The sequence below is a fragment of the Aricia agestis genome, chromosome 16, assembly GCF_905147365.1.
Source record: "Aricia agestis chromosome 16, ilAriAges1.1, whole genome shotgun sequence".
NCBI lineage: Eukaryota > Metazoa > Arthropoda > Insecta > Lepidoptera > Lycaenidae > Aricia > Aricia agestis.
The window spans coordinates 7,785,337-8,338,457 of NC_056421.1; the positions used below are offsets into that span (position 1 = coordinate 7,785,337).

The window sequence follows — 553,121 nt, forward strand, 5'->3', positions numbered from 1 at the left end:
CACAAGCGCATCGAAGAATACCACAGGTCTTCGGGGGGGAGTGATGTGGCGGTACCCACAATTCGCCTATCATTCCTGCATCGCGCTTTCGAAGTTTCGGAGAACGGCAAGATATATACAACGTCTGAAATGACGTCAGTGGGCTTCGGCCTGACCGAGCATGCTATCTCGCTCGGTCGGAAGATCTTCCTTTTCGGCCGCCACTAACAACGTTAAATTGGTGACCACCGACAAGAACACGCATCCTTCTGGACATTAATCATCATCAACACTCCCCGCCCTTCCGCACCACGTCAGCAGGCATCAAGCATAACCGGGTTGCCTCGACCATAAGCCGCGTTGGAGGTCCGCGCCGGTCGAACCCGCGTCTGGCTTGAACGGGACAGCCATAGGCTACAACGACCGGTCAGCAAGCAGAGCACGGGGTCCCTCTCCTGGTCATTGCACGCGTAGCTTCGGCCCACACCTGACAACACAAGCGCATCGAAGAATACCACAGGTCTTCGGGGGGGAGTGATGTGGCGGTACCCACAATTCGCCTAACTTTCCTGCATCGCGCTATCGAAGTTTCGTAGAACGGCAAGATATATACAACGTCTGAAATGACGTCAGTGGGCTTCGGCCTGACCGAGCATGCTCTCTTGCTCGGTCGGAAGATCTTCCTTTTCGGCTGCCACTAACAACGTTAAAACCACTTAACTTGACAGAGGGCCTGTTTCACCACTTTTTGATAAAGTGCCGAATAGGCTATTCACTTATTATGCTAAATAGGCATAGTTCTTTTTTGACAGATTCTCCATACTTGATCTGTCAATTTAATTGGTGGATAGCCTTATCAGGAAGTGGTGAAACAGGCCCTAAGTGTAATAAAAGTTAGGTTGATAAACTTTTCAAATAAATTAGATAAGTTATGAATTTTAATGAATTATGTAAAAAAGTTATTAGGGACTTATAACAATCTGTAACGTTATCGGTCCCTAATAATTTTCTTACATATAATAAGGTTTCTGAAATTCCTAATGTAATTTTATAAAATTAAGGGCCTGTTTCACCATTTATTGATAAGTGCCGGAAATATCTATCTTTCCGGCACTATTTCATACTCTAGTATGGAGTATCTGTCAAATAAGTTGTGGATAGCCTATCCGGAACTTATCAGTAACTGATGAAACAGTCTCTTAATCATATCTAAAAATGTTATCTAGTAGGTACGTACAATTCTCGTGTCGCGGTGTTTGTCGTCAAATTTCTCCGAAACAGCTAGACCTATGTTGATAAATTTTGCTCAAAGCATTTCGCAAATTAGTGTTTATATAATATAGTCTAGGAGCCTGCAATAATTACCTATCATGCATTAGACCATCACGTTCCTATGGGGTAATGAGTAATGGTATGGGGTAACGCTAACGGGTACCGCGATGGGGTACCTAGTAACGTGATCCCCTCAGACACGCTCGCTGCCCACATCTACTCTAAATCAGGGCATGCATTCGAATAAACAAAATTCGCCCCGCGTAGACTGACCGGTATAAATAACAGAAGATTTATTTATTTTGACGCCTCTACAGTCTACAGTTGTTTATGGTGAGTTGTCTGTCCATCAGTCGATCGGCGAGAAAACACACAACAGTTTGGTTCGCAAAACTCTAGCTCATAGGGAGAGTACGTTACAGTACGTATGTTTACTGTGTACACAAGTTGTTACTAAAACAACTTTTGAGCATAACATTATTAAGTATTATATTTGTTTTTGTAGCAACATTAACTCTCTATATTATATTTTTAAATAGTTTAGATTCTTAGATAATTTTGAAAAAAAAAAAATTGCCTATGTCATTGGCTTCTTAAACCTTTTCACACCTAATTTGAATCACCGCCGCTACGAAAGTAAAAGAAAACTCTTTGAAAGAAACAGGAACAATTCGTTTTCAAAATCGCATGGAAAAGTTTGAGATTTAATTTTTGGTTTAACACCTTTACTGTATTTATTTGTCTCTTAAAAAGTGCAATTTATTTTAACACTAAAGGCTGAAAATAAATATTGGCTAAAATAATGTGCTTGGCATTTCGGATATCAAAATATTGAAATTTATAAAAAATATATGTTTTAATATTCTCTTAAGATTTTAATATTCCAATTGAATAAAATATGTACCAAATTGAAAAAGCTAGCAAGCTTAAGCTGGAATTATTCGAAAATACATGATAGAGAAATGGATTGAGGTATCTCGGCTGCGACAGAAATTTAATAAACCGCATACGAACTTCATGGCACTACTTGAATAAAGAAATGCATTTTGCATATTAAGTGTGCCGCTACTGAATTTTAATATAAGAAGTGTTTTATTCCTTTTTTTGGCCAATAAAGTTCTTTTAAGGGTCTAGAATATATACGCGAGTAGAGTACACGCGAGGGCGAGTATGAGCTAACACTTAGGCTATAAATGTTTTAATAAATACGTGTGACACTCGGAGACTGCCGCGGTAAAGCTATTGCATAGCATTTTTATCAACTTACTAGACTTTCCGTGCGGCTTTGCCAGCGTAAATTAGATATTTCACAGACAAATTAGTCCACAAAAATTAGCCTATGATCCTTCACGTGGTCTTTTTGCCAAATAACAGAAAAATTGCTCCAGTAGTTCGTGAGATAAGCCCTTTCAAATAATTTCCCCCCGTTTTTTTCCACATTTTCCTCTATTTTTTCGCTCCTATTAGTCTTAAGGTGGCTTTCGGATCTTTGCCGCGAGCGACCGCGACCGATGAAAATTCAAACAAAATGCCACTTTATGACATAGGCGATAGGTTTCATTTTATTCTACCTACTAGCTTTTATGCCGCCGCCGCCGCGGCAGCGTGGGTCGCCACCAAAATGTCAGTAGAAAATGACACTTATATTATATATGTCATAAAGTAGCATTTTATTTGAATTTTCACCGGTCGCGGTCGCTCGCGGCAAAGATCCGAAAGCCACCTTTAGCGTGATAAAATATAGCATATAGCCTTCCTCGATAAATGGGCTAAATCTAACACTGAAATAATTTTTCAAATCGGACCAGTATTTCCTGAGATTAGCGCGTTCAAACAAACAAACAAACTCTTCCGCTTTATAATATTATATTCCGCTTTATAATAAATTATATTCCGCTTTATAATATTATATTCCGCTTTATAATATTAAGTATAGATGCAATTATTATAATTTGCATACGTCTAGTCGCACGCACACTAACAACGTGCCGAAGTCTGCCGAACTGAAACAACGTTAGACCCACGGCAACGTCGCACCGCTGTGTTTTTTTTTACATTGAAAATATGTTCAAATTTCGAAAACACCATCTACGAATCTATGTATAACACCCGCTACACCTAGTGGTATATAATTGGCAATACATGGACTGTACTGGTAGATTTAGTAATGTATTTGAAATAGAATTCAGGTATCGCGGATATGGGTAGTCGCGTGTTCGGAGTTATTCTACCTTTGATAAGACCTTATGGTAACCACATGAGGGTTGTATTTAAGGTAAAAATTCGGGCTGCAGTGCTGTTCATTAGCGGATGGCCACGAAGCGTGACTGTTTATGGCCCGTGACTCGCGCAACGTACCCCAATACACCCTAAACGTGGCCACGTGCACAGATTAATAGATATATTCGTTAACGAAGTAATGAAATGGAGATATTATTTTTAATTGGACGCCATTTAATGGGTTAATTGAAATCAGTACAGTGGAAAATCATTTTATAAACGGAACGAATATCCAGTTGACAGTTATCAGAAACACAGATAATATTATTGTCATTGATAAAAATCAGCCAAGTGCGAGTCGGACTCGCGCACGTAGGGTTCCATACATTATAGAGCAAAATTAGGCCAAAAATTGTGTTTTTTTTGTATTGGAGCCCCCCTTTATTTTTTTATATTATTTTAAAATTATTATTAAATATTAAAGTACACATATAACTAAGGACTTTGAGAAAAATTCAAGTACCTACCTGTTGTCATTATTGATATAGAGTAAAAAGGCCAAAAAACTTACGTTTGTTGTATGAGAGCCCCCATTAAATATTAATTTTATTTTGCTTTTAGTGTTTGTTGTTTTAGCAGCAACAGATATACACAATATGTGAAAATTTCAGAATTCTAGCCTTAGCGGTTCTTGAGTTACAGCCTGGAGACAGACGGACAGACGGACAGGAATCGAAGTCTCAGTATAGGGTCCCGTTTTTACCCTTTGGGTACGGAACCCTAAAAAGTGCGAAACGATTATCGTATACAAAGAATCGACACCTTGTTAACCAGCTGTACCCAACTGCCCCTCTTAACTTTATAACTTACCATATTATGACGCCCGCAGCTCCTTTGGGCCAAGAACCATTTTATTGCACGGGAACCGTACATTTTTCTGGGATACTAAGTACTTATCCTATGTCTTTACCCGGGACTCAAAGTATCTCCATACCCAGCAAAATCGGTTCAGTGGTTTGGACGTGAAGAGGTAACAGACAGACATACACACTTTATGGATTACAGCAAAGTAAACAAACTTTTACGTTTTTTTCGCAGCTATGACACTCGAAACAATATTATTACGATGGAACATAACGGCTACAACGAAATCCCATATTCGGGATAACGTTTACGATTCGCATCCGTCATTACCTAAGTGGGGTTTAGACTTTACGACAATACGAGTTTATAAAATTTGCATACCTTCATTCGCACTCCTCGCGACCATTACCTTTCCATTTGGTAAATAATTTAGGAGCCCTCCAGGACCTCGGCCAGATATTAAAAGTGATGGGTCCCTGAGGTTTAATATTAGACTCCCCTCGTATTAAATTCTCTGTCACGCGAAATTCCCAAATGCATACGCGAGATATTTTTTGCACATGTTCAAATTCGCGCCTTTGTTTGATTCGACACAGAATGTCATACTTCGCGATCGATTGAGATTTCGAATTTGGAATTCGCGTTCGAAACGGTTTACTGTTGGATGCGTCTATCGTGTACCCCGATTCTTCTAGATCTATGTTGTCAAGTAATTTACTTACTTCTTTACGTCTAAACGGGCGGGACTTAGCTGATGTCACAATTTATTTTAAATAAAAACTTAACGTAATAAATACTAGTTAAATACAATTTCAATTTCAATACAATTATATGACTAAGTTAATCTTTGACTTTGTTAACTTAAAGCCTTAAAACACTCAATTATTCAATAAGCTAGTTGGGCTGAAATCCAGTAAGTGAATATGACTTCTAAAAAGGTCGAATGGTCGTAATAATATAGCAGGTTATTGTTCCCTCGGCGAGAATTTACTTTTAATTTTCTCGTGTGGACTCTAGGCTGATTTTATGGGTGAAGCGGGCAAATGCATAATGACACATTTTTGCTAAACTCTTAAAAGGGGAGCGTCATGTCCATCGCATACTCTGTAATAAAAAAATATCTGTCATTCAATGGGCTTTGATAAATAGTTTATTAGTTTATTTGAGAATGGTTGTTTGCTTTCGTTGTGGAATGATTCGTTTGCTTTTCTGTATCTAGAAGATTTTAAAAATTTCTGAGCGAAGTAACCATTCTTGTAATACTGTTAGTACTTATGACAACATAAGTTGTCCAAGCACATACGGCATTCTCGCAACATAGTCGGTCTAGTCCAGAGAAACGAACCATATATATACCGTCTGGGACTAAGCGTGCGGGTTTTCTCACGATGTTTTCTAACACCGTGAGAGCGTCTGTTTAATTTACTTAAGATCTAAAATTGTTTTATTAGTATTTGGTATACGTCACTACATTTTTATTTTAAATTTCTTTCTTCTTCAATGGAGAAATCGATTCATAGGAAGTTGGCAAACCTTTTGGGATAACCCGACAAAATAACGTTGGGCCGCCATATGTCTACGAATCAATTCCATAGGTGGTACATTTGTACTCGTACTTGAGCCGTACAGGATAGGTAGCAGAACATGTCAAGCAAATAATAGCTTAAAGTTGCAGACTGGCAATACCAGTTCGCAGCATCACCGTTGGTGTCCCCCACAGCGTTTCACTCTGTATTTTAAAAATATGCAAAAAAAAAACATTAAAAATCAAACCGCGATCAATTGCTCGTATCTCCCGCGAGGCGTAGTTTCAGAATAAATCGCGTAAGTTACATTCGCACAGATTGAGTGGAATCACATGGCGCCATTTTAAATTCATACAACAAGATGGCCGCGTTGAATAATCGAGCTCATTGTATATGCATCAACTCAGAACAAAACTAATCCCGGCCTCGGGGGTAATAAAAATACCGCGTTCAAAATAGATGAGAGGTGTAAGCCATTGTTAAGACAGAATGCAACGAAATAGCATACTATGGAAGAGTAACTGAGACATTAAACAGTTCCACGAACTGCGTACCAAGGCGGACTTTTAGTTAGTTGTCATTTTCGGGTCAGTCATACAATTTTCTTTTCCCCTAGCTTCATTTTTATGACAGCTTAAGTCATATTTGAGCGGTCCAATGTGTGAGAGGTATCGTTTTATTCATACTGTATTGTATTTCGATGACAGGCTACAAATATTTTCATCCGCCCGACGAAACGTAAAGAGCCAACTGTACTTTTGATTAGTCTTTCTTCGTTTATTACTGGCCAGTTCTGATCATCGGTCTCTGAAATTAAAAGAGGATTCTATTCGAACCCGTACACCGATTGTGCTAGTTCCATCCAACATTAATACAGCTTCGCAGGTCATCAAACGACAAAATAGTATTGTAAACTTCAATAATGTAGGATTAAGAAATTTAATAGCCCCCGATTCAATTTGAATCAATCAAATCACTGGAAGATGTTTACAATCTTTCATGAAGTATAAAATTTTTCGCCCAAAGCGAGTTGATGATGATGAAGCTAAGAATACTCTCGATCGTATAAGGTTTTAAATAAGAAAAACTAGATTAAAATCGGTTTGGATACTACGATGCGATGCCACGGACAGACAGACAGACTCGTCAAATTTATAATACGGAACACCCTCAAACGTCAATTCTAGAAATTTTACTAATCAGAATTACGCGTTCGACGTTTGGTTTGAAAGTGAATTTTCCAATTTTGAAGTTTCATTATACCATGGCTACATCGAAAGAATGAAGCAGCGTTAATGTTAGGTTTAAATGTTAGAATCAAGGTCATGGTCTCAATGGTATCGATCTATGTTTAGATATTTTTATTTTCAAATAAGCGCAGCCTTTCCGCGGTCTATTCATTTAAAGCGTGAACCGGCTAAATAAAAAATAAAGTAAAAAAGCGGTATGAAACTCCAGTCGGAAATAGATAGTTTTAAAGTTGCTGAATAAAAAATGACCGGTCGATACAAACGGAAAGAAAAAAGCCGGAGAAAAATATTTTTCTGAAAAAAGTTTGGTTGATACATTTATGGTTACTTGTTACACGTATATTTTATATGAGAGGTAAAAGTTCTCTATCCACGTTGGGAAAAAAATCGTACTATGATTGCGAAGAAGTGTAGGATGCACATTGCACAATAATGTACTTCGATCATGGGTAATAGGGAGAATATTACGCAGAGGAGAGGTCGCTACTGGCAAATACAGTAAATAAACCGATATGTCACGTCAATATTGACATAAACGTTGTCAAATGTCGAACAAAACTTTTTGTTTAATGTCTATGCTGGTTCTGCCGTCTAACGTGAAAATATAGCAGCAATATCTCCTATTTAAAACATGTTTTTTTTATTTTAAAGTACGTAGCAACCCTTGATTTATCAAAATGAAATCTCTTTGTCAGATGGCTAATCAAATTTATCAGTTATTTGAATCTTCGTTTCATTTCAAAGGGTCCCTTAAACACTTCAATTTACTTTATTTGTTATAATTAAACTAATATGATTTCTCAGTTATTGTTTGATTGTTATACAGGGCGTTCTCAATTTTAAACTATTTAAGTCGTAATGTAGACAGTTTATACTGAATTGTATAAGTAGAAACGTGTAAGACATAATATTAAAATTTGGTTAACTATAAAATATACACAATATAAAATATACACCTGAGACTTTTTTAAAGCAAGAGTGACAATAAAGCCTTGGAGTTAGATGATAAAGCATACAGATCGTAAGAAAACGTTGAGAGCTCATACTTTATGTTTTAGTTCCAACCTTTTTTAACCTTCTTTGGATTTTAAACCTAATTTGTTTAAACAATAGATCCTCGATCTGCAGTAATCGTGGGAATCACAGACACAATAGATTTTCACTTATAATACCACAAGAGCTTCAAAATTATCGGATATTTCCCGATAGGTTCGTTGCAAACAAATGACCTGAAAAACTTGACGACTTTATTTGTTTGCAGGGAACCTTGAGGGAAATGCCAGATAATTTTGAAGCTCGTGTAGTATTCGGGGGATTATTTTTCCGTCCCAAATGTCGGCCAATATAATTGCACCATGAGACACAATTGAATTCAACCTGTCAGTTTGACGTGTTTGTCTTTTATATATAGCAACTACCAGAGAAAATTTTCAAAAAATTATCAGTATAATACCATGTAGGTTGTACCACGTGACGTCGAATGGTGCAATTCTATTGGTCGATATTTGGGTCGGAAAAATAATCAATAATAATTGTTTTGCGGCAGCCGGGTGCCGCTTGGGAGTATGAAATAAATGCATTTCAAAACCAAATTTTATCAAATTAGTACGATCTCTACCTACGCTGTTAACAGCGTAGGTAAATCGTATATGTGGGAGAGCCATGCTTCGGCACGAATGGGCCGGCTCGACCGGAGAAATACCACGTTCTCACACAAAACCGGCGTGAAACAGCGCTTGCGCTGTGTTTCGCCGAGTGAGTGAGTTTACCGGAGGCCCAATCCCTCACCCTTTTCCCTTCCCTACCCTCCCCTATTTCCTTCCCTACCCTCCCCTATTCCCTTCCCTACCCTCCCCTATTACCCTATTCCCTCTTATAAGGCCGGCGACGTACCTGCAGCCCTTCTGATGCTGCGAGTGTCCATGGGCGACGGAAGTTGCTTTCCATCAGGTGACCCGTTTGCTCGTTTGCCCCCTTATTTCATTAAAAAAACATTAATATTACGTTGAATATTGTGTTGCGCTTAGTGTTGTTTAAGTTAAAATTTAAAACTATAATCGTTTTAAGTTTAAACTTATATAAACTACACAACTTAATTATTATGTTATTCAATGAAAACCTGCTCACACAACAAAGTACAACAAAAACAAACCATCAATTTTGATTTTAATATTTCCAACTTAAACACCCTATGCCTCTTAAAAATTTAGGGATCCCCAAGACGCGTGGTGGACAGATTCACCCCCAGGTACATTGTTTGTTCTTCGCATTATAGAAGGCTCGCAATAAAATGTTTGAGTTTTACATTTTGAGGGTCATAAATAAAAGGTCTTGTAAAATTGCATTTTAAGCACTTCTGAAAGTGCCGTCTTTTTGGAGAAATATTGCTTTTGCATAATGCGATATTAAACTTTTTATGCAGTACGTTTAACATAAATCTCCTTTAAAACGCTTCTATGGCATGGCGACTTTTAATAAGCTTGTTCCTAGATTGAAGACGGACCGGAAAGTAGTTTTAGTGAAATTTGTTTCTTATTTCCTATGCGCTTTTCTTAATTTGTTTTGATTACCATTTAGACTTCACAAAGCTTTAATTTGTTGTAGCACTTGTAGCATAAATAGCGATTTACAACTGGAAGTAGATATTTCTTATTGTAATTTACTATTTGAAAAATATATTTAAACTTAAATTTAAAAAATATTTAATTAAAAATGAAAACTATTTAAAGTATTCATCTAATAACAACAGCACAAGCAAACTTTTCTGACTTCTCGAACTATTTGTTGTTTGCTTTACTAAATAACAATAATTCATAGAGGTCCACACGACGCCTGCAGCGGGCCAAATGAAATTACAAGTTGACAAAATGAGTTACGCCCTTTCTAGATTAACAAACAAAAAGTGGGGGTCACACTAATGCAGTTAAAACCGATTCCATTCACGCACAATTTTGGCACAATGCTACAATTTCGCTGGCATTGTTCTTGTTCAGTGGACTCGATTTAGTTTTGAGCTTTTATGGTTGTTCATTTGAATGTGTCCAGGCTTGTTCGCTTCGCTGCTTCTATCCTACAGATATAGCTGGGTTATGAGTATCATATCTGTACATGGTCGTATCGATTCAGTCTATGTAGCTTAAAGCACGATTAGAATACCTCTTATTGAAAGATGGTTAGGCTGTAAAATATTGAATGAATACTTTAAGGTGTACAATCACAGTTACAATAACAACATACATAAAATAAAAAGACATAAAATGGCGAGACTACTCAAAGGCGGCCTTATTACTACATAGCAATAATATTTACATACTCATATTTTCCCACATATGCAGCTTTCCACATATTAAAATAGTGTAGAATGTTATTATATAATTATTATAAGATCTCTTTATTACCCTTTCAAGTTTTACTAATAGAATACATTATACATTCAGCTTAAATAATTTAAATATACCAGTAGTCCGTATATTCTGTTATCACTTTTATAAGCTGCCTATATTCTTGACCATGCAAATAATAGCTTCTTGCGTCTATGATTTACATAAGGCAACTAACTACTTCCGTTTCCGAGCGTCCAAACTTCCTCTAATGTCTAGCCCATGGAATGTAAACTATGGTCTGCTAACTTTCTTGATTACAGAACTAATTTTACTCACACATCGAAGTTATATTTTTGAACATTAATCGGGGAGGAGAGCCTCGCTAATACTTTAAGCCGTATAAACCAAAGGTAAAATAATTACTCAAACAAATTAATAAATACGCGTTAAGTCCGCAATAATTCACGCAAAAGCGTCGCGTCCCCTTCCCGGGAATTTTTAACTGACCACAAAATTATGGGAGCGCGCGCGGGGAATACGAATTTCGACCGCTTCGCTATCCAATTAATTTTAAAAATCTCCATAACCCGAACGGCAAAAAGGGCTTTTATTGTTATGTAAATCGGTGCAAAGTTTGCAAGGCGGCCATGACTGATTGTTAATTCCGAAATGCGCTTACGCGGGAAGATGTTACGCCGCATTACACGCACGCGCCACCGCAGCGTTAGAGCCCCATCACACGCCCCGACGTGCACAAGTGATTTATAAGAAAGTTAATGGATAGTATAGGTGCGGGTTATAACAAAATATAATACAAATATGGAATTTATATATGAGAACAAATATAATGACCACCAAAAAATGCACTGATACCCTAAACTTGTTTACCAAAAAATGATAATTAACACCAAAAAATAAAGTCTAAAATTGCAATACTACCAGCTATTTTAGTCATGACAACACTTCAAATTGTAATCGAACACCAAATATAGTAAATGATCACCAAATAAAGTAAATGATCACCAAATATAGTAAATGACCACCAAATATAGTAAATGATTACCAAATATAGTAAATGATCACTAAATATAGTAAATGATCACCAAATATAGTTAATGATCACCAAATCCTTGTGAGCAAATCAATGCAATATTTCTGTCCAAATAAATCACTACGATTGACAAAACATGTAAGCATATTATCAACAAAATAGTCGGCCAAGTGTGAGTCGGACATGGAAGGTTCCGTACCGTTATAGAACAAAATTAGACCTAAAATAGTTTTTATTTTTCGTAGGGGAGCCCCTTTTAATTTATTATTATTATTACCTAATTATTGAAGTTAACATTTATAATAATATTATAATCAAGGCCTTTGCGAAAATATCAACGTGCCTACCGGTTGCCATTATTATATCGAGCAAAAAAAGCCAAAAAGATAACGTTTGTTGTATGGGAGCCAATTATTTAAATAATTATTTTATTTTGTTTTAGTACTGGTTGTTATAGCGGCAACAGATATACACAATCTGTGAAATTTATAGAAGTCTAGCTGGAGCGGTTCTTGAGATACAGCCTAGGCCCTAGAGAAAGACAGACGGACGGACAGACGGACAGACATCGAAGTCTCAGTAATAGAGTCCGTCCGTCTATCTGTCTTCTTCTCTTTAATAGGATATTTGCTAAATAAAAATATATTTGGTTAAAATTTTACATTAAAATGCTGACGTATAATGTTGGTGATCGTTTACTACTTTTGGTTTAAGTAACAATGATTTATTTGGAGTCATTTTGCTTAAATAGGATAGCGAGATAATAAATCTTTGGTGATAATTTTACATTAAAATGGTGGTCTGTATTTTGCTGATCGTTTACTATTTTTGTCTGTGAAATGTTACTATTTCTGGTGATCAGTTAATTATAAGCCTTTATATATCATTAAGTTGTAGTGCGTCTACGAAACAATACACAATGGTGTCCCGTAGAACGTCTACGAGTGTAATGATTGCTCGTAGTATCTGTACGAAATTGTGATTGGTCTTATGACAGTCTACAAAACATTAGAGTCTCGTAGTCGTGAAATGTCTGCGATTAATGAATACTTGTAGAAAGTCGACATTCCAATTCAAATAATTATTTTTATATAAAAATTGTATTGCACCGGCTTATTAATATAATCTTAATATAGGTATTTACTGTTCATTTAAATAGACAGAAAATGTTAAGTTATCATTACATAATATCTCTAAATACGGACGTTAGACTATTATTATCATAAACGTTTACAGAAGTTCAGGATTTTATGACGATTTGCCAACACCCCTATCAGCCTTGCGTACAATTATTATACCAACACAAATTTGACAATTACACAATCACATCCGATTTGTGCAGTGCAGTGTAATGCCTGTTTGAGAGAAACATGTTTCTATTAAACAATTACGATTTTTGTTTAAGCTATAACTTATTTATTTATGAGTACAATTCTTATAATACTATCTAAGAGAACTTAATAATAAATAACTGTCTGATTTAAGTTTATAAAAAATATATCAATGCTATCTTACATGATGTTTGCCATCTATAACAAAAAAGAATAAATAAATAGATTTAAATAGTATTATAATGTTACTTACGCGTATCTAGTAGAGAAGAAAATAAAATAATCTGAAGTAACATAAGAAAGTCGTAACATTTGAACCGCGTACTACCCTCGTCGGAAGACATATTGGTCGGAAATAATTTTCAATAAAGACATTTGACCCTTCGCAGAAAAATAATTGAGTTCTCTACGACAGTAAAATATAAATCCTAAAACTAAATTTAAGAAATGATTAGGAACTGGAAATTACTCGTCAAGGCTGCTTTTCCACCAGAGATGTGTTGCGAGGAATGTGTTTTTAAGGGGGCGACTAACCCAAAATTGACGATTTTATAATTTATTTTTATACTTGAAAATAAACCCCGAATTGTTTCATTGTCTAAAATTTGATACTACATTGTATTTCCAAGAATTCGGTCTGAGCAAAAACACGATATCTTAAAATTTTTTCGATAGGAAAAAATCACAAAGATGCATCTAATTTTCACGAATTTTTCATTTGTTGCCAAAACCGTGCATTGAACTAAGTTAATATTTTAACACATTGTATAAAATTCTATCATTGAGAAACCGATCTAGCAGAAATTTTTATTTTTGAAATGTTGTATATTTATCGAGCTATTCAGAAAAGACTAATTTGGCGATGAATCTGCGTCGTCCTTTTCCACCTGGCATATGAAAGACGGGCGTGAGTGTGAAGAGAGAAAGAAAGATTCAAAGACTTTATTAGCATCCAAGTGTAGTATACAATATACAAACTCAGCACCTTGTACAGGCGGTTGCTTATAAAATAGTACATAAGGCGAGGTCATAATATCTCAATCCGAAACGATAACCTTGCACACATGACACAACTAAAGACCAAGCGTGTACGAGTTGTATACCCGGAGGCTGTACGAAAATGATTCTTATGTTTCTGACATAAGATCCTGTTATAGTTAAAATTATAGCTCTAAATGTACTACAATCTAGTCGTGATGGGTGTTTCCGTCGTAATTATTAAATGGAGACGAAGTCCGCGGCCGCAGCGTGAAATGAAACTTTACACGGACGAGTGGGTGAGCTGTTGGCGCGGGTGAGTTGGCGCGGACCATTCGACACACTGTATTACACCCTCGCGCTTTTGTTCTATATGGTGAAAAAAATATAAATAATAATTATAACTGTATTGTATATCCCGTTGAGGATAGAATGTTTTTTTTAATGTTAGGACCTGTTTCATCACATCCTGATAAGTGACTGGTAGCCTATCCACCACCTAACTTGACAGATAATATGGAGAATCTGTAAAAAAAAAAGTTGAGGAAGCTTATCCGGCACTTTATCAGAAACTGGTGAAACAGGCCCTTAGTATTTCAAATAATAATAATGATAAATTATTTATTTGCACACACAAAAGAAAAGACAAAAACACATAAAAGAGAAAAAAAACAAAAGAAATAACAACAACAAAAAAGGTATAAAAAAAATTACAAAATTGTGCAAAAAGGCGGCCTTACTGCTTTAAGCCTGTTAATTTATAAAGACAAAATGTGTTTAAGTGAAAAATGGGATCTAACTTGTATCGCCTAATTGGTACTTCTAGACAGTAATCCACCTCTATTATACACATTATTACAGAAGCATATAAATATTTCAGGCTTCAGGTATTCAATATAAGCGATTACCAAAATCTTCCTCCTCACAAATAAAAAGATTTACGCAGCGTATTCAAGATCTATCTGTATCTGTGACATTTAAAATAAGCCAGATAAAGACAAATAGAAATTGTATAGTTATTCTCTGTAGCTACTATATTTGTGTTATTAGGGTTTGCTCTCCTTACTATATCAGCTCTGGCCTCCATCACGTTTGACTCGTATCTAATTTATCCGCTAATACAAAGATACTACCACTATAAAATGATGGGTAATGAGCGAGGGGAGGTAAATGAACAGAAGTTGGACTGCAGTCCGAAGATTACGACATGATAAAACGGAGGAAGTTGGCAGATTTGTCAAATCCCCCATACAAGTTGCGAGAACGTACTGAAACTTATGAACAGTGGCGGCCTTACCCATTGCGAGGCCCCGGGCGGCAGATGTTTACGAGGCCCCGGTCAGCTGTCTTTGCGAGGCCCCTTGGCCTGCCACCGACAACGGGACCTAACCGCTAAAAATTTAAATAAAACGACACTTTATGATCTTTTGCTTGACGCGAAGCCCCGGGCGATTTCTCTGTTCGCCACCCCCTAAGGCCGCCACTGTTTATGAACTCAAGTTGCGCTAGTTAACGTGTGGGATACGCCAATATCACATTTCTAGATAATTCCGCATTAGCCAGACGAAGTAACTTTTACATGGAGTTTAAGACGGAGAACTTTGCTGATTTGTACTCGTATAATATATATTCTTAGTAGAGACAGCTAAATATAGGTACTCCGATATTAACAAAGTAAACGAATTTTTGGTTTGAAGTGTAAAATAGTATAATCCATATTATTCTTATATATTACTAGCTGTCCCGGTGAACTTCGTGTCACTTTAAAACCTTCCCTAGACTTCTACAAATATTTTAAGACTAAAATCAGCCCGTTCAGCCGTTTTCGAGTTTTAGCGCGACTAACACATTTGGAAATCCATTTTTATATATAAGATGTATTACAAACGCGAAAGTTTATGCCAGATTCAATTTAGACGTAATTTGTTATGGTGTCTCTATGTTAAATTTATCGAAATAGATTCATTTCAAGCATATTTAGGCTCTGGGAAACATAGACCAAATAGTTGTCGTCCCTAAATGCACATTTTTCCGGCGCTAAACGAATTTTTGCCCGAACGGAATCGCTGGCAAAATCTAGGTTGCTGGCATCGTCTAATTTTTATTAATTATTAATAAGCAACGAAAACAGAAAGTAAGTAAATAAATAGTACTATTATTTTAACATTTGTGACAGTAACCACGTGCACCGTATGATTTTCTCCCAAAAATGATGATTAAGTGACCTAGTAGTTCGCGTCAAACAATTCCGCGCTATAATTTGCAATATTAATCTGGAACACGCAATGAAAGTTATCAAAGCCTGAAACAAGGGTAATTTGCGTAATGGCGGTGTGGTATTACCGATTCATACGAAATAACACATAACAATAGGCATGGAGGAAAAATCACGTTTTCGGCAGGCGAGGCGGTGCCAAGCACAGATTTGGTAGTCAATGTAACGTGAAATTAGTTTAGAGGCACTATATAATTACGGCCCTTTTTATAGACCCTCGAGGGGTGCAGGCCCCTGGCCCCTGTTATGACGAAAATGTCAACCCGGTATGCGACTTGATGAATTGACACTATACAGCACCACGTACCAACCTCGTCAATAAACTTTTCATTTTTAATAGCATTATGATAGTAATATAGCTGTGATAAAGTGATTAGGAGGCTGAGTTTTTAAATATCGGTTTTTGTTTGCGTTTGTGTGGTCCATTTGCACTAAATATTAATCTCTCGTTAAATAGGAGTAACCAAAAAGGTGAGCATTATTTTTAAATAAGGTTTGGTGAACATTGGGTTAAGCTTGACTTTTGCAAGTGAACGTTAAATGACAACGTCCAACTATTTAATGTTTTTTATTTAATAAGTTGAACTAGTTTGTCAATCGTGAACTCCTTGAAAAATCATACATCTCAAATAATATTTTCACTCATGGGCGTACCCAGGTTCTGGGCTGGGGGGGGGGGGGGGGGGGGGGCAAATTACCCAGGTTCTGGGCCAGGGGGGTGCAAATTACGCAGATTCTGGGCCAGGGGGCCAGGGGGGCCAAATCAGATTTTTTATAAGCTAGGTGTTTATAAAGAATAAAAAATTAATAATTTTTAGTTGTATTGCAAATAAATGGCAAATTCGTTATTTTTATAGATGAAAGTACTAGATAATATACTTAGTAGGAACGTCAACATGACCATGTTTTCACTACTTTGTTATTTCGTGAAACTTTTTGAAAAAGGGACTAAAAAAAGGAATTAAAATTTTACTTTCAACTCACTGCCGTTGAACTATTATTATTAATAATGAATAGTCTTGATAAATATTTTATACCTTAGTATGACGATACGCAGTAATTTTGGACTTAATAATATTTTGAACGTTGAATATTTTAGTTTTATCAAGAGTAAGTATCAAATCTGTATCGAAAGTTTAAAATTTTAAAATTAAAATCGACGTACTGTAGTTTTAGGGTTCGAAAACGAAACGCAAGCGATGCAAGATACATTTTATAGATTTAATATATAAAATCTTATTCTACATTGAAATGTAACTTATATAGTAGTAACATGTGAAATTTACAGTGCCATTTAAATAGTACAGACGATAGTATTTAGCTATAGTTATTGCGAAAGACCTTCCCCAGAGCGGGGACTCTTTTATTATCACTAAATTTAAGTACAATACTTAGGTAATACATAATTTAATAAACGACGAAGCTCAGATATTTATATCTAGGATTAAGACTATCTCGACCACCTATGTACACAATGATATGAGTTTGAAAACATAGTTGGCTTGAAATGTGAAGCATACAGTCGCCGGAAACTCAGCAATAGCTTGTTATGAGATTTGTGACAATTCGGTCAAATACATTTTGATAATAATTGATTTAATGCCGTTAAAAATTTAAAACTTGTGATATTTTAAAACACTTTTTGTTAGTTTTAAAATTTAAAATCTGGAAGACTTGACATGTATCTAATGCGGTAAAATTCTCATAAATAATTAAAAAAATATTGTTTTTTTTTAAATAACTGGGCGAAAATGTTTCTGGATTAAATAACATTATTGATGTACAGCTTATGTATAAAGCTGTCAGTTGATTGTTTATCATTTGATTCATGTTAGAAATCTTTAATTATGATCACACAAAGCCTTACACTGAAATAAATTGTTACAATTATCGAGCTTCAAATAAACGTTTCAAATCTACAGGATTTTGACTGTAAAGATAAATTCTACTAATATTATGGCCGGCTTAAACGTGTTCAAACAACCGAAAGTGCGATACATCTGATCCTAATACTTCTGTTTCAATAAATCTATATAAAATATACTTTTTTTATATAAAATGCGAATAATTCGAAGAATCGGATAGATAAGTGATTCGAATGGTCTTGTACGTATAATGGTATAACTTAGGCCCGACGGGCGCCGCACAAGTCCATGTGTATAATACAAGCTCCTATAGTAAAATGATATGAAGTTGAACTAAGTTACAGTAGGTACAGGGTGATACGTGAAATGGACTTAACTACGGACACATGACCCAATTTTGTACAAAAATATGCGAAATATCCTCTAAAACACTGGCTACTCTAATATAATATTTATATATTCGAATTCTATACATATAAAATCTCGTATGCGTAGACAGACGGAATTTTTACCGAGCTTTTAAAAGTTTTTCATCAAAGGAACTTCACTATTGATAGGCGAATAGTTTCGATATAAAAATACGTAGGCTCGACTATTAAAATTGAAAAAGAAAATCGTAATATTTTCTAGTTTTTAGGAATATCTAGTAGTTAATTTTTAGGAAAAATATATCACTAGCGACCGCTTCCGATCCTGAATTCCGCATATCTAGCATACAATGTAATGAGCAAGCATTTTGAATGTAGTATAGTTAAATTATTGCTGCTTTGAGTATCATTTACTATATCATTGTAAACAACCGTTTAAAAAAGTACTATCAGAGAATTTGGTCCAAACAGATAGGGACCTACGCAATTTGGTCAGGTTATGTAGAGATCAGAGAAAACACGACCAACATTGAATTTATATAACCGACCAAATAGCATTGGTTCGCCTATGAATAATCAATTTCTCTGATAGTACAAATCAAGTTACATTAAATAGACAACCCTATAAAAAGGTTATTCTTTTGTTAGTTTTACAATAATTTGTAAAAATCTGGTGTTAAAAAGTTTTGGTACTATTTCATTTATTTTCGTTTTGGAACGTGCTCTATGCACTTGATATACGTAAAAATATGTTTTATTTCTTTTTTATCTGTAAACATGAAATCTCTACAACATTCAGGTTACAACATGGCAGTGGTAAATCGAAAAAAAAGTGTACAAAATTTTATACAATCAACCCATTTTTCAGTTTCACAAATTTTTAAATGCATTACATGTTTTTACAAACACTTAAAATATCTAAATGAATTTCATATATCACAGGCTTAAATTATATTTTTTACGTTAAGGGACGTGCATTCTATACGTACACTTACAGTAGAAACAGAAATTAGGTAACTATTTACACAAAGAGAGCCTGTAGTCAAGACCTTTTCTTTATCGCTATTTAATAAAATCGCCGATCGAAATAAGATAGACGAGTCGAATGTCAACGTCACAATAACCGACGCCTATGTCAACTCCATACATTTATTAGGCGATTTTATAACAAAGCGAAAAGAAAAGGTTTTGGCCAAAGAGCCAGGGGAAAAATAATGAGGCGAACCCTCCCACAACCTCGAGACTCGCAGTGGCGTATTCTCTCCACTCATTAGGCGACGTATCTTGATCACTAACAAACTTAATTACGTTGAAATTATATATTCTAAATAAATTGTTTTCGTTCTGCTTTGTTTTGAGGTTTTATGTATAACGACAGGGGACTTAGGCAAACTTTTATTCGAAAATTTCGATAGCGAAGATGGAAGTGTATGAGTTTTGACATAACGCGTCGCTATGTGACATGACGTTTGTAATGCCTTATGTCAAATCATACAAAATTTTCAAATGCACTTTGTTTGAGTTCTCCGGATCGATCTAAATTTTATATTAAACAAGTCGTTATGTTTATCCCTTAGACAAATATCAACAAAAATATCGATTCATATTTCAATCTTGAATCGATATTTTTGTCAACCCTAACACACTGCACCCTCCAAATCCTCGACACAATTTGCAGGGTGTTAAATGCGCCCCACTTCGTTTTACCGCGGGTAAATAAAAATTTAAATTCGTTTACACCGCGACAGACAGAAATATGTAAATTTTATCGACGTCATTTAAGATTTCACATTTACGCCGATAAAATTTTAATTTTACCGATAGATTTTTTTAAACCTCATAACATTACAGAGCAATCACCAAACTAAATACAGTCACAATTGTTTATTTAAATAAATACTCTTAAATACAACAGCGAAGCGAGGGTAGACGCCAATCTCCACACATCCAATGAAGCGTAGGCAAGCGATTATCGGATTTAGAGTCTTTTAAATTTAGAATCACCTTCTCATGTTGCCGTATCACTATATGGGCACTAGAGCTTCATGGAGACTAGGAACGGGGGATCCTTAAACACTAGGATCCTTCAAACACAAGGATCTTTAGACTTAGGGCCCGTATAAACCGCTCTCATACTCCTATGCAATGTCTTGGCTGCGCTCCAGCGTCTTAAGATGGTCTTTAATTATAATATGTAGCACTTAAGTCAAGGTTTGATCACACTCAAGAAACAGCCTCTCAAGTTGTTCTCACAGATACGCCACTTATAGGTACGGTACTAAAGTTTATTTATTAAAACAGGATCTCAAGAATCATCTTAAGTATTGCGGTAGGAGCGGTTTAGAACGGGCCTAGAATGTTCGATCCTCCGGAAACACTAGGATCTATTTCTTTAGATTCGGGAGACACTAGAAGCCTACCCTGGGATACCAGGGTCCCAGGATCCTTAGGAGATCAAGTTGAAGTATTTGAGGGCGGTCGACACGTAGGGTATCGGTATGGCGCCGGCGTAGTAGTTGACGGATTGAAACATGAGATAGGCGATGTTTAGAAGCTATCACACGATCTCGTTCGGATGGCTGTTCTGATTAGAGTCGTTGAGGCGCGCGCATTGCTGGAACAATATAATGATTATTAAAATATTTATGAGTAATGTTTTACATAGTTTTATGTAAAGGCTCTGGCAGGGCCAAGACTCCCGCTATGATTGAAAGGCTGTCTGCTTAGGGTCAAATCAGACCGCAACGCGACGCGTAGATGCATTTATAAATCTATGCATCTACGCGTGGCGTTGCGGTCTGAATTGACTCAGGGTTGATTCAGACCGCAACGCGACGCGTAGATCCATTTCCAAATTAGTATGGATTTGACAGATTCGCAAGACGTCTGACGCAATTGAAATCTGTCAAATCCATACAAATTTAGAAATGCATCTACCTACGCGTCGCGTTGCGGTCTGAGTTGACCTAACCTATCAAGCCCCATAAGGGTACCGGTGACCACGACAACAATATAATAACAATAGATTTCTAAGAATCCGCGATCGGAGGATTAATCGACATCGACACACGTAATCACCGGTATCAGACAGCTTGCAAGCGCCGCTAAATAGCGCGCGCATAGATACGTTTGAAACACGTATCAAACACGCGCGTTGTGGTTATTTGTTTGGTACTTGACTATTTTGAAGCTTATTTTAAAATGGTTGAGCAAAAAAATGATGATAATACCTAATATACTCAATGAAAAAAGTTTAACCGAATATAGTAAAGTGAACAGACATAGTTTTGTGGTCAAATTAATTATTCATTTTCAGAATATTCTAAAATGTTCTAGAGCTAGGAACAGCTGAACTAGCGTAGGTGCAAAGTTTAGTAATTAATTAACCTTTAGGGCACTAAAAACTAGATTTAGTTTAGGTACAGTCGTAAAATAACTGTTGGCACAGTCCGACCCTTTGCGGGCGGTGCCTTTACAAAGGTCAATGTTTAATCAGAGCCTTCCGAGCAACTCTGTGTAAACGTTATTATAACTGTCACAGATGTACAAACTGCTTCTAGTTTTTGTTTAGTTCCGCCCACTCTGTATAAATAAAATATACTACATATTTTGTAATCTATACATATTATAAAACAAAGTCGCTTTTACTCCCTTATGTCCCTTTGTTCCCTTTTATCTTTAAAACTACGCAACGGATTTTGATGATTCTTTCAGTATTAGATAGCCCATTTATCGAGGAAGGTTATAGGCTATATTTTATTACGTTAAGACTAACAGGAGCGAAGAAATAGAGGAAAATGTGGAAAAAACGGGGAAAATTATTTGAAAGGGCTAAGTTGAACGCGCTAATCTCAGGAACTACTGGTCCGATTTGAAAAATTGTTTCAGTGTTAGATAGCCCATTTATTGAGGAAGGCTATAGGCTATATTTTATTATGCTAAGACTAATAGGATAATGTGGAAAAAACGAGGGGAAATTATTTGAAAGGGCTTATCTCGCGAACTACTGGAGCAATTTTTATTTTCGTTGTCTGGTACCCGTAACACAAGTCCTTCAGGTACTTAGCACGGGGCCAGATTGACGTGGTGTGAAGCGTCCATAGATATTATTATTATTTTTTATGTTATTTGGCACCGATAAGAAGTAGACCACGTGAAAGATCATAGGCTATCGATTTTAATCTTTTTTTTCAGTGGCTATATATTTTATACCTGTGCGACGCCGGGGCGGGTCGCTAGTTTAAAAACACATTTTTGTAAAAATATTTTACAGTGCAGAAATTGTGCTCGTAATCCACTCAGGCGTTTCGATAAATGAGCTGAGAAGCTAAGAGGTGTGAAATAATGTAGGACTATGTAACAAATAATAACATCCCGACATCTCCACAACATTTATTACAGTTCCTCGAAGCTCACGCAAAGAACAGGTATGACATTAATTTAGAATTCGGCGACATTACCAAGGTAAGAGCACCTTTACAAACTTTTTTAATTTACAACTCCACAAGTCGCGTCGTTTTTATTAAATTTTTAAAGTGATTCGAATTTCGTCCGCGCTGGGATAAATTGTTATTCGATAATATTTGTTTACCGCGCACTTGTTATTCGTATCGCGTTACGAAATATTGAATTTTATTTACCTCCTGTTTCCTCTCCCAAGTCTTCATGGCTGTTTTGTACTTTTCGAACTCGTGACACCAATTCGAATAAATCTTTTGGTACTCGTTGCTTTTCTCGGGAGGCGAGCATCTGAAAAATAATCTCAATTACAAACTTGTTTCATAAAACACGTGATGTATTTTTTAATGTTTTAATTTTGATTCATGACCTTTGCGTAGGTGCCAAAGTGGGAGTAGGGTTGAAATCAAAGATGATATAGGAGGTATCCTATACCATACAGATTTACAAATACACTTAACAAAGTATTACATTACGTACTAAATGACGTATACCGTTATTATAAGGAGCATAATGCTTTGTAGTTTGTAGGTACAAATGATCACGTTGAAAGTGCCAAAAAAGATTTGAAGCCTGTTTCACTACTTCCTGATAAGTACCGGATAGGCTATCCACAACTTATTTGAGAGATGCTACATACTTTTTTTTGTCAAGTTAAGTTGCGGATAGCCGATCCGGCACTTATCATGTAGTGGTGAAACAGGCCCTTATTATATAAGCTTCAAAAACCTAACTTTATATACACAGCTTAAAACATACTGATACGAGAAGTATTACAATATAGTTATTACAATTGGATTGCCTGGGTTGAAATAATTAACACACAACTATTTGATTTTAAGCTATTTGATTAGACATTTACTATGTTCTATCTGGAACTCGCCTATAGTCCAGTGAAATGAACTGGTCCATACATCTGTATAGCCCAGTTCATTTCTCTAGACTATGTTGTAAGAAAGCCGTACCTATAAGCAATCATACGGACATATAAAATAACCAGGTTTTACAGCTGCAGTGGTAGTAGAAGATTGTATCAATTGAGCGGATTCAAGAGCTTTAATATCTTCGAGGAATTATGTTGTTTACCTGTGTATCAACATCCGTCCGTACTAATATTATAAATGCGAAAGTGTGTCTGTCTGTCTGTTACCTTTTCACGCCCAAACCGCTGAACCGATATTGCTGAAATTTGGCGTGGAGATAATTTGTGTACCGGAAAGGACATAGGATACTTTTTATCCCGGAAAAATGTACGGTTCCCGCGCGATAAACGAATTTTGGCGCAACGGAGTTGCGGGCGTCATAAAGTTGCTTCTATAAGAGCAATACTTTTATAAATCAATTGTAAAGTTACCTGTGTATATCGACAGTGATGTTGTAGGAGCAGAGCAGGGACCCGCCGAGCCAGCAGTCGTAGCGGCCCGCGTCGGCCTCCGTCACCGAGATTATCAGCAGCCCGTGTTCTGAAGTCTCGATATACTTCTCCGGTTTGCTGCAGAGAGAACATAGTTAGATATATCTGAAGAATAGTTTGCAAAAGAGGAACACATTGATTGTATTTAGAGACCCTTCTCTGGTAATTATTTGTGATGTTATAATATTATAAAACTTTGAAAGTTCTTATGCTCTGCGCGAAACGACACTTATATACATTCAATTTCTTGTGGATCCAAGTGGGAACTACGGATGTAGATCCGTAAATATTCGTTAGTGCTACGCGACACTGTATTATACTCGTAGGAGTATAATACAGTGTCGCGTAGCACTAACGTAGACCTAAGACAGCCTACGACGTAGCCTGCCAATGACGTAGCATGCTTACGACGTAGCCTACTTACGACGTAGCCAGCTTACGACGTAGCCTGCTTACGACGTAGCCTGCTTACGACGTAGCTCACCTACGGGCTACGACATGGCCTGTCTACGACGCGACGTCCTACTTTGGTTATAATTTCATCGATAAAATCGGTCACCAACTGTCAAATGAACATTGTTATTTATTTATCGGATTCATTTATTCTTAAAATGTCGAATATTATACAGTCCACATTTGCATGTAACATTATCGATTTTAATGCCAATCACTAATTAAAGATATTGTAATGTTTGTTAATTTCCGCCTCAAGAATATTCGAGGTCGGTCATAATTACGCTGTCAACAGAAACGACTTTCCATTAAAGTGTTGGCATTCGCTTGACGCGTACTAAATAAAATCGGTTTCTTCAAATTGTTAAAAAGTGTTGTCGGAAAAGAACATCGATTGTCGACATTTGAATATCTCAAATTTTTTTAAATTTTCCTATCGTCTATTAGACAAAATTGATTGAATCCTCCTAAAAGTTTATCCCTAAGTTTAACAATAATAGCAATTAATAAAACTACAACGGGAATATTGTTATGATAAATTATAGTTAATAGTTAAGGTGTATTATTAGGATTGCAATGACCTAAAATTAATGTTAACTTAAATTTTCACGACTTTGACATTTAATTAAACTTTTGTTACAAATGTTTTGTTTAAAATCGTACCATCGATAATGTCGATAAGCTGAAATGATTCCGAATTCATTGAACGCAACAAATCACGAGCAGGAAGCTTATGCGATTATCGATATTAAATCGATTACGTAAAGCAAATATTATAGTTTCGAGTACACACCGATCATCCCTACCCGAGCCTCCCTTTGTGTTTTAATTACGGCACGATAGCGGTGTATTTGGAAACATTTTAATTAATGTGTGTTCCGTTCTAATATTTACGAAATAATTGTTCTTTGATCTCTTTTATTTTATCGTTCGCATTGTTTCGGTAAAGGAGTTATGATATATTTTATGGCTCTCGGTATTTATGGTTGAATAAATTTGGTTTAAAATTTTACTGTTTGATTACTTTGTGCGGGAATACAATTGTGCTCGTAGCATTAGATAACGCTCGCTTCTCGTAATACCGGTATTTTAGCTTTTAAGAGATATTGTTGTTATTTGTGTTAGCTTACAAAATATATCGATATCGTACTCCACATTGCACAACACTATCGATAACTTATCTTGACTTTTTTTCGTGTTTGAGAGCTGCTACTTTCACAGTGAACTCACTACAAGGAACACGTACACACCCTAAAGTATTATCACTTATTTTAGTTACACACTGTATATACAAGAATTGCTCGTTTAAAGATATAAGATTTACTTACTTAAAAGTGATAGGATGTCGTCCCTTCTCCTTGGAGTAGTGGTACCAGCTGACCATGCGTGGTGCCAGCACTTCTGGCATCTTGACGAAGCTGCCAAGGTGAAGGCTCTGGCCCCAGGTGGCAGACACGCTCTTCCTGGCAATGGACGAGTCGCAAATATCCGCAGTTTCGTTTGCCACGTCTTGAATTAGCCTGTAAAAGAATTTGAATTTAGAATCTGGGATGCGAGGGATCTATGACATATTTCTTTTCATTTTGATCCGTTCTATGAGCAGTTTTACGACACCCGATCCGATATTGATATCGGATGGTGTGTCGATAATCAAGAAGAACAAGTAGAATATTTTGTAATAAATAAATATCAATCTTTTACATTATATCGCTAATGTAAAACCTGATATTTATTTCCAGTAACAGATCAGAAATTGTAAAAATGTTCTTTAAATTACAAAAATTATGCATTATTTACATTAATAGAAAAAAGAAATATGAGAGGAAAACGCTTCTTTATAGTGAGGTTTCCCGTTATTATTTCTCTGTGCGCACACAGTGTTCAGTTACAAAGGGAACTAAGTCAGATAAGCTATTCTTGTTAATTAAGAAACTTACTGTACAATATTATTTTATGTTCAAACTTTACCTGGGGCCATATTTCAAAGTTCATTTAATTCTTTACTGGATTCCAACATATTATGAAATAAATATTATGAAATAATAGTACACATCCATTTGACACCAATAATTTTAAAATATACATAGTTGCCCGCAACAATGTCGCATCGAATTTCCTTTATCGCGCAGGAATCGTATATTTTCAGGGTGACCAACTATAACGTACGTCGTATCCAGGGACTCAAAGTGTCTCATACCGAAATTCATCAAAATCGGTTCGGCGGTTTATGTCAGAAGAGGTAAGACATATATACTCTCGCATTTATAATATACGAGCTTTTGCCCGCGGCTTCGCTCGCGTTAATAAGTATTATTATATACAAACTTTCATCCCCTATTTTAACCCTTTGGAGGTGGAATTGATCAAAATCCTTTCTTAGCGGATGCCTACGTCATAACATCTACCTGCATGCCAAATTTCAGCCCGATCCGTCCAGTGGTTTGGGCTGTGCGTTGATAAATCACCATGTCAGTCAGTCACCTTTGAGTTTTATATATAAAGAAGAATGGATTAAAAACTTTATCGCGTGGCTTATAAGCATTTGCGTAATAAAACCTAATATCTTCCTAGAAAATAATATAATATAGAATAATATGCTGTCTACACTCGGTAGCCATAAACTATTCACATCGCATGTGTCTGGAAGTGTCTGATTAGCTAATGGTATGTATCGCGTTACGGCTGACATGCAATGTCTACGGTATGCAATCCACAATTATTTCATATGCATGAATGCTTTATTGGTTTTCACGCAGAAACTGTAAAAAGGTTCAAGACCCCTGGAAGCGTTAGCGAAGCATTTTTAAATGAGCAATTCAAATTTGGATCAGGCAAACGTCGCGAGGTGTTGCAAAACATTTTTAAATATCTAAGTTTGTAACCCGATATCGCAAGCGGCAAGTCTGTCAACTCGCTATCTTCTAATTCAGTACAGTAAATAAAATTGAGTTTTGAACGGGTTATTTAAAAATGTATCGCTTCGCCTTGCGACACGGACTTTGCAATGTGACCTGCCCCTTATTCTGCGTTTCAATTCGCCAAGTTTTGGTTTTATTTCAATTTTTATTGCATATTTTAGATTGTATTTATACCCCCTTACTAATAAACGTTGTATAAGCTTTGAATAGTTATACAGTGTTTTGTTCCTGTCACACAAGTGACATTTTTAATTAGATTGAAGAAGACAAAACACTGTATTACTATTCAAAGCTTATACAGCGTTTATTAGTAAGGGGGTTAGTGTTTAGATTGTCATTTTAAATTTAATATTGTATTAATTGATTAAACTTCTTTCCTGTTTTTATTACTAATTCTATTGAAACTTCAGATTGTTGGGCTTGTGCTATATTTGAAACCCCGATGTAGAAATTATACCTATCTATATAAGTTCTTTGTTAAACGTTAGATAAGCTTGCCTTTGTGTCTAGAATCCTTTGTATACTTATCTTTGAAGGTGTTATTTATTACAAAAGTATAGGATATGGTAATATAAGAATCGCATCTAGGTGAAACGTGGTTTACTAAAGTGACTTTTTACGTTTCCAATAATGTGTTTGGAAAATCAGATACATTCTTTATTTTCTTTTGAAAAGAATTTATGTGAGGCCTAGACAGTAGACAGGCTTAAAATGTATAATTTCTGGATCTATACTTTAGTTATTTGTTGTTTTTTTTATATTTTATGAAATAAAAAGATAGAAGTATGGGTTAGGCATAGAATAATCTAGGACTAAGTAGTGTCGCCCAAAGGTGGAATCTAATATTGTATTAACAAGAATTCTTTTATTACCTATCTCATTTTTTTTTCTAATACACAATGGCCTTTGAAACAAATTAAATCTTAGTTTTTTCAGCCTAATGAAACGAGCTTTTCGTTGACTTCTTTCTAATTAAACTTTTGTCCTCCGATAGGTGAAAGTCGTGAGGTCAGGTTCACTAGGAGCAAAGACCTCAAACAATTATCATTTATAATGGGATGGCTATTAAATAATTAAAATAAAAGCATTTTGGCCACGCAGTCGAGCGGTGGTCATTTTGCATAGATTATTAAATATGTTGGTAATTTTTATACGTATGTAGATACTGCAACAATAAGAGCTATAATATAGTACATAAGGGCTTCCACACACAACTGCGAATTCGTGTGAATTCGTATTGCAATGTAATTTTTTTATTATGAGTTTTGTCACAGATATTTGCGATGCAATGCGAAGCCCTAAGATATCTTTGTGCCGACTACACAAAATTCCATTCTATAAAATCTCTTATACCTAATTATGAAATCACGGTAGTTGTGTCTGGTAGGTACCATTGAAGAAATAGATTTCTAGGCAGTTGACGGACCTATGTCGTTTGGTCGGCTTTTGTCAATATTGTATCGGTCGGATGAGTTTGACTTAACTCGACCAAATTACATTAGGTCCTCCATCTGCCTAGGAATCAACTTCTCTGATAGTAGATATAATATCTAATCTGTAGACTAGGGAATAGACTACACAATACCCGTATAAAATTGATCACTTGATAGAAAGCGAGAAAATGATCGCGCCGCCAATAATATTATCTTGTAGTCTGCTAAGCTGTTACACGGACTATTCTGAGTTCAAAACAAAGACCGCATACTTGTACAAGGTTGGCCGCATACTCATTTCTCTCTTACACTTCCCTGCCCGTATTTACTTTACGGTTTGATACTTCTACGTCTTTGATATTATATTTATTTATTTATTTATTTAGGCACATCAACAATATAAACACTTACATTTTAGCCAACATTAAATAAATAAGAGCTAGTGTTTACATCACTTATAGATATGCACAATATTTTAGATAAATTCAATTAAACAATCAAGATTAAGTTAATAAGTAATAAACAATAATTTAGTAAGTCTACATAAAATTAAAAATTCAAAAGGACATGCAATTATTTTAAGAGTGATCTAATTATTATTATAATTTCATTAGAAAAATGTAAAAATGATTAAAAAAAATTAATAAAATATAATTGTAAAAAAGTAAAATTGATGTAAAAAATTGAATAAGTTACCAATAACATTAATAAAATAAAAATAATTCCAAAAATAAAATAATAGTCAAAATATTGATTTAAAATTATTGTAAAATAAATTGAAAATAATGTCAAAGTTATCATAAAATGAATTGCATTGATTAAAGTTTATTAAAGTTTATTGTCATTGTTTACATTTCTTGTCAATAGTTTTTTCTTAAACGACGTGCGTTGATCATAAAAAATATCTAAGTCTAATAGCTTATGCCAATCATTGTAAGTTTGAGGCAGTCTTACTAATGGGCTGTTTTTGCCTAGGTTAGTTTTGTATCTCGGTATATGGAACACACCAGTAGGATTACGACGGGATGATAGTTTGGGGACTGTGAAAGTTATTATTTCGAGAAATTCTTGGCATTACAGTCTGACGATAGCTGAATTTCCATGGATCTATCAGTAGTTTACCCATGCATGTACGGGTACCTCGCGCAGCGGACGCTAGGATCATACCGCCGCGCACATAACGCGCGCCGCAGCTGCTTAAACTTTCAATAGCTTACCCAGGCATGTACGGGTTTCTCGCGCAGCGGCGCGTCGTCGAGCATCGTACCACCGCCCACATAACGCGAGCCGCAGCTGCTTAAACTTTCAATAGCTTACCCAGGCATGTACTCCCGGCACACTCCGGCGTCTCTATCCCAGCCGCAGTACGGGTCCCTCGCGCAGCGCACGCAGGCATCGTACCGGCGCGCACATAACGCGAGCCGCAGCTGCAAAACGCGCGCGTCGGAGGCGGCGTACAGCGAGCCGTGAGTGCGGGAGAGAGCCATCGCCTGCGGAGAATTGGGTGTTAGAAATGCATACAGGCAAAGATAACTATGAAGTTATTTTTGTACTATGACAATTAAGCATAAGCGACTAGCAATTTTATTGCGCAATATGACGTACTGCATTTTCGGTTGATATTGAACATAGCGCGCCTTCAATCTAATTATCAAATAAACTATTCAATAAAATTGAAGCGTGATATTGACAATACATTTGATCGCCTTGGGGCCGCCTTAGAAACAACTGTATTATAGCTAATTTATATCTTTCTCAGACAACTGAGTGCTTAGTCAAAATACACTCGCCAGTTCCAATGGCAGTGTTAGATGTCAAAAATATATGGGATTTGATATAACGCATCGCAGGTGACTTAGGAGAACATTTTTTAAGGCAAAGTAAGTTAACTTTGAATAGAAATTGTGGCAACACTAACATCAATTCTGCCACAGCGACGTCCAAGCGCGGGCTAAATGCAATTCATTCGGGAGTCGGCACATACCTGAATGGGTTCGCCGGGAGTGACGTCGAAAATATCAAGTAAAGCCGACTGGCTGTCGCCGTTGCGAGTCCACTGCACGATTTTATGAATTTTCCCCTCATCTGTGACAGACAAACGTACAGGTTAGAGTTATATAAATAGCACTATTTTGGATACTTTTAAATAATAATATTTTATATAACGGGGACTCAAAGTATCTCTATACTCTCGATTCCCGCGTTGGAAACATGTTATTTCCAAGTTTGGTTAGGACAATGCAGGCTGATCACCTGATTGTCTGACAAATAAAATGATCCATGCGTCGGATGGGCATGTAAAAAGTCGGTCCTGCGCCTGATCTCTCGCCGGTCGTGTCGGTCTTCCGTCCCACTGGGTTATGAGAGTAAAGGAATAGAGAGTGCTCTTGCGCACACACTTCGGCACTATAAAATTACTCCTGCGTAGTTGGCCTGGTTTCAATGAAACCGGCCACCGTCACCGAAACCGGTGTGGGAGCTATTATACCCAGTAAAATGGATTCAACGGCTTGGGCGTGACGACGGTGCGGTAATACACAGACAGACACACTTTTGCTTTTTTAATATTAGAGGTAGTGTGAATGTTTAATTGGTAGGGTACCCAAATATTGACGGCATCTTAGTAAAGAGAGATCGAAATCATATTACAAAATGTATGTTCATTAAGTTCTCTCTACTCAAAATACTATAAGGGGGCGTCCACAAATTACGTGAGGTGTTTTTTTAATTGTCTGACGTAATTTGTGGACGCCCCTAACCGGAATAACTAATAACTTTTTGTAATCTGTGCCCTAGGACCTAGGTCATATAAAATAAATGCTAAGCTAGGCTAGGCCTCCGATTACATCCCGCTGCAGCCATTACTAAACTCGGACCAACGATGATTGATGACGCTTGCATTGCAGGGTTGTATGTGTGCGAGTGTGAGTGACGTCATCAGCAATAATTCCATCAAAAACGACTCACAAATGCCCAGACATTTTATTGTTCGTATGCAGAAATGGTTAAATTTTTCTCATATTTGCAGCCTTTTTATGACATTTTCTAATGGCCCGGGAGCTGTCAATCTCAAAAGTTTTGCGACACATGCACACTATGAGGGCACTTTCGAGATTGACAGCTCCCGGGCCATAAAGGTTTTATAAATAAACTAGCTAAACGTTGATTCGCCATGGTATATATATTATGCTATACTTAGTTATGCATGGTCGTTATACGTAATATATGGATCCTTCTTGGATCATTAAAAAATCCACATCAAAAAATCTTTACGCTGTTCATAAGATCTAAGCATGTTTATAGCGATAGACAGCAGGAAGCAACTTGGTTTGCTATTATTATGAAGTTGTAATCAAATTTTATACGTGGGAGACCCATGCTTCGGCACGAATGGGCCGGCTCGACCGGAGAAACACCACGTTCTCACAGAAAACCGGCGTGAAACAGCGCTTGCGCTGTGTTTCGCTGAGTGAGTGAGTTTACCGGAGGCCCTATTCCCTTTCCTATCCTCCCCTGTTCCTTTCCCTTCCCATCCCTACCCTCCCCTATTACCCTATTCCCTCTTAAAAGGCCGGCAACGCACCTGCAGCTCTTCTGATGCTGCGAGTGTCTATGGGCGACGGAAGTTGCTTTCCATCAGGTGACCCGTTTGCTCGTTTGCCCCCTTCTTTCATAAAAAAAAAAGAAAAGTAAGAACACTTCCACAATAAGCCAATTTTTGCCAAGTGTAATTATGTTCCTAATACTCAAAACCATTTCCTAAGCAGTTCCGTAATAAAAATCGAGGATTCATCTTAAACATCTTCATAACAGACAAAAAGGAGTCAATTAAAAAGTGAAGTACGCAACCCTTCCCCCTTCCGTCTTGGGGTGTTGAAATGATTCAGAGCAGGTGGCTTGATGGGCATAATGGGCATAATTAAGTGCAGGTGTTTTGTTCCCCGTGATAATCACTTAACTCGAGGTAAATAATTACGTGTATGATATTTTACCGTATGTGCCATTTGTCTCGTACATTCTTAGGCTGGATGTGGGTAGATATTTTATGGATGTGGATTGAATTTCTTGAACGTATCCATATTCACACAAACCTCTTAACTTTTTTCGAATGCTTAGAACTTTATAAAAAATATAAATTGTACATGAACGTAAACTTCGAGCTAGCTCTACGTTTTAAGTGAACGTGGTTTTTTTTGTTAGATTTTTTTATTTCTACTTTTTACCTTATTTGTTTTTATTATGTACTTAAATAATGAAAAAAAAACTGAATCTAAAACATTCATGTTTAAATATTATGGAATTTTGCACGGATTTATTATTTAAGTTTTAGTAAGCATTTTTTTGTTCTTTCTCAAAAATATATTCCCTTTTTTTGCCAAAATCATCCCAACACACGGTTTTAATTCTAAGGAAACGCGAATTAACCCTTACGTGCACGTTATTTTTGAGACAAAACGTCCCAGTATAATTCAGTTAGTATTGTATAATTTGAGTTAATTCTAGAGGTTACATTGCCGTTAATTGCGAAGGTTGGAATTACGCTGGTTCGTTAGATTCGGGGATCATTAGTGACGTCACCGGCCTACAATTAACTTACCCCCTCCTGCTTTTTGTTATGTTTCTTTACACATTGCTTACGTGTTTGGTTAAGTTATACCTTCACTTTACCTATAGAGATAAATTATTTTATCAATAGTAGGTCATATTGATGGGTATAAAATGACCCATTTTTTTAATTTACAAGATTATTTTTGTGATAAATGATCACGTTCAATCGACAATAATTTTTATTAAAGTGATCCATTTTTCGAACAAATATTTTGTTAAAAAACTAGATTAAATTTTGTGACTGTTATAACAATATAACAAAAAAATAATATGGCCCAAATGAGGTAAGTCACAAAATTTTACATAGATGTCGCTATTAGCGTAATCCATTCAAAAACAATCTATACTTTTTCAAAACTATAATTTCAAAAAGATTAAACGGGATTTGAACAGAAAGTCGCAGTAGCCGGCTAAAAGTAATTTAGCTAACTAGTATTTTCAGCGGGACAGTTTTCGCATTAGTAGCGCTGAAATATAACCCCCAATTACTCTGTGAGCTGGACCTGCGCGAATTAGACCACCGGTAAATCTAGCGATTGCTGTTTGTTCACTTTTATTTGCACGAATCAATTGTACTGGAAAAAAGAGGTATTTACAGTGCAATAATTCTTATTCAAGAATTTATTAATTATTATTTTTAAGAGTGTTCAAACTTATTAAAACTAAAAAGCTGTGGTAGGACAGATAATAATATACACCGGTTTCGGTGACGGTGGCGGGTTTCATTGAAACCAGGCCAGGTAGGACAGAGGGGGGTCTTTGCCCAACAGTGGGACATTGTAGGGCGTAGGTTAATAATAATATTAATTTATTTTTATAAGAAAGCAGATCCAAATCCAATAGAAAATGTACTTGTTTATAAAGGTAGGTTTAGTGAAAATAAACGTGGAAGTAAAATGAGATGTTTTTACGACACAGATCTAACTAGGATTATGTGGCGCATGTCCCGAAGGTTAATATTGAGCTAGGCTATTTATATTGTGATCTCTTGGGAGAGAGCTAGCGCGATGTAAGTTTGGCGTGATTGCCATGGCAACCAAAATATAAAGATGCGTTCAGAGACGTGAGTGCTATGACCGTGACATTTGAGAAGTACTACTGTAGTAGCAGCAAAGTATTCAGTACGTATTGCTGCAGATGTTTACAAAGACTTAATAAAATGTCACGACACACAATGTCCGCGCCATTAAACCAAAGATAATGTGTCCGGTCACAGTCTCGCCAATCTGAACGCAGCCTTAGATGAAACAAACGGTAAATTACTCCAGTACAATGAGCCCACTAAACATTATTACCTATATTTTATTATGTCGGTATGGAACTAAATTTGTACTAAAATTAACGTTCGCACGCAAGCTGCCACGTACATTTGGGGGTTATAATAAACTTCTTAATTATATTAATTAATAATAAACAAATCTACTCTATCGAGAACGGTTATTGTTGCTGTTTTTGATAACATGCAAATTAAGGTTTTTAACTTACGTTATAATAACTTGCATGTATTATATCTGGATGATTAATGTGTACTTATAATTTCAATTAAGTAAATAGAAAACATGACCTTTACAATCTACATTGCCTAATGGCGTTCCCTCACCGAGAGCATTCGCTTGTAATGTACCGTTACAGAGTCGAGCATTATATCAGTAAGGGAGGAGAGCTGAGCATTAGAGCATTACAATGCGCACCTTGTAATGATACAGTGTGTAATATATTAATACAACTTGTAACATCAATCTGACATTATGGAATCAACTAGCTATGGAATGCTCGAAGTGGAATGTTACAATACACGTGAATTGTAATGTAATGCTCAAAAACAAATCTTTAATTTTAAATTACACATGAATGCTACCTCAAAACAATTAAAAGCAAACTAGAACATTATCTAACTTGTAACTAGATTTTAGATTGATATGTTACAATGCAATTTACACTTTTAATTTATCTTGACATTATAATCACTAGCTCATTCGATAAAACACGAATAAAATTTGATTCCTAGCTAGATCGATTTATCGCCCCTGAAACCCCTATACTAAACATGAAAATTGTTGGAGCCGATTCCGAGATTCCAATTATATATACAGGGTGTATATATAATTGGAATCTCGGAAGCCCGAGCGTCACGAGATTTCCCATACAAAAGTGAAAAAAAAATTTGGTCTTTCAGCGCTGCTACTTTCACAGTGAACTCTCTATAAGGAACACATACACACCCTACAGTATTATCATTTATTTTTGTTACACCTTGTATATACAAGAATTGCTCGTTTATAGATATAACATTAATCTTAGGTGTTCTAATCTGAATGAAATATTAAATGAAAATAAATACATTTATACGAGTTCAGACTATTGTTACTTTAGTACGTTGATACAGCAGAAATTAGTATTCTGACCACGAACCTTAATAGTTAATTGGATTAAGGCATGTACCGAATTATGTAACCTAGTTACGTAGGGGCACAGGGCGACGTAGGGGTACAGGGCGACTTAGGGCGCGGGAGTCAAGCGAGACCCCAGAACTAGTTATTGCTCATTAAAATGTATCATACTAGTGATAAGTCTAACGTGCGCATCGAGATACCAAAATGAAAATTTTGGAATAAGATAAATTTTTTGTCAAACTCCTCATTCAATTTAAGGCAAATAATAATCGTTAAATGCCTCTGCTTGCGGCCGCAAGCAAAGGAAGATATTTACAAAACTTAGGGCCTGTTTCACCACTTCCTGATAAAGTGCCGGATAGGCTATCCACAACTTTTTGACAGATTGTCCATACTTCATCTGTCAAGTTAAGTGGTGAATAGCCTATCCGGCATCAGGAAGTGGTGAAACAGGCCCTTCAAGTGTTGGAACTTGTTGAGCGTAGACGCTCTACAAAAATTCATTATACTCGTAGAAGTTCTACGAAAATTGTCGCTTCGTAGCATTGCTTCGTAGGCGCTCTACGAGCTGTCACTTTGCTCGTAGATAGTCTACGAGATAATTTTACACGTAGATATTGTACAAAACAATATTATTATTTGGTACGGTTTCTACGAGTAGTCGTTTTACGTTCTACGAGAAAGTATTTATAAAAAATCGGCCAAGTGCGAGTCGGACTCGCGCAGTTTTTATTTTATTTTATTATTAATTATTTATTAAAGTACACATATAATTATGGATCTTGTGAAAATTTTAAGTGCCAACCTGTTGCCGTTATTGATATCAAGCAGAAAAGGCCAACATTTTTTTAGTATTTTTTAATACAGCGGCAATAGAAACAAACAATCTATGAAAATTTCAGGAGCTAGACTCCAGTTCTTGAGATACAACCTAGATATAGACAGATAGACGGACAGACAACGAAGTCTTAGTAATAGACTCCCGTTTTTACCCTTTGGGTACGGAACCCTGAAGACAGTTCTACAAAATTTACCACACTTATAAATTTCATAACCATTGAAAAACATACGCGTCTATGTTATCTTTTCTGTATATGTATAATATTAAACAGTATCTGCGGGTGCTCATTTGCGTTTTTACGTTAGTTACACAATGAATCGGTAATTGTGTTATGGTTGGTAATGAAGCGTAATATGCAGATTGTTTGCTGGGGCATGCGCGGCCGAGCAATCGATTCGTATTACCGTCCTGACAGATTTATATTTCATTTATCAAAATGTTCGATATCTCTGACACTTATTTTATATTCGAATTTTAAATTTCGCGCCATCGATCTGTCAATTTGATCTGTTACTTTAATTGTTGGGTATTTTTAAATCAAAAGACATAGTATTTTGAAGCAAAAGAGAAGTTAAACGAACGGACCCACTTTAGGGTTTAGTACAATTATTTTATTATGGTTAAAGGCGTAATATTTTCTTATATGAAATTTTTTCATTCCTCAAGTATATGTCATGCTTACCTCCAGCTTAGAAATATTATTACCCCTTTTTAATAAAATAATTAATTTTCTTCTATGATCAAGTTTAAATAGAGTATAACTGAAAATTACCAAGGCAAATACTTCCACTAACATGTAATAAATACTTTCAATACAGTTTCAAGCGAGGATTATATCGAGATAATTCGCGCGCGAAACACATTTTAATAGTTAAGCAGCCCCGTCTTTTCACTCTCAGAGGAATAACGGGTAATCAAGTAATCAGGATCATAAACTATTCAATTCACAAATATATTAGCTGAGAGCATTCTGACACAAGCCATTAGTACTACCAAATGACGTAGGCTTTGATTGACGTGAGCAAACGTAGCGATCCTTACACTTGCTCGTTTAACGGCCCTTCCCAATATTTGATCTATCTCTGGTTTTGCCCTACTAGAGATAGGAATAGCTCACATTAGACATTAGAGACATATATTTTATGTCAATTGTGAGCTATTCCTATCTCTAGTAGGGCAAAACCAGAGATAGATCAAATATTGGGAACGGCCGTTAACGATAATGAACACCAAAATTGTAAAGGAATATCTTACAGAGCTTTCAGCAACTACTTTGAAACGGAAATACTTCAACTGATATTAATAATCAAGTTTTTTACTCAAATTAAGAACGGACTCAACGACAATCTATATATATAAAACTCAAAGGTGACTGACTGACATGGTGATCTATCAACGCACAGCTCAAACCACTGGACCGATCGGGCTGAAATTTCGCATGCAGGTAGATATTATAACGTAGGCATCCGATGAGAAAGGATTTTGATCAATTCCCCCTCCAAGGGGTTAAAATAGGGGATGAAAGTTTGTATATAATAATACTTCTTAACGCGAGCGAAACCGCGGGCAAAAGCTCGTATATTATAAAGACACAGCGAATGTATTAGACTATTTAATAAAAAAAAATCATACGCAGATGTTGGTTTCATTCGTTGAAAAGTATTCAATTTCATTTTGGAACACTTCAAAATCTCTTTCATATTTGCGTGCTAATCGCGTACCGAGAGTCGTTTAATCAAAAACAAAGCGACGTCACGCTGTGCCGGGAACTAATCGTAATTTTATTGATACTTCTGATAAAAAACCTCCATTGTACAGCAAGGGCTACGATATAATTAAACTTGTTTCATTCACAATTATTACATAGTACGATTCGTATCAGAAATACAATAAAAGATAATGTAAAGTATATTCGGGTTAATGGTACCACCATGAATGTACCATAGGAAATAATTACCCCTATAGTGGTGCCTTTGAATTTGGTCGCATTATACCTAATATAGTTTTTATCGTAATCCGTACCTGAGTAAGGCTTAGTGCAGACCGATGTCGTTAAAATTTGCATGATCTTTTTGGGCGAACCGTTTTATGGCGATTTTATGTAAAAAAGGTAATCTATATTTCAGACATACTTATGTCAAAGAGTTCGCCTGAAGCTCCCATCGAGACTTGTATCACATTATAATAAAGTGATTAGGAGTTCTGGAACATTTGGACGAGTTTTATATCTCCAATTTTGCTCAATAAAATTCATCATCTAAATGAACAAAATTATTTTTACATATTATACTAATGTACCTAACGCTTTCTTAAATCGCTGAATCATCCTTCAAACATTTTCATGATTTTGAGGCTAGCTAACGCTTCCTGTATTTACTTTAGCTCATCAGCCCTAGTAGACAAGTAGCAAGCGATTATCGTAAACGCTAACAAAATGTATGGGATTTGACATAAGTCGTCGCTTCGCTAGCGAATAAAATAAAATAATAAAAAAATAAAAAATAATAAAAAAGCCTTTTATTTCACGTTTGTCGTGTTTGTTTGTTGTTCACTAGCGAATACTAATGTCAAATCCCATACATTTTGTGGCGTTGGCGTTGGCGTTTAGGCGTTGTCTAGGCCCTCTGCGTAATATATTAATGGAATACGTCATGGTATATTTAGTCAATATGGACAACATTATGTTGCCATGGGGGAATATCGATAATAATTATAGTCAAATATTATTAAACATAGCTAATATTGCCTCTATTATGATATAGCAACTACCTGATATTATGCTACTACTATAATTAATGTATAGTAATTAAGTATTTAGATTAAACAATCAGCGACTGACAGAAAAAAGTAAGTAGTAACAATAATTGCATTATTTGGTCTAAAAATGTTCAAATGCAGTTTCAATACGTTAACAAATATAAAGTACCACACCGCACTGCGATCACTTAAGAGGCATTAAGAAAATATAATAATACTTAATATAAATAATTTAGTCCAGCTGTGATATTTTTCTTTACGTATGATACTATTATCCCTAGTATGATGTTAACGTAATATTACATTTAAAAAAAATTGCTAATATTTTAAATGTTACAAATTACTTAAAACTTCCGATATCTAAACGGATGACACTAATATATTATGTATCTATACACTGAGATGACAATATGCTTAGTGATAAACTGCCATTTCTATGATATTAAGTACATACCTACTACAATATTTTAATTGTTACTTATTAGTACGGGAGGGCTAGAACAATTTTTTTAATGATTACTATCAATCAATTTTTTGTGAGTAGCTTCATTTTGATAAGACGAACAACATTTTTATTTGCGAAAAATCTTGAAAGTGTAGTAGCTAACAGAAATAGAAAGGATTTCATTCAAATTGAAGCTACTCACAAAAATGTAGCTTGATACTAATAAAAAAAAATTGTTCTACGGCTCCTGTACTATATGGTATTTAAAGGAAAAAAGTAGTTTTCTTTTGCGCCTACGTAAAAACAGCTTTATTTTCCACGAATGAGCTACAATAAAGCAATATTTTTACAAGCTTTATTATACATTGTAAACCCATAAACTCGGAAAATTAGCTAGTTTTATTTTACCTTACTTACGTTTGATAAAAGCATGATATAATATATTTTTTAAACTTAATAAGCCACAGAGCTAACTTCATGCCAAATAAAACTTAATAACCATTTGGCATGGAGTAAGCTAATACCCAGGATTAACACAGGCTCCATTTTACTGCAAGAAAATATTATCACAATTTAAATTACTTACCTAATAAACCGCGAGATACTCCGCGGGACACAAATAGCAAAAAATATCTTATTGTATAGTAGATACATAAAACACCTGAAGTGAAACTTTACACGAACGCGAAGTATATAAAATCACCGACAGAATAAATTGGCGCCGTTTCGCCGATTCCGACTTCTGTAGTTAAAGAGTTTAGCGGGGACGTGTCCCGATATTTTCTTGTTAGGGTGTATACATACAGAGGAACTAAATAGTTTTTTTTTCTATTGTAACAGAATAACTTTTTGCCATGACAACAATTATTATTGTCCCAGCTAAGATACTAAGATTAAATGTTACTAAAAGTAGGGCGTTCTTTTCTACGTCGCAATGTCTGTACATGTCCTTATTTCAGACTTTTCCATGGGGAAAGCCAGATCACAGGCGATGTGGGTTTGTTTAATTATTTCATAGACCTGTACGTGACCGGCGTTAAAAATATACGTAATTGCTTATTTTATCTTATAAGGTTTTTCGTATGTATCTACAGGGAAATAATGTTGGGGCAAATATGTGCGTATTTTATTTCGTAAAAACATATAAGGCTGGATTTTTACCCGACTACGACGTAGTAGTTAGTACGTTAGTAGTTGCAAAAAGAAGGGTAATGATTTTGACAGTGTAGGTATGTATGTGCCCTCGTAGCATCAAACTGCTGGCCCGATTTTGATGATAATTGATTAGAATTAATGATGTCGCGGTTGTTTTATTTATAATTTGGATTTAAATGGTCGGGTTATAAAACATATTATTATTTATCATAATATTATGAAATAAAACATCAAAATCCAATCTAGTAAAGATAAGCTTTTTCCTATTAAAGATATCACAATCGAGTAAAGAAATCAAATAAAACTAATAGGTCCAATAAAGGTACTAAGGCAAGCCTATTTCATCGGAGCAATAAAAGTTTTATTCCTTCAACTTACATAAACTGTGAAACACAAAGTATAGGTATCTTCATTTTTATTGCTTTTCATAAAAACCAATTTTATCAATAAGTCAGATCGCGAGGGTTTTAATAAATCCGACAGATATCTGCTATTAAGCTAAGATATAAAATGTTGAAAGTAGGATTGATTTATTTTTTATAAATCCATACTAAATAATATAATAAATGTGAAAAATGTGTCTATCTACCTGTTTGTCTCTCTGTCTGTCCGTTTGTCTGTCTTTCAGCAGCCACTTCACAGGTATATTTTGAGTCCTGTGAAGCGGGAAAGGACATAGCCGATACTTTTTATTCGGAAAAAAAATGTACGCTTCCCGCGCCATAAACGAATTTTGACATCTAGTTTTTTTATAAATATTTTTTTTGGATACTGGGAATAACAAACTATAGTTTTTAAACCTTGAAGCATGACGTTCAGTATTTTGCTTAATAATAAACTGAATCACAAATCACATACCTACTGAGCGGATTGTTACCGGAGCGGATGATTACATATTCCGTGCGTAGTTTTATTAATAGCCAATGATTATTTAAAAATGATAAACCATTTTATGTGGCCGTTCGCGCAGAATATTAAATGGAAAATGGCCGAAACTACAAACACTGAAGTTGATGGTTTTTATCCGAAATCGCAATATGTATTTTATTGGTGACGTAAATCGAGGAGCGCGGCTTTTTAACGTTTGCTTACGATCACTCGGTGGACTTTTACGAGATTCGTCGTTACGTATTTTATGTCATCGACCCAGCCCTTTGCCTTTAGGATTCGCGAAATCTGCTCGCAAAATGATTTATTTCATGAGGCTATCAAGAATATCTAATAACATATTAAATAACATGTTTTTTTGCAATGAATGCCATGCGAAATCATTTTAGGTTGGTCACTGAATATTATTACTAGCGATCGATTTATTTCACGATTCCCATACTAAACGTTCCTAACATTCGATTTGAAATTAAGTCTACGAATAATAGAAACTAAATTAAGTATTATTAAAACACTTCACGACAGTTTAATCACGATGGATCGAAACGGTTATGTCAATAAAGTATGAAGTTTATACAGGCTCTCGTAACCGAGACGTAAAATTGTTTATTCAAAAACTGAGTTGCGTATTTTTCTAAATATATTATTTAGAATTCTAGACGTATAAACTACGAAAATAAATAGGCAAGGCCTTTTAATAAGAAAACGGTGCCTATTGTATAGTAATAAAGAAAATTGTTTTCCAATATTACTATAATTTCAGACGATGTTTTTATAGAATATTCGAAATAAAATAAACTAAATCCATTTACACTAACGTCGCAAAAAACGATGTGTATGGAACGAAGACATTACCTACATTATGTACAGACCTCGGAGTATAATATTTACTTATCAAGTATAATATTCACTGCAATATTCGCGTCACGTTTTCGGTGTATTTTTAAAGGAATCGGGCAGACCCCCTGAAAACTTTCTCCTGTACATTTGATATTCAATATACTGAGCAATCCTTTGATGAGATATTTTATGCAAAAAAACGAACGCTTAGGCGGGGCGCGAAAAAACGTTCAAAAGTTCACATTAGTATTCCTCGAACCACCCTCTGGAATACTTTGGGGGGAATAAAAAATCAATGTTTATTCTTTGCGGACGGGATTTGAATACTAATTATACATCTAATTGCTTTGTGTTTTTGAAGGTGCAATTTTGAGGTGGAAATTTGTTTTGATTTTGATTTGAAATTGAGTTTATTTGTCTACGTGTACTCGAATATTATCGGGACTAGGTTTAATGAACCGGTGGTACGGGTTAAAAATGTAATTTACATTTTAAATTTTTGTTATTGATACAGATTTGTTGACAATGTTTTTGCGAATTAAGACTTAAACGTGTAAGGTATAATTTGCAACACTTAAATTTAAAGTAATGTACCCATTAAAGTAGACAGTATCTACCTCCGTCTATCTACACTATAATAATATTATCATGTAACCCATTTTATAAAAGTAATCTACAAATTAATAAGATTCGTCCTATTATTTATATTTATTAGTTAAGATTGCATAATATATTGAGTGATTACCTACCAGGGCGACTTAATCGCTTAGCGATAAAGCCCTTTAATATAGAAAAAAAAAAAGATCGTTTCAATATTTATTATAACAGTATTATTAGCTATTATTAAAACATAAAAACTCCCGATAAAAAATGACCTGATTCGCATGGAAAAAATAAAAATAGAACAGATTATGGACGATTGAAAACGCTTAAGCGTAAATCTGGTACAAACTCAACAAAAACGAGAGTATCGAGCAATTACAACAGAGGTATAAAATTGCGAGAAAACATTTTTCTCGGTTGTGAAATAATAAATATCAAAGTGAAAGCGCAATATCATAAAACACTTGGGAATTTAGGAAACTGCACTATAAATAATATTTATATTCTCTGTGAAAGCATTGTCTTTGTTTAATGTTAGGTGTTGAATAATAATAATAATTTAAAATAATAACTATGGACGCTGCACACCACGTCAGTCTGGTCCCGTGCTAAGTAGATATTATTATAGTCCAGAGATATAATTATTATTATATTATATTTAAGATTTTAATTATTTAATACACATCCATGACTCAGGAACTTTGAAAACTTTTTGTTCCCTCGGCGGTATTCGAACCCGCGACCCCCGCCTTAAGCTGCTACCAACAGCCCACCAACTGAGCCGCAGAGGTCGTCTAAGGATAAATGATTGTAGGTACGTAGTGGTTAGTGATTTAGGCCGGTATAAATAGTCAGTACTTAAGATACGACCCGGTCTCAAGACGCGGTTCGGCTCTGTGATTGGTCCAAATTTTGACAGCCAACCAATCACAGAGCCTGAACCGTGTCTTGAGACCGAGATGCATCTTGAATACTGACTATTTATACTGGCCTTAGAGCTTAGGGTGTAGCTTGGCTCTCGACACGAAGTCGTGTATTTGCCATGGTTTCCGCGTTGAAGCAACTAAAAATGTTTTCAAGTTTGCTTAGGCAGAAACATCCGACACAAATGCGTCTTGACTCTTGAAAAAATGTGTTCCGATTATTTTCACAGAGCTATGAGAGTATGAGAATAGAGACAGTTCCTGGACCCTGCGCACACATTTGGGCATTATTAAAATGTCTCCTGCGTGGATTGGTTTCGAATACAATTTTTCTAAACAAATTTTATTTAAAAATATGCAAAGTATATAAATTGTCTCGAAAATAGTTTAAACTATAGTTTGTGCGTTTTATGATGATATGCGTGATACATTATAATTGACAATAGTAGGGAACTAACAAAAATTAATCGATAGTTTAAAAATATCGAATCACTTCGTAAAGGAATTGCAATCGAAATTATCGATTTCGTACTGACATTTCAGTTGTGCCGGCAATTTAAGATGGCCGCCCTTTTTTATCGATTTGATTTCGATTCAACAGAGTCAATCTCTATTGACATAAGTTCCGTTTCATGCATCTAACATTTTTCAAATGTTTTCGTAACAGTAATTCACAGTTAATATTTATAATTTTATATTAATAAGTTAGCATTTAGCAACTTTTTGTTTTTATTCATTTACAGTTATAGGAAACATTTGTTTTTGTAGATGGAATATAATTTATTACATTTAGATTTTTTTTGTTTTCTTGTAAAAAAAACCCGTTGCAAGGAATATGAAAACTGTCACCCATATCATCTTAAAACGCACAAACTATACTGCTTGAATAAGCATTATAAGAATCTACGCGTTTAAAAGTATTTTAGAATAAAATTATTATCATCAGAATCAGATATTTATATTGCTCATGTAGCTATTATATTTGCTTACGATAAATTTAGCGTACTCAGGCGAATGAGTTTCCGATACTTACACGTTTTGGTAATATTCAGTAACTTATAACCGAACCGTCATATATTTTGGATATTATATAAATAACCGTATCGTTCATATTGTAAAAGTTCATAAAATATGATATCTGATATTTTATCACCTCAAACGTTAAGGTAAAGTACTTAGTTGGAAAAAGTGTTCTCCTGTTTATTTTTATTTCCGTTTCAAGTTTCACTTTTCCATCATCATTTAGCATCGAAATACATTTTAATAGGTTACCATTAAACACTACTTTCGTCCGTATTTTCAAACTTTACATAACATCGATAATAATAATAATAGAATTTTTGTAAAAATGGTAGCCGTTTTAAAGAAACGTGAAAATTTAAAATATTTGATGAGAGTTTTTCATTCTAGTATCAAAAAAGTTACATCTGTTATTAAAAATAGCTTTCTCGGTGCGACGCTGTTGAAATTTCACACGGAATAATTTTGTGATAAATTTTACGTATGAAATGAAAGCTGATTCTTCCCATAAATTACAGCGAAACACGATTTTTCACACATTTATTTCTGAAGCCTTGGTCAGATTTGCGCCGACCTTTCGACTGCCCTTCTACTTTTCCTTTCGCCCAAAAGGTGGATTTATGAGAGAAAAGATAGACTTTGCCTCAGATTAATCAAATAGGCGTGCCTATTTGATTAATCTGAGGCAAATACTACCATGTTACATGAAATCGTCAAGAAATTAAATCCTTGTAGATGTTGTCTACATTTTATAAGCATCAATTGCCTAGGTTTTTCGCGTATAATCTAATGGAAGTCGACCACAAGCGTTCCAGTCGAAAATTCCTCCATCAAAAAGCCCGTAAACGAATAATTTTAGTTATTTACAGACACTAGCGGAATATTTAAACTGACGGTAAGTCGAACCCCTAGTTTTTCAGTTAAAGGAACCTCCCTCAATTTAGTTCCGTTTATGCAATTATGCCTCCGAAACGCTATCTACGGGCGGCTGACCGTTAAGCCGACTGTGCATTTTAAATTGTTTTTAATAGCTCGGAGTCCACGCGACATCAAAGCTAGAGTGCTATTTGATTACCGAACAGTTTTTAGCCATGAGTCTAGACTCTAGTCTCTAACGTTATAATTATGTTTCCATTTTGTATCTGAGTAGTCTTAATTTCACATAATAACTTTGATCTAGTGCGAATCTTGTCAAACAACGAAATAGTAATTCTCATATACTTCATTAAACAAATATTATTAAGATCCTGATTTAATGGATTTCTCGATTTATAAAAATGCTATTTCGTTGTATAATAGTAAGACTGCATCTAATCTGAATTAATGTTACATTAATATAGCAGAATGGGGTTAAGTTTTTAGCCATATCTCTCTCCCCGTCTCTAACATAATAATTAAGTTTCCATTTTCTGTTCTCGTGTGATACGTTCACTAAATATAACGTTCATTTACGAAGCGCCCTCGACTGGAGGCGCGGAGTAGATGACATTTGAAGGAATTTAATTAATTTTGTTTAACTTAAACACTCTTACGTCTTTGATATCCTAGTACCCCTTCGCGAGTTCTGCGCACGACGGCGCCTGTCAAACTGGTATCGGGAAAAGTTTGGCTACATTTCGCCGAACCGCATTGCAAATCATCTCCCACACTGTCCGGACTACGCTAAGGCTGGCTTTATATGGCGACGACCTCTGTGGCTCAGTTGGTGGGCTGTAGGTAGCTCAAGCTGGGGGTCGCGGATTCGAATCCCACCGACGGAACAAAAACTTTTCAAAGTTCTTGGGTCATGGATGTGTATTAAATATGTGTAATGTGTATATAATAAATATATTATGTATAATATAAAAGTATTAAATATATTTCCGTTATCTGGTACCTGTAACACAAGTCCTTCAGGTACTTAGCACGGGGCTAGACTGACGTGGTGTGAAGCGTCCGTAGATATTATAATATGCGGCGGCGAGAACGCGCGGTTCGGCCGTTTCACCGAGAGATCACAAGCAAATGTATGCAAATTGCAACGATTTATTTAAATAGCGTCGCGGTCGCGCTGTTATTTACTCATATATTTTGCCTGTCATCTCGCGGTGTAGCCGCCAAATCGCGCCTTCGGGCGGGCGCATATAAATCCAGCCTAATACCACGAACTGAGCCCGACCGGACGCACGAAAACTTTTATCGAAAGAGCAAACCGTCCGCCGCCTGAGGCGAAACGACTAGTGTTAAATATTCGACGAAAAGGGAATTAAGCGCTATTTGTGGCGTAGTGAAATTTGAGTCGGGACAAATAAAAGTTTATTTAAAAACTTCATTAGCAACCATACAGAAGTTGAGTGAATGCTCGTGCGTATTTACCGCCGTATAAAGTCGGAGTAACTTGTACGGGAACTGTGTAACAAAGTTTTGTGACATTTATGCGAATATTATTTAGGATTTTTTCATTTACTTCACTCGCTCGTATGTTTGACGTGTGTGTTTATTACAGTACGCGTACTTTAGTATTCTGTATTTTGTAAGCAATTCGTTGGCATGATTTTTCTGATATACGTAAAGAATTATTAAATACTTTTATTACGAATAGGAATATTCAATAGTAATTCTTAGTCGTCTGTAAATAATAATGGAAACTTAATCATAAACTAAAGCGTTTTAATTTTTAATTAAACTTCGTTGCAATAAAAAAATCTTGAGTCAACCCTTAATTATTTAGCGTTTACCCAACTATTATTATTAGAGTAACATTATGCAAATTCTGTACAGCCCCCCTAGACAAGTGGCAAAACGCTAACGCTAACGCTAGCGCTAACGCTACAAAATGTATGCGATTTGACATAAGTCATCGCTTCGCTAGCGAATACTAATGTCAAATCCATACATTTTCTAGCGTTAGCGTTAGCGCTAGCGTTAGCGCTAGCGTTAGCGTTTTGCCACTTGTCTACAGGGGCAGGCAATTATTAGGGTGAACCTTGGTACGTCAAAGGTAACGCTTAAACAATTTGATATTCCACACGAGCATTTCAAACGCCAACTCGAACTTCGGAAAAGTTGCGAACCCCCTCCCCTTTCGTTAGATATACGTGAGTCTAATACCCGGCCGGCTCGCAGCGATTTTCGAGCGAAATTGGTGAAAATTGCAGCAACATCGGTAGAAATTACTGGCTGGCGTTGTTTTGAATATAAGGTCTGTGGTCTGCGCTGAGCCTATGTGTCAAACGAACGAACTGCGGTCGTACTCGGCATACAATTGTTTTACTGGAGAAATACGCTTTTGTGAACGTTACATGTACCCAGATTTTGTATCCAAAACCTCGAGCTAAAATTTCAGCTATCTTTCTTTCATGCGCTATGAAGTTTATAAAAGCTGCTGTAATTTATTTGTAAAGTTGAATGCCCCTAAGCTAATTTATTAATGTACCCTTGTATTTAAAAAATAGGTAAATAATTTACATGACATTTCAACACGAAATTCCAGCTCTACACATTAATTGTTGTTACAAGTGAGCATTCTACGTTTCGGAGGGTTTTACAAGCGATAAAAGTGAAATAACATTTAAGGGGCGCGCTAGTAACGAACTTGTTCAGGTAGGTTTTAAAGCGTGGAGCTTTTAAGGGTTAATAAATAGCGAGTGGACGAGCGCGTCAGAGAGCAAATCGGCAAAGAGCAGAGCTCCAAATTCGCGTTATTTGCCTACAAACAATGAACGTATAATCGGTTTTTCGTGTTCCCAACTAAATCCCATGTTCGCGATGAGGTGGAATCCGGGGTCTCCGAATGTCCAGCTGTCAGGCGCGAGTTATGGCTTTGTGCGCACTTTCACTCGCAGATTTTTAATTTCCCCGCGCTCGGCCATTTTTAATTTGTGCGTTTTTTAATAAATTGTAATAGCCCTCCCGTGATTGTTCCGAGTTTTGGGACGCGCCGATTGTTCTCAACTGGGTCGTCTATAAAATTTTAAAATATTATATCAACTTTTGCAGCATTTGGCGCCTAGTGTTATAATATATTTATTTTTGGGTTGAAATAAATGTAGAGGTAGGCGTTATAAAACAATATGCAATATTATAAATGTTATAATATTATTGGTGCTTTTTAGGCACTACCTTTTCTGAGGTATTTATTTGATATAAAAAAATTTTTTTTGAGTAAAAAAATTTATATTATGTTACTTTGTAATAGACCTTTTGTTTGATCTATTATTCTATGATACCTATGTCTGTATAATGTACATTAATTACGCACTAAGCTCGCGTATATCTAAATTATGGCTTCTACCCTCATCTCACAATATTAGATTATGTCAGTCAAACTTGTACCGAGTGTATTAATTAATCGACATTTCATAGATTTCTGTATTGGATGGAGGTAAACCCTATAGTAGACAGTAATCTTAGGACTTATGAACTATGATGGACAGGGTATACAAAGTCAAGAAATTAGAATACTTTATAAGCACTTATAGTCTAAGGCCTAAGCCTTTGTGATTCTTTTTTGAAGCTATTGCTGATGTGACATCAACTCCTTAAAAGTTACAACATAGGTGCACGTATCCCTGCAGCAGTAACTCAAAAATGTTACTACACTAAATCGCTAGTTCTGCCGGGCATTTAAATATGCCACTTACTGGTATCAGGGTAGAACGGAGTAAATTTGATAGGCTAGCCCAGGGGTCACCAATAAGTTTCGCTCGCGGTCCATTTTCAGAATTGAAATGACCTTCGCGGTCCACACACTTTATAAAAAAATATTTTTTAAACAATTAAGGAAATTACAAAGGTACAGGTATCAATCAATGAAAAAAGTGTTAATTTTAGTTACTAATTATCTGTCTGAAGTTTGAAGCAAAATTGGTGCAAGAAGTTCATCTTCAAAAATGCTTGGTCGGTGGTCCGCACACAATGGGTCGGCGGTCCGAATGCGGACCGTCATTTGGTGACCCCTGGGCTAGCCTATGCTACCAAAACACTATTGTTCGGCTTCTTAGTACTTTGATGAAAGTTTATGTATTCACCAACATTTCACCAATGAATACTGGCTGAAATAGATACTTACAAGACAAATACTCATGTCAAAACTCCTTAGAGCTATGTACACATATCGTGTCAACTTAAATCATGCCACTTACTTGTGCCAGCATAGTATACGGTGTATTCCAGCTGGTGGCCCATCATGTCGACCCTGACGCGGTCCACCACCAGCCTCGTGAAGAACAGGTCGCGCTTGTAGTAGATGGGCTTCTCGTGCTCGTGGGTCACCGCGCTGTCCATCAGAGGATGGGATCTGGGGATAAAAAAAGGAGTTTAGTAATCGTTGTCCAATACATCACGCGGGATCCGTACAATTTTTAAGCTTTCTCGGCATTTGAAGTATTAGTGTAGCAAAAACCATCAAATTCGTTCATCCATTACCTTCCTTTTAGGTTAGGTAAGCAATTACAGACATGCGTGTCTAAAACGGGTAGACCTAAATCATACCATTTATACAGTTTATGGGTCTTAAATGTGTCTAATTATAAAATGTTGCACTTTCCTTACTTAAATGATAGGTACATTAAATAATTGACCCGCCGAATATTTTATTTATCCAAAAATTAGGTGAACCTTTTTACTTTCCGCTGTTACAAAATCTGTCATTTATTTGTTAATTATTTACGGTCAGAAACGTTAAATGAATAAAAGATTATAAAGGGACAAAAAATCCAATTAAAAATGAATATAGGCAACTGAGTTTTGTAGTTAGCTTGGTTCAAAATTTATCTTATATTATTTATATTCATCTTGATCATAAATTCTATTTAAGGCTTAATAATCGCAATTAAAAGAATTTTGCAATAAAATTGTGTTGAAACGAAAATGCGTGGAATGCATAATAAACACCAGTAAGATAAGCACCAACAAAACATTAAACACTATACAAAATTAACGAGAATTTTTAATTAAAAACGCTATGAACCAATCAACTCTGTATATTTATGGGTACAATCGATACTTATCTTAACTAAGCAGACATGATAATGCTTTACATACTTCATTTAATTAAAAAATTCAATCTAGCGTGAAAATTGTTCGTGTATTTTCGCGAGCATGTCGAGTGCTAAAATCTCAACGCTCACGTGAGGATTGTGTAAAAGTGTGAAAAAAAATAATTGAACACTCCAAGCGCGAGTGGTAGATAATTAACACGTGTCGCGAGATGCAGGGCGATGTTACCGTGGAAAAATGTTGCCGTAACGCTTGAAAACATGCCATAAAAATGTTGCCATATCTGAAAACTAAAGCCCGTGAGGTCCAGTGGTTTAGAGACTAGCTCTTTATTCCGGAGTTCGCGGATATTATCCTGGGCTATGAAAGTAAAGGAAGAAAGAAAGCGGTCTACTAGTCTAGGTAGTGGACACTAGTCAAACAGGTATGAAAATAACTTTTATGCATCTGCAATGATGTTATTATTCTAGCCACCAAACCATCTTGTTTGGTTTTGTGAAAGGTTGATTATTATCACTATTAATGATATTTTTGATCGTCACTAATGAAACCAAAAATTACTCTGCAGTTTAAAGTATCAAGTTTAACTCACCTTATAAAGTTGAGCACGGTATCCGGCAACGACGATGTATCGTTGACGCACGTCCCCGGTCTGGGCTCCGGCACTCTGCTGCTGATGACCGGCAGCCAGGCAGAGCTGGATGTAGCCTGCTCCTTAAACTTCCCCTCGAATGCCTTCTGGATATCCGCTATGGTGAAGGTGCAGATGGCTGAACCCATCAGCCCAGTGGAAGCGGTGGTAAATACGCCGTAGAAGCGGCTGTCGTCGCCAGGGACTTTGTAGATGCTCTCTGTAAAGATGAAAGTGTATTAGAAATAGTTCCACACACATATAAGAGATATTATTTTTTACTTAGTTGGTTTATCAGGCTTAATTCGTTGATTGCACTGTTATATGTAGTTCGAATTCTAAAGTGTCTGAAATTAAACATGTCACATAGATTTACTATTATTCGTAGTCCACTTAGTGATTAATTTTTAATTGTACAAATTTTTAATGTCTAATACCTTTAAAAAATTCTATAAAACACCGCACTTTGCGTGAAAAGTCAAATAAACATATTATCTTAGTCCTACGAAGACACTGTCGCCGGTCGCGGTCATAATATTAGTAAGTAACAATGGAGTCCAATCCCAAAGGATGCTCCTGACACTGTCACTGCACTGAAGACAGAAATACTGAGCTTATTTTGTATTTGAATAAGATAAATTATATGAACTACGGTTTGTTCAAACTTCAAAGTTATTTTACATCCGACAGAACCTACTTGCCAACGATTTAAGAATTACATTTAAGTACATTAACTCCTAGGTGAAAATAATGCATTTCTCACTCCTGAAATGGAAGTTTAAAAATAAAGGACTTTATTTTTAGAAGCAAACGAGCCAACTTGCGAAATATTCACGATAATTGAATTCTACGAACACATACAATCATGGTAACTTAAATTCCTGTTATAAGGTTGATGGCAAGATAAGACGGTGGGTAACAGCAGCTTTATAATTTCAAAACCTAACCTAGTAAACAAGCTAATTCTTTAAGTACACGTGATAAACTACTAGGAGCGCATAATCACACGGCGGTGTTTTGGTTTTGTGCGCCGACAGCAATTTGCGTCAATAAAAATGGCGCGATACAGTCACGCGATTCTAACTACAAGTATTTTATAGGTTATAGCATCGAAACACTATACTATAGAACAACAACTCTAACACATTGGATCGCTCAAATATGGCTGCAGTTAGTGTCATAAACGGGAAGCTAGGACAGCGAAAATAAAATGACTAACCCGAGTACAACCAAGTAAAACCTAGGTGTTATTTTTGACAACCAACTCTCCTGGAAACCGCACATCAACGCAGTCAGTAGCAAACTATTCCGTGCAAGTGGATCTCTTCGTCTCTTCGGTAATTTTCTCCCAATTAAAACTAAAATTGCATTGGTTCATACATTGCTTATGCCAATATTGTATTACGCAGATATCTGTCTTATTGATATTACCGAAGAATTTTTAGACAAACTTGAGAGATTGCAGAATGTTTGCATCAGATTTGTCTATGGCTTACGGAAATACGATCATGTTACAGAATTGGAGAAAGCTTCGTTGGCTTCCTATTCGCTTGGGTCGAGATTGTCACGTCCTCTCCCTTTTGTACAATGTCCTTTTTGTTCCATCCTCCCCGTCCTACCTTAAAAACCGCTTTAAATTTTTGCATGACACTCACCAGTTAACATTACGCTCTTCAAGCAATCTCACTCTTGAAATCCCTCTGCACTCTACTTCCTTATATTCCAAATCTTTTTCTGTTCGCGCTGCTACTCTTTGGAACTCTTTGCCTCTCGATATTCGCCAAGCCGGTTCGATAAGTATTTTTAAACGAAAACTTAAACTTTATTTCCTTGATATGCCCTAGTTACTTTGTATGCGTCTTTTGTACATCAATAAGTATAATATGTGTTAAAGTATATTTCATATTGTATCTGTATTTTGGTGTGCAATAAAGAGTTTTATAATTATGATTAAAAATGCCTTGGTGTGCACTTCGTGGAACTATTTTTTGGCTTAGTTACCCTTCCATAATATTTTGCTGGACTATGGTTGATTCATTGCGATCGTCATCGTGTAGATATGATATAAGTTCTATGAACATCATAGCTACGTGCGGTATCACAGTTGTATCTAAATACAACTCAATCATCAGAGCAATAAAATTCTACCCATAGAACACCATATTGGAATATAGGCATAGTGCATATTGAAGAAGCCGTTTATTTTATCATCCATCGGCAAAATAAAAAAGATAAAGTCAACTTGCTATTGAAAACTAAAGCAAAACTTATTGCATCAAGCAGATACGGTCATATACGTTACGTTTGGTGTAATGGAGAAATAGAGAGCCGTATTCTTTTATCTGTATGGGACATGATCTAGTAACGATAACGACCAGGTACACGTAGGAAGAGGTCTGCTGAGGCTCGTTTTGATCAACAAATTCACGATCCTGGACTACATCGTAAAAGAGGTTTTTATGTTTGTTATAAACGGTTTTCCGATGAAGGAAGATACCGGGATAGATGCTTTAGTAATAAATACCTTAGAAATAAGTTCAATAAAAAATAAGCTAGAAATAATTTGTCTAGATATCATTATTTTATTATATCTGCGTAGGTATGTAACTAGATGTTGATATTACTAAGAATTATTGTAAATTATCCGCGATAACTGTCGTAGACGTATGTGTTATGGAGCTCAGTATCTTTTTAAACATTTTGAGCTATTTGAGCTTGGAGGAGCAAATCTATACAGACAGGTTATCAAATGTAGGTATAGTACCTAATTTAGATTGCGTACAAATAGAAAAAATAGTTGATTATAATAATTACAATAGGCATATGAAATATTCAAAAGTTGAATCTCCAGCATGTTTATGTTTGACAAGACAGATATTGATGTATTAATTTGTTTTATAAAATGGTAAATGGGTTTATTGCACTTGCGACCGGTAATTAAATACAGATTCGATCGTCGTCCGAAATCAGCGCATAAATCATGCACCTGACGTCACCGACGTGTGAGTTCGCTTAATTAAATGTGCATCAGCCAACAATATAAATCATTGCGAAATAATACAGATAATTACACAGAATATATTATATGTAATTAAAGTAATGATTAATTTTAAGACACCACATAATAATTATTATAAGAAGATACATCTGAAGAGTTTGTTTCAATTCTACCTATTTCACGAACTACGTCGATTCGATCGATTTGTGTGCAATTCGGCATAGATATAGAGTAGACCAAGTAAAAAAAGGTGTCCTACTTTTTTGCGGTTAAAAATGTGCGGTTCGCGCTGATTTTATTATGTGCGCGGGCGTAGCCGTGCGGAACGTCTTGTAGAATGAAATTCAAAATTAAAAAAATATATATGTTTGCGCGTGGTTGGAAAGGACCTATGTGTTAGAAAAGGTAAATACATACACAGAATACTAAAATGTTATATAAATTTATATTTTCTTATCTTATGGCTCTCATGATATTGTTTGTTTTTAATGGACTTACCCAGGAAAATAGAATAGACATACAATATAGACGACCAATTTTAGAAGTATGTCAAACTAAAAGTTCAATTTGTTCGAACGCATAAAAAATAAATATACAGGCCGAAAACTGAGAGCAAACGCTAGTAAATATGCATAGCGGTTTAATTAAATGTATAAATTTCGGTTAGAATTTGAAACAATTTCAATTATCAAGTTATATTATTATGCGTAAGCGGCTCAAGTCGGGACTCGGAGATTGCTGTCACTCGTTAGATTATAATTACAACAGTGCAAACTTGTTACAACTGTCACGAACTTCGGGAACTTTCTATGTCAAAAGTCGAAGTGTATTTAGTTGTCTATCTGCTCGTATTCTGTTAATTTTGCTCTATCACACTTATATTAAAGACAAAAGTTTGTGAGTGTGTGTTTGTTACTTTTCCACGGATTTTGATCAAAAGCATGGTATTGCTGTGGGATACCGTAATAGTTCTAGGTTTTGCCAGTAGAGAACCGCACATATGAGCTAGTATTCAATTAAATATTTCACCTTAGAAGGAAAACAAATTTGTATCAAAATTGTACGTAACAAATCATAAAACCGACCCATAATCTTTTTACGAAACAGACAAGATTTCCGGTAGCGTAATACAAAAAATTAACATCCCTCAAAGAAAAGAAAGCCAAATAAATACAGGAAAACTCCGCGTCAGACGTAAGAACATAAATAAAGATCACATTAGAAAAGCGTTAAACGACGGTTGAGGAAAAACCGGCAAATATAATTCATGTACAAAATACGGCCGTGTCAAAATACAGGCCGACTATGAATTTTGTATACGTTTGTTTTGCTTTTTATTAAACGCCTTTGCATAAAGACTGCCACAAAAAATCTGGTGTACAAAAATGAATGCCTTTTTACGTCTTTGCCGTGTTGCTTTTTCGTTCGCGTTCCGTGAAACGTGGAAACAACAGGCGCTGCATAAATTTGGCAACTGTACGGTATGTGACACACCTTTTTGTTATACCACGAACGTTAATATAATTCTGTTTATATTATAAGCTTGTACACACAATATTGTTACCTAAGCCGTGTAATACCCAATTTTATCGGCGTGCTAATATTAGCACTTTTAGCGGGCCGTTTTCAAGTGTAAACACCGTAAGAAGTTGTATTTTACTTTGTCAATTAATACTGTTTGCTGCCTAATCGCGCTTAGACGTAAATACAAACAGGTGGGGGAGTCTTTAACGTACCTATTACAGCTCATAAGTTATGCAGAGTGCAGCGGGGGCGCGAAAAACGGAGCGGAGCTCGACTCCGGGAAACGTTAATATTATATGAACTTCGCAGAGGAATTGGCTAGACTTTTGTCGCTTAAATCTTGCCATGCACTATTGAGTCCCGAAGTGGTATGTCTGCTCCGGATTGACAGTCAATGTTTGGCGTTTCGGATTAGGGTGAGTGTTAAAAGTTTCCCAGCAACTTCGTCGTCTGCGTAAATGATTTGCATTACGAATTCAGGAGTTTCTATCATGTTTACGGTAAATACATGTAAAATCGACGTGTGTGTTTATTTTCGACTCCTTCTCGAAACTTTAAATAACTCGGCACATACTACAGTCGTATTGAGAAAATCAATTATTTTTATTTACGTTGTTGAATTACACCTTTTGGTAAAGGAAACATGATGAATAAATAATCAAAATTATAGTCTAGAAGCTAGACCATATTAAGATGTAGCTGAAACTTTACATAATTTTGTGTGTCAATACGAGGTTTAGTACCTCATCTCACTATTAACTGTTATAAGTACTCACGTATCTCATTGAAGTAGAACGGGAATTCCCCGGGGATGCTGCAGTTGAGCCTGGCCTTCAGGTAGGTAGCCCAGTTCTGGCTGAGGATGTTCTTCCCTCCCGTATCTCGCTTGCAGACGCGGGCTACTCGCGAGTAGACAGCCTTGCCGCAGTTGATGTATTCTACTGCGGTCTCTCGGAAGAAGAACAGCACGTATTCGCCGACGTCGAAGGAGCCCACGAAGTTCGGTTCTGGAAGAGAGAAACATGATTAAACTTTTTTTTTAATGAAATAAGGGGGCAAACGAGCAAACGGGTCACCTGATGGAAAGCAACTTCCGTCGCCCATGGACACTCGCAGCATCAGAAGAGTTGCCGGCCTTTTAAGAGGGAATAGGGTAATAGGGGAGGGTAGGGAAGGGAAGGGAAGGGAATAGTTGAGAATAGGGAAGGGAATAGGGTACTGCGTGGGTTAGGGGATTGGGCCTCCGGTAAACTCACTCACTCGGCGAAACACGCAAGCGCTGTTTCACGCCGGTTTTCAAACTATTGTCATGAAGACAGAAATTTGAATATCCGACGCATGAACGCCTCTTACTGCCGCACTCAGAGACAAATATTACTTAACTGTAATTAAATGAAGATTTTGACATTAGCCTCATACATAATCTGTCAAACTCTAAGGCCGGTATAAATAGTCAGTACTCAAGATGCATCTCGGTCTCAAGACGCGGTTCGGCTCTATGATTGGTCCAAATTTTCACAGCCAACCAATCACAGAGCCTGAACCGTGTCTTGAGACCAAGATGCATCTTGAGTGCTGACTATTTATACCGGCCTTAATTCTTAATTTAACTAGAGATCGCCCAATGGTCTAAATTCGACCTTAAATTTAATTATCTTCTGCTTTCCCCCTTTTAAAGTATTGACTATTTTGAGATTTCATAAAATAAACAACAATCCATTTTTATTTTCACCATAAACAAATTCGTATATGTATAGGCAATTGTCATTCAAAAAGATGGTAGTGTGCGCATTGTAAGAGTGTGTAATGTTTTATTTGTTGAAAAAATGTATGATAAAAGCATAATATTAGCTCAATGCACTCCTTCACCATATAAACTATAACTGTAGAAAATTTCATTCACCGACGTTTCCACATTTTCGTCAAAAGGGTTCCAAAGGTTTTTGCTCGCGTATTAATATAATAATCATCATTAAAGTCTTTGAGTACGGTCGCAAACTCCTAAAATTATCTATAGCCCACAACATCGAAGTCAATCATAGGCAATCATAGACAAATTGATCTCCTAAACACGTTTTTTTCGCATGCATTGGTGCATCAAACGTGCATTTTACTTTTCAATATTTATTATCACTCTAGTGAAACCTGTAATATTATACTTAAGTCTGTACCTAAGCCCGGTAACCGAGTAACCATAAGCAACTGCCAAGAAATAAACGTTATTAGACGGGAAGTTTGTAACAATGTCGCCTTATACAGTTTATGGCTCACATTATTTCAGCTTTAATTACGTACATAAATTTTATATATTCCGCAACTCCCACCGGTACAGATCTCGAGTTATTGCTACAGTACACCTATTCTATGCAGTTCTATTTACTCTTCACTAAAGCAAACAAAAATTAAATGATGTATTTATATGTATATATAAAGAGTGTCTGTCTGTCTGTTTGTATTTTTCCTCTTCACGCCCAAACCGCTGCACCGATTGTGCTGAAAATTTTTATGAAGGTACTTTGAGTCCCGGGAAAGGACATATGATACTTTTATCCCGGAAAAATGTATTGTTCCCGCACGATAAATGAGTTTTGGCGCAACAGATGCGGGCATCATCTAGTATTTCACTAAATGCAAGATTAGACTAGACCCCCCGTTGCACCAAAATTTATTTATTCAAAGTTTATCACGCGTGAACCGTACATTTTTCCGCAACAAAAAGTATTTCCCAAATAATATAAGGTATACAGTATCTCTTAAAGTACTTCCCTTCCTTAAAGTAGCCTATGAGCGTAAAGCCGCAATACACACTTATATATTATATTCACATTAATAATATTAGTTAGAATTTTTATGAGCCAAAGATTAGATCTGTATTAATGAGCAATAAATATTAGATGAAGCTTTGTCAAATGAGCAGATACTTTTAGAGGGGAGAATAAAAACACAAAAGACGCGGTGAACGAAATAGAAATACAAATAATTTATTGCTAGAATGAGACGAGGGAGAATACCAAATCTAAAACAGTTTAAACTGCAAAGTGTAAAATTATTATTTTTTAATTGGAAATAATGTTATAATATTAATTTACTAGGTATATATTTATTTTGTCATCATAATTTCGACCTTATTGACATGCAATCAGGTCTATAATAAACACTGCAGGTGTTCCTATGTGTTGTGTTCATCAAAGCTAAACCGCAAAATAATAAACGGTTAAATGTTTGAAAAAGTGATTGCATGCAATTACATTCACAAATTGGTATCGAATACGCATAGTCAAATAAAAATACTAAATTGTATATTGTATGTGTATGAGCCCGTAACTCTTTTGCGGCAATATGCATTTATCGCGCGAGAACCGCACATTTTTCCGGGAAAAAAGTATCCTATGTCCTTTCCCGGGACTCAAAGTATCTCTATACCAAATTTTAAGCAAAATCGGTTCAGCGTTTGGGCGTGAAGAGGTAACAGACAGACAGATAGGTAGACAGACAGACAGATAGATAGACAGACAGATAGACAGACCGACAGACACACTTTCGCATTTATAATATTAGTATGGATTAAGTATGGATTACTACAAGCGAATTTTATGGTACCTAATATAGTTCAAAACCATTTAAAATTGGCAATTTCCATGCGGTTCCCATGTCTGTCTGCCAGCCAATTATGTTATAATGTCCTAGTACTTATTTGGTTCGAAATGAATACGGTGCGTGGCAGGGATTAGACGCACGTGACACCGGTAATATCGACTTAATCCCGACGACAAAAGAAGGTGTTCTTTGTTAAATAATAGTTAATGTTATATTACACCAGGACAGGGACTTCTACCCCAGTCTAGGGACTGTCCTCGAATGGGGACGATGTGTCTGATAAGGCAAATGATGATTCAAAATAGGAAAGATTGATGATAAAAAACGACTGCGATTTAATAGAGATGATGATGGCAAATGATGATTAAAAATAGGAAATATTAATGATAAAAAACTGTTGAGATTTTAAATCTTAACAGCTTTTTATGAGATGATGATGATCTCTTTTAAATCTTGAGATGAGATGATGTGATGATGTGAGATTGAGATGATGTGATGACTCAGACGCAAAACTTGCTTTGTTGGCCTATGGCACCTTACTGACTGTCTACTAGCTAGCGTATAGTATGTGTAATTCTTTATTCTAAGTACTCATATACGGTTTTACTCGATTGAGTAATCACGTACAGTAAAATTCACACACATTCAGCATTACTCGGTAGTTTTACTCCAAATCGAGTAAAAATTATCATGTGGGTCGCAAAACTCACACGCTTGAGTATGGCTTGAGTAAAGCTCGACGGCTCGCGTCGAGTAAGTTCGAAGGAAATTAGATTTATTTAATTCCATCGAGCCGGCTCGATGCGAGCCTTCGAGCTGTGAGTTTTCCGGTCCACACGATACTTTTTATTCGATTTGGAGTAAAACCGTATATGAATACTTAGCATTAGTGTAGTGTACATTGGAAACTGTATAAAAATAAAAGAGTATAACTACTTGTAGCGACTAGCCATCAAAGATACTTAATATGTTTATTATTTTCGTCATGTTTATTCATTCTTATGTATTCTGATTCTTTTCCATTCAATAATTCATAACATAAATAAGTTCAAAAACACTTTGATGAATTCCCTTCAAACCACTTAGCACTCTCTCCTGTAACTCAAATATTAGTCATATTGTTATCTCTGTTAATAACTTTATCTTTGTTATCTTTGTCTAATATCATTTATTTAAGTGTAATAATTTGTCACTCAATTTGTAATGATGTGTACGCCTATAATTGGTACATACATCAGATCTTTACTTTGCTTAATTATTTTATGTGTATTGTGTATCAATGTATGTACTGTTAGTGAACCTTATTAAAGTAAATAAATAAAAATAAATAAATTATTTTTCTTATTAGAAACTGCATAAAAATAAAAGAGTATAATTAATTGTAGTGACTAGCCTCGTTGTTAACATCAAAGATATTATGTTTATTATTTTCGTCATGTTCATTCATTCTTATTTATTCTTATTTTTCCCATTTAATAATTATTTTTCTCCCTAACTTCATAATATTTTGAATATAATATAATTACTAACTCAATTGAGATATTACATTATTCACAACAGCGGGCCGGGACTCGGGAGTGGCAAAAATCGGTCACTCGCATTTGGCACATTGTGTCCGTGATTGCACTATTGTTTTCGATACATCGGGGAATATCGAGAATTATATATTTATATTGCGATCTGGAATCTGATTTTTTTATTATTGAATTCTCATAATATAATATTTGTATTAAAATTATAATTTTTACGGTTAACAACAAAATATGGTTTATATTATTTTGATTAAAGTAACTTACGTTAAATATATTTTTTATTGCAGGTAAATTATTAATTAAAATAAACAAACCTAAATTACTGTAATATGAATTTAAATAAAATAAGAGGAAGGTAATAATTAGGGGTATAATCAAAGGAGTTTTCTGAGAACAATAACATAATGACATCAAACGGTTGTAATAAACCTGAATCTACAAGGCTGTAGGAACGCTCACAATACGAACAATACTGGCAATGCTAATTAATGTATTACATAAATTCCCCCCCACAATGTCGCGAAATATAATAATGTTCCAAACGGGAGCAAATATAATTGAGGTATAATTTTTGCGACGGCTGTGGTAGACACAAATTAAGAACACAAATTGTTAGAACCAGCGTGACGGTAATTTCCCATTGTTTAGTTCAAAACAAGCCAATTTCAGTCCAAATCGTGTAAGCGCTGATAATTTGTAACAATTGTTCTAATGAATACCGAAACGTGCTCCCGACTGATTGCCGATCGGTTTTCCGACGATTCATTGAATATCGAAATTATTCGTCGGGCCTTACGTATAACGTAATCATTAGAATCATCATTCAATGGAATCAGCGTGGTTTGATTTTAAATCTAATCGGGCAGCTTCAATTTCGCATCGTACTTAAACATAAAATATTGGCAGCGCAAACTCCCGGTGAAAACCACAACAAGGTAAGAGGATATCATCATGTGATAATCTAAACATCTTTGTTCACTTAAAAGTGTCGGGGCGGTAATGATTACGAATTAATGAGCCAAAGGATACTCACTGTCGAGCCATTTTGAGTCGTATTTCAGGGTGCGCTTGAACGAGAATTCTCTGCGGCCCGTCGTCAAGTTATGCAGATCCGTCCGGAAAATAACGGTGTCCGCCTTGGTGAATTCCGCATTCGTCCCGGAGTAGAGCGCCGGGAGGCTCCCGGGGTTCCCGCGCTCGACCCACAGCGCTGTGGAGTTGTCCGCGGGGTCGTAGGGGCACTTGGCGACCCCCATGCCGATTCCCGGCACGTACTCGTGACGCGGCAGGTGCGTCAGGTTGGACTGAAACAAAACAATACCATTTATTTTTACCGCCGCGAAATATCGTCCACAGATGAGAGTTGGTAGCAATAAAATCTAAATGCTCTTTTCCTGAATACAGGAGTTAGGGCCTGTTTCAGTGGTAAGTGACGAATAGGCTATCCACCAATTAACTTGACAGATCAAGTATGGAGAATCTGTCAAAAAAGTTGTGAATAGCCTATTCGGCACTTTATCAGAAAGACAGAAACAGGCCCTTAGTTGCGTAGAATTTACAGCGTACTTGATGCTGGTCAAGTGACGCACAAATCATTTAAATTACACCACAATCATTCAATGACAGGAGACAGATCGTAGTAACAAATATGAAAAAAGTACTGAACACTTCGATTTCATTTGCCATTAATTTTCCACTTTAAAAAACGTGCAGGAGATTTATGCGTCTCCGAGTGTCCACCCCGATTGAAACGCATCTGCTATTTGAAAGTCTCCCGCACGACGATTTATTATCTAAACTGGAATATTTTCGGGCTCTATTAGTATAATGCGATGGGCGGCGGCGCGGTTTTCGAAATTATCATAAAATTACTAAATGTAGCATGAACGTGGGGCGAGCGGTGGGTCCGCGCCGTAGTTGTGGATTGAGACTTTATGTAAATTTTAACGACACAGCGACCATCGAGCCCACCTGCGCCCTCCCCGTACCTGTCGAAAACCTATGCCGTTTTTATTTCAATAAGCCGAAGATTAAATTAGGCGTGCGTGAGGATGCCGCCGGCTGCGGGGACTTCTTATACTTTTACTTTGGGGTGTAGGGGTCCAGTAATCGCTTCAAACCTTCCTAACCTGACGGATCAACGTTTTATAAGATTTCAGATAGCTGTATTTACATTGAGATATCAAGGAAAATGCTCGTGCATATTATTGCTGTCCTCTTTCAAATTACTTTTTTTCGTAGTAGCAAAACGTAACAATGGTTTCGGGCAAGCTTATAAAAAGTTTTTGGTCTTTAATATTCATAGTAAGTAAATGTAATGTGAACCTATAATATTGTGTTTCTGATACAAACACATTCAATTAATATTTTCTTTTGAATTCTAAATATTACAAAATATATTTCAAAAAAATCCAAATATCATTTTCCTTTTCGAATAGAATAATCATATTGAAGCGTAAGTCCAGTGTCAATATAACGGATAGGAAGAGCTGGAGGCCTTTAAAGAAAGTTCGCGAACCTTCATTAGCCCCTGTTTTGTTTGTTCACAAAATGTTCACAAAATTACCATCTTCAAAGCAGTGAGCCGTCGCAACGATCATATTGATTGAAACTTCGCGAGGATTTACATTATTTAGGACACAACTTAAATTTCATTTCAACAGCGCGAAAGGTCAAACAAAGTTTACAACTTTGAGAATTTCAACGAGAAACTTCAAAAGCTTGGATTTTAAAATATTCATAAAATGATGATGATTAACACAATATCTTCGTCAATACAATTCAATCTTAATGTGAACAATAATTTAAACATGACCACTAATGTGCTATTAAATAAAAATAAAATATTTTTAATTTAAATAACATGATATTTTAATTCAGTTTTTTTATAAAATAAGGGGGCAAACGAGCAAACGGGTCACCTAATGGAAAGCATCTTCCGTCGCCCATGGACACTCGCAGCATCAGAAGAGCTGCAGCAGGTGCGTTGCCGGCCTTTTAAGAGGGAATAGGGTAATAGGGGAGGGTAGGAATGGGAAGGGAAGGGAATAGGGGAGAGTATGAAAGAGAATAGGGTCGGGGATTGGGCCTCCGGTAAACTTACTCACTCAGCGAAACACAGCACAAGCGCTGTTTTCACGCCGGTTTTCTGTGAGAACGTGGTATTTCTCCGGTCGAGCCGGCCCATTCGTGCCGAAGCATGGCTCTCCCACGTCTAAATGAATCGATGATTTCTAAAACAACGTAACTAACATTTTTGCCGAAATCGAGTTTATAGCGATTTTGGATTTAGTCTATGGCCATTAATAAATTGTGCGTTAAAACAACACAATTGCTTTGCGTTTTCTATGTAAATTGAACTACTGAAAATACCGCTTAGTGTTAGAACAACATAACTGACTGACATTTCTCTTCGGTGATTGTTAGAACAACACAAGTGCATACAATGGGGATTGTCCATTTTTTTTAATTTTGCTCATTACAAAAACATTTCGAGGAATAAGGTCAGTGATCGTTTTTCTGTATTTAAACGAAAAAAATACCCATTAGTTACTTATATTTTTGAACAAATACGTTTAACCTTTGTTTGACCTTCAATGGCGTAAATTAGCAATAAATTCGACCAACATTACGTTTCGAAGTTTTGGTACCGATAAATATAAAAAAAATTGAAGATATCAAAGAGTTAATTTCTTATGTTCCTGATACCTTTAAAGACTTCTATGATGAAATTTTGGAGTGACCAAACACAACAGTAGAAACTGTAGATGAAGTGGGAGATGATGCATACCTAGAAAAGTAGGCATAGGCAATAGCAACATTATGTTATGATTTTAAGATTAATAAAGTTGAATAAATATGAGTATTTGAGTTATTATTTTATGTTACAATAGTTTCTTGGTTATCAAAACAACACAAGTAACAGATTTAATGTCAAAAGCACATAAGTGAAAAACTTTATTATCCATTTATTTATACTAAAATAAAATAAAAAGATATATAAAAATACATTATTAGGAGCTATTTATACAGAAATATAAAATATAATATACATAATTATAAATTACTTGCATTATCAAAAATTATCCAGGTTTTTGTGTCTCCTGAAAATTTTACTTTTAGTTACTTATGTTGTTTTAAAAATCATTGATTCAAATTCAGCTTCGTTTTCATCCATACTAATATTTACTTTACCGATTCTAATGATATTTTTAGTCCAGGCAATAAAAATAATAACAAAATTGTTTTTAGTCCGTAAAATAATGCAGTTTTCGCGCTTTAAACGATTTTTAAACACCTAGTTAAGAGTAATATCAATTGAAACAGAGTTTATACTTTATGTACATACTCTTATATTATGTTACTCGTAAAAGTCTTGAAACAAGTACAGGAGTGAAACTACTGTGTCGTAAAGAGCGCGTTCTCAGGTGCAAGATCTCCTCTACATCATGGCCTGAAATGGCTTTCCAATACTTGAATATGTTTTAACGGTAATTCCCCAAAACATCTGTTTTACTTTTAATCTTTGTGAATGGGTTGATGTAGTCGTTATATACATAATATACTAAATTTCTAGTTTGTTCGTTTCTACCTTAGAATTAATGCCACAGTGTAAAAAATAAAAATAATATAATATTAAGTAGATCATATTTTTATGAACTACATCATACTATAATCATTTCGCATAGCTTAAATAGAGCACAACAATGTAGCATCACGTCCTACGCTTGTAAAACTTGTTTTTTTTTGCGTTGAGCAAGTTCAAGTCCAAGAATAAGACTCAAGTACGGAAAAAACTATAATATAATAATAAAATAAAGAATCTTTTTATTCAAAATGGGTATCATGATACACTTTTTGAAAGTCGTAGAAAGAATGAAGAAACTACATTGCCTACTACAATAATAATATAATAGCATCTTGTCCGAGAAAACTACGGTTCCCGCCCGCTACTAAAATACATTAACTAAACATGAACATAGTATATTAACTTATTTAGATGTCCCATATAACATGTAGCTTTAGTTCAATAATTAAACCGAACCTTATTAGCATTACTTACCGAGTCACTTTGATGCTATTTCGGCTGTATAAACATATAATAACATTTATAATTGACTTATCATACGAGTACCCTCAAACACACAAAGGATATTGGAAGTTTTGGCAACTATGTCACTATCAGTGTACTAATTTTACCAAGATAATAATTTGGCGAGCTTCGAGAATTTCAATTATGTTTAAACTTTAGTTACGTTTGATCTAACATATGAAGTTATGCGTATTTTAATATTATACGTATTTTATTTTATATTTTTATCTACAAGTAAAGCTTATAATAATAATAGCTCCCACACCGGTTTCGGTGACGGTGGCCGGTTTCATTGAAACCAAGCCAGCTACGCAGGAGTAATTTTATAGTGCCCAAGTGTGTGCGCAGTACATAAGAGCACTCTCTATTCCTTTACTCTCATAACCGACCGACACGACCGGTGAGAGATCAGGCGCAGGACCAACTTTTTACATGGATCATCTTACTTGTCAGACAATCAGGTGATCAGCCTGCATTGTTCTAACCAAACTTGGAAATAATGTTTCCAACGCGGGAATCGAACCCACGACATCCGAGTTACGAGCCGCGCTCTATACCACTAGGCCACGGAGGTGTTAAAGTAGGCTTATATTGAGTTATTGATCAAAACTCAAAAGGAATGAGCTGGATACTTGAAATTTAGCACATACACATGATTCTGTAAGTAGACAACAATTAGTGCTTTATCAAACTGGCGATTAGCGAGCGGTTTGAATGCGACGCCACTGCGCAGCGACCACGCCGCGATTGCGCGGTGTGCACGTCGCGACAGCGCAGCGTCGTCGCGGCGTGGCGTGGACGCCATTTTGTACACTCGTCTACACAGATTATTATTATATATAGTAGACTCGTCTAGGGTGTGACATCAGAATCCATTTTGCTGCTGAGTGTCCAAAACGCCGAAGGCAACCTGCGTGCACGCCGCGCAATCGCGACGTCATCGTGGCGTGAGCGCTGCGCAATCGCGTCGCTTTTAAATCGCTCGCTAATCGCCAGTTTGATAAGGCCCTTAAAATGAATTTAGACTTGACTTGACTTTTACTAGGACAGAGCTGTTTATGAAAGTAATCAGAATGCATAATCAACTTTAATATTAGGATATTAAAGTTGATTATGCATTGCCTGACGATCATGTGCTAAGTACACACGTTTGTTGAATATTATAGCTCTAAATTCAGCCTTACTAAAGCTTCAAATTACTTATGCAGTCTATCAAAATGTGATGAAATCCACGTACAATATGCTGCAACGTACAATCTTGCACAATGCATGTTTAGTGCAGTATTGGCTACTAATTCTGCACAGGAAGTGCACCTGTGCTCGTCGTGAAATATGTCCCGATGCGCCAAAACGACAAATACATGCAAAGTCTAAAGAATGTGTTTACTATAAATTTGTTGGGAGACTTTGAATAATTTTGTTTGATACCTACGTTTAGTTTCGATTTATTTGCTACAAGTTTTAATGGGTTTGTTTGAGAAAAAAATAAGCATGAAATGACAACATTATTAAAACTATTTTGAACGAAAATCTTATATAAATAAAAATGGATTTTCAAATGTGTTAGTCGCGCTAAAACTCGAAAACGGCTGAACGGATTGGGCTGGTTGTAGTCTTAAAATATTCGTAGAAGTCCAGGGAAGGTTTTAAAGTGACACGAAGTTCACTGGGACAGCTAGTAGAGTATAAAATTTTAGTGCTTCACAATTTGAACCACTAAAATATAAATAAAAATAATATATATAAAAATTTAACGACATTACTGAGATTCTACAGAATAAGAACTAGACACAAGGAGTAAAAACAACCGTAATTGCAAGACTAACATTTGAAAAACCCTTTTCAATTGGCGCTTTTTTAAGAAGCTCTCGTCATAAACTCGCTATTCACCTACTAGAATCTTAATGAGAGAAAACGATAAAAAGCGAAGGAATACTGAATACTATGCTAGTTCTTATTAAGTTTGCCGACCACCGTAAGCTGTAAAAATGGTTAAGCGAATACGTATAGCTTATAAAGTGGTCGCCGAGGGCTCTTACGTCGAGACGCGTCATAATTACGTTAATGACGTAAGTGCGCTGAGTGACGTATATGACACTTACGCGGTGCAAACGGGCGATTATAATTGCTACGGGATAAGTTGCAAAATAAAATATCGACACCTAGACTATAAACTTCCGTATGAAGCAACACATCTCATAGTTTTTTGTCGGTTGCCACTACATAATAATAATAATTGATGTAAGTAGTTTCTGTAGTAGTTGCCCAAATAGGATCAAGGCTTTATATAGACACGATATGAAAGCTGGCGCGTCTCTGTATTTGATTAAAATATTGTTGCACTTATGTGACACATCTATATTTGAGTCATCATCGCTTTGAGTCGCTGATACGTCCTTCATGTTGGTTGACCATTGACAATGTTACAAGTTGTGGCGACTGCGTCACAATCAAATTGATATTACATAAAAACACGCTGTAACAATACTACTATATCGCATGTAGTACTTAGCTTACGTATTTTAATGAAACCGGCCACCGAAATCGGTGTGGGAGTTATTACGTAATTACAGGAACTACAAATGATACAAAATTTGCACCGCGTCCAGTCGCGATTGTCAGTATCTCGTTTGCACCGAATCTTAACTAGCGCCAGACAGAAAGTGTAGTGCATGATATTTAAGATAAATTTTTCTCACTTTCAAACGTAGATTATAAATTTCATTTTAGCTTTTGTAAAAATGAATGTACGTAGGCTAAAAGGCTTTGTTAGAAATCTGCTGTAATTATTATAATACTAGATGACGCCCGCGGGTTGCGCCAAAATTCGTTTATCGCGCGGAAGCCGTACATTTTTCCGGGATTAAAAATATCTGGGTCTCAAAGTATCTCCACGCCAAATTTCAGCAAAATCGGTTCAGCGGTTTGAGCCTGAAGAGGTAACAGACAAACAGACAGACAGACAAACTTTCGCATTTATAATACTATAGTATGGAAGTATAGATTAACAATTCCTTTTTACTACTTATGAAATATACTTTGACTAAAAAAATATATCATATATTTGGTTAATTTTTATACATGATAACCATTACTAACTTAAGCACATCAGATTGTAATTTTTACGCAAAATGTACCAAGTGAATTTTTTCTTACAGTAGTAGGAAACTAGTAAAGTATTAAATACTCTAACTACCATACTAGTAACGATTTATCTCAAAGTAGCTGATCCCGTGGTATACTGTACTAAAAAAGTATTGTTATAGGTAAGCTTAGTAAAATAATAACATGAAACGAAAGGTGTGTCATAATAGCGCATATAATAACAATACATTCCCGAGACAGATTCGTTTTCAATTTAAATGGGAACAATCAATAAGCGCGGCTTATCGCGCTGCCTCGAACGAGACAAATGCGACGTTTTAAAGCTACAAATTGTCCTGTTAGGGTTATTCTAGTTTCGACAACTGTTGCTACTGTGTTCGTATCTGAAGTTTCATATATTTTAGAGAACATTATGGGCTTGTGTTAACCCATAAAAGACGAGCTATTAAAAATAATATATAATATCTATGGACGCTTCACACCACGTCAGTCTGGCCCCGTGCTAAGTACCTAAAGGACTTGTGTTACAGGTACCAGACAACGGAAATATTTAAGATTTTTATTATATCATACACATATTTAATACACATCCGGACCCAACAACTTTTTTTTTCCGTTGGCGGGATTCAAACCCGCGACCCCCGGCTTGAGCTACCAACGCGCTCACCACTGAGCCACAGAGGTCGTCGAAAATCTGAATAAATAATAACATACACACTTTTGTATTATAGATTAACCCCCTTACTAATAAACGTTGTTTATGCTTTGAATAGTTATACAGTGTTTTGTTCCTGTCACACAAGTGACATTTTTAATTGGATTGAAGAAGACAAAACACTGTATAACTATTCAAAGCTTATACAGCGTTTATTAGTAAGGGGGTATACAATGATGTTCTACTTATACAGATCTGTTACGTTCATACTATTTTCCGGCGTAAATCTCTTCCGAACAATTTTCAAATTCAAAATTGCAAACATTGACAAATTTGACAGATAAGTGAAACAACAGATACGAAAAACCATTTACATAAAAGAGACAGTTCTATTTTTAAACATCGAATCGTATCGCTGTCTCTTTCTTCGCCTGAGCTATGACGAAAATTCGATTTTTTCCAGATTGTTCGGAAAAAATTATTGAAAATGTAAATAATTGAGGTATTTTTTGCAATCAAGACATGTGGTAAGATATTTCATGTGTTTTGTTTTTTTTTCTGAGTCATAATTGGTACATTTTCGAAACGCGCATGACGTCATTTTCAATTTATGTAGGTAAGACAAGACGCGGCACGTTCGTGACTGCGCTCGATGCAGACTAAACAACAGACGGCCCAATTGGGCCGTATTTGAATCTTCACAACGCGCGCGGTAGTAACATATCTGCTTTGAGTATTTCATCATTGGGGGTATATATACAAGTAACATAATTACATAATTTAAAGTGCTGTCTATCTGTATGTGAGAGCTAATAAGCGGCAGTGCAGCGGTCCCGAGCTTAATGCTAATAAAAGCAATTTAATTAAAAACACGGAAAGTTATTACCATGGAACCCATGCTTTTGGCTGGATTTAAGTGCGTAATAAAATGTGTTTAGCTGCTACACTAATTAATTGTTTTAACAAAAACCTTGCTAATATTGTGCGGATTTAAAAGTAACCCTTTTAATTGTCTACTTTGTTTTTTTGTTACAAATAATAATAGGGATGATGACAAGGTCAAAGATTAGCGAATTTTGTTAATAAAATAAAGAAATCACGGTGAAAAATATGTTGTTTGTGTTCCCAAAATTTCAGCTCGATAGCATTTTTATTTTTTTTGTTATGCTCCTTCAAAGTTGGATAATCAAATTGATTTTTTTCAATTAAATTTCTTAATATTTGTATACCATTCGATAACTTATGCAATTAAAAGCAACTTTTGTTATGAAACCACTTTCGTAAACGCAATATTTAATATACCTATCGAACAAAGTTCTCTTCCGATGCTTACAAACTACGAAAGAGTGACGTCAGTCTTTCGTAGCACTTTGTATGGAGCGTTTCGGGCAGGTCTCTTTTATGAGATGTTTGAATTTTCATATATTGGTGAATTTTTAAGCTATCAGAGGCATTCTTTCAGCGATGTTCCTATTTTTTAAGGGTCTTTCAATTACCAATAAGAAAAAAAAGTAGTCATCAAGCCTATTGTTGTTTACATTAACGATGGTAGTACTTTAAATCCTATAATCATCTTCTAAAAATAGTACTCACAATAACTATTTATCCTTGCTAATAAACAAGATCTATTACTTGTCGAACAGATTATAAATTTAGTGACAAATGTATCTTGCACAGTGTAGCTGCGGCGGCCACTACCGTCATGCCCTATCAATCCCGTACATGTGATTTCACTCAATTTTTGAAACTGACGCCCCCTCGCCCCAGGGTGGATGCATTACTCAAATGACAGATTATATTGCAATACTTTCGGCTTATTTCATCGGAAAATATCTTTAAGTCCCCACGCGGTGGCCATTTGTAAGAGATTTGACAGTGCCTTTGACACAAAGAAAGCGGGACCGAAAAATTGTTTAGCTAATAATACCTTTTTATGGTTTTACGAAAGTTTTAATACCTCTGTTTCGGTGCGCCTAAGTTTTAGCTTTTAAGAACTTCAAGGAAATGAGTTCCAAAATCGCATAAAACACGTCTTTATGATCTGCTTTACGATCCATTAACTTAAAAGCTCGAAATCGCATGTAATTAAAAATAATATTGTCGAAACATTTTTGTTAGTTTTCACTTGCCAAAATACAGATTAATATCAGTTTATAAACATGACTTAATTGGGAGTGGATTAAAAGGGGCGGCGGTATCTCTGTTGTGACAGTACTCTGTGCATTACCACGCGGTCGTCTTCCCTACAAACGTATATTTTCAATTTTCAACAACTTCCCGGGGCTTTTTAATATAATTTATAGCTGAAAAGATTAGACGAAGCTTTAAAATGTCTGTTAAATTTTAACGCACAGACGCGCATTAAAATTGTCTGCCTCGCTCGTTTTTAATAATGTGTCACGATTTCGTTATTAAACTTTTAATAAGTTTAATTTTTAAAAGATAAGTTGATTTAGAAATAGCATTTGTATAATAATATAGAGCTAAAGTTTTATTTTAAAATATTAATACTTTTAAAAAGTCTATTAGAATGTTTAAGTAAAAACGTTTATAAAAATTCACAGTGAATTTTAATTTAATATTTAACTAGACAACAATGTAGTCATGTTAAGGTTAGTTTCTTTATTATATTAAAGTATAGACTATTGATATACACAAAACATGGTACAGAGACCATTAAATATTCGTAGCGCGCAACAATTTTCACCGGTTTATATATTATTTCGCAGGTTTCGTCGTTTCAATGTAACTGCCTATATCCAGCCGTAATGGGTTATTGAAAAAACGTAAAAATCGCAACACGGGACGACGACTCGTGCCACGGCGATTTATATTCATAGTTTAAAATTGAAGGCTCGCTAAACGGCGAAAGGATAACGCGATAAAACGCGCGAGGGTCAAAACGACCGCCACATAAAATTATATGAAAGTCAAGTGCGGGGAAAGTGTGCCGGCGAATTTATCGCGGTCTGTTTTCGATATCTATTGTTTTTTTTTATGACTTTCGAAAAATATATCGCAGGTAAGTGGCCCCGTTACGCGCGGTAAAGGTTTTCGCGCGAAAATTGGCGCGGCCGAGGCTATTAACATTTTCCATCAGCGGGCTGTCATTACAATTCACAATGAAGTGCGTATTTATATCCTGTCTGATGCACCGACTGCGAAAAATACGGCCATTGTTCGCGGACTCACGTGCGAGAGGATCGCCTGTGTTTTTATTTTTAATCGACCACGCCAAAAAGTTATGATTTACGTCTGCATGAATGCGTGATTTTTTTGTTATTTTGACTCGTCGAAGGTTTCCATAGGACCGTAAAATAGAAATGAAACATCCAAAATGCTCATACAACTACGAAGCTACAAGATTCGTAGCCAGCCGACGTAGTAGTTCTACGAAAATAAAATCAGGCGTAGCAGAGCTACGGCGCGTAGCTCTACGACACTGCGTAGCCCGTAGACGCGTAGCACAAAGCTACGGCCTAGTGCAGTAGCACTAATAATACCATAAAGTTAATATACCTAGCGGAATAGAGCAACAATCTCGAGCTATCAAACGAAACCGAAATTGGTTTTCATCTGTGTGAAAAATATGTGTACGTGTACGTATACACAAGCATGATTGAACATTAATTCTATGAGATTAAATTGTCAACGTGCGGCACGTGCCGACTGGATGTCAAAAAAAGAGTGCTGCTGTCATGTATCACACGTCTCTTTTTACCACGCAGTGTTACTGATAGTGACATCTCTCTTGCTCAGGCCTTTGTTTCTCTATTCTGCTAGGTATATTAACTCTATGAATAATACTATCATGATCTAAACAACGTAGTCAAATACAAAACTTGAGAGGTGTCAAGGGACGCCCGAATGGAACGAAGTTATTTCTTATGTTTAAAAAACCTGTATACATATACACACAAAAAAAATATTTAAAAAACGCCATCTAGTAGACGCACAGGATTACTATCAACGCCCTCTGCCTCTACCATGCAGGTACTAATAAAAAAAGTATCTAGCCTATCTAGCCTTTACGTCGAACGCGCAATAAGGAACTTCGTTCCAATATTGAGTTAACATCTTGAGAATAGTAAAGCGATTTATAATGTCTTTAAGTACAAAATAATATATTTTCTCTGTACTTTTAATCTATTTTATACGACATAAAACAAGCTATAGCATACTGTCAAGTATATGAAATAAAGTCGAGGAAAATATAAGAAAAATCGCCACGCTCAAGTTCACGTGAAAAATCGTCATCCGATCGCCTTTACGGCGGCGTTCGGTTAGAAATTTCTGGAAATTCGGCTCGTCTCAGCCGTTTGGAATCACTGGCGTGAAATTCGTCGTGCAGTTGCGATACTTTAAAACGTCTTCGCGGAATGGGAGTTCCGGAAGTGTTAGGGTGCAACTAATGTTCGCGTTTAATTACACGAAACAATTGTCGTTTATAGTGAAAACTGCCAGTTTGAAGCTTAAAATTTTAGTCTCAGTTTACAAATTATTTGGTTGAGTATATTTTATATTGGTCCATTTAATATTTTCTATTGTGAAGTGTTGTGTTGTGGTGCAGAGTATTTCATTAATTCCAAATTTATTTTATAGGTTTTATTTTTGTTTCAGTTTATTTGCATGTACTATCATGTATCACTAAAATTAATGCCATAGCATTTATGTGGATAATTACATTTCATAAAAATAGTCTAAATTAAATTATCTATCACAAAACATAACTTACATCTACTTCCCTATACTTTACTTTGATTCAAATTAAAAAACTTATCAAATATCTAGCTGATACTCGTATCAGCGTACACAAGACTGATACTTTTTATCAGCGACCACGAGAGCTCAACTGTTGCACTTGGCAGAGGTCCAGTGCTTTGTACAGCTACTTACCCCGAGCGTCGACACCGAGATATGAGTATATTGAATATCGTGTGAGGTAAGACGCTCGATATTGTTGGACATTTTGAGTGGATATTCCAGTAAATACACAAATCAATGCATGGTTAGGCTAGTTGACCAGTTAGTAGATAAGCTTGGAAAAAAAGGCACACTTTGCAAAAGTTGTGCTGATGTATGTTTTAGAAAATTGGACGATTTTTTGTTGCAAATGCAGACACATATTTTAACTCATAGTAAATTTTATTATTTAGACACTTCGCTGCGAAGTTTTGCTTGCGTATTTTAGAAAAAAGGCAAAACGTTTTTCATTTTGTTTAACTCTGTTAGTTTTCACAGTATTTGTATCTCCTAAGAACATTTCTTTGCCTGGTTGGTATACAGACAAAATTCATCGCACTATAATATATAAGTTATCGCTACTTCAGTACGTTGTTTCCTCTAGTAACTAAGTACTTACATATAAGACCCAGTCCTTGGGGCTGTGCGCGTTGGTGCCGCAGACATAGAGCCGGGAGCCGTCACCCATTGGCTGGATTACCCGGATGTGGTTACGGCAGTCGAAGTTCTATAACATACGTACACGTTAATCACATGTTTTATCAGAAAAAAATATTTATACAATTGGTTGCTTGAAGTATTATAGTGCTGTACCCACAATTTTTTTTGTTGTTAAATTTTGAATGCAGTATTGTTTCTAAATCATCTAAAGAACATACCTGCATTCATAACTCGATATGTAATTTTTTGTGGGTTAGTACACGAATGTTTTACGGCGTCCAGATATTATATGTTGGACCTACGTGATTTGATCGTGTTATGTAAAACCTAGCCGAAAGATCACAAATAACATTGAAACAAATCGGCCCAAATGACGTAGGTGCGCTATTTTTTGTGAACCAATTTTTCGATGGTACTCTTGTAGTAAACTATAAATATTATCTATTTGTTATGCAGTTTTATATTACAGAAAAACATAAATTAGTATTAATTATTTATGTTATTTAAAGAAATTAAACGTCAAGTTTCGAAAAAAATATTCACCTTTTAAAATATGGAGGCGGGTGACAGTGTGAGTACACACACACACAAAAATAATATTTGATATTCTTTATAAACTTGTTTTATGATGTCTTATTAATTTTAGTAAGTATCATAAAATTAATTACAATCAATAATGAAAAAAAGCTCAGTCGCCAAGTCATACAACTTCCCTTGCGCTTTTTTGCTCCAAGTTTAACTCAACAGCGTTATGTTTGTCCAACACCAAGACTAAGCCCTTACAAAAATAATCCCTAAAGCCCTACGTCCATACAGTGTTGCCAGCTGTGATTATGCAAATTCCGCCCAACATAAATATTGGGCAGCCCATTAATATTCTGCAGGAATATGCGTCGCTCATTTCCCGAATAAAACGATTCAACACAAACAATTGCACCATTTGCGTTTATTAACTGTTAACTATAAAGCTCAAAAATCAGTATTTTATTTGGCATAAAATTATTTAAAAATGAAATTAATAATTATTATTCTTTTATTATTGTATTATACGTGAAAACATAACTCGTACGCAATTTGCTGATTGCACATAAGACAACGAAAAAGTAATAACAAGTATCTAAGGAAACATCAACTGTTTAATGTTTTTTGTTCATACGTTTAAGGTTCATAGAATATTTGCAGACTAAATAAAATTAATAATGCAATTAGGATAGGACTCTAAATGTAACGAATAAAATGATAAGCTAGGTTTTGTTTCTAATCTAAAAATTCCATCCTCCTTTGTGACAGTCGGTGAAAAAGTAATCCGACGCGGTATAATCGCCGGTCGGATATTTGCGAAGTCCGTGTTTATATCAGGCTGCGGCGAGTGCGGCCGGCCGGGAGATTGAAACTAATTTTCTGGACGTCACGACAGACCGCCACCATTGCATTGTTCGGATATTCTGACGGAATTTGAATTTTACCAGGTAGAGGCCGTGATTTCTGGGACTGATGAAGTTTGGGAGCAAGATATCGATTACTTGGATATTCGTGTGTAGTAGAGGATGCATACAATGAGTAACTGGTTAATGGTTATTCGTACTTCTACTGTTTATTGAAAATGTTTATATAAATCGTTTCTGTTATAATGACGAGGCATTGATCGCCAGTCGTGTAACTCTGTGTCATGAGATTAATTCTTCAAGCCCCATAAGAGCACCGGTGATCGCGACAACAATATAATACAATAGCATTTCCTGGAATACGCGATCGAAGTATTAAAGGAAAAATAATGCTCTTATGAACTGCGCATACACTTGGGCACTTGAAATCACTCATGCGTTGCTGGCCAGGTTTCAATGTTAATGTGTGGGTTGCATTAATAAATTAAGTGGTGGCGAGAGTACCTATGTCTCGATGCTAACTATGTAAACGCAAAACTTATATTACAAGCAACAATCTCACAGACATAGATCATGATAGATACCGCATGTCGCTCCATTTGTATGAAAACGAGTGTGCAATTTTTTCCTACCTACTGTGACGTACCGATGATAAGAAACGTGTCCATTATCTAGGCCAACGTTTCTATTTGAATTTCTACAGCTCAATACGGCACTTTTAGGCCTATAGGCATTTTTAAAATTCCGATTGACGTCCGATTCCGATAGCAGACTAAAGAACAGAATTTTGAAAGACGAGCATTGCTCGTCGTTTGGGAACGCGATATGGCATGCGAAGTACATACGCATGCGGTACTATCTTGATCTATGTCTGTGAACAATCTTATATACATACAGCATAAGAAAATAGCCTTACAAAGTATCGCATGTTGCGAGAAAAAGGTTTTCTTGTTAGTTTCGATCCGGAGCGGGACAATAAACAATTAGAGCTCCGAACATTTTCACGTAAAAACTTGCGCCGCACTTCTCGCAACTTCGAGATTGTTCTAAAGTAATTATCGGATTAATATACTTGAGCGTTTAGCCGCTGTACTGACGCGAACAGAAAACAGTTTTGCGAGAAACAATCAGAATTAAGCAGAACAATCGAGTCCAAGTTTCTGAGTAAAGGTGTGTTCGCACAGGACGATGACATGACGTCATGGGCGATGACTTTTCTCCTAGGTGGTGGTAAATTTGACTGGCACAAAGCACTGCCAGGTGCTTTTGAAAATTATCAGTAAGAGTTTTTAACTTCACATTAAACACAACTTCACATTTTCATTTCACTTTCCACCTGAGGGCCTAGACAAGCGGCAAGCGATTATCGTAAACGCTAACGCCAACGCCACAAAATGTATGGGATTAGTATTCGCTAGCGAAGCGATGACTTATGTCAAATCGCATACATTTTGTTAGCGTTTACGATAATCGCTAGCCACTTGTCTACTAGGGCTGATCTGACGCCTGTCGAAAGTTTGTCTCAATCATTGCTAAGTCGTCAATATTTTTTGTATCTATAAATGAGCATCCAATATTTTTTGAACGAAATGTAAAAAAAACACATAATACAGTTTAGAATACAATGATTTTGTGATCCTACTACTATGAGGCAAGCAACGAAACCAGCATCGCGTCGCAGGCTCCTAGTGGGTACGCGCCCTAACTCTAATACTTCGATGGGTCCATTTCGTTAATTATTCGCCACTTTCTACGTAAGTCGATTTACGGCACTTTTTCGCGTTTTTCCAACAAATGGCCTTTTGCTTAGACTAAGATTTATCACTTCGACCTTTTAGAGAAAAAAAATTAAATTGTACCCTTAAAAATGCTTGAGTGCTTTTGCGTAGCTTCTCTTTTACACCGGAAAGATCGTTGCAGCTGAGAAAATAATACTTTACATATTTTACAGGTTTTTACATTTAAAATTTACTCAAAGTAAAAGCTTGTACCAAAATGCCCGGAAGTTTCAGCAATTCTTACAATTAATTGTTCCAGCTATCATTTTAATTAAGCGCAGACTTTCTAGGTCACTAGGTTTATAGCTGCAAGACGTAAATACTCAGTACAATGTAACGCCGTGAAATCATCCAGCCAGACCGTCAAAAAAGCTGATTCAATTTATTTTACCATCCATTGGTTGTCGCAGTGTCGGGTTCCGAGTTTTGCCGACGGCGGTTCCCGGCCTTTTCCCTGTTACATCGTGTTTAGGAAAAGTCCTTACAGCGAGAAACTTTGATTATGGCCACGAGTACCCGTTTCTGCCACGATCAGGGTAATAGACCGGCTATATTTCTCTTTTATGATCCCCTTTTAATTCTAATAAAACAAATTTACTTTTTTCGCTTTACCGAGCGACATCTTTTATAAGACTTTATGTTGGAGATAAAATTGGGAGTTCCCTTTCGAGTTTATTCTGGTAGTACATAAACTTAGTCTCGACGACTCTGACTGCTGTCATCTGCGATAAATTCTGATTTTAGTTAGCCGTCGAGACATTTAATATGCTATTCATGCTACTTTTAACTTCGTGGTAGCAAAAAATACAGCTTATGCCACTATAAATAACTTTCTGACTCACAAAGAGATCTACACTGTAATACACTTGTAAATATTTTATCTACACAAGTTTTTGCTCTTCTCAAATACGTTAAAAACTTAGAAAGCTTGCTTTCAAGGTATGTCATCAATATACATAATGTTGCGAATCTTTTTGTTACTTAGAAGTACTATAGACTATATAAAAAATCTACTGTTTCGTAATTCCAATAATACAAACTAAGTCTACTAAATGGCATAAATATAGCACACAGCGTGTATTTCCACGAGTATAACCGAATTAGTGCAGCTTGTAACCCAATCTCAAGATCGGCGATAAAGGAGAAATAAAACAAATATTGCTTTAACGTAGAGATTGTAAATCAAAATTAACGGCCTTAATATAGCGCTTGGCTTTAAGCTCCCCGCTATGAAATATGCTCTCGCCCGCCGCTCAGTTAAAAATGAGATTAACCCGTGATGGAAATAGTGCTAGTTGTAACAAAGGAGCTGCAATTGATTTAATGAACTCGTAAACGTGGTTGCATTGTTGCAGCGATCTCCTTTGATTTGGCTTTCCATACTTTAATTAAAGCTTTTGATTGCAAGATCTAAGCATTCGTTTTTTTAACGTGACTAAAACAGCTGTCTAACAGAATGGCACTGGGCAATTCCATTATCTTGGCTATAATTTACTGTGTCTAAAATGTGGAAAATAAACACATTGTATTTTTTTAAGTTGCAGTAGGTATTTTAAAAATCAAGAAAAGAAAATTGACTAAAATTATTTTCCGAAACAACTTATTGGCATAATGTATAATTTTTTACTGCTTACTAAACATATCACAAAAGCAACAATGTTTCAAATAAAGATAAACTAACCTCCGTTTTTCCTTTGGACACACACTGCGCGACGTTACTTGGCTCCAAATTAATGGCGTCCCTCTGAAAATTAATGGAAAATTAATACAAACCCTTTCACAGGAACAAAAAAAAACAAAAAAGTAAATAAACTTACGTCACAATGTGTCGAACTTATATTGTTCATATTCAACCGATAGAGCCGGTCCCTGAAACAAACGAATTTAATTAAAAAACGCATACAGGTCCGTCAAGGTGTTATCGAAAATTTATTAACAGTTTGACCCACTTTCTGTATCCCCAGTTCAATGTATAAGGGTTTATGAATGCTTAAATACGCTTTTATTCGTATTATGTAAATTCGCACTCATTGAGATCAAGTATGAAAAAATCAATAATGATTTTCTTACAACACTTCTACGAAACGTACGAAAATTCTTCAAGCTGAAAGTCAGATGTAATAAAAAAAAAAACACTCAATGCTATTGCATACTATCGAGACAAAAGCAGGATAACTAACTCAAAATATTGTGATATACTTTCATTAATATCGAAAAGATAACTTGTTTATACAAAAGTAAGGGGGCGTCCACACCGCCCTCCCCCTGGTGAGATTACGTGAGATTTTATTCAACCCCTCCCCCCACAAATCTCACGTGAGACTTTGTGCGGTTTTTACGTAAAGTTTGGATTGTCAGTCAGTAGATTTTCTTTCGAACGAATTTGTAAATGATCTTAATCGTATAACGATTACGCATACGATTAAATCTTAAGCATACGTATACGTACAATCTGGATGAAATGGACTAAAATAGTATTATTTTGTTGAGAAAAAAATTACGTGAGATTTGCCGAGAGATTCTCCCCAACGTGAGATTAGATGTGATTTGACTCGACCCCCTCCCCACCTAAACACCTCAAGTAATTTGTGGACGCCCCCTAAAGTGCTGGCTCAAAAGAAATGACAGTTTGTTTATGAAACCGAGTATGCTGCAATTCTTCATTTCGTGTACATATTGATCTACTCTGTAAAATTTCACTTCGAATTGGTTATTCTGCTATTAGCAGAATATTGTTCACAAGAACAATCACATATAAGTTTCCAATTAAAGCGAGTCTTTGATCACAAATGGCCAAGAATTTACGGCAAATACGACAGAAAATGTTGCGTGGTAACGTTATCGGTCTCGTTTCACTGTTTTATGTGGTTTTATAGCTGAAAATGTGATACGTTATTATTGGCAGGCTTTCGTGACGCCCGCCGTTGACCCATTTTGTCATTAGCCTTCTCGATCTCGTTTCGAACTCACTTTTATGTCGTTGCGACAAAATGAATTCATGAGAAACATTATTTTTCCATGACTACAAAAATTGAACCGACAAAATCGAAGTAAAATAGAAATTTTACTCAATAGATTGAGGCACTTGAAGTAAAATAGTAATTTTCTAAGCGATAGTAAAGTATATTATGTTGAATTGTTTTATTGTTATGGTATATAGCAGTAGATTGAAGGAGATTGAGGGCTGCATCGTAGGTAGTTTATTACCAATAACCACTAATGTATGCAGGTCACGCGTGTGTTATATTACATAATACCGCTACAGCAAACTAACTTTATTACGTACATTAAAACATCATTATACTTTTATTGACGGCATTGTTTCATAATTATTTTCTGTAGAAATAGAACAGTTGCATGTCAATAATTCGAATGCTAGTAGGTCAACAAATAATAAGTTGCAGAGTATTTTTAAAATACAATAGACTGAGTAGATTCTAGTAGAATGATAAAACATATTTATCATTGCTACTTTTCGCAAGAATTAAAATTAAATCTTTCATAATTGTTTATCATTATTTCAAGAGCCTATGCTGGGCAAAAGTCTCCCTCTCAATCTAGCGCCACATTGTTAATGCTTTCTGTTAATAAATAAAAAGATACTTACATTGCACCCACATAGAGCGCATCGCGTTTCGAGTCGACGAAGAAAGTTCTGTAGTAGAGCATACCGCACGAGAATTCCCGAACATGGTCTGGAAAGAAGAGAATAGAGATTATTATTATTTATAAGTATATTGAACAAAATATAAATTTTTACAACCTGAGTGGTGCTGGGCGCAGCATAATATAATACTAGCTATTTGACTGAGCTTTGCTCGGTATTCGACAAAACACGAATAAAATGACATTTTCTAAGAATGATTCCTAGCTAGATAGATTTATCGCCCCCGAAACCCCCAATATACTCATGAAAATTGTTGGAGCCGATTCCGAGATTCCAATTATATATATATACAAGAATTGCTCGTTTAAAAATATAAAAAGATGTACACTCTGTCTTTAAAATACCCTTATTATTAATAGACATTATAATATTATTCTGTTATGTTGTTCATATAAAAAGAAATAGTTTCCGTTTTCAATATTATAAGCATCCCTTGTTCAAAAGCTTTTACCTTGGGGTTTTCAGTATCGAACAAAATTTATGATAATTTCCTAAAATCTGGTTTGTTTCGGTTCGTTCTGTGGCATGGGGGATGTAATTTAGTGCATAGGGACACCGGATAGCGATAGGGGAGGCTCGGTCACGCACAAGTAGCGATGGCTCCACATCAAGTGAGCAAACTGGAAATCGTAAAAATGTACGTGACTCTTGCAACGGCCATTCAGATTGATGCTTCATAAAACGTTTTATACGCACGATATGCTTTTATTTGGTAATTAAATAGTATTGTTTATTGATAGGCACAGTTGCGTGGTACTCTTTCTTGTACCTTGTACGAGATACAAATATTGAATCAAGGTAAACAAGTTATTGATAATAAACAGTGACTTTTATATGCAGTATAAATATTTTATAACTCATCGCGAAAATGACTATGGTATATGTATACCGTGATAATGTATAACATTTAAAAAAGGTTTCCAAATAAGTGATGGATAGTTGTATCCAAAGTTTAGATCTCTGTTGCTTAAGCCCGGCCGCACATTGTCCGAAATTTCTGATCAGAAGCAGTTGAACTCGCCGGAAGGATATTTCGGATAGTGTGCGGGGTGGCGGTCCGGCGAAATTCAACTGTTTCTGATCAGAATTCGGACAATGTGCGGCCGGGCTAAAGCAGCACAAAACTTCCGGTCAAGCTATTAGTGTTTAATCGGGAGATTAATCAACAGATCTTCAATCAGATACAAAAGTTAAAAGAGTCGAAAACTAACCGCCATTACTGTTGTCAATTAAAACAACTGAAACATCACGAGCAATTTCTTTTCCGCTGCCAAAATAAAATGTAGCGATCGTGTAATTTTATTTTGGAACATCTGTCGGCGCTGTCGGCTTCGCACGCCGAACAAGAAACCATATTTAGAAATGTATTTCGAGCATAAACGGTGAATATTTACAAGCTTTATGAATGTTCCGCGGGGCGTAAGTTTAAAAAACGTCCGACATCTCACACGTAGGATCTACTCGCGCGGAACATTTTTCAGGAGCGTGGAGCAATTTTCAGTGTTAGTAGAGTCCGTGGAGGAGTTATCAGTGTGTGTAGATTCCGTGGAACGAATTGGGACCATCCATAAAGTACGTCACACGACTGTTATGACTTTTAGACCACCCCCCCTTGTCATAATTGTGGGTCCCCCCCTCCACGTCACACCATGTCACACTTCGTCCCTCCTTCAAATGTGACGTATTTTATGGATGGGTTGTCGGTGTGAGTGTTGTCCGTGGAACAGATACCTGTATGTTCCGTGTAGGTACGTGAAACAAACTATGTTCCGTGGAGGTTTCTATGTACTGCGCAACTCTAAATGTGTACCTATTTGCATCCGACGCCTCTAAAATACATTTTTGTCGAAGCGAGCCGTCACTGTCTTTTGTACGGCGACGGCTACATTTTGTACTGAATAGTTAAAATTTGGCTCATACTTTATGTAACGTATGAAGAGCTGAAATTTTAAACTGCACATGGTAGGTATGCGTTGGAATTTTTCGGTATAAATACGAGTATGTGCTTGTAATTATTGCGCAAATGCGCAGGATTTTCGTGTTTTTTGCTCAATTTATTAATTGAATTCTTTGAATTCATGAACAAATAATATTTTACTTAATGAAAATTTTAATTGTTAAGTGATTTTCGAAAGGTACCTATTAAATTCTTTAATTATAATAATTTTTATAGGTATCAAAGATATTTAGGGGTATATTATGATAATTTTTTTAGTAGTATTTGGGAAATCGTTTCAGCTATAAGCTGCAACGGACGGACACACAGAAATACATTCAATCTTCTAGCAATCGTTTTCATTCCGTAGTTCTTAAATAAACTATATTACAATACATAAATAACAATCAAAATAAATATGTCGTCTCTTATAGACGTGTTTGTCTTTGTTCCTGTAAACGATGTTTGAATAGAGTACGAATATAAGAGAGCCGTAAGTGTGAAGTCAGAAGTCACTCCTGTTCCGACTCAAAGCCGGTCCTGAGCCCCTAGTCAAGACGTTTTCTTTATCGCTTCTTTACAGAATCGCCGATCAAAATGTATAGAATTGACATAAGCGTTCGATAAAATTCGACATTCGACTCACTAGATTTGTCCACACTGTGCCTTTTTCTGTTCATCAAGGGTATGCGTTATAGCGCAGTCAACCGCGAACGTGAGGCATGCCCTCTGACCGTATCCAAAACTTCAAAAATGACAATATTGGCGTTGCATTCCTTGACGCATTCAATTATTGAATGCGCCTATATGAAAGTTGATGACGAAAATTGAAGATGAAAGTGCACAGTGTGGACATAGCTATATTATGTCAACTCCAAACATTTTGATCGGCGACTCTATAAAGAAGCTCTAAAGAAAACGAGTTGGCTAGGGGCTCTGCTCGTCACAAAGCCGTCGGGATCTCGTGTCTGCTCCTTTATCCAAAATTTGCATTTCCAAGTGTTTTGGTAGACGTCTTCTATAGTTAATACTTCAGAGGATTGGAGAATCAATACAACCGGATAACGAGTTAGTATTGTTATGTCATTTGTACTAAAATGAAGAAATATGAATTGTTTTTTTCAGAAGAAATATGTTTTGGTGTTTGTTTGTACAATGTATTTCTAGCTATTTGACCGAGCTTCACTCGGTATTCGATAAACCACGAATAAAATGACATTTTCTAAAAATGATTCCTAGCTAGATCGATTTATCGCCCCCGAAACCCCCTATATACTAAATTTCATGAAAATCGTTGAAGCCAATTCCGAGATTCCAAGAATTGCTCGTTTAAAGATATAAGATTTTCTTTGCACGTTTTTAACACCCTCCGACACCGACCGGCACGGCGCTCGCGACGGTGCGGCGTTGCCAGACTTCGGCACGGTGTTTGTGTGCATGTGACTAGACGTAAGCGAATTATATTTGCATAATGATAAAAATGCTATGCAATAGCTTTATCGTGGCAGTCCCCGAGTGCCATACGTATTTTTTTGTTTTATCCGATATTATTCCATAGAAACTCAAAATTCGTATTCATATCGAATAGTAAGTATTCCATTATAATGTAGTGTCAGAAATCCGCTTATTTGTGGAGTATCGTGAAACTTGTGACAACCCTAATTGACAGGGCTGTGACATTAAACATAATTATCTTTACACATACAATAAACCAATTCCTGAGTTTAATGGTGTCAACATAATCCCAGGGCTGACACACATAAACCTGACAATCTAATACCGCGAAAACGCATTATGCGTACATATTTGCTTTTACAGCTACAATATCATTAGGAGAACATGTCTTCTTCATTAGGCGCCATTATATTCCGTTGTCAATTTTAATGTACATCACACTGTTTGACAACTATAATGTAAAATTTAAGAGGGTTTATTAGGGCTGGTTTAGTTTGTGAGCTCTTCTTTTAGAACATAAAAGGCATTAGCGGCTAACATAACATTTGGGGACGTTAATGTTTTTACAAAACTTTAAATGTTAAAGAGCTCTGTAGAATTAAAGTCTACAGGCCGCACTTAGAGACGTTTAATATAATGATTAAGTACTTAATTTTAATTTATCCTTCTAACGTAGATTCTTGGAAATCTATTGTTATTCTATTGTGTCTTGCTCACCGGTGAGCTTATGGGGCTTGATGGGTTAAATAAAGATTTTGATATAAACTTAAATTTCTGTCAAAAGCTTCATTTAATGAAAGTTAAGTAATTTAGTTAGGATAAAATTAGTGCATAATATGTCGACAGAACGTAATTACGGTAATGGCACTGTTAAATGTAACATTTACGTTTACATCAGGCCTTTGTGACGTTTTTATCCAATAACATCACGTATTGTTTGCCCGTTATTGAATAAAAGAGAAAAGTATCAGGCCGAAGTATCTCAAATAAAGCTACATTTTAGTGGAGTAAAAATTATATTGAAATAAAAAATGCAACACTTGATCCACAGCGTTTGTACGTTTTGGTTCATAGCAATTTTGCTATCGCTTTGGGTAAACTCTTCTTAAAAATATGTTCTAATTTTCTAGATCAGATAAAGATGTAGATGAAGATTCTCTGCATTTTTAACCAAAACAGTACGGTATATGAAGGAAAATATTCTTGAAAATACCTCTTATATTATTATGGCTCTTTTAATTGTACTTCCTTAAAAACGAAGTTTTCCAAAAACATTTAAACTTTTTTATAGAATATTTGGATTAAAAAAAATATCAGTCGACCAGGATAATAATGTAAAATTCCAGAGTCGAAATTATGATGAATGCCGAAACTACTATAAAATATGACGTTCGTCGTTCGCATGCAGTGAAATATTTGAGCTGAAGCCTCGCTGAAGCCGACACATGGAGTCCTGCGTCACAATCATGTATGCAGACTGATGTATCTCTATTCAATCTGCTGTATGATTTATAAGAACTGGAAAGTTCAATTTTATTTCCGTCCTTTGGGCTGACGGCTCAGTCTGTCTGAACTTTTAGCAAAACCGTTTATAAATTCTGTCCTGTCTTGCCTTAATGTCTGACTATTTTTTGAGAATTTTCTATGTTTCGTCATTCGACTTAGAGTGGATGTAAAGAAGCGCTTACACGGGCAATAATTACGACAATAATTGCTCGGCGACACGAATGGAGCGACCTGGAGCAATTAGGTGAGCAATATGGAGCAATTTATTTCATATCGCTCAAATGTTCGATGGCCACATCACTCAATATTGAATTGCGCAATAATCATACAATACAATTTGCGGCAACAAGCACTGTTGCCGCAAATTGTATGATGTAGTCGTGACGTCAAAGCTGACGAGAATTGACTGGAGTTGAGCAATTTTAGTTGCCCGTATAAGCGCACCATAAGAGACATCTGAAAAAGCTAATCAGAGGCAAAGTCATAGTTTTTTAAAGTACTTTCTTTGAACCTTGAGTCCACATGATTTTACCGGTTCGAGAACGAACCAGGTAATTACATTTTTACGTTGAGTTACCTTGACTACCTTCAGGGCAATTTTATTTATAATCCAACTGCAGCGAGTTTAAATTGTAATTTTTGATTAAAGGTAGACCAAATTGTAGTAAAGTTAGATTGGTCTGGTGAGGGGGCATCAAGATTTGATGTCTACACGCAACGCGCTGCACGACAACGGCTTCCAAACTAATTACGGTGGTGAGTGTACCTGTCTGAATTTAAAATTACGCATGGACACGGTACAGTCGGGTGCAAAAGTGCATTCTCTGTTGGCCGTCACTAACAATAACTAACTTAGTTTGGTCACAGTTAGGGTTGCCACCCGTACTTTATTATAAAGTATTGTACGTTATTTCAAGCAATTGTACTTTGTACTTTACGAAAATAATAAAGTACGCAAAAATACTTTATTTTAAACTAGGTGACCCGATGAACCTAGTATTAAACCCTCCCTGGGCTTCCACGAATGTTTCAAGACCAAAATAAGCAAAAACAAAGTACGGAATTCATTTTTATTTATACAGATAATTTTATAAATTGTACTTTATTTTTATACTGTGTACGGGTTTAATAACTCACCTAAAACTTTATTTGCAAAAAATAGGTGGCAACCCTAGTCACAGTGAATGTAATTGTTAGACCACTTGTCTTCTATTTTTAAAACTTGTAGGATCAAACTATCATTATTATCGTTACTTAGATTTTTATTTATCCTCCTAGTTAAAACATGAGTTATAGTAAAGAGAAAAGTACTTGTTATACCATAAAGCATGGTGTTGAAGGACACCAAAAATATTGTGTGATGTTTGCGGTTTGCCACATCTTGCAGAATTTTTAAACATATTATAGCAAGTTTGTAATTTTCACTGCTATTATGTTTTATTTATTACTTCACAAAAAAATTGGCCAAGTGCGAGTCGGACACGAAGGGTTCCGTACTGATACAGAGCAAAAATAGACTAAAATTGTGTTTTTTGTATGGGAGCCCCCCATAAATTTTTATTTTATTTTAATATTATTTTAAATATTAAATTAAAGATATAACAAAAGAATGTGTGAAAAATTCAAGTCCCTACCCTTTGCCACTATTGATATAGAGTGAAAAAGGCCGAAAAAATCACGTTTATTGTATGGGAGCCCCCCTTAAATATTAATTTTATTTTATTTTCATTTTTATTTGTTGTTATAGCGGCAATAGATATACACACTCTGTGAAAATTTCAGAAGTCTAGCTATAGCGGTTCTTGAGATACAGCCTGGAGACAGACAGACGGACAGACAACGAAGTCTTAGTAATAGGGTCCTGTTTTTACCCTTTGGGTACGGACCCCTAACAAGCAGCAAAAAATGTTACGACATAGTACACAACACAGCCTATAATTTATTGTAATATTATTGACATAATTTGTGTACATTAAGGTCAGTTTAACAAAATGTTAAAAGGCTACAAAGGAAAGCACGTCTGGACACCTGCTAGTTTAGTGCTGGGAAACCCGGGCGAGACCGCGGGCGGTCCGTAATACTTCTTTATTAAAACTTTTACTATGTTAACAGTTGCTAATAAAACCATATTTTACTGGGTTAATTTTAAAACAAACATGGTTAAAATGTAATTTATAGCCTCTTTATCAGAGAGCGTTAGAGGGTTATACGAGTGTATATTTTTTGTGTATTGCATATTTTTTTCGCACGCTTATAGGTCTAGAATAGAGCTTCAGAGATAGAGTAGGAATCGTTTTCTTCATTATAGTCACGCGGGGTCCACCGAAGCAGTTTCTGCCTCCAATTGTGATTGATATACGTCATATAGATGCCTGCCTAAGATACAATAGAATTATTGTATCTTATATCTTTAAACGAGCAATTCTTGTATATAAATATATAATTGGAATCTCGGAATCGGCTCCAATGAATTTAATGAAATTTAGTATATAGGGGGTTTCGGGGGCGATAAATCGATCTAGCTAGGTAAAATATGACTCTTCCTGACATCTATTGGCGAATAATAATACTATTTTGTGAGCAACTATTGTAATTGCTTTAACGACACAACAACAGCTAAAGCTATTCCAGCAGATGGCGTTGTTAAGTAACACGAAGCAATGAGTGTTTGCTATACCGAGCAAAGCTCGGTCAAACAGCTAGTGTCTAATTATACAGTTTTATGAAATCTGTAAATGGCTCTCCTGTAAAATTGGGACTTTGGATATACGATAGTAAATGTAGGAGGTTTCGATATATTACAATACGAATGAAAAAGGATTAATTTTTTTGCAAAATTCCATTAGCGCAGCAAAATTTAATGTCAACAACTGCAATTTTATGTAGGAACTTTGTAATAAGTCCATAACGTAGCGAAGGCCGTGTTAATACTTTACACCGAGATGGCTGCTTTACGACATGTTTAATCGTCTTCCATTGACCCCAGGAAGGCTCACTCGAGCTTTACAACTTTGCTTCATCATAAACCTAATGAAAATTTTAATGTCTGAACTGAAAGTTTGAAGACAATTTTCTTATGGGTTCACTTACACTTTGAAATGTAACAAGTTCCTATTAATGATTAAAATATTATAATACTCTTATGCATTTTAATTTATTAGTCATAATTTTATGATAATATGGATACTTATAGGTAATCAATATAATTATTTTAAGTAAGTATTGTAATTTGTACACCGGTTTCGGTGACGGTGGCCGGTTTCATTGAAACCAGGCCAGCTACGCAGGAGTAATTTTATAGTGCCCAAGTGTGTGCGCAGTACACAAGAGCACTCTCTGTTCCTTTACTCTCATAACCCAGTGGGACGGAAGACCGACACGACTGGCGAGAGATCAGGCGCAGGACCGACTTTTTACATGCCCATCCGACGCATGGATCATCTTACTTGTCAGACAATCAGGTGATCAGCCTGCATCGTCCTAACCAAACTTGGAAATAACATGTTTCCAACGCGGGAATCGAACCCACGACCTCCGAGTCAAGGAGGCGTTATTTCAGTTAAATCAGTTACTTGGTCAGATACAATATGCACAAATATTTAAAGCTTTGATAAAACCTGACAATGTAGCTTCATATTACTTATGTAGAAATCATAATTTAGTTGTGAGGGTCAATTCAGACCGCAACGCGACGCATTGATGTATTTCTAAATTCGTACTGAATTGACAGATTTCAATTGCGTGAGACGTCTTGCGAATCTGTCAAATCCATACACATTTAGAAATGCATCTACACGTCGCGTTGCGGTCTTAACCCTAACAGATACGAGCACAGTCCTTTATCTCACACTTGAGATGTAAAACTAGACATCTGGGTCAGAATTAATATTCATCTTGTGTTCATTAATCAACCCTCTAACGTAAAACTTGGTGTCCTGTGACCAAAACTAATGATTTCATGCGACGAGCGTACGGCGGGCGTCTTAAACGTGTTACATCTAGTTGCTCTAACTTGTATGAATGGGGTGTTAGTTGTGCGGGGCGTCGACTGTACGTAGTTAAGTTGCTTGTAATATGAGATTTCAGTCACGACTCCTGAATACACCGACGCAGAGTGAGTTAGCAAGTTAATCGTACCACGTGTTAACGTGCATTTCAACATTGATTTTATGTTAGTGGCTGTACAAGTTGACATGTTAACTGACGAAATTAATTTGTTTATAGAAATGCGAGGGAAGGAAATATGGAAATTGAAAGGAAATATACAAAACGATGCACCTTTTAAACTTGATATTTAGGAGTTGATATTATTAATTCATCGCTTCAGCATCGTATTCGAAAATATATCTTGATAAGTACTCATTATTTTTGAGGTAAGTAAAATGTTGAAGTCTTAATAATTCGATATACACACTTGTATACGCGTATAGATAATCTTTTGTTTGACAATTGAAGCGCAAGTTAACAAAAATAATTGACAGCGCAATCCGACAAAAAAACTCCGGATTTGCAGTAAACGCCCTTTTCCAATCAAAAAATAAACACAAACACGGGATTAAGCTTGAACTAGCTAGCTAGTTTTCAATCAAAATTGAATATAGAGTTTTGACAATTTCAGCCGAAGCTTTTATAGTTTTCCCCGACAAACGTAAATAACAACTACACGCCAATAATTCAATTTGATATACAAAACTAAAAGTTTACCGTGCTAAACGAGGCCCGTTTCATTCGGCTATTGTTACCTACGATCACGGCACGGAATTAAGCCAATCCACGATACAACGCTAATGACCCAAGTTTCATGTAAACCACTGCCTAATCTAATCGCACTACGTTTTGATACCGCTATTGCCAGATGAATAGAAAAAAAAAACCGACTTCAAAATTGTACCTAATTGAGAACTAAAATTCCGTATCTCAAAAACTACTGAACTGATTTTGATGAAACTTGCAGCATTCCCTAAGTGGAACAATACCTAGTACGACAAAAAAGGAATCACTTAAATCGGACTTGTAGTTCCGGAGATATGCGAACACGTACAAGCATAAAAACATACATACTTTTGAAATTTCTCACATTGGTTCAGTCGCTGATATAGACTAACATATAATACGAAAACTGATCAGTTTTGGAAATATTATATATACATACTTGTCGAATTGATAATCTCCTTTTTTTGAAGTCGGTTAAAATGCGCGGATTTCCTGTACACCACGTGATCCATCATACGATCGATGTCGAACGATTTGCGTGTAAATTAAGCTCCAGTTACATATTGCAATGATTTATTGTTAAATTTAATGTTCATTTCTGGGATTGATGAATGAATTCGGTAAATTAAAATGTATACGCGGTTAAACGGGGATGAGTGGATTTTTATATAATGCGCCCGGCAGTGCGAAATTATTATGTTTTTATGTTTCTGTATCTCATTTTGTAGACAGCAAACTCATTTTTCAATCCATTGAGTATAGACGTGTTAAATAAACTGTAAATGGAGGAAATTTTCTGGTAAATAAGTTCAACTGAGTCTCGTTTGTAAGTACCATTTTTTTTTAATTTTGGTATGGAGATACTTTGAGTCTCGGGAAAGAACAAGGGATACTTTTTATCTCGGAAAACGTACGGTTCCCGCACAATAAAGTTTTATGATTTTCGCTTACACTATTCAATTTATTTTGATGAAATGGGCGAAATACTTTATATAGCTAAACAACGTTTGCCGGGACAGCTAGTATCTTATAAAAATCTTTGATTTTCAGCCTATCCAGACTAATTCCCAGCCGTTCAAATGTTTACTCTAAAAATCTTGGACTTAGGCCTATTCTGACCAATTTTTGTTTCGGCTGACCTCATAATACCACAGTCCAATTATGAAAATTGTTTGTGTAAGTTGTCACGTCAGTCGATGTTATCTATAGGCGGTTCGTGGTAAGTCTCCAACTGTGAGCTGACCCCCGGCCCCTCACCCAATGTCACCGAGCTCATGCGATAAAACAATTACCCCGAAATCCTACGAGTATATACTTTTAAACATCATAGCTGCTTAACGTAAACTAATGCGTATATTTAAAACCGTGGAATGCATAACATGTACAATGTCAACACAACACAAAAATACAATGTACATGTGTGTACAATGTACATGTATACATTGTATATACTTACAAATGAGTAATGAGTAATGAATTATAACCAAGCATTCTGTTTACTTCCAAAAAAAAAATATTAAAAAAAGTTTATATGTAATACTAATGTCTATGTTGTATGTTTTAAAATTGTATCAAACAAGAACAACTGCAGCACCCACCAATTCTTTTGATACTTAAATTACCTAATTACATTCCTTGCACGATAATCCCAGGTTAATTCCAGCTAACGATTAACCTGGGGCTAAAAAAGTCTAGAAACTTTAATTGTACCTGCCAAGCCTGCAGACTAGGGACCAAAAAGTTTCCTTAGCTCTACGCGCAAACAATTAAATTAGTGTTTACAATTTAAAACGTTAAGTTTAATGAGTAATCAAAGATATAAAATCTTACTAACACTTTAAAATCTTAAAAAAAATCGTATAGATTCCATTTCCACGAAAGAAAATAACCACTTGTGTGAGCATGGTATCAAATTTTAATTATTCCCTATGCAATAACACTATAATTTTTCAAATCGGTCCTCATACAGCGAAGCGATCGTTGAACATAAAAAAAATTCATACATCGAACATATAACCATCTCCCTTTCGAAAGTCGGTTAAGTCACTTAAAGATTAGAAAAAGCTCACGTGAAGTGTGACGGCGCATGTAAACTCTCCCGAACCGAGATGAAATTCCGTCGGTTATTCATTGTAATCCTTTTACCATTCATCTTCACAGACACGGAAAGGCTTTTCCGGGTACGGACTAATTCCGAATGCACCTCCAATCGTAAAAGAAGTCGTAAAGAAACTCCCGAATGCACGGGGATCGGGAGACGATCGGGGGACGAACGGGGGACGATCGGGGGACGTACGGGGGACAAATAGTTGATTTCTTATTGGCTTCCACCCAGATTCAGATTGAAAATTCGCCATAAAGACATTGAGACACGCCTGCCCGGATTAAAGGGGGGACTAATAAGGTAAACTTTTGCGACACCGTATTTTTACCGAACGCGCTCTTAAAACTTGAACCTTTATTAAGGCCACGGTAATAGTTCGGAAATCTTTGGTTTTCTTCGAATCCCGATATTGATATAACTTTTCTATTGGAAGAAATCCGCTTTTGTTTTTATACCGAGTGGTTTTCTTTCAATATAAAATTTTCTCTTATATAAAACTGTTATAAAAATTACCTAGCTTTGGGATCTTTTAAATTAATTTGTGATAAAAATATTATCCCAAAGTATTATGCATATATTATGTATGTATATTAATAAGCACGATAACATTCTATTGGTAAATAGCCAAAAAAGTTGTATAGGTACCATAAAACATTCATGTTTGTGCGTAAAGGTAGAAAATATAAAAAGTAGACTCAAAAACGTAAAAAATACTGTTTTTCCGTGAACATTTTACGCGAAAACAGTATAGGACACTCTAAAAGTAGTTAAAGGTATGTAAAAGTAGTTAATGACAAAAGTATGAAAACACACTCGACCTCAAACAAGCCCGACCTCGAATGAGAACAGGGTAATGTGGATTTCATTTGCATAAAATTATTTCAAAGGAAAGAGTCGGAGTCGCGCCTTCGGGACTCTCATTTACGCCACGTAACCGCTAACTGGGATTCATTTCTTTTAAAATTTCATAAAATTAATTACTGGCAAGCGGCAACATGTTCCTTAACTGATAAAGTTGCATAAAAATCCTTAGTTTATAAGTTAGAAAAATAAATATAAATAAAGACAGAAACATGAGATAGTTTTACTCGAAATCGAGTAATACATAATTACCGTGTGGACAGGAAAACTGACAGCTCGAAGGCTCGCATCGTGGAATTAAATATATCGATTTAGAATAAAACTATCGAGCAATGCTGAATGTGTGGACGAAATCCCAAGCCGCGGGTTTTGCTCGACGTTATTGCTCGATCGAGCAAAACCGTATGACTCACATACTTAGCATAAGGGTTGATTCAGACCGCAACGGGACGGGTAGATGCATTTCTAAATTTATATGGATTTGACAGATTCGCAACACGTCTCACGCAATTGAAATCTGTCGAATCCATACAACTTATGCCGCGCCGCGCCCCGCCTCGCTTCGTCACGTTGCGGTCTGAATTGACCCTAAGTCCAAAATTAGGGGTGTGAAAAAAATGCATAGCAGCTTAACGTATTATAAAGGTAAAAGTTTGTGAGTGCTTATGTTTGTTCTTTACGAAAATATACTAAATAGATTTTGATCAAGTTTGGCATGGTAATAGTTTAGGCTCTGTATTGGCACACAATATTTTCTATCGTGAAAAAGTGTAGTACCTACCTAGGTTTTGGTAAAGGTAAAAAAAATAAGGAAATTTCTGATAATCTAAAGTGATGAACATCAGCATCGATGTTAAGATAAGATAACAAAGTTTGCAAAGATATGAGGGCCGGACGCTCAAAAATTTACAGCTTACATAATCTTAATCAAGTCTCTACCATCAAGTTTTACGTCCTACAACTTCATATCTTCGATTTAACGACCGACCTACTTCAGGCTAATTGGGCTTATAATTTATTTCAGGAGCAACCTGTAGGGCACTCAAACGAGATTTACTGGATGTAACTACGGTTAACTCCTCGAAAGAAGTTATAAAGACACGAAGCCGAGTACATAATTTCACACCCGCTTCGCCTCATCTCACGGCGAAATATCGAGCCGTATAAAATTTTATTAAGGATATTACCCCTTACTTTGTTCTGGGTATAAAAAATATTTTGTGTTCCTCGCCGCTCGAGCTCTTCCACTTTCCTCTTTAATGCCACATTTTCGCCTTAATAAGGTGCTGTAGGGTTTATATTGTTTGATTTTCGATCTCTCGAGACTTGTTTTGGTAATGGTTTGTCAACGTTGCATCTTTATCTTTTAGATTAACTCGAGCTTAGAAATAAATCTCGTTGGACTTAATTATTTTATTGTGAGCTGTTGAGAATTGAGATGGTAATTCAGTATTCACTGTGCCTTTTGTGTAACTTGGTCTCTTACAAAAAATAATTTTAAAATGTTTTTTTTTTACAGGAATTTATATATTAAAAGGCATTTCTAAGGATTATTCACCAAAACTTTTAAGAATACTTTACGTTTTCAATTTATAAAATTAGCGCGATTGATACCATTAAATTAAGAAATTAATTATTCAGTTATGACTATGAATGAAATGAAAGGTTATATTTTAATAATAGTGACTTCAATAACCCCAAGCGGCACCCGGCTGTCGCATAACAATTGAAAATCTATTGTGTCTGCCATTCCCACGATCGAGGTATCAGTGCCGTAAATAGCCTTTTTTGCGCCCTGTGCGAGTGCGCCCTTGTTTTTTTTAGATACCTTAGTATTATAGGTACCCAGAGCAATTATGCTATGTATAGGCCTGTTTATATTTCATTCAGGGTGATAAAATAAAACATGGTGTTGACTGTTGGTAGACCAATTATTATAATATACTAAAATATTGGAAAACATATTTTTTTTAAAGAACTGATATGGGCAAACAAGCAGGCGAGCCGTCTGATATCAAGTAGACCTTTCGCCTGTTATACCACCCACACTGTGCAGCACTAGGGGCGCAGTGGGAACTTATCGGGAGCAAAGCGAAAAAATAATAGTCTTGCCTGGTCTGGCGATTTTTGCGCCCCCCAGAGCCTACGCCCTGTGCCTGGGCACCGGTGGCACCGCCCTATTTACGGCACTGTGAGGTATTAACCTATCAACTCCCAAGCGCTAAGCGGCCGCATTCGACCGCGATAACAATAGAATAACAATATATTTCCAAGAATCCGCGATCGAGGGTGTATCGTCCAAATCAAATACACTGAAACAAAATATAATAATTTATTTTTCCCCCTTATTCACACAGTTTTAAAGTTTGTCGTTTAAAATCATTTAAATGCTTACGTCAAAATATTAACCAATTGACATTCTGTTGAATAGATAAACTTCTGTCAAAATAGATATATTTTTATCAAAAAACCAGTCCAGTTCAACATTTATCTATTTCGGCGAAGGCGAAGTGTAAGCCTCGCTAAATGAAATTAAACGACATCTTTGAGCCAGAGATAAACAGATATTGTAAGCCTATTCAACACCAAACAACTTCACTTAGCCGTCCTCACAGAGTGTCATTATTAGCAGGTCTTTCAGTATAACTTTGTTATGTATGTCTATTGTCTAGCTACTCTATGTCACTCACAGATTATAAGACTTAGTACATCTTAATATTATAATTTATCTTCAGCACAATGCCATGAAATATAATAATTTTAGTAAACGGTTTGTTAAGACTTTGTATGCTCTGAACTTGTTTTACTTCCTTACTGATTAATCTGGGGGCACGGCAGTGCCCCAGCCAAGCTTTTTAGCAAAGGCACGGCCGTACTATACTTTTCTCGATAGTATAATATTTACGCAACGAATAATATGAAGTAACTTTTCCAATGCGCTCGACCTGGCATAGTTATTATCTGTATAATAAATATTTTTATTATTGCGAGGGTTTTTGTTTATATACTTTAAGTTTATACAGCCAAACGAGCTAAGCTAGTAAACAGAACATACAAAATCAATGTAATTTGTCTATGTTTTACGCCCTCGCATCTTCAAAGTGTTTCAAAATAATTTACATAAAATCTTAAGCAAACGCAACGAGTTGAGTAAACTTCAATCACAGTCGTCTTCCAGTCTAGTGGACACGAACCCCGGGTGAGGCAGAGAATTATTCAATATAATGTTACTATTGGATTTTATACACTTTTTTAGATTCATTTGCATTCTAGAGTAGCGTTTGAGAAAATAAAATAAAGCTGCTCTTGCTCAATAGCAAGCCCTTTTGACCTAATGGTCACGATCAACGAAAGAAATAGAGACGCATTATCTCTGATGGATCTAAGAATAATCGAGCAAAAGTTTATTATGGGTAATATTCAGCTTTAACTACCCATGATCGAAGTCATACACTCTTGTATGTCTTGTATCCATCTTCATACTTGTGTCTGTCCATCTTGGCATTTTTTAAAATGAAATAAGGGGGCAAATAAACAAACGGGTCACCTGATGGAAAGCAATTTCCGTCGCCCATGGACACTCGCAGCATCAGAAGAGCTGCAGGTGCGTTGTCGGCCTTTTAAGAGGGAATAGGGTAATAGGGGAGGGTAGGGATGAGAAGGTAAGGGAATAGGGGAGGGTAGGGAAGGGAATAGGGTAGGGGATTGGGCCTCCGGTAAACTCACCGGTTTTCTGTGAGTCCGTGGTATTTCTCCGGTCGAGCCGGCCCATTCGTGCCGAAGCATGGCTCTCCCACGTCTAACATGAACGGCACGGCATAACATGAAGACATCGCATCTTTTTAAAAATTTCATTGAGCGATTACTAAGTAGCATAATATTATTTTAAGCTGGTAGCTTACTGGTAGTAAGAGCTTTGTTTACATTTACTAAAAAACGGATATAAGATTCAACAGAAAAGTTTGGATACGAGCGATAAGAGTCCAATAGTAAAAAATATTTGAGCACAATGAATATTTTACTACAATAGGGATATTTTATATAAAAACTTGGGCCGAGATCCTATTGCAATTTATGTTCAGCGGAGCGACAAAAGTGTAGGGAGAGGTCAGCGCGACTTCTTTTATTGTCGCGTACAATCAATAAGGCTAAAGATAAAGTTTGGGTTAGTTTTACCTTTGTTATACGTATTACCTGGCCCCAAATCGTGATATTCTTGCTCTTACAATCAAACATATACAGATGTTTCATATTTCATTTGACACTAGAAGACGGAAACTCCGTTGCGCAATTTGTTTATCGCGTGAAAACCTCCTTTCCCGGGACTCAAAGTATCTCCGTCCCAGATTTCAGCAAAATCGGTTCAGCGGTTTGGGTGTGAGGAGGTGACAGACAGACAGACACACTTTCGCATTTATAATTTTAGTATGGATAACCATCAAACGAATTTTTCTTTTCCTTAAGTTCTTTGTTCCTAGAAGTATCACGAAAAGATTAATTCATAAATCATATAGGTTCAAATGGACTAGATGTACGTTATATTTTGGTCGCGTTACATAAAGTTAATGTTTGTCGTAAACTATCGGTTGGGCTTGATATAACGTCACCAAATTACGTAGTCTACCATCGATATCAATTTCATTGTAGCAACAAACTAGCACCCTGGAGTACTCCAATCGCACCTTTTATAATAATTATTCATAGTGAGTCGGCGTAATAAGTCACAGTCTCCGGGGTCCGGTGGGTTTAATTGAAATCGGGATTTGTTTAGGACTGTGTCGAAGTAATTTGATAAGCGGCAGCAATCAGCCTGCCAGCGATAAATATGAGTATGTAAATGTAATCACGCCCTTAGCTTTGTATCAACAAATTAGCTGAAAAATATGATTCATGTGTCTGGACTTTTGTGGAGGTGGGGTGAATATTACCCAGATTCTATTATTTTATTTTAAGAGTAATACTGTTTTGGTACTGCTTGAAATATTGGTAGTATAAACGTCAATCGAGTGAAACTGTCAATGTCAAACCAAAGTGAAACCACAGATAGACAAATAAACGTTAGCAAAACGTAAAATAAATGCAAAATACTTCATGTAATTATATATTATACTAGACGTGCCGCGCGGCTTCGCCCGTAAATTAGATATTTCATAGACAAATTAGTATACAAAAAATAGCCTATGATCCTTCACGTGGTCTACTTTTTATCTGTGCCAAATAACAGAAAAATTGCTCCAGTAGTTCGTGAGATAAGCCCTTTCAAATAATTTCCCCCGTTTTTTCCACATTTTCCTCTATTTCTTCGCTCCTATTAGTCTTAGCGTGATAAAATATAGCCTATAGCCTTCCTATATATGGGCGGATGGATAAATGGGCTAACACTGAAAGAATTTGTCAAATCGGACCAGTAGTTCCTGAGATTAGCGCGTTCAAACAAACAAACTCTACCGCTTTATAATATTAGTATAGATTAGAAAAGTAAATAAACATACTTTTTTCTTCTGCCTTCAATCATATTTATAGTTATCATATTAGTAAAAAATAAAACGATATTACACCTCACATAAATTGACGACGCTAGAAAATTCAAAAACTTCAAGACATAAAATATAGTGCGCGGTTAAAATATGTTAAAGGCGAGTTTATTGCTAATGGAATTCACAGGTTAGTTATTTGGATGTTGGGTATAGCCTGGGGAGCCATTTCTCTGTCTCGCGGTCTTACTTGCTCGATACTTGTCTAGTGGCTAGCCTGTTTATAGCCGAGTGTGGAATTTTATTAGTATTCATAAACAGCACGTGGAGCTCTGTTAAAAATAACGTTTTAGTTAACTTTGATCTCAATGGAAACAACAATTGAAACTTGATAATTGTGTTATTGTATTAATTTCGCCGGTTAATTCGTAATATCATTTTGAATTAGTAGCATTTAAGTCTGTGCTGAGCTTTTGATTAGATTTAGATAAAATTGAGAAGATTGATTTGCGACGGAGCTAAGGTAATCGTTTTTGACTATAGGCATAAAACTGAACCCAATCGTGTAGGAATAAAATTTACACATCTCTGATGCCAATCGAATTCGCTAAGGCCCAACCTTAGCGAATTCGGTATGGAAATCGACGATCAAGAATAAGGTCGCAAGAGTCGCCAATTCTAATACAAAACTCATTTACACCTCGCGCAACGTTATCGCAGGTAGATTGTAGAGACAAAAGTACGCACACACGCCCGATATATTGGCAATATCCAAGAAATTCCGATACAATAGACACGTCCCGTTATTAGCGGGGGTTCCCCCCGACACCGAGCTCCTCACTAATCACGGAGGATGTAGCGTCACGCGCTATGCATATTTATGCCTCCTCCGAATTCTCACCGTCGTGGGCCGAGGGTGTTTTTCATTTGGCCGTGTTATTTATTTAGTGGGCCCCAGGTAAGGGCTTAATGTTTGATGAGTTCAGATTGCGAGCCCTTAATTTCCACGATATCGTTAGTTCGATCACGTCTACCTCTATATTAGTTACCGCAAATTAAATACTAAATACTAACGTGTGTACTGAATAAATACTGAGCACCCCGCGCAGAATAAGTAATCCACAATCAGTGTGGAAACAATTCGGATTTTATTTGCTGTATTTTATTTATATTTTTGTACGCTTATATTACTAATAAAAATAACCACACAGTTATAAATATTTTATCTTTGTGTGATACGAAAATTGGCCTAACCAATACATTTGCAATATTTAGGTGGCCTTGAGCAGTACTAGGCTGACGTTACATGACAGAACGAAAGGAACCAAATTTAAAACGGTAATGGTATGGGAGTTACGATTCCTTAGTTTTTATTATTCGTAGCCTAACAGAAACATTTTAATAAAATTAAATAACAATCTATATATTAATACGTAAACCAAAAACTTTGTATCCCTTTTGACGAAAAATGGGGAAACGTAGGTGTATGAAATTTTGCACAGTTATAGTTTATAGGGTGAAGGAGTGCATCGAGCTAATATTATTTTCAAATTATGCTTTTATCATACATTTTTTTAACAAATTAAACATTACACACACTACAACACACACACACACACACACGAGAAATGACAGATTTTTGAGTGACAAGCCTATACATACGAATTATACTCTTTTATTCATGGTTGAAGTCTGTTGACAACAAGGTGACAAATTAAAAATGGATTATAGTTTTTTTTATTGAATCTTAGATACTATTAGACAATGCTTACACGGCCAGCCTGAGATCAGCTTAGTCCCAGAGACAAGAGTTGAATATGATAAAGTCAATATTTTTTTTTTACAAAATATAGGTAGTAGTCCTAATGTCGTTGAAACTAAGGTCGAATTTCGACCATTGGGCGATCTCTAGTATAATCTAATCAGTAAAAATTATTTTCTGTTACAGTCCTTACAATCCACGGGGTACCATGTACTAGCCACGATTATAGTTGAACTATTACAATCTTCATATAAGTGCTCTTTTATATCTTCAAATTACAGGATGATTGCATGTCAGTAAGACATTCCATTTATTGTACTCGTGGGCTTCAATGTCAGTCTCGTCATATACTTGTTCCGTTTTATTTTCTCGTCCCTTTCTTGACATTATTAAAAATTGCTTGACATTGATGAGAAAAGGAGGAAAAATTCGACCCCATGGAAGTTTTCTCAGAAAGGCTTTTCAGAAAAGTAAATGAATGTCAGTTACATTACAAAGAAAACAAGTGTTTCAACCATAAAGTTAATATACCTAGCGGAATAGAGAAACAAAGGCCTGAGCAAGAGAGATGTCACTATCAGTAACACTGCGTGGTAAAAAGAGACGTGTGATACATGACAGCAGCACTCTTTTTTTGCCGTCCAGTCGGCACGTGCCGCACGTTGAAAATTTAATCTCATAGAAATCATGTTCAATCATGCTTGTGTAAGTGTATACATATTACATACATATATTTTTACACACAGATAAACCAATTTCGGTTTCGTTTGACAGCTCGAGATTGTTGCTCTATTCCGCTAGGTATATTAACTTTATAGTTTCAACGCAATATGTTAATACAATAATACAATTTTTCTGGGTATAATATTTTATAATTAAAACTTTGTAAGGAACTATAGAATAATTAATTGTTCCTGATTAAACATGGCCTTGTTAAATTTAAATAGAACAAAGTATTGATTTCCAGAAAGCCTTGCGTCACATAATTATAAAGGGGTCGAATATTAATAACATGTTATTTTATTTTGACTTAAATTAATTATAAGAATAATTAATTGCTTTCACAATACCTATTTATGAACTAGGTTTAGGTAATAAACTTTATAATACGGCTTATGAAAACTTTTTTGAAGTATAGAATGGATGACATAAAATTTACCCTGGCCAGACAGAAAATACTGGCCATTGTTGCAAATGATTATCGACTACGTCTTCATCTCATCATTCAGCAGATATTATGAACTATAGGAGCTGATTCGTATCACTTCATGTACTCGTACTCGAGCTAAATAGTACAAAATTTTAAAATCGAGCTGCTCAAACACGATTATGGTCGATTTACACGGGTGACTAACGGGTCGATTTCAATCACCCGGCAAGTCACCAGTCGAATCGGCTGTCCAAGTCGAATCGCCACCCCATTTACACGGGTGACTAACGGGTCGATTTTAGTCACCCGGCAAGTTACTAGTCAACAGTAGTATTCGCAGCAAGCGATCGCTTGCGACTGAGCGTTTGCACGGTCAATTTTAGTCACCAGCCGCATGCGGCCATTGGCCGCACGACTTTGGGGCTTGCGACTTTAGCCGCATGCGGCGTAGTTGAATTGCCATTTACACGGTCAATTTTCGCCGTGCGGCGGAAATCGTGCGGCTTTAGTCGCCCGTGTAAATCGGCCATTACAGATCAGCAGTAAGATATGTTGGAGTTTTCGCTCATCCTGGTCGTTTTGCCTCCACCAAAAATGGCCGGATATCTGTTAAATTGAAGTTTGTTTCCCTTTTCAAGAATGAAAAGCATTTGAGTGCAGGAATTAAAGTCGAAAAAGTGTAAATAAACGATACATTCGCCCGTTCAAATTCCTGACGAATGCAAATATTGTTTAACAAGGGAATTCTTGTACATTTTGTTGGGGGGAGAGTTGATTAAATAAGCCGGGGTTCGTTCGCGAAAATTATTTGTTTTGGTCGACATTAGATCTATCCGGACGCTGGCCATAAAGTGAAAATTACAATTACAAAGTTGAATCGAGTGGGAATATATACGATTGTTTTGCGCTGTGGGTAAAGGGGAAAATTAAATATTTTAGGAGCCATTGTACTTGTGTCCAGTCATTAAGTAAAACATAGAAGGCATTATGAATAATGTGCATAAATTATATACCTGTTGATGTTATCCTAGCTGTTTAGAATGACATTTTTTGTGTTACAATTTTACAAATCATGAGACGAGTTCAAAATTATTGTAATTACGAATTCTGACGTATAATAATTATGAAGATTTGAGACCAAAGTCTTAGATAATACCATAAAGTTAATATACCTAGCGGAATAGAGAAACAAAGGCCTGAGCAAGAGAGATGTCACTATCAGTAACACTGCGTGGTAAAAAGAGACGTGTGATACATGACAGCAGCACTCTTTATTTGACGTCCAGTCGGCACGTGCCGCACGTTGACAATTTAATCTCATAGAATTCATGTTCAATCATGCTTGTGTAAGTGTATACGTACACATATTTTTACACACAGATGAAACCAATTTCGGTTACGTTTGACACCTCGAGATTGTTGCTCTATTCCCCTAGGTATATTAACTTTTTGGTTAAAACATACGTGTCTTCTGTCTAGATATTCTGAGCTTGTTGCTAATTACCATAAGCTACTATCAAACACACTTCAGTAGATAAAATGTAATTTATTAATGTATGTAAAGTTATGGCTAAGTAAATTAAGTCATAAGATTTATGTCGGGTGCATACGACAGCTTGCATAATTTCATACGCCCCTGATTAAAATTTCTCTATTACATATAAGAAGCCGGAGGGCGAAGGGCAAGGAAATTAAGCGGCCCTTAATTTAATGCCAGGGCCATGATTAAAATCTTACAATTAATTAGCAAAACTTCGGTTTCTAACTCATGGACCGTTCGCTGCAGGTTTGTTCATAAAAGTGGGGTTATGATTGCAGAAAATGACTCGGCATTTCATTTAATTTGATAAATTGTTGGGGGTTCGTAAGATCAAATTGACTTGTCCGCGAAAAATATGAGAAATATTTAAATTAATTTCAATATTTAGATATAATTAGTAATAAAAACTAAGGAAACGTAACTCCCATACTTCATCCGTTTTGAATTTGGTTCCTTTTCGCACACTAAAATATGGCAATAGGAACGAAATACTAACACTCAAAACGAAATAAAACCGTTGAAGTTAATTGTCACTTCTATATTTACACGAAATTGTGTACTGAATACATGCATAAAGTATGCATGTATTCGGTTCACATTTTGTAGACTCGTGGACAATTTTTTTGACACAGTTACTCTTCCTTAGTTTTTAATATTCGCAGCATATTAGCACGGACGTAAAAAAAGTACGGACGTAACCTTCTCTAATCACGAGTGAAGCCTAGTTATGGCCGCCCGTGTAGGACGTGTGCGTGATATGAGGGTTGCCATATAAATCATAAATTTGTAAAATTTCCCTACTTTTTTTGTAAACTCAGACAAGTTAAATGTATTTTTTATACTTAAACATATTTTTATGTTTTTTTCGCTTCAGAAATGTAAGCGGTTGTTAAAGATGTCATAATGAAAATATTATTTTTATGACACTATAGATAGAAAAAAAACACATATTACGTACAGAGAAGTATATTATTTACATAACACTATTAGTAATAATGATTATGTACAAACATTTACAATAATAAAATTATTACTACCTATTTGACCGAGCTTTGCTCGGTATTCGATAAAACACGAATAAAATGACATTTTCTAAAAATAATTCCTAGCTAGACAGATTTATCGCCCTCGAAACCTATATAAGAAACCTGTATACGAAAAGATATAAGATACTTAAGTCCCGTAACCCGTTTCATCAAACAATCAAGTAATGTTAAATAAATAATGGCTTGTTAAATCAGTTAACGGCCTGTTAGAGCTATCGAGAGTTCTACCATGCGCTAACGTCAAATCAAATCACCTAACATGGTGTTAAATTTATCCCTGGTCCAGAGGTCCATTCAATATTTTCATTCCTACTAGGTCTCAATGACGCTCGGGTGACTACACCAATAGCACCTTCCCTCCCCTACTACTGAAGGAAATCTAAGACAACAATTTTATCTATGGACGCTTCACACCACGTCAGTCTGACCCCGTGCTAAGTACCTGAAGGACTTGTGTTACGGGTACCAGACAACGGAAATATATTTAATACTGTTATACTATACATATATTTAAGATTTTTATTATATGATACACATATTTAATACACACTCATGACCCAGGAACTTTGAAAACTTTTTGTTCCGTCGGCAGGATTCGAACCCGCGACCCCCGGCTTGAGCTACCGACAGCCCACCCACTGAGCCACAGAGGTCGTCAAACAACAATTATATCCACTTTTGTAAATTAAGAAATTAATAGGGGTGTAGACTATTTTTAGGAAATATATTTATTTTACAGATGTACCATCAAGGAAGTTGATTCCTATGCAATTGACAGACCAACGTTATTTGGTCGAATACTTATGTCAATTCAATGTTAATTGTGATCTGTCGGCTGGGTTTGACGTAACGCAACCAAACTACTTATGTCCCCGATTTGCATAGGAATCAACTTCTCTGATAGTACATAAGTATTTTGTTACACCTAAAAATATGTATAAAAATAAATACACTCTTATTTCAATTAAAAAAATCACTTATTAAATATAAAAAATATTATAAAGTTATTAAGTAAAATATGTCCATTTTCGGTAATTCTATAATACAAACTCTCAAAAAAACAATAATTTGTATTAGATTTCGTTTACTGTCTACACCCCTATTATTGTATTCCTGCCTAATTACTGGTCAATAGTATGCTAAATACTTACATGACACTAATAAAAGACAATAAAATTAATTATTTGATTATTTAAAAATAATTTAAAATTTTCCCCGGTTTGGGGAAAATTTCCCCACTTTGTTATGGACATTACTGACCTGTTGAAGTTGAATTAATATTTACATTATTTTATCAAAATACTTTAAAAATATGTTATCTTACCTATGAAATATTATTCCTTGATGTTTTTTGTGTAAGGTTGTATTGTTCTTGCACCATTTTACAACACAAGATGGCATATTTATTTTTATTTATGAATGACAAACATGTGTCACCGCGATGCAGTCTAATTGCGTAATGGCGGTACGATCGGCTTATTACAGTGCGAGTGTTTGTGCAAGATGTGTACGTATGATCGCCTGGGCTTATTAAGGGTGCTTCACTCATTTCTTAATGGCGATCCGTCCGTATTTTTTTTACGTCCGTGCATATTAGTATATTTTGTACCTGACAGATTTTAATTAAGTTTTTATATTTTGATCAAGATTAACGACTATATTACTAATCTTAAAATTTCACCAATTCCTTCTTCTTTACCCAAAACATTTGCTACCTTAAAGCATTTGCTTGTGCCCTAAATGAGACCTAGATTACCCAACACTTGGCCTACTAAAGCAGTTGATCGTGATAGCTTAATTTGTCTCAATCCTATCACTGCCAAGCTGAAGTCATTAGCGTCTTAATTCGGAGTTGAAAACTTGGCAGCCAATTATTGCTTACTTTCTGAGTGATAGCACAATTTAGCAATTATAACTAGACGTGTTATGGTTATTATAAAATTTATTAAATATCTCTGATAATGCGCAGTCGAGGATAAAACTATGATTTTGTTCTTCGGTATTGCCGAGCTTGAATAGTAGAGATAGTGACAAAATCATAATCAGCGAAAGAAGTTATTAGATACATAATATTGCGCAACTAAAAATATGTATCTATATATTAATACGTGAGCCAAAAACTTTGTATCCCTTTTGACGAAAAATGGAGAAACGTAGGTGAATGAAATTTTGCACAGTTATAGTTTATATGGTGAAGGACTGCAATGAGGTAATATTATTTTGAAATTATGCTTTTATCATACACTTTTTTAACAAATAAAACATAACACACACTAGGAAAAATGACAGATTTTTGAGTGACAAGCCTATTACATACGAATTCTTTTATTTATAGTTGAAGTCTGTTGACAACAAATGACAAAAAAAAAACAAGATGACAAATTGAAAATGGATTATAGTATTTTTATTGAATCTTAGATACTAAGACAATGCTTACGCGGCCAGTCTGAGATCAGCTGAGTCCCAAAGACAAGAGTTGAAAAAAATATGATAAAGTCAATTTTTTTTAACAAAACATAGGTCCTAATGTCGTTGAAATTAAGGTCGAATTTCGACGATTGGGCGGTCTCTAGTTTAATTAACAACCTTCCAGTATAAAACCATCCACAAAATACATTAGTATCAAGGGTTTCTTGCAATGATATTCTATGTTACTAACGTAACTAGATTGGAAGTTTACGGTAGCAACGCGTTGCCACTTCGAAGATGCCTGCAGGCATATCTCACATACATAATGACATAACGAATATATGACTTGACGTTGTCTTTTGAACAAAAAAGTGGTTACGCATTTATGAGAATCTTTTGTAAGACATTGATACTCTAGTATTTTAGAAACTCATTGGTTTCTTGTGTCTACGATAATCATGTTTTGTACTACTTACTACAAATTGGCTCGATAGTAATTTTGAGGTACTATTATTATTTTGCAATTGAAACATCTAAATCATCAATTACCAAATTGTAATCAAAAATTCCTCGCACAAATCAAGAGGTTTATTTATATCTCACGATTCGCGAGTCGTGAAAATATTTCACATTTCTCGATTTTCCCGATTCCGGGTCGTGAATTATAAATGCGCGGGCCCCGGTGCGTCGCTCGTGTGATTTTGAGACAATTTGATTTCTTGTTTTCCCTCCGTTTTGGATCGTGAATATTTGATCGTTTGGAGACGCTCTAATGGCTGTGCGGCCGTAATCCTTTGTTTATCATGTGAGAGTTATCAGATACGTTCGGTTGTTATTGATTTGCGAATGGGGATTGTCCATTTTTTTTTAATTTTGCTCATTACAAAAACATTTCGAGGAATAAGGTCAGTGATCGTTTTTCTGTATATAAACGAAAAAAATACCCATTAGTTACTTATATTTTTGCACAAATATGTTTAACCTTTGTTTGACCTTCAATGGCGTTAAATTAGCAATAAATTCGACCAACATTACGTTTCGAACTTTTGGTAAGCTTCTCGTATCAGCTTTCACATAATGAGAACTTGTATTTGACGAACCAGCCATTATAAATAAGATTGAAAGGAAATTTAAAACATACTACAGAGGTCAATTGCGGCCGATGTATTTAATTTATATTCTTAAAATACCCTATTTTAATGAAAAAAAAAAAGTACATGTAATTTTTTTTGGACAATGCCTATTTACTGATCTGATCATGTATACAAGAATCTTATATATAACGGCTAAATAAAATCCGAAACGGCTACTGGTTTTAACCAAATTTTATATGCATATTCAGTGGGTCTGAGAATCGGCTACTGGGTACTTTTTATATTGATAAGTGCATTTGTTGAATAAATAATAGTAAAAACAACTCGAGACTGACGGCGACCATTGTTTGTACGACGGGATAGCGATAGACGTTGCCATGGTGACATACTTATTTAGTCACTTCAATAAAATAATATGGGCGAAATACTTTATATGGCAAAGAAACGTTTGCCGGGACAGCTAGTTTTATATAGATTTCAAGGTATTTTACTTTTTTTTTTGCTTCCATTTGGCTCTATACTGCAGTAAATATCGAAGCTTATTGCTTAGAAATAGCAAAGTTTGTTCCATCCTTCCTCTTAATACTCAAACATAATCACCAATATCGCGACCCATATAACTAAGTACTTAGTGACAAGTACATAACGTGTCTTAAGTGCACGTCTCATGAGCGTGGCACAAAGGAACCCCCTGATCTGAACTTGAAAACTGTAAATGCTCGAAGCACTCAACCCGGAGGGGGAGGATAACGGGATTTGGTTCAATCAGCTACGAGGAGGGGTTGCAATACCTATTTATTTAACATACATATTGTTTTACACTTTAAACTTTGAATGGGATGTTCGATTGAAATATTATGGGTGAAGTTTTGATAGCAAAGTTAGAGACTCGCATAATGTTAGACGGTTTTCTTGCACGCTTGCTTTATATTCTTCGTTTTTATTTAAAAAATAGCCAATAGAATGAGTACTTATATATTATTAAAAATATTTCGTCGGTTTGGTTTTATCAGAGGTATGATTACATTCTCTTGGGGCGTATTAAGACAAAAATATTTTTTTTACTTAACAATAAAAATCACTAAACCGCCAACGGTTTTCTAAAGTGGCGAATATCGATTTTCAAAAACTCCAACGGAAACGCGGAAATAAGAATTTCGGCAATAAAAATGTTTAATTGTAAGTCCCCCCGTAGCCGGACATCGGTGGAAACAATAAAGAACGCTCAACTGCGCTGTAATGTGAACAAGAACATGGACAATGCCGGTGGTCATTGTGGACTGGACCCCTATAGGGATGTGACCAATATCGATATAAAAACATCAATATAACATATCGATAAAGTTTTGTTTCGTTTCAGTGGTTAGATACCAAGTTTTAAGGTTTTATGTAGTGTTTTTCACATAGATCATGTTAGATATTTGGGATTGAAATGCCATATAAAGGTAATTAGGTTGTAAGGTTTTTAAAATACAATTTAATCATGCAATAAAGAGGCACTGAGACAGATCAAAGGATCAATTATATGTTATAGACGTGGGAGAGCCATGCTTCGGCACGAAAGGGCCGGCTCGACCGGAGAAATACCACGTCCTCACAGAAAACCGGCGTGAAACAGCGCTTGCGCTGTGTTTCGCCGAGTGAGTGAGTTTACCGGAGGGCCAATCCCCTACCCTATTCCCTTCCCTACCCTCCCTTATTCCGTTCCCTTTCCATCCCTACCTTCCCCTATTACCCTATTCCCTCTTTAAAGGCCGGCAACGCACCTGCAGCTCTTCTGATGCTGCGAGTGTCCATGGGCGACGGAAGTTGCTTTCCATCAGGTGACCCGTTTGCTCGTTTGCCCCCTTATTTCATTTAAAAAAAAAAACTATCCGATTCTAATATTTTACGATACAAAATCATTTCTTGAACGTACGTAAAACACAAGTTATACAGGAATTGATATATTTTGATGATAATACTATTTCGTTATTTCCGAAAACTTCTTTAGAAAGCGTTTGTGATAATAAGTGTTACGCATAAGCTATTTATTTTCTGCGATCTACTTAAGTAAATAATCATCTAGTATATTCCACAACCTGAACACTTTTGTGGTACACTTTAGGGAAACTGTCACGCTTTATGTGTAGATATTGTGTTATCATCGGTCAGTCAAGGTTTGGTTACTATTAAAATAAAATAAAAATTGCCTTAAAGATTATTACCACGCAGAAATGACGCGAGCCCTCATAAAGCTCGGCTTTTAGCTAGTAATAAAGCCATTGACTATATACCTGGATTAACATTGTAAAATTAGTGTAATTTATCGATAAACATTCGAACAACATTACGGTTATAACACACCCGCATGGGCGATCGGCTCACCGCACGCTTTGTCTGCGCCGCGAATTGTTTAAGAGGTAAAAACAATCTAATTTGCCGCATTGAAATGTAAAATTGTTTTACTTTGTGTGTTCTTTTATATGAGAATTACTCTTACATACCCGAGTAATTGGATTTTAAAGTAATCTAAATCTGCTAAATCTAAATCAATTGTTTGGTTTTGGTCCGAATTTCGTTATCGAATGAGAAATATGTGCTCAATAATATAACTCTTACAATATTATGTTCTACACCATTATTTTCTACTACTTACTGACGAAGTTGTCTAAATATGCAACGTACCTGAAAACAAAACAAATCATCAGAAACAAAGTAAAACACTTGAAATTCAAAGTAAAAAATACTACAACAGTTATTGCAATCCTTATTTGCTTCGAAGATAAAATACATACAATATCATTTCACCATAAGCCTTTCCATCATAACCAGTATTGGCGTAAACTCCATAAGGAAGATATAAACATCCAAAATCAATTCCCATTTCCAGAGGCTCCCAATATCTTCTTATTTATGTTCCTTACATTGGTTCCACTCACATATATTACGAGTGGACAATGGAAATTGGGAACATATTCGAAGATAATACGGTTACTGTGGGGCTATGCAGTCCGAGAAATGGCGTGGGGCAAGTGTCCCCAATGCTGCGAAATGTCCCCAAAAGTACATTAGGCGCATTAGAAAGGTCATGCACCGTTAATAATTAGGGTGTTCTGGGTTTACAAGATTAGCAACGTAAGGTTTAGAGGAAATGCAAAACATGCGGTCGACGTACGTTTTAAAAATTATAGATGTAATTTAAATAATTTATTGGAAAAGGGGTTATATGATGGAAAAGGGTGTGGTTTATAGCTTATGTTAATGTTATGGGTATTAGGAAAAGTGTTTAATCTAAATATTATGGCTTTAGTGTATTACATTGATAAAAGCGAGAGTAAGTGTATATTTACTATGTATACTTCCTATAAAATTCGGATCGGTAACTTCTAATCAGATTTTGATCATGTCAGTATAGTTACCGCTCTGAAGAAAACCCCAAAAACTTACATCATCTTATGAGTTATTCAAATTACTGTAATACCTAGATTTCACCGGCCGCTAAGCATTTATTTTGTGACAATCCGATTGCAGCTAATTTATCATTATTTTATGTTAAGTCAATTACGTCACAAATAATAATATGTTTCAGGTAATGAATAAATAGCATTTCGTAGTCATGGGAGCATGAGCAAGGCTAATTCGATTATTATTTTGTGACTGACGTTACAGTTAATCTTGTTAGTGTAACGAGTAATGTAATGAAATATTTTTATCATATCAGCAATATATTCATCACAATAAATCTACGTAACAAGTATTTTGTTTAGTAGAAGCATAAAACTAAATACCAAAATGTTCCATCAAAATATTTCTGATTAAGAAAGCATTTTAGAAGACCTACACGTTATGAATATAATAAATCTAATTTCGCACGAGACAAGAACTCCATATGAGGCCAAATAATCCAGTAATAGACGTGAAAAATTCATACATAATAAAGAGAATGCTGATATAAAGCGGATAAAAAATGAGACATCAGCGTCGAAACGAGGCCGAATAAAAGACGACGGAATTCCTCTAACATCTCCGGCCGAGCCTCTTACAATATGCATAACTTGTTGAGAGTGTAATCAAAAGACGATATAAACCGAGAGGACACAGCGAAAGGCTAAAAATGTAAACCTTCTTAGATTCCCGGGACTTACGACCCCTCCGGCGAACTTGCCATGAGATGGGAAAAATTACCGTGCCCGACAAACTTTTTTCGATTTGAATTATGAATCCTTATTTTACGCTTCGTCTTAGAAAACTTTGTTACATTAGCCCTTCTTTTATACAATATTAAACCTGTATCTGGGGTCGGCAAATAGATGAGTGCCGTGGTTATTGTGCTAAAAGTTAAGCTCATATTTTCGTGACTAATGCTATCGCTGTCTCATTTTTCAGACACTCTAAATAAAGAAATAGAAAGAGAAAATGATGCTGCTGTCGCTGCCTTAATTTCTATGCTGTCAGATTGAGGAACTAAATTTGAAAAGACTGCTTGAACTTTTTTGTCTCGTCGCGATGAAAAAATACGTTGCAGCAAACTAGCTTTATACGTGGAAGAGCCATGCTTCGGCACGAATGGGCCGGCTCGACCGGAGAAATACCACGTTCTCACAGAAAACCGGCGTGAAACAGCCCTTACGCTGTGTTTCGCCGAGTGAGTGAGTTTACCGGAGGCCCAATCCCCTACCCTATTCCCTTCCCTACCCTCTCCTATTCCCTTCCCTTCCCATCCCTACCCTTCCCTATTACCCTATTCCCTCTTAAAAGGCCGGCAACGCACCTGCAGCTCTTCTGATGCTGCGAGTGTCCATGGGCGACGGAAGTTGCTTTCCATCAGGTGACCCGTTTGCTCGTTTGCCCCCTTATTTCATTAAAAAAAAAACTAGCAACGAACACCTTTGCCAGAATAATATCCGAGAAGTAATAAAGCAAGTTAAATTAGATCTATTCTACGTAGTGATTAACTACAGGGCCTTCTTAATGCTCGTAGTTTTAATTACACTAGTTTGTTCGTGATTCTGTTAATTGATAATAAAAAACTTTTGTCGTAATACATACTGTTCTCGAAGTTGTCTTAAGATTATATTCTACGAAATTACAACGATCCGTCGAAAGCTGATATCAATGTTCACGTTATTATTTTTTTACGATGCTACAGGTAAATATTTTTATTGTGTGATAAGGTAAATGACTAGTAGATTGGACAGTACTGGTCATTGGAAAAAGCACAAAAACACAATATTTATTAATGTTGCTTTAAAATTTTCCTGTTTTTAAAGTAAAAGAACCCCTGTTTTTAAAGAAAAACAGTCAGTTTTTAAAGCAACATTACATACATAAATATGGTGTTTTTGTGCTTTTTTCAATCTCTGTCCAATCTATTAGTCATTTACCCTATACTTTTTACAAGTTGGCAAAAACTGTTGTTTTTTCTCATAAGTAGTAACTTCACTATTACTTTTAAAAAGTTTGGATTAAAATATATAATTATACATATGAACGTAAAATACTCATATTTTATATTCCGCTTGTTTTTGTCCCTGTTTTAAAGGGGCTACGAAATAGTGTCACCGCTCATATACTAGCTTGATTACTTTGTATATTTAGTTCACGTTACTTATCACATAAAGGCTTTAATTTCTATTGAGAATCGTGCCTTCTGCAGTAGCGCTGCAAATTGCGCCTTTCAAGTATAAACTGTTACATACGGGGTACTTTAATTTAATACTGAACTCATATCCATTTAAATTATGGTAAAATGGCATAAGTTTATGTGCACAAAGCGAGCCGGCTCGTAGGCGCGAGTTCTTAGTCTCCGGCAATATATGCAAACTTTTAAATTGTATTTGCATTGCATACGCTAGAAATATTGGCTCGAGTCTAGACTGTGCTTTAGTTGCAGTAAGGCATACTTCAACTTTTTTGGACGTTAAGTGCCAGAACTATTTTGCGGCTTTGAAGTTACTTTACGAATAACACTGTTTTATGTACGATCTACGAGTATTTATTTGTTTTCAAAACATTTGTTGTAGTAAATAAATAAAATTAAGGTCATTTTAATTCTGTTTTAAGCTGTTTTAATTGATTTTTAGCATCTTAAGACAATTTTAACACACTAGTTCTCAGAAATCAAGAGACACTTAAGTTAGACATACTTACTTAAAAAGTTTTCTCAGAAATAAACGTGGGTAAGGTCAAATAATTTTAAATACCAAATCCGGACCTTTTCGAGTACTTTGTTAAGTTACCTTTCCCGGGTCTAGCTCTGACCTTTAGGCCCGCCCTTTTGGTGACCATAAACGACAGGGTGCAATAAAGGATACAAGTGACCCTAACTACCTTTTGCTTAGTTTTAACCCCAAAACGCCCTTGTCCAAGATCGCCCCCTGTAAAAGGCCAAGGGAGCTCCCCGGGGAAATTATTGTTGGGTTTTAAAGGCCACTGCTTTCGCCAAAAAATACCATGTTTATAATCGAACATTGATCACGTGACTACAATAAGAAAATCGGCGGCCATATTGAAATGTTTAAAGGGGAGTCTTGAAATATGATAGCGCTTAAATTGAAAACGTCAAACGCTTTCCAGGAATATTGAATTGATGCTTCGGGGAGTTTTAATGTGCGCGTAAATAAATTAATTAAACATTTAACGTTTCAATAAATTGCTGTTGGAAATTAAATTATTATGATGTTCTCATTAAAATAAAACTCGAATGCATTTATTTGAGTTTGTATCGTTTTTGGTGAAGCAGAAAATTGTAAGCGAAATATTTTCGCTCCGTAACTTTCGCTCTCTATATGGATAATCAAGGTTTATTAAGTAATTTTTAATCTTAACCTCAAAGTGAAAAAAGTAAATAAAAAATATCGTTTATTTATAATAATTTAAAACATTTCGTGTTTACTCACTGTCGTCTCGGCGTAATCGTTTTGCCCTTCGTCGTTTAAATTTGTTTGGATGTTGAAGAATGTTTGCGTAAACATCGCTCCGAATTTTATTTACTTCGACGGGATAAATTTGTCAATCAGGATCAAACGCCCCTAAACTTCAAACATGAACACGGCACCGAGGCTTCGGCACAAAAGTTTTCCCAAATCATTGTCAATTCCAATAAAATAAGCGAAATTAAATAAACGGCCCCCGGGATGGGTCTAGACGACGCATAGACTCGGTGTCGTGTTTTAAAAAGTTAGGGGAGTTGACACTTTAGACGAATTTAACCTTCCATTGTATTAATTATTCAAGAGCTTTCGTGTTAAGGTGCGTCGGAGGGTAATTTGTTTTTTGGTGGAAATTTTTAAAAGAAATTCCGGGGGAGGTGCATTGGATCTCCACGATAGGCGGGAGGAAAGTTTAATAAAATTGTTTAAGAATGCGGCGTTGAACGAGCAAAGTTCGTAGTGGACTATTGTATCGATTTTAAGGGTTTTTCAAACTTGAATCACTTCCTCAAAGTGCTCTGGCGTTTGTCGTCGTTGTGTCGATATAAATCTCTACTATCTCCGCAACAGTTGATATCTTTAGTGACTACATTTTTATAAATTTTGGTTAAGCGTTATTGTTTTCATTTATGAATGTTTTACATTCTAACATCTTTTGAATAAACAATTTTCGGTTTCAATAATAATTTTACGACATTAAGGGCCTGTTTCACCACTTCCTGATAAGTGCCGAATAGGCTATTCACCACTTAACTTGACAGATGAAGTATGGAGAATCTGTCAAAAAAGTTGTGAATAGCCTATTCGGCACTTTATCAGAAAGTAGTGAAACAGACCCTTAAACTGAAAATTGATAAAATAATCTGTAATACACTACCCCGTTAATATAATAAAGGCAAAAGTTTGTTAACTGTGTAAACTTAATGCTTCTTCACCCAAAAACTACTGTAGGCATTGTAGTAGCTCTGGATAGCACAGGCAGTAGCCTATATGTAGTTTTTAGGATAAAAAGTATTATACATATCCTAAAAACTACAGCGTTCCCTTAGTTACTAGTAGTATAATGTAATAGCTAAGTTTGGAAGTAAGGGTGGGTTGCACCAACATACTTTAACTATAACTATAACTTTAACTACAATGCAAAATGTCAAATCTTTGGTTAAAGTTAAAAATGGACGCCATAAAGACTCCACACTTAATCATAACCATAGAGCTCGACAAGGCTTTAAATGCACGTGGCGAAAAAGGATCTAACGCGGTCATCATACAAAAAAAACATTTTTGACAGTTCTCCTTTACCAGCAGCGCCCCCGCCCACGTTCTTATGAAGTCGGACCAGCAACGTCTTCTGTCAAATTCTGTGGTCAAAGTTAGGTTAAAGTTCAATTAGCCATAACTATAAAAAAAACTTTGACCATAACTTTAACTTAAACCACGCCTCAGGTGGTCTCACCCAACCTAAGTAATTAAATCTAGCATCCAAATTAGAATATGTTGAAGTAAATTAGAAGAAGAAAAGTAGAGATTAGAATATGTAGAAGTAAATTCTAAAATGGAAATATATCAGTCACTTTGCCGATAGCACCCTTGTGTCGAGGCAGTATGCAAATCCACTTAAACACTATCTGGCCCACTTATCTATGCATTTTGTTTCTTTAACGTTGTCGACTAGATAGCCTTATGGCCTTTTGATTTAAATTTCAGTACATTAAATGAGTTTTAAAAGTAAAACGTGGCTATCAAATGAGATAGGTCAACGTAATGAAAAATTCTAGAATTTAAATGTGAAAATTAAATACTTGTAAATACTCTAGTCAGAGTTTTCGTGAAAGGTTAAAAAATCATCAAATTGACATTGAAGGCTTCAATGTCAAAAACAGGCAGGTTTGAAACTAGTTGGGAACCTACTGGAAACAAAAAATGTCTTGTCATGCGATCTACAAATCTATAAGTTTGAAGAGGGGGAAAATATGGCAAATTTAATAAACAACACACGAATAATATCGATAATAGACTAACGTTTTTCGATAAATGAAGGAAGGGGAACCTCTGGCCAAAAAATAAATAATTTATGAGCTTGATTTGTTAGTGATTGCACTAACATTTTTCGGTTACAAATCGAATCTTGTTGCACTCATGGTTTGTAGGGCAATTTGATTTATATTAAGAATATTTTTCTATAAATAACTGATATAAATACAATAGAAAACAAGGAAGAGATTTCTGAAAGATTCAATAAACGTACTAAAATATCAACACAAAGAAAAGTGTAAGTAAGTAAAGAGTACTTAAAGTTTTGTTCTTGTCTGATTGACTCATTTTTATTTCGTCTTATCTTGAACTATAATGCTTGTTACACAGCGTTATTTGTTTAGTTTTATTTATTTATAAAAAAAAAAAAACATTAACAACAATCATAACAATCAACAGCACAAAAAACCTTAACAACAATCATAACAATCATTTTCAAATATTATTATAAAATAATTTTGTATATTTAACAAAATTTTTTTTAACTAAGAAATCAAGTGCTAAAAAACTACTTAAATATCCTAGAACAACAGTCATTAAGTGCAGTAAAAGGCCCAGTGAATCTCGTTTGCACTCGCCGAGGGAGGCTCACTCCCACGCGGAATACTTTAACTTTTCAATTGTAACTTCTGATGGGTTTTCGAAATAATATTCATCTTTCCTGGGGTGCGTGAATGAACAACTGTTAGACAAGAATGCCAATTTTTATGCGCCAAATTATGTTATGCCCCAGTGTATTTGTGTTTCCTCATCAACTTTATATTAGGGCGTGTCGGGTATTTTTTTGGTTGTTGGTTATCACACAAGTTAAAATTACGTTACTATAATATTCGTTTTAAAAAAGTTGACGATTTCCATTATGTGTTTGGTATCATAACGAATTATATCTCTCTTCTATTATTATTAATTATTTTAACGTTCATCCTAGATATACTGCTCTTAAAATAATAACAGAGGACTCCTAGATCTTGGTAAGACTGTGGGATATACGTGGGAGAGCCATGCTTCGGCACGAATGGGCCGGCTCGACCGGAGAAATACCACGTTCTCACAGAAAACCGGCGTGAAACAGCGCTTGCGCTGTGTTTCGCCGAGTGAGTGAGTTTACCGGAGGCCCAATCCCCTACGCTATTCTCTTACCTACCCTCCTCTATTCCCTTCCCTTCCTGTCCCTACCCTCCCCTACTACCCTATTCCCTCTTAAAAGGCCGGCAACGCACCTGCAGCTATTCTGATGCTGCGAGTGTCCATGGGCGACGAAAGTTGCTTTCCATCAGGTGACCCGTTTGCTCGTTTGCCCCGTTTATTTCATTAAAAAAAATGTTTGGTAAATGGTAAAACCAAGTACCATAAAATTGTACAGCATTTTCCTCCAAACATAAATAAGAATCGATGTTCATTATGATTCATTACTCCCGGTACATTCAATAAATCGTGGAACTCACATTTCATGGGAGATAAAGCTCATGAATCAGCACCGTATGTGAAAGAGAGAGTAAGTGGGTTCGTTTCCTTAAAAAAATCCACTAACACGGCGGGACGCGACTCGAATTTCCTGTCAGATACCAATCTTCCGCGCTCGCTTTAAGGTGATGTATTTTCCCATTCCTCCCCCCCGCTTTCCCATTTTCCCCCCTCAGGTCTTGTCGCGGAACCCTTCGTTAAATTGATTTTCAATTTGTTTGAAATGTGGTCCGCGCTGCACCGAGGTGGGATAGCGGAAAATCATTTGATTGATTTCACAACTGATGAGGTTTCGGATTTAAATGGGATAAGAGACAACATAATTTAAAGAAAAAAATATGATTACATTATAATTTAAATATAAATTATTTTAATTTGTCTACTCAAAAATATTTAGCGCAAATGACGAATATTTTTTTTTATGAAATAAGGGGGCAAACGAGCAAACGGGTCACCTGATGGAAAGCAACTTCCGTAGCCCATGGACACTCGCAGCATCAGAAGAGCTGCAAGTGCGTTGCCGGCCTTTTAAGAGGGAATAGGGTAATAGGGGAGGGTAGGGAAGGGAAAGGAATAGTTGAGGGTAGGGAAGGGAATAGGGTAGGGGTTAGGGTATTGGGCCTCCGGTAAATTCACGCACTCGGCGAAACTCAGCGCAAGCGCTTTTTCACGCCGGTTTTCTGTGAGAACGTGGTATTTATCCGGTCGAGCCGGCCCATTCGTGCCGAAGCATGGCTCTCCCACGTATAATAGGATATGATTTGATTATATGATTTGAGAATATGATAGGTTCGTAAACAACATTTTTTTAAATGGTAACAATTAATGAAAATAATAAAAATGTTAAATGTCATTCCCGTTAATCAACTCCTAATATAATTAAAATTAGAAAAGCACACGTCCAATCACGTAGCTATTAGCGACATTGATTGCACAAATTTTGAACTCTATGAATAAGAATGACGAATCCAACGTGGAAATCCATCAGGAATCCCCTTGACAATAATAAATTTCTATTAACTTCTTGAGATGTTACTCCCGTTTTATTGTCGAGGAATAGGGATTAATTCCTGACTTATAACTGTCATACATCTCCTGGAGGGGAGTATAAAATAAAGCAGAGATTATATTAATATCAGGAATGGTGTATAATCCGGGAAGCAGTATAACGGAGAGACAGAAGCAACTCTGTGATGGTATTAATTTTAGCATTTAATATAGTAAATAATACGTACATCTTAAGGTTGCAGAAGCAAATGAAGGTAGCTGGCATTAAAGTATTTTATTATTAAACTTATAGATAAAAAAATACTTGACAGTGGAAAAAGTGCAAGAAGACTTTTATATTACTGATACAAGTTTAAAACGTAGGTTTTGTATTGCATGTAGACTGTAGAGAAAGCTACACTCTTTAATTTAGATTATTGTTTAAAAGTACGTCGTATTTTTAAAATAATTCCTAAAGGTAATACGAGTACTAAAAACTGTCTTATTGGTTCCCAGACTAAGCAGCTTTAGGCTGCAAGTTAACTAAAATTCCTTTTTAATCCGCTTATATGAGAATGCACAGTGTACTGTCTATCTCCCATGAAATAAAACACAGAGTAGTAAATGTAGAGGCTACGGAATCTGAGGTTATGCATTTTAAAGCCAAATGTATTTGGTACTTTGTTTCTTCCATTACGAGCTTTACATTTGAACAAAGAACAAAGAAAGATTAATGATTTTAGATGGACTGTTTTGCGTTTCTACACATCGATTCTTCTATGTTAATCCAATATTAAAACCGTTTCTTTTTGTCATATCCAGGTGAAAAGTTCAATCTTTAAGAGCAGATTTTTAAGACCACATGAAAATAAAATTACCCACAATCGAATTTGGCCAACCCTCTTTGTAAACATCAAAACAATGCCCCACAGAATATATTACTTTGAATCGGAAAGAAATGTCCCAGTCAATCGTCTGTTCATATAAGACGTTATTAATTCCACATGACATTTGATCTATACCCGAAGACAGCCAGATTTGAGGGGAGAGGAGACAAATGAGTGAGTTTCCATGTTGTTAGAGATTGGGGCCTCGCTGCCATGGCGGGGGCCTCGCAGCCACGTCGGGGGCATTAAATGATGCAGATCGATTAATATTAAGACAGCAATCGATATCGTTTCTGTTCCTGATAAATACTCGCCAATGTCCGATTAGTCAAGCGTGGCATTGGTCATAGCTTCATAGGGTATTTTTGTTTGCTTATAAAACAAAAATGTTGTTTTCTAACAATGTGCACCAGATAAGATTACTATGATAGTAGATTATAAACTAAGCTGTATGTACTGCTAGTGTTTTCTTCAATAAATAAATAAAAATATTCGTAACTAAACACATCACGTAGTTCTTATAAATAGATCGAAGGACAAAATTATTTAAAAATCTCCTGTAAGGATGATAGCAATAATTTGTATTATATCTGTTGGCTCCGACTATATCACATTTTACTTAAGCCGTAATAATTATTGTAAGAATTCCAGTGAGCAAACCTTTATGTTCGAAATGAGGCTCCATCGCTTTGACTATTCTGTACATCTTGACTATCTTATTAAGAACCTAAAATGAGAGGACTCGCCTAGTCTTTATTTGCGTTGAAGCAATTTTTGCTTCGTTTGCACAGTCAGTCGCAAACAAATTTTAATTGGGTTTTTCGTGTCCCCGTAAACTTGCGCCGTAAGATGAAAATAAATTTTGTAATTTTAAATCGAGTTCTTAATAAGTAGTCTGGAGGATCCTTAACAGATCTTGTTTAGCTTATTAAGCTTGCGAATAGATGTTTATAACATTTTTTAGAACCGAATAACCTTATTCTGAAAAAAGAACGAACGAGAGATTTGCTTTTCAAATATTACATTTTATCAGAATAATAATATTATCTGAATATCTTTGAAAACTCCTAACAGATAAACGATAAAAATTGTAAGGACGCCTTCCACCTGCTTATTTCTTAAACGTGTTTCAGACGCAGACTACGTGTTTAACAGTACAGATAATTTGGAAATGTCATTATCGCGAGCATCGCCATGGCAACGGGCCCAGATGCTGTTTCATCTGTCAACTGTATGGCGTCATTATTCACGAGGTGGCGAAGTAATCTGAACGCGGCTAATAGGACACACTGATGTCCCCACGATTCGCGGCAAATGAGGCACACGTAACACGCTGTACACAACAAAAGAGAGTAATGATATTGCCGTGTTTCCAAGTAAAAGTATACTTTTGTGTGTATAATATTATGTAGAATTAGATACAAGAAAATAAATAAGCAATAATGACACAAAATGTTTACAATGAAATTGAGCGATAATTTGTTATTTATCTTCAAGTATAAAATTTTAATTCTTTCTATGATTCTTGAAAGCTGCGGAGACAATAGTTACAAACCAAAACTAGAAACTTTTTTTTAAATTTATCCCTTGTTAGTGACTACTTACATCTTATTAAAACGAGCACGCATGTGCGAAATTCCATCTTAAATCTATCTGTAGGGTTTGGCCTATGCTTTGATCAATCAGTCAATCAGCTTTGCCATTTATTAATAAATCTTTTAAAATTAAACCACTCTCTAGTCTCTAAACCCTACAATAGTCACAATCGTAAGTGGGGGTATTAAAAGTCTTTGCAAGTCAAGCAGGTTTGTGCAACATTTGGCGTTCCCCATGTATTCCTCAGGGCATTACCTCCCCACTCATTACCCGGTATAGTTATTGCTGTCATTTTTCAACTCGTTATTTACTCGCCTGATAGCGGGACATTTGGACCGAAGAGGGGGGACTTTTGGGATAAAGGTAGCTTTAAAGGCTTACGGCGGAATTGAAAGTTGATGATTTGATTTTTTGGCTTTGGGACGGATTCTTTTACCCTGAATCCGATGTTTCATTCACTTTTTTTAATGTCGTGACATTAAATGACGTCCTTTGAATGTAGTTTGAGTTCTCGATGTCCATTGCCTAGATTTAAGTCATGCTTTTAGCAATAACTAAAAGTAATTTGTACCCTGTAAAAGTTATGACATAATACTATCAAAATTGTTATAGAAACTGTATAATCTAATTAGTGAGTTAGTTTGATTGATTAGTCTATTTATCTCACTCTCAATAACGGATAATAACTATCTCCGGATAATGTTATCCTCGGATAAGGCTTTGAAGTTAAAGTCAATACGATATTAATTATAGAGCTAACAATAAGTTTGTTCCACTTGTACAGTATCAACAGGGTTAATAATGGTTCAGTGGATTTAAGGCTCAGTTACACTTAAGTATATAGTTTTCAGTTTTTTCAAACGCTAGTAAAATACCCTATGGAAGAACCTTTCACCTAAAATGGTTCTCAAACTTTTTGACAAAAGGATTGAAAAATTTCGGCGTGATTTGCCCAGGAACAGGTAATGTTGTGGTACTTATTTTTATCGCTAGGCCGTTAACCACGCGATAAAAAAGGTTATTCTATTCTAACGTTACTTATTACTTACTATACCTTATAGGAACGCACTATGTTAACTTCTCCATTATCATCAACCTATCGCCGTCTACAGCAAACCACGATTTTGGGTATGCATTGACCGCCAGCGACTTCTTTAAATCGTAGGTCCTTCGAGGTGCTAGTATAACATTCGTTTTACGAATATTAATGAAATTATTCCATTATTTCCACTGTGTTTAATTAAATTAGCAAAATAGATGACCGCTTTTAAAATAGTCATGATCAGGGAAGGTTCTTCTAAATACGAATACTTTATCAGTTTCACAAACTATTTTTTTTAGCTCATACTACTACTGATGCTTATCTCTCTAATGAATAGCCTCGTAAAATACTTCCCGAAAATCTTAAAACGTAAAATCTACGTACTAAATTGACCTAATTAGTTCAGAGTTAATTAAATTACACGGCATAAAGCTACCACAGGGGACTCTGGATTTCCTCCCCACTGTCACTTAATTCCCGTCTCCGAATTTCAACATTTTTATTTCGAAAGTTTCATCTTCATATTATGCAGAAATTATGGTAGTTATTATATTTTGTTGCTTAAAAATATAGCAAGCTACCCGCACTAAGGATTTTTCAATTTGGAAATATTTCATTCGTATAGCTTCAGTTTTATTAATATGATGCAGATGGTGGATCTTTAGGCGGGCTATGTAAATTAAATTTAAGTCGTGATCTGCCGGCTAGGCTTGACAAAGTCGGACCAAATAACGCAGGTCTGTAAACTGCTCGTGAATCTATTTCTTCTAATCTTTACTCAATCTTGTAAACGCAGACAACGAGCATTATAGCTTTACAAGAACCATTTCATTGAGCAGAATGTAGTTTCTGATGTTCCATAGCGGCTTTATTATGTTTCCTATTGGCTCTTTTCATTTCTTAATTCATCTCTAGCTGTGGGGCACGTAGGGATTCCTATTGAGCTCCCGCCGCCGGCGATGTCTACCCTTCCCTAGTGATACAATATTTTGAATCGTTTCTACACTTTAATTTCAATTTTCAATGGGTACTTTGCGGGTTGTAATCTTGGTTGTATAGATTGAATGTTGTGGTAAGTAAAACAACTAGTTCTGCAGCTTTAAGACATTATAGATTCTATATTATTTATATTTGCATCGCGTCACCTATCTCTATCTCAAAGTGATACAAAAACTTCGATTAGGCATAAGAGACAAGATGAAGTAGCTGATAATAGAAATAATCTAATAAGGCACTTTTATCTCGACTATCTTCAATTTAAGCAGAATTTTCTCGTCCTACAAAAAACTGATTTCTATTCTAAGTCAGCTCTTGAATTCCATTTTCGAAAGCCTTTCAAAAGATATCCAAAATAGCTCCATGATTCGCTCGAAAAACTACGAATGGAGCAGGCTGTAATAGCTCAAGATCGGAAAGGCTCCGATCGATGCCTGTACATGGATAATAATAGGCGAGAAATCTAAAGCCCGAAGTTCCCATATCATGTTGTCACTCACTTGACACTATTGTCTGAAACCGGATATTAATACTGAGAATATATACAAGACATTCATACCCAACAATCGCATTATAAACATCGGAATAAACTAATATTGGTGCAGTATTTCGAATTTGGATTTTCCATTAATGGAGCTGTCAAAAAAGTTATCTGCCGAGTGTCCGCGTATTTTACGTCGGGCTCGCTCAGAATGCCCAAAATTGAATTTCTGATAGATATCTAAATTTAATCTGAAACAAAATATAGTTTTACTTAAATTGCTTAAAGTGATGTTCTATAATTTAAAATTCTGATTGCTTAGGAAAATTCTAATAAGAAAAAAGACTAACTTCAATTTCTTGAGATGAAAAATCGCTTTAGAATTTTTATGATCCTATTATATGACCAAATAATGGAGTACGACTAGCGTGCTAAAAGTTTTGATGGGTCCGATTTGTACTAAAACCGATTCTGTTCGCATTAATTATTCTTAAAAGCTTCTCAAGTTTCAGCGAGCGGTGACATCACTTTGTCAAACATCAATTATGTTTTGACAATGATCAACGATGAAGCTGGGGTGCAAATCTGTGAGTCCTCTGTCTGCGGTAATTATTATTAACTGTGTGCTTCTATACGAGTAGATGTTGTCCAAGCCACGAGGCGAGCCATAAAACTTCATACTGTCAAAATTTACGTGAATCAGGTGATTCGTTTGCTCGTTTGCCCCCTTATTTCATAAAAAAGCTTAAAAACGCAAAGACCAACCCATATTTGTTACGATAAAGTACCGTCTATACCTAGTCCCTGTCGGCTTATAAATTTAAAGGTTCGTGACAGAAAGTACAAGACTGCCGCGTCTAGACCGCGTTATCAATAAGTAACGAGTCTTATTCAATGCGCCCTAGGTAATATGATAGGGTGATTTGTAAAAGGTTAAAGGCCATATAATGGAGAGTACCGACGTTAATATTTAATGGGATCCCCAAGTGATTGACAACCGAACAGCTCCCCAGAGGAGTGAAATCCGCCATGTGTCTATTCCAGTATATCAATGTATTTTTAATGTACTGGTAATTGTTAGGATTCCTTTTCGCTATTCACGTATGATTTATGTGCTGCGGGTGTTAACTTTTTGACGGTAATTTACCATTACATTTCGTAAGCTTTCGTATATAATGTACATGTAGGTATATGCCGTTCAAAACAAACTATTTATTTGGGAATACGTTCCAACTTGGAACGTAAGAAAATATTAAAAACATACGACGAATAGATTATAACTACTAGAGATTGATGACTAATAGAGATTGACTTTGGGCTTAGCTCTGTAGCTAACCTGTACCATGAACCTGTGTTTATTTTGTGAAAAATACAGGTTAAAATTGAATAAAAAATTTCAGTCGATCTGGAATAAAATTACTTTAATAACCGATTATCTAATATATTAAAATAAATCGGGTTTTCCTTCCTGACGCTTCAACTCCAGAACGCACGATCCGATTTCCATGGTTTTGCATTTGTTGGAAAGGTTTCGGGCTCCGTGAGGTCCAGGAGGAAAAAAAAAAAACTTCAAGAGAAAAGCAGGAAAACAGGGAAAATCATTTTATGCAAAACAACATTTGCCGGGACAGCTAGTTATCAATAAGTTTTGTCTTCGAACAATAATTAGTTTGCCCTATTTGTTTCAGCTTGGATAAGAATATTTTACTCATAATTCCTATTCATTACTATTCACATTATATAGGACAGTAAAGTTACTTACCCCATAAACGAAACGGCAGTTAAAGGTACAATCGCATGCAATATAAATTAATTTTCATATCGTTTATGTACGAACCCTACAAACTATTAACTAGTTTGTAGTTACAAAGTAGCCAAATTGAACACCTGACTATCCCGGCAACACGACCCTTAAATGTACCAAATTAATCAACATTTAATTCCATATTGGACTAGTTCCACGTACGAGCGTCCGGGGACTCTACCGAGCTCGAAGTCCGAAATATGCAAATGAACCAGACTCATTTGACGAATTTTAATGGATATTTAACTGTGTTAATTATAAAGTTTGAGTCGACGCGATTTGGTCCGGACTGGATGTATGTTTAAACAGATTTCGTGGCGAGACTCCGTTTGAGCTCGGAGACCTGCATTTTAACGAATCACATGTACACTTTAATATGTTTCCTAACGTGGTTCGTTCTGTGGCGTCTGTGACGTAAGTAATTTCATGTTTTCCCTGAAATAAAATGGTAACAAAGGAATACTTTTATAAGTCTTTATCATCCCTTTCACTGACTGTGGGTGTGTATATGTCGCAGCCAACTGGTTAAAATAGCCGATCGATCAAACAGCTACCCCTTTGACTTAACAGCGCCATTCAATTACACGTCTAGTTTTTTAATTGACTATTTGAGTCGCTCAAAACGTTCAACACTACAGCTGATTTAAAAGCAGCCGTTTGATTGAATTAGGTCAGCTCTCATATGTATTTAATCAAACGGCTAAATGTTGCTAGTTGCAATCTAACAATAGTACCTAATCATTAAGATGAATGTTACAATTGTTTAAGTGTTTAATTAATATTTAAACCCAGTTTCATCAAGCAATGTTAAATAAATAATGGCTTGTTAAACCAGTTAATTAGTTAAAATAATAATAATAATAATAATTAAAAAAAAAGTGTCCATGGCGTGATGGACCACAATTAATTAAAATTTATAATATTATTTCAATTATCCTTGGTGCGAAAAATCTAAATAATAAAATAACAAAAAAAGGATATGGACGAACAGTCCATAGACGGCCCCAATTTTATAATTTTATAATTTTATAATAAAAATAAAAATAAAAAAAAAAACCAGTTAACGGCCTGCTAGAGCTATCGAGCGTTCCACCATGCCCTAATGTCATGTTAAATCACCTAACACGGTGTTAAATTTAATTCCTGCTATGGAGATCCGTTAAATATTTAACAGGCTGTTATATGAGTTAAAATAACAACTTTCAAAGACTCAAAGATTCTTTTATTGATATGCAATATCAATAAAAGAATCTGTTTTGACTTTTGAGTCTTTCCGCCATGTTTCCGCTACGTCCTTATTATTAATTATTTTCATAGTTATAAATAATTATTTATTTTCACTTTGTCAAAAATTCAGCCTTCGGAATTTCCTTGACATTGCAAATATATCTTGTATCAAAATTACCAAACCGAAATATGTAAATAAAAGTTTGTATTATAATTCATGTTTTCAGCTTTGACAGATAATAATTATAAACCTGGTAAATTAAGAAGAACTATTATAGCGTAACAAATGTATGCGATCAGTGATATTTTACTTTTGGTCGCATTATCTACTATTATACTCTATGGAAGAAAGTGACACATTGCAGCAAACATGTCTTATTAATCTTGCACATTGTAATTTCATCGCCTTATAACAAGAATGAACGAATTGATAGTTGTTCACTCGTTGTTCACTTAACAATGCATTTACTAATCCGCTGTTAAATTTTTACTGTGGGACATAAGTATTTTAACAGTCTGTTTAATTTTCTAAGCTCCGTTAAGTAATGCCTCGTTAGGATTTAACAAAGATAGGTTGGTGAAATTGCGTCTTAATGTATTAAATTCTTACTTTAATTAAGAATATAAAATATATCTTACATAATTAAAGGGAGGTTTTGTTAATTTATAACGGCGAACTCCTCGAAGGCAGGGATAACATCGAAACTCCCTTAAGATTAATTTGGGGGTTCTCCTGAACCTCCTGAACTTTAACTCGTTTCTGACCAAATTCCCTTCGGCCCTTCGAGTTTAGAATTAAACTTAATGAAACAAATTCGGCGAATCATAGTCCGGGAGACCGCGGTCCGAGCGGAATTGCATTACCGCTCCGCACTAATAGGCTTTGACAGTTGGAATTCTTGACGAAATTTACTTAGCGCATTATTGCTGGTTAGTTTCCGGTAGCCCGAATATATTCTTAGTCTAGTGTTGTAAAGGATTCCCTTGTGTCTCTTATACTTTTAAGTCTAGTGGCGACTAAGTGCAGTTGGATAATTTTCGTTTAAGCTGTGACTAATTTTATTTACAAATATACAACTCTTAAAAAGCTTATTAGTCTAAGTATGGGATATAATATTGATTATATTTTAATTCCAACTTTTAAATTAATGACTCCGATATGCGTTCGTACACTAATCCCAAGCAGTTTTTTAATATAAAATAAACTATGTTAGTATTAAACAGATATTATGTTTGCAAATATTTTTATTTTCCTCGAATCTGAAATACCTTCCTAAAGTACCTATGTATATAAAACATAAAAGTGTAGTTTATCCCTTCGTCCGGTGATGGCTAATTAAATAATTAATACCGAAATTAAAAGTCGGCCATCTTGTCTTAGAAGCCCTACAATTTGGGAGCTCCGAGGGGTGGATGAGGCGAATCCCTAAAAGTTGAGTGACAAATCATGACTGATAGGTAAATTAAATACGACATCAGTAATTTGGAGCCTTATTTAGCTATATTTTAACCTTGTACTTAAAGTGTTTAAAGATAAATTAAGAAGTTTTAAGTCAGGTCATCTTTTGGAAATTATGATTTATGAGATAAAAGATGGAAAGAAATACAATTTCATATCAAAGTTAGTTTGATTTAAAACGTATAATTTTTAATGAAAACTTCTACTTTCTTTAATTAATGTAAAAACACTACGGCTTATAAAATGTTTCGTCTAACATCTAACCCCAACTGCTGTCGGGTAACAATGATCCAACAATTAGTATAGCGGGAAATTAAAAAGTCCGCCATGACGGCGTGGCGCTAATAGCCGTACATAATACGCGCTTATGTGCGTGAAGTGGGGGTGTGGCCTCCGCCTCTCCTGACATCCGAGACGCTGGAGTGCGTCTTTCATGCCCGAACCGACCTCTTTCATGCCCGAGCCTCTTTCGTGCCTGCTCCGTATTGCCCAACGAGAGCCCCTTGACTTTGATTTAACAGAGGTCGTTTTGATGTTATACTTTCGAAAGCTTTTTACACAAGATTAGAAACGCTATAAATATGGCAGGACCTTTGTGTTTCCTGTTTTTTGTGTCGCCACATAATATTTTATATTTCATTTTTCAGCAGTAGCAACAATATTTCTTTTCTTTTTCAATAAAATATACTTTATAAAACTAATAGAAATGTAAAACGTCGATACTCAGCATGGTTAAATTACCCTACCTTAACCGTCGCAATCATCGCCATCTTGTTTTACACGTCCGAACGTCAATTTGACGTGTGACAGGCGGCCATTTTGAAAAAACTCAAGAGCGGCTTCCTTCCGCATCGGTAACCGTCACGAGAACTATCGTGCGGCGACACCCCCTTCGTTTTACATACATTGCACTCATTGTTTTAGGAGCGAGCGTACATACGAGAAACTTTTGTTGTTTGACGCGCCCCAACACGAAATCCGACCGGGCGTCAGACGGAGGAACGGCTTTAAGTGGCTGCACTGCAAGGGAGTCCTGAACTTGTTTCGAATTCTAACTCGATACAGCAGATGCATGTCACGAGTACAATAATGTACTGGCGAAAGTGAAAATAAACTGTACATTAGTCAAAATGTATTTGCTTGTTTTGATAGTGAAGTTAGATGTCGACATTGCATTGGATTTGACATAACGCATCGTAAGCGCCTTGAGTTTTGACACTTATCGATACGTTGTGTCAAATCCTATATATTTTTGGCATGCACTAACGAATGCGTTTTGAGTAAGCACTCAGAGCCTATCAGAAAAACTCTGTAACAACTTGGCCCTTAATGATAGTATCAGCGACTAACGACGTACTTAATGAGGGGTTACACTGTACACACATCTACAAACTTGTTAACGAATAGTTTTTCTCCTCATTATGCTGCTAAGTAAAAATAAATTTATTAATACATTTTACAAAGTGCGGGATGAAACAATGATTAAAATAATTACGTCCTTAATTATTATAGTGATTTACCTATTTTAACACTGTGTTACTTGTAAATTGGTCCAATCTATTTTTTATTTCCCTTCATAGCCTGTAAAAGTTTTAATTATTAAACTACGCTATGGAAGATTGCTGCATTTTGATCACAATTTTTTTTAACTTAAATGCAACAAATTATTTGAATATTAATATTTTGCTAATTTCATAAGATCTTTTAAGATACATAAAACAGAGTAAAGTACTACTTTAAAAAAAAAGTATTTCTGCTTCTATTTTACATCACTACAAAGTTATAACAATCACCACTAATAGTAGTAGTTCTTACAAAAAGAAACTTAACTGAATAAAAATTAACTTAACTAGAAAAGAAGGCTTTGTATACATTTCCTAAAGGAAAAGCCGGCAAGGGGTAAATTTTGCCCCACTTAGTAGTTACGTTCATACTTCCCTCGGTACTTGTAGGATTAATTGTTGCCAGTAAGTGGTGGGAGGATTAAAGCATCCGAATCCTTATGTAGTTGACTTCAAAGAGGTATATGGATGTTTAAAATCCTATGTAACGTCAAGGCTGTATTGAAGGGGACATGGTTCTGAATTAAGGCTATGTCGAGATGAGTAACTTGGATTGATGTAAGATTCTGAATTCAGACAAAATTTTGATAGTTGTAAGTAGGTTAAATGAATAAGCAAATTAAATTGTATTAGTCACGTATTCATACGTGGGAGAGCCATGCTTCGGCACGAATGGGCCGGCTCGACCGGAGAAATACCACGTTCTCACAGAAAGCCGGCGTGAAACAGCGCTTGCGCTGTGTTTACTGGAGGCCCTATCCCCTACCCTATTCCTTTCCCTTCCCTTCCCTACCCTCCCCTATTACCCTATTCCCTCTTAAAAGGCCGGCAACGCACTTGCAGCTCTTCTGATGCTGCGAATGTCCATGGGCGACGGAAGTTGCTTTCAATCAGGTGACCCGTTAGCTCGTTTGCCCCCTTTTTCATTAAAAAAATATATAATAATTGTAAACTAGATGACGCCTGCAACTCCGTTGCGCCAAAATTATTGCGCCGGAACCGTTCATTTTTCCCGAATAAAAATTATCCTTTGCTTTCCTAAGATTCAAAGTATCGCCATACCAATTTCATTCCCTCAGCAAATTCGGTTCAGAAGTTTGGGCTTAAAGAGCTAACAGACAGACAGAAAATTAGTATTTTATTCGTAGACTTATTTCCAAACAAAACTTTAAAGATATTCAATAACATAATATTAATTTAAAAAAGTTATTATGTCAATCAGTATCAGATCTCTTATAGTTTACATGCAGTCGTTTCTACTCTCTGCTCTACAAAACATGCGAATGAGAACGTAATATTACTTTATTTCTAGCTATCGATTTTCCAAAACAAATTTACCTACAAAAAAGAACTATGAAAATACCAATACAAACAGAATATATTAAGAGTACCCTCTATTTTAGTAGCCTTGTAACGAACACCCTCTGTATGTATTGGAAGTAATTACAGGAGTGACGTCACGATGTAGATGACGTACAGAAACAGCCCAAGGGCGGGAAAACAAGAGGGCACTTGTGGAAACAATCAAACATGGCCGGTGACGCGGAGATTTTTTAAAATTTCATAAATAGAATAGGAAGAATGTTTCAAACATGCAAGGTTAAAAATGTTGAAGAGACGTACAACTGAAAGGTCTGTGTTTGCAGAGTAAATTGAAAAATAGGTAGGTATCTGTGCCAAAATAGGTGGTGCAGTAAAATATAGTCATATCTGCAAATTTTGGAGATTAAAAGAACAATGCATTTTATTTTCATCATAGCTCAATTTTAGTATGCTGGCAGCAGGCCTCATTAAGAAAATAGTATTAAAAAGATTTATCAAACTAAGCAAGTTCATATTTAAAAATTCAACAGAATTTTAGCTTGCGACTAGCTCTAAACTCTAAAGTTATAGACGGCAGAAGTTTCAATATTTGTGAAGTGTAGTGCAAAGGTGATAAATCAAAGGAAAGTGCACTGACGACCTCTTCCGAAGCTCTTCGGGGATTTGGGAATATTTTATCTGTGTTGTGCCTTAAATATTTCAAAGGAATATATAGCTTTTTAGTATTATTACTTTATAATATTGTAAAATAATATAGTGGGATTTTTTTGACCTGAACAAAAATTTGACGCACGAAAAGAAAAAAATATAAAGAGATAAAATACTCATGAGTCATGGCGTATATCCCGATGATCTCGCCTACAAAATATATTCCACTAAACTGTGATTTTATGATGTAAAATAATATTATCAAATCGTTTTTTTTAAATGAACTGTTTTGATAGACCTTAAAGAAAATACCATCAAAATTCTTCTTGAATCTATCTGTAATATTACAGATTATTAAATATTATGTAGACAAGTTGCAAACGTGACAATGCGATTCACTAGGAAATATGCTTAACATGCAAAAAACTGATATGCTTCTATTTTCCTACACACTTACCAAATGAGAAACATGCTCCTAAAGTAGGGCGCGAGGTCTATTTGATAAAATCAGTATAAAGATTTATTTTGTTTACACCGACGTTCGTTACCGGTCAAATCGAATTACGTAAGATAAAATCCAGCGGATAATTTAATTCGCTACAAAAAATCAAGGTGAGAGCCTAATCAAAGAGCGAAAGTAGGGAGCAAACAATCAGCCGAGCAATCACAAGTCACCCAATCCTTATTTACTCGGTTCTTTTAGAAATAGATTGTCAATACACGAGACAAATAAAACAAGGCAGGCAGGAGACCGTTAGCTGTTGTAGGGCTCTCGCACTACAATACAGATGTTGACTTTGTTTGGAAGTGCAAACCTCGCTTAAGGCCGTGAAAACAAGTGTCGCCGCGACTTTTTTCTTTCTCTTTGTAGAGTCAAGCTGACAAATCAAATATGTACGCGTATTTCTTTCAGATATGAGATCCATACTAATATAATTATAAAACTCTTGACGCCCAAACCGCTGAATCGATTTGGCTGGCTTAAAGATAAGATAGGTACTTTGAGTCCCGGTAAAGGACTTAGGAAACTTTTGATTCCGGAATAATGTATGATTCTATATGAATTTTGGCGCAACATAAATTGTATGCATAAATTTTTAAAAAAATAAGCATAAATTGGCTTCTCCATCCATTTCAATGCAATATTCCGAAAGTACAACACTAAAGTTTTTTGGGACAAAAAGGTGGTAATCCAGAATCACAATTACAGCCAAGCCCATCTAAATCCTAAGAGAATTTTCAGCCTGAAAAACTTTGTATTTGTAAGGACGGCCAACCACTAGTGAGTCGTGAGTCGTGACCTTATTTTCCTGTTCTGAGGTCGTGACAGATAGAATGAACTGATATGAACACCGATATGAAACTGGTATGAAAACTATATAATATTATAATAGCATAATAATACCTCGATCGTGGGAATTGCAAACGCAAAAGATTTTCAATTGTTAGTGTTTAAGAATATTATGTCTAAAAGCAGCTTTAATAAATTAGTAATTAATAACAGTTCGTTTTGCGATGCATCGAAATTCGGAACGATCGCAAATGAGTGATTACTATGATCAGTAAAGATCCACTTTTTAGTGTTCCGTACCCAAAGGGTAAAAACGGGACCCTATTACTGAGACTTCGATGTCTGTCTGTCTTCAGGCTGTAACTCAATAACCACTATAGCTAGACTTCTAAAATTTTCTTAGATTGTGTATTTCTGTTGCCGCTATAAAAACTAATACTAAAAACAAAATAATATTAATATTATTAATATTAAGGGGCAACATACAACAAACGTAATTTTTTGGCCTTTTTTGCCCGTAAAAAATAATGGCAACAGCAAGGCACTTGAATTTAAGGGGGGCTTCAATACAAAAACACATTTTTTGGCCTATATTTCCTCTATAACAGTACGGAACCTTCGTGCGCGAGTCCGACTCGCACTTGGCCGATTATTTTAAGTCGTCCTTATCAAGTCGCGTAAGTGGGTAAAAGTCGCAACTCGCAGCGACAGTTGTCTCCCGGGGGCGAAGCTAAGTGTACACAACTCACAACTCACCTAAGTTTGCTAAGCAGCTATCCAACTTTTATAGTGTGATTTTTGTTTTGAATCTCTCTAGCTGGTGTATTTGAATTTTCTTAAAAACTTACGCGAACTTATTCTTCAGTTGTTTGAAATATTTTTGCTTTCTAAATTTTCATATTCTTGACAGAAATATAAGTAACATACACATTCAAGAATATGATGTATATGTTATATGGAATTATTATTGATATATATAGAACTTATTTACTCTTTTAATGCTGGATACGTCTGTATTGTAGTCCTCCCATTAAGCAAGGACAGCAACAGGATTAGCGTAAACCGGCAGCGAATATTTTTATTTATAAGGGGTATAAAGATAAAAATGATCTTCATAATTTATTACGATTAAAATTTTTCATTTACTTACGCCGGTTCTTCTCGGCGGGTAGTTTCCGAACCGGTGGTAGGCCTCATGTAGACGCGACGTTCTAAAAGTGTTAACTTTGTTACAACCTATTTAGAAAATAAATATTTTTATTTCATTTCAATTGGAATAACAAAGATGGACTGGAAGAAATTTCTTTAGAGATAAGCAGTACCTGCTGTGTCGTCTTTCCTTATTATTATTTATGGTGATTATTATTATTTCTTTATAATTAGTATAACTTGTTAAAGGTTGTTGGCAATAAACTATTAAATAAATAAATAAACAATTAATAGAAATCTGCAGCTCAGAAATTATTTAAGTTTATTCGCCAACCCCTTTTTTCTATTACCACTAAATCCTTTTTTAATCTCACCGCAGACTATAAATAAACATACCCCACAATTCAGCCGATTTCAGTTTTAGCAAAGTTCATCTCCATAAATAAACCTTCGGTTTCGGCGGGGGATTCCCGATCGCAAATTCCAAGTGAAACTGTAAAGTCGCATAAATTACTGTTACCGACGGCGGTAAAGAGAAAAACGGGAAAGTAGCACTTACCTCACTTGGCCCCCTGACTAATGGCCGGCCGGCAGTGACAGCTCGGTATGGGGTATTTGCCATAACATTTAAAGTCCTCTACATGCAAATTGACAATAACTTGCTTTTTTCGAAAATCGAGATGTATAAATTTATCATATCAAAAGTCTATTACTGACTTATGTAATTTCGTGAGGCGTCAGAATCGACAAGAATTATATTATGATAGTAATGATTTTTAAATTTTTCCTTTAAAAGAGTTTTTCAACTTCAACATTTGAGAAAAAGGTACACCGTACAGGTACATACTCTATAATACAGACTATTCTAAACTTGAGAATATTCAAATCATCTGTGTAAGTATGAACTCCAAATATGCAGTTTTATATTTGTTTCTCTTGTGCTCATTGCCAGGCCACTATAATAATTATAATATAAAGAAATATATCGATACGATTACTGAATGTTGATTTAAATTACAAAATAAGTTGAAGGCTTGGCTTGAATGTGATCTGAAAACTTTTTACGACAGAAGTATTGAATGGCTATGTAATATTTTGCTTGGCTCCTTTTACATTTCATGTTTTGGTGAGAATGGTGGGATAATATAGACTGTTCTAAACTTGAGAATATTCAAATTGGACATAAGCTCATATAACATTCCAATACGTTAGAAAGCAATTTGGAGGCAGGTAGTACTTTACAATCCCTGCCACGTTTTTGCCCCTTGTCGTATATCTCTCGGCTCCAGCAGTTCATTTGCTTCACGCCTCGCCCCCACAAATACATCACGACCAAGAAATACTCTGTGGTTCTTCAGGTACTTGCGCTAACTAGTTTCCGGATAACTTTGCATCATCATCATCAGCCTCAGATGCAATGACTTCACATAATTTTATATACTAGATCGCCCAATAGTCGAAATTCGACCTTAAATCCTGGCCGTGTAACCACTGTCTAACAGTATACAAGATGTTAGTGTAAACACCGTTATCCTTGAAACCATCAAATGAGCCCGTCAAAATGAACAACTTTTTCTATGAGAACAATGCTGGGAACTCAAAAAATCCGTCTTCATACCCATACAACGTATGAAGACGGCATATTTTTTTGAGTTATCTATTGGACGGCAGTTATCTTGTTGTCTTATCATGTTCTTCCAATTACGTCTTCAAATATAAAAAAATTATGATATTTAAATCATATTTAATTTCAATTCTAAGCTTTTCTAAACTTTACGCTTTGCTTCTGCTATTGTCTATGAGCAAAAAATTTAAGATTCATATCTTTTGGTTAATCAGCTACCATAGAGCTATTACATTTATTACCTTGCGTCAAAATCATCCGATCCGAAGAGGAAAAAAGCGCTAAACCAAATGCCGAAAACACAATCCTTTGATTAAAACCGACCCTCTGTAATGACTACTAACTACTGGACAAGTAATAAATTGCACGTACCAACCCCGGGTCCACACGTTGGGATCTTCCCAACTTTCTTTGCCCTAACCATTGTTTGTAGGAAAACTTAGAGCAGGGTTTCTCAAAGTAGGGTACGCGAACCCTAGGGGTTCACCATTCGACGGCAGAGGGTTCGCGACAAGATTTACGTAATGGTGGCTTGATAACTGGCAGGCACGCGCGGCACTCCCTTGTCACTTTATGCTTTATGCCTATTTACTATACCTCTTATTTAAAAAAATACCTTATTTTCTTCAACAGTCAATTTTATTATTTTATGGGGGACGGCTGAAATTCTCCCCATTTCATTACTTAGTAAGAGGTTCCTGGAAATTTTAACAGGGGTTCGTGGAGCCAAACGTTTGAGAAACCCTGACTTAGAGGATTCCGCCGGCCACTGCTGACTGGGAAATTGTTTTGTTTAAGTTCGTCGGAACACAGCAGGCGAGCCGCTTGTATTGGGTTCATATTTTATGAGGTAATGTGAATTTAATTGCTACGTGTTGATCTTACTGAGCCGTTTAGCGTTAAGCTTGGTCTGGAACTGTCTTAAGTTGTACAAGTTGTTAGGGATAGTCAAATAATGTGTTTAAATATCAATAATTATATTATTATTACCGCTGTTTAGTATATTATTATAATTAGCAATAAGTACTTATTAAAAGCTTATTTAGATTTATTAACAATCAAAGACTGGCTGCCGCATAACAATTGAAAATCTATTGTGTATGCCATACCCACGAAACACGATGGAGGTGCTACAATTAAAATGTGCCACATTTGAATACAAATAAAAGCCAGTATCCAGAAATAATAGGTTATATGTTATAACTTATAACAGAACCAAGAGCTCCTGTAATTTACTGAGTAACATTCTACCATTAAGTTATTATTGAAGCAATCGATAAATACTACTAGAATATTCTATCACATACACTACTAATATCCTCGCACGGTCATATTATGTGTACTCTGTGGAAGACAAGTGTAAAGCAGCAAAAAAGCTTTTAAACTACTATTTGCTTCAGTTTGTTATATTATTTCGCACAGACTTATGTTGAAATTAAAATAGTGAAGTGCTACAAAAAATCGAGAGATGATAATATGAAAGTATTTCACAATTTTAAAAGTTGAGACTTGATGGATAAGCATGAATGCTAAGCTGTTTATACTTAATTAATTACAAGGCAATCATAGACGAATATGCACATTGGTTGTTGGTTATAATATGTTCTATATAATATGGATCAATGTGATAAGACCACAGAAGAGTTCCATCCTTTGTATAACTATACATTGTTATCACCCAACTATCAAACCTATTATGTCCTAAATTAACACATAAATAATAACAACTAAACCATTCATCGTTTAAGACGTTTTTACACCAAAGTCACCCGAAACACATACATTACGAGGGATTAGTGTTGAATTATAAGTTTGTTTCTAATAACAACCATATATTACGGGCCGAGCGGCAGCGCATCTGGGCACAGCCGCAGATACAACTTTTTACGTTGTACCCAGATTCCGCTCATTCTGAATTATGGACGCTGGAAACCTTTAGTCTTTTTACTGACTAAAAGTTAGAGAATGTTTAATTTAGCACCACCTCAGTTGCTTTTTATTCACAAAATGTTAAACTTAAATTAACCTAAACGGTTAAGAAGCTAATTATATTATAGAAGGATCTTAAACTTAGCTGAAATAAAAAATTATACGGATAAAAATTACAAAAACTTTGAAGATAATTACTAAACAAAAACAGACTAAGAACCGAAGAAAAATACAGTGGTAAAAGTTTTTAGGCATTTAACGATTACCAGATTCCGAAAGAGCATTACGATTCAAAGCCAACAAGTTGTTTCGCTTATGGAAATGAGGGATGACTAAGCTACATAGGGCAAGAAAATGCTATTCAGCACAAGGATGTGTACTGAGTAGGCTACTAAACATAGAAAAACACAGTAAACAAGATATTATGTCAATACGACTGTGTGAGAAATTATAAAACATCTTCTTAGCAATTAAATTAGATATAAGGGTTTAAGGAAAGTGAAAATGAAGACAAGTCAAACAAAGAAAAGATAAAGAACCGCAGTATAGCGAAAATGTTAAATATTTTATCAATAGCAGCAGTTACTTTATTGAACGCCAAAGTTTTTTGATTATACTTTTAACTGAGTGTGTACGCACAGTAACTGGGGCTGTGTAAAAATATTTTGTTTTTCCTAATTGCTCCGAGTGGCTGCTTACAGTTTTTGACGACTCATTGTTTTTGACGCGGGAACGTTAGAGGTAATAAGAATATTTCGAGCATCGTCGCGAAACGCTCGTGACTCTCGAAAAGTTGGATCGTTTGTAACGGTTACAAAGTAATTTTGTTTACAAATTGTTTATTACTTTCCAGATTGATTTATTCGTGTCTTTTCAAAATATTGTACAGTTATTAATTTGCTTTAAATGAAAAATATGTTCGAGTGCCAAGTAAGATTTATTTATCGTCATACTTTTAAGATGTAAAGAAAAGAAAGGAAAAAAGAATATAGGGGATAGAAGACAAAGCAATCCGATGCTAGATTTGTAATTGAAACTGTTACAGTTTCTATTAAAAATTACGGTAATTGTGACATTAATTCGGAGTTAAAATGTTTTGACAAGGACAGAGATTTTCGAAGGTAAAGAAGTTATTAAGTTAAGAATTGTACTACGACTACTATAGTAGCCGAAACTCATGTGATTTTGAAATCAGTTAACTGAGCTAATCATAGTAAAAAGGAAATAATTAATGTATAACTCGATTTTGAATTCGGCGTAGTTAAATAACAATTTTCGATTTTATTGAACAATGAAACGGCAACTGTATTTCACGTCGATAAGGTAAATTAAACTAAAAGCGGTAATATCAATCAAAAGGTAAAGATCAATACGAAATTCAAATTGGAATTTCTTCAATTGGAAAGTAAAAACAAAGACGTTTTCAATTCTACAGTCACAGGAACAATCACTCAAATAAGCTGTCCATATTGAATATTAATCGGTGTTTCCACCGAAGAATGGGGATATAAAAGGAAAGCCTGAGGAAAATTTGTAATGCAAAGTTAGAAATTTCATTCCTATGTAACTGATAAGTAAACAGTACCTGGATGACCGAGCTTCGCTCGGTATAGCAAACACTCATTGACTTCGTGTTACTTAACAACGCCATCTGCTGGAATAGCTTTAGCTGTTGTTGTGTCGTTAAAGCAATTAGTTGCACAAAATAGTATTAAGTATTATTCGCCAATAGATAGAGTCATATTTTTCAGTTTGCTCGTTTAAAGATATAAGATTCTTACGGCCAGCCCACAAAAGCAAGAACACGCTTAGCATTTTACTTTCCATTGACAGCTATATGGAACTTGCGGGATGCGAACAAACTTATTCTTTAAAGTTTGTTTCATTTAATCTAGAACTTAATTTTTTTTATTCCTATTAAACAGGGGTGAATTGTAAAACGTCAGCCATAAACAATATTGATTGCGATACTTTTTAATTCGTTTTTAGCGAACAAAAAGTAATTTCAGAACATGGGATCACGTTGTAATATTTACGGCCAGGAAGAAAAGTTTAGTCTAGTAATTTACGGAAAGGGAGCACCGTAGTAAAATTAAAGCTTTACAACGCGCCCTAAACACGGAGTTTCTCGGCCACTCCTGGAGAAAATAATCCAGTGCCAGCGGACGATTTAATGCTGAGCCAATAAGGCCTAGGTGTTCCGCAATTTATTAGCCTTGCAAATTCGCAGCCGGGACTCCCCTCTATGAAATATGGCCGTGGCCGCCGCGACCTGCCGACGGAACCCGCAGTATTACACCCCCACTTTGGCTCTAATTAAAAAGCCATCAAAGAGTTTTCAGTCATTAATCATGAAACTGTTAGCGTCGAACGCCGACTTCCCGAGTCCGAAGTTAAAAAGGAATAAACAAAATCTAAAATATTCAGGATTAGTGGAGTGGCAATCCATTTGCAAAAAATACGGATTGTGCAGATTTAATACCGAGAAATCTTGAGTTGTTTCTAGCGGTTTAAAGGATTGTAAGTCTTTCATTTCGAATTCAGAGAGTGAACGATACTTTTTAGCCTCATAATTGACTACCGTTTTTCAGCGGAGATATCTTATTTTTCCCTTTACGGATTCCTCGAGATTAAGAAATTATATTTACCTTAAAATATTAGGGAAGATAAAACGGTAATTTTAATAAAATGTATTAAAAAGGATAACTCGGAGATACTCGAGATATTAACTGTGTACTTAACTTCTAACTGTATGAAAGCTGTTTCGAGACACGAGTAATGAATCTTTCAAAGAAATTATCATTCTTTTCTTCTCAAAAAAAGTTACTCATTTGTATCTTTTAATGAATCTAATAGATGCATAAACTAATATAATTAGCTTCTAATTTTATTTAGTGTTTAGTTAGCCCTTTAACCCTTTTCGTTGCATGTATTACTATTTCAGCGCTGGAATGGAAAGCTGAAGTTGAACCCTAATCAGGGCATCAATACCTGACGTGATAAAGGGCTTATTGTTTCAGCGATCCCCGATAACCGATATCGTGATTCGGATTCGGATTCGGATATGGAGTGGTTCGAGTGGTTTGGAGGGCGTGTTCGCACGTCCACTGGACGTGATACGGACAGACAAAACAAACGGTATATGTAAATCCAATATGGCCGACCTAATTCTCGCTTTTACACGTGTTACTTTTTAACGTAGTTTTGGTAAAGAATAGTATCGATATTTCTAAAAGCGGAGAAAAAAATAGAGCACTAACTTTCTTAAGAATTCAATAAACGAATAATAACCATGTCTGTACATGGTTTCTTAAGTTATTAAGAAATAAATAACTTTATCCACAAAATATGGAGTTCACTATGTTAATAAAATTAATATTTTGGCAAAACATGTTGCAACATCGCGCGGTTTTTGTTCATTAATTCTAACAATAACTCCCGTTTGGGGCTCATTTCGAACATTTATCAAAAAAGCGAGTAAATTGCACAACCATATGTCGTGACACCTTTTTGTAGACCCCAAACAAAAAGAAAGCCAATAAGTTTATAGCTATACTAGCGTGATCCCAAACCAATTATGTTAGTTGGGGGAAAATAACAATAAAGTAATATAATTTAGACGCAAGGACTTGCCAGGGTCTAATTTAATGAAGGATTGGGACTCGTTCCCATCATTACCCGATACAAAGGTTGTAATAAAATAGATCCCTGTGTGCTCCCGATACATTGTGGCATAACGCGTCGCAAGAGAATTCGAAATTTGAAACTGGTAATACACGAAACTTTGAAATCCATACTAATATTATAAATGCGAAAGTGTGTCTGTCTGTCTGTTACCTCTTCACACCCAAACCGCTGAATCGATTTTGCTGAAATTTGGCATGGAGATGCTTTAAGTCCCGGGAAAGGACATAGGATACTTTTTGTCCCGAAAAAATACGCGGTTCCCGCGAGATAAACGAGTTTTGGCGCAACGGAGTTGCGGGCGACATCTAGTACTTAAATACATTAAATCTTTAATCTTAGATCGTCCTAACTCCTAACTAATATTATATTATAAAGACCAAATATATCGAGTACCTATGATGAGAAGATATTTTCAGACACTTGAAAGGACATCAAATATTTTTGTCGTATTAAAATGTATAGGTTCAGCGAGTTAAACGAATATCTGGGCAATGAAGTTGCGACTTGCGGGCAACATTTAAGTAAATAATAAATGTTCAAATAACTAGTAACTGTTAACCCAAAACCTGTTAAAATATTTCACCATAAAAATGAGACTTCTAAGGCTTGTTAAACCAGAGAATTAGTTTATATTCCAACTTAAAACTTCCTTTGACAGGCTTAGTAAGTTAAAAGGTATATACAGAATAAAGATTGGCGTTTACGTAGCCCGGGGCGCTGATATAAGCGCCGCATAATTAATTTTGATACGACGGTGCTGCGATAACCCGATTGCAGATTCTATTACCTGCGAGCTCACGTCGCTCGAACTTCTAAATGTAAGCGCCTTACACATTTTTGGAAAGGAAATTAAGAGGATTGGACAGCGTTTGGACTGTTACATTTTGCTATCTATATATATAAAACTCAAAGGTGACTGACTGACTGATTGACATAGTGACCTATCAACGCACGGCCCAAACCACTGAACAGATCGGGCTGAAATTTGGCATGCAAGTAGATGTTATGACGTAGGCATCCGCTAAGAAAGGATTTTGATAAATTCCACCCCCAATGGGTTCAAATAGGGGGTGAATGTTTGTATATAATAATACTTCTTAACGCGAGCGAAGCCGCTGGCAAAAGTTCGCGATTAAATATAGATTTAAGATAATATTAGTGCTAAGGCAAGGAAATTGTAAAGATATAGAAAATTTCAAAATAATGTAATAATCACTCTGAAAACTAAAACGATAAGGTTACGTAGAGTTAGGAGTTATCTACAATACCTCTCCTAAAACATATACAAACGTTCCCGAACTAATCTTTTTCAAAAACAATTCCCAAATTTATAGGTTTTTTGTGCTGCCGACGCAAAAAAAAGGCACCGGACAAATTTCTAGACTAAATTTTTTTGACCTCTATAATCTTGACAAGCGTTCGCCGTTCAGTGTCTATATTATTATGTTAATCTTTACAAGATATCATGTAGGTATTCACAATTTTGTTCAAATGTCAATAGACACGATCCATATGTCATAAATATCGCTTCGTTAATATGATATATTTTATGTTTAAAGTAACTGGTTTCTGAGTTAACAATAAAATTGATTGCCAATATGTTATGTATATTACTAGATAGTGTCTAGAAATTTTAAAGCATTAAGACCCAAAACATGTAACCCATAAACTTTGGCAATTATCTTTGAATATACATTCCATTTAATGTGGTAACAACAATACAGTATGGGGTATTAATCGTAAAATTTCCTTTTACAATGTCATTAGGGAAATTGGCGTCGTTAATTTATAAAGGCGGCCTTTAACTGCTTCGGTATCGATGGGTTTAACGTAATCCCGCGGTTTGGTTTATAGCGGCGATACCGCACGATTTATATCGATTATATCGAATACATAAATATTATCTGTCGATTTTTCGGCTTAATCGATTGCTACTCGTTTGTGCTTTCTTGTCGCTTGCTACACTTTTGTCAGAGTAGACAGAGTTAGTTCAGCCTTAGTAGACAAGTGGCAAGCGATTATCGTAAACGCTAACGAAATGAATGCGATTTGACATAAGTCATCGCTTCGCTAGCGAATACTAATGTCAAATCCCATACATCTTTATTCATTGGCGTTTACGATAATCGCTTGCCGCTTGTCTAGGCCCTCTGTTTACTCTGCTTTTTCTTCGCAGTCAATGTGTATGAGATAGTTTTGACAGGTATGTTAGATGTCGAAATTGTATGGGATTTTAAATAGCTATAACAATCGTAAGCACTATGACACTTACTTATGTCTATGTGTGTGTATAAACTTTTAATAACTTCGCTGTTGCGACTATAAATTACAATTTGACTACGCACCCTGTGATTTGATAACAACTTGTATATTGTACAATATACCTACATATATTTTGTTTAATACTCTACAATGTAGAGTAAAAAAGACACAGAAATCTTGTAATAATCCATAATAATTAATATTACATTAAATGATAACATGTTTTTTCATTCTACGCAAATTTTACCATTACGCCACCAATTCAAAGCGAGCCTTTGGATCGATATCGTTTCTTTGAAATCGAACTTAAATTAAGAATCCTTTATAAGGCGTTCCAATTCCTTTTAATCTCTCTCGTGTTTTGGTATAAGGTGTCAATAGTTACACGAACGACGCGCGGCTCGGATTACCGAAAAAAACGAACTAAAGGCGTATAAGTGCCAACAAAAGTGCCCCGAACTCCGGGACGCTGGATCGAATTTCGTCGCGAATGTACTTATTGATTGAAGTTTTCGCCTTTTGTGCGAATTCAAAGTTATGAATTGAAAATATGGAATGCATTCGCCGGAACCTGATAGCCACCGAAAAGAGTCTAAGCTACCAAAGAAAACCGCAACGAAATCTGTTCATTTATTTTATTTAGATAGCAGACACGAAGACAGATCATAATGATCCTTTTGAATAAAGTGTCAAAAACCTTAATTTAAAAGCGTCTTAGGAGCGTCCGTGGCCTAATGGGTAGACCTTTGGTTCGCACTCTTAGAGGGTGCAGGTTCGACCCCGGGTGGAGGCGTGTATCAATGAGACATTTTCTGGATTATCGGTGAAGTGAAACATCGTGAGGAAAACCCGCACATAGTTGGTCCCAGACGTACTGACTAGTTCTTTCCTCTGGACTAGGCCGACTATGTTGCGAGAATGCCGTAGGTGCTTGGGCAACCATACGGACATTTAAAAATCTTGTCCCAGGCACTACAGTATTTGAGGAGTGGTTACTTCGCTCTGAAAATACTGTATAAATCATTCACAACGGATGAAAAGACCTAGTTTTTAGGAGCTTTAGGGCCTGTGTCACTACTTTCTGATAAAGTGCCTAATAGGCTATTCACAACTTTTTTGATAGATTCTCCATACTTGATCTGTCAAGTTAATTGGTGGATAGCCTTATCAGGAAGTGGTGAAACAGGGCCTTAGTATTTTAATCGTCTCATCTGCACTATGCTTTTGAATAATTATAGTTAATTATTTAATTTTATAAATTATTGACAAATTATAACTCAATTAGTCATAATATATTAAATGCCTCATAAAAAATCACTTCAATAGTTAATCTAGGTATAATTGTTGACGGTTATAACTTATAAGTTATAACTTTTAGCACAGGTTTACGGCAACAAAATTTACGGTGTCATAAACAAATAATATCCGCAGTACCTGAAACTAATTAAACTAGTTTCACTACTGTACTGTTTAATACTGTAATTTCAAATGAGTATAAATACCCCCATAAAATTTATTAATCTTGGTACAGATTAAACAATCCAATCTTATAATAAATAAAGTTTCTTCACCAATTAACCTTTTTTCAGCGAATAAGACATTCTTAATAGGAACGCTGTCTTTATATTGTCACTACCAGACAACGACAATCAAGCTTTGACTTATTAGCTGTGCAAATATTTTCATTATTTAAAGGGTATTTTTTATGAAATAAGGGGGCAAACGAGCAAACGGGTAACCTGATGGAAAGCAACTACCGTTGCCCGTGGACACTCGCAACATCAGAAGAGCTGCAGGTACGTTGCCGGCCTTAATGTATATTATTATATTATATATTATAATAATATACATTAAGGCCTTATGGTATATTACCTCTATAATCATAGGATTATACAAAATGATTTTTTTTAAGTAGTCTAGTTTTATTTAGGGGGGGGGGGGGTTGCTTGTAGCTTGATATTAAACAAGAGAACACGAGAATTTCATAATATATTAGAATTAAACGTCGCATGACTTTGAAAATAGCTGTTCCTAAAGTCCCGTTTACGTTATTAAGATGATTAAATTAAATTAAATCTTCAAGTGTTCAACCAGCTCAGTAGTTTAGTTCAGTCAGACAATCGCTCACAAATTCTGCTCGTAAACCGCTCTGAGCATTGCTGAGCAACAAAATGTTCTTTACGTCTGTAAAATTTGTGATTTGGGTCCGCCTGCCGCCTGTCGAAGCCAAACAACTAACTTAATCACTTCTACGTATAGTGCACTCTGTTAAACCTTGGAGTTGATGATCCTTGATGATCCTTATGTTCTTGTCATAAAGCTCCTGTCAGATGTAAAATAATTCTGAACGATACGTAGAGCTTGTCAATACTTTACGATAAACGCTTGTTTTCATGTCGTTATATTTGATTCTTATAACCTAAATATTAATTCGTAAGCGTAGCGATTCACCGCTTAGTCTCTCACGCCGTTTTACGTGGGAGAGCCATGCTTCGATATGAATGGGCCGGCTCGACCGGGGAAATACCACGGGCTCACAGAAAATCGGCGCGAAACAGCGCTGGTGTTTCGCTGAGTGAGTTTACCGGAGGGCCCGGAGGCCCGGATTCCCTTCCCTACCCTCCCCTTCCTTACTCTATTACCCTATTCCCTCTTAAAAGGCCAGCAACGCACCTGCAGCTCTTCTGATATTGCGAGTGTCCACGGGCGACGAAAGTTGCTTTCCATCAGGTGACCCGTTTGCCCCCTTATCTCATAAAAAAGAAAAAAAAACGCGCGTGAGATAGCCGCAACTGAACGCTATCATTCAAGTTATGAGGATCGGGCTCCAAAGCTCTGTGAATTATTTGGATCTAGACTAGGAAGAAAATGCAGTGTACTCGAAATATATTATTTAAATAATTTCCAGAATTCTTAGTTACTATAAGAAGAAAAGAAATGATAGTGATAGCGAATAGAACTTACAAAGGATGTTAAAATGAACAACGTACTTTCAGTTCGCACGTCTGACTAGCATTTGCAATGTTAATTTTATTCCTTTTTAGCTGAAACCGCGCCGGTTCTTTTATAAAGTAAAAAATGCATTCGTGAACTTTATTTTGATATTCAGATTGCAATGGATGTCAACGGCTTTGTACATTTTAACGTCGTTTCCGCGATGAGGCTTACTTAGCTTTGTGAATACACGTGTTAATTAGACTATTTTAATGGCGTAATATGTTTTTCCGTAAAGTTTTTGTGAAAATGCACGGTGTTTTTTTAGTTTGTGCAAAAATTTACTCGGGTCACTTTATAATTTATGTACACATACGCGCATTGCCCATTTTGTTAAATTATAACCTACTAACAACTAACTAATGGTTGTAGTGCTATCATATGGTAGTCTATAAGTCTATTATCGGCGAACCGATAAGAAAACGTCTTAGCCCTAGCCTAACAAAGCCCCAAGGCTCAGGAATTTAATTTCAATATTGAAACCACTTTTGCAAAGTACTTCCAAATTTGTCAAAAATCAATTATGATAATTAATTATCCAATACCGTTTAACATAATCCGAATTTGTTTCAAAGCTGCCGGAGGCGTCTGGCTGTCGAATAGTGCAATAATTTTAATTGTGTTACCAATCAACGGCTTAACGTACAAGCACAATAATTATTTTATTCAATAACATTTTAGCAAAAATATTGCCCGCAATTTCCATACAAAAAGACAACGACTATCAATTGCGGATAAAAATTGTGTACAATACATTCGTATTAAATGCTCCAGTAATATTTTATATCAATGGGAATTTAACAAGAACCTGTATTTGGTTATTTGTCAGCTTTTTATCGTTATGAAAATATTTACTAGAGCAAGGAGTTTTTAGAGTTGCAAAAATAACAAGTATCGTTATTATAATATAGCTAGTAAAATACTTAATATAATTAATATTATAAATGCGAAATATATAGATTTCTGACCGGCCGTCTATCTGTTAATATCTTCAGTAGGTAGTATCTACTCACGCTTTCAGCCATGAACCAATTTAAATGAAATTTGGTATGCAGATACAAAATTTTAATGTATCGTTTTTATCCTATCTCGTATAAAAAAAATGTGCGGTTAAACGAATTTCACATTCAAACAACAATCATGCTGGATTCATGCTGTTTACTTAGAAATAAAGACGTAGTTTACAATTCAAGCTTATATTATAACTGTCCAGAATCAGATAACCTTCACAATACCTTTTCAGCTGTTGTCGCCTGTGATCAAAGAGGTCATACTTAACAATTCGTTATACGTTAAGCTAATAACTGCCTAGAATACATACCATAACTTTCTAATCAATATTTTTTCAGTCGCTGTGGTCGTCACACTCTTACAGTAGCCGTGCTCCCGATGTTAACATTTTCGGCGAGTCTGGCTTGTCATAATACACTCGTGCATGCAGTGATTTGCAAAACCCATTGAAGCGTGAGCTGCCCGAGATAAAATGGTCCGATCAGTTGCAAATACCTCAGCGCTCGAGTTCCAAAAGCGGTTTGACGAAGGTAAGCTTCCTATGTCCTTAACCCTTTGTCTCGCGGGACACAATGGACAGTACCAAGATACGATATGGGACGCCCTTCTTGCGAATACGTGACCAAACGAACAAAATGCTTTGTGGTAGGAATGTCTAAAATAAGTTATGTCATCTCCCCCGGGAGAGCAATAATTACAGCGAATTGCTGGGAATACGTGCGTTATTGATATCGAAATGAGCTAGGAAAAATGTACACGGCCCACTTGTAAGGATCTGAAGTAATGTTAACCCTAAGTTGAACGACAACAACGTTGACATTATATGATGAGGTTAATTATAACCCAATTTTGCTGAAGTTAGGCCGAAAAGATTTTTAATGTAGGCTTACTTTATAAAAAAAAGTTATAGCACCAAAACAAGCTCATAATACTAATCGTACAATTCAGAACTTTTTCTATTATTTCTATCGCCATTGTTAAAATATTTTATCTTCATCTAGGACATTCTATAGAAAAGTCTCGAACAATATGTAGTTTAGAGTTCAAGTGTGGTCAGCGGTCAAAAGAAGTTGTGCTTCAAGTTTTGACTACGCCGGACGCCGCGCCGGTTCCTTTATTTATAAACGTTTTTTTCCTTCCACTTTTACTCGGCTGAGTGCGTTCTTTCTTTCAAATCTTTGTGCACTTTTTGTTGAGTCTCCTGTATGGACATTCGCTTCTGATTTTGTGCTCTAAGATTTTAAACTGGATTCGTTTAATTTGTAGTACGGGAATTAGTACTACCATTATATATTGTTCAATATTTTCACCCGTTTCTAAATTATATAATAGTTACAAATGTTAACATAAACGAAACAAAGTCTCGATCTCGGTACAGCAAATATAGATAGAGAAGTTCGTAAATAAAATGTAGTAAGTAACTCGGTGTGTAAGTAGCTCGGTTGTATGTAGCTTAACATAGTTGTTTGATAAAACTATCTCGACTCCACCTAGTTTGTAAAACTCATAACACGACAGGAAAACTCATTATAAAAATCTTCACATTATTAGTCGAGATATCTCGTCTCTATGGTTCAAAGAATCTAAAGTTTCAACGTTTCAACGCAAGCGAATGTCGTTAGAGCAGTAATTAGCTGTATAGCACCGGTTCCCTCTAGTTGAATTTATAAAAAGCCTCGCGTGAAATGAGCACAGTAATAAAATCCCGACCGACTCGTAAGTGCTTTTAAAAATGGAATTTCGTAAGAAATTCTTTAAAATGAACCTATTAGAGTGCATGCGACGTGCAGCTGGCGCCAAAAATATGGGCATAATATGATGCCCTAATCTCTTCAGGGTGGGTCAGGCACTACAATAACGGACTTAAGGGGGCGACTAACCCTAAAATGTCGATTTTATAATTCATTTTTATACTTGAAAATAAGCCCCGAATTGTTTCATTTTCTTATATTAGATACTACATTATATTTCCGAGAATTCGATCTGAGCAAAAACACGATATCTTAAAATTTTCTCGATAGAAAAAAATCACAAAGATGCATCTAATTTTTACGAATTTTCCATTTACTGCCATAACCGTGCATTGAACTAAGTTAATATTTTAACACATTGTGTAAAATTCTATCATTGAGAGATCGACCTAGCGGATTTTTAAAATGTTGTATATTTATCGAGTTATTGAGAAAAAACTAATTTGGCGATGAATCCGCGTCGTTCTTTTTCACCTGGCATAATATGAAAGACGGGCGTGAGTGTGAAGAAAGAAGGACGATGTTTGATTTTTGGGGTTAGTCGCCCTCTTAATACGCCCGATAATCGGTTTTGCTATTCCGTGGCCCGGTGATTGACACTTTCGATGACAACTGACGATTCGAATCGCACGAACCTTTTCTATTATATTTCGAGTGGGGAAAATATTTTTAATGCGGCAAAGCAGAAAACGTGTTTATTTGGAGTTTGTACACCGCAATATGTTTTCGAGGGTAATTCAGTGTAATTGGAACGAACCATCCCCCGCTATTATAGGCCCCATGAATACAAAATGATTTCCACTATATATCATCGCTCACGCTGGCGGTATACATAAAATTGTTATTATGCACTCACGACTATGTTTAATTTTAATATTATAGTTGAAAGTGCTGTAATAATTAATAGTATTATGATTTATGTTAAGTCTCCAAATTAATACGAAAATATTTACGTTTCAGTGCAACATCTCATTATATCAATCTTATTAAACACGAGCTTTTGCCCGCAGCTTCGCTCGCGTTAAGAAGTATTATTATATACAAATCCTTTCTTAGCGGATGCCTTCGTCATAACATCTACCTGCAGCCCGATCCGTCCAGTGGTTTGGGCTGTGCGTTGATAGATCACCATGTCAGTCAGTCACCATTGAGTTTTATATATATAGATAAAATTAACGAAATATTGAACTGTTTCATAATATTTACCCTAGCTTTTAATATATATTTTTTTTAAGAATTAAAATAAAAGTTCAGCTGCTGTTCAGTGGTATTACCATTTAGTAAGGCATAAAGCCCAATTCAACCATATCCACAAAGCAACCTTAACGAATATTAATGGGCTTGCACATAATTAATTCGTAAGAAACTGGTGACCCAAAACTAACCGTAGATGGACTTGTAGTAATGACGCAAGTTTCCACATTATTTAAGCCCTCCCAACTGTTTATGCGGTCGGTTAATGGACGTATATGCATAAATTATTGGATGAGATCGTAAGCAAGCAATTTTTGGTCAGATTAACTGAATCTGACACATCTGAGAATCAGTCCGATTTACCTGCAGATGTAGATTATAAAGACTTTTTGACAGCTCCCAAAATTTTTAAATTTGATATTCTGTAATTTACGATTACGTAGCTCTTACTTTATTTGCTATATTTTAATTGCAATTACATTATTTTCGAATGTTTTTATTAACATTGTCTTCTAACAATTAAAATAAACCTAATGCTTTTAGAAGACTATCGACCCTAAAACTCTCTAAATATCAGAAGAAAACTTTGTGCCTAATCGCTTACTAGGCGTGCAAAAATGCGTAAGCCTATCGCATACTTTATCCCCAAAGAAAACTTTCACTTTGTAGGGAAAGTTGAACCCTATTAAAAAGCCTTTGAAGATATTTGAATATATTGAGGGACGCGGTTAGATCATTAGTGATTCTATACTTAATGTACGTACATTCTTGCCGTCATTTTGAAGGGTAAGTTTAGGGCTCTAATACGAATAACATCTGCCAACAAAGTGTAAGGATAGCCGAACTTTGTTGGAGTTTTTAATTATATTTGTTTCTGTATTTTAAAACGAAAACATTAAAAAAACAACTATAACATTGCTGAACATGATATTTTGTTAATAATCTTACTAAATTGTAGAACACAAAGTATGAAAACTGATGTAAAATTGTCGAACATACATATTTTATTCAAATTTATTCGTTTCTCGTTCGTCTAGTTCTCATCAACAAATTCATTAGTGACAACTAGACAGTTTCAGTTAGCAACATAAAATATAAACACAAATATTACTACAAAGAATTAAGAATATTTTCATCCAAAATGTGTAGGAAATGTTTTCCAGTTAATTTAAAACAAGATTTATCTAAGCGCAGTCTGCTCCGAAATCTGCTCTATGAATGCAACATTAACTACAACTGTATTAAAATCTCCCGACATCATCAGGGAGGGCAATGAAACAAAAGAATTGTTTTGTCCCGCTTTGTCTATTCCAAAAATATATATCCATCTCGCTCTATGTACCCTTGAAAAGAAGTACGTATGTGTGTGTGCTTAGGAAACATACGCACACGTGGACAGCGTGTGGATATTTTCTGCATCATCATGAACGTGATTCATAAGATTCGGAGAAAAAAATATTTAAAATATTCAAGATTTGAAATCTTTATGCTCTATAAGCTTAAGCACTTTAGAGTTTAGAGATTGTAGGTTTTTTTGATGTCCTAGGTGATATAATCATTAAAAATTACGTAAAATTATACAAAGAATACTGTTGTTATTTTAGTGCAAGTAACATTATAAATTGAGACATTGTTACCTACATTTTAAATACTTTCTTGAATCCCGAAACAGTACCATAGAGTTATAACTTATTTCTACAAACCATTGGGAACGTTTCAAATACTTTCTTGAATCCCGAAACAGCACCATAGAGTACACCACAGCACCACAGACCACAACATTTTTTTCTTACTCTGTAAGGCAATGACGTTCCAATTCATCCAACTAAAAACCTTAAAACTCACCTCTTTTATGCCGCATGTGGTACTTGTTTTTCGTGACCGGTCCATTGCAGCACGGCTGCTCGTAATAGAAGTTGTACGAGCTATCGACTTCGGAAGCCTTTTGTACGAGCTGCGAGTTCACCTGCCACTCCAAACCGACCAGGACCACGAGACAACGGAACACTGCCACTGACATAGTCCGAAACATTGTTCCAACGTCACACTACACTAAAGTCTAATACATTGTCCCTGGAAGAAGAAAGAGATGATGAATTTGGGACTTTAGAAGCAATAAAAAATTAATTGTATCAACCAACTCCGGCGTGTTTTTAAATATTTTTTTTTTTTAATTTGGTTTGTCAACAATTGATTACACGTAATACATTTAAGAAATACAATTTTAGGTTACAGTGAAAACGCATATCAATTTCTTAAAGACAAACACCGCATTCACAATATCATAAAATCAACTAAAAATGGATAGGTTATTGTTAATTAATATTTCAAGAACATTAAGCTCGCTTAAAATTGTAGGCCTAAATAAGTTAGGGCGTGAACCTAGCGGCGGGAAAGCACTAACCCTGGATACGTAACTTTATGCTTTTAGGGATGTAAAATAACAACTTTATACTACATGCACATTTTTACTTAAATACTTATTTATTCTTAAAATTCGATGTTTACATCAACCAGAATAAACAGTAAGTGAATGTATAAAACACTAAGAAGTTTAAAAATCAATGAGATGTTAATAATAATTATAACCTAGCTATTTGGCCGAGCTTCGACCGCTATTCGATAAAACACGAATAAAATGATATTTTCTAAAAATGATTCCTAGCTAGATCGATTTATCGTCCCCGAAACCCCCTATATATGCTCATGAAAATCATTGTAGCCGATTCCGAGATTCCAATTATATATACAAGAATTGCTCGTTTAAGATATAAGATAAAGTTTTAATAATTGTTTTTTAATTTATAAGATTTTAATAAGCATTTAAGGCAAACGATAAATTAAACATTAGCTTTTTACCCTCAATGGCCAAAGCCATTACAACGGCATATCAGCAAAAAGTGCATGCAATAACGGAGACAATTCGGTTGCGTTAACATTAAAAAGTTATGTTGTGGGGGCTAACGGCCATTACGATGGCTGATGGCATTAACGCACCTCGTGTAATGGAAACCACCGAGCAACCCTTACGCAACCGAACACTAAATGAGTTACGTTCCAACGTCCGATCATTGTTATCCGTGCCCAATTACTGTTAATATTTTTTTATATAAACTTAGGCGGCAAACGAGCAAACGGGTCACCTGATGGATGAAGCAATTTCCGTCATACATGGACACTCACAACATCCGCAACACTAGAAGAGTTCCAGAGTGCCTTCTAAGAGTTTAAGCTCTTTTCTTGAAGTTTAATACATACTAAAAAATTCAGGTACCTATTTCAATAAGGTGCTCAAATTGAAACATTAAACATAAAACGTTACATTTCCAAAGCTCATTATCGTACTCATCAAGGCATCATAAATCAAAAATCATTTAGCACAACTTAATTTGAAAGAGATGCTTATCGTGGATGGCTAAATAAATGTCTTCTGGTAAATTTAACCCGTCTCTGGCCCTTCGTCATGTGACCGATATCTTCTGAATGCGGTCAGGGCGGCCGCTGAAAGAGTCCAAGATGAATTAAATAGATAAGCCTCAAAAAAGGGATGAAAGGGTCGACTAGTTATCTATACACGCTTTTAGGTGCAAAGTAATAAACATAATCCGGGATAATAATTTGGTTAATGATGATTATTATGTAAAACATGTTACACTATCATCATCGGTTACATATTAATTCAATACAAGGTTGAATAGTATTGTAATATTTACAACTAGATGACGCCCGCAACTCCGTTGCGCCAAAACTCGTTTATCGCACTGGAACCGAACATTTTTCCGAGACAAAAAGTATCCTATGTCCTTTCCCGGGACTCAAAGTATCTCCATGCCAAATTTCAGCAAAATCAGTTCAGTGGTTTGGGCGTGAAGAGGTAACAGACAGACAGGCGGACAGACAGACAGACACACTTTCGCATTTATAATATTAGTATGGATAATATCAGTTAGTAGCTTTCTAGTAGGTACTTGTTGCTTTGAAATAAAAGATAATCAGATTTCCCGTAAGGTTTTCTTTTTGGTATTATTATGATAATTATAATTCTACATAATTGTGGAAATAATGTGATATAACGTTACTCAGAATAATGTCATTTCAATATTGAATAAATCCTGGAATCAAATACAATAAAATCCGAACGCGGAAGATTTCTCCAAATAATATATCAATCGGTTTTTTAAACTAGCAATACTATTGTTATTTTAATGATGGGTTATTGTGGTTTCATACAGCAAGGGCCATTAATTGGAAAAATGATAAATGACGGTGGTTTATCATTTCAATATATTCTTTTGACACATGGCGCTTGAAACTTAAATTTAAACTAACTCCCCTCTTATTTATGTTGCTATTGTGGAGCCAAACTATTTAATAGAGATAGATCGTAGTTCAACAGATAATTTTAGCAACATTTTAATGCTTATTTCATATTTTCGAAACTGGTTTTATTCCTCAAATTAATAAAAAAATATTATGCTATGGAATGAAATTTAAATTTATAATAAACTTCGTGTCACTTTAAAACCTTTCCTGGACTTCTACGAATATTTTGAGACTAAAATTAGCCCAATACGTTCAGCCGTTTTCGAGTTTTAGCGCGACTAACACATTTGAAAATCCATTCTCATATATAAGATAATATAGATTTCTACTAACGAAAATGAAAATGTAATCTTCGAAACGCATCAATTGAAAATCAGAATTAATTTAGTTTTAATTTGTTGTTTTTATTATCTTCGCTTAAATATAAAACAAATGTTAGGCTTTTATCAACTAATTAGTTAAAGTTAAAGATGTAAATAACGAGGAAATTGATGGAAGATACGATGACGATAATGACGAACGTACAAAAACTCCAGCATCAATTAAAAGCGTATTCAATCGTATCGTTTCATATCACGAGCACAATGTTCTCGGAAACGGCCGTCACAAAAAACACACGACGCTGTCCAGTCATTTCTACTGATGGAACCGGTTCTGGATGTCTTCATTATACATTCCCTACAGGGCGAGCCATATTCGTATGGTAATACGTTAAATGCCGATTATTTTTTTGGTCATCTCGTAATAGCCTACAAATTGAGATGGCTACTAGTCGAAAGTGTTTTGTCATATCTTTTCATAGATTAATGCTTCACGACTTACCGAGAAGATATTATATTAATTACTGGTGTCCTTTTATTTTATTCTTCAAAATTACTTTTAGTACCTAATTTATTCAATTATGTTGCTTCTTCGATCTTTATATATATAATATATTTTATGATATTTTTAGCTTTAAGAAATGTTATCTTATTACGCAATTTTAGTTTCGACGCTTTCCTGTATCAAGTTATTCTCAACAAAGAATCCATCAGATCAATGCACTTCAGTTCTGTTCAATCAACTCAGTTGAACAGATTTCGACACCATATCTGTCAATCTCATTTAGCTTCACCGTTACCCAGGCTTTGCTCATTATGGGAGAGCCTTAAGAAATTTCATCTGAGACCCCATTGAAACAGCCCTCCGATTGTGCGAAGGTGTTCCTAATGAATGGTAGGTGAAAAGGGTATGAGTATAATAAAATTTCGCGATAAAAACCACCGAGGCCGTAACACAATACTCCGTGTTTCCTCCACACCGCGTATCCATATCAGGCCATTAAAACGAATAAAAATATCTGCCGACACATCTTGGGTTAGTAAATTATACTCGTGTTGTAATTAACGACCTTTTTCAATTAATTAATATACATGCCATTCTCGGCTCAAAGTTATATTTACTGAATTTCAGGAATGACTTTTGTGGGTTATATATTTTGTTACGTGTCAAATACTTAGTATTAGATTTGATTGGTTTTCTTTTGTAAAGCCTTAAATGCATAAGGTTTAGTTTTCGCTGAGTCTAGAATATAGATCCCACTTGATTCGAGTCAGACAAATTGAAAATTTCAACTCTTTTCTATTAGGAAATAGCTAAAAGGTACAAAGTTATTGGATGCCCAATAAAGATACGGTTTGAGAGAGGATGTTCGCTTTGAATTATTAATACAATTCTGTAACGGCAGAATTGTAAGCTGCTTAAAGAGTGCTGAATAAATATCATGCTACTGATAGTGTGCTTAAATAAAATAACAGACGCAAAATTCATCTCACATGTTATGTTTTCATTAACACTATTAAATCAGTTCCAAATAAAAACACTACGCCTTTAAGTTACATGAATTAATGACTTTTGTAAAAAGGATGTAGTATTTTATTAAAAATCACTTTTTTAGAAGTAGCTAAATCAAGCGAGATTGTTTATCTCTGTAATGACTTAAAACATTGTTTAATTTTTCTACTTAACGTTTTATTACTACACTTAAAGTAATGCCGTCTAATAGTGTCGTAAAAATAGTATGTGTTTTAACGAAGACGTTTTAAAGCTTTATTGGGGCGTCCTCTTGAATTTATTCTCCGTTAATTTCAGCTTACGCTGTAGAGTCGGTGTCAGAGTAAGTTTATGATATTAATTCAATAACGTTACATGAGCGCCAAGAACAATTAGTTTCTGGAGTACAAAATCAATTAAATCTTACTAACGACGCTATTCAGACTTCGGCTGTCGACCGCAACCGCAGCACAAAGGACTCAACAAATAGGGAATCATAATATTAATTATTTAATTATCGTAACATCTTAGCATATTGGAGCTCCTACGACAAAGATTCAATGAATTTACTGATTAATACCCCAGGGGTTGTAGAATTGAGAATCCAATCGTTCCTCGATATTGTATTTTCCTCACATATTATATAATTTTGTATGTTTGTATACAATACTAATTATAACTATTATGTTTGCACAGTTTTTGTTTATTAACAATTTAGGTTGACTTCAGATGTGAATTAAGTGTTGATTCAAACAAAAACGTTTTTCTTCATCATCCAAAACTTTTTAACATTTGTCAACAACATACAAAAAAGGTTTATTCCGACAAGTTTATATCTAACATAGGTATTAGGTAGTTTCGGTCCCTAACAAAATGTTTAATAGAAAAATATTTTTGCAATAAATGCTACATTGAATAGTTCCCTGCCACTGGATTCAGCCCACGTACAGAATACACGTAAACGTCTGCCTCCCGCATTATTGATACAAATAGAGATATCAATTGTTTCGGACAAGCACACACGACGTGGCGATGAAAATAATTCGGACTGGCCATTAGAGAGCCCTGGGGTGCCTTTGTTACAATTTTTATCGTAAATGCGAGTTTATAAATCTGCTTCCGAGTTCTATTACATTTATGTCATTATTTTTTCATTTGTTACGTTATTGATGAAAAAGTTTAGTATAATTTTGTTACTATAATGGCGGTGAGTTTGATAATAATAGTTTCAATGAAACAAAAAATTACTGTTTCCTCATATGTATTATAAATACGAAAGTGTGTCTGTCTGTTACCTCTTCACGCGCAAACCAATGGTCCAATTCTGCTGAAATTTAGTACATGACAAATATATAATAACATTTGATATTTTTTATTCCAGAAAATATAACATAGTATACTTTTTATTTCCTAAAAAATGTACAAATTTTGGCGCAACGGATTTGCGGGCGTCATCTATTAATATATATTTTCTAGTTACCTATCTGATTTAACTTATCACACCTATGTCTACACTCAAAAGCTCTGACGACTAAATGAAATGTAAACGTTTGAACAGTTACTAAGCATCTTATTCAGTGAGGTTGAAATATATCAGTTGGGGTGTTATGCACCATTAATCATCGTACATTTGATCGGTTAATTATGAGAAAAAAAAATATTTACTCCGCATTTTCAAATTCGTGTGACTCAAAATCAACAAACAAAACATCGTCACGGGTCGTTGCAATTGCCTCAAATGTGATATGAAAGTACTAATCATTATTTTCATTGCGGTCATCATCATCTATACGTTCATCATAATCATCATTTTAAGTTTTTGATGACTTCTTAATTTCATTATCACTATCATCATCAGTATCTTAAATACTTTTATCATCATCATCATTTTTGCAAAATACGTAAATGCTTAATATGGTTGAGCAATTATAATGTCCTTGCTGTTAGAGCATACAATATGCGCAACTTGTAAACCATTTTTTAACAGTAACATAGTTAGAACTAATTTAGTACAATTCCAATAATGTTATTTACGATTTGTTACGCTCAATATTCATTGTACCTGTGTCTACTGCAATGTTACCTGCTCTATGTTTTTTACTGAGCTCCAGACAATCTTAAGCGGCATCGAATTTTGAATACCGGAAATACCAATTAACATGAATAAAATTTTCTTAGAACCAACTATCAGTCTACTTTTTATTTCGTACCTTTTGTTAGCATTTCGTACCTGACAGAAATAACAATGATACAATTATTTAGGGATTTTTAAATTTCAACGTTTTGAATGCTATTGTGCAGTTTGCTATTATTTAACACTGTACTAATATGTACAATTTTACATTACATGATAGTTTAGTATATGTACTTAAATCTTAATAAATAACAATAAAAGAGATATTAAATTGTTAGTTCAGAGTTGCATTATTATCATAAAATCAAACGATTCATATCAATTTTTAATATTTAATATGATTTAATGAATTGTTTTAATATTACCAAAATCATCGAATCCGGCTTCCCCATATTCACTAATATCTCCTAAGTAAATAATTTTTAATGCTCTTCTGTTGATATTTCCCATCTATTTGCGTCTAAGGTTATCGAACTCTACGTCTCGTTTTGAGATAGAGTTTTGGGCAGTTGTGTCATCATAAAAGTTATTCTGATGTTTTATTTTGCTTACATATTTGATTACACTGTTGATTAACATAAATAATTTCTTGTATCAACGAGCCTTCTTATATCGTACGAGCATAAGTAAGTAAAACTAAATTCATAAATACACTACGAAAATAATTTAGGATTACTTTTACTATATTTTGAAGGGGTATCATAATAATGAGTTATTTCAATGAAGACATGAAATCTTGAATCAAATAAGTATAGCAGTGACTTTGTGATAAATATTGTTAATCATTGTTAAACATCTAAACTTATTTTATTCACATTTAATTTGTAGAGCTGCAGCCTAAGTGTCTGTTGTAAGATAATTTTTGGTTACAATAGCGTTATACACTTATACCGAAGGTGTGTTATTTTCGCCGGAGTTTTGGTTGATACAATCATAACAGTCTCGGCTCGGGAATGCTGAGCCGACCGACCTCTTAGTGCGTTGAACCAAACACGTTGCAGATTCACATAAAAATAAACATCACTCAAAATTGTTTGTCAAGTCACTTTATTTACAACAGAATATCACTTCAATACTACGACGAAGTATTATACAATGTTGGAAATTAGTATCGTATAGTTCCGAATAAGTTCAGCGAGGACAGACGAACGTCCGTCGAGCGTGCCGGCCGGCCGAGAACTAGCCTGAGCTTTCATTCCATACAAAACTTTTAAGTCATGGAGACGGCAAAGCTATGTCGCGCCTCTACGACTCACGCACACACCATAACCCGTACACAACACGCGTAGAGCTTCCAAGTTCACTAAATAAACGAACACCAACACACACGTAAGCGTACACTGTCTACCCCCTGCTCATGGGACTAGAGCGGGACGGCAATATCAACAATGCATTTGAGCCGCCGCGAGCGAAAGAGAAAACGTTACAAAACAGATGTATATCATTTCACGCAGGTAAGTATTGAAAATGTTGGCGTGTGGGAGCGAGACCGCACGTAATTTAGCTTAAGTGATGCCGGTCGAGAGCGAAAGGGACGGGAACTGTCCAAGTCACCCACTATACATTCCTTCCTGATACCGGTGCGCCGTCGTACCTTTCGATCGTTCAAGTGGCAGATGAAGCTTTTAGGGCTATCACCTGTTTGATATTGACAAACAAGGTTATCTAAATATAACGTAAACAAATACAAATGATGTAACATTATTTAAGTTATAACTATTAATTTCTTGTGATATAAAATAATTACATAATTATTTTAAATCACAAGAAATTAACAGTAATGTAATAATTGATATCAATTATTGCCTATTTTAATTTTAATAATAATCAATTTTAATAGCTATTCAAATGCAAACACAATAATTGTATCAGTCAAGTAATTTTGTTGATAAAAAAGTGAAATGTAATATTTTTGGGCCTCTTATCCTGATACCAAACAGTTAATAATTTTGGTCAATTTATATAAAATAATTAGATTTTTAGTTTATAGTAAGTATTAGTATAATGAATGAAAATACTTTTTGAAATTTATCGACATAATATTCAATAAAGAAGGTTTTTTTTTATTATTTTGTACATTTAATTACAGTAAAATAAAAGAGGAAAGGGAATTAAAATACTTGAAAGCAGAAAGTGTAATTTAGATTAATCAGGGAGATAAGAAATAGATTAAGATTAAGATATGCAAAAATATAGAGACAGCCCTACGTCAAGATGTCACAAAGTAGCAGGTAGTGCAAGGTCTAACATGTTGCAAATTTTGGCCGCGGCTTTTTACATTAGCCTCAAGACGCCGGGGCTAGAGTGCCTCGCATGCTATGAATATGTCTGCTCTAGTTAGAGTCTCCTTTTCAAATGCTAATTTTCCCTTTTCTAAGACACTTTTAAAATTATCTATGGACTCACCATACACTTTGCCTTGAAATGTTGTATCTTTAAATATTGCGTTTTCTTTGTACATAATATTTATTTTATTGTTACTCGACTTCGATGCAATGGAAGGGTAATGATGTTGTTAGTCAAAGTAAAATAACTGGTCCGATTGTAACAAATGAGAAATCAATAGGTTGGCAACGATGTCGCTGTAAACATAATAATATATTGTATAATCATATTATACAATAAGTATAATCATATTCCTTTCAAAATTTACTTTTATACGAATTCGTGTAAAGTAAAGTTTTTATTTTTAGTTGTTGTGTTTTTCTACGGCAAAAACTAAGGGTAAATATTCTGATTAATGATTCGGTTCATAGTTCCTGTCAGGTGCTTATTCCCTGCAAAGTGGGAGCTCAAATAGAATTATTATAGACAGTGCACCTTGTTGACATTTTATTTCACTTAGCCTGATAGACGTCCCGCTGCCAATGATAAACTATCTTTTGCTATTTGACTAGGCTTCCTGATGTCTATGCAATGGATATTTCCTGAAATATCCTCACTTTAAGCTTCTGCTGAAATAGGATTTATTCGGAAAGCTAGTCTACGAATAGGTAAAGTCAATGTAGTTATTATTACTTATTGTCAGGCAGATTTAACTAAGGCTTAGACTTCCAAGTCTTAATAATAATGATTTTATAAAAAGAAGAGACTAGAACCAAAAATATAAATACAATATAATATTATGTAAATACATATTTAAAATATTCAGCTAAGGGTCTGTTTCACCATTTTCTGATAAAGGCTATATACAACTTTTTTGACAAATTATCATACTTCATCTGTCAATTTAAGTGGTAGATAGCCTATTCGGCACTTATCAAGAAGTGGTGAAACAGGCCCTAACTGTTGTTATTAAGTTGTTTCGTTATTAAGTAAATGTTTTCATTAAATGGGATCAAAGAACAGCACGTGTACGGTGTAAGATAGTTAAGTTACTAATGAAGTGAGATGATGGGATGTGACAATAATAGACAAGATCAAGTTTAAGATTGACTCGGTACGACAAAAAAGGATAAAAATACCCAAAAACTAGCATGCATAAAAACTATAGGTGCCAGAGCGGCTTGGGGAAAACACTTCTGCGAAATCCGAGCCGGCCGGTGGTCTGACGCTAACGCAGCCGGACAACGTATCACAACACGTTGTTTCTCCGTAACATACCCACAAATTAGTATAACTTTACACCTCCTTATATCTTTTTCATACGAGAAGTGACGGCTTAATATTGGGATTCACGGGAATTTCGGATATCGGGGGCGACGGAGCGATAAAAACACAAAAATACACATGAAATATGACGTGTTTCTGACAGTTTGATACGGGTAAAGTGTCCGTACACTTCATTAGACCCGAACTCTCTACACAATGAAGTTTTAAAACTCCTAACTCTAACGAATATCATATTTCGAGGTGTCTGGATAGCTAGAATTAGAAATATAAAAAGTCTCTTCAAAAACTTTGTTCGCAATGACTATGTCACTTTACTACATCACTCACTCGTCTCCTATAAATGGTTTGTCAAAATACTTTCGCCCTTGTGATTCATACATTGCTTTGTATATTTAAACAAAGGCGGTAATATTTTTAATACGTCAGATCAAGTTCTATAACCTACACTGGTGCAATTGGACCTATGTATCGCAAAAATTAAGATAATAATATTGTAGTGATGGTGACGTTGGGAATTAAAATCGAAAACAGAAAGATTTTTTTTTTCATTTAAAATATACAGCACTAGCTGTCCCGGCAAATGTTGTTCTGCCATAAAATGATTTTCTCTGTTTTCCTGCATTTCTCTTGAAGCTCTTTCTGATTTTTTTTTCTATAGACCTTACGGAGCTTGAGAACTTTCCAACGAATATAAAACCGTGGAAATCGGTTCGTGCGTTCTGGAGTTATAGCGTCAGAGAGGAAAACCCGACTTATTTTTATATATTAGACTAGCTGTTACCCGCGACTTCGTCCGCGTCAACAAAATGTAAAATACATCTAAGGTAAAAATAAAAAAGTAAAAATATGTCCTCCTCCTTTTTGGAAGTCGGTTAAAAAGTAGCGTAAGTTACTCTTTATTGCATCAGCTATCTGCCAATAAAAGTCCCGTCAATATCGGTCCAGCCATTTCGGAGATTAGCCGGAACAAACAGACAGACATACAGACGGACAAAAAATCTAAAAATTGTTATTTTGGTGTAAGTACCGGCTAAATATTCATATGCATGTAGTAAAAAACGGTTATTTTAATATTACAAACAGACACTCCAATTTTATTTATATGTATAGATAATTTCGCTCTTCAAGAATTTTATCTTGTCAGCATAAAACAAATTCACTTGGAGGCTGTAAATTTTTTACCGGTTAATAAAGCTACAGTGGTAAAAATGTTTAGATAACTCGTAAGCCCGAGGAAATTGACTGAATAGAGCACAGGTATAATGACAGCATTGTGGCATTCAGTAGTAAGTCGCTATTATGTTCTAAGGAGTACAATACACGGCTTTGCTGTCAGGGATACAATAAGCAGCTGTTCTGCAGACTAAGATGTATGGCATAGCTGTCCAATGTCTATTACACTTTTTACATCGACGCCGAGGAAAGGTAAAGATTTTGTCAGGACAAAAAGTATGTGTAATGATTTTTTGCAGAATGTATATTTGACTGTAGCGCCTAAACTGATACGATTTTTATATCCTGTATTAGTTAAGACTAAGTAACCTACCGCACCAAAGAGGGTTACTGTTCTTTTAACTTTTCATTAAGGGGCGACTAACCCTAAATTGTAGATTATATAATTAATTTTTGTACTTGAAAACAAGCCCCGAATTGTTTCATTTTCTAAACATAGATACTACATTATATTTTCGAGGATATGAGCTAGCGAAAACACGATATCTTAAAATTTTCTCGATAGAAAAAAATCACAAAGATGCATCTAATTTTCATGAATTTTTCATATATTGCCATAACCATGCATTACTAAGTTAATATTTAACACATTGTATAAAATTCTATCATTGAGAATCTGACCTAGCGGATTTTTAAAATGTTGTATATTTATCGAGTTATTGAGAAAAAAACAATTTGGCGATGAATCCGCGTCGTCCTTTTTCACCTGTTATATGAAAGACGAGCGTGAGTGCGAAGAGAGGAGGACGATGTTTGATTTTTTGGGGGTGTGAATGGCCTTATTAGATTTCTCGTCTAATGTGCCTGAGAACTTAGAACTTGTATCATGTACGATAGGTGACTCAGGTTATAACTTAAACAAAAATAAACCCCCAAAGTACAGAGGCAAAAATATTGGTAAATCTGTATCAGGTTTTAAATTATTTTGCGGTAATGAGATGTTTCGGTATGATAAGGTCCATTGTGAGGCTTAATTTATGTACAGGTATTGATTTTATTTTTGCATAATACCAGCATATTGTTTTCACGACGAGAACTACAATTTTATGTTTCGGTAAAGTTATCTTTTTTTCACGATTAAATGATTAATTCACATTTTTTTTATTTTTTAATTATTGCCTCTTATGTACCAACGGTGAATTTTTCCAAAATCTAAATATTATGTCAACTATCAATTTGGTTTTAATTTTTTTTGTTAGAATTCAATTATGAACGTCACCGACACTACGAGTATAATTGCATTTTGAAAATCCCATTCAATTAGCAAGCAAATTGATTATTTAAGTTATTCAGAGCGAACAAACTTCGAAATAGAAATTTCGAGCGCGTCGCATTTTATAGCTATAGTAAAACGTCCATGAATTTAGACTGGAGAAAATCGAGCAAAATATAAGTCAGTGGTCCCGGACGGCGTCGGATAGTACTATCGCATTATTCACGTACTTCTATGAATTTTTATGCGCCGCCGCGAGCGATCGGCCGGCTTCAATGCGGTCGCACTGCGCCTGCCACGAAGGCCAGAATATAATAGCAGCGATGACAAAAGTGGTCGAGCTAACCATTGATTTAGATTTCACGCCAGAACAAAAAGACAAAAACTTTTGTATAGTCTGGCTGTCACGTCAACGTTTGCTGTGGAATTTTGGCGGGTACGGCGATGGCATAATACTTAATGCCGCTCGCTGAATTTCGACTCGCTAATTGGAGGCATTGTGTAGAGTTTTAGTTTTGTTTACTCCTAATAGGTTCTTAGCGTTTCCCAATTATGGAGTTGGATTTTCTTTTGATTGAGTCGCATGGGTATTCTTATCTAGTTACCAACATTATTGCCCCACAAGAAGTGATTAATTTCTACGGTATAACAAGAAGCGACAAATTGATGATTAACTGTTATTTTTTCGGAAAATTTGCCAGTCTTTCGCAATTCTACTGTGATGACCATAGCAGAAATTCCTGCCGGTCTAATCCTGCAAAATCAAGGAATATGGGACTTAAACGAGAAATCTTTTGAGTATCGAACTTGAAGTAGCTTTTCTCGTGGCTTATAAACGTCCGGCGTGTCGGACGGACGGAGTCGGACGGAGCCGGACGCTAACTCGACGTCCGCTTGGCGGGGGCGCGGCGGTGGGACGTGCAGAAATTATTGCACCGTGAAACCGTTCCGTTCGTTTCGATATTAATGTAAACAATGTGGGACGGGTACTTTGTATTTGCATTTTATTAAGTGTAGATCTGATCGGAACAATTGTCGAATTTTGTAATTTTGATTGTTTCATAAGGCTCACATTCTTGGTTCCCACTTCCCAAGCAAGCCTTAAAAAATTAAATAAAAATTGGCCAAATGAATGTGCCAGTGTATTTAATTATTGCATGGTTCTATGACCTATCGTTAGCAAAATACTTATCTTAATACTAAGGAAAAGTTACTTCCGTACATCTAGCTAGCTTTGATTTTGGTTCCTTTTGCACACATGAAAATATAATAATGACAACGAAATACCTACTTAAATAGGTTCTCAGAGCCTATGACGTATCAAAAGTTACGTACTTACATGCGTTCTGTAAGCAGATTGTGAAACAAGCTTTTCGTTTGTGTAATCTAAGAATATATAAAAATAAGTCGGGTTTTCTGATGCTATAACTCCAGAACGCATGCACCGATTTTAACGGTTTTGCATTCGTTAGAAAGGTCTCGGGCTCCGTGAGGTCTATATAAAAAAATCAGAAAAAACTTCAAGAAAAAAAGCAGAAAAACAGGGAAAATCATTTTATGGCAAAACAACACTTGCCGGGCCGCTAGTGTTTATTTTTGTGATCATTCAATCAATATTAATTAAATTTTTCACGTCAAACTAATAGGTTTACATCCTCCATCATTGGGGTGGAATTTAACCAAGTGTAACAAAGCCATGCTTAAAATCACAGGTGGGGTTCTTAAAGCTTAAAACATACTTTGTTGTATCATGTATACCAAAATCTGTGTACAAAATCATGCAAATATATATTAATATTAAGTGTTTTTTACGAGCACAAGTCGCAAAAAACATCTAGTTAAGTCGTTTTACAATTTACCCTTAGCCAATATGATATCGATAATTGTAATATCGAATTTTGATAATTAAAATATAATATATACAATTTAAAATAAAGCATCGCAAATTACACACTTAAATTAATGTACATTAATTAATATTTGACATAAGGCATCCCCTAACGTACTATTGTAAATTTTTATTTCGACATTGAAATAAACAAAGGCCTATCGACCAAGGAACCGTTGGATGATAATAAATTGATAAGAAACAAAGTTAACATAGAGGATACAAAAAGTTATAGTCATTATATCAGTGTTACGGAACCCGAAGGTGTAATCAATCAGGGCGATATTATTGTGATTGTTGGCCCACCGCCCTTCGCTGGGCCGACCGTTAGTTTGATTAGCCCTACCGATTGTGGGATTGATTTCTCAAACTGTTCGCTCACTTTCCGATCGCGACGGGTATCCTTCTGGAATATAAACTGTAGTATTTGTCCTAACAAAACTCGTGAAGCACAAAAAGAGGGTAAGTGACGCGAAGTTGAATAAAGAGGACGCGAGGCCCGAGGTTGGCGCTGAATGACGCCTGTTTATTTGACTCGAAGGAGACTATTTCTACGTTTTCCCTGAAATGTACTTTGAAGAGGAGCCGTACCATGAATCTTTGAACGTGTAATCTTCGATCATGTATTTAAATTGAATGATAACACCGAATTTGTAAGCGAATTTCCTTTTTTATTTTCCTTTCATTGACATCTCTTTCGATGCTGCGTTATAGCTCCAGTAACATCGTCATCGAGAGTGGAGAAGTTTTGTAAAATTATCATTGTATTAACATGACTTAAGCTGCCCAGGTTATATTATTGTTTTTGTTATAGAACTTTAAATGTAAATTGTTGCCATTGGCAGTTTTTAAAAGTATTTTTCACAATTCCACAGTAAAATGCAGGTTGTATTATGCTACGAAAATGAGAAAGATGCAGAAGTGAATGCAATAAAATTAAAATCACATAAATTACAGCTGATTAAAAAATAAGGGCGAATTATGTAAAATTTATGTTTTTTCATCAGTGTCTGCTGCGCGGGGCATAAAGTTGATTGGAACTCATAAATTCTCGAGTATAATTTGGTTAGCTATTTTAGGATGCTGTAGTCAGCAGGGATAGCTTGGCAACTTTCGCCTTTACTTGTACATAATATTTTATACTGTAAGTAATAAAAGCGTTTTTCCGAATTGGATTGCCTAAAAATTCAAGCGGTCAACGCGTATCAAATAGATCCAAATAAAAACTGGCAAACAAAATTCCAAACAAATCAATCCTATTTGGACCTAACAAAGTAAACCCTTCCTACACAAAGGAATTCGGCGTTAAACGTTTGACCCTTCAAAACGGAACGTAAGCGCCCTCTGAATTAGTTTTCACCGCGTGAGCCGACTTCATAATTATTTTTCTTTTCGATGCCTACCCGTAATCGAACCCGACATCAAACTGTTGCAAAAGGACAAAACAAAATGTATAAAGGAAATTGCTTCTACGAAATCTACTCCTATCTTCGGCAATAAACGTTGCTCGGGCCGGGCGTCTAATAGCAATGAAATCACGAAACCAAAACTCTAGTTCGAGTTCCGCCCGACGTGGCTCGGCTTGAGACATCAATCAGAGGATACAATTGTGTTTCTCCTGTACAGTCGATCACGTGTTGGGCTAAAGATGTTTTTATTAAGAAATACGGAAAAATGTATTAAACTTTATTATGTAACCTGTTTACCACTATCCACAACTTTTTTTGACAGATTCTCCATACTCTATCTGTCAAGTTAAGTGGTGGATAGCCTATTCAGCACTTATCAGGAAGTGGTGAAATGACCCTAAATATTGCATACGCTATCTGTGCTGAAGAAAAAAGTTATAACTGTTTATTAACTTAAAATTTTAGTTCTTGTGACTATATTTGTAAATTATTATAATATTATTATTACTCATTTTTTATAACAATGTTTATAATTATATAAATTAATGATGATTAATGATTATTATTAATAGGAAATCAAGCGGATTGTAACAATACCAACAATAACACCTAAAATCGAAGAATAAAAAAGTGTCGTTTCTTTTTCTCTGCATTTATTTTCAAGCTTACTCCGAAGGCTTAAATTTCAACTCGCAAAGTAGTTAATAGCATTAAACTGCAATCGAGAGGAATCGGCGAAGTTTCTTCTAATCCTTCCACGCGCCCTGATTAGATACTTTGCTAATTATAAACTTTAAACATAATCAAGTTTTAAACGCCAGTAAAAGAGGGTTTGTAAATATTTAAAAAGGGAAACATTTTTAGGAGTTTTATATTATTGTTGGAAACATGAAATCCACGGACTTTCCTCTGTTTCGGAACAGTTTATTGCTATTAAAACAATATTCATTAAATGCAAGTGCTATAAAAACTTTCATATTTTCCCCATTATTATTCATATCGAAAATGACCAAGTTTTTCGGATAATCCTCGTTTTAGTACCGAGGATTATTAGGAATTACAATGTTATTTCAAGGCAGTGCTTAAAATAAAACCGGAGTGAAAGTATTTAAAGCAGTGACAAGTATGAAGAAAAGTAATGTTTATTTTTAATGAGGTTTCAGCACAGACTATAATGATAATTTAATAGTTGTACTGATTACTGTTTATTATATTATTTTGACAGAATAAAATTACGATTTAACTATTGTAAAACTACTCACTGCATTACTAATAGAATATGTTATTCCTGGGCGCTTATACCCATGATAATATCTTTATGATATCAAAATAAACTCATAAACCAAAACCTACCTACAAACTTTAAGTATTACAAATTAATCTATATATATAAAACTCAAAGGTGACTGACTGATTGACATAGTGATCTATCAACGCACAGCCCAAACCACTGGACGGATCGGGCTGAAATTTGGCATGCGGGTAGATGTTATGACGTAGGCATCCGCTAAGAAAGGATGTTAATAAATTCCAACCCCAAGGGGTTCAAATAGGGGATGAAAGTTTGTATATAATAATACTTCTTAACGCGAGCGAAACCGCGGGCAAAAGCTCGTATTGTATAAACTTCTAAGTAATACAAAATGAATTCTTTTCTTTTAAGAATTTATTAAGAATTATATCTTATAATTTGCCTGTCAGACACAAGGCGCCTCAAAGGTCCTAACTCGTTATAAAATATAAAACTAAGCTTTGTTAATACTGCCCCAAGCTGTAGTATCTGAGGTAGTTTGTACTAATTTTAAATGTTCTATGACTTTGTTAATTAAATTGTTAAAAGTTTTTAAGGGGGGATACAAAAGTTACATTGCATTTAACTTTCTTTCGAGTAGGTACTTAGTCGCCGGATAGACGGTCAATTAATTTTCATCAATCTGATCCATCAATCCGGTAAAGATTGACGAAAATTTGATCGTCTAACCCACGGATCAATGGATTGACCATATTTTTAATATGAACTTTTTATAACCATCAATATTCCGTCAATCAGATTGATGAAAATTTGACCGCCTAACCGGCGATATTACAGTTGTAATCCCTTTAACAACTGTAATAAAAATCAGGTAAAAGTCGATTGCCTGAGTGGACTGAAATTGTTTTAGCCTATTTACATTCTAAAGTGAAACATACAAAACATTATAATTTTGTACCTTAATTTGGTCAAAACGTTCAGTTCAGAATAAAATGTAGATAAAGTTGAAAACCGACAGTCTATTTCCATAATGTCAAAATTCGATTTCCACGTTGTCAGATTTAAAACTATTTCCATAAATTCTCCGCTTTCACTTAACAACAGAATGTACACCGTATAGTGTACGGCCGACAGACAATGTGAAACACTTCTGAACCTTATAATCACAGTCATAAGGTATAAAAGGTAAAATAAAGAGTATCGGAAATAAAATACCACTTATGAAACGATATGCATTTAGATAGTTGAAACGCGATAAGTAATAACTACTTTAGAACACTGTTTAAAACTATACCTGCTTTCTGTTGCCAGCTTTGTCCCTAAAGTTTTCTTGTGTCTCAAAGCTCTTTATGTATTTAATTTTCGAATCTATGTAAGTGTCTACTGTCACTTTTAAGATGCACCAATCTATTTTACCTATTAGTATATGTTAAGTATAATATTTTTAACAACTACTGAAAACCTTTAAAAATACAAATGTTCCAAAAAAAAAGAAGTTTGTTATAACATTTCTGATGTTGATTTTCTGTTTACTCAAAAACACGTTCGATTTTCGGCCATGAGTCATGACTGAAAAGCAGTGCAATCCCTGTTGCTTTTTTCAGAATTTAGGTCACGAATCACTCATGTAACTTGAAAGATTGTGTGTTTAGATTTTTCGAATTTTAACTCACGACAACTGGATAGGTTTGTAAACATTGCAAATGTTATGAACGTAAAAAAACGTAAACTTGCAGCTTACGTTGCAAATGTATATATGCTGGAAGTTTATGTGATGAATTCAAGATCCACCTTCTACATAAAATTAACTTAATTGTAGAAATTCGAAAATAAAAACATTTGGAATATGATGTATCACGTAAGGCATAACTGAGTAACTTAATTTTATTTTTGTACGCTCAACTGGAGCGATTGAGATGTAACTTTGCATAAATATAGACTAAACCACAGGGAAGTTCAAAAGGTCTTTTTGTTGCGCGTTAATATTCTGCGGTATTTTCATCTGCTTATTTATAAACACTAGAGCTATTTGACCGAGCTTTGCTCGGTATTCGATAACACACGAATTAAATGACATTTTCTAAAAATGATTCCTAGCTAGATCGATTTATCGCCCCCGAAACCCCCTATATGCTAAATTTCATGAAAATCGTTGGAGCCGATTCGGAGATTCCAATTGGCAATTACAATATATAAACAGTGTGTAACAAAAATAAGTGATAATACTTTAGGATGTGTACGTGTTCCTTGTAGAGAGTTCACTGTGAAAGTAGCAGCTCTGAAAGACGAAATTTTATTTCACTTTTGTATGGGCAAGGGTCCGCGCGTCACGAGTTTTCCCATACAAAAGTGAAAAAAAATTTTGGTCTTTCAGCGCTGCTACTTTCACAGTGAACTCTCTACAAGGAACACGTACACACCCTAAAGTATTATCACTTATTTTTATTACACCCTGTATATACAATAATTGCTCGTGTAAAGACATAAGATATTTAGTTCCAAGGTCAAAAACAAAATAACGACAAAGAACAACGATGTTCTTGTATGAATTAAATACGAAATCACTTAAATGTACGATTGTTTGGAGTTTGACATGGATCTTTTCAATAAACTCGCGCGTTTGCCAGCTGGATGGCTGCCAACTTGTTTAGTGTTTATCTTATTTCATTACTAAATAATCACATTATTGACTTTGTTACGAGCCTTTCAGGCGATTAATACTCGTAATATTGGAGCGTTGGCAGTCGTATTTATTGGCATCTTAATGGCAAAAAAAGAATAATATTTAGCCTGACATAGTTACATCAATAAGGACAGTAAAATATACAGGTGATTTAGGGTCAATTCAGACCGCAACGCGACGCGTAGATACATTTCTAAGTTTGTATGGATTTTAAGCTTTGTCCACATTGTGCCTTTTTTGTTCATCGACAAGGACATGCGTTATAGCGCAGTCAACAGCGAACGTGAGGCATGCCCGTGACGGGCGTTGAAATCGTAGCGCTCGCTGTGACACTTTTCTTTCAACGCGGGTGGATTTTGACGCATTCAATTATTCAATACGCCATACGAAAGTTGAATAAAAAGAAGATGACAAAAATTTAAGATGAAATTGCATAATGTGGACATAGATTTAGAGATTTCAATTGCGTGAAACGTCGCGTCGTGCAAATCTCTCAATTCAGTACAAATTTAGAAATGCATTTACGCGTTACTTTGCGGTCTGAATTGACCCTTAGGCTCGTTTTATAAAGATATGTATCCGCCCGAAGGCATGGTTTGACCCGCGAGATCTTCTTAACCGGACACATTATATCACCGGACTTATCGTATCTCTAATCTACAATCTGTATTTTGGCGCGATGTTTCTTTTCAGATTTATATCACTCCGGATGCACAAGTATCATTATTGTGAAAGAATTAGCATATTACAAGCCCTTTTAAGTTATTCAAAATTATCAGTGTTTTATCCTTTCAATAGCATTTTCGATTGGCTAAGAATCTTATTCACCAATCAACAAAGCTATTCAAAGATAAACTCCTGTAAAAACACCATAAACTGGAGCTATTGCCATCAGCTTAGACAAATAACATAAAATATGGCAACAATGAATCAGAACAACGAGCCACTGAACTTGAGGGGATAAAAACCAAAGTTTACGAAATTTTATCATTTATAATTGAAGACGTGAGTGGATGAAATGGGTAACTAACAATTTGAAATTTGAAAATTATTTGAAATAAAAAAGTTGATTCTATGTATAGCTAGATGTATGTTTTATACGAAGTCTGTGTAGTAGTTAAGAGGAAACGCTAACACTGTTTTTCCATACAAACGTATTTCCCAATTTACCCCCTGGATAATGATTTTTTATAGAATATTGGGATCTGTTAAAGCTACGTTAATTTTTTTATAAATTTTTCTAATAAAAATATACAGTTTGCAACAAAAATAAGTGATAATACTTTAGGGTGTGTACGTGTTCCTTATAGAGAGTTCACTGTGAAAGTAGCAGCGCTGAAAGACGAAATATTTTTTTCACTTTTGTATCTGCAAGGGCCCGAGCGCCACGAGTTTCCCCATACAAAAGTGAAAAAAAAAATTGGTCTTTCAGCGCTGCTACTTTCACAGTGAACTCTCTACAAGGAACATGTACACACCCTAAAGTATTATCACTTATTTTTGTTACACCCTGTATATAAAAATATGACCCTTCAAAAATCGCAAAAAATACCCCGCCAATCCACCGACCATAAAACAAAGTTGTTTAAAATAAAAACGTAGAGGCATAGACTTACTCTTTCTGAAGATATTTATAAAAATAATACTTAGATAGGCTTTATTTTGGAGAAGGAATCAGAGGACTACGTTACCTCGATTTACTGTATATTCTGTCTCTATCACAATACACGTGCCGGCGCAGGGTGGAGCGTGATGGCAATAGTTTCTTCATTTAATTCTACTGCACCCGCGTTCCTCTTAAGTTATTAGGTTTGTTAAAATTATAATAAAAAAAGATGCGCTGACGTTATAAAATGTTAGTTATCCACTTTATCCTCTCATATCTTCAATTCCTAAAGTAAAAAGCTAGAGGTTTCGTCGGATGGGCGAAGTGTCAAAGTTAAATTGAATATTAGAGCGAAATGATCTCTTCGCTGGAGTTTCGTTGGTGAGTTGAGTAGTTAATCCGAAGCCACAATTGACTTGAAGTTAAATGTACTAGAACAATTGTCTCGGAATTGATTATTCACTGTGCCGCTGTTTATGTTTAAGGATTGTGGATTTGACAAATAGGCACAGGCCAGCCTTTCCCAAAGTGGGCCATACGCCCCCTTGTGGGCGCTTAAGGTGTGGGACCCAGAAAAAAAAGGAGGCGAAACAATTTTTTTTTCATAGTGAGCGTTGACAAAATAAGTTTGGGAACCCCTGGCATAGACTATAGCATTCGTGTTATGAAATAAAACAACTTACTTGTAATACTAAAATGTTACGAGATGCAGTAAAGTATAGGTTTTTGTTAGACCCTCAAAAGGATTTGTTAAGTCTGTCACTAACACAACTTGTTTAGACATCCATACTAAGATTATAAATGTGAAAGTGTGTCTGTCTGTCTGTCTGTCCGTCTGTCTGTCTGTCTGTTACCTCTTCACGCCCAAACAACTGAACCGATTTTGCTGTTTGGTATGAAGATACTTTCAGTCCCGGGAAAGGACATATTCTACTTTTTATCCCGGGAAAATGTACGGTTCCTGCGCGACGAATGAATTTTATCGCAATGGACTTGCGGGCATCATCTAGTAAATAAATAATATTATTAGACAATATCTTAATTCACACAAAGAAAAACAATACAATATTATGTTTGTAATGTTTAAGGTCTGGACGATTGTGGAGTTTGGCCACGTCCAATTACCGAGGTCCCGGGGGACGTGGGTTCACATCCCGGGCTGCCCACGTATTATGTTCACGTACCATGTCACTGGTGGACTATTTTTTATCAATCAACCTTTTTATTGACTTTGAAAAAGGAGGTTGTAAGTGTAGCATCTTTAAAATGTGAAACAAAAGAGTATTTCTTCCTACACTACACCACATAATATTTAACAGTCCGAGAGAAGCTTAAATAGTTTTATCAAAACAATAAAATAACGTTTAATCCTACTTTTATCCTTATAAAACACTGGTGATATGTTGAACTAGATTCCAAACTTACCCATTTGCCGTGTATGTGGTAAAAAATGCAAAAATTACCTGAAAAGTAAAAGTGTGCATTAGAATCCTACTTTCTTAAGAGGATACAACAGGGGCTAGAGAAATGAAAAAAAAGTACGTGTAATATCTATAGCTGTCTCCCTTACCTCAAGCCTATACCGCAGAACGCGATAGAGACAACTGCAGAAAATCCAGAAAATAAACGATTCGTTGTCCCCTGATTCCTTCTCCAAAACTTAACCGATTTAAGTACTTTTTTCATTAAAGATTAAAAAAAGGCTTGAGCTGTGTTCCTATGTTTTGCTTTTTTTGTATAATCTAGCCAAATCTGTTTTCTGGACGTTTGAACACAGTGGAAAATCTGGCCATTTTTTTGGGTTTTTGAACGTTCATATCTTATTTAATAATTAAATTATGAAAAAAAAGAAAACATAGGGACATTGTATTAGTGGCCGTAGATATTCAGGAAAAAAATTATAACTCTACTAGCATTATCCAGGGAGGAAACAGGGGACAACGTTTGTATGGAAAAAAGGGCGGTGTGGAATCCTCTTAATAATATTATGCACTTAACAGAATAAAATGATAATTAAAATTCGTATCGGACAAAATTAGCTTAAAATTTTATCAGTTTCAAACACAGCAAAATTCTTAATTTTCTCTAATCAGAGAAGATATTTTTTTACTACTCGTAGCTCTTAAGCGTGAATGTTAAAATCGAGTTCAAATAAAAAGAAAACTTTTCAACAATGCCATAAAGTAAATAACGAAATCAAGAGATGTCACTCCGATTTACATATTAAAAGAATCCTTTTCAAACTCCATGACGAAGGTCCGCGCTAAACTTTTCATGACACACAAATACATTGAACAATACAAAATAGAATATGAAAAAGGTAAAATCTTAGTGCCAACAAAAACATTGTTGGATTGTTAAGAATTTTCCCAAACATAAATTCTTTTCTTTATGCGATGCGAGCGGAGGTCTGTAGGAGGCTTTCCTCGGTTTAGTCGCGCGTCGTAAAGTAGGCAAAACATGGTATTGCGGTTTGGGATTTTGGTATTTCGCCAAACTCGAAGTGACGGGATCACCGCAAGGGCTCGAACGGTGCGACGATAAGTAGCCATCCGCGTTCAAAATTTTTTGTTAGCCCCTCCGATCCTATACATTTGTGTGTTATTTTTTCAATATACTTAATGGTATATGTTACCTTATCAATAGTAAGCTTTAAAATTATAAGTATTTATTTAGTAAAATTATTATAAAAAAGCAATTCAATAAATTACACAAGTCACAACTTATTTAACCGTTTTATTTACCAAGGGTCTTCTGCCTAGCACTTTAATTTAATGTTTATAATCCAGGCTAATTTTTAATTTTATGGGAGCAAAATATACCATTCGACTGATGATGATTAACTAAACCAGGTATAGAAAATAACTTGACTTCAAAGCAATGTTGCGAACACAAAACTCATTACAAGTCCCCGAAATAAAAGGAAGTTTACGAAGCCATTACGGCATTCGAAATAATATTTGGTCCGTAAGTTCATTTACAGGTTGGGCCTGCAAACATCGCCTTTAATCTGTCCCTTATCTTCGACTCAGTGAGGAGAAAACTTTAAGGCTAGGTGCATACACTTCCTATAATAGTCTATATACCTCAATAGTTAGTCAGCAATAGGGAATATTACGCGAAGGTCTGAGCAGAGGACACACGTTATATCAGAATATTGACAGAAATGTAAGACGTGTTTACGTGGGAGAGCCATGCTTCGGCAGGAATGGGCCGGCTCGACCGGAGAAATACCACGGGCTCGCAGAAAACCGGCTTTAAACAGCGCTTGCGCTGTGTTTCGCTGAGTGAGTGAGTTTACCGGAGGCCAAATCCCATACCATTTTCTCTTCCCTACCCTCCCTTATTTCCTTCCCTACCCTCCCTTATTCCCTTCCCTACCCTCCCCTATCACCCTATTTCCTCTTAAAAGACCGGCAACGCACCTACAGCTCTTCTGATGCTGCGAGTGTCCATGGGCGACGGAAGTTGCTTTCCATCAGATGACCCGTTGGCTCGTTTGCCCCCTTATTACATAAAAAAAAAAACATCGAACCAAACTTTATGTATACTGTCTATGATGATTGATGGTGCTGCCTCTAGCGTGAAAACATTGCATTGACATAATCTAATACATAAAATTCTCGTGTCACAATGTTAGGCCGCGTACTACTTCGAAACGGCTTTACTGATTTTAACTAAATTTTATATGCATATTCAGTGGGTGTGAGAATCGGCTACTGGGTACTTTTTATATTGATAAGTGCATTTGTTGAATAAATAATAGTAAATTATTACAACTCGAGACTGACGGCGACCGTTGTTTGTGCGACGGGATAGCGATGGATGTTGCCATGGTGCCATACTTATTTAGTCACATCAATAAAATAATAAGGGCAAAATACTTTATATGGCAAAGAAACGTTTGCCGGGACAGCTAGTATTATCATAATATTGTGTTGATTACGTGCGGTACCTACTAATGCAGCCAGCACTGAAAAATTTTCTAGTCGCATCAGCGGTTTGAGACGATAATAGCGCTTTTAACTATAACGCATGAAATCATTACGATAGAGATTTTTGAAGAGAATCATTGTATCAAAATCTAAATATGAATAATTATGTGACAAGTTAGATGATTCCCGCAACTCTGTTGCGCCAAAATTAGTTTATCGCGGCGGAACCGTACATCATTCCGGGATAAAAAGTATCCTTTGTCCTTTCCCGGGTCTCAAAGTGTCTTCATGCCGAATTTCAGCAAAATCAGTTCAGCGGTTTGGGCGTGAAGAGGTAACAGACAGACAGACAGACGGACAGACACACTTTCGCATTTATATTATTAGTTTGGATTGAGTGATTAAATTCACAAAAGCGCTATTCAGTTAATAAAAAATATCCACATCCAAATATTTAAACTTCCGCCTTTTTGGAAGTCGGTAATACACCATTGGTGGTCAATTACTTTACAATTACAAAACTACAGTGTGGGGACCACACTGTAGTCTGAAATAAAGATATTTGAATTTGAATTTGAATTGTTTTTTACCGACATTCAAAAAGCAACTCCTATATTCTCAAAGTAAACAGACTGCACGCGTCTGTGCTAAGCCTTATCGTATCTCGGAGTCAGTGAGAAGAAAACTTAATTTTGTGCGTAAACAGGGAAATCGTGGTCTTTTTCCACGCAAACGATTCCTTTAGAACGATATTGAATAGCCTCGCCGCTGACTAGAATACGTTACCATTGTCAACAAAGGTCCATCCAATATGGCCTTAATTCCTACCGCCCGATAGAGTGAATAAGATAAAAGTTTTATAAAGAGTTCTTTTAATTATATAAGGAGTAATTCGGCATTGCGAGAGAGTAGAAAGTTGGATAAGTATCGATTAATTGAAAAAATTGTATCATAATAATATTAGGATATCAATAGAACACAACATATTAAAAAAATAAATGTAGAGTTGTCACGTGCTTTAAGAGAGGAAAATTTATTCCAATAAATGAAAAATTTCTTGATTACTTACAATATAATAATAATATTATGTTGATTGGTACTGTATTTGAGCACAAGTCTATTCAGCAAAAATTTTATATATGAAAAACATTTGATCTTATCAATCGTAATACAGGCATGAAAAGATAAGTAATAAAACATTATCTTTAACAACCAAGATATTATGATCAGTAACTTTAGCCGTCGGAAAATTTTTGTTTTTTTCACGTTCAAATGAAATCGTAAGAAGCTTATTTTGTATTTTATTTCTTTGTTTACTTTTAACATCTGTTTTGTAAGACTTCACTCATTCTACAGTTAGGGAAAATATAAAATTACAGTTTTCCCTAGCAGTGATATGTGAAATGTGATCTTTTGGTAAATTCACTTAGCTTGTACAACAATATTTTTTTTTTATGAAATAAGGGGGCAAACGAGCAAACGGGTCACCTGATGGAAAGCAACTTCCGTCGCCCATGGACACTCGCAGCATCAGAAGAGCTGCAAGTGCGTTGCCGGCCTTTTAAGAGGGAATAGGTTAATATAGTAAGGAAGGAAAGGGAATAGGGGAGGGAAGAGAGGGGAATAGGGTAGGGGATCGGGCCTCCGGTAAACTCACTCACTCGACGAAACACAGCGCAAGTGCTGTTTCACGCCGGTTTTATGTGAGAACGTGGTATTTCTCCGGTCGAGCCGGCCCATTCGTAAAGTAGGGTACACCCTATAGTTTTACTCAGTAAAGTCAAAAAGTATAAGTGGGTATATTATTTTCCCTTTTTGGCTAGTTGAACATTAATATTTATAAATCTTAGGATAAATTTGCCTTGGACTCGTTGTTACGCCTAAATTGCTGAACCGATTAAAAAAAAACAGCTACTCCTAAAATACACGGTTTCATGGGGATTTTATTTTACGCAAAACAAAGTCGCGGGTAACAGCTACAACTCGACTGCTCCTAGGTAGACTGTCGTAACATCAAAAAGACAACTTTACAGGAGGAGCGTTAAAAGTTGCAAATTTGAACCACGCCTTCATTTTTCAACCGATTGTTATGTAATTTGGCATGAGCAACAACAATAGTGTCAGGTATTAACATATGCATAATATATTTATACGTGGGAGAGCCATGCTTCGGCACAAATGGGCCGGCTTGACCGGAGAAATATCACGTTCTCACAAAAAACCGGCGTGAAACAGCGCTTGCGCTGTGTTTCGCCGAGTGAGTGAGTTTACCGGAGGCCCAATCCCCTACCCTATTCCCTTTCCTACCCTCCCCTATTCCCTTCCCTTTCCATCCCTACCCTCCCCTATTACCCTATTCCCTCTTAAAAGGCCGGCAACGCACCTGCAGCTCTTCTGATGCTGCGAGTGTCCATGGGCGACGGAAGTTGCTTTCCATCAGGTGACCCGTTTGCTCGTTTGCCCCTTATTTCATAAAAAAAATGCAATAAAATACTATAATATTATATTATGTTTGGTTTAGCTAAAATTGATGTTGTGATATTATTCTTTGGAAAATCTACAACGAAAATTATTGAAAATAATACTAACCACAGTTTACGTTGAAATTTTTCCTTGGTAAAATATAATAACGTTTACATACCATACTATAAAGGGGACTTCTTTAACGTTTTTTTTTGTACGGCATGTAAGACATATCTTCATTTACAGCGAGCAGCGAACCAAATTCGAATTTATAGTATGTTTGAGAAAATGAATTATTATAAATTATCGTTTCAAAAAAATATTTAAAAATTAAAAAAAATTATAGATAAGTACTTAATATTATAGATACAATTTAAATGAGCTGCGGGGCTAAAATGGTCGCTTTGGTGAATCATATTATGAATCATTTTGATTCATAATATGATTATTTTTTTTTAAATCGCAAAATAGTCACTCTGCTTGCAATTCATGTCAAGTAATTCGTACTAATTTGACATTCGCCAGTTTCACAGTTTTGACAATTCATTTGCTGAATTGATTGAGAGGAATTGCTAAATGTGATATTTTAGCCGCGCAGACATTTCATCCACATCGGAACATACAAACGTTTTTCACTACAATAACTTAAAAATAAGACCGCCATTCGGCCACAACCGAGCATTGAAAAAGGACAAAATGCGCTTGTCTGGCTATTACCATTGCATGGCTGTTAAATTGAAAATAAATCGAAGCGAACGACTAGTTCGCAAGTTCTTTGGGTGTGTATCTAAATATACAATGTGTCCCGACACCAGAGTCCGATGATTTAATATTATAAAATATGCCTTTCTATGGTGTGTAACACTTGTAATAATAATGACGTTTCACACCACGTCCGTCTGGCCCCATGCTAAGTACCTGAAGGACTTGTGTTACAGATATCAGACAACGGAAATATATTTAATACTTTTATACCATACATATATTTAAGATTTTTATTATATCATACACATATTTAATATACATCCAGACCCGGGAGCATTGAAAACTTTTTTATTCCGTCGGCGGGATTCGAACCCGCGACCGGCTTGAGCTGCCACACACTCAACTAATTGAGCCACAGAGGTCGTCACTTGTGTCGGGACACATTGTATACAAGACTGGTTAAAATTCGTTTATCACGAAACAGAGAGACAAACATTAGTATGGATGTTGCGTGCAACTTCGTCCTATACCCACGGGCGTATAATATATTATAGCTTTGATAAGGGGGGGGCATAACGTAAAAAAGCAGCCAAGTGCGAGTTGGACTCGCCTATGAAGGGTTCTGCAGCAGCCTAAATACCTACTCTGCCTACGGACACGCTCCACAGTATAATAATAATTATTAAATTGTAAATAGAAAAAAAAATACATGTACCTCGCCGATGAAAATAGCTGGGGACGAGTGCATAATATGTTGTCGATTAGACAAGTAACTAGTGAGATGGATAGTGTTAGGTGTAGTAGATTCTGGACCCCCAGGACCGGGCCCTTATATACGCGTCTTAATACGTCAGTCTATCTGGTAATCATGGCATACTCAATTTTATGTAAATTAGGCGGACAGACAGACACATTTTAACGATTAAAATATGAGTTACTTACATGGATTCTGCCTCCTGGTTGCAACTTAATTACGCTGACATTGTTTTCATTAGGTATTAAAATTATACTCGTAACTATGTTATATCCGTTACTGAAACTTACCGTAAGTATCTCAACTCCTCATCAAAGTCGGTTTAAGATTGAATATCTCCGTGTTACCTACTCAAGCTTAAGTCGACACACTATCACATTCATAATATTACTATAGATATAGGTTTTTATATTCGTCTCGCTATTTTGTTTGACTCTGTGTTATTGAATAAAACGTATTTGGGGTAGAAACGGGATACTCCGATTGTTTTTGGGGTCTCAACTTCATCTTTGAAGTTTTGACGGCTAATTTCCTTTGTTGATGATATATCGTTTGACTCTTAACACTATAATTCTGTACTTTGTGCCAAATACAGAAATTATTTTTTAGAATGAACCGAAATTTGTTGATTTATATTTAAGTAAACTAAGGTTGGGTTGCACCAACTAACTTTAACTATAACTTTAACTACAATACAAAATGTCAAATCTTTGGTTAAAGGTAAAAATGAACGCCATCAAGACGCCCTATTTAACCATAACCATAGAGCTCGACAAGGTTTTAAATGCATGTGGCGAAAAAAGGAACTAACGCTGTCATCATACAAAAACTACATTTTTGACAATTCTCCTTTACCAGCAGTGCCCCTGCCCACGTTCATTTATAACCTTGTTAGACCAGCTGTCATCTGTCAATTTCTGCGGTTAAAGTTAAAGTTGAAGCTAAATTAAGCCTAACTAAAACCATAAATTTAACCTTAACTTTAACTTTAGCCACGCCTCTGTAACCATATTATAGTATCTAGAATCTAGATGTTATAATTCGAAAATATTACTACATAGTTCAAAAGAAGTCGCTTTTTCGCTTTTGCTGAAGAGTATTTTAGCAAAATCGCGCGATAAAAAATGTTTGGCGCGACGGAGTTGTGGGCATCAACTAGTGCATTTTATATTATTTAACGTATATTATTTAATCAATTTTATTGTGCAATATCATTCAACAATATTATTAAACAATTTATTTGACAATAATAATGAAAGGCGTTCAATAGTAACCCTAGACGGTCAATAATATTGGCCAATACGCGATATTGTACAATAAAATTGATCGTCTAGCTAAGCAATACAATATTGTAACGAACTTCGTTAATCACGATATCAAGGAAGTATTGTAGTAAATATAACAAACCGACAAGTCTTGTTGTGGATGTTTGTAAAGACGTTAATCACCTGTATCCCCGTGGGACAAGGTTCTTTTCCCTAATTACCTCGAGGACATTTTGTTGGAGAGCGTTATCTGACAATGACATTCATTTCCACCTTCTAAGGAGAGATCTTAGCTGCACTCGCGTTAATGCTACTTATATTAGGTTGATTCATATTGTTAGGCGAGATAATATTATGAAGTTAATAACTATTTAGCTCAAGTGAAAAGCTTGTGAGTGTGAATCACTCACATCACACACAAAAACTTTGGAAGGGAATCTTTGGAAGGGATTTTATCCAAAGGCTAAACCTGCCTGCTACCATGCCATGGTTAGATCACTTCTTATCTTGATAAAGTACAGAGACCCCGTAGAAAAAAGTCAGAAAATAATAAGTTCGGTCGAAATAATTAAAAATCACTTCAAAACTTGGTGTTTTAAAAAGTCACTCCTGGATCAGAAGTGGTCCAAAAATGTATAGAAAATTCCTGTTTAGCTGCGAATCAACATAATGTGGGCATACTTTTGCAGAGTCGCATACTATGGTGATCTCGTGGAAAGCGCTAGAAACGTCCGTGCCTTCAAGCGTTTTTGTCACAATTATTATTGGCATCAGTCAAACACAACAAACTCCAACATTAACTTAGCTTTAGCTTAGGAGTCACAATTATTAACCTTATTTCCATGGTGCTCCCCCTTAAGTTCTTTGACTTTCGGTCATTGCAACTTTGTGCTGTCTCCCGCTTTTATGGGGAAAACCGGGACTGGAATCTTCTTACTCCTCCTATTTTCTTCTGATTAATTTCGTTGCGGGTCCCAAGACAGTTTTAGCATGTCCCTCGGGCTCCCTGAGATCATATCAAAGGGTTTTCGTGGTTGGATACCGCTGTCGATCCTGGTGACACAGGAGATACAGTGGTGGGAATATGTGGTGGGCCAAAGCCCGTAAAAAATACTTTTACAGTGAATCTTTCAGCCGGAAAATGTAGGCTAGCCCAACTGCGAGTCAGCATAACGTGCGAGTGAATCTTCCAGTCAGATAAAGTTTGGGAGTGAAACTAAACAGTTCTACTTACCCTAGTCAATCGCGCACGGAGCTCGCATCATTTGTTTCACTGTCACAGATCCCGATCAGACCCCACGGTAAATAGCCCAAACCCTTTGAAGGGTTGATAAACCACAGACAAATAGACGAAAAGAAATAAATTATAGTACAAGTTGCAAACAGTAACCTACGTCTTTATGTCCATAAATCATTGCTTTAAAAAACACTGAGTGTTTTGGTGTACCCAGTATGGCTTTTCTACCATTTTTTACTGTAATTTACTAGAATTATGTCAACTCCAACCTATACAAAGCTAATAAACTTCACATAACCCGGCCAACTAGGTAAGCCAAGTGCCTATGAATCAATCTCTCCAATTTTAGTGAATAATAATAATAATATCTATGGACGCTTCACACCACGTCAGTCTGGCCCCGTGCTGAGTACCTAAAGGACTTGTGTTACAGGTACCAGACAACGGAAATATATTTAATACTTTTATACTATACATATATTTAAGATTTTTATTATATCATACACATATCTATTACACATCCAGACCCGGGAACATTGAAAACTTTTTGTTCCGTCGGCGGGATTCGAACCCGCGACCCCCGGCTTGAACTACCAACGTGCTCACCACTGAGCCACAGAGGTCGTCATCACAATAAAAGTGTTATTGTAAATTTTTTTTATACTTTGACCAATATTTTTAAAATGAAAGTGTTGAATAAAAAATCTTTATGCGACAACCCTATTTTTACAACCCAAATTACAAAACCACCCTCAGATATTTACGAAAGTAAATTGTTCGCAGAAATCGCAGTTTTTGTTACCCCTGGCGTAACTCTTAACTTTTTAATTTCTTAGAAGAATCTTAAATAGGACTATTAAATCAAAAACATAGAGTCAATTACAATTGTCTATACATTTTTATTCACAAAAATATTGTACGTATATTTATTACCTACTCTTGCTCTATGAATAATAAGTAAAATATACTGTTGTTGCATGACTATTGACTATGGCTATTGTACTAGCAACAAAGTAGCAAAAAGAAAAGGTATAATATTCATGATACCAGTCCTATTAATGTCAGAAATATTATGCGTTACTTATACGTGTCTGTCTGTTTGTAACATATTCACATTTATATTTAAATCGCTGAATAAATTTCAGAAACTTCGGCATGAAAGTGCTATAAATCTCATTCGGAAAAAAAGATGCAAAATATCATAGCACCTATGCCAATCTAATATAATATAAATTCATTTATTTCAGCTTTCAATTGAATACATAGCCATGTTTATTGCTGGCTCACAAAGGCGGGAATTTACCATTTGTATCGGACGTGCACATCTATACTTTTAATTGACACCCGTAGATCTATGGCCGTAGGCAGTAACAAATACGCTAGCACAATATAAATGGCATACAGTGTAATAAGTCCTTAAATTAAAATAACCCAACACAGAGACAACCTATCCGCATTACGGCACAGATTACTATTTAGTAATGTACCGTAATTTACAACTATTTAGTTGCTACGTAAGTTACGGTGCGTTAAGACGTGGGCGTGGGCGTTTTCTGCTGTAGCGTTTGGGAAAACACACGAGATGAAGTGATTTTTTGATTACATCGTTAACTATTTCAAGACTACTGAAATAACGCTATTGTGTGTGTGCGCTCGATTATAAAAGTCTAGTATAGAGAAATGGACCATCGTGTACTGTATACTATTTATATTGTGCCACCATTTGGTCTCTTGATGTATTTGTTTGTTTCATATCGGTAGGTAGTTTTTTTAGCACAGACTATAAACGAAGCAGATATAGGTCATTATTTTCGTTTACTGGATATTAATCTATTGTGACTTTATATACTCATTCGTTCGAAAACGGATAGCTTTGTTCATTTACTAAATTGACAAACGAACTAGGTGCAGATTCTACAATTTTGTGTTATTTGTAGCTAAGTCTTGTATTGGCTTATAGCACTATGGATATATTGATTTGTATAATGTTTATATAAAACTTACATGGTGCTACTTTTCATAACAAAATAATTCAGGAAGCTTTGATGACGCGCATTCAATTTGAATTATTTTCAAATTCATCTTACAACTAAAATGAGTCAATCTTGTATAATATACAGTTTTTTCTCAGTCAGGGTTTTAATTTTAAAGTACATATGGAAGTGGTATGGAAAACCACTAATTTTAGTTATTTATAAGCGCTCCTATCTATCTATATATGTCGCAGCCGACTGGTTTAAATAGCCATTCAATCAAACAGCTAGCCCTTTGACTGAACAACGCCATTCAATCACACGGCTATACGTCGATTAGCCGACTTGTTGACTACAACGTTCAACACTACAGCTAGACGACGCTTAGCCAACGTGTTTTGGCGGGGGGCTGCGCCCCCCGAGCCCCCCTTTTATTTGACGGCAGTCGCCGGCTGCTGCCGCAGCACGCTCGCTGCGCTCGCTCGGCTCCCTCTGTGTTGAGGTCTAAGTTCTAACCTAACCTAACCAACTTTTAGATTTTCTGGATTGTGTTTGTTTTTGTTTTGACAGGGGGCTGTGCCCTTTCGGGAGTGGCTGCGTCCATCCATTTCATAATCCTGTAATTTATCCACGAATATTTGTTGAAATTTTAATTCACTCGTATGTGCCTCCACAATTTTTGTCTCTTTAATAACACTTGTAACTTTCGTTAACTACTTTCTTTCCGAAAAACAACCACAAACACCAACAAACACCTGCTAGTTGACGCCATATTGTAAATAAAACGCACCTAGCGCCGCAGCGGTGCGCGCTGAACTACATCAATTAGACGGCGGCTTTTGAATCAGCTGTAGTGTTGAACGTTTTGAGCGACTAAAATATTCAATATAAAAGCTAGACGTGTGATTGAATGGCGTTGTTCAGTCAAAGGGCTAGCTGTTTGATTGAACGGCTATTTAAACCAGTCAGCTGCGACATATATAAAACTGAAAGGTGACTGACTGACATGGTGATCTATCAACGCACAACCCAAACCATTGGACCGATCGGGCTGAAATTTGGCATGCAGGTAGATGATATGACGAAGGCATCCGCTAAGAAAGGATTTTAATCAATTCTACCTCCAAGGGATTAAAATAGGGGATGAAAGTTTGTATGTAATAATACTGCTTAACGCGAGCGAAGCCGCGGGAAAAAGCTCGTTTACTTATACAACAAAAGCCGAATTTGCCGGTAAAACAGCTATTGTCGAAATTTTCGGATTTCAGCGTAATAAATACGGGTAATAGTAAGCTGTAAGGCGATTAGAGCTGCCTCATTATAGTACTACATCAGCTGAAGCCATAAACCCGTATTAACGGTCACGGCCAATAGAAACGTAGTACAGGCTTAGCCCCACCTAGTTTATTGCCACGCTAATCTTATAAAAACATCGGCTTCATACTAAATCCCGTTGTAAAGACGAAAAAGTGACGAAATTTTGACACTTGTTATCAATAATATATATACCTAATACCTAATAATACTTATTCGCATCGCATCGCAAAAATCTGGAACAAAACTAAGTAAGAGAGTTTTATACGTGGAAGAGCCATGCTTCGGCACGAATGGGCCGGCTCGACCGGAGAAATACCACGTTCTCACAGAAAACCGGAGGCCCAATCCCCTACCCTATTCCCTCTTAAAAGGCCGGTAACGCACCTGCAGCTCTTCTGATGTTGCGAATGTCTATGGGCGACGGAAGTTGCTTTCCATCAGGTGACCCGTTTGCTCGTTTGCCCCTTATTTCATAAAAAAAGACACTGCGATGCGAATTGGCAGTTTTGTGTGGGAGGCTGGGAGCCCTTAACTAGATGACCAACCGGGTCTTACTTTCATACCACTTCCCTTCTAATTCAATTCAAGAATTCGTGGAAAATATTTTTATGATTATCTGGGCGAGTGAAGCGAGTCCTACTACGAGAATATCCCACAACCTGAGCACTTTTGTGGTACACTTTACGAAAAAAATTATCACGCCTATTATATATATTTGTGCTTTGATATAGTAATTTTTATTTATATACAGATTGTAGATGTGTTATCATCGGTCAGTCAAGGTTTGGTTACTTTTAAAATATAAAAGAACTGCCTTAAATATTTTAACCACGCAGAATAACGACGCGAGCCCTCAAATGCTCGGCTTTTAGCTAGTTTTAATCTAAGGAAGATTTTCCTAGTAACGGTATTTCCAAGTAATCGTGTTGTGGTCTGTAAGAAGAAGAAGTGGCATATTCTTGAAACATGACATTGTAAAGGTGCGTTAGTATGCCGTCGCTGTGAAACTCATAATTGCATCACTTTTAACTTCGTGACTTGCATCAGCAAAACTATAGCAAATGTTTTTAAATTTTCCATTTTTATGGTTTAAGTTTATAGGAAGGTGAAAGAGATGTATTTGCCCAGCAGTGAGATAGTTTAAAAGATTTTAGGACGAGTAAATAAAGTACATTTACTCGTCCCAGAATGCTTAAATCAATTTAATATACCTAATAATAATAATATCTAATGTTCCATTGGCATATTTCAATGTACTTGTTGCATATTTTACAAATTATCTTTTTTTTTTAAGTAAGTACCTATAGATAAGCTACTGATGTATTTCTATTAATATCAAATAATAAATATTGTTTCCAATAACAAAAATCAGAGTTCTGAATACTACAATATAAAAAGTTTATTTTCGTTCGAGTTGTTTAATGAAACAGTTCATTTCAATACGAAGAATAGACTCGAACCTATTTTCCCTAAGTTTTAATTTTTTCCAGACTGGGAATCTCAACAAGGAGGAACAATTCCGAATTCATTTAATTATTCAAACTTTTAATTAATATTAATAGAAGCTCTCACTTAAAAGAAAGAACGGGCAGATAAAAACTCCTTGGGAATCCGCGTTACTTGCAGCCGCGGACCAAATTAATGTGAATACAATAAAGCCACCGAAAAAAGATGAGGAGTCGGCGAAAATATTTCAAATGATTATTAGCGATGAACAAAAGGTGGTTAGTGTGAGTGAGTGGGGGAGGGTAGGGTAGGGGAAATTGAACGAAACTAAAATGAAGTCGAAGGGAGGAACTTAGGGACCATTTGTGTCAAAAAAGCAAATTAGGAGCATTCTGTTTACCTTGCTGTGAGCGACACGTCCAAAAGTTACTTCCTTTTGTCTATAAACTTTGCAGGCACTTTTTATACAGTCCCTTGATTTAAATTTCATTGAGTTTTTTTCAATGCCCTTGATATAATACTACGAAAACTGTTTTATATCTATGTGATGAAAATAAAAGTATTGTTGTAGCAAGCCATCTTTTTATTCTATATCCTAAGTCATAGATCATACAATGTTGCAAGCACCATCACCTTATTTAATCCTAATAATAAATAGGAATGTTGCCATACGTAACATCCCCCCTTTTAGATAAAATTTTAAACTTAAACATAAAGAACTTAAAATTTTAAACTTAAACATAAAGAACTTAAAATTTTAAACTTTCTTATAACATAACAACATATTACTATTGTGTAAAATCTTTGTAGTATGAGGGCTGTTTTATTATTCTACCATACCTACTAACTTTATTCCTAATAACATTTTCAGAACTTTTACTATTTTGTGAAGGAATAGTATTCAACGGAGTAACATTTTCTGTATTCTTGTTATTTGGTGAAGGAAGAGAAATCAACGGAGTATCTAGTATTTCTGACTTAACAATAAACTGGTTAGGTGAAATATTTATATGCTTCTGATTCCTCCTGACCTCTGTTCCATCCTCCCTTTTCACAATAAAAGATCTTGGGCCCTCAGGCTTTACAATTTTGCCTGGATGCCACACTCTGTTTGGTCTATTCTGCACTACAACATTTTGACCTGGTTTGAAGTTTACATTTCTAAATTTACTAGTTTTATTATAATAAAATTCTGATTTTTGTTTGTTGAATGACATTTTTTCCTGCACCTTAACAACTTTAGGTTTTAAATGATCTTTAGTACAAGGTAAGTTAGTTCTCAAAAGTCTAGACATTAACAATTCTGATGGACTATAATCCAACCCTGCAACTGGTGTAGATCTATAATGTAACAAAGATAAGTAAAAATCATGGTCATTATGATTGTTTTCACATTTTTTCAACATGTTTTTTACAATTCCTACTGCTTTTTCACTTAAACCATTAGACTGAGGATATCTTGGACTTGAATAAACTAATTGAATATCTAATGAACTTGCAAACTTTTTAAAAGAGTAACTTCCAAATGGCATGTTGTCACTTACTATATACTTTGGTATGCCATGAGTAGAAAAAATATTCAATAAATTTTTAATTACACTATCAGCTGTTTTGTCATCTAAATATTTTACTTCTATCCATTTTGAATAGTAATCAACAACAACTAGGTAATCTTTCCTGCTGTAAGTACATATATCCATACCTATCTTGTAGAACGGTAAGCTAGGAATATCATGGGACATAAGAGGTTCTTTACTATTAGATTGTCTATACTTTTCACAAGAACTACATGACAACACAAACCTTTCTATATCCTGTGACATTCGCGGCCAATACATAACATTTCTAGCTCTCTTTTTACACTTCACTATACCTGTATGTCCTGTATGTATAATCATAAGCATTTCTTTTCTTATATGTTTTGGTATAACTATTTTATTCTGTAAGTACACTATATCATCTTTTACATGTATATATTCTTTTAAACTATAGTATATTTTTAATTCTTTATTTTGTATTAGTTTATTATTTTTAGGCCAACTAGTTTTATACCAATTGATTACTTGCATTAAATCTATATCATTGGCAGTTTCTTTTTGTAACATTTCTAATTTACTATCTGTTATAGCTAAATTTGTTTCAAAGCAATGCACTATCTCCTGTGTTGTTGGATCTATCTCAGCATTGGTTTTTATATAATTTCTTGACAAGTAGTCAGCAATATACATTTTATTACCCGGTAAATACTTTATATTTATATCATATTTTAACAATTTCAAGATCATACGCTGTAATCTAGCACTTATTTTATTTATATCTTTATTAATTATTGTGACCAAGGGTTTATGATCAGTCATTACTGTTATGTTCCTGCCATACACGAACTGATGATATTTATCTAATGCAACACAGATAGCAAATAGTTCTTTTTCTATTGGTGCCCATCTAGTTTGACATTCGGTATAAGCTCTGGAATAAAAAGAAATAGGTTTACCCTTTTGTAACAAACACGCTCCCATGCCAGATTTAGAACTATCAGTTTGCAACACTATTGAACCTTTACTATTTAAGACAGCTAACGTAGGTGTATTACTTAACTTGGTTTTTAATTCTTTAAATGCTTTATCTTGTAGTTCAGACCACTCCCACACTACATCTTTTTTAAGTAAGTTTCTTAAAGGTTCAGTATGTACAGAATAATGAGGAATAAATTTACTCAAATAGTTACACATTCCTAAAAATTTTTGTAGCTGTTTTACATTACTAGGTTCCTTTAACTCTAATATAGCTTTTACATTATCGGGGTCGACTTGAATACCTTCCTGTGATACTATTAATCCCACATACTTAACATGGTCCGACTTATATTGTATTTTATTTCTATTAAATTTAACATTATATTTTCTGGCTCTTTCTATCACTTTATTTAATATTTCATCATGCTCTGCGCTATTTCTCCCTGCTATTATTATATCATCATAGTATATTTCAACTCCTTGAATGTCTCCGAAAATGTTAGTATTTATTCTTTGCATAACTTCTGGAGCAGATGATATACCAAATGGTAGCCTCTTAAACCTATATCTCCCATATGGAGTACCAAAAGTACACAATTTATCCTTATCACTTAACATTATCTGAAAAAATCCATCTTTCATGTCTAAAACAGTAAACACTTTCTTACCTGCTAAGTTATTATAAATTTCTTCTGGAGACGGAATAAGGAACCTCTCTCTTAATATACACTTATTAAGCTCTTTAGGATCTAAACATAACCTCAAAGATTTATCTGGTTTTTCCACAATAACTAGGTTATTACACCACTCTGTAGGACCTTCTACCCGCTCTATAATGTTCCTGTTTTCATAATTATTTAATGTTTCCTTAAGTCTATCTTTTATAGCTAAAGGTATTCGTCTTATGGGTTTAACAACAGGTTGTGCATCATCTTACATCATTGTTGTGCAATCCGAATTTCAGGGCGTGGCATTATTTGTAATATTATCCCAAGAAACCTATACATACACGTGTTTTTAACATAGGAATATACTAGTCATAGGGTGTTATTATACATCCAACATATCATTTCACGAAAAAGTATGTACGATACTGTGAAAGGTTAGTAACTTACCTTTAGGAAGTGGTTCAATGACTATTTTCACAGCATCCACTGCTATCATCCAAGAGAAGATCCACAGGAGAGCCATGACTCTTGCAGATGAGTCTCTCTCGCCCATGTGCTTTATGTAGTCATAGTATCTGAAACAACATAAACAGTACGTCATTTATTTATTTTTAGTTACCCTCCCACTTTTCTGACCGTTCGTCGCTTCGACAAACGACCGCGGTCGTAACGCATCTCATGTGCAGATTAACATAAAAAATATTATGTAATAATACAGGGTGCAATTAAAACTTCCTGCCAAATTTTTCCAGGGCTTAGGAATCATTAGGAGAGTCCATTTAACCAAAAAAAATTGGGTGATATTTTTTTTCAATTACATATTTTATCCCATTTAAAATCGTTGCAGAATTATCACTCGCGGCGCGGGGGAATGAGCGGGGGTGACGCGGGATGAGGCGCGCGCGCTGGGGCACGTCACGCACGGCCGACGCGATGCATCATGTCCATTAATTGTAGTGTTTTTTTTAGGATAACTTTCGGAAGCTATTTCTCAACATTTTAGTACTGAGTGACTATAAAAGAAAAAATACGTGTATTATTATTTTTAACAAGGATCAATCTGTCAAAATTTGGCAGGAAGGTTTAATTGCACCATGTATATTATTTGCAAATTGTCGCCGTGCCGATCTACGCACCGCAACGCAATCAGGCAACTTGCTTAGAAAGAAACGCCAACGATTTCTGCAATTTAGAAATTTCAAAAGTCATTCGATTCAAAATGAACCCAGTTCATTTACTAGCAAGTGGTCTTTAGTCCACATGTTGCTTTTACAGCTAATAAATTTGAGTCCTTTGAGCTCCTGTCTCATACTCTGGAAAGAAATCTGCATTTTTCATCATTGGGCGAGAAACAAAAAGTCTATTGGATCACTCGTTTGTACGGTCTGATTTGACGGGCCCGTTTTGCGCTTATTGTTAGTCTCCCTCCCTTACTCAGGCCTCTGTTCCAATGTCAAAGCGTATTTAATGAACACTTCGTAACTGTATCATTTTTCTTTTTTAAATTTGTCCACAGAGTGATAGAGTCGTTGTATAAAACCTAAGCCAACTAGCTCTTAGAAGATACCTCGATATGAAGACGCTTAAGTAATGTAAAATGTAGAGTTTTATTCAACTTAAACCAGCTTTTAAAAATATCTTAATTAAAGTCGATGGATCGACAAGGACGATGTCATGTAAAATCATGATGTCGATTGTTTACTTATTATTAATAAGATGAAAGTAGAAAATATAGCCCAGACGACATTACAGAGACTTACTTGGAATTTGATATCAATACAATAAAGAAATGAAGCCTAAATTCAATAACAAAATCTAAAGAAAACATGGTATACAAACATTTTATTAAAAGGCATCTGTGGCGGTACCCACAATTAGCGCCACATTGCTGCATCGCGCTATCGAAGTTCTCTCAGTGCGTCGGTATAATATATACGACAGCTGAAATATATCATGTGGGCTGACGTGCATAACACCTCTACCTCGTTCGGTCGGAAGATCTTCGTTTGTTGCCGCCACGCATAATATTCCCAAACAGCTAATTTCAAACGGATATTCGAGGCACAAAACTTAATATAAAATGTCAAAAGTTTGAATTCTGTGCCTCGTTATTCGACTAAAGTGTAGTTTATTGAAAGGAAGGTGCAAGACTCAGAGTAGGCGCTCTGGTAGGCGTTCTAATTACGGCAGCAGGCGTGGCTGACACCACTGATTAAAGCATCAAAGACGGCCCATAATATGCCCTCAATAGACGAGGCTCTGATTGGGGCCATAAAATTAATGAAAGATAGGAAACGTAGTGAAATGTAATCTTGGAGAAATATTAGAGAAAATTAAAAATTGATCAGAAACTGGTAGCGAAAAAGAAAGGAACAGCAACTCAGCCATTTCGGTGCGTGCAATGATTTGAGCAGTCTAGTTATACTAATAGGCGATTAAATTACTTATTAAAACTAAGGGCAAACGAGCAAGCAGGTAACCCGATGGAAAGCATAAGTACCGTCCCATGGACTTGGAATTTTGACAACGGTTCTATTATTATTATTATAGGTTTTCAACCTAAAAACCAAAAAAATAACGGAAATAATAAAAATAACACAATAAACATAATATGAAGGCACCTGGAAACAGCCGATTAGGAAATTAATTAACGGAATTTGTTCACAATTTGAATGAACGCAATAATGGAATCTCGAATCATATCCGAGCACGCTATAATAAGACAAGCCGGTTCTTTGATAGAAAATTTTAATGAAAGACTCTAAAATATAATAAAGGGCTTCCATCTTTAAAAACGTAATTGATCCTACGGCGCTTCTCTATTTACTATTTGTCGGCCTGGTTTAATAGTTGGCAGTGCCTGAAACGGTTCAAGCCTCCCGCTTTATGTTTGAGGCTTTCAAAAATGTTTAAAACCTCCTCCGAGATTTTCGTAATGAGATCTCAGAGATTGTGGTTTATGTTTTTGTTGTTCAATTAACTTATTTAAATATAATTACAATTTTAAAACAGTATTTTAACCTACATTACAGATTATAATTACAAATTTTTTATTTCTAATATAATAGTTATTTCTAATCACTTTCATACAGCGGTTTTATGGTATATTTGATTTATAAAACTAAAATTTTGTGATATATTTGTAACTTACTAGATTCTTTTATTGCCAAATACATAGTACATTATTAATTATCATACTAAATTTTTTAACCACTTCTATTTTATATATGGAAAAAAAAATATTTGAAAATTCCTATTAAAAGTTTTCCTACAAGTGTAGCTTTTGAACTTTTAAAAATATCCAATACCTATTGGACATCGAGTTTTTGTTTGTTACTGTTATCGAAAAAGTTGGTATTGAGTCGCATAACGGAGGTTTATTGGACACAGATGGGGAAAATGTCTAATACTTATTAAACTTACAACTATATTTTGTTATAGTTATCGTTCTTCTTGTGTAAAATGTCCAGAAACAAAATAATGTAAAGCTGATAGTAGGCGGTTGATTTTTTTCTTGATTTCAGCATCATTTGCCATGTGACAATAGTATCGTATGTATTCAGTAAGAAATGAAATATTTTTTCGATTAAACAACCATTTTTTCGATAAAATACGAATAAAATGACATTTTCTAAAAATGATTCCTAGCTAGATCGATTTATCACCCCCGAAACCCCGTATATACTAAATTTCATGAAAATTTTGTAATATATATATACAAGAATTGCTCGTTTAAAGATATAAGATTAGAGGTAATCAAGTTGTGTTGGAGTTTAATTCATCCAAATAACATTAAATCATGCAAATATTACAGTTCATGTTTTTGAGAGATGAAAAACGACCTTCTTTTTGGAAAAAAATCTTAGAATATAAAGCGTCCAACATGGTCAAAAGTCGAAATTCTGTGTAACGTACGTGGACGGTACCTATGCTACAAAGGGTTAAACTATTTTTATTTCTCTAAAATGTCACAATAAGAAACCGTAAATACGAAACCTAATAACCGTAACATATTTTCATTAAAACTTTCCGCTGCAGTCCAATTATTACGGGGTAATCCTCGAACCCTGAAATCGTTTTCAGGGACAGATATTTTCTACTTACTCCTTCGTTTTCCCTCAAAAGACTCGCTGTATTAGAAAAGTTTATAAATGAAGCTAACTGTTTGATTCCCTCGTACGGCGTAATTGAGTTCAGTCTTATCAGTGTTGGCGTTGTTCGATATAAAATGAAACTGATTTCGAGAAAGCTGGTATACTTTATAGGGTCCGTGCTAAGAAAATTCTAAGACAAAATTGTCTATAACTGACATAATAATTGCAAGTTGAAAGTTTGTTTATAAAATTAATATAGGCAAAAATATAGAAATGCTTATAATAATATAAAATTACAAAGTCGTGTGTTTGTTTATTAAATTAATTTAGGCACAAATAGAAAACAGTGACTAAAATAATTATGCTAGGTATGCTATTTTATATGGTGGAAAAATGTGCGATTTCCATATTAATTTATTTATTAACGAATTCGTGGCAACATTTGAACACGTACGAGTAATATTATCTACTAAAAATATTTGATGTCTCATTTTATTTACGAGATAAAAATGTGTAATTTGATAAATTATTTTAAAATAGTAAAGAGCTTGCGAAAATCCGTCGCAATCGTAAATTTTAATTTAATTTCCGCAAAACTTTGCTCGTGCGGAATTAGTGAAATTGCTGTTTGTAGGGGTGTGAAAAAATGCAATTATACCCTCGCCGGGTCATTAACAATAGTTAAGGGCTGTTAGCTGCAGTGCGTTACCGTGTTACCTGGCTAATTGCTGAGCGGGTAACTGGCTAAAAACTAGCCATTGTGCCCGAATAAATTGCACGTTTCGGTTTTGCTGAGCGAGAGATAAACATCCAATCAAGCTTTATTTAAACGTGATTAGGCTGAACAAATTTATAAAAAACGTAAAATATTAACAAACTTTATTAAATTAATTGGTGCTGGAAAACCAACATCCAAACTTATAGCTGTCCCGGCAAATGTTGTTTTGGCATAAAATGATTTTCCCTGTTTTCCTGCTTTTCTCTTGAAGTTTTTTCTAATTTTTTTTCTACAGACCTCACGGAGTCCGAGACCTTTTCAACGAACGCAAAACCATGGAAATCAGTTCGTGCGTTCTGTAATTATGGCGTCAGGAAGGAAAATCCGCTTTATTTTTATATCCTACTAATATTATAAAGGCGAAAGTTTGTTTGGATGTACGGATGTATGGATGTGTGGATGTATGGATGTTTGTTACTCTTTCATGCAAAAACTACTGAACGGATTTTAATGAAACTTTATAATAATATAGCTTATACATCAGAATAACACATAGGCTACAATTTTAACCAACTTTCAAAATGGGGGAGGTGTTATGTTCGTTTTCTTATGTTCAACGATTACTCCGCCGTTTGTTAACCGATTTACAAAATTTTTCTTTTGGTATATAGGGTATCATCCCAATTTGGTATTATATTCACAAAAGTGGTGATCTTATGAAGGATGCATAAGTAATCGAGGGAACTCCTCAAAATTTATAGGGAAACATGTGGTGACTTTGGTTTCGTGAGAAGTATTCTGAGCATATGCTACCAAAAAGTAAGTAAGTAAGACCTGGTATACCTTGGTTCGGAAGGTGCTGAGAGAACTCCTGATTCTTTATAGATACAAGTTTGGGAGTTTCAGCGTTGTTTTCAGAACGGAAAGCATATGCTACTATGCAAATTACATTCATCATAATTATCATCATCACTACCATTTTTTATACCATAGGTACATCGTCCCATGGTTATGACTTATGAGCCTATAATGACCCTGTTATTGGTACGTTTCATAGTCTTTTAGATCGAGACTCGAGTTTGTCAAGCGATAATTGAAAAAAATCTATACTTAATATTGCTTGGGAGTATGTTTGCTTGAACGCGCTAATCTCAGGAACTACTGGTCCGATTTTAAAACTTATTTCAGTGTTATATAGCTAATTTATCGAGTAAGACTATAGGCTATATATTATCACGCTAAGACTAACACGACCGAAGAAACTCAGGAAAATGTGGGAAAAACGGGGGAAATATTAGAAATTATGAACTACTGGAGCAATTTTTATGGCAATATTTGGCACAGATATAGAGACCAAGTGAAGGGAGTAGGGACATAATCTATTTTTTATGGAAAAATGTATGGTTTCCGTAAAATTCCTAACTTACGCGGGCGAAGCCGAGCGGGACTAGTATAACATATTCTTAGGTCTTAGGCCCGGACTAATTGTGATGTTAAGCGATGTGTACCTACCACGTGGGACACTGGATGGGTGGGCGATATATTTCGTCTTATAGAAGAATATTATCACTATATTAATAATAAAAGCTTAATTTTCCTAGAAAGTAAATCCCAGAAAGTTTTTGACACAACTAAGTTGTAGTTGCAAAATTTTTGTCTTCAACTGAATTAAACTTTAAAATTCATAATCAGTAAAGGGCCACATTCGATAAAATTAAAAAATATAAACGCAGCGAAAACACAAAGCGCCTTTGAAATCGGACGGAGGCGTCGCAGATAGCCTGTTTGAGACAAAGGAATATTTTCTAGCCTATTATCAAAATTATAGACGGTCGGAAATAAGGTAAGGACAATGGCGCTCGTCTTATTTTAATGGTGCCGTCCCGGCCGCCTATATTGCATCTTATGAACAGAATATTGTCTAAGATTCTGTATTGTTTTCCTCCGATCGTGATAAATGATAATTATCTGAGTGAAAGTATTTTTTTGCTATTGGAAAGATGATCTAGGGATCGTAGATAGTTGTTTTAAAACATCATGTCTGTGACGATGTTTTACATTAACTATTACAATTGCAAAGCGTATCTCTCTGCCACCTCTTCACGCTAGTAAGTAAACCGATTTTGACGAAATTTAGCATGCTCTTTGCAAAATTTAATTAAAATTGGTATTATGGGTCCTAGGAGAGGATGAAGGATTATTTTGATTATTATTAATATTGAGTAATAACGAATTTTCGCAACATCGCAGGCTACAATAATATCACAAGATATCCCTTACAATTCTGTATGAAGTTATAGTTCCCTTAAAGCCAGCTCTGAAAAATTCATCCACTTATCCGGTTAAGGGTCTAGAGATCTCATTCCGACACAACCTAAGTCGGTCATCGAATGCATACAGTTGACCCAAATGCTGAAGCTCTTGAAAATAGCTTTCAGTAATGTTTGCTATACAAATAAAAGCTAGCCGTTACAACCGAGACGGGAATCTGTACTAATACTAAACTGTCCGTCTGTCCATTTGCTTGTCATACTTAAAATGCTGATCTGACTCTAATAAGTATGGAGATGAGATAAATGAAAAAAAAATCGGCCAAGTGCGAGTTGGACTTGCGCACAAAGCGTCCCGCACCGTTATAGAGCAAAAATAGGCCATAAATATTATTATTTATTATTAAAGTGCACGTATATATAAGGCCTTTGTGAAAATTTCAGCTTCCTATCTGTTGCCATTATTGATATCGAGCAAAAAAGGCCAAAAAAATCACGTTTGTTGTATGGGAGCCCCCCATTTTTTTTTTCCAGTATTTGTTGTTATAGTGGCAACAGATATAAACCATCTGTGAAAATTTCAGAAGTCTATCTTTAGTGGTTCTTGAGATACAGCCTGGAGACAGACAGACGGACAGACAACAAAGTCATAGTAATACCCGTTTTTACCCTTTGGGTACGGAACCCTAAAAAAACGTACACATAGGTCATGTATCAACTAGAATCTAGACACATCTTACCATCCTTTTTTCCCTCGTACAATTTATTATATAATATCGAAGGCCCCTAGCTCCCATCCCAGCACTCTCAAGAGGCCAGATGGTACTTATACTAAAACAGCGGAAGAAACGCTAAGATTACTAGCCGACGTACACTTCCCCAACAGTATCCATCTTGAAAGTAACGAAGCCTTCTCCCATACGAATATTAAAACCAGACCATCGTCTGACGACTGGAGAAGAGCTTCTACGATCTTCAAGCCTGACCGAGTCAAATGGGCAATTGACAGCTTCAAGCCTTACAAGACCGGCGGCGAGGATAAGATATTTCCGGCCCTCCTCCAACAGGGCAAGGACATTATCCTCCCAGTGCTACTGAAAATATTCAGAGCAAGTTTCGCGTGGGGCTACATTCCATTGGCATGGACAAAGGTAAAGGTGTCCTACATACCAAAGAGTGGGGACAGAGATAAGGCTTTACCGAAGTCCTACAGACCAATCAACCTCACCTCTTTCATGCTCAAAACAATGGAGAAGGTGGTCAACCTACACATAAGGGACACCTATCTCACTAAAAAGCCTCTGCATGAAAGACAACATGCCTACTAAAAAGGCAAATCTACTGAAACGGCTCTAAAGGACCTAGTAGATCGCATTGATAGAGCAATTGAAGATAAAGAGATTGCGCTCTGTGTCTTTCTAGACATTGAAGGTGCATTCGACAACACTTCAACCAGCTCTATCACAAATAGCCTGGCTTTGAGGGACATGGATCCAACTACTGTACAGTGGATCAAAGCCACGCTCGATAATAGGGTAGCCTCATTGACCACATGGACCTGACACTCTTAATCAGGCTGACGCAAGGCTGCCCTCAAGGAGGTGTGTTGTCACCTGTGAGATGGTCCCTGGTAGTGGACGACCTATTAAGGGAACTGAACCTCAGAAGATATTACGCTCAAGGGTACGCTGACGACCTGGCGATTCTAGTGGTGGGCAAATACGCATCAGTGGTCGCTGGGTTAATGCAGTCAGCACTAAGAGTCGTCGAGGATTGGTGCCGAAGGGTCAAGCTAACAGTAAACGCTGACAAGACGGTCTTGATACCTTTCACCAAAAAGAGGAAGTTGGAGGGACTAAGAACCCCAATACTCTTCGGGAAAACTGTTAAGTTTGCGAGTGAAGTCAAATATTTAGGAGTAATCTTAGACAAAGGACTCACATGGAATAAGCACATCGAGTATATTACGAAAAAAGCTAGATGTGCTCTGGGTTCCTGTTGGAAGCTTGTTAGCTCTAAATGGGGTATTCAGCCGAAGGCAATGCTATGGATATATACAGCCATAGTGAGACCGATTACCACATATGACTGCGTAGTGTGGCAAAAAAAGGCTGAACAAGTAAACTGTCGTAAAAATCTGAACAGCGTTCAGAGACTGGCATGCCTAATAATCACGGGTGGGCTCTCGTCAACATCCACTGCTTCCCTCGAGGCCCTGATCAACGTAACTCCGCTTCCTCTGCTTGTTCAGATGGAAGCCAGAAAGGCGGCCCTCAGGGCCAGGACGGCGGGCAGGACAAATTGGGCATCCACCCCATTTAGACAGCTAGAACAGTCTCTTCGTGAATCACCCATCATGGGCATGCCATCAGATGCCATGATCAAGGTGCATAGCTTTTCGAAGCAATATCAGGTTCTTATACCTGCCAGGGAGGACTGGGAAGGAAAAATCCCAATTGATGTTCGCCCTAGCGATATAGTTTGGTTCACGGATGGATCAAGGAAAGACAACCGTGCGGGAGCCGGATTCTACGGAGGCAGGCCCCCAAGAGGCAAACATGCCAGGGGGGAGTTTGCGACCGTGTTTCAGGCTGAGGTCTTCGCAATCATCGGTTGCTTACTAGAAAGCCTAGAGATGGCACTAGTTAACAAAAATATTTTTATCTTCTCTGATAGTCAAGCTGCACTTAAAGCACTGACTGCTGCAGAAGTTTCGTCAAAATTGGTTCTGGAATGCATTGAGACGTTGAACATGCTAGGAAAGGCAACAAAATACGCCTAGTATGGGTCCCGGGCCACAGTAACGTCCCCGGTAACGAAACCGCGGATGAACTGGCTAGGCTTGGGGCTGAGAGTCTCATATATGGCCCAGAACCAGTCTGTGGAATATCTCCCAGTACCACAAAGCAAGTGCTCGAGGAATGGGTTCGCAAACTGAGCAGGAAGCAATGGGTTGAGACCCCTGGCCTTGAACACTAATTTCTGGCTTCAACAAGAGACTATCAGGAATAGTGCTCACCATGGGTAGGAATCAATTAAGAATCCTTACCAGAAGCCTAACTGGGCACTGCAAGCTCAATAAGCACCTTAACAGAATAGGTGTTAGTAGCTCAATGACTTGCAGATTCTGCGAGGAGGAGGATGAGACACCTATACACCTTCTCCTTGACTGCCCTGCTCTACTACAGAGCAGGAACAGACACCTTGGTTGCTACGAATACACATCCACCGAGGAAATTCGTGGCACCAACCCCAACCACATCGTTCAATTTATGAGCAGCATTGGGTTGGGGACGGTACTCTAATGCGAAGGAGTCACAATAGGTCCTCAAGGGTCGCAGTGACATCAGGGCTACTTGACCTGCCTTCAGCAAAAAAAAAAAAAAAAACAATTTATTATTACCGAACTCGTATCAATAGCATTAAATAAAATTTGTATTTAAAAGTAAGAAAAATTGATGACGGTTCAGTAAGATTTTAAAAAGTTCCATAAAGGTTTCAAACAACACATGCAACACTTTGATGCTGGAACCAGCTACGGCTCTTTGTACGGAACGTCCGTAGCACCGTTCTGTTCCTTATACCTTTTTCTTTTGTTTATTAAAACGGTATGCTACAGTGAGTTTGAATATTGAACTTTATAAGTAGCAATCAGCGAGAAAACTAATTTAATTTACAAACACGTTCATGTTTTGTGACAATGTGCTAAAATCTGAATCTTATCTAAATTGTGAAATCATTTTTAAACAAGCAATACACTTTTGCATTTATAATATTGGTAGTAATTTATTCTGTAAGACTTTGAGCTCTTCTGTTACACCTTTTTGGGGTAAAATAAAAAAAAAATGTTTGTAAACATGTATTTTTTTTTCACAGTTGTTTAACTGTGAAAACTTTTAAGCTTCTAATTCTAACGTTCTAACCTGCTATCTATATTTTGTTTTGTGGTGATCTATCAGCCAATCAGGTTTGCCATTTAAATTATAACTACATAGATGACGCCCGCAACTCCATTGCGTCAAAACTCGTTTATCACGTGTGAACCGTATATTTTCCGGGATAAAAAGTATTTTATGTCCTTTTCGGGACTCAAAGCATCTCCATGCCGAATTTCAGCAAAATCGGCTGAGTGGTTTGGGCGTGAAGAGGTAACGATAGACAGACAGACAGATAGACAGACCGACAGATAGCATTTATAATATTAGTATGGATAATAAAATGTTCATTGTTCAGACAAAACAAAAAGAAAAGGAAAATAGCCTGAGCAAAAACGAGTTAATAACCTTTTAAAACGCAACTGAAACCAATAAATCTAGGAAAATTGGAGCATCTGCGGTGCAAAATCCTATTATTTTTAAATGCAGCGTATTGCAGCATGTGAAAATTTAATTGAAACGAATTAAGAACGCTAGGATAAGGATTATTATGAGTTACCGGCACTGCACCGGCTACATGCAGGAAATTACTATTGGATATTGGAGATTGCGTTGGATTTGTTAGAAATTTAACGTTTTTAAACGTTTGAATTTTTACCCTAGCAACAATATTTATTGAAGCACACAAGAAATAAGCACACACTTTATTGCAGAATTGTTGTAATATAGGTGTATGCTTAATTAAGGTTGGGTTGTACCAACTAACTTTAACTATAACTGTAACTTTAACTATAAATTTAACTACAATGCAAAATGTCAAATCTTTGGTTAAAGTTAAAAATTGACGTCATCAAGACGCCATATTTAACCATAACCATAGAGCTCGACAAGGTTTTAAATGCACGTGGCGAAGAAAGGAACTAACGCTGTCATCATACAAAAACGCCATTTTTGACAGTTCTTTACCAGCAGCGCCCCCGCCCACGTTCATTTATAACCTTGTTGGACCAGCTGTCATCCAATAATATTCTACTTATACAGATCTGTTACGTTCATACTATTTTCTGGTTTAAATCTCTTCCGAACAACATTGACGAATTTGACAGATAAGTGAAACAAAAGATACGAAATGCCATTTACATAAAAGAGACAGACTTAATAAAAGACAACCCAATTGGGTCGTATAGGTATCGATAAATAGCAATGTAGGTTGTTTTAGCATTTTTGTAAAATACTTATTTCCTTAAATAACTACTTATACTTCTAATAACTGAAATTATTTTTTTTATTAAGAAATATAATGAGAATAATTCCTGTTTCAAAATAAACTGAAAATGATTTAGTAAATGTAATCAGAATGCAATGTATAAGGGGTGTGCGGGCTTAAGTAACAATTTGTGAACGAAACACGAAGCACACCGCACGTACTCGAATAATCTCAGCCGACACGTACTAACGCGAAAATAACCTGCAAAATCTGCACCCTAGCCTTTTTATTATTATTAGTACGGACAGCAAAAAAGTAAAGTGATAAATAAAAAAGCAACGGATAGTGACAAAGCAAAGCTTTTCACAAGCACTGCTAAACTGCTGCTTGCTGTTCATATTGGGGTATGATAAAATAATCAGGATATAGATTGATTTTCTCTTAATGTCTGCATTTTTTTAGCGTGTATATGTCGCAGCCGACTGGTTTAAATAGCCGTTCAATCAAACAGCTAGCCCTTTGACTGAACAACGCCATTCAATCACACGTCTAGCTTTTATATTGAATATTTTAGTCGCTCAAAACGTTCAACACTACAGCTGATTCAAAAGCCGCCGTCTAATTGAAGTAGTTCAGCGCGCACCGCTGCGGCGCTAGGTGCGTTTTATTTACAACTAGATGTCCCGCGCGGCTTCGCCCGCGTAAATTAGGAAATTTACAGAAACCGTACATTTTCCCATAAAAAATAGCTTATGTCCCTACTCCCTTCACTTGGTCTACTCTATATCTGTGCTTAATATTGCCATAAAAATTGCTCCAGTAGTTCGTAATTTCTAATATTTCCCCCGTTTTTTCCACATTTTCCTGCGTTTCTTCAGTCGTATTAGTCTTAGCGTGATAATATATAGCCTATAGTCTTACTCGATAAATGAGCTATCTAACACTGAAATAAGTTTTTAAATCGGACATGTAGTCCTGAGATTAACGCGTTCAAGCAAACACACTCTTTAAGTTTATAATATTAGGTAGGTATACATTTTTTTAATTATCGCTTGACAAACTCGAGTCTCGATCTAAAAGACTATGAAAAGTACCAATAACAGGGTTATTATAGGCTCATAAGTCATAACCATGGGACGATTCATGGTATAATATGGTAGTGATGATGATGATGATGATGAATGTAAATTGTACAGTAGCATATGCTTTCCGTTCTTAAAACACCGAAACTCCCAAACTTGTATCTATAAAGAATCAGGAGTTCTCTCAGCACCTTACGAACCACGGTATACCAGGTATACCTCGGTGCAAAATCTTACTTGTTGGTAGCATATGCTTAGAATACTTCTCACGAAACCGAAATCACCACATGTTTCTCTATAAATTTTGAGGAGTTCCCTCGATTACTTATGGATCCTTCATCAGATCACCACTTTTGTTAATATAATACCAAATTGAGATGATACCCTATATACCAAGAGAAAAAAAAAATCGGTTAACAAACGGCGGAGTAATCGTTGAACATAAGAAAACAAACATAACACCTCCCCCATTTTGAAAGTCGGTTAAAATTGTAGCCTATGTGTTATTCTGATGTATAAGCTATGTTATTGTAAAGTTTCATTCATACATCCACACATCCATACATCCACACATCCATACATCCAAACAAACTTTCGCCTTTATAATATTAGTAGGATATGGCGTCAACTAGCAGGTGTTTGTTGGTGTTTGTGGTTGTTTTTCGGAAAGAAAGTAGTTAATAAAAGTTACAAGTGTTATTAAAGAGACAAAAATTGTAGAGGCACATACGATACGACGCAGCCTCCCCCGAAAGGGGGGTTCGGGGGGCATAGCCCCCCGTCAAAACAAAAACAAACACAATCCAGAAAGTCCAAAAGTTGGTTAGGTTAGGTTAGAACTTAGACCACAACTCAGAGGAAGCCGAGCGAGCGCAGCGAGCGTGCTGCGGCAGCAGCCGGCGACCGCCGTCAAATAAAAGGGGGGCTCGGGAGGCGCAGCCCCCCGCCAAAACAAAAACAAACTAGTTGACTAAGCGTCGTCTAGCTGTAGTGTTGAACGTTGTAGTCAACAAGTCGGCTAAACGACGTATAGCCGTGTGATTGAATGGCGTTGTTCAGTTAAAGGGCTAGCTGTTTGATTGAACGGCTATTTAAACCAGTTTGCTGCGACATATAAAGCTATCATCGGGCTTTTAGAGACTGTTTGTCTACTCTAGGTATTATAATAATATTTTATGCTATTATTATATCAAAAAAATAAGTTTAAAAATAAGTCAGATTATTTTGTATCTTTTTCTAAGCCCCCGACTACAGTGAAGACAAAAGTTCGTTTAGCTTCTTCTCATAGAGCTCAATAATATTTGTTTATTTTATTTTAATCGCTTTAAAATTGTAGCACACTAAACGAAACTAAATCTATATCTATATCTCTATCTATATATATAAAACTCAAAGGTGACTGACTGATTGACATAGTGATCTATCAACGCACAGCCCAAACCACTGGACGGATCGGGCTGAAATTTGGCATGCAGGTAGATGTTATGACGTAGGCATCCGCTAAGAAAGGATTTTGATAAATTCTAACCCCAAGGGGTTCAAATAGGGGATGAAAGTTTGTATATAATAATACTTCTTAACGCGAGCGAAGCCGCGGGCAAAAGCTCGTCTTATAATAAAACCCAAAACTTGTGTGCTGTCGTTACGATCTAAATTTCGCGCTGTCTCGACACGGCAAAGTAGCGAAAGTGGTGTGAAGTGCCCGCCGCAGACAACCTGCCCCATTGTTGTCTTTGATTCACCGACAGCACTAACTGCAGTATTGATTCTCTGCAGTAATAGTTCAATCCTCTAGTCGCTATTGTACAAGAGCTCATGTAGTTATAAGTTTTTTTATAATATCATGGTTATAAAAGTTATGCATTCAATAGTTCTTATAGTACAAGAGCACGTGTGGTTGTGTTTATACTTTATTGTTAACTACATTACGCCTGCAACTCCTTTGCTCCAAAAGTTGTAAAGGAATCGTACATTTCCGGGATTATAAGTACCTGCTGGGATTATAAGTACTCGTATCCTATGTGTATGTGCTTGTTGAATAAATGTCTATTATTAATATTATTTTCTTTTTAAGTTTTTACTTCTCCACTAAAGCTGCGGGCTGGTGACCAAGCAACTTCAGAAAAAAATAAAATTAGGTGATGCCAGAAATTTTCTGACGATTCGGCATGTATTAAGAATAACAGCCTTTTGAAGAGTGATATATGTAAGTGGATGAATGTTAAGTGTTTCGAAGCTATGGTGTTATGTTTTTGGGATGATTCCAGTGCTTGATATAACTAACGGTATAGTTTTAACTGCATTTACTTTCCATTGTGATTTCAGTTCAATTATTAGGTCTGTGTATTTTGTGATTTTAGCTGTGTGTGTGGTAGTGAGATTGTGTGAATTATGAATGGCGAGACTTCGCCATTCACAATTATTCACACAATCTTTCATTCATAATCAAGAACATAATAATAAAAAGACATTATTATTATTATGTTCTTTTTCTGGACTCAATATATCTCCATATCAAACAGCAAAATTGGTTTAGCATTTTGGGTGTAAAGAGGTAACAGTCTATCTGTTACCTCTTATATATAGCCTTATAGACACACTTTCGCAGTTATATATAATATTTTTGGGCATGTCGGGCTTTGATTATGAAGTAATAAATATACTTACTAATAAAAACATGATGATATCCATAACTATAATAACGTTAACATTATGATCATAGCGCCAATTTAGGCCTGAGCCTAACGACCGCATTATAATACGAAAATACGAAGTCACTCGAACATTAATGACTATACCGAATATTGAGGACGAAAAATGGGATTTTCATTTCATCACGTCGTTCATATTAACTTAGGGAGGTAAATATGCACGCAATTCTCATCCATTCCATTCCTAATGACTTTCACTGACACGGCGCAAAACCCCTCATTTTACACTTTGACGCGTTCACTTGCGCCTACTCCTGAAACGATGACATTTCCCAATGAATAAAAACAACGAGCTCGCTAAAATGAGACTTTTTACGACGCCGCACAGCCTAATTTCGCCCGTCGGAGTCGGCGCTAAGATGACTTTTGTCTATCTCGGGTCTTGAAGGATAATATTTGTTGAATGTCATACGTCTCGGCTCTCGCACTTCCTGCTTTGCTGCGCCCTTTAATATAAACAAAAAACACGGGAACCGCGGAACGGTACGCGTAGTGGGTAGGCGAGGGTCGCGGTAGTTTTTGCCGCCGGGTCTTTTTGTCTATCGGTAATGTGAGCCGGTTCGCGCCTCCGAACAACGGAGGCTCTAACACATGTCAACACGTCGGCGGGAACATTAATTATAGTGTCACATAACGTGTTCAAATTAAAATGAAATTAATGCGGGATTCAAGAGAGATTACCGTCTGACTTTGGGCCGAATTCAATATGAGAGCTTTCAGATTTTCATTTATGAATATTTTTACGTTTAAGGCATTATTTCTGTTACATTTGAAATATCTAATACCTGAAAAACCATTCCATTACTTGAAGTCACTATCATCATCATCATCTTCATATCAACCTGTATTCGTCCACTGCTGGACATAGGCCGCATAAGATGCAAAAGATGACCGATCTCCTGCTACTCGCATCCAACATGGACCCGCAACTAAACGGAGATCGTCAACTCACCTAGTTGGAGGTCGACCTACACCCCGATTTCCCAGCCTTGGTCTCCATTCCAGAGTAAGTCAGTAACACAATTACAATTTCAGACTTTATATTTTAAACTGAAACTAGAGCAAAAATTACGCTCTTAAAGCGAACTGTAGTGCATATTTTATCTGCCCCTCAATTTTTCCAGGCACGCCATAGTAAAATAATAATGAAGCTTGTCAGGAATGTCGAACGGCCACTAGCAGACGTGACGACGTCGCATGCCGCCGGCTCTCGGACTACGAAGTATGTGCTATGTGGCTATATATTATGAGAAAATTCTAAAACTATGAGCTCATCGGAGCTCATACTGTCCGCAACTATGGAAAATGAATTCATTACTTATTCCAATACGTACGTGCCTACGTGGCAATATATATTTTACTAGCTGTCCCGACAAACGTTGTTTTGCCATATATATTTTTTTTGGTATGAAAAATAGATGTTGGCCAATTCTCAGACCTACTCAATATGCTCACAAAATTTCATGAGAATCGGTCAAGCCGTTTCGGAGGAGTATGGCAACGAAAACTGTGACACGAGAATTTTATATATATATTTTATATAATTTATGGTATTTATTTAATACGAGCTTTTGCCCGCGGCTTCGCTCGCGTTAAGAAGTATTATTATATACAAATTTTTATCCCCTATTTGAACCCCTTGGGGTTGGAATTTATCAAAATCCTTTTTTAGCGGATGCCTACGTCATAACATCTACCTGCATGCCAAATTTCAGCCCGATCCGTCCAGTGGTTTGGGCTGTGCGTTAATAGATCACTATGTCAATCAGTCAGTCAGTCACCTTTGAGTTTTATATATGTCGCAGCCGACTGGTTTAAATAGCCGTTCAATCAAACAGCTAGCCCTTTGACTGAACAACGCCATTCAATCACACGGTTTTACGTCGTTTAGTCGACTTGTTGACTACAACGTTCAACACTACAGCTTGACGACGCTTAGCCAACAGGTTTAATGGCAAATTAACTAGGGTGACTATTAGTTTAATATGTAATTTGGGAGAATAGGAAAACTAATTGTATTTTTAAATTGAAAGATTATTCTCGGATTAAGTTTAAGGGGTGACCAAAAGTTTAATGCATAAGTAAAAATAAAAAATTCTGAGACGAGTTTTGTGACGGTCGCCGGCTGCTGCCGCAGCACAGTCACAGTTATAACCTAACCTACTTTTGGACTTTCTGGATTGTGTTTGTTTTTGTTTTGGCGGGGGGCTGCGCCCCCCGAGCCCCCCTTTTTTTTGTTGACGCTCGCTGCGCTCGCTCGGCTCCCTCTGTGTTGTGGTCTAAGTTCTAACCTAACCTAACCAACTTTTGGACTTTCTGGATTGTGTTTGTTTTTGTTTTGGCGGGGGGCTGTGCACCCCGAACCCCCCTTTCGTCGGGACTGAAAGAACTGTCTTCTAACTAATTTTGAACATATTAAGCACATACAATAATTATAGCTGATTTATTATTTATGGAATTGCAATAAATACCTTGGTGATGTATTTCATAATCCCGTAATTTCTCCTCGAATATTTGTTGAAATTTTGATTCACTCGTATGTGCCTCCATAATTTTTGTCTCTTTAATAACACTTTTATTAACTAGTACTTCCTTTCCGAAAAACAACCACAAACACCAACGAACACCTGCTAGTTGACGCCATATTGTAAATAAAACGCACCTAGCGCCGCAGCGGTGCGCGCTGAACTACTTCAATTAGACGGCGGCTTTTGAATCAGCTGTAGTGTTGAACGTTTTGAGCGACTAAAATATTCAATCTGAAAGCTAGACGTGTGATTGAATGGCGTTGTTCAGTCAAAAGGCTAGCTGTTTGATTGAACGGCTATTTAAACCAGTCGGCTGCGACATATATATAGATTTACTAGAAAATGATAAGATTGCCTCTGAGTTTCTAACATTTTCCAAATAATAATTTTGTTGTTATATGGTAAACAAGTTAAATTTAAATAGGCAGTAATCAAAATTACAATAATAATTATTATTGTCTTTGTTGACGTTAACAATCAAGTCTACAGTTTATAATTTAGGTGAAATAATTCTACAGGCCAAGCAAACTTTAAAAAGCTTTCTTCAGCTAATGTACAAAACGTAAACCATGACAAGTTAATAACTTTTGACGAGTTTGAATCTGTCCCAAAAACCTCCCTCAAAATGATATTTCAAGGTTCGCCGCCCACCTCATCACTCAGACACTATGACACAGATTCAAAGTTTTCTCATTCCCAAACGCATTGTCCGGAAGTGTGAAAGCACAATAGACGGAACGAACCAGTAGGCTGACTTCAAACAAGCTGACAAATCGGCGTGTTGTACCACGTGGTTCCGCTGCAAGCACACGAACGACTCAGCAACGCATTAAAGGGCACACGCAGGCCGAATTCGAACGTATACATTTTGAGAACTCTTCTTATATTGACAGACTTGCATGACGTCTCACGCAATTGAAGTCTGTCAAATCCATACTTTGTGTCGGTCTGAATTGACCGTAAGTCGGTCTACTGGTTCGTTCAGTCTAATGTGGTAAAAGTATGTAAGAAATGACACGATAATACTTCCACGATTAATCCCCGCTATTAAGTTGGAAAATCTTGGGGGTGTAATAAAAAGTGATGATGTAATAAGAATTTTAAAGCGGTCTTTTGTAGAGCAAAACGTATTTTTATAAGATATTTAAGCTGATAAAATTTCTTTGTTCGCTAAGTTTCTGGTTTATTTCTCGCTGGAAATGTGGTTGTGGCCTCTCAGAAAATCTGTTATATAGGAGCTGTAATTTTCAGCTCTTTTTAAAGTTATATAATATAATGTTTGTTATATCTTACGAAACTTTTATAAAGAGGAACCCGGTAGGACGTAAATGGCTCATCTACAATACTAACAAAACTTAGTCATCTTATATATAAAAATGGATTTACAAATGTGTCAGTCGCGCTAAAACTCGAAAACGGCTGAACGGATGGGGCTGATTTTAGTCTTAAAATGTACGTAGAAGTCCAGGGAAGGTTTTAAAGTGACACGAAGTTCACCGGGACAGCTAGTGTTATATATAAAAATGGATTTTTCAAATGTGTTAGTCGCGCTAAAACTCGAAAACGGCTAAACGGATTGGGCTGATTTTAGTCTTAAAATATTCCTAGAAGTCCAGGGAAGGTTTTAAAGTGACACGAAGTTCACCCGGACAGCTAGTTAATAATAATGACTACCGTAATGAATAATTACGGTAACCTACTGGAAAACTGTCATGCCAAGTTGACAAAAATCCGTTTTTGATAGAAAAGTCTGTCTGTCTGTTGTATCTGCGTGCTTAAAACATTACTCCATGATTAATTTTGATAGATGAGATAAGGACTTTAAGTCCCTTGAAAGGACAAGGAATACGTTTTAACCTAGTTTTTATTATTCGTAGGTTTTAACCCTGAAAAATTTATTTGTTGCGAGCAACTTGTTTACACTTAAACCTATTTTTGTCAGTTGGCTAAAAGCAACAAAGTCACAGTTGAAAGCTATGATTGTGGAGATGTGAAAAGGGCGACGCCAGAGACGAATGGATTACATTTCTCTTATAATATTTGTGAAGGTTATTTCACACTGTGCGCACATCTTATTATGAGGACACAAAATATATTGCAAAGCCACAGAAGTTTAAGATTTCATTTGATGTATGAATGTGTCGAGTAATTTCATGCCTGTTACACATCACGAATAATCTCGGGGCATGTTATGGTTTATATCACTGTGGCTGACTTTTCATATCCTCGTTACTAATAAAATGTACAGGAACAATTTATGCGGAGGTTTCACTGATACGGTGTTCTTGGCTGATACGTAAGAAAAGTGGCTTGACAGTACTATGACAAAACATTGTACATAATATGTATATTGTATAACTATGACGTCTGTATTAGATACAACATGTAAAGTGACAAAATATGGGCTATTTTTATAAGACTTTAGAGGGTCGTACTTAATTATTTTGTGTTTGTAAATTATTTTTTTAATAAATCAGAGTGTTTTAAAAATTACTTTTCTTTTATTTGATTTTACGATTGATTTTTTCGATCCATCGTAAAAGATTGGCCATTCGTATTGAGTGGTCGAACCTGTCAATAACAATAGGGTCAGTTCGAATTGCTACGTGACGGGGTGACGCATCGATATGACGGGTTGCATCTGTAAGTAGCCTATTCAAAACTAAGCTTAATTTTCTACACAATAAGATACACATTGAATTGGCAGACTTATCACCCGCGGTGTCGAGCTGCTTGTTTCCGATTTTAATTAAAATGCATTCCAACGCCTAGCGACGTTGGGATGTGAATTGAACATTAATATTCTTCGTGTGATATTTCATATTGGCATATTACAGGAATGTACAACTAAAAGCTGCCTGCACAAATTCCCTAGTGGGCGTAGGACGTAGGTGATAAAATATGACTATTCCCACCCCAAAGTGTTATCGTCTAGACTCCAGGCTATACCTTACATCTAGTGCTTTTAATGAAAAGGCTATGTTTGGGTCCATACACACTATTAGAATCGAAGCGCAGCGAAGAACATCTGATAACGTCAGGAAATCCACCTTTATATTCACTTAATTACATTTTTTTAAAGAAAAAATTTGGGTTCCGTACCCAAAGGGTAAAGACTTTAATGTCTGTCCTTCTGTCCGTCTGTCTGTCTGTGTGTCTCCAGGCTGTAACTCAAGAACTGTTACCGCTATAACAACAAATACTAAAAACAAAATAAAATTAATATTTAAGGGGGGATCCCATACAACAAACGTGATTTTTTTGCTATTTTTTGCTCGATATCAATAACTGCAACACATAGGCACTTGAAATATTCACGAAATACTCAGTTATATTTGTACTTTAATAATCAATAATAAAATTTAAATAAATTAAATAATTAAAGGGGCTCCCATACAAAAAAACACAATTTTCAGCATATTTTTGCTCGATTGAGGAACGGAACTCTTCGTGTGCGAGTTTAACTCGCACTTGGCCGATTTTATTAAATTACTGCTGTAGAGTGTAGTCTGAGAGTTTGTTGCGATATGCTTTGGTCACAACAGGGGATTTACCGCGCTTCTGACTCTGCACTAGTATAAGCAGACCCTTAGATATCTAGCTAAGCTAGGTATATTAAATAAACAATAGGTATAAATCAATAGCAAATACCTCGGCCGTCTGCATATCTGAATACCTAAGTGTTGCTATTCCAATCCCGCCGCCCTATAGAAATGGAAACATCATAAAATCTCTGGAATCTCGTAATGGCGGACGTGTCGATGTATTGAATTTCGAGATGATTAATGACGTAACTGGAATTTTCCAGGATTACCCCCAGTTTTTACAGATTGGAATTTTATTGTTTTGTAGTTACGTAAGTTTTGTACAGTTTTATATTGTTGTAGATTATTGCTTATTACCTATTGCAGATTGATTTGATTTTCTTTTATTTTATTTTAGTTCTGTAGATGTAAATTTATTTCTTACAGAACGACCGGTGAACTGCGTATCACTTTACCTTTTAATATGAACCTTCCCTGGACTGCCACGAACATATTTTAAAAACTAAAATTACCCAAAAGGGTTTAGAAATTCTCAAGTTATAGCGAATTTAAGTTTAAATAAAATTTAAAATTCAATTTTATTTATATAAGTAGATAAATTAGAAAGGCATGTAATTTAATACAAATTTTTATTTGTTAAACTCAATTTACTAACAATTTTAACTCAAACGCAAATCAAACAATCAACCTTCTTGGTCTATTTTCTCACTAATCTTAGAACTTTAATTTACAATTATCCGACCTTTCTAATATTCGAAACTAGAAACCTATGACGTCATTAATTAAAATTCAATCGATGTGATACCATCTCGCTAATGGGCACATTCGAGGTAGATCGATTAAAGCCCATTTCGATCTTATTACTATAGCAGGAAAGGCCATAAGTGGCACATCAGGTTTGCCGGCGGCCGTACCTACATTAGGAGATTATCTATTTGTGCAAGTCTCCTGAGCTGGCGTAGTTTTCAGCCAGTAATGAATTGATGTCTATTCCACTAGGAAATGAACCGAAATTGCACCGTATCCTTCCATTTTGTTTATTATGATATTGTTTTTTAAAGGAGAATGGCAATTGAATACTATTTACCCTTTTTCAGTTTTTAATACGAGAAAATGGTTATTGGAAATACTGTTTATTTTTCATTTACCCCTTTCAATAATACTATAAGTAGAGAACGTGAGGGTTCAATAATAAAACACTCACAAGAACGAAACTGAAAATATTAAAGGGTAACATTTTGTATTTAAGACCTGTGGGACTATATTGTGACAATTTTGCAATGGGTATCATATTTTACATTTTACCTGTAAAATATATTGTTTGTCAAAAAAGGATATTAAAATGTTGCGTCCTAAAAAGGAACAGAAATACTAAAGTACTTTATGGATTTAAGCGTCGTATTTTTAAGGCGACGCTACGTGACTGGCATAGTAGAGTTGTCATTGTTCGCCAAACACTGAGTTTCCTAAGTTTTTCCTTTACAAAGGCGAATTCACTTATTTGAGTTATGGCTACATAATAAATTTAGACGTACAATGATGGATACAAGGATTATCGATTGAATTTTATATAAGTTTAAACTTTACTTTGAGTTAAATGTGAAAGCAATGGAAGGGTGCTTAAATATTTAAGTTTTAAAGTGAAATGTTTTTAACCGTGTGTTGTGAGAATGCTAAATAAATATTGTAACTATGGGCATTTATCCAACTCAAAACTTTAGTAATTTATTATAGCTATAACTCGAACACCAAACACCTAGAAATTGTCAGGCCGCTGACCAAATCACTTATTTTTGCAGATATCCATACTTAATATTATAAATGCGAGAGTGTTTCTGTCTGTCTGTCTGCCTCTTCACCTCTTCACGCCCAAATCGCTGAACCCATTTTGCTGAAATTTGGTATGGACATACATATTCATGTATGTCCATACCAAATTTCATTTTCCCGGGAAAGGACTTAAATTATTTTTATCCCAAAAAATGTACGGCATGATAAACGAATTTTGGCGCATTGGAGTTTTTTTTAATATAGAGAATTGAATAAATGTGATAGTGATAAGTTGGAAGCTGCGGGGCTAAAATGGTCGCTTTGGACAATCATGTATTGAATGATAATATGATTCTCCGCGCGGGCGCCGCTTGCGGGACCAATCATTAATCTAAGTGAATCACTATATGAATTGCACGCAAAGTGAAGTTTAAATATTGATCATATTATGATTAATTATATGATTCTCCAAAGCGACCATTTTAGCTCCGCTGGGCTTAGGATTTTTTCCGTAAGTTTTTATTAATCGTAAATTAAAATATTACAATATTACTGTCAAAGACATTTTTTGTGTTTTGCACAGATAATAAAAGCAAATTTCTGAGGTTTAGAGGTGGTCAATAAAATAGGTTACGATAGATATTGTAAGTCAAGGAGTGAGCTCATGCCTTGAGGTTTCAAGTTGGAGCGAGAACAAGTACTAACTCGATTTTTAGTATTTAAGGTAACTCGGTTTTCTTTGTTCTCGCTGAAAAATCTAACAAACTGTTGTTTTTTTTTTGACAGGATAGCTAACAAGCTAGTACCTTGGGTGTTATTTCTGCAGTGTTTTAAAAAATATTTCCGTAGAGATAACGAATTAAAAGAAAAACTGGTGATTGAATTGTACTGTTATAAGGAAAAATATTATGATGGGTATTTTGATATTTAAAATTTAAGATACGTCTCTTAAAATTAGTAGATTGATATAAGTATTTTAAGAATCTGTTTATATAAAAATATTGTGTACTTACCTACTCTGCTTTTACATAAAGTAAATAGCAGTTCTACTTTATGAATTTCATAAAAGAATTAAAAAGATATTTGACCTGTTTCTAAGCAAACCTTTACCTAAATAAATAATATTTTAATTAAAATAATTTGTGTGACTTGAAAATATCTGAAGCCCTAATAAACTTTTAAGCTTTTTAAATTCATAAATAAAATTTGCACCTTTTTCTTATAATGAAAACGCTTTATTTTTATAAGCTGGTCTTTTGAAATAATAGAATATAACTGTCGTGCAGACTTTGAACGGTTATAAAAGATTATTATTTTATATTTCATTATAGTTTAAACTTTGACCTTCTTTTCCTTTTTAAGATTTTGTGAACAAAGAACAATAGGGAAAAGACAAAATATACACTCTCGAAACCTTTTCTTAAGTGTCACGAAATATTTTTGTTTTTGGGGTTCTCATCTTTGTTTTGTTTAAACGTAATAGAAAATAGACTAAACTTTACTCCTTAAATTCAAAACAGTTTTCTACGGCTATATCCGTTAGAATTAGTTTTCAGAATCAAGTAGTTTTCAGAATTCAAAAGTAGAATTAGTTTCTTACAGCTAAATCCTTCCGTTATAATCATTTATGTCATCACTCTATCAAATGTATTTAATATTAATTTTCATTAATCTTCAAAATGAATAAAGGTCCATAATATAATATCAGTAAGTACTGCGGGGCTAAAATGGTAGCTTTGAAGAATCATGACATGAATCATAATATGATTCATTTTTCTAAAATCGCATAATGCAACTCTGCTTGCAATTCATTTCTGTATTTTTGTACTGATTTGACATTTGTCAGTTTGACAGTTTTGACAATTCATTTGCTGAATTGATTGAGAGGAATTGCTAAATGTGACCATTTTAGCCCCGCTGTATTTTAAATGAATCACCCGACTGATTAGCGCAAGGTATGAACACCGTAGAACTAAGTACATGATATGCAGTAAGTACACATTGGGTGAACGAATCGCCGTGAATCCGCCGCAATCGGGGCTAATCTCTGTTTGAATTCAATTAACTCTCGCCATGCCGGGGCCGATTATAGCCAGCTCTTTTACACTATGAAGACATTGAAATTATTTGCAAGTGATGATGTTAGTGTAAAATAGGTTTCGAGCTTATACTTTTTTTTATGAAATAAGGGGGCAAACGAGCAAACGGGTCACCTGATGGAAAGCAACATCCGTCGCCCATGGACACTCGCAGCATCAGAAGAGCTGCAAGTGCGTTGCCGGCCTTTTAAGAGGGAATAGGGTAATAGGGGATGGTAGGGAAGGGAAGGGAATAGGGGAAGGTAGGGAAGAGAAGGAATAGGGGAGGACAGGGAAGGGAATAGGGTAGGGGATTGGGCCTCCGGTAAACTCACTCACTAGGCGAAACATAGCGCAAGCGCTGTTTCACGCCGGTTTTCTGTGAGAACGTGGTATTTCTCCGGTCGAGCCGGCCCATTCGTGCCAAAGCATGGCTCTCTCACGTGATGGGACGTGAGTCGTGATGTACTAGCGTTGCTATGACATACCCATTCGAAATGGAACTTCATTTAAATGTTAGGGTGGGTTGCACCAACTTACTTTAACTATAACTTTAACTTGAACAATAACAAAATGTCAAATGAACTGTCAAATCTCTACTATTAAAGTCAATAATTATAGACGCCACATTTGACGATCACCTTAACCTTAACTATAACAACGCCTCTGGTGCAACCCACCCTAAGTTTTTTTTTTAAGTTTAAGTTTTAATCTATATGTTAAAAAAATGTTGCAAACTTGCCTTGCAAACAAAAAAATATTGCAAACGTAATTATTTTAAACTTAAACGGTCAAAGACAATTCCGGTTAATAAACATAGGCTAGTTTTGGTCTTAGGAAAACATCATGATCCCAAAGGAGGTTTACGCGATTTTCGTATTTCACGCGAGCGAAGCTGAGGCAAAAGCTAGTATAGTACAATATAGTTTTTGGCTCTATCTACCGATGTTTTACAACTTTCATAGAAGCGTCTCATTTCTCCCGCGATATTAAACTTTTGAATATAGGGGTAATTCATGATCATTTAATATTTGTTGTTTCGACGATTCCGTGTGTTTTGGAGCTATTACTCATAACACAAACAAAATTCTCAAAGTGCTTCATTCGGGACTGGAACATCAAACAAAACGTAGACTTAATTGAGATAATGTAAACAATGAATTTCCAGTGGGCGTCATGATCGTTGTAGCTTAGGCAGTAATTATACTCGTTCGTATTCATTTAAAAACGAATATTATGTGATTTAATAGTAGTATTTTTAAAATATTAATCCGACTTTAAAATTGTACGTAATTGAGAATTAAAATTCTGTGTCTCAAAAACTCCTGAACCGATTTTGATTAATAGTACGGGAGCCCTAGATAGAAAGGAACATTTTTTTTTATTACTATCAAGCAAATTTTTTGTGAGGAGCTTCCTAAAATATGGACAGTTTTATTTGTACTAGCACAATGTTACTTTTAAATTATATAACTATTAACCTTTCTATATACAAATAATCAGCTTGTTAGGGTTCCGTTTTAGGGTTCACTAGTCAACCAAGGTTTGTTGATTACAGAACCCTATAACGAACGAACCACTTTCAAGATTTTTCGCAGATAAAAATGTTATCCTACCTACCTATTCGTCGCTTTTTTATGAAATAAGGGGGCAAACGAGCAGCAAACGGGTCACCTGATGGAAAGCAACTTCCGTCGCCCATGGACACTCACAGCATCAGAAGAGCTGCAAGTGCCTTGCCGGCCTTTTAAGAGGGAATAGGATAATAGGGGTAGGGAAGGGAAGGGAAGGAAATAGGGGAGGGTAGGGAAAGGAATAGAGTAGGGGATTGGGCCTCCGGTAAACTCACTCACTCGGCGAAACACAGCGCAAGCGCGGTTTCACGCCGGTTTTCTGTGAGAACGTGGTATTTCTCCAGTCGAGCCGGCCTAATCGTGCCGAAGCATGGCTCTCGCACGTATAAAATTCACTTATCAGGAAGTGGTGAAACAGGCCCTTAATATTTCAATAATCTATTTATAATAATTATCCTAGACTGCAGACAACTGTTTAATCGTACCTATATTGGGAACATTCCCAACTTGAACACGTTATTGGAACTATCGCACACCACCTGAATGAATTTCATCGAATAGTCGATTTGCATTAAAATGATCAATTGATCACATTTGATTCCATCCGCAAGTTTCACGGCTTCAAGTACAGCGTTTATTATTATCATTACCTTCCCACATTTGTACCATACGTCGGTTCCGACTTTCAAATGGTCTATTACAAGTTTTCTTATTACAAGTTCCCCTATTACGTGTGCGTCTAATCTCGAATTGATGAAAAAATCATAACGGATGAACTCGTACCCAACTTACATTGTGGCCGGAATTAGGTTTCGTTGACATGCGTTAATTTTGGGCTTAATTTATTTTGCCTATGTTTGCATTTGAATGTATTTATTTAATATTTTTTCTCTTTGTTACTACCTTAATAATTCGGTTTAGAATCATGAAAATTAGAATAATATATGTACAGGCTCATAAAATAAACATGAAATATTACTCGGCAAAAACTATTAATTTTAAAGTAACGACAAAATTGATGGAAATAAATTTTCATAATATAATTGCAATAAAAAACTTACCCCTCTGTTCAGAGCGTCTGCAGTCTGGACAGCTAATTAAAATCAAACAACTCGCAAATGAGATTTGTGTATCAAAAATATAAAAAATTAAACGATTTTTCACTTTTACACAAGATAATTGATAAGGTTGATGTGATATTTAGATTTTTATTATAATAGTATTTATATTATAATAGTAGATAGTTAATTCGTTTTCTTAAATATTGCACGCTTGGTAAAGAAAAATATTGATTATGCTTTTAAAGTAAGTATCTGAATGTCATCATTTCCTTCTATTCAAATGATATTTTCTATTTCCGATAGATTGCAATGATTTGAGAACTCATTCGTAGGTACATTGAAATAAATCGCACGATAACATAATCTACACGAACAGAGTGAAGGGGGAGCGCATATTAAATCGCTAAGTGTTTTGATAAACACAGACGCAAGGGCGACTATGGACGATGATGCGATTTGGTTTGGGAATTTGGCAAATCATCGTTAGGGAAGCACTAGCGGCTGACAGGAGAGCTTACACAGCCTCCTCCGGGAGACAGCCTTGATTAATTTCGATGCATTTAACGGCATTGTTTATGACACTTCAAATGGTGATTGAAATTCATCGGAAATGGAATTCCTGCTAAAGCGAAATAATCTATCAGTCATATTGCACCTAGTTTAAGAGTTTGAATAAAATAATAAATACAATGTAGAACTAAAAATTACCATGAAGAAAGTATGCTAAATACAATAGAGGATGCTATTGTTAATAACCGAAACTTTAGAATTTCTATGTCTAACGGGTAATTTCCAACAAGTCTGCCACCGAACGACATCAAAACGAACCATTCAATTAAACTTTATCTGCAGATAGGGGTAGAAATGATAATATAAGAGTAGCCGCTGAATAGAGTCTCAAATGTGAATTCACGAATTAGCTATCCGGATAGACGACAAAGAGCTGACGGCTTATCTGGCGGATTTAGATGAACTCAACCCTCGATACAAAATAATAGCTGGCTCGATAGCGTCATTGTTTGAGCATGAAATTAAAATTGAGCGGGGTTCACACGTGCGCGCTCAGATAAGGGCTTGCGATCGTCGATGTTTGTTCTGCTTTGATTTACTCAAAGGGTTTGCTCTTTTTCTTATTTAAACTGGGCGTGCGTCTAATCCTGACTTTGGCGTGGTGGTCCGGTTGTTTTTGAGGGCTATTTGTATGCAAAACGCGTATCGATTTTTTGTCATTGAAGGCCTTTGAAAAACAACCTGGAGTTTATCGGTCTTAATTAATTTTAAAGTACAAGTTGTAAATTGATATCTCATATTATTTACTAAACAATAAACATTGTTTCTGTTCCACAATATCTTGAAAAAACAAATATTATTACTTTTTAGCTTCTCAAAAACCTGTAATGTTCAAAAATGAAATTCCCTAGAGAAATTCGGGAAAATCGACGTGACATTATCAGAAATTAATTTAATTCGTCCAATCATCTTCCAAATTAGACCTATTAACGTTTACTCCCTTAGGCCTCCATTAGGTTGTAGATTATTTAGCCATCGTATGAAAGTGTCCAGCTCAATTTAATTTATCGATAGTGTGGATAGCCGCTCGGCTGGGAATGATTCAATCAATACTACCCGCATTATTTGCCTTTCCTTAGGCTATTATAATTTGGTAACGTTTAATTAATTATATTCGGGAAATATTTAACCTATATTCACACTGTTGTGGTCGTTTTGTCTATTGCTATCACTGTTGATTGCTCAGTATAGAATTAATTGTGTTTAAATATTAGCTTGGGTTATTTTGGATTATGAGTTTAATTAACAATAGGAAGAAGTGTTTAATAATTTTGCGTTTCCTTAATTTACTTTATAAGCATACTCAATGCGCACCCATTATATCATTTTTAGTGGGAAAAGCGCTTTTACCGCGCATCGTAATCGTCTTTAATAATGTTAGCGTAGGTATTATTCAAGTTCACGTGACTGAAGGTAAATTTTGCTGTTCCAAAAGCAACGATTGAACTAAAAATTAAAGCGAATATAAAAATAACCCTAGAAAGTAATTTAAGCAGGGGAATTTTGCTTTCACGAAATTCCTGGAGCTACGCCATAAATCGAGGAAGTTCAAAAGTGTGCGTCGCTTATAAACGAAATATCATTGCGGTCGCATGCAAACAGCCCATAAGCGCAGATAATGCGCCATCTAATATGAAAACTTAGCCATTACAAACAATATATTACGAAATTGTAGATTTGTGAAGTGCCGAAGTTCTTTCATTAACTTTATCGTTTAGATTTTGATAACAATTTAAAATATTGGTAAAGTTTTGATACGATCCCGATAATAGGTTTTTTGGGTTTTTCTGATTTATAGTTTGGTTATTGTATACGAATGAGTGCGTGAGTTGTGTAATGTGTAGGTATGCATTGACGAATACATTTGGAATTAAAAACTCGAGTCAATTCAGACCGCAACGTGACGCGTAAATTGCATTTCTAAATATGTATGACACGTGGGACAGTCATGCTTCGGCACGATTATTTCATAAAAAAAGTATGGATTTGACAGATTTCAATGTGAGACTGGAGATTATGCAAATTTACCAATTCAGTAAAAATTTAGAAATGCATCTGCGTCACGTTACGGTCTGAATTGACCCTAAGTTGTAGCTGTTATTGTAATACAACAAGATGAATTAGATGGAAACAAACCATTTAAGTACTGTAGAATCTGCTGAATCATGCATTGAAGCATTTTCTTTTCCACAAAGACTTAACTACGCATACGACGATATCTATTCCGTGAACAAACATTTCCAATATAAGGGAAGTTTAAAGGGCACATCAATAATTTGAAAGCAATTTTTCATTACCTTCTGCATGAAAATCAAATGAATGTGCAATGACACTGGTGCAAGGTACAAGTTACGTTGTTGCCGAGTCGTCATTAGTTACACGCTATTTAGCAGTTAGACCGACCGATTTATCAATACGACATTTATTTTCTGTTAATAGTATTTGGATATTGAGCTGAGGGTGATATTTCCGTAACAAAAGGTCCGTGTTTGATTATCTAACTGTACCTTTCGATAGTAATTATTGAAATGAATGTTGATAATAATTCCTTATTAAACTGTCATTACACAGTTTATTTATGGCTATTATGCTATTGCTTTTTTAATTCCTGATGTAATAAAACAGTTTAGAATTGTTACTTTTGTTTTATTTTCCACTTACGTAAATTACATTACAGCAATTATTTTAGCAGAGAGAGAGAACACAGAGCACAGAGTGCATAGACGAAGAAAAACATTTTTTTTTAAATATAAGTACCATAATATTGAAACGAAAACGCGGGAATTTCAAATATACTTCAACAATTCCTTTTTAATGGAGACCATGTTTTTGATTTTGTTAGGACTTGTTTTTTTACAATTTCCTTTTTTATTTTTGTGTGAATTATTACTTATTAGCTGTTATAAATAATACTTATAATATTTAGGAATTTATTTACTACATTAATAATGTGTGTTAAAACATTGCTTTCTTTGTTGAATTTCATTCTGCTTATTTTAAGTTACTTACAAGGTCAAAACGTTTTATACATGGGAGAGCCATGCTTCGGCACGAATGGGCCGGCTCGACCGGAGAAATACCACGTTCTCACAGAAAACCGGCGTGAAACAGCGCTTACGCTGTGTTTCGCTGAGTGAGTGAGTTTACCGGAGGCCCAATCCCCTACCCTATTCCCTTCCCTACCCTCCCCTATTCTCTTCCCTACCCTCCCCTATTCCCTTCCCTTCCCATCCCTTCCCCTCCCCTATTACCCTGTTCCCTCGTAAAAAGCCGACAACCCACCTGCAGCTCTTCTGATGCTGCGAGTGTCCATGGGCGACGGAAGTTGCTTTCCATCAGGTGACCCGTTTGCTCGTTTGCCCCCTTATTCCATAAAAAAAAAAAACTAGAAAATTTTATCCTGTTCAGATCTGCACATAAACTTTTCCAATATCCATTAACAATACGGTCGATAAAACATCGACTCAGACGATCTCAGGTATTTTTATCCTGTAGCACATTCGCACAAATATATGACCCGACTTCTATTAGTGTTTCGACACGTAGCTACACTTTGAATGAATAATTCAGCCGTTTTGCGCTGTTGTAATACTTTGTGCATTTTCACATAATACATTATACAAGTAGGGTAGTGTAAAACCTTCTTTATTGGTTTGTTTTTAATAGCTTTCTTAACCCGTACGTGCAGTAAATCTTTAATTTTTTTTTATGAAATAAGGGGGCAAACGAGCAAACGGGTCACCTGATGGAAAGCAACTTCCGTCGCCCATGGACACTCGCAGCATCAGAAGAGCTGCAAGTGCGTTGCCGGCCTTTTAAGAGGAAATAGGGTAATAGGGAGGTTAAGGAAGGGAAGGGAATAGGGGAGGGAAGGGAAGGGAATAGGGGAGGGTAGGGAAGGGAATAGGGTAGGGGATTGGGCCTCCGGTAAACTCACTCATTCGGCGAAACACAGCGCAAGCGCTGTTTCACGCCGGTTTTCTGTGAGACCGAGGTATTTCTCCGGTTGAGCCAGCCCATTCGTGCCGAAGCATGGCTCTCCCACGCTTAACGTGCAGTAAATATTTAATTTAAGATAATAATTGTGACCTTTATTTTTCACACATGAAATACAGGGATAAATTACCATCTTGCTTCTTTTAAAATGCTTTCAACCAGGGCCTTGGCTTTGGCCAAATTTTTATAAGACAAAACATTAACTATGCCTAATGTCCAGAACCTAGCGACAGCCAGTCAGCTGAAAGTTTTTCTGTATATGACCCATATAGAGGTAATAACAACCAGCAACTACAATAACAACAGGAAAACTATCAGCTTTTAGAAAATGTAGAAAATTCTAGCTGTCACTGGCTCTTAGGTTATCAAATCTTAGGATTGGTTTTTAATCCAATTTTAGTTGCTCAGGCACTTTAATTTTTACGTGTATGCCGCATTATGTTTCATTACCAACCGCAACGCATTAACGCAATGCATCAAAAAGCGGCGCGATAAATATAACTTTTCATCGCTCAGTATGTTAAGTACGCACAATATGAGCTCATATTTAACCGTTATCAGCGCCCACGGGATGATTTACACGGCTTATCCCTGCTGACTTATGAAGCAGACGCCTTGCTCATCGGGCAGAAGTCCCACTATTGATAATGCGAGTGAATTAGATTCATTTATCTCGAAAACGGAACGAATTTGAATCCGAATTTGTTCGGTGAAATAACTGAATGTTATTGTAATTTGATAAAAGAGAAAACTAGATTTCAGTTCTTCCAAATGATAAAGGATATTGAGTAGTATATTAGTACGGGAGCCCTAGAACATTTTTTAATTAATATCAAGCAAATTTTTTGTGAGTAGCTTTATTTAAATATATTCCGTTAGGTTAGTTCATATATAACAGAACCCTAACGAGCTGATTTTTTGTATCTTGATAGATTAATAGTTATATTATTAACATTGCCCTACAAATAGAACAGTCCATATTTTAGGACCATCAATTCAAAGTATGAAATCATTTCTATCTCTGTGCTACCACTTTCTAGATTTTTCGCAAATAAAAATGTTGTTTGTCTTATCAAAATGAAGCTACGGACAAAAATTAGCTTAATAGTTATTTAAAAAAAATGTTCTAGGGCTCCCTTACTATATATTATCTGATTTTCAATGAAATAATCAGAAGAGTAAGTAAATAAGGGTCGCTTAGCATTCACGACGTGAATCTTCTTGAAGAAACCAATGTGGTTGTCCACCGAAAGGTGTCCCGAATCGCGATGCATAGCGCAAAACCGCGAAACAGTCCGTAAACGCTAACGTAACCTTTGAAGTTCGTTAGTTAATTTTGTGACTATACTAATTCCTGCATAAAGTTCAGTTTTAATTGTATCATTGAAAAATGTATCAGCTATTAACATTTTTTTTGTATGAACCGACCTTAACGTCAATCATATCAGTCGATTCGCGAGGAATTATATATTTGATATATTTTTCTTTCTTTTTTTTGCACGTCGATTCACCGGGTTGGCGGTGCGTTCATGTGTGCTCGCGATTGGGACCGGCACAGTTTGAATATAATAGAGTTTTTATGTTTATTTCATACTATTATCATCATGACTAGTTTTGGGGACACAAACATACAATTAATTTGTTTGTTTGATGACACATTTTGTGTTAATAATAGCCTTTAGAGAAACTATGGAACCACGCTAGTTAAATTGTTACAAATTACGTGTTTTTTTAATCAATACTTATTATTTTATTCTTTTTAATTACCACCAATGCTGATTAAGGGGGCGACTAACCCTAAAGTGTCGATTTTATAATTCATTTTTATGCTTGAAAATAAGCCCCGAATTGTTTAATTTTCTAAAATTAGATACTACATTATATTTCCAAGAATTCAATCTGAACAAAAACACGATATCTTAAAATTTTCTCGATAGAAAAAAATCACAAAGATGCATCTAATTTTCTCGAATTTTTTATTTATTGCCGTAACCGTGCATTGAACTAAGTTAATATTTTAACACATTGTATAAAATTCTATCATTGAGAGATCGACCTAGCGGATTTTTAAAATGTTGTATATTTATCGAGTTATTGAGAAAAAACTAATTTGGCGATGAGCATTTCACCTGGCATATGAAAGACGGGCGTGAGTGTGAAGAGAGAAGGACGATGTTATGTTTTTTGGGGTTAGTCGCCCTCTAACTGTCGAAACATTATATTATTATTTGCAGGTATAATTCCATGTGAATTCCTCGATCACTAACTAACAATACGGTGATTATGATATACACGAACTGTATGCAAACGTGATATTATGCAGATGCTGTAGATGTCCCGTATTTACTATTTATACAACCACTACAACCACTAAGGGCTGTTATACAACTATACCCTGATTCTTATTTTAACGCAAAATAAACGCAGCTCCGTTCCTAGTTCGATCCAGTCCGTCCCCTATCAAACAAATTTCAAATGACTGGATTTTGTAGTCTTCAACAAGGAGTGGTTTAAGTAGTGAGTTTTTTAACACTTCTTTTCAGTCACATCAGATTTTTTACCGTGGGAGAGCCATGCTTCGGCACGAATAGGCCGGCTCGACCACAAAAAATACCACGGGCTCACAGAAAACCAGCGTGAAACTGTGCTTGCGGTATGTTTCGCCCAGTGAGTGAGTTTACCGGAGGCTCAATCCCCTACCCTATTTCCCTTTCTACCCTTCCCTACCCTATTACCTGTTCCCTCTTAAAAGGCCGGCAACGCACCTGCAACTGTTCTGATGTTGCGAGTGTCTATGGGCGACGGAAGTTGCTTTCCATCACTGTGACCAGTTTGCTCGTTTGCCCCCCTATTTTATAAAAAAAAATCGCTACAATTTATTTGCCATCAAATTATATTAGTTTGCCACTAGGTGCGCTTTTTGGATTCCTAACAAAATATTATTAATTACTACTGTTTACGTTTCTATGGTGAGAACTTGAGCAGTAAGAAAAACTAACATTCTCTGTTGAGAATAATGTTTGCAGTTTGAGAGAAAGCGGACTGGGTCGAACAAAGAACGAATCTGCACTAAATATATTATCGCGTTAAAATGGTAGAATCAGGGTACTGATTTAATAACCCAGCGTGCAGAATATCAATGCATTAGTGGAATAGACCAAGGGCTATTCAGACCAAATTGCGGTTTAATACATTCACGGTTATAGAAATACTTTTTATTCAGACAAACTTCTATGGATATCAGTGATGATTTATATTGATACAGTAGTAGATATCAGAACTAGATTCGACGCTGGATTTGCTGTGTATTCAAGTGATTTTCATGCTGGAAAATGCACATTTATGCGTCGATTTTCCTTGTGTGCTGTGTCGTTAAATAGGCGTAACGCATTGCTATATCTGCACCTGAAGACGAAAGACATCGTAATACATTATGATAGCAGTGCAGTTCGCAATTTGAGGTGCCGGTTGGCAGCGGGCGACATGAAGCGGCAGCAGACGACGTGTCGTCGCGACACTACTGTTTCTATGTATTTCTATGAAAGTTTCGCTAGCTTCGTGTCGCTAGTTACGCACGGTATTTCATAGAAATACATAGAAATCAGTAGTGTCGCGACATCTGCTGCTGCTTCATGTCGCCGGCTTCCAACTTGTACCTTACTCTTGTACTTTATCTTATATCCGTCATTCTGTCAAAACATAGTGTTTCACGATACAACAAAGATAATATGAATGTGGCTTAACATAAAATATTATGTAGGTATGTGCAGCGTTGGAGCGGCAAAACTCTACGCAACGAAACAATATGGCCTGGCCCTCAAGCGTCCAGATGTAGCTCGCATGTAAACACGTTTCAATCCAATCCAACATCCAATATCTGACGCCAGCTACCAGGACGTGTAAACCAGCATTTAACGCGTTCTTAGCAAGTAGATCAGTAAATTATTAATTACGATGATTATGGATTTCATACAGCAACTATTTATCGCTTAGTGTTTTTATCCTTCTTTTGAAAATAGTAATATAAATGGACGCTTCACACCACGATGGTCTGGCCCCTCGTTATTAACGACAATATTATAATATAATCAAAACTGCAGTTTGCTTAGCTAGAAAGCGATTTACCGTCCGGATTGAAAATGGGGCATAATATTTTTACCCCATAATATTACCACGCAGTAAAAATATTCCACATCAAAGCATACTCAACCGCGCTAAAATCTGTAGTTTACGCCGGTTTAAAATACACGTATCATTTCGCCCTAGTTCCGCCCTTCGCCCGCAACTGATAAGGGAAGGGTGAATGCACGACTGCGTCCAGGTACTTAGGGCCGAGGATACAACTTGATTAATGGATCCCGCGTAATGATAATGACCCGTCTGCATCATCTGAATCAACGCAACATTGAAACGTCTGCACGTACAGTTAGGGGAATTGGAGGCTCGTCACAAATGAACCTTATGGCAATGAGTTAAGGTTGAAGTAGGTAAGCCAGATATTTCAAAGACTGTACGTTTCAATGTGTTAGGGATTGATTAATTTTAGTTCAGTTCTGTCTGGGGTACGAGACATCGTTTCACATGACGGCTTACTCTTATCAGTTACCACCTATGCTAAGCAAGTTTTAGCGCAAATAGACAGGTAGATTGAAAATCAAATAAGGAGGTTTAAGAGTTCTGCCTATTTAGATATCTATGCTCTTTGCTATACTTCAAAACAAAAATATAACTTTAGGCGACATCACAATAAAGCTTAAAGCGACACGATACGACGCGACGCGACACTTAGAACTAACGTTTGTAAACAGGGTCCATGAAACGTGATGTGTTGCATCGCGGCGCTAACGCGTAGACTGAAGAGTCGCATAGTGTAGCTCTCCTTTAAAAAAAAATTAAAATATTATGCTAATATCAGAATATAAAAAAAAAAAAAACTATAAGCTCGATACGAAAATGACGTATCACCATTTTGTACTTTGAAAGCACAAGATCAAATCCATACTTATACTAATGTTATAAATGCGAAAGTGTGTCCGTCTCTCTGTTACCTCCTCACACCTAAAGCGCTGAACCGATTTTTTTGAAATTTGGTATGGATATACTTTGAGTCCCGGCAAAGGACGTAGGATACATTTGATCCCGGAAAAAATAAATAGGTTTTGGCGCAACAGAGTTGCAGGCATTGACTACTGAGACATAAAGCTGCATTAGGCGCAGCGCAGACGACAGACTATCCGTGACGCACTTTTTAGTCTGTGGAAATATAACCAGCGCACACGACGCGCAAAAAGTCCGGCGCGTTACTGCATATAATTGCATAGGTTCTATGTTCACAGACTAAAAAGTGCGTCACGGATGCTGTCGTCTGCGCTGCGCCATGTTGCATCAAATAATAATAGAATCAAGGTGCTATAGATATAGGAACCGAAGACAATAGCCTCATCAACATCCCACGCACCCACATATATCAGCCACTAATAGTCTCTATAATTAAGTCGGCCAATCCGATATAGATATGATTTAATATAATAATTAAGATATATAATATATCGATTCAATTGTTACAGTGATGTACTAGATAATCCCCAGTAATTACCCTAGGAATGTATTGAGAATAATTTATAGGGCATATTCTATGAAGCGCATAATGTGTTTTGTAAACAAATTATTGTGTTTTATTTTTATATTTTGTGTCATATTATGATTATTATAATAAATGTGTTCTTGCAAACATTGCTTTGAAAATATTATACAAAATAAATTATAATTAATTTACTTAAAACAGCAGTAACAAGACGTGATGAATTTAAGAAAAGAAATGAATTCAAGAATCTTGCAACATAATAATGTTAAAATGACTTCTATTGTATATTGTTAGGATTGTTAATTCTTAACTGCACCCCGACCAAAGAGTCGCACGAGTTCGATTTATTTATAACTACAACTACAACAACAACAACTACAACCCGGCAAACGTTGTTTTGCCATAAAATTATTTTTCCCTATTTTCCTGCTTTCCTCTGACTTTTTTTTCTATAGACCTCACGGAGCCCGAGACCTTTCCAACGAATGCAAAACCGTGGAAATCGGTTCGTACGTTCTGGAGTTATAGCGCCAGGAAGGAAAACCGAAGGAAAATGTAATTTTAGTGTTTCGCCATAAAGCACGCTGCTCGATTCAAATCAATACTTGAACCATTTCTTCTTGCACTTTGAAGATTATTAATGTGCGCGTGCGCGTGTGCGTGTGCGTGTGCGTGTACGTGTGCGTGTGCGTGTGCGTTATTAAAATGTGCACTCGCATAAAACCACCAAATATAATAATAGTGCCTGAACTTTCGAGACAAAGACAATAGCTCAAAGAGTATATAACCACTACGTATGAATAGCTTATCAAGAAAAATCATAGACAACCTATAAAAAGACATTTACACTTTTGTTAACCTGTAGATTTTTTTCCTTAATCTTTACCAACCTTTACCAACTAATTTTTTATTCCCTAAATTCCGTTCCTTTCCGATGATTTTATGTTTTTACTGTAGAATAAATCTAAGGTATTATTATCGGGAGTTAAAAATTAAATAATTAATACTTAAATAATTTCCGAAAATTAATGTCTAAAACAAACAAATATAACAGTACCTGAACTTTGTAGACATTTTACAAAAAATAAATTTCTGAACGCACACATGATGTCTTCTGTCTATCTGTCTCAGCAACCAGGCCATAAGCTCCAAAAAAAAAAAAAGTTGTTACACTATTTGACAGGATTGGACAACAAATGTTTGACATGTAATAAACAAATCAGCATCTATTGATATGATTATGTATTCATTACACATATCGAGTTTTCATTGTTTTTAAGATGTATTCTGCTATTCGGGACGGAAACAAATCCAACAAATCAAAAACCATGGCAATCGGTCCAGCCGTTCTCGAGTTATAAGTGTTGTAACAAACACGACTTTCTTTTATATATATAGATAACTCTGATCGATATAATGGTTTTCAGTCACGGACTTTTATTTTAACGAGAAGTAGTAACTCAGGAGACCACTCTAAATTCGATAGAAAATTGTTTTTTAGAGACGTTATGTTTCAGAATGCACCCCAAACGGCCGCTGCGAGTTAATTATAATAGGACTGATCGATATAATAGTTTTGCGTCACGGATACGATGATCGTAATAACATGGGCGCGGTGCGATAGCATCTTTCAGTGGGGCCCGTGATCGATACCGCATGCTATAAATATTTGAATACTTTTGTTGTTGATACTTTCAGAACTTTTGACTAATTGAAATACTTTCAAGTTTGACCCGAGGGTAATATACCTAATCATATACACGCGTAAGGTTCAGCTGTCGAAGTTTGGATGTAGAAATAAATTTGCCGTCGATATAATAAATGGTCTATTCATATCAACACAACTCACCAACACGGGCGTCGCCAGCCGATGGCGCAGGGGGGGGCAAGTTGACTTTACCTACTACAATTCATACTTTTCTCATTCTCTATGAATGAGAAAAGTATGTATGAATTGTACGTAAAGTCGACAGCACATAAAGCTTTTCACTTGTACTTACTACGAGCCTTACATCTATTACCAGATTTTAATATTATTATTGGCAATATATATTATAATTAGTGGTCGTTGTTTGCATTATATTTGGTAACTTTTTTAGAATCTCTAGGGGGGGGCAGCTGCCCCTCCCCGCCCCCCCTTGGCGACGCCCTTGCTCACCAAGATGAAGATAATTTTGGGACTATAATCTAAATCATTTTGTATAATATATTATGTTTTATTTATAACATTAAGTATAATATCTTTGCTGACAATAAGAAAAATATGACCTCATTGAAGACTGACCTCAACACACCTGTGTTTGTTTGTATTTGGAATGGGTTCGAAAACTTAAAGATTTTTATATTATTTGATTTTATATTTTAAATTAAAAAAAAAACAATTTTACACATCCGTGTCATGTATCAATCTTGATAAATATTATGCTGATACGTATACATACAAAACACGGTACATTGCTGACAATTACAACAAAACACATTACAAACAATTAAACATCACGAAACAGCTTCACACTTTGCCGGGTCGGTGAAATATATGAAAAAATGTGCTAGTTATTCTTATAACAAACAAAGGCATCACTTGCTCTAAATTACGAGGCAAGCCGAATGGAAAATGAAATGCCTGAGCGCGAGCCATTAAGCAATTTCAATTTAACACTCGTCCCTTCGTTTTCCTGTTAGGTTTGCGGTTTACTCACTCGAAAGATTATGAAAATCATAATCAGGAATTGGAAAACAATTTACGACCGTTTCGCGAAAGTAATTTACATTATCTTGAGGGATCGACTAATGAGACGCCGCTGTTTTAACATCCATACTTTAATATTATAAATGCAAAAGTGTTTTTTTTTTTTTTTATGAAGTAAGGGGGCAAGCGAGCAAACGGGTCACCTGATGGAAAGCAATTTCCGTCGCCCATGGACACTCGCAGCATCAGAAGAGCTGCTGGTGCGTTGCCGGCTTTTTAAGAGGGAACAGGGTAATAGGGGAGGGTAGGGAAGGGAATAGGGTAGGGTAGGGAAGGAAATAGTAGGGGATTGGGTCTCCGGTAAACTCACTCACCCGGCGAAACACAGCGCAAGCGCTGTTTCACGCCGGTTTTCTGTGAGCCCGTGGTATTTCTCCGGTCGAGCGGGTCATTCATGCCGAAGCATGGCCCTCCCATGTCAAAAATGTCTGTCTGTTACCTCTTCACACCCTAACCGCTAAACCGATTTGTCTGATACTTTTTTTTCCAGGAGAAATATGTTTCCCGCACGATAAACGAATTTTGGCGCGACGGAGTTGCGGGCGTCGTCTAGTTTTATATAATAGAACGTAACTATATTTAAGTTGCAAGAAGATGATATCTAGTAGGTACGTATTTTAAAACTATAGTACTAATTTTGAGCTGCGCCGCTCTGAGTAGCATCTTAAGGCCCTGTATTCCCAGAAACGGACGATTTTCAAGATTTAAAAGTGACAGTAGACACAAAAATATAGTAATTTAAATTCTGAAAAAAATATATGTATTAGTTAAGGATCTAACACAGTGGAATTTATATTCCATTACACAATATCATGAACTTGACTCGATAGAAAAAAATCCCAAAGTTACCTCTTCTTTTAACGAATTTTCCATACTATTTCCAAACGCCTCCGTGGTCTAGTGGTTAGAGCGTCGCTCTCGACTCCGGAGGTCGTGGGTTCGAATCCCGCGTTGGAAACATGTTATTTCCAAGTTTGGTTAGGACAATGCAGGCAGATCACCTGATTGTCTGACAAGTAAGATGATCCATGCGTCGGATGGGCATGTAAAAAGTCGGTCCTGCGCCTTGCCAGTCGTGTCGGTCTTCCGTCCCACTGGGTTATGAGAGTAAAGGAATAGAGAGTGCTCTTGTGAACTGCGCACACACTTGGGCACTATAAAATTACTCCTGCGTACCTGGTCTGGTTTCAATGAAACCGGCCACCGTCACCGAAACCGGTGTGGGGAGTATTATTATTATTATTACTATGTCCAAATTATTTGGAATGTTCAGATAATTTTTGCACTGAATTAAAGACAAAGAATATATCTAGGGCGATTCGTTTTTTTGACTCGATTTAATTGATATATAAAAAAACGACGATCAAAAAACTATAAAATAGCAGGCGCAAAGTGTGTGACTGAAAGCGTACCAGCCGAACCTTCAGAATTTAAATTACTATTTTTTTGTGTCTACTGTCACTTTTAAATCTTGAAAATCGTCCGTTTCTGGGAATACAGGGCCTTAATATAATAACGTGATTTACTAAACCTTACATAAAATGTGTATTGTAAAGATATAGTAAAGCCCCGTCAAGCCGTGAAACTTCCTAAGTCACCCACTTTTTAAGGCGGTATTCGCTAAAATCTCCATAAATTTCGGCCGGGAAATATGGTAACGCGACAGCGGGGGGGACCTTGTAAAATATTTCAATTAAAACGGCTACGAAGACAGTGACGACGTACTGGTAATAAAAATTGAATGAAATAATACATGCCTTTAAGATTAACCTAAATTTTTCTCATAATTTCATGATACCTGGGTACTACCTCTATTATAATAGAATTAATAGACATCCATACTATAATTATTGTAAATGCGAAAGTATGTCTGTCTGCCTCTTCTTTCTTCACGCCCAAACCGCTGAACCGATTTTCCTGAAATTTGGTATGGAGATACTTTGAGTCCCAGGAAAGGACATAGGATACTTTTTATCCCGGAAAAGTGGACGGTTCCCACGCGATAAACGAATTTTGGCGCAACGGAGTTGTGGGCGTCATCTAGTAATACTATCAGAGAAGTTGATTCCTAGACTATCTGTCTAATTAGCGGACCTAAGTAATTTAGTCGCGTTAAGTCAAACCCATCCGAGCGATCACAGCTACCATTGAATTGACACAAGCCGACCAAATGACGTGGGTCCGTCAACTGCCTAGGAATCAATTTCCTCAATGGTACATAATAATATACGCTGTAGAGCGTAAAGTTAATTAGTTTAATCTTTCTTGAAAATTCTAAACACAAATATTTTTTATTGAATAACTACAACATAATATAATAACATATAATATTATAGCTGGGTAACAAAACCTAGATGTAAAAGATAAAAATTGTTGTTGAAAATGTATGTTTCTTTAACAATTGAGACACAAATAAATAAATTACTACGGTATGTTCCTTTATAATCTCATCTTATTTTGAAGTTTACGTCGAAAAGCTAGAGAAACTGCAAATAGACATGTTGTACATTAATTTCAACACAAGCAGTTTATATTATGGAGACGGTGACAGCGCTAAGCCCTGGTGTTAATCTTGGTCTATCCTGGCAACACAAAAACTGCTCTGTTTGCACTTATTTTGTAGTGAATACGAAAATCTACAACTGGCAAATCCAAAACAACTTTTTAGCTTTTATCAATTTAATATTGTATCTGGTTTTTATAAGAATATACTTAATGCGGGCGAATTTATCATATTGTAATGGTAAAAACATTGAATAATAATTAAGCAAGCAAGTAAATGCAACAGTTACCAATGATTAGGTCTATGCCTACATTGATGTATTGGTGCGTGTATGAGATTATCATATTAAGGGCGTGGATGCCAAAATGATGGTCACTCAAAACCAGTGTAATAGTTATCATTTGACGACTCTCTTCGATAAAAATAAAAACCTTAAATAAAATATGTACTTAACAGGATAAGACTCAATGGGATAGGAAAACAAAGAGACGTCGGAAAACTCTGGAATTTAACATAACGACCACTCGTGTTTGCTATTTAAATTTTATGTCGTTTAAGCATCTAATACTACCTTGAGGATCTAGAAAACTTTCCTTTATTGGAATACTATTTTAAATACAAACTAAAATTCTATATTTTATAAAAATATATACATTTTTATTTTTTTAGTGGATGTCTAGCTTAAAGTTTACGTATTATCTGTTTTAATTTCTTTTGATCTGAATATAAACAGCTTAGTATGGGCAACAAAGCCAACAACATGCTTCCAATTTTCATGAACTGCAGTAAAGAAATGCAATGGCAGATCAGTCTGGCGGCGTTTTTTTTTCAAACGATATGTACGAATGTGCACATAAATGCAACTCAGCTTATCCCATAAATAGAACGCAGACGGAAAAAGACACGTGCATAAACAAAACAAAACTTTTTAATCAATTCGCAATCACTCAATTGGCTACGCAGTCTAGAACAAAGCGATAAATCCAGGCGGCAAGCGGTAGGTAAACGCTCGTATTGAAAGATTTACTTCCTCTGTTTAATTGCAATAACGACTAGGCACGTCGGTATCGTATTTTTCTTTTACTCTCCACCTCTTATTGCCTCCGGGCCGTTAAACAAATTTATGACGCGACCGAGTTCCGCGCTAGAATTAGAGAGAAAAAGTCGGCCCCAGGTGTACTCCTAGAATTAGCCCCCGACTTACAGTCGAATGGCTGGACCTCTCGTAAAAGTTCCTTAACGCTTATAGTTTGGGGTTTTCTGTGTCCGGATGGACGATAAAGTGCGGGTCACCATCGCCGCTGCGTCGGCCGTTACGTCGGCTGTTGATGGGCCTGACCCTAAAGTTTAGAGCTCGGGTAAAATACACTTTTTAGTGCAGGTGAAAAACTGTCACGCCCTGTATTCATAAGTGAAACGTGTAGGTCGCTCACCTTTTTGTGGAGAAACGTCCGATTTTATCTCGAACGAATTCTTCGTAATTCGAGAGCCGAGTTTATTTTCGAATACGCCAGCTTTTAATATTTAAACGATCCCGAAATAGATCAAAGTCCTGCATTAGGTAAAAATCAATTCCTCAAACAAGAACGAAATTAGAAAGTCACATTAGCGCCGGCTGCTTAAAACCGGCGATGTAATCAACAACAAGAAACAAACACGCCTAAATAACAATAAAAATGCAATAAAAACTTCCAGCACGCAACCGTCGGTATAGAAAATTGACTAAATTATTATTTACGGCTTTAAATTAAACATCCCCTGTAGGAGCTTCTATTTTGAGAGAATTTTGATTTTATCTTGTTTTAATTTGATGTTTTTTTTAATGTTGCAACACCAACCTAACCTAACACTAGTTTCGACTACCATAGATATTATTATTTTAAGACCTACTTTAGTTTGTAGTTGGTGAAAATTATTTCGATTGGCCTATAAGTACAATTGTAGCAATTCAAAGTTACCCAAAATGAGCGTACTTTTTTTAAGCGTTTTGTTACTGTTCAGTAGTTAGATATTGGAAATTGTACGTATTTTGCATTTAAAAATACATAAATGGCATCACAGACAACTATTCTCTTTGTCGCTATTTCTGAAACGGGCCTTGTTCCATCACACATTCTCACCGCTGTAGCCAGGGGCCGTACCACGAAACCGTTTTGAGACTCAAACAATCGTTCGAAAATGCCGCGTCCTACTCTAACAAACGTGAAATGACGTTGTTAGAGCAGGACGCGGCATTCTCGTCCGATTGTTTGAGTCTCAAAATTGTTTCGTACTAGGCCTACTGTATCTCCTGTTTCGCCAGGATCGACAGCGGTATCGAACCACGAAAATCATTTGATATGATCTCGGGGACATCCTAAAGCTGTATTGAAACAAAAAAATTGACCAGAAGAAGATAGGAGGAGTAAGAAGTATCCAGTTTTCCTTCCCCATAAAAAGCAGGAGACAACACAAAGTTGCAATAACCAAAAGTAAAAAAACTAAGAAGACACAACCACGGGAATAAAATATGTTAGTTATGAGTAGACATCGGATTATATGCATTTGCATACTTGCATATGCAAATGCATCTAATGGCACTTTTTAGGCGATAGTGCATATTTTGGTAATTTTTCATTGATAGTGCATATTTCAAGTTTTATGCCCTCGTAGTCTCCAAACTAGCTATCATGACACATACCGAGGCCACAAATGACAAAACAGAGGTACGATAGATCAAAACACTTCAAATATGTGGTACATGTGTACAATAGGTACAATAGTGTACAATAGGTACAATGTCTTTCTAGAAAATTTTTCTTTGTAGTTGGCAACATTAATAAAAAAATTGAATAAAGTAGTTAACGATTTATTAATAAACTTCCATGGGCATTCATATTGCATTCGGAAAATGTTGGTAAAAAATTATTATTGGTTCTGTGTAAGAAATGAAGAATCCTGGATTTGATGAAATTATAAAAATTGGCGCTTTTGTTAATGGCACCACCGGATAACTCTTCAAAAAAATAATAGATTTTAATATTAAGTGACTTTTGATTGTGCATATTTCGGCTATTTTTTCTTGCATATTTGCATGCATATTTCGGCACTTTGATCGTGCATATAATCCGATGTCTAGTTTGAGTTATGACTATGCTATTTATGTATGTCGTCACTCGTTACTACAAAGCCTACAAAAAGCAAAACAGCTCTGAACGAGCAGTAGGTCTTCGGTAAACGAGTTGTCCCATGGCGCGATCGTGCTCGACCGCGGAAATCTAATTTCTTGCCAAGATATTACGTGACCTTGTCGAGATATAATAAACATTTTATTACATTATCTTAGCTCATATTTTTATATCTGGGTCTTAAACCAAGATCATATTTTTGTTACTGTTCAAGTTCGAAATCAAATTATATATGATTTGGCATAAAGTATCGCACATGACTAATTTGCGATGTATATTATTATCAGAATCAGAAATGCCGCTGAATGAAATTTGGTATAGAACTTAGAAGTACTTTGAGTTCTTAAAGTATCCGTCCTTTACATAGGATGTGTTTGTGTTATTACTTTAAACTTGTGGACTGTATTAGATGTAAAATATAAGATAAAGATAAGGTTAATTACGTTTATAAATGAATAAATGTTGCATCCCTTGCAAGGGATGGGTTGTGAAGACAGACCGGCAGACCGGTGTTGCTAGCATTCCTGTGTTGCCAGATGACGTCTTGATACTTGCGTTTTGCCTATTAAAAAAGTAATAACCGTGTATGGTTATTCTAAATCGCGGAATCGCGTACAGGATGCTTTTTATCCAGGAAAAATGTACGGTTATTTATAGAATGTAGTTAAAGAGTTTAACTCCAGTAAACAATGTTATTGCAATTAAACGTATTGAACATTGAAACCAGCACTAAGCGAGTCGGAGCAAGAAAAATCTTACTGTCTGTTAAAAAGCAATACAAGACGCGGTATCTACAATAATTACTTGTTTATTTTCTCCTTAATTTATTCGAAGTGGCGGAGTTCGTCTAGTCTTATCGGAGTTCCGTTACGGTATAAACGTCGCCGATTATTTATGTCCGGAACCCGGTGGAACTCGGGAGGGGAACCTGGGAGACGAAGGGGGGAGGGGGAGGACAGATAGCTCCGATTGTCACACCCCAATAGAAACAGATATTTTACACAAAACTCCGTCGAATTATCATTTCGGTAACGATTTGTTTCGTTCATACTCCATTTATCACGATTTGCTGATTCTGTTCATATAGTGTAAAGGTGGCCATACACGGGACATATCGTAACGATTTATCTCCTCGATGTTAAAATCGAACGACAAATTGTACGTGTGTAGCAATATCGCAAACGATTTTACGTTCAAAAGATCGATTGGACGATTTTCTTGACGATCGATCGAAACGACAAATTGTCCCGTCTATCGGCCTTTAAAGCGATTTCATTAAAGATTCTTAAATTTTACTTATCAACTTACAGCAAAGTATTTCAATAAGTAACGGGGAAAATATACATAAATTCTTACGTGTTCGTATGTTACTCAAATATTTTCTTTCCATTTACCGTCTTGAATCCCAACTAGATATTTCAGCAATAGCGAGATGTATTCACAACTTTTTCACTTAATCTTTGTTGGAAATCTAAACTTAATTCCCAAATAACCCTGTCGCCTCCGTATTTCTAGGAATTTTCCTGCGTTAAATAGATACTTTCGTACTTCGTCCTTTTAATCCTCGACACTTTATTTAACAAACTTTTAAACAGACCGTTCTTTAGTATAAAATCGATAGTTAGAAAGAGTTCCACTACTTATAGTTTAAGCTGGTGCTTATGTGCTGGTGTTAAATATTCAGTTTATTTCAGTCAAAAGTACTTAATAACAGAGCAAAGTTGGAAAAGTGGCGGACGGAATTTCGGCCGATGAAACTACCATTTTAGTAATTATATTGTGGATGTCTATCCGAAAATAGATAGCCTTTATATTTTCCTAAATGCAGATGATTTGTAGCTCTGTGGTACAAAACTAAGGCTTGGGTATTGTTTGAGATAAATTAGTAGATCCTACTTTACAAAAGTGCCTGCTCAAAGATACAAAAAAAAATCAAAAACCTCCGATCAAAAAAAACTTGAAATAAACTTAATCAAACACTACAAAATCTAAATTTCAACTTTTGAGATCTTTAGACTTATACTCTTACATCGCAACAAGGTGCTTCATTTTAAAATATTAATATATTTCAAGAGTCTAAAAAACTTTAATTAAAATATCCTCTTAAAGGAGAAAGTCTCGTGCAAACTATGTTGAAGGAAGGGGTAAAGGCGAAAAGGTGGAACTAATATAAAAATTAACTTAACTCCTACCTTCGTACTAAAACTGTATAATTTGCTAAGACTCTCATAAACGCGAGCTCTCACAATGCTACAATCAGAACTTATGCATAAATTTGAATTTTCAATTAAGAATACTTTGAAGAAAATTTTATTACACGTAAAGAGAAACCTTTGGTCTCTTTTGACGAAATACCGAGGTATTAAAGAACAACGAAAGTGTGGGGCATAATTAAGTTTAAATGTAATTAAATATTTTACTGCACTTAGTTAATACCTTTTATAACATCGTAAATTTTCAACTGTCTAATATTTCTGAGGTGAGTTAAGTTTCATTTCTTTATCACAAATTAGGAACGTTAAAAAACAAGATGAAAAAATTATTATTATTTTATACATTTTTAATTTTTTTTATTAATATATAAACTTATTTAAGCTAAATATTGTAAATTAACTGCTGTACAAAATGATCAAACATTTAAAAATCTGAGACATGAAATTTTGTAGGAAAAGAATTAAAACGTGTTTCACTTTGGTACCTATTTATTTTCGGAGGAAAATGTTTCCACAAGTGTCGCTATTCCTCAAAAGACACCCCAAAACGGCTGAAAGGCGTTCGCGAGATATCTTAAATGAGTTTCGTTATCTGCAGCAAAAGAAAATGGGTTTAATAGTTAACAGAGATCCCAGAGGCGCTAAAAATTCACTCAAAGATTTCGGATATTTTTTTTAATCTGATGCTCGCTTAGCAGATAAATTTCCCTTACATTTCCCTTGGTACAGTTGTGAAATAAAGAATACAGCAAGACACAGAGTTTTTGACACCTAAAATACTTACCTTACTTTTGACTTTACAACTTTAAGAGCCTGTTTCACCACTTCCTGATAAGGCTATCCACCAATTAACTTGACAGATCAAGTATGCAGAATCTGTCAAAAAAGTTGTGAATAGCCTATTAGGCACTTTATCAGAAAGTGGTGAAACAGGCCCTTAGGATGTTTCTTGAAATTGGTTTCATATAAAGATAAATAGATAATTACTTGAAATCAAAATGAACTAATATACAGTGAAATAAAAGTTTTATTGTTTAAAAACTCCTGCCCAAAATAAACTGTGATATTCACTCTCCAGCTTTATGCGAAAGACCTAAGTCTATAAACCAAGCATGAACGATAGTCCGAAGAATGCCGGAGAGGCCGTAAACTCTAGGTGTCTCTTACAATAGATTTATATTCATGGCGCTATCTCTGGCGCGTAAAATTTCGGCCAACGGCGAGTCCGAGGGCATATGTAATTTTGTTTGAATAAGTAGGGGGAGGACAAAGGATATTTGATCTTCCTACTCATAATATAAATAAAGTCTACGAGGAATATTTATGGATTCATAAATAGATTTCAAACGATAAATGGGTTCGGAGATTAGATTTTCTTTTGTTTTCCTCGAAATATGTGCGTGCGTAGGTCAGTAAAGTTTGTAAAACTAATTTTGAAATCAGTTAAAATTAAATAATTTTGAGGTCTCCTATTTATATTATACTATATTGCTATCTCTAGCTTTGTCATAATTTCATAAAGAATAATAATTTCTTTATATTATTCTTTATGACAAGAATACAGAAAAAAACACACAAACTTTTTTTTTAAGCTCGAATCTCATGGCATGGTTGCATATTATTAGTTGCATACTATTTATACGAGACTATAATATTATGCAATCAGTTTTCTAGCAGTATCATCTTCTTCTTCTGTATTTATTTTATACATACACTTGAACTAGTTAAGCAAACACTGGACGTTTCTAGAACAATTCCGTGTGGTTTCAATTTGCTATAGTTGTTGGAACAGGACTTTGAGGACATTCAGCTTTCCAAGAATAAACAATCGTCTATTCCATAGGTTCTAAATAGCAACTATAGCAAGTAGAATTCTATATTATCTTTATACGTGGGAGAGCCATGTTTCGGCACGAATGGGCCGGCTCGACCGGATAAATACCACGTTCTCACAGAAAACCGGCGTGAAACAGCGCTTGCGCTGTGTTTCGCCGAGTGAGTGAGTTTACCGGAGGCCCAATCCCCTAACCCCTACCCTATTCCCTTCCCTACCCTCAACTATTCCCTTCCCTTCCCTTCCCTACCCTCCCCTATTACCCCATTCCCTTTTAAAAGGCCGGCAACGCACTTGCAGCTCTTCTGATGCTGCGAGTGTCCATGGGCGACGGAAGTTGCTTTCCATCAGGTGACCCGTTTGCTCGTTTGCCCCCTTATTTCATAAAAAAAAAAAAAATTGTATGGTGTGATGTACGATCGAAGAAATTGATTTATAGGCAGATGACGGGCCAACGTCATTTGGTTGGTTAATGTCAATCCAATCGTAATCAGTTGGCTGGGTTTGACCCGTTTAACAAAACACGACCAAATTACGTAGGTGACGGACCTGTCTCTGAATGATAAAAAAATGAAAATGATCTGCAAATTTTGTGAATTTACAATCATAGAAGTTGATTCATATCAACTTCTATGATTGTAAATTCACAAAATAACATTTGAATGTTGCTGAACTTATTTCAAGATCATTTAAATCGTAAATAAAAAATATAATATAATTAATATATAAAACTCAAAGGTGACTGACTGACTGATTGACACAGTGATCTATCAACGCACCGCCCAAACCACTGGACGGATCGGGCTGAAATTTGGCATGCAGGTAGATGTTATGACGTAGGCATCCGCTAAGAATGGATTTTGATAAATTCCAACCCCAAGGGGTTCAAATAGGGGATGAAAGTTTGTATATAATAATACTTCTTAACGCGAGCGAAGCCGCGGGCAAAAGCTCGTATAGTAATAAAATGCTCTTATAAAAAATATAAATACAATTTTTTTTTCATAAAAAAAGCCGCGTGAAAGATGATGATATTATTATACAACTTAAAAATATCTTCATCGAAACCACACAACCGAATTGAACAAATCGAGTTGTAAAGTTTTATACAACGTGACCTCCATATCGGGTATCCCATACGCCCAGCCCGTAATAATTGAACACTAGTAAATTTGTGCAACTTAGCTCTAAAAGCAATTTCGGACAGCTTTACGACTGGTCAGTTTGTGAGTTCGTTCTTTATTGTTCGAAACGCAATCGAGATCCATCTAGTGGCAATAAAAAAGGGTGTTATTTGAGAAGGAAGATTTACGGAGCCTTTACATTAGTGGTATAACGCCGCTTCTATTGTAATTGCGTCGTTTTGGCGAAAAAGGCCTTTTGCTGGATGTGCTTTAAATCAAATTGTTCGTTCAGGTCACTTTTATGTCCACCTGGACTATTAAAATAATTGTTAGGTATGAATTTAAACTGCATTTTTATATTTTAAGCCCCGTATTTTTAAACACGATGAAAACAGAGGGGTGTAAATTTTATCTGTTTGGGATATATCAAGTTGTTCCCACACCCGCTTGGTAACGAGGGTAGCAGTTTTTTATGGTGCCTATGTGTTTGCGCAATACATACTTTTAAGAGCCACTTTGGCAAGAGCGCTTTCTCTCCTTTTACCACTCTACTACTCTTAGTATGATGTTCTACTGAGAGTAGAAGAGTTAGGGCACTTTTCCTGTCATTCCACGCCCGTATCTGGCCTTGTACCATGAAACTGTTTTGAGACTCAAATAATCGGACGAAAATGCTGCGTCCTACTCTAACAAACGTGAAATGACGTTGGTAGAGCAGGACGCGGCATTCTCGACCGGTTGTTTGAGTCTCAAAACAGTTTCGTAGTAGGCCTATATTTTATTCCACTGCGGCGCTAGTAGTCACTAAAACAAATATGGCGTCAAACAGCTCGCACAGCTGATAGCACTGTGTTGATATTTTGTCGATTAAATTTACTGTAAAGTGTTTTATTTGTAATAAAATAATATAACAGCGTGGATATTACTACCCCGTCAATGGCTACTTAAAAAAATATATTGTTATCCCATTTAACGACTTCACTATATAGTTATATGACTCTTAGTCACGACGTTAAACGTCACAGTCAACGTCTTGACTAGTTGTCCTTTAGTCATTCAATTGAATGGTGTCATTCAATGAATACGCTGGTCCTTCAATCGAATCGCAGATTAAACTAGATGACTACGACATATATAACAATAAAACGTACATACATTGTGGCACTTAAAATAATATACACCACAAAGTAGAGCTCATTTCGAAGTAAACAGAATCATCTCGTGCACAAAGAAAATAATTTTTGAAATTTTAATATTGCCTGCTCTCACTATGCAACAGCGCCCATATTATATTTCCATATTTGATAAATGTGCAAGTGAAGTGAAGTGAAATGTGTGTCTGTCATTCTGTTCATTACCACTTTACGCTTGGCTAACCACTTAACCAATTATGATGATGTAATTGAAGAATACACTTTGAATGACCTACGATTATTCTTATCGGAAAATGAGCTGCTACGGCGAAGTTACAGGCAATATACGCGGCGGCGCGAACGCGCGGTTAGGCGACTATACCGCGAGGTAACAAGCAATTGCAGTCCAATTGATTGTTGGTGTGTTTTTCAAAGACCTTGTTTTTTTTCTTTTTTAGTTGTTTTTTTTTGTATTTACTATTAGTGTTTTTGCTTTTTGTATAAATTATTGTTAGCTTTTATAATTGTAAGTTGTAAATTTATTATAAAAGTAATGTAAGTATAGTTTTCCCCCTTATTTTGTGATGAAGTCACTCAGTGGCCCTTGCAGAATACCACGCAGCGAGCTATAGCTGAGCTTGGGCCAATTTTGACATCACACAATATGTACGTATTGTGTTTTCTTATTCAATTGTGTAAGTGACGCGACCGCGACGCGATTTAAATAAATCGTAACATACTTTGCTTGTGATCTCGCGGTGAAGCGGCCACACCGTGCGTTCGCGCCAACGCATATAACTCCAGCTTTAGATTTTTTCTAACAACGCAGACTTGTAAAGGACAGAAACCTAAATCCACTAGCTAGCAAAAAGAGAAAAGACTCAGAATGAATTGAAATCGATTTCTGAAAAACCGTGAATCCCCATAGCAATTTTGCTGGAGTTTATTTTTTAACTGTCCATCAACACCCTTTGCGTGTCATCGACCTCTTCGATTGGAGGGTAGATTTCGTAATTGTCAAGGTAAGCTATCATAGTACGGGGAGTTAGATATTTAAATTACAGATTCGTGATTCCACCAGTAATAGATATTCTTTTTTTTCAGGGAGATAATTTTTAACCCCCTTTACTAATAAAAATATTTACACAGCGAACAATTAGATATACAAGGTTTAAAATAATGTATGGCACATTGAAATAGTCACATGACATACAAAGGCAGAAAGTTGAATAGTTATACGCTTGGTAAATAATAATATCTTTATCAATAAATATAATGTAAGATCGAGTAAAACAAGATATACTTTTCAATCCACTTTTATTGTACATTCCACAATATAATTTATAATATACTCAAGCACTTCAATCAATTTTCCGGCATAGGTTCTACTAGCCAAGAGATCCGAACGAAGAGTGCCATTTGAATGCGATGTCGACTTTATATAGAGTTCCCCTACCAGTCTCTATGAAAGTAGAGGCTGGTAGGGATGAAAAGTCCCGCCTACAAGTCTGGTTTTATGAATCACACCAGATGGTGCGGTTGCTATTATGATTGGTATTGTTACAGTCGGCCATCCGATTCAAACGAGTCCTCTCGTTTACAATAGTCTTAAAAATAAATAAATTAAACCTAACAAAAATTATTGCTTAAGTAATAATAATTCATAATTTTTACACATTCATAAATCATCAATATAAACAATATACTATAATACAAGAAATACAACTATAAATTATAAGTTTAATTACAGTGACTTAAAATAACATGTTAATAAATAGTAAACAATCAGCGAGAGGAGATAACATTCATTTGATTGAGTTGTGATGTACAATAAATAAATTAACATGAATAACAAATCATTTTTTTTTAATTGAAATAATCTCTCACCAGTCTTTAACAAATTAATTACTTTTCATCCGAGGAATCATTACTAGAGAAATCACTTTCCGGACTATTATCGAAACTAAGCCAAGGGAATATTTTATCTATAGACACTATTCCTTCGTAACGTTTACCATTTTTCTTAGTTAATGGTGTGTCTTCAATTACAAATCGGTCATTAGGCAACAGCTTTTTAATCCTAAAGGGACCTTGACATTTGGGTTCGAGTTTCTTAGATTGACCAGGATTACCTACTATAGTTTTTATTACTCTAACAAGATCACCTTCTTTGTATTGAGTACTTTTCTTTCTATTTTTATCATATCTTTCTTTATTACGCTTTTGATTTTCTTTAATCAATTCCCCAGCTTGATCCCTAATATCTTTTAAATTAACATCTACTGAACTATTTACTACGTCTTCTACAACTTCATTTAATACGCCTTGTGATGCACTATTAATTTGCTTGCCAAATAATAATTCTGATGGTGATTTCTTTGTGATGTCATGCACAGCAGAGTTTATACCTATTTGAATGTCCGGAACAAATTCATCCCATCTATCAGGACTTTTTCCATGAGACATTGTGCTAAGTGACGCGAGAATCGTTCGATTGTAACGTTCTACCTGTCCATTAGCTCGTGGTGTAGCCACCGAGTTTAATATATGTTTAATCCCCGATTTTTGCAGAAATGACTTAAATTTCTTACTTGTAAAACTACTTCCTCGGTCTGTTATCAAGCGAGTAGGGGTTCCGAAATAGCTAAAGAATGTCTTAAATACTTTAATAGTCGCTTTAGTCTTGGTGCTACGTACTGGGGTTAGGTTTACATACTTGGTGAAGGAATCAACGATCACCAGCAAATAAGTGTTTCCATGTTTACTGCGCACAAAAGGGCCTAAATGATCAGCATGTACCGTATGAAACGGGACTTCTATTTTAGGGATTGGATGAAGTTCCCCTTCCTTCGCTCCAGATGGGAGCTTATGATGTGCACATTCTAGACATGCAGACACATATTTCTTGGTGAATCGTCGCATTTTTGGGAACCAGTAGTAAGCACGGAGGCGCTGTAGCGTCTTTTCGAATCCAAAATGCCCTACGTCATCATGATTAGCTTTAAGTAATATCCAACGAACACCTCTTGGGACAACCCATCGTATTGTTTTGTCATCTATAACACGAAAAACTTTATTATTCTTTATTTTATATTCCTTATATATTTTAGCAATTTTACTAGTGGAGGGATCTTCTAAAACTTCTTTTATTAGTCTAATTTCGGAATCCCCGGATTGAACTGTTGCAATCCAATCTTCTGTATTAATCGACAAAATGTCTAATGTATGTGGTTGTTCTATGTCTGAGGGTATTGGGTTTCTACTGAGGGCGTCTACATGAGCCATTCTTTCGCCAGGTCGGTATTCAATTTCACAATCGTATTCCAAAAATTGTATCCACCATCGGGAAATGCGAGGTACTAAATCGCGCTTAGTGAAAGTAGAGCGTAAGGCGTTACAGTCTGTAACAATTGTGAACTTAATACCGACCAGATACACTCTAAATTTGCTCAAAGAACTAACTACAGCTAAGGTCTCGAGTTCAAAGGAGTGCAACTTTTGCTCGTCAATCGTAGTCTGTCTGCTATAGTATGCCACTACTCTCCAAGGATCTGAACCTAATCGTTGCATTAATATACCTGCTACTCCAGCCTTACTCGCGTCTGTGTGTAATTGTGTTTCGGCTTTATGATTATACAAAGTAAGAATTGGTCTTTCTGTCAACTTATTTTTTAAGGTCTCAAAAGCATCTTGTTGCGCAGATGTCCATTTCCAACCGGCATCCTTCTTTAAAAGACTTGTCAAAGGTCGAGCTATAACAGCAAAATCTTTGACAAATCTTCTAAAGAAGCTAGCCAAACCTAAGAATCTTCTAACATCATGTTGATTATTTGGAGATGGGAATTTGGATACAGCCTGTATTTTTTGAAACCCCGGTTTGATACCATTTTTATCGATTTCGTATCCTAAAAATTCTATATGATTTTGGAAAAAGTTACACTTGCTCATTTTAAGTGTCAATCCACTTTTTTGTAGTAATGTTAGTACTTCTTCTAAGCGAGCTAGACCTTCCTCAAAAGAAGCTGCTGGAATTAGTACATCATCCATGTATATAAATACATATTTAGCGCTAGACAGTACTTTATGCATGAGACGTTGGAATACTGCAGGCGCATTTGCCAAACCGAAGGGCATACGAACATATTCGTATTGCCCATCGGGTGTGACAAATGCGGTCTTTTCAATGGACTCTTCTGCAATCGGGATTTGATGATAACCGGATGCCAAATCTAGTGTTGTGAAAATCATCTGTCCTGACAACTGATCTAGTAAGTCCTCTATTCGGGGAAGAGGGTAATGATCCCTTTTAGTTTTCCGATTAAGAGCGCGATAGTCCACACATAGACGCTTTTCACCGGACTTTTTATTTACCAAGACAATTGGGCTTGCATATGGCGAACTTGACTCGCGAACTATCCCGCTCTCAACCAAGTCGGTCACCATTTCTTTTACTTGTTCCCTTTCTGAATGTGACATTCTATAAGGCCGATATACTACTGGTTCAGTGTCCTTAAGCTGAATTATCATTTCAGCTTCTGTAGTGTAACCTAAATCATGAACACCAGTAGAGAAGCAACTTTTGAACTTTTCCAAAACGATATTTAACATTTTCTTTTCATCATTAGTCAAAAATTCTCCGCATGAAATTTTTAAGTCGTCAGTAACCGTTTGAATGTCTGTGGTTATAGTGAAAATTTGTTTTGTTTCACCTAAATACCTAGCTCGTGTGATTAATGAGTTTTTCAAAAAAATAAGAGGTTGTGTGCCCAAGTTCTGTACTAACAATAAACAAGAACCCGAACGAATTTCGTATTCTCCTGGTAACAAGTAATATTCCCTTCCTACGCATCCCCTTACCGAGCCACCGACATACACGTTACCACTAATATCATCATCTGTATAAACTCTGATTGTTTTCATTTCTCCAATACCTATTTTAAATTCACTTTGACACTTTAATTCTTTTCTACTGTCGAAGTTTACTTTCTCGAATTGCAAGTCTGTAGCTGTTTTCACAATACGTATACTCGGACGCTCGGTAAAGGTATGTCCTAAAAGAACTGGGCTGTTTATTAAATGATCATCTACAACTAAGGAATCTACATCTTTCTCAATTACACCTTGAACTTCGATCATCAATTTTAGTCTTCCTAATGGTAAGTAAGGTACATTTCCTAGACCACGTAATAATGGACTGTCAACGGCTAGCCAAGATAGACCCAACTTTATTGCATCCGATTTACGTATTAACGTGGCTTCACTACCTAAATCCACTTGGCAGGCTGTTGGCTGTCCATTTATCTTGACTATTATTTTATATTTATGAGAAGAACTATCTAATATTTTATCGTGGTGACACAAACTAACGAGTGCAGAATTTATTGGATTTGTTTCACTTATATTAACTTTTAAAACATTTTTATTCTTTTCAGATTCAGGCTTCATTAATCTTTTCTTTGGACAATCTGTAAGAGCATGACCAATCAAACGACAATAAGAACACTGGACGATAGGCTTTGGACATTTAGAGCAAGGATGGCCTTTCTCTTTGCAGTTAAAACAAATTACAGAATCCGACTGCTGACTTTGTTTTAGTTTAACAGAGAAATCGTTATGTTTATTTGCCAATCGAGTTTGAAATAAATTATTACTATTAAATCTCTTTTCTTTCTTGTTATCTACGCTATTGTCTTTCATTTGAAACTTAAAAGTTTTGAAGAAATTTAATACTTGTTCTGGTTTGACAAAATTCGCAGCTTGAGCACCTACCCTTACACCTTTATCATCAATACCGTGAACTAAACAGTCTATTGCTTCCTTACCGAAAATTTTGCAGCGATTCAATAAATTAATCTTGGAATAATAATATAATTCAAGTGAATCTCCAAATCGACCTCTTTTAGCAAGCATCTCCGTCAATAACTCTGCATAATTTTCGGTATCTGGAAAGGATTCCTTTAACAAAATCTTCCACTCATACCATGATCTCTTCAGAGAAGGTAATCCTTGATACCAAAGCTTAGCGTGACCACTTAGCTTTGGCAAGGCATAATGAATGGTCTGGCGGTCATCCCACCCATATATATCGGCACATTCATCAACCTTACCAAGCCAAGTAGTAATCGGTTGTTCTCTACACATTGGATCAAATTCTGGCAAGACATTATTTAGATTAGGAAAACTAGTGCGCTCATTACAATTTGTATTTTTAATTACGTCTAAAAAGTCTTTAAATAATGAAGATGTTGACTCACCAGGCCAGCAGCTTTTTCGTTTAGAATTCCTCCTGTTTTCAACAGCCCTATACGTTTTCCGTCTAGGGCTCAGAAACATGTCCTTATCGGGGCTCCGACTCTTGTCCCTTCCAAGGATCCGGCTTTGGCCCCTCTCAATGCTCCTGTATCTTCTAGGGCTCCTGTTCCTTTTAAGACTCCTGTCCCTTCCAGGGCTCCTGTTCCTTCCAAAGCTCCTGTCCCTTCCAGGGCTCCTGTCCTTTAGAGAGCTGCTGTCCCTTATAGGGCTCCTGTCCCTTAGAGGGCTCCTGTCCCTCAGAGGGCTCCTGTCCCTTAGAGGGCTCCTGTCCCTTAGAGGGCTCCTGTCCCTTAGAGGGCTCCTGTCCCTTAGAGGGCTCCTGTCCCTTAGAGGGCTCCTGTCCCTTAGAGGGCTCCTGTCCCTTAGAGGGCTCCTGTCCCTTAGAGGGCTCCTGTCCCTTAGAGGGCTCCTGTCCCTTAGAGAGCTCCTGTCCCTTAGAGGGCTCCTGTCCCTTAGAGGGCTCCTATATTTATCCTTTCCAATACTGTGCATAGGTCGATAAGGATTCTCACGAGTCCTGTCCCGTTCAGAACTCATACGATCAATGCTTCGATAGCGATTATGGTATCGTCGCCTCCAGTCACGCAGCTCCACTTCTTGTAACTCACGCTCTCGGCGTTCATTATTTAATTGTTTTTCTAAATTATACATTCGCTGTCTATTAATTAGTAATTCTCGCAGTCTTTCACTGGATAAACTGCGACTACGTGTGCGGCGTTTCCTTGTCCGATCAACACTTCTCGATCGGGTACGACCTCTATTAGCTATGGACAATCTTTGCAAAATTGGACTTTTGGATCCGATTGAATATTCCTGACTTTTATCCATATCCATTTTGAATATTATTTCTGAAACTCAAATTATTGTATTATTATAATGTTTACAACAATACAGCGTAATAATTGTCAAAAGGGAGAACATAAATTAGACGCTATTTAGTCGAATCGAATCAAATAGAATAAACAATCCTTTTATCACTTTATATGATACCTGTCGCTTTTTTTTTTCTTTTACATGATATATAAAATAATATGATATAATAAAATATACTACTTATATTGACCATGATTTCAAAATTATCAAACTCAAATATAAATATTAATATTTAAGTCATAACAATAATTTTAAAGCTCAAAGTTGCATTCGAAAGATGTTATAATAGATTTTAATTGATTCCAATAATATTATGATCAAAATAAATAATTGAAAAATAATAAAATCAAATAAACATAAAATTCTCAATAATAATTCAATTTTTCTTTTTAAGATAAATTAAAAACCATAGGTCAGTTATTTATTCGATTGCAAAGTAATCATTTTCAATTGTGGGTGTGGTACGATAACAGTAAGGTAAACTATTTTTATAGTAATTTAAATTAATCGTTAGTCAGTGCTGTAATAGTACCTAAAATATTACAATTTATTTTAATCGTTAACCGGAAGTAATAATTAATTAGAAATATATTATCATATTATCTCTATAAATATAATATTTAAATAACCATTACTTTATTTTGATGTATATAAAAAAAAGAAATGACACCATAATTATTTAAATATGATCAAGGTTTAAAATAAACACGGTAAGTATATCATTTCATGCAAAATTCTAAAAGTATGTGTTAACAATTTAATAGAAAAGAGAAGAGAAAAGAAAGAAAAAAAATACGTTACGTACCTTGTTATCGTATCCCACTTCTGATATGTAAGATCGAGTAAAACAAGATATACTTTTCAATCCACTTTTATTGTACATTCCACAATATAATTTATAATATACTCAAGCACTTCAATCAATTTTCCGGCATAGGTTCTACTAGCCAAGAGATCCGAACGAAGAGTGCCATTTGAATGCGATGTCGACTTTATATAGAGTTCCCCTACCAGTCTCTATGAAAGTAGAGGCTGGTAGGGATGAAAAGTCCCGCCTACAAGTCTGGTTTTATGAATCACACCAGATGGTGCGGTTGCTATTATGATTGGTATTGTTACAATAATATACAGATGAATATTACGTAATTATTATAAAGATGATGATTTCAGGAAATCTAAATAATTTGTGATTTAAATGATACCTACTCGTACCAGATGCATTACTAATACCGTAGCAGTTCCGTTTTAACTTCAGAACCAATTGAGATAAGATTTGAATATGTATTAAAAATTAGAAGTAAAATAATCGTCCTAGAAATTGCGTGAGAATTTCCTAATTCATTTCAGTACACATTTCTTTGGGGAGCGTATGAAAGATTGCTCAATTTACACAAAATAAATTGTTACATGTGAATAGGCGGATGTCATTTGGTAATTAAATATTAGTCATGGCGCGCCCCAGGGCTCGGTCATCGGGCCGGTTTATTATTAGATAGTCGTGATAGTGCCACTTATCTTGGGTTCTATTAACCTGGTCGAGCGGTAAAGATAACGTGATTGTCCCTAACCCGGATATGTGGACCCGAGGAAAATCGTTCGAAAATCGAACAAGTTGCTAAATTCGAAATTCGAACAAGTTTTTTTTTTAGAAAAATCGAGTTGTCTATAGTCTATGGTTTTCCGACAATCTCCTTTTTTTTCTTTTTCTAAAATTGATTGTACTGAGATATTCAAATTCATCGTAATCTTCTTAGTCCATCACAATTCATATAGCACACATATTTTTGACTTTTTTGTTAATTTTTTTTGCAAGCAGAAGTGCTGATGATAATATTGCCTGTGTTAAGCCTTTGCTAAAATACGGCACATTTGCTCGAATTATTTTTCAGCCACAACTCGACGTGTGTTAATGCCGGCATTATGATAATAAGGACGTGAAAACAATTTACAAATAACGGTTAACCTATATAATGAAGATTTCATCTGCAGCCCGTAGATTTGTGGTTTGGTCTCATTTGCGTAAACACTGAATAGTAAATTTAAAGCGAGGGAAATTGTCGAAATTTATTTTTGCAATCATTGTACCGATTAAAATAATTGTGGCGTTCTGAATTTGAGGTCGGCTGTTTGCGTGTGACATAGGCTCTGGAGATTTTTGATATGGCGCATGTATGTAATTGTTTTTAATTATAATTCAATTAATTGTAATTAGTTTGCTGCAGTTGATGCATTAAAATAAGTCATAATCTGGTAAATAGTTGGAGCATAAAGTAACAATTTTATTACAAAATTATTTAGATAACAATACTTTTTAAAATTTACATTGGTTAGTCGTATGGACTATTATTTATTTATTTACTCAACAAATTGTACAACTCGGAATCGGCTCCAACGATTTTCATGAAATTTAGTATATACGGGGTTTTAGGGGCGATAAATCGATCTAGCTAGGAACCATTTTTAGAAAATGTCATTTTATTAGTAAGCAAATAGCTAGTGTTATAAGAATTGCTCGTTTAAAGATATCAGATACTATATATTATAAGTATTTTCCAGAACCACAAACAAAAAAGCCTTAAATCCATTACACCGTAAATCCTAAGTCGTTTTCAATAAAAAAAATAACAGCCATCCATCGATGTCCTTCCACCCTAAAGCAAATTAAAGATGGACGCTGCATCTTTAATTAATGCTATTTTATTGTACTTCCCCACCTCATTAATTACGACGGAGCACACATTTACATCCTTTTCATGTACCAATAATGAGTTGTATTTGTTTTGCAGTTTCTATTGGGTGATTGCTTTTGTTACTACTTACCTTACATCGTTAAAAAAAGTATAAGCATGAATTCTCATAAAATATTAACCCTAAAATAAAAACATTGAAAAAAAACCTCTTTAACCCCGCGTTCCATTTGATGTTAAAAACGATCAAAACGCTCAAAATAGGAGGCATTTTGAGCGTTTTGATCGTTTTTAACATCAAATGGAACGCGGGGTAATATGTAGTTTTCTGTTTCAACTTTCTGGACTGCATTTCAAGTACCTACCTACATATCACAAATTAAACTTTAAATCATGTCAAAACTATGTTTACCGTAATAACAACCATTAAAGAGAATATGAAATGAAAATATTGATAACGAATTGAAATAAAACTAGAAATAGTCGTATCTACAATTCAATATTTAGGTGTTGTGTCGTTCCTCGTAAATGTTAACGCCGCCATTATGGAAATTTAAAATTGGAACACCGCCAAAGAACACTCAAAATTATTTTATACGAAATAAAACAATTCAGCGGGTCGTTAGCAACTAATTATAATATTTTACTTAGGTACATGTTAATAACATTATTAAAATTATTTTCCAAAGACTGGCAACTCATTTATTATATAAAATATTATGTATAGATTACTACTTGTAGTCTGTATTCATAGTTAAGAATAAATAAAAAGAACTACTTGTATTTCTACTACTTTGAGGAGACCTTAATTATTAAAGATCATAAATCATTAAATTATTCAAGAATTTTCGACTTTCTTTCATCCATTCACTAACCTTTAATAAACAAAGTACAAACATCCTACCTACGATTATCAAATTATTAAAAAACCTTTCGTTTATTTCTGCACAAATTTCGTAACAAAATTTGAGCACTTTGAAATAGGCGGTATTATTACACTTCACACTCGTGTGGGGAAGTGTGAGGAAGGCTCATAATTAGAGTAAAAGCGTCAGATCTACACTGGAGGCACCTCAAAGACTTACAATAGGTAATGTACTTAACTGTACGCATCATTACTTTGAAGCGAGAACAAGAAAGCTATAGAGTTACCCCTTGTAATTAAATAAACATATTTTATAGATGTGACGTAGTTATGCAAAGCTGTCTTTACCGTGTAATTTGAAAGGAAACAATCATAATTATACAATTATGATATTAAATAAGGGAGTGTTTTAGTTAAAAAATTCAAAATGTTTTTTTTAATGATGAGAATTTAAAAAATAAATAAATTTACTTTGCAATAAAATTATATAAAAAGAAAGTGTAATATAAATAAATCGCAAAAGTGCAATGAATATAAATAATCCTAAAAAGACCAGGGCCCGAACTAAGTAAGTTTAAAAAGTAGTAAGTAATAATAAAAACAGAAAACCCATAGAGCGTCAAACTAGTGCAACACTCTCGCCATAAAGCAAAAAATGTCAAAGGGTTTGAAAGCATATCATAAGGTAAGAAAGCGATTTTATCACCAACCCTCCCGCGGCATAGTTCGCCCTTAGAGGATAAAGTACATTTATCTAAATGGAAGAGACGCTCGGGCACTCCGCTAAACGACAACCTTAATTTTCCCAAAGTAATAATTAGGAGCGAAGGTTCGTAGGGCGACTCAGACAGCTACCGCTAAATTTTTAAACACCTCTAAGTATAAAGTCCGATATAATTATTGTATTATGCTGGAATCGGTGAAACGAATAAAGGTGAAGTTTAAAATTGAAAATATATTATATATATTTATGACAGAAATGTAAATTTTGCACATTCAAAGTCAAGGAAATGAACCATCCGTGAAAATTGAAGATAAGGTAAGAGCCAGTCCACACGGCGCGTTGCGTTGCGTAGTCGCAACGCAAATATTTTGACGCATAGCCGGCCGGGCGCTGCGCCATCGCAGGTTATTCCGTGACTCCCGGTTTACCTAGTTCCAATATAATAACGAAGTGTTAAAAAATATGAGATATAAAGCACAATATTTAAAATACCTTAAGCCATAAACATTTTAATAAAACGTAATACTTTGGCTGTAATTAATTTACAAACTCACCTCCGATAAAAATTAAGTATTAATTAGGATAATTATACATTTTATTTTAATTTGAATTAAATCTATATTAAAATCTCCTTAACCAAACAATTTTGTTTCTTAATATTTATTTCCAAAGATATTTAAAAAAAACATGAAAAATAAAGAAGATCCGCCCGAGTAACTACAGTTTTATGCTAAGCTAAAATGAATCGTATTGCGATGTGAATACGCTTGGGCTTTGGTTGTGTGCAAGGTTATTGGATTGAGATTAATCCCCGCCTTAAGAAGCAGTCTTAACGTCAACACCCCCTCTCGCTTTGTCTCGGGGGCTGCAGCTGTCCATGACGGACAGTCTGCAGTGTGAGTTGCGACGACGCAGCGCGCCGTGTAATACCTTAGTTATTTGTATGTAAAACAACGCAACGGCAGCGCTGCGTCGATGCAACGTTGACGCAGTAGGTTTACTAATATTTTTAACAAACGAAAAAATCTGGGAACCCCAGACGACAATAAAATAATAATATAATTAATCAACGCCTAATAAATTAATTATATTACTTTTTTATGTATCATTCATAACAACTGTGTCACTTCCACGTATAACTTCTATTGATTAATTTTGGCATCAAAAACAAGATTTCTTTCCTAAATCAGGATCCATAATTATTAAAACAAATTAATTTTTAAGATTTTATCTCATGAAGATCCTTCAGCGATTAATTTCGTCTCAGATCGCTACGGTTATTAATTAATTTTTTTCGGTCTCTCAGCTATTTCGTGAACCAATTTCTTTAAAGCTTTTCTTCGCTTGCTTTAGTCTAATTAGCTAAGAGATTACAAGATAGCTCGGGACATTTTTTGATGTAAAATCTTGTAAATTATTCTCATTAACATTTTATCTTTTAAGTGTATTTGGCTTTAACTTTGAACAAGTAATTAAATCAGTTCTTATTAAACGTCTTACTTTAACTGTTTAATTTGTATTAAAATCATCATTACTATCACTGATTTTTGTTTCATATTTTGTTCTTAATTTTGTTAAAGATAGTATACTATCTAGTACTAGCTAGTATCAAGCATTCTTAGATTAATGATGCTTTGTCTAAGTAAATTATTACCTGGGAGAAGCTGTCCTTTTGGGGAGTTAAAATAAAACAAAAAAAAAATAGATAATATCTTTTCTTATCATTTTTTTACGTAGTTGCAACCGTTGCCGCGAATTAGTTTTGATATTTAAAGTACATAATAGGTATTATAATATTCAAGATTTTGTCAATAATATGAAAACAGTATCTATAGATAGATAATACTCTCGTCTCTCATACGAGGACAAGTAACTAAAAATAATGCTAGTGCATTTCGTGGAATATTTTAAACTGAGTCACTCTTCTGTAGTATTTATTATTCGTACGTAGACAAATACAAATCTTTATCTACCCAAACTATACCTTCCCCGAAACGTTCGTTTGACAGAAAGTACTTGTTTTCTATTGATGGCGGCTATTTGTCCCGTCTTAACCACCCTGTACATATATAAGTAGGGATTAAAGATCGTTCGGGACGAATGTTCGGGCCCAGGAGCAACTAAACTCAATTAAGTTGACCAAAACACAATCACAAATGACACCAATCTAGAAATTAATGTTTCTGTCCGTCTTTTCATTTGCGCAAAATGTTGAGAGCTTTTGGAAATCAATTCATATAATATTATAGTATAATTATTATGACTAAGTTTGTTACATTCAACGATCTATTTGCATTTTAATTGTAAATCGAACATTATAAACTAAGTACCTTACAAGGCGCAGAAGAACAGTAAATTTTAATTAAGCACTACCTACTTTATAACCCTATTTAAAAAATGGTAAGTAAGTAAGTTCTTGTTAAAATAACCCTTTGCAAGTGTCCTAGTCCGAGAATTATATGCGATGAATTTGGTACCGTAACTAACAGAGAGTAAGCGTGGAACAGACAACCTCCTGCATTAGTTCCGCGCACATGCACCTCTCTAATTGGTACCAACAGGGCCACTGCGTTTGGATATTTGAATATCGAATTTACGCTTTAATTTTTTAATTGTTGCCAGGGCTTTTAATTTTTAAACATGGAATTTATGTTTTTTTCTCTTGCTTGCTGCCATTTTGCCAACATTACGATATTTAGTGCGAGATTCTACTTTTCTTGCTGGTTCTCGAATTGGTAGGCAATAAGGCGTACTTAATAGAAAACATTCAGAAAATATTTCGTACAGTATTTAACTTAGATTTCGATGGTAGAGATATCTCTTGGTTTAAAGGCAAGATGATGGAGGCTATATAAAAATTGTAGTAGCCTGACCTCCAAAGTTTACTACTGCACTTTCTCCATTTTTTTACTTACTCGTCCCAGCTTCGCTCAACTTAATTTCCACTTTACTAATAAAATCTAAAACATGCAAGATCACGGAGTATTTCAATAGCGAAATAGTTAACAACCATTAATCTTTTTTAATGAAATCGAACCCCAAATTAAATACCAACAAACCCTTTAGTAGTTTAAAAAGGTTACATATTACCGGTAATGGCGACTAGACAGGGACAAAGCGACGTCATCAATACATTCGCGGAATGCGGGTAGGCGCAACATCAGCGAGAGATTAATACCAGTATCGGTTTACCCTTGTTATTGGGAATACTTACTGTCTAGACTCTAGATGAACTTTTAACTACAATTATTATTTTACCACTAACTTTATACTATTTCACTATACTCTCACTTAAAAACACATTTTAGCAAAAACCAACAAAATTATTAGCTATTAATGGGGTTTTTTTACAGGAAGTAATTGTAAACTCAATGTTGCATAAAATATTTTAAAGAAAAGTTTTTTCTTATCGTTTAAAACTAGACAAGCCGTATTAATAAAAACACAAATTTCAGTACACCCATCCATATTGCTATAAAATATAAACGTGTAATTAAAATGTCTAGACTTCAAAGCTAACAATAATATTAATAAATTAGATTACGAACATTTACGTAGATCTTTGCGTTGCTTTAAAGTAGATTGGCACGCCAAGTGGCAAATAATGCTGTTTTATTTTGGACAGCAGATATTGTTCAATTAGTGTTTTGAGACATGAAAAATTAAGGTGAAAGCCTTAAAGTGGTTACGAATGAATTAATAAAAAAGCTAGTATGAAAAATATTAAGAAAATATATTTTATTACAACGTTTTTTCATCATCATTTCTCATCACCTGTGTGATAAAAAATATAGCCTTTAATTCTAAACAATTATAAACTTAAGCATTTAAGTAAAATATACCTGTTACTAAAGGATACAATTACAATAAAATATCAAAGCCTACCCTAGGGGCATAGATTATTAAAAAACAAATTTTAAATACGTTTAAACGCAAATCTCGTTCACGGTCCAACGATTGGTGTAAAAGTGTGTTTAGACACTGTTTCGACTCAACTAAGCTCGCATACGTTTTCATAGCTCTAAACCTTTCATTGACGGGCAAATCCGCCTATAATGATCCTCGATACAGTCACACTTTCATTAAGTTTTCTACTCCAAGAGCTCTGTTTGAAATCCTCAACCCTAAATTGTTCGACAAAGACGGTTAATTTGGATGCGCGTGCGAATAAAAGAGACACAAAATGCAAGGGCCCACGCACTTGATCCGATTTATCGTACGCATTCATTAAAGAGACCAACACGCGTGTTACTTTTTAAAGTAGGTGTATGGTAAAGGGCTTAAAATCTTGGAGTCGTCTGCAGGTTGTTTGTTTTTTATTTTTTTGATAAAATAAGTCTTTGTTATTAGCTTATTCATAAAATGAGTATGTACCTTTAAGTCACCGCTAATTCCTATTTTCAATTAACCTTGAAATAATTCAACTATTAATGTAGCTAATTTTGCAGGTTAACCTCAAATATTACTTCATTCACTAAGTCCATGTTTACACATAACCCTATTATTTAATTACACTATAATCGATAACAATATTTCATATTAGCTCAGATGTTACCAATGTTACTCTATAGCTACCCTTTCCGACAGATTGTAGTTTCATTCATATGTAGATTGCAACAAAAAATCCAATAAACAAGACACAGACTTCAAATCTCCCCCTGTCATTATTGAAAAGAATGTTAACATTGCCGGCTTATCCGAGGGTCGATTCACCAAAAGAGTTAGACTAACGAACGGCTGCCCTCGCCTGACACTTCAATTTACTCAAATTTTAATCCAGCTAGAGTTTGTGATTTGTGTGGTGTGTCTTGCTTGTAATTAATTCACCGATATTTAGTGCGACTTGCTTAGTCTTAACAACCTGTCTAGTCACTTGACAATTTTAATAACAGTATACGTTGTGCTGGAATTCGACATAATATTTTATTGCGAGGAAACCGTATACAAATTCGGGATAAAAGATATCTTCTATTCATCTATTCTATTAAATATAAATTAAACTGTATAATATAAAGTAAATTAGTTTTGTGTCGTTGAGTTATAGTGTTTATATTATTTTAAGACTGTGTGTTGGTCTTTGCGGCAATCTTATAATATTTATATTTTATTCAGTACCTTATACCGTCTTCACAAGGACCCTAAACTGCACAGTCTTACAGCAACTGAACCTACACATCCTTCAATCGACGGCAAATAAAAGATGATGGATTCCTGAAATGCGGGACATATCACCAACTACGTGGTATTCCTATTAGGTCCGTTTTTCCACTTCCATGCCGCTTAGCACGACTTCAGAGGATTCATATTGCAATAGGTTTGTTTTGTTCAAATTTATTTTATCAAGTAAACGTTGGCCTTCCGCTCAGTGAGCCGAACCTAACGCGGTAATGCGGGCTGCATCTACGTTCATTATGTATTTCGTTCATGAGTAATGACCGAAGTTATTTGCTTAATTATTTTTGTGAATTTAACGCAGTGTGAGCACAGCTTTACGCGGCTAATTGATCGTTACATTCGAAATGCACATTGATTTAATATTACGATGATTTGATTAAGAGATAATATAATTTTGTAAAAAAATTTAATAGATAAGTATAGCTGCTATGAAGTTCTATCGACTTTAAAAAAAGTTTAAAGTTTCTTTCCCGCTTCCCGCAAAAATTTCTGCACATATTTTGACAATATAATTAAAGCTTAATTTTAACCCTCAACCAGTATTTACTAATGAATACTTTGTGTTTGCTAATGAACATAAAAACTTCATTAACACGGCATAATATAGTACGTGTGTTTTTTAAATCACGACGGATCGTAGCCACAAAGCAAATTATAATTATGCAAAAATGGCGCGTCAGTAAAAAGGCCGGAAAGCGTCCGACTGATTAATCGCATTTTCATTAGCGCATCCAAAATGACATAGTTATGAAGCGGCAGTTCAATCACGTCGGTTTCAATAACAATTTTTCATTCTCGACACACTAATTAAGTGCTCTTCGTAAATATACCGTCGAAATGTACACCGCGACGCGAATTTCAGCTCTAGATCCGGGAAAGTGGGTCCAAAATAGATCGCCTTCGCACATACTTGTAAGCGACATCCTTAGTAACAAGTGTAAAATATTTTCCCCAATCGTTGTACCTGCCGCCCCCGGGGATATTTCAAGGGTGAATAAGCTCGCATAATGGCAAAGGGTACAATATTTTAAATTTCAATCGCTGCGAGCGGTCCGGCTCTCGGGGTGAGAACAAAGTTTTCGTTCGGTGACTTTGCCGCGCCGCGTCGTAATGACTTATTACGTCTGCTAATGATTTTCGCATTTTTTTAATCGTCGCTCGATTTTTTAATTAAATGTAAGGAACTTTAGTAATCCTGTTTATTATATACTTATATTATACGTACTTATATCAGAATGAAACAACTTCAAACTTTCGAGACAATTGCGCACTTTGTCTTGATTCTAATAATTACTTTAATAAGTACAATGTTTTAATTGCAAATGACAATATTGTAATGTATATAATATTATTATATAACCTACGATAAATATGTCCTTTTTGGCATAAAAAGTATTGAGATTCTAAACTAATTTATACCAAAGATAACTACGAAAGATAATAATAAACCTTTCAGTACGTTTTGTGTAAGTAACAAAAAACTCACTCACAAACTTTCGCATTTAGCATAGGGTGATTTCACAACGGAAAACCACGGTCTAGTATAAGATGCTCTTACCCAAACTGTCATAAAATAAAAGAAATGACAATTTTAGCCATAGCCAGCAGATGACGCCGCCAACTTCGGCAATTTTATAATTACAAGCAAAGTTTGGGAGATAACATTTGTTTCATGTTTTGAGGTTTAATTTAATGAGTATTCTAACAATGAGTATTATAATATAGTAAAATATTCATAAAAAACACATTCAAATTAGCAAACACCTTGACATAAAGCTTAGGCCAAATCTACGCGACCAGGCGACTGCGAAGCGGAGCGTCAGGTTGTCAAATATGTGTTTTGTATACAAAAAACACATTTGACAACTTGACGTTCCGCTTCGCAGTCGCGTGGTCGCGTAGATTTGGTCTAAGCTGGAATCATCTATCTAGAGGTAGGTACATCTACAAAAGGTATTTTTACAGTATGTTTCATATAAAAAACTTTGAAATATTAATACACTATAAAAACTGTTTACACTCGTGAGTTGTGTGCGTGCGCACAATTCAACATCTCTGCTAATGGCTAACACCAGATTATTGTAAGTGCTTGGAAGGGAATAGAAGCTTTAATATACGGATCTAGCTTTTAATGAAAACTCTATATCTGCCAGACATTCTCCATCTGGTTCACATAAAACTATAAGGATATTGAAAAGTTTCGAGAAGACATTATTCCAAGACATAATAGTAAAGTCGTCCCGACTACTGATACCTGATGGTCCATAAAAGTGGAAAACTTGTGGAATGGAGGCGACAACATGCTATTCAAGGAGTCATACTACACAATATTTGTCTTTTTATATATTTTTATTGCAGGTTTATCCTAAGGTGCAGTAGAACTAAATTTAAAATATTTTTATTAGATGACCTGATATCAATTCCTCCTACGAATATTTCAAGACCAAAATCAGCCAAATCGGTTTAGCCGTGCTCGAGTTTTAGCAAAACTAACGAAATTAAAAATTAATTGTTATTTTTTTTGTTTATTTTTTTTTTTTCTTTTTTTTTTTTTTTTTTCTTTTTTGTTTAGATTTATCGTTTCGATTATTCGTTGAGCAGTAATTCGTTTATCTGGCAGGAACTGCACGTACGTAAACACAAAATAATAATATTGTCTGTTCTTTATACAAAATTCTATGTATTTAATCCAGATTCTTAACAATAAAAATTAAAAACACTTTCGAATTTAAAATATTAATGTAAACATAAATGTAATAAATAACAAACTGCTATAAAATTACGCCATATTTTGTCAAAATTAAATAATAAGCTCCGAATGCCGATATTTAAAAATTGTTCCCTCTCGCACCACTAAACTCGAAATCTCGGAGGGATGGCGTTCGTAAAAATTAATGTAGTTCAAAAATATCCCCCGAGTGTTCATTCAGAGATTAATTTGGCAAATCGTTATCGTCACCTTACGATTGCTGGCAAATTTGTTACACGAGACTACACCTTTTCTGCGAAATGACGATTTCCCCCCACGCCGATAGCGCACCTATTATCATTATTATAAGTCGTAAATTTGATTGAAATTCATTCGGCCCTTATCACTTCGCTGCAGTCGGTTTGAAAAATATTTCCCTAGAATTCGGCGACGGCGACACTTCCAATCGATTTAAGCTTAATGTTACATTTAATCTTGTCATTGCTATATTTACGATTTTAAATATTCAAACGATAAATTGATACTCTGAAGAAGTATGGCAAGCAAATATTTTACATTATGATAAATTCTAATAATATGATGATTATTTTTAAAAACTTAAGTATTTTTATTTATATTTTAGTAGCAGCCTAAAATACGTAGACACAAATAAATGGTTCCTCTAATTATTCTTTAATCGACCTGGTCATATAAACAAAAATACTTACTTAAGTTTTTTAAAAATAATCATAATATTATTAGAATTTATCGTAATGTAAAATATTTGCTTGCCATACTTCTTCAGAATATCAATTATTTCAGGACATAATAATTCAGGTCTAGAGAGTCTGCAATAATGATATTGAATCAATTTATTTTATAAACATAGCTTATTTTCTCGAACTAAAAAGGAACAAAATAATTCAAAGCTGCATCCTGATCGACAAAGTCAACAAGCATGTTAGTTTAACTTGAATAAAGTTCCGAAGTTATCCAGTCAAAGCATTTTCCACGAAATTATTACGAATTTTGTTATGGAACTTTTATCGGGGAGATATGAGGGGATTTGCAGGATCGATGCAGTCAAACCCCGCTGACTGGATTCAAATATTTCCGAACTGCAAGGGTCTTTGAAGCATTCTTTCGCGATTTTCTCTAAACCCGCCCGAGTGAGGTCAAAGTGTTTCGGAAACTAATTCCAAATGTTTGTTTTGAGAGGAAATATTGGCTTTAATATTCCGCTACATAAACTAAGATACTTTTGCTCTGCTTCTACAAACCATAGCATCATATATTATGTACTATATATTATTATCTAAAAATCGTACCCCAGAACAGGTAACACCGATCTCCACCATCCTACTATATAGGCAGAAGCATAATAATAATAATAATAGCTCCCACACCGGTTTCGGTGACGGTGGCCGGATTCTTTGAAACCAGGCCAGCTACGCAGGAGTAATTTTATAGTGCCCAAGTGTGTACGCAGTATTCCTTTACTCTCATAACCCAGCGGGTCGGACAACCGACACGACTGGCGAGAGATCAGGCGCAGGACCGACTTTTTACATGCCCATCCGACGCATGGATCATCTTACTTGTCAGACAATCAGGTGATCAGCCTGCATTGTCCTAACCAAACTTGGAAATAACATGTTTCCAACGCGGGAATCGAACCCACGACCCCCGAGTCAAGAGCCGCGCTCTATACCTTTAGACCACGGAGGCGCGAGGAGCAGAAGCATAACCAGGCCCCTTGCCTGGTTATGCTTCTCCTGGCTTTTTGCCTGGTTTGCCTCTTTGCTGCCCGTTCGTCGACCGGTAAGGTGGTTGTATTCGGTATTACGCGTTCTGGAGGTTAGTCTCTTTTTGTTATATTTGGTCTATTTAGTATCAGTGCTTTATTTTAAAAGTGTCTAAGTGATTATTGTGATCTGTGTGTAATAATTAACGATTGTCTTTTGTAACAAAATTTGATTGATTAGTAAATTGTTAGTTTTAGGTCAATTAAAATTGTTTTTTTTTTATGTTTTATCACTTCTGATTCCTAAAAATATCATTATTATTATATTGCCATACGAACAACGTCCGTCAAGTGTTCGTAGAGTCCACATCCTGAGGATGCTCCAACCTGCATGGTGGTGAGGGGCCTTGCACGGATTTGCCAACATTATTGCTTGTGTGGTGGTGGTGTTTTCAGGTTCTTGCATGCGAGTGTACGCATAGGCAGTGTGGGAGGAGGGAGGTGCTTTACGCATGCCTATGCGTACACTCACTCATTTACTTAAAGGTGGAAGGTTATTTCGCGGAATATTGCTAAAAATAATAACAAACTAAATTTTAAGCTATGGATTTCCGCAAAGTAACGCCTGATTCCATTAACTATTTAATGTAATCACGGATTAATATGATTTGGTCGGCTTATTATGTCATACAATATGGTCGTATATTGTACGTTAGTCGTATCCCAACCAAAAATAAAGGAGTTTTTGCCTATGACTCCACCCACTTCATTGTACATTGAACTACAACATTCGATTCTCATTTCAAGGAGTAATTTGCTTTGAAAAAGCGATTTAAGCGCAATATCTTGAAAGGAAATAGATATTCGGTTGATTCGAGCGTTAATTAATACCGTCCATTACCGGCACTAGCGGCGCCCCCCGGCCTCGGCTGTAACGCAATTAGTACAGACACCGCGACGCTCTCAACCTTAACGTTATTATACAGAGTGTGCTAAATATACTTATCTATTCAAAACTCTTAACTCTGTTAAGTGTACTTTAATTTTGCTTGCTTTTGGTAGTAAGGTTAAAATCTATTCTTAGAGTGGAAATAGAAATACTCATAAAAAATAGAAGTCACACACAGTAATTAAAACTAGAGATCGCCCAATGGTCGAAGCAATTTAACAAGTCTGTTGTTCAACCATAAATTAGTATAAGAGTACAATTCGTATGTACAAGCTAGTCCCTACTTTGTGTGTTGTAGTGTGTGTAATGTTTTATTTGTTAAAAAACTGTATGATAAAACATAATTTCAAAATAATATTAGCTCGATGCACTCCTTCACCATAAAAACTATAACTGTGCGGAATTTCATGCACCTTTTTACCGTTTTTCGTAAAAAGGGATACAAAGTTTTTCACTCGCGTATGAAAATTATGTAGGTACACGGTTTCTAAAGATTTACCGAGAAGAATTATTACTTAGCACTTCACAGATTACATGGAATATTATTTTGTTCACATTAAGACAAACGTAACTATTGCGTCTTCCTTTTAAATGAACAAAGCCTTTAGTTTTACTATTTTTTTATTAGAGAAAACATCAAGACTGGTACCCTAACTAGGTTGTCCCCTTAACACAGGGCAACCTAGTTAGGGCACCCAGTCTCCTGCGATAATTTGTATTCTACATCTTGATAATTGTACTATTTCCTTTTGTATTGTGGGAGAAGTTAACGAAGATTTTTGATTTTTTTTTATCTTATTCATAAAGCTCATCAGTCTATCAAAACAATTTCATCGTCACAAAGTAAATTACAAAACAAATTGTATCCTCTAAAACGGATCACTTTGACACGCTATAAATAATATAAATCGCATTTAGAGAAACAAAGCATTCATTTTGATCTCGTTAGCTCGTATTGAGAGGAGCTGAGGCGGAGCCGGCTAGAACCGGTTCAACCCGGGTATAACTGGTTATAACCGGGTGAAACCGGGTGACGCCAAGTGAGGGGCGAGTATAATTCGTCAGGTCTCGGAATCATTGGGCCGGAGTACCTAATTCCTTTTCTCGTGAACTTAGGGATATTTCTTTTAAGAGAAGTTGCGTTATAGTTATTCTGAAGAAAGCTTCTATAAGCGCTTTAAGATTGAAAGTCAAAGGTGAGAGAAGTGTTATGATTTGTAGTTTTAATTGAATTGAATCGAATAATAAAAACGAAGACCATAAAATATTATGTGAACATATAAATATTATGTTGAAGTTATAGTACCAACAAAATGTTTAAAAATATTTCAAAGCACTGTTAAAATTTTCCCCTAAACGTACAGCGTTTCAATTAGATTGTAGAATTTAATGTAGTTTTAAATTGGCAGAATAATACGCGTTGTCAGAGACAGGAAACGCAATCACGGCATGGGGCTATAAATTAATGGCGCGGCGACACTTTACAAACAGTTAACAGGATCAAACACAGCGAATTCTTTTACAGTGTATTCGACGTATTAGTTTTTATAGTGTGACACTTTATGAATAGCTTAAAAGATCAAATGCAGCGAATTCTTTTACAGTGTATTCGACGTATTAGTTTTTATAGTGTGGCACTTTATGAATAGCTTGAAACATCAAATACAGCGAATTCTTTTATACTGTGTTTAATGTGTTAGTTTTTATGTTTGTGCAATGGGACACTTTATGAATAGTTTACAAAAAAATATACTGTGTATTCCGTTTTAGTTTAGTTTTAAACATTATTTTAGAAGCTTAAGTAGATGAGATATTATGATCAAATGTTAATCATGCACGTGGGAGAGCCATGCTTCGGCATGAATGGGCCGGCTCGATCGGAGAAATACCACGTTCTCACAGAAAACCGGCGTGAAATAGCATAGCGCTGTGTTTCGCCGTGTGAGTGAGTTTACCGGAGGCCCAATCCCCTACCCTATTCTCTTCCCTACCCTCCCCTATTCCCTTCCCATCTCTATCCCCCCTTAATAGGGGGGATAGAGATGGGAAGGGAATATACCCTTAATAGGGTAATCCCTATTCCCTCTTAAAAATACGGCAACGCACCTGCAGCTCTTCTGATGCTGCGAGTCTCCATGGGCGACGGAAGTTGCTTTCCATCAGGTGACCCGTTTGCTCGTTTGCCCCCTTATTTCATAAAAAAAAAGAAATCCCTTGACATCATTGTTGATTGTGCTCTTACGATGTAAGAAGCCTATATTGAAATACTCATTAACCTTGAACTACATTTTTATATGCATAAAAATCACAGACCATAGTACCAAGCTTTAAACGCAAAATTCGCTTAAACATGCACATATTTGTATACATTTCTAAATCCCCTTGTATTATCGGTTCTCACTTTGTTCCTTTGAACTGAACAAAGCTTGTCAGGAACAAACGCTGCGTTATGTTATTCCTTGTAATTATTGACAATTACTTACCACGTGTGCTGCCTTTGTTCTGTGACAGTGCTGTCTAAAAATATATCGCTTCTAATTATATCATTAATTAATTTTGAGTCATTGTTTTTGTCATTATCGAGTTGTTATTAATTTTCCTTGTTATTCATATTTAATTTCCATAATTTAGTATTTAAAAAACAATACCATATAGCATAAAACTAGATTGCTTCTTGCTGTCTGTTCCTATGTTATATTTAAAACTACACAGCAGATTCTGAAGCTGTTTTTATTAGATCGCGTGATATAAAAGGAAGGTACAGCGTTATATAAATAACATTTTCCGGGTTAGCTATATTAGAAGAAACATAAAAACCACAACGTATTTATACGTCAACGATTCGTAGCTCTACGAAGGCGCGTAGCACGTCCGCGTAGCGCACTCGTAGCACTGCTACAAACATCTACGACTCTACGCGCTACCATTGTCATTTCAAGTAGATGGAATTAAAATTATAAAAAGTTGTTTATATATAATAATATTGTAAAATACTTTAAAGACTGAATACTCAAAATATTCTTAAGTTTGAGTGGTTCTTAAGTCCCTGGTTTCCTCTGCTTAGTAGAATGACAATCATAGACTTGTATTCCTCTTAATTTGAGCATTTGAAAATATATTCTTACGTATTTAGAAAAAGGTGCAGGGCCTGTCCATAATATTATTATCTCCACGTCACGACGTCGTCAACGTAGAACGGTGCGGTAACGTGGCACGGTACGTTGATGTGACGTGCAAATTTACGTAAACGTAACGCAAACATAAACATAGCAACATTGTACGTCGCCATGCCTTGTAAAACTGCTGCATTCTTCACTACTGATCTATAATATGTGGACCGCACAATACGTATTCTGTTTTTGCTATTGTTAAAAACTGAGAAAGAGAAGAAAAAAGTTACGTTGACGTAAATTACATGTACGCATACACGTCACGTCAATGTACCATGCCACGTTACCGCACCGTTCCACGTTGACGACGTCATGACGTGGAGATGTGGGCAGGTCCAATGTTATTTTAACTCTAAGTATTAAGAGCAATCTATTTCCATTTGAACGTGCCATCTCATTTGGAACTCCAGCCGGGTGACAGTTAAAATTTTCAATTATCAAAAGAACTTTTATAATTGAAATTGAATAAAATTTTCAACCGACGGACATCCATTTAAAAAATATGAAGAACGGAAAAGATGGAGCGTGAAATAATATTCGTATAGAACTCTAGAATTTATTGAACTGAATTCAAAGATAGCACACCCCGAACTAGTTTTTGAACGTGCGGATTTTATATAAAACATTTGTCACCATTTCAAATTGATGTATTATACTTTAAGGAAGTGCCGGATAAAAAATATTCATAGGCAGATGACGGACTTATGCAGGGCTATGTCAAGCCTAGCCGTAAGACCACGTGAGTATAATCATAGCGTGGTAACTCCATTATCAATTTATTCTGATTTTACTTTGATATTTTTGAATGAAATAGGCAATTTAAAAATGTACTCCAAAACCTCGTTATGCTGTAATTCGACCTGACTCTATGTAAAATGGTGGTAACAACTAACAACTAATAGTATCTGACTTACCTCTCTTAGCACATTGAGTTCACATGACATCTGTAACAAAATAATTAACAATTAGTACAGCTAATTATAATTTATAACAATCTATATTATATTTTATAGATTGTTATCTATATATTTATAAGTTCTAATTTGAAATTGTAGTATAGTATAACCTCTCTATTTACATACAACAAAGTATAACAATACAGGAAAAAACAAATTAGAATATGAATTTCAGGGTACAAATGGCATGTCAACGGTAATCATGTCAGGGTTGATTCCAATCGGTAAATTGCTCACTTTTGTGGCGACGGCTCTGTGACTACACGCGAGTAGACGCGTCACTATAATTGTATAGTTTGTTAATTATAATAGCGAATGCAAGTTAATTGGTTAAATAATAACGTGTCTGCAATTTTTCAGGTGTATTTCTTCTAATTTGTGTTGGAACTAATAACATAGTAAGGATAAAAAAACTTGAGAGGTGTCAAGGGACACCTGAATGGAACGAAGTTATTTCTTATGTTCAAAAAACCTGTATAAAATGTAATATTATACTATCAAAAAAATTATTAAAAAACGCCATCTATTGACGCACAGGAATACTATCAACGCCCTCTGCCCCTAACATTCAGGTACTAATAAAAAAGTGTCGAGGTCAAATCAAGGTCAAATATCGTTCTGTCTAGTCTTCAGATTTACGCCGAACGCGCGATAAGGAACTTCGTTCCAATAATTTTATGAACAGAATAATTATGTTGCTGCGCCTTCGTGTGCATGAATCGAGAGCAGCAAAGGGAGCATTTTTAAGAGAAAAAGTAGCCTATTTATTTTTCCGGGGCTATCAATATATATATCTGTTCCAAATTTCACAAAAATAACTGTAGTTATTGCAGATGCATACAAACGATTATTTTTAGACTATCAACATCTTAAGAAGTTAGTCTATACTCTATAGTAAGTTATGGACGCGCTAATTTCACGAAATTCGAACAAATATACATCAGACTACGAGGAAGGACATAGGTTACATTTTTGAGGAAAAATGGACGGTTTCCTTCAGAATTCCTTATATTTACGCTTGCCGAACTAATGCTGAAATAATCGCGATCAAAATTTTTATCCATCCATCAATCCCGGATTGAAATTCAAACAGCCATTGTCCAAACGTACTAATGTATGTCTCGTGTAGACAAATTCGTAAGCAACGCTTCAATCACTTTCATTAGGGAGTCTTCGCCCTCAGGCGTACATTAATAGGCTTTTAAGGTACATTTCACGTGCCTAATGTGTTTGTACTCTACTTATACTCAGCTCAAATCGATACAATGGAAACAGGATTTAAAGTGTCCTTTAACATTCGGCTTATATCGATTTTTATTTGAGCGTTTGCTTTTATTGCAAAATTGAATGTATATTTGTAATAATTTTAGATACTAAGTTATACTTAAAAGAAAAAGGAAATACTAGGTTATAAGACTCATTAATTAGATTTTCTTTAATTTTATTTAAAAACTTAATCTTCATAAAGGTACAAAGGTGGACTTATTGTCCTATCTTCTAGTCATACTTTGGGCGTAACAGTAACTAAAGGATTAATCTTGTTATTCCTTATTATTTATAGTAAAATCAGACAATTTGTCCTAGAGAGAAGATACATATTTATTACAAAATAAGTATATAACTAAAAGTTACCAATTTAATCCAAAACGATACTTGCACAAGAGTCATAAACACTTAAGTAGTTTATACAACTTTTTATATAATTTTAATTAAAAAAAACTACAATTAAATAGATACGGATACACAACGCTTACAAAATTAGTGAGCACAATAATTATAATTTAAGTGTCCTCAACCCTTTCACTCTCAGCCGTCCTCATTAACATAAACAAACGAACAAAAACACTTAAATTAATTCCGCTTAAATCATAAACAGGCTTGCAATTAATGGGCAAAATAACGTTATCACAGTACCGCTACGCCGTAAGTATAAATAATGGACTGTAAATTAGCATAAAGGTTACACAGTTGGCGACACGGTGGGTGAATGTGGTAGAAGGCCCATTGCGAGATACGGAGAGTCATAGAGGTGGCCACAAAGGAAGATCTTCCGACCGAGCGAGGTGTTATGCCCGGTCAGGCCGAAGCCCACATGATACATTTCAGTTGTCGTATATATACCGACGCACTTAGACAATTTCGATAGCGCGATGCAGGAATGTTAGGCGAATTGTGGGTACCGCTACAATTTCAACGCGACGAGGATTACATTGCATTTCGGAATGAGTTATTCAAAATTGGTAAAACGAAAATTCTTTTTATTAATACCTACTAAATCATAATTTAATATACCAAAACAAGGAACAAGCGAGTACAACTCGCGAGTCACGGTCTGTCGGCTGAGTTTGACACAATCCGACCAAATTACGATGGTCGCCTATCTTTGAATCAACTTCTCTGATAGTACATCGCCCATGGACATGAGCATTGAGCATAATATTAAGAGGAATTGCAAATGCGCTGTGTATCTTAGTTCAGTACGAGCTTCAATCACCAAAATTTGCACTTCAGTCGCCAAGTGCGTACGACGTAAGGTCGAAAATTCAAGCTGAAATCTGTTAACGTATGATGGCTTTGCATAATTGAATGGGCAAATTCAGGCATATGGACTGCGGTGTTAGGATTTACTCGGGTTTTTTAGGATTACCAAAAAATGTATGGTAAACCGAGTTTAGTTTGACAGTTGGGTACAAGAGCCGACGAATATGTGGGGCTTACCCGACGGGGGATGAATTATTTCGTCTGCATGTGATTTGTAAAAATATTCTTTATCAGTGTAGTATTTAAATATATACCTACCATAACATGATAATAATTGCAAAAATGTATGTCTGTTACCTTTCTAACTGCTTAACCGGTTTTTGCGAAACTTACTGTCAAATTGCATTCGTAAGTTTCGATAGTCGAAGTTAGTGTCTAAACAAACTAGGCCGAAGTTACGCGGCGTAAATACCGCATGATTACACCCGCAATGTATTTTACACACTATTCCGTCGCGTTCCGTCCGTATTTTGTATGCGTTTGACAATGCGGACGTAATCATGCGGAATTTACGCCGCGTAACTTCGGCCTAGTGTGTTTAGACACTTAGATGTATGGGATGATGATGTGGGGACATTGTATGGGGCAAACCCCATACAATGTCCCCACATCATCATCCCAATCCTAAATCCTAAAAAACCCTAAAAAACCCGAGTAAATCCTAACACCGCAGTCCATATGCCTGAATTTGCCCATTCAATTATGCAAAGCCATCATACGTTAACAGATTTCAGCTTGAATTTTCGACCTTACGTCGTACGCACTTGGCGACTGAAGTGCAAATTTTGGTGATTGAAGCTCGTACTGAACTAAGATACACAGCGCATTTGCAATTCCTCTTAATATTATGCTCAATGCTCATGTCCATGGGCGATGTACTATCAGAGAAGTTGATTCAAAGATAGGCGACCATCGTAATTTGGTCGGATTGTGTCAAACTCAGCCGACAGACCGTGACTCGCGAGTTGTACTCGCTTGTTCCTTGTTTTGGTATATTAAATTATGATTTAGTAGGTATTAATAAAAAGAATTTTCGTTTTACCAATTTTGAATAACTCATTCCGAAATGCAATGTAATCCTCGTCGCGTTGAAATTGTAGCGGTACCCACAATTCGCCTAACATTCCTGCATCGCGCTATCGAAATTGTCTAAGTGCGTCGGTATATATACGACAACTGAAATGTATCATGTGGGCTTCGGCCTGACCGGGCATAACACCTCGCTCGGTCGGAAGATCTTCCTTTGTGGCCACCTCTATGACTCTCCGTATCTCGCAATGGGCCTTCTACCACATTCACCCACCGTGTCGCCAACTGTGTAACCTTTATGCTAATTTACAGTCCATTATTTATACTTACGGCGTAGCGGTACTGTGATAACGTTATTTTGCCCATTAATTGCAAGCCTGTTTATGATTTAAGCGGAATTAATTTAAGTGTTTTTGTTCGTTTGTTTATGTTAATGAGGACGGCTGAGAGTGAAAGGGTTGAGGACACTTAAATTATAATTATTGTGCTCACTAATTTTGTAAGCGTTGTGTATCCGTATCTATTTAATTGTAGTTTTTTTTAATTAAAATTATATAAAAAGTTGTATAAACTACTTAAGTGTTTATGACTCTTGTGCAAGTATCGTTTTGGATTAAATTGGTAACTTTTAGTTATATACTTATTTTGTAATAAATATGTATCTTCTCTCTAGGACAAATTGTCTGATTTTACTATAAATAATAAGGAATAACAAGATTAATCCTTTAGTTACTGTTACGCCCAAAGTATGACTAGAAGATAGGACAATAAGTCCACCTTTGTACCTTTATGAAGATTAAGTTTTTAAATAAAATTAAAGAAAATCTAATTAATGAGTCTTATAACCTAGTATTTCCTTTTTCTTTTAAGTATAACTTAGTATCTAAAATTATTACAAATATACATTCAATTTTGCAATAAAAGCAAACGCTCAAATAAAAATCGATATAAGCCGAATGTTAAAGGACACTTTAAATCCTGTTTCCATTGTATCGATTTGAGCTGAGTATAAGTAGAGTACAAACACATTAGGCACGTGAAATGTACCTTAAAAGCCTATTAATGTACGCCTGAGGGCGAAGACTCCCTAATGAAAGTGATTGAAGCGTTGCTTACGAATTTGTCTACACGAGACATACATTAGTACGTTTGGACAATGGCTGTTTGAATTTCAATCCGGGATTGATGGATGGATAAAAATTTTGATCGCGATTATTTCAGCATTAGTTCGGCAAGCGTAAATATAAGGAATTCTGAAGGAAACCGTCCATTTTTCCTCAAAAATGTAACCTATGTCCTTCCTCGTAGTCTGATGTATATTTGTTCGAATTTCGTGAAATTAGCGCGTCCATAACTTACTATAGAGTATAGACTAACTTCTTAAGATGTTGATAGTCTAAAAATAATCGTTTGTATGCATCTGCAATAACTACAGTTATTTTTGTGAAATTTGGAACAGATATATATATTGATAGCCCCGGAAAAATAAATAGGCTACTTTTTCTCTTAAAAATGCTCCCTTTGCTGCTCTCGATTCATGCACACGAAGGCGCAGCAACATAATTATTCTGTTCATAAAATTATTGGAACGAAGTTCCTTATCGCGCGTTCGGCGTAAATCTGAAGACTAGACAGAACGATATTTGACCTTGATTTGACCTCGACACTTTTTTATTAGTACCTGAATGTTAGGGGCAGAGGGCGTTGATAGTTCATTCGTAAGTTTCGATAGTCGAAGTTAGTGTCTAAACAAACTAGGCCGAAGTTACGCGGCGTAAATACCGCATGATTACACCCGCAATGTATTTTACACACTATTCCGTCGCGTTCCGTCCGTATTTTGTATGCGTTTGACAATGCGGACGTAATCATGCGGAATTTACGCCGCGTAACTTCGGCCTAGTGTGTTTAGACACTTAGATGTATGGGATGATGATGTGGGGACATTGTATGGGGCAAACCCCATACAATGTCCCCACATCATCATCATAGGGTGAAATGAAAGGATTTTATATTTAAGAAACTTGGTTGACTGCTGAACTCTAAAACGGAACCCTAACAAGCTGATTTTTTGTATATTTCTTTCTTCTTCTTTCTCTTTCTTTTTCTCATCTACATTAATGACTTACCTTATCTAGTTAAGGATAATGAGATAGTACTTTTTGCTGATGACACTTCACTTATTTTTAAAGTGAAGCGACGGCAGTCAAATAACGACGAGGTAAATAGTGCTCTCTCAAAAATAGTACATTGGTTTAATGTTAATAACTTACTTTTAAACTCTAAGAAAACCAAATGTTAAAATTTACTTTGCCCAATGTTAAGCAAGTTCAAACCAATTTACTATTAAATGATGAGAAAATGAATTTGGTGGACTCCACCGTATTCTTAGGCATTACATTAGATAGTAAATTACAGTGGGGTCCTCATATAGCTAATCTTGCAGGTAAGCTTAGTTCTGCAGCATATGCAGTCAGAAAATTAGGGAAATTTCGGATGAAGACAAGCAAAGACTAGTTTATTTTAGTTATTTTCACAGTAGAATGTCTTATGGTATCCTTTTATGGGGAAACGCTGTCGACATCAATACATTTTTTGTGCTGCAGAAGCGAGCTATACGCTCAATTTATAAAATGTCAGCTTTTGAATCTCTGAGAGAAAAGTTTAAAGAAATTGGTATTCTAACTGTTGCTTCTCAATACATTTTGTATAATGTATTGTATGTTAGAAAGAATCTAATTAAATTTAAAACTAAAAGTGATAGTCACGGTAGAAACACTAGAAATAGGCACAAGCTGGAAATACCAGTGATCAGACTTAGCACAATAAGTAAATCTTTTAAAGGTCAATTTATACGCCTTTACAATAAAATCCCGGAAAACGTTCAAAATCTATCAATTAATAAATTTAAAAAAGTAATTAAAGAACGTTTGTGTGCCAAAGCCTATACTATACGGTCAACGATTTCCTAAACGATAGCACATCTTGGGAGTAGGATGGCTGCTTGCAAAGCTGCTTCTACATTTATTATATGTGACTTACAATTGTGTATTCATATTGTATAGATTAAGTTATTAACATTGTAAATTTAATTTTTTTAAAAGACAAATTTTCCACTTTTTTACTAAAAAGTGGCCCCGTGCGAGTTTCTTACGCCAGTTCTTCTCGCCGGGTTAGTTCCCGAACCGGTGCTAGGCAACAGGTAGTTCAACGTTCTGAAAATATTTGATTCAAATTTATTCAGAAATAAAATAATTTTCATTTTCATTTTTTTCATTGATAGGTTAATAGTTATGTAATTTAAGAGTAACATTGTCCTACAAATAGAATAATCCATATTTTAGGAACATCAAGTTAAAATATGAAATCCTTTCTATTTCTGTTAGCTACCACTTTCAAAAGTTTTTTTCCTTTTTTACGGCTCCCGTACTATATATTTTGAATACCAGGATTCATAAGATAGTTTTTATCCTAAAAATTTTCGGTTCCCACACTAACAAAAACGTTGGCTATAACATATTTACAATACTTAATTAAAATAAAACAATAAAAAACCCATCTCACAAAATATTACTATTGCTTTTGTTAAACTTTCACATTTTCACGTAAAAGTTTACGCGTACGTGACGAGTAAAAACTAAAAACTATAAAATATTTTTTCATAAGGGTCAAAAGCGTGTTGGCTCTCGGACTAACAACTATAAATCATAATATACTGGATATACTATGTTTGCGATGCCATATCTATATTTCACCGGCTAACACAAATGTTCTGTCGCAAACATTTAATTTTATATTTTATTGCCTAGAAACAGGCAAGGTACACTTAGTTATACGATATTTAATATCAATTTTACAGGTAAGTGTATGATAAGATACGATATCTCCTAAATTATGTCATATTTAACATTTAATTTTATAAAATAGGGTTGAATATTTATCTTGTTTTTGTAATCGTGCGGCCTTTTATGATTTTAGTTTAGTAATCGCATGGTTTCAATTATTAACTATTACTATTACTTATTTTCTAGATAAAATAACTGTATACTGTTCGTGCTTTCTGAAAAGACTGGATGGACTGGACAGAAGCCCAGAAGTAAAAAAGTGAACAACATATTTACACAACGCGGTGGAAAGAGAGTGGTAGATATCATGGAAGTTGATTCCTAGGCAGATGGCGATCCTACGTAATTCGGTCACGTTATGTCAAACCCATTTAACAAATAACAGATCCTTATTCACTATAGTTCTACCAGAATCTGATGGCAAAAAGCGAGAAAATAAATTGACTAGCAATACCGGGGTAATAGGAATAAAATATTTTCATCCTTTTTTCTTCCTTTAGCGGCTTATTCTGTGTGTACATGCAAATATAAAAAAATATCCAATGATCAAGGATATTTTCTGAAAATCTGCTGTCAAAAATTTCCATCAGATCCTGGTAGACCTATACTTACATTGAATTTACATAATTCGACCAAATGACGTAGGGCCGTCAACTGGCTATGAATCAATTTATTCGATGGTACTTTCTCTCCTACGCCGCGTTTTTACGGTCGCAGATTTACATTGAGTCAGTAACTGACGTCAGTCCACTAATGTGGCAGTGCTGACATGGCACTGCCATAGTGTAAAGGCAGATTAACACTGAGTCAGTGGCTGTCGTCAGTGTACTACGAACTTTCGGTCTTATACTCTCTGTTTCGGCCGAAACCGAAACTTGATAAAACATTTAAAATTACGATTATTTACTGAAAACTCTTTTTTGATGAAAAATAGTATTCGAGGTAATTTGTTTTCGAGGCCTGTCCATAATATAAAACCATACTTTGGAACGCACCGCCGCGCCGCGCCGCCCTGCTGGCCGCTGATTTCGAATTCGAGACTGAAGCCTTACTGACGCAATATAAATCTGCCTTAAGGCCCAGTAGTCCCTAAAATTAGCAGGTTGATGTCTGTCAGTACGAATTTTGACGTAAAGGACATTAAAATAACATTCATATCAGCGCGCCTTGTACAGTGGCTGTTACGCGCTCGCCGCGTGCCTTGATAAATATGAAATAGGAGAAAAAACCTTTGTTTTTATATTACTCGTTTACATATATCAAATTGTTTAGGTTAGGTTACGACAAATTAATGTACTAAATTTTTTGTTTTTTTTAGAAAGTGTGTAATTTAGCTATAAAATGATTTAATTATGAGAAACAGCGTTATTACAGTCATCTTAGAGATTTTTTTTCTATCGAGCAGAATTTATCAAATTGTGTACTGATGTATACCTATGCGTATAGGAAATTTTCTCAATTTTAAAACGGTACTTTTTAAGTTTTTATACTCAAATAATGACATTTCCTTTACAAAAAACATTATTTATAAAACCCATTTGACGTAGTTGCGACAACCACAGCGCCTTAAGACTTTTAACCCTTCCTTAAAACCTGTGCACAACGCCGTTAAAGAATTTTGCACTCCATAGAATATGAATTTATGCAAAATGAGAGTCTAATTTAAAATGTCATTAGAAACAATCATACAACGTTCACTGAGGATAATCTCTCGAATCGTGTGTAAACAGTAGCGTCTTGGAGTTTAATATCATGCAAATATCTTAAACTCTAAGGGTGGCAGCTTGCGTTTGATTCTGCCTCCGGGGTGGCAGTTGCGACTGCCTCCGGGGTGGCAGTTGCGACTGCCTCCGGGGTGGCAGTTGCCTCTGTCTTCGGGGTGGCAGTTGCGACTGCCTTCGGGGTGGCAGTAATTGCCCGTTAGCAATTACACCATTGTTACTCTACTTTGCAATACAATTGATATTTCAATCGTTCTTTAATCACCCATCGTTGCTGTTTAACCCATCAATCCTCAAGCGGCACCCGGCTGTCGCATAAAAATTGAAAATCTATTGTGTCTGCGATTCCCATGATCGAGGTATTAAATACCCTGCTAATATTACGTAGGGTTTAACTTTTTTATGTTCGCTGCCTTGGTCTGTCATAGGACTTTTCTTCGCTGTGTAAATATTTTTATAAGCAAGGGCGTTCATTATTTAAATAATAGTTATAAATATATTTAAATAGGAGACCTTCAGTCTGAAGTAGGATACGATCTCATAAAGTTCTAAAATTACCAGTGTTTCTCTACTATAATGTGCATGTGTTATAAAACTTCGTTTTGAATTACTATTTTTATAATGTGAAGTGTAATGTGTAGTGTTAAGATCTAAATTCTTAGTTTTTATACGGAAAGACAGCAAGAAGCGACTTTGTTTATTAATATGCAGTGAAAAGTTGAATACTATAATATCAGCTTTTATCTATACATCTATACATATAAATAAAATTGGAGTGTCTGTTTGTAATATTGAAAGAACCGTTTTTTACTACATGCATCTGAATGTATATAGGGTACATACACCAAAACAACATTTTTTACAATTTTTGTCTGTATTTCTGTCTGTTTGTTCCGGCTAATCTCTGAAATGGCTGGAGCTATTTTGACGGGACTTTTTTTGGCACATAGCTGATGTAGTAAGGCATAACTTAGGCTACTTTTTAACCGACTTCCGAAAAGGAGGAGGATATATTTCACTTTTTTATATTGGTTCGCGGACAACTCCGTCGTTTATAAACCGATTTCCAAATTTCTTTTGTTGTTGTATGATATGTAGCCCGAATTTGGTAACATGATCACTGAAAGTGGTGATCTGATGATGCAATCCTTGGTAAATCGACAGGACTCCTTAAAATGTATAAATAAACATATAGTGATTTTACGTTTTTCTGAAGGAAGCTTAAACTACCAAAAAATTAGAATTTGCGCTGAAGTACACCCTGGTTCCGAAGGTGCTGTACAGAACTCTTGAATCCTTATAGATAAATGTTGTTTCAACAACTAAAAGTATATTTAAATGTCAATGTGTTAATACTAATCATCATCATCACTATAATAGTGCCATGAATCTTCACATTATTATAAAAACTCTTGCTATTATGTTATTATGTTATTGTTTTACCGTTTGTTGTCTGATTTTCAAAACTCTTTCGTTGCTGTAGTGTTTATTTATATATAACGAGCTTTTGCCCGCGGCTTCGCTCGCGTTAAGAAGTATTATTATATACAAACTTTCATGCCCTATTTTAACCCCTTTGGGGTAAAATTGATCAAAATCCTTTCTTAGCGGATGCTTACGTCATAACAGCTACCTGCATACCAAATTTCAGCCCGATCCGTCCAGTGATTTGGGCTGTGCGTTGATAGATCACCATGTCAGTCAGTCACCTTTGAGTTTTATATATTTAGATATACACTATACAACAACCCGAATTTGGTACAATGCTTACGAAAGTGGTGATCTGATAATTAAATTCGTGAGATATAGTGGGAACTCCTGGATTTTTTTGGGACACACATAGACGCGTTAACTATTTCTGTATTCAATCTTTATATTTTTTTTGTTGGTAGCAGCTGACTTCAGCGTACAATTTACCGCATTATACATAACCAATTTTCTAAAATCTTAAAATAAATATTAGCATAGCAAGTTCACCTTCAAGGATAGACATATTCTTTAAGACGTATAATGAGCTTTTTTTGTAGATCTAGAAAAGGAGAATATTTCCGCCATACATAGTTTAGTTATATCTCATATTATGTCTTAGGCAGCTTTTTCGTCGAAAGATTCCAGATTTCCGATATCTCTGAGAAACATTAATATTATATTTTACTCAAATGCACACAGAAACTAAAAAAAAATAATATGCCTTAGCCCCCGAAGAAACATTCTTTCGATTGGTGAAAAGCGCATGATTTTACCACGATCAGACGGAACTAAAGACTTTGATTTATAACATGTAGTGATTAATAAAATTTAAATCTAGCTAATTTAAATACAATTGAGTATTTTATGGTCATACCTGTTGCCATTATTGACGGCAAGAGGCCAAATTCAGGCATATGTTGTATGGGAGCCTCCTTCATATTATACTTTCTTTATTTTGTTTTTTTTTTTGTATTTGTTGCTATGGCGGCAATATCTAGCTCGCAGTTCTTGAGATACAGCCTGGAGACGGACAGACAGACAGGCTTCAAAGTCTTTGTAATTAGTTCCCATTTTTACTATTTGGGTAAACCCTAAAAAGGGGGAAAATTTCTCTCTTTTTCATTATCTTTGTTATCACATTTTGTTAACGCGGACGAAGTCGCGGGCAACAGCTAGTTTTTTTATAAAATATGGGGGCAAAAGAGCAAACGGGTCACCTGATGGAAAGCAACTTCCGTCGCCCATGGACACTCGCAGCATCAGACCAGCTGCATTGCGTTGCCGGAATTTCAAGAGGGAATAGGGTAATAGGGGAGGGTCGGGAAGGGAAAAGGGCAGAGGATTGGGCCTCTGTTAAGCTCAATCACTCGGCGAAACACAGCGCAAGCGCTGTTTCACGCCAGTTTTCTGTGAGAACGTGGTATTTATCCGGTCGAGCCGGCCCATTCGTGCCGAAGCATGGCTCTCCCACGTAAGCTCCCGCTTACGAAAAACATGCAAAAATTATAATATACTTAATAATTTACACTTCGGCCACTATAAAGGAGTGAGCACACTGAGACGGGCCGTGCCGGGGCTCAGCGTGCCGGGGCTCATTGCAAAAATCCGCCTCCATACAATTTGTATGGAAGCGGAAATCCGCCGTGCCCCGGCACGGCCCGTCTCAGTATGCTCACTCCTTAACCCCTATAATAGCTCCCACACCGATTTCGGCGACGGTGGCCGGTTTCGTAGTACCCAAGAGCACTCTCTATTCCTTTACTCTCATAACCCAGTGGGACGGAAGACCGACACGACTGGCGAGAGATCAGGCGCAGGACCGACTTTTTACATGCCCATCCGACGCATGGATTATCTTACTTGTCAGACAATCAGGTGATCAGTCTGCATTGTCCTAACCAAACTTGGAAATAACATGTTTCCAACGCGGGAATCGAACCCACGACCTCCGAGTCAAGAGCCGCGTGTGTTTTTTTTTAACCCCTATATCACTAATATAGCGAGTGTTTTCACACCGGAGCCCGCGACATGCGAGCAGAGCATTAGCCCACTGTAACGGCGCTCAAGATATTTGCATAACTTATAATAATTTTGCATAATACTCTCTAATGGGCCAAATTTTGTTAAGTGTACTAACTTTGTGGCTAGATAATTTATTCTGATGTTATCGTTATACTATTTTTATCAAAACTTGAAGGTATTTGCTCTATTAATTTTAAAAAGATAATATCTACTAAAATACTAAACTACTAAAATAAGCAATCTAATTAAAAATTTGTATTTCAGCACTGCAACGTCGCGTCGCATTATTGGTAAATTGACATACCATCTGAAGTAAAAATCTTAATTATTTATTTCACATCTGTAGAAACTAGTAACACAGACAACTATTTTGCACTATTTCACAGTGGTACACGAGAGTTACAAAATCTTCGAACTTTCAGAATTTAGAAGAAAACCCTAGTTTGCGGTTTAAGAAAGTTTTTTTTTTTTATCAAATAAGGGGGCAAACGAGCAAACGGGTCACCTGATGGAAAGCAACTTCCGTCGCCCATGGACACACGCAACATCAGAAGAGCTGCAGGTACGTTGCCGGCCTTTTAAGTGGGAATAGGACTACAGGGTAAGGGAGGTAAGGAAGGGAATAGGGAAGGGAAGGGTTGGGCATCCGGTAAACTCACTCACTCGGCGAAACACAGCGCAAGCGCTGTTTCACGCCGGTTTTCTGTGAGCCCGTGGTATTTCTCCGGTCGAGCCGGCCCATTCGTGCCGAAGCATGACTCTACCACGTAACAAAGTCACATAATCCTTCGAGCCCCATAAGGACACCGGTGACCGCGACAACAATAGAATACAATAGCATTTCCAGGAATCCCCGATCGAAGGATAAACAAATTATTAGTTGCATAAATAATATAACACGTCAACCTGAAATGATAATTTGTAGGAAAAACCAATACAAAGACATAATATTATAATAAGTAACGTAATATAAAATATTACAATAATATTAATATTATGTCTTATAGCACTAATTCCAGTCCAGTGAGTCCCACTCTAAGACGTCTGAAAATATAATTCACCCACATTTCGTCGGACATTCCGCATCCTGTCCCTCAAAATGATATTTAATTATCCCACCAACAAATTCCGAAACTCATTCCGGGGAAATATAAAATGAATAGAACTGTCCCCAAGTAATTTTAAACTCGCGAAATCTTTGAATTGCAAATTAGAAGTGAAACGATGTTTGGCGTTTTCTGTTTTCGCGATAAGTTCCCGAGCTGCATGTAATTGCTTAATTTGTTGCACAAGTTTTAGTTCTACCCTCAGGATCAAATAATTTCATTACAAGTTCATCAATAACAAATAACTTGGGATTTGGTTGAAGTTGAAGTAGCGTTAAGAAGGTTGGTTTAAATATTGAAAGTACTTGCCAATATTGTAAACTCGAATATACACAATTTCGTCTCACAGCTAGCTAATGATCGCTAAAACGATTGGTATGAAATTTCTATTTTATATTATATATACATAATGGTTATAAAACAAAGTCACTTTTTTTTACCTCATGTCCCTTTGTTCCCTTTAATCTTTAAAACTATACAACGGATTTTGATAATTCTTTCAGTGTTAGATAGCCCATTTATTGAGGAAGGCTATAGACTGTATTTTATCACGCTAAGACTAATAGGAGAATGTGGAAAATGCGGGAGAAATTCTTGAAAGGGCTTATCTCGCGAACTACTGGAGCAATTTATATGTAATTTGCCACAGATAAGAAGTATCCCACGTGAAGGATTATAGGCTATCGATTTTAATCATTTTTTAGTGGCTATATATTTTATACCCGTGCGACGCCGGGGCGGGTCGCTAGTAGACTATAAACCTATATTTGACAACTATTATTATACAAGGTGTACCAAATCTGAGTGATAATACTGAGTGATCATACTACTTAATTATATGAATCCTTGTAGAGTCGAGTTTACTGTGAAAGTAGCAGCGCTGCAAGACCAATTTTTTTTAAACTTTTGTATGGAAACTCGTGAGTTGTGACGCTGCACCGGGGCGCTTGCCCTTTCAAAGGGCAAAATAAATGTCTTTCAGCGCTGCTACTCTCACAATTAACTCTCTACAAGGAACAAGTAGGTACAGACCCTGAAGTATTATCACTTAGTTTGGTTACACCCTGTATATTTGTTAATATTGAAAACGCTAAATTATGTCTATCAGTTTATTAAATCCACCTTTCCTACTGTTTCCTACTAATAAAAATAATGAAATACAGTTCCAGGTATTTTTTTTTATTTTTTTAAAGAGTCAATGACCTGCACTACTGTCTCGATTCCCCGAATGGTGTATTAGCGCTTTTGATTGGCTAACGTCAAAATGTCAAAATTATGAAAAAGATAATATGTCACCGTAAGATTGTAAACACCGCGAGATTGTAATATGACGAAGTGATGGATTGTAACCAAACAGTTTTCCGATGATTTTAAATTAATTATTTCGTATTTAAAATAATTTCAATTGCCTGAATATTTGATGTATAACATTGAATAAAATTTAGAATATTTAAAGTGCAGTTTGAATTATAAATAAGTTGAATTTTAATAACCGAATATTCAAACAGCACTTTAAATATATCTAAATTTTATTTTATGTTATACATCTCATACTGTTTGGCATTGAAGTTATTTTAAATACGAAATAATTAATTTTAAATCATCGGAAAACTGTTTGGTTACAATCAATCAATCAAACGACAATCGAATGACGACCTCTGTGGCTCAGTGGTGAGCGCGTTGGTAGCTCAAGCCGGGGGTCGCGGGTTCGAATCCCGCCAACGGAACAAAAAGATTTTCAAAGTTCCTGGGTCATGGATGTGTATTAAATATGTGTATCATATAATAAAAATCTTAAATATATGTATAGTATAAAAAGTATTAAATATATATCCGTTGTCTGGTACCTGTAACACAAGTCCTTCAGGTACTTAGCACGGGGCCAGACTGACGTGGTGTGAAGCGTCCATAGATATTATTATATTATTATTATTAATCCATCACTTCGTCATATTACAATCTCGCGGTGTTTACAATCTTACGGTGACAGATATTATAAGAGTTATAAACTTGAACAGAAAAAAAAACGTTAGAAACTGGCCATTATTGCAATAAAATATGATCATAATTATTTAATTGAAAAATATAAAATTTAGTTTAAAAAGCTGATAATAAATAATTGAAATGAACTTGATTTAAACCAGTCTCGCCAAATCGCGGAGTCAGCGATAAACTAGCAGCTCCCAGGCGCGGCTCACTGAACCCCGATTAATTGCCATCACAAAAACGCTATCAAGGCTTTCTAGTTCAATTATCACTATATTATTAGTTGATTTATCTGCAATTTTCTATGTACTATCAAAGATGTGCATGTGGTGGAGCTTTACAATTTGGTAGGGTTATCAGCCGAATACGATCATTATTGACTTATTATAAAAATAACCAGACCAAGTATTTACCAATTACTTGACTCATAATATTTTTTGATAAAATTTAAGAAATAAATACTTGATTTTTTGTAAAGTTAATTTAGCGCCATCTACCGGCAAAACCACGAAGCAAAGTGACGACCGAAAGCGCTATCTAGTAAATTTCACTGGTACTACGTCCGACGCGAGCGGCAAGAACGTCACCAATCATAGATGGCGCTATTTAAATTTACTAGCATGCAGATTTTGAACTACTCTATTGATTTTGTACGTTTGTTCAGGTTTGTGTTGAAAATACAATTGACAAGTTGTTGAAGGAGGCTTTCGTGTCAGTAATTGTGATGTTTCTACACGTTACACGTAGCTCGTCAATTCCATCCAAAATAATTAATAACTACATTGGATTATTATTTTTGGTTTTGTTTACTTACCTACTAGGTAATTTATTTTGAAAGGTAAAAAGCGGTAAAAAGTTTGTTGGCCTTTATACGAAGTTAGATACGAATGTTCAGAAGAATTATAGTAAAAGCTGCAGATGCTACCTTTAACAATGTTTTCTTATTAAACGGAAATAAGGTTAGGAGTTAGGACTAGGTAAATAATCCGTGTATTTTACGTTGAAAACGCTATTGGATAGACAATAGAAGCAACATTAAGGGCCTGTTTCACCACTTCCTGATAAGTACCGGATTGGCTATCCACCACTTAGCTTGACAGCTGATAGAGTATGGAGAATCTCTGAAAAAAGTTGTGGATAGCCTATCCGGCACTTTATCAGGGAGTGGTGAAACAGGCCATGAATATTACATAATGCCTGGTTTCTGAGCTTTTTTTACTGAAGTTAATCTTAACTAGTGCCTATGGTTGACTAATATCAGGTACCTACATCACACAGTCAATTAATCAACAACGTTGTTGATAGATAAATCGCAATAAAAAAACCTCAGAAACATTAGTACCAAAGTAAAATGTTAGTCATAGTAAAACCTTTTACTATGTTAGTATATACTGGTAATCTTCATGTACAATCTAAGTACACACTTTATTTTCCAGTTTTTAGAGTTTGTTGTGTAACCTTTTTTTTTTTTTTTTTCGTTGGGGAAATGCTATTACGTATCCCCGGCGGTCTGGGGATGGCTACCGGGGTATGTGGGACTCCCCAGGGCGGTGAGGCCGCGCCCGGGCATACCCACTAAAAACCCAACGAGTGTTCCTACTTTCCGCTTTAGGCAGAGCCACGGGATACGCGGGATACACAACCGCGACCCTGCCAGCGAATACCCCTAAAGGCACTAGTGCATGGCTGTTAGGCCCACACTGCACTGTACTATGATGCGATGCGCGGAACACTTAGCGCATCGCAGCCAACTCGGGAGCTCGGTGCTGTTGGGTGACGGCGTCCCCACGCCGGTACCCCGAGCTTCCCCGCTAAGTCGGGATGTCGGGCCCATGTCTGGCCCTCTGTATTCGCCTTGGCCTCCTCTGAGGGTCGAGTGACTCCGCCTCACGTCTGCGCTCTGACTCCTCCTTCGCTGACATCACCTCCTCGGCAAATGTCGCGACTGCTCTCCAGGAATTTTCGCTACTCAGCATCGCGCGTACGATCGCTGGCAGCGAAATGTCATTTCCGATGGCGGCTTGCAGAGCCGCTCTTTGTCCGGTCCATGCGGGACAAGCCAGCAGGGTGTGCTGTGCCATGTCCCGTTCGTCGTCGCAGTGGTTTGTTGTCTAACCTACAGTTACATACATAAGTTCAAGCATAAAACAACTTCTTCTTCTTCTTTGTCCACCCCATGTTCCCAGTTCATCTGAGGTCGGGTCTCCCTGTACGTTTGCGCCAGAATTTTCTGTTCTGGGTTGTCTCGGTAGTTAGGCTTTCCTGGTCCATGTCTCTCTTGATGTTGTTCCACCAGGTTGCGGGTGGTCTTCCTGGTCTCTTGTACACGTTTGGTATATTGAGGACTTTCTTTACGGCGTAGGCATCGTCTCTTCTTTGTATGTGACCGTACCATCTCAGTCTGGACTCTTTGACTTTTTCCACAACAGAAGCTACCCCGAACGAGCCCCTTATGTACTCATTGCGGACTTTATCTATGCGGGTTACACCAGCCGCCCATCTGAGCATCTTCATCTCATTCACGTGCAGTTGTTGTTCGTGAGCTTTTTTCATAGTCCAACATTCCGCACCATAGGTAAGAGTGGGCCTTACCACGGACTTATAAACTTTACCCTTGATTTTGATGGGCATTCTAGGGTCACATAGAACACCAGTCAAAGACCTCCACTTGAGCCATGCTGAATTTATACGGTGTTGGACATCTTTGTCTGCGTTTGCATCTGATGTTAGGATGGATCCAAGATACTTAAAGCTCTCTACCTTCGGGAGTGCTATGCCGTCTATGAACACATTATTGCCTGCATTTTCCGTTCCTTCGTAATTACATTCCATGTATTCTGTCTTGCTGCGGCTGATGCGTAGTCCATATTTCTCTATTCTATCTACCCAAAGATTAAACGTTTCTTGTAGGTCAGTGACGGTTTTGCTTATGAGTGCTATGTCATCCGCATAGAGCATGCACCATGGTGTAGGTTGCTGTATGTCACGTGTTATGTAATCCATGCATAGGTTAAATAGAAGTGGGCTTAAGGCTGAGCCTTGGTGTACACCTACGTTCACCTGAAATGAACCACTAAGACCAGCAGGGCTTTTAACGGTGGTTGTAGTACCAGTGTACATGTCCTGAACTATCAGTGAGTATTGCTCCGGGATGCCATGTGATCTTAAGGACTGCCAAACCAGATTTCGTGGTACCCTGTCAAAAGCCTTTTCAAGGTCTATAAAGAGGAGATGTAGGTTTTCTTTATTAGCGCGGTGCTTTTCCATTAAAATTCGAATTGTCTGGATGGCGTCGATGGTAGATTTCCCGGCTGGTAGATTTTCAATCATAAAACAACTAAGTATAATAAAAAAAGGCCATCTAGTCATACAATATAACTACGGTATGCCAATAAAGTTCGCATCTTGTCTATTAATTGGCATAAAAATGTTTGAACAAGGCCCATTATATGGACGGTGATCGGCTCAACCGCTCCACTGGAACCAATTTACTTTTCATTTATAATGAAGTGGCAATCACAGAAACAGAAAATATGCTGATTTTATCTTCTTTCCGATAAAAAATTTATATCATCGGTGCTATTGTACTTATCTATTCATATTGTTACTTTATGTAAGGTTACCACTATTGACATTAGATTAGATGGCTTATAATTTATCAAAAAGGGTTTTCAAAATATGTAATAAATAAATTAATTCTCACAGTGTTTGAGAGCAAACTCCAAAACGGCTCAACCGATTCTAATGAAATTTTGTATGTACCATCGAGGAAATTGATTCCTAGGCAATTGACAGACCAACTTCATTTGGTAGGATCATGTCAATTTAATGTTGATTGTGATCTGTCAAACTACGTAGGAATGAACTTTTCTGATAGTACATAGACAGGTAGGTACGCAATCATCGTGTCAATCACCATCGTGGACCATGTAAAGAGGACCCTTTACTATCACTTAAACAGAGGAAACGAAGATCCTACGGAAGACATAGAGGTCATTTGTCAAGTGACCTCTCAATACGCAGCCATGCATATGGGTCATTGTGACGTCATAACTCAAGTCACGCGCCCGGAACCGCTCGCTTGAGTTATGGCCGAGCAGCAGTATAGCTCTAAGGCTCTTTTGACGCATTGTAAAGTTGTCTATAAAGAAATTATTACAGTATAATATGTATCTTAACATTATAAACCTGAAGCCTTATCTGTCTGTTAATAACTTATTCACGCTTTACCGCTTAAGCAATTTTGATGTAATTTGGTATGGTAACATTGATAGATAGAATGATTTAGAATAGTTTTTGGGCGCAACAAAATGTACGGTTTCTGCGTAACCAATTTTGGCCCAACGGAGTTGTGGGCATCATCTAGCATGAAGAAAATTAATAAGCATTTTTAATCAAAGAGCAAGCAAGCTCTTTGCGTCTCTGTTTGAAGTAAGCCTTATAATATAGACAAGGCAAAACTGATTATTAAGTAGGCCACAGTGCACTTTAAAGTGGTTTGCGGGTGACACTCAAGAGGGGACTGTCCGCCGCAGAGGAAACTTTGTTTTCCACTTGCCCGCGTTTTTCTGTCACTACTCAGCATAGGCACTGATGCGTCAAAATTGTGTAAAATTGACGGATTAAAAAAATTGATTTCTTAAAAAAGAAAACCAGCAGAAGTAAAAACTAGCACCATACCAAAAGTTTCAATTCAGAAAATGTATTACAAACAGCTTTGTATTAAAACGAAGTGAAACTGAGTAAAAAGGTGATAACGTAATATAATTTATCGCTTAGCAAATCTTCCATGAATAATTAATTAAATTTGGGTTGCCATAGCTAATTATTAATTCAAATATCAAAATAATACTGCCTCAACTAATTAGGAGGACATAATTTAAATCAGCCGTTAAATTTGTGTACTCCCGTACAAACAAATTCATTATTAATATACAATTTATCATTTTAATGCCATACATTTAATTTATCGTAGCTCTGTGTCTATAAAATTAGTAATTTACGTATTTTATCTATCTTTAGCATCAGTAGATATAATTTCATAATATTATCTAAGAGGAATATAAACACATTTATGATCTCTAACTAGCTGTTTTCGGTGAGTCGTAAATAAAATAACGCGGTAACCATGCATTCACCGCTAGTTAAAAGGAGCCTATGTCCGTCGTCTAGTCCATATCTGACATCTGTGCCTTTCATCAAAATTGTCCAGATGTTCACGCGTGACTGATGCCTTAACCATGGAATTATTTTTTACAAATAAAATTAATAATATTATTACGATTAATTTCAATCTACAACATCTCAACTGCAGCTGATGTGGAGCTGCAAAAAGTGCCAGGATATTATAAAAACTAGGAGGACGACGAGGGCATCAGTCACTAATCGAGCTGTCAGCCGCAGCGGCTTATTGACTTCCCGATCACGTCGCCGATCTGCATAGTGGTAAGTGGGAAAACACCCTGTTATCCTGGTAAGCTGCATCAAGGATGTCAAAATTAGCTTTAATAACTTAATTATTATAGAAGTGAATTATCTGCAATTTTGCTTATACTACACGCATTTTTAACAGCGATAAAATCAAGTCAAGTCAAGATTAATGAAACCTCTTGTAAAGGCGATTTTAAAACAAAACTTGCAAGGATAAAAAATAATTGTGAATTAACTGTTTTTACAAAAATACAATAAGTATTCACAATATTTAAAAAAAATACACAAGTAAGCAAAAATATAACTGTGTATTCTTATATACAATTTCCTAAAGATATTAGATAATGCATTAACAGGATAGAGCATAATTTCTAGCACGGAATTTTGACAGGTAATAAAATTCGATTATTTGTTTATTTCTGTACGGTGTGTTCCGATTTACCCGCCACGACTGACAGTGACAAATGATGAGATGTGACGTCACATGTCTGTTTAACTTATTATGTTTGTGTCTATCGACTGACTGGTAAGCATGACCATCGTAGTTTCATACATCATCAACTCTTTATAATATTTAGGTTGGGTTGCACACGAGGCGTGGTTAAAGCTAAAGTTATGGTCAAAGTTATGGTTATAGTTAAGGCTAATTTAACTTTCACCTTAAATTTGACCACAGAATTTGACAGAAGACGTTGTTGGTCCGACAAGGCTTTATAAAAACGTGGGCGGGGGCGCTGCTGGTAAAGAAGAGCTGTCAAAAATGGCGTTTTTGTATGTTGACAGCGTTAGTTCCTTTTATCGCCACGTGCATTTCAAGCCTTGTCGAGCTCTATGGTTATGGTTAAATATGGCGTCTTGATGGCGTCCATTTTACTTTAACCAAAGATTTGATATTTTGCATTGTAGTTAAAGTTATAGTTAAAGTAAGTTGGTGCAACCCACCCTTAATATTCCTTATTATAAGACATGGTTTGCCGCATTGTTAGTTTTAGCCAAGCCGCACATTGTCCGAAATTTCTGATCAGAAACAGTTGAACGTCCGCGCTGTCTCTTACATTTTGTACTGAGCCGAGTGAGCTCGAACTCGCCGGAAGGATATTTCGGATAGTGTGCGGGGTGGCGGTCCGGCGAAATTCAACTGTTTCTGGGCCTCTATCATGAGCTCTTAAATTCATTCTTTTTACGTCCTTATTTGACTGTATAAGGACGTATAGTGAATGGATTTAAAAGCTCATAATGGGCCCCTGATCAGAATTCGGACAAGCACATTGTCCGAATTCTGGCCGGGCTTAAAACTATGTGCAATCATTTATTTATTTATTTTGGACATTCATAAAATTATCATGCAGTAAACATAAAAGAAAATAAACATAAAATTAAGATCCAAATTCCGCGCTACACAAAACTTCAATGCAAGTTCACAAACTCGTACGACACAAGTTTAATCAACACATTATGCCGAAGTTATAATGATGACGGATAGTGCGAATCTTCCAGATAATTATTACTATCATTAATAACGCTGTCGACGAATGGAATCGAGATTAATATCGCGTCAGATGTTGCGCTGTGACCTGCTAAATACAATAATATCAGCCGCCATTGTGTCAGTAGCACGCTCCTACGAAAATATAAATGTCGGTCCTATTTTTAGGATAGATACGTATAATTATTGAAGGTAGATTCGTATTTATGGAGAATGGTAGAATATTTTATTATGCCTTTTTCTATTATTACTATTTCATCATGCTTGGTAGAATCGTAATTACAGCAAAAGGTTATAGAACAGCAAAAGGTAGAATCTACACTATCTCACTACATACTGTAGTGGTAAATTCGAAGTATACTAATTTAATATAACAGAAGCTTCAATCCAATCTGGAGAGTGGAGTTCCTATCAAATAGTACAATAATATTCATAGCACAATATAACTTTTTGTGTCTTCACCAATAAGAACGCGATCAACGTTAGTTTGTGAATACCATATCGTTGTATTACACCGAAATCGCACCATATCGAAATCATTATATCGAGGCTGCATTAATGTTGTAACAGTATAATCGGAATCTGGTGTAAAGTAATCCCCCTAAAGCCATTTAAAAGTCTGCACTAATCTAGTCACTTTTGATTAAGCCCACTTACTTTCTTGCATGTAATTTTAGCGTTCATACTTGTACGTGAAAAGCTTTTGAACTAAAAAAGACATTTTGTCGGAACGCTGTATTCCGTTAAAGAATACTGCTGGTAACACCGATCCTTTACGTTACTCAGTTAAGGGTGTGTTCGTCTATAAATATTGGGTTCAGTATAATATCTGTGTTTTATTTTCGTGGCTTGTTGAACAATTTGTACCTACTTTTTTTTTTTTCTCCATACTTTCTGTCTGTAATGCCAAAGGGTTGACTGGTAGGTGGTGGATGATAAAACTCTTTTTTTTATTAATGTGCCTTCTTCTCAGAAACGAAGTTCTATTTAGGGCTTAAAAGCTAAGGGCTTGGAAGGTTAAAAAGAAAAACTAAGAAGAGAGAACTTCAAACCACCCACGTCCAACATTCACATTGTCGAAACGGCAACCAAAAAGAAAGTTACTTCATCTGAAAATGTACCACAATATAAATGGCAGTAGACCATTTTCATATTAGACCACTTCAATTATTTACCACACACACATTAACTTGAAGTAGCAAAAATACTAAGATAGTGGTGGATGGATCACGTGGCAAGGGCATAAACTTATCTCTGCGTTGAGAAAGTTTTGATTTTTATTTAATGAAATAAGGGGGCAAACGAGCAAACGGGTCACCTGATGGAAAGCAACCTCCGTCGCCCATGGACACTCGTAGCATCAGAAGAGCTGCAGGTGCATTACCGGCCTTTTAAGAGGGAATAGGGTAATAGGGGAGGGTAGGGAAGGAAAGGGAATAGGGGAGGGTAGGGAAGGGAAGGGAATAGGGGAGAGTAGAGAAGAGAATAGGGTAGGGGATTACTACCCTAAACTCACTCACTCAGCGAAACACAGCGCAAGCGCTGTTTCACGCCGGCTTTCTGTGGGAACGTGGTATTTCTCCGGTCGAGCCGGCCCATTCATGCCGAAGCATGGCTCTTCCACGTATAAATTTGTGTTCGAGTTGCTCTGTTTTCAATGTTTTATTTGTATTATTCCTGACACGTTTATCGAAACTAAAATAAACTGCGTCAGTAAAAGAGACTTAAGATAAATTAAGTTTCTTTTACTGACGCACTAAATTCGAAATCGAGTTACACTACTGTACTACACGTAAGCTGTGGTTACGCCATGTTGTTTACGTTCGCACGTCCATGCTAGCGCTTACGTCTTGTTTCACTTTTGAGTGGCTATAGAAATTTCGTTAATGCTTTCCTGCAGTTCCAACGCTACTTTTCTTATAGACTTAACTGACGTAGCGCTCCTTGAAACAATGGCTTTCTTTCGTACTGGAGATCTCGCTTTATTTGTATTGAGAGTAATTATTATGCAATACTTAAAGCTAGTTTAAGAAAGTTATAGCAGTACTGTTTTATCTCCAAGCATTAAAAATTACGAAGCAGTGTCGTAATTATTATGTTGTAACCATAAAGTAAATATACCTAGCGGAATAGAGAAACAAAGGCCTGAGCAAGAGAAATGTCACTATCAGTAACACTGCGTGGTAAAAAAAGACGTGTGATATAATATGACAGCAGCACTCTTTTTTGACGTCCAGTTGGCACGTGCCGCACGTTGACAATTTAATCTCATAGAATTCATGTTCAATCATGCTTGTGTAAGTGTATACGTACACATATTTTTCACACAGATGAAAACCAATTTCGGTTTCGTTTGACAGCTCGAGATCGTTGCTCTATTCCGCTAGGTATAATAACTTTATGGTTGCAACCGATTTTAGCGCTGCTACTATTAAAAATACAACTCTCTTTTATAAAAGAGAGTTGCTTAAAATATATACAAAAAATCAGCTTGTTAGGGTTCCGTTTTAGGGATCAGTAGTCAACCAAGTTTTGTTGATTACAGAACCCTATAAAGGAACCCTAAAGAGCTGATTTTTTGTATATTGATAGGTTATTAGTTATTTAATTTAAGAGTAACATTGTCCTACAAACAATTATATTCTACTTATACCTACGAATAAAACAGACCATAATATAATATTAGGACCATCAATTCAAAGTATGAAATCCTTTCTATCTCTGTTAGCTACCACTTTCGAGATTTTTCGCAAATAAAAATGATGTTTGTCTTATCAAAATGAAGCTACTCACAAAAAATTTGCTTATAGTATTCAAAATAAATATTTCTAGGGCTCCCGTACTACAACCGATTTTGCCGAAATTTGGTATAGAGATACTTTGAGTCCCAAGAGAGCACAAAGGATACTTTTTATCCCGGAAAAATGTACGGTTCTCGCGCGATAAACAAATTTTGGCACAACGGAGTTTCGGGCGTCATCTAGTTACATAAGTGTCTAAACACACTAGGCCGAAGTTACGCGGCGTAAATTCCGCATGATTACGCCCGTAATGTATGTTAAATTAAAGACACACTATTCCGTCGTGTTCGTCCGTATTTTGTAATCTTGCGGAATTTACGCCGCGTAACTTCGGCCTAGTGTGTTTAGACACTAATATTTTATCTTCGATATTAAAACCATTTAAAAATTAAGCAAGGTTTTAACGAAGGCGATTTTAAATTCAAAATTACTAGCAAAATCTAGTTCAAAACACCTAACAGTTTCACATTTAAATTTTTTGCTTGAAAAAGAAGAGTTTAAAGTAATTTAAATCTAGAAAGGACAACGGCGAAATTAAACTTGTCAATAGCAGATGTTGCGCCGCGGCTGGCTAGCTTGGAAATAGCTGCGGATTTCATCAAGAAATTAAAATAGGTAAACTGTTATTCCGATTGTTAGATTATAACGTTACGGAATCCTTCAGTATGGACCTAGAGAAAACGGAACCCAAAATATATGAAGGTAGATACTTACTTTTTGTAGGTAGTTTTATTGGTAAGGGAATTTTGTTCATAAATAAGATTTATGAATAAAATTCCTTTACCAATAAAACTACCTACAATATAAAAGTATTAAATGTTAAACTGGTTGTATTTTGGAGTATTTAATTACTCGACTCCTCCCTTACCTCTGAAACTACTTAAAAACTTGACTTATTGGACTAATATGATAATATATAATAAATGGGACTTAAATATCTACCGAAATCCACGTCGAATTATTATTTTTATACGTAGGCGGAACAACGTAGAGCTTTCGTGATATTTTATTTTGTACGAGCCAAGATGAAATACGAAATCTCTCATTATAATAATAATATTATGTGCTCGAAGATTCATATTGTTTTGGCAACTCTGCTAACAACCATAAAGTTAATATATCTAGCGGAATAGAGCAACAATCTCGAGCTGTCAAACGAAACCGAAATTGGTTTTCATCTGTGTGAAAAATATATGTACGTATACACTTACACAAGCATGATTGAACATGAATTCTATGAGATTAAATTGTCAACGTGCGGCACGTGCCGACTGGACGTCAAAAAAAGAGTGCAGCTGTCATGTATCACACGTCTCTTTTTACCACGCAGTGTTACTGATAGTGACATCCCTCTTGCTCAAGCCGTTGTTTCTCTATTCCGCTAGGTATATTAACTTTATGGTAACAACACTGCCTCAAAGCGTCGAACCATTTCACTCAACTAAATTTGGACTAAATTGAAAATCCTTTTCGTACAAAGTTCCATTCATGTGGCCATGTGCTCATCAAAATTGTTATTCCGTTAACAGATTTCAATCAAGCGCCTTGTTTATTGGCACTATTAGGTGTAATTAGGCAATATTACAGTGAATATGAAATGTTTAGCTGTTTCACAATTATTCTGTGTACTTCTGAATTTATTCAGCTTAATAATTAGCCACCGATTTTTTACACAAAATATTTGAGGAGTGTTTTTTAATAGGGCCTATTCGTTTTATATATATATATATATATATATATATATATATATATATATATATATATATATATATATATATATATATATATATATATATATATATATATATATATCGCTAATATATTCGCACGGGTATAAAATATATTACAGCCTATGTCACTAAAAAATGATTAAAATCGATTCAGTAGTTTTGATAATTTCATTCATTTGGAATGGGATAGCCATACTTCGGCATGAATGGGCCGGCTCGACCGGAGAAATACCACGTTCTCACAAAAAACGGGCGTAAAGCAGCGCTTGCGCTGTGTTTCGCCGAGTGAGTGAGTGTGTGAAAAATGTATTAAAGTATTTAACTGAATAAGGATTATTGCCGTATTGGTTAAAATCGCTTCGAAAATTAGCCACTATTTGAAGTTAAAAGTAAATGACAAAAACATGTTATTGTGGGATATCCTTATACTTATATACTATCGCGTTTTCTGTAGACCTTTTCAATGTGTACAATACTTGGTACATTATTTACATGAAGAATAGACCACGTGAAAGGACATAGGTTTCTTTTTTGCGGAAAAATGTACGGTTTCCGTGACATTCCTAAATTACGTGGGCGATGCAGGTATAGTGATCTGTTATACCCTTCCCGCGAGCGCATCGCCGCTTTGCTAGCGCCCACTTCGAGACGGGCGTACATCGCATTTTAATTTCGCCATAACTTCTAAACCAAACGTCAAATTTTAATAATTCAAAGACCAAATATATTCTACACAAACTGTACTTAGTGAGGAAATAATTTATTTTGATAAGGATTATTAGCATGAGTAAAATAAATCCGTTTAAATGTAGTCCAATAGAAATCAAGAATTTTAAATAAAAAATTGGTGGTTGTGCCTCAATTGACATAGATAGGTGTAGTATGTCGTGAACATTTTTGTAGATATTTATAAGATCTACATTTACTTAGAACATTGTATAGTTCTATATTTTATAGTTTAGGCAGCGTACGCAAAATAAGTTAATTTTCTGGTTGTTTCAGAAAAACTGAAATATCTTACGGAACCCTATATTTTCCAAAATAAAAAGTAGCCTATGTTACTCGTAAATAATGTAGCTTTCGAATGGTGAAATAATTTTTAAAATCGGTCCTGTAGTTTTTGAGCCTATTCATTACAATTAAACAAACAAACAAACAAAAAAAGTTTACCTCTTTATATTATTAGTATAGATAGTATAGATATACAAGAATTGCTCGTTTAAAGATTAGATAATGAAGAATCTAATAGAAATGTATGTTATATAAAGGCTGTTTTAATGGGGATGTGGCTTTTTCAATTCGAATTTTAAGATGAAATAAGGTACCTACTTATATTGAAAACCTAAAAATTACGTAGATAAATTTGATTCTTCATATAATTTTAAAGTTTTGTTTGTGGCATATTTTTTTATTTTTAAAATATAATAAAAGCATAAATTAGATCAAAGAAAAGCATAAATTAGTTTCTTATTAAAATACTACCTTACAGTATCCCGTTTGGCATATCTCCACGGTCACTGAACGCTTTCACGGGCGAGAAAAAAAGGCGTAAATCATTCAACATTCTTCTAATTTCTTCGCGGGGGCATTAATTCTCAGCAGAAGTTCACAATCGATACTGGGGAGCTGAGTGGTTCCGTGATCAGTATGAAAAATGCGCCCTGAGCCGAGGTACGCGGTAATTAGTGACCGGGGACGCTTGTGCACGCGACGGTACCTCCATACACTTTTATGTTTGGTACGGTACCTCTATACACTTTTATGCTTAGTACCTACCTCTACAGGGTGTAACAATAGTAAGTGATAACTGATAATATATTTAGGACGTGTATATGTTTCTTGTAGCGAGTTCACTGCACCGAAGGAGCAACCCTTGTTAACTTTTGTATGGGAAAATTCAAGATACTGGAGCGCTAACCCATACAAAGCATAAAAAAATCTTTCAGCTCTGCTACTTTAACAGTGAACACTATAATAGGTAATAAGGAACACAACATGTAATGTGTTATCATTTATTACTTACTTTTGTTACATCCTGTATACATTTTTATGCTTATTACACGGTCTCTACTTTTATGGCTGGTCTTAATATTATTTGGCCCAGGTATTTTCGGGTATTTTAATTTTTTTATTGAAAGTATTTCATGAAGATTCTAACGCATTTTTTAAATATAAAAATTGTAAATGGTTGATCAGCATTACAAATACCCAGCTTTTGGAATTCATTTTTTATTTATCTGCTTGCTTTTAAACCTATTTTTTATAATACTATAAATTTTCGGAATATAAAGCAAGTTATGTGTTAACCTAAAGCGTAAACCTCTCTTCCTAAAGATCAAAATCCATATTGTAGTTTTTGAAAAAGTGACCAATATACTTGATTTCTTCACCGCTGCAGTGTTTTGAGTGCAATCTTTATAATCAATGAAAACTGTAACTTCCCTAAGCTAACTTTTTTACTTTTAAAGGTAAAACATTTCCTTATTTCTCTCAACAATAGGGCATCAAATGAAATTAAACCGTCGTAAGTAGTTTCGACTCGTGCATTTGTTGAGAGCCCCGCGGGCGCCAGCTATCGGCTTTTCACCTTTTCTATTTCTCGGATGATCTTTATTAGAAATGTTCTCATTTATGTTTCTACAAAATAATGTCTTATCTTTTATTTTATGAAAGTCCAAAGCTTATATTAGCGCTAGCCAATACTTAGCGACCTTTTACGCTTCTCGCGCTTGTTACAATAGTTGATTAAAACTCTTAGTTTTCATAATAATATCGATGACCCCAACGAAAAAACGTGCAATCGAAAAAAGACAACTTTTCAGGAAGACGAAAAAACGTTTGGAACCACATAACTTTCACTACATAATAAATAGACAAATATAATGAATAATCAAATTAAAGGTAAAAAATATCTTTAAGCTCATATTTTAAAAATCAAACATTAACAGTTTACCACATATTTAATAAAAACCATATTAAATTATTATTCTAGTGAATAATATGTGACTTGTTAACACTATTGTATCAATGCACGTTTATTCGTGTCATAAATGAAGTTTTAACAAGTGCAGTGAAATGTTGCATGGTTATTCCACGTATATTTTTTTTACTCTGAGCCATGCTCTGGTCATTTACACGCTTATTCTTAACATGGGCCTGCAACTAAGCGGAGATCGTCGTCCCACCTAGTTGGAGGTCGACCTACACCCCGATTTCCCAGCCTTGGTCTCCATTCCAGAGTAAGTTTACTCCAGCGATCGTCTGTTCTTCGAGCTACGTGACCAGCCCAGTTCCACTTCAGCGTACTGATTCTCTGCACTATGTCGGTGACTTTAGTTCTTTGACGAATTGTTTCATTTCGAAGCTTATCCGCCAAAGAAACTCCGAGCATAGCGCGTTCCATAGCACGCTGAGCGACGGAAAACTTACGAGCTAGCCCTGCTGTAAAAGGCCAGGTTTCCGCCCCGTAGGTCATAACGGGAAGCACGCATTGATCGAAGACTTTCGTCTTCAAGCTCTGCGGAATATGCGACGTGAGAATGTGGCTTAGCTTCCTGAATGCTGGCCAACCCAACTGTATCCTCCTATCGGTTTCTCTCTCGAAGTTATGTCTACCTACCTGAAGTATGTGCCCCAAATAGACATATTCCGTTACGACTTCGAGAAAGACACCGTTAACTGCAACCGGTCTCGGGAGAACATGTTCGTTGAACATGACTTTCGTCTTGTCCAAGTTCATCCCGAGACCGATCCGCCGGGAAGATTCATTTAGGTCGTTCAACATTTCCTGCAAGTCCTCCAACGATTCTGCCAATATGACGATATCGTCAGCAAAACGAAGGCGTGAGAGGTACTTGCCATTAACGTTTATGCCACGTCCTTTCCAGTTTAGGGTCTTGAAGGCGTCCTCTAACGCATTTGTGAACAGTTTCGGGGAAATAATATCCCCCTGTCTCACTCCTCGATGCAAATAGATTGGCCTTGTTGTGGCCCCCTGTACTCGGACGGACATAGGCGCGGCATTATATAGACCTTTCAAAACTTCGACGTAACGCCAATCGACTTGACATCGTTGCAGGGCTTACAGAACAGCCCAGGTCTCAACAGAGTCAAAAGCCTTCTCATATACTACTATACTGACGTCAGGAAGCTCGCCAAAAAGATGCCGGGTGAGTTTGGCACGCAGGTCGTCATCATTCTGAAAGCCATCCTACCATCCCTACAAGTAAGAAATGGATCCAACGATCTACGACGCAAAATACAAAGACGATCTTCTGGGTAAGCTCTTTGCGTCTAACTCGACCCTTGATGACCTTGGGATAAAAACCACCGACCATACCACAATGCGGGGGCATCATGTCAGATTAGGTTACATCAGCGCTCAGTGTGAATAGCCCTGCGTGCCCTTGATATCCAAAAGTTGAGTGGGCCTGACGGAATCTCTCCCATTATGTTAAAAAAGTGTGCTTTAGAGTTGGCTCCGGTCTTAACGCGTCGTTTTCAGTTCTCCTACTCTTCTGGCACTGTCCCGGCTTCTTAGAAGATAGCCTTAGTGTACCCGATCCCCAAAAAAGGTGACCGCTCAAATCCTTCCAACCACAGACCAATTGCTAAAACCTCCGTCTTCTCGAAGATAATGGAATCCATTATCAGCTCTTTCGATACTTGGGCGGCCAGACATTATTAAGCGATAAACACGACAAACAGTACGGGTTCCGAAAGGGTCGCTTGGCTGGTTATCTCTTGGCGTATCAAACTCATCGTTGGGCTCAGGTGATGGTGTGGAGAGGAAAGGCATTGGCTGTTAGTTTGGATATTGCGAATGCCTTTAAACGGGTTTGGCTTAAAGCGCTGCTATCAAAGCTTCCATCATAATATGGGCTTCCCGAGAATGTATGCAAATAGGTCACAAGTTTTTTGCCAGATCAATGACATGCTACAGACCAACGGCGTTTAATGCTATGCGGATAATAGTACAGGTGATGTCCTATCTACCGGCTTCCACCATATTTCTCGGTTAAATGTCATTGACAGTTGAAACGAACTTATGTCTCAAATAGAGAATTCACATGAGAAAGTCTCTGAATGGGGTAGACGACACTTAGTCCAACTCCAGCCCGCCAATTCTGCCCGTTCATAACTAAAAAGGCACCAATGGTCGTATATCGTTTTTAGGGCACCTCTTTTACAATCCCCTCCCAGCATTGAAATACTTGGCGTGTACATATCGAGCGAAGTCCAGTTCTGATGTCATCTAGAGGGTGATGCCAAGTTAGCCTCGAAAAAACTTGGTGTTCTTAACAGGCGAGACAGTATTTTAGTCTGAACCAATGCCTGCAACTCTACAAGATGCAGGTTCGCCCTCATATGAAATACTGTTCTCATCTCTGGGCAGGGACCCCGAAATGCCAACTAATTCCTTTGGATCGTATCCAACGAAGGGCGTTCGATGATGATGGCTTGTTGACTGCCATAATGTTTTAAACAGGAAACTTTAAACAACAACTGAACCCCTTGGAATTACGCCGAGATGTAAATAGCTTCACTCTGCATCCTCAATCGGTTGTATCACGGGGAGTGCTCTGAGGAATTGTGCGGAATCATACCTCCTGCAACTTTTCGCCATCGTTCCACGTGAAAAATATACCATTCTCATAACTTTGATGAGTAGCAGTCTTTACAGTTTTTTTTCGCGTAACTTTCTGCCGCGCGTTGTAAATTTTGGAAAGCACTGTCACCAGCAATATTTCCGGACCTATACGACCTGCAAACCTTCAAGAAGAGAGCGTATTTCCTCTTAAAAAGACCGGCAACTCACCAGCAGCTCTTCTGATAAACTTTACAATAGCTCTTCCAATAACCCTTAAGAAAACAGAAAAGACAAGAGCAATTAGTAAAAGATAATAGAATAGCTGTGATTATTATATTCAAAGTTTCGCCATCTGCAATGAGGAATTACTCATAGAAGTCGCTTGCATTATTACACCAATAATCGTGCAAGAGTTATAACCCACAGGAAAGGATAGACACGTGCGCCAGATTGTTTTAACACGTATATTCTGGTGAACTCAAATAAACAAAATAATCTGCAATAAGCGCATGTTTTATTATTAATGTGACATATGTTATTATTTTTCTGTACAATAAAGGTTTACATTGCTATAAAATCTTTATTTTAAGTAAAAAAAAAAAACAAAAAATTTACATAGGTGTATCATAGGCCATGCAAACTTTTTCATGACAGAACAAATCAGCGTTTATAATATTTTTTTAATGCTCTAAAATATAAAAGGTTTATTTAAAAACTATACAAAAATTTAATAAATGGAAATTGTGATTCTTTAACACGTAGACACGTATTCATATAACTTCGGTAAGTTGTAGAATTGTAGAGATAAAGGAAAACAGTAAAGAAATCTCGTAAAACCCGGACAGGTGTATGTAAATAAGTCCCCATGTGTCCCAATAGTGATCAATACTGGGATAAGTAAGTGGTGGGTTCCTGAGGATAGTTCCCGGAAACAATATCCACATATCGGTATCTATTATGAAGGTATTTATGTATGAGCACGTGTGCGTTTGAGCAACAGATATAAATAGAGCAGTATCTTACTTTGGTCCTGTTTCACCACTTCCTGATTAGCGCCGGATAGGCTATCCTCCACACATACACCATATAGTATGGAGAATCTATCAAATAAGTTGTGGATAGCCTATCCGGCACTTATCAGGAAGTGGGGAAACAGGCCCTTAGACAAGTTTTTTACATGACAAATTGAAGCCATACTTATACTTGACATAAATAAAGTTTGTCTGTCTATTTGTTTTCACGCTTAAACCGCTGAACGGATTTTGATGACATTTGCCATGAAGATGTCTCGAGAAAAGACATCTAAGATCTCTCACGTTAAACTTGAGATAAAACACAAATAAAAATACATTTTCTAAAAATGATTCCTAGCTAGATCGCCCCCGAAACCCCCTGTATATTATATTTCATGAAAATCGTTGGAGCCGATTCCGAGATTCCAATAGAATTGCTCGTTTAAAGATATAATATAAAAGATATCATTATAAATCATCTCACGATAAATAGATGGTATTATAATTAGTTATTTTAACAATCTTAAAATCAACCTCTACGTCATAAGTCCTTTCAAAATTGTTGAACACAACTTTGACAAGGACAACAAATATAAAGATAAGTAAATATATTTGTTGTCCTTGTGTCCTATACCCAAAATCCAGGTGGATAATCTAACTTAATATTGTGGGAGACTAACAGAAAAGTGGCGCCAACTATGCTAGTACGTGCTAATTCTTTTCTTGTCTGTCGTCTCGTTGTTTTTTGCACTCGAGCGCGGTGCGTGAACGAGGCAAGTGTCGGCGGGTGTAAATTGAAACACTTGCAAATTTACCCCATAGATTATTCATGTGCCAAACACCCTTACCCAGTCTGACAGTTTCTGTTGACGTACTCAGAACTAAGATCCCGTTCTTCGTGTTTCGGGGAATAAAATAACAAGCGCTGTTTTAATTTTGGTCTGCTTTGTTTGGGTATTTCGGGGGAATATTTGGTTGCTGCTTCCTGATACATTGTAACTTATAAGCCAGTGCAGTTAAGTATTTCTTAGTTTAGGTTTGTAACTTTGTTGATTCTAAAAAGGTTTATCAAACAACAGCTAAATTTAATTCAGTAACATTTCGTAGGACCGTGTTATTAACACCAAAGTTCTTGAAGACAGCTCGAGTTAGTCCGAGGAACAAGACGTATGTAATATTTGGAATTATCCTACACAAACTAAGTTACTAGAAACAGGTAGTGTAACACAGATTTTCCAGTAAGCAAGCTCATGTTTACGAGCTGGAAATCAAAGTAAACAGTCCATTATTTAAGTGGGCGTAATTGCACGGCTTCACAAATCACGTCTACTTGGCGTATGAGTAAAGTGGGTCGCCATTATACACGTTACAAATGGCGACCATGTTCTCAGACATCTATACAATAAGGAGTTAGTTTAGAACCCGCTGGCAAATTCTGACCCTAATAAATTTGCCGATTCGAATAGGCATTGTTAGACAAATGATGCTGAAGATGTATGGAAGACGTGTTACTCTCGAGTTAAATTATTTGTTGGCGTGTGTTTCTTAGCTCATTAACATGGTTATTACTCACATACTGAAAGCAGCGAGAAGCTTGGAACAAGTTCTCGAATTAATTTAGATTAATGGCAATGTTGAAAGATTGTAAAAAAGCAATTTCCGTAGCTTAGACTTTAAATATAAAGCCTAATGACCTTTTTGGGATCAGCATGAGCTGAGTTTTCTTTTCTGATTTCATATTTTATTTAAGATTTAACAATGAACAATGACTATTAGGTATCTCTTAGTAGTAGTAACCTAAGGTAGAAATAAAAACGAAATTTTAAAATAATTTCGCACGGTTTATTTGTAATCTAAATTACATCAAATTTAATGAAACACCGCGTCAATATAAAATCTAAGCGGATTATTCATCACAAAAGCCAGCTCATTACAAAATCCAAATATAAATTCACACGCCAATTTATCACAGCAACGAGATGTTAATTTCAGACAAAACACATTTGCCTTGTAGAGCTTAATACAATTTCTTTTTCAGAGGCGTTTCCTCAAATAAATTACAAGTGCAAAATTCACAACAACAATACCGTAACAACAAAAGGCTAGCGGCTCGCGGCTCGTAACATCCGGCTGACCCAAAACTCAACCCTGATTACGGATTTCCGAACAAGAAAAGAAAAAACAAACTTTTCATACGAAATTTTAACCAAAAGCAAAAATTTTTAGAATTCCTAAAAGGATACTATAGGACAAAGATAAAAATGTAAATAATAGTAAAGTTACCCTTTGTTGCGAAGAACATAAATTGTATGTATGTGATTATGGGGGTCTTCCAAAAAACATGCTACGCTGGTAGCAATTCTACAAGTCCTATTTTATTCTTTCAATCGAACATTTTCTTTTCAACAAAGCGTTTATATGATAATCGACGTAGTTAAACACATCTGACTGTGGCTTATAGTGTTGAACGTATAGGCAGAATCTAGGATCTCTGGGCCAAGATATTGCTTTTAGTTTCTCGTCAGGCTTAAACGGGCCCTTGCAAGTATCAGAATAACGAACTTTTCTCCAAAGAAATGGTTCCTTGTGTACTTTGCTCCGATGAGTAAGACTTTGTCTGGTATCTTCTTTCTCTTTCATAGGTTTTGTTAGCTCATACATATCTGGTAGCGATAAATACCAGTAGTCATTACCCTCTCCAATTATGGGAAATAGTGCTTTGTTTGAGAATTGAGAACGCTGTGCCATAACAAACTTGTCATACTTTCGTTTGAGTTTCCTTCTATATTCAGTATATTTGACAGATTTAAGAAGCTTTTCAAAGTCGGAAAGCTCATTTGTAGCATGATCAGAATACACCCCAGCAATGGCAAACGTTCTGAGGAGATGGTGCAGCTTAAACACAATGAATGCTAGTTTCTGCTCTGCTTCTCTCTCTAAGGTTTTCAGGTTTTCTTCTTTACTTTTGACTCTAAAGTCTTTAACCTCAGCTACAAGTTTTTCTCCTTTATCCACCACATTAGATATCCAATTTCTGTATGAGCGGTAAGAGAATTGAGTGCGTCTGGAATAGTGTCCGCGCCATAATGCCTGTAAGTAAAATTTTATTAAGTGTTTTGATTTTTTAACATTTAACTATCCAGGCACTACTGTATAAGAAATATATTCCACATGAGTTTTTGTTTAGGATTTATAGAGTGTAGCTATTTTCTATACTTAATTTGTATGGGATCGGTTTCCTAATGCACATTTAAAATTATTCTACGTATAAAACGTATGACGTTCGCTCGAATGCGGTACTACACATCCCTTTAATTCATAGTTCGATCCGATCTTAACCGATTAACAGGATGGTTGACCGCTCAAGTGGTCATCAACTTTAGCGCTCCAGTGCTCTATAACGCACTCAAAGCCGATAATTCCTGTAACTAATTAGTTATAATAATTGCTAAGCTGATTTGCTTCCGACTAGTTTTGGTATGTGGTAAATTATGTTTAGGTATTTTATCTACTAAGTAAGCAAATAGTCAAAAAACCCTAAAACAATTTTTTTGTTATAACTAACAAGCACATTTTTTGCGAGTAGCTTCATTTTGATAAGACAGTCAACCAAGTTTTGTTGATTACAGAACCCTAAAACGGAACTCTAACCAGCTGATTTTTTGTATATTGGTAGGTTAATAGTTACTTAATTCAAAAGTAACATTGTCCTACAAATAGAACAATCCATATTTTAGGCCCATCAAATCAAAGTATAAAATCCTTTCTATTTCTGTTAGTTACCACTTTTAAGATTTTTCGCAGATAAAAAGTTGTTTGTCTTATCAAAAACTTTATTTAAAAAATTAGGTTGTTAGTAATCACAAAAAAATGTGTTCTAGGGCCCTCACTAAAAGCTTAACTATATAATTATTTTGATATTCATGTTTGTTTTTAAGGATTTGTACTGTATGTGTGATTACTTTAAAATATCTGAGGTATGTTGTAAGACGACTAATTTCTCTAAAAGTTAATGAACAAATTGGTTTTACAAAACAACAAGAGATGCCGCAAGTAAAAAAAAATATACTTGAATCCGTGTAGCTGCCACGGCGTAATATTTCGCATGTTTATTACGGAGAGCCTCGCTCAAAGCGATGCGGTATGCTCTCCGTGCGATGTGGACTCGGAACGCGCACTGTATTACAGTCGCATTCCTCGCCAGCCAGGCCATGTGCTTCCTGATTAAATATCCCCGCGTCATCCGCTGCAACAGGACCACGGCTTTGAATCGCGCGTGACGACGACTTTCGGCCAAATCCGCACGTTGCTGGAGTTCCGTGAAATACTCTTCGGTCGTCGGCAGAAAGCTATGCATGCTTGCCATGATTGTGCAATTTCAATATATTGTACCCGATGTATGTTTTTCTCTATGATATATTGTTTTGTTCACACAAAAACATTTTTGAGGTTTTGTTTTGAATATCATGCGTCAAAAGTGACGTTTTGTTTTTTTTTAACTATTTTTTTTATATAATATGATATTGAATGAACTGTAACTTCTTGGTGGCGATTCATGATTCACAGTAATAAACTAATAATACAAGGTGTAATAAAACTAAGTGATAATACTTCAAGATGTGTATGTGTTCCTGGCATAGAGTTCACTGTGAAAATAGCAGCGCTAAAAGAGCAAATTTTTTGTGATTCGTAACGGGCAAGCACCAGCACGTCATGCCTTTTTTCATTGAAAGGTGAAAAAAAATATTTACTCTTTCAGCGCTTCTGCTACTTTTACAGTGAACTAACCCTAAAGTTTTTTTTTTTTTTATGAAATAAAGGGGCAAACGAGCAAACGGGTCACCTGATGGAAAGCAACTTCCATCGCCCATGGACACGCAGCATCAGAAGAGCTGCAAGTGCGTTGCAGACCTTTTAAGAGGGAATAGGGTAATAGGGGAGGGTAGGGAAGGGAAGGGAAGGGAATAGTTGAGGGTAGGGAAGGGAATAGGGTAGGGGTTAGGGGATTGGGCCTCCGGTAAACTCACTCACTCGGCGAAACACAGCGCAAGCGCTGTTTTACGCCGGTTTTCTGTGAGAACGTGGTATTTATCCGGTCGAGCCGGCCCATTCGTGCCGAAGCATGGCTCTCCCACGTATAAAGTATTATCACTTAGTTTTGTTACACCCTGTATACACTTTTCATGCACTTATTCCACTTTTATTTTATATTATTACTACTACTTTTATTATTACTACTACCTACTTACTTTTATACTGCCGTGGTATGACTATAATGCCGTTAACTACCAAAACCTACTTTTGAGTTATGAGCAAAAAACGCGGTAAAAATTTAAACCTATGTAACTCCTCAACGATAAAACCGATTTGAGATCGAAAAGCACCAGAACATACATAAAAGAGATACTTATTATCTATTAATATGTGATCTTCTAGAATTTATTTATGAATAAAAAAAAACCCGTTTTTCGTTTTAGTTCATCATTTAATGTTTCTTTCTTTCATCTATAATTTGACTTAAATGCCGTTACGTATACCTTAACGGCATTTTAGTGTTTCTATTCCTAATAAAAACGTTGTCTATTAAAACACTACAAACATTTTCTCATATGTTTAGTTAAAACGTCGTTATAGTACATAACCCTGATTTAGCTTAATATCAAGTAACACAGAACTAACTTATGTTAGTCTTTAGTGCTGTTATTGGTATTTTACCGCATTTAAGTCTAGTAAACTACAAAATGTATATGAATAACTCCACTCATTGTTCCGCTAAAACGCCGTTACACTATTTACTTTTTACGTTAACGGCGTTATAGCGATACAAAGCGACGGGTGCAAAGTAAAAAAAGTCATCTGCAATTTTGAGTTTTTCGTTTTTTTGTAGAAACTAGCTTAAAATATCATGTTCTACAACATACCAAAAACAAAAATTCAAATATCACCTTATTTTTGGTACTTTTGTCACGTAAAAGAAGACATCTACTCTTGTTTTGTGAAATTGCACGATGTAGATGCGGATAACTACCGCTGGTCGTCTATACGCGGGACGCGCGGGGGTCATGTTATGCGGCATAAGCGGCTATCTGCCATATAGCTTTTTCTACGTTGCGATTGTGATTTAGATGTCTCAATTTACTTTTGCAAATTAGTATTGTTTATTATGTTTATGAGTACCTATTTATGTTAATTCTTATTGTTAGCTATATTAATTGACTTCTAATTTGTTACTGTTATTTTTTACTGTTTTTTCATGTTCAGAAAGTCCAAAACGACTTTTTAAAGAAGTTGAAAGTTTCCAGAACATAAGTGATAGATTTATCGAGCAAAATACTGTGTTGCCCGATGAAATTATTGAACATCTTATAGAAAACCTTGATGTGTCACCGATGAAGACAAATGAATATAAGTTAACTTTGTAAGATAAGTCCCCATGATCTGAATACTCTAGGCCAGTCACACCAGTTCACTCTCAGTCTGAAATATAAAATGATTTTGAAAATTTGTCGATCTCAGCAAATTAACAAATACGCCAACACCCTCAGAATACAGTTCATCACTTCAAGTCCGCCGCGTCCATTATCAGTATTAGATCAAAATATTATATATTCTTTTTTATTAAACAGATACTTTGATCTCATATAATCTATGACCTGCTTGAGTTTATTAACTCAAACAGGCCATCGAGTATATTGTCCCTCTCAAACTTTAAATCTTCTATAGACAACACCATTGATGCTTCTTCGGCAGTGGAGGCATCAAGTGAATGTTCTACGCCTTCCTCGTTAAACGGTAGAAAAAGACGTCAGTTAAATATTGATCTAAAGAAAAGGCGATTGAGAAATAAAGACACGTGTATTGATACGAGACGTAAATTACGACAAAATTTAGGTAAACAATTACATCAGTCCAGAAATGGTAAATTGCAACCTGCGTAACATCATATCCCGGCATTTGCAAGTTCTCGCGAAGTTTTTCTATTAACTTATCTTTGACCGGTTTTGGGATCTCTGTGATCACGAGAAGCAATTGAGAAATCGTTGTTTTGTGTTCTGAAGAATCGTATGCACCCCTCCGATGGTGTAAAACGTCCGGCGATGCTTATGATGTTATAATGAACCCATCATGCTTACAAGTGCCAAGTACAAAGACTTAATAAGCCTCTGCCTAAATTATAATAATTTACAACATAGTTCCTGTACTGATAATGATACTGAATAATTTTTAAATTAGTTTAAAATAATTAAAGTATTGACACAGAATTTCATTTCTGTTGTGAGAAAATACGATTTTTACGAAAGTAAATGAATGATTCCTAAGTATATCCATACTAATATTATAAATGGGAAAGTATGTTTATTTATTTATTTGTTTGTTTGTCCTTCCTTCACGCTCTAACGAAGAAACAAATCGTATTGTTTTTGGCATAAACTTAATTGAAAGGATGAAAAGTAACATAGGCTACTTTTGGTCTTGGAAAAACATCATGTTTCTAAGGGAGCTTACGGGAATATTTGCAATTTACGCGATTTTCAAATTCCACGCGAGTGAAGCCGCGAGCAAAAGCTAGTATTTCATATTTTAACTTCCTTCTAAATCGTGTACCTTGCACCGAATCGACAACGTAGAAAAAGATATCTACGCAATTATGTTCTGAACTTGGTGTGTTTAAGATGTAAAACGTTTAACTACATATTTTAATAATATAACTTACTTTTAATAATAATTTTAATAATATAAAGTGTTACACTTTACGTAGTTACTGATAATCGTACTAGTAATCGGTAAAAATACTTTAATAAATATAATTTTTAATTCCCACGTAGAAACGACCAAGTGGTAGTTAACTCAGTTGTCATATTTTCAAGCGCAATGTAGATGCAGACAACTACAATATCTCGTAAATTAAACATAATTAGAAGAAATTAAATATACATGTGGATTCATTAATAAATAATGAAACAATGATGAAAATTTCAATAAATTTGATCGGAAATTGACAAAATGGGAGCATTTTTTCCTATTATGCGCTCTCCTGAAAAGTTGCTGTTTTGTAGATGACTCTTTTTACTTTGCACCCGTCGATTAAGCGAAAAATATTGCATTGTGATATTTAACTATACGGAGTTAAAGTATTAAATAGGGATCTTATTTTGTAATAAATTAAAACCCAAGTTAGTAAATCACAATATTTATTATGTACTTTATTGAGCATCTTAGATAGCTCTATAGTATATCTGGGAGCACGGCAGTGCTCCAGCCAAGTTTTTTAGCAAAGGCACGGCCGTACCATACTTTTCTCGAAGCGGTTCGCGGCTTTTTCACATCCCATTTATCTTCGATGTTTACAAAGCTAGGATTTAGAATTTCGGTGACTAGGAGTAAGTATTAAAACTAGCTTAACCTCCAAATTACATAACATTTCGATAAATAGTTTAATAGTTACGGATGATCAAAGTAACTACATTTTGTCTCTCACTGACTGACAGATCATCAAAATTCTAAGGTACTTCTAGCAGACTTAGAACCTTGAAATTTGCCAACAAGGTAGGTCGTTATCCACAATGAAAGGAAAAATTATGAAACTGGCCAAGTGCGAGTCGGACTGGCGTACATAGGGTTCCGTACCGTAAATTTGTATGGGAGCCCCCCTTAAATCACAAGTTTATGTACTTTTTATTACTTATTATTAAAGTGAAAATACAATTAAGTATTTTCTGAAATTTTCAAAAACCTCACTTTTACCATTATGGATATAGGGCAAAAAATGGGCAAAAAAACGTGTTTGTTGTATGAGACCCCCCATTAATCATTTATTTTATTTTAGTTGGACTATTAGCTTTTATAGTGACAACAAAAGTACATAATTTGTAAAAAAAATTAAAATATCTAGCTATTGCGGTTCTCGAGATCTAGCCTCGTAACACACTGACGGACGACAGACAGACAGCGAAGTCTAGACTCATTAGGAATAGGCTCCCGTTTTCATCCTTTGGGCAAGGAAGCCTAAAAACTGAAAAGTATAATATAACTTTATTAAATAAAAGAAAATAATTTTATGTTTGTGGTTTTGCAAGAACATTAAAAATGAGTTTCGACATCATAATAATTATTTTACGTACAAAAGGAAAAATAGTGAACAAAGTTAACAATGAAACTATGATAATTAAATTCGATTAAATCTCAAATCAGAACTGTGAATTACGATGTACACTCCATACTCGCTCGATAGATGGTGTAGCACTCCCTTTATATCGCGGTATCGCTTGTTTGCGGAGTATAATTATTATGGTTTGAAAAAAATCCGGAATAGGTCGTAATACTCAATCGAAAGTAACATCGATGCACGAATAACCTCTTGATAGTTCAAAAGTTATCCTGAAAGTCTAGGCTATCGTCATAGAATTTGTACTTTGTAGAAGTACCTACCTGTTATTATCAATTAATTTTACGACCTAGAATATATACCTAGAGATAGAGAATGGGTGCTAAGCTAAGTACAGAAACGTTTTAACGTGACCTGAAAAGAAAAGAAATGAAATCCCACCAAAACATTAAATGTAAAAAGGAGCCAAGCAAAATATTGCATAGCCATGCAATATATCTATCATAAAAAGTTTTCAGATCACATTCAAGCCAAGCCTTCAAATTAATTAATTTATAATTCATATTGTGTATGTATTTTGGTGTGCAATTAAGAGTTTTATTATTATTATTATTTTGTAATTTAAATGAACATTCAGTGAATTTATCAATAGTTTTCTTTATTTTATAATTATTATAGTGGCTTGGCAATGAGCACTAGAGAAATAATCAGCGACTGATTGGGTATTTATTGGGTACAATCGTCGACATGCGTCATTACATACGGTACTAAAAGACACTTTACGCTTGCCGTTTGTGTAAATATGAAGTTTTATATTTGTTTTTCTTGTGCTCGTTGCCGAGCCACTATAATAATTATAAAATAAAGAAAACTATTGATAAATTCACTTAATGTTGATTTAAATTACAAAATAAGTTGAAGGCTTGGCTTGAATGTGATCTGAAAACTTTTTACGATAGATATATTGCATGGCTATGCAATATTTTGCTTGGCTCCTTTTTACATTTAATGTTTTGGTGGGATTATACTTACAACTAATTTGTATGGACGTTTAGCTCTTTACTTAATACAAATATCACATTAATTGGGTGGGTAAGAGGCACGATAACATTTCTACATAATAATATTATAATTATTGCATGCTCTTAAGACGGCCGTTTTTAAGTCTTTGTGTCTCAAATAAAAACAACGCAACTAAATAAAATAAAACTTAATGAAACTACAAAATACAAATCAAGTCAAATGCTATTTTTAACATAAAATTATATTTTTAACCGACTTCAAAAAAAGGAGATTATCAATTCGACGTGTACATGTATGTAATATTTCCAGAACTGTTGTATAATATTATATCAATCTATGACAGCTTCTGAACAAATGTGCCAAATTTCAAAAGTGTATGTATGTATATGTATGTATGTTTTTATATTTGTGCACGCATATCTCCGGAACCACAAGTCCGATTTTAGTGATTCTTTTTTTATTGTAGTAGGTATTGTTCAACTTAGTTTATTATTATTATTAGGAATACTGCAAGTTTGTTTTTTGAGATAGGGAATTTTAATTCTTAATTACGTAAGCGCATTCGGTAAGCGCCTGCGACGCACTCAATACTCCTGACCCCTGACCGCGAAACTAGGATGTCACCGGGCGAGATTATTTAACGGCATTATAGCGTATTATTGTGAGATAGTGACATTTAAATCTAATATTTAATTTAAAATATGTTTTATTTCACTTTATAAATGCCGTTACTGGCTCGTAGCGTTCATTGAGTAAAAATATAAATGTACTAAATGCTAAGCTATAATGCCGTTAAGACTCGTTAGTCACATTTAAGTCTAATTTTTTCACTTTACGGCATTATTGTTTAGCAAACATAAAGTCCTGCATTAAAAAAGAGTAACAATAAAATAGTTAAAGTACTTTAATCACTTTACAGTGGACAAAATACCGTATAACGGCAATCTAGTGAAACAATCACAAGAAAAAAGTATAATAAAAATACAAGTTAATGAACATTAGCGGCTATATTGACTCCCATTATGACTTAACGTCATTTAAGCGTATTACATGCACAAAAAAGGGTAATATAACGGCATTTTCATAATTATTATTTCCGAAACTATTCAACTTATCAGAAAACCGCTTATATAGGTCGATAGAGAATTTTTTTCTTATTCATGTACAGTCAAAACCTGAAAATCGACCAAATGTCACTTAACGGCATTTTTGTTATACCACGGCAGTATATTGGTCGTATGAAACATAATTGTAAGGTCAACTTGGGGAAGTCCGTCTGGGGGGTAAGTCCATCTTATGCAATAACTTCCATATTTTCACGACTAGATTTATATGGCTCAGTGGGTAAAACAGTATTGCAGAATTAGTTTGATCTAAGAAACAGGCATGTCGCTATAACTACCTGTTATAAAAAAAACGATCGGCAATTTTTTTCCCGTTTTGTACTCGTATTCGGGGTGTAAGTCTCTGCCAAAAAAAAAATTAAAAAAGTGGCAATACGAAGGATTTTTTGGAGTTTCTACGATTACGTAAGTAATTTAGTGATCCTTTTACTTATTACTGGTGTTCAATTCGTTAGCATCGCTTTAAGTTGGTTATTTTCACTAGCAAAATATTTCTTACCTAAAAGTGCAATAGTGGGAAAGTCCGTCTAGCTTGCATATGGAAAGGCCGGTCTTACCTCCAATCAGATATTGTCAACCTTTTCAAACCTACTAGATGGCATTGCCCATAAAGTGGCCATACAAGCGCGTTCGAAACCTGAGCTCCACCATCGAAAATTATGATTTTGGGCTCATAACTTTATAAGTAAATATGTTCTTTTATAACGTTGTTTTATTACGGATTACCCATGTCAAAAAAATGTTTGATAGCCCTGAACCCAAACATATGCCGGACTTGCCCCGATTATTTTTTTTACTCAATAAAAACTAAATGAGGCTTTAAGATTATAACAGCATAAACTATGCTGTTATAATCTTAAAGCCTCATTTTTCTTTTTCTTATTTACAGATGTCACTATCTGGCTTTTAGTCTGTTTAGTGTACATACGATGTCAAAAATCGCCTTTAGACGGACTTGCCCCAAAGACTGGGTAAGTCCGTCTACAAGATGTTTTCTTGAAATATCAACTATATTTTCCACACAATTAATGCGTGGGGACATCTAACGTCTGTATAAGGTTTATAAAAGATTACTTTGCTATCTACTGTGAACACCGCCTTTCTAGAGTCATTACAGAAGAAATAGGGGCAGCTCAAAGCCAACTTCAAATAAAGTATGCCAGTCTTACCCAAATTGACCATAATAAAATAAATTAATAAAAGTGGAATAAGTGCATTAAAAGTGTATATTAAGGACCCTGAGCCATGTAAGGCCAATCTGACGGAAAAATGTTTGTTATTCGTTTATTAACTAAATAAATTAAGAAAACAAATTATCAAGTAATGCTCTGTTTCATAAGGTCTCGTATTATAAATCTGTTTTTAACCTAGCTTCAATAGCCATTCAATAAACTTAAGTTTTGCTAAGCTCTTCCAAATGGCCTTGCAAGGAACACAGCTAGAAACAAGGCCAATGTTATACATCAGTCGTTTAACTTGAAAATAAAGTTAAAATTATTTATTTAACTAATTGCTAATGCGTTTTATAATACAATCAAATTTTTTTTTAATCTTAAATGGCCCGTTCTTTATAAGGCCAAAATGTTCAATATGCGTGTATAAGTTTAATAATCCTAATAAGTAAAGATGTTTTAAAAAACAACATTATTTTATTTGTTACGGTACGCATTTATAACTAAAAATAACTGTTTATATGTTAATGATGTTTAGATGTTCCTTGTAAAGTTTATGTTCCCTAGCAAGGCCAACTATCAAATCTTTGGTTGGGCCTTATAAGGAACCACCGGCCTTCCTAGGAACATTACCAATATTTTAACGTAAATCGAGGCTTAAGTAGATTTTATTTTATTAGTACCATACATATATCACTATACGATAATGCCCTGCCATAAAATTTGAGATAGATATAGGTTATGTAACTAAAAACTAATGTTTTTCAGGGTGCGGAAATTACAATTGTAGCCTCGACAACCAAAGTCTACAAACAGTGAGATCTCACTGCCACAATAGCAGCGCGATCGACTCGCCGCCGCGTTTGTGGCCATAAGTTTGATGGATCTAAGTGTGTAGTAGAAGGAAAATGTCCTTACCTGACGATAACTGCGACTTTTTGATAGTTGGCCTTCAAAGGAACATGGTCTTACATGGCTCAGGGTCCTTATTACTGTACATTTTTTTTGAGGTCTGAGTTTATTGGGATTAGGTAGGTAACACGTTAGGTACCAGTGAATTTGTAAATAGAAAACTATATTAATAGCAATACATATATTATTAAATCATAGGTATCGATAGTAATATTATTGAATTCATAGGTAATTAAATTAATATAGGTACAATATTTTTTCGTAGCAAACAACGACCAGTGCCTGATGTTTGTTCAGCCCATTTGATATAAGCGTTATTTAATCGCACAATAACTCGTTTTTAGCGAGAGTATAGATGAGTGTTTGTTTCAAACAAATAGTGAATACGAATTGTTTTATGAGTATTTAAATGAATATTTTAACTATAAACGTGACACATTATTCAAAGGAATTAAGTAAAACATAATAATTTATTGTAATTTCAACAACAAAACTACATTATATTCTGTGTTTTGTATCTATTTTGGAGTTTACCATGGGCGCCGGCAGGGGGGTGCCAGGTGGTACACTTGCACCCCTTGGGAATCTCGGGATTAACAGGAATTATTGAAATAAAAAGCCGTCTGCAACCCTATTACCATTTCGTACAAAGATAGTTCGTAATGTTTCAGTACTTATATATTATGTATTCTGTTGACGCAAATAGATAGTCATTGTTGTTCATGAAAAGTAAAAAGAAAAGAAAGAAAAATTAAATCTGCACCCCTTAGAAATTATTTCTGCCGGCGCCTATGGAGCTTACATTTCAATAGTTATAGTACTGTGGTTTTTGATGGAGGGAATCCAAAACGACATAGAAATAGTATGCGTCGCATTGCCGAAAACCTATGAAATTGAGTTAGGTTCTATTGATCCGATTTTTAGACAGGCAAAAAGTCTGAGATCGGCGATGCGTCTCCGTCTGCGGTCGAGTATGCAGCGCGCCTAAAAATTGTATCCCTGCTTCATTTTAATACAGTTATGTGCTACTGAAATATGAACCTTATGAACCAGAAATAAATTACATTTTCGAGATACTTAATTGAAATATTATGAGCCATTTAAATATAGGGTCAGTTACCTTCACAAAACGTAACGTAACGAAACGTAAAGCGACGACGCATAATATCGTTACAAGGGAACAGGCCAAAAGCTACAAACAAAAAATTTAGCACACGTGTTCCTCTTATGATTTTGGCATCCACTATGAAGTCAAGATTGGAAAAGCTTAATTTAAAAATCTTCTATTACTATTTTTCACCTTTGAAGCCACCGATGTCTTAATGAAATGAATAATATGCTATACTATTACACACATTTCATGTTATTGTGGTTTTCCTTTATCAATAGGTTATTAAAATTATCACACAGTACATGACCTACGTCACCCGGTATATGGTATAAATCGGTTTCATTTCGGTAAACTTAACGACGCGGCTTTCATATTTTGTTCTCCCCGTGCAATCATATTATTCAACATTTCGAGTATATATAGGAGCCCTCGCTAAGGTGAGATATCATGAATAATTCAACGATAAAATGGCAAGGTGTGCCTGTTTATTTATTTTCCCGAATATTCTTGTAATTTCCATACGTTCGTCGGTTTCGGATGCGATACAAACGGTATTAGTGTAAATTGTGTATTAGAATAAGTAGCTTAGGTGAAAAACTTATATTGCATTATTACAGAGCTGAATAATAATATCTAAAACCTACTTAACCTTAATCTTAAGAAATGTAGAGTTTTTATGAGCTGTTTAGGGCGTTCGCTGCGTTAAGCGTGCGCCCGGCGCGGCCACCCGCGAGGCGTGCTAATGCCATGTCATCCCATACAGCAGCGCTGTTGAGGCGGTTCAGGCGTCGCACGCGGCGCGTGCAGCGGTGCCCGCCCCGCGGGCGACGGGTCAACAATCTAGACGTGACAAATGGGCGGATTCGCGGCCGCCCGCGACGGTCAGGCGGGCGAACGGCGCGGGCGTCCGGGACAGGCAGCCGCGTCGGGCACACGCTCAACGCAGCGATCACCCTTATAACTGCTAAGTATTCCACTCTTGTTAGAATTATATTATAGCTCTCCAACTCTCAGAAGAGTAATTTTGGAAGTATTCTATAACGATTACTAGAGGACGCCCGCAACTCCGTTGCGCCAAAATTAGTTAATCGCGGCGGAACCGTACATTTTTCCAGGATAAAAACTATCCTTTGTCCTTTCATGGGACTCAAGGTATCTCCAAGCCAAATTTCAGTAAAATCGGTTTAGCAGTTTAAGCGTGAAGAGGTAACAGACAGACACACTTTCGTATTTGTTTTATAACTAGATGACGCCCGCAACTCCGTTGCGCCAAATTTCGTTTATCTCGCAGGAACCCTTTTTTTTCCGGGACTCAAAGTATCTCCATGCCAAACTTCAGCAAAATCGGTTCAGCGGCTTGGGCGTGAAGAGGTAACAGACAGACAGACAGACGGACGGACAGACAGACAGACACACTTTCGCATTTATAATATTAGTATGGATAATACTCTCGGTATCCAAAAGAACTTTTGTAAACTTAACTTAGATTGACTTTTGAAAGCGAATTACGAATTTCATGGTACGAATTACAAGCTACAGCGAGTTCTTTATATTCTCAGATTAATTAAAACACGAAGGCGAAACGTCTACAAACATTTTACATAACAATAAAAACATTGATTGACACGCTTAGAAAATGGCTGCGAAATAATTAAACACTTGTTAAGGAGCTTTTTGTAATCCAAAAGGGATTCTGTACGAATAATTTTCGCAAAAGAAAAATAATTGAGGGAGTGAATATTTTAAACGATACAATTTTGTACGGTGTATTGCAATTAAGAAGGAAAATTTGGATAAGGAAAGCGCTTGAGTAGGCTTTAGAAAAGCGGATGAGGGAAGACAGTAAGCCGTTACATTCAATTTTTTTTTTGCGTTTATTTTTTAAACATAATTTATGACTGTAATATTTCAATGTGAGTCTTATCTAATCAGCTATGAAATATATTTGTGTTTTTTTGTAAAAAGTAATTGGAGAATGAAATAGAATTCTTTATCACTATCATATTCGCTGTCATAGAAATGCTAGGATATTTCAGTTTTACGCGTAACATGAAAATATGGGGCGGGGTTTTATTGAAGTCAGTATTACAGTGTGCAGTAACTGTAGGGTATTCCATAAATTCTCGATTGCAACTGTTACAAATATTAAAACAACTATTAAGTATATAAAAATATATCAACTTATTATGTATAAAGCGAAATCTAAGATGATATTGCAAAAACATAATCGTAAAACTCAAAGTAAAAAGGATGTGTTATGATTTATGAATAAATAAAAGATCCTCCTTTATTTTTTAATATTTTTCTACATTAACATCTATTTAAGTAGATCATGTGCTTAAAATCTACAGTACTCTAACTTAAGACGTCGTATATTCCATTTCTGGAGCATCCTTCTAAATCGTCAATAGTTTAAAAGACTACACGACGCATCATGCAAAACAAAGCTTTCTGTCGATATTTGTCTATATTCGTATGGATATGTCGATAAATCCTTTAGGAACAGTATTTTCAGTGAGATACAACACATGATGGCTTATACAGTTTAACGGTCCAGCAAAGTCCCATCCGATGCACGTTGTTCCAAAATTGACTCAGTACAACCACTGGTGCGTGTATTCGCCCTCAAGTCATTTGGTGTAACTGTATGGCTGGATGTAACAAATAATAATATGGTGTGACTTGGTTTTTATGTATTTGCAAGGATATTTCGAAAGAAAGTCGACAAAGAAAGCTGAAACTATGATTTGTATTGCTCAATTTTGAATGGCCTCACATTTAAAACTTACTTATTTCTTAAATCACCAAAGCGTCATTAAATCACTACATAACGATTCCAAAACTTGGGCTTTAACCTCGATCATCCTCTTATTACAGTAGCAGGATTAAATAGTTTCAACAATGGAACTTAAAGTGCACCGAATTCCGCACGACCGTTCACAAATTCATTGATTTCCATTGATTAAACACAGATTCGGACGCAGATTACAACAAATTACCATGCCCTCTGTAATTTATCACCAGAATCCGAACTCGAATAATAATACATACAAATTATTCCATACAATCATTTAAAGTGACAGCTATTTAAATACAACGGTTATTTAATTAATAGTAATTGGTTAAACAAATTATGGGACTGCATTCATTTCGAAGTGCGGAGGTAGGATTATCTAATCTTATATATAAAAATGGATTTTCAAATGTGTTAGTCGCACTAAAACTCGAAAACGGCTGTACGTATTGGGCTGATTTTAGTCTTAAAATGTTCGTAGAAGTCCAGGGAAGGTTTTAAAGTGACACGAAGTTCACCGGGACAACTAGTAATATATAAAATTCTCGTGTCACAGTGTTTGTGCGCGAACTCCTTCAAAACGACTCAACCAATTTTAATAAATAAAATATGTGCATTCGTTAGCCCTAAGAATAGGTTTTTATCTACTTTTTGTATTGATACTAGAAATAATTTATATGGCAAAACCACGTTGCCGGATCAGCTAGGTAGTAATTCTATAGCTGATACCCGGGTAGTCGCTCGTCCAAAAAAATATTGTACTCATAACGTGAATATTTAACCACTTTCTTGTTTTGTGAGTGTGTGTTTGACCAAATTCGATTGTGTTATGTGCGAACTCAAAGTGGTAATGGTCAAAGCATGGACACCACGAAAAGTCCTTATTTATACCATGATTGCGTCTTTCTATGGCATAATCATTACTGATCATGGGCTAACACATAGAATATACAGTACTCATTTTCTGTATTTGGTATATACCGCGATTGACAATGAAGTGTCAGATGTTGTCAATCGCGGCTTTGTATAGAAAATGACAAGTTTTTGACAGGGAGCCAATGACCGCTACCGCCTTGTTTCGCCGAGTACAGTATAACATTTACATTGGTCAATTACAGCTGACCAAAGTGGAGAGGCCGCCTTATAGTATAGTACTGCTATACAAATTGAACTTACTAACTATTTAATAATGTCTAAAACAATTTAACAGTACTTTACACGCTCGTATTTGCTAATGCTTTACCATAGACCAACGTAGAGGCACAGACTAGCGACATTCAAAACTCAATTATGAAATCAGTACTCCAACTGTTCTACATTTAATAACACTTAGGTGTGCAATTTACTCGTAATAAAATAAAACTTAGATGATGTTCGCGGAGCACTGAAATGTTCCGCTAATTACACTTACATACCTCCAGGAGCTGCAATGCAGTGTTGGAAGTAATTTTCACTAATACTCCCAACTATAAAACAGTTAAGACCCAGATACAGAGGATGGCAATACTCATTTGTATTTATTTCCTACTTACAGTTCTCTCAGGAAAGTTCGCAACACTCTGTTTTATTACAAAAGACAAAAGGTATGTTCTGTTGAGAAAATCGATCATACTTTTAATACAAAACAGTTAGAGTTGACTACCAAAGTAACTTAAATAATGCTAATCACAGTCCATAATGATTAATTATCGTTTACCTTATAAGTTTTAAGAAATTAACACCAATTTTGTAGCGACCGGTGACAACTTTGCGCGTTGTTTGCAACATACAGAACAGCTTGATGAACTAAAAAAATATTTGAAATACAATAATTTTTATCTCTACTTTTGATGATTTGCCTTAAGAGGTTATTAGTAAGGATGATTTGATGTAAATGTGCGTCCTCATTCCTATGACGATATCATCAAAGTGCTACAAGAACATGCCAGTCTGGAAGCATTAAAGGCCCCCACATGTGGGTAGGATTATTGAATTTGGTCAGACTGATCGTAGACCTACCTGAAGGGCCTCATGCTTCTGACCTGAAGGCAATCGGGAATGCACAACACGAGTCCGATCAGCCTGCGTCAGTCCAATTTGGATCAGCCTCACCATTAATCGCCCTATGCAAAGTGGTCCTTAAAATTTCCATGTTTTAAAATACTATCATGGTTTCAGACAATCACTTTGCCACTTTTAATTAGCTAACACTCACACTCACAAGTACCTAAGAACTTATTTACCCTAAATACAGTAAGCATTTAAATTGTACAAAAATTTTGATAACACTACTATGCATTAGAAGAATATGAAACCTGATTTCAGTTATCTGCACACTATGACTTGTAAAATATGAATTACTGCATGAACCGAGGCAAAAGTCGTATTCACTATTCAGTTTTAATGAATGGTGTTTTTTCTGGTGCCTGAATATGACAAATTGTAACATTATCTAGCGTGTATTTTTAACTTTCGCATTAGAATAATTTTAAATAGACATTTAGCATACTTTTTTTAATTTATCTTTTTGTAATTATTAGGCACTACTAATGTAGTTAATTAATTTTAATTTAATGTATAGAAGAGTCTTGAAATCGTTCTCGCTTACCGCACACATAATTTATACTTACAGCATTGTTTTGAATATACCTCTTAACTCTGGAATGAACTGTCGCTAGCAGTATTTCCGGACCAGACCGGAATATGATGTGCAAACCTTCAAGAAGAGAGCGTATTCCCTCTTAAAAGGCCGGCAAACGTAAGCCGGTAACTCTGATATTGCGGGTGTCGATAGGCGACATAGTTGCTTTCCATTATAGGTGACCCGTTTGCTCCGTAATTTTATAAAAATACCCTACCCGACTGCAATAAAAAAAACCTCTTTACAATTCAGGATTAAGTAACTTTTTTCCTTTCTGATTAAATAGGCAAATAATGATGATAGTCACAAAGGAATGTGCTATCAGAGAAGTTGATTCCTAGTCAGATGGGGGACCTACGTAGTTTGCTCGCGTTACGTCAAACCTAGGCGATAGATCACAGTTAACATTGAATTGACATGATCCGACCAAAATATGACGTTAGTCTGTCATCTGCCTAGGAATCAATTTCCTCGATGGTACCTTTCATAAATACATCAAGTTATTAACAAACATTATTTATAAAATGTAAATAAGTTTAATTAATTTGTTCACTGTAATAAATGTAAAATTATATTTTAAGCTTTCCATAATTGATTACAACTGGAATTAATAAATAATTTAACCGCATACTTCGGAAGAGATTTCACGAGATAAATATTTTAAACTTAATGGAATAGATATTTATTTTTCGATTTTTATCCCCAGCATTATCAAGCTATAAATAATGACAATGCACTCATTATAATATAGCCTACTAGGCATTTTATCTTCATAGTTTTGCGGCTATGGGCAATGTTGAAAATCATTTTTAACCCCCGACAAAAAAGAGGGGTGTTATAAGTTTGACGTGTCGTAGCATCTAAACGGGTAGACCGATTTTGATCTAGTTTTTTTTTTGTTTGAAAGCTGACATGATCGAGAGTATTCTTAGCTATAATTCATCATCATCAACCTGCGCATTGCTGAAAAATCTGGGTTTATCTGGTTCATGAAAGGCCGTTAGCAACTTACAGTCATTTGATGGGTTTAATATTTTCATTCGTGGCATTTGTGAATATACAATATACAATTATATACTATATACACATTATTGGAAAGTTGACTTGGTGCTGCAGCATCACCTGGTAAGCAATAGGATATCCAACTCCTCACCAACTTAGAGCAGAGGTTTCGTGTTTGGGCTCATTTTAATTGCGACAATCAGTAAGATGTAGATAAACAGTAAATATTTGCATGCTGCTGCTACAGCATCACCTGGATTCTATAGAAGCCGAGCTCCTTTTGAACCCAAAGTGTTTCAGGTTTTATGTTTGGGCTCATATTGACGGGCTCATCCAAGACGGCATTCATAGACTGCAATAATTTTGCATATTATTCTGCACTTTAACCAACAAAAGTTTAAAAAGCATGAAATAAAATAAAATTAAGAAATTAAAAAAACTCCCGCCAAAACAACTTTAAAAAGTAATGAAATAATATTTACTGCCTTTAAGTTCAAATAATTCCTAACTTGTACAAAGTAATATTTTAGTCCATAATTGTTGTCAAGGTGTGTCGGGGGACCGCTAATGTAGATGTTTGATTTCACATAACAAGTTTAAGGATCAATTCACAGCGAACTGAATCGAGATAATCAGCGACTTGGCGGTTGTAGGTTGTAGTTTACTTGGCGGTCCCCCGACACAGCGTGACAACAATTATGGACTAAAATATTACTTTACACAAGTTACGAATTATTTGAACTTGAAGGCAGTAAATATTATTTCATTACTTTTTAAAGTTGTTTGGCGGGTTTTTTTTTAAATTACTTAATTATAAAAAAAAATTAGACACACCATACATACATACAAAATATACTAATAACACCACTTTTACGTAAAATAGTTTTTAATATGCATCACATCAGTGCGAATGCAATATCACTCTTATAATATTCACCATAACATTATTTCCCATAATACATTATGCAAAGTTATGTTGGCTTATTGAATTGAGTGAGGCTGAGAGCCCGGTTTACGAGGTGCCGCACTACCTCATGAGAGGCATAAAACTCCATAACTCCACACCGATATACATCGTGTTATGTTATAGATATAATTATAGGGGTGCATAAAAATTAGTTTTATCCTACGTTTTTGCAATCATCTCGTCGTAATCTGCTATTTAATTGAATGGGCCCGTTCATTAAATGAAACCATTTAATTGAATGTTTTTTTTATTTTTTTAATGAAATAAGGGGGCAAACGAGCAAACGGGTCACCTGATGGAAAGCAACTTCCGTCGCCCATGGACACTCGCAGCATCAGAAGAGCTGCAGGTGCGTTGCCAGCCTTTTATAGGGAAGGGTAGGGAAGGGAATAGGGTAAGGGATTGGGCCTCCGGTAAACTCACTCACTCGGCGAAACACAGCGCAAGCGCTGTTTCACGCCGGTTTTCTGTGAGAACGTGGTATTTCTCCAGTCTAGCCGGCCCATTCGTGCTGAAGCATGGCTCTCCCACGTATAAATATTGAAGGACACCTAGTCGAGTCAGTCAGTTAAAGTGTAAACTTCTTTAATTCATTGTGCACATATTTTGGATTAAAAAATGCTTAATTAATGTGAAGATACGTACCGAATATTCGTAAGCCTGCCCCTTGACGATTAATTTAAATGTATTGTCAATATATCACGCTTGAATTTTATTGAACAGTTTATTTGACATATAGATTGAAGGCGCGCGATGTTCAATATCAACCCTAGATGGTCAATAATATTACGCAATATGTTATATTGCGCGATAAACCTGCTCGTCTAGGGGTTCGCTAAGACTGTCAGTTCTTTCTATTGCGGCAAATTGTGTGCCTGTTCCAGCTCCTGCTGTTTTTTTTCATGATGTTAGTACGCAGTAATGATAATTACTTGTATAGCATTATGGAGTCTTAAAAACTTTTTGTATGAACGTGATGTAAAATATAATTTTTTACAAATATTAAAAAGGACAATTTCGTAGATTGGTACGCCGAACTTGGAAAGGTTACATTTTCATAATTTCCGCTGCTCCGAACTCACATAACTGGGTTAAAGAAAAATGAAAACTTTGGCAATATGCTCCGTTCTCGAAGTTAAATGCACGAGAATTATGTTATAACAGTTATTAATGTATTCGCGAACGGTTCGAACTTGCGTAACTTGAGTTATTGGTTTTAGCGCGCATTAGTGGATTATTAGCACAACTTGTTCGTGGGTAATTTCCTTACTGTTTTTACGAGTAAAGTTGCATGCAGATAAGACATGCATGTAGGCTGTAACTATAACCGGAAAACGGACTATAAGGTTGCGTTTCCACCAGAGATGTGTTGCGAGGAATGTGTTTTTAAGAACCAATGGAATCGCTTCATTGACGTGAGCTGGCCGTGACATCGCTCAACGCGGCGCGGCGATGCTATGAATCTTAAAAACACATACCTCGCAACACGTCTCTGGTGGAAACGCAGCTTTAAGGCTCGATTAAGGGCCAACCCACACGTACCACAACCACACCATGTCGCAACAACAAAATGCCGTCAAGCAGTGGTTACGTGTGACTGGTGTCGCTGCAGCTTTTTGAAGTTGCGTTGTGGTACCGACAAAATGTCGACGTGGTTGCATTGTCGTCAGTAGTTGCGATGTGGTTACGTTGCGGGCGGTGTGCGCGCACTGTCATTGCATTGACGCAACGTTGTGGTTGCGATGTGGTTGGCCGCTAGTTCGCTTGTGGTTGCGATGAAGTCGGTACAAGTGGTGGATAATGACAGCAAAATGTGGTACGTGTGAATAGTCCAGTTCATTTACAATACGAAATATACGCCCGACCTTGGTGTGGTTGTCGGTTGTGATACGTGTGGGTTAGCCCTTAAATGCGTCCGCGCAATAGAGCGGTTTGGCTCCACGAGATCAGGCAACTACTCTACTAACGCTAGCGCTAACGCTAACGCTACAAAATGTATAGATTTGACATTAGTATTCGCTAGCGAAGCGAATATATATATATATATATATATATATGGCATGATGTGTCTTAAACCATTACAATCAATCATGGGGTTAGATGAGCACTTACAAAACAGCTACTACCAAATCATATTTTTTCAATAAACAAAGTCAAATTAAATCAAAGCTTGCTTGAAATGCTTAAACTGCACAATGAAAAATATAAAAATATATAAAAATTACGTTAAACGTTCTGAAAATAAATGTTATGGACCTAAAACAATGCCCAGTCTTATAATCAACGAGTTATGCACTCTGGTCCTATTGTTAGGCCGGTTTAGTGAATTTAACTAAAATTTCATAACTTTTTAGTTTAACAGGCCGGTCGAGCCCATTAACTTTACATTAGTTAATTAAGGTTGGGTTAAATTAAATTGCACTAGAATAGTATAATCACTTTTGGAACTTTATGTGAGCGAACTAAAATGCCCCGTGTTTGTTTTGTTTATGAGTTTTCGAATTCGAAAAGTTTGAACCCAGTTCTAAAAACGAGACTAGACGAAGTTTTAATTTAAAACTAAAACTATTCGCCGGTTTTTAGTTCGAGCTATATTGTGATGGCTGAAATGAACTTATTATAAATTCATCAGTCGCGTGATTGCGGTGCACTGTTTTATATAGTTTTTAACTAAATTGCTTTTTTAGTTTCTGCGGTACTCGATACATAAAAATATAGAATTCTAATATTTGAACTGCGACTCTGTTGATGCTGTCAATTGTTAATTCAACCCAAACCTACATTTAAGGTCCGTTTACATTGAAACGTGCCACGTCAATAAAATGCAATTTTATTTAAATGACCCATTCAAAAATAAACTGTATTTACTACAAAAAGATACACATAAAATTGATATAATTCCCATCGTGGTTTCGGGCTTCCTCATTCAAAATAAAATGGCTAATTCAAAGATAGATCTGTTGAGATCTATGTTGCACTGCAGTTTGACCCTAAAGTAACAAAAGCAATTTTTTAGGGAACCATGAAGATATCCCATCTTTCTTAGACATTCCAAACCTACGTAACTAAGAAATATCCTAAAGTTTTTCATAATAGTTCTTTGTTGTTTACTTTTATATTTGTTTGACTGTATTTCCAGAGCGGATGAAAGTGGAGAACTAATTTTTTATTTCCATATGCGTACATAGCTTCTCACTTTAACTTATTATTTTATTTGTCTCCTAAGTGATAAGTGCTTCCACGTAAAATAATACTTGATATTGTATACCGCCTCGGAAAACATGTAAAGCCACTTATAAAAGTTTTATATGCGCCCAAATTTTCGCTCTACGATAGTATGAACCACAAACAATAAAAGTTGTATCATTATCGTCAGCATTACTACCTTTCTGTAAATTATTGTATTTATTATAAAACAGTTAAACAAAAAAAGATGCAACATCATCGTTTAGTGCACGGAAACTGTTCATTTTTGCAGAATTCTTTCTTGGATTTTTTCAAATCTTTCTCGGAGCTTTAACTATCTACAAACCAAATTACATTAAAATCGGTCCAGTGGCTTAGGCGTTAAGAGGCAACAGATACACACAAAAACACACTTTCGCAATTATAATATTAGTACGGATATCAATTTGAACAGAAATGATCATCAAACACATTTTAGTCCGAGTTAGCTAAGTCAATGTTTGGTTGATAGAAGTGTACATATTATACGCTATACACACGCTATATACAATTAATCTGCTAAGTAAATACGTTAGGTACTCTGGTATAAGCGTATCGGTGAAGTGTTTATTTTCTTTCAAATTATAATCTTAGTACTGTAACTAGGTTAGTTGTAATTTTACTATCTTACAAGTCGGTCGTGGGTGGAGCCATAGCTCCACCCGCATAAATAAACAATTTATAAAGTAGCCTATGTCCTTCTCTACAACTTTATATTGTATACAGGGTGTCACAAAACTAAGTGATAATCAGAGAAGTTCACTGTGAAAGTAGCAGCGGTGAAAGATCAAAAAAAATTTCCCACCTTTGTATGGGGAAACTCGTGACTCTGGGGCGCTTGCCCATATAAAAGTAAAAAAAATTTGTCTTTCAGCGCTGCTACTTTCACTGTGAACTCTTTACAAGGAGCACGTACACACCCTAAAGTATTATCACTTAGTTTTGTTACAACCTGTATATCAAAATATAATCGTGATGCGTTATATACCTAGTTACAAAATTTCTCTAAAACTGGACTGGCTGAACCGATTGTGTTGAAACTTTTTGTGCTTATGGGAAAGGTCTGAGAATTGTCAACATTAATCATAGCGTACGGAGTAAGGAATCGTAGGAAACAGTAGTTGAATATTATGTTAACATAAACAAGATATACAAACCAAATAAAAGCTTTAACATAAACCAAACATTCGATATTCACATATCGAATGTTTGGTTTGGGGAAAAAAGATTAGAATTTTATTCCAAAGTATTTGCAACTCATATTATTTTAATATAAAAGTAGAGAGTTTACTTAAGTCGCTTCTTAGTAAACTTTCTCCAGGAAATAGCTTTGAGTCTTACAGATCTCTTTATATTACTTCTGGTAGGCTCTTATGTCGGCGGAATAAGGAACGATATCGTAGAGTTTCGAGGTAAAATACCGCAGTACGGACTATATAAACTGAGGAATTAAGGAATTCTCGTGCCCCATATTTTAAAAGAGGCCTTTGTATTGTTAGGTTTGACCGGAAATGTTTAGAATCCCTCTCATTTTTTCATTGAATAGGTAATGTTTTATGACTTCTTTAATTACTTAACGTCCCAGAAAATTCATATTTTTTTTCCTTTGTGCCTCCAGGCGATTACGTTATTATATTTATTGTGAAAAATTACAGTCCTTATTGATCTTTAAATAATTTGAACAATAACTTGTTGTTAGCAATGATATTAGGATTTGGTTGTAAGTTAAAAAGAAATTTAAACTAAGTTACGAGTTTAAAAAATATACATCATCAAGCCCCATACGGTCACTGACCGAGACATAATATAAATTCTATTGTGTCTCGTTTTTCTACGATCGAAGGGTTAAAAGTTAACAAATTAAAAAAAAATCTCGGATTCAAAACTTAGTCTCGGGCATATAAATTAAGATCAAAATAGGTCTACCCGTTTGGATGTTACACTGCCACATACAGACAGAGAGGCACGTCAAACTTAAAACCCTTATTTGTGTTCGGGGGTTAAAAAATTGAATACGATTGTTTAATAGATGATTTTTTTTTATGAAATAAGGGGGCAAACGAGCAAACGGGTCACCTGATGGAAAGCAACTTCCGTTGCCCATGGACACTCGCAGCATCAGAAGAGCTGCAGGTGCGTTGCCGGCCTTTTAAGAGGGAATAGGGTAGGGATGGGAAGGGAAGGGAATAGGGGAGGGTAGGGAAGGGAATAGGGTAGGGGATTGGGCCTCCGGTAAACTCACTCACTCGGCGAAACACAGCGTAAGCGCTGTTTCACTCCGGTTTTCTGTGAGAACGTGGTATTTCTCCGGTCGTGCCGGCCCATTCGTGCCGAAGCATGGCTCTCCCACATATTAATGTTTCATAACGTCGGTCGGTCGGTCTGTCTGGTTTATCAGCGGGACAATCTCGTTAACTATCCGTTCGCAGGCTTAAGCGCTTACGTTCCCACAGGGCTCTGTCGATAATAGAAATGGAGGTTGCGTGCTAATTTCATTGACCATACGATTGCCTAAGCGCATTTGTGCAATTCTCCATACAAGATATTTAGGCAAACAGTAAGTAATACATTGATAAACTAACGGTACCTACTTAAAGTTGAAGTTGTTACTGCATACATTAAAGTATAATATACATATAATAAGCCTTAAGGCTCATTTGCACCAGTGTTAAGGTTAACAGTGGGCTAAATATTATGTTATTTATCTCGTGTGCTTATGTTATTTTTCTCGTTTATGACAGAAAAAGCATAGCACAAGTAAGCCTATAAAGCTTCCGATATAATAAAGCATTAGGTAAAAAAGACTTTACCTAGCTTTATTAGAAACATAAGTTAGTTTATAAGAAACTGCTTACCTTTTGCTAGTAACATTACAAATAAAAAATGTAAGTACATTTTTTTCATGGATGTTATGATTCAATAATGTTTGTTTTTGTCTAGCTACTTTTTAGAGTTTTAATATAAAGTTGAGCAAACAATAAATTACAAAAACTTATGTATGAATAGTGATGACCTCCGTGGCTCAGTTGGTGGGCTGTTAGTAGCTCAAGCCGGGGGTCGCGAGTTCCGCCTACGGAATAAAAAGTTATCAAAGTTCCTGGCTCATGGATGTGTATGTGTATCATATAATAAAAATCTTAAATATATTATGTATAGTATAAAAGTATTAAATATATTTTCGTTGTCTGGTACCTGTAACCCAAGTCCTTCAGGTACTTAGCACGGGGCCAGACTGACGTGGTGTGAAGCGTCCATAGATAAAAAACATATAAAAAAATAGTAATGTTTAGATGTAAGTAAATATTTTATTTACAACGACGCATCGCCCTATTTTCAGCCTAACGTTAAGATTAGATTCCAATGTTTTATTTACCGATACACAATACGTTAACGTCAGTCTGCAACACAGGTGCAAGGTGATGAATTATTAACGCGAACACGCTTTCAGCGCTGTGGACATTGCATTCAGACGCTCTTGTCTTTCGTAATGGTCAGTCGCTTTAAAAAACCCTCCGCTAGGCGCTAGCTCCCTCATTAAATTCCTAGCTATTCACGCCGCCCCGTCTAAACTAGACATCCGTCTAAAAGTATTGATTGTTTATGTTGCGACGACATTTTTTGAGCTGGCAAAGGGGTTTTTATGTCAATAAAATAGTCTATTTGCCGCACTCAAAGACGAATTTTAATTACGAAGTCAAAGCGCACGGAAGTTCACAGGCCTAGTTCCAGCAGGCCGCGCGCATGCCGTACACTATTTACACGAACCGTTTCGACGCACTTTTGACCCCCCTGTATCACACTATTGTGAGAGCAGAGATAAAATTGTACCTACGTAATTATATACTAATACTTAAGCAGTATACCCAATTTGATAAATATAGGTTTGGTTGATTCTATCTTAGTAGTACATTTTTTTTATGAAATAAGGGGGCAAAGAGCAAACGGGTCAACTGATGGAAATCAACTTCCGTCGCCCATGGACACTCGCAGCATCAGAAGAGCTGCAGGTGCGTTGCCGGCCTTTTAAGAGGGAATAGGGTAATAGGGGAGGGTAGAGAAGGGAAGGGAATAGGGGAAGGTAGGGAAGGGAATAGGGTAGGGGATTGGGCCTTTTTGAAATTATGAAGTTTTTTTTAATGCAAATCATAAAAAAAATTCGGCCGGGTCATAGCCGCTCGCGCCTGTCGGCATAAAGTTGTCATAGTACGTCATACAATATATTTTTTATTTTCAAAAAAATATAACATGCATTATTCGATAGTACTACTACAGGTAAATCGTTCTACTGCGGGAAAACAACCACTAAAATTTCTCGTTGTATACTTTTAGATGTAATCTATAATATAAAAATGAGTCGCTGAATGTGTTGCTAAGCGCAAAACTCGAGAACGGTTGGACCGATTTCGCTAATTCTTTTTTTTAAATATTCCTTGAAGTACGAGGATGGTTCTTACGGAGAGAAAAATTAAAAAAAAATTCCTGAAAAAGTCTAAAAACAACACTTTTCTATACTCCCATACAAAAGTTAAACAATCGACTGTTAGGCGATACGAAGTTCGCCGGGTCAGCTAGTTTAAGATAATAACAATAAAGAATCAAATCGTGTATTTTCATTGAAACTGCTGAGTTATTCGCTATATTAATACAAATATAATAATAATATAGTATACTACACATGAATAAAATAATAATGAAGTGAGCCATAGCGACTGGGCCGGCTGCCAACAGCAAATCCAGATTTTTCATGTCAATTGATGCGATTTCATTTAACCCGGCACCTTTGGTATTAACAGAATAATAAAATACAGTGTGTCGTGAAAATATTCAGTTTTAATATTTCATAGCAATAAACTTTGCAGGGAGTATACTGGATGCAATTTGGCTCTCAAACTTTTTTGGACGGAACCCTTGTGAAAAGCGAAATATTTGACGGACCCAAAATGAAATGCTTTGTCTGGGTGAATAGCCTCCATGCTGGCATCTGATGACATTTTTAAAAACAATCTATGGATTGCTCGCGGAGCTCTAACAAGCCCTATGCGGAGCCACGCTTTAAGAAAAGCTGATCTATAATAATAAATAGTACAAGCGCACGTTGTATGAAATAGTATTTTTTTATGAAAAACGAAGGAATCATTTCCATACAGGAGTCATTTCCATAGTACCCAAATATGTGATTTACACACAAACATTAGACAATGGAAGGGTTTTATGATTTATCACTATCATTTTAGTATAGTAACCGCTATTAAAATAACAGTGAAATTCAAGCATCAAACAAATGCGTTCGAATATTTTGTGCAAGCAGAGTTTACACAAAAGTGGGTTATGTTAGGTCAAGAGGCCTTTTAGCCTTCATTTTGATACCACGATTCGCGCACTATACATATAAAAATATCATACTATAATAGTATTATTATGATCATAATGTATAAATAGCATAGAGTAAGTAGTAATTATCATGAGTAAGTGAGACAAAGGGACAAAGAAATTAAATAAGTTTGGCATAACGGAGTTGCGGTCGTCATCCAATATGATATAAACCAGAGGTTCCCAAACTTATTTTGTCTACCGCCCACTTTAAGAACAAATTATATTTTAGCACCCCCATTTTCAATTTTAAATGCATCCTGAAGCAATAAATCACCCCCGAAGCCTCTACACACAGTAGCATGGAGATCGGTCATCTTGGTGTTCATTGAGAGAGGCCTATGTCCAGCAGTGCACGACTATAGGCTGATATGATGATGATATGATATGATGAAGCCTCTACACAACGCCCCTATTTTTTTTGGGTCCCACACCGCCCCACTTCAGACCTTCAGCGCCCACAAGGGGGCGTTATCGCCCCACTTTGGGAAAGGCTGAAGTGGGGCGATGATGATATAAACAGTTACAACGTACAGATTTGTCCGTAGTAATATTACTTGTTGTGTAATCAAAACACGTTTAGCGAATAAACTGCCGAGTATCGAGAGCCCCAAGCACGAAGGTACTATCAAAAGAGTATTTGCCCCAACTTTTGCTCGTAATTAAACCGATTTTATCTCATTTTGAACAAACAAAATGAAACGTTTGAACCCTTTAAATATTTGGTTGACCTTATAATGGTTACTGTTATAAATCGCAGATATCTATGACAAAAACGTACCTAGTAAGTACTTTATACATTATTTTATATTTACTAATATATCAGACTAATTTCAGTAAAACAAAGACCAAAATATGATTCTCCTTGACCAGCATTGTCATGTCATTAAAGAAGTCTTCTATATAAAACATTAGATATCACTAAAGGATACTACTTTTTTTGACTAGCTTATACTGTCCTACTGCTGGGCCTTTGCCCACACCTTGGGGGAGGCCTTTGCCTCCCCCAAGGTCTTCTATTGTGCCCGCTCCTGTGCCACCGCTGGCCAGCCTGGCTGGTATGTTTTCCTAGGCCGGCCGCGGCGGCGGTGTCCATCTTCCGGTACCGGTTTTGTTGGGATCTTTGCCCAGCGGTCGGGATGCTTTAAAGTTAAATTAAACCCAATAATAATCTCCGTCGTAACTGGTAATAAATTTCGTGTGATAAATAGCCCTGAACCAAATATACTTATTTAATTTTAGACATCAACTAAATCTTCACTGTAAATGTATTTTTCTTTTATCATAACACTACACTTTACAGTTACTGCATCGCAATCACATTCGATATTTTTTACAAAAAAGTTAGTCTTGAAAATTGATGGGTATTTAACATAATGCATCACAATATGGACACTGATTTCTTTCTAAGGTTACACGATCAGTCTGGCATCAGTTCAGTTCAGCAGTCTCAGACTGAGGCCTAATTATGGCCGGAAAGTACATAATTAAAATATTATCAATCCATCACACGGTTACACGATCGTTCTCCCGTCAATCTGGATCAGACTGATGAACTGAACTGATGCCAGACTGATCGTTTAGCCCTAGTCTTATGATGCAGATTCTATACAATTTAAGGATACTTCGCACGAGCTGTTCAGTTATATCGTTGTGCAGAGAATAGTGATAATATTCTCAATATCTTCGATAACATTGAGATGGTTGTGGGGTCCGTGGTAATTCCCCCTTTCAATTACGCGGTGCCTAACCGCCCGCCTGCCGCAGGTGGGATATTTGGAGGCATTTTGATTTGACTAATCGTCCCAATCAATTAGATCTCGTCAGCCATTTGCCAATATTTGTTGGGGTGAATGAACTGTGTAACAAAAAGGTCGTAGTTAGTAAAATACTATATGTAATGCCTAGATACACTGATTTCATGACACTTTCGCCCGGAAACCGTACATTTTTCCGGAATAAAAAGTATCTTGTGTGCTTTCCCTATACAATATTTCAGCGAAATCAGTTCAGCGGTTTACGTTTCAAGATGTAACAAACAGACAGATACACTTACGCATTTATAATGTAGTATCAATTACTACCATTATTATAATTATGTTTCTACTGTGGCTTTACCGGTAATAGCTAACTTCCGACCATCCAAAGTTTGTGAGTAAATAATTGATAGAGTGTGATTAACTAGCCTAACCCATTAGTTGGAGATTCATTTAATTGGATAACTCTCGACGCGGACTCCAACTTATCCAACTATAGGTAAATAATAACATTGCTACCAATTTATGGATAGGTAGATTAGTGTGTGCTGTTTGTGATGAGAATGTTCTTCTCGCCGGGTTAGTTCCCGAACCGGTGGTAAACCGGCCTACCACCGGTTTAAATTAACACTTTTAGAACGTATACATGAGCATGTAGACGTTCTAAAAGTGTTAATTTTTAACCAATTTGGAAATAAAAGATTTTCAATTCATTTCATTTCAGTGATATGCCATTTTTGTATGTAGATTCCTTAAACTGCTAAATCGATTTTCTCGCTGCTTTTCATGTTCTTTTCTGAGAATACAAATAAATTTTGAGTTCAAAATTCAACTTGAGTGAACAAATTTTGATTTTTATTTCAGAGGCTTATGGCACACACACTTTCGCATTTAGAATATTACTATTAAAAACAAACAAAAAAAAAAACTAAAAACACTCTAATAACAAGTGTATATCTAAGAATAAATTGTGCAGTAAAAGCCCTAATCCGTATTGTAAGTGGGAAAAAACAAAGTTGTTTGAATGAGCTAAAAGCTTGATGAACTTTTTACGACAACTGGTAATGGAAATGTTCGAGTTCCAGCTCGGAGTTCACAAACAAAGACAGATTGTGTGTTGAAAGTTCTGTTTAAGGATCTATTTAATATTGAATAATAAAGGTTCTTGATAATTATTTAAGACAGTGAAGTAGCCTTAATTGTAGTTCATATTTCAAATTACATTTTTGAATAAAACTTGGAACGGGTAAAAAATATTTATCAGATCTCCTGATCCAAAATACGTAAGACATCGAAAATTCGTAAGGAGGGCCATGAATACGAATCTTAAATGATACTACACCTCTAGGTTGTAACTGATTGAATGGCGTAAGTCTAGATTAACAGCCGTAACATGGTGCCACTTTATAACATGGCGTTATCTCAAATTTCGACCACGCGCTATAACAACCATAAGGTTTTTCGTATAAAGGAATGCTAACATACTATGAATACATTTCAACTTTAACACTCGTATGCTGAAGTTACATGCTCAGTATCATAGTAACTGAGGTTTCATATTGTACTTAAAGCCTCTCGTAGAACTTTTACGTATGATGAAATTATTGTAGTTCTAGCTGTACTATGATACTTGTAGCTGTAATACGATAGTTGTAGCTGTGCTACGATGCTTGTAGCTGTACCACGATCATACTTGTAGCTGTGCTACGATACTTGTAGCTGCACTACGATACTTGTAGCTGTGCTACGATACTTGTAGCTGCACTACGATACTTGTAGCTGCACTACGATACTTGTAGCTGTGCTACGATACTTGGAGCTGTACTACGATACTTGTAGCTGTGCTACGATACTTGTAGCTGTATTACGATACTTGTAGCTGTGCTACGATACTTGTAGCTGTGCTACGATACTTGTAGCTGTGCTACGATACTTGGAGCTGTACTACGATACTTGTAGCTGTGCTACGATACTTGTAGCTGTGCTACGATACTTGGAGCTGTACTACGATACTTGTAGCTGTGCTACGATACTTGTAGCTGCACTACGATACTTGTAGCTGTATTACGATACTTGTAGCTGTGCTACGATACTTGTAGCTGTGCTACGATACTTGGAGCTGTACTACGATACTTGTAGCTGCGCTACGATACTTGCAGCTGTGCTACGATACTTGTAGCTGCACTACGATACTTGTAGCTGTGCTACGATGCTTGTAGCTGTACTACGATACTTGTAGCTGTGCTACGATACTTGAAGCTGTGCTCCGATACTTGTAGCTGTGCTACGGTACTTGTAACTGTACTACGATACTTGAAGCTGTGCTACGATACTTGTAGCTACGTTTTTGTAGATTTGCTATGATACTTACAGTTGCGCTATGATACTAGTAGATGTGCTACAATACTTGTAGCTATACTACAATAAGCTGTACTGCAATACTTGTAAGTGTACTGAGATAAACAACGTAAAACGTGATATATCGTGTTTGTGATGCTACTCATTTTTCAAATCTATATTTTGATCTTAACGTGAAACAAAATTCAAGATCAACCAATTTAATAGCGACAAAGATTGGTTTGACATAGCCCGACCAAGTAACGTCTCATTTTATTATGTAAGTATATTATTTATCTTTATATTTTGTAAAAATAAATTTTACTCCGAATAGGTAGTCAGTGCTAATAATAAGATTATTAATAATACTTAATAGATATTTTTTTTATCTAAATTTAAGCAATTTGTATACTATATTAAAAAAAATTAATATAAAAAATTATCACAATTTGTAGTAACCACTCTACACTGTCAGAAAACATCATTTTCCTTAGCAGAGTTCCGTGCTGAGCTACGAGTGTTTAAAGTTGCGTTGTTTCACATCGTGAGCAAATTCGGCGCATGTTTTATTGTGAGGATTTATGGAACCAAACGAGGCACCATTCGGCCCTGCATTGTGTAGCCAGATGCTAGTTAAAACGTATTAGACTTCCGACGCAGTAGCGCTGGAATACCAAGCAAAATACTCAACTATATTTTGTACTGGACGTTAGGGAAGTATACATTAATTGCGTGATTTTGACGATTCTTTGACCCCATTTTCCCCTTAGGTTATATATTATAGTTTAGTAAGATTCGGTGACATTTGGCTGTCCTCTTGTATGCTACCAATATACTTAAATACTAAAGTACAAATTTTCACCTAATGATCTCATAATACAATAAAAAGCTAATGGAATATACTTTTTTAAGCCAAATCTAATTTACTATATCATCAGATTTGCATTACATCTATACTATATATTATAATTGGGAAGAGTTTGTTTGTTTGTTTAAACGCGCTAATCTCAGGAACTACTGGTCCGATTTACAAAATTCTTTCAGTGTTAGATAGCCCATTTATCGAGGAAGGCTATAGGCTATATGTTATCACGCTAATACTAATAGGAGCTAAGAAATAGAGGAAAGTGTGGGAAAAACTGGGGGAAATTATTTAAAAAGGGCTTATTTGAACAGCAAAATAATATTGAAATTGTAGGTAACTATAATAATTAATTATTCATCTATACTAATATTATAAATGGGAAGAGTTTGTTTGTTTGTTTGTTTGTTTGAACGCGCTAATCTCAGGAACTACTGATCCGATTTAGAAAATTCTTTCAGTGCTAGATAGCCTATTTATTGAGGAAAGCTACAACTTATGTTTTATTGCGCTAAGACTAATAGAAACGAAGAAATAGAGGAAAATGTGGAAAACACGGGAGAAATTATTTGAAATGGCTTATTTGAACGCGCTAATCCCAGGAACTACTGGTACGATTTGAAAAATTCTTTCAATGTTAGATAGTCCATTTATCGAAAAAAGCTATAGGTTATATTTTATCACGCTAAGACTAATGGGAGCGAAGAAATAGAGGAAAATGTGGAAATAATGGAGGAAATTATTTGAAAGGGCTTATTTGAACGCGCTAATCTCAGGAACTACTGGTCCGGTTTAAAAATTCTTTCAGTGTTAGATATCCCATTTATCGAGGGAGGTTATAAGCTATATTTTATTACGTTAAGACTAATACGAGCGAAGAAATACAGGAAAATGTGGAAAGAAAGGGGGAAATTATTTAAAAGGGCTTATCTCACGAACTTCTGGAGCAATTTTTCTGTTATTTGACACAGATAAGAAGAAGACCACGTGAAAGATCATATGCTATTTTTTGTGGACTAATTTGTCTGTGAAATATCCAATTACGCGGGCAAAGCTGCGCGGAACGTTATATTTCGCGTGGTCACGACATCACGCGTAAACGGCTGGACCTAATTTGCTGAAATTTGGTATAAAGATACTTTGAGTCCCGAAAAAGTATGTTGAGTTGCGGTGGTGGCGATGAAGATGACATGAACGATCGGTGATAGGTGAAGATGTTGAGATGAAGATAACGGTGATAGGTTATTGAAACAAATAACGTAATCACATAAATCCACTTTATTCTCACGAGTCACAGTTACCAGTTCACTAACGTCAATATTACAAAGTACATAACCACGCACAACACAATATTAATAAATTAGTTTAGCAAGCGATTTGTCACACGGCTGCGTATAGCACGGTTAGACGCTAACTGAAAGCCCGCGGAGCGAGCGCCGTACGGGTACGAGCGAGCGCGGCGGTCGGGCAGTACATCGTACATCGATGCCTATTGTACAAACCGGTATCGCTGCGCAAGAGTCGCGGGATCTTACGACACGATATTTAAATCTAAGTATTAACTAATTACAGATTTTAATTATTACTTAGTTATATGTTGTAAATAGTTGTAAATATATTTTATTTATAGTATTTAGTTATTATTTAATTGGTATGTGAGAGTGATTGTATGTCTGAGTACGCGTGAATGTGTAAATATGTGTGAATAAATAAAATAGGTTTTTAGTTTTAATTACATCAGTCACTACATCACTCCCCCCCAGAGCCCGTGCCTACGGGCGATAGTGATTTGGAACCTTAATAACGCGACCGAAACGGGTCTTTTTAACAGCTGGGGTCGTTAACTCAGGACTACCGTTTAAAATAGGTGTGGTAGTAGGTTCAGGTGTAACTATGGGAGGAACGTAGTTACTGAGAATAGGTTGGGGAGACGAGTCAGCTAAAATGTAAGCTGGTTTAAGACGGTCTATGCTGACCGAGACCACTTTACCTTTAATCAATAGTTTAAAATTTTTATCACCCCTTTCGACTACCGGGTAAGGACCGGTATAAGGCGGTTGCAGGGCGGGGCGCACTGTATCATCCCTCAAGAAAACCTGCTCAGCCGTTTTGAGGTCTTTGTAAATAAAAATATTTTCCTTACTATGGCGAGAAGGAGGAGAAGGCTGTAATTTAGCCGAGAATTTACGCAAATTAGCGATAAAATCGGGAATATCAGCTAAGCCGGGAATGCTAGGATTAAAAAATTCCCCTGGTAAACGCAGAGGCTCACCATAAACTAGCTCAGCTGATGAGGCGTTTAAATCCGATTTAAATGAAGTCCTTATGCCAAGAAGAACGAGTGGCAATGCGTCCACCCAATTGGAATCCGCGTGACACATAATGGCCGCTTTAAGTTGACGGTGGAATCGCTCCACTAAGCCGTTGCAAGCGGGATGGTACGCGGTTGTGCGACGATGTTTGAATCCCAGCACTTTTCCAAGATATTGGAAAAGTGTGGATTCAAACTGTCGCCCGCGGTCCGTAACGATATCTGTTGGACATCCAAATCTGGATGTCCACGACATCAAAGCTTTACCTACGGACTCAGCGGTAATATCGACCATCGGTGTAACTTCCGGCCAGCGAGTGAAGCGATCCACAACCGTCAAGCAATACCTATTACCCTGAGATGGGGGTAAGGGGCCAATTATGTCCACGTGGATAAAAGAAAATCTTGCGCGGGGTAAACTGAACGTGCCTAATGGTGCAGACACGTGACGGTTTACCTTAGAACGTTGACAAGGGAGGCATTGACGCGACCAATTGCGACAATCTTTTCTAATGCCGGGCCAGACGAAACGTTCAGCTACCAATTTTGCTGAAGCGTTAGCGCCTGGATGGCTTAGATTGTGCAAGCTGTCAAAAATCGGCTTCCGGAACGGGGTGGGAACAAATGGCCTAGGTGATGATGTGCTCACATCACAATAAAGGTCAGAGCCACTCCCGTGGATTTTCACCTTTTGCAGACGAAGGGAAGATTCGTTTTTTAAATAATGCTCAAGTTCGGGATCACTTTCCTGAGCGACGGCAAGCTCGCTTAAGTCAATAGGCACGTGAAGTGCATCGATCCGGGACAATGTGTCCGCGACAACATTGTCCTTTCCTGAAATGTGTCTCACGTCCGTGGTAAACTGTGCGATATAGTCAAGATGACGGTGCTGACGAGGCGTACAGTTGTCTTTCCGATGACGAAAAGCAAAACTAAGTGGCCTGTGGTCAGTATAGACTATAAAATGCCTAGCTTCGAGCATAAAGCGGAAATATTTGATGCTTTCATAAATGGCTAATAGCTCCCGATCGTAAGGAGAGTATTTACGTTGAGCAGGGGTTAGATTGCGCGAGAAAAATGCAAGAGGTTGCCAAAAACCATCTTTCAGTTGCTGCAAAACTGCACCAAGGGCTGTGTCTGACGCATCAGTTACAAGCGCAAGCTGAGCACTGCAGTCGGGATGCGCCAGTAAAGCGGCATTTGCTAGGCTATCTTTGCACTTCTCAAAAGCTAGCAAACTGTCACCTGAAAGATTAACTGGATGCGAGGATTTTACTGAGCCGGAAAGCAAGGAATTCAAAGGGGCCTGTAATTTAGCAGCATGAGGCAAAAACCGACGGTAAAAGTTTACCATCCCCAAAAATCTGCGAAGCTGTTTTACAGTTTTAGGAATGGGAAAATCCCTTATAGCTTGTACTTTTGTGTCTAGAGGTTTGGTACCTGCTGCAGAAATTTTGAAGCCAAGAAAGGTAACCTCACTAGCACCGAAAATACATTTCGAGGTATTAATGAGGATACCGTACTTCTTCATCCGGGAGAAAATTTCACGAAGATGCTTTTCATGCTCTACCTCGTCTCTACTAAATATTAAAAAGTCATCTAAATAACAGTAACAAAAATCTAATCCCCTAATTACCTCGTCAACAAATCTCTGAAAGGTTTGCCCTGCATTCCTAAGACCAAACGTCATAAAAGGGAATTCATAAAGGCCAAAAGGAGTCGTAATGGCGGTCTTAGGAATGTCCTCCTCAAAAACAGGGATTTGATTGTACGCGCGCTCTAAGTCGATAGTTGAAAACACTCTACAACCAGATATCGCATGGGTAAAATCATGTATATGTTTGATTGGGTAGCGATCAGGTACGGTTCGTGCATTCAACATACGATAATCGCCACACGGACGCCAATCACTATCTTTTTTAGGGGCCAAGTGTAATGGAGAAGACCATGGGCTTTTAGAGGGTCTCGCGGTACCATTATTAAGCATTAGCTCAAATTTTTGCTTGGCTATTTTAAGTTTGTCAGGCGCTAATCTGCGAGGGTTGCAAAAGACGGGTGGTCCTGGTGTAGTCTTTATATAATGGACTGTGTTGTGTTTGACATCCACAGGTGTGCCTGAAGGGCGTGTAATATCTATGAAATCTTTTAAAATACTATGATATCTAGAGTTACCTAAATTAATTTTAACAGAGGATATATTACATCTATTACTAACGGCACAAGCAGAAGTTGACAAAGTTGTAGTATTATCAATTAAACAATTATTCCGACAATCTACAATTAAGTTGTAAAATTTTAAAAAATCTACGCCAATTATTGCTTGGCTCACATCAGCAACTATAAATCTCCACTGAAAATTACGTCTTAAACCTAAATTTAAAGTTTGTTCTAAATAGCCATAAGTATTTATATTTGTACCGTTTACAGCAATAAGGCTAAAACTAGTTTTTGTGCGGTATTCACAAAGGTAGGAACGAGGGTAAACACACATGTCACTTCCAGTATCAATAAGATAACGAATATTAGACTTACAGTCAGTTATGAAAAGACGACCACTAGGAGAAGAGAGGCAGTGGCTTGTCGCCATCAGCGACTGCCCTTTGCGTTTCCCGCACTACCGAAATCGCAAGGCTGTATGCAGTATTTCGCGCGATCATTAAATTTAGCGTGGTACCAACACAACGGACGTCGACGATAGCTGGAATTTGACCTTGACCTCGGGCGTTGATCTGGATTGCGCCGATGCTTGGGACGAGACTGGTAGGCTCTGCAGTTTGCAGTGCGAGAGTGTTCTTCTAACTTCAAGGTAAGATTTTGTACCATCTTCTTTAGCTCGGCAATTTCAGAAGAAGCACTCGAAGAGGCAGATACGGCAGGAACAGAAGATGTGGAGGCCACATTACCAGGTAAGGTTATTTCTTGAATTTTATCAGCCAGGTCTGCTAGCTGCTCCAAACTGTGCGAGGGCTGAGAAGCTAAAATGCTCTGCACATTACTTGGGAGACGGTTTGTCCAAATCGAGCGAATAAATTCTTCCGGTGGTTTAGGTCCCGCAAGGTCAAGAAGGTGACGGAGAAATTCCGACGGTTTTCGGTCTCCAAGTACTTCATGGGTAAGAAGCTGCTTGACCTTCAATTCACGTGACGCGGAGAGTCTCCTTACTAGTTCGCTTTTAATCTTTTCATACTTGTTCACAGCTGGAGGATTGATAATAATATCCTTAACAGCTTTCGCATGTAAAATATCCAAGTTGTTCGTAACACACGAAAATTTCGCTGAGTCATCTGTGACATTATAAATATTAAACTGGCTTTCCAGTAATGCGAACCACAATTCGGGATCATCCGAAGAAAACTGCGGTACCTTAATATTCAGTTTGGAGTGGTCATACGACATGTCGTAATCGTGTCGTGTGCTGTAGTGCGGACTTTTTTTCGTACGACGCGTGACGTGGACCGATCCTTTGGATTTCACGGTGTCGTCGCTGCTGCTCATGGTTGCGTAACTTATGTTCTTGGGGTCACCAGTGTTGAGTTGCGGTGGTGGCGATGAAGATGACATGAACGATCGGTGATAGGTGAAGATGTTGAGATGAAGATAACGGTGATAGGTTATTGAAACAAATAACGTAATCACATAAATCCACTTTATTCTCACGAGTCACAGTTACCAGTTCACTAACGTCAATATTACAAAGTACATAACCACGCACAACACAATATTAATAAATTAGTTTAGCAAGCGATTTGTCACACGGCTGCGTATAGCACGGTTAGACGCTAACTGAAAGCCCGCGGAGCGAGCGCCGTACGGGTACGAGCGAGCGCGGCGGTCGGGCAGTACATCGTACATCGATGCCTATTGTACAAACCGGTATCGCTGCGCAAGAGTCGCGGGATCTTACGACACGATATTTAAATCTAAGTATTAACTAATTACAGATTTTAATTATTACTTAGTTATATGTTGTAAATAGTTGTAAATATATTTTATTTATAGTATTTAGTTATTATTTAATGGGTATGTGAGAGTGATTGTATGTCTGAGTACGCGTGAATGTGTAAATATGTGTGAATAAATAAAATAGGTTTTTAGTTTTAATTACATCAGTCACTACAAGTACATAGGATATATTATTTTGTCTCGGAAAAATGTACGGCTACTGAACAGTATACTTTTATGATTTGTGCGTAAACTATTCAATCTATTTTGATGAAATTTAGTATGGAGATACTTTGAGTCTCGGGAAAGGACAAGGAATACTAATTTTGTCCCGGAAAATGTACGGTTCCCGCACAATAAACTTTTATGATTATCGCCTAAACTATTCAATCTGTTTTGATGAAATTTGGTATGGCAATACTTTCAATCTCGGGAAAGGACAAGGGATACTTTTTATCCCGAAAAAAATATACGGTTCCCGCAGAATAAACTTTTATGATTCTCGCCTAAACTATTTAATCTATTTTGATGAAATTTGGCATGGAGATTGGAGATACTTATTTGAATCTGGGACAAGGAAAGTTTTTTGTCCCGGAAAAATGTGCGGTTCCCACACAATATACTTTTCTGATTTGCACGTAAACGACTCAATCGATATACGGGAAGTCGCGGGCAACAGCTAGTTATTAATAATTCTACTGAAAAAGCGACATGGAAGGCAATATTGAAAACGATAATTGTAATGATAATGATAAATAGTTTTCAAGATTAAAATAGAAATGCTATGTTCAAACAACAATATAAAGTTGTTAACAAGTTCCAAACAGAATAGTCAACAAGAAACGTCTTCTCAATCGGCAAAGACGCTCAATCAAGTAGATTGATCCGTTGGAATGGTAACATATTGTGCCCGTGCTAGAATAAAAAGTGCATCAATACTCACCCAGGGCTGCTTGTTACTTGGCTGGATAAAGCCGAACAAAATATTGCGAATCCGGCCAAAATTAAAGAGTGCCCGGCTATTTGTTTACACTTTGAACTCAAAATACAGTTAGATTGATTTTACATTTATCACTATGCATTCCACGTTTATTATTTTTTTTAACCGAAAGATTTTTCAATCGAATAGACAAAGAATAACTGGTCGCTTTTAAGCATTAGTGTCCTAACCTACAATAATTTTTTGTTGTTAAATTTTGAATGCAGTCTTGTTCTAAATCATCTACAGAATATAGCTGCATTCATAGCTCAATACGTAATTTTTTTGTGAGTTGGACGCTGTTTAGCATTTGTGTACTCACACAAATGCTAAACATACGTCCAACTGTGATTACATCTTATAATTTTCTATTCATAAAAAAATCGCGATAGTCTGTAGTTTTTAGCCAACTTTTCTGCAAGTCTGCTTAGTCATTTGACTAAAAACTCCAGAAAACAGACAAGCAGCTTTGTTTGTCCGGTTTCAGTTTGATGAATTGGCAGCCCTACCGTGGGCACAGTGGACCGGAGAAATTGCTGTGATCAACAGGAAATGCGGTTCTAATAGCGGATGGTTCTTTTTTCTAATACCCGGTACGTTGGCTACAGAAATTTAAAAGCGTGTTGTGTTGATCGTTTTTCACATCTGACAATAATTTATTGCCTTTTACGAGAAGAACTTTAAATTTTAACCGCTTTTTCATGTTAAAAAAATATTTCATGTTAAAAATATATTATGATGTCATTACAATTATAAAGACATGAGTGGGTGAAGTACATAACTAATATTTTATAGCATATAAAGCATATTTGCATATTCATTTTTTTCTTTATAATTTAAACAAACCATGTAAGTTACTTATCATTTGGCTACACACTAAATCCACTTTTATTTATTTTAAATCATTTTTACGGTCCTAAAGTTCCATTTATGCAAAAAACTAATATTTTTAAAGTGTTAGTTACCCACTTCATCCACTCACATCTTCAATTAAGTAACATCATATTATTATAATATGCAAAAACAGAAAAAAGTTGTTTTTCAGCGGTCCACAAAACAAGTCCTTTGCTTCAAAAGACTAAAATTGTAATAATTATATTGTCTAACTACCGGCAAAGTTGTTTTGCCATAAAATGATTTTCCCTGTTTTCCTGATTTTCTCTTGAAGTTTTTTCTGATTTTTTTTTTCTATAGACCTCACGGAGCCCGAGACCTTTCCAACGAATGCAAAACTGTGGTAATCGGTTCGCGCGTTCTGGAGTTATAGCGACATGAAGGAAAACCCGACTTATTTTTATATATTAGATTACTAATTACCTCCTTTTGACAAGGTTATCCCCTTTTAGCCCGACTATACCAGAAGGAGAGTAACGTTTTTCGAGTGTAGCATAAACTATATATTCTGAAGAATGAAATAATATGGTTCTTGTACTTTTTGTAGTAAAGTTCAGTTTTTAATAAGTCAATCGCATCGCATCGCATCGCCGCGTCACGTTGCATTGTGCACTGACCCTAACAATCATATTACTCGCGGCTTGTCACAAACATTTGGGTCACGTCGCCCGCCGCTCTGATACGAGTGTGGTACATTTCAATTTCACGTCCTTGTGGAAACTAATAGGATGTGGTAGACAATTTTTCGGGTTCCGCACCCAAAGTGTAAGAACGGAACCCTATTGAGTCTGTTACATATCTCTAAATATTACATTACTGTTGCCAATACAAATATCTGCCTACTTCGTAGGACATTTTCTTATACTCGTAAATAATCACCTTAACTCAGTATCACCGTTAATATAAAATTACGATTAATGTCACTGTTGAATATAAGTATATCAAATATATACTTTCCAATCACAGTAAATATAACCTTCCTACCTTACTATAAGGATTATAATCGAAAGTAGCTTTAACTTAAAAACGCATGCACGCAAGTTTCCTTCATACGGTCGAACAAATACGGGACAGTCGACGACAAAAACATTGATTTATTATGGCCAACGTAATTTATCATGAAAGTTAATTAAACGAAGCCAGTCCATTTAAATAATGAGCTACAAAAAGTATCCCGGAAATGACGATAGTGACAATACGACCTTTGATTTCAGCCTTGGCGTTTTCTTTATTAGCAACGTTTTTATTTGGAAGACGATTTGACTGGGAAGACAGTTTTGGGGCTTAGCTCGCATACAATATTGCCCCCTTAGAATTAGAAGGGCACAACTCAAAAAACTAAGGTTGGGTTGCACCAGAGGAGTGGTTAAAGTTAAAGTTATTTTTATAGTTAAATATGGCGTCCTTTAGCTTTAACTTTAACCGGAGAAATTCACGTATGAGCGGAGGTAAGGACGCCATATTTAACTTTAACCAAAGATTTTACATTTTGCACTGTAGTTAAAGTTAAAGTTAGTTGGTGCAACCCAGTCTAAGAGTGTGATATTCTATAAGGTATATTAAACTGTTTGATGATATTATTACTTAGGTTTAGCCCATTTTTTACCTCTATTATTGATACGATCACTGACAATATTTCTATATCTGTAAAACTATAAAAACAATAGTTACTTTTTATTACAACAACAAAAGATTTGTTCCTTTTTCATTTGATTGCTAGCAAATTTTATAATAAACTTATTTTAATATTATGATGTGTTACACTTTAATAACGTAAGCAATATTTGAATGAACTAAATATTTGAACATGTTCTATTTTAATTTATATACGTACCTTTTCTCCAACTCCTATTCAAATATATAAACCTGAAACAAATAAAGATATTTTCATTAACAATAATAATTATTTATTATAAAGTAAATACTTATATAACATTAAGAACTCAACTATACAAGCTTTTATTAATCTCTAAAGTTAAGTTAAGTTATTTGACATGCTCTAAAAAAGTTATTTCAGTCAACAGCAAAGAATTCGCAAAAATCTGCAATAATTTTTATTAACTAAAAGTTCATTTGCTGACAAAACAACTTGTCGATTTTATACCACATTGTTTAATCTCTTAAGTTATAAAACTGTTGTCTTGGTAGATTTTTTTTATTCTTTTCAAGTTTTTTATTATTTAAGGACACCTGGACATAGAAAATTAATTTCAGTTTTTGGTAAAAATATAAACGGAAAATGGGTTCTTTTATTTGGGTGGAAACAAAGTATACTTTTGTGTTTTTATTACACTTATTATTCCAAGTCCCCAGGCCCACATAACACTAAAAATAGGTAAAATAGGCATATGAATTTCGCCTGTTTACCTAGAGGCTGAAGGCCATTCTGACGATAAAATATTCAAATATAGAACCGGAGGGTTTCATATGGAATTCTAGGATACCGGCATGATCACTACTTACGTGAAGAGAACCGAGATAAATATTTATAGCCTGCTAGGTAATTCCCGCGGTTCTGTTTGCTGAATTCACTTATTTACAATAAATGGAGAAATATATTACAGGTATAATAATTTTATACCTGGTATTTACACCGTGCAATTAATCACCGATAATAATCCTAATTTTCACAATATGTAAATAAAGGTAAAGTGAAAATACCAACGCATGTCCTGGTGACCTTTGAGGTGTGATTTACATGAAGTTCCGGGGGAGACTCCGGAATGAAGCACGCGTTACATCACCGTCAATTCGTAACAAGGTGTTGTTTTTAAGTAATTATATAATATTTAATGTTATATATTATGTTAGTCTTTATAATTATGAAATGGACCTGTGTTGCACGAGATAAATAAATAAATAAAATAAACAGATATGGCACTTTGTAGGCCGTAGTCGATACATATATAGCTCATTAGATATTAACGTAAATCTTCAATTAAATAAGCTCGTACAAAATACAGCATGTAGTGCGTCACACATTGATTTGCAAAATTGCATCACTATTCACTGCACGGCACCTATAAAAATACGTAAGCATAAGTACAGTTGCTTAATAATGCACCGCTTATTGAGCAACAACTACCTAACACAGTGAAAGAATATAATAAGTATATTTAATATTACTAGATGACGCCCGCAACTCCGTTGCGCCAAAATTAGTTTTTCGCGCGGGAACCGTACATTTTTCCGGGATAAAAAGTATCCTATGTCCTTCCCCGGGACTCAAAGTATCTCCATACCAAATTTCAGAGAAATCGATTCAACGGTTTGGGCGTGAAGAGGCAACAGACAGACAGACAAACACACTTTCGTATTTATAATATTAGTAATGTCATTGGTTAAACCTATCTTGGTTTTAACAAAATGACGCAATCATAAAGTAAACTTTATTTAGCTTACTAGCTCAAAGCCAAGCTTTGTGAGGACTCGCTCACACCTTGACTCACAATTGACGTAAAGGGGTAGGAAGATTTTGGCCGACCTACTGTCCGCTATTGTGTTCACGAATATTTTTTTCAAAAATGGAACATCAATACAAACCAAAAATAATCTTGGACAAAACCTCGTAAAGTATCACATTTCGAAGATGTGACCTGCCAAAGTTTTAACAATTTAAGATATTGCAACTTTGGCAGCTCAAATTGATTATTTTTTGTTTGTATTGATGTTAAAAGGCCCATTCACGGCAGGACTGCACGGCAGTCCTGCCGTGAATGGGCCCTTTTAGCTATCTATTTTTGAAAAAAAATATATTCGTGAAAGCGGAAAAACACAATGACGGACAGTAGGTCGGCCAGGCTCCATATACGTGGGAGAGCCATGCTTCGACACGAATGGGCCGGCTCGACCGGAGAAATACCACGTTCTCACAGAAAACCGGCGTGAAACAGCGCTTGCGCTGTGTTTCGCCGAGTGAGTGAGTTTACCGGAGGCCCAATCACCTACCCTATTCCCTTCCCTACCCTCCCCTATTCCCTTCCCTACCCTCCCCTATTCCCTTCCCTTCTCTACCCTCCCCTATTCCCTTCCCTTCTCTACCCTCCCCTATTTCCTTCCCTTTCCTTCCTTACCCTCCCCTATTACCCTGTTCCCTCTTAAAAGGCCGGCAACGCACTTGCAGCTCTTCTGATGCTGCAAGTGTCCATGGGCGACGGAAGTTGCTTTCCATCAGGTGACCCGTTTGCTCGTTTGCCCCCTTTATTTCATTAAAAAAAAATTAAAAAAAAAAATCTTCATACCCCTAAAATTTTACAATAAATTATAATATTATGGAAATCACAGCTGTTCCTTAATTGAATTAAATGTTGAAACAATTGATTTGGACACACTATTAATATTCGTGACGTCACAAATCCTACAACAGCAGGTAGACCGCAATTGCATAATTAGTGCATGTTTGAAGAGCAAACTAAATTGTATTTGCACAAGACCAGATGCGTTATGTATGAGATCTATAGATATACGCTTAGAACGTGTGCATAATACCAATGTTGCAGGATAATATGTAGATCCAATTAGAATATTATGGCTGTTGGAATATAACTTTATTATAATGCTATTTCAATACGATTCGACATAATAAAAATTCGCTGCATGGTAAGTACAAAAATAAAAGTTAGTTTAAATGTTACTATCCCTTCACTGTTTTAACTGACTTTTGTGTTTGTGTAAACTTTTTTTTTGCAATACTGTTTGTATACTTTAGCTAGATTGTATCTTGCTAAAGTATACACTTTACTTTTACTTTAAGATATTATATTTTAGTAAAAGAAGTACAATAAAACCAACACAAATTCAAGCGCAAAAATTCTACACAATCCAAAACGCAACGCGGTGTCAAACTGTCGTAGCCAAAGTATTCTCTTATAATCTACACCGAAAATCTTGGCTAAAGTAAAAGCGAGGAAGAATTAAGGAGATTAAATAAATTACTCCCTCACTAAATAAACGCTAGAAGCCAAACATCTATTCATTTTGTGTAGTGCATTATTCTCTCGTGATTGCAGATCTTGGAAATAGTAGGAAATGAAAATTAATAGTGGTCGAGAGTATTTTTTCATGTCGGTTTGAGTACACGCCATTACTCCTACTTTTGGCGCGAAGCTCTCATTTATTATGTAAGTTAAAATCAGAAATTGAAGGAAAAAGGAGATAAGGGATATTTATGGTACAAAAATATTTCGTTTTCTGGTACTTATAATGCATAAATACATAGGTGACTTTTTCCACATTTACTCGCTCCCAGACTGCATTAGTACTATGAGATAATGCCTCCTCTATTTAATCACTCATATTACTAGTTACTACTAACGAAACAAAAATTAACACGGGGATTTCGCGACAAGCTCGAGCGAGTCAGATTTAGCTTGTATACGCTTCCGACATAAGCTTCCGATATGTGTCTAGTTATCATGGTAATAGAAATCAGATTTCTCACGTGGTGGATTAAAAAAAAGTTATTTTCGAATATTATTCAAATGTCATCGGATCTACGACATATTCCGAGAACTGTCAGAAAGTATTTAGACTACGCGATAAAATATATTCCGAACCTGAAAAGAAACGGAAATATATTGCATTGTTGTTAACTTTTGATAGCTGGCCGTTTAAATGTAAGTAGTATCGCTATATTTTTAAGCTACTACATAGTTTTTATCGCGGGTTTTGAGCACGGCAACCGAATCTAGAAATTCCGTAACGACACTGTCAGATTTTGGCACGGTGTTTGTGTGCGTGCGACTAGTATACGAATTATTGTTGCATAAGTTGATGAAAATGCTATGCCGCTTTATCGCGGCAGTCCCCGAGTGCCATAGGGCCACGCCACACCGGAATGGCAGCGGCGAGGCGAGCACTTTCAGTGTCATATGATTTTAAACCTTATCTTCATTATTGTAATAGTATCGCTTTTGCGGCCACGAGCGGCCACGGGAGGCCGTAGACTTCTCAAGCGATACTATGTATTACAATAACGAAGATGAAGTTTAATATCATATGACATTGAAAGTGCTCGCCTCGCCGCTGCCATTGCGGTGTAGCGCGGCCCATACGCATTTTTTATTATATTTTGCCTCATTTTTTCTCGTATCTGACTGACCCATAAAGAGTAAAGATGAGGAAGGATAATTATCTACTTTCTTGTGTTTACTCTACGCCTCGTTTTTCCTAATGACAATATGGGACAGTCTCTTATAAAAATAGTTCCTTTATAGACAAAACTTCATTTTGTCCGGTCGTTCATTATCTTCTGACAGATTTGGGGCCACCATCAATCTAATTAGTTAGGATAAGGAAAATATAAGAGCTGCTTAGTAAAACATTATTATGTTGAAGTAGTTATGACTAAATGGAGGACTGTGAACTTCTCATTTGTAAGTCATATTCTATTTTATTTCACTTTGATTTTATTGCAAAAAAATAATAAATATCAAATTAATCTGTCATTGTTTTATTTTAATTGCACTGTTTTACGTGAATTTTTAATTAGTAGCATTATACCTGTTCAATGTTCATATTGAATAGCACCAAATTAATTTGTCCTAATTTTTTTGTCTCCATGATTTGTACGTGAAATGTGGATGAGTTGGTAGCATTATAGCTATGCCGAATATCAGATAATAATATTAGACGAATCAATACTGCCGAGTGCCGTCATTAAATTGGAGATAATTAATTACACAAACTGTTAATTAAGATGCCACATAAACACATCTACCTGACAATAACATCAAAGGGATTTAGGATTTAAAAACATATTTCTTTAACCTCAATTCCAAGTTACATACTTACTTAGGAAGGTACCTATTATTTACGACTTTTATTGGTGTAATTCGTCCGTCAGTTTGCCCATTACAAAAAATTTTATAACTCCGCCAAAGAAGTTTTTGCATCAAAAATATAATAAAACTATATTATAACGCCCGCAACTCCGCTGCGCCAAAATTCGTTTTTCCGAGATAAAAATATCCTATGTCCTTTAACGGGACTCAACGTACTCGTATCTTAGTACGATATCGATTCAGCGATTTAGGTGTGAATAAGTATGTAACAGACAGACAGACATGTTTCGAATTTATAATATTAGTTTGGATATGGAAGTATGGATCGTCACTCAATTTAATTAAATTCAAATTCTTTATTAAGCATACAATAATATTATACAATGGTAATAAAAGCTAGGTAGCGTACATCACGTCGTCTAATCCCATGCTAAGTATAAACTTGTGTTATGGCAATCAGACAACGGATGCACGCCGAACAATTTTATTAAATGTACACTTTACTCAAAATCTTTTACCTCCTGGATTTTGAACGCTGTTTATATTTTCTTGAATATGCCGGTCTTTCGCTTGATGAAACACAAACTATGTCAGTGGGCTCAGCCGAAATTCTCGTCTTTGTTTGCAGTTGGAAACGAACTATCTGAGCGTTAATGGGTGCCCTGAGGCTCTTACATCCTGTATTAAAATATATTTGAGAATCTCCAATTACTTTCTTCCGTTCTAATGAATCGAAGTCGTTAAGATTGTCTTAAACAATGATGATTTACTATTTGATATTGATGGAAATGTTTCAATTATTTTTGTGTTCTGAAATTGTTGAGTAGATACGATTGTCTGTACCTAAGCAATTATATTCGAATTATGAAACCATTCAATAGTAATTTTATTTGGTACCGTGAAATTTTAATATTGTTCGTAAACACATAATAATTCTATATCTCTATCTAGAACTTTAACGAACGTAAGCGAAACGAACTGGAACAAACTGCACAAACAATTTTAAAAACACTACTTATGATAGAGCGGTAAAGCCGCCTCTTTTGGGTCGATAATTGATATTATTTTAGTAATTAGAGAAATAAAAAGAGTTTTTTTTTTAAGATACATGAAAACTCTACATGTAATCATTATTCTAGTGAGATAATTTTACATACACGTAGCTTATATTAATCAACAATTTGAGCCGCATAATGCACTCAACTCCCCATCACTCGTTGTGTACAACGTTTCATTTATCACAATTTGCCTCTCAAGTAATGGGTACTATGACGTCACAGCATTTCCGCGGTCCCGATTTGCATAATAACCGAACTACGTGCTCCACATTTTAGCATATTCAAAATTAAACCTTAACACCATGGCGGAGCAATCAAAACGCAATAATCACGAAATAGTTACCTTATCCCCCGACTAAAATACTCGCGTGGATGAAACATTTGAATACATTTGTAAGCTCAAAATTACTTGGCGGCATGTCTGTTTGATGAGTGTTATGTAAATATCATATGACGATAAATGACTGTTGTACAGCTGTAAATATTGTGACTTAATGTAGTTTATCTTTCATTTTAATATCGCAATTACGGCTAAGTTTGTCTAAAACATGTCTGGGCCCTAAATAATCTAAAATCTGACAAAGAAACTGACATTCTCTATCAGATTTTTGATTTTCGAAGGTAACTTTCTGCCCTAAGTAGTCCTGATAAGTTAAACAAAACATATCATTTATATTACAAAGTTAGCTTTAACATAATAAAAATTGTACACAATATTGAACCATTAATTACAAATGGATAAAACAAATCCATATTCTACACACTTTATAATATCAAAAACTCACCGTTTCCAACCAATAGTTAATTTCTTAATCGATAAGTAAACATTGGGAGTAAATCTCTTAGTGACACTTGGAGGAGGCAAAAACCTACAGGCAAACGCCCAATCATGACCTAATATTGGGCAATTCATCACCGACAGACCTTTGTGCCGCCATCAATCTCTGGCCTCGTCCTACTAATTATTGTCAATCTTGAAACTTTTCGCGTCCCCGAATTCTTTGCGATAATATAGAGCTATTTTTCCGTCGCACTATTGAAAATGTTTGTAACATTATAGGTTTACGCAGATATTGTATTTTAGTTGCTATCAATAAAAAATAAAAATGGATATTTTTAAATTTTTTTAATCACGCTAAAAGTAGAGAATGGCTTGTCCGATTTGGATAATTTAAGACTTGAAATGTTCAAGGAAGTCCAGGGATATAGTTAAGTGAAATAATAACATTCAATATTAATCAAATCAATTTGAAAGATTATTTTTCCGACCCAAATATCGACCAATAGAATTGCACCATTCGACGTCACGTGGTACAACCTACATGGTATTATACTGATAATTTTTTGAAAATTTTCTCTGGTAGTTGCTATATATAAAAGACAAACACGTCAAACTGACAGGTTGAATTCAATTGTGTCTCATGGTGCAATTATATTGGCCGACATTTGGGACGGAAAAATAATCCCCCGAATACCACACGAGCTTCAAAATTATCTGGCATTTCCCTCAAGGTTCCCTGCAAACAAATAAAGTCGTCAAGTTTTTCAGGAAAAATCACTCGCGCTTCGCGCTCGTGATTTTTTAACCTGAAAAACTTGAATCCTTCATTTGTTTGCAACGAACCTATCGGGAAATATCCGATAATTTTGAAGCTCTTGTGGTATTATAAGTGACAAATTATACTACTTGTATAAATTTTTTTGGTAAAGTTAAGATATAATACATAATATATTATGTCTGGTTGGACTCATGTTTTTTGTATTTAAAACATAAAGATTGCAGCTTTGTGTATTTTTTTATATTATGAAAAACAGTAGTTTTCATTTTCGTTGCTGCACCAAGCGAAAAGATCAGGTGCAACCTTTGATTACCATCTGAGTTCCGATATTCCCAGCAAATCCCACGTAACACAGTATAAACAGTATACAGTACACTTAACACTATCATCATACTATACGACTAGAATTGTGATTATACACAGATTAGCGTGATTTTGGTACGCTTAGCATGACCACTGTAGTAGGAAGTGTTTTTATGGCATGGCAACCATTTCTATGGCATTTCTATATCAGAAAGTGGCGGTAAGTAAATGCCTTAATTTCTCCCTAATTTGTGTAAATATCACTGTCTCTATTCATTCCCATTTCTACTTAGGTCATGTCTGGTACTTAATTTAAAAAAAAAAATATAATAATCAATGCAGTATGATCATGCGCGTACAACTTATCTCAAACTTATCGTGGTTGTCCCTACTAGCAATAAAGTCTATTTGACTTCACCAATACTTACACCAGCTTTTTATTTATGGCTATTTCTTAATGGAGGTAATTTTAAAGAAGAAGATACCAAGAGACCAGTTACTCTACTGTACAGTATTGTGTAGTCGGCACTTACAGGAGCATATAAAAATTGAAAAATGTGAGCGTCTCAAATCCCCTGAGGGTCGAGACTTGCACGTTCCGTGTCGTCTTGTCCCCTCAAATCTCGTAAACAATTGAACATTATTTACGCTGTACATTAAAGGATAAATGATTTTTATGCGATTATCACGTGGGCGAAGCAGGAACAAAAATATCCTTCTAAATTGAGTTGGAATGATTGTGATTTAGTAAAAGAAAATTTATTCAAAATTTCTTAGAAACGGTAGAATGACCTTGGGTGTGTGTTGATATAAAAAGTAGTAAAATGCATAACATTCTGGTATTTCAGGAAAAACAGATTGATTGTGAAATTTAAAATCAGCTTTAAGTTATATCTATCAAAATATAACATTTAACAATAATATAATATCTATAGGCAATATAGGTAACAATAAATTTATTGTCCGCAAATTTTTACCACTAAAGTTGTGTCAGTATAAAACAATCAGCCAGTAACATTTAGGAGATCATCATAACTTCCCATCAAACATAATAAACGTAGTTTGGTTTATCTTAACAAGTTTATTCGTGTACATGTAAACTTACGGGCCGCCGTCTGTTTCAATATTCGCATGTTCCACGAAACTCATTTACTTCAGCCATACATTCTTTTCTCTACAATATTACTTTCTTACGGGACAAAAATCTAAACTTATCGTGCATATAAATATAAACATACATTTGGACACTTTATTTTATTTTCATTTATTGGGCCTCCAAACAGTGTTATATAAATAGTTATAAAGAAAAGTATACATTTATAAGTTTTTTTTTATGAAATAAAGGGGCAAACGAGCAAACGGGTCACCTGATGCAAAGCAACTTCCGTCGCCCATGTACACTCGCAGCATCAGAAGAGCTGCAGGTGCGTTGCCGGCCTTTTAAGAGGGAATAGGGTAATAGGGGAGGGTAGGGATGGGAAGGGAAGGGAAAAGGGGAGGGTAGGGAAAGGATTAGGGTATAGGATTGGGCCTCCGGTAAACTCACTCACTCGGCGAAACACAGCGCAAGCGATGTTTCACGCCGGTTTTCTGTGAGAACGTGGTATTTCTCCAATCGAGCCGGCCGGAAAAAAAAAAATTACTAAATGTAAAACCAACGGCGGTGACCACAGATGAATAATTATTAGTATAGGACAAAATAGAGATCTTGAGAGCAGCACTTTATTATTTTGCTAGCAGTAATCTTTGTTACTTTCAAAATATGATACAAACACTCTTGTTATTAATAAAGTTACCAACAATATTCTTGTCGTTCGAACTGAAAAACTCTGCTTTATACTGAAGTCTGAACTTTATATTTTTTTTAGATAAGTAAACAGTTTCAGTAGTATTATGTTTAGATAGACTTTGTAGTGCAAAAATAAACAGTTTAGCCGTCGTTGTTGCGGCATGTTCGTTGCTTAAATATTTTCTGACGTCTATATTGTACACACAGTTTTGAATCTGATCGAGCGGATATTATTTTAATATCATAGATGCAATATTTTTTTTTCAAGTGTTAACTGGTAAAGAATAACATTAATAATATTTTATAAGGTGTGCCATGTACAGTTTAAGCAAACCTATTACTATAGTATGTATATCACTTTAACGATTCCCCATTGTCAATAACGAAGATGCTGCCTGTGATGCTTCGCGCACGATCACTCGCCAAGTACACAATTAAGTCAGCCACTTCATGACTTTCAGCCATTTTGCCAAGTGGTAATTTTGTGGCACAAAATTTGCTCATGACGCCTTGATCCTTTAGCCCAGCAGTTGATATGAAATCCGTTTTCGTCGCTCCTGGATTAACAGAATTCACCCGAACTCCGTACGGACCTAAATCCAAAGCCAGATATTTCGTAAAATGATCCATAGCTGCTTTTGACATGCCGTAGGCCAAAAATTTCAATTCCCCAATAGGTTTCATTCCCGCTACACTTGAAACGTTAACGATACTGCCTTTCGACTCGATTAGATACGGTACAGCCAAACTTGTCAAATGATAAGCAGATCTAATATTTGTGTTCATTGCTTTATCGTAGAATTCGACCCCATCAGTCACATCAGCCATCACTCCAACACCAGCGTTATTAACCAGAACATCAATTCGTCCGAATATATCAACAGTTTTAGTGACAATACTTTTAACTTCTATGTCATTAGTTATGTCTGCCTTGACGACCAATGCCTTGACTCCATGATTTTGTTCGCATTTTCGAGCAACATCTTCCAAGGCTTTGATATTTCTGCCGACGAGAACGATGCTTGCTAATTTTTCAGCGAAATAAAGACAGGCGTTTGCCCCAATCCCGGCGCTGGCTCCAGTGACAATCACTATTTTATTTTGAAACTCCATCGTCATGGAAGTCCATCACAGTACTGAACGTAAAACACCAGTATTTTACCTTGAAAGTTGTTTACAAGGAAGTAATTAAGGTTTTTGTTAGGGACATTGTGACCTTTGCTTGAATGGATAGAACGCCAATTCAATTGATACTATACTGTAATTACTAAGTAATTGTGTAACTCGATGGTTATTGAATAATTTTCTTTTGAATATTAATAAATAAAAAATAATTATTATCAGTTTGTTAAAATTTATTTTTTAACAAAACACTAAACTTAAGTATAATCTTATATCTTTAAACGAGCAATTCTTGTATTATCTATATAATATACTAGCGACCAGCCCCGGCTTCACACGGGTAAAAAATATAGCCTATGTCACTCACTGAAAAAATGATTAAAATCGATTCAGTAGTTTTTAATCTATACTAATATTATAAAGAGGTAAACTTTGTTTGTTTACTCATAGATCTTCTGCTACTACTCGACTAAGAGCTGACGACCAAATCAGTCATGTAGCTTCAGCTGTGTTAAAACTCCGTTAGCTACTTCCCTGAACAACCCTTTCTGATTATCTGCGTGCTGGCAGGCCGTGGGCGGTGGGTGTGGGAGTGGTGGGGTGGGGAAAAATGAAAAAAAATATGACTGTCTGTCTGACTGTATGACTCCAGGCTGTATCACAAGGACCGCTATAGAATAGACTTCTGAAATTTATATCTAGAGATAGACTTCTGAAATACGGAACCCTTCGTGCGTGAGTCCGTCTCGCACTTGGCCGGTTATTCTTTATTATCTATGTGAAAAAATTATAAATTAACATTTACCATCGCAAACACTATTAAGTTGCTGAAACTACATTTTTTTCCAATTTTTTCCCAACCCTACTACAGCCACACCCACCGCCCACGGCCTGCCAGCACGCAGATTATCAGAAAGGGTTGTTCAGGGAAGTAGCAAACGGAGTTTTAATACAGCTGAACCTACATTTTTTTTCTTTTTTTCCCCACCCCACTACTCCCACACCCACCGCCCACGGCCTGCCAGCACGCAGATTATCAGAAAGGGTTGTTCAGGGAAGTAGCTAACGGAGTTTTATTATGGGCGTTGGCCCACCAGCCACCACACATTCCAACCAATGTATCTCCTTTGGTTGTCGTTGTAAATTTCGAGAAGTTTCTTCAATTCCATTACTTATCAAGTCACCTTTTTAGGGTTCCGTACCCAAAGGGTAAAGACCCTGTTTAAACTAATATGTATTCTGTGCTATTACTAAGACTTCGTTGTCTGTCCGTCTGTCTGTCTCCAGGCTGTATCTCAAGAACCGTTATAGCTAGAGTTCTGAATTTTTTACAGATTGTGTATATCTGTTGCTGCTATAACAACAAACACTGAAAACAAAATAAAATCAATATTTAAGGGGGGCTCCCATACAAAAAACATATTTTTTTTTGCCATTTTGCTCGATATCAATAATGACAACAGGCAGGCAGTTGAAATTTTGACAGAATTCTTAATTATATGTGTACTTTAATAATTAATAATAAAATTAGAATATAATTAAAATTTAAGGGGGGCTCCCATACAAAAACACAACTTTTGGCCTATTTTTTCTCTATAACGGTACGGAACCCTTCGTGCGCGAGTCCGCTCGCACTTGGCCGATTTTATTATAAACATGGTATCAAATTTGGGCAATCTATACAACAAAAAAAGAATTTTGAAAATCTGACCACAAACAGCGAAGTAAACATTAACTCCTCCTTTTTTTAAAGTCGGTTAAAAAAAAGTATCTAAGATGTTGACCAGGGATGTAAGGTATCATCATGCCAAATTTCATTGAAATTGGTCCAGCGGATTCAGAGATTAGCCTGTACAAACAGACAAACAGATAAACAGACAAACAGACAGAGAAACAAAAATTTCAAAAATAGTTAAAATGTGTTCTATTACGCTTCTAACATGCCCCTGACTTATTTTTTCAAGTTTATTTTCAATGTACAAAAATTTTACCTCTACGATTTTATTATAAGTATAGAATATAGATAGATATAGATTATAAGTATAGATTAGCAGAAGTGCTTAGCTAGCATGATTCACAAAACATATTGTCAATCGTCAAATTGCCTCCATTGTTATGTATATCAGAGTATGTATTTAAAATCGAATTAAATACACGTTCAGTTAATCTGGTCGTCCAGAGTTCCCTCTTGCATTTGCCTTAACTATGTAATGTCGGTTCCGAAACGTACCATTTACATGAATGATTATTATTCAAGTTACATTCCCCAGGCAATTTTGGTCGCTTCTCTCCCGTGTGAAGGTACATTATCGCATGCTCGAATTCAATTTATACGTGCTTGGATCTATTTAGTCCGCGTTGAAGGCATTGTTCGCTAATATTGGTAAATGTTTGTAATACAGGCGTCAAATACACTTCGCTTTTATGTTTCCGAGATTAGGTTAACGTATATCTTGATTTTAGTTTCATGGTGATATTATTATTTATGAGTATGAGTAGTTTTTATTAGGATAATGGAAAAGAGCAACGAGCTTACAACTTTATTACATAAAACAGATCACATATTCCTACTTTTAACAGTATAAAAAATATAAAACATTTAGTAATTAGCAGATTTTCGCATGTTACTCACTAAAATTATAATTTTAAGTTTCGTAAATTTTTTTTTCAAGCAAAAAACTTAAGCTATTTTCATGAAAAAGAAAATGGTACAAAATTACGATAAAATAATAAAATCCAGTCTTCAACAATACATTTTTTTTGTAGAAAAAAATTACAAGAGAATTTCTCCGTTATCAATGACAATACAACTGCCAGTTATGCTGCGAGCTCGATCACTAGCTACATACAGAATTAGATCAGCAACTTCCTCGCTTTGACACATCTTGCGAAGCGGTAGCGTTGATTCACGTGATTTAAATATTTCTTCAGGATTTTCAAAGCCAGCTGTTTTCACGAATCCCGTTTTAGTTATACCGGGATTAACAGAATTCACACGCACCCCCTGTGGTCCAAGCTGCAAAGCCAAGTGTTTAGTAAAATTGTCCATCGCAGCCTTTGACATGTCGTACGCCAAAAACTTTACATCACCAATAGGTTTCATACCGCCAATACTAGACACGTTTACAATGTTTCCTTTAGACTTTAAGAGGTACGGTATGGCCAAACCCGTTAGAAGGTATGGTGCTCGGATGTTTATGCTCATAACTTTATCAAAGTGTTCGATTCCATCAGTGATGTCTGCTGTTATCGCCATACCAGCGTTGTTTATCAAAACATCGATCCGACCGAAAACTTTAATAGTTTCTGTAATAATGTTTTTGACATCTTCATCTCTGGTCAGTTCGGTCTTGATGACCAATGGCTTAATACCTCTGCTTTCTTGACACTTGCGAGCAATTTCCTCCAAAGCTGCAACGTTTCTGCCGACTACAACTAATTTGGCTGAATGCTGAGCGAACAATATAGCTGTATCTGCCCCAATTCCAGCACTTGCACCAGTTACTATCACAACACGATTCAAAAAGTCCATCTTGGTAGGTGTCTAAGAGTTAACTAAAGCAGTTTGTATCAGCAGTCTTGAAATAGCCTTCAATTATCGTCATATTTTCTTGTAATTATCGCATGAATAAAACTAATCAGTAATCATGGAATAATGTTTATATTATAAAGTTGTACGTTGCAGTGACTAGTTGACAAATAGCGAAGTAAGAAATGTTTACATTTATGTGAAATTATTATGCATTTACGACATTTGACGACGTCTGTGGCTCAGTGGTTGAGCGTGTTGGTAACTCAAGCCGGGGGTCGCGGGTTCGAATCCGGAACAAAAAGTTTTCAATGTTCCTGGGTCGTGGATGTGTATTAAATATATTGTGTATCATATAATAAAACTCTTAAATATATGTAAGTATAGTATATGTGTATCATATTATAATAAAAATCTTAAATATATGTATACTTAGTACAAAAGTATTAAATATAATTCCGTTGTCAGGTATCTGTAACACAAGTCCTTCAGATATTTACCACGGGGCCAGACTGGCGTGTCGTGGAGCGTCCATAGATATTATTATTTAATATTATATTTAAAAAATAATAAGCAAAAAACTTTTTTAAAAAAGCTTTTATTTAAATACTTAAAAAAGAAGAAAAAAAATTAAAAAAAATTCTAACTATTAAGTTATAACCTCAATTTATTATACAAATTGCATGACAATAAAAGCTTGTCACGTGATTTGTTAATAATAAACTAGTAAGTGCCAATTTAACTGAGTAAACTGATATTATATTTTTTATTTTATTAAAGTAACGACAAGCTTTTATTATAATGCAAATTTTATAATTTTATTATATAATTTCATTAAGGGGAAATTTATTTTCTTCTTTTTGAAGTATTTAAATAAAAGCTTTTTTTCAAAAACTTTTTTGCTTATAATTTATTTTTTGTTTTTTAGTTAAATCTCTGACTAGATTTCTTAAGTCTGCTTGATTGTAGTTTGTTTTGTTTCAAGAATTTGTTAAAATCTGACTAACTTAATTTAAGTTTTTAAGAAATCGTATTTAATTTTACGACTAAAAAATTAAATATCACTTAACAAAAATGACCGGATTCAACCAGGCATTTTCTAATGCCCGACTGGTTTTGACTTGACATAACAAGACACGACACGACACGTCACGTCATGTTACGATACGACACGATACAACACGTCACGGCACGACAGGACACGACATGACTTTTCAATTTACTCTCAATAAGCCTTTTTGTTTGATACCCATATTGCAGAAGTGCTTTAAAAATAACTATATTCCCCTATCTTAGATGAGCCGCTATATTGGATATAGAATGACATTACATTCGTTTCCGAGTTACTCTCAATGAGCCCTTTCATTTGATACCCATATTGCAGAAGTGCATTAAAAATAACTATACCTCTATCTTGGATGAGCCGCCATATTGGATGTAGCATGACATTACATTCGTTTTCGAGTTACTCTCAAAAAGCCCTTTCATTTAATATCCATATTGTAGAACTGCATAGAAAATAACTATTTCGCCATCTTGGATGGTCGGCCACATTGGATTTAGAGTGATGTCACAAACAATATCATGTATTGTCATCCAAACTAAACGTGCCTGCAAAATTTCAGCTCGATCGGTTAAATATATCTACTCCAAAATTGAGTTCCAAGATTTCACCCGAACATACATACTTACATACATACAGAGCAAGTTAAATAAAAGCTTTTAATTAATCATAAATGAAATAATGAATTTACTTTTATTGCATTTAAATAAATCCATTTATTCTTAACTTAAGACTATTTTTGTTTCAACAGAATACAAAAGAATTCGCAATATTTTAAAATCAATTTGTATAGAACGTTAGAAACTGGAACTCATTCGATATTTTTAATTAAACTTCGCAGGCGAAACCGCGAGATAAACCTAGCAAAAGCAATAAAAACTTTACATGACTTGTATTGACTGCAACGTTATCGGTTTCACATTTACATTGCAATTTTAATTGTCTTTTAATATTTTTAAACAACAAGATAACCGTGTATTTAGTAATATACATTACATTATTTACAAATACATAAAAGGTTAACAATAAACAAGAGGTGAAATAAAGAGATAAAACACAAAGAATAAAAGGGTAGGAATTAATCAGGGTCCCATTGAGAAAAAGGGCTCCCAGCAGGTGTCTCAAGTCGTACCGACGCAGTAGGTTTTAGAATTACACAATTTAACTTCTCGGTTTTTAAAGTAGGTAGTCCTTAAGAGGATTTGCATATTAAAAGGTACTTAATATGGATAAATGGACAAATGGCTTTCCTGATTGTAAGTGGCTAACGACGTCCAGATACAGGATTGAATTGCATTGCTAATGATCGGAAAGAAAAGACCACGGTATCTTCATATTTTCCAACTTATTTCAAGTCAACTTTAATGCCTGATATTTGTTATTATGTTTAAAATGACTCCACCAAATCGTATGCTTTTATGCTGCTTAAGCATAACATTTAGTGAAGACTAATGTGTCTAATAAAAATTACTGTGTAAATAATATACTTTATATAGTTAGTAAGTAGCTACATCGCATAGCTGAATTTTACCTCAATTAAAAAATTTACTGGTCAAAGAAACTAACACAGTATAAGGAAAATCAGTCTAAAATGGTCGCTTCCGAAGAAGCGTTTAACTCTTATTCCTTTGAGGAGCAAGATAAATGTGCCAAAACTCTCTCGATCTTGCCGCAATATAAATAACATACAGTACAGTACATCACAATAGACCACTCGAATCGGACGCAGTCGCAACATGATTTCAGATAACTTGAGGTAGCAAAAATACTATGATCATTGTATCACGTCACGTATGACTGGGTTACTCTAAGTTGCACGGCTGCGGACTTCTTAGTACCATTTTAAAAAAAAATCTTTTGCAAGGTCACAGACGTACCATCAAGTATCATTAATTATATCTTCACTGGTCAAGTTTTGATGCTCCAGCCAGTAAACCACAACTTTGTGATCGACAACGATGCAATCAGTAGCGTGACCAAAACATTAGGTTGCGTCATCTCGTGCAATTGGTGGTATAGCCTTCCTTGCTCTACTGTATACATGTTATACTGTCGTTGGCGTTGGCCACATTTCTCGCGGGAGCTGGTAGATTTAGGTGTTTCCGCTCCCGGCCGGGTGTACAAAAATCAACGGAATCCGAGAAGCCTTAACGGAAATTACTCGCGTACACAAGCACAACTGTTTATCTACTATAAAGATAAAAAAGATTTGATTTTTCTTTTGTACAATACGCCGAAGACTTCTCTTCAGAGTTACTATGATGGTATGAATCAAAATTGCCACCATAATGGCGAAACTGTCATGCACAATTGATCATGGTCAAACATAGACGAATATCTCTATACATTCATAATCACTTGTTTATGCCCACCATCAACTAACGTGGGCTATTAAAATAACACTACTATTAAATGGGCTAGACTACTTTTACCGTTTTAATAATAACTACTATTGGAATAGACAATAATAATTATATAAGCGTTATATTATGGCTGCATTTTATTGAATCATAATGTACCGTTCTAGGTTCCAGCGTGTAATTTTGAACAGAAATTCATTATCTATTAAACTAAATAAACACTTCTTTAGATGATTTTCACATTTAACCTTTACTGTACTTACAGAAAAATTTACAATAAGCTGTAGACCATATTTTGACTTTGTCTTTAAAAGAACTACTAAAATTTTATTATAGCTCAATTACCTGAACAGCGATTCTCCTTAAGTTCTTAATAACTAAAAAACTTCTTCTTGTTTCATACAAGATATGTCAAAAATAAATTGCGAAATTAACATAATATTACTTTGACTGTAAAAAGTTAGAAAATGAGGATACTTAAGCTTATTTTGAAATATGGCGTCCACCATCCATCAGACCCTCAAGGTCTCATGAATATTTATCACCATGGCCAGGATTATTTCAAAGTGGTGTATTCTGCGCATATTTTTTACCATCAATCGCGTATTCATTGCATATTATTAATGGTAGATAATACTTGACGTAATCATTGTTGAATGCATCTTGAAAGTGAACAATTTACATATTAAAAACAATTATAGAACCGTCTGTACATAATCTGGGCCTGTATCTGTATCTTATGTAATCATTTATAAATAATCGCTTTTAAGTATTTGTGTATCATAAAAAATACGTATTGAATTATGAAAGCAGTCATGTTCTTTAGATCATTTAGAAGAAGACTGCATTCAAAACTCATCAAAAAAATGTGGAGTAATACACAAATGCTTAACAGCGACCAAATAACATTTTTATACATGAAAGATTGTACCTCCATATCGAATCACTGCATAATAGGGTTAACCACCTACGAATAATAAAAACTAAGGAATCGTAACTCCCATACTATTACCGTAGCTATTACCGTTTTAAATTTGGTTCCTTTTGATCTGTCATGTAACGTCAGCCTAGTACCGCTCAAGGTCACCTAAATAATGCAAATGTACTGAAATGTGGACCTAAAGTTGGTACTACTAATATATTATATTCTGTGCCTAAAGTACACTTTTTTGACAAGTATTGTGGAGCATGTTTTTTGACGGAGTTACTATTCCTTAGTTTTTTTTATTCGTAGAGAACCGCAAACAAAAAATTGCTTACCGGAGAATATAGTAGAATACTATTTTTTCTTTCTCGTAAATTGTAATAACGAAAATTACTTCAAGAAAAGCACGAAAACTTGTTAAAAACCGCAACGCAATCCGAAAAATGTTCACAATTTACAGATAAGCTAATTTAAAAATGGTTTATATCTAGCTGGGAGTAATTCAGTTATTTCAACGAGGACTTCATTTAGGTCACAGGCGCATTGTAGATTCTTTTAGCGGTAAAAATGTTGAATATCTCTGGTACATTCCACGTGTTTCATTATTATGAAGATTTTCTTATCAAGCGGGCATTATTCAACGCGAAAAAGCCAACAATGTTATGCATTTTACTGTGCAAACCGTTCTGGGGGATTTAAATAACCAAGTCTTCATAATGTGCAAGCCACACGGGTTGTTTACTTAGCATTTGTGTTGGAATTTTATCTCCGACTTCGTTAGTTGGTGTAGTTAGTTCGATATACCTGCTTCTGCTTTTCAATATTTCATTTTGATCTTAAGGTAGAAAAAATACTGGGATTCGATCGAATTCACTTATATTCAGAAAGATCTGTAAAATGTCATTCGACAATAATTTTCGATATTGCAAGGTATGCACTGTGTAATATTATACGAGCTTATAATATTAAATAAGTGCCAAGTGCCAACGTTGCAAAAACTGTATATAATAATAAGACAATTATTACATGTACGGTATTTAGAACGATTTTGGAAAAATTCTTATTTGAATACCTATATTTAAAGGAATTGTCGATATTGTATAAAATAGTTATACATAAGTGTATAAGTGCATGAATACATTTAAACATTTTCATATTTTTATGTCACGTCCGTACGTGATATTATATGACCCGTGGTACGTGCCCTGAAAAAGGCTTTTACTATAAGATACATGATAGTAATGGATACATTTGGGTAATAACGTTAAACTTTTTTGATCAATCATACCGGCCAACTTATTTTGGACATCAGTAATATAGTTTGACAGTTCCTTTAACTTTTGTCTCTACGAGTTCTGGCCATTTTCCTGGACATGACCCTAATAAAATATATTTTAGACGTCGCCTTGGCTGATATTTTGTTCGCTTAGAAACAAAATATGTCCATAACATCTGTTTTAAGCACTAAGACAAGCGCAGACTCTACAGATATACTTTTATACTCGAGTTTTAACATATTTTGTTTAATCTTAAGTCAGTGTTTACAAAAATCCAAACTGATTAAAATAAGAACAGCTACAACATTTTTGAAGTTAATATTTTTAAAACACTTTTGTAAAACATTTCTAATTACTATTTAACAAACATTAAAAGATTGAGGGCCTGTTTCACCACTTTCTGATAAAGTGCCGAATGGGCTATTCACAACTTTTTTGACAGATTCTCCATACTTAAATCTGTCAAGTTAATTAGAAGATAGCCTATTCGTCACTTATCAGGAAATGGTGAAACAGGCCCTAAATGTTTACTGAACACTAACTTAATTCATCAATTACCAAATTCACAGCTTTAAGATAACTGTATTCCCAGTGTAACATCTTTATTACCCACCCCTAACGCGGACGACGTGTAGAATAAATATATCTATGCCTTGGAGGCCGTAGAAATATTGCCGGCAATAAAAATGTCAAGTCAGGTCATCAGAATAGAAAGCCCGGGGCGTTTGTCGTCAGATGTGGCACTGAATCAATGAAAAACTGTTTCCTTTCGAGTCACACGCGGGCTATATGTTACGCGTAAACTATAATGGTTGTTCTTGATGCCACCTGCCGTATGATATATCGCGGTTTGAATACGCAATAAAATGTTTATGAATATAATATGCGACTATGTTGATGTTTGGACAATTGTTTTATCTGCAACGATAGATTATAATATTATATGAGATACGTAATAAATAAATGAGTAGGTACTACGCCACCATGTTAAGTGTAATGAAGTTTAGATACTGTTAATTTAGAAAAAAAAACAAAATAATGAGCTCATGAGTCACATATTAACTATGACCTCCTTTTTAAGTCCGTAAAATGAAATATTGATTAAACTATTTGATTAGGTTCATTTCATATGAGTGACCACTATCAAGATTCAGAAGTAACTTAATCCTTGAATCTCATGATAGACACTTTTTTACATTATTAATAGAATAGAATAGAAATCATTTATTTGTAGAAATAAGGTACAATATGATGTTATTGTTAGGTGTTAAAGCTCTCTTATTTTGCCTTTGGGTGGCGTGCAAATTTTATACAGTCTTTCAATCTTATACTTTATCTAATACTTATACATAAACAGCTATGTCTTATAGTTTATATACTTATCTTATTATATTTTCTTATTATCCTTTTTTTAATAAATAATTTCTACATGCCAATTTGTGTTTTTTCTAACATAAACGATCTTGATTTTAGTCAACGAATATTATTAAAATCTTCACTTTTTAAGTCATTAACAAAAATTCGAGCTTTAATAAAAATTGTTTCCAGGAAATAACTTGAAATTCATATTAAAGCCTCTACCTGTTACTGGGGCGGTGGTGTTGCGTCGTCATTTTTACAAGTGGCTCAATATAATTTAAACACGTACAGTAACCGCTTTTATTACGTATAATTCTTATTCCTGCTTTAGTATTAGTTCAATAATAACTATTTTATTGTATTTGCTGTATAGTTTAAGTTATTGTTAATAAAGGATAATTATATTATTGTGTAATACTCTTCTAATTTTGGTTAATCTATTCTAGACTATTCGAAAGTAAAGACTTATATAAGATATAAGCGATTTAGAATCAATGCACTATACCTACCTGAGTTTATTGTACTAAAACTGATTACGTAAGAAACGCAATGGACCTACGACCTCGACAATCGTAAGAAGGTTATGCATAAAGCACGACTCAGCGACACAATACTATGGAATATAAAAAATGTCTATACCTAAATACATAATTATTGTGTTAACTGCTAATTGCCACGAGTACCTATCATTACTTTTTGTTTTATTCTGAAATAAGTATATGTTTTTGAAAGATTTCTAATATTTAAACAGACAAATAATTTATCATCTAAGCAATTTAGAACAATTTTCAAATTAAGTTCGAATTAAGGAAATGTTTCGATTCATACGAAATGGGTCATCATCGTTCACACCAATGACTCACAAAACGTATTTTATTGAAGTAGGTCGGTCTATCGGTCTCGGTGTTCAATAGACCTATTGAAGTCCAGGGAGCCATTAAAAGACCCGATGCACGCCCAACGTCGATTTTTTCAAATAAGAGATAAATTCTGGTAAATTATGTTCTGTGGAAAGAAATTATGTTTGGAGGTTACAAAAACTTATTGGCGAAGTTAAGCAGAGTTTTGGCACAAATTAATAGACTAGAATAAAATCTGTTGGACTTTAATATTATGAAAAAAAATATAAGTAAGTATATAAAAAAACTGACTTTGAACAATAGGTATTTCTTTATCATAGGATCTTAGATCTTTTTTCCAAAAAAATACGTGATTTGATAGAAAATTGGTAAGACGATTGATTAGACCGTTGGTCTGACGAGAGAGAGGGTTGCAACTTGCAACATTCTACCTTTCTACCACACGACGAAAATGTTAGCTTCATCTGTTTTTACTCATTCTACCAGCACTAACCGTACTTTTTTAATCTTCATTAATTAACACTTGTCGATCAACACTTATTCAATATGCCATAGATAATAGAGCTATCATAATATTGGATACCTGTATCACGAGTGGCTATCGTATCGGAAACACAACATGGCCGCGATAAGCCGACGCAAATTAGCGCCGGCACGCGAACTCTATTCAAATGTTTTGACGTAAGCGGCATAGTATAATATTACACAGTAGATCATTTAATTAGAATTAGAATTATAATGCGCGTGTCTAAATTACTCTATGTAGAGTTTAATTGCGAAACATTTTATGGCTGAGTTACTCTACTATATTTATACTGTGCTTAGTAAATGGTAAGTCTGTAATAGAAAGGCCCACTTTTTAAATATTGTATACTGTGGAATGATAATAAGACGTTATGATCTGTATATTGTTATTTTATGTAGGAAAGAGAATTTCATAAATTGTTAGCCTTCCAAACAATTCATCATTTTAAGACCTAATTAATTACTCTTAGGGCCTGTTTCACCACTTCCTGATAAGTCAATCCACCAATTAACTTGACAGATGAAGTATGGAGAATCTGTCAAAAAAGTTGTGAATAGCCTATTAGGCACTTTATCAGACCCCTATCAGAACCCATTTCCTTCCCTAATATTATTATATTAGGGAATGGTTACTGAACTCTTTTAGAGGCTAACCTCACAATATTTAACTCAAATCTTATTATGGCGTAAAATATTCCCTAACAGTGTCATAATTTTTTTCTATTTCCATCTATTTTCATAGATAAAACCGCAGGCAAAAGTACTAACTGGGAAATAAAACATAATATTTCTCATACAATATACACGAATAACGTTTGCAAAAGCACGTCTTTAGTAAAGTAGGCTATGTAAAGAGGATTTCCTTAATCCAATAGCTTTTCTTATGTACGGTACAGTCGACAGGAAAAGTTAAATGTATTTTTTATTATTATATTTTAGTTTTTAATATTTAATATTCCATCTATGTACACGTAAGATAATACGGCTACATAACTCCACCTGGTGACACAAAAAAAATATAATATAATAAATTAACGAAAATATCTTAATTAACAATAATATTAAAGTAACGAAAGCCCTTCTACAACATCAACTATAACATTAATTGATCTCTTTTTTTGTGAAGAGGTGCAACGGGGCCGATCACATTTTCACATAACTTCAATGACCTATTGAGCTATTGCTAACTGGTATGAAAGTGCGGTCCGGCCCTCTGCGCTCGTCACAATGTGCACTAAGTTTGATCCAACGATTTCCATCCTCTTTCTATCCCGTAATAAACTTTTTTTTCTCATAACCGTGGAACGCGTCACGCAAGGTGTGACAAATAAACAGGTTTATTGTTATTTTACCTCCGGGAGAGCCTCAATACCGACAACATAAAGGTCATTTTTCAAAGCAAAATTATCTTAAAACTGCGATGTACTCCCCTTTTCTAGTATAACGGACCGTTGTCCATCTATATATCATCTTTTCATCGTTTTATCACTTTCTACGGTCGAGGGGACAGGGATAATTGCTCTGAATTAAAAAAAAAAACATTTTTACGCTCAGATACGTGCGTAAAAATGAACAATTTATATTTAAAACGGCAACGAAGTTTCATTTTACTGTTTTAACGAATGCGTATGAACGCTTCTTTACGCCTAATTTTTATACAAAAGATGAGTGAGAATGGGAATAACATTTTGACGTCCCACGTCTTATTTAGAATATTCATTGTTTCCACTTTAATAACACCGAACGCTTTTATAAAATAGCACTTTTGAATACGATTGTACTATGTTTTTGCTTTCATTACTTGTATCTATAAGACACTAGCTGTGCCGGTGAACTTCGTGTCACTTTAAAACCTTCCCTGGACTTCTACGAATACTTTAAGACTAAAATTAGCCCAATCCGTTCCGCCGTTTTCGAGTTTCAGCGTTACTAACACAATTGAAAATCCATTTTATATATATAGATAGTATTATCATAATTAGACACATTTTTAAAAGCAAAATTTTATGATTTTTTAAATGTTTATCCCAATGTTACTTTTTTACACAAAAACTGTAAAATTAATTTTGATCACATATTTTGGCATATTGTATGTTTGGGCTCTCAATATGTATAACACGTAGGCTACTTTTTATCCTGAAAAACTACAGAGCTCTTGTGGAAATTTAAATACTATACTAAGGTAGAGGTCGGTAAGTCGGTATTGTTTTAAGTCTTTAGACTTAAAGTGTTTCCATAAGTTAATAAACTTGATGATTTTTGAAATAACATAACCGGATTTAATAAAAGACTTAAAAGGAGGCAAGTACTTATTAAACTAATACGCATATTATATTTTCATTTGAAATTGGATACCATTAAACATCTGTAAACGTTTCACTTACGACTTCAAAAGGCATTTCGTAGGGGACGGCCCTTGTAAGGGTCGCAAAGAATCTAATTTACCTTTTTCTCATATACTTTTTTTAATCTGTATGCTCCCAACATACCTGCAACAATAAAAACATTATAAATTATACACAATTTAAAGCTGTATATTACGAAAGGTAAAACCAACCAACGTGCAATGTCCTTTTTTTTCGACTGATGAAGGAAATTATGAAGATCTGTAAAAAATATATAGGATCTTTCTATAGATATCTAGCTTACCTAATGATATCCGCAGACTGGTTCCGTTATTTTAAAGCAGTCGATATCGTAACTATAATATTAAATATATGGTTTAGATGCAGTGTCGGTGAAAAAAAAAACGTTTTCTGATAAGTTAAAACTCAAAACTAGCTTCATAATTTTATGTTAAGTTTCATAAATAAAAACCAGTTTTCTGCCGCACTCAGAGATGAATTTTAATTACTTATTTGTAAGTAAATTAAGAATTTGACATAAGCTTTTTAAGCCCGGCCGCACATTGTCCGAAATTTCTGATACGAAACAGTTGAACGTCCGCGCTGTCTCTTACATTTTGTACTGAGCCGAGTGAGCTCGAACTCGCCGGAAGGATATTTCGGATAGTGTGCGGGGTGGCGGTCCGGCGAAATTCAACTGTTTCTGATCAGAATTCGGACAATGTGCGGCCGGGCTAAAGCCATACATTATCTGTCAAATTCTTCAATAAATTGATGTTTAATCATCATATATCTTTGAGTGCAGCCGTTAGAGAGCTTTTTTGGAATGACACTGCTGAAATGTGAAATCGGTAAATAATTGTTTGAACTGTGGACGAAGTTCTAATTTCTTTCAAAACGTTGTAAGACTCACTTAAGACTTAAATCATCTATTTTAGACCAGCAGGTAGACTTATTCTCATCCATAAAGGCACCTTATTATTGCATACTTTAAAGCTCGAATAGATTCTAGGATAATATATTCGATAATATCGACGTGAAATCCAGGAATACAAAACATTTTCCCCATAATATTATGCGAGGACACTGGCCCGTGATAGATAGCAAATCCGTTCACAAAACCGTCGCAATCTGCAAAATGCACGGTCCACAATGTGCATCCTGTTTTCTACACTGTTACCTCGACTCAATAATACATAGAGTGTCCGTCCTTTTCATCGTTTATCGGACGAGAGCGTATGTACAATCGCCAAGGATTGAGGATTTGAATTCTAACGAGGCTACTGGAATGAAAATATGGCGGAAAATGCATGACTTTAATGCACTCGTTCGGATGAAATCTAAAGTTTGTTAGGATGAAAAAATGTGATTGTACCATCAGAAAAACTGACTCAAAGGCTCAAAGAGTGTTTTTTGGTCCAGTTATGTCAAGTCAGCTTGGCTATGCATAAGACGACCGATTAGGTTGGTCCGCTATCTAGTAGTAGATTTCAAAAAATAATCTATTATCGCTCCGGCTAAGAATATACATACTATTAATTTATTATGCAACATTTTCTAAGAAACCGGTTTATTTCAAGCTAAAGTATGCATACCCCACCTATTTGCCCTCGATTTACTAGGAAAGTACACGTCAGCTCATAAAATAGGTACAAGGAGAGATTATATTGCTTAGAAAATCTTCTTTAAAAATATTTCCAAGCGAGAAATAGTTTCTTGTAAAAGAATTCGCGTTCCGGTAACTCGGCTTTTGCTCTTAAAGATTACTTACGTAAGGGAAATTGAAGAGTATTCAAGTTTATTTTCAATAAACGTTTGGAAACATGACATGTAATTTCAACGAGTTCATATTGGAATTTTCGTCGCCTTAACCCGAAATTAAACGTGGTATAAGTATCATATTTTTGTCGTTAATATTTCATGTTAAAAAAACAGTGGTGAAGAAAACTTCAATTATTAGCTATTTGAATGGAAGAATTGTACAAAAAATATTTATAATAGTCGTGCAGGTCACCAAATTAGAAGAAAACGCGAGAAAACGAGGCATAGTTTCCTGGCAAGGAAATGGAATAGTTTTGTCAGAAATTATAATTTAACTAGCTGTGCCGGTGAACTTCGTGTCACTTAAAAACCTTCCCTGGACTTCAAGGATTATTTTAAGACTAAAATTAGCAGAATCGGTTCAGCCGTTATCGAGTTTTAGCATTACTAACACAATTGGAAATCCGTTTTTATATATCTTTAATATTATAGACTATAAAATTAAAAGCAAAAGGTCTCTAGAAATAAATGCCCTTTTTAACTTCGCCTTGTGTATTTTCAGCAATAGATGCTCCTTAATATGACGTTACATATAATATTTCGCGCAAGGTAAATATTTTTAATATACGCTATCGCATAATAATATTCTCGGGCATTTTGCTTGCAAATTTCGCCGGAGCGTTCGTGTTATGTAGTGTATTAGCATATCGATGGCTCGGAAATAGCACAATAAAAATGCACACTAGAATTACTCTGGAGATTTATTGCTACCCCGTAAGCTTTGATGTATCGTTGTCTGCTGATTTATGTATAAATTTTAATATACACTCAATAATGCAGTGCAAACAATACTTGAAAATATCAGCCATCGAAAAATTGATAAAGAGGCAAATGATTTACCTATATTTTACTTATATTTTTTATGAGTGTCCCCTAGGCTTGTCATAAAGTGACATTCACAGACAAATCGTATACGTTATTCGGTTGAACACCTATAAAATCTGACTGACATTAACTTGCCATAACTTATCCAAGTAGCGTAGGTATACGGTTTGTGTATGAGTCAGATTCTTTTTTAAGGTAATATCGGAAAAATTTATTCATCTAATAGACAAATTAAGGTCGGTGTATGTCAAGCTTAGACACTTATCAATTAATAACAGTGACTTGATATAATACAACAAAATAATGTCTATTTAAGCTATCTCCCAAATCGGTACATTTCTTCGGTCTTGTGAGTAGTCAGTAGTAACTATGCATATTATCATTTTAATAATTGATCGTAAAATGTCAATAATATAATATTCATGAAGAAAGTGTTGCGAAGAGTGGATAAAAACAAGCTGTATCTACACGACAAGTTTATGTTTCTTTGTGTAAAAGATACATAAAGATTCAATTTTTTTTATATTTCTACATATTATTATAGAGTGAGATTTATGGGTGCGGATATCCTGAAATATTTTCAAGCAACATCAAATTTTATGTACGTCAGAAGTTTCGTTGCAAAATAGATTGAATAGTAATTTATTATCCTAAAAAATATATGAATGGTGCAACGGAGTTGAGAGCGTTATCTAGTAACTTATATTTCAAACCAACATATTTCGAAGCAGTCAGTGAATAACAAATAAATATCAAAATAAAAAATAAAAACTTTGTCACTTAACCACGAAAACACTGTCAAATTGTTTTCTATTGAAGCTATATCACTAAGGACCTATTTCACCACTCCCAGATAAAGTGCTGGATAGGCTATCCACAACTTTCTTGACAGATGGTCCATACTTTATGTCAAGTTAAGTGATGTATCCATATCCAGCACTTATCAGCAAGCGGTGAAACAGGCCCTAAATATTTGAAATTATTTGTAAGTAGGTTTCTAATACGCTGACACGTTGACGCTCCATCATTTCCATTAGCGACGCGTGACAACTGACACGTATAATGTTAGGTTCGTGTCATACACACCGTTTACTGAGTGACACCTTAGTGGGAATCAACTTGTTGGAATCGATACTAATAATATAAATATGCGTCTGTCTATGTGTCACGCTACCACTGAGCTGATTTTCATCAAATTGGTATCTATGTAGACTATTATTGATGATCAGAAAACAATACGACTTTCGCGTAATAAGAGTACACGCAAAATTTAATTTTTAGAACACATTGAATGTGTGAAGACAAGACAACGGGGTGTACCGTGTAGGCTTCATTTTATAGTGTAAAAATTCGGTCTCTACGGTACTTGATTTCACTAATTCACACGTCGTCTTGGAAAGCAAGTCCTTTATACTTTAAAAGTACTTTATACTTTATTCATAGACTAGATGACGCCCGCAACTCCGTTGCCCTAAAATTCGTTTATCGCACGGGAACTGTACATTTTCCCGGAATGTCCTTTTTCGGGACTCGATATATCCATACCAAATTTCAGCCAAATTGGTTCAGCGGTTTAGGCGTGAAGAGGTAACAGACAGACAGACATACAGACAGACACACTTTCGCATTTGTAATATTAGTATGGATAATATCTTAGCCACTAAAAAAGTATAAGAAAGTATTTGAAATACGTTTAGTAGATAGGTACTCGTACTGCCCTTTAATATTAACGCGAGTGGGGAGCCAGGCTATGTCTAATTTGTGAAACTTCCAAGTTCTACTGACAGTACTGGTAATAGATAAGACATCGTACTATTTTAGGTACCGCAAGTCCTGGGTTAGGTCGTAGAATTATTTATAAGTTCTTGTCTTGTGAGTTTATACGGAAATGTGCTGTAGAAGTTAACTTGCTAGATTTTACGGTAGTATAAAATGGCTTAGACATTTTATTGACTATGCAAGTATACCTAGGTATAAAGGTATAGGAAATGTGAAATATAAATTTTATGAATTACTAGCTGTCCCGGCAAACGTTTCTTTGCCATATACTTAAAGTACTTCGGCCGTATTATTTTATTGAAGTGACTAAATAAGTATGTCACCATGGCAACGTCCATCGCTATCCCGTCGCACAAACAATGGTCGCCATCAGTCTCGAGTTGTTATAATTTACTATTATATTTTATTCAACAAATGCACTTATCAATATAATAAGTACCTAGTAGCCGATTCTCAGACTCACTGAATATGCATATAAAATTTGGTTCAAATCAGTAAAGCCGTTTCGGAGGAGTACGCGGCCTAACATTGTTACACGAGAATTTTATATATAAGATTATTCCCCGTGTCAAAGTAACTCGCTAACGAACGAAGTGACTATTAACTTTATTTAATGCTAACGTTTCTTAGAAAATTACTAAAATTCAAAATTGTGTTCCCGGCGGTGGTGCAAACTTGTGTCGAGATCTACTTTGGGCCGCGTCGATTCATGCGTAGTTAGCTGTAGGTATGTAAGTACTCTATTTTTAAGGTATTTAACTCCCTAAAGATTGGGAAAAGTGGATCCTTACATAATTAACGACACATGCTTAAACAATCTTTACTACTTCGTATTGATCATGATTTTTACTATAAATAGATAAATTATTCATCGTTTCTTTTAATTTCTGTTAGTTTTATTATAATGCACGGATGAAATGTAACTGAAACTGGTGAGCAATTTCGTTTACAATATTTCCATGAACATTCGCTAACGAGAGTAAGGGCCTGTTTCACCACATTCTGTTTAGTGCCAATAGGCTATTCACAACTTTTTTGACAGATTCTCCATACTTGATCTGTCAAGTTAATTGTTGGATAGCCTTATCAGGAAGTGGTGAAAAAGGCGTTAAGTATTGCAAAGATGCGCAGAATTTAAAACTTGCCAAACATTATTTTATCATTTTAAAAGTTAAGCTAAAGATATAATTATTAAAATATTAAATTATTCTAAAACTACTGAATGGTTAAATCAAGAGCCCTATAGTTTATTTTTCGTAGCGTTTGCTACGCAAGCATAGTACGTAGCTTCAAGCTTGCGCTACGAAAACATATAATTTATACTTGTTGCAAAAAAACAATAATTTTATTTTATTTTTGTGACATTTAAATATAATTATAGAATTGATACATTTAAAATTATAAATTTCTTAACTTTTAAACAGGTAAGAAATTCATAATTTTAACTAGGCCAATACGAGGATTGTGTTATAGTAGTAAAGAAACTTCCTTATTACTTATGACTTTCTATATTACAATCCCATTTTTTCTTATTTCATTAAGTAGGTACCGGATATCTCATTTTTCTTCCAAATTTACTGCAGGAAAAGTTTTTTGGCAAACTCAACTACGCCGTTTACCTTCATAATATCACTTATACCAAAACTTTGTATTTATGTGTGATTCAGATTCACAATACGTTGTTTCGTGACATAATTTAGTAGGTATCTCAAATATCTTGATAAGAATTAGCTACACAGTATACCTACTTGTATAATTTGTCTTGAAATATCAACATTGTGTTATTAATTGTATGCGAATAGCGATTCTTATAAAGTTAAGGTACACAAAGGCAGCGCCTTGTATCAATGTGTTTCTTACTTTTTAAACGAAAATTATCGCAATCGATTTAAAAGAACAATATCATATTATTTGAAATTACCAAAGGAGCAAAACCTATTTATTACTCAAATATTAACCTGGCTACGAAAATAAAAAGTTTGATCTTTCCACTGGGACAAATTTACACTCTCTGCACAATTTCATTATATTAAGAGGAAGAAAATTGAAAGCGTCAGAGCAGTCGTGCTCGCCGGCTACACGAGAACAAATTGTTTAATATCTTACATTTTAATAATAGTTAGGCATAATATAAAGTTTTAATTCAAGTACGAAAGTATAGTTACATAATAATAATCAGTCACATGTTGAAGGGAGGTACGACAGTGCAGTAATACTTAAAGTGTGTAGCTTTCTGTTTTGAACATAAAACATTTTGAAAAATCAAAAACAATTTTTTTAATATGTTTTGTGTTTAAAACTGAGGAATATAGCAGCAGGATCGTAACTTTGTTCTCTGTCAAGGAATGTCAAAGTCAATTAGTATACAGAGCGATTTCTCCACATCTACTTGTTGCCTGCAACTTTTCAACAACAAATTTCTGTTATAGTGCTGGAACCGTTCATGTTTTCGGGCTAAAAATAATATGTCTTATGCCTATCCCGGCACTCAATTTAGCTATCCTATTTTGTGAAATTCGGTGCATTGAAATAAGCATGAAGATGTGTCCATTGTGTTATTAACAAAAAAAAATCTATATCCGGAAGAACGTAACTCGTATATCAGGGGCTTAAGGCTTGCAGCTGTCACAGACGCCATAAAAACAATCTTACTCGTACAAGCTTCGCTGTAACTTTGGTATAAAGTTCGTTTATTCTTAAGTGTTGCTACGTTTTATACCTTCGTGTAGCCGGTTCTCGCGGCTAACTGTAATATTATGAATATGAAACAATTTAGTAATGAGTTTTCGTTATGAATATAGATAAAAAAATACGCACGAAATAAATCTCGTGTCATCCGAGTATTTTTTGTATGCTCATAATATTTCCGTCGTAAAAAGGAATTATTTTGTAAGAAAATTCCTCAGTCTTTTCGAGTTTTATGTCACAAAAACAACTGTTTTAGTGAGTTGTTTATGTGAGAACCACACGTATTTTATGTTAATACGACGTAATAAGAATGATATATTGTTATAGGAGCTTAGCTAGATAAGTAATTGTCTTATTTCCTTCCCCCTTTCTTCATAAATTAACTAACATAAGTAGATTACTGCGTAAACAACGTACTGCGGCATCTTACCGGGAAAGAGACCTTCGTTAGCGAATAATTTAAGTAAAATGTACTCATTGGTTGCTTTATAGCCATTTTTAAGATTGAAAAGTTTTTTTATTTCTAAACTTAATCCGATATTATAATCTTACAGCCCTCTCGTCAGTCCTTTTATTATTTTTTATTTTGTAATACTAAGGTGGAACGTGCTAAACTTTTTTTGTTTTTTTCTCCCACAATAAACATGATTCACGGCAATTATAAGGTACACCAGCCAGCTTAGCGAGTACACCAGCGAAATATTTTCTAATCTTTCTTGGCTAGAAGTGCTAGAACAGACTAAATAACTGATTTCCCTTGCATTGCATTTGCATTTCTTCTGTGGCCATGGTGGCCATCAGATTGATTTGTTTGCTACTTAACCATGTATTTAAATGTTAATTATGTTCTGTATTTTAAATTGACTCAGATAATATTAGTGGATTTCCCTAATACATTGGCACTCGACGCCTGAGGGTCTTAAACTTTGAAACTCAATAAACTTATGACTTCTTGGGAGATTTACGTTGTAGATATTGCTCGTATTCCTTAACTAACAGGATATTTAACAATTTTGTTAACATAATTAAATTTTTAGAAGTTTATTTTTATTCACAAATTGCCGAACTCAAATTAGAATATCGTTAATTCTTCGCAAAATTTAAGCTTAATGAAATGGTTCAAATTTGATTTTCCTTATTCTTTAATCATTAAAAAGAGGGTAAAAAATTATTTGTAATCTTATATTGGTTTCTTAATTTCCATTGGTTTTTAATAATATGACGTAGTCGTTAAAAATATCAAACAACATGAAATTTGTGTTATACTTCACCCTATAGAATTCCAGTACCATCAAAGAAATAAAATATTCATTTTTAGCAGTTAGCGGACTTGCTTAATTGGTCGTGTCATGTAAAGTTAGTTTTAACTGTAAATAAACTGTAATAACCCGACCCAATAGCGTTGGTCTGCCAACTGCTGATGCATCAATTTCTTTGATGGCATGTACTGTCAGAGAAGTTGATTCCTAAGCAGATGGGGGACCTACGTAGTTTGATCGCGTTACGTCAAACCCAGCCGACAGATCACAATTTACATAGAATTGACATGACCCGACAAAATGACGTTGGTCTGTCAAATACCTAGGAATCAATTTCCTCGATGGTACTTAATTCTAGGCTACTTTCAACGTACCGCGCCGTAAGAAAACATTACAGCAATGAAATGTTACTGCGTAATATTTACGTAACGAGAAAACGTAAGGCGTAGTGACAGATCACGTAAAAGACAAATTACATTGTTTAAAACTATCTAAAAGCCGAACTTTGTGAGGACTCGCGTCGTCATACCTTGACTGACTGATGATAACACATCTACATAATACTCGTATTAAATAAAAATTACTAGATAGTTTTTCCGTAAAGTGTACCACAAAATGTACAGGTTGTGGGATATACTAGGTCTCGCTTCGCTCGCCCTGAAAAAATAAAACAAACCTTACTGTAATTACATTGGGTATACTTTTTTAAAACCCTTCCACCCAATAATGAAAAATAGAAACCCAAAAAAAATCTGAAATTATTAACCGAAGGCAGACTTTATGTTTTGTACTAATTAATCTATTGAATAATTATTCTTAATTAACCTAGCAAATGATGAAGATCTGTAAATTGATGTCGTAAGTGGATGAAGTGGATTAGTAACAATTTGAAAATAGTCGTTTTTTTTTTCACAAATAGAGGCCTAATAGGGCCGGAAAATTAATTTAAATTAAAAGAAAGTATAATTTATGTATAGCCAGATGATGAACTAGATAAAATACAAGACCGAGAAAAATATGAGTAACTAGCTATCCCGGCAAACGTTGTTTTGCCAAAAAATTATTTTACCTGTTTTCCTGCTTTTCTCTTGAAGTTTTTTCAGATTTTTTTTTCTATAGAACTCACGGAGCCCGAGACCTTTCCAACGAATGCAAAACCGTGGAAATCGGTTCGAGCGTTCTGGAGTTATAGCGTCAGGAAAGAAAATCCGACTTATTTTTATATATTAGATTGCCCGTATGTTATAAAATGTTAGTTATCAACTTTGTCCACTCACGTCTTCAATTATGCAAGGAATCAGAATCACTTTAATGATCCTTAGTACCATGATAATTGAGTTCGTATTTTAAGTTTTCCTTTTCGAATATAAAATATCGGGAGTCGGAAGGCACAGCCGGCAGCTACCACGCAGGCCACCACTAAATCATGCAATAAATTATTGAACATGAAATATTCAAACGCCTCAACCGACGAGGGCGTGAAAAACTGAAAATTTTCATTTCTCACTTATATATTGCACAAGTTTATAATGTCCCCTTATCAGTTTCAGTGACGGTGGCCGGTTTTGTTGAAACCAGGTTTGCTACGCCGGAGTGATTTATAGTGCTCTGTGTGTGCGCAGTATGTAGGAGCGCGGTCTCATCCTTAACTCACATTAGGAGGTTGGCCACCTGCTCCTTATTTCTGTTTTACTGGAGACTCTAAACGGTTTCGTAGTAGGCTACGAAACCGTTTTGAGTCTCAAACAATCAAACAAGAATGCCGCGTCCTGCTCTTACAACGTCATTTCACGTTTGTTAAAGTAGGACGCGGCATTCTCGTACGATTGTTTGAGACTCAAAACGCTTTCGTGGTACGGCCCCAGGTTACAGGGCCGACTTTTTACATGCCAATTCGATGGATGGAACAGCCTGCATTGTCCTACCATTTCTCCAACGCGGAAGTCGAAGCCCACGACTACGGAATGTATTAAGGTAGCGCACCGAATCTATGCAAGCGTAACTTATTTTGATATAGAGACAATAAAATTATTACTTTAATTTAATGAAGACTTTTACAGAAATGAGTTTATGTCAATATATTCATTAAATTAAAGTACCTTATCATTATTTTCAGTGCAGCCGTTGGTATCAACATTATACGGTGCTATAGTATCTACTATCTAGCTAGCACGCCTTCAAAGATTCAAAGATTCAAAGACTTTATTAGCATCCAAGTATAGTATATTTTATACGTGGGAGAGCCATGCTTCGGCACGAATGGGCCGGCTCGACCGGATAAATACCACGTTTTCACAGAAAACCGGCGTGAAACAGCGCTTGCGCTGTGTTTCGCCGAGTGAGTGAGTTTACCGGAGGCCCAATTTTCCTAACCCCTACCCTATTCCCTTCCCTACCCTCAACTATTCCCTTCCCTACCCTCAACTATTCCCTTCCCTTCCCTTCCCTACCTTCCCCTATTACCCTATTCCCTCTCAAAAGGCCGGCAACGTACTTGCAGCTCTTCTGATGCTGCGAGTGTCCATGGGCGACGGAAGTTGCTTTCCATCAGGTGACCCGTTTGCTCGTTTGCCCCCTTATTTCATTAAAAAAAAAATTGTATACAATATACAAACTCAGCACCTTGTACAGGCGGTTGCTTATAAAATAGTATTCAACAAATATTTTGGATTGTAATTTCGTAACTACTTATGTAACATAAATCATAATATTATGTATTATTCGTTTCTTAATTTCTTCTGGACAAACGATCATATTGAATAAACGATATTATTGAATCTCAAACAAATCAAGTTCCCCGTCACCGGATCACACAAATTGGGTTTTTGATTTTCAATTTTAATAAAGGAAACATCAAAGGAAATAAATCGTTTTATATTGAATAACAGTTTAAGTTTGTTCCTTGTTATTTATAGTTCTGGATTTCCCGAATTAGATTTAACTTAAAAAAATTACAAAGTATAATAATATACTTACATGAAAACTTAAATCCATACTAATATCATAAATGCGAAAGTGTGTCTGTCTGTTTGACGGTCTGTCTGTTACCTTTTCACGCCGAACCCGCTGTACCGATTTACGTGAAATTTGGTATGTAGTTACTTTGAGTCCTTTCCTTTCGCTCTCTCTCTCTCAAAATAAATATCTCCAAATATCTCACTTAAAATTCTTTACACAAATGTTTGTCTAGATCGGCTTAGTGGTCTGAGTTAACACTTTCACTACAGTATTATGGACAAAAGTTTAGAAATATTGAAGTATGAAAGTATGGATTATAAGTTGTGACATAACTAATAAGCTTCATTTATTACTTTTTGTATGTATACAAAAGTAATAAATGAAGCTTATTCCTTCTTATCCCCAAAGTAACCATATTTTAATACTATTGCAACGTAACGATGCCGTAACATGCATTTTTAAATGAGCTATTCAAGACTGAACTTTATTTTCTACACAAGACAATACACACATAGTGTATACAAATATTATAAATTCGAAAGTCTGCCTGCCTGTTACCTCTTCACGCTTAAACCGCTGAACCGATTTTGGTGAAATTTGCTATGAATATACTTTGAATAACGGGAAAATGCATAGGATAGTTTTGATTCAGGAAAAATGTAGCGTTTCCGCGCGATAACCGATAAACGAGTTGCGAGTATCATCTAGATTCTTGTTGAATAATTAATAATGAATCATCAAACTTGCCTTCCTTAAATAGTAGTACTAGCTGACCCAGCAAACGTTGTTTTGCCAATATACTCTATTTCTAATACAAATCAATATAAAAAGTGGATAAAAACCAATTCTCAAGCCAAATATGTACATACAAAATTTAATTAAAATCGGTTGAGCCGTTTTGGAGGACTTCGCGCATCAAGACGACACGAAAATTTTATATACTTATTAGATATTGGGACGCAAAATGCATATGACAAAATGTAAACGGTTAATTTAAAAATTACAACGCCTCACGTTACAATGTGAACTGACCCTCATAATTTCTTATAATATAAGAAAAAGTATCAAAACTAGTTACACTGGGTAATATTCTGCAAGAGTATAATCTCTAATTTAATATCGAGCTTGCTATCGGGGATATTCGAGCAACTTCAAGATCATCTTAGATACTTACAGTTATAAACTTAAGTCTTACGTCGATATTATGGTTTGCTCAGGAATATTCAAAGCTAACATCGTATTAGAACTTATAAATACGATTATTGCAAATATCATCAGCTGGATTTATTTAATCGAGTGCTAATGATTTGATCTAAATTTTTGACTAGGATAGTCAACATTTTGATCTAAATGGCGCGCGCAGACATATAGTAGATACTAGCTGTTGCCCGCGACTTCGTCCGCGTTAGCAAGTGGATCACATCCCAAGTATTATTTATTGTACAAAAATATTCAATGTACAGAATTGACTTTCCTACGATTTTAAAATTATATATAGATGTTCCGCGCGGCTTGGTTTGCGTTATTTAGGAATTTCACGCAACCGTACATTTTCCGCAAAAAAATAGCGTATGTCCCTTCACGTAGTCTATGCTTCATGTTTGCCAAATAACATAAAAATTGCTCCAGTACTTCTTAAGATAATAAGCAATTTCATATAATTTACCCCGTTTTTTCCACATTTTCCTCTATTCTTAGCTTCTATCTTAGCGTAATAAAATATAGCCCATAGCCTTTCTCGATAAATAGACTAACTAACACTGAAAGAATTTTTCGAATCGGACCAGCAGTTCCTGAGATTAGCGCGTTCAAATAAGCCTTCTGACTTTTCAAATAATTTCCCCCGTTTTTTCCACATTTTCCTCTATTTCTTCGCTCCTATTATTCTTAGCATCTATACATATAATAAAATCGTAGGAAACTCAATTCTGTACATTGAATATTTTTGAAAAATAATACTTGGAACGTGATCTACAATCGATATGGAAGCCAAAAATATAGTTTTCAGAATTTTTGTCTGTTTGTCTGTTTGTCTGATTGTCTGATTGTCTGTTTGTCTGTTTGTCTGCTTGTCTGTTTGTCTGTATGTATGTCCGGGACAAACTCAGAAAGTACTGGATATATATTACTTAGAGGTCGGGTCAACACATAGGCTATATTTTATTACGATATCGCCTAGGGTGGGGCGGAGGGGCTCAAGTTTCAATATTTTTCGTTTTTTGCTCATATCACTAAAACTGTGCGTTGTAGAGAAAAAAAATTCTGTACGTAATGAAAGATCATAAAATTTTCTACAAATTTCTCTTTTACATTTTCTCTCTATCTCCACTCCTTGCCTTGCTATGAGCCCAAACCCCCCCCCCCCACCCTCTCCCAAAATTTTTTCTTTCAACAAAACGATGTCGCGGAGACATATTTCTCCTTTTTTAAGAACAAAGTTATAAACTACACTAAACATACAGTTTTCGAGTTTCATTTGATTTGGGACGAGATCTACTATGCTGACGCGGACGAAGTCGCGGGTATCAGCTAGTAATAAAATATAGCCTATAGCCTTCCTCTATCAATGGGCCATCTAACACTGAAAAATTTTTCAAATCGGACCAGTAGTTCTTGAGATTAGCGCGTTCAAACAAACAAACAAACTCTGCAGAATTATAACATTAAGTATAGATTATCTCAAAAATGCAGTTTTTTTTTGTTGTGCCTACAAGGTCGTTGGAATAGCAAGTAAATAATATAATTGGACTATGAAAATAACAAATACTGAAGTGTCAATAGATTTGCAATGGCAAATCTATTGACACTTCATTTGTTACTCTTTTTTTCCACTTATAAGTATCTAGCATTAGCTAAGTTTCCACTTATAAGCAAGCAGACGGAAAACTGAACAAACATTAAAATCACCGAGAAACAGAGGATAACAACAGCTGCTTATTTTCCGGACTTAAAATCGTGAACTCACAAAACTTGAATATTTAGACTGCACACACTGCGTTACCAAAGTAACTCTAGACGACAATTATCGTTTATGAAAAGCCCACTTTTGCGTATTTCGTGATTTTTCCCTCTTCCGCAAAAAAAGCCCACTTTTGTGGGTATTTTTTTTAATTTCTCCCCCTTCGCATCGTTAAGCGAGGGGCCAACGTCTATACGGACACTTACCTCGGGTGCACCGATTTGATAACATTCTATGGACGCCATCGAAATATCGTGAAGGGATTTGGGGACATTACTTTGCCTTTTCGTTATCAAAATTGACGCGAAAAAAAAGAAAACGAATTGAGATGCTATCTCATAAAAACGGGACAAAACAAATCCTTTAACAATAAATGACAATGTAATATCTATTTAATTTAATACATTTAAATATTATTATTATAGAAAAAGTGGTATTTGTATACCACTTAACATAACAGTTTATTTTGTTTCGGGTTGAGGTAGCCAACCAAATTAAATATCACCTTATAAACCGTGCCATAAAAAAACAATTTTCATTAATTAGGTCAACTGTAATTTTTTTTTCATTAACATTAAAATAAATTGAAACAGAGCATAGAATTTGTGACATCTAATAATCAGTCTGTTAAAATTCAAGTTCCGGTGCGTTGATCGATCAGTGTTTTTTGTTTAAAAAGATTCCTTCCCCCTAAATTAGCGAACTTTGGTGAGAGGAAAGCTTAATTAGTAAATTCCTTTTTATTCATCTTGCGAAACAGCTAAAAGTTGTCCCTTTTTACGGAAAGTAATTAAAATGCACAATTTATTTCCAAGAATTAAAGTACCTCGGTTTTAATAATAATGAGTGTATTCATAAAATTAAAAGAAAACGGAAAACTCGGTAAGGAAAAATCACATTTTTTTTATTTGAGATACTTGGACTAGGGTGTTTTGATCTTTAATAAAAATATTATGTTTCATTTTTGTTTACTTGACTTAATACTAATGAGATAAAGAGTATTTAATTTGCTCGTGTTAGATCGTAAGTTGTCTTTTTAAGAAACAAATCTTCAACTAATATATTATTATATTATTATAGTTCCGTTATACCAAATCCAATAATTAAGAATGTGGACAACGCAAATCACATACACACATAATAATATGATACATCAACATAACAACATAAAAACTAAAATATAGTACTGCAATTATTATAAATTGTGTTCAGACAACATGCCGATGACGAAAAACATCATGAATTAGAGTTAACAGATATACAGGAAGAAACGTGTTATGAATGTCATACTTAACGTAGATATTTCTAATATTATATAATACTATTAATATTGAAACAGCATAGATAGAGAGAATAATAAAGATAAGTGGAACGTAGAGAAAGTTATAGTTAGGGTGTTACATTAGCATCGGGAGATGAGACTCATTTCCATTAAATAGAGATTACCTTATTTCGCTTCTAGGTAATTTATGAACGGTAATAATATGTGTTCAAATGCTTTTCGTTTTATTTTCTACCGAATAACCCTGCGTAGGGGTAACAGTAACAGTCCTCTAAGGAGTCATCTCGTTCTTTGACTTGTAAGGGTAGATTCACCAAGGAATACTGTCTAAATTTAATTGCTAAGACATCGTTTTGTTTGAATACATATATGTAGGTAACTACTAAAACATCAAACCTAGTTTTTATACAATACCATAGCTGATGCGGAAAAAGTTCAGCTGCCCCATACTATAAAGCGTACGTCTTATTATTATGCTTACAAACCTTCGATTTGAAACACTCTAGCTAAGTACTCACATACGGTTTTGCTCGATAGTTTTACTCCAAATCGAGTAATAATTACTGTGTGGACCGCAAAACTGACAGCTCGAAGGCTCGCATCGAGCCGGCACGATGGAATTAAATATATCGATTTAGATTAAAACTATCGAGCAATGCTGAATGTGTGGACGAAAGCCCGAGCCGCGGGTTTTGCTCGACGTTACTGCTCGATCGAGCAATACTGTATGTGAGTACTTAGCATAAGTCTAACTATTAAACAAAACTGCATCAAAATCAGTTCCGTAGTTTCAAATAAGTAAACATAATAATATACTAGCTATTTATTCGATAAAACACGAATAAAATGTAATTTTCTAAAAATGATTCCTAGCTAGATCGATTTATCGCCCCGAAACCCCTTATATACTAAATTTCATGAAAATCGTTGGAGCCGATTCCGAGATTCCAATTATATACATATATACATAATTATATACAAGAATTGCTCGTTTAAAGATATAAGATTATAAGATTTGGACAGACTGTGGGAAGTGAAGCTTTGTTGAACTAGGTAGAAATAATAATAATAACTGGAAAACATAAAAAAAATTGGAAAGAAGTATGAAAATCTGAATAGCATTCAGAGATCCGTCAGCGAATCATAAATAAAGGGATATTATTAAATGCACATCAGAATAATTTTTCAGCACACTACCTTAACTCCGCTAATTAACTGAATGCATACCAGAAAAACTAATGCTGATCAAAAAAACAATTGATTAACTGAACATGTCCTTCAAAAAAACTTAAATATCATACAAAACGAGACGACCTTTATAACCGAATTCTGACCAAAAATATGGTTTATACATCGGATATATTATTTGTAAAACTAAAATTTAAATTGTTTATCAAAAATACTAACTTGCACTCTAAATTGGAATTTCTAAAAACGATATCGAAAGGTGCACCACAATTAAAATCAATTTCTATTATCAAAACAAGTCTACAAATTGACAAATCGTGCAATTTTTGTTTCTCTGTTTTACTGAAAAACATGCTGGGGCCTCCTCATCTAACGCCGCACTCACTCCTTTGCGCTCGCTCTTTACTCTTTAGCGACCACAGATATATCTTGATCTATTTCTGTGTTAGCGACAAAGATTTTTGGTAATTATGATGAGATATGGTGGAAGATTTTATCATTCCAAAACTATATAATTCAAGGTTTCTTGATAAAAATTAAGAAAGTTATCAAAATTCACTACTTTATTGTAAATATTTAAGTATCATTAATAAAAAAAATAAAGAAGACGGATTAAGGCCTATAGAAAATTACCTCACGTCCTACAGCAAAGTGAACCTCAAAAGATAATAAACAAATAATATAAAAATATGGCATACTTCCGAACGCCATCCTTACTGTCTGACATACAAAAAAAATGCTATGAAAATTCTTTCAGGCGCAATTTAATGTACTTAAATACTAATAAAACTAATAAATAACAATAGTAATATAATAAATAACGACATTAAAATAAGAAATAAAATATGTACACCAGCCCATAGAAATTACCCTACATTCCTTAAAACATAATAAAAAGAAAAAAATGCTATGAATATTGTTTCAGGTGCAATATAATATACCTCAATACTAATAAATCTAATAATATGAAAAATGACATTTAAAAAAGGAAATATAAGATCAATAAAAATATAATACATATTAATTATATTGCGCCTGAAAGAATTTTCATAGCATTTTTTTGTATGTCAGACAGTAAGGATGGCGTTCGGAAGTATGCCATATTTTTATATTCTTTTTTATTATCTTTTGAGGTACATCGCTTTTCTGTAGGACGTGGGGCAATTTTAATCCTTCTTCTTTATTAATGATTCTTAAATAATTATTAATAGCAATGTTGGCTCAATACGACTTGATTGGGTTAGGTTAGATTATATGTATATATAACGCCTCCGTGGTCCAGTGGTCTAGAGCGTGGCTCTTGACTCGGAGGTCGTGGGTTCGATTCCCGCGTTGGAAACATAATATTATTTCCAAGTTTGGTTAGGACAATGCAGGCTGATCACCTGATTGTCTAACAAGTAAGATGATCCATGCGTCGGATGGGCATGTAAAAAAGTCGGTCCTGCGCCTGATCTCTCGCCAGTTGTGTCGGTCTTCCGTCCCACTGGGTTATGAGAGTAAAGAAATAGAGAGTGCTCTTGTGTACTGCGCACACACCTGGGCACTATAAAAAATTACTCCTGCGTACCTGGCCTGGTTTCAATGAAACCGGCCACCGTCACCGAAACCGGTGTGTGGAGTATTATTATTATATAAGAACTTATATAAGGTTATTTTTCGTGAACCACCCAGAAGTAGGAGCCCCGCGAAGCGGGGCTCCGTCGACTCATAATTGAAGCCAGTTGTTTTCTTTTTTTTTTCTTTAGTAGCTTGTCAACCCCTAGAGTGCAATTCCTAAGCCGGAGGCTTAATTATTTTGCAATATATCGGTTAGGAACCCTTTGTGCGCGAATCCGACTCGCTCTTTGCCGATTGTTTATTATTATTGTTTATAAACTGAGTTACCATTCACTGTGCCAAAGCTTAGTCCATGTTAAGTTAGCACTTGATGATTTTTATGTGTTCCTAATTCATGAAGCCCTAAGCGGCCGCATCCGGCCGCGATAACAATAGATAAGCTATTGTGTCTCGTTATTCCACGATCGATGGGATTATATGAACGTAACAGATTAAATTGGGTTTTATTTAGAATAAATGATGTTCCTAAAAGTAATTTAGGTGATGGTTTTCCTTTAAAAAGTTGTAGTATGTTTGTTGAACTAAGGAATTGTTAGATATACTATTTTAATAATAGTTATTCGTTCAATAAAACAGTTTCGCAAATAACTTTAAATAGTATGCTGAATTCGCATTATTTAGGGTGCATAATTAGTGTGCAAGTCAGTATATTTGGTGAAACTTTCAAATATTTTGATCGAGAAAAGGGAATATACAGATATTGATTTAAATACATGCCATAAATAAATAACATTTATCTAAAAGCTCATATTGAAAGTTAATTTTCCCAAACCGCGAACGCGTAAAAACTCTGGCAAATTAACTTTATTTGTGTTAGGGCAGTGTCAACAGCGTTCTAACTAGAGGGCGATTGTTGGGTGTTTGCGTGTGGCTAATTGGTACATGTGAAGCCGATGTCCTTTTTCATCGACCCCAAAAAACCGATGCCTACTCGTATAGATCTGTAGGTGAAAAAAAAACAACAAAACAGCTACTGATATTTTGTGTATAATATTATGATAGGCTGCTAATTATATTACTATTATTAATTAAAAAGACGAATACATAAATAATAATAATTGACGTACTTACTGAAAATTTTTTTACTTATTCATATTTTAGCTGCGTTTTATAAAATAATTAGATAAGCTTTAACGACAGCCAAAAGTGTTACATTAAACAATAATAAAATAGTAATTAATAATAAGTTATTTTTATAAATCTCAATCTATATTTCAGTTAATTTAATAAATTGTAAATGCAATCGAACGCAGGTTATCCAGAACATGACCGATTGAAGCCCTAACAATTCGTAATTGTATTACGCGAACTGTAATCCTTTGATGAAAGTACTATCAGCTGTGCCTGTCGATCCTGTCATACACGTCGCTGCTTTAAAATGGTTCATTAGACTGTACACTAAACGCCCTAACAAAAAAATAATCTATTGCTTAGCATGACTGGTGAGACACGTTCAATACTCGAGGACGTTATATTTGGCTACTATATTAGTTGAAAAAAAAAAGATCACTGATTAAATGTAGCTTAAAGTTAAATAATTATTATTAAGTTACCACTTATTACCTTTATTCCCGGTGAATCAATAAAAAGATCCAAAATGTTACAAGAAGTCACAGAATAAACCAATATATAGTGTAATGTTTATTAAAATGTTAATATACGATAGGGCAATCCTATTAGAATTTATCTCGTAAGTTAGGGCGGCCTATATTTTCAGGACTTGTGTTTTCTTTTGGGATTTATTTAGGTTCGAAACACAATTTCCTCGGAATGTTTTTTTTTCCTCCACACGTCTTAAAGACTGGCTTTGTGATTCAAAAAGATTTCCAGCAGCAAAACCGCTCAACGTTTCTACGTTTGATCGATAAACGAAATGTTCCTATTTGGCTCAAACTGAGCGGCTCCCAGATAAGAAATAACGAGGTTCGTTTAATGATCCCATATTAGCCGTCATGTTGACTATACTATCATAATATTCAATATTAGTTTTGTAGTTAATACTTAAAAGAAAAATAAGGTGAAGAAAAACTTAAAAAAATATAGTTTCAATTTGGTTTTTAAAGCTAGAGCCTAGCAGAACTTTGATTTCGTTTAAGATTTTGTATTAGATTATAATGCTTGCTAAAGAAATATACTTGCTTAGTTAATTGTAGTCATACATTACAATATTTATCACAAGTTGAGTTGGCAACGTCACCAGAATCAACATAATACAATTTTCAGTACCTAAATCGTTTAGGTATAAAACGAAAGGAAAATAGAAATATGAGTGCCTATTTATCTGTTTTAGTTTCGTTAATATGTTATACCGAAGGTAAATTTTCGAGTACCTAATTTTGAACCAAGAAATTGCCTTAGGTACAGCGTAGTAATTACATGGAGTAGATATTTCAACCACGTCTTCAACATAAGTAACGATATCAATAGTAAAATTCAATAAAGAATCGAACTCAATTTTACTAGCAAATTGGAGCGACGATCCTTTGTAGAAAGACTAGATACTGGTATTCCTAAGAATAAATTTTCCGACTGCGTTAAACACTTTACAAGTGTATTTTTAAGGACTAGAAAGAGCATCATTTAAAATGGTTTTTAAAAAACGACACCATAATATTACATTAAAAAGTACATGTGGCACTCATGGGCCGCAGTGACGTCAGGGCTACAGTGACCTGCCTTCTTTAAAAAAAAAAAAAAAAAACATGTGGCACACGTGGACTGCCGCGATATTGCAAAATATATTTTTTTAGGGTGCTGTAGTCAGTCAGGTAAAAACAGGACCCTATTACTAAGACTTCGTTGTCTGTCCGTCTGTCCTTCTGTCTGTCTCCAGGCTGTAATAGCTAGAAAGTTGAAATTTTCACAGATTATGTATATCTGTTGCCGCTATCAAGAATACTAAAAACAAAATAAAATTAATATATAAGGGGCTCCCGTACAATAAAACGTAATTTTTTGGCCTTTTTTCGATATCAATAATGGCAACAGGTAGGCACTTAATATTTTCATAAAATCTTTAATTATACTAATATTTTAGTATTTAATAATAAAATTAATAATTCAGGGGGGCTCCCATACAAAAAACCACTACTTTTATGCTCTATAACGGTACGGAACCCTTCGTGCTCAAGTCTGACTCGCACTTGGCCGATTTTTAACTTATGCAAATATAATTTGCATACGTCTAGTAGTCACACAAACATTGTGCCGAAATCAGCCGAGCTGAAATGAATGATGTGGCGGTGTTAGGTTTATTTTCGTTACGGAATTTTCGGTCGCCACGCTCAAACCTCCCATAAAAGCTATGCAGTAGCTTAGAAACAAAGCCTTTGCATCCGTTGTGGATGATTTATATACAGTATTAATTACAGAGCGAAGTAACCACTCTTCAAATACTGTAGTGCCTGGGACAAGATTTTAAATGTCCGTATGGTTGCCCAAGCACCTACGGCATTCTCGCAACATGGTCGGCCAAGTCCAGAGGAATGAGCTGTGGCCTGCAATACCTCTGGGACCAACCATGTGCGGGCTTCCTCGTGATGTTTTCCTTCACCGTACGAGCGTCCGTATTATAAACTTGAGATCTGACAATATCTCATTGGAACACGTCTCTACCCGGGATCGAACCTTCACCATCTTAAGTGCAGTAAGTAAGTTAATTCATCGAATAATCTAAATGTAGGGGCGAGGACCCCTACACTACAACGTTGGGCAGAAAGGAAACTGGGGTTACCTGGTGGCTGAGACAGCTGGGCAGATGGGCTGATAGGGCTGATGTGCTGATGCTCGTAGTCACACGACACTGTCACCTTCTATTTCACTGAGCTGAGGATTTATCGCGAATCACGGGAACGGCTAGCCGATATTTTTCGTATTTAACGATCGCGCGCCGGTAATGGACTGTGTCGAACTGCATGTCAAACGTATGACAGCTGACAGCGCAGACTCATGCGCAGTGTTACCAACTGCCACATTCGTCGCGCTAAAGTTTGGCGCGAACACTAAACATCATATTTTCCGCACAAACTTACACTTACTCTTGCTCACTCTTACCCCTACACTTACTCTTTTTTAACGTAGTTTATTTATGATCTGCTAACTGTTCAGTTTTCGCCATTAAAACTATCATTTTCCGGTGCTCAAACTATGTCTATAATAATGTGTTAGCGGATGTCAAAGGACAAGCTATATGATATTATATTTATTTATTTAAATCGGTATATTATGTTAGTTACTATATATAATTTTAATAAGTGATTATTATATTTTGAATAGTAATAAGTAAGGTACTTGATTTTGACAAATAGTTAGTTATAAATGGCGGGAGGATTATTTACTTCAGTTATAACTTCCTCTTCTCATATTTAAGTAAATAATTATCTTAAATATGGGAAGTACATTAATTAATATTTAGAACTATGTATTTAACTTATTCTTAGCCATTTTTAATTATTTTACTATATTTGAATTGTCAACGGCAGTTCGTTTCTTTTGTGTATAATGGTATAAAAGCCAGCCATATTGCATTGATTGATTCATTCTGTAAATAACTTTGAGACGTGTAAGGTGAAACTCTGTTCGAATAAATACCGCTCAATGTATAGTTATTCAAGACTTTTAATACTCTCTAATATCTCAGAAGTGGGATTATTTCAAAATGTCCGGTCCTTATGCTGCGGGACTTGGCCAAAGGAGAAGAACGCCCAGACTTTCCCTGACTCTCGACAATTGACGGCGAAGAAAGTGATTTTTTTTTTCTTCTATAAACAGAAATTCTGATAGTGAACCAGTGATAAAACGACTCAGAATTACTAAAGCTGATGCAGAAGTGATACCAAAGTTTGAAACAGAAGACGATGCTTGTAATGTAGCTACATGGCTGCATAAAATCTACCAGCTAGGAAGTTTACGGATGGAACAGTATCACCAATTGACAGTTCATCGTGCAGTTGCGTTTACATGGGTCCACTACGCAAAAACTGCCTTGGAGCTATGATGGTTCGAACGAAGACTGAAAACGATGATGAAATGACGATGACCAAATATTACCACGATAAAGTCATCAAAATACAACATCCAGGCGCGAGCATGCAACATCTTGCGTTATAAGAGAGTTTCCGAATGTACTACAAGCTAATGCGAAAGTCTACTTGGAGGAAAGGTGCAGGTGATGGTAAATCGACAGCTCTCCAGCCAGGAATAAAACGCTGTTACAGTTGTCGAATAGTAGGCCATGAAGCTTTTCAACGCCCCGGTCATACGATGGCTAACTGCTGGTTCGCGAATACAGCAGGAACAACTCGGCAACCGCAGAATTCAACACAAGTAAGTAACACTTTTTATACTTCAAGTAATATCTTAGTGAATAATATTTACAAAAAAAAAATGTGTGGGTAGGAGCCAATGAACAAGAATAATGAAAATGAAATCTAAAGTTTTTACCTTCTAATACTATATTGAAGGGTTTTGGAGATAAAATAGATCCAGCCATATACAGACTGTAAAACAACTGCTAAGTGATATAGACTTAATTATGGGACAATCGATGATCAACCAGCCTGGTATTAGTTACTACCATACAGCTAATTCTGCCACTTTTACTGAGACTATAATTCGTTTGACATTTACAAACAGCTGACAAATATAAGTGATATGTATTTAAGTATGTTTTGCTGAAGCGTGATACAATTTTACCTAAAAATAGTTGCCGTAATATTGATGTTTGAAGATATCGATTCCAATGGGAAATTCAATGGAACAAATCCAGCTTATATGCTATTCCTGAATTTGTTATATAAATCTTGGAGGAGTTGGAAGTTGGTATCATTTTTCACTCTATGTCTGAATATGCTAGTCCAGTGATTTTAGATAAAAAGAAGGGTGGAGGTTACAGGCTGTGCATTGATTACCGAAGTTTAAATTCACCGACACTCAAAGATCGGTACCCTTTGCCTCATATTGAGGACCAAGTGTTAAAATTTGTGGCTGTGATCTCCAGGTTAATACGGATGCTAGTAAACTAGGTTTAGGGGGTATTTAAAAAAAACAGCAGGAAGGCACATTTAAACCTATAGCCTATTTTGGTAGAGTCACATCCAAAGAACGGTTTTACTACAGTTACGAGTTAAAAACATTAGCCGGTGTGGAATATTTAAAGCGTTTCCGTATTTATATAATAAGAATCCCTGTAAAAGTTGTAACAAATTGTGCAGCGTTATGCACAACCCTTAGCCAAAAAAAAAGATCTTGTTCCTCGTATTGCTCGATGGTGGCTTAGCATACAAGACTATGGTCTGCAAATTGAGTATCGTCCAGGTAATAGAATGAGACATGTAGACGCTCTAGTAGGAATCCCGGTTATGAAACAGTATACGTCATTGAGGAAACTGATCGGATGTTATTATGTCATTATGTAGGTCAGATATGCCTGCAGGTATCTTCGAAGTGGCAACGCGTTTCTGCCGTAAATTGCCAATCTAGTAACGTCAGTAACATAGAATATCATTGGGCATACGAACAACCCTGATATAGTTAATAATTATGTAGTTAAGGAGGATAAACTGTTCCAAAAAAAAACTCTAAATGGAGAACGATTTGCTGTTCCCAAATTGGCAAAATATAGTTTATTGCAGAAATGATATCATGACCCCCAGCTGACATGAATGACACCCTGGCTTTGACAACAGTTTGGTTTTCCTAAAATGACCCGATATAATAGGAAATTCATCAATTCTTGCATTCAATGTGTTTTCGGTAAGGGTAATTATGGAAAATCTGAAGGAGAAAAATTTACATCTTATAGAAAAAGTACCTGTACCCATGCACACCCTTCATGCCGATAACTTAGGATCATTTGTTAAGACTAGGAATGGCAACACATACGTTTTTGTGGTTTTTGATGCGATTCACAATTTGTTTTTGCTAAGCCCGACAAAACCTCTAGTTCCATAAAAACCATTAAGTACTTAAAGGATTTTATTTTCCAGTTTACAAACCCAGTCCGCATAATAGCATAGAGGCAAAGCATTTCCTAGCCTATCGGTTTAACCAATTTACAGAAGACATGCAATTAAAACATGTCCTTAATGCTATAGCTAGTCCCAGATCAAATGGTCCAGTGGAAAAAGTAAATGGTACCATCATTGATGGACTGAACACTATGCCTGAAAATGAAACTGTTTTGGATGATAAATTAATGGATATAGTGTGGGGTATAAATAATACACCTAATTCTACTACTTCCTTCCTTTCATTTAAACTTATGTTTAGCCACGATAACTCTAAATTACCAGCTATTCCATCCAGTGGTCCTAGTGACCGTACTTCGCAACGACAGGCATTAACTGAAAGAAGGGCAACAGCAAAACTACTAATTGATAAAAAATATGACTGTTATGAAAAATAGATTTGACAAACCTCACAGGAAATGTAGGAAAAATTCAATCGGTGATGTAGTATTGTGGAAATGGTTAAACCCCAATGCCAAAGTGACCCAAAAATTTAAAAATAAGAAATTTTCAGCTGTAGTAAAGGGTGAGGTATTAAGGCCTTATAAATCAGTAACTTATGATAGGTACTGACAGTTCATCTAGCGATGCTGAGGAGGACACGGTGATCTAATTGATTGATTAGAAAGTTAATTTTAATATAATTTTTCTATAATATAACTAATAAGTTTAGGGATAATAATTTATGCAGCATCATGTGTACAGAAACAAATTTTATTTATCTAATAGGTATTTACAAATTTAATAACTATTTCATTATTATCACACTTTATCTTTTCTATTTCTGTATTCCTCACAATTGATAATAATATGAATAAGAAACTGGTCCCGAAGCTGCACCTAAAAGAAAAAAAAAAAAAAAACATAATTCAAGTCTGTGTGACCAAACAGTTACAAAAATATTAGAAACATAGCCAAAGCATCAGTTTAGTTCTAAATTAAAATAAAGTATATGTGACCTGATAAACTAGTCTATGTGGCCTGCATCTTACAATATATCTTAAGAATATTATTTGGTTTCGAATTTGCACCAAAAGAAAAAATACTTATATTACATAATACAAGTCTGTGTGACCAAATAATAATTCAAGACCTTTACTACTCTCTAATTAATATTATCTATAGGATGGCTGTGTGATCAAATCCTAAAATCAACGCAATAATATTATCTATATGATGGCTTTGTGATCAAATCCTAAAATCAACATAGTAATATTATCTATATAGTTGTCTGTGTGACCAACAAGTCTGTGTGACCAACAAGTCTGTGTGACCAACAAGTCTGTGTGACCAACAAGTCTGTGTGACCAACAAGTCTGTGTGACCAACAAGTCTGTGTGACCAACAAGTCTGTGTGACCAACAATTCTGTGTGACCAACAAGTCTGTGTGACCAACATGTCTGTGTGACCAAAATATCTGTGTGATTAAAAAGTCTGTGTGACCTACTCGTGTGACTACTAACTGGTGTCTGTGTGACTGGTGTCTGTGTGACTGGTGTCTGTGTGACTGGCGTCTGTGTGACTGGCGTCTGTGTGACTGGCGTCTGTGTGACTGGCGTCTGTGTGACTGGCGTCTGTGTGACTGGCGTCTGTGTGACTGGTGTCTGTGTGACTGGTGTCCGTATGACTGGTATCCGTGTGACTGGTGTCCGTATGACTGGTGTCCGTATGACTGGTGTCCGTGTGACTGGTGTCTGTGCGACTGGCGTCCGTGCGACTGGCGTCCGTGCGACTGGCGTCCGTGCGACTGGCGTCCGTGCGACTGGCGTCCGTGCGACTGGCGTCCGTGCGACTGGCGTCCGTGCGACTGGCGTCCGTGCGACTGGCGTCCGTGTGACTGGCGTCTATATGACTGATGTCTACGTGACCGATGTCTACGTGACCGATGTCTACGTGACCGATGTCTACGTGACCGATGTCTACGTGACCGATGTCTACGTGACCGATGTCTACGTGACCGATGTCTACGTGACCGATGTCTACGTGACCGATGTCTATGTGACCGATGTCTATGTGACCGATGTCTATGTGACCGATGTCTATGTGACCGATGTCTATGTGACCGAGGTCTATGTGACCGATGTCTATGTGACCGATGTCTACGTGACCGATGTCTACGTGACCGATGTCTATGTGACCTAATAAGTTAGTGTGACCTTACAAATATTCTAAAAAGTTGTCTGCGTGACAAAATATTATGTTACTGATAAGTGATAACAATGCAACAAAACTAAAAATGTATAAATTACCTTTAGGCTTCTTAGGAAAAGGCTGGAGATGAGATGTGATACTAGTACAAGATTTTTCTGACTTCTTTTTTATTTTTTTATTTTTGAAAAAATACTGTTGCGGTGTCTTCCTCTGTTTCAGACCACTGGCAGTTCTGGCACTGGTACAGCACAGGGGAACAAACCATGGGAACGTCGTGGGACACTCCTAATTGCAGGATGGCCGAGTGTTAGCGGATGTCAAAGGACAAGCTATATGATATTATATTTATTTATTTAAATCGGTATATTATGTTAGTTACTATATATAATTTTAATAAGTGATTATTATATTTTGAATAGTAATAAGTAAGGTACTTGATTTTGACAAATAGTTAGTTATAAATGGCGGGAGGATTATTTACTTCAGTTATAACTTCCTCTTCTCATATTTAAGTAAATAATTATCTTAAATATGGGAAGTACATTAATTAATATTTAGAACTATGTATTTAACTTATTCTTAGCCATTTTTAATTATTTTACTATATTTGAATTGTCAACGGCAGTTCGTTTCTTTTGTGTATAATGGTATAAAAGCCAGCCATATTGCATTGATTGATTCATTCTGTAAATAACTTTGAGACGTGTAAGGTGAAACTCTGTTCGAATAAATACCGCTCAATGTATAGTTATTCAAGACTTTTAATACTCTCTAATAAATGTTTTAGCGTGGAGATAAAGATAGACAGATACACTTTCGCATTCACAATATTATTAGTATGGATTCTAAAGCAATAAAAATATGCATTGATATGACAACATAGTCCTCTGCAAATCCTACAAAGAATTGTAATCGCAATTTGACAAGCATCTTGAGTTCATTAAACAACGACTAAATTCAATTTAATTTTAATTAAAATGTTTTCTCAGAAAGCGTAATTTAATATCTGTATTTTGCTTTTGTTTTGTCTAAAATATGTTTTCGCTTTACGGCCTTATTGAGTTTCTATTTGAAAGATACTTTGCGATTTAATTAAGTTACGAAGTATTCTTTACTCGGGATAATAGTTACTTATTACTTAGGGGAGATTTCACCAAAGAAATGGAACGCGTTCAAAGCACTCTGAACCGGTTCAAAACGTATAAACGCGATTATAACATTGTAATGCATTTCACCAGCATAAACTGAACGCGTTCACAGCAAATCCGAGTTTTATATTTTGAACGCCCAAAGTCCGAAGTTTAACGTTATAAAACCCGTTCAAGCTCTGTCATGGCGGAACGAAAAACATAGACAAAAGAAATGTCAAGATGACAGTTTTGACACATGCGTTTGTTAGTTTATGTATTGTTTCTTGCTATTTCGTAGTTAAATTAACGTGAAAAGGCTTTTCGATAACGTTAAAATGACGAAAACATGTAAAATAATCGCGTGACGTCACGTAAACTTAGATTTAATAATCGCGATCAAAAGAAGTTTGTGAAATCCAATCGAAACAAAACGAGATTTACGTCGCAGCATGAACGCGTTCAATGGGAACTAAGTTTTATAAAACTAAGTTTTGTGTGTTTGGTGAAATCCCACCTTAGAGTGCTTATGGGGAACGGCACGTGTCGGTGGCAGTCGACGGCAGTCGGCGGCACGTGTCGGCCGCAGTCGGCGGCAGTCAACGGCAGTCGACGGCAGTGAACGGCAGCCGTCGACAGTTTATCATACTTGCAGTTGTAGCGTAGCGCGTAAAGGTAAAGGTAAAGGTTCACAGGTCGGTATCGTACGCAACGGACGTCTCGCATCTAACGGATATTTTTTTTACAGTACGTTCACTGCATCGGCAGCGTACGGATTACCGACTAGACAGTATGTTTATCTTCAAATTAGTCCAAACAATGTTTTTAAGTCAAAAGGACATTGACAGGGTTTGGCTCAAGTGGTGCCCACACGTGGGAGTAGTGGCACTACTCCCACGTGTGGGCACCACTTGTCCTCCTTGGACTACAATACATAAAAAAAAAAAATAGGTCCCAGGAGTTATTAATTTGAATACATCTTATTTTTTAAGATTTTTCTGGTGTTTAAGGTATTTTTTGTTTAATTACTTACATTTTCATGCTCAAAATGCACACCTAACTCATTCCTGTCATACGTATCGCATAACTCCATAAACCGGTCTTTTATATGCTCCGCTCCGATAACAAAATATACCTACCATGTGCATAATAGGGTTTTTGGGGTGGGCTAGGCATCTCGACGCGATAAGGTGCCCTGCTTTATTCCTAGAAAGAATTATAATCGATGACGATGCCGACGACTAGTATCTTATTTGTTTTATTGTTATGTTATCCTATGGCTGAAATGATGATGATGATAATGATTGTAATGTAAATGTTGTATAGTATTTTTATAACTATACTATTATAGTACAATAAGTAATAATCACTGCCACAGCTGTTACCAACTGATTACTTGTGTTAATTATTTTTTATTGTAAATATCGATTGATGAATAATATTGATTTATATTAATATATGTAACACTATAGAAGTGGACGTCCTGTGACTGATGTGATGATGTAAAATTGAAGTAATAATTATACAATAGTTGCTTTTTATTGTCAAATTCATTTTGTCGTAAATAAAGAAATGTCGTAAAGAGACGTCCGTTGCGTATGATACCGACCTGTGAACCTTTACCGTTACGCGCTACGTTACAACTGCAAGAATGACAAACTGTCGACGGCTGCCGTCGACTGCCGCTGACTGCCACAGGTCGGTACCTGTGGCCGCTTACCTTTAGGCGGTACGTCACAACTGGGGGCCTACGACTACCTCTACTAAGCGACACCGTTTGACAGATAAGCAATAATTACTTTAACGTCAAGCTAGCGATCTTAAAAAAGTTGATATTTCACATCGGATTTAACAATATTTTGCATGTTTTAGGTACTGTTTTTTAGTAAATTATATTTAAAAAGTGAGTACGGTAATGTTATTGTAATCTTACAACAAAGTTTTCTGGAAACATGATCGTTTTAGGAAAGGTCGTGGTAGGTCCCCTGCAAGCGTCATAAACTGTCAACGGCTGCCGTCGGCTGCCGTCGACTGCCGTCAACTACCGTCGATTGCCGCCGACACGTGCCGTCGACTGCCGCCGACACGTGCCGTTCATCTGTAAGAAGCCTTAGTGACAATATTTGAATATTATTGCGCAAATTGAACATACGCAGGCGGTACAGCTCTACATTTAAAGCTCTTTTGCCGCGTGTCATTATTGCAAAGTGCATTTTGCAAAGTGCCACTGATGAGACACTTATTTCACACTTTTTAAATGTCATTAAAGTATATTTATGACACCAAAATAAAATTGATTTGGTGTCTTTATAAATTAACTGATTTGGTGTCAAGATCCTTGCAGGTCTGTTTTTAATTTATGTGAATGGATTACAATTAAGCCTATAACCCATATTAAAGACAGTCAGTTGTTTTACCTTCAGAGGTGCTAGGCTTTTGTTGCTTAAAATCAATTTCACTTTACATAACACTAGCGATGTTCCAAGATCAGGTAGTTTTAGTTCCCGGAAGCTGGATTTCGTACGAGATTTAGTATATCGGTGCGCTCACGGGAGAAAATTCCGATATTATCTACGACACTCTCGACACCTTCGGAGCCATCGTGGCTGAACTACAAGGAGCCACTTACCTCACGTAGCTATCTAGTATCTATTTGTAAAGAATACACGAGAAAATCTTGAATATTATATTACAATTTCCGTGAAATTTAGTACCAAGAGTTTTTAGTACTATTGTAGTGGAAAGATAAGTATCATTATGTATACATATAGTATTTATTTATTATATTTATATTATTATTTATTGATTTTATATATAGGTTTTATATTATAGTCTTAGTATAAATTATTATTAGTTCGATATTGTTGTATATATAGTTGATTTAGTTAAATTAGTTAATAGCTATTGATTGTGCACGTCCTATCTGCTGTCTTCTAAATTGTATCTCTTCGTAGGGCTGCTGTAAGAGATTTATTTTAGAAATAAGCAGTTCCTAATAAGCGTTTGTGTCGTCTTTCTGTGTTAATTATATCTTTATATGTGTTTCTTGTGTACAATAAAGAGTTAAATAAATAAATAAATAAGTGCTTGTTCAAACCATAAAGTTAATATAACAATCTCGAGCTGTCAAACGCAACCTTAAATTGATTTATATTACGGGAGGTCACCACATTTTTGGTAACGATATCCAGAATGACTTACATTGCATTGACAAAATAAAGAGCACCTCTCTGTTGCCAAATATGTCGGTCTGCCTGCGTAAAGTAGTTGCGTTCTCTGTATAGAGCGCCTGAAAACCCAGTTATCATGACCAAAAAAATGATAAGGTAAATGACTGAGTAAGTTATATTAGGTAAGTACTAATTGTTCTCATATCAGTAGCGTAAAACTGATCAAATATTCGGTTGCATTATGAAACAACGAGCGTTCAAAGTACGTGACTTATCGTGACCAAAAAAAAAATGATCAGGTAAATGCTTGAAAATTACAAATCGTAAACTGTCAGTACGTACTAGCTTATTGGCACCAAAACTGATCAAATATTCGGTTGCGTTAGGAAGCAACGAGCGTTCAAACGTGACTTCGTAACTTTAACCTAAACAACCTTATACCCATGAATTGCAACAAAATATTTGGTCAGTTTTGGTGTCACTAAGCTAGCACATACTGATACTTTACACTATGTTGTTTTCAGCCATTTAACTTGAGCAGCCATGAACCTTGACCTGATGGAAAGCAACTACCGTTTCCCATGGACACTCGCAACATGAGAAGAGTTGCTGGTGCGTTGGCCTTTCAATAGGGAATACGCTCTCTTCTTGAAGATTTGCAGGTCGTATAAGTCCGGAAATACTGCTGGTGACAGTTCGTTCCAGAGTTTTACAGTGCGTGGCAAGACTGCCACTCATCAAGGTGATGAGAATGGTATATTTTTCGCGTCGAACGATGGCGAACAGTTGCAGCAGTTGTAATTCCGATTCCTCAGAGCACTCCCCGTGATAGAACCGATAGAGAATGAAGAGTAAAGCCACATATCGGCGTTATTCCAAGGGGTTTGTTTGTTCGCATAGAGTCAAAACTGTAAACCAGATTCTAATTAAATTCAACACAGATATAGGGTGAACTACCGGGACCTGTTTTTGCAGGAAAATGTACGGTTCCCTTTGCATAGCCGCAGGCAAAAGCTATTCATTTAGACACAAAAAGTTAACTCTACCAATTTTTCCAATCTGATTTCCAATAACATGCTGTCAAAAGTTATTATTTTATCAGAATATTGACTTTTATATTTTTAATCTAAGCGATGCTTTTAAGCGATGTTGTTTTTATATGTTTAGAAAATTAAATGATTCTTAGCTAAATTTATCTGTAAAATGGTAATTGAAAGGACGCAACCTGAATGCAAAATAAGATAACTGATCGTATTTAAATGTAATTAGTTAGTGTTAAAGGTTTAACACTGACTAATTACATTTGAATACGATGTAAATATAGGACGTAACAATTTATCCACAAATGTTTTTGTTTTGGCTTGTTTGTTTAAAAATTGTTTTATGTCATGATCATGTTTTCATAGAAACCGCTACTGATAACTGAATATTAATACTATATAAATTATGAAGTGGCTAGGAAAGAAATACAGAAAGCTCTATCTGCCTAATAAACACAAAATTGAGTAAGTAGTTAATTCTACAATATTATTTTGCAAAATTAATAAAATGTAGATTTTATTAATTTTGCAAAATAATAAAAAACTACAACAATTGGTACAAAACAGAAATAAACAGAATGAACTGTAAAAGCAGGATAACAGGACTAAAGGCTTAATATAAGCTTAGGTTTCATGCCGGACTTACATAAAAGGCTATTTTGCTAACAAGCTAACATACCTCTGAATCCCACTAGAATACTCCTCACACACTTTCACAGAATCACATTTTCACACAGTTTGTACGCGCGTGTTTTTTTTATTTGGATGTAAATAAGGATGGATGTGGACGACGGAAGGCTTTGATATGTGAGCGACGTGCTGGCGCGGCGGCGGCGCGGCTGCGACTGGGGCGGGGGCGCCGCCCGCCCTATGCAGTGCCAGGTACGCAACGCCGACCATGCAGATTTTCTTTTGAGTTTGTGAAGATGTTGTGCGTGTGTGTGTGTTTGTGTTGGCATTTGGATTTGACTAAAACATATATTAAAATTTTTTTAGTATTTTTTTATTAAAAAGTATTTGGCTCAAAAATAAAAATTAAATGTTATAAATTAATTAAATGCTTAAATTATTTATAAAGAATTTTAAATATTATATTTTATTCATTAATATAATTAATGTACTAATAATAGCTAGTCTGTTTAATAACTTATATCTTTATAGTTACATTTGAAAATGTGTCACGATTTTATTTTTCTTATATTGCAAGGAAACTTTAAACTACTGTAAAGCAGTTAAGTCTGGCTTAGCCTTAATTGCTTAAAGCGTTTTAGAATATATTTTCCCTGTACTATTAAACTTATTCCCAAGCCAAGTAAAGGAAACAAACGTTGTAGTCAAAAGCAAAACAGTCGGCAGTGAATCACGGCCGTTACAGCGGAACGCCGATACAAAATTAATACTTATGGAGAAATTTCGATTTGGACCCCAAATTTGCAAAGTTTCTTGATAGCAATTAAAGTTGCTTAACGTGGATGAGGACTGAAGAGTATTTTATTATTACTTTTCAAAGGCTTTTGGCAGATAAATAGCATTTAGAAGATAATTATTTGCAGAAGCACGGATTTTTTTATTACTATTGCAACTCTACCTACGTAGCGGCCCCTCTCTACATTTGAACATAAAAATAATAATAACCACTATTGCGAATCTGTATATAGCATGCAAATTCACACTTTGGTTATAGACAATCATATAGGTGAATTTTAGGCGTTTATAATCACTTAAATGGGTACATTATAGGCTTATGTTGTAGACAGGCCGTATTAGAGAAATAACTTTAATTGCGCATCTATAAAATAGATCTGTTTTCTCAATTATCAATTCGATTAAATTATCTATATTATATTTTCAATACAATGATTTCGTTTTCGATCGGAGAAATAATACTGTAGTCTTAGCCATAAAAATGTTGCAGCTCTAAAGGATCGTTAGTATATCAAATCGTAATATTATTTTCATAAGTACATTTAATTTATCAATAATTATTATTGGACGATTTAATTTTAAGAATCCGTTCCGATCCGGAATTTAGTGTTATTTTGAAATGATATTGAAATTGTCGGTGGTAGATGGACCATCGATAACAGTCATAAGTCCGCAATAACAGCGCTATAACAGCAAAACAAGCAGAGGATTACCTGCAGAAGAGCGTCTGAGCAAACGAAAGCTAAGGAAATAAGCAACATCCACAAATACGTCTGGCGTGTTTAGGAGACGACGAAGACTTTAATTACTGTCTGACTTATAACCATAGATCGTTAACATATTTTGTACTAGATGATGCTATAATTCGTATATTCTAGAAACCATTTTTACGAGATAAAAAGTATCCTACGTCCTTTCCCGAGACTCAAAGTGTATGAAATTTCAGAAAAATCGGGTTACGTTTGGGCGTGAACAGGTAATAGACAGATAGAGTCAGATACGCTTTCGTTATGATAAAATGAATATTATGAATAAGCAATTATTAGCAGCTACCTAAAAAATGTCGTTTCTCTTTAGACATTAAAGACGATATATGAAATGTGAAAACAATATACCAAACCTATTAGACGACCTCTGTGGCTCAGTTGGTTGAGTGTGTGGCAGCTCAAGCCGGGGGTCGCGGGTTCGAATCCCGCCGACGGAACAAAAAGTTTTCAATGTTCCCCGGTCTGGATGTGTATTAAATATGTGTATGATATAATAAAAATCTTAAATATATGTATAGTAAGTATAAAAGTATTAAATATACCTGTGAAAATTTTCAATTTGCCATTGTGTTTTCCTTAAATAAATAAAATAAAATAAATATAATAGTTCCGTTTTCTGGTGCCTGTAATACAAGTCCTTCAGGTACTTAGCATGGGGCCAGACTAACGTGGTGTGAAGCGTCCATAGATTTTATTATTATATTATTATTATAACCATAGACATCCTTTAGTCATTTTTATAAAACATAGTACCAATCTAACTTCTTTATGTGTTTTAAATGTGTGCACATTTTATTGTTACATAGCTACATAAGCTTGCAATTAGGTACAATTCATCTTTTATTTTATAAAGAATGTAACAAAACTCTATAAGAAAACCAACAAATACTAATTTGGATGGAGTTATTCACTTAATAAGTCAAGCTTAATTTGGTAAAGCAGCACATTCAAATTATAATAAGTACGTTTTAAGAACTCCCAAAAAATGAATGGAACGACAAAATCCAACGGGAGGTTTGAAAATATTTCATGCCATAGACTAAAAAAATGGACGATATGGTATTTAAAAATAAATTGTAATGTAATTGAAATACTAGCGTGCTTAGCACGGGGACTTCCGATCTATACAAACAGATAAAGAGAAGAAATAACTATAGTTAATTGAATAAAAGTTCCTGCTTCAAAGTAAATAAGGTCGTAGATTCTTCGACAACAGAAATTATTTTTAATGCAAGTTTTTCGAGCATATTTGACGACCATTTTTGTTTAGCGAGCTCGGATTTATAAACATTTTATAAAATGTTACTCATTTTGTCTAGCACTTTGGCGATGTAGATTCAATGAGGGTGGAATTATCAATTTTCCCACATTAAACAATCGGTAATAAAAAAGTTTCACAAAATGCACTTAAAAATAAAATAAGATTTTATTTTTAAGTGCATTTTTTTACCATAATATAAGACATGTAAGTTGACAAAATTTAATTGGTTTCTGACCATATTAGATTTCAATTTTATACGACTTTTTAATTATAACTCATAAGTCTTTACACAATAAAGATAAATACTGCAAAAAGCTATCCATACTGGCCTCTCTCTCTACTCGGCAAGTCGTCACCAGTTATATCCCAGAACAAAAACTCTCTGAAAGTTCTGAATGATTGCCACGTCTGCCCTTCTTGGATCTATGTACAAAATATAGACGCTAGTTTTTTCGCATTGCATCACATGTCTGGGCTTGAGGAGAGCTCAGTCTAAGTAGACATTAGGCTTTATGATAATTTCATACTTGACATATCATTTTGTACGCTTTGAAAAGAGCTTTTAGACTTATCTACTTATGCTGTATCATTGTGGCAGTGTGCCTAAATGATTATTTCTTTTTACTGTTTTCCATTACTTGTAACAACAATTATTTTTGTGTTGTTTATAATAACTTGATTATGTATTTAACCTTTATAGTTTTTCATTTTCTATTTGTTTATTAATCTAGTCAGTGTAAGTGTTTACTAATTTCTGACAGCCAGAAGTAATGAGAAAGTTTTGGTGTTAAGTGCGCGTTATTTAAAAAAAACATGGTTAATCGACATCAGTAAGTGGTTAAAGTTTGTCAAAATATATTATAATATTTAACTTATGAAATATAACGATACTTAATAAGTAGTTATTTTCTTGAGCATGTATCTTTCATTATCAGAAAGAGACAACAAGATATATTTTAATGGACTATTCATAAGCCTTAGTGAAATTGGCACACTGTAGGGTCTTTCGTGTCAAATGTCGTGTCAGATAGACATATATGACAGCTATATCGTGACATGTGGAATCTATTTCGAGACATACGATACCTGTTTGACACGACAATTGTCACGATAGACCCTACGGCCACATAGCTCCATTTGCTCTCATTCTAAGTGCAGAAATGTTAAAAATTTAATCGCGAGCTGGCCGCATTACTGCGATGGCGTCATACTGAACTGACGTGGAGGGATCGCCGGCGTTATTACGTGCCACTACAATACGTATCGGTTTACTTATTAGTTATTACTATATAGCCTTAGTTATTGCTATTCTTGAAGGGGGGACTCTTATCTTCTTGAATATTTTGTTTATGACGATATACGAAGCAATGGACGTTTCTTGTACGTTGTAATACGCCACCAATTAAACGCAAGTAAGCCTCATGATTTCCGATTTGATTTTATTTATAGTAGGGGAGCCCAAGAGGGGATTTCGCGACTTGCTCGAGCGTGTCAGATTAAGCTTGAATACTTCTATAGGCTTCTAACGTGTGTCTACTTATCATAGTATAAAAAGCAGATTTCTCACGTGGTGCGTAAAAAAAAGGAGTGGCAGCCCCACGAACTTGAGGTTAAGCTTCCATTGACCTCCCCTACATGGCCAAAAAATAAAATTGCGTCCTCTAATAAATGCAATACCTATTCGGCCCTTAAATTGTAACATTTCAATGGACTATCCGACTTTCAGGCAAACTTCGACAGCGCGACTCAGGATTGTGTTATTATACTTACTTTGATCTACCAGTCTACTACAACATTATTTTGGACATGAAAGCAGATGTTGGGCGATTTTCAGACAGTGCCGTAAACAGTCTTTTTTGCGCTCTGTGCGAGCTTCTACAATTGCGCCCTTGCTTTTTTAGATATTATATTACCCAAATCAATGTATAGGTCTATTTTACTGTTGGAATCGTGCTCTAGGGGCGCAACGGGAACTATTATCGGGAGCAAACCGAAAAAATAATACTCCTGCCTGGTTTGGCCATTTTTGCGCCCCCCCAGAGTGTACGCCATGTGCCTGGGCACCGGTGGCACCGCCTTATTTACGGCACTGTTTTCAGACTAAGTTAATAGGAACATCAAATTTAAACAAAATTGATCCAGCCATTTCGCAGAAGTTTGGCGAGTACAGCGCAACTCGAAATCGTCGTGTCACTGACTAAACTCACTAACCAAACTTAAAACATTTTTATTGTTTTATGAGGACTTGAACTTACGGCTTTTCGTCTTAGCCAAACTTAGCCACAGATACGTTTTGACAATAATAAAGTTATTTAAAGATAAAAACATAATAATATCTCGTCAGTTTCGAGCTGTTTTCAACCACTTGTTGCGACTGCAAACAGTTATTCTCTATATTTTAATTAAACTGCAGCTTATTTACAAAGGGCAAAGGCTAAGTTGGGAGACTTTAATATGAATATTTTGATCGTTTGTGGCGAACTAAGCTATTCAGAAATTCGAAACATTCGTAACAAACATTTCCTACACATTATAATATGGTCCTTTGTCGGTTTCGGAAGTATTTTGTACCGTTTGTTTTATGATTATAAATAAAGTTACGCTTTTAATTCGAATAAGTTGAACATTTACGAATTATTCACCACTTTACATACTTTGTGCGAAAATAATGTGGAACAATAGGAGCCTTTTCTTCTATTTGTAGTATTTCCGAGCGTATCCCAATTTTCATCCCATCCTTCCTAATTTATAAACCTTCCCTCGACTTCCATGAACATTTCAAGACTTAAATCATCCAAATCGGTTCAGCCGTTCTCGAGTTTTAGTAGGACTAACAAAATTTACAATTTATGTTCAACTCACTTAAAAAAAGAGGTTATTAATTTGACCCTTATTTATGTAATATTGCCAGAACTGCCTAGTTTTCGTATATTGTGTTAGGCTTTATGTTTTTAAATATAATATTTTTCTTATTTACATGGTTATTAAAAGATATTGGCAAACTCAATAATACCCTGTTACTGTCCTGTCTACTGTCGATACATTTTAATGACTATCTCCACATCGTCTGCGACAGACCTGAGACAGACCTTCGTTAAATATTTAGTCCGAACTAAATTTCACTACCGTCCTGACCGTGTGCATTTTAAATGATCCCGTAATTTCCCGATCGACCTTTTTATTAAGTGTTAAGTTTATATCATTGCAAAGTTATAAAATAATAGAAGAATTAATGACTTAATATTGTTCTTCGTAATTGAGAACAAATAATAGAACAAGAAATTTCGTGTTTATTGTGGAGATATCAAAGCTTGAATGCTCTAAATCACACAAAAAAACGTGCGAGAGCCCAGTATCACGAATATTATAGTTCAGATAGACCCTATCAATTGGACTTGTAGGAAGGACCTCAAACACTGGACTCTAGATTTTTTTTTTTATAAAAATAAGGGGACAAACGAGCAAACGGGTCACCTGATGGAAAGCAACTTCCGTCGCCCATGGACACTCGCAGCATCAGAAGCCGCCTTTTAAGAGGAAATAGGGGAGGGTAGGAAAGGGAATAGGGTAGGGGATCGGGCCTCCGGTAAACTCACTCACTCGGCGAAACACAGCGCAAGCGCTGTTTCACGCCGGTTCTCTGAGAGAACGTGGTATTTCTCCGGTCGAGCCGGCCCATTCGTGCCGAAGCATGGCTCTCCCACGTATAAATGACTATCTATATATAGTTTGGAGGTGGCATCCTATAGATCTCTAGTGACTAGAGTGTGACTCCTTTACTAATGCGAATGTCTATCAGCAGCAGCATTTGCTTATTGGAACCAAGTTCCTTATCGCGCGTTTGGCGTAAAGGGGGCTAGACTGAACGACATTTGACCTCGACGCTTTTTTATTAGTACCTCTTCAGGTACTAATAAAAAAGCGTCGAGGTCAACCGGTCGAGGTACCATTCGGTAGGGGCAGAGGGTTGATAGTATTCCTGTGCTTCAACTAGGTAGTGTTTTTTGAGAATAAACAGGGACGCGTTGTGTTAGTATTCCTGGGCTTCAATAGATAGAGTTTTTTATAATTTTTATAATTTTTTTGAGGGTATGTATACAGGTTTTTTGAACATAAAAAATAACTTCGTTCCATTCGGGTGTCCCTTGTAACCTCTCAAGTTTTTTAATTACTATATAACGCCCACACCTCTGCTGCGCCCAAATTCGATTATCCCGCGGACACGCTACATTTTCCCAGGATAAAAAGTACCCTCAAAGTACCAAATTTCAGCAAAATCGGTTCAGCGGCTTGGGCGTGAAGAGGTAACCGACAGATAGACACACTTTATTATTTTGTTGCCTGATTTACTCAACAAATTTCGACATCAAATCTTCAGAATAATCTCCTGTTACTCGCACTTAAACTATCAACTCGCTATAAAAGCTGCTTTACTCGCCAAAGTTTGCCGATTTACATCATTAAGGGATATTGCCTCTTTTGTAATAGCTTCAAAATAGTGTGATTAAAGCATCGGAGCGTCTTCGTTGTTTGTATATGGTAATCGAGTTGACGAGTCCCGGCCTTTGATTTTGCTCCGTCCCGTCAGAGTTTGCTTTGCCCGCAAACTTCGGCACTCTCATTTTGAGCGATAATTTAAATATTTCGTAATTAATTTTCTCCGGCGCGACGTGTTGGTTTTTATGCGGGGTTTATATTGTAGATGAAGTGTATGTGAATGTCTTGTATGTTTTACTAGTAGTGAGTACCATAGATTGCAACATAATATTATATTATCAATTATTTCACGACTCATGAGTCATGATGTTTCAGGCTTCTGGATATAGAGTAAGTACATAATATTCAAAAGCAATCAAAGACAAGTCCTTAGAGTTATAATTTAGATTGATTTTTATATTATTATGTCTCCTATAAGTTCGGTTTTTGCCTACCATACGCTTATCTTTTTATTTACCCAGTATGCCAATATATTCAATAATTTAAATTTCATTATTTATTTAAAAAAAAAATATATTTTTTTTAATGAATTTACGGCACGGCTAAGGTCAATATTATAATATTATTTACTTTTATGTAACGTTAAATGGGACGTTAAAATAGTTTCCAAACTGCATACAATAACTGCACTGCCAACAAGTTACAGATTTGAATCTTATCCAAATTTTAAATACAATTTAAACGACTGCGGTGCAACAGTCATGAAATATTTTTAAATGCTAATAGCAATGCGTCCAAATTCAACAGTTTTTAATCTTAAAATGCTAAATTATTATTTTTTTTTTTTTTATCAAATAACTTTAGCTTTAGCAAACGAACTAACGGGTCACCTGATGGAAAGCAACTTCCGTCGCCCATGGACACTCGAAGCATCAGAAGAGCTACAGGTGCATTGCCTTTTAAGAGGGAATTGGGTAATAGGGGAGGGTAGGGAAGGGAATAGGGTAGGAGATGGGCCTCTGGTAAACTCACTCACTCGGCGAAACACAGCGCAAGCGCTGTTTCACGCCGGTTTTCTGTGAGAACGTGGTATTTCTCCGGTCGAGCCGGCCCATTCGTGCCGAAGCATGGCTCTCCCACGTCTAAAATAAAACTAGATGTCGCCCGCAACTCCATTGCTCCAAAATTCGCTTATCGCGCGGGGGCCTACATTTTCCGGGTAAAATTTTCATATGTCCTTTCCCGGGACTCGTAGTATCTCTATACCAAATTTCATAAAAAACGATTCAGTGGCTTAAGCGTGAAGTGAGAACAGGAAGACAGACATGCTATCGCATTTATATTAGTATGAAAGTATGGATGTCACAATAAAAAACTTACTTTGATAATAAAATTACAAATATAAAGTCAGTATAACTATCATCAAATCAATTACTGAAAATGACTTTAGGTAAGCATTTTACTTCGTTCGAAACTTCGAAGTCGGCTTGGAAAATACGATACAGTATAGATAAGCTCGAACCAAATCTAAGTTCCGGTGGTTCCGGTCAAAACTTAAAGCTTTCGTGGGCTCAACTAAGTGTGAAATAATTCCACGTATGCCAAACGCAATAAAATATAGACAAGCCACTTAAAAATGTTAGTCATTATTATGTGCTACACAATTTTCGTATCATTACAGTACTTTAGAAGATAATAAATCATAATATCTTATCTACTGTAATAACAGAATAACTTCCGATAGTATTTTTAAACCATTTTAATTGCATTTTATATTGTGTTAATGGTATACTACGAGGGCACCGTATTTTTGGGAAATAAAAGCAATATAACATAACACATAGCCTGTGTTAATCCATAGCAGATATAAATGCCATGCTTGAATCAAAATTCCCTTATTAGTTTTCGTGTGAAAAAAAACAAATGTACACACTACACAGTCACAGATTTAGGTCATAATGTATTTTATGTGATCAATATCATAGACAAAACGCCCCCGTGGTCCAGTGGTTTAGAGCATTGCTCTTGACTCGGAGGTCGTGGGTTCGAATCCCACGTTGGAAACATGTTATTTCCAAGTTTGGTTAGGACACTGCAGTTTGATTGTCTGACAAGTGAGATGATCCATGCGTCGAATGGGTCATGGGCATGTAAAGAGTCGGTCCTGCGCCTGATCTCTCGCCGGTCGTGTCGGTCTTCCGTCCCACTAGGTAATGAGAGTAAAAGGAATAGAGTGAGCTCTTGTGTACTGCGCACACACTTGGACACAATAAAATTACTCCTGCGTAACTGGCCTGGTTTCATTCAAACCGGCCACCGTCACCGAAACCGGTATGCGAGCTATTATTAATGGTAGACATTTGTTATTATTTGACTAGACTTACAATCTTGTTATTTTGTGCATGTTCTTTCCTATGTCCTTACAACACCCAAAGGATAAAGGCACAAGATCTATTCTAAGAAAATCTAAACAGTTTTTAGAACTGTCTGTTAATCGTTACTAAATGTCGCATCTATATATTTATTCGTCGAGCCTTATCAAGGGGTGGTTCACCCGCACCGTAAGACGTAAATCTTACCTTTACGGCGTTACCTGTCGAAGGAATAATTTACTGCTGGCTTAAAACTTATTCCCGAGGAAATCCCAAACACTTCTCAAGAAATAAGTGAATAAGGAATTCTTCTACGCACAACGTCGTCGGATTTGACAGAAACTCCAACTTCGCCTTAATGGAATGGGTGAAATTTCAAATACTTTGAAAGGGGGTTGTCGGTTTACAATGGGCATACGTGCATGAACGTAGGAGGGGTTAGTTCGGTTATTTATACATTTAAATGTTTGGAGAATTTGTATAGATAATGGTGTCATACCTTTATACGAATTCTCCAAACATTTAAATGCTTGTATGTTAAGTATTATGTTAGAGTAATATAAAATTTCCTACTTAATGTATATTAAGTATTATGTTAGAGTAATATAAAATTGCATTTATTTTTGAGCGTCAACTAAGAACCATCCAAACATTGTTCATATGAAAACGTTGTTAAAAAAATAAAAAAAAACACGACAGTAAAAAAAATTTAACTAAAAAGACCGAAACAAGACCTAAATATACTGTCGGAGGCATCGAATCCACGTTTTAATTGATATACGACTCTTGCTTACGAGTTTCATGCCCAGGCTCTTGCTTACGAGTTTCATAAGGCTACATAGAAAAATGTAGAAGAAGAAAGTGGACTACAAAATGCCGTTGGAGTCGCACCAAGTCTAACATATTTCATAAGCCATAAAATATATGCCTCCGACTGCATACATACATACAAGATACGCACTAAAAACATAACCCTTCCTGGCAGTCGGGTAAAAATATAGGTACGTGTGGCACTTGGGGACCACTTGGGGTATAGCTATTGCATAGCATTTTTTTTTTCAACTTAAGGAGTAAGCACACTGAGACGGGCCGTGCCGGGGCTCATCGCAAAAATCCGCCTCCATACAATTTGTATGGAAGCGGAAATCCGCTGCGCCCCGACACAGTGTGCGATACGCGCTTCCATACAAATTGTATGGAGGCGGATTTTTGCGATGAGCCCCGGCACGCTGAGCCCCGGCACGGCCCGTCTCGGTGTGCTCACTCCTTTATGCAACTATAATGCGCATACGCCTAGTCGTACGCACACAAACACCGTTCTGAAATCTAGCAACTAGAATTTAGTGATTCGGTCGTGCTAAAAGCCCACGATAAAAGGTATGCAATACCTTAAAAGTGTAGCATGCTGCATAAATAAACAGTGTCGACATGGTATTAAATGCGTTTCTTGACATTTAAAAAGTGATAAATAAAGTGACAGAGATATAAAACCATTTCGAGCACGGATCCCCAAAAGTTACCCGACTTCCACGCCAAATGAAACTCATTGTTTCGTCAGCTGCCCATAACGTTTCTTCATTTAAATTTAGTTTGTTATTATTTTTAGCAATATTCCGCGAAAACAACTTCCACCTTTAAGTGAATGAGTGAGTGTACACATAGGCATGCGTACAGCTGCAGCACCTCCCTCCTCCCACACTGCCTATGCGTACACTCGCATGCAAGAACTTGCAAACACCACCACCACACAAGCAATAATGTTGACAAATCCGTTCAAGGCCCCTCACCACCATCCGTCCGTTAAGTCCGTAACTTAACGGACGTTGTTCGTAGAGTCCACATCCGTAACTTAACGGACGTTGTTTGTAGAGTCCACATCCTGAGGATGCTCCGGTGTTGGGGCGAAACGCGCGTCGAGGTTTTCAACCTGCATGGTGGTGAGAGGCCTTGCACGGATTTGCCAACAAAGCAAAGTAACGCCTGATTCCATTAACGTTTCGTCATGTCATTGCTTCACTCGCTATAGTTATTTTTGTAACTATTTTTGTAACGTCCATAGTGTTCATGTGTCATGTTGCAAACAGGCTATACTTTGAGGTTGGATTTATACTATTTTGTGTAGTTTTGTGACTGTCCCAACCATGGTAGAATTAAGTTTCCTACTGGCTAATAAATAAAATCCATTATAGTTAATTCTATTATAATATACAGTGTGTAACAAAAATAAGTGATAATACTTTAGGGTGTGTACGTGTTCCTTGTAGAGAGTTCACTGTGAAAGCAGCAGCGCTGAAAGACCTATTTTTTTTCACTTTTGTATGGGCAAGGGCCCGAGCGTCACGAGTTTCCCCAAACAAAAGTGAAAAAAAATTTTGGTCTTTCAGCGCTGCTACTTTCACAGTGAACTCTCTACAAGCAACACGTACACATTCTAAAGTATTATCACTTATTTTTGTTACACCCTGTATAATATAATATCTATAGACGCTTCAAACCACGTCAGTCTGGCCCCGTGGTAAGTATCTGAAGGACTTGTATATTTAATACTTTTATACTATACATACATATATTTAAGATTTTTTTTTTATTATATGATACACATATTTAATACACATCCATGACCCAGGAACTTTGAAAACTTTTTGTTCCGTCGGCGGGATTCGAACCCGCGACTCCCGGCTTGAGCTACCAACAGCCTACCAACTGAGTTACAGAGGTCGTCAAATTATTATCAGCATAGCTGTGTAGCCTTGAAATGCTACTTCGTATTTCAAAGTTATGGCTTACAAAAATTATCACGGTAATAGTGTCTAAAATCCTTTATTATTCGTGGCTAAAATCCCTCTGATTTCAAATAATCGGCTCGCAAGTTTTAACTATGATTTTATCCACATGACAAAAGTGTTATCAGTTATTACGATATCTCTGTCTAAATGTAGGTGATACCGTGATCGTCATCGTTGTAATAATGCGATGATTTTTAATGTTATTCTTGCAAGAGTATACTCGTAATAAAGAAACTAGGAAGGCTAACAAGATAACACTAGAATTAGACCACGACCTGCCAAGAGCACTCGACCGAGTTTTCTTTTACTAATCAAACAAAAAAGGTGAGAGCTAAATTTATGTTTATACTAGATGACGTAATCCTGGGGGAGGCATTTGCCCAGCAGTGGAACATTATAGGCTAATTAAAAAAATACTAGATGACGTCCGCGACTCCGTTGCGTCAAAATTCTTTTATCACGCGGGAACCGTATATTTTTGGGATGAAAAGTATTCTATGTCCTTTCCCGGGACTCAAAGTTATTAGTTTAGCGGTTTGGGCGTAAAGAGGTGGGTCTGTCGCTGGTTCACACCACAGTTTTTCGAACCGCGGTTCGAAACAGCGAAGGATTGTTTTTTAATTACCCGATTAATACCGCGGTTCGAAACAGAGAAGACCTGTTTTTGAATTAGTGGATTCGAACCGCAGTGTAGATAGTTCTATTATTACATATTCCTTTAAGTACAACTCAACATAATTAAGAAATGAAAAATATTAATTTTAAGACTTAAGACCAAACTAAAGTAAAAATATGCGAGATGGGCGCAAAAAAACTCCGACTTAAAAGAATAGGTAACATCATAAAAGAGTTATTAGCGGGTGAAATAACCATCGGTCACTGCCTGGAAAAATTAAGGGTTTAAAATTAACTTTATAATAATGATATTTTTACTCCTTTTGATTGTTTTACTACTTTGTTCTTTTTTAAATTATTTTTGATTATTTTAATTTTTTACTGTGATTTTATACAATTATATAGTTTTAATTATTTTTATAAAGATTATTTTCTTTTTGAATATTTAAAATTTACGACTGTGACTTTATGCAATTAAAACCTTATTATTATTATTATTATTATTAAAGTGTCCCATTTTTATGATTTTGAAAGAAATGTAATTTCTTTATTAAAAATATGTTTTTATTCCTTTTTGAAATCACTTTTCTATACGTCTGTACAAATAAATAAATGAGACTAGAAAAAGTTTGTTACAATAATTATTGGCTTAAATTCGTGGTCCGAATCCACCCATAGCAAAAAATAATTAATTAGTGGTTTCACACCACTCCAATCATCGCGGTATGAATCGGGAATAAAAAATATTTCAAAAACGGTTCTTCGCTGTTTCGAACCGCAGTTCGAAATTCTGTGGTGCGAACCAGCGAAAGACCCAAAGAGGTAACAGACAGACAGACACTTTAGTCGTCGTAATATTCAAGATCACTTGTGAATTTCTAACAAGAATGCTACTATAGGATCAGCATATAAAATGAACGTTGTTTCCCGAACCGGCGGTATGCCTCATGTTATAGACGTTCTAAAAGCGTTAATTTTAAACCTGAGAAGAAAAAAAAACATTTTATTTCAAAACTACATCTAAAAGTAAGTAATTACTAATTACTAACAATATTTTTTTTATATCATATCTAAATGTCGCCCGCAAATCCTTTGCCCCATAACTCGTTTTTCGCGCGAGAACTGTGTTTTTTTGTTAGGGTTCCGTACCCAAAGGGTAAAAACAGGACTCTAGCTCTATTCAGTAATAGAACTAGGGTCCTGTTTTTACCCTTTGGGTACAGACAACGATGTCTCAGTACACATCGTTGTCTGTATGTCTGTCTGTCTGGCTCCCATACAAAAACACAATTTTTTGCCTACTTTCGCCCTATAGCGGTACGGAACCCTTCATGCGCGAGTCTGACTCGCACTTGGCCGATTAATTATTAAAAAAATAATGATAAAGTCAATATTTTGATAAGTAATAGTATATCAATAGAAAAGCGTTGTTTGAAACTTATAATTTAATTTTTTATTTGAGGTCGAATTTCGACCATTGGGCGATCTCTAGTAATTCAAAATTCACAATTCAAGTAGTGTGCAAATTGTGTGTACAATATCATCAGTGTTAAAATTACATTTTCCACAGCAGTACGGGTACATCAGCCAATGCTGTATTCGTTATGTTGAGTCGGCATCGATGGATAAGCAATTTGCAAGTAAAATGGCCTGTCGGACGCACGAGCGACAATGCACGTCAATTTTTTCCAACATAATATTGTTCGAGGTAATCTTTATTTATAGTTTTGTTTATACGAATAATAAAACAGTGGCATGCTAATTTGATCGTCAATATTAACGAGTGTGCATTAAAAATGTATTTAAACTTTTATTGCATTCAAAATGGAATAACTTGCATACTCCTCGGTATAGTATAAATATTTAAAAAAAAATTAGACAAAAAAGGATATGGGTGCCTATATTTTGGCACTTAAAAATTTAAAAAAAAATCTATTTTTTTAATAAAGACGTATAAAAAAGGTGAAAAATAAAATAAAAATTTAGGTGGTCTCCTATACAAAAATCGGCGTTTCTCGGTACGGAACTTTTCGAAAGAATCGGACTCGCACTTGGCCAATTTTTGATACCTATATAATATTATGAAGTTATTGTTAAAAGCGTACTGAGTAATGACATAACAATAATATATTTTTTTAATGAAATAAGGGGGCAAACGAGCAAACGGGTCACCTGATGGAAAGCAACTTCCGTCGCCCATGGACACTCCCAGCATCAGAAGAGCTGCAGGTGCGTTAGGGTAGGGAAGGGAAAAGAGGTAAGGGATTGGGCCTCCGGTAAACTCACTCACTCGGCGAAACCCAGCGCAATCGCTGTTTCACGCCGGTTTTCTGTGAGCCCGTGGTATTTCTCCGGTCGAGCCGGCCCATTCATGCCGAATCATAGCTCTACCACGTAAAATTAATAATCCCTAATGCGGTGGTGAGAAATTTTGAAATTTTCTGACTTTCTCGTAAAGGATGGATTTTAATTCTTTCAAGAGTTTCAAGTAATTATTTCAAGAGTTTCAAGTAAATTCAAGTAAATAAACACTCTGTATTACCACGTATTACTATCTTCTTAGTAGCCTACAACGCACTTGCAACTCTACTGATGTTGCGACTTGGGATGTTATGTACATGGGCGACGATAGTTGCTCTCAGGTGACCCGTTTCCTCGTTTGCCTTCTAATTTTATAATAAAATTTTCGATTTTAGTGCAATAGACTAATTCTTGAGCAGGAAGTTTCTGCGGGCAATATATCTAGTAGAAAAATAAAGTTGATCGTATAAATCAGTGAGCAAATCCGTATTAATGAATTGTGTAAGTAGCTGTGCCAACTGGACGCGTGCCTATGCCACTACTGTACCATATTATATTATGTAACTTTACATATTTTGTACTTCACTATCAACTAGTGGTTAGATCATAAAGTTAATATACCTAGCGGAATAGAGAAACAAAGGCCTGAGCAAGAGAGATGTCACTATCAGTAACACTGCGTGGTAAAAAGGGACGTGTGATACATGACAGCAGCACTTTTTTGACGTCCAGTCGGCACGTGCCGCACGTTGACAATTGAATCTCATAGAAATCATGTTCAATCATGCTTGTGTAAGTGTATACGTACACATATTTTTCACACAGATGAAAACCAATTTTGGTTACGTTTGACAGCTAGAGATTGTTGCTCTATTCCGCTAGGTATATTAACTTTATGGGTTAGATACTATAATCTGCCAATAGTACGCCCTTACATAAAGATCCACACTGAGTACATTTCGTTGTACATGAGTGTAACAAAATAATAATTGATAATAATACCCATATTATAATAAATATAGAGTTCACTGTCAAAGTAGCAGCCCTAAAAAGTAACTTTTTTTTAAATTTTGTATGGAACAATTAATGACGCTGGTGCGCTTGCCCATACCAATAAAAAATGCTCTTCCAGCGCTCCTACTTTCACAGTGAACTCCTTCAACTCAACTTAGTTTTGTTACACCGTGTAGATACGTAATGTTGTACGTAGCCACTAATGTAAAGTATTAGACAAGGACAAAACAATGTGTGACGTTTTTATAATAGGGTACATATTAGAAAGGATCAGTGCAAAAATAAACTTTGCAATTTAAAAGATAATTTATAGATATTTAAGAATTGATCATTGTAATTATTGTAAAATTTTGTTGTGTTAATAATGCATTACCTACCAGTAAGTACCACATAATATTATACAGTACTGAATATTAATTATTCTTATTCGAGTATTTATAAATTGCGTAGGTAAAATTTTGAGCATCGCACGCGTAATATTATTATAGGCGTAATATTTTCCACTGCAATCAACACTAATGCCTCTTGATTCCCCCGCACGCAATTATTATTTTAAAACTTATAACGTTCATACATATTAAAAGTTTTAGTACAGTTCATAACATAACTTTAAATAATGAAAATAAGAAAATCCAAAAAAGAACCCTACAAAGTGTCGAAACTCTAACTAAGCACATCATGCCGAAGTTCCGCGGCGGAAGTTCGGCATGATTCCGCCTGCAGTGTATTTTAAATTACAGATGACACACCACGCAGAAATTACGTCGCGTTATATTGTATACGTTTGATATTGTTGACGTAATCATGCGGAACTTCCGCCGCGGAACTTCGGCATGGTGTGGTTAGACACTTAGGGTGGGTTGCACCAACTTACTTTAACTATAACTTTAACCATAACAAAATGTGAAATGAACTGTCAAATCCCTAGTAAAAGTCCATAATGGACGCTATTTTTGATGATAACTATAACAGCTACGCCTCTGGTGCAACCTAACCTTACAGTATTTTCTTTAGCAAATCGACAAAGGCCAAGCCTTTTAAAATTATAAGCCTACCACTATCTTCTTCTCTTATTTAAGTTGCATTCAACTTGATTGACTGAAAATCGTTTGTCTTTACGGTACTTTACTTTGCGCCAAATTTTATAAAACCAAAGCGTTCAGCGACTTTAACGAAGTAAGAGGTAACAGACAGATATACAGATAGTTTACCATCCACATTCAACAATATGCAACCATCCATACTAATATTATTAATGCGAAAGTGTGTCTGTCTATCTGTTTTATTATCATCGTATTTGTTATCTTTACGCCCAAACGGCTGAAGGCTGAACTGATTTCTCTTAAATTTGGTATGGAGATACTTTGAGTCCGGCGAAAGGACATAATATGATGCGTTTTATTCCGGTAAAATGTATGGTTCCCGGGATAAACTAATTTTGGCGCAAAAGAGGCCTACGGGCGCGGTGTTATCTAGTTTATAATTAGTTTGACGACCTCTGTGGCTCAAATGGTTGAGTGTGTGGCAGCTCAAGCCGAGGGTCGCGGCCCGCGGGTTCGAATCCCGCTGACGGAACAAAAAGTTTTCAATGTTCCCGGGTCTGGATGTGTATTAAATATGTGTATGAATATAAAAATCCTAAATATAATATGTATAGTATAAAAGTATTAAATATATTTCCGTTGAATGGTACCTCTAACACAAGTCCTTCAGGTACTTAGCACGGGGCCATACTGACATACTGACGTGGTGTGAAGCGTCCATAGATTATTATTATTATAAGTGTAAAAATCTTCGCCGACTGTACTTTAAGCTTGCCGTTTTACAGTATACATTCGTCGCTAAGCGGTAAACGAGATTGATCGATTTGCGTCACTACCCCCACACTTGACAATGTCCCAAGTATTTACTTCACAAGGATCCTGATTATAATACAGGTGAAGCACCCTCGTTTCCAATTACACTCAGACGTATTTAGACATTTCTATCACGAGAAATTAAGAATTATTTTTATTTATTTATTCACAACTAGACTCGCAACTCCGTTTCGCACGGGATAAAAGCTATTCTATGACATTTTCCGGGACTTAGAGTATCTGCATACCGAGTTTTATCAAAATCGGTTCAGCGGTTTAAGCGTGAAGAGGTAACAGACAGACACACTTTTTCATTTATACTATTAGTAAGAATAAGGACTTATTAGCAACTTCGTTTGCGAAGTGTGTTACAATCCCAAAAAAGTTACAACGCCGCTGAAGAGTTTAAATGTTAATCCAAACAATAACCATAATTATATTATTATACCAATATTAAAGTAACTAAAATTAAAGGCTGAGGGTGGGTTGCACCGACTTACTTTAACTATAACAAAATGTCAAATGAACTGTCAAATCTCTAATAAAAATAAAAATCTCTAATAAAATATTTGACGATGAGCTTAACAATAATAACGCCTCTGGTGCAACCCACCCTAATAGTGCACTTGTAACTCTAGATAGTCTAGTTATTGGCTATTCGCATTACACCATCATAAATCATTGTTTGTTTTATTCTATCAAAACATGAAAGTGTTAGGCAAAGGCCTTTTGGACAAACATGTCTACTTATCTATTTCCTCATAATTTAGACTACATCCATGTCCCCAAACAATCCCATTGCTGTGAATTAATCCTGTTATTGCTCATAGACGCAATCGCGGTGGCGCACAAACGACATGCAGTTTTTGTACCGAATATGAGATAATATAATTATTCCCCTGCCCACACGCTGACCTAGGGTTGTCACTGCGCCAGAAAAATAGTAGACACCGATATGAACTAATAGTTGACATAGAACATTACATTTTTCCTACTATTAGGTCTTTATTTGGCCATCTCTGAAATATTTCATTATCTTCATCATAGTAACTACATGCATCAGAAATATCATCCACGCTGTCTCTAGATTCTATCCATTCTTCTTCCGAGCTGGAAATATCTTTCGTCTTATTTTTATATTTCATATTTTTTTCCTAGCAAATTTATTTTCAGTCTTCAGTTTCCATGCTTCTTCTGCCTCTTGTTTTCTCTTCTCCCTTTCCGCTGTTCTCCTTTTTTTCTTGTACTGCTTCGATCTTTTTCTAAAAACTGAAAAAATCGATAAAAAAACTAAAACAATAGATTGTTAGATTAGTACATGGTCTAATATTAGACACCATGCTACCCCAATATTAGGCACCATGAATATGTTTAGGTGCAGTAGTTCTAAGTTGTTGGTTTCTAAACAGAATAATGTTTTCAGGGAATAGTGATGATATTTGCAGTAGAATAAACTACAAAATAAATATAGTATGTATTGCAAAACTAAAAGGTGGTATCCATGTCATCTATTAGGTTTTCATACTATTTTCTAGAACTAATAGTAGACAGTAACACCCTTTATATTATTAGGGAAAATTGATAAAAAATCAAAATTAAACATAATTTTGTGTATTTAACATGAACATTAATATAACCCAATGAAATTAATAGCAAGTAAAAAATCTAATAAATCTTACCTGAAAAATTTCGCTTTCCTTATCGTATTTACTAAGAAATTGCCGAGCGCGTGTTGATGCGGTCACATTGTATCCGAAAACTGATTCCATTTTAAATTTTTTTCCCGAAATCGTCTCTAATATTTTTTTTTCACATCAACAGATAGCGTGAGCAGCTTATAAAATTCACAATGTTGAGATACAAATGAAATAATTCTTATTTTATGGTAAGTATTTTTCTTGTAAGTGTCATCTATAAGTTCCGTGTCTAGCATTAGTGCTTTTACCTTTGATTGGGCGTCTGTAGAAATAAAAAGTATATCAAAAAGTCAAATTAAATCTCCCTCCATTAATGGTTAAATTTAGGCTGTATATAAAAAGTATGTGTACCTAAGTGGAGTCACCGACCCTTCGTTTTACCCGAGAACAGGGGATAATAATTTATTGCCTTCTTTAATTTCCCTCTATTCCTTGAGTTGACCCCGGAGACTCTTGAGGTTACCGAAAAGGTGGAAACTATTTATTGCTTTATTATTTTTCTAGCTATTTCGGAAAGTATAATTGTATCGTCGATGACAGTGTTTGGGAAAATGGTAGGGATTGAACGTTGATGGTTATATACAGCTGAATGTTTTTTTTTAATGTAATAAGGGTGCAACCGAGCAAACGGGTCACCTGATGGAAAGCAACTTCCGTCGCCCATGGACACTCGCAGCATCAGAAGAGCTGCAGGTGCGTTGCCGGCCTTTTAAGAGGGAAAAGGGTAATAGGGGAGGGTAGGGAAGGGAATAGGGTAGAGGATTGGGCCTCCAGTAAACTCATTCACTCGGCGAAACACAGCGCAAGCGCTGTTTCACGCCGGTTTTCTGTAAGAACGTGGTATTTCTCCGGTCGAGCCGGCCCATTCGTGCCGAAGCATGGCTCTCCCACGTGAAAAAATTTTATTCAACACTATAATATAATTATGCAGCCGAACATAGAACCTTCTCCATTTTTGGTGTCGGTTAAATAGCCGTTGCTTATATTAGGGACATAAAACCTTTTTGTCATAGAACACAATTAATAGTGATTATTTTTAAAGACTTGAACATAGCAGTGTTATTCACAATAGTATCAAAACTATAAAACTACGAATAATAAGAACTATTCGTTTTTATAATTCGTAGTTTATGTTTTTTGCCTGTCGCCAGCCCTACGCTGAGTGTATTACGCGGCTTTTTAAAACACGTTATTACAATCAACGTAAGCCGTACTTGTACCGTTAAAATGTAATATTAATTATTTTATACGTTAATTATATGAATTTTCCTGTACCCTTAACAACGGATCTATTGATTTACTTACAGGTATCCTAGTAGTTTTTTAGTCCCAGGAGACTTTCAGGTAAAATATTCACATTTTAATTTTTTCTATTGATAGATACCAAGCTTGTCATACTAATATTAGGCTACTGTTCGTTTATAATAATAATTATATTTGTTACTCTTTTCGCAAAGTCTAACTTTATAGAATAGATTACTTTGCAAGGCAGTTGCTAAGGCTCAGGAATCAGGATAAATGTTATGCTATTAATGTCCCTAAAAAGCAACATTATTCCCTTAGTTCCTACAATAATGCTAAAGTAGTAGTTATAACAGTTTTTGAAAAGTTAGTTTGTATTACAATTTACAGGTTTAAACACTTACGGATTTTGTCGCGGAGCACTTTTATTAATCCCGACGTTTCAGCTGCTTTACAGCGGCCGTGGTTGTTTGAACCATTGAGATACTATTTAAAGGAGAGAGCCTTATGTCGGTGTATAAGCGTCAAAAGCGTGTAATGTTATGTCCTACTTACTAGGACATAACAAAGGAGTTGGTCTGCATATTTCATGTAATAAAAGTGTTAATAAAGTTTTTTAGTGGAAATTTGATGCTTGATATTGTTGAGTATTGTGGTTCCGCTAAATAATAAACCATAAGAACGGCCAAAGAATGCCTCAAAAACGTGGATTTAAATTAAATACGTAAGTTTTGAACAACATTTATTGAGCTTTTCAATCGGTATTTTTGTAAGCTAAAAAGATAATTTATAAGTTTAATAATCCCTAATTCGTGCTATATAAGGCATTAGTGCTAAAAATGTCACATTAATTAGGTAACAATTTGGCCACAAACATTGCATAGCTGTTTACGTGTGTTTACAGATTCTCATTACTTGAACTATAGTTTATCGATATCATAAACTAAATGACTTTCTTTTCTGGATTGTAATGTGCTTCGAAGTGATCGACAAATAAAAATATTCAAGAAAATAAACGCACACTACTTGTATGAAAATAAGCACAAAATGGCCACGCGATGACGGGCTAAGGTTACATCTATACTATAATACTTCATCTATGGTTTGAACCTATAATAATATCATGAGTGATACTCGCGTAAACTTAAGAAATCATTAAGTAAGTTGGTAGTAATTTTTTTAACATTAATGAAGTAAAAAATACTACACCATCCCTTATTTAAATTGGAATGAATACGCCTTGAATTGAATCAAGTAGGAACCGAATTACCTTCAAGTATGTTGGCCACTTATTGAAAAAATTGAAATGGGCTTAACACAAAGGATGAATATACGAAAATAAATTGACCAATATAAACGGAAATAAGAAGTCTGAGCAAGACATCTGGTGCTTTAATTTGTTTGCAGGCATTGTTATGCAAAATTAATATTCCAATTTATTCCATTTTGGTATCGGGGGGAGGGGGATAGATCAATACTTGCCATCTCTTTCGCTACAAATCTATTGAAATAAGATTTTCAAATTGATGTTGATGCCCAATTTATGTTTAGAAGTTGAAATTATGTTTTCAGGTTAAGGCCCAATTCCACCAATGTCTGTTAGTGTTAATAGCTTGTTAAAATGTCATGTCTTCTCTTTTATTAATATGAAAAACGAAAGAGGTAACGTTATACTAATTGATGAAATTGGGTCTAAACTTAAAGGTTGTACTTTATCTGCACACGCTCGGTTGACAAAATAGTCTTGAGACTATTTTACTCATACTATTTTACTAATTCCAATCATTAAATTATCTTCGTGTGCCTTCAAAATAAGATAGGGCTTATTTTAAAACCCATGTTTTGGAGAACGTTATTATAATATTTTCATTGTGTAAAAAAAGGAATCATATTTGATATACCAATAAAAATATAACATAGAGATTGCTTTCATAGTATCAATATTTCATGGTTTATTGATCTTATAAAACTTTTTATGCGTCTCAACTCTTGTGGGATTTGATTTGTCAATTCAAATATAAAATATCAATTCAGATTGATTTCGACTCAATCGTAGTGAAATATCTCAAGGATTATCAAAATATATTGTGAACTGTTTTTACTTCGACTATAGATAGATTACTTAATAATAATAATATCTATGGACGCTTCACACTACATCAGTCTGGCCCCGTCAGTGGCCCTGTGCTAAGTACCTAAAAGACGTGTGTTACAGTGACCAGACAACGGAAATATATTATGTATTTTAATACTTTTATACTATACATAACTAGCGACCCGCCTTAGTGATCCCGCGGGAACAATGCTGGGAGCTCAAAAAAATCCGTCTTCATACCCATACAAATTGCCGATCCGGGCATCCGTATGGGTATGAAGACGGCATTTTTAGGGTTCCGTAGCCAAATGGCAAAAAACGGAACCCTTATATATTCGTCATGTATGTCTGTCTGTCCGTCCGTATGTCACAGCCACTTTTATCCGAAACTATAAGAGCTATACTATTGAAACTTGGTAAGTAGATGTAGTCTGTTAACCGCATTAAGATTTTGATAAAAAAATGGAAAAATTATGAAACATTTTAGGGGTCCCTCGTAGGTACAACTGAAACAAAAAAACATTTTTTTTCATCTAACCTATGCGTCTAGGGTATCTATGCATAGGTCTTAAAAAATCATATTGAGCTTTCTAATGTCATTTTTTTCTTACCTGAATAGTTTGCGAGAGAGACTCTTCCAAAGTAGTAAAATGTGTGTGTCCCCCTCTCTAACTTCTAAAGTAATGATAATTCTAAAAAAAATATATGATGCACATTACTATAAAAACTACCAACGAAAATTGGTTTGAACGAGATCTAGCAAATAATTTTTTATACGTCATAAAAAGTAAACCTTAATTTAACTTTCATTAAATCAACTGAAATATAAAAAGAAATCTAAAACCTTTTAATTTCATAGAAATAAACCTTATTGCTGCTGCGGAACCCTTCATGGGCGAGTCCAACTCGCACTTGGCCGGTTTTTTTTTTTAGTTCCCAGCATTGTTCTCATAGAAAAAGTCCTTCATTTCGACGAGCTCATTTGATGGTTTCAAGGATAACAGTGTTTACACTAACACACTGTATATTCGGCAAGTTTTCAAATCAAAGTCGAAATTATTTTTCAAATCACTCTGCTGAAATTGGCATAGCTTATTGTAAACGCAGTCTACACATTGATTTTGGAGAGCCAGAACTTGGCAGTTATCACTCATCGCAATTATCACGAAAAAAGACTATAATGTTAAGTATTTACTAAATTGATAATTTATTATTAAGTAAAAAATTACCTAGCAAAAAGGAAATATAAGAAATACAGACGCAGATTAACAAATACTACGCGAATACAAATTCATATTCAAACACAGAAAATAATATATGAAACAAGTGAAGGATAAGCGATATAAGTTATTATTTTCCCCGATTTTCCGGTGACCCGTCAGCGATACGAACTTCTGAAAGGTAAGGACATCTGGGATTTTCCGGACAGGTATGGATTTCGGACGAATTATTTATACCTTTTAGCAAGAAAAGGGTTAAGTGACACCTTCCTCGAAATTTGTAGGTCACATCATATTGGAATATCCAATATCTCGTTTTGCATGTTTTTTTTTATGAAATAAGGGGGCAAACGAGCAAACGGGTCACCTGATGGAAAGCAACTTCCGTCGCCCATGGACACTCGCAACGTCAGAAGAGCTGCAGGTGCGTTGCCGGGCTTTTAAGAGGGAATAGGGTAATAGGGAAGGGTAGGTATGGGAAGGGAATAGGGGAGGGTAGGGAAGGGAATAGGGTAGGGGATTGGGCCTCCGGTAAACTCACTCACTCGGCGAAACACAGCGCAAGCGCTGTTTCACGCCGGTTTTCTGTGAGAACGTGGTATTTCTCCAGTCGAGCCGGCCCATTCGTGCCGAAGCATGGCTGTCCCACGTTTTTTGTGTAATAATAATGTTGCGAATATACGTTTTCCAAACGATAACGCCTCCGTGGTTCAGAGCTTGACTCTCGACATGCCCCTTTTGCATGGCCACAGTAGAAATGCGAAAGTATAGAAAAACTGTGGAGATAAACAGAAGGTACCGTTCCGGTCTACCGCGGCTAACCGCGACCGACAAAAAATCAAATAAAATGAACTATAGGACATAGACATTTTATTTGATTTTTTGTCGGTCTATGTCATAAAGTAGGATTTATTTGAATTTTTAGACTATAGTCCTGAGTCCTGCGTAAGCTTCATACTGAATGCTTTTACAATATTTGGTCGCTGTTATGAATTTATGTATTAAACCACAAAAAATGAGTTATGAATCCAGTTTTGTCTTAAATGATCTAAACTCTAAAGAATATGACTGCATTCATAACCCAGTACGTATTTCTTTTGTGGGAATCACAAATGAAATACGTACTGGGTTATGATGCAGTCATATTCTTTAATAAATTGGGATGATACACAGAATATGCTTAACAGCGTCCATTTAATTCTATAACAATTCACTCACTCTCACTCACACGACTCACACGCCTCAGCGCACGACTCGTAAGTGACCAAAACCAGAAATGTCTGATAAATTGAAAAGTATCATTTTTTTAGAGGTGACTTGGTCGAAATTCGTAAGACGATCCAAGATAGGACCGCCGCGCCGGCGAGGCGTAGTAGACAAAGGCGTCCTCCTCTTATTCTTCCGCGCGAAGAAACTATGATTTGTTTTGATTTCTGTTGCAACTTGTTTTATTTTCATGTGACCAAATTAAGTCAACAATTCCGTTGCGCCATAATTCGCTTGTCGCGCGGGAACCGTACATTTTTCAGGGATAAAAGTATCCTATATCCTTTCTCGGGACTCAAAGTATCTCCGTACCAAATTTCAGCAAAACTGGTTGAGCAGTTTGGGCGTGAAGAGGTGATAGACAGACAGACACGCTTTCACATTTATGATATTAGTAAGTATGGATGTAGATACCTAACATAGCGTGAATCCAGTACATAATATTATTATTATCAGCGAACAACGTTAAGGTACTTTACCGTAAACATAATCACGTGGTACGCACGCGAGGCTTGTCTCTACATTTCTAATGGAACAAATTGTTACTTGTAGTGTTGTTTTATTACTGTACAGATATCGAATTAATTTAAATAAAAGTAATTTTAATAAAAATGATAATGTTTCAAAGCTATTCGTTATTCATATTCTTTACAATTAAACAATAGTTAATTAACAAACAGGAGACGAAACATTCGGATTTTAAAAACTCAAAAATGCACTATCTTAATTTAGAACGTTTAATTTAGAAGACTCTAGATCCAGAGCTATCTAAAATATTGAAACAGATACATACATAATATTTACAGCTGTCACTAAGAACCAATTAATATAAACAAGATTGTTGCGCTCAACTTAATTGATAATAAATACCCTTTAAAACTATCATGATATTAAGCTCTATAAAAGAAGTCAACATCGATGAAGAAAACTTATTACTTAAGCCCACAGCATCTGAATATGGACGGCGAGTTAATGAAAAGTAATTGCAATTAATATAAGCTGACCTTATAAAAAGTATTTCACTGTAATTCACAGCTATTTTGCCGTGAAGTTTTTGCAAGACTGACCCTTATATCGTCGGTATAAAGTGCTGGCAGGGGTAAAAAAGTCTTGAATGTATATAAAAGCAGAAAATTAATTAAGATGCATTCATCAGGCTCTACAGGAAAATGTAATTATAAGTAATGACGTTGACGTCTTAAGCTGACGTTAAAAGCTTAAATTAATAATCATCTCAATGATTATAATGATAACTTGAAGAAGCCAAAGATTGAAGAAAATGATAATATGTATTTGGTCCCTAAGTATAAAAATATTACATCTATACTGACAGGGTTTGTCTGTGTCTGGCAAGTTGGAATAGTCACATGCTGGATAAAGATAGATGGTCTTACTACAAAAGATTTAAACACCTGTTGAGCAGTTGATTAGAAAAAAAACAGTACAAAATGGTCTCAAAACAACTGTTCAAAAGATGTTTAAATCTTTTGTGGTAAGACCGAAAATCTTTAACAGTTAGTTATGTACACTACACGTTGCAATATAAACAGTACCTACTTACTACTTAGGTACCTACTATGGCCATTAGTATATTAACCCTTTCGAAAAAATATATATTATTCGTAGACCTTGCGTAAACTTTTTCATAATATTGTTTTTATTATATTTTAATTGACAGACTCGCCAGCCGCAGTGAATAGCCTGATCCAATTTTGACTCATTTAAAAATGCATCGCAACGGTCCCTAAGTATATATTAGACTCCGAAATATTTTCTTTTCGATTTCTCATCATGACAGAAGTCAAGTCCATGAAGTAAATAATCGTCCACAAGCACGCCCTTTCTCTTAGTTCTCTGTCGTTTTCTTAGCGAGTAATAATTAATCTCTATACCCTCTAAGCCAAAAGAACTCTCTTTGTTTTATTTTTAACACGAAACTCTACTTTATGAGTTACGATGATAAAGATTGAGGCAATTGAAGACGTGAGTGGAAGAAGCTGATAACTAACTGTAAAAAATTGCGAACTTTAGGGCCGAGAAAAATTATTTGAAATAAAAAATGTGGACTTTATGTATATCCAGATGATAAAGCATGTAAGTTCAAAGGTTTGTTCAAATTATAAGGGAAAAACTTTGTAATTGTGCTTATGTTATAAAATGTTAGTTATTAATTCTTCAATTAAGATTTTAAAATTGTGTCAATGTATAATTTGCCACAGTCACAGAATACATATTATAAGTTTAACAACCACAGTGCATAGTTTTAATATCTTCGGGGCAAGTATAAAATATGATGGTTATCATTCATGTAAAACTCAACTTAAACCTAGAAGTCCCGGGGGGACTTCTAGGTTTAAGTTTAAAGCTTTTGAATATTTCAAAAACTACAAAAATCAATTACGAGGCATTTTGTGCCAAAAATATATCTTGATAACGTTTCATTCATAAATTTCGACGGCTGATAATAAAGTAACCCATTGCAAAGGTATATCAAATACCAAACGTTTTTTTATATCTATCCTTCGCTAAACCAGACTAGACAGAACTAATTATCTATTGTGACTAAGCTATCGAACGCAATTTCAGTAAAGATTATGTTGATGTCAACTCAAGGACAAACAGGATATTTGATGGAGTCATCGACGCAGGATGTTATTTCAAAATATTTTTATGTTTGCAGAAAGCTCAAAAAATTATACATCTTATTTTAGATAAGATGCTAATCTTAGATCTCTTATTGCTTCACAATCATGTATTTTAGTCAGGATTTGACATCGAAATATAATGGTATAGAACAATAACACTCAGTCTGTAACTAATCATACACAATTTGGAAGCCGCCTACATTAAGTTGCTAGTGTCATTGCGACACGTCATTTCTATTCATTTCTATAAATGTGTCGCTGTAGCTTCGTGTCGCTAGCTGCGCAGGGTATTGAAAAAATGAATCATATTATTATGATTCTCCAAAGCGACCATTTTAGCCCCGCTATTTTCGCTTTTTTTTTGACAGGAGTTTACTAGTTTTATTCAACCTCGTTGTCAATTGGTTAATATTTTGACGTTAGCCAATCATAAGTACTATTTTACCAGCGCTTTTGATTGGCTAACAGATAAAATTATACAGGGTTTAAAAACGAATTGATAATACTTTAGGGTGTATATTATGAATCCTGAGGACTAGTTCACTGTAAAAGTAGCAGCGCTAAAAGAGTAACTTTTTGAAACTTTTGTATGGGCAAATTCATGACGCTCAGGCGCTTAGATACAAAATATTATATAGATTCAAATCACAAAAAAACTTGCTCCTTGAGCGTTGCTACTTTCACAGTACTTATATATAATTATAATATGAGAGCTACGTATACGCTATAATTTATTATTATTATCACTTACTTTTGTTACTCTCTGTATAAACTGCTGTCAATAAATTTTAGAACCCTAAGTATTAAATCACAAAAGTTTTTCTTAACTGACCATTTTTTCGAGTCAGTTACTCTTCTGTAGTATTTATTATTCGTGGGCATTTGAGCTCTAGTTCGTGACCTTAAATCTCCATGAGCCTGAGAAGAATATTTTGAATGTTTGTCTAATTGCCATTGAGACTAACCTACTAAAGGTTGTATTAGCATTTAACCTTTCACAAAGATACCCATTTTGCAACCACTAACAAGTTTTGTGGGCGATTTGAATATGACTAACTTAGGTCTAGCTTAATCGAAGTTATGTCTAATTCATAAGCCTCCGCCCTCTGTATAGTATGATTGGTATTGTACTAGCAGAGAAAATATATTAATAAATCAATATATTATAATATAATAGATAGGTAATATGTCAGATAGGTAGGTATAAAAATATTAGTAGTGGTAATTGGTAAACTTGTAATTATTTACAAAGATAAATGGTTGCCGTAAAATTTGTAAAAAGTTGAATTAAAAGAAACAACGATAAAATCTAAATAGCTTTTTAAATAATGTTAAATACACAGACGCGGGTGTCGAAATGCCCAATTCTAGTACGTCGAAATGCGTTTGAATTCTCAGGCTGTCCCGCTAGTAGGCGTAGGATTTGACGCCTGCGCAAATGAGTCAGGAAGCACTATTTACAAACGGCGTATTAGTAAGAAAGCCAAAGCGAAAATAGTTTTAACATTATGGTAGGTAGCCATGGCAGTTTAAAGCATGGCATGTCCTCTGGTTATGGTGTGGCAGTCTTCTTGTTATGGCATGGTATTTGGATATACCGAAAAAGCTACTATACTGTTGGCCTAAAACCTCTTCGGCCATTGAAGCGCGCAAGCATTAATGCGCGCTTTTAGAATAAGGTCTTGTCTTAGCTCTACCCAAATTCGAGTTACGAGGATCGGGCCCTTGAAAGTTCAAATTCGCGCGTACTGTAGGGTATTTTTCGATAAATTCCTTCTCTCCGGCGCGCGTCTGCGAAGTAATAGATTCTTTGTTACAGACGTGCAAGAATGTAACAGTTTTAGCACGTGAACGGCCTCGTAGGACTAGTACTAGTACTGGAATCTTAGGTAAACTGCCTTCTGTTATGTAAGAAGGCTAGGACAAGCTAGATTATGTTACAACAGTAATATTGATAAGTAAACTTGTTATAACATGTGGCGAGTAAGCTACTATGATATCTACAAATAATAATTGCAAAAGTGTAGATATAATGCTGTAATCACTTCTTCACGACTTAACCGCTAAGCTAATTCTAATGAAACTTTGTCTGAGAATACTTTGAGTTTCAGAAAATTTTAGGATGTGTTCGTATAATATATCCTTTACATAGAGTTAATTGTGAAAGTGCCAGCGGTGAAAGATATTTTTTGTGACTTGACTTTGCAAGCGAGCGTAGCAAAAGCAGAAAAAAAAGTTACACTGTTATAGATGTAGGTACTACAGTCACTCATACTGTCTGTCTGTCTGTGCCGCACCGTGAACTATACCTTAAAATGATAGCAACTAACACTATAATAGTCGGTCAATGGTCATAGCACAGATTACTAAATAGTTACTAAGTAGGTAAGTCATACCGAGTTTTGTTTGCGTTTGAATCAAAATGTGTCGGAACGGTAAATAAAATTATAAAGGCGGGTCACATTTTTCGTACAAGTTTTCTGAGTTGTGACTTGTGTTGTGACCCATCGCGCACTCGGTTATAAAACTTATATTATGAAAATTAAAAAAAAAACTAGAAAAAACAATCCATACTAATTTTATAAATGCGAAAGTGTGCCTGTCTGTCTGTCCGTCTGTCTGTCTGTCTGTCCGTCTGTCTGTCTGTCTGTCTGTTACCTCTTCACGCTCAAACCGCTGTACCGATTTTGCTGAAATTTGGCATGGAGATACTTTGAGACCCGGGAAAGGACATAGGATACATTTTATCCCGGAAAAATGTACGGTTCCCGCGCCATAAACGAATTTTGGCGCAACGGAGTTGCGAGCATCATCTAGTTTATTCATAAATTACATCTTATATGATAATTATTCGAATTATTTTTTTCTCATTGGCTCTTAATATGTATGCAAAGATTAAATTAGACTACTGGAGATAGGTAAAAATCGTGCTCAAAAATTCCGTTACATACATACAGCCCAAGCTTATGAAAGTGTCTTGAAAATGCAGTCCGCCCCGCTGCACACAATGTGCGCGTACCTTCAAACTTGTACTGTAGGTACTTTGACACTACTTAAAATTATCGTGTAATCATTTTTACGGCTGTTATAAAAGTAATATTACTTTGGTATGCGGGCACTCGGTCAAACTATTTCTAAATATTTGCTATTTGAAGAATGTTACATAATATTTATATTAGTTTATAACAAAACCTAGTAAATATAAGAATTAAATTATTTTTAATTAAGAAAGTAGCATCTGACCTCCTTTTTTGAGCACTCTGGCAAGAGAATGACTCAAATGGGCTATTTCACATGTACTATCAGAGAATTTCATTCCTAGGCAGATGGGGGACCTACGTACTTTGGTCGCGTTGAGTCAAACCCAGCAGACAGATCTTGACATAATCCGACCAAATGACGTTGGTCTGTCAACTGCCTAGGAATCAATTTCCTCGATGGCACATCAAACATCTTCACACGAATTACTAAAAAATCGGCCAAGTGCAAGCGGACTCGCGCACGAAGGGTTCCGTACCATTATAGAGCAAAATTAGGCCAAAATTTGTATTTTTTGTGTTTGAGCAGACATCGTATATGTGACAGAATAACATATACGATGGCTCAGTGTCGAGCTTTTTGACATAATATTATAAAGAAGTGCAGAGTTTTTTGGTTTAGTTCTGTTAGCATTCCATCTCCCTGAAAATAAATAAAGAGACTAAACGGCTGGTTAGAGTAAAACCAAATGAATAGTTCTGTGTTCCTGGTTTTTCTACGGGATATCTGTTTTGTCGCTGGTCACTAAGCAATAAAAGCACCAAAAAAACTCCTGAAGAAGCTATTCATTTGTGAGTTATTATTTTAAAGAAAAACAAACCGACTTCAAACAGTATTATGGGACCTTTGAAATAATTTTCCATTTCCAACTTTGCAACAAAAAAAGAATCATCAAAATAAAACCACGCCAAAATTAAATTAAACTACATGAACGACGAAGCTATTAGCGAACAAACATAAAAAAAGCTTAATAGGTACAGTCGAATTGAGAAACCTTTTCCTTTTTTAAAATCGGTCAAAAAGGTCCTTATTAATATGTTAAGTATAACTACTTAACATTTAGTTTATATGGCAAATTAGCTCAATGTTTATTGCCATATTGCCGAAAATGCCATAAGAATTGATGAAATGCGAACGGACATGACAAAACCACGTCGCTTCCGTTGCTCGTTTACTATGCCATAACGTAATGTTATGACAATATGCTAATAAGCTGGCATCGATCAAGATGACATTTAATGTGATAAGAATTACTATTTATAACTTCTATTATATTAGGTACGTTTTGTAAAAACTTGGTTTTAACAATAAAATTGTAAATTACAATTTTATTGTTATGGATGCTGCCAGGCTATGCCACCTGCCTGTTGTGCAGAGCAGAGCTTATTTAAAACTTTAAAATGTAACACTTCTTATCTACAAAACAACATTTTTTAATGGGCTTTAAAAATCATGTAAAATGTAAACTGATAGTAATAATATAATTCAGTGACCTACCTTTATTCAACTAATCAAAAACTTGTTGTACGTACGTGTTTGTTATCAGCAAAAAACTACATTTAATTATATGGCTATAGCAATCATTATTATTACTGTGTAATGTGTAACGCTATGTTGTGTATTCTGTAAAAGAAACTGATAGTAGCAGCTGTATGCTCTAGGGTGTAATTTTCATGTAACAGTCGTCAGCTTTTACCCTACATTTTAAAATGATTGCGTAAAACAAACCAGCACTAAGCGAGCTATTTCATTTAGTTTCCTCCTTGATGTTTTGTACGTGCGTTGTTATCAAAATTATTAAAAAGAACATTTATGATTTCGAAACAATTATATAAGATAACATTAAACAAAATGAATGATTAGAATAAAAATTACACGCCCAAGAAAAAACAAAATGTGCACGTACTTGTTACGAATGCAATTAAAACTACAATTAACACAAAAGTGTTTATTCTACGCAATTCAATTTTGTAAGTAGAATATCGGATGGGAAATCTAAGAAGACATTGTGAATACATCATTAAATATTGTGCGAATATTCTGACTTTGTGTATATGGATACTGGATAATATTATTTACACAATCCAAAAACATGAACAAAAATGTTATAATTGTTGCGAATTTTGCTTCCGATTAAAATCTTCTAGGTCAGGTAATGCTCATTATTCTAAAAACAAACTAGAGTTTCCTCTGCAATTTTTTATAAGCGCGGGGCTTCAGCTAATGCTTCGCTTTACGGAGCAGATAAAAATCTGATTAGGAGCTTGTATTTACATTAACAGAATAATCTAAAAGAATTCACTAACGTCGAGTAAATTAATTAAATACACACGATGAGTTGAAAGTAGAGCCTTTGAGCGCAAATTGCATTAATTATACTAAAATGCCGTTCCGGTGAATTCCGACCGGTCCACTTGCATGTTGACATTCAAAGTACAGACACGTTAAGGACGATGGCCCTATCTTCGGAGTTCACTTCCTAGATGTCCCAACATCCCTCACTCGGGCCGCGCGTGGTTTTCTCGGTCGCGTCGCGGACCCTTTCTAGCGTCAAGGTCGGCGCTGCTCATATATATAACGAGTTCGGTCGGGCACCGACACACTAAGTTACTTTCACGCGAGCAGTGCACATTTGCTCAGAATGTACAGGCTCATTTTAAGCGCACTTTTGATCGCGACGGCCGCGTGCCAGGAACAAAAGAGGGTGCCCAAGTACGCGGGTGATCCTAGAACGGCCGCCATCGTTCAGGAGGCCCGGTATCTCAGCGGGAACGGAGCCTTCGGCGCCGCGTACCAGCAGGAGGATGGAATCGACTTCAAGGAGGAGACCGACGCGGAGGGCAACAGGAAGGGCAGCTACTCCTACATCGACCCGACCGGCCAGAGAAAGACCGTGAACTACATCGCTGGAAAGAACGGATTCCAGGCGATCGGGGACCACATCCCGACTGCGCCTCAGCCGGTCGCCCCCACCCCCGGATACACCCCAGACCCGAGGTACAACTCACCAGACTACAAGAGCCAGCAGTACACCGCTCCTCAGCAGTACACGGCTCCCCAGCAGTACTCCGCCCCGGTGGCTCCCCGCAACTACGCCGGCAAGCCCAACCCGGATGACGGCCAATACTACCCCGAGCTGTACGAGCAGGAGAACTACTCCGCGCAGCAGCCCCAGCAGTACCAGCCTCAGCCTCAGCCTCAGTATCAACCTCAACCTCAGTACCAACCTCAGCCTCAGTACCAACCCCAGCCCCAGCCCCAGTACCAGCCTCAGCCTCAATACCAGCAGCAGTACCAGCCCAGCAACATCTACCCGGGAGTGGCCCAAGCGCAGTACAGCGGAGTGCAATCCCAGCAGTACCAAAGTGCGCCCCTCCCTCAAGCGAGACAGGCGTACTACGAGCAGACAACACCGCAGCCAACCAGGTTCTTCCCCCCAGGGAAGTTCAGCTTAAACAGAGCCCCCGACGGCTACACCTACTCCTTCCACAAAGCGTAAGAACCTAACGAACTTGGCGGGTCGTTAGAAGCTGGTACCGATCAGCTAATTGCCAAGTCATCGTTGCAGTGCGGAGGACGTTTGTGTGTGGTTGTTTTGCTGTGATACGTTAATTAATGGACAATGTTGTTAGTCTTGTTACTAAACGACGGGTGGAACTGAAGAAAATTGTAAATAAATAATTTAATTCAAATAGACTTTTATTTATAGAATACTGTATAGCCTATTTTAGCTAACCCAAGATTGCAAATAGATATCAACTTATAATTATTGTGTCACAAAAATATTAATGAAATAAAAAACACCCTAGCTGGTATACCTATTAGTTATTTAAATTTAAACTTGACCTACCTAAACTGAAGCAAAATTTTTAAAATATTTTTGAATCAATTTTATATTAAATAGCAAAAATATTACGTAATAAAACAGCAACTGTTTTTGATGCGACTATTACATAAGCAAATATTGTAATTTCCTTTTTATGTAGATTTTAACACACAAACAATGAAATAGTCACAAAATTTAAGTTACAACTAACATTCACCGAATCATGAAATGATAATAATATAACATTCATATTTCATCTTGTTTTTACACGAAAGTTGAAATCTCCCGACACAAAACAAAAAGGAACAAAAGGAAAGGAACCCTAAATGTCAGCAGTTAACTTCCTGATCTAGAGATAAAAAAATCCCAACCGCATTAGCGGGCTCTTATGCTATATAGTATAAGAGCCACAATAACTCACAAGGTTCATTGTAGGTGTGGGCTGTGTCCGCATTCTGTTGCAACGAGTAACTAGATCACCTTAAGATAATACACCTTTCATTTTGCCATTATAAAAATAAAAAAAACTATGCCAAACGTTATCTGATAAGGATTGGAACTTAATTGCTTGCAATATTTCCCAAATGATTGATTAAAAAAGCCAAAAGGGTAACCATAGCTTCAGCTTTTCAAGGATAAGAAATGGAATATTGTATTCATTTGAATTTGTACAAACAGACTAAGGGCCGATTCACACTGGAATGGTAGCGCAGCGGCGAGCATTTTCAGTGTTATATGATTTTATACCTTATCTTCATTATTGTAATACTAGTATCACTTGAGAAACTTTCGCGATTTCCCAAGCGATACTATGTATTACAATAATGAAGATAAAGTTTAAAATCATAATATGACACTGAAAATGCTCGCTGCTTCGCTGCCATTCCGGTGTGATTCGGCCCTTAGGAGTATTTTTGTAATTTGTAATGATCAAATAATGTAATTAAATATGACTTTATCAAGTTACAGCTTTTATGCAAGCCTAGTCTTAGCCTAGCTTCGCGGTTTAGCCTGTAACCACAAGCTAATTTTGCTTTTAAGATACCTATCACGTGCTAATCTAAAGTAACTATCTATATATTTATTCCATACATTATTTTATGATTAACGCAAAAGTATAAATTGGATCCGTCAAGTATTTTTAGTCTAACCATTCAAGGTTAACATTCTCTTTCGTTTCCGTTTAACTCTAACTATAAACTGAATTGGATATCCGCTAATGTTACAATGTTAAGTTGAGAATAAATCTTAGAATACTTACCTAATTTTATACATTTAGGAATGGAAAGATGGCTTACATCTTTTACTGCTCTTCTTGTTGTCATGCGTATAATATTAGACTTGATGTATTTATATTATAAAACAGTGATTATATAAATTATTGCCCCTGCACCAAGCAAAACATATAGATAATTATATTTCTCCTAAAGCAATATCAATTGTGACAATTGACAAAATATGGTATGTAATGAAGCACAATTATTATAACTTTCAATCATAATACGAATACTAATTGAAATTCAATATACAGAAGATTTGCATATAAGTAAAAGTTTACTAATGTATTAGTATATAACATTTAGTTGTATAAATTACTAGAGGTTAGCACTATAACTAGTTATAAAAATGTTAATTAATTCTTCATTTCCTGGTAACATTTGAAAAGCCTTCGATAACATGGTCACTCTTCAGGTCACTTACAAAATGAGATTAGTCCATAAATATTCGACTTTTATGGACACCGGTTAACATGACACGTACTATTGCTTCCGCATTCTATCTTTCTCTTTTTAAGTTATTCATACCCACATTAAATGTTGCCTGCAGGATGCAACTTCGTTTGATCATTGCGCCTGAACCTTACTAAAACTGGGATAAAATATATCCCATTCCCGTTAATTATGATAATAAAAATAATTATGGATTGTCTTTGTGTCCCACAAAGACAATCCATAATTTTTTTTTTTTCAAATCTTGTATATTTCTATTTATTATTTTGTGATCAGTTTCACGACAACCACAGCGTTAATTTAAATAGGGTTTTAGAAGAGAAAAACGATATTGATCTTGATGTTTGCCTTTTTTGAGTTGTTAATTTTTAGGGTTCTTTTTTACTTAAACTTTAAACAAATCTCGTTCTTCCAGGTAATATGAAAAAACCTAAAGACCCTAACCTAACCTAACCTAACCTATACCCTATACCCTATCTTGCATTGATATAAAACATTTATGGTCCACAAAATGAAACCAAATAGCAACCAGGATACCACTGAAAGTTCAATGAATATAGAGCATAAATCAAGATAACGAATAATATTTTCATACACAATAACTATTCGGCCACAAAGGTAACCTTTACAATTGGACACACCAAACAATCGCTTATTGATTGGCCGATTGTATTGAAATTCATGGACTGTTCCATAAAACAATAACAATAATTGCAATATTGGATTGAGAAATAATTCATGTTCAATTACATATAAAAATTCGATCTGATCTATAAGCTTGTTAGTCGAGGTAGAGTTGAGTGACTGATACATTTATTACAACTAGTATAGCTTTTAACTTTTTATAGGCTTTTTGATATTAGAACGAATACATAATTTAGTTGTAGGACACCTGTATGTCCTACAGCAAATTGCAATGGCAAAAACTGTTTTTAAAAACTGAATATGTTGTACTAGATAGTTCTCGCAATTTTCTAGCGAAAATTTGATTATAGCGACAAAATTATACCTTTCTCCGGGATAAAAATCTCCTATATCCTTTTCTGTGACTTAAAATATATTTATACTAAAATCATTAATAAATTCAGCGATATAAGGCTGAAGATTGAAGTGTTAAGAGACCGACAGCAACAAGTTTCGCATTAATAACTTGACAGCTACAATTAAAGCTGAATTGAATTGAATTGAATTAATAATAAAAACTAAGGAAGAGTAACTGTGTCAAAAAAATTAGTTCCCATTCTATAAAATGTGACCCGAATACATGCGTAGGTACTTTATGCAAAAAGAGACCCGAATACATGCAAGAATTTTGTGTAATTATAGAAGTGGCAATTATTGTCAACGGCTTTATTTTGTCAATTTGAATGTAGTGTTTCGTAGCTATTGCCATATTATTTTAGTGTGCGAAAAGATCCTTCAGAACCAAATTCAAAACGATTGAAGTATGGGAGTTACGTTACCTTAGTTTTTATTATTCGTAGCTTGACAGCCATAAACATCTTGCATTAAAATATTGATATGCAATTCCGCTGTCCGCACGCTAATTTTACTACTCTACAATTGTGTACAATTCTGTGGCGAATTCAACATCGATAAAAAGTTGCTACCTTGTTAAAAGCACAGGAATCGCTCACAATCAATACTCAACCGACTGAACATTCATTAAACCATTCAAGAAATATCTCGAAGCTGGAATAAATTAACAATTTTATTGCCAAAGGAAATATAAAACTAAGCGGAATGAGAAGTAAGAATCAATTTGAATGTTCAGGTAAAAAGGAGACCGGGAGCGGAAATATCCGGCTAAGTGCGAGTTGGACTTGCGCACGAGGGGTTCCGTTCCCGTACCATTATAGAGCAAAAATAGAAGAAAATGTGTTTTTTTTATGGGAGCCTTGATTATTTATTTAATTTTAGATTTATTTTTAAATATTGAAACGTATAAATACAAATGACTGTTTTGAGATTTGCGTATCTCAAAACACTACCTAACAAATGCAAATAATAAATACAAATTATCTGTATAATACTACCTAATAAATACCTAATACCTAATAATAACACTGCCTAATAAATACAAATAATCTGTAAAAAATAACAGCTATAGTCTGAGAGCTAAAATTTTCTCAGATTATGTAATAATATGTTACCATTCTTGAGATACAGCCTGGAGACAGACAGATGGACATCGAAAGATAGGGTTCCATTTTTACCCATTAGGTACGGAACCCTAAAAATGTACTTGTAAATGGAATTCTATAACTAGCAACAAGTCAGCCGCGAAAAAAGTAGGTCGAGTGTCAATAATATGATTTAGTTTTATAACAAAAACGTTTAAAATACGCGTAGCTGCGTTTTATAGTGGTTTCATAGAATAGGTACAGTCCTGGGAGTAAAGCATTGGTGTTTACTACATGCAAAAATATTTTGTATAATCGCTATGGCGGAATTTTGTTCTACTAGAGATAGCATAAATAATATTATAAAGTGGGTCAAAATTCCGCCAGAAAAGTACAGCTATACCTAAATTTATTTAATAGCGGAATTTTGTCCTACTAGAGATAGCATAAATATTATGAAGTGGGTCAAAATTCCGCCAGAAAAGTACAGATACTTAAAAATAAAGACGACATGTTTGCATTATTGTATTTTAATTATTTTCGCATCACACAAATATTATTACAGGAACGAATATGATAATTTTGTTTGGGAAATAATAAAACGAGCGAATAAAAAATTACTTTGCGACTGTGTCATGAATCAAAGTATGAAATCCTTTCTATCTCTGTTAGCTACCACTTTTTTCACATATAAAATTGTTGTTCCTCTTATCCAAATGAAGCTACTCACAAAAAATTTGCTTGATAGTAATAAAAAAAATTGTTCTAACCCTGTCCGTATGAGTCCCTGAATAAAAGTGTTTCATCAAATAGTTATTTCATATTCATTTTTTTTGTTTTATTGTGTGCTCATTATACTCTGCTCGTTAGTGTATTTTTCAAAGTGGTTTTTGGTATTCGAAACACTTCATTTAAGATAAAATGCCGCTCAGTATAAAAATTACATTTGCCAAATATTGAAAAAAATGCAGGACGTAACTTTGACACTCAAACAGATATTAGGTCGTTCAAAAATTATAAAGCTGCTCATTTTGTATTTTAAGTAAATCAAATAAATAATTTCTAAGTTGCTGTTCTGTTAATTTCTCGTCACTCACTCTCAGTCGCTCAAATAGTAATTCTATAACCCAAATTTAGTAATTTTGACACCTAAAACTGTAATTTACAGTCACTCGATTAAATACTACCCATTTTGTTTGTTACAATACTACATTATTCCTACTACTTGAAGGCTTTTTTCAAAAAACTTTTTTCAGCTTTAAAACACAACGAAACATTGGTCCGCCAGTCATCGCATAAAAAAAAACATCTTGTCAGGGTTCCGTAGTCAACCAAGTTTTGTTGATTACAGAACCCTATAACGGAACCCTACCGAGCTGATTTTTTGTTTATCGATAGATTAATAGTCATATTATTTAAGAGTAACATTGTCCTACCAATAAAACAAGTTCGTCTTATCAAAATGAAGGTACCTACTCACAAAAACTTAGCTTGTTAGTAATAAAAAAAAATTGTTCTAAGTCTCCCGTACAATAGTTACTACCGCACCAAAACAAGCATCCTGCTCTTTAGTTTCTGAGCTTATCAACATCAACACACAATATTTATTAAAATTTAAATTATTATAATATTAACTATCTACACTTCGTAATATTACATTGGCAAAAAGTTAAAAGTAGATAAAATTTCCTAAATCACTGTCAGTCCTAAAAAGGGTGTTATTAAAAATTGAAACATATATTCTACGCCTATTATACTCAAAGAAAATGTGGGCCAGCGCAAACTTTGAGCTGGGTTTGTTAAATTCGTAGTTCGCAGTGGTTTCAATTATTTATGAGTAACGTTCGGCACCGAGCCGACATTATTCGGTTAATTGTTAATTGGTGCGCGGCTATTTTAAAATCGTTCCAAACTAGGGTTGCCAGTTTCTGGAAATATAGACACGAACAAATTAATTTGTTAATTAAGCTAGTTAGTTAAGCAGTGGGTGGAAATAATTAATTTAGGTCTTTTCCGAAATCATTTAGAAATTATAAGGAAGCGAAGATAATAGCTGTTTGCTTATTTATAATTCTTTTGGCTATTTAATTGGAACGAAATGTTTAATCTTATATCTTTAAACGAGCAATTCTTGTATATATAATCTCGGAATCGGCTCCAACAATTTTCATGAAATTTAGTATATAGGGGGTTTCGGGGGCGATAAATCGATCTAGCTAGGAATCATTTCTAGAAAATGTCATTTTCATCGGATACCGAGCAAAGCTCGGTCAAACAGCTAGTAGTAACTTAATTGTAAATTATATTTGAATTACCAGCAACACAACTGCTATTTAGTGTTTGTCAATCTTTGTTTTTTTTTTGCTCATCTGCTATAGAAAACTAATAAAAAACTAAAAAAATAGCCAAGCAGTGTTGGTACTTAGTAACTATTTATATTATTGTGCCTGAAAAATCAGAAACGTATTCTATGTCATTGTTCAAAGCATATTCAAAGTCAACCTTTAAAAGGAAATTCCGCCAACGTTTCGTTCTGTCATACCATAGAAAAATATTACAATTTTATTCATATTATCCGGGTATCATTGGAATTGTAATAACTGTTCAATTTTCAATAAATCGCCAGCCCTATTCATGTGCGAGTGTGAAATGCAATTCGCAGTATCAAAGCCAGTCGAAAAATGAGCACAGGAGTTTGTTAAAAACTGTGTTGGGCTGGCATTTATAATGGTATTGGAATAAATACGACTACCTTTTGCTGATCTTAGCACTATATTGTTACTGATGTAATCTCATTAGTCATAAATTTAAATGAAAGCTTGTGGATGGATAAGCTACTTTTTTAGTCTCTTTCATTTTAAAATGGATTTTTTTTTATGAAATAAAGGAGCAAATGAGCAAACGGGTCACCTGATGGAAATCAACTTCCGTCGCCCATGGACACTCGCAGCATCAGAAGAGCTGCAAGTGCGTTGCCGGCCTCTTAAGAGGGAATAGGGTAATAGGGGAGGGTAGGGAAGGGAAGGGAATAGGGTAGGGTACGGAAGGGAATAGGGTAGGGGATTGGGCCTCAGGTAAACTCACTCACTCGGCGAAACACAGCGCAAGCGCTGTTTCACGCCGGTTTTCTGTGAGAACGTGGTATTTCTCCGGTCGAGCCGGCCTATTCGTGCCGAAGCATAGTTCTCCCACGTATAAATTTGATATTTTTGACATTCTGCATGGTACCAATTTGTGGTCGAGCCTTCCCAGGCATATTCCGCATGTTACGCATTGGAGGCTATCGCTAAATGTTAAAATTATAAATACGAAAGTCTATTTGTCTGTCTGTGTGTAACCTCTTCACGTCCAAACCGCTGAACCGATTTTGCTGAAATTTGGTATTGAGATACTTTGGGTCCTAGCAAAGGAAATAATATACCTTTTATCCCGGAAAAATGTGTAGTCTCCGCGCATTTCGTTATATAATTTTAGTAGATGTTTTCCCTAAATCCATGGACCAAGAACATTAAACATTAATGTCCTTTTTTGCTTCCACGCTCGAAAGAATTACAACTACAAAAAGCTGCAAAATATGATGCCCTGCAAATGCAATGATTAGTAAGTCGCAGCCTCAAATTATATTATCGACAGCACTAAGCGTAAGGTTTAAATGGGAAAGTCAGATATATTTAATTAATATAGGTATATAAATTTTATGATATGTTATGCTAAGTACTCACATACGGTTTTGCTCGATAGTTTTACTTCAACTCGAATAATAATTACTGTGTGGACCGCAAAACTGACAGCTCGAAGGCTCGCATCGAGCCGCTCGAAGGCTCGCATCCAGCCGGCACGATGGAATTAAATATATCGATTTAGAATAAAACTATCGAGCAATGCTGAATGTGTGGACGAAAGTCCAAGCCGCGGGTTTTGCTTGAAGTTATTGCTCGATCGAGCAAAACCGTATGTGAGTACTTAGCATTACATTGTATTCATCTAAATAACAAACTTCAAGCATACGTTTCCGATGAAATTATGCATCCAAATCAAATCGGAATGTATCAGAATATAAATCATCTGAACTTTTATGAACTAATAACATCGAATCCAACTTTAATCAAGTTTAAAATCCAACTGAAAAACAAGCGTTGCAATTGACGAGCGTTTGTCGGTCTTTGTACAGTCGAATGCATGATGCACAATGCATACAAAGTGAGTGAGCTCAACCGTGATTTCTCCCACAGGTTCCGAATTATTTTACCTCTGAAAAGCCCTTATGTCAATGACACAAGGTACACTCTAAAGTTAAATACAGAATCCTGCGATCGAAGAAATGACAGTGATACATTCGATTTTGAAGCTCCTTTAGTACTTTTCGCCACATTCTAAACGTATTTGTTATCGAAAGGCATATAGTGAATTGAAAATAGTAATAATATTTTTATTATCTCATACTTAGTGAAAATATATTGAAAATTGTCATAATATTTTTATTATCTCATACGGTACTTCAATGTATAATGAACTAATTATTTTAAACAGTCCATCAAAATAGGCCTGAATTTAATATCACTCATGAGTCAATTCGGAGTTTACATCAATCCTGAATCGCAATGATAACCGAATTAACTTAGTTTTTTTTTTCATTTTCAATATTTTGTTGTCAAACAAATCTCAAATCACACAATTGGTTGAGCAGTTTGGGCGTGAAAAACAACAGACAGACATAATATATCGCATTTATAATCTTATTTATAAAATTCTCATGTCACAATGTTAGTCACCGTACTCCTCCGAAACGGCTTTACTGATTTTAACCAAATTTTTATGCATATTCAGACCTACGTCTGAGAATAGGCTACTGGGTACTTTTTATATTGATAAGTGCATATTACAACTCGAGACTGACGGCGACCATTGTTTGTGCGACGGGATAGTGATGGACGTGCCATACTTATTTAGTCACTTCAATAAAATAATATGGCCGAAATCCATACTAATATTATAAATGCGAAAGTACCTCTGTCTGTCTGTCTGTCTGTATGTCTGTCTGTCTGTCTCGCTTTCACGCCAAAACTACTGAACCGATTGCAATGAAATTTTGTACACAGTTATTCTAGAGTCTGAGAAAGGACATAGGCTACATTTTGATGTGGGAAAATATCTTATTTCCATGAAAATATCGATGAAAATTAATTCGCATTGCGCGTGGCCAGCGCTCATCCCGGGGGTCCTGGGTTCGAGTCCCGCAGGCGGAACAAAAAGTTTTCAATGTTCCTGGGTCTTGGATGTGTATTAAAATAATATTTCAAAAATCTTAAATATATTTTATGTATAATATTATAAAAAATCCAATCCATCGATGCAATGAACATTTTAGTTCTAATACGATTCAACAGATGGCGTTTTATTTTTTACTTCATTGTAACATAGATCTAACTATAACTATAACTAAAATAAAGAACATATAAAATGAAGAGTTGACAACAGAAGGCGCTCTAAAATAAAGGAGTTCGAGTGTACCGTGTTGGCCTGTTTCCATCAAGAAAATATATCAATGCAATCAACATTTTAATTCTAATATATGAAAACAGATGGCGTTTTATTTTTTACTTCGTTATTGTAACAGAAGTAATCATACCTACTTTATTATATATTGTTTTTATTCATAACTAGCTGTTGCCCGCGACTTCGTCCGCGTGGACTTTAGTTTATAGCGCGCGGTGTCAACAAAATTTGTGTCAAATTCAAAAACTTTTTAAAACCCTGGTAACTGGTACCCCTCTTAGGGCCGCGGTACACCGGAATGGCAGCGCTGAAAGTGCTCGCCTCGCCGCTGCCATTCCGGTGTAGCGCGGCCCTTAATTATTCAAAATACCCAAAAACAGCTGTGCAGTGTGCACATAATCTATACTAATATTATAAATGCGAAAGTATCTCTGTCTGTCTGTCTGTCTGTCAGTCTCGCTTTCCCGCCAAACGCCAAAATTACCGAACCGATTGTAATGAAATTTTATATACAGATAGTCTAAAGCCTGAGAAAGGACATAGGCTACTTTTTTACTGAAAAAAAAGGGTTGTAAGGGGGTGAAAATGCGTAAATTTGTTCAAATTAAGTTAGTTCCAAAAATTCATAATAGATGGCGCCGTGCGTCTTCTACATCGCGCTGACGCTTGCTCAAAAGTCTTTCTATAAGAGGTGGTATCATCTTCCATATAAGTTTCGATTTTTTTCGATTGCTGATCTATTCTACGGTAGGTATTAAATAACTCAGTACTTTACCTGTGCAGTGACGTAACCTTAAACCTATCAATGATAAAAAGTTTATGGGTAAAGTTGTGTAGTTGGGGGCTAAGGCTATAAGCTTTAAAATTTGGCATAAAATATAAAGTTTAATATAAAAAAAAAATACTTATTGTGTGCACACTGGACAGCTGTATTGATTTAAGGGGTACCAGGGTTTTTTTATAAAAGCATTTAACACCAATTTTGTTGACATCGCGCGCTATAAACTGAAGTTCACGCGGACCAAGTCGCGGGCAACAGCTAGTACTATATATGGCAAAGAAACGTTTGTCGGGACAGCTAGTATTAGTATATAATATTTCGCGTACCCTTCACAACCCTTACAAAGCTATTGCCTAATACAAATTGTAGTGAAGTTAATACAGTGTATTCCCAAATAGCGAACCCGAGGGAAACTCAGCTACATAATATGAATTTAAATAACTTCTCCACTAGCCTAAAACTAGGAGCCCCATGTGGATTACGCGCTTAAAATTCAAATCAGCATCGATTCGCACTGTAACAAACATCCTATCGATTTTATATGTATGTTAAGGTGACGCCGCGTTAAGGGGGCGACTAACCCTAAAGTGTCGATTTTATAATTCATTTTTATACTTGAAAATAAGCCCCGAATTGTTTCATTTTCTAAAATAAGATACTACATTCTATTTCCGAGAATTCAATCTGAGCAAAAACACGATATCTTAAAATTTTCTCGATAGAAAAAAATCACAAAGATGCATCTAATTTTCACGAATTTTTCATTTATTGCCGTAACCGCGCATCGAACTAAGTTAATATTTTAACACATTGTATAAAGTTCTATCATTGAGAGATTGACCTAGCGGATTTTTAAAATGTTGTATATTTATCGAGTTATTGAGAAAAAAACTAATTTGGCGATGAATCAGCGTCGTTCTTTTTCACCTGGCATATGAAAGACGGGCGTGAGTGTGTGAAGAGAGAAGGACGATGTTTGATTTTTGGGGTTAGTTGCCCTCTTTAAGTAAAAAACCGTGTCGGATATGTTTTAGATTGCTTGTTTTCTATGAAAACAAGAAATGGAACAGCAAGAAATGGAAAGGGCGTAAGCGACAAAATGGTTTGTGTCGCGTAATTTAAAAACCATAAATATATTTCATATAAGCTATGGGCAAATTAAAGTGTATGCTTGAACCAATCTACGTACAAATTTTGGAAGCTTTAATCACTCTCCTCTGTTGGCATAATTAGAATCCCTTTTTTGCAGAGGTCTTTTTGATTGATTTATTCTGTGTTATAAAAGTTGACCAATCGTGTTATGCTATGGGTAATGCAAAGACAAAGAGATGATGAATACTGACAATGAATTTTAATTTCTTAGCTTTAGTCATTGTGCATTGCTGAGAAAAATCGATATCGCTACAACTAAATTATCAAGGCGTCGCCTTAAGTCCCTATGTGGAAATTGGATGGGAATCGTGACATACTTTTCAGTTGAAGAAGGATTCCTTTGATAGACTCTTCTAAATCTGATGAATCTCTTATCAATTTCATCTTCCGTGTCTTATTATACTTGGCCAGATTTCTAAAGCATGTGCTTTTTTAATCGAGAAATTCGGTTAAAGCCATAAATGCCTTTGTACTTACAAGTAGCTTCGAGAAAAGTATTGAAGAATGTTGTAAATATTTTAGTTTGTGAGTGTGAACGATATTCACGCAAAAAATACTCTGAACGAATTTTGAAACTAGCATGGTGGTTGTTTACACTGATTAGCAAGTGGACTACTTTTTAGTTTCTTATTTTTTTCAAATACAGTGTCCCCGTAAATTACTATAAAATAATCAAAGCAAAAAAGAATAAACACTGAAACAAGACTAATAATTATTACAACATTTTTCTTTCTTACTAGAAAAAAAAGTTTCAGGAGTGCAAAATGAGCTAGCGACCATGTCTTAAATCTGATAATGTAAGTTAATGCACCTCTGCTCACCTTCCCGTCGTGTTAAACTTTTCCACCGCACTGTACTTAACACTGATAATATTTCTGTTGAAAATCTTTTCGATTTAACTGTACAATTATAAAAATAGTTTTGTTTTAGTCTTTATATTATGCATTTTGTTTGTATCTAGATAGAACCCGAATACAGAATATGGGTTATGTTTTTAGAGAGTAGATATGTATATTCCTTAGCACGCTCTTGTTCCTACAGGACATGGATTTCAGCCTTCAGGTAGAGAATGATATTCACATCAAATCGTTTGATCGGGAGAGGTATACATGATACAGTCGGATTCTCTGATTTTATCTCCAATAAAAAATATACTTGCTCTAATAACCTATAACTTCAATCTATACTAATATTATAAAAGCGAAAGTGTGTTTGTCAGTCTGTTATTTCTTCACCCCCAAACCGCTGAACCGATTTTGCTGAAATTGGGTATGGAGATACTTTGAGTCCCGGGAAATGACATAGGATATTTTATATCCCGCAAAATGTACGGTTCCTGCGCGATAATCGAATTTTGGCGCAACGGAGTTACGGGCGTCTTCTAGTTCTAAAAAAAAGGCCAAAATAGAGAAACTAAATAAAGCTTGCACAAGAGACGAGCAACTCCAATTATAATGAATGATGATGTTGATAAAGAAAATAATTGCGTTACCACATGCTTTTAACATGACAGTGTAATATATGAAGAAAATGCACTATCGATATGAGGAGGCCGTAAGTTAATTTCGCTATAACTATGTGAGGTAGAGCTAACACAATTTATGATCACGTGGCTCGCTAGGCATCTCCGTAAGGGCCGGGACACATAAACACGATACGACGTCGCGTCGTACCCGATGCGGCGACGTCGCGTAGTGGGAATCTACAACGAGCATCGTAAAAAACTACGTCGCGACATCGTAACGTGCCACGATACACAGTCGTAGAAACTCACGATGCGTGTTATTCAAAATTCCAAGAAATTAACTGCGACAATTCACCCTGCATTGTATCGACGGCGTGTCGTGTATCGTGGCACGTTACGATGTCGCGACGTAGTTTTTTACGATGCTCGTCGTAGATTCCCACGACACGACGTCGCATCGTAAAACGACGTCGCATCGTGGTACGAAACGAGTCACGACGTCGTATCGTGTTTATGTGTCCCGGCCCTAAGAGCCTTGAGAACTGCGGGGATAAAATGGTCACATTTAGCAATTCCTCTCAATCAATTCAGCAAATGAATTGTCAAAACTGTCAAACTGACAAATGTCAAATCAGTACAAAAACACAGAAATGAATTACAAGCAGAGTTGCATTTTACGATTTTAGAAAAATGAATCGTATTATGATTCATATCGTGATTCTTCAAAGCGACCATTTTAGCCCCGCTGACATTAGAAATGTCCTACATTTTTACAGTGAGTTACTTCGTAGGATTTTACTTACGACCGCACTCACTCAGAGACAATAAATTTAATGATGATCAATCTTCCATTTAAGGGGGCGACTAACCCTAAAGTGTCGATTTTATAATTCATTTTTAAACTTGAAAATAAGCCCCGAATTGTTTCATTTTCTAAAATTAGATACTACATTATGTTTCCGAGAATTCGATCTGAGCAAAAACACGATATCTTAAAATTTTCCTTAACTGAAAAAAATCACAAAGATGCATCTAATTTTCACGAATTTTTCATTTATTGCCATAACTTGCATTGAACTAAGTTGTAACACAGTGTATAAAATTCTATCATTGAGAGATCGACCTAGCGGATTTTCAAAATGTTGTATATTTATCGAGTTATTGAGAAAAAACTAATTTGGCGATGAATCCGTTTTTCGCCTGGCATATGAAAGACGGGCGTGAGTGTGAAGAGAGAAGGACGATGTTTGATTTTTGGGGTTAGTCGCCCTCTTAACGAAGAGTTTTACAGATCATGTTTAGGGTTTGTTACATTATTTAATCACATTTAACTAATTAACATTCATTTCTGAGTGCAGCAGACTCAATTTTTTGTATTTTTAAAATTTCATTTAAAACTCTCATCATATTGGCACTTGAAAAGTTTCTTAGTACGGATAGTCCTTACCTTACTGTTTTCAGGCCATTTTGTACCCATCCCAAAAAAGTGCACAAATGAAGCTTTTCACTTCAAAATGTACAAAATAAAACTTGAGAAGTGGCATGTTTTACGGCGGGAAGAAGCTATGTTTTACGGAGACAAGACGCCATGTTTTAAGTAGACGAGGTGGTATCGTATGTCTAATGCCGTACATCCAGACGTCCCCGGAGACCTCGGACTAAGCGCTCCTAGAATATTCGCAAAATGCTGCCAGAATTATCGATTTTTATTAGCATTCTGTATTTTGCGGACTTTGCGTGCGTCAAATAAAATTTTGACTTTAGTTTATTTAAACAGGACATAATTTTCTAGTGATCGTCTTGTGCAAAATGGATCCTGCTGGGATTTGCTAAAACATGGTGTTTAAATCGGTCGGCAAAAAATATCAATTTAAAAAAATATGGTGAATTCTACGTGAAAAGCGTACAGCGGAAAACATAGTAATATTTAACCAAATAACATCATAATTCACGACGTACAATCTAATATATCTTCACGGGGTACCACAAAAACGTATATGTTTCAGAAAACATAAAAAATTAACATGAACAACGCGGGCTGCTCCTGTTTTTGCCAGGCGGTCACGATCAACGCATAACTTCTAAACGTGCCTGCACTAAGCTCCAGCACAAAAACTTTAATTGTTACTCCTCATTTCTCCACTAATGTGTTTTTATTCTTTATGGAATAAACCTGATTATGTATGGCTAATAAATGTGTTTCAGGAATCACGAAATTATGAATCATGACTTATGAGGTCATACTAACGCCTCTATCATACTTTTCATAGCGTCTCTTTCAATATAATATTATCTAGCTTCCTATGGCTCTAGCTAGAATTTCAAAGTTTGGTACTTTACTACGAAATTTTTATTTGTTTTTATCATGCAACTATTATTACACTTTTTATTTCTGCCTAAAATACATTTCTGTCAACAATGTACAAAATAAAGTCCGAGCAGAAAAATATATGAGCCATTTAATGGAATGAAACGATCCATTAAAATAATTCATTTTGGCAATTGCAAAAAGTATGAATGCGAGTTCAGAATGAAAGGGGTTTATTTGGAAAATATTTTTCATATTCTTCATGTCTTATCAAAAGTATCGTATTCTGTCTCAATGGGCGAGTGTGATATGAAATGGTAATGGTGGGTACTTTTGTGGGAGAAGCTAAAAGGCATTGTAGACACACAAAATAAAAGATGTTCTACAAAACTATAAAAGACGCACGGAAAAAGCTTTTTCTCTGTTTCTAGCCAAAAATGGTTGTGTGAATAACGTAGGTATACAATATACATACTATAATGTATACATTCGCTGTTCGCATGTTCCATCAACCAAAATATATAATATAATATAAATACTGAAAAATCAAAATCGATTCTGCAGAATATTGTGAAAAGAATTGTTAAATAATACATTATAACAACAACACGTGTGATTGCAAAAGTTCAAAAATCCATACCAATATTGTAAATGCGAAAGTGTGTACGTCTGTCTATCTGTCTATTACCTCTTCACGCCCAAACCACAGAACCGATTTGGCTGGAATTTGGTATGGAGTTACATGGAGTCCCGGGAAAGAACATAGGATACTTTTTATCCCGAAAATAAATTACGGTTCCCGCGCGATAAACTAATTTTGGCGCAACGGAGTTGCGGGCGTCCTCTAGTATTTTATATTTTTAGATATAAAATACGTGATAAGAATTCGCATGTTTTTTTTAAATAGATAGCATAAATATAGCACAGATTAGGATATTACAAAGTTCAAACACTTACTGATTTTGTCGCGGAGCACTTTGATTAATCCCGACGTTTCGGCTACTTTACAGCGGCCGTGGTCACTGGTAGACTGAGGTGACAGGCGTCCAATTTATTGAAGTTCTTCAACTACCCGAAGATTCATCAATTTTTGTTTGCGTTCCGATCTACGCAGAACGAACTCACAGTGTCATGAAGCCGAGGTTTCCTAGATTTGTGCTTTAGATTAGGATAGGTAATTCCCCATTAGAGTTCTGATAAAGTGTTTGGTATTCCATCATCGTCTAAACATTTCGGAACCCCTGGTCTATATCGATCAGGAAAACGCTTCACAAAAAGTAGCCCCATGCACCTTAAGGGTTGTGTCATTAACAGTTCGTCAAAATAAGGACCTTTCGTATGGCAATTACAGGCGGTCAGCTGACCCCGTCTCATCGTTTTTGCTACACATCCGACCCTCCGCTAAATTGTTTTCTTCCGTCTATTGTAGGTATAAAATATTATATATACGGAGGCTTATACACTACGTTTAGGTAAGCTAATATCGATCTAATTTTGAATATAAACATTAAACATGTCTACGTGATAGGAGTATCTTAATATTTTTAGGGTAGGTACTTACTACTTAGTTTTTTTCAGTTACAAAATAGCAAACAATTTTTGACGATGCAATATAAGTTGTATTACATAGAAACGAATGCTTACATTTTGTACGGAGCAAGTACGCTGTACGATACGGCGGCCTAATACAGCTAAAGGTGGTACATGTGTGCTGTCATCAATTTTATTGCTTTCAAATAATAAATATCACTTTAGACCTTTTCAGGCTTAGGCAAACAACTAACTACTACTACTATCTACCTACTGAACAACTATATACTATATAGCAAGGGAAGAAGCTACTGACAAGGAACAACAATTAAAGCAACACTGCCCTAGTAGACAAGTGGCAAGCGATTATCGTAAACGCTAACAAAATGTATGCGATTTGACATAAGTCATCGCTTCGCTAGCAAATACGCTAATGTAAAATCCCATACCTTTTGTGGCGTTGGCGTTGGCGTTTACGATAATCGCTTGCCGCTTGTCTAGGCCCTCAGGACTATAGTTAACGTTATGACGAACCTCGGAAAGGTACCCCGTTAATCTTACTCGAGATCCAATAAACATTTTTATTCCGCAATAAGCTTTGAGGCGCTTTAGCAGTCTGAATAAATAAAAATTTATTTTACTGTGGCGCATCTCGTTCGCAAAGCAAATACGTAGTGGCTAATCCGATGTCGTGATTACTATGTACAGTGGTGTATGTACATGAAGATAATCTCTTAGAGTAAACAAGAATTGCAATTTATTCGAAAGAAAGTGTACGTACGTGTGCGGACTCCGCAGTCCATGCTTTCAGATAACGCTGTGACTTTATTAATATTTACAGACCGAAACTTCCTCGGGAAATGCTATTTTGTTAAATGAAAATTGTGATCATATTTCACCCAAACTTGCGAGATCTTTTCAAGCTAAGTAACTAGGGAATGTAATCGCGTTCTCGTGATTCAGAATAATTTTTAGTACTATTGTATATAAATGTTGTTATTTTTATTTTTCCAGGATGAAAAGTGTTCTATATCCTTTCCCGGGACTAAAAGTATCTTTATACCAAATTTCAGCAAAATCGGTTCACCAGTTTGAATGAGAAGAGGTAAAAGACAGACAGACAGACACACTTTTGCATTTATAATTTTAGTACGCATATAGATATGAATTATTTTAAACTTTCTAATAACATTTTAAACGATTGTTTCGACCGTTTAGAGAACATCGTCGCTTCTGATGATGGCTTATTTTAGTTTGGAGCTAAAGCGTCCTCCCGCGAAAGTAACAGAATTACACTTAAGGTCTAATATGGAAGGGATCGGGCTGAAGGTACCGCATCGTATTACCATAATTTTGTGTTACTCCATGTAGGCTCTGGGACTAGGGTTTATTTTTAACTATTTGAGTCCGTTTCGAGAATAGGTTAGTTTTGGAGTTTCAGCTAAATTTTATTACCATATTATGAATTTCATCATAGTATATTTTTATAATATTTTTAAATGTAAATAATTAGGTAATTTGCTAGACTATCTCTCAAAATGGTTCACGTCCAACAATGATTGTAGCTCACTATAATAATTATTGTAGCTATCACTATAGTTGGTTAACATAAGTATTGTAGAGCAGCATCATCTAAATAACCTAAATAACGAAAAGAGTTGCAATAATCCCGTTTACTCTATATATATTAGGATAAAATAGTTCGGCGTGCATCTGTTGTCTGATTGCCATAACACAAGTTTTTACTTAGCATGGGATTAGACGACGTGATGTACGCTATCTAGCTTTTATACTATTGTATATTATTGTATGCTTAATAAAGAATTTGAAATTTAAAGAATTTGAAACTCAGTATCATAAATAGGTATCAAATTCTGAATAAACACAAACTTCTCACAACGAATTCCAATAGCTAAGTACCCGATACAACAGCTATTTACGTTATCACGGGCACGAAACGGCAATAAATGAAGCGAAATGAACGGAAAATATTTTCCATAACTGCTCAGCTAATTACAACTGGCACAAATCTTAACTTGAAACTTTTAATGACGTCGAAAGAAGTTTACACTTCTATTAAGTTAGCACTTACCGTACGTTCGTGCATCATTAAGACGCTGTCGTTAAATTTTCAAAGCTGTTCTCATTAATAACTTGTAGATAAGTGCCAATTTTGTGCCGGTGTTGCCGAAAATTATTGTCATTATAAAAAATATGTGTCAGTTTTTCAAAATAACAAAGGACAGTTCTTGATTTAAAAAAAAAGACTGCAACTAACAGGCAAAGAATACTTATAACTATAACAAAAGCTAAGTGTTTAAATAAATAAGTGGTAGTTTCAAATAAAACAAAAGTAGTTTTAGCTACGCAACTGTAGAAGAATGACAAACAGAGTATAGAAACAGATTTTGGGGTCTGCAAGTTATTTCCTTATGCATTCCCTTTGGCTACTCTGTAAAATAATTTGATTTAGCTTTTTTTTTAGTAAACCATGTATTTCTTCTATTTAGTTATGTAATAAATGGTACTAGTTCACTAAAATTATTACAAGATTAGGTCCTTCTAATAAACTCTTTTACATGGAGACAATAAACAGTAAAGAGAAACAAAGCAAATTTTAATTTAATCCCGTCGTAAAAGTGTACAGCTTTTCCTATCAGTATCATAAATTGATGAGAGCATTTTATGGTCAATAAATCTGAAAATGCACCGTAAAATTTTCTTTGTATATTTGATGCTTTTCTTGTCGATAAAATCTTATTTATTTTAAGATGATTTTTATTACACTACCAATATTTTCATGTCTTAAAAACAAAATAATATTCGGTTAATTTTGTAAAAGTTATTTTGTAAGGCGACCAATTAAAAAAAAAAAGGTTTAGCGTACTTTGCCATTTTTTTTCGTCAAGAAATTAAAATGCTGATTAGCATGCTGACAGATTTTCGCAAACTAACTTCTAAAGAAAGCTAATAAAAAGCAAGTAGTCAATAAAAATATTATAGAAACAAAAAGTTGTACAAATAGAAAACTAACAAGGTCGTACATTCAAATTGAATGGCAAAGTTCTGAGCCGCGGGAATAGGACGTCAGCCAGGCTATTAATTATGAGGAGGAAATGGAAACCCCAGTGGAAATAGAAAAGTAATAAAATGCAACAGCGATTGCACGACTTTAACTAGGCCACTCGAAAACGCCTTTGTCGCCCATCTTGGTATGATAAAACTATTAAAAGAAGATCCGTCCGAAAAAGCTTTTATTGGAGAGGCGAATTTTAAAAATTAAAGTTGTACCCGTTTTATCCTCAAATTATTACGTGACATTTTTAGACGATGTTTAGTAAAAAGAAGAGTGAGTGGCTAAAAATAATTTATTTAACCTAACCTAATACATAGATTCACAATGTGTATGTCGCAGCCGACTGGTTTAAATAGCCGTTCGATCAAACAGCTAGCCCTTTGACTGAACAACGCCATTCAATCACACGTCTAGCTTTTTAATTGAAGATTTAAGTCACTCAAAACGTTCAACACTACAGTTTACCTGTTAGAATATAAATAAATATTAAAAGTCAATAAAATAATTTTTTACCTAACTGTAATTATTTTGCTACTTGCTAATTACTGGCACCTTTCATACAATCTTCGTTTCAGATCTTTTAAGCTTACAGAATGGTTTTCAGTTTTTACTTTTAGTGTAATAAATTAAATGCCACTCATAAATCAAAGGCACGTACGGTTTTAAAATAATCAATCAAACGTTGAAGCCATCTGTATTGGACGTAACTATACAAATAAACGAGAGCTATAAATTATAGTTTGTACAAAACTGTGTTTTGTTTGTATAGAATTAACCAGCATTGAATCCGTTGTTTATAGAATTTATTTAAGTGTTTTTTGTTTATTTTATATCTGTAACAATTTTACAAAAAAATATGGAAACTATTAAAATAGATAATAATATAGACGAAATTGTACGAACACAATTTTTAAGCTTATTTTAAGCTCGATTCTAATTAAAAAGTATTTAAAAACTTTCATTTTTTTTGTCATATTTTAAATTGGTTGTATAATGAAATACCTAGTACTTATTTTTAAATTCTAATCTACGAGAAATGAGGATATACGTAATATTTTAATAAGATTAAAATTTGGATTTGTCTACGATTAGCAATTTCTTCAACGTCCACCCCAAATCCATTTAAAATCGTATGTCAATACAATGTGAGATATTTAAACAAGTACTTGGTCATGCTATTTGTTAGCCATCTTGTTATTTGTAATTGACTTAAATATAATATTACAATGATTTGCAACCCAAAGTAACCCCCATTCAATAGTGATGTCCTTTAAATGGATTAAGTATCTGGAAAATCGATTAAAATTGCAAGATTTTTTTTTCCTTTGAAATAATACAGTTGAAAGATTATTATTTAAAAATAAGAAGTAAATTTGAAACTGAAACTACTATCTAATATCTCAAAATGGAGCATAATGGCTGTTTTCTCAAAAAAGGAGATGTAACCTACTTGAGTACTTATTACTACTTAGATATTCTTAAAAATACCTTTATTAACTTGAGGCAAATCTTGTCAAAAATATTCAGGGTATATTCTAGTTCCACTCGAATTCCTAAGCCGCGCTGTTATTGGTCAAAGTGGCGCGGCACGCGTTTTATTGTCTATCGCACATGAAACGAATCTTAATCAGGCCCCTTTTTAAATATAAAATTTCATTGATAGAAAACAATTATAATATTAAACCAGAACTTCAGACGTGGGAGAGCCATGCTTCGGCACGAATGGGCCGGCTCGACCGGAGAAGCTGTTTCACGTCGGTTTTCTGTGAGAACGTGGTAGTTCTCACAGAAAACCGGCGTGAAACAGCGCTTGCGCTATGTTTCCCCGAGTGAGTGAGTTTACCGGAGGCCCAATCCCCTACCCTATTCCCTTCTCTACCCTGCCCTATTCCCTTCCCTTCCCATCCCTACGCTCCCCTAATGCCTTATTCCCTCTTAAAAGGCCGTCAACGTACCTGCAGCTCTTTTGATGCAGCGAGTATCCATGGGCGACGGAAGTTGCTTTCCATCAGGTGACCCGTATGCTCGTTTGCCCCCTTATTTCATAAAAAAAAAGAACTGTTGTAACTTTAAAATTTCATAATCTATAATTCGAGTAATCGATTTTACCGTGAAGTCTACAGAACAACCCTATTTCTTAGATAAGATATGCGACCCCATTCAAATCTAAACTTAGCTCAACTTCGTACCTGAGATGTGAGGGTTCGAGTAATAAAATAATGACGACCTACCCCTTTGTGGTTCTAACCAGACAGTAATGGGGTTGAGACTCGATAAGCCCCTTAATTATTTACATCGACAGAATTGACTGAGTAAGAGATACTGTATAGCAATAAGACGAAGATTTCATATTCATATTATTTTTCCCTTGATCACTTTTTTGCCACCTGGGAAAGGCTGTATTTTAGGGTTCCGTACCCAAAGGGTGAAAACATGACCCTATAATTCATGAGACTTCGATGTCTGTCTGTTCGTCTGTCTCCAGGTTGTAACTCAAGAACCGCTATAGTTAGTGTTCTGAAATTTTCACAGATTATATATATATATCTGTTGCCGCTATAACAACAAATACTAAAAACAAAATAAAATTAATATTTAAGGCCAAGCCAAGCCTCCCTTGGCTGTTTTGGCTCTATATCAATAATAGCAACAGGTGACATATAATAAAACTGTAGAAATGACAATTCTGTACATTAAAGATATCCAAAAAATAATAAGCGGGGGGTTGTTTTGCTATAGAAGCCAAAACTGTGGTTAGTTTTTTGTCTGTCTGTCTGTCTGTCTGTATGTTTGTTCCAGCATCACACGAAAACTACTGATCCGTTTTGAATGCGGTTTTCGCAGATATATTTGTCTTCTCCCAACTTAACATCTGGTGTACAAAAATTTTTCCCCCCACCTCTCCAAGGGGTCAAAAGAGGGGGTAAGATTTTGTACCAAACTTTTTTCTTTAACACGAAAAGTACTGATCCGATTTGAATACGGTTTTCGCAGATATATTTATCTTCTTCCAACTTAACATCTGGTGTATAAATTTCCCCTACCTGGTAATGTTGCCAAGCGTTTATACGTGGGAGAGCCATGCTTCGGCACGAATGGGCCGGCTCGACCGGATAAATATCACGTTCTCACAGAAAACCAGCGTGAAACAGCACTTGCGCTGTGTTTCGCCGAGTGAGTGAGTTTACCGGAGGCCCAATTCCCTAACCCCTACCCTATTCCCTTCCCTACCCTCCCCTATTACCCTATTCCCTCTTAAAAGGCCGGCAACGCACTTGCAGCTCTTCTGATGCTGCGAGTGTCCATGGGCAACGGAAGTTGCTTTCCATCAGGTGACCCGTTTGCTCCTTTGCCCCCTTATTTCATAAAAAAAAAAAAAAGCAAAAACGTGTTGCGTCATTAGTGTTGAGTTTTACTTCTCTTTCTTTAGAATCAACGTAAGTTATTTATTAAAAGTGAAATTAATCTAACCAAAACTAAACATGCAGATTTTGCGTGTCGTTTGATTAACATGCGGGAGGCTTTGCCCCCGGCCGGTACTCGGGGGGCTGCGCCCCCCCAAACCCCCCCACCTGGTAATGTTGCTAAGCAAAATGGTGTTGCGTCGTTAGTGTTGAGTTTTACTCCTCCTTCTTTAGAATCAAAATAAGTTATTTATTAAAAGTGAAATTAATCTAACCAAAACTAAACATGCAGATTTTGCGTGTCGTTTGATTAACATGCGGGAGGCTTTGCCCCCGGCCGGTACTTGGGGGGGCGCAGCCCTAGCATGTTGCTAAGCAAAATGGTGTTGCGTCGTTAGTGTTGAGTTTTACTCCTCCTTCTTTAGAATCAAAATAAGTTATTTATTAAAAGTGAAATTAATCTAACCAAAACTAAACATGCAGATTTTGCGTGTCGTTTGATTAACATGCGGGAGGCTTTGCCCCCGGCCGGTACTTGGGGGGGCTGCGCCCCCCCAAACCCCCCCCCCCTTCCTGGTAATGTTGCTAAGCAAAATGGTGTTGCGTCGTTAGTGTTGAGTTTTACTTCTCCTTTAGAATTAAAGTAAGTTATTTACTAAAAGTGAAATTAATCTAACCAAAACTAAACATGCAGATTTTGCGTGTCGTTTGATTAACATGCGGGAGGCTTTGCCCCTGCCCTTACTTGGGGGAGCTGCGCCCCCCCAAACCTCCCGCTCCTGGTAATGTTGCTAAGCAAAACATAGGCTACTTTTGGTCTTGGAAAAACATCATGTTTCTAAAGGAGATTTGCAAGAATATTCGTATTGTACACGATTTTCGAATTTCATGCGAGCGAAGCCGCGGGCAAAAGCTAGTTTTATAATAATATTAAAATAAAATAAAAATTAAGGGTCCCATACAAAAAAACACAATTTTTGGCCTAATTTTGCTCTATAATTGTACGGAACCCTTCGTGCGCAAGTCCGACTCGCACTTGGCCGATCATTTATTACATCATAATATTATTATATTTTTTACTTGGTATACCTATAATTGTACAGTTAGAAGAAAAATGTTGTTTATAACAAAGTAAATGTTGAGTTAAATAGTGTAAGTAGAGTGTTAGTAGACGATTGATATTATAAAACAAAGTAAATGTTGAGTTAAATAGTGTAAGTAGAGTGTTAGTAGACGATTGATATTATAAAACAAAGTAGACGTTGAGTTAAAAAATATTATACTCACATTTGAAATCAAAATATACTTATTGTTTTAATCAAAGCGCCTGTTGAAATAGAATAGCTGTAATTCGAAATTAGCATAGCACAGGCATCGGGAAAGCTTAACAGCGAATCCGATGTCGAACTGTAAATAGGGCCATAGAAATGTGACACTGTGCGCAATGGTGGGATCTGTAATGATACAATTTCATAGATGTGCTTAGCACTGAATTTCTAGTATCGGTAGCGGATGCAATATTATCACGCATAAGGATTCTGGATTATAATAACACAGAAGATGACTCCCGTAACTCCGTTGCGCCAAAACTCGTTTGTTTTTAAGAAATAAGGGGGCAAATGAGCAAACGGGTCGCCTAATGGAAAATAACTACCGTCGCCGATGGACACTCGCAACATCAGAAGAGCTGCAGGTGCGTTGCCGGCCTTTTAAGAGGGAATACGCTCTTTTCTTGAAGGTTTGCAGGTCGTATTATAGGTCCCGTCCGGTCCAGAAATACTGCCGGTGACAATTTGTTCCAGAGTTTATCGCGCGGGAACTGTACATTTTTTTCGGGATAAAAAGTATCCTATGTCCTTTTTTTTTTTTTTTTTTTTAATAATATAACTCTTTATTGCACACCAAAATACAGTACATAATACGAAAGATACAATAATATATATTACTAATTGATGTACAAAAGGCGAACTTATTGCTACTAAGCAATCTCTACCAGTCAACCTTTTGTAGCTACGATAGAAAATTGGGAATGATATAAAAATCGTGTAGGTGCGCAAACTAAACTAATACTAGTGCTTATATTACTAAAACTAAGACAAATTCTAAAACTATTACTAACTATTACTAAAACCAGGTCTATTTATGTTGGCAGTTAACTATAATTATTGATGATAAAGCAGAGATGTGACAGGAATAAGCTAGTGCATATTAAGAAAATGAGATTTAAGTTTATGTTTAAAAATATTTATTGAACCGGCTCGTCGAATATCTAGAGGCAAAGTATTCCAAAGAGAAGCAGCACGAACAGCGAAAGATTTAGAATATAAAGAAGTAGAGTGCAGAGGGATCTCGAGAGTGAGATTGCTTGAAGAGCGTAATGTTAGCTGGTGAGTATCATGCAAAAATTTAAAGCGGTTTTTAAGGTAGGGCGGGGAGGATGGAACAAAAAGGACGTTGTACAAAAGGGAGAGGACGTGACAGTCTCGACGCAAGCGAATAGGAAGCCATCGAAGCTTCCTCCGAAATTCTGTGACATGATCGTATTTCCGCAGGCCATAGACAAATCTGATGCAAACATTTTGCAGTCTCTCAAGTTTATCTAAAAGCTCTTCGTTAATATCAATGAGACAAATGTCTGCGTAATCCAATATTGGCATAAGCAATGTATGAACCAATGCAATTTTAGTTTTTATTGGAAGAAAATTACCGAAGAGACGAAGAGATCCACTTGCACGGAATAGTTTGCTACTGACTGCGTTGATGTGCGGTCCTTTCCCGGGACTCAAAGTATCTCCAAGCCAAATATCAGCAAAATCGGTTCACCGTTTTGGGCTGTGAAAAGGTAACAGATAGACAGACAGACACACTTTCGTATTTATAATATTATTAGTATAGACTATAGAATATAGATAATTGTAAAGATAGGACAAAAAACGTCTTCTCAAAAGAGCTAATTTTTTCCTCTCATCCCTCACAACAGTGATGTTAAGAATAATACAAATTGAACGTAAATTTAATAATTAATAATTAACCAACTCCTTAAACACAAACGGTAACAAAAACATCGGAACATAGAATTTAAATCGTACAGTCTCATGTTTAAAAATCGAGTAAAAGAATTCCATCGTTTTAGTTAGCGTACCAAAGCAAACTATCTTCCGAAGTGACACTTATCCGGGAGCGCACTTTGGCCCCTGACCCAAATAAAACACCGCTATCGCGCGGAGATTTGTTGGCAAAGTAAAGAATTTAGTGCCCACCCTGCCTCTCCGCTGCCCCTGAGCCTGTAGCCAAGACGTTTTAACCCACTTTAAAAGCAAAGGGGCTTATCAATTCGACCCGTATATTATATATTTCCAGAACTGCCTAGTTTTCGTATGTCTATATCAGCGTCTGAACAAATTCTCTGATCTGAAATCTGAAAAATGTATGTAATGTATGTGTATGTTTTAATGTTTGTGTTCGCATATCTCCGGCACTACAAGTCTAGTTGAACTAGGTATTGTTCAACTTAGGGAATACTGCAAGTTTCGTCAAAATCGGTTCAGTAGTTTTTAAAATAGGGAATTTTAATTTTGAAGTTGGTTTTACCTTTTTTTAATTACTAATTATTCTCTTTATCGCTGCTTTATAGAATCCCAGACAAAATCGAACGTCAACTTCATATTAACGAACGCCTATTATCAATTTCATACATTTTGATCGGCAATTCTATAAAGAAGCGATAAAGAAAAGATTTTGGCTAAAGGGCCAGTCCTGTCTCTCCACTGTCACTGTCCTGCCTCACGACGGCCCCCACGTGCACATAATGAATATGATGCAAGTGAATTGGATTCATTTTCTACATTGATTTACAATGTTTACGCGAATGTGGAAATTGAATGGTTTTCCCTCTTTTAGTTTTCTCGACTTTATTGACGCTGCATTGCACACTGAGACAATGAATACGTAATAATTGAAGACACTAGTGGACGAAGCGGGTAACTAATAATAAACAAAAAACACAGTTTTCTAATTATTTGAAAACTGTGTTTTTTTATTTTGCATAAATGGAGCTTTAGGTCAATGAAAATAATCTGAAATAAATAAAAATTGGATTCTTTGGATATCTAGATATAATAGCTAACTGATGAAGTAGGTAAGTTACAAAATTTGTTCAAATTATAAGGGACAAAATATGTAATTGCACTAATGTTATATATAGGTACCTAATGTCAGTTATCGACTTCATCCACTAACGTCTTCAATTATGATATTATTATTTATTACTAGCTGTCCCGGCAAACGTTTCTTTGCTTTACTTATAGAGTATTTCGCCCATATTATTTTATTGAAGTGACTAAATAAGTATGTCACCATGGTAACGTCCATCGCTATCCCGTCGCACAAACAATGGTCGCCGTCAGTCTCGAGTTGTAATAATTTAATATTATTTATTCAACAAATGCACTTATCAATATAAAAAGTACCCAGTAGCCGATTCTCAGACCCACTGAATATGCGTATAAAATTTGGTTAAAATCAGTAAAGCTGTTTCGGAGGAGTACGCGGCCTAACATTGTAACACGAGAATTTTATATATAAGATATTATTATTAGAGCTAATTCCTACACATTTTCCCTAAACTGCTTCAATATAAAATAAATTGTTATATATTATGTGCGTAAATGTTTGTTACTTTAGAAGTTTAGTCAAAACCAGACTGTAACCGTAGCCCTAACCCCAAAGTTATCCAATATACGTCATGCGAACTTATTTGTATCAAAATGTCCGCCACGTTACCACGTAGCTTACTTTTTGGAAACAACGGGCCATAGTGCGGATTTCCGCAACCCTGCCCAATGTCCATTGCCCAAACACGTCAAGGGCAATGTTTACAACGTCCGAGTGTGGACAGTTAACGGTCCCCGCTTCACGGCGGAACTTTTTGCTCCCCTTGTCGGGGGACACCTGAAAAAAATAAAATTGCAGTTTGTTCGTAATTCACTAGTCATGACGCGGAAGCACCTGCCCGAATAATCACATTCCGTTTTACGCGAGGTTTTTTCGCAGGTTTTTGTTGTGTGTATGAAATTTTGGCCGTTCCGCCGCGCGGCGCGCAATTTTTCCTCTATTGTTTGGGTAAAGCGCTGTCGCGTGCCTGCTGTTTTATGCGATGTTGAGATCGTAGTCAAATTATACTATTATACGTATTATTTAGTACAGAAATACCTAGCTGTTGATATTCATTTTAAAAAGCAATAACTAATTATCTCCAGTAAGATCGGCGAGCGCCACATGTAACTTTGAATCTTCCAATTAATATTTTTCAATCACCGCGCCCGCTCTATGACGTGAAACGGAACGGGAATTAAAATAAAAGTATCATTTGGTACTTTTTATTCAATGAGCCATATGACGATAAAACCTTATTGTAGGAGCTTTCATTTAAAACGCTCTTTTCGAGTCTCGGAATGAATACACATTGATATTACGTTCCGGATAAGTTTTTATGTCTATTGTCCACATGTTTTTATAAGTCCTGAAAAAATCAATCGCACATCTGACGTAAATTCTGTTCTTAAATCAAACCTCATTACAAAGAGTGAAACTCTTAGGTTAGAACTCGTTTATGAAGAATTCCGTAATACATTTTTTTTTATGAAATAAGGGGGCAAACTAGCAAACGGGTCACCTGATGGAAAGCAACTTCCGTCGCCCATGGACACTCGCAGCATCAGAAGAGCTGCAAGTGCGTTGCCGGCCTTTTAAGAGGGAATAGGGTAATAGGGGAGGGTAGGGAAGGGAAGGGAATAGTTGAGGGTAGGGAAGGGAATAGGGTAGGGGTTAGGGGATTGGGCCTCCGGTAAACTCACTCACTCGGCGAAACACAGCGCAAGCGCTGTTTCACGCCGGTTTTCTGTGAGAACGTGGTATTTATCCGGTCGAGCCGGCCCATTCGTGCCGAAGCATGGCTCTCCCATGGTCCCATCACATAACACAATACATTAATTGGCTCTTAAATTTTCATGTTTATTTTCCTTTAATATAAAAATTCAATTCTGAATATTCTTAATTTGATACGCAAATCACGATGCACTCCGGAAACAGCCTAAGAGCCCGCAAACTTTTGGATTATCGCCAATGACGTAGATTTGTTTGAGTATAAAATTCAGTGTTCCCGCTCCAAGTTTTTCTTAATCCTGATAGTCGTAACAGATGGCAAAAGTAATGTAGGTAAAGTGGAAAGCTGTTCTCTCCTTGATAAGCTTTTTGTCGCAATGCAACAACCGCATTTGTCTCGATAATTTATGTTTTGTCGAAAAAAATAGAACTAATAGGGTATAGGCCGCGTACAATTTTTTTTATTTATTTTTATAATAATAATATATTATATTCTTGTTTAGCTGGCACTTTAATCCTTTTAAGTAAGTTCTCCAAGCATAATAAATTAAATATTTCCCTCATTATAAGGTGTGTTTAAGAAAAGATTTAATAGCGAATTTTTGTTTACGTTTTTTTGTAATTTAATGTAGCATGATCCATTCATTAAGACTCGTATACACATTCATAGAGTTTATTCTGAGTGAAATAATATTTAATTATACTACTGAAAAGGCACGAGTGTCCACATATAATTATGAAACACATTCACGACTTTTAATTAATTTTCTTAAGGCGATATTCAGAAGTTCATTATGGGATATTTTCATCCCACACGGCTCGTATTATACGCATAAACGCTGTTAGCTGGGGGTTAAAAAGCACACCTGGTGTTTACTACTTTAATTACGTTAGCCATTAATCCAAGTCGGAGAGCAGGGGCCGGCGACAGAGACGGATTGGTCTGCATTTTCAATGTTTTACTTTGCAATTTGCACTCAAATATGAAGGATGCACATTGCACATAACATTATTACACAATATGTTGGGCTTGGGTATCAATTAAGACTATGATAAAACTACTTGTTTTTTTCGACCTTCGCATAGAATATCCTAAATTAAAGTTAATAATAATTTATATTATATTTTTTTTAATATCATATAAATTATGTTAACAAATCCTCTTATATTTCATAATTTTATGTCTAGTGAACATTTTATCCCATTTTAGTCTCTATCATATTTTACCATCAAAAACATTTTAATTTAAATATCCTTTTTGCTTCGCCGTTGTCGGGTAAAAAGTAATAAGACAGGTAAGTACAAAACGAAATTCCGCGTAAGTTCAAAATACGCTTCACACTTTTATTTGCGCAAAGTATAGTGCGTCTCGTTTTAAGGTTGTTTTGCGAGAGGGTTTAACAGGCGTATAATGACTTTTCACGTATTATTATAAAGTCTTTTTACCTCTTTTATGTATAAATTATATTCCTTTGCAATTCAACCCAACCATAAAAGTACCTGGGATTATTTTAATCTTACATCATATTATACAAGTTAGTCCCTATGTTGTACCAATTAATGTATAATTCTCATACATAATAATATCATGTCAAATAGGTAAAAAAATTGCTATGGAGTGCATAACATATTATTTTGTTATTGAATATTCTATATTTTGAGTTTTTAACCCCTTGTCAGTCGCTGTCAAAATATATACAAAGATTAGAGCAAGTCGATATCGCCTTGGATCCTAGACTAGTCTTCAAGTGTTTCGAAAATTTTGTTTCACTATCTTATTTCCCTTGAGATGTCAAAATACCAAAATGATTAAACATTTTAGAGTCAAATATTTGGTTTCATTACAATAGGTAACTGAATACTTGAAGGTAAAATTATTAGGTAGAATTTCACAGTATACGAGTAGGCCTACTTATGTTGTAGCCAAAATAGTAGGTACCGTATGCTTTATGTTAAAATTATATTATAAATGTACTTAATAATATGTTTAGAAAGTAACTGATTACCTGATTACCTTACTTTCAAGAATAATAATGATTGAGATATAAAAATAATGATAGAGATGCGAAAAAAAATTGCTAGAAGCTTAAACATTTTTCAAGTTTTTAATTTCCTTAAAACTCCGTCATCCGTGGCTTTCTTAAATAACTCTTTAAAATAATTGCGTTACTGGGTCTTGAATTAATTAATTTTCCCTAAACGACCCATGGCTAAGGACGGAGGGTCCCACAGTGATTCATTTTGATTAGGAATCGGATTAGGCTCTAAGAACCGTGGGACGGAGCACATGGGGACCTCAGTTAAGTGACGATTAAACCGACCTTTGTAGATTAACTTCCTATAACAAAAAGTATGGAATCGCACTCGGCTCTTTGACTATTTTGTAAACTAGATTTTTTTTAACGATGCTAAGAGACGGTAGTGCCTAAGCCTATCTATTTAGATAATGAATACTATATCTAAGGTGTTCTGTATATCCCACAACCTGAGCACTTTCGTGGTACACTTTACGGAAAAACTATCACGCCTATTGATTTGTGCTTTAATATATGTAGAAAATTTTATTTATATTATGTACTTACATGTGTTATCATCGCTCAGTCAAGGTTTGGTTAATATTAAAATGTAAAAAAACTGCCTTAAAGAAGATCAGGAAGAAGAAACGACGCGAGTCCTCAAAAAGCTCGTCTTTTAGCTAGTTGCTACTATATTTATTACAAGATGAAACCAACCTCATTCCACTAAAATGCGTTAATCGCGCGGGACCCGCGGGATCTCCATGCCAAATTTCAGCAAAATCGGTTCGGTGGTTTGGGTGTTCGTAGTCGCTTGTCTAATACAATGGCCATCGTATTTGAAGACGTGAGTGGAAGAACACGATAAGTAACAGTAAAAAAAATGCTATTCATTGCATAAATGGTGGTTTTAATGACGGAAAAAAATATATGGAAAAAAGAAACTGTGCATTTTGTGTGAGCCAAATAAAATTAGCCAGTTGATAAAGTACATAAGTTACAAATTTTGTTAAAATTATAGGGGAATAAATTAATTACTAAATGTCCGTATGAACGTTAGCTGTTATCGAGTTCATCCACTCTCGTCTTCGTTGGACGTCTCCATAGTTCAGTGGTTTAGAGCGTAGGTCAAGGACTTGGAGGTCATGGGTTCGATTCCCGCGTTGGACACATGTTATTTCCTAGTTTGGTTAGGACGATCCAGACTGATCACCTAATTGTCTGACAAGTAAGATGATCCTTGCGTCGGATGGGCATGTAAAAGTCGTTCCTGCGTCAGATCTCTCGCCAGTCGGCCGGTCTTCCGTCCCACTGGGTTATGAGAGTAAAGAGATAGAAAGTGTTCTTGTGTATTGAGCTGCGCACACACTTGGGAACTATAAAATTACTCCTGCGTAACTGGTTTCAATGAAACCGGCCACCGTCACCGAAACCGGTGTGGGAGTTATCATATTATCATGGGCCAACGTAGAGAGGCCGCCTATAACCTCTTTTTCCACAACGCTAATAAAGAAAATAACATAAATTATGATAATTCTTTTTTTCAATATCCTACGAAAATATAAAAACTAGCAATATCTAAGAGATTACGATTAACGGATTAACAATAATCGATTTTTAATTATCCACATCCTATCGATAAAATAACGAAGTTGACGTTCGTTTGTTTCCTGCAAAGTTACAAATTATCGTAATCATAACGTCGACGGGTGAAAGCAGAAGTGGCGTATCTCGAAAAACCCAACTTTACAGTAGAGCCAAAAAACTTTTTTAAAAATTCATAACTTCTATATTTATCAACATAGAACGTTAAAAATTGGAACGTATTTATATTAATCTGAGGCCTATATGATGAGTTTCTTCAAATTGTTCTAAAGTTGATATTTCATTGATTTTTAACAAGTTACGACAAAATATTTTTCTATTTTATGCAGCAGAAATGTTGTATCTTTGAGAGGAAATGTATAGACAACTGTCTGGATCTGTCGTATCTCAAATATGACATGCCGCTACAAATTTCATTTCGCCGTATCTTGTTTACTTAATTAAATTGCATTACAACTTTTGGTTTAAGTGCAAAATCGGCGACAGACGTTGTTATAATGGAATGTTGTATCTTAAAGTGAACGAATTATTGGTTTTAAAAGAATGTCATTATAACATATTATAAGAAATAATACGATTATTTACTGTTATTTGTTTATAATATAAGAAAATAAACAGGGAATTTTACATGTGTGCAGCAGAAAATTACGTGAAAAACGCACGGTGGAAGACTGCCACTCATTAAGGTGATGAGTGGCAGTCTTACACCGTGAAGAATGATGGCGAAAAGTTGCAGGAGCACTCATACAGCCGATAGAGGAATCAGAGTGCAGCTACATCTCGGCGTAATTCCAAGGGGTCAAGCCTGTTTGAAATACTATGGCAGTCAACAATTCAAGCGGCTCTTCGTTGGATACGATCCAAAGGGAGTAGTTGGTATTTGGCACCCCTGTCCAGTTGTAGAGTTGTAGACGTTACCCCGGACTGGAATACTGTCTCGCTCTGTTAAAAATACCAAGCTTTTTCGAGGCTAGCTTGGCTTCACCCTCTAGATGACACCGGAACTGGAACATTGTTAAAGAGGTACCTTGAAAACAAGGAGATATATGACTATTGGTGACTTTTTAGTGGTGAACGCGTAAACTTGTATCTTGGCGGGGTTGAATTGGAATAAGTAACGTCGATCCTATTCAGAGACTTTCTCCTGTGAATTCTCTATTTCAGACACAAGTTCTTTTCGACTCTCAATGACATTTAGAAAAATAAGGGGGGAGCTGGTATATAGGGCATCAACTGTACTATCATTTGCATAGCAATAAATGCCGTTGGTCTGTAACATGTCAATAAATTGTCGTATCTATAAAAGTACACAACATTTCCCGCAGCGAAATATTGTATTTTAGGCGATGTAAAATGTATTTTAGGCGACAGAAATGTCGTAACTCATTCAAATCAAATTCGAGCGTTAAAAAACCTGTGTCGTATCTTTTTCTAATTTCTCACGCATTGTCATATCTATCTTTTATTTAAAAATTGCAGTTTTTCGTCTAGTTACGACAAATTTTTTTAAGGTCTGTGCTAAAAGGTGGTAAAAATCCATGGTCGTATCTTTACTAGAATTTATCGTAGAAAGACGAGATATAGACCATTCGACGCAGAATTTTTTTTACACAACAATCAATTAAAAAGTGATTTTGGCCAAAATTCAAGTTACGCCACTTCCGCTTTCACCCGTCGACGTACAAAATCTGTGATGACAAAAATGTTATGTGTGATTATCAGAGATAATGATATAAATGAACCTACGTAACATGGTCGGGTTTGCCAAGTCTAACCGAGATCATGAATAACATTAACATGACAAAATCCGACGAAATAATATAGGTTCGCCATCTACCTATGAATTTCTCTTACCGAACTTAACGAAAGGCAATTAATGATTTTCATGGCTAGATGTTTTGGAAAATCGGTTAAAAGTGATAAATCCAAAAAACACAACAAAACATTGAATTGGATAATTCTATAGACGTTGAAAATGCGGTAAAAGAACTGAGAATTTGATTGCCAGGTTTCTTTTTTCACAAGAAAAATGTAAAAGAGATACGAAGCCCGAGGGTGCGATGCAAACGCGAGAGTCTCATAATCCGGGATGTGTGAGTGTTAGCCACTGAATGTGTCGAGACACCCTTTAAAGATGCACATTTTTTATGAAAAACAAAACACAGCTAAGTGGATTTCACGCTTCTTACTTAGCACATTAACTGTACCTGGCAACGCGACAGAGTGAATTTTTATGCACGTCTTGTTTTATGAGAATAAAAAAATCTACGTTTTCATATTTTATTTTAACTTTAATATTTTATTTATTTTAACGATTTTTTTATTATTATTATTTTTTTACAGAGTTTCTATGTTAAATTATAATTTATATTATCGTGTACTAATTTATATTATTTTTAAGTTTATTTTTTAAGTCAATGAATTGTACTAAGTCATATTATTGTCATTATTAAATATTAGCTTGTCCTTATTTAATCTATAATTTATATTATGTTATTGTCGAGCATGTACTATTTGCCAATTATTATTTTATATTAATATTGCAGTAATAATTTTAATGAGTGCAATGATGTGTATAATTGTAATAAGACTTCAGTCTGAACGTGATAAGTTGTAATATTTTATTTTACATGTAAATGTATTATTCTGTTGTCTGTAATTATACCTGAATAAATAAATAAAATATTATTATTATCTATTACCACATAATACTACCACTTTATTTATAAAACTAATCAGCGACAAGACTTTTTCCAAATAAGAAAAAAAGTTTCATTATTACATCCATAGACATAATTACGACAGTATATATTATGTCTATGATTACATCTAAACGTCATCTTCGTTTCAGAAATTTCACGATTTTCGAAATTTTAAATTACAAATGACATTCTTAAAAACTTTTCCAAGCTTCATACAGTTTTGAGTAGAGTAGCGTAATAATAACAGAATATACACAACGGACAACAGCTAATACAGGTCTGCTTGTCTTTGTTTTTTATCATGTAATAAAGGGCAAACGAGCAAACGGGTCACCTGATGGAAAAGTTGCTTTCCGTCGCCCATTTATGCTTTTCTATCTGCTAAGAAACTTGTGACCCACTTGCATAATTTCTCGGGCAGCCCGTATGATGGTAGCTTTGATAGCAGCGCTTTATGCCAAACCCGATCAAAGGCCTTCGCAATTTCCAAACTAACGGCCAATGCCTCTCCCTTCGACTCAATTGCCTGAGCCCAACGATGAGTTAGCCACGCCAAGAGATCACCAGCCGACCGACCCTTACGGAACCCGTACTGTTTGTCGCTTAGTAATCCCTGGCCGCCCAAGTATCGAAGAAGCTGCTATTGATAATGGATTCTATTATCTTCGAGAAGAGAGAAGTTATAGCGACTGGGCCTCTATCATGAGCTGTTAAATCCATTCTCTTTACGTCCTTATACTGACTGTATAAGGACGTAAAGTGAATGGATTTAAGAGCTCATAATAGGCCCCCCTGGTCTGTAATTGAAAGGATTTGAGCGATCACCTTTTTGTGGATTTGTCACACTGGAAATTTCGCATAACAAACAAAAAAATAGTAATAGTTATGTAAGTACTACGTAAGTTATATGCTGCGTGAGTAGCTTTATTAGTAAGCGAATAAGTGCACAAATAAAAACGGGCAAGTGCGAGTTAAACTCGCGCACGAAGGGTTCCGTACCTCAATCGAGCAAAAATAGGCTGAAAATTGTGTTTTTTTGTATGGGAGCCTCCCTTAATTATTTAATTTACTTATTTAAATTTTCACGCCGGTTTTCTGTGAGAACGTGGTATTTCTCCGGTCGAGCCGGCCCATTCGTGCCGAAGCATGGCTCTCCCACGTATTTCTACATACAGAAGAATGATATACGTAGACTATCGTTATATTCTCATCACTTTAGCACACCAAACAACAATAATTCAACGACTTTGTTAAAATTATCGTAGAACTTTAAAAGTTAAAAATCGTATCGTATTGCAAACAAATTCAAAGGTTTTTCATCTCTGGTGCACACTCATAAATGCCTAGCTCTGTATGCTGTTCAACATTCTGCCCGTATTAGAGCTTGGAGTCTGCCTGACCCACTTTTGTGTCCGCGTTTACTCTTCACACTTATGTGTGTAAAGATGCTCCATTTTTAGTTGCGCTGTATTTATAACACTTTTTGTATGTTATCTGATAATGAAGACTCACTAAGAAATCTGCTTGTGACGTGTGAAATGTCTTTATCCGGTTACGGTGCGCCGTGCACCTTATGTGTAGGATCAAAAGTGAAGCGTTTAGAGCGATCAAAAACGTGTGTTCGTTAACCCTTAAGAGGATACACCAGGGGCGAGAGAAATTGAAAATAGGTATTTGAAAATGTATTGCTGTCTTACCAATCTCAAGTCTCCCACCGCAGAGCGCGATAGAGACAACACGACAAAAGTTCTACCGATTTTAGTACTTTTTTCATTAAGAATTAAAGCAAGGCTTGAGCTGTGTTCCTATGTTTAATTTTTTTTGTATATTTTAGCCAGTTTTGTTTTCTGGGTGTTTGAACACAGAGGAAAATCTTGCACTTTTTTTGGGTTTTTGGACGTTCTTATCTTTTTTAATAATAAAACTATGAAAAAAAAGAAAACATAGGGACATGCTAATAATGGCCATAGATATTCAGGAAAAAAAATCGTAACTCTACCGGCATTATCCAGGGAGGAAACAGGGGACAGCGTTTGTATGGAAAAACGGCGGTGTGGCGGCGGCTCTTAAGATTTTGTAACTTATGCACGGTTTACACGGGTGACTATAGCCGCACAATTTACGCCGCACGGCGAGAATCGACTGTCAAAATGGTAACGGTCGATTCTCAGTATAATATAAATTGTATTATCTATGCGGCTATACTCACCCGTGTAAAGGGGCACTTACCGTGACCGATAGTAGCAGAATTATTATGTTGAAGTCATCACAGAGATGATGGAGGAATATTTATTACATTTTCTAAGTTAAAAAATTAAATAGATTTCTGTGGTGTGGTGTGGTGTGGTGTGGTGTTAATTATCTTTAATAAGCAATATATTATCGATGATAGTACAGTTTTCTTGTAAGACACTGCTCGTGGGCGGATCTAGATGCCAAAGTTCAATGTGATGTCGATGATGAAACAAAGCGCTACAAAATTCATAAACCATAAACGTTAACTAGAACATAGAACGGAAAGTTCAGGCAGGTAATTACATGCAAAATCTGTTGTAAAATTTATTGTAAAGAAAGTTTCGTTTTATAACTCTGACGATATTTCCGGAGTTAAAGTTTAATCCTATCTGTATTCGCGTTTAAGCCACAACTCTAACTAAACCGCAACATTCTAATGAACTCTCTTTGATTCCAACCTCTTTGAGAAGGTATGCTCTGTTCGTGGCATTACATATTGCAAAAGTTCTTCATATCCGTATAAAGATATAAAGTCGTTTCTCAAAGATAACAATAGTCTTTCAAGTATGAAACTTGAAGCAGGAAATTCGCAACATCATTAAGTAGGCTAGCCCTGTTAATCGTTTCAGGTGATCATTATCCTAGTGACACTTGTTCCTAATCGTAATTTTTAAAAACATACGGACTCTGATAGCACAGATAAAAATGTTCATGTGTTGTTTTTTGTTACCTGTAATTAGTTAACACTTAATGTGACATAATAAAAAATATTTATATCACTCCTCGTGGGTGTTAATAATTATCTTTCCAACTACACAACAACTACTTAATTCATTGTTAATAACCTCAACTAATAATAATCACGACATTGTCGATAAGATTAATCCCACCAAAAACATACCTGTTAAAATGGGGCCAAGTTCCTATCGGCAAATTTTTGGTCTTAAAAAAAGAGTTGAAATCCAAACCAATGCCAAGTTTAGATGCACTTCATCGATCGTTATCATTTTCATCAACAGCCTGATCCATAACTTCTAATTTGAACGTGACTCGGTCACGTAGAAAGAATGAATGATGACCGAGCGGCAAAAAAAGCGTATGTGGGCCAAATGACTGGCAAACGACCGGTAGGCCGTCCCAGATACCGCTGGAGGGATGAGGTAGAAAAGGATCTGAAGGCGTTGCGAGCCGAATCATGGCAGGATGTCGCACAATATCGAAAGAAATGGCGTGTGCTTGTGTCAGAGGCCAAGACTCAATTTGGTTAAGTAAGTATTTTATTATAAATAAGGTCGTATGCTATAATAATAATGTAGTAAAAACGTTTGCTTAATAATATTAAAAAATAACAGTAATGTATTAGCAATTACGCACCATATTATGGATTCTTCCAAAATCCAAGCTAATCGCTGTAATAATCCTCAACAATCAGTGATAAGATTGACAAGTGTATATAAGTTCCAAATGTACGGACAATGTTTAGGACGCTCTTGGTCAATCATGAAACTGCTTGTTGGAATTATTGTGGTCTCTCTGGCCGTTCTGGCCTCAAGTGAGGAACACTCAATTGAGAACCTCTCGGCTTACAACTACCATTTGAAACATGGTATCCCAAAGGCCCTGGAACTCAAAAAGGCTGAAGAGACTCAGGCTGCAGATTCACAGATGGGCAGAATCGTGGGTGGTGTCGTCACCGACATCAGGGAAGTCCCATACCAGGTACTTAGCGTGTTGTCATTTGGATAACAAGATTAATTTAAAAAAAAATTGAATAGTATTTTGAAAACAGATATTGCTGTCGCTGTAAAGTAACTACATAACTGCTTCTTACTTTCAAATACTATTAATAAATATTTTTTTGTTATTAGCACTAAAGAAAGACTTTCATTCATAATATTACATATTCACTAACCACGTATCTTCTAACGTTTCCAGGTTGGTCTCGTCGTCACTCTGCTATGGATCCTCACCTCCGTCTGCGGTGGCTCCCTCATCTCTGACACCCGTGTCTTGACCGCTGCTCACTGCTACTGGGACGGAACCTTCACTGCCACCTCCTTCACCGTCGTCCTCGGCTCCAACACTCTCTTCAGCGGCGGACAGCGTATTGCCACCACCGACGTCACCATGCACCCTCAATGGAACCCCCAGAGTGCTGCTAATGACATCGCCATTATTCGCCTTCCATCTGTTACATTTACCAGTAAGCTTATATTACCGATATCACTTCAGAAGTGTTAGTATCGAGTATACTAAAAAATTTCGTTATTTATAAGGCTTCCGAATCAAAAAGCGAAATATCCGAAGAACTAAATTGTTAGTATCTTATGCAATACAGCACTTATTTCTTCACCGACTTGCAAAATATTGAGCGTAATTGATTTGTAGATGCCTTTTTTTTGTTTTCACAATGGTTATTCATAATAAGTGATTTTATTTCAGATGTCATCCAGCCCATCCCTCTACCGAGTGGAAATGACATGGACAAAGACTTCATTGGACACAAAGGACTCGCATCTGGATATGGCGCTACCAGTGATGGTACAGTAATCAGTATACAATTTTCATTATAATTAAGGATTAAGTAATTTTTAGTAACAGAACTATGTTTTGCCGAATTTTTAACAAAACAATAACCACTATTTTAGAATTGTACGGTATCATAAAGATTTGTTAAGAAATGGTGGTATTTAATAGGCTATTCATTTGCCTGCACAATAAATTATAGATAAAGTTGCTCATGCATTGTTTTTCAGGTGCTAGCATCAGCGTTCTTCAAGTCATTAGCTCCGTGGAGCTAGAGATCGTCTCAAACTCTGTATGCATGGCCGTGTATGGTCCTAACTTCGTTCACGACAGCAACATCTGCACCAGTGGTGCTGGCGGCATGAGCACCTGTGGTGGAGACTCAGGTGGTCCCCTCGTTGTCGAGAGCGATGGCAAGAAAGTACAGGTAAAATTGTGTTATATCTAAGTGTCTAAACACACTAGGCCGAAATACGCGTCTAAATCTATAATAGACTTTAGAAAAAGTTATTGTAATAGGTATATGTTTGATCCATGGATTTTTTGTTATTTCTCCAGGTTGGTGTAACGTCATATGGTCACATCGACGGCTGTCAACTCAACTACCCCGCCGGCTTTGCGAGAGTCACCTCCTTCGTCGACTGGATCTGGAGCCAGTAATTTATTATCTAAATTAAATATATATAAATACTTGAGTCCTTATTTTAGTTGATCTTTATGCTTTACTGATTGATGGAAAGAAGTACTTTGGCTTTATGCCGAATAATAATAAATGATAAATTCAGACAAGAGAATTAATTGAAGGTGCAGCTAGTTGTCAGATTTTTCACTCTCGGCGTTGCGCATTGGACTTTATATCAATAGCTTATTAAAAATACATCCCAACGCTTTAAATATTATAAAATACTAAATAGTTTATTAACCGACTTCCAAAAAACGGGGAGGTTATATGTTCGGCTGTGGATATTTTTTTTTTATCCATACTAATATTATAAATGCGAAAGTGTGTCTGTCTGTCTGTCTGTCTGTCTGTTCGTCTGTCTGTCTGTCTGTCTGTTACCTCTTCACGCTCAAACCACTGAACCGATTTTGCTGAAATTTGGCATGGATATACTTTGAGACCCGGATGAACGCTTCACACCACGTCAGTCTGGCCCCGTGCTAAGTACCTACGTACCTGAAGGACTTGTGTTATGGGTACCACTTACCTGACAACGGAAATATATTTAATACTTTTATACTATACATATATTTATTTAAGATTTTTATTATAATAATAATAAGAAAGATTTATTTTGCACATCACACAACACAATATTTACAAACGGACGCAAGAACAAGGACAAAGTATAATTAAATTAACATTATATTGTGTGATGCCAAAGATGGACCCAGCTCAGCATTAGCAGCAAGACTGCTGCACTGATATTCTGCTGGGACCAAGATGTGACATCACAATGATAAAGTTACGATAGTACAAATACAAACAAAAAGCATACTAAATTAATGAAGTAATCATTTAAAAAATGAGTATAAAAACAAAAAAAAAAACAAAAAAAAATATATCATACAATTATATAAAACACATCCATGACCCAGGAACTTTGAAAAGTTTTTTTGTTCCGTCGGCGAGATTCGAACCCACGACCCCTGGCTTGAGCTACCTACAGCCCACCAACTGAGCCACATAGGTAGAAATGGTAGAATATACGACCGAAGGCAGTATGTTTCAATAAACCTCTCATCATGTTCTCTGGGAGAGTTTTTTCTGCCAAGACGAAAGAACTACAATGCTATGTGTAAATCTGATGTTGCATACTACGGTGATATCGTGGAATCACGAAAATTCCAATACTAATTTAGCTATACCTAGCTCAGTTACAATTTTTAATATTTTAGTTTATTTTCCTGAGTTAGGTAGTTATGCTTCCCCTAAGTTATTTGACATTCCGTCACTGCAACTTTTTACTGTCTCCGCTTTGAATAGAAAGAGGAATTACAATCTTCATACTTCTATTATGCGCTTTTATAATTCCAGACGTCACGTTATCGTGGACGCCGACTTCCACAATAAAACGTTGGGTACGTTAATTTGTGCCCTTTTGATTTTACGCACCGCGGACGTTTTGTGCGGTTCAGAAGAGTATAGACGTCGTAATGTCCTTTAACGTGCACGTTAAAAAGTTATCGTCGACGGAAATTTAAAAGCGTCTTCATATATTTCCATATATTTTACTTCCCTATGTTATCGTTTTACCGCGGACGTCCACAATATAACCGCCACGTCCAAAATTATAAAAACGCACATTTTCTTTTGATTAATTTCGTTGCGGGTCCCAAACCAGTTTGAGCCTGTCCCTCGGGCTCCCTGAGATCAAATCAAAGGGCTTTCGTGGTTGGATACCGCTGTCGATCCTGGTGACAGAGGAGATACAGTGGTGGGAATGTGTGGTGGCCGGTCGGTGGGCCCACGCCCATAAAGAAATCACATAGTGGATAAGTAAGTAAACAACTTCAAGCGTTATTTTGTTCTGGTTTAATTGTAGGTTATGAATCTGAGAATAAAAGGTAGGTTAAAGAGGGATAGATGCCTACATTAAATCCCGTCTTCTGAAGTCTATCCTCTATCTCCGTCACATGTTCCTTTCCCCTGTCCTGTGGCCCCCATCCCCTGTCCACGCCAAGCGGTCTTCGAAGAAAGGATTTTTCAAAACGATAAGTATCTGAGGTTCAAGTTTCCTGGGTCTTTGATGTAAATTAAAAATTTCGTGTGTAATATAGTTCCAAATAAAATAGTCGTAGATGGGTGTTCAATTTTCTAAATCTCGATTTTAATAACATACATTCACGCGGACGAAGTTGCGGGCAACAGCTAGTATTAAAATAAAATAAAAAATTGAGGGGGGCTCCCATACAAAAAACACAATTTGTGTCTTATTTTTGTTCTATAACGGTACGGAACCCTTCGTGCACGAGTCCGACTCGCACTTGGCCGATTATTTTGCGTCTAATTAGACCGGGCTATATACGAGGGCTGCTATTTATGTATCCGGAATTAAAAAAAGAAACAAACATATATCATTTAATATGGTTTTATTGCTTTTCAAAATATTCGCCGTGATGATCGACACACTTTTGCATACGCTGGAACCAATTTTCATAGCTCTTTTTCCATTCTGATTGAGGTATCTCCAAAACGTGCATTTTGAACGCATCAACAGCCTCTTCGCGGCTCGAAAAACGTTGACCACGTAATTTGTTCTTCGCGTATGGAAATAAAAAGAAATCGTTAGGTGCCAAATCAGAGCTGTACGGCGGATGACCAGTCAATTCGATCTTTTGACCCTCCAAAAACTGAGTTGTTTCAGCTGAGGTGTGACAGCTAGCATTGTCGTGATGTAATATGATTCTGCGTTGTCGGTTGTCCTTTCTTATTTCTTCAAAGACTTCTGGTAAACAAATGGTCGTATACCATTCAGAATTAACCGTTTTACGATTCTCTAATGGCACTGTAGCCACATGTCCATTAATTCCAAAAAAACAGGCGACCATTTGCTTCAAAGTACTTTTTGCACGAGTAACTTTTGTTGGTTTCGGCTCATCTTGGAACACCCACACCGTTGACTGTTGTTTAGTTTCGGGGTCATATGCATAGATCCAAGATTAATCACCTGTGTAGATTTTATAAACGGCTTTTGACGTACCACGGTTGTATTTTTTTATAATTTTTTTGCACCAATCGACACGAGCCCGTTTTTGATCGATTGTCAAGTTGTGCGGAATCCAACGCGAACATATTTTTTTTACAGCCAAATGTTCGTGTAATATCTTATGTATGCTCGTCATACTTATGCCTAAGGACGCCTCTATCTCGCGATATGTAACATGACGATCACGCATTATTAGTTCCCGCACAGCATCTATATTTTGTGGGACAACAGCTGTTTTTGGGCGACCTTCTTTATTTTCATCCGTGAGCATAGACCGCCCACGATTAAACTCACTGTACCAGTGATAAACAGTGGTTTTTGATGGTGCTTCATCTCCAAAAGTTGCGGTGAGTTGAATAAAGCACTGTTGTTGATTTAGCCCACGCCGAAAATCGTAGTAAATCATTGCACGAAAATGTTCACGCGTTAAATCCATGGCAAATGAAGACACGCAATTTTCAAAATGACGCCACAATGGAAAAATAATTGACAGTCACATGAAACAAAATGTATTCTTCAACCAAAGAGTTCTATTTTCAAATGTTGTAATTACTTTTTAAATATTGTTCTTGTAAGTGGCCAGTTCCGGATACATAAATAGCAGCCCTCGTACAAGGTGTAACAAAAATAAGTGATAATACTTAAGGGTGTGTATGTGTTCCTTATACTTAGAGAATTCATTGTGAAAGTAGCAGCGCTGAAAGACCAAATTTTTTTTTCACTTTTGTATGGGAAAACTCGTGACGTTCGGGCGCTTGCCCATACAAAAGTGAAAAAAATTTGTGGTCTTTCAGCGCTGCTACTTTCACAGTGAACTCTCTATAAGGAACACATACACACCCTAAAGTATTATCACTTGTTTTTGTTACACCCTGTTTTTATACCGGGCTATATAAAGGTCATATATTTATTTATAGAATTTTCCACGTTCATTTTGCGTGATTTAGATTACGGTAAGATTTTTTCGAAGATAATGCAATGTAATTTATGTCGGATAAATATTAAAAAACTAGCTGTTGCCCGCGACTTCGTCCGCCTTAACATAATAATATAATATAATAACAAAGTTCAATAATTTTCACCTTTTTGTGGTTCCTTATACAAAGGTTAAAACGGGACCCTATTTAAGCAAACGTTAAACGCAAACGTCAATAAACTTTCATGTTTCTAACTCAAGAAATGACGGACTTTCATTGAAATTTTCTACGCCAATTTCACCCCCTTGGGGGTATAATTACCAGAAACGCTTAAATACGTATCCATTCATTTTTAATCAGTAGCCCAAACATAAATTTTCATGTTTCTAACTCAAGAAATAACGGACTTTCATTCAAACTTTCAACCCCAATTTAACCCCTTTGGAGGTAGAATTTCCAAAAACGCTTAAATACGTATCCATTCATTTTTAATCAGTAACCCAAAAATAAAGTTTCATGTTTCTAACTCAAGAAATGACGGACTTTCATTCAAACTTTCAACCCCTATTCACCCCCTTTGGGGTAAAATTTTCAAAATTCCTTCCTTAGTAGGTGTCTACTTAATAAAACAACCCTACTCACCAAATTTCGTGGCTGTAACTTTAACAGTTTTTGCTCAGCGATGATGAATCAGTCATTCAGTCAGTCAGGACATGTAGTTTTATGAGTATAGATAATTAAATTAATTAACTTCGATAAAGAAGATCAACTTCATATAACGTATAAAAGTATCCACAAAATCATCACTATGTAGGTCCTTATTAATATTTTTGTCCTGGTATTGGCCGTGGTAGCTAGTGCAGAATTTGATTCTGCAGAAGCTTCTGCTTATAATGCCTTCAGAGAGTAGATATTCCTGAAGCCATTAAGATCAAGAAAGTAGAAGAAGATGCCTTGGCTAAGGGCGAGAAAGCTGTGAGGATCGTCGATGGACCACAGACATTTCAGACAATAATATTTAATACGTACCTCGATCGTGGATAAACCAGACACAATAGCTTATAGCTTATCTATTGTTATCGCGGCCGCATGTGACCGCTTGGAGTTGAAGTTTTTTTAAACATTAATCCTGTTTTAAAGTCTATAATAATCGATTTTTTTACATATCATGATATCTATATATATTATAGCAATAATAATATCTTTAAAATGATTCGTTTATCTATAATTCTATACTATAATATTAAAAAGCGGAAGAGTTTGTTTGTTTGAACGCGCTAATCTCAGGAACTACTGGTCCGATTTGAAAAATTTGAAATTGCTGCAATTTCTATCTTATTTGGCGCACATGAAGATTGACTACGTGAAGGGACATAGGCTATTTTAAGCGAAAAAATGTTTGGTTTCCGTGAAATTCCTAAATTACGCGGGCGAAGCCGCGCGGAACATCTAGTTATTCAACATCAACTTTCATTTGAATATATATGTTCAATACGAAAATTAGGATCACATCTATACTAATATTATAAAGCGGAAGAGTTTGTTTATTTGAACGCGCTAATCTCAGGAACTACTGGTCCGATTTGAAAAAATTATTTTATTTATGGATAGCCCATTTATCGAAGAAGGCTATAGGCTATATTTATCACGCTAAGACTGATAGGAGCGAAGAAATATAGGTAAATGTAGAAAAAACGGGTGAAATTATTTGAAATTGCAGCAATTTTATGTTATTTGGCACACATGAAGAATAGACCACGTGAAGAGACATAATATGTTGGTTGTGTTGGTTTCCGTGAAATTCATAAATTACGCGGGCGAAGCTGCGCGGACCATCTAGTTTCATATAAAATATCCTATACTATAATATTTAAAATAGCAAATAAAGGTAGTTTAAAGCCAATACTTATCTATATATTAATACGTGAGCCAAAAACTTCGTATCCCTTTTGACGAAAAATGGGGAAATGTAGGTGAATGAAATTTTGTACAGTTATAGTTTATATGGTGAAGGAATGCATCGAGCTAATATTATTTTGAAATCATGCTTTTATCATACATTTTTTGAACAAATAAAGCATTACACACACTACAACACGCACACTAGGAAAAATGACAGATTTTTGAGTGACAAGCCTATACATACGAATTATACTCTTTTATTTATTGTTGAAGTCTGTTGACAACAAGGTGACAAATTGAAAATGGATTATTAGTTTTTTTTTTATCTAAGATACTATTAGACAATGCTTACACGGCCAATCTGAGATCAGCTTAGTCCCAGAGACAAAAGTTAAAAAATTGGATAAAATGAATATTTTTTTACAAAATATAGGTAGTAGTGCTAATATCGTTGAAACTAAGGTCGAATTTCGACCATTGGGCGATCTCTAGTATAGATAAGTATTTAAGAATATTATTTACACTATGTTGGTTACCAATAGAAAGATGTTGGGTAAAATTGAATCAAATCCAATTTTCTTTGGATATTATATTTCTAAGACGGAATAAGCTTACCCGACACTTTATAAAAACTTAAGGGGCGCGGTTGACCCAAAAATTTGATCCGGGGAAGGTCAATAAATTATGTTAGGCGATGGCACACCGCTTCGACATAATTTAATATTGATGTTATATCCGTATCAATGATATTAGTAGTTGAAATCAATTTACTTGTATTATTTTCACAATAAAATATAATAATTGAGGTTCTCTCTAAGTTAATAAGTACTTTTTTATTATGTTTAGGAAGCATTAAGTGTGTCTTCTAATTAAATACACTTCTACTCTTCTAATCGAGCCCTTATTATTTTAACCGACTTCAAAAAAAGGAGGTTATCAATTTTGCGCTTATATATTATGTAATATTCCCAGAACTGCCCAGTTTTCGTATAATACGTATACGTATAATACGAGTATGTTAGTCTATAACAGGAGTCACCAATTAGTTTCGCTCGGGGTCCATTTTCAGGAATGAACCTGACGCGGTCCGCACATTTTATAAAAAAAAATATTTATTAAACAAAAGTAGTTAAGTAATTACGGAAATTATAAAGATCTGATGTTTGAAGTGAAACGGATGCAAGCTATTGATATTAAATCCTGAAGATGTTTATCAGTAAGTCGAGACCGAAATTTATTTGTAACGTTTCTTCGAAAATGCTCGGTCCGCACACAATGGGTCGGCGTTCCGGATGCGGACCGCGGTCCGCCATTTGGTGACCCCTGTAGCCCTAGCACGGCATTTTTAATTGAATTTTTGTCGGTCGCGATTAGCCGCGGTAAAGATCGGAACGGCACCTTAAGTTTATGTCCACAGTTTGTCTATACTTTCGCATTTCTACTTTTCGCCGTGCTAGCACTACTGGTCTATAATATCAGTGTCTGAACAAATGTGCAAAATTTTAAAAGTGTATGTATGTATGTTTTTATATTTGTGTTCGTATATCTTTCGATCTACTGGTCCGATTTAAGTAATTCCGCATTTATAATATTAAGTAATTGTACTAAGTGCACACTACTGTGTCTTTTATACCATTAAGAATCCAGTCTAAAACCTTATAATACTTACCTAAGTTTTTAGACCTCTAGACTTCATAATATTTTATTAAAGAAAGTACCAATTATTTTTCAGGCTGGTTTAGTCATTCGCATCCTCGTGATCTTCACCTCCGTCTGTGGCACCTCCCTCATCTCCCCTACCCGCTTGGTGACAGCTGCTCACTGCGACAACGACGGCGTCATCTCCGCCAACTCCTACACCGTCGTCCTCGGCTCCAACACCCTCTTCAGCGATGGCTAGCGTATCGACGCACTCGTCATTAAATAGGGATGACGACAAAGTCAAACATTAACTAATCTATATAATATATAAAACTCAAAGGTGACTGACTGATTGACATAGTGATCTATCAACGCACAGCCCAAACCACTGGACGGACCGGGCTGAAATTTGGCATGCAGGTAGATATCATGACGCAGGCATCTGCTAAGAAAGGATTTTAAAAGATTCTACCCCTAAGGGGGTAAAATAGGGGATGAAACTTGGTATGAAACTTTCTCAATTTTTAACCGATCGGGATGAGTCTTTGCATGCATAAAGCTACTATGATGTAAGCATCCCCTAAGAAAGTATTTTAAAAAATTCTACCCCTAAGCGGGTAAAATAGGGGATGAAAATTTGTATGAAACTTTGTCAATTTTAAACTGATCGGGCTGAGACTTTGCATGCATAAAGCTGCTATGGCGTTAGCATCCCCTAAGAAATGATTTTAAAAAATTCACCTCTAAGGGGGTAAAAAAGGGGATGAAAGTTGGTATGAAACTTTCTCAATTTTAAACCGATCAGGCTGAGTCTTTATGCATAAAGCTACTATGATGTAAGCATCCCCTAAGAAAGGATTTAAAAAAAAACACCCTTAAGGGGGTGAAATTGGGGAAATTCTACCCCTAAGGAGATGAAATAGGGGATGAAAGTTAACTTAAATAGGATTTTGATAAATTCAACCCCCATGGGGATAAAGTCAGTGATGATAAAATAATACATTTACATCCTTCGTAAATGTATTATTTTGAACCTATCAGTACCTAATCTATACATCTATACATAAAATACAGTCGTAAGAAACTCAATTCTGTGCATTGAATATTTTTGAAAAATAATACTTGGGACGTGATCTACAATCGATATGGAAGCCAAAAATATAGTTTTTAGAATTTTTGTCTGTTTGCCTGTATGTATGACCGGGATAAACTCAGAAAGACTTCAAATTTTGCACGAATATTACTTAGAAGTCGGGTCAACACATAGGCTAAACAAAATTTCCTACAAACTCCTTTTCACTTTGTATCTATCTCCACTCCTTGCCTTGCTATGAACTTTTATCTATCTTATCTATACATATACAACAACTCCTCCACCCCTTCCTTCTACAAAATTTTCTTTCACCAAACGATGTCGCGGAGACTTATTTCTCCCTTTTTAAGAACAAAGTAAAAAACTACACTAAACATACGGTTTTCGAGTGTCATTTGATTTGGGGGGGCTGCCCCCAAACCCCCCTACCCCACCTAACAAAATGGTGTCGTGGCGTTTGTATTGCGTCTTATTTCTCCTTTTTAGGAACAAACTAAGTCATCTATACAAAATTATAATAAAATCGTAAGAAACTCAATTCTGTACATTGTATATTTTTGAAAAATAATACTTAGGATGTGATCTACAATCGATATGGAAGCCAAAAATATAGTTTTTTAGAATTTTTGTCTGTTTTTCTGTTTGTCTGATTGTCTGTTTGTCTGTATGTATGTCCGGGATAAACTCAGAAAGTACTGGATGGATTTACTTCAAAATTTGCACTATACATACAGATTTTGAGTGTCATTTGATTTATGTGTAGCGAGCTTCGGCACCGGTCGTTTCTGGGGGGGGGGGGGGCGCTGCGCCCCCCCAACCCCCCCCCCCTTGATTTGGGGGCCCCCAAACCCCCACCATTGATCTGTTACTTATAACGAAATGGTGTCGTGGCGTTTGTATTACGTCTTATATTTTTAGGAACAAACTAAGTCATCTATAATACATATATAATAAAATCGTAGGAAACTCAATTCTGTACATTGAACATTTTTGAAAAATTATACTTTATTTTCGAAAAATTATACTTGGGACGTGATTTACTATGCTGACGCGGACGAAGTCGCGGGCACCAGCTAGTCTATATATATAAAACCCAAAGGTGACTGACTGACTGATTGACATAGTGATCAATCAACGCACAGCCCAAACCACTGGACGGATCGGGCTGAAATTTGACATGCGGGTAGATGTTATGACGTAGGCATCCGCTAAGAAAGGATTTTGATAAATTCCAACCCCAAGGGGTTCAAATAGGCGATGAAAATTTGTATATAATCATACTTCTTAACGCGAGTGAAGCCGCGGGCAAAAGCTCATAATCAAAAAATACATCCTGGTCAGACATATATTACAATCATAATATAAAAGTAGAAATTATTTTAAAATTAAATTTTGACGAACCATCGAAGAAATGGATTTATAGCCATGCTGCCTATGTCATGTAGTTATTACTTATTAGTCATGCTGTCGGCTGAGTTTTACGATAGTATACGTATTTAGTAATTTGATTTTGCGACCAAATTACGTAGGTTAGACATCTGCTAATTAATCAACTTCTTGATAGTACGCAAAATGATTACCAAATAATCTACAAATATCACGATTCACGACGATAAAGGTGACGTATTTGGCTAATCTAGTAATCATAGTAAAAAATAATTTATGTTTGGACTCATATAATATTTTACAAAAATAGATAAATAAATCAAAAGTGGCACCAAAATATGGTAAGTGTTATTTTTGTGAACGGTTACCATTACCACATTCACAAAAATAAAATTAAAATATGGAGTTCACAAACTTATAAAAATTATAACAGCAACACAACATTATGCTGTGTATGTATAATATGCTGTATATATCCTGATGGGATAGCGGGATACATACGGAAATATGAGAATTATTGGGACGGTATTCGCTGGGGAACGCCACTCATTTATATTTTCGTGAAATACATTAATGGCATGGTCGTTATTACATTAATAATGTCTGTAGTCAGGCTTGGAAATATTGTGTGTATTTATCTAACGTGTTTGAATTTATGTCTCTTATCGTGGTTCATATTAACATCTATCAACATCATATTAGTGTGATGTGATAAATTAACTTTTATTTAAAAGCTGAAAAGTGATCAAACACTGGCACTAAAATTGTCTCGAAGTCAGGGCGAGCAAACTCGAAGCCTTTAAATAAACTTAATGTCATGTTGTGTATCTTCTCCAGGACTTGCAGGTCTAATTATGTATTACTTTGCTCCTAATTCCTCAAAGAAAATCTCCTCATTTATAATCAACTAGATAACGCTCGCAACTCCGTTGCGCCAAAATGCGTTCATTGCGCGGGAACCGTATATTTTTCCGGAATAAAAAGTATCCTATGTCCTTCCTCGGGACTCAAAATATCTCCATACCGAATTTCAGCTAAGTCGGTTCAGCGGTTTGGGCGTGAAGAGGTAACAGACAGACAGACAGACCGACAAACAGACAGACAGACACACTTTCGCATTTATAATATTAGTATGGATTGAAAGCCTCATCCAAATATAAGAATTGGTATTCAAAACTCAATATTTCATTCCAGGCGGCAGCATCGGTAACAACCAACGCATCAGCTCCGTCAACCTGCCCATTATTGGCAAAGGCGATTGCGCTGCAATATACGGTCAATTCGTGAGAGATACCAACATCTGCACCAGTAAGGCTGGTAGACAGGGCACCTGCTCCGGCGGCTCTGGCGGTCCCCTCGCTTTACTGACAGCAATGGACCGAAGATCTTGGTGAGTCCCCTTTTTAAGGGGACTCACCTATTTCAGGGAACTAGAGATCGCCCAATGGTCGAAATTCGACCTTCATATCAACGACATTAGGACAACTACGTTTAATTTGTAAAAAAATATTGACTTTATCATAATATCTTTTTCAACTCTCGTCTCTGGGACTCAGCTGCTCTCAGACTGGCCGTGTAAGCATAATAATCTTAGATACTATTAGACTATTCTAATAGTATCTAAGATTCAATGAAAAAAAACTATAATCCATTTTCAATTTGTCAACTCGTTGTCAACAGACTTCAACCATAAATAAAAGAGTAAGTAAGTATAAAGAGTAAGTATAGGTTTGTCACTCAAAAATCTGTCATCTTCTTGAGTGTGCGTATTGTAGTGTGTGTAATGTTTTATTTGTTAAAAAAATGTGTGATAAAAGCATAATTTCAAAATAATATTATCGATATATATATTATATGCCTCGATGCACTCCTTCACCATATAAACTATAACTGTGCAAAATTTCATTCACCTACGTTTCCGCATTTTTCGTCAAAAGGGATACAAAGTTTTTCGCTTGCGTATTAATATATAGATATCATGGATTAGATTTGTTTCTTATTGAAATACCCAATAACAATGTAATTGGGAGTTTCAATAAGACCGAACTATATAAACAAGTGAACGATGATTGTGACAGGCGCTAAAGCTCGTGCTTCGATAAGCATAGCTGAAGTTAGTTTTGACCGAGAGTTCGGAGTTCATCCCAGTTTCAAAACATTAATATTGGCAGCTGCCCCGTAGACGGCAATTAAAATATGCTATTGTCTTTATAACACCAAATAATAACAAAATAATATATAACGTCTACACAAATTATAGTACATGTATTATGTACAAATCGATTAAAATCTATATATTATATATAAAACTGAAAGGTGACTGACTGACTGATTGACATAGTGATCTATAAACGCACAGCCCAAACCACTGGACGAATCAGGCTGAAATTTGGCATGCAGGTAGATGTTATGACGTAGGCATCCGCTAAGAAAGGATTTTGATAAATTCCAACCCCAAGGGGTTCAAATAGGGGATGAAAGTTTGTAAGTATATAATAATACTTCTTAACGCGAGCGAAGCCGCGGGCAAAAGCTCGTACTACATAATATTTTAAATAGACCTACTACTTATATTACCTACTTTTAGTAGTACGTATGTAATTGCATTTATTTTCATTCAAATTCTAACACCCTGACAATTTTGTTAATACTCATAATTGCCTATTCATAAGAGCAATCAATTAGTGAAAATTACCCCGTCACCTGCTTTTAAGGTATTAAACGATTCCTAAACACCTGTCAGGCTTGAAAAATGAATGGAGCTATCTACTGGCTTGATTGAGAAGGTACAATCGAGATATGATGGATCTCACCTTCACGCCATCAAAAGGGTAAATCTATATTTAAGTGGCGAGAAGTTCCCGTAATTACGTTTTTATACGGAGGGATGATGCTTCGACAAATGTGATGGAGTGGCCGAGGTTTTTCTCTATCTAGTTATGAGGATTTGTTATCTCTTTTGATAAAGTAAAAGGTAGTTGTGAGGAGTAAGGGTAATAATATTTTTATTAGGTATATTATGTATCATCGAAGAAATAGATTCCTAGGCAGTTGACAGACCAGCGTCATTTGGTCGGATCATGTCAATTCAATGTTATTTGTGATCTGTCGGCTGGGTTAGACATAACGCGACCAACCTACGTAGGTCCCCCATCGGCCTAGAAATCAACTTCTCTGATAGTAAATACTTCACTCCTCCTCCCATCTATTTCTATTTATTGTTTGCCTGTCAATAAATAATAGCAATTGAATGTCGGTAAGAGAATAATGCGCCTGGTAATTTTAATTTGTTGTAAGGCCTATGAACACAACACATATTTTAAGTAAAATAAACTTACATATAAGCATACTCTGATAGAAAACCCGATTTCCTTTATAGATTTTACAAATACGTAAATACCTACCAGACAATAATAATAAACAGTTCTACGAGTAATATTGTAATTTGTATTTACAATTAAAACTATTACTTACCTAATAATATTGTTGTCGTCTCTAAATTCTAAGTAGTCATAAAATATTATCATTCATTAAATATTTTAATTACACACGTTAATTTGTTAGTAAATTATATTTTGTAGCAATTACCAGCGCATTATCAAACAGTTTGTTTACAAACAAAACTACCTAACTAACATTTGAGTGTCTCACACTGATAGTAATTAAACGTAAACAAAGGGCTCCCTAGTCAGACGAGGTCACGTTCAATGACATTCGCAGTCGCGTCATGGTGTATTTTGGACAGTTACGCCACAACCGCTCCGTCAGACGTTACCTCACCCACCTATTATTGGTACGTAAGCGCACTAGTAACCACAGCGCGGCGAAACACGAACGTCGAAATGGCGAAATATATTATTCTGTTTATTATCGGGCACATACTCGCCGGCGAGGCGTACCGAATACTCGGCGTGTTCCCGTCGCTAGACCGGAATAATTATCTCACTTATCGGGGATTATTTCGAGAGCTGGCGAACCGCAAGCACGACGTGACGCTCATCAGCCACTTCCAGCTGCCGGACGCGCCGGCCTCCTACAGGGACGTGCTGCTCAGTGACAAACCAACGCTCAAGGGACTGTCGTTCGAATCCGTGATAGCGAACGAGATTTCGCGGGTGCCGTTCGAGACGCTAGTCTCGACGAAAGCGGGAAACGATGACTGCAAGACGCTGATGAACAACAACGAAGTTCTTCACATGATACGGACTCGACCTCAATTCGACGTTGTTATCGTGGAATCGTACAATAGTGACTGTGCTATCGCTTTCGCGGCGAATCTGAGCGCGCCTTACGTTGCATTCAACCCGCAACCTTTGCACCCGTGGCATTACAACAGGTTGGGTGTCAATTTCAACTCCGCCGCCGTCCCCCAATCCTTGCTGCCGTACGGCAAGAATCCCTGGTTCTTCGACAGACTCAGGAGCTACCTTCTGTACCACATTACCAACTGGGTATACTACATCGGGTCTCAAGTGACCGATCATGTTTACCTTTACAAATACTTGGGAGACAACTTGCCGTCGCTGGAAAGTTTGGCGTCAAATTCCAGTCTGGTATTCGTGAACTCCCACCCGTCTGTGTTCGGAGGTGTCGCGAGGTCAGACAACGTAGTTGACATCGGTGGAATTCATTTACGACCACCCAAAATAATACCGACGGTAAGTTTTGATCATTCATGACGTGAATATTGGCCTAGAAATCGAAAATTAAAATACGATGCTCTATTTTTACTTGCAGTGAACATTTTTAGTGTTCGTGTTTGTTTTGTGTCATCGATTAGATTAAAAACTTTACACCTACTTCTTCAAGCAAGACAAACCTGTTATAGGTATTCTAGTATTTATTTTCTAGTTGTTGATTATGCTACGATTATGTATAGTGGTTTTGTAAACAATAGTAGCGTGATAGAATTTCATTATTATGAAACAGTCACATCCCTAACAATGGCAGTCAAATGTAACTAAAACAGAAAATTATTTTGTGCAAATAAGTAGGTATTGGATTATTGGCAAAAAACAAAACATTTAAAACAACGAACTATTTAGTACCTTTAACTAGATGTAGTTGTTAATTGATGTCAATTAGATTCTTTGTTGCAATACATTTGGAATTCCTTGTAACAATTTCGTTTAGGTACTTATCGGTGAATGTATTAACAAAATAATAATCACCTCGAAAGAATGTAAATTGAGTTACATTTAATGTTATTAAACTTAATTGTTTTTGTTCGGATTTTATCCCAAGAGGCACAAAATATTATAGAAATTGTTTCAGCACATAAAGATTTATGCAAACGAACACATTAAAAGATCTACTTCATTGGCTAAAGCCATATTATACACAAAATTGTAAACTGTAAGTATAATCAAGCTGTTGGTGATGATATGGCTGCCATGGTCACGGTGCCTGAGTGCAACTACGTAACTGTACTCGTAGCCAATACAACCGTTATGACTTCCGAGTTCTCAGTTCAGAGACTTTCTCCAATTATTTAACACCATCAGCAGCTGGAAGTTTCCACTGTCGTCTTGGGTATTAATATTAAGATATTTTGATTGTTTGTATGTAAGTTATGAACACTGAATGGTATACAATTAGAACGATTTAATCTTTAATCACCATTTCTTTTGAGAAAACAACCAAGTGCAGTTTGTGCAAAACGACAAAAGAGGTCAATGTTTCCTGACAATGTCGTGTAGGAATCATAAGAAAAATTGCATTACCTAAAAGTGTCACTAACTGTAATTTCAAGTAAGTATAGTTTAGACAGGTTAAGACTATAAATTGAACCAATTCTAGACCATTCTTGAATGATACACAAAAGTAATTTTTTTTTTAATATTCCAGGAAATCCAAAGATTCATCAGCGAAGCTGAACACGGAGTCATCTACGTGAATCTTGGCTCCACGGTTAAAGACTCAACCCTACCTGCCGACAAGCTCAGCGTGCTACTAGCTACATTCCGAAAACTACCACTCAGGGTTATATGGAAATGGGACGGAGAAGAAATAGAAAATCTTCCCAGAAACGTCATGACCATGAAATGGCTTCCGCAGATGGATATTTTAAGTGAGTACCTGTAGATGATTTTCATTACATGATAATATCAATGCTTCCTTAAGTTTTAATGTCTTAAAAAGAAAGACAACTTTCATGTAATTTTAGAGGTTCAATGAATATTCATTTCTATAATAATTTCTATTACTTACCTATTTTATTAATGAGTGACTCTATTCAAAATCTAATACGCATAATAGTTAAAATGTTTGATAAACTGACTTGCATCTGCAATGTACAATTGTCTCTCCCTTGATATTCAAAACCTGCCTAAAAACCGAATACTAAGCAAATCACTAAGCAAATAATGAATACAAAATAGAAGTACAAATATAGCCCACCCCCTCAGAAGCCCTAAAAGGAGGCTGTAACAATAAAGATCCAACGGTTTGATCGACCTTGAAACATTATCGGAATAGGACTGGAGAAATATAACATTTTACTTTCAATCCTTTTTACGTGAAATCGATACACTCAAGAAATAAAATACACAAAAGGTCGTTTTACTTAATTGAGTAGTATACCCAGATGCCTAAAAACGAACCGAAATAAGCCTCTTGTGAAGCAAATGGAACGTGTAAAATACATATCCTGAACTCAAATATTATATTTATTGATATTTTAGATGGTTGTATAATGTACCTGTACCATTTACGAGAATTTTTAATGAATTTCTAAATCTAAACTACTTCACCTATCATTTCCAGAACACGACAACGTTAAGGCGTTCATATCACATGCTGGCATCCTGAGTACGATAGAAGCCTTGGACGCTGGTGTACCAGTTATCGCTATACCACTCTTTGGTGACCAATACGGGAATGCTGCTGCCTTGGTAGACGCGGGCTTCGGGACCGTAGTGCCTTATGAGGCTCTATCGAAAGGACTGCTTATGGACGCTATCAACGATGTTCTTGACCCAGAGTAAGTGATAACTAAGACTTAAGTTATAAGATTTGATCACGTCAAAAATTGAGAATTAATGAAAAATGTATTTCGAATTGCTATTCGAAACGTTTTTGCTGCTTTCTTAAGTAAATTATTTTATGTAAATAATTATTCTTTTGTTATGATTACGTACCTATACTTATGGAATATTCCTGCATGCCTCACAGCAAAGCCGATGTCCGGATAAAATCAAGCCTTTTACGGTAAGGTACAAGAAAATTATAAGCCGTGTGGTTTATAATTTTCTTATACCTATAAAATCAAATCCGTTGTTCTTAGGATATATTTTAGATCCACTAAATTATATTTTTAGGTCACTGCTACACGTATTGTCGAATAATGAATTTATACAATAGTTTTATGTCACATTTCTCAATCGGCACATTTTACGTCACAACCTCAATATCACTCCAAGGGAAAAACCAACAAAGACTGCCCAAATAAATAAAGTTCACAAACAATCGCCCACATAGAACACGATGCTAGAAGATTTCTCTAAACATATTGTTTAGTGTGTAACTAAGCATATTGATTTATCACAAAGTTTGAGGCTGTTACAATACTGGCGAAGGAATCGAAAAGATTGTAATTTTTAAGCTTCTAAAATACCTGAGGTTATTTACTGTAATAGAATAGTTAATACCGAAAATAATAATGTTAGTAAATCATCCAAATATAATTAATAAAAAAGGCCTAAAAGATTACCGTATGTAATGGAGGAATCTAAAATACTTAGCTCAAATGAAAAACACTTGGTACTGTAAAATGTGGATTTAAAGATGCTGACACTGATATTAGATTTAAAATTTGTGATTAATCGTAACGATAATACCGTATCGTATTTCGGAATAAACATTCAATAATGGAGTGAAATAATATATTTGAAAGCAAATATCTAAAACGGAACCTGAGAAGTATGTAGGCCGATCTTTAGTTCTATTCATAAAAGATAAAAGATTGTCTGCTGTGGCATGTTTCTTGGCAAACAATGAGAATATTGTAGAACAGCGGACTTAATCAATTGAACTATATTTCTTACTTAAAATATGTTTAATGGGATCCTATTGTATATTGCTATTTTAGAAAGCATTGGTTGTTTTAGCATCTTTCTATCCCATTAGTATTTTTGTACTATCAGAGTTGATTTATAGGCAGATGGCGGACAAACGTAAATTGGTCGCGTTGTGTCAAACCCATCCGACAGATCACAGCTATCATAGAATTGACTTAATCCTAACGTCGTAGGTCCGTCAACTGCCTATTTCTTCGATGGTACCTTTCGCTGTATTTTGCTTCAATACAGACTACCTTACGGCCATTCCCAATATTTGATCTATCTCTGGTTTTGTCCTGCTAGAGATAGGAATAACTCACAATTGACATAAAATATATGTTTCTAATGTCTAATGTGAGCTATTCCTATCTCTAGTAGGGCAAAACCAGAGATAGATCAAATATTGGGAACGGTCGTTAGTGGCTAAACTGATTCAGATAGGTGTTGATTGGCGTTTGTGGTAATATATATTATTTTAACAATTAATGATAATATACTTAATATAGGCTACTTCTTCTACGAAGTCTATATTTTGACCACAAAACCTTTATTGGTTTTAACTTTTACAAGGTCAAATATAATATTTGGATCTTATTGATTGTAAATTGTAATGAAACCTATACTAACTAGAATTGTGAATTTCATTAACTGTGTTATTTTTAGAAACTAGGACATAATATACTGCTGACGTGACGTCGGTACTCATGCTTATCTGCATAACATATTACGTCTGCGTAAACCAGTTATGAGAAAGTTTCACGTTATAAGTCAAGGAAACCTGGTCATATTAACCCTAGATAGCTAACCTCCGTCGAATCGACGGGCGGCGCAAACTAAGGCTTCTTACAGACGAACGGCACGTGTCGGCGGTACTTGTCGGCGGTACGTGTCGGCGGCAGTCGACGGCAGTTGACGGCACGTGTCGGCGGCAGTTGACGGCAGTTGACGGCAGTTGACGGCAGTTGACGGCAGTTGACGGCAGTTGACGGCAGTTGACGGCAGTTGACGGCAGTCGACGGCAGGCGCTGACAGTTTATGACGCTTGCAGGGGGCCTACCACGACCTTTCCTAAAACGATCATGTTTCCAGAACACTTTGTTGTAAAATTACAATAACACTACCGTACTCACTTTTTAAATATAATTTTACTAAAAAACAATAAAAAATGCAAAATATTGTTAAATCCGCTGTGAAATATCAACTTTTTTAAGATCGCTAGCTTGACGTTCAAGTAATTATTCTTATCTGTCAAACGGTGTCGCTTAGTAGAGGTGGTGGTAGGCCCCCAGTTGTGACGTACCGCCTAAAGGTAAGCGGCCACACGTCGGTATCATACGCAACGGACGTCTCGCATCAAACAGATAATTTTTTCACAGTACTTCCGCTGAATCGGCTGCGTACGGATTATCGAATAGCCTAGTAAATAAATGCTCAAAAGGGGGATGTGGATGGAATAGTCGAAAGCAGAAATTTTGACTTAGAAACTTTTTTTGGACTAATTTGTAAGATAATTATTCTGTCTAGTCGGAAATCCGTACGCTGCCGATACAGTGGACGTACTGTAAAAAAAATATCCGTTTGATGTGAGACGTCCGTTGCGTACGATACCGACCTGTGGACCTTTACCTTTACGCGCTACGTCACAACTGCAAGGTCGAGGGTTGCCGTCGACTGCCGCCGACTGCCGCCGACACGTGCCGCCGACTGCCGTCGACTGCCGCCGACGCGTGCCGCTGACACGTGCCGTTCGTCTGTAAGCGCTCTAATATCGCCATATTTTTTTAATGTCACGTCCGAATATTTCGTTTCGTCTATTTAACTCATTTGCCGGTGAGGTCGTTACAGTGGCACACTCGTCGTACAGGTAAGTGCCATAGTTTTCGGTATATGCAGAATTTTACATAGATGGTTAGCTTAAACAGGGTCTCCCAGAAGGTTAGCTATCTAGGGTTAAAATATGTGAACGAAAGAAATTAAATTTCAGATAAAATAATATTCATTACCGGTATCTAGGAATGCAAATATAATAATTAATAATTTAGACACCACACCAAGTACTATCAGAGAAGTTGATTCCTACGTCAATCTCAGCCGACGATCACAATTAACATTGAATTGACATATCACATATCCGACCAAATGACGTTGGTCTGTCAATTGCCTAGGAATCAAATTCCTCGATGATACAATTAATATTTTTTGTCATGTCTGATGACACTGAATACTGTATAGGATGCAGTATTCTTATTATATATTAGTATTATATATATATTAGAATAATATTGAAGACGTCAAATGACATCGATTTACATAAACAAATATTAATTTATATTACTTTTAATTGGCTACTTAGTCTTACTTTCTCCTTATCACTAATGACCTGTCCTAATCACTTGCACTTATTACTAATCAAAGTGAATACGGGCCTTTTCTCATCCCGTCTTCCTACTTTCAGGTGGCAGAGAAATGCAAAACACGTTTCCCGCATTTGGAACGACCGACCGATGTCAGCACTAGAAACCGCCATCTATTGGATAGAATACGTAGCTCGGCACAACGGCTCGCCACACCTCATAGCGACATCTATGAAACTGCCCTGGTACCAAAATGCCGGCTTAGACGTCTTGGCGTTCATTGCCCTTGTGATCTACATTTTGCTGTACGTCTTCTACAAAATTTTCTGCGCCTGTTGCTGCTGCTGCTGCCAGAGCGAGCCACAAGTGGAAATCGTAACCAGAGAAGGAAAAAGAAAAAGAGTCAAATTCGAATAGTTCTAGTTATTCTTACTTACTTTGTTAATTTATACAATGTATAATATTATACTTTGTATAATATTATACAATGTATAATATTATACATTGCTTTGTTTTGTAAGATTTGTAAAAAATGTTAATTAAGTACTTAATTAAACTAATGATTATTTATGACACATTCATTCTGACCGTACAGAAGAATGTTTTTTAATTTCATAACTAACTTGAAGAAAAATGTCAAATATTTTTTAAATACCCCCAAAAAAGAACTAGGCAGATCCAACAAATTAGATAGGCTAAACCAAAAAAAAATTATGATAAGTACTATTTTTATGTATTACTCATTCAGTAATTAAGAAAAACCAAAATATTATGTTTGTCCAATTACCTAAACCTATCTTTTCAAAGGTGCAATTATGTTAGTACTATGTGAGTAGAGTCTGGCTAGCGAAAGATGAGACTGGAAAAAGGCGGCAAATTCTCTCTCAGACTCTAGCAGCGAAGATATCAAATGGAACGTGTACTGTGTAGCCAACTAGCGACATATGACTTGCTAGTAAGCGCTGACCCATAAAACTAATAAACATTTTAGGTCAAGGAGACTAACAGTTAGCTCTGTAGATAAGCAGTAAATAAAACTCGGATGAAATAGCATAATATTTTGGTGGTTTCACTTGGAAGTCTAGCCGTTTCAAAGTCTACAAAATTCCTTACAATTTGAATAGTAATTACAACTATATTTTAACTCGTTTACATAACAAAAATCAGTATCATAACATGAACTGAGTACTCGCTCCTGACACAAACAGTTATAACGTACAGTAAGATCAATGTCCAGTGTGTTTAGTGGCTAGCGGCTGATAAGTTGTGAAGATGAAGCTATTATATTTGTTTTTATGTTTATCTGTCGTTACTTGTGAAAGAACGAAATCTCTGAATATTTTAACGATATTCCCGTTCCAGGGAAAGAGTCATAGTATCGTGTTGAATACCTTAACTGAAGCTTTAGTGCAGCGAGGACACAACGTGACTGATGTCTCATTTTTCAAAATCAACAAGAACCTGAAGAATTATCACCACATAAACCTAGCTGGGACCATCAAGATTTTGGAGGATGACTTCCTGATGCAGAGGAATTACCTGACTATTTTGCAGATTCTGAATTTCGTCGTGTCATCTGGCAACGACAACTGCAAGATACTGCTGGAGAATAAAGAAGTACAGAGCCTGCTGAAGAGGAAAGAAAAATTTGATGTGGTCGTTGTGGAGCAGTTTAATACAGACTGTCCCCTAGCTTTGGCATACAAACTAGGAGCGCCCGTTGTTTCCATGTCTACTACTATCATAATGCCTTGGCATTTCCAGATACTTGGTGCACCATACAATCCCTCTTTCGCACGAATGACATTCTTAGACGGTGATACCAAACCTTCGTTGTATCAGAGAATTGAACGCACTGTATTCTACGCTATATGTCAATTCTGGTATAAGCTTGGACAGAAGACAGACGAACAGACACTTAAAAAATATTTCGATGATATACCACCGTTGCACGAACTGGCAAAGGATATAAAGTTTTTCCTCACATACTCAAGCCTGATGTTGTTTGGGACGAATCTCATTCCGACAAATGTGATAGAAGTTGGCGGCTTTCATGTGACCAAGCCAGAACCTTTACCTGACGTAAGTATTGATTCATAGCTTATTCATTCAAATTTAATTATATTAATCAAACTATTATTATAAACTAGCTGTCCCGGTGAACTTCGTGTCACTTTAAAACCTTCCCTGGACTTCTACGAATATTTTAAGACTAAAATTAGTCTTTTTCGGGTAGGTGCAAATAAAGTCGTCACAAGTTTTTGCTTATTATATTCATTAAATTATTAGTTTAAAGCACTATTTTAACTATAAAAGTATTGATATTGTATTTATATATATATATTGATTTTGGGATGATATATAAGCTGCACTTTTTATGGATTACTAACTGAAAATACAGCATCTTACCAGCCAGCTGAATCACGCTATCTAGATTTGCACTTACATAATAATTTATCACAAAGATATTCATCAAGATGTCGCAAATGTCTGATATAATGAAGGCACAACAGAGTTTAGAAGATCTTGTCACAAAGAAGATGGAGGAACTTCAGGTGCAACTACAATGTGGAGCCACGGCAAAGGATACAGTGGCAAAAGTTGCAGAAGAATTCCGCACTTTCAGAGAGCTCACTTTCTCCATGCTCAGGTTACTGCGGACACAGATTTCTGAATGTTCCAGAGCTATCGATGTGATGGAAACAAGGTCCCGCAAGAAATCTTTGATCATCACTGGTGTTCCGGAACAAAGTGGGGAGAACTGTGAAGCCTTACTCCTTAATATTCTTCAACAGAAACTGCATTTGAAGGATATCTCAGCCAACTCCATAAAGGTATGTCATCGATTAGGCAACATATCCAATTCTGACACCCAACGACACCGTCCTATATTAGTGAAGTTCATTTCAAATGACTTTAAAGCTGCCGTTTGGAGAACAAAAGCCAAGCTTAAGGGGACACCGTACGCATTAAAAGAGTTTTTAACTAAATCAAGGCAGGTCGTGTTCTCAAAGGCCAGATTGCACTTCGGTATGAAGTCATGTTGGACTCAGGACGGGATCATTGTCATAAAGAGCACTGATGGCAAACGACACAAATTAATATCTCTAGATGAGCTCCAGCCCCTTCTGCTTAAATACCCAAAGGCATTATCTGCTACATCCACCTCCAGCATCAATAAACCATAATGCAACATTGCTTGGGTTGCTTTAACTTTCTTCTTGATATGTGTATTTGTTGTTGTATTAGTTTACTTTCTTTTTGCTATTTATATTTTGTGTGTATCGTATTTTTTGTATGCGACAATAACTATTATAATATATTGTATCATTAATGTTTAAACTTTATGAAGAAGGGTAAACTTTAAAATGCAGGTCAACACGTATTTTGTTATAAAGCTTATAATTTCTCCTGTCAAGTGTCAACTGTCAGTTGTCATACTGACAACTGTCACGTTTGACATAATGTTTTTTTGTTTTTTTTTTGTTAACATTGTGTCCTAGTATCATAATATTATAATTTCCGTTTATTTGCATTATTTAATTTTATTTTATGTAAGTTTTCTGTTAAGCCCTACTAGACATGTTGCAGGCGCTTGTCGTGGGCGCCGGCGGGATGTGTGCGATTTGACATAAGTCATCGCTACGCTAGCGAATACTAATGTCAAGTCCCATACATTTTGTTGGTGTCTACTATGGTCGCCTGCCACTTGTCTACAGGGCAAGTTAAGGATTGGTCTTAACCATAAATTGCTTCTACCGTACTTTACAATATAATTTGTTTAACCATAATGTATGTGAAGTCAGCTGGCGGGTGTTGCTGAAATAACAGTAAAATATTTTGTCGTTAATTATTATAATTTTATTATCATATTAATATTATAGGTATATTTTATATTTAATTATTTGAAGTTATTTTATATATTATTATTTTATTTGTACAATGTCATTGTCACATAATGATTCCTTTGTTTCTGTGGAAAGTTTAAATAGTTCAAATAATAGTGATAGCTTTCATTCAATTGATAATACTCTGGGTGAACTCTTGCAACAAACCTTTAACACTGGTAACACTAATAATGTAAATATAGTTCATATCAATGCCCAAAGTGTTCCCAGTCACTTTGACGACATGTTAGAAACATTTACAGGCTGTAATGTCCATGCTATACTTATATCGGAATCCTGGTTGAAACCTCACCTCCCCTCCACAACATACAGTTTGCCCGGTTTCATCTTGATACGTAGTGATCGTGCTGACAGACGTGGCGGTGGTGTTGCCATCTACTTACGCAGTGACCTTCCTTATAAAATAATCGCATCTTCACCGCTTCAATATATGGCTAATGCTGAATATCTTTTCTTAGAGGTTTGCATTAAAGGATTGAAGCTGGCCTTAGGTGTCGTATATTGTCCCCCTGCCGTCGACTACTTTACTCAATTAGAAGTGATTTTAGAGTCTCTAGGCACAGACTACACACATCATATAGTCATGGGGGATTTTAACACTAATATTCTAGAGGTTTCATCTCCACGCTCTCAAAAACTTTTGCACATACTAGAATCTTGCAGTTTACATCACCTACCTCTCCAAGCGACACACCATAATCTTAATGGTGAGGACACGTTATTAGATTTAATATTGACTTCTGATCCGTTATTGGTTTTAGGTCACGGTCAGTTTCATGCGCCTTGTTTTTCTCTCCATGACCTGATTTTTGTGCGGTATAACCTGAAACCTGTTAAATTTAAACCCAAGACAATATATAGACGTTGTTTTTCGCATATGGACACTAATAAATTGAAGCTCGATGCAGCGGAGATTGATTGGGAACCTCTTAAGTCAGAGACCTCATTAGACAAAAAAGTCCAAATTTTTAATAGTAGAATTAATGATCTGTTCGACGCTCACGCACCTTTTAAAAGAGTTAAACTAAAACATCAACCAGCACCGTGGATGTCGGAAGAAATTAAATCGGTGATGAGACGCAGAGACCGGGTATTCCACAAATATAGGTCTAATCGTACCGATGATAACTGGATCTATTTTAAGGCTGCAAGGAATCGGTGTAACCAGGTGATTCGCAATGCAAAACGCCGACACATCCTACATAGCTTAACATCTTATTCTTCTTCATCTGCTAGCATTTGGAAGTACCTTGGCACTATGGGTATTGGCAAATCACGTCATGATAATTTGCAAAGTTCAATTAATCTGAATGACATAAATCTCCATTTTTCCTCGTACACTGCATTGGACACTCAAACGAAATGTCAAACCATTACGTACTTAAATAATTTACCATTTGCTATCAGTGAAGTTTTCCATTTTTCACCAATTACTTCGGGTGAGATCAAAACCATAATCAAGTCCATTGACTCCAAAGCCATAGGCAGTGACAACATCAGTCGGCAGATGGTACTGCCTATTATTGATGAAGTCTTGCCAGCCATTACTCACATTATCAACTTTTCTCTAGAATCTTCTTCATTTCCGAAACTATGGGGTAAAGCCTATATTCGTCCTTTACCTAAAATCCCTAATCCATTACAGCCGTCCCATTTTCGTCCTATTTCCATTCTCCCCTTTTTATCCAAGGTTCTAGAGGCAGGTGTTCAAAAGCAGCTCTCCGGGTTTGTACTCCAAAACAAAATCCTTTCACCACTCCAATCAGGATTCAGACCTGGACACAGTACCACCTCTGCTTTGCTAAAAATAACTACTGATGTAAGGGCTGGCATGGAGAATTCAATGATTACTGTCTTGGTTTTGATAGATTTTTCCAACGCATTTAATAATGTCGACCATGACATCATGTTAACGATTCTTTCTCGTATGCTCTCGCCTGAAGTTTTGAATTGGTTTCGTTCTTATCTTCGAGGACGCCAGCAGAGTGTTAAGGTTGATGATTCCTCTTCTACTTGGGTAGATCTGGAAGCTGGTGTACCTCAAGGCGGTATTCTCTCTCCTCTTTTGTTCTCATTATTTATTAATTTTATATCCCTTGTTATACTATTTTCTGCGTATCACCTTTATGCCGATGACTTGCAGCTTTATATCCAAGAGAGGATTGAAAATTTACCTACCGCTATCAGGAACATGAACCGGGACTTAGAGGCAATATGCATGTGGTCTGCCAATTTTGGTCTACACGTGAACCCTAATAAATGTCAAGCCATTTTGATTGGCAGCCCACGTTTGTTAAGCCGAGTAGACGTTAGAGCCCTACCACCCATTGTCTTTGCTGGCAGTGTTATCCCATTTACCTCTAGCGTCAAAGATCTCGGGTTACACATAGACACCAACCTTGACTGGCGTACCCACATTACCAACGTCTGTCGTAAAGTTACCGGCTCCCTGCGATCACTTTACCGTCTGAAAAACTTTTTGCCTCACAATATAAAGTTGTTGCTGGTTCAGGCTCTTATAGTGCCTCTATTCGATTATGGTGATGTGTGTTGTTTTGAACTCCGGGAGGAACTTCTTAATAAACTTGATCGTATGTTAAACAACTGCATTAGGTTCATATTCAACCTACGTAAGTATGATCACGTTTCTTATTACAGATCTAAGTTGAACTGGCTGCCCATTCGTCAACGTCGATCACTGCGTGCACTGTGTATGTTGTACTCTCTCCTTCACTCTCCCAGCGCTCCTTCATATTTAACGTCTCACTTAAAATTTTTCACTAACACCCACAGTCTCGAACTTCGTTCATCTAAAAAATTGCGACTCCTCTGTCCTCCTCATAATTCCAGTATTGTCCACTCCTCATTTTATGTACAGTCCATTCTCCTTTGGAACGCCCTCCCCCTAGAAATCAGGATGTCCCCTAATAAAAATATTTTTAAACGCAGAGTTCGACAATTATATTTAAAATCAATTGAATGAATAATAATTATGATTTGTTACGTAGTATATGACATTCTCTTTGTATGATTTATGATAAATTGGAATTCATATTTGACAATATAATTTTTTTTTCTCATTGATACATAAAGCTTTGCAATGACATACTTTATGTAGGTATATATTCTATAGTTTATGAATATTATATCTATTTATATTATATAATATGTATATTATTGTTTATGTATGTTTATTATAATTAAACTTATATAAGTAAATATAGTTTTATTTATATATATACATAAATCCATTTATTTTATCGTTAATCCATTGTGTCTCATTACCACGAATGCGCCTGTATTATACATTCTCAGTATCACCCTAAGGTTGGTTGGTAGAGAATGCCACAAGGCATTAAGCCCGCCTTTGTAAATTTGCATAAAGTGTTAATAAATAAATAAAATAAATAAATAAAATTAGCCCAACCCGTTCAGCCGTTTTCGAGTTTTAGCGTTACTAACATAATTGAAAATCCATTTTTATATATTTGACTTTTAAGTATTATCACAAATCTTTTGTATGGGAGTATAGAAAAGTGTTGTTTTTAGACTTTTTCAGGATTTTTTTTATAGAATTTTTCTCTCCGTAAGAATCATCCTCGTACTTCAAGGAATATTTAAAAAAAAGAATTAGCGAAATCGGTCCAACCTTTCTCGAGTTTTGCGCTTAGCAACACATTCAGCGATTCATTTTTATATTATAGAAAATCAAATTTAATTATTTCGACGACCTCTGTGGCTCAGTGGTGAGCGCGTTGGTAGCTCAAGCCGGGGGTCGCGGGTTCGAATCCCGCCGATGGAACAAAAAGTTTTCAACGTTCCCGGGTCTGGATGTGTATATGTGTATGATATAATAAAAATCTTAAATATATGTATAGTATAAAAGTATTAAATATATTTCCGTTGTCTGGTACCTGTAACACAAGTCCTTTAGGTACTTAGCACGTGGCCAGACTGACGTGGTGTGAAGCGTCCATAGATATTATTATTATTATTATTATTATTAACCTATCAAGCCCCATAAGCTCACCGGTGAGCGAGACAATAGAATAACAATAGATTTCCAAGAATCCATCCGAATCCAATCCAATCAATCCGATCGAAGGATTAATATCTAATACTTTTTAGGGTTCCGTACCCAAAGGGTAAAAACGGGACCCTATTACTAAGACTTCGATGTCTGTCCGTCTGTCTGTCAGTCTCTCTGTGTGTCTCCAGGGCGGTAACTCAAGAACCGCTACCGCTAGACTTCTGAAATTTTCATAGATTGTTTATATCTGTCGCCGCTATAACAACAAACATTAAAAACAAAATAAATTAAATACTAAGGGGGGCTTCCATACAACAAACGTGATTTTTTTGTTGTTTTTTTGCTCGATATCAATAATGGCAATACATAGGCACTTGAAATATTCACGAAATACTCAGGTTTATTTGTAATTTAATAATTTAAAATTAAATTCGTATCTATATAAGTAACATATAAATACTATTTTACTATTTAATTTAAAATAAAATTAATTATTTAATTAATTTAATTATTTATTTCAATAATTAAGGGGGGCTCCCATACAAAAAAACACAATTTTCAGCCTGTTTTTGCTCTATTGTGGTACGGAACCCTTCGTGCGCGAGTTCAACTCGCACTTGGTCAATTTTTAAGATGTTTATTTATTATAAGACATTAATTTCGCATTAAAAGTTAAAGTAATTGTGTAATAAATTACATGACTTTTATATTTTCTCACAAATATTTAAATAATATTTGCATAAAGTATAATGGTAACCACAAAAATAAGTACCTAATAATAACAAAATATATTGAAAAAATCTAAAACAGCTGCTGTCCTGTGATTTTCAAATTCATTTCCATATAATAAGTTTTGAGATTTTAACGTATTTCACAAACAGACAATAATTTTTGTAGCTAAAGGGGCTGTACTTTCCTAGGAAAGTACAGCCCCTTTAGCTCTAGAGTCAAAGTTCATTTAAAAAAGGTTTGTTACTTTAGCACCTTCTTTCTTTCTAAAACAAAAATACGCTTTTAAATTATGCCATGTAATTAAACTAATGTACAGATATGAATATCATTAAGATTTAAGTACACTTTGAAATGACCAAATCCAAATGCTATTATCAGGCTTATCTGATACCATTATAGCGGTGTGTTTTTGCTGTATCAACAGAAAACTTGACCGTCATGGTTGTAAATTCATGGTTACATCAATCAAACATCGTACCAGTAACAAAAAAAATCGGTCAAGTGCGAGTCGGACTCGCGCACCAAGGATTCGTACCGTTATAGAACAAAAATAGCCCAAAAATTGTAATTTGTGGGGGGGGCTCCTATACATTTTTTTAATTAAGTAATTATTAAGGGAATTGAGGATTACCAATTGCCATTATTATTAGTTATCGAGCAAAAACGGGAGAAAATATCACGTTTGTTGTACTTGTATGTGAGCCCCCATAAACATAAATTTTATCTTGTTTTTAGTATTGGTTGTTATAGCAGCAACAGAAATACACAATCTGAAAAAAAAATCATAAGTCTAGCAATAGCGGTTCTTAGGTACAGCCTGGAGACGGAGACATCAAAGTCTGTCCGTCTGTCTGTGAATGGGGTCCCGTTTTTACCCTTTGGGTACGGAACCCTAAAAAGAATATAGTGAAGCCAGTAGCCACTGCTATAGCCATGCTATAGCCGACACAGACTTTCAAGTTATGCAGTTAATTTGGCTTGTTAAAACCATTGGCCAACCAAAAAAAAGTTCTTTAAGCTTACTATAAGGAGTCTTTAAAAAAATCTTCAACATAAAAAGTAAAGACGTTTTCTAAAAAAATTGGTAAAATTTAAGTTTGTTCTAAATAGGTTATTAATGTAGATGAGCTCAAGAGTCAACAATATTAATATTCAGGATGTTAGTTATTTTACTGCAGTTATTTTCCATTGTTAAGTGTGACTTCCTACAGTAGTTTTAAGTTCCGTATTTAATGAACGCAGCTAAATGAATAATTTTCATAAATTTAAAATTGTAGCGTAAGCCAACAAATGCATTGTTAGTATAAAAAATAAACAATTACCCAGGCGCGGTCCGAAGGGGGGGGGGTCACAGGGGACAAACCTCCCCCTCCCAAATCTAAGGTCAAATTGAAAAATCTCAAAATCTTGCCAAATAATAAAAGGAAAATTCCATCTATCCCCTAACCACCACTACGTCCGACCTTAGACAGCTGTCAACCCAGAACCGTCCGAGGGCGCAGATAAAAAAATAGTGTAGTAACTATTGAGTGACCCCCCCCCCAAATTTCAGGCTGCGACCGCGCCTGCAATAACCGCTACCAAAACAGCAAAATCGATATTTAGCAAAACAGCAATCTTGCTAGGTAACTATCTAGTTACCTAGTAAATTTAAGTACCAATTAAGTCAGCAATCAAAATTGAGTCGATACGGATCGTAAGCTAAGTTAATTATTTCCGGAAACAAAAAAGTAAGGAAAGACTTTTTTAATCCATGTTCCAATTATAGACCAATACATTATCGTAGTGCTCACAAAACAATTACACCTTTGTGGACATAATATGCAAGATCCAAGACAGGTCGTTAAAGATGATAATGATAAAAACAGTATCTACCACCTTGCAGAACCCTAAAACAAGTAGACAATCAGCTTGAGTGGTTGTTATTATTTTACAAGCGACTATTGTATGCACAGGTTAAAGTGATTTTATACTTGGACTGCGCAAAACATGTGAAACAATTTAGTTTCTATTGTTCAATTTAATTTAGACGATTATAATATTATCGTTATTATAATAGTTTCAAATAGCTAAATCAACAATGAAGTTGTGTGTAATTGCTATTGTGATAAGTGTGTCTGTGATAAATAGCGAAGAAATGAAGCCATTAAATATTCTAGCAATTTTCCCTTTCCCCGGAAAAAGTCATGGAATTATTTTTAACAATTTATTGGAAGCTCTAGTACGACGTGGTCATAATTTAACACACGTTTCATATTTTCCCATCAATAAGCCATTAAAATATTATAGACACATACATTTAGCGGAAGATACTTCGGCAAAAGTATTAGAAGATGACTTTGTACTGGAAAGTTCATATTCCACTATCCTGGAAGTGAATAAATTAGTTGTTGTTGCTGGTAATGAAAACTGCAAAATGTTACTGGATAACAAACATGTGCAGAAGTTATGGATGGAAAAGACCAAATTTGATTTGGTGGTGTACGAATATTTTAGTACGGATTGCCCGTTGGCAATAGCTCACCGGCTAGGAGCTCCTGTGGTTGGATTAACTGGGTGCACATTAATGGCTTGGCAATTTGACACCCTCGGCGTCCCATTTAATCCATCGTTTGTGCCACAACAATTTTTAGACGGCGATGCAAAACCGACACTATTCCAAAGGATCGAAAGAACTTTATTTCACCACTACTTTAATCTTTACTATAAATTAATTGGCATAGCCACAGACGAACAGACGGTTAAAAGTTACTTCGATGATGTCCCAAGTTTATCAGAATTAGCTCGCAATGTAAAAATCATCCTTATGAACACATATTGGATGTTATTCGATTTCAATTTACTTCCTCCAAATGTTATAGAAATTGGTGGTTTTCACGTTAGCGGCAACATATCATTGCCGAATGTAAGTTTCGTTTATGCGAAAATTCTTTAATTTTTCCTCGGCATTCTTAGACGTTTTTAAATAATGCATAATGTACATTTATAATTATTTTTTGTTTTAATTTTATCTTAACATTCACTTAGTTTCTTTATTTCTTTATATTCAAAATCTTCTTAATTGCAGAAACTGCTGCAATTTATAGAAGAATCAGAGCATGGCGTCATTTACGTTAGCTTTGGCTCGATTATAAAGTCTTCAGTATCAGACTCTGACAAGATCGAGAAAATAGTTGGCGCACTCTCAAAACTACCCCAAAGAATTATCTGGAAATGGGAAGATCATAAGCCTCCTGGCAACTTGGACAAAATTTATGTATCAAAATGGCTCCCTCAAAAAGACATACTGGGTATGTATCTTTAAAATCTAAAATACTAATTGATTAAACTGATAATTTTCACGTTATTTTTCACTGTATATTTTACTTTATAATTTACTAATTTCTTTCTCGCTTTCAGCTCATCCAAAAGTCCTCGCATTTTTATCACACTGTGGTCTTGTAAGTACAACAGAAGCAGTCACTTTTGGAGTTCCGATTGTTGGAATGCCAATATTCGGTGACCAACCCACCAACGCAGCTGCCATCGAAGAAAAAGGGTTCGGTGTCAGAGTTCAACTATCTGAATTGACCTCGGAACATCTCTTAGAGAAGTTCAAAACTGTTCTAGACCCTCAGTAAGTTACAGACAATAATCGTACTCAAGTCGATCTAGATGCTATATTGAATTACTCAAATTGGACAAGTTAATAATTATTATTTTTACAACAAGACATAATGGACATAATTTGGAAAAGACAATCGTAAATCACATATTTATCATATCGGTTAAGGATGTTGTGATTCTTAAGTGCATCATCTTAGTTACAACTTACAACTATGTTATACTATTTTATTGTCATTGGCTAAGGTCGTGACTCGTGACGTAGGTACCGACACTAGTCAAGATCGTGCATATCTTGCTCAAGGACTATCAACAAGGCTCATTATTTACTTTAATATACTCCACTAGCGGCTTCGAACTAATGAAAAAAAGCATTGCTGATTTTAGTCTTATGCAATATTTTCAGTTTCAGGGCAAAGGTTAAGTCATTGTCAAAATCATGGCAAGATCGACCAATGAAACCGATGGAGACGGCAATATTTTGGACGGAGTTCGCAGCGAGACATCCAAATCATACTTTTAGGGCACCAGCAGCTGATGTGCCTCTTTACCAGTACCTCAATCTAGATATCTTGCTGGTTTTTATTGTTTTTGCTTTTACTGTCTTTCTTGGTTTCAAATATTTAATATCTGTTGTATTCATAAATGTTGCAAGAAACTCTAATAAAGCCAAGAAACAATAAAATTTTAAGAATAATTTCACTTTATTTATTTGAATAAATATTCTGCTTATTCCAAAAATGTTATGGATCAGAAAATATTTTTAAAATATTTAAATTCATAATAGTCAAATTTAAAGTAAGTTACGAATAAAATATTATAATTCTAAGTATTTACATAAAAACTGTAGACGATTGACAGTCAAATAACTTTTTTGCTAAGCCGAATATTTTCCGTTGTCATAGTCAGATGACCCGTGACTATCTATCTATACTAATATTATAAATGCGAAAGTATCTCTGTCTGTCTGTCTGTCTGTCTCGCTTTCACGCCAAAACTACTGAACCGATTGCAATGAAATTTTGTACACAGTTATTCTTGAGTCTGTACCGTGTTGTACCGTGTTGGCCTATATTCCATCCAAAAAATATATCAATGCAATCAACATTTTAATTCTAATATATGAAAACAGATGGCGTTTTATTTTTTACTTCATTATTGTAACAGAACTAATAATCTCTGTCTGTCTGTCTGTCTGTCAGTCTCGCTTTCACGCCAAACGCCAAAACTACCGAACCGATTGTAATGAAATTTTGTATACAGATAGTCTAAAGCCTGAGAAAGGACATAGGCTACTTTTTTACTGGCAAAAAGGGTTGTAAGGGTCGTAAATTTGTTCAAAAAATTCATAATAGATGGCGCCGTGCGTCTTCTACATCGCGCTGACGCTTGCTCAAAAGCCTTTCTATAAGAGGTGGTATCATCTTACATTTAAGTCTCGATTTTTTTCGATTGTTATATCTATTCTACGGTATTAAATAACTCAGTACTTTATCTGTGCAGGCAGTGACGTAACCTTAAGACCAAATTTCACCAACGACTGTTAAAGTTAATGCTCGAATTAGTATCACGTTAGCTGTTTCGTTTTTCATATGAATGAAAGAGAAGACAGGACATTTTAACAAGCTGTTAACACTAACAGACGTTGGTGAAATTGGGGCTAAACCTATCAATGATAAATAGTTTATGGGTAAAGTTGTGTAATTGGGGGGCTAAATAAGCTTTAAAATTTGGCATAAAATATAAAGTTTAATATAAAAAAATGAAGTACTTATTGTGTGCACACTGCACAGCTGTATTGATTTAAGGGGTACCAGGGTTTTTTTATAAAAGCTTTTGACACCAATTTTGTTGACATCGCGCGCTATAAACTGAAGTCCACGCGGACGAAGTCGCGGGCAACAGCTAGTATTATTATATGTGCATAGTTTGTGTACTCTCTCTAAATATATCGTCACTAAATTGTAAAAATATTTTTTTGTAAAAAGGTCATGCGTAGGCAAAACGTTGAAATATCGTGTTCTATTCGGGATGAGCCCAGGCCGCGGTAAAATAACTAAAAATGCTACATAGACTTTATTGCAAAGTCAAGAGTAAAAATTCATAATGAAGAAAGAAAGAAAAATGTAATTAATCACTATATTATATTACAATAATCATTTGATATTATGGCACAAAACCCTTATCAATTTATTGGATAATGCTCGTATCATTATCTCCAGCAAGGAGTAGCTAATAGCTATATAATATCGCCCACAATCGTTTAGCAAGTAGTCATGAAAACAGCGATGTTGCTGTACGTAGCTATCGTACTGGCACTATTGCCGTTCAGTGAGCAGAGCGACAAAAAGTCGTTGAATATTTTAGGAATATTTCCTTACGAAGGAAAAAGTCATTTCTTCGTCTTCGAGCCGTATTTACAAGAATTAGCGAGAAGAGGACACAATGTTACAGTGATATCGTGCTTCCCGAGAGAAACTCCTATGAAAAACTATAACGACATAAGTTTGGCCGGAAAGAGCCGAATTTATGAAAGTGTGATTGAAATAGAACATTCCTATGCAACAGTGTTTAAAATAATAAACTTTATAATAGCTGCCGGTGTACAAAATTGTAAAGTGATGCTTGAAGATGAAAATGTGCGGAATCTCTGGGAAAAGAAAATGAAGTTTGATTTGGTGGTAACCGAGCAATTTTCTACTGATTGTGGCCTGGGAATAGCTTACAAGTTGGGAGTGCCAGTGGTCGGTCTGACTTCTCACTCATTCCTACCCTGGCATTACGACAGACTTGGGATTCCGGACAATCCCGCTTTCGTACCGTCAGTGTTCTTCGGTGGTGCAACGACGCCCACGTTTTACCAAAGAGTGGAAAGAACAATTTTCAATACATTTTTAAAGATTTACTACAAATATACATCCCAAAGACCCAACGAAAAAACTTTAGCGAAATACATAGAAGGCATACCACCTTTGGAAGAACTGGCTACAAATATCAAATTTCAACTTCTGTACACTAACTTCGTATTGTTTAGATCTTCCCTATATCCCTCAAATGTTATACAAGTTAATGGATATCACGTGAAAAAAGCAAAGCCTTTACCTGAGGTAAGTGTAACTAAAGTACATACGAATTTCTTTGGCAAGCTAAGGAGTCAAAATAAATATTAAAAATAAGTTAAAATACGGTATTTCTTGAGGATATAATAAGGTTGTAAGTTGTAGCTTAAGATATTATTGATATTTTTGGCGTACAATTTATAACCTAGTCTAGGTCCTAAAGACGCCTTGCACGTTGCCTTACGTGCAAGGCGTCTTTAGGACTACGTAAGCGTAGTCCTAAAGACGCCTTGCCTTCATCAGCAATCATAGTTTCTAATTTTTTGTTTGGCCCTTGGACTAACTGCTAAGTAAGAGAAGAACAAAATAATATTTTCTAAAAGCATTAATATTATGATATCGTGTAAAAAAAAAAACTTAAAAGTAGGAAACTATAGTTTCATGATTTGCATGCTCCTACTATTGTTCATAATGATCAAGTATCGACTGGAATTAGCAGTTCCGTTTGTTGAACAAATTAGCATTGCTTCATACGAATACACTAGTTTCTCGTTTCACTCATTGTGAACAATGCAAAAATATTCAAACAAACAATCATTAAAAAAATGACAGGAAAAAATTTTTGGTAGATCTCCTAATTTTATTCCTTCCGAATTTCCCCAGATATAAACGAAAATAATTAAAAGTAGAGCTGATGGCTATAATAAAGTATGTCTTATCTAAGTTTACCTAGGTTGTTGTAGGTTAATACTTGGTACAGAAAAATTTGCTAATCATACTCAGCAGAGACTGATAAAAGAGGGGCAGATAAAATAATATAAATATTGTGTATTATGTAACAGTACAGTATACAAATAGCTTATTTATAAATAAGAATGTTCGAGATTATGTGACATCTTTTTCCTCATAGACCCAGAAAATCTATTCGTAGCCCGCCTATTCTAACGTAGCCCGCCTATTCTAACTAAAGACAAAATTGGTAAATAAGGTATTCCACCAATTTTGTCACATGCCTCATTAAAACCAAAATTGAGGAAGTACTTTTGGCAAAGAATAATATCATAATAATATGTACCTACCTACTTGTTATTATCTGTTGCCCAAGACGATTGACGTCCAGCCCAGTCTCATAATAGAGAAGCAGATTGAATATTCTAAATACTATAAAACTCAATTCCATAAGAGCTAGGTATAAAGAAAAGTCTAGGATTTCCTTCATAGTTCCTGTAGTCAATGATCTACTACATTCTAGTTCTACAAGTATACTTAAAATAGCCATTAAACATTTCGTTTTGTCATTAATAGTTAGGGTTTTATATTTAGCTTATAAGGCAGGGTACCAGACAGGTTGCCTTTAAAAAATGCCTTATTATCAATGTGAACTCAAATCGTAAAGGCAACTTCAGTAATTCTAATTACATTCCAGGTACATAATATGACAGGTATATTTATGAAATAATTTTAATAAAACTTAAATTGTACTTCATTTTTTCAGGATTTAAGAAAATTCATAGATGAATCCGAACATGGAATTGTATTAATTAGTTTTGGGTCGATGTTGATGCCTTCATCAGCGCCTGATTACGTGGTAAAGGCAGTGTTGGATGTTGCGTCAAAGCTTCCCCAGAGAATAATTTGGAAATGGGAGAAAGACACTATCCCTAACCCACCAAAGAACATTTATATTTCCAATTGGCTACCCCAAAACGACATTTTAGGTATTTCAATTTATTACCTACTATAAAATTTAACGATCGTAAAATCTTTAAAGACAATAATAACTACTATCCTTGAATATTTTGCTCTTCAAGAGCCATAAAATCGTTATTATTATCGAATGACTCGGTAGTAAATTTGGTTTTATTTTCAGCTCATCCTAAAGTACTAGCTTTTTTCTCGCATTGTGGACTACTGGGAACAACTGAAGCAGTTTACCATGGAGTTCCAATAGTAGGCATGCCAGTATTCGGCGACCAGCCATCAAACGCAGCAGCCATTGAAGAAAGTGGATTTGGAGTCCAATTACAATTGAATGACGTCACAGAAAAGAACCTTCTAGAAAAGCTCAAAATTGTTTTAGATCCATCGTAAGTATTTTAAACTAACTGCTATTATTTTTCAATTTTGAACCAATTTCATAAATAACTTTCCTATTAGCAAATTTATTATTGTCATCATTTTCATTCGCGTCGTTTGGTTTTTGCACGGGACGGCCAAATTCCATCTAAATCTGTTCACACTCTACGACTTACTCACAAGTCACAAACAACATCATCATAATCAACATTTGAAACTTTAATATTATTAAGTATGTATTTAATAAAAATTTTATGAACACCGAAATAAACTTACATTTCGTTACAGATTTAGAAAGCGAGTGAAAGAACTATCCAGAGCGTGGCATGATCGACCATTGTCAGCGATGGACACCGCTATCTATTGGACAGAGTATGCTGCAACGCACAACGTGACGGTCAAAGCTCCAGCAACTACCGTTCCCTTATACCAGTACTATAATTTAGATATCTTAGGAACTCTACTGTTATTACTTCTAATCTTAGCTTACATTGTAATTCGAATAATAGTTTTAGTTATTTCATCAATATTCGGAGCCAAACCGTCAACGAAGTCAAAGAAACCTAAAACAAATTAAAAATTACTTTTTTGTTTGTTATATTTTATACAAAATAACTGTGGTGACTGAGATGTTGTGTGAATCTGAATAGCAAAATATACAATAAAAAATCAGTTATTGTGTTTTCATATTTTCCTTTTACTTTGCGTAGAACTGGTCGTATTTCTATTTTCTATTAAAAACAAATACAGAGATTTTTGCCAAATAAAGGTGCTCCCTCACCGGGAGCATTCGCTTGTAATGTAACGTTACAGAGTCGAGCATTGCAATGCGCACCTTGTAATTATACAGTGTGTAATGTACTAAGTTGTAACATAAACTGGCTATGGAATGCTCAAAGACAAATGTTACATTACACGCGAATGCTGTCATTCAGGTGTCATTTCCCTTCCCTTCCCTTCCCATCTCTACCCTCCCCTATTACCCTATTCCCTCTTAAAAGGCCGGCAACGCACCTGCAGCTCTTCTGATGCTGCGAGTGTCCATGGGCGACGGAAGTTGCTTTCCATCAGGTGACCCGTTTGCTCGCTTGCCCCCTTATTTTATTAAAAAAAATTATAGGTAGATAGTATTGTAATCAAAATCGAATCTCTCAAAAACTAATCTATAATGTTACATTACAATTTATAAGTGAATGCTAGCGGTGAGGGAGCACCTTAAGAATCAATCTTTGGACATCACTGATCGGTCATGAAATGGCGTTTAAAATTAATTGTTCTTGTACGATAATTTCTATAACAAACTTATTTAGAAACCAAAGAGTAGTAAGAAAGAGCCAGCGACAGCCAGACATCCGTAACTTTACTCGTATAAAAGCTGATAGTTTGTCTGTATATGACCCTTAGGTAAGAACCACCAGCAAGCATCCAGCAAGTATGGAGTTTCGATCGCAGTTACTTTAGGAATTCCAGTTATGAAGATCTATCTAACATTCGTTAAAGTATAAAGCTCAATTTTCCCAACTCATTTTCATCAGGATAACTATTATAGGTATCTCGTCCACTGCTGGAAATGTTTGACAGTTCCTTCTCACTGCCAGACACCCTCAAAGTATATATTTTAGATCTAGTACGTACTATTTTATTGTTTATATATAAAACTAGCTGTTGCCCGCGACTTCGTCCGCGTCAGCAAAATTTGATAACAAAGATAATAAAAAAGAGAGAAAAAATCCCCTTTTTAAGGTTCCTTTATAAAAAAAGTAAAATGTCCTCCTCCTTTTCGGAACTCGGTTAAAAAGTAGCCTAAGTTATTCCTTACTACATCAGCTATGTGCCTAAAAATTCACGTCAAAATCGCTCCAGCCATTTCAGAGATTAGCCGGAACAAACAGACAGACATACACACAAAAATTGTAAAAAATGTTGTTTTGGTATCTGTACCATAGGGTACAGATACCAAATTTTTTACTAAATGCATAATATGAATGTATATAGATACATTCATATTATGCATTTAGTAAAAAACGGTTCTTTCAATATTACAAACAGACACTCCAATTTTATTTATATGTATAGATGTACTAGCTGTTATACTTTCGCATTTATAATATTAGTATAGAACGTGTATAACAATCGAAAGAATCGAAAAACTTAGCTTAACATGGTACCACCTCTTATAGAAATACGCATGAGCAAGCAATAGCGCGATCTAGGGGACTCTTGGCGCCATCTATTTTGAGTTTTTGGAACTAACTTAATTTGACCAAATTTACGCATTTTCACCCCCTTACAACCCCCTTTTCCAGTTAAAAAGTAGCCTATGTCCTTTCTCAGGCTTTAGACTATCTGTGTACAAAATTTCATTACAATCGGTTCAGTAGTTTTGGCGTGAAAGCGAGACAGACAGACAGACAGAGATACTTTCGCATTTATAATATTATATATTAGTATTAGTATATTAGTATTAGTATAGAATATAGATAGATTATAAGTAAACAAAAAAATAGAGTATCGTCACTATAACGCATCATGTTGGTGAATGGTGACACAAGAGTGGGTAGACATGAATGGTAGGTAGGTTATTTTAGGTTTATAGTAGCACTTATAAACAATTTAGTTAAAAATGGGGTTAAATAATAATCTTTAAATTTTAATGGATTGGTGGAACCTTTTCATCAAAAAATTCGTCTTTATTCGACAATCGATTCACACATTCAATAACAAAAAATATAATTAGTACTTAGTTGATAAAAATAAATCTTATCCTCAAACGCCACACGTATGTGTGAGTAGATAACTTGATATTAGATGTTCTACAACCTTGTACTTATTAAATCGTGTTTTTGATATTGTTAAATAACAGTTTAATGTTTTGGCTTTGATTTTACTGGTTACTTACAATGAATACTTCTCGGTTATTGCTAATTATAATTACGGTGATCTTTAGTGTTAGTGAAAAGATATCACGAGTTGAGTGCTTGAACATTTTAGGAGTGTTTCCAGTGCCGGCCAAATCCCATTTCTTTGTGTTTGAACCGTATCTAAAAGAATTGGCGAAAAGGGGACACAATTTGACAGTGATTTCATTTTATCCTAACAAAGAACCACTGGCCAATTATACGGATATTAATTTAGCAGAGAACACTGGACAGTTTCAGCCAAGCCATCCTGTCAGTGATTCGTTTCTAGTAACATTCTTTACTCTTACACTGTTCCATGCTGTGGGAGGTCCAATTGTATGCAGATTGCTCATGGACGATGAGAATGTCCAAAATTTATTGACCGCTGATATAAAATTTGATTTAGTTATCGTCGAACAGTTCAATAATGATTGCGGACTAGCAATAGCACATAAATTCCGTGCGCCTATCATTGGAATCACTTCGCACATGCTGTTGCCTTGGCATTATCAAAGGTATGGAGTTCCATATAATCCTTCGTACGTCCTGTTCGATCTTATCACGGCGGGAACTAGGCCAACTTTTCTTCAAAGGATCCAAAGGTCAATTACCTATAATTACATTAACTTCGTAAACAAACACATAACACAACGTTTGGAGCAGAATGTAATATCTGACTATATGGAAGATGTTCCTCCTTTAGAAGAAATTGCGAAGAACATAAGACTAGTACTGGTTTACCAAAATTTCGTGCTCTCCGGTTCGTCTGCTCTACCAGCCAATATTATTGAAGTGGGTGGTTTCCATGTATCCAAACCTAAGCCACTGCCTGACGTAAGTTTATTGCCATGTCCATAACATTTCGTATCAATTAATTATCAATGTCCACAACATTTCCTATCAATGTCCATTTTGAATTATTTTATGTAAATTAATGTGTTACAATTAATCTTACTCGTGATAAAATGAAAAAGAAGATTTTATATAATGTAGTTGTTAATTTTCATCTACCTCTTTTTTTTTCAAAGGATTTAAAGAAATTCATTGAGGAATCGGAGCATGGAGTAATATACGTAAGCTTTGGATCAATATTGAAACCTTCTTCAATGTCTAAGGACAAAATGATAGCAATAATAGAAACTCTTAAAGAACTTAAGCAAAGGGTTATCTGGAAATGGAACAAAAAGGATTTACCAGGAAATCCAAAAAATATTTTGGTTACCAAGTGGTTGCCTCAAAATGACATTTTAGGTTTGTAAGTTTTTATTTTTAACAATTAAAATTAGTAAATGATACCATTTTGCAATTTTTAGGGTTCGATACCCAAAGGGCACTGCCAAAGGGTAAAAATGGGACCCTATATTACTAAGACTTCGTTGTCTATCCATCTGTTCGCATGTCTGTCTGTCGCCAGGCTGTTACTCAAGAACCGCTATAGTTATATATATATATATATATATATATATATATATATATGGTGCCGTTTTCTGGCCTTTTTTGCTCTATATCAATAATGGCAACTCTATATCTACTTATATCAATAAAGGCAGGTAGGAAATTTTCACATAGGCCTAAAATATAGGTGTACTTTAATAATTAATAATAATATTTAAATAAAATAAAAATTTAAGAAAAAATAATAAATCCCATACAAAAAACACAATTTTTGGCCGATAACAATTACTATGATTAATTGAGTTAAAAATGCACCGCTTTTAATATTTAGACAAATAATAAAGTACCTTGTAAAATGTATACGCTGTATTATAAGATATGCGTTTTGCGTCAAAATAATTTACGGGGCACAAACGATTTCCAGCCCATCCAAACGTGCTTGCATTTTTCTCACACTGTGGACAATTGGGGGTGACGGAAGCTGTATACCATGGTGTACCTGTCATTGGCATGCCCATATTTGGTGATCAACCATCTAATGCTGCTGCTGTTGAGGAGAGTGGACTCGGTGTGCGAATAGCACTGTCAGAAATCACAAAGGAACGGCTACTAGAAAAGTTCAAAACAGTGCTCAATCCTAGGTAAACAAATAAATTAAACAATAACGCATATTATGAAATTACTAAACATTTAAACTAAAGTTTGTAACGTACATATTCCTATAACAAAACGAGCGAACGATTGCTGGTGATTTGCTGAAAAGTCTACTTAAAATATGGAACATTCATGTGACTGTATTAATTAGTTTCAGAGAAAATGTCAAGCTGATCTCGAAGGCATGGCACGATCGTCCTTTAACGCCTATGGATACAGCCATCTTCTGGACCGAGTATGCAGCGCGTCATAACATAACTTATGGACCTCCTATTGTCTCTACATATCAGTATTATAATTTAGATATTATAGCTTTATTTATACTCTTGACTATAGTCAATATGGTAGTCATTAAGTATTTAATTTGTTTCTTCATGACAAGTGTAATAAAATGTTTAAAAAAAACCAATAGGAAAAGTTTAAAAGTAATCAATGATAATAATAAAACGAAATGAGTTTTAAATTTGTTTTAATATTCGGTTGGATCTTTCAGTGTTACATTTTGAAAGTAGCTAAATTAACTAACTGCTTAGGTTCGAGGACGACTGGATCATATTCAAATGAGCCCTATATAGTTGATAGATTAGTTACTTGAATTGGAATAAGTAACACAAAATAATGTTTAATTATGTTAAATTATTCAAAAATATTAAAATAGTTTAAATAAATTAAATTTTATCTAAATTAATTAAGTTCTATACGTTAACCAATAACCAAACTAATACAAACATTATACAAACATAAACATCTTCATGTTGTTATAAGAGATGATAAGATAAAATATAATGCAAATCACGACCACGCTACATCTTTAATGTATGTCCAAAGTGTAACTGTGCAGCTTGTAGGCGTCTGTAATAATGAATAATGATCATTGGTGAGTGTATTGAAATACGCTAACTATTATTACCGACTAGTTTGGAATAAGCTAGCGGACGCACCGACCGCGTTTGGTCCGCTATGATGAGTTCTAAAAATGTGATACGAACAATTGTTTATCTATTGGCAACCGTGCATTTTGTGAGTTCGTTGAATATTTTAGGCATATTTCCATACCCAGGCAAGAGTCACTTCTTCGTGTATCGTGTGTATTTACAAGAACTCGCCAGGAGAGGACACAGTGTTACAGTCATATCACATTTTCCGGAAGCTGAGCCTATACCGAATTATCAAGATGTCAGTCTCGCCGGTAGCATCAAAATTCTAGAAGATGATTTCCCGTTTGACAAATCTTACATCACGCTGCTGTATACTGGAATATATTTAGTGACAACAGGAAGAGAAAATTGTAAAGCTATGCTAGGAAATAAGGGAGTACAAGAGCTGATATCCAAAAAACCTAAATTCGATGTAGTCGTTGTGGAACAGTTCAATAGTGACTGCGCATTGGGTATAGCATACAAATTAGGAGCACCCGTTATTGGGATCAATTCGCACATTCTAATGCCATGGCATTACAGTCGGTTCGGTGTTCCACAGAATCCTGCCTTCGTGCCGTTTCATTTCTTAGATGGTGGATCGAAACCTTCATTGTTCCAGAAAATAGAAGTGACTGTTTTTGATTTATACTTTAAGGCGCTGTATTATTTATATGAACAGAGAGGTGATGAAAATACTCTAGCTCAATATTTTGATGATATTCCACCTCTGGAGACCTTGGCACGAGACATAAAGCTCCTACTCCTCTATCATAATTTTGTTCTAACGGGATCAAGGTTATTTCCAGCAAATGTAATTGAAGTTGGGGGATATCATGTTGCTAACGCAAAACCTTTACCTAAGGTATGTTTCTAAAATATTCTACTATATTAATTTTAGTCTACTAACCCTTAGTAAGTTTTGATAAAAAGTTTACAAGAACTGTTTGGGTGCTTTTTGTTAAGATAATAAAAATAGGTTTGTATTTGTCGTTGCAAGTAGAGCCATTGTACTAGAGTTTTTATTATTCGTAGCTAGAATAGCATAACGTTTAAATTAAAGACTTACATAGTTTTTCTAAAATCAAACTTTTTTTAAACTAGTTAATAATTTTAGTGTATAAACTATAATCATTGTTTAAATATTATGTTGTCTCATCAATTGTGACTTGTGAGTGTTTGTGACTGCTGTGAAAAAATAAAAGTTAATAGTTGTAATTTAAATGACAACATGTTATTCATTCTCATTCCTACAGCGTAGTATTTATTAATATTTAAATAGTTTTATTTATTCGACAACTAAAAAAAATATATTTTATCTATCTATCTTAAAAACGGTTAATTTTACAAAAAATACGTCTTCTAATCATGATTCACGAACAACAAAAACAATCTCTAATGCCTATCACAAAAATACCGCTTATATTTTCCTCAAAACGAAAACCACTTTGCTTATTTAAATGACAACGTACCGAACTACCTTGATGACGACAATTTACTATCATGTAGGTACAAACTCAGATAACCTTTAAACCTATAGCTTCCGCAAAATCCGGTTCAATCACTTATTATGCCCTTCGATTATCCATTATGAGACCTTTAGACCAGGAAAGGAAACAGATACTTTCTGTGTATGTCTGTTACGCTCAATCGACTTGGATGAAAACGGTATTTAAAAGGGTGTAACAAAACTAAGTGATAATACTTTAGGGTGTATATGGGTCCGCTAGTAAATTTTTGTATTTGTATGGAAAAATTCATGACGCTCAGGCGCTTGCCCGTACAAATCACGAAAAAATTTGCTCTTTCAGCGCTGCTGCTATCACAGTGAAGTTTATACAGGGTGTAACAAAACTATGTGAACACGAACACATTACCCACGTCCCTTATATTATATTATCACCATATTTTTTTCCACCGTGTACAAGGAACACATGCAAACCCTAAACTCTAAAGAATTATCACTTTGTTTTGATACACCCTGTTGATCGGGGCCCGGTAAAAAGCACACAGGTCGGGTTTTCAAAAAAAGTAGCGAGCAACATCTAGTAATTAATTATTTTATTATGTATGTATGTAATAAGTACTTACTATAATATATTTTAATGACTTCTTTCTCGTTTTAGGATCTACAAAAATTCATGGACGAAGCTGAACATGGGGTAATTTATATTAGCTTTGGATCTGTTATAAAGAGTTCCACCATGCCAGCGGATAAATTGAAAGCAGTCCTAGAAACTATGAAGAGTCTACCGCAAAGGTTCATTTGGAAATGGGAGAGCAAAACTCTACTGCTTGATAAAAATAAAGTATACGTGTCAAGTTGGCTTCCTCAAGTAGATATATTAGGTAAATATTCTTCTTGGTGTAGTAAACAAGCTAATATAAAATAAATTGGATATCTAAATTCTAACACATACCTATATGTTGGGTGTAAAAATAAAGTTAAGTAAGTACCTACTTAACTTTATTTTTACACCCACATAGCTGCGATAGAAACTTTATAACCTGTAATTAATATCGTATGCACAGTGATTCAAGGATATTGTGTAGAACTAGCAAGTATCTAATAATATACTATTATCTATTCTGAGCTAATATGAGAAATATGATAGGTATTATCGACCCTCAATAACGGAATAGCAACAACGTATAACGACAGAATTAAGTAGCATATTTTATTGTGATGCCTTGTCTTAATAATTAATTATTTACACAACAAATACATACTTAGTAATATCACTATTCTTTAAAAGTTCTAGTACTTTAGCTTTCTGAGACCAAACAATTAAGAGCTGTTTCAGAAGAACGATTACGTTAGCCGAAAATATCACGATATTCACGATACGAAACATAATTTTAACAGAACGACTATTTTCACTGTGTATTTGAATTATTTGAAAGCGATTTTTGAGCAAAATTGAATTAAAATACTTTCCAGAGAACCTACTACGAATACCGACAAAAATAAATGTTAAATCTATCACGTTCTTAGTGTAGCCCCAATTTAAAAACAAAGTTCTTGTTAGAATACTCCTTGCAAAAAAAAAATATTTTCAGGTCATCCAAAAACACTAGCGTTCTTGTCTCATGCTGGTATGGGTGGAACTACGGAATCTCTGCATTATGGTGTGCCGATAGTAGCAATGCCAATGTTGGGTGATCAACCATCAAACGCTGCTGCTATCGAAGAAAGTGGACTGGGAGTGAGAATACAAGCAGAAAAACTATCAAAAGAAAATTTACTTGCAGCTTTCCAAAAAGTGCTTCATCCAAGGTAAGATTTTTTGGAAGTAACAAGTTGTAAGAATGTACTACTATAATCTCCTGATAAAGGTCGATAGTTGATGCCTATTGTCCTTGCTAACAAACAGTCAACACAATAATAATCGAACGAGGTACTCAAACTTTAAATTGATTAGTACCACAAGTACGTAGGTACGTACATACCACATTAGATTATGCATTTGAAATAACCAAGATCTATCTAAAAGACATAATACGATTGAAGCTGTAGAATATACCGCGTCTTAATGTAGCAGTATGGGCCCGGCCCGTAGAAGCCTTTAGGAAAAACACTTGGTGGTTTGATCCAATCTTCCTCAGCGGTTCATTGTTTAAGAGATCATTATTAACCCTGCTATTTCTATTTAGTTTCAGGGAGAACGTTAAGAGACTGGCAGCGGCTTGGCACGACAGGCCGCTACCGCCGCTGCAGTCAGCGGTTTACTGGACGGAGTTTGCGGCGCGACACCACAACCTTACATTCCGAACCCCTTCAGCCGACCTCCCCTTCTACCAGTATTACAATCTAGATGTGATATTAGTTTATGCTGTAATTATATTGATTACCGTTACAATACTGAGGAAAATTGTGTCATTGATGTGTAGAAAGAGAACTCCGAGTCCCGAACAAAAATCTAAAGCGTCGAAAAAGTCAAAGAAAAACAATTAAAAGGTTTTAACGTACACATTCGTTTTATTTTCATAACTAGCTTTTGGTTTTAACTTGTATTGACTTTGACTGTAAATTAATATTAATATTATGTTGATTACATACGCATAATTTAATGATGCCGTTATAATTTATACAGAATAAGAAAAAAATTATGATAGGGCACAATCGTTCGATAATAATAGAACCGGAGAGGTGACTTCTAAAACCAGTTGTTTCATTTTTACCTCATTTTTATGTTGCCTTGCGGCAGCGACCTCATTGCGGTCATGCTTCAGACGTGTTAGCTCGCTTCTCAAAATGGATACAAAAATTACTATTTTATATTTAGCTGTAGCGTTTGCTTTAACAAATTATGTGAGTTCGTTAAGAATTTTAGGTATATTTCCTTACCCGGGCAAAAGTCATTTTCACGTTCAGCGTGTGTTACTACAAGAACTAGCCAGAAGAGGCCACAGTGTTACTGTTATATCCCACTTTCCGGAAACAAAAGATTTGAGTAACTACCATGACATCAGTCTGGCTGGGAGTACTGCCAAAGTTATATCAACTACTGGATATGATGATTTTCCATTTCTGAAATTATATCTTACTTTACTATATCGAGCAAGACCTTTAATGAATTCAGGGCGAGAAAGTTGTGAAGTGTTACTAGCGAATAAGGAAGTGCAAAAACTGATTGCTGATAAACCAAAGTTTGACCTTGTGGTCGTGGAACAGTTCAACACAGACTGCGCTTTGGGGGTGGCGTACAAACTACAGGCACCCGTTGTAGGATTGACTTCTCATATACTACTGCCATGGCATTATAGTCGATTTGGGATACCACAAAATCCGTCATTTGTACCATTCTCATTTACACACGGTGGTTCTAAACCAACAATATTGCAAAAAATAGAAGCAATTATTTTTAATGCATACTTTAAGGCGATGTTTCATTACTACGAGCAGAGAGGAGACCAGAATACTTTGGCTCAGTATTTCGATGATATTCCGCCCCTGGAGGATCTGGCCAAAGAAATTAAGTGTCTCCTCTTATATCAAAACTTTGTACTGACCGGGCCCAGATTGCTTCCACCTAATGTTATAGAAGTTGGAGGCTATCATATTACTGAAACAAAACCATTACCAGAGGTATGTTAATTGAATTGATTTATTTATATAACGCTTTTTTTTAATTTTCGTAATAATTTATAATAGAAAGATGAAATGTACAACTACGAGTATTTAATTACTTTCGTGCAAAGAAATTAACAATATTTTTTCTCAGGACTTGCTGAAGTTTATAAATGAAGCTGAGCACGGAGTTATTTATGTAAATTTTGGATCTGTAATAAAGAGTTCTACCATGTCTCAGGAAAGTAAAAAAGCTATTATAGGAGCTATGCAAAGTATGCCGCAGAGATTCATTTGGAAGTGGGAAAGTGATGACGTACCTCTGTCTAAGGACAAGCTTTTTGTTTTAGACTGGTTTCCTCAGGTAGATATATTAGGTACGATAATCTTTTAATAGCATTATGAGTAAAATAATAACTGCAAAATATATTGTTTTGTAACAAATGTCCAAAGCCAAAGATAAAATAATAAAAATGTTTTTTGCAGCTCATCCGAAAACCTTAGCGTTCTTTTCCCACTGTGGAATGGCTGGGACCACTGAAGCTATTCATTTTGGGGTACCGGTGGTCGCAATGCCTAAATACGGAGATCAACCTGCGAATGCCGCAGCTGTAGAAGAAAGTGGCATGGGAGTGAGAGTACAAATAGAAAATCTTACAAAAGACAAGATATTAGCAGCTTTTGATAGAGTATTGGACCCAGAGTGAGTACCTATTTAACATTTACTATGCTCAAAAAGACTTATTACTCTACTCCTGCTACTTTTTTATTACACAAACTTGGACTCCGAAACTAATATGTAAGAAAAGCAACAAATAATATCCTTAAGTCATTACTCGTCCTTTGCTAAAACAACTTCGAGAGAGCTCAAATACTAATAATTAATAAACAAGATAAATTATTATGCAAGCTATCAACTTACAAAAAAAACATGTGAGAAAGGCAATAATATCTGAACCCAATACAAAAGAAGTCGCTGTACTTAGTTCTCGCTGAGAGCTTTTAAGCTCTCGGGTGGATTTCAATAGAGTTAGATGAATATCTTAGCCATATGAAGCTGGGGCCAGAATATATTATGACAATAATCTTCTTAACTTTTAGGTTTAGAGAGAACGTGAAGAGGCTGTCTAAAGCGTGGCACGACAGACCTTTGAAGCCGCTGCAAACGGCTGTGTACTGGACTGAGTTTGCGGCACGACACCACAACATCACGCTTCGCACGCCTGCTGCCGACCTTCCCATCTACCAATACTACAATATAGACATACTTGGAGTTGTCACCCTCTTTGCCCTATTATTTATTGTAACTGTAAAATCTTTATCACGAATCTACCAAAGTTTAAAAAGAGTAAAGTTTAACAGTATGCAAAAAGAGAATAAAAAAGTAAAGAAACAATAACCTAACATAGTTATTATTTTTAAATCCAACTTAATATAGCCAGCGTTAAGATTGGAAGTTGGAAGCCGGCTACATGAAGTTGCAGCAGACGACGTGTTGTCGCGACACGTTATTTCTATGTATTTCTATAAATGTGTCTCTAGCTTCGTGACGCTAGCTGCGCAGTGTATTTCATAGAAATACATAATATAAACCAGTAGTGTCGCGACACGTCGTCTGCGGTTGCTTCATGTCGTCCGCTGCCAACCGGCACCTTTATTCTCGATCGGATCGGATAAGACGGATCTCACTCTATTTCTTGGCCTAGAGTCTAAGCCAAATGCTTTGACTCTAGGCCAAGCCATAATTCAAAATCTAGAGCGTGCTAAGAATAGGGTTAGGTACCAGGCGTCCGGATAAAGCCGGACACAGTCAGGCTTTTTGATTGCGTGTCCAGCCACGCAATCAAAAATTTTTATATGAATCAATAATTTTATATAAAAGTTTATGAAGGGTTAATATTCCAATTATAACGTCACACCTTTCGTTGTTTCATAGAGTAATACACTTGATGAATATTGGAATGAATAGCTCTAAAGTTTTATTAGCCAACAAGGATGTGGCTAATAAAACTTCCTTTTTTGTTGTTGTTTTTGTCTCATAACTGAGAAACAGAAGTTTGATTTAGTGATAACAGAACAATTCAACAGCGACTGCCCTTTGAAGGTGGTGATTCCCTCGCGAAACCTTGTATTGTGACTATTTTGCTCCATCTAATGCGAGCCTTAGAAGTGGAGGGAGCGTCATGAATATGTATAGCACTAGTGCTCCACTTTCAGGAAATGCAAAAACTGTCGCTTTCTTCTGTCATGCCGGAAATGCTGGACCGACAGAAGCCATACATTTTGGAGCACCTAGGGTGGGCATGCCTTTCTTCACCGATCAACCTTCAAACGTTGCTGCGGTTGAAGAATGTGGCCTTGGTGTTAGAATAAAAGAAAACTTTACAAAAGAAAATTTACGATTATTTCGATTATTACGAAAATGTATCATTTCGACGAGTTCTACAACTAGAATAAGGGCCTGTTTCACCTTGGTTTCACCACTCCCTGATAAAGTGCCGGATAGGCTATCCACAACTTTTTTCAAAGATTCTCCATACTCAATCTGTCAAGTTGAGTGGTGGAAAGCCTATCCGGCGCTTATCAGGAAGTGGTGAAACAGACCCAGTGAAACAATTTCGTACTTGATAAGAACGTAATCACAGACCAAGATAGTTGGTGTTCAGGGGCGTGAATTTATAATCGTGTATTTAAAGCTACCTATATCTTCACTATAGCGAAAATATTATCCATACTTACTAATATTATTATAAATGCGAAAGTGTGTCTGTCTGTCTATTACCTCTTTATGCCCAAACCGCTGAACTGAATTTGCTGAAATATGGTATGGACAGGGCCCCCGCTACCATATGTGCAATGTGTACAATGCACACGGGCGCCAACCTCTAGGGGCGCCAACTTGCCATCTTTAGGGGCGCCAAAACCAAGGTCCCAAAAAATTTGCCTAAAGAGGCGCCAATATCCTTTTTTTTGCACACAGGCGCCAGTAGCCCTTACGGGGTACGCCCTGGGTATGGAGATACTTTGAGTCCCGGGGAAAGGACGTAGGATAGTATTTAGTCCCGGAAAAATGTACGGTTCCGTCGCGATAAAATAAGAAACGCCGGCTACATGCGCGATCTCAAACGTTCTTTCCCCCCGACGCAATAACAGGAGCGCGATTATGTCCTATATCTCCTGAACGCGTTGACCGATTCCGATGCAGTTTTCAATTTCAGGGAGAAAGTGAAGAAGCTGTTTGCCGCGTGGCATGTTCGGCCGCTGCGGCCGCTGCAGTCAGCGGTGTACTGGACAGAGTTAGCGGCGCGACACCACAACCTTACATTCCGAACCCCTACAGCCGACCTTCCTTCTGCGAGTACTATAATCTGGATGTCATTTTTTTGTACATTATTTTTGCATTAAGTACTTCTTTTTGTGACTTTTAAGAAATGCATTGCTAGAAATGGTTATTTCGTTTATGCACTAAAAGCGAAGCTTGATATTAAAAAGTTAACTTACTGTTTTAATTGTATTTAGGTATTTATTACTTTCCAGCTAGTCATCAAAAGTAGCCAGTTTTTTTAGCTAGACAATATAAATTATTATTATTTTAATAAATTACTCTACCGCACGAGAAGAAGACACAGTTTTAGGCGCTAGAACCAGCCTAGAACTTTGAAGGTGGAGTCTGGCAGATGAAACATCGTTGAAAAATAAACGTAGACATTCAAATGAAACGTCATTCGGCAACAAGATGTTGTCAAAAACAGCAGAAAATTTAACCACGTACTAATTTCTCAGAAATAAGTACCACCAATGGGTCACCAAACAGCAGCACCGAGAAAAACCACGTAAAAAAACAGAATGGTTGCATCAGATTAGGTAGGTAAGCGCCAATTTATGATTAGCGGAAAATAAGAATTCTGATCAACTGATGGTAATGATCATCTTGTGTCGAGAAGATCGACCGATGGACAATCGTAATACCTACCAGCTCCCAAGCTACAGTTACCCTTAATCCCCCTACCCCCTAAAGTTTGAGACCCAGGTACCTGTCTGTTGATCTTAAAAAGATTTAACTGTGTGTAGATTGGTGTCAAAGCTTTCATATAAATAGACTTTCAATAATTAGTATGCAATCTGCACAAGCGTAAGTGCGACTCAACTGGTTATAATAAACGTAATATTGGTTTAGATTTTCAGATCTACAACATCCACCACTAACCAAAATGGCGTGTTGCTGCAAGAATACTAAGAGTAAGTTACGTGAATTCGCCAGCACAATATCCAAACCACCGGACTCTACATATTTTAAGGGCCTTTTTCACCACTTCCTGACGACGTAACGAAGTGACAGATTCTCCATACTCTGTCAAGTCAAGTGGTGGATATCCTATCCGGCACTTATCAGGAAGTGGTGAATAAGGCCCTAAATCTCTTAAACCTAAACATCACTTTTGCAGCAAAAAGAGCATCCACCATCTGTCTTGGGCGGTGTGATCTGCCCAAACACAAATGTCTACCGCGCTACATCGTAAAACCTGGAACCATACCTAGACATTACGGATGGCTGTACAACGCGAGAGACGCGCCAGATCATCAGGTAAAAGCACCCATTGATAGCTGAGTGTGTAGTATATCCTTAATTTTAATTATTTATTTTTTGCTGTAGCCAACTAGAAGGAACTCAGGAAATTAGGAGTGGCTGTATACCTGATACAAAATAAATTAATAAACCTATAAATTAGGTAATAAATTAGGTACAGCCTGGTAAACACACAATTGCAAAAGGTGGAAAAGCACTGTCTCAGAAATCAAATAGGGTTTTTTTAACCCTTTGGGTATGGAACTAGCTTTAAAATAACATTTCCATTACAGTTGCGATGTGGATGGCGTCCAGGGCACATCTCTTGCTCTGTGCTAAGAAGAATGGAGCAATACTACAACCGAAACTCCTCTGAATGTAAACCATGCCCGTCAGTATGCTCTAAATGTTCCAAGATCTGCCCCCATGTGTTCAAATTACCTACAAATCCATCTACAATGCCCTTGCAGCAGAAAGAAAATCAACCCCTGATTAGAATCACAAGACATGGAGGGCAGTATAGTATTTGTACAAAACCTTCTAACATAACTAATGCACCATCCGGGCCTTACCCACTGAAATATGTCCTGAACACACAACCCGATACTTCTAATCAACCAAAAGTGAAAACCAGATTCAGTGTGGAAGCAAAGTATAATAACTATCAATTTGATTATACCACATCAAATACTTCATTCATTCTTGATTTCACTCCACCGGAATTAATGGACGGAAATTTGAGAAAGGTTGCCCAAAATAATAATTAGAACACTACTGAACACACTGTTTGTATTCTTTCACACTCATGATTCGGTAATAAAGTGTATAACATTGCAAGATTGTTTCATAATTTGTTCCTAATTCCTATTTCAGAGAATTTGTTAAGCAAAAGTAAATTGCTTGGTAAAAACATATCATAAGCTATGAAAACAAAAGTACTTGACTGATAGATTTCCACCGAGAATAACAGTTTATTAATATTTTATCATATTCTGTGACCTGCCAAGTTTAAAATATAGTGTTGCTGTTTACAGCTGAGTTCATAAACCTTTTCTCTCCACATTTATCTATAGTATTCTATAGCATCAATATCAACATTATATAGTTAAATATACAGGTGAAGTATAATATTCTGGCTTAAAAATGAAGAAATTAAAAAGTGGCAACATTGGTAGTGTCATCCCTTTTTACTTAGATTAATTTGAAAGGGTTGAAACAATTGTATAAAGCAACATCTGTGTAATAATTAACTACAAATGAACAGTACTAACAAATTTATTCTTTTATATAATTAAATGAACATTAACTAAAGCTTATAATACAATAAATAATTTAACTTGGATTGCCTGATTTCTGGGCCATTGCTAACATATTCTCGTTAGCTATCATCTGAAACTCGTGGAATCTCTGAGACACTCTTTGGTTTGCCCGGAGATACTTTTCCATGCAGTTTATTGCACATTTTTCCTGTAAACACAATAATACAAAATTTATCTATTGTCTAATAACAGATAATAAGATAGAGCCGGAAATATATACTTAATTAATACTTTTATATTATACATACATTTAAGATTTTTAATATACCTACATTTTGTTATATAAATGCATAATATATATAATACACATCCAAGACCCAGGAACATTGAAAACTTTTTGTTCCGTCGTCAGCAGGATTGGCACCCGCGACCCCCTTGAGCTACCAACTCGCTCACCAACTGAGCCACAGAAGTCGTCAAGTATCAACTATTACATAGTTACAAGTTACAACAACAGTAAGTTGCTGTATTTTATACCCAACTTTGTAAGGTCTTAACGACGAATTTTCCAAGAAATTTGGCTTCAATTATGATAATATTGATAGTTTAATTGATGTTTCATAGTATCTTACCTCTGCTGATCGTAATGTTCGAGATGTGAAATCATGCACACAGTCGTTGAAACATAACTCCGATAATTTGTTGTATTGGACCAAAAACTCTTTGAACTGAAAGAAACAGCACATGTTTAGTATATTATTTTGGTAAATTAATGGGATTCTTGTAATAAAAGTAGAAAATTTCGTGAAACATACAGTTTTTATTTGGTCGGCTTCGCTTATTTCATTTGGAGTAGCCATAGCTATAATTGTTACTCTTCTTTAGAGCGAAAGAAATTTTCTACAAATCAATATCTTCTTTTATGCGATAATTTAGAAAATTAATACAATTTTAGTCTTTAGAGTTTGTTGGAAAAGCAATGTTTTTATTCCTAAAGCTGTCATCTGATTTGAATTTTGATTTTTGAGGTTATGTTTTTTTTTTATTATGGCACTTCGGCTATATTATAAAAATGGCTTGTGGTTAGGGAGGCGAGGTAGCTAAATGGCGTAATTCAACGGCGCCGTCGAGACCTATCAAAATCGAAAGATAAAAGTCAAAAATCTATGATGAAGGAAGAAACTTAAAAGACATTTATAAAACAGAACTCTGAAGCATACAATCTAAAATATACAAATGTATACAAACTTAAAGTATAAAGCTATAAAAAGAAAAACTTCCCCAGGTCGTCCCCACCTGGTAGAGTGCCCAGCAAGCTGACAGCATTGCCACGTTGGATGGCAATTGCTGCAAAGCCATATATATATATATATATATATATATATATATATATATATATATATATATATATATATATATATATATATATATATATATATATATATATATATATATATATACAGTGTGTAACAAAAATAAGTGATAATACTTTAGGGTGTGTGCGTGTTCCTTGTAGAGAGTTCACTGTGAAAGTAGCAGCAAGTTCGTGTCGGCCATGTTTAAATTGAACATAGCCGAACCGATATTGCTTATAGTCTGCCAAGAAAGTGAAGAAATTAAAAAGTGGTAACATCGTAGTGTCATCCCTTTTTTCTTAGATTGATTTGAAAGGGATGACACTACGATGTTTCCATTTTTAATTTCATCAGTTTCTTGACAGACTATAACTGAATGAATTTAGTCACAGAAAGTTAATTCTAAAAGTTTTGTTTTGTTTTGAGGTTAGTTTTATGTTTTATGTTTCAAGTAATTGTTTAGTTTTTTAGTAAATAGAAATTGTAAACTTTATTTAAAAATGATAGTAAAGTAATAATATACTACTAAATGAATGCAAACCTTACATAGTTGTAACAAGGCTGATTAATGTTAGATTTGATAAGATCTGTGCAGTTCTTTTTTCATAAATGACTAATGAGGCTTTAACTTAGGATGTAGAAGTATGATTTAATAAAAATATCTAAGTGTTATCTATTGTATTATAATATTATTTCAAATGCATGCATATAATAATTTCCTTTTTGATTATTAAAACATTCGCTAAATATTCGCATAATTTTTGCTAATGCGAATGCGAATGCGAATATTGAAAAATACGCGGATATACGCGAATGCGAATGCGAATATCCGTTACATCACTAATATGTAGTGACGCGCGCCTAGGATAGACGATCAGATTAGTAAAAAAAAATCGATAGTCTGAAATACTCGAGCACGTCAGATTAAGATATTGGGGGTTGATTTTAGTATTTTAAGACTAAATTTAACTAATCTGACGATAAGTCCTTGACGCCGCCGAGTTATAGGGTAAACTTGTAAAAAAAACGTTAATCCGGCATTCTCGAGCGCGATTTTTTTATTTTTTATTTTGAAGAATATAATCTAAAACTTACTAAAAATACAAAACCTGACGATTTCCTCATGACCGGAAGTGTGGAGGAGCCATTTCGTCTTACGAAAAACGCGTTGCGGCATATAAGTCGCGAACGATACATTTTACAAAAAAAAAAGTTTAAAATATAAACAAAAAAGGTAATTTTATTTTACACAAAAAAGGTTTATACGTGGGAGAGCCATGCTTCGGCACGAATGGGCCGGCTCGACCGGAGAAATACCACGTTCTCACAGAAAATTAGACTGATTAAATATTTTGCAAGTAAACAAGTAAAATCCGAGTACCTGGACCCCTATCATTAACTTTGTCAAAACCTGAGCTAATCCGTGCAGGTATGTAAACAGTTGTAAAGTGAGTGGTTCTGTTTCGGTATCATTTGCACTTTTACTTCTGAATGGTTTTAACCTGTAATATTTGTCTCTGAACTGGATTAAGAAATGTCAAACACGAACGTCAAATTTGACTAACGGAATTGTTTTTTTTTTAGGAATTGAAATGGCTTAGCCATAACGACTAACGGAAAAATTGTAAATCAAGATGAAAATATAGTTTAAAAAAAGATTGATATTTTTTATTATAAAATATACTATTTTCTAATATATAACGTGGTCAATGTAGGAATAGTTACTTTTGCACCGATTTATTGTATTTAAAGGTAATTATTATAAATGTGTAAATGGTTTTATTTATATTTTTTGGTATTTTATAAGCCCTTTATGAAAACACTGAGAAAATAACACTCCTTCATGTTTATATTATCACAAGCATGGCGATCTAGAGGAGAAAGAATTCTCTGACATTGGCAACTAACTGAGTCGGCAATTAAAAAAGAGAAGAAGAAGGAGACAAAAAAAAAAGATAATTAGATATTGTTAATAAGTTTATAGAGATTATGTTTTAAGCAAGAAATTGATAAGTTTATTATATCCTATACCTATTTGATACCTACGCTAAATAATCTACCATGAAAAAGTCTTAGAAATGCATCAAACTTGTGGATTACAATTACATGCATTACAACAGAGTTGATGTCATGAGTTGAACATAGTTTGTTGAACTTGAACTCATTCTTGAACACCTACGTTTTTTTGAGCTTTCAAATAGGTATTATTGTAACATAAACAGGCAATTTATAAGTTTAATAATCCCCTTTTCGTGCCTTGTAAGGCATTTTACATTATTAGTACTGTGTACGCTGAACCAAATATTTTTCAGGATAAAGGATGATTGCTAACACTGAGATACTATAAGTACTACATTTTATAATAAAGAATTGCAAGTGTAATGATGACGAAGTCCTAGGAAGATAATATATATTCACTCAAAAGCTTTAATTAAAAGAAATTTAATAAATACTCGTTTTTAAATGTTTTTTCATTTATTTTCTCACTTAAATATACCTACCTTAGATACATATTCATACACAGCTTTCATCAATAGGTACTACATTTGTCTTAAACCTTATTATCAACCTAGTATCAGATAGGCAAGTGTTAAATCTCTTTTATATTATACTTATAAAAATATTTATACAGCGGAAATCTTAAACAAGGTCTTGTCACTTAAAATCAAAGAAGATGAATCAAATATCCCTTGTGTAAATATTAATTTATTATTATTAAAGGAGTTCAAATACCAACTTTTGATGAAAGATAAAAACAATATTATAATTTCAGACTTTTATTTGGCAAACCAATAACAATTAGAAACTGCATTGCAAGTTGCAACTATGGGAAATTGCCTGGGATATCTCAGACAGAGAGCGGTCAAGGGTTTTGTGTTCTTTGTGTTGTATTATGTTGTAGAATGCCTCCCGTGTGAGTATCTCTATATACTCACACAGGAGGAGTTCTGAATGTGTCAGAATTGCTCCTCAGTCACACACTGACTGCTCCAACGCAAATGCTTCAACGCGTGACCACTCTGTCTGATAGGTCCCTAAAACGACCACATCTTTTTAAAATGTATAATACATGAGGACTTACTAAAGTCCTTATTACATTAAAATTTAAAATGTATTTTAAATTTTAATGTAATAATATAAAACTAATATTATTATTATTGAGGTACAAAAGAATTTTTGGTAATAATAATATAAGTTCCAATGAAAATATTGTTTTATGAACAATAAGTATGTTTGTTTTGCAATTTTTGTTATGTCTTTTTGGAAAAAGTACTATAAGTAATGTAGGATTATATTTTTGAGTTTTAGTGACTATTCCCATTATATATTATATCATATTGTAGTCAAGAGAAGTTATAAATGAAAAAGTGCATATGAGAATTTAGCTAATTTGGATTTTATATTATCAATGATTTAACTTTTCTAGTAGTTTAGGTGTATGTGTGTGTGTCAATATTTATTCGTGAATATACATGAATCTAAAGTTTCAAAGGTTGTGTTCTCAAAATTCTTGTTATTGAGAAAGTAATACCTTTGAATTTACCTCTTTGGTGCAGCGTTTATCATGCATGGTTTACAAGGAAATAGTTTGTGAAATAACACAAAGACCTACTGCAATCAAAAGATTGTACGAAATGCTCCTAAGATAGGTTCCTAAGAAGTACATAGTAAGTCCTCATGTATTTTAAGTTTTAATTTAATATAAAACTAATACTTATTATTATTATTGAGGTAAGTACAAAAGTATTTTTGGTAATACATAATAATATATGTTCCTATGATAATATTATGTTTTATGAACAATAAGTTCCATATGTTTGTTATGCAATTCTTATTAAGTAAGTCTTTTTTGGAAAAGTACTATAATGTAGGTTTTTGTTTTTGAGTAAAATTTAGTGATTTACACTATTCCCATCATATAATATCATATTGTAGTCAAGAGAAGAAGTTATACTTAAATGAAAAAGTGCTCATATGAGAATTTAGCTAATTGGGATTCTATGATATTATCAATTATTTAACTTTTCTAGAAGTTTAGGTGTGTCAATGTTTATCCGGAGCATGTTATACATACATCTAAAGTTTAAAAGGTTGTGTTCTGAAAATTCTTGTTAAAAGTAAGTAATATTGAATTTACCTCTTTGGTGCAGTGTTTATCATGCATATACCAATAATACTTCAGATTTACAAGGAAATAGTTTGTGAAATAACACAAAAACCTACAATGCAACTATAAGATTGTACCTGTAGGTTTTTGGTGAAAATTCATACTTGTTTTACAGTAAGTAATTATACACAACACTTGTGTTCCTTATACCTTGTATGTGTTTCTTGTGTACTAAATCAATGCAGTCTTAGCTCATCGCACAAATGCAAACCTTATTGTTGACTAGACATATAGGTATACTACACCTCACTTATGTTATTATTCTGAAACCTCACTAACACTAAATGGATTACTAAGGTCTCTACGTTTCTTATGTATCACTTCGTGATTAACTTGAGAATACCTACTTAATCGTTTTCCAAAAATTTGGACACTTCGAATGTTTAGTTTTTTGGTTTTAATAACGAATTATTTTCACTAAAATATATGCTATAGACTAAAATATAACTTATTAAGTAACTAACCAATTAAATAGCAATATAATTTAAGACTAAAAAGTATGTAATATTAATAAATAAAATTACTAAAATGTAAACTATTCAGTAAAAGCTACTCGTTGGTTGGTGTTTATTGAATTGCTGTATTTGACGTAAAAGCAAGCGAGCTTATGTCAGAAGTGTTGTCATGATTCGAAATTATTACTCAGTTAACAATGGAGAAGTGAGTTTTGTGTCACGTGACCACTGACTGGCTGGAAAATAGAGGTCATGGTACCAAAATGCGAGCCAGTCAGTATTCTGGCTGGCTTTAAGAGCTCATGATAGAGGGGCAGAGATAACTACGACAAATTATTTAATAAATATGAAATTTTAACAGCACATGCAAAAGTAGAATATTTAATAGCCTTAGAACAATATGACAATGATACATATAAGAAATTAATCGACCATCACCAACATAATACAAGAAATATGACACAGGGCAAATATGTAATACCGGCAGTAAAAAACTACTACGGCATAAGAACAAGAAGATACCAGACTCCCAGCATATACAATAAAATAGATTTCATAAGGGGTGACACTAAAAAACTTAGTATAACTAGATTAAAACAAAAATTAAAAACTTATTTTTTGGAATCAGGCTGTTTATCCATCCGTGCATAAAAGTGTTCATATTTTACTTAAAAGTATTACTAATATAATGTAAGAGTCATTAATCTAATAATATAGAATAAAAATATGTTACTGTAATTACTAGATAATTAAAAAGTTTATATGTGTTCATACTTATAATAAGAAAGAAAAATATTTTGTTATTGAATTTAATAATTATTGTTTTTTAAGTTTATTATTAAGTATTAAGTTGATTTATAACATATAATATTATATTATTTGTGTTACAAATATCGCCAACAAACTGAAACTGAAAACTGAAATGCAGTTTGGCGGTTTTTAGGATAAGGACACAATGTTGTAAATTAATGGAATAAATACTTAAAAAAAAAAAAAAATGGCGTGAAACAGCGCTTGCGCTGTGTTTCGCCGAGTGTTTACCGGAGGCCCAATCCCCTACTCTATTCCCTTCCCTACCGAGGCCCATTCATTATCCTGCATTGCAGTCCGCCGGCTAATGCAGGGTAGTGAATGGTGTTGCAGGCCTGCAACACTATTCACTATCCTGCATTAGCCGGTGAACTGCACGGCGGACTGCAATGCAGGAATGAATGGGCCTCTTAATACCTTCATGCAAATGACTAATGAGGCAAATGTCAATGTCAAGAAGACAAATCACTCTGACATTGGCAACTCACTGAGGCCGCCATAATTAAAGAAGAAGAAGGACAAAAATCCCAAACATTACCTGCGTATTTTGGTTTATTGTGAAATTTTATAAATATGAACGAAAACGAGGATGATGTCATGATCTATGTCATATTTTATCGACAAATTGGCTCTAAAATTTTTTCTCTCTCTCACGGTTGTAAAATGGCAGCCATTTTAATTTTTCTCGGGCTTTCACACTAATCTGACCAGTACTTCACATTTAAATATCTTATGAATATAAAAAAGATCTCATTTGATAGCTGAATTTATGGACTACGCTTACATAGGCAATATGTAATAAATTTCGTGGAATTAAACATAGAAAAACCCAAGTTTTAGATAAAAAGTGTATTTTTTATTAATAGCTTTTTGTGAAAAATGTAGCATATTAAACTGGTTCTTTTTTATTTTAAATAGGTAGAGGAAGTTTTTATCTTCTAAAATTTTTTTACTTCAATGCTCTAAGTCAGATAGTTTATAAGTTATAACGATTTTCTTATGATGACGTGGTCAGATTAGTATGAAGGCAGAGAAAATTTTTATTTTTCAAAAGTTGGAGAAAAAAAATTTGAACTCATGATGTATGGCTTATATTAGTGACAAATTGGCTTTGAAATTAGTTTTTTCTTCAACTTTTGAAAAAAAAAATTCTCTGGCTTCATACTAATCTGACCACCTCATCATAAGAAAATCGTTATAACTTCTAAACTATCAGACTTAAAACATTGAAATAAAAGAATTTTAGAAGATGAAAACTTCCTCTATCTTTTAAATATAAAAAAGAACCAGTTTAATGTGCGAGATTTCTCACAAAAAGCCATTAATAAAAAAATACACATTTTTTTTCTTAAACTTGGGTTTTGCTATGTTTTTTTTTCCACGAAATCTATAACATATTGCATGTGTAAGCGTAGTCCACTAACTTAGCTATCAAATGAGACGTTTTTTATCTTTATAGAATATTTACAAGAGCAGTTCTGGTCAGATTAGTGTGAAAGCCCGAGAAAAACTAAAATGGCTGCTATTTTACAACCTTGAGAGGGGAAAAAAATTTTAGAGCCAATTTGTCGATAAAATATGCCATAGATCATGACATTAAAGGATCGGACACCGGTGTCGGGACACATCCATACTAATATTATAAATGCGAAAGTATCTCTGTCTGTCTGTCTGTCTGTCTCGCTTTCACGCCAAAACTACTGAACCGATTGCAATGAAATTTTGTACATAGTTATTCTAGAGTCTGAGAAAGGACATAGGCTACATTTTGATGTGGGAAAATATCATATTTCCATGAAAATATCGATGAAAATGAATTCGAATTGCGCGTGGCCAGCGCTCATCCCGGGGGTCCTGGGTTCGAGTCCCGCAGGCGGAACAAAAAGTTTTCAATGTTCCTGGGTCTTGGATGTGTATTAAAATAAAATTTCAAAATCTTAAACATATTTTATGTATATTTATGTATAATATTATAAAAAATCCAGAAATATATCGATGCAATGAACATTTTAGTTCTAATACGATTCAACAGATGGCGTTTTAATTTTTACTTCATTGTAACATAGAACTAATCATACTTATTAGTTACTAGCTGTTGCCCGCGACTTCGTCCGCGTGGACTTCAGTTTATAAAGCGCGATGTCAACAAAATTGGTGTCAAAAGCTTTTATAAAAAAACCCTGGTACCCCTTAAATCAATACAGCTGTGCAGTGTGCACACAATAAGTATTTCATTTTTTTATATTAAACTTTATGTTTTATGCCAAATCACTTTTTGATTTTTCCCGTGATTTATAAGGAATTTAATCACTGCGCGGTGCTCGATTTTCGTCCACATTGCCGCGTCAGTCATTCTTGCTGTGTTAAACTTGAGATTCCTAAATAACTAGTGAAGATAAATGTTCGAATTTTTGTACTTATACCCTCAAATAATGTCATTACTTGATGATATATTTAAAGTACCGTTATAGTTACTTAATCACCCTGATACCGAGAATACATTGAACGCCCCTCGTATGTGCAATTTACCGCATTATACAATAACCAATTTTCTGAAATCTATAATAAGCATAGCAAGTTCACCTATGAAATAATATGTGAAATGGAAAGAAATAATATTCCATAGTAAGCGTTTTTTTTTTGTAGATCTAGAAAAGGGGAATATTTCCTCCCTGTATTATTTTGTTATATTGTCACATCTCATTAGGGCTTAGGCAGCATTTTCGTCAAAAGATGGATTAATTTTTTCTGACACCTCTGATAAATGTTAACATTTTTTACTCAAATGCACATAGAAACTTATATGCCTGAACCTCCCGAGGAATCATGTCGATTGGTGAAAAGTGCATAAAAATCCGAGAATAAAGGCATTGATTGTATGGAAGCTTCCTTCAAATATTTACGTTACTTCCTTTATAACGAAGTTTTAGTGGCAATAGAAAAACGTAGCTTATATGAAAATGCCAACTATCTAGCTAGCGCGGTTCTTGAGTATAAATATACTTAACTAAATGTGATAAGTTGGATAACAAAGACAGCAAATTTTCTACTCTATTACAAAGACAGCAGCAGCCTGTCTGTATGTCCGTCACTAGGCTGTATCTCAAGAACCGCACTAGCTAGATAGTTTGCATTTTCATAATCTACGTTTTTCTATTGCCACTAAAACTTCATTATAAAGAAAGTAACGTAAATATTTGAACAAATCTCGTGTTACACCGACGCGCGACGCGAGCCGAGTAAGGTCGTGAACTTAAAACCTGCGTACTTTAAGTTCGTACGGTACGTCTATCAGGCACTTTAGGAAATTTGATTACTACACCTCCTCTTTGTTTTAGCCAATGATGAAAAACTCAAAGCAGATATGTTACTACCGCACGCGTTGTGAAGATTTAAATACGGCCCAATTGGGCCGTCTGTTGTTTAGTCTGCATCGAGCGCAGTCACGAACGTACCACGACTTGTCTGACCTAAATAAATTTGAAAATGACGTCGTGCGTGTTTCGAAAATGTACCAATTATGATTCGAAAGTAAACAAAACACATGGAATCTCTTACCACATGTCTTGATTGCAATAAATACCTCGATTATTTACATTTTCAATTATTTTTTCGAACAATCTGGAAGAAATCGAATTTTCGTGATAGCTCAGGCGAAGAAAAGAAAGAGACACCGATACGATTCGACGTTTAAAAATAGAACTGTCTCTTTTATGTAAATGGTTTTTCCATGGTTTTTCGTATCTTTTGTTTCACTTATCTGTAAAAGCTTTCTCTGCTGTCAAAAGCCAAATAATTCAAACCCCCTTCATAAAAATGGCTTATTGTGTAACACAGATCGCCAAGTAACAGTGTTCAAAAGAGAAAAAAAAAAAAAAAAAAAAAAAAAAAAAAAAAACTTATCTGTAAAATTTGTCAATGTTTGCAATTTTGAGTTTGAAAATTGTTCGGAAGAGATTTAAGCCGGAAAATAGTATGGATGTAACATATCTGTATAAGTATAATTGGTTTTAGCTCCGTGGATCGCACCATGATCGTGCACTCCCAAAAAAAAAAGTCAC

The 553,121-nt window shown here is 35.6% G+C and overlaps 16 protein-coding genes, 1 long non-coding RNA gene and 1 pseudogene across 20 annotated transcripts; 10 read left to right on the top strand and 8 right to left on the bottom strand.

Annotated features, from left to right (window-relative positions):
* Window positions 1-17,832: 17,832 nt before the first annotated feature.
* LOC121734596 (semaphorin-2A-like) lies at window positions 17,833-411,975 on the bottom strand. 2 transcript variants are annotated; one of them, XM_042125178.1, is made up of 18 exons: window positions 411,823-411,975; window positions 353,247-353,278; window positions 274,093-274,122; window positions 195,052-195,179; window positions 82,738-82,825; window positions 80,948-80,999; window positions 80,812-80,874; window positions 75,927-76,034; window positions 62,746-63,016; window positions 57,360-57,590; window positions 52,023-52,281; window positions 50,575-50,729; window positions 30,963-31,063; window positions 30,296-30,468; window positions 25,956-26,147; window positions 24,115-24,252; window positions 22,943-23,051; window positions 17,833-20,916 (listed from the first exon to the last, which is right to left on the bottom strand). In XM_042125178.1, exons 4-18 carry the CDS (start codon window positions 195,155-195,157, stop codon window positions 20,860-20,862), a joined length of 2,103 nt encoding a protein of 700 aa, XP_041981112.1. In that variant the 5' UTR covers window positions 195,158-195,179; window positions 274,093-274,122; window positions 353,247-353,278; window positions 411,823-411,975; the 3' UTR covers window positions 17,833-20,859. The 2 variants fall into 2 exon arrangements, with proteins under 2 accessions (XP_041981112.1, XP_041981111.1); XM_042125177.1 differs by lacking the exons at window positions 195,052-195,179; window positions 274,093-274,122; window positions 353,247-353,278; window positions 411,823-411,975 and adding exons at window positions 155,006-155,233; window positions 162,400-162,587.
* On the bottom strand, window positions 254,415-254,925 carry LOC121735032 (glutenin, high molecular weight subunit 12-like). Its single transcript, XM_042125698.1, has 2 exons — window positions 254,911-254,925; window positions 254,415-254,765 (listed from the first exon to the last, which is right to left on the bottom strand). Exons 1-2 carry the CDS (start codon window positions 254,923-254,925, stop codon window positions 254,415-254,417), a joined length of 366 nt encoding a protein of 121 aa, XP_041981632.1.
* On the bottom strand, window positions 309,751-312,345 carry LOC121734605 (spermatogenesis-associated protein 17). Its single transcript, XM_042125191.1, has 2 exons — window positions 311,974-312,345; window positions 309,751-310,994 (listed from the first exon to the last, which is right to left on the bottom strand). The coding sequence occupies exons 1-2, from the start codon at window positions 312,268-312,270 to the stop codon at window positions 310,275-310,277; spliced, it is 1,017 nt and encodes a 338-aa protein (XP_041981125.1). The 5' UTR covers window positions 312,271-312,345; the 3' UTR covers window positions 309,751-310,274.
* LOC121735033 lies at window positions 345,059-345,892 on the bottom strand. Its single transcript, XM_042125700.1, has one exon. The coding sequence runs from the start codon at window positions 345,890-345,892 to the stop codon at window positions 345,059-345,061; it is 834 nt and encodes a 277-aa protein (XP_041981634.1).
* LOC121735034 lies at window positions 348,184-349,158 on the bottom strand. The gene has a single exon (XM_042125701.1). It carries the CDS (start codon window positions 349,156-349,158, stop codon window positions 348,184-348,186), a length of 975 nt encoding a protein of 324 aa, XP_041981635.1.
* LOC121735035 (uncharacterized oxidoreductase TM_0325-like) lies at window positions 363,258-364,033 on the bottom strand. The gene has a single exon (XM_042125702.1). It carries the CDS (start codon window positions 364,020-364,022, stop codon window positions 363,258-363,260), a length of 765 nt encoding a protein of 254 aa, XP_041981636.1. The 5' UTR covers window positions 364,023-364,033.
* LOC121734608 (uncharacterized oxidoreductase TM_0325-like) lies at window positions 366,774-367,610 on the bottom strand. Its single transcript, XM_042125194.1, has one exon. The coding sequence runs from the start codon at window positions 367,555-367,557 to the stop codon at window positions 366,799-366,801; it is 759 nt and encodes a 252-aa protein (XP_041981128.1). The 5' UTR covers window positions 367,558-367,610; the 3' UTR covers window positions 366,774-366,798.
* Window positions 405,735-424,531, top strand: LOC121734612. The gene is made up of 3 exons (XR_006036763.1): window positions 405,735-405,830; window positions 407,795-407,796; window positions 424,521-424,531. It is a non-coding gene; the product is annotated as an uncharacterized LOC121734612 (long non-coding RNA).
* A 21,263-nt stretch (window positions 424,532-445,794) lies between these two features.
* LOC121734606 (DNA translocase FtsK-like) lies at window positions 445,795-446,873 on the top strand. The gene has a single exon (XM_042125192.1). It carries the CDS (start codon window positions 445,823-445,825, stop codon window positions 446,678-446,680), a length of 858 nt encoding a protein of 285 aa, XP_041981126.1. The 5' UTR covers window positions 445,795-445,822; the 3' UTR covers window positions 446,681-446,873.
* Window positions 446,874-486,012: 39,139 nt separating this feature from the next.
* LOC121734607 (brachyurin-like) lies at window positions 486,013-487,698 on the top strand. Its single transcript, XM_042125193.1, has 5 exons — window positions 486,013-486,231; window positions 486,448-486,715; window positions 486,955-487,053; window positions 487,269-487,465; window positions 487,597-487,698. The coding sequence occupies exons 1-5, from the start codon at window positions 486,013-486,015 to the stop codon at window positions 487,696-487,698; spliced, it is 885 nt and encodes a 294-aa protein (XP_041981127.1).
* Window positions 487,699-492,473: 4,775 nt separating this feature from the next.
* On the top strand, window positions 492,474-501,488 carry LOC121735036 (annotated as a pseudogene).
* On the top strand, window positions 501,429-508,695 carry LOC121734597 (UDP-glycosyltransferase UGT5-like). The gene is made up of 5 exons (XM_042125179.1): window positions 501,429-502,345; window positions 503,535-503,757; window positions 504,453-504,669; window positions 508,203-508,563; window positions 508,597-508,695. Exons 1-4 carry the CDS (start codon window positions 501,530-501,532, stop codon window positions 508,516-508,518), a joined length of 1,572 nt encoding a protein of 523 aa, XP_041981113.1. The 5' UTR covers window positions 501,429-501,529; the 3' UTR covers window positions 508,519-508,563; window positions 508,597-508,695.
* A 119-nt stretch (window positions 508,696-508,814) lies between these two features.
* On the top strand, window positions 508,815-521,073 carry LOC121734601 (UDP-glycosyltransferase UGT5-like). 2 transcript variants are annotated; one of them, XM_042125187.1, is made up of 4 exons: window positions 508,815-510,183; window positions 519,839-520,061; window positions 520,171-520,387; window positions 520,781-521,073. In XM_042125187.1, exons 1-4 carry the CDS (start codon window positions 509,374-509,376, stop codon window positions 521,055-521,057), a joined length of 1,527 nt encoding a protein of 508 aa, XP_041981121.1. In that variant the 5' UTR covers window positions 508,815-509,373; the 3' UTR covers window positions 521,058-521,073. The 2 variants fall into 2 exon arrangements, with proteins under 2 accessions (XP_041981121.1, XP_041981120.1); XM_042125186.1 differs by lacking the exon at window positions 508,815-510,183 and adding an exon at window positions 518,468-519,676.
* A 1,486-nt stretch (window positions 521,074-522,559) lies between these two features.
* LOC121734600 (UDP-glycosyltransferase UGT5-like) lies at window positions 522,560-526,160 on the top strand. Its single transcript, XM_042125185.1, has 4 exons — window positions 522,560-523,481; window positions 524,929-525,151; window positions 525,304-525,520; window positions 525,798-526,160. The coding sequence occupies exons 1-4, from the start codon at window positions 522,651-522,653 to the stop codon at window positions 526,084-526,086; spliced, it is 1,560 nt and encodes a 519-aa protein (XP_041981119.1). The 5' UTR covers window positions 522,560-522,650; the 3' UTR covers window positions 526,087-526,160.
* A 2,561-nt stretch (window positions 526,161-528,721) lies between these two features.
* Window positions 528,722-531,022, top strand: LOC121735037 (UDP-glycosyltransferase UGT5-like). Its single transcript, XM_042125703.1, has 5 exons — window positions 528,722-529,243; window positions 529,438-529,660; window positions 530,229-530,445; window positions 530,610-530,813; window positions 530,992-531,022. Exons 1-5 carry the CDS (start codon window positions 528,761-528,763, stop codon window positions 531,020-531,022), a joined length of 1,158 nt encoding a protein of 385 aa, XP_041981637.1. The 5' UTR covers window positions 528,722-528,760.
* A 258-nt stretch (window positions 531,023-531,280) lies between these two features.
* Window positions 531,281-537,845, top strand: LOC121735038. Its single transcript, XM_042125704.1, has 8 exons — window positions 531,281-532,240; window positions 533,502-533,724; window positions 534,436-534,652; window positions 535,030-535,251; window positions 535,618-536,464; window positions 536,601-536,823; window positions 536,933-537,149; window positions 537,548-537,845. Exons 1-8 carry the CDS (start codon window positions 531,419-531,421, stop codon window positions 537,843-537,845), a joined length of 3,069 nt encoding a protein of 1,022 aa, XP_041981638.1. The 5' UTR covers window positions 531,281-531,418.
* A 2,347-nt stretch (window positions 537,846-540,192) lies between these two features.
* On the top strand, window positions 540,193-541,850 carry LOC121734610. Of its 2 annotated transcripts, none has more exons than XM_042125195.1 (4): window positions 540,193-540,310; window positions 540,624-540,685; window positions 540,892-541,031; window positions 541,307-541,850. In XM_042125195.1, the coding sequence occupies exons 2-4, from the start codon at window positions 540,658-540,660 to the stop codon at window positions 541,778-541,780; spliced, it is 642 nt and encodes a 213-aa protein (XP_041981129.1). In that variant the 5' UTR covers window positions 540,193-540,310; window positions 540,624-540,657; the 3' UTR covers window positions 541,781-541,850. The 2 variants fall into 2 exon arrangements, with proteins under 2 accessions (XP_041981129.1, XP_041981130.1); XM_042125196.1 differs by having other exon boundaries at window positions 540,632-540,685.
* A 439-nt stretch (window positions 541,851-542,289) lies between these two features.
* On the bottom strand, window positions 542,290-543,270 carry LOC121734611 (mitochondrial import inner membrane translocase subunit Tim9). Its single transcript, XM_042125197.1, has 3 exons — window positions 543,088-543,270; window positions 542,905-543,000; window positions 542,290-542,480 (listed from the first exon to the last, which is right to left on the bottom strand). The coding sequence occupies exons 1-3, from the start codon at window positions 543,130-543,132 to the stop codon at window positions 542,346-542,348; spliced, it is 276 nt and encodes a 91-aa protein (XP_041981131.1). The 5' UTR covers window positions 543,133-543,270; the 3' UTR covers window positions 542,290-542,345.
* Window positions 543,271-553,121: the final 9,851 nt, after the last annotated feature.

Coding starts and splice junctions, on each gene's coding strand:
- LOC121735038 (XM_042125704.1), top strand. CDS start 531,419: ATGATGAGTTCTAAAAATGTGATACGAACAATTGTTTATCTATTGGCA. Junction 534,653..535,029: donor CAAAAAGTGCTTCATCCAAG/GTAAGATTTTTT, acceptor ATTTCTATTTAG/TTTCAGGGAGAACGTTAAGA. Junction 537,150..537,547: donor GATAGAGTATTGGACCCAGA/GTGAGTACCTAT, acceptor CTTAACTTTTAG/GTTTAGAGAGAACGTGAAGA.
- LOC121734608 (XM_042125194.1), bottom strand. CDS start 367,557: ATGGACTTTTTGAATCGTGTTGTGATAGTAACTGGTGCAAGTGCTGGA.
- LOC121734605 (XM_042125191.1), bottom strand. CDS start 312,270: ATGGCAAGCATGCATAGCTTTCTGCCGACGACCGAAGAGTATTTCACG. Junction 310,995..311,973: donor TGGCAGCTACACGGATTCAA/GTATATTTTTTT, acceptor TTTTACTTACAG/GCATTATGGCGCGGACACTA.
- LOC121735037 (XM_042125703.1), top strand. CDS start 528,761: ATGGACGATGAGAATGTCCAAAATTTATTGACCGCTGATATAAAATTT. Junction 529,661..530,228: donor GCCTCAAAATGACATTTTAG/GTTTGTAAGTTT, acceptor AACGATTTCCAG/CCCATCCAAACGTGCTTGCA. Junction 530,446..530,609: donor AAAACAGTGCTCAATCCTAG/GTAAACAAATAA, acceptor TGTATTAATTAG/TTTCAGAGAAAATGTCAAGC.
- LOC121735035 (XM_042125702.1), bottom strand. CDS start 364,022: ATGACGATGGAGTTTCAAAATAAAATAGTGATTGTCACTGGAGCCAGC.
- LOC121734600 (XM_042125185.1), top strand. CDS start 522,651: ATGAAAACAGCGATGTTGCTGTACGTAGCTATCGTACTGGCACTATTG. Junction 523,482..524,928: donor AAGCAAAGCCTTTACCTGAG/GTAAGTGTAACT, acceptor TCATTTTTTCAG/GATTTAAGAAAATTCATAGA. Junction 525,521..525,797: donor AAAATTGTTTTAGATCCATC/GTAAGTATTTTA, acceptor ATTTCGTTACAG/ATTTAGAAAGCGAGTGAAAG.
- LOC121734606 (XM_042125192.1), top strand. CDS start 445,823: ATGTACAGGCTCATTTTAAGCGCACTTTTGATCGCGACGGCCGCGTGC.
- LOC121735034 (XM_042125701.1), bottom strand. CDS start 349,158: ATGTCATCTTCATCGCCACCACCGCAACTCAACACTGGTGACCCCAAG.
- LOC121734607 (XM_042125193.1), top strand. CDS start 486,013: ATGAAACTGCTTGTTGGAATTATTGTGGTCTCTCTGGCCGTTCTGGCC. Junction 486,232..486,447: donor TCAGGGAAGTCCCATACCAG/GTACTTAGCGTG, acceptor TAACGTTTCCAG/GTTGGTCTCGTCGTCACTCT. Junction 487,054..487,268: donor ATATGGCGCTACCAGTGATG/GTACAGTAATCA, acceptor ATTGTTTTTCAG/GTGCTAGCATCAGCGTTCTT.
- LOC121734611 (XM_042125197.1), bottom strand. CDS start 543,132: ATGGCTACTCCAAATGAAATAAGCGAAGCCGACCAAATAAAAACT. Junction 543,001..543,087: donor AAGCCGACCAAATAAAAACT/GTATGTTTCACG, acceptor TGTTTCTTTCAG/TTCAAAGAGTTTTTGGTCCA. Junction 542,481..542,904: donor GAACATTACGATCAGCAGAG/GTAAGATACTAT, acceptor TTGTGTTTACAG/GAAAAATGTGCAATAAACTG.
- LOC121735033 (XM_042125700.1), bottom strand. CDS start 345,892: ATGGTCGATATTACCGCTGAGTCCGTAGGTAAAGCTTTGATGTCGTGG.
- LOC121734601 (XM_042125186.1), top strand. CDS start 518,852: ATGAAGTTGTGTGTAATTGCTATTGTGATAAGTGTGTCTGTGATAAAT. Junction 519,677..519,838: donor GCAACATATCATTGCCGAAT/GTAAGTTTCGTT, acceptor TCTTAATTGCAG/AAACTGCTGCAATTTATAGA. Junction 520,062..520,170: donor CCCTCAAAAAGACATACTGG/GTATGTATCTTT, acceptor TCTCGCTTTCAG/CTCATCCAAAAGTCCTCGCA.
- LOC121734597 (XM_042125179.1), top strand. CDS start 501,530: ATGGCGAAATATATTATTCTGTTTATTATCGGGCACATACTCGCCGGC. Junction 502,346..503,534: donor CACCCAAAATAATACCGACG/GTAAGTTTTGAT, acceptor TTAATATTCCAG/GAAATCCAAAGATTCATCAG. Junction 504,670..508,202: donor AACGATGTTCTTGACCCAGA/GTAAGTGATAAC, acceptor TCCTACTTTCAG/GTGGCAGAGAAATGCAAAAC.
- LOC121734596 (XM_042125177.1), bottom strand. CDS start 155,192: ATGTTTCGGACTATGTCAGTGGCAGTGTTCCGTTGTCTCGTGGTCCTG. Junction 63,017..75,926: donor CCAAGGACTGGGTCTTATAT/GTAAGTACTTAG, acceptor GTTTTGTTTCAG/TCCAACCTGACGCACCTGCC. Junction 30,469..30,962: donor CTCCCGGCGAACCCATTCAG/GTATGTGCCGAC, acceptor AATTCTCCGCAG/GCGATGGCTCTCTCCCGCAC.
- LOC121734610 (XM_042125195.1), top strand. CDS start 540,658: ATGGCGTGTTGCTGCAAGAATACTAAGA. Junction 540,686..540,891: donor TTGCTGCAAGAATACTAAGA/GTAAGTTACGTG, acceptor TCACTTTTGCAG/CAAAAAGAGCATCCACCATC. Junction 541,032..541,306: donor GAGACGCGCCAGATCATCAG/GTAAAAGCACCC, acceptor TTTCCATTACAG/TTGCGATGTGGATGGCGTCC.